The sequence below is a fragment of the Pagrus major genome, chromosome 21 (assembly GCF_040436345.1).
Source record: "Pagrus major chromosome 21, Pma_NU_1.0".
Taxonomy (NCBI): Eukaryota; Metazoa; Chordata; class Actinopteri; order Spariformes; family Sparidae; genus Pagrus; species Pagrus major.
In genome coordinates this window covers 14,891,558-15,457,659 of record NC_133235.1, presented here as the reverse complement: position 1 = coordinate 15,457,659, position 566,102 = coordinate 14,891,558, and the positions used below count along the sequence as shown (strand labels likewise).

At 40.0% G+C, this 566,102-nt stretch overlaps 23 protein-coding genes and 3 non-coding genes across 49 annotated transcripts in view; 9 read left to right on the top strand and 17 right to left on the bottom strand.

Annotated features, from left to right (window-relative positions):
- Window positions 1–32,918, bottom strand: part of LOC141017372 (guanine nucleotide-binding protein G(olf) subunit alpha) — a 54,651-nt gene extending 21,733 nt beyond the window's left edge. The window contains exons 1-5 of one of the 3 annotated variants that reach the window (XM_073492063.1): window positions 32,219–32,918; window positions 16,374–16,446; window positions 15,512–15,566; window positions 15,234–15,353; window positions 7,068–7,165 (exon numbers count right to left, since the gene is read on the bottom strand). In XM_073492063.1, the coding sequence (XP_073348164.1) occupies window positions 7,068–7,165; window positions 15,234–15,353; window positions 15,512–15,566; window positions 16,374–16,446; window positions 32,219–32,732 (860 nt within the window). In that variant the 5' untranslated portion in view covers window positions 32,733–32,918. Of the gene's footprint in view, window positions 1–7,067; window positions 7,166–15,233; window positions 15,354–15,511; window positions 15,567–16,373; window positions 16,447–16,709; window positions 17,435–32,218 lie in introns of those variants that run through there. The other 2 variants (XM_073492064.1, XM_073492066.1) reach the window with 2 other exon arrangements.
- Window positions 32,919–36,077: 3,159 nt separating this feature from the next.
- LOC141017259 (serine/threonine-protein kinase MAK-like) lies at window positions 36,078–45,573 on the top strand. The gene is made up of 16 exons (XM_073491915.1): window positions 36,078–36,148; window positions 36,314–36,452; window positions 37,690–37,744; window positions 38,212–38,333; window positions 38,962–39,044; window positions 39,763–39,895; window positions 40,103–40,274; window positions 40,536–40,703; window positions 41,290–41,586; window positions 41,685–41,881; window positions 41,964–42,073; window positions 42,519–42,629; window positions 43,313–43,384; window positions 43,618–43,737; window positions 44,487–44,579; window positions 44,667–45,573. The coding sequence occupies exons 2-16, from the start codon at window positions 36,352–36,354 to the stop codon at window positions 44,804–44,806; spliced, it is 1,974 nt and encodes a 657-aa protein (XP_073348016.1). The 5' UTR covers window positions 36,078–36,148; window positions 36,314–36,351; the 3' UTR covers window positions 44,807–45,573.
- On the bottom strand, window positions 45,002–48,142 carry LOC141017260 (transmembrane protein 14C-like). Its single transcript, XM_073491916.1, has 4 exons — window positions 47,840–48,142; window positions 46,418–46,519; window positions 46,247–46,334; window positions 45,002–46,102 (listed from the first exon to the last, which is right to left on the bottom strand). Exons 1-4 carry the CDS (start codon window positions 47,913–47,915, stop codon window positions 46,045–46,047), a joined length of 324 nt encoding a protein of 107 aa, XP_073348017.1. The 5' UTR covers window positions 47,916–48,142; the 3' UTR covers window positions 45,002–46,044.
- An 810-nt stretch (window positions 48,143–48,952) lies between these two features.
- pak1ip1 (PAK1 interacting protein 1) lies at window positions 48,953–53,056 on the bottom strand. Its single transcript, XM_073491196.1, has 10 exons — window positions 52,756–53,056; window positions 52,283–52,445; window positions 51,148–51,268; window positions 50,979–51,053; window positions 50,831–50,883; window positions 50,595–50,740; window positions 50,238–50,335; window positions 49,860–49,959; window positions 49,460–49,595; window positions 48,953–49,263 (listed from the first exon to the last, which is right to left on the bottom strand). Exons 1-10 carry the CDS (start codon window positions 52,831–52,833, stop codon window positions 49,154–49,156), a joined length of 1,080 nt encoding a protein of 359 aa, XP_073347297.1. The 5' UTR covers window positions 52,834–53,056; the 3' UTR covers window positions 48,953–49,153.
- A 1,371-nt stretch (window positions 53,057–54,427) lies between these two features.
- On the top strand, window positions 54,428–60,797 carry LOC141016729 (uridylate-specific endoribonuclease C-like). Its single transcript, XM_073491255.1, has 7 exons — window positions 54,428–54,496; window positions 57,436–57,535; window positions 58,542–58,653; window positions 58,749–58,870; window positions 59,505–59,617; window positions 60,004–60,157; window positions 60,266–60,797. Exons 1-7 carry the CDS (start codon window positions 54,486–54,488, stop codon window positions 60,524–60,526), a joined length of 873 nt encoding a protein of 290 aa, XP_073347356.1. The 5' UTR covers window positions 54,428–54,485; the 3' UTR covers window positions 60,527–60,797.
- Window positions 60,798–61,457: 660 nt separating this feature from the next.
- cc2d1b (coiled-coil and C2 domain containing 1B) lies at window positions 61,458–75,262 on the top strand. Of its 4 annotated transcripts, none has more exons than XM_073491951.1 (26): window positions 61,458–61,542; window positions 61,851–61,976; window positions 62,082–62,226; window positions 63,586–63,689; window positions 65,324–65,443; window positions 65,937–66,086; window positions 66,954–67,248; window positions 67,645–67,763; window positions 68,667–68,745; window positions 69,471–69,554; window positions 69,709–69,854; window positions 70,256–70,328; window positions 70,538–70,677; window positions 70,777–70,906; window positions 71,141–71,313; window positions 71,500–71,625; window positions 72,059–72,117; window positions 72,195–72,311; window positions 72,564–72,637; window positions 72,993–73,051; window positions 73,161–73,212; window positions 73,747–73,846; window positions 74,594–74,684; window positions 74,785–74,907; window positions 75,000–75,049; window positions 75,180–75,262. In XM_073491951.1, exons 2-25 carry the CDS (start codon window positions 61,914–61,916, stop codon window positions 75,009–75,011), a joined length of 2,634 nt encoding a protein of 877 aa, XP_073348052.1. In that variant the 5' UTR covers window positions 61,458–61,542; window positions 61,851–61,913; the 3' UTR covers window positions 75,012–75,049; window positions 75,180–75,262. The 4 variants fall into 4 exon arrangements, with proteins under 4 accessions (XP_073348052.1, XP_073348054.1, XP_073348051.1 ...); XM_073491953.1 differs by having other exon boundaries at window positions 61,460–61,542; window positions 65,940–66,086; XM_073491950.1 differs by having other exon boundaries at window positions 61,460–61,542; window positions 65,940–66,086; window positions 66,954–67,254.
- A 4,813-nt stretch (window positions 75,263–80,075) lies between these two features.
- On the bottom strand, window positions 80,076–102,496 carry zfyve9a (zinc finger, FYVE domain containing 9a). 3 transcript variants are annotated; one of them, XM_073491948.1, is made up of 18 exons: window positions 102,408–102,496; window positions 101,398–101,505; window positions 97,846–99,323; window positions 95,607–95,706; window positions 95,241–95,417; window positions 94,851–95,014; window positions 92,346–92,454; window positions 91,848–91,970; window positions 89,864–90,019; window positions 88,520–88,744; window positions 85,884–85,966; window positions 85,472–85,576; window positions 83,611–83,761; window positions 83,343–83,423; window positions 82,813–82,975; window positions 82,101–82,206; window positions 81,749–81,925; window positions 80,076–81,189 (listed from the first exon to the last, which is right to left on the bottom strand). In XM_073491948.1, the coding sequence occupies exons 2-18, from the start codon at window positions 101,465–101,467 to the stop codon at window positions 81,028–81,030; spliced, it is 3,630 nt and encodes a 1,209-aa protein (XP_073348049.1). In that variant the 5' UTR covers window positions 101,468–101,505; window positions 102,408–102,496; the 3' UTR covers window positions 80,076–81,027. The 3 variants fall into 3 exon arrangements, with proteins under 3 accessions (XP_073348049.1, XP_073348047.1, XP_073348048.1); XM_073491946.1 differs by having other exon boundaries at window positions 80,078–81,189; window positions 92,325–92,454; window positions 95,583–95,706; XM_073491947.1 differs by having other exon boundaries at window positions 80,078–81,189; window positions 92,325–92,454.
- Window positions 102,497–115,647: 13,151 nt separating this feature from the next.
- Window positions 115,648–120,199, bottom strand: LOC141016561 (transcription factor BTF3 homolog 4-like). 2 transcript variants are annotated; one of them, XM_073490999.1, is made up of 6 exons: window positions 120,110–120,199; window positions 119,498–119,557; window positions 118,179–118,292; window positions 117,485–117,686; window positions 116,444–116,503; window positions 115,648–116,044 (listed from the first exon to the last, which is right to left on the bottom strand). In XM_073490999.1, exons 2-6 carry the CDS (start codon window positions 119,549–119,551, stop codon window positions 115,998–116,000), a joined length of 477 nt encoding a protein of 158 aa, XP_073347100.1. In that variant the 5' UTR covers window positions 119,552–119,557; window positions 120,110–120,199; the 3' UTR covers window positions 115,648–115,997. The 2 variants fall into 2 exon arrangements, with proteins under 2 accessions (XP_073347100.1, XP_073347101.1); XM_073491000.1 differs by lacking the exon at window positions 120,110–120,199 and adding an exon at window positions 120,006–120,052.
- A 404-nt stretch (window positions 120,200–120,603) lies between these two features.
- Window positions 120,604–126,940, top strand: txndc12 (thioredoxin domain containing 12 (endoplasmic reticulum)). The gene is made up of 7 exons (XM_073491895.1): window positions 120,604–120,771; window positions 121,953–122,013; window positions 123,630–123,682; window positions 123,960–124,033; window positions 124,206–124,275; window positions 125,427–125,510; window positions 125,646–126,940. The coding sequence occupies exons 1-7, from the start codon at window positions 120,672–120,674 to the stop codon at window positions 125,723–125,725; spliced, it is 522 nt and encodes a 173-aa protein (XP_073347996.1). The 5' UTR covers window positions 120,604–120,671; the 3' UTR covers window positions 125,726–126,940.
- Window positions 126,941–127,644: 704 nt separating this feature from the next.
- On the bottom strand, window positions 127,645–147,753 carry gipc2 (GIPC PDZ domain containing family, member 2). The gene is made up of 6 exons (XM_073491805.1): window positions 147,153–147,753; window positions 133,346–133,531; window positions 131,296–131,476; window positions 130,685–130,797; window positions 129,588–129,669; window positions 127,645–129,050 (listed from the first exon to the last, which is right to left on the bottom strand). The coding sequence occupies exons 1-6, from the start codon at window positions 147,426–147,428 to the stop codon at window positions 128,899–128,901; spliced, it is 990 nt and encodes a 329-aa protein (XP_073347906.1). The 5' UTR covers window positions 147,429–147,753; the 3' UTR covers window positions 127,645–128,898.
- Window positions 147,754–149,876: 2,123 nt separating this feature from the next.
- dnajb4 (DnaJ heat shock protein family (Hsp40) member B4) lies at window positions 149,877–156,257 on the bottom strand. 3 transcript variants are annotated; one of them, XM_073491511.1, is made up of 4 exons: window positions 156,047–156,257; window positions 155,821–155,843; window positions 152,761–153,333; window positions 149,877–150,685 (listed from the first exon to the last, which is right to left on the bottom strand). In XM_073491511.1, the coding sequence occupies exons 1-4, from the start codon at window positions 156,255–156,257 to the stop codon at window positions 150,455–150,457; spliced, it is 1,038 nt and encodes a 345-aa protein (XP_073347612.1). In that variant the 3' UTR covers window positions 149,877–150,454. The 3 variants fall into 3 exon arrangements, with proteins under 3 accessions (XP_073347612.1, XP_073347613.1, XP_073347611.1); XM_073491512.1 differs by lacking the exon at window positions 155,821–155,843 and having other exon boundaries at window positions 152,761–153,095; window positions 153,198–153,341; XM_073491510.1 differs by lacking the exon at window positions 155,821–155,843 and having other exon boundaries at window positions 152,761–153,341.
- A 1,993-nt stretch (window positions 156,258–158,250) lies between these two features.
- On the top strand, window positions 158,251–164,645 carry slc25a24l (solute carrier family 25 member 24, like). The gene is made up of 10 exons (XM_073490457.1): window positions 158,251–158,373; window positions 158,480–158,606; window positions 158,966–159,053; window positions 160,614–160,725; window positions 160,869–161,027; window positions 163,129–163,266; window positions 163,362–163,472; window positions 163,976–164,143; window positions 164,225–164,363; window positions 164,458–164,645. Exons 1-10 carry the CDS (start codon window positions 158,251–158,253, stop codon window positions 164,643–164,645), a joined length of 1,353 nt encoding a protein of 450 aa, XP_073346558.1.
- A 1,643-nt stretch (window positions 164,646–166,288) lies between these two features.
- On the top strand, window positions 166,289–178,398 carry fubp1 (far upstream element (FUSE) binding protein 1). 8 transcript variants are annotated; one of them, XM_073490564.1, is made up of 21 exons: window positions 166,309–166,420; window positions 166,843–166,966; window positions 168,258–168,293; window positions 168,468–168,504; window positions 168,601–168,647; window positions 168,737–168,808; window positions 168,900–168,957; window positions 169,047–169,209; window positions 169,504–169,602; window positions 169,810–169,920; window positions 170,008–170,110; window positions 170,391–170,630; window positions 170,810–170,970; window positions 171,071–171,222; window positions 171,654–171,730; window positions 171,905–172,030; window positions 172,362–172,436; window positions 172,847–172,909; window positions 173,228–173,260; window positions 174,982–175,139; window positions 175,375–175,735. In XM_073490564.1, exons 1-21 carry the CDS (start codon window positions 166,328–166,330, stop codon window positions 175,381–175,383), a joined length of 2,037 nt encoding a protein of 678 aa, XP_073346665.1. In that variant the 5' UTR covers window positions 166,309–166,327; the 3' UTR covers window positions 175,384–175,735. The 8 variants fall into 8 exon arrangements, with proteins under 8 accessions (XP_073346668.1, XP_073346672.1, XP_073346665.1 ...); XM_073490567.1 differs by lacking the exon at window positions 173,228–173,260 and having other exon boundaries at window positions 166,289–166,420; window positions 175,375–178,398; XM_073490571.1 differs by lacking the exon at window positions 175,375–175,735 and having other exon boundaries at window positions 166,305–166,420; window positions 174,982–175,248.
- Window positions 178,399–178,807: 409 nt separating this feature from the next.
- miga1 (mitoguardin 1) lies at window positions 178,808–201,581 on the bottom strand. The gene is made up of 16 exons (XM_073490857.1): window positions 201,475–201,581; window positions 199,386–199,542; window positions 196,413–196,584; window positions 189,382–189,500; window positions 188,275–188,407; window positions 187,967–188,103; window positions 186,319–186,442; window positions 186,097–186,197; window positions 183,333–183,442; window positions 183,136–183,208; window positions 182,786–182,872; window positions 182,605–182,703; window positions 182,377–182,511; window positions 182,065–182,118; window positions 181,765–181,881; window positions 178,808–181,283 (listed from the first exon to the last, which is right to left on the bottom strand). The coding sequence occupies exons 2-16, from the start codon at window positions 199,482–199,484 to the stop codon at window positions 181,065–181,067; spliced, it is 1,779 nt and encodes a 592-aa protein (XP_073346958.1). The 5' UTR covers window positions 199,485–199,542; window positions 201,475–201,581; the 3' UTR covers window positions 178,808–181,064.
- Window positions 201,582–202,719: 1,138 nt separating this feature from the next.
- usp33 (ubiquitin specific peptidase 33) lies at window positions 202,720–227,394 on the top strand. Of its 2 annotated transcripts, none has more exons than XM_073491284.1 (24): window positions 202,720–202,886; window positions 207,045–207,143; window positions 207,782–207,835; window positions 207,968–208,030; window positions 212,031–212,180; window positions 212,497–212,605; window positions 215,042–215,111; window positions 216,549–216,662; window positions 216,906–216,984; window positions 218,788–219,229; window positions 219,339–219,479; window positions 219,602–219,717; window positions 220,408–220,580; window positions 220,692–220,762; window positions 220,846–220,879; window positions 220,979–221,024; window positions 221,139–221,319; window positions 221,453–221,579; window positions 221,699–221,868; window positions 224,121–224,202; window positions 224,356–224,464; window positions 225,119–225,221; window positions 225,885–225,953; window positions 226,142–227,394. In XM_073491284.1, exons 2-24 carry the CDS (start codon window positions 207,060–207,062, stop codon window positions 226,297–226,299), a joined length of 2,745 nt encoding a protein of 914 aa, XP_073347385.1. In that variant the 5' UTR covers window positions 202,720–202,886; window positions 207,045–207,059; the 3' UTR covers window positions 226,300–227,394. The 2 variants fall into 2 exon arrangements, with proteins under 2 accessions (XP_073347385.1, XP_073347386.1); XM_073491285.1 differs by having other exon boundaries at window positions 202,743–202,886; window positions 219,351–219,479.
- Window positions 227,395–227,631: 237 nt separating this feature from the next.
- zzz3 (zinc finger, ZZ-type containing 3) lies at window positions 227,632–248,244 on the top strand. 5 transcript variants are annotated; one of them, XM_073490916.1, is made up of 12 exons: window positions 227,632–227,706; window positions 232,545–234,693; window positions 237,637–237,775; window positions 239,227–239,374; window positions 239,490–239,602; window positions 240,307–240,378; window positions 241,002–241,103; window positions 241,481–241,576; window positions 242,761–242,910; window positions 244,883–245,017; window positions 245,594–245,694; window positions 246,534–248,244. In XM_073490916.1, exons 2-12 carry the CDS (start codon window positions 232,610–232,612, stop codon window positions 246,676–246,678), a joined length of 3,285 nt encoding a protein of 1,094 aa, XP_073347017.1. In that variant the 5' UTR covers window positions 227,632–227,706; window positions 232,545–232,609; the 3' UTR covers window positions 246,679–248,244. The 5 variants fall into 5 exon arrangements, with proteins under 5 accessions (XP_073347017.1, XP_073347018.1, XP_073347016.1 ...); XM_073490917.1 differs by lacking the exon at window positions 227,632–227,706 and adding an exon at window positions 227,800–228,020; XM_073490915.1 differs by lacking the exon at window positions 227,632–227,706 and adding an exon at window positions 227,800–228,043.
- Window positions 248,245–250,066: 1,822 nt separating this feature from the next.
- Window positions 250,067–325,472, bottom strand: ak5 (adenylate kinase 5). Its single transcript, XM_073492083.1, has 14 exons — window positions 325,241–325,472; window positions 322,385–322,571; window positions 319,381–319,548; window positions 314,586–314,758; window positions 308,766–308,879; window positions 293,824–294,015; window positions 284,663–284,753; window positions 278,672–278,745; window positions 271,728–271,773; window positions 269,495–269,539; window positions 259,696–259,859; window positions 252,221–252,337; window positions 251,175–251,375; window positions 250,067–250,770 (listed from the first exon to the last, which is right to left on the bottom strand). Exons 1-14 carry the CDS (start codon window positions 325,298–325,300, stop codon window positions 250,705–250,707), a joined length of 1,698 nt encoding a protein of 565 aa, XP_073348184.1. The 5' UTR covers window positions 325,301–325,472; the 3' UTR covers window positions 250,067–250,704.
- A 3,845-nt stretch (window positions 325,473–329,317) lies between these two features.
- Window positions 329,318–363,783, top strand: pigk (phosphatidylinositol glycan anchor biosynthesis, class K). Its single transcript, XM_073491995.1, has 11 exons — window positions 329,318–329,434; window positions 329,627–329,680; window positions 329,830–329,921; window positions 331,098–331,233; window positions 332,117–332,228; window positions 333,660–333,756; window positions 335,935–336,052; window positions 337,483–337,593; window positions 340,486–340,658; window positions 349,865–349,940; window positions 362,384–363,783. The coding sequence occupies exons 1-11, from the start codon at window positions 329,369–329,371 to the stop codon at window positions 362,498–362,500; spliced, it is 1,152 nt and encodes a 383-aa protein (XP_073348096.1). The 5' UTR covers window positions 329,318–329,368; the 3' UTR covers window positions 362,501–363,783.
- A 3,217-nt stretch (window positions 363,784–367,000) lies between these two features.
- On the bottom strand, window positions 367,001–426,717 carry st6galnac5a (ST6 (alpha-N-acetyl-neuraminyl-2,3-beta-galactosyl-1,3)-N-acetylgalactosaminide alpha-2,6-sialyltransferase 5a). Its single transcript, XM_073491488.1, has 5 exons — window positions 426,664–426,717; window positions 425,653–425,862; window positions 391,060–391,472; window positions 375,764–375,871; window positions 367,001–370,855 (listed from the first exon to the last, which is right to left on the bottom strand). Exons 1-5 carry the CDS (start codon window positions 426,676–426,678, stop codon window positions 370,597–370,599), a joined length of 1,005 nt encoding a protein of 334 aa, XP_073347589.1. The 5' UTR covers window positions 426,679–426,717; the 3' UTR covers window positions 367,001–370,596.
- Window positions 426,718–454,716: 27,999 nt separating this feature from the next.
- st6galnac3 (ST6 (alpha-N-acetyl-neuraminyl-2,3-beta-galactosyl-1,3)-N-acetylgalactosaminide alpha-2,6-sialyltransferase 3) lies at window positions 454,717–496,010 on the bottom strand. Of its 2 annotated transcripts, XM_073491857.1 has the most exons (3): window positions 495,637–495,995; window positions 457,850–457,957; window positions 454,717–455,090 (listed from the first exon to the last, which is right to left on the bottom strand). In XM_073491857.1, exons 1-3 carry the CDS (start codon window positions 495,993–495,995, stop codon window positions 454,901–454,903), a joined length of 657 nt encoding a protein of 218 aa, XP_073347958.1. In that variant the 3' UTR covers window positions 454,717–454,900. The 2 variants fall into 2 exon arrangements, with proteins under 2 accessions (XP_073347958.1, XP_073347959.1); XM_073491858.1 differs by lacking the exon at window positions 457,850–457,957 and having other exon boundaries at window positions 495,637–496,010.
- Window positions 496,011–544,151: 48,141 nt separating this feature from the next.
- rabggtb (Rab geranylgeranyltransferase subunit beta) lies at window positions 544,152–550,269 on the bottom strand. The gene is made up of 9 exons (XM_073492106.1): window positions 550,213–550,269; window positions 549,740–549,847; window positions 549,043–549,240; window positions 548,319–548,424; window positions 547,981–548,033; window positions 547,748–547,858; window positions 547,304–547,429; window positions 546,813–546,962; window positions 544,152–546,237 (listed from the first exon to the last, which is right to left on the bottom strand). The coding sequence occupies exons 1-9, from the start codon at window positions 550,213–550,215 to the stop codon at window positions 546,097–546,099; spliced, it is 996 nt and encodes a 331-aa protein (XP_073348207.1). The 5' UTR covers window positions 550,216–550,269; the 3' UTR covers window positions 544,152–546,096.
- A 1,224-nt stretch (window positions 550,270–551,493) lies between these two features.
- Window positions 551,494–558,662, bottom strand: acadm (acyl-CoA dehydrogenase medium chain). Its single transcript, XM_073490730.1, has 12 exons — window positions 558,568–558,662; window positions 556,456–556,561; window positions 555,887–555,984; window positions 555,646–555,715; window positions 555,381–555,481; window positions 554,813–554,893; window positions 554,442–554,572; window positions 553,803–553,911; window positions 553,248–553,388; window positions 552,793–552,888; window positions 552,400–552,648; window positions 551,494–552,301 (listed from the first exon to the last, which is right to left on the bottom strand). The coding sequence occupies exons 1-12, from the start codon at window positions 558,580–558,582 to the stop codon at window positions 552,230–552,232; spliced, it is 1,269 nt and encodes a 422-aa protein (XP_073346831.1). The 5' UTR covers window positions 558,583–558,662; the 3' UTR covers window positions 551,494–552,229.
- Window positions 558,663–563,763: 5,101 nt separating this feature from the next.
- The window catches only part of rps8a (ribosomal protein S8a), a 3,801-nt gene continuing 1,462 nt past the window's right edge, over window positions 563,764–566,102 (bottom strand). Inside the window, exons 3-6 of the mRNA XM_073490644.1 lie at window positions 566,087–566,102; window positions 565,656–565,831; window positions 564,941–565,070; window positions 563,764–563,919 (exon numbers count right to left, since the gene is read on the bottom strand). The exon at window positions 566,087–566,102 is cut by the window's right edge and continues 84 nt beyond it. Coding sequence (XP_073346745.1) covers window positions 563,810–563,919; window positions 564,941–565,070; window positions 565,656–565,831; window positions 566,087–566,102 — 432 coding nt within the window. The 3' untranslated portion in view covers window positions 563,764–563,809. The remainder of the gene's footprint in view (window positions 563,920–564,940; window positions 565,071–565,655; window positions 565,832–566,086) is intronic.
- LOC141017482 (small nucleolar RNA SNORD38) lies at window positions 564,368–564,437 on the bottom strand. The gene has a single exon (XR_012180653.1). It is a non-coding gene; the product is annotated as a small nucleolar RNA SNORD38 (small nucleolar RNA).
- On the bottom strand, window positions 565,173–565,242 carry LOC141017476 (small nucleolar RNA SNORD38). Its single transcript, XR_012180647.1, has one exon. It is a non-coding gene; the product is annotated as a small nucleolar RNA SNORD38 (small nucleolar RNA).
- Window positions 565,934–566,025, bottom strand: LOC141017484 (small nucleolar RNA snR61/Z1/Z11). The gene has a single exon (XR_012180655.1). It is a non-coding gene; the product is annotated as a small nucleolar RNA snR61/Z1/Z11 (small nucleolar RNA).

Here is a 566,102-nt window from a genome sequence, read left to right as displayed (position 1 = left end):
CTTTAGGTTTTCTGACTGTTGATCAAGCGAAACAAGACATTCTCAGATGTGAACTGATGTGAACATTTTCACTATTTTCTGACGATAAATCTATTAATTTAGAAAAGAATCAACACATTAACCGATTATGAAACTTATTATTACATGCAGCTCTAGGCATCTAATAACAGTAACAGTTTTAGTATGATTTGTGACATTAGAGATAAAAAAAAGTCAATAAGATCATCATTAAAAACAACGTTATAAAACGTTTTAGATAGACTATTTCATCCAGAGAGTTTAGGTTTATCCGATGTTTTGTTGTCAAAATGTTTGAGTCCCAGCAGTCAGGACATGTTGTTGTGTTGTGACGATGACATCCATTTTCCAATCTACCATGAATAGGCCACACTTTTTCTCAGTATTTGATCTTTGCTCCTTCTTTTTAATCTTCAATAGGGTCAATGGTGATGGTGCCAAAAAGTGTGAAAATTCTCTGGATGGCTGAAGCAAGAACAATCTGACATTTGTCTCAGTAAGAAGGGTGAGTCATGGCCAAGTCTCTTCTTCCTGTATGTTTTGAGTACATGGTGTGCGGTGTGATTACCATAAACTCGAGATGGGATTGTGGGGATTAATAACAGCAGGCAGATGATCATTTGGACTGAGAAAACAGTGCCAATGTTTCTTATTTTCTTGATTAATTGATGAATCCTTTGGTCTATAAAATCCGAGAAAAATTTTCAACACAAGAAAGTCCAAATTGTTCGTTTTATCTGACCAGTGATCCGAAACCTAAAGATATTCAGTGTACCATCACAAGGGACAAAGAGAAGCAAGTTTGGCATTTTTGTTTCAAACAGACTTGAAAAAATAATAATAATAGCAGTACAAAGTTGCAGATACATTTTTTGAAAATTGTTTCATGTTGTTTGTAAAACTCCTTAGTCTGAGGATCTCATCATACCTGTTATTATACAGCAGTGCGTGCCTGTGGATTAAATTATTTCAGGACACATTCAGCTGTATTACTTATTTCTTACTGCCAGACACTAAAAGCATACTGGTAAACTACAACAACCACAATGCATTGTGCCTTAGACAAAAAGCTTGGTGTTTCGTAAATAGGAAGTGGTCTTTTGACTCAAACTGAGCTCAAACGGAGGCGACGCGAAGAGGCCATTCAATATGTTTTGGCAGTACATCATTTTAAAATCACAAAAAATATTAATAATAAAAGCAAACTCCAGCCATGGCAACATATACCAAATACATCATTATCGCTATATGAGACTATATATTGTCTTAGATTTTGGATATCATTATAACATGATAAGTTAGAATAGGTGTTGTCTTTTCCTGGTTTTAAAGGCTGCATTACAGCAAAGGGAAGTAATTCTCTAAACTTATTAGACTGTTTTACTTGTTCTAATGCTTTCCTTTAGTCGTTATATCCACATTACTGATGATTATTTATCAGAAACCTCACTGTGTAAGTATTTTGTTAACAAAATGAATTTCAAAATACAGAGATATTTGTGTATCATGATATAGCCTACATCGCAATATTTTTTTTTAAGGCCAAATCACCCAGCCCTGTTCCAGCCTCATCAGGCATAAACAGCAGCTGTATCACTGAGCAGTAACATAGCCTCATTTTTTCAGTTACACTCCCAGACTCCATCCAGGGTTGCATCCTCGGGCCCAGTCCCTTCTGGGACGCCCCAGCCACTAAGCACACCAACACAAGGAGAGCTCCATACCAAACAATCATCCACCTCTGTAACAAATGCATTAATACGTGCATAATGTCATGAATTGTGTCATATTTGCTGCAGGACTGCAACAAACACTCACCACAGCCCAAAAAAAATTAAAAAAGCAGGAGGCCTGGGAGTTCAGATTTGCGTGTGAAAAAGTGTTTGATTTTGCCGTTGACACGTCCAAGGCATTGCAATGGAACCAGCCCGCCGCAGCTGAAAATAGCTCATAATCAATCAACTGGCAGACACATATCTGTGCTCTTAAAACGTATAAATGTGCAATGCAGAGGACGGATCGATGGGTGACAGGATTCCAAAAGCATCGATATGGACGTGCTCTTTGGCATAACAAGCGCTCGCCATCGGCCCATACTTATTTCCTGTGCCTTTGTCCAATGGGTAGTCCAGCATTCGGCCTGCTGGAAAAAATATCTGCCAGTGGAGCAAGGTCTGTGAAGGACAACACAGATGAAATGCAGTAATGGAATGTAACTGAGTACATTTACTCAAGTACTCTACCTAAGTACAATTTTGAGATAATTGTATTTTACTCGAGCATTTCCATTTTCTGCTGCTTAATGCTTTCACTCAACTACATTTTGGAGGCAAATATTGTACTTTTTAATCCACAATGAGTTGATAAGTTTTAGAGCCAGCTTGATTTTTGGGGCTGATGCCGATGCGGATATTGGGGAGTTAAAAATTCTATTTTATCAGCCGATATACACACATTTTTTAAAATGAGCCCTCAAATGTGGTTATTTAACACTTGTGAACTTTACTGTTTAAAAATCTGTGCACTGAAAAATCAAACTTCACTGGGTATTTAATATATAATTCTTAATTATCCCAAGCTTCTTTTTCTGCATTATAGTCTTTGAAACAAAGTTCTCGTATCAACACATTTCGGCCAATACATCCGCTGATATTGATAAATCTGTGATCGGCCAATGTCAGCTATAATACCGGCCAACCAATATATCATTAGGCTTTAATAATTGTAGCTGGATCAGAGCCAACGTAGCACATTTTAAGAACGGTTTATTTTACCGGCAATAGGATAAAATCAAATCATCGGTCGACCAATACTATACAAATTGTACATACATGTAAGTAAATGTATAATTTACTTTTACTCATGATTGAATAAATGTACTGCCAAAAAAATAATTGTAATACTACATTTTACTGTCAGATATATTAAGACTTTAACTCAAGTACTTTTGTATGGGTTGCTTTCACTTTTACCAAAGTAATGCTAACCCAAGTGTGCCTTTTGGGTACTTTTTACAACCCAGATGAAATGGCAGAGGTACAGTATATAATCTGCCATCACACAATCTAAATATGACACATAGCTACAGTAAATCTAAAACTTCTTCTGCTGGTGGTTTTGACGACAGTATTTCTACTGTGTTTGACTGTTAGCATGTAAGGCTGCTGCCTGCCAATCTGTTCCTCCCACAAACAGCCACATGTAGGCCAACTTCCTCTTTAATTTAATCTCTGAGTGACTGAAAGCACTCTCTTATCACATTTGTGATCCAAGACATTGCCTATAACACAAACGGAAGTCTGTGGAAGTTCAATAGAAACAATACAACAGAACAGGTGTAGAAAACAAAATTAAAAGATGAAATGAAAGCTTCCTGGACTGGCTGTAGAATTATAAGAGCAGGCTGGGTCAGAGGAAGCTAAAACTAAGCTAGCACTAAGATAAAGGGACAAGCTAACAGGCCTTTATCGATGAAACGACACAACATAGGTTCTCCAAACAATATAACATGTTTAAATACAACTTGAGTCCTAAGTTATGACCTCTCCCCCAATCCTTTCAACCCAGTTGGCTGCTGAAGCCGTCTACCACCGTTCCCCTACTTCCAGGGGAGTAAAGTGTAGTTTAGCGGTCATAATAACAATAGGTATGTGTAAGTGTGTGTGTGTACAGTATGTGTGTGTGGGCCTTTACACACAGACAGGTCTGCTGCCATGTAGGACAGAGTATCTATGAATGCCCTCCATCCACACAGTTCATTCAGAGGTTAAAACTCAGAGAGGAAGTAAGTGAGAGGCCACACAGTCTGACAAATTCCAGACATCAATCACACACACCAACAATAGAGACGGATTGTGATGATTCTACTCAACAGTCAGATTTCAAAATGAACTGCACACACGAAAACAGCCCCAGGAATCGATTTAGGGATCAAACAATACATTTTTTCAGGGCCAATACTGATTTTTAGTAATCAAGGAGACTGATAACCAATATTTGGAATCGATATACATTTGCCGTAAATATTTTAATCTTAGCATCAAATAACCAGTGATGCAATGTAACTAAGCACAATTTACTCAAGCACTCTACTTCAGGGCAATTTTGAGGTACTTTACTAGAGTATTTCCATTTTCTGCTACTTCATACTTCCACTCGACTACATTAATTTGATAACTTAGGTTGCTGGTTACTTAGCCTATCAATACTGAATAATCTGAATCTGCAATTACTTGTGGCATGTAACCAAACAGATGCTGTGCTGTGGGCGGAGAATACAGAGTGTTAACTACAGACTACAGAGAGGGGATGCAGCATCAAAGCCAAAGTAGCGCATTGTAAAATTAATTCATATTGTCTTGGGATGCATGATATGATAATAACCTGCTTCTAATGGCTGATAACGATAAGATAACCAATGATTTCACGTTTTTGTATTTTAAAAAAAATTCATAACCTGTAGTTTTTACACACCGAGGCTAAGAGACACTAAGATGTAATGAGGAAAGATGGTTGATTTAATATTTGCCAGTTCTAATAAGATTTGTTAAAACTCGTAGACTTTTTCCCTCCGATCGGAAAATGTATTGCATGCTGCACTTGTGTTCTTGTCCTTCTTCTCCGCATCAATTAGCAGACTGTAAACAAACTTTAAAGGTGCATACGACAAACTACTGTATTGGAGTGTGTGAGTTATTATGCTTGTTAAGTCAATGAAAGCAATTTGGCTTCATATAATGATCTATATTTATTACCGGCTAGAATTACCGATAAGAAAAGTTTTGATAAATTCCATGCTGATATATAGGGTCTATCTCTAATTTTATCTTATTTTACCAGCGATCGGACAGAAAAAACGCTGATACGATCATCGGAAAAATACTGAATATCAGTCAGGCTGATAATTGGTCTATTTTCTAGTAAATCGACAGCACTGAATCACACAAACACTTTCCTAAAGACAAGAAAAAGCACTTGAGCAACAAAACACAACAACTACTGAACAACAACTACTGAAAAGCCATACAAGTCTTCTGTCATATTAAGTAACAGTCACTACACGTGGACTGCATGAACAGAACTGAAATCACATTTGTATGGCATGAAGCTGTAACTTCATCATTTTTATCTCCTTTACACACACAATAAAATAAATTTGTTCTCTTCATGATGATTTATTGGTCAAACACACAACTGCTCACCAGCTGTTAACCAATCAGGAGCTGCAATGTAACAGCCAGAGAGGCGGTGATAGGAGGACAGGCGAGAAGAGCAGGAAGGAAGAGAAGCAATCAAATAGAGAAAAAATTGCAAAAGGAGGAGGTCGGAAACAGGGATGACAATTGGGACTTAAAATAAACAATTAAGTATCAGTCATTTGGCAGAGTTTTGACTTGGAATGAATAGATTTATCATAACTTCCATGCAAAAAACCTGCTGGCTAGTTATATCGTCGGGACAGAAAGCACAGGGACCAAGTTGAAAACCAGTATACAAACTCTAACACTGGAGAAGTCACATATAAGCCAGTACCACTCAATTTAAATACTGTATGCTTTTCACTGTCTTCATTTTACTCTCTGTACAAAATACAGCTGTATTTTCAGTGTTTTATAAAATATTCTTTCTGATTTCAACATTCAGAAAAAAGATTTCAATTGTTAAGATAACACAATATTATGTTTCGTCACTATGACACTGGAATATTGACTAAAACAAACACAACATCCTTTTTAACATATCGTGCAGTCGCAATGCACACAGAAACAGACTGACTCAGAGCAGCAAAGACAAACACAGGCCTTGGACTGTAACAGCTCCACCTTACAGATTCATGTGACTCTCCAACCATCACCTGACTATCTCTCTCCTTTCTATGGAGGCTGCTTTCAGGCAGGGCAACCAGAGAAGACTTGACCCGAAGTCAAATTTATGTTCAAGGAACGGAAGATATTCAGGAAGAGTACAGAGGCTGTTTGTCTACGTGCTAGAACATATTTAAAACATCTCAACGCTACCCTGTGTAACACGGGCTCACAGTTCGCTAACAACAAGACGATATCCCAAGTCACTGATAAAGTGTGCCTTTGACCTAACCCTGAGAGATAAAGGGAGCCAACCTTTGGGATGGGAGGGGACAACTTGCAGCGGGCTACACTCCTGAGTCTGAACCATGTACATGTACTCATATTTACATGTGAATCCAGAGGTGAGTCAGAGAGGAAGCAGAAGAAGAGCACTGTAATCAGCGAGTTAGTTTGCATATCCAAACTTCCTTTTGCAGACATGAGAGGGGCCCTCAACTGTGTACAACCAGCACCCTAAGGTGGCCCAAGGTACTATAGGAGCCGTCCAAACAATCTGGGGCACCGTGCAAAGAGGCATCATTTTCTGTGCCTTGCCACACTGAAGTTATCAGTATTTCCTAACTACAGTATCTGGAGTACAATTGTATAAAGAAAAACTCTGTAGCCACATCACATCATGACCCAGAAAGCTTTTGTCCAGCCTTAGAGACTATGAAATGTAGTCTATTATACTCCACAAGTAAGTTGTAACCATCACTAACAGTGAAATGAGAAACTTTAGAGAATTGTCACATTTTAAATGTGTGAAAAGATAAATATTAGATCAATACAATACCAAAGAATTGGGTTCTTTAACACAGACCAAACCACACTTTGCATATTTCCACAGTAAAATGTCAAACACACTGACATGAGGAGATATACGTTTAGGTTTCCAAAGGACGAACACAGCTGCTGCTTGCCTTGCCACACCCAGAGTAAACATATGTCAGCCATATTCATATATGACATGACACCAGCACACACCGCAGAGCTTTCACGACAAACATGACACATAGAGGACGGACAGAGTGGGGATGTGACAACAGTTTACAGGCTGTAAAAAACACAACAGCTCACTTGTCTTGTTCTCACTATATTACAGCTGACCCGATAACCGATTACATAATGTATGGTAACTGTACAAGTAACTAAAGCTCATACAAACCACACCAGAACATGCCTTATAATGTTTGAACTTACTATTGTGCACAGTCGATGAGCTGGTACTCATTGGACCTCTCAAAGCACGCCTTCACTCCTTCATCGTCCCACAGCTTCTTTGCGTGATCAAAGAACTCCTAAGGAAAAGAGAGACAAACGTTAAGAAACAGAAAAACAACACACAACGGACTACAAAAAGACTTGACAAACTTGGAGTAAAATGTCATGAAGGGTAGGTCAGGGGCCTTAAAATGTAATTATGTAAGAAAAGATTCCTGAAAGTATAACAGGATCTTTCTCAGAAAATTAAAATCATTCCCACTTAATGGCCAGTAATTGTCACCTTTTACATACATACTGTAGAAAACACATACAAGTATACAGGGCTCCGGACTGACTTTTTTCACTGGTTGCACCTGTGTGCCTAACTTTTTCATTTAGGCGCACCAAATAGTAGCCTACATTTAAGTTTAATTTCTGAACACATTATGTAAATGTTTATAAGCAGGAATAAAGGTGCAGATACATGTCTTTCTTCATTTAAATCTCATCACACTACCCAAGAAATCGCAATAATCTCAATTGTTTAAAAACAATCTAAAGCGCTTGACAAACTCAAATAACTTTTTCAAAAATAGTTTAAACTTAGTGTTAAAACTATAGTGTTTCATACTTGCTTTGTTTTTTGTCTGTTTTTTGTTTGTTAAAATATATTTTATACATTTATTAATCTAGCCTGCTGAGCATCAGGCGCACCGGTGAAAACGATGAAAATGTTAAGCCCCACGTGGAGCCCTGGGTGTGCCAGGATTTCAATAACTTACAACCAAGAACCCTTTAACTAGGGAATAAAATTTTAAAAAGACACTCTGCAAACATTTGGAAATTATGATTGTGCACTTTGATGTGACTCAAAGATGGTGAAAGTGCCATGACAATTGGATAGCTATATAAACCAAATGGAAAATTATATTGCCCACTTTGTATATACATTTATCCAAAGAAAACGGATTGCTCATCTACATCAAGTACCACCTTTACAGTTAATACAATACATACTGTATGTGCACACATCTGTACAACACTGTCTTCTTCTGTTGATCACCAATTTAAAGCAGCTGCCTTGCTCTTGTATACACAATACATAGGATCTAGAGGAGGGATGTGTTTAGCTTAGCTTAGCATTCAGACCAGAAGCAGAGGGAAACAACAAGCCTGAAACAAGACATTTGAGGACACTATTTTGGACATAAAAACATAATTGTACTATAGGTCACTCCTTAACAAGTATTCAAGTGCAGCCCTGTAACAAGAATCTGTGAAAGTTAGTTTTCTAAGATAATACAAAATGACAAGAAAAAAGGAGCAGTAGCAGTAGAAGCGGATTTGAGTTCTCATTAACTTCCTCGGTGCAGGTTTATCCAACAGTTCCTGAATTTAAACTCATGACTTTCTAGTCACAAGCTCTCTTCTTTAAACTGTAAGCTAAGGCAACAAAAGGTGGTGCATATCTCCACTGTGATAACACAACAGAAAATCAAAATCTTCTAAAATATAGACATGATGCTGTAAATGACTAGTCTCAGTGGGAGCCATATTAAAAGGGACTCATCAATGACTTTGAGACATTTCCCTGGACTCTCTGTATGCCCCTAACAAAGATGATTGGGCTAACATCCCTCGTCGCCTCCTGTGCACATGTCTTTCCGATGGGCTCCTCCTCTGGCCTGGAACTACCACATGACTCTCTGCACTCAGCACTGGCTCTGCACTCTGACTGGGGAGAGGGTGAAAGTAGCCCTGAACCAGAGGGAGAGAGGGAGAAGGAGCCTGATAAATGATCACATGCTCTGGGAGATCTCCTCTCGGCAGATCCGGTGATTAAGTTCAACATGGAGGAAATCCACTGATCCAGTCCACAGAAGTCTCACAGAGAGATACATTAACATTTGTTTACTTTTCTTGGTACAGATGAATGTAGGCTCCCACTTCAGACACAAGTCAGGAATAGCCTCAACACTGATGCTATCATGTTGGCTGTGTTGAAGCTGTGTTAAGATATATTAACCCATTATTTTTAATTCTGCAGCCATAGTTTGGTTTTTCTGTAATGTAGAGTTCAGCCATTACACCAAAAGCTTGTTTAACAAAGAAAACAGGGCTATATTTGACTTCTTGCCTCTGTTTGCTTCCACTTCTCTTACAGTCAAACTTTAACACCCACCTTGACTAATATCAATAATATTCGACAGCGCTGATTACATTCTAGCCAAAATTTTTACACCAGCAGACATTGAGGAGGCCTGAAAACTCAAAGAAGGGCCCGACAAAGCTAGCAAGCGCTGGGACTGGAAGTAGGGAGGACGAGGGGTGGAGGGTAGATGGGGCAGAGCGCGCGGGGGGGGCAGAGTATGGTCCTCAGGGCTCTTTTCCACAGAGGCGTGTGACACTGGGCCTTTGAATAAATGCAGTGTGTGCTGCAGTGCCCTACAGAGGAACTGATAACACAGAAAGACACCAGGAGGGAATTTGCTTTAACACAAGCTTTTTTAACTCTTTCCTGTGCTCATCCCAGTCCACTTCCACTCCCTCCTCCATGCTGATTCTCTGTTGGCTTTGCGAGGGCAAATTCTCAGTTCTGCCTTAGTTTCAATGTAAATCAAGTTGGGTGTGTGATGTAATATTTCACTTGAATCATATAGGTCAGGCTGACACGGAAAACAAAATGGCCTGAATCGGATTCGACTTAGCAAAACAAAGTTCTGGAGCAAATGGTTTGCATCTTGTGTTGCAAGGGGACACTGGAATTCCTTTGGGGGAAGTTTGGAAGAGACCTTTGGCCTCGAAGCAAAATGTACAGCAACGGACACCAACCTCAAATCCTTCCATACATAGACAGCCAGACAACATGCTGGCTCCGCAGTAAACCATCATCACCACATTTATTGGATTTTAATAGAATATCTGTGTTAGATAATGGTTGTCCAGCACAGAGAGACCCAACTTTAATGGCTTACTTCAGTTATATAGTACAGACAAATTTAGCTAAAAAAAAAAAAAGAGAGAGAGAGAGAGAGAGAGAGAGAGAGAGAGAGAGAGAGAGAGAGAGAGAGAGAGAGAGCAAAAGCAAGACTGTTCATCTTTTATAACATGGCTCCAAACACAGGAGCAGCCCTTGGTGCCACCCTTTGCCCCACATCAAGGATCCTGAAGTAATCAATTTAAGGGAAAACAAACTTCTAGGACTGAAACCGTTCATCACCAAGAAGTTAACAACAAAGGAATGCTATAAAGGTGTTACTCTTCATGGCTGTAGTAAAGAACAAAAGCTGCCCGAAGCAGGTCACGTTCCTTAAATGGGAACTTTTCAACCAGCTCTGTATCACTACTATTCTGGTAATACATGCCAACTTCTGTCCATTTTGTCTGCACCCAGAGCCAACCACTTTTTGTGCCCAAACATATCATCTAGCAAAATCTAGGCCTGTTGTAGCAATTATTGTTCCGTATTTTGTAAGTGCGCATACACGAGCCCCGAGAATGGCGAGCCTTTACTGCGGCGATAATGCAGTCTCTGTTATGTGCTATGAAAACTGAGGCAGAAAAATCGCCAATCAAAACGTAAAACAAGGCAGTGCTGATCAAATACAAGCCACGATCCTCTTTATTGTTTATTTCTCGCTTAAAATGTTTTCAGAGACAAATGATAGCGTTATGTTTAGATTTAATACGATATTGTTTGTTACCAGCTCGACGCCTTACTGTTTCATGTTTCAAATGGGACTCTTACCCAGAGCCCTTGAAGAGAGAGTCTTGTAATCTCTGTTTACTTCAATGGACCTTTTTTTTTTTAAAGCAAAAGCAGATAGTGGAGCCTCTCAATAGTTCCCGGAAGTTAGCTGCAAATACTAGCAGCCGAGCACTGTAAATCAATCAATTAATAAATCATGTATTAACTACAAACTGTTGTCTCGACTCTCTCTACTCAAGGGCTTCTAGCCAAAAACAAGCATTTCCCAACTCACAGTCGTCAACCATCAGCAGGAGTTTTTATTATATCCACATCGGCACAGTGTATTCTGGTTGTTGTGGGTGTTCTACTTTTTGAGCAAAAGGGGATACGACAGCCCTTTGTCTCTGATTTCCTTGCTCATCTAGCAATTAGTATTATTATTATTTTTTAATATTTGTGTCTTTCTACTGCAGAGACAACCCAGTTTTATGTAAGGGCCATCTTTCTTCTTTAATTGAAAGTAATAGAAAATTATTGGCCTGTAAAATAAAGTTACACACTTACTAACAGTGGTTGAGGTGCACGTGTTTAGCCACGGTAGTAATTCCTCACCCAAACACAAAAATAGACCAGTTCAACAATGGGTGGTGCTGGACATAATATGAAGCTCACCTTCCACAATAGACTGTAATTCATATCCAGACAATAAAACCCCGAAACACAAGAACAAACTTTTGTGGACCTAATCCTTGTCTTTTTGTTGAGTGTATATAAATTACGTTAACAGGTCTCAAATGCTACTCACTGGCTACAGTGACCTGCATGTTTTAGCATCAAATAGATAGGATTAGATGTAGGCTTTATAATGTCTGATGGTGAGAAAGCGACGTGGTGTAAAAACAGGGGCTGGGGCTCATTTGAATTTGCTCCACTTCAGTCGACAGACACTGTCGGGTGGCTAACATAGCCACCACAGTGGCATTTGTTTCCATTTGCATAGACGACCGTTTGTATCAGTGCTTTCTTTTCCATGGGCCTACTGTTATCCCGAGCTACTGTAGGGAAGGATTTGACAAAAAAGGACGCTTTGATGATTAAGAGTACGGGCCAGCAAAACTATGCCTGCCGATTTACATGTATGACAAGGAGAAACTGTTGTCTTAGATAAGTGATGAAGATGTATGCCCAGACAAATCTAGTCCAAATCTACTCTACTGTAAAAACTACAAAGCTCTGTTTTGTAGTCTGGAGGCATATGTTTTATATTCATGATCTATCTGTACCACAACAAGCCAAGCAAAGATCATGTGACTTTACATGATATTTTCCATGAGAATGACAGCAGATTGTGTGACAGTAAATCAACATCATTGAACGTCAACATCCAAAAAACAAACAGGAAGAAATCCGTCCCTTAACCACGTAGCAGAAACTCCAACGTCACCACCACCAGCACCTTCAAAAGACCGTGACGCAACGCAGCCATAGTTCTCTTCCTTGTAACCTTCCTATTTGACTAACCAGACCCAGCACACCACAACATTGTTCTCTCTCCATTTTCTCAACTTGAAAAAGCCTAACTATGCTATCACGTCAAATTACAGTGCAGAATAATGTTATCGAATTGAATAAATGCAATGTTTACGCAGCAAAGACTTTAACCAATAATATGCCTGAATAAATGATCTACCAGAAGAGCGCCTAAAGACCTGTTCTTTTTGCTCACCAAAGTACAGAGATGCTTTGATTAAATCGGGTTCAAAAAATGTTCTGAGCAGAAAAAGAAGGATTTAGGAGGTGGTTTTGAAAGAGTTGGATTCAATAAAAGAAGGCTTAATGACTCATTTCCATGGTCGCCACAATGCTGTTAAGCATTTTAGTCATTTATGTTAAGGTACATCATATGACATGACAAGGCAATGTTGGACTGATGATTGTACGGAAAAACTGATGAGTGGATTGCAAGAAAGCTATTTTGATCATCAATTAATCATTTGAGCAGTTTTTCAAGTAATTGCATGCATTTGACTGTACTGAACTTTTATGGTAGTACAACCAAAGCAACCAAAACACATACAACAAGTAATTTAGGAAAAGTAAAAAAAAAGATTATTGTTGACTTCTTTGTCCACAGCAATAATAATCACAAAACAACTACTAAAATTGATTGACGTGCACTCATTCATCAAAGTTTCCCTTTAAGGTTAGATCTGGATAGATTCACCATGACATCATCCCTCCAAAAGTTTCCAGGTGAAACATACTTCCACATTTCACAACGGCGCCAACAGGTGAAAGCCACAGGTTACTGATTGGCCGTGTTCCTGCGCTGCTGTATTGGATATCATGCCTGGTGGCGCTAAGTGACAATGTAGTGGTGACACTGACGGCACAAGTGAAGCCTGAGACTGATGACAAGCGCAGACACTCTAAACAGAGCCATGTTGTTCCCTTTGGCCTGGCCAGTCCTGGGAACTCAACGCCGGCTCTCCCCATGGCCCCAAACCTCACACAACACAGCATCACAGCAGCACAGAGTACTGCTGCCCTGTTAACACTCTCAGTGAGGGCCCTGTCGGGAAATTAACACCCAAATCCTTTTAATGGAGATTCTTGTGATGTAGCATCAAATAAAGTTGTTGAGAGGGAAGGGGAAGCTAGCAAACATCATGAGAGTACATTTAAGGCAGCAATTCAAAAACACTTCCACTGTCATGACAAAGCAGTAAAGTGACGATATGGATAAGACCTGAGAGCAAGTGCAAAAACAACTAAGCATAAGTTACATTTTGAGGCCTTGTTGAAAAAGTCCTATGCTGTATTGTGGCTAAGAGATAAAAGACATGTCAAATTCATCCCTCTTTTTTATCAAGTGAACTACTGCAAACCTGATAAAAGAAGAAAAAAACAACAATACATGAAGTTGGGGCTGCAGCTAGCAATCATTTTCATTATTGATTTAAAAAAAAAAAGTGACAAAATTGGGAAAATGTCCATGAAGATTTATTCAGGCCCAAGCTACTATCTTTAAATGTCTTGGTCTGTCTGACCAACAGTCCAAATCTCAAAGATATTCAGTTTATATAAACAGAAATGTGAAGATGTCCATCAACATGGCCCAAGCTGCCATCTTCAAAAGTCTTGCTTTGTCCTACCAACAGTCCAAAACTCACATGTGCACACTGGAGAAGCTGGAACTTGAAAATCTTCCACATTTTTGCTTGAAAAATGACTAGTGCAAAAGACTTTTCAAATACTCATGGTTCACCTGTGTTCACTGAGAGGCTGTTGAGCCCAGTTCCATTACCTACTTGCCCAGCTTTGGTTCTGGTACCCATTACACTGCCACTCCACACCAGCATTCCCCACTGGGTACCCCCCATCCTAGGCCTAAAATCTTCTCCTCCCAATGGTCAGAAGCTCTTCCAGTGCTCCAAGCTCCCAGTCTGACAGCTAGCCGCACGGCTAATGAGGCCAACTCGCTAATAGCTGCTACAGTGATATGCTGCTTCCCTTTTGTTCAGAGTATGAATTCAATAGCTGGCCAATTCTTTCACATTGCACCTTTAACGGTTTATTAAGTATCAAAATAGTTGCAGATTATGTTTTGGTAGATTGACTCAACTATCAGCCAATAGTTCCAGCTATTAAAAAAAAAATACAGCTTTGGTGTATTAAAAGAAAGTACAGCCTGAACTTGAACAAGTTTAGTAGCTCATCATAGCATAATGAGAATAGGGATCACTGTCAACTCCAATATAACCAACAGCAAAAGGGCTAATCAATAAACCAAAAGGAGATAAATCCTACACTTGATTCACACATAACGATAGCCTCTTAATACCTAATACTGATAAAAGCCAAAACTGTACAAACAAAAACAAAATAATTCAAATCTCTCGTCTATCTACAGCTCTACATTAATTTGTCGTTCCTGTTTTCAGCCGGTGTCAAACAGGGAACACTTTCAAAATTATGTAAAACATTATCTACATTTCCAACACATGACCTCGCGCTATCGAATGACTGATCACACACTGAAAAGAATCCTGTGTGCCCCAACTTGCAATCAAATCCACATACAGTGGATCTGTTAAACCTTCAACAAGCACTCGAATCAACTAACTGTTGATTTTAAACAAGTTAGTTGACATTTTCATACATAACTTCATATCTCAGAGGGGAAAACACAACTCCCTTAGCTTTGGTTTGTTAAAAATACACCATTATGTCATAAATAGGAGAAAATTCTAGAAGAAAGACATTATTAGGTCTGTTATAGCTAAATTACTTGAGCTATATGAGCAAGATCTACATTTTTGGCCAGTGAATGCTCTTATGACATACCATCTAACTCCCACACAGACACAGATGCACATTAAGAAAGACAAAAAAGCACACATGTAGTACACCAGCCCGTCCACACATTCACATCTATACACACACACAGAAACTTTTTACGAATGTCTTACCTGTGAATAGTCAAAGTCAGAGAGAGGTGCTATGCTTTTGATGTATTCGATTCTGAATTGGTCCTCTGGGTTGGCTAGCGGGACTGGGGGTATTAAAGTGCTCATCGCAGACACTATAGTCTGCAAAAACACACACACACACAAAAAAAAACAAGCATTAAGCAGGATGAAAAAATCTGTAAGCCCGTATAATAATCAGTAAAATGGGATTGCAGTGGGATTCATCGTAACAACAGAGACATTGAGCACATTTGGGAAGTGATACAGATGAAACTCACCACTATGGCATCCTTCACGTTTTTCCGAATATCTTGGATTTTCTGTTTCTTTTCTCTGCATGGGAACAGAATGGAAGTGTGAGGCAGCGCTTACGAAAACATCAACCACAGCAGACCACAAAAGCTTTATCATCAAGGTGGTTATGAGTAAGAGAGGGGTTACTGCCAGGTTAGCTTGTATTCTTATACAATTACACATACAGTACAGGTGTTAGCTGGGAGTGTGCACCAGTGGAGGGCAGGTTGGGGTTTGGTAAAACGCAAAAATAAGGGGATATGATGTGCTGTAGTCGAGATATTTCTCATTTCTTAGACTTACAAATGCAAAATTATCCTCCTAATTATATTAATACTTTTAATTCATACATACAGATGATTTCCATACAGTTACAGCACTCTGACATGTACTAGGCCTGTCTAAAATAGACCACTGGTTAAGATCAATGCCATGCAAGGCCTTGCAGCAAAACAAATCATCAATAGGCCTGTGTCGATCACAACCTTTCACCCTCTCACATGAAACAGGAAACAGTGAATTATTTGGCATCTGTGTGACACTGAGATCCTCACATATGTATGATAACTGTACATGTACACGAAAAGGAGGAAAAAAGACAGAGAGGAGGAGGAGGAGGAGGAGGAGGAGGAAGAGGAGGAGGAGGAGGGGGGGGGGAGATATTAGCTGCTTTGCATGGGATACTGGGCCCAACAGGCGCTGCAGTGCCTGGGGAAAATCCATTCACAGGCTATATTCTGGCCTCGACAGTGGTATTCATTAGGAGGGAAGCCATAAAAATAAGCATTAATATGATTTCCGAGCCGTTAATGTGGCTGTTTAATAAGTGTATTGAATAGCACTCACTCCGCGTTGAAGCCGTTGACGTGTAGGATCCTCATCTGCTTCACAATGGTGCTTTTTCCGGACTCTCCCGCACCTTCGAAAATAGACCAGAAAATACATGAAAATATCACCGAAATGAACACGAACAGGCACATCCAGGTTAGCGTTAACACCATACATGTTCGGGGAATGAAGGCAGTTTTTTTAATTGTAGGCTCTGGAGCTTCGCTTCCATCAATATCCACCCCCATGACATATTATTGCAAGCGCTGTCAAATGGGGCTACGTGTTCGGTAAACGAAAGGGATTACGGTTAGCTTACATTTCAGATAGCCATCACATATAAATCAGCCTTACCCAGTAATAAGAGCCTGTGTGTGGCTTTATACGCTTGTCTTTCCTTTTGCAACTGTTTTTCTATCTTTTTATTAGCCTCTCGTTGTGCCTTTTCGTCGATGCGTTGATCTTCAGTCTTGCTGTTGCCCAAACAACCCATCTTCCGTCGCCCTAACCCTTCCTTGTGGAATCGTAAAAAAATATATAAAATAACAGCCGGGATGATATCGTGGTTTTAAAATGACACAGGAATGAGTCTACTGTAAAATAAAAAAAAAGGGAAAAATCTGTGCGAGGCTTCTCCGTCGGAGGGAGGAATATGTTCCCCGTTACAATTCCGCTTTAGCCGCAGCCAACCGTCATCCAACCCGTTTGTTAGTTTACAAACCGACGAAGAATAACGACTCGGTAAAACAAAAGAAATATCAAAAATACATATAAATAAGAGGGGAGAGAGAGGGTTTTCAATTCCTGGGAATCCAGTCAACTGTTCCTATCGCGTCTCCAACCCCTCTCTTCTCTCTCAGTGTTTTTTTTTCTATCTGAATTTCTATCAGTATTTCTGTCTCTTTAACTCAGCACTGCCTCTCTCTGTGGCACCAGGAAGTAGCCGTGGACCGTGGAGGTGGAAAACAAACCTGCGTTAAACTGTAACATTAACAACCCGCACTGATAGAGCATTTTATAACTCGTGTGGCAAAGACAGAGGAGCCATTCCCGATTTAGTCCTTCGCTATCCTGCGATCAAACTAATCGGCAAAGAGGTGGAAACCCGGACTGTCTCTGTGCTGGTTTACAGAGGGGCTGGGTCTCTTCTTCTTCTAGTTGGCTTCCAGTCAGTGAGGTGGCCCTGACCCAAACTGGCAACCCGTTTACAGTGTCTGTGTGTGCACAGGGCTTTACCTATCTCTGTGGTTTATACACTACAGGTCTGTTGTTGTAGTCCACAGCGAGGACTACAAATACGTGGTGGAGGAAGTACTCAATTCCTTTGTAAGAGTAGTAATACCCACATTTAAATATACTCTGGCTTTTTCAAAGTAAAAGTACAGAGGTATATGCAACAAAATGACCTTAAAGTGTCAAAATAAAAGTATTCACTGTGCAAAATGGCCCCTTTCAGATATGTATACTGTATTGTTCAACATATCATATTATTTAACTAGTATTGTTGTTGTGTTGACATGTAAATTGCATTTTGAAAAGCAAATGTAACTAATTTATATATATATATATATATATATATATATATATATATATATATATATATATACATATATATATATATATATATACATATATATATATATATACACATATATATATATATATATATATATATAGTGTGGGTATTTTCATGTATAACAAAGCTTCATATTTTGTAATGTAAGGGTGTAGGAGTAAAGAGTACAATATTTTTCTCTAAAATGTAATGAAGTACAGATATAAACTGGCATTAAATGGAAATACTGCAGCACTACAGGTCTGTTGTTGTAGTCCACAAGGAGGACTACAAATACGTGGTGGAGGAAGTACTCACTTCCTCTGTAAAAGTAATAATACCCCAATTTAAATATACTCTGGCTTTTTCAAAGTAAAAGTACAGAGTTATATGCGACAAAATGACCTTAAAGTGTCAAAATAAAAGTATTCACTGTGCAAAATGGCCCCTTTCAGATATGTATACTGTATTGTTCAACATATCATATTATTTAACTAGTATTGTTGTTGTGTTGACATGTAAATAGCATTTTAAAAAGCAAATATAACTACTTCATATATATATAGTGTGCATATTTTTTATCTATAATGATGCTTAATATTTTGTAAGAAGACATTTGAATTAACATTGTTAATCTGTCAATGTAGAAGTAAAAAGTACAATATTTTTCTCTAAAATGTACTGAAATACAGGTATAAACTAGCATTAAATGGAAATACTGCAGCACAAGTACCTTAAAATGTACTTAACTGTATACAAAAACAGCATGACACAATCACAATTTCATGTACAGTAAAGCAGTGATGGGATGTTACTCAGTACATGTACCTAATTACTGGTCTTTTCTGTAAAATGACATTATTTGAATTTAAATGTTTGATCTGTAAAGTAACTAGTAACTGTACTGTGTCAATGGAGTAAAAAATATAACATTGCACGAAACTGTAAAATTAACAACCCGCACTGATAGAGCATTTTATAACTCTTGTGGCAAAAAGAGAGGAGCCATTCCCGATTTAGTCCTTTGCTATCCTGCTATCGAACTAATCGGCAAAGAGGTGGAAACCCGGACTGCCTCTGTGCTGGTTTACAGAGGGGCTGGGTCTCTTCTTCTTCTAGTTGGCTTCCAGTCAGTGATGTGGCCCTGACCCAAACTGGCAACCCCTTTACAGTGTCTGTGTGTGCACAGGGCTTTACCTAAAAACTAGCTTGTATAAACTAACATTGAATGTAAATACTGCAGCACTACAGGTCTGTTGTTAAAGTCCAGAATGAGGACTACAAATATATAGGGGAGGAAGTACTCACTTCCTTTGTAAAAGTAGTAATACCCCAATTTAAAAATGCTGTGGCTTTTTCAAAGTAAAAGTACAGAGGTCTATGCAACAAAATGACCATAAAGTGTCAAAATAAAAGTAGCCCCTTTCAGATACTTGAGTACTTAAAATGTAGTGAAGTACAGGTATCAACTAGCATATATAGAATTACTGAAGTACAAGTACCTTAAAATTTTACTTATGTACAATACTGTGGACAGTAGTTGAGTAAATACACTATACAAAACAGCAGATGATGTAAAGCAGAAGTGGGATGTAACTAAGTACATGTATGTAATTACTGGTCTTTTCTGTAAGATGACATTATTTTAATTAACATTCTTAATCTATACAGGAACTAGTAAATATACTGTGTCAATGTAGAAGTAAAAAGTACAATATTTTTCTCTAAAATGTAGTGAATAGGTATAAAGTAGCATAAAACATATTTAGGAAGTACACATACTTTAAAAATCTTCTCAAGTACAGTAAGTGAGCGAGACACTTTATTTGTACTTTATTACTGGTCTCAATTAAGAACAATTTTGGTTCTTGGACTTAACATGAGTATTTCCATTTTATGCTAGTTTATACTTCCACTCCACTATAATTCAGAGACATTTATGTACCTTTTACTTAACTTCATTTATCTGACAGCTTTAGTTACATTGCAGATTGTTTTTTACACATAAATATGATGCAGTGTTGAGGATTAAGTTCAAACTAGCTCATACACATTAATGCATCAGTAATGTAATACATAATAGTGTAAATGCAAGGCTTTTACTTATAATGGAGTATTTTTATAGAGCAGTATTTCTCCTTTATACCTATACGAATACGTACGCCACCATTAAGTTGAAGTAGTAATATCACTCACTTCACATTTGCATAATTGCAATTTCTTTTTGTCAAATAAAGCAGTAGTAGAAATAGGCCATGTATTTAAGTACACAAGTATCATTTTCAGGTACTTGTACTTTTCCTGATTTTCCTAATTTTATGGAATTTTATGCTGGTTAATACTTCCTCTTCAGTACAATTTAGAGGGAAATACTGTACTTGTTACTCCACTCCATTTATTTGACAGATTATGTAAATTCTGACATTAAAGATGAAAATTTTAAACACAAAACATGATATGAGTTTACGAAACATGATGCTTAAAATCTAGTAATATGACATACAACAATATGACTGACAGGAGTAGCTCTGGTTTATGAGTACTTTAACGTGAGACATACTGTATATACTTATACTTTGCGGACATTTTTCTGACTATTGAAATGCAATACTTTTACATGTAATGGAGTATTCTTCACTCTGTTGTATTGGGACTTTTACTTGAGTAAAGGATATGAGTACTTCTTCCCCCACTGCAGTAAAGGCAGTAAATGAACACAAAGTAAACGTCACCTACTGTGTGTCTACGTTAGGCTCATTTGACGTCCATTAAATTATCCTACAGACCAAAGATTCCCAACCTGGGGCTCGAAACCTTTGCTGAAGGCTCATGTGATAAATTCATAAATAATTAACAAGATCAGAAAAAAGAAAAACATAACTAGTTCCTTTTGAGACTTTCTTCTAGTCTTTGTCCTTTTTGTGTGAATTCAGGACCATTTTACCTCTTCTAGCCTCAAAAAAAAATAATTTCAAAATAAAAGCTAAGATAGAAGAATCACACATTGGTTGGACTGCTGGTCATAACTTGTAGACAATAAAAACAGTGACAAGTGGTGGCAAATAGACATAGTGTTCAAAAAATCAATCACTACTTACTATTTTGTGGACTATATAGCGAGTTTACAATTTTGTAGTGTTGTGTGAATTAATATGCCCTATGTAATTGACTCAAAGTATCCCACAATGCATCGTGAAAAGTAGTGAACAACTGATGGACACTAACTAGAATATAACATCCTGAACAAAAGTTTGGAAACGATTGCTATAGTGTACGCATCATGCAAACTGTCCAGAACAGGAAAATAGATCTCGGCAACATGCCCTTAAAGTAATATTAAGACATTTCTAGGGTATATTGAGATACGTTGTAAATACAAATCCCAGCTCTGAAGCAGTTTGTCAGACGTAATGTAGGTGCCAACTACAAACAAAATTCATTACATCAAACAATGTTATGTGTTCGAAACTTGTATGTTGAAGTAAACATGTATGTAACGCTGTGATCCTACACTCTCACTGAAGTTGCTTTAAAACCAGGAAAAGACAACACTTATGCCATATCACGATATAAGGATATCCGAAATCTAAGATGATATATAGTCTCATATCACAATAAAGATACAATCAGCTATATCATAGCAAAATCATTAGATATATACAGTATATCATCTTACTGTAATAAGTATATAGTGATACTTTTCAGGGTGTTTTTTTTTTATTAGCTCATGTTAAAGTCATCATCAAACCTGCCACAAGAATACCATCTCAATAAGTCCTAATGTTTAGTCCAAAAATATAATTGTAATACTTTAGGCAATAAAAACACAAGTAACATGATGTCATGATAAGACTGCACAATATATAGTGTCAGCATCGACATCGTAATGTGCTCATTTGCAACAGCCTGGATGAGCAAAGTCAAATAAGATAAATCGAGCACTTTTTTGATGCTTGATACAAAAAATATGGAGCTATGGAAGTTATGTGGTGAAAATCCCTGATTTTTTTTTTTTTTACATCTCAATATATATATCTCGCTGAAAACCAAAATAAGGCAATGTCAGTTTTTTCCAGTATCGTGCAGCCCTGTGTTATGGTTTACAAAATACTCCACGTTCTAGTGAGTTTCTGTTGGGGAAACAATATACTTGTTTCACACATATGGTATGTCCCAAATTTGCCAATAAAATAAATAATTGCTCACTGCCAACACTTCTAGTGACAGCTTTTTTCATAAATGTTCACCTGCCACAGATTACAAAATAAATCAACACTGAAGTAGAGACCATCACAGTGTGAAGGATTTGTCTAGAGACCTTTCATCTGGGAGAGTGTTATTTGTGTACACCTACTGTATAGTGAGAGACAAATCAATTCTCCTTAATTTAAACTATGTACACATTGATTGATATTGATTATGTTAAAAAAAGAGGCCTCACAATTACTACACTGGTGGTACATGTTATGCTTTTGTTGTGTTGGGAACATTGTCTGACATTTATGATTAACTCGCTGTGGCTTCCTCTTCACTCGACCAAAATGGGGGTGTGGGTTTGTCATGGTTTGACTTCTTGCTAACCAACAGTGCACTTTACATGTAGGCTACCGCTGTGTCACTTGCAGGTAAGGGTAGTTTCCTTATGATGTGTTTGCATGTGTGAGAAAGGAAGTCCTTTTATTCAAGGGCAACTGGTGAAACTTATAACACGACATTGTGCATTCAAGACAAAAAAACTATTACAACTGTACTGTAGGATTGTACTTCAAATGCTCACAGATCATTCAAAGAGCACGAGGCCCCCATGAATGATTATCTGTGTAACATTTAACAAGGACCGTGCTGTTATTGTCACCATTATGTAAACACAATGCAAATACTCGGTTCAAGTAGTGACATAAGTGCAACAAAGTTGTGCAGCATGCAAATCTCAACTATGAACCCTGAGTTCACCTATAGTGGTGTGAAAATGTGACCAGCACCACCCTCCCCACCCTCACCAGAGAGGAAAAGAAAAAAAATGCTCCTCTCTCCCCGCCTCTGAAAGCAAGGTCAAAACAAGTGACTGGCCCACATCACTCTCTAGTGGTTAGAGGCAGCAACGCACATACATGCTGAGAATACTGTCAGCTCCAGATAAATGATCCACAGTCAGGTTTTCTTTTATAAATCATCGTCCTCATCTATTTATGTTTAGCTGGTAAAATCTGCACATTTCTGTTTATCCCCTTCACTCTGAAATGTGTTTCTTCACTTGGATGTTTAAGTTTCACTTTGGCTGAAAGGTTCTCTGTGCTCACCTTAAATCTGAGTTCACTACACGCACATTTGAGCCCCATTTGTGACATTATAATTAGTTTCATACATTAACACACACTGAGACTCTTAGGTAGGGTTGCACCATTAATTGTGTACTGTTGTGCTGCGGAGATGCCCTGACCTACAAATCTTGTTCTCCAGGTGTAAGAAAACATGTTTGTGTGCAGTTATTGTACTCAAATACTGTACTTACATATAATTTACTTGAACTTGAATTTGAACTTGAGTATTCTCATTTTATACTACTTTATACTTCCACTCCACCATTTTCTGGAGGGAAATATTGTACTTTTTCTCTGCTACATATATTTTAGAACTGTAGTTTCTAGTTAATTTGCAGTTTGCATGCTGCATCAGAGCCAAAGTAGGGCCTCTTTTTTAAAATTTATTAGATTTAACAAGAAAAACTGATTCTGATCATCAGAAAAATGCTGAATAACAGATCTGATGATCAACCAGGCCAATAGTCGATCAACCCAAAGTATACAGTATGCATAGGTATAAATACATTTAGAATTTACTTTTACTTCAATGCATAAGAACATTTATTTCCAGAAAATAACTTTTGATACTTGAATACATTATATACCAGATATCAGATAGAAGACTTTGGGTGATTTTCACTGTTAGTGGTATTATGCATATTTTTCTCTTTTGTTTTTGTTTTCCATGGTGGTCTTTTTGAAAATGTGTTTCGGTATTTGCATATATATACACCTGGATAACTAAAGAGCTGTAGGAGCCCTTTAGGGAATCTATATGATACAGACTGAACCCTTTATTTCTATATAATACTAAAAGTGAAAAATGTTCTCCTTGTTGTCAGGTATTAAAGACTGGTATCTCTAGTGTAACTTTGCTAACTCATGATGATCTTGATTTGGTGAGCTGCTGCATATAATTGTGAACACACCTCCAGCACAGCTGTGGATCATCATGTAACAATGCACTGTGTCACTTGACGTGAATGTTGTGTCTTGAGAAATGTCTTTGTAACCAAAACCTCAAGATTTTTCAAATAAATCAATGCAGAGGTAGAAAAAAATATAAATAAATAAATAAAAGGTGCACAAATTACTTTTTTGTCATTGGAATTTAAATTTCACTTTTAACAAAGTCATACTTTAACACAGTATCTTTACTTTTACTCTGTTGTGACTTTTGGGTACTTTTACTACACTGTTTGTTTGGTATAGACCCCAACAAATGTCACATCATCATGATTTTAGTAGTTTTTCAATGAAAATGAAAATTGTGGTGCAAAAATGGTCATTCTTACTAATCGTCGCTAATCATTTCTTGATCATAATATCTGTCAAAATAACCGTGATATGATTTTTTGCGGCCCCTACTTTTTTTTGTAAATTATTTGGGCCTTTTTCATGGCTTTATTGGACAGAACAGCCAAAGAGTGACAGGAAACAAAAAACAGAAAAAAACAGAGAGAAAGGGGATGACATGCAGTCGCAGGTCGGAGTCAAACCCTTGGCTGCTGCAGTGAGGAAACAGCCTCTGTACATGTTGGTAGGGCACATGCCCTACCAACTGAACTACAGGGTGCCCCGTGCAGCCCTACTTTTAAGTGAAGTAGGAGACATCTTCTGTCCAGCAGTTAAACTTGAAATAGAGATGCGCTGTCCCACTTATTTTCAGTTCTGATCCCATTCAGGTACACAAGGCCGTAGTACATACCACATAGCACGTCTTATCAAAAAGCAATAAAACACAGTATATTCGAACTGTAGGTTTAGTATGCGTCTGATAAAAACAAGTGTATGGCAGCAAAATGCTATGGCAACAACAAATCAACTGCACAGCAACGCATTGTCAACTACAAGTAAGTAAATATGAATATATGAGTTCAAATTAATACAAGAATTTCAAGAGTGCAATGTTAAACTGACAGTCAATTAATCAGACTATGGAATCTGGATCAGATATCCGATGACTGAATTATGACAGTCAATATGGATATTGAATTGGATCATCCTGACACCATCTTGAAATAAGAACTGTAACTTCTTTTTTTGTGGTCAAAACTATATCAAACAGCAGATTATTTCTGTGTCAAACACATCTGGAGGGGATCTTAAAACCATCATTATGATATTTTCAAGGAATAGTAGCTGTTAACGTTCATAATTAATGTCTCTTGTTAGTGTGTGTGCGTGTGCAGCGTTGGGAAAAGTTTTCAGATCCTTCGCTTACGTAAACAAAGCAGTGCAACAATCTAAAAATACTCTACTACAAGTAAACTCTGACAAAGATGTTTTTACTATTTTCAGACTGATAGTGAACCTGTGCTGCAAAATGGAAACAACGTTGATGGTGGTTTGGAGTTCAAGTCGTGTTAGACCGTTTAAAATAGCTGCTAATCACCGATTCATTTTGGAAATATAACAGAGGCTCCGCAAAACTACTGCACTTAAATATATTAAATATAGTTAAATACATGGGCTTTAGATTATAACTGCCTGTGAGCTGTAAATCTGACACTTAAAAGAGCTCTTTTCTACGTATAAAAGTTCTACACTTATATAGTAGCAGTGACTGTAACTGAAGCACGTACTGTAAAAACAGGGCACACATCCAAATGATATCCAGCTAAAATTAGCCTCCCAGACTTTTTTATGAAGCCAGAAAGAACTTTATAGCACTCTCTTCAGGGACAGAGGCTCTTGATAAAGTGGAAATTATACAGTAAGCAAAAGCTAAAGAACAAACAGAGTCCAATGTCCTTCTGGTGTGGGGTGGTTCACTTTGATTCAGCTGATACAAGGATCAAGACAACTCACATTGCCGCCGTGCTATCAGTATCATAAATATGACAATAATTCAAACTCCAGTACTTCGTGTCGGGCATAACGTTAACTTAGAACTCAGTCAGTAGCAAAGTTCAGCAATGGTCAATGATAAAACCCATTTAGAGAGAAGCAAAGTTCACCTGACTCTACTTGTATTCAGAGGGGAGGGCCGACGGGGCTGTAAGTCCCACTGTGTGCTTCTGTGGATGAGTAAGCTTTTCCAAAATATGGCTTCACATGCAGCACAAAAAAAACTGACAAAACACAACAATCAGTGACTTCCAACAAGCTATTCATTGGCCTGCCTGTCTGCCTGCCTGCCTGCCTCGTTTTGTTTTCTGTCGAGCATGCTACATTGCTAGCAGCCTGTTGTTCAGGCTCATGCAGGGTGATAAGGCTGAGATATTATGAAACGGCCAGTTAAGGACATCTAGGAAAGCTGTAAGAGATATTATCACGGGCCTCTACAGAATCTGATCCAAGAGACCTAACAATAAAGCGACTTCCTTTCCAAGAAATAATAGGAACTCGCCTTCCAGTTCCCATCAGTGTATTCCTGTGTTCATGTACTGCAGTATAAAGTCTAGAGGAACTCTATTAAAGGATTTTCTGAGTTGTCCTCCTGGTTAAACATGTTTAATAATGAGGGGTTTTTTTGTATTTTTACAGGCAGTTTTGAACTAATGTTGCCTTCAAATAGGATTGTGTCCATATTAAGTTGAATTCTTTTGATACATTTCGTGTCTGAAACAAAAAAATACATCATGTACTTGCAGGGTTGCAACACTTTGAAGTTTTCACAGTGCAGTAACTGTCAGAGAAAATATCAAAGTTTCACAGTATTCATTCAAAAACACAAAAAAGAATTATTTAACAAATTTTTGTGGTGACACTAATACGGTAGAATTCACTTAGGCTAGGGCTAAACAGCTGATCTAAGTTATATCAAAACTGCAGTAAGGCCAAGTGCAATATCCAAATCACGGTAACTGCAATTTTTTGATAAAGCTAAAAATATGTCACAGCATACCATAATAAATGAAGCATTGTGTGCTACAGAGATAACCCAGCCTACAAATCATATTCTCCAGATGTACAGGGACGTGCCTGTTTGGTACAGACAGTGTTGTAAAAAAGTACTTCAAAGTCATACTTGAGTAAAAGTATCTGATATTAAATGTACTTAGGCATCATAATTATTACAAGTAAAAGTCAATTATACAAATATTTATGTCCAGTATGTTCTGTAAAATACTGTATGCAATGAGTTGACTGATTATCAGGTCTGATATTCAGCATTTTTCTGATTACCTGAATCTTTTTTTGTTTATCCAGTTACCAATGAAAACAAATCAATTAAAAATGAGCTACTTTGGCTCTGATGCAGCATGTAATCTGAAAAGTTACGAGTGACTAAAGTTATCAAGCAAATGTAGTGGAGTTAAAAGTACAATATTTGCCTCCAGAATGTTGAGGAGTGGAAGTATAAGAAGCAGAAAATTAAAATAATCAAGTAAAGTACATGTACCTAAAGACGATATGAAGTATAGTACTTGAGTTAAAGTATTTAGTTACATTCCATCACTGGGTACAGACCACAGCAAAAGACACATGATTTTATATTTTTCAGTTCAGTTCACCATCCTCAGTAAAATTGTGACTCATAGCACAATCTCAATATCTGTCAAAATAATTTCAATGATTTCTTGTGCATATTGTTGAGCCCTGCGTAAAACTGTACACCGCTGCACTCCTATGTACCTGACTTCAGTCTGATGTATTTGGATTAACATAAACCGGCCTGGTCAGCCACTGGGACTATTCAGAAACATTAGCCTACAATTCATTTCTATTATACCATTAAATTAGGGCATTAACTCATGATTATTTTTATTATAAATGCTGGTATTTTCTCCATAAATTGATTGTTTGTTGGGTCTATAAAATGTCAGACAACGGTCACAATCTCCTAGAGCCCAAAAGAGAAGTAAAGAAATAGTAAAAATATTTACATTTGAGAAGCTAGCATTTTTGCTTTAAAATGACTTAATCGATTAAAAGATTATCAAAATACTTCCTGGGTAATTAATTTCCTACATATGGACCAATCTTTAAATCGTCTCATTGTTTCAGCTCTAAAATAAACATTATTCTTTTTTATGCACAACCCAACTTACATAAAAGAGCAAAAAAGAAAAACCTTACATAGTTGTAAAAAAGGTCAATCAGGCCACTATGAAACATCTGATTTATGAAGCTTCAATTTAGCAAATTAACTGCACCTAATCTGATTTAGAGCAGGTTATGTTTGTGCATTGGATAAACGGTCCTGTCAGAAATGTAATCTAAACTAACTGTAGTACATTTTCAAAGCATCAATTAAAAAAAAAGAGGTTTTTGTCATTTCTGAACTGGAACCGTTCTGTATTTTAACAACAAAAAACAAACTTAAAGCTGAACAATATGAGACTTTTTTATGAAAATTAACAGGCATTTTATAAAAATGTCTAAATGATAACTTGTGTCATATACTGTAAGATACGTAACCGATGATTGCATCAAACATTACAAAACTTAAGTAACTGTTATGACCGAAACTGATGTGTTCCAGCTCCGGCACAAGCTGAACATGGCAGCCCCTTAAGGATAAACAACACTTCCTTATGGCTATCATTATTCAACTAAATACCTGCAGCAAATACAAACAGATAAAGTGACCCAGATTAGCGAGCATACGTTGCCTTGAAATGTAACACTATTTGAAAGGTGTCCACTTTCAGAGGAACACAAACCACCTCAGTCCTCTGGCATGCAACAAGAGTCCTACTGGAGACCTGGAGGGTATAAAGTCCCGAAGGCCTCTTTAAGAAAACCCAGACGTGGCCTGTGGCTCGTGCTGAGGCTCCCGGGCGCACCAGGACAGATAGCTCTGAAAACAATTGTGATTCTATAGTGGTGAGGACAGCCGCCCAAACCATAATGACACACTGAAATGACAAAGTGACACGGGTCGCACACTCTGCTGTACAGCTTTCATGGAAGAATGTATGACATTTCCCTGTGTGACTTCATTAGGATGAGCCATTTCTTCCTGTGTGTAATTACTGAGAGCTGTTTACTCAGGAAATTAAACTGGTAGTCATTTATTATATAGAGCAGCGAAGCACTGCACTGTTTAAAGTAAAGCAAATACATGCAATACGGTATTAAGTGTGTGACTGTCAAAACTGAAAGTGTTTCTACTTTTAAACATTGGTTTCCTCATCAGGGCAGCTGTAATGACACTCAAGCTCCTGCTCCTGATCAACAGTTTCTCTTTTGAAAGTTAAGCACTGACCTTTTTGAAACTTTCGTACCGTGCCAGCCTGTATGTGTGGTAAAATAAGACAACCTAAAAGCTAAAGCTAAGAAAACCATGGCTAAAATTCAACTGTTTGTACTTCTATTCTCAAAAGCAGAGATTTCAAATACTAAGAGTGGATTTATAAATTGCTGCTGGATGTGTGTGCAGTGAGTGAAACACATCCAAACCTACAGAGTGAGGCAACAGGATTAGAGAGGTCTGGCCTGTGACACAACACCTCCATCTAGAAACACACTGACTGTTCAAGGGACAACACTGGGATGCTGCTGACCGACATTTAGAAAGTCTCCTGATAAATTATATAATCTGTCAGTCCGGTGAGGTAATAAAATGCATGACCTAAAATTGATACTTGCCCTGTAATTTATATGGGCACAATTAAACTGATAAGGGTTACGACATACTTTTATTGTGGAGGAGTCAGATAGGTTTAGGTTTTATCTAATAATAATCACGCACTTTGATGTAATGTGCTAAAAATAAAGTTCTGAGAGCCTTAACTGATATCTTAAAATTGATTATTTATAGCAGTATGACCATAAAGCGTCTGAGGAATTTGTGCCCAGTTTTTTCAAATTGATCATCAGAATTGGAATCAGATAGTTATGCTTTGCTGATCAGTTCATCTTCTCAGCAGCGAAGCCCATTTTGCTGCAGCCATTAGAAGGAGTAAAGGCACATGGACACCTACAATTTTACTCTATAGCCTACTACATTATAATCTAAAGTACACTATACAGTGCAACACTCTACTATACTATATAACAGGCCAGTATACTACATTCCAATCTACTATACTGTACAATCCTTATTGTAAATGTGCATCAGATGTTCAAACAGCTATTTTTTATTTCTAGTCCCATTGACAGATGGCATGCTATACTATACTATACTAAGGCCTGTACTATAATATATATATATATATACATATATATATATATATACACACTATACTATACATATTACACTATTTAACATTCTACTGTACTATACTGCAACCCACTATACTGCACTATACTCAACTGTACTACATTTACTTAGTGTTAAAATGCCACAGTTATTCAAAAGGCTATTATTTATCTGTAATCCCTTGACTAGACAGATGTCACACTACACCACAGGCCACAATAATATTCAATAGAATACTATACTATACTATAATAATTTTCAGAGCAAACATGGCTCAAAAGCAAAAGTTGAGTCTCCACACATCCTTGTATATGAAGGCCAGAGCTATACTCTAAATACTACTATTTAACATTCTTCTGTACTATACTACAGGCCACTATACTATACTGTACTCAAATGTGATTCATTTACTTATTGTAAATGTGCCACAATTATTCAAACACCAGACTATACTATACTTATTTATCTGTAGTCCCTAAACTAGACATCTGTCACAGTACATCACAGGCCACTGTACTATACTATACTATACTAGACAACATTTTACAGTGAAATACTACAGGCCACTATACTACACTATACTCAACTGCAATACATTTACTGACTGTTAATGTCCCACAGTAATTCCTATATGTATCTGTAGTCCTTACTATACTATACTATACTATACTATACTATACTATACTATACTATACTGGAGCAAACATGGCCCAATAGCCAAAGTTAAGTTGTCCCCACACATCTTTGTATACTAATGTCTCTTTAGCTATACTCCCTATAGCACTATACACCATTCTATTGTACTACAACAGGCCACAATACTTCACTACACTTCACCATACTACATTTACGGACTGTTACTGTCCCAGTTATTCAAAAACCTTTTTATTTATCTGTAGTCCCTTGAAAAGACAGATGTCACACTACATCATAGGTCACTGTACCATATACCATACCATACCGTACTATACTATACTATACTATACTATACTTTACTATACTATACTATACTATACTGCACTGTATACTATACTATACTATACTATACTGTACTATACTATACTCTACTGCAATATATACTATACTACACTGTACTATACTATACTCTAGTATATACACTTACTGAAAATAATGACTAAATATGCCATAGTTAATCAAAAGCCTGTACTACTACACTACACTATACTACACTATACTATATTGTACTATACTATACTTTAGTATATACACTTACTGAAAAGAATGACTGTACATATGCCATGATTAATCAAAAGGCTATACTCCTACACTACACTACACTATATTGTACTATACTATACTGTTGTATATACACTTACTGAAAAGAATTACATATGCCATGGTTAATCAAAAGGCTATACTCCTACACTATACTACACTATACTATACTACACTTTACTACACTACACTATATTGTACTATACTATACTGTTGTATATACACTTACTGAAAAGAATGATTGTACATATGCCATGGTTAATCAAAAGGCCATACTCCTACACTATACTACACTACACTATACTACACTACACTACACTACACTACACTACACTACACTATACCATGCCATACTTATTTTTAAGCTATGTGGTCTCTGTAAACGTGTGTATACTGGTCCATTTTGAGAGCCTACATTATGTTTAACTGGCTTTTCTAGATTCATTATAACACCAAATGTAAGAGTAACAGGACAGCAGGCCCATTGAGTCTACACGTCCATCTTCATCATTTGTCATTGACAGCCGCAGGGGGTAGTCTTCACAGCCAAGCCAACAGATGTGGCAATAGGCCTCGGCAGAGTAGTGACATAATTTGTGAAAAGGCCAATAGCCTACGTTTGTATTTCTAATAATAAAACAGTCCAACAACAACAACACAGAGGTACACAACCTACCGAGCAGCAGCAGCCGATGCGTCTGTTTATACTCCCGTTTGAGCTCCTTCAGCGCCCTGTCAATATTCTTACTGACTTTCTTCGCCTCCTTCTCGGCCTCCTTCTCCTCCACCAGCAATTTGTCCCAGTTTTTCTGCTTTTGGGTGCTAGTCTTTTGAAGCAGCTGTAAGCGTCGGCCGCGGTCCTTCCCTGTCCCCTTGCCGCTGCCTCCTCCACCGCCGCCACCTCCGCCACCACCGCCACCTCCGTTTTGTATGAGCACACCGTCGGTACCGGTGTCTCCACGGCGGTGCTCCCCGGCCGGGAGCCTGGCAGGGTCCCCGGGGCGCACCGGGCCGCCGCCGCCGCGTAGCGACGAGCTCTCCCCGCATCCCCCGGTGTCCTCCTGGCGAGCTCCCCCGGCGCGGGTCGGCACGGCGGCGTCCGGAGGCTGGTCCGAGTCCGAGGTAGCGTTGGAGATAGACCCGCTCAGGTCCCCGAAGAGCCGGGGACGCAAACTGTAGCACAGCCCCATGTTGAAACCAATATTTGTCTGTGAATGTGATTTTTCATAAATTAAAATATCAAAAAAATCGCAGTTGCGCCGCCAGCCCTAACGAGCCATCGTCACATTGGAGCTCCAGCGGTGCGATTTAAGTCCGAATCTGAGCCGAAAATGTGAATGAATAATGCTCCGACATTTGCTATATGTCATTTTGCATTTTCCCCAGTCAGCCTTTGCTTCGTAGTTAGTGGATCACCTGATCCTTTAGTGGACACTGCGGGTCCATCTTACCGTAAGTAACCAAAAGCACAACCTTGGAAAAAACCGCGGCTATCCGCTGCGCAGACAGTCAACAATCTGACTGCACAGTTGTTAGGTGCAATGCACGGCACGTCATGTTACTACAGTATGGCCATTTCGAGAATGCTGGTCATGATTTTCATTCCTCACATTTCATGCCTGCATGTCTACAGACACCTAACTGCTCTGTAGATAGAGAACCTGCTCTGTATTATCAGACTAATCACACTACTGCTCTTCTTCTTATACAGTCTATGATTTGGACAAGTAAATATTTTTAAATTTGAATTGATTTAAAAAAGTAATAACATTTAAACTTCTAACAGTTGACTCACACACATACTTATAATTATATATCACTGAGACCTTTGCTTTAATCAAACCAATATACACATAGGCATACCATTATCAGCCTTTTTTGATCAATATGTATTCTAAATCCATGTAATCCTCCTGTAAGTGTCATTTATCAATATGTACATGAATGTACAGGGCCTGTTCTGTGCCTCAAAACAATCCAAGTGATCAAGTGAATACATGTGGACACACTCTCTGGTATTCAATTTGATGTCCTGGATTCTTCCAGCAGTCCTTGACTTGATCTTAAGGGCTTCCTGGGAAAATATAAACAATTCTTAAATGTTGTTTATATGTAATATTTAGATCTTTAGTTTCCCAACAGCAGCGTGATGTTTTTGTTTTTAGGTGGGGTGCACTGGAATTAAGTATTTACTGCTCCTGGTCCTTTGTGACATGTATCATTACATAAGGGTTAGAAGAAGTTGAGTTACCTGGAAAATAGAGGCCAGACACAGTCAGATGCAGTGTTGAAAATGAACCACTAGATGGAGCACACACACAAAACACATGTGAAGAGAAAACCCCAGGCTCTTGACTTATCACTCGATGATTTGGTGATGTTATTAAATATAAATTGGACCCCTAAAGTGAGTCCTGTATATGAATAGTACTTGAGCAAAAGTGTTAAAGTATCTCATCTGAAGTATCGTTAATATACTTTAGTGTCAAAAGTTAGTTGAAGCAAATTTTCTGGCAATAAATGTAGACTACGTAAAGGTGCACTATGTAGTTCTGGGAAAGAAATCTTTATCAGAAGAGAAAGATCTTCATTGAATGATTTTTTTATGCAAACTCTCTTTGTTTTCATGACTGAATAAGCTGAATAAACAAACTGACCTTAAAGGACAACACAGTTTCATACTGTTTTACTTTGTTTATATTTGGCGGACCCTGCCACCTTTCTAGCTTCAAACAGTGTTCTGGGGACCTTATTTTCCTCTTGTTTTCAGTTATGGAAAAAATGAATATTCCTGAGTTTGTATTTTTACCTTATAAATATCAAAAGTCTGAGTTAGGATTTCTTCTCCAAAACTACATAGTGCCCCTTCAAATATCAAGAGTACAAATAAAGTAAAATATGTTTACATGTATGCACTGTATACAATGGGTTGACCTGATTATCGGCTATATGTAATATTGTAATATGGAAAATATTGGAAAAAAAGGTTGTACATAGTAGTATTTACTATACTATATACTTAAACATCGCATTATATCTTTTATCTAAATATTGATGACATGTTTTGAGGTTTCATAATGTTATTTCATGCACTGCCTTATTTTATATGATTTTATTCATCTTATTTTGGAATTATCTGTTGCCTAGGAGACAGGAAGCTGCTCTGACTAACGGACAGCATCTTCACAGCAGCATCGCCGTGTCGTCTTCATCAGCACAGAAATGTCTCCTATGGTAGATATACTTCACTCAAGTGTTTCCCTGTATTATGTGAGTCATAGTAAATATTTAGTCAAACTGTCTGTTAGATCGTACAGTAGAACATTAGGGCTGAACAGGCGGCTAATGTTAGCTTATTTAGCTTCATCTTACTGTTTTTATCCTTTAGCAGCAGGGTAGCATGTTTTCTACTAACTAGCTAAATCATATCATAAAGTTTTAAGACACTAATGAAATGTTTAGATACTGTAAAAGCGAGTGTAAAAGCTCAGTTTAGCATCAACATTTAGACATTTTCGTGATATTCTGTTTACTATAAGTCAACATTCAAAACACTTCAATGAAAACATCTAGAAAAAATTCAAATTAGAAAAGTTATGAGCCACTAATAACAACTTTTGGGTTGCCAGATTGTGAAAAAGCTGCCTAATCCAGACATTTTAGTTATTTAGTAGACTCAATATGGGTCGGTTTTGTTGGTTGAGTTGTTAAATTTTTCTTGTTTGTTTTTGAGCACTGAAGCATGTACACCTATTCTAGTAGTAACCCCAAATAAACCTGAAAATGAGCATATTATGTCTCCTTTTATATAGTATTAATGATTAACCGAAAAATGATTGTTAAAACAGCTGACTCTCAATGAAAGAAACTGCTTAAAATTTGCATCCCTACTACTGAGTATGGCATACAAATTCTAGAAAAGACACAGAGAAAAGGCAAACATGCATAAAGCATTAGTAAATTATTTATTAACTATTAATAAACCCATTTGTTTGAACTTTATAGACTAACTAGTTTACTCTTGCGCTAGTTTAATTCCTTTAACCTACTGTAGTCAGTTGTTAATGCACTGGCCCTAATTTGTTGAAGTCAGGCCAAAGTGTACACGTAGGTCAATTGGATATAAAAGAAGACTTAAATCAGGGTTGACAGCAAAGAAGGCAAGTATCATTGTCACCAGCCAGCTCTTTGTTCTCTTGGTTCTTTGGTCAAAAGCACTCTCGACTGACGGTCAAAGTGTTTAAAACTGCAATCCCCAGACCACTGCCTCCCCTAATTGTGATCAGTGTAAAATGGGATGAATTTGTGATATTTCAAACCAAGACTACATCATGAAATTTGACCCAGAAACAGATGGCAGATTTCAGTGCCTTTGTCTTATATCTTCTGCGTCTCCTGTTAGTCGTTTCCCGACACACATTTGTAATCACATGTTGACTCTAATCCACTTCCCCTCGCAGGGGATCGCCCTTCCTCCGTCCACCGTCAAGGCTTAGCTTAGGATAGGTGAGACACAGTGTGACAGGCAGGATCGAGGCAGCATCACTTTTCCACTCTCCCTTGCCAGGTAAACCTCACCCTTCATCACCAATCTACGGAGAGAAAGGTAAATGATGGGTGCTCATGTTTTATTTCTGTGTTTCTAGAGTAAAAGCATGTGAGTAGCCTGACAGTAGCAGTAGGATAAAGCAGCGTAGAGGGCCTTTAAGTCTGTGGAAGGATGTTACTGTACGTATAATGACCAACCGTTGGACTTTGTGGGACTGTCAAGGCTGCCCGGTGAAGGAGAGGCAGGGCTCTCTGTGGACGATGAACCGCTACACCACACTGAAGCAGCTGGGGGACGGCACGTATGGCAGCGTGCTACTGGGCAAGAGCAATGAGACCGGGGAGCTGGTGGCCATAAAAAGGTGAGAGTAGCTCAAGTAAAAATGCCTGGGAAATACTGTGTTGTTTAGACTGGGAACCTTAAGCTGATTAAACCCTGTGCGACTGCTGCAAGGAGCTTCAAGGTTCTCAAACATGTTGCCTCCTCACAAGAAAAACTTTAAATAAATGTCATTTTTGCCTCAATGTGTAGGCATTTCAGGGTGAAAAAGCTCATGGAGGTTTAGGATCAGTTTCTTGTCAAAGCACAAATACTTTATATTATATTATTATTAATGGCATGTTCACCATATATTGTTGTGTTTTGATAACTATCTTATTTGTCTGTGACCACATCTTAAGGATGAGCTGTCTAAGAATCTGTTTTTGGCAAGAAATTAATAATGAATGTTTCACGAGGCTCCACCAGGCACTGTTTGTAAATGTAAGGTTATAGTGCAATGTGATACTACTGATGACAGTGAAAGGAGTGAGAGTACACCGCGTAGTGTTGCTTCTGGAGTACAGGAAGAAAGAAAGACAGGAGAAAGGTTAAAAGAGGTAACACATGTAAAACATTTCAATGAAATACATTTGGATGCAGCAGTGTTGCCCAGGGTGCTGTTTTTTACAGGTACCCAACATTTTTTTGGAGCCCATAATCACCATAAAGAAAGCTCTGAAAATAATTATACAATAGCTTTAATGCAGTAGTCAACACGTGTGTTCTGAGTGAAAATTCAAATTATTAAAACGGGAGTAAACCAGTTTTGTTTACCGTATCTGTGTTTCCACAGAAGTCATCATAAAGCATCAACGAAGTAGGTCAAGATGTGCATTAAAGCTGCTCTCTGCGAGGTTTTGAGTAAAGATCCGTGTTTTGATTAGCCTGAATCCCAAAGTGATCTTGTAAAAGGGAGAAAATTGTCCCAACTCTCCTGATTAGTTTGCCCAAATAAAGAATTAATTCTTAAGTTAGCAACTCAGCAGTGAGAGTGAACAAGTTTTCTCCTTAAGAAAGTGAATGTTCAATCCATTTAGAGTTGGACTCATCCATAGAAGTTGAACCTGCAACAAGATTTCCTACAATTTACTTTTGTCAGATTACTTTGTGCTGTTTTTGTATAAATTCTGGGCAATTGGGTTAGGGGCATGGTACAAAAATGTCTCCCTGTAAAATGTGTTGCTACAGGCTACCTCAGCTCACTTCACGTCAATGTTACTGTTTAAAAATGTCAACATTTATACATACAGTCATTAATTGGTTATTTTTCCCAACAGGATGAAGAGGAAGTTTTTTTCTTGGGATGAGTGCTTGAATCTAAGAGAGGTGAAGGTGAGAATCATTATAGTCAGACAAGAAATCTCCACAAGTTGATACAGCATTTACAGTATTATCATTTTAAACCACTAATGTTTTCACTTGTAAAATTCTGCCCTGTAGATTAAAGGGACACATATTTAGACAAAACATATTTTTCCTCCTCCTGCAGTGCTGTTTATCCTTTTAGATTGTTTTGGCATGAGTTGCCGAGTTTTGGAGATATCGCCGTAGAGATATAATGGAAATATAATGGAAACAGATGGCACTCGGCTTGTGGTGCTCAAAGTGCCAAAAAACACATTTGAAAAAGTCAACAGCAATGTCTCTTTCCAGAGATAGAAACATTTTTAGCCATTAATTGTTTATTTTAGTGTTGTAGCTGAAATTTGAGGGGAAAAAAAGCTCATTTCAAGCAGTGTGTTCAGGTATTTGAGCTGATTCTTAATGACTCTATTGTCTCCTAAACACTCTGTGTTCAGTCACTGAAGAAGCTGAACCATGCCAATGTAGTGAAACTGAGGGAAGTCATCAGAGAAAACGACTACCTCTACTTTGTCTTTGAGTACATGAAAGAAAACCTCTATCAGCTTATGAACGACAGGTAAGAATGCACAGGCAGCAAAATCACACACACAATGTATTCACACTAGCTGAGTTATTTTTGTGATCTAATTCTGCAGTGAGTGTGTTTTTTTATTACCATTGGGAATGTGAGAATTATTTCGGATTGAGTCATCATGTGTCGGTCTTCGTTTTTGCAGAAACAAGTTGTTCCCTGAGTCAGTCGTCAGAAACATGATATTTCAGATATTACAGGGACTGTCGTTTATTCACAAAAATGGTAGGTGACTACAGACTGATGAAAACTGACTCTGCTGTCTTTTCTGTCCTATGAAATGCCGTGATATGCTGCTGTCAGCATTGTCTTTGTATAAATAGTATTTAATTGAGTGAACAGAAAAGAACAATCTGAAGTTGAATTGTATATGACTGCTGGACGGCTGATAAGACATCAGCCACAAATGAATCACTTCTCCTGTGTCCTCAGTGAGAAGAGGAGGTGTGAGTGGTCAGAAAAAAATACTAAAATCAGCACTGTTTTTAGTGTTTGTGGGTGCTGGAGTCATTTCCACTTCAATAAGGCATGATTGTTTTGCATTTTGTTTTTTTCTTTATCCCCTCTTTCTTTCTTTTTTATCTTTTGTCTTTTACCTCTTTGCCGCTGCCAGGGAAGATAAGATGTTTTCTGAAAATGAGATAAGGAACATTCTGTTCCAAGTATTGTCTGGCTTAGCATTTGTGCATAAGCACGGTAAGAGTCTCCTCCTGTCTTTCTCTTTTCCTTTATGTTTCCTTAAAGGATAGGCTCACCCAAACATAAAAAATCAGTCATTATCTACTTACAATCATGCTGATGAAAAGCCAGGTGAGTTTCGTAGTCCACAAATCATTTCTGGAGCTTCACAGCAAAACAGTGTTGCAGCATTCTCTAAACAACTGAAGAAGATGGGGACTTTTAAAATGTTTTTAAATAACTACTAGAAAGTACATGACTTCATACAGCTTGTCCTACATAATCCAAGTCTCCAGAAGCCTCAAGATCCCAGTTTGATTTGAAAAGATGTTAACGCACCCCATCTGAAGTGGGTACACGAGCTCTACCATGTGTACTTGCTTACTCGTAGTTGTTTAGGAGAATGCCGCAGCGCTGTCTTGCTGAGAAGCTCCAGAAATGTTTTGTGGACTACAAAAACTAAATAATTACTGAATTGTTTTTATCTTTGGGTGAACTTACCCTTCAAAGGCTTGGCTTGACTGTGTTTTGTCAGGTTAAAACATCTTTTTCATCTCAGAGATGTTTGAACTCTGTTCCTGTTTGCATATCAGTCAAAACATCAAATAGTGATATGCATCATTAGAGTCATGTCAAGTGGTGGTGGTTGTAATAGTAGTAGAAACTAAAATATAATGCAAATCTAGACCAATCTCAGCATCAGCACAGGTTTATTTGACTGTCTCATGTTTTTCAGGGTATTTCCATCGTGATATGAAACCAGAGAACTTGCTCTGCATGGGCCCAGAGCTGGTTAAGATCGCTGATTTTGGACAAGCCAGAGAGATCCGCTCGCAGCCACCTTACACTGAATATGTGTCCACAAGATGGTGAGACTCAGTTATTTACAACATCATATCAGGGCAAAGTGCAATTCCTGTACTAGGAGACAAAAGCATTTATTATAAGTAAGATCAGATGAAATAAATGAGGACTGTTTGCAAATTTTGTCAATTGATCAACAATAGTAATAGAATACAGCATGGAATACAGGTCACTAAGTGTTCAATAAATATCCTCCCGTGCTGTTATGACAGGTACCGAGCTCCAGAGGTTCTACTAAAGTCGAACTCCTACAGCTCACCCATCGACATCTGGGCTGTGGGATGCATCATGGCCGAGCTCTACACACTCAGACCCCTGTTCCCTGGCAACAGTGAGGTGGATGAAATCTTCAAGATCTGTCAGGTGCTGGGAACGCTGAAAAAGGTGAACCATCACAACAGGTGTCATCAATTATGCTGACGCCCTCTCTGTTTGGACCACTGCCATTAAAATTCACATGTTTCACCTTTTATAAGACACCAGAAGCAAAAGTTGCTGTTTTGTGACAAACTTGATTTCTTTACCAATTCAAAAGTATAAAGAAAATATTTGTGATTTGTATTTTATACCTTCGTGAATGCATGCAGGCACACATAAGGCTGCACACAAACTCACAGATGACTAACGTTGGTTCTGCTTCCTCAGTCGGATTGGCCTGAGGGCTACAACCTGGCCACCTCGATGAACTTCCGCTTCCCAAAGTGTGTTCCCACCAGCCTCAGATCACTGATCCCCAACGCCAGCAACGAGGCGATCACGCTGATGAAAGACATGCTGCAGTGGGACCCTGAGAAAAGACCGAGTGCTGCTCAGGTACATTGAAAAACCATGAGGTTTTCACATACAAAACATACAACGCTTAGAGTCGAGACGACAGACTGATGTTGAGGTGACAGTGTTCACATCAGTGAATGATTTTATCCAGAGCAACTTTATCAGAGTGCAGCTTTTTTTAGCAACAAGTGGGAATCAGTCATCTCACCTTGGCAGTTGCTGTGACACCAAACTTGACATCTGGACATACTGAGGCAACGCAGTTCCACTGACTTCAATCAAAGTGTGAGACAGACCCACATTATTATGACCTGACCTTTTAACTTCTGCTGAAGCTTAAAAATACAAAAGATAGAATGCTGCATGCTGTTTTCATATATTTATGAATCTATTTTAAATATCAGCCTCTAGATCTGTAGGAAATGTGCGGTGGTGGTTTGTGTGATTAGTCCTTTACATGTATTCCCATGTCTGCGATTTTTATTTTGATACAGCTAATTTTACTTTTTTATCTAACAATTTTCTTTATATTTGTCCTCTTCATGCTTTAACATTCTCATTCATGGAAAATCTGACTAAGCTTGGACATGAACTAAAAAAGATGTAACTGAAGATATTTTTCCAGGCTCTACGGTATACATACTTCCATGTCGGCCAGGCGCTCGGTGCCCCTCTCATGGCTCAGGCAAAGATGTCCCAGGCAGCTGCAGAGACAAAACCTCTGTCCCTCTGTAAGACGGAACTAGAGTCTAGCGAGTCTCTCCACCGGCCCCTTCATCAGATCTCCCTACCTCAGGACAACATGGAACACAGCACAAAAAAAACAATGAGTTTCACCACGCTGACAGAGGGGCAGCAGGAACCTCTCAGCCTGGTGAAAAGCAGGCAGCCAACGAACTGGCAGGCTGTAGGTGTCACTCAGGTACAGTTCATAAATGTCAGATTCGGACCTTCTTTGGCCTTACAGAACTTTTTTTTCTAATTTGTCTAATAATATTTTTCTAATATGTTCATTTTAAGCCTCCAAGAGCAGCTCCCACAGGAGCAGAGAACAACGCAACTGGAGTGAGGTCAGGACGTCGACGATGGGGCCAGACATCTTTCAAGTCTGTCGACAGCTGCGACGAGGGAGAGGAAGCAGACGCTGGAGTATCCATCTCCAAAAAACCCACCATCAGCTTTCTGAAGGACAGGGCACTGGATGGACCCAGCCATCGGTAAGACCTCTTCTTACATTTTCTTTTGAAATGTGTTTTCATCACAATTTTGAGAAATATACAGTAATATTTTCTTGTCTAGATTTCCAGAATCAAAGAACAACACAGTATCAAAGTTGTTGAGCAACAGAGCTGACTCTACCACCGTGTCTGCCAAGCAGCACTACCTCAGCCAGTCCAGATACCTACCAGGTGAGAAAAAAATGATCACAACAATCACATTTTACATTCATTTACATTACTTTATTTATGTTGCTTATGTTACACAGAAGCAAAAAACTATACTCTAAACACTAAAAACAAACCACTAATAACACAGAAGAATGAAATAAATTGCATTTAAATGAGATTATAACTAATGAAAGAAGATAAAAGACCTACACAAACATCATTATTTAATTTAAACATGTTCTGTAAATATCAACAAATTACATTACTTAAAAACAGCTGCCTCTGTTGGATCACTTTGTCCACTCTACACCAGTCTTATACAAACAGCTTTCAACAAACAACTCTTATCATGCACTTAAATTACATTCCACATACTGTAGGTGCTAAACTAAATATGGCTTCTTCCATCAGTGTGGGGCTCAAGTTCAGAGAGTTCACTGTTTGTTGAGCTGTTCGTCCTTTTCAGGTGTAAATCCAAAGAGCAACTCCTCAGTAGGAAGCCAGGTGGTCGGCAGAAACGTGTGGGGCAGCTCGTGCTTAAGCCGAGCACAGGGGCTGGAGTTTCCTCTGCATAAAGGTAACAAAGATTTGACAACACATATTTATGTTTAGAGCAGCAGGTGAGAGCAGTTTTTTGGATATCAGGAGTTCACAATGTAAAAAGAAAGTATGCTCAATGCAGTGCCAGTCAGGGAATTAACTTAACAATTATATTTTTTCTTTGCCCATAGAAACATGTTGTTCTGCCTGTCCTATCCTGTGCTCTACATTAGGGTTGAGCCGATTAAAAAATGTTCAAACCAGTTTGACGTCAGGCCTCAGACCAGACCGGACCTGTAATCCCAGATTTTACCACTAGAGACTCGGCTAGAGAGATCCCGGGATGAGAGTCTAGCAGCACTACAGTCTATCAGGGCAACTGTGACACATTGTGTTTTCATTTCTAACAACAACCAATCAGCTTCTTCTAAAGTTTAACATCAAAATGACAAATAAAAGAAGCCCTCAGCCTTTTCCACAACATGTTCCTGATAATGTTTCACATTAAAAGCCTTTTATAAGAAAAGAAAAGTTTCTGTCCACTGAAACACTAGTATATAATATAACGGCAAACAGGAGCAACAGATCAAGCAGCTAGAGCAAAATCAGTCCCAATGTAGTTCTCTTAAGATTTTTTCTTTTCTTTTAGTTGTGCTCTGTAGCTGTTTTCCTCCTTCACTCACCCCTCCTCTCTTCTTTTTGTTGTGCTGTTGTTTTTAGACAGTCTTCATAAACTAACAGATAATCATCCTCTAACAGAAAAGACGCTGGAGGATCTCGATCTTAACAAAGGTATCAGACAGATTTAGGAGCAGTTCACTGGATTACAGACAGTATTAGTGATTTATTATGATGTCTCCAACTTGGAGGTGATTGACATCGAAATATTGCACAAGACACATAACCCAAAGTCACAAACTATGTCTTAGAATGAACATGGACTTTAAAGAAAACTACAGTCTGTAAAGTTGTTTAATGTGATATTCTGGATTTTCAAGCTAAAGCAATTTCATTGTCCTTTCCAGACTCCATGAGCAACTCCAACAACCCAACCAAGACGTACGTGTCACCTTTTCAGAATACTGAAACAGGAGCAGACAGAAGACAGAGGATTACACTGGCACCAATAGGAGTCACCTCTGCTAGTGAGTTTTATTTTCTCTGGTTGAGTCAGACTTTATTGATTCTGTGCTGCTTGCTACTGACCAGGCCCGGGTCCAACATTACTGGAGGTTAATTCTTTGTCTTTGGAGTGCAGTTCCACGTTCTTCTTCCTAGAACTAAATCCAATCTTGTAAATTTCCTTCATTTATCTGTTTTCCGCACACTGTTTCCCCCTTCCTTTTGTCATATCACATTGTAATCTGAAATGTTTCATGTTATAATAACATAATTTATCAAGTTTCAACGTGAAACTTCTCACGTTGTAACGAGAAGTTTCTTGTTATAATGTGAAAAGTTTGTATGTCGTAATAACGAGAAAGCTTCTTGATATAACGTGCCTGTGAGATCTGACCAATCAGAGCAGACAGGGCTTTTTAGCTGAAGGGACAGGAGTGTTCGGACAGATGGTGAATAGAGGCGCTGCAGCAATGGACAGTATGAGAAAAAAAATGTTTAACATCACAACATTTAAACATTTTCTAGTAGACACATCAATTAAAAGTATGACCTGAAATTGAGCATAACACAGGACCTTTAAAGTTTGACAGCAGCAATATGATTGGCTGCTGGAGATTGTGATAAAATCTGGTTGGTTACTGAAAGAGTAAAGGCTCATAGTCGGCTAATTACAAAGAAAAAGGGAGAAGACAGAGTGAGAGAAATGTGAAAGAAAGAGTAGCTTTAAAAGAGTCGTCAAGTTTTACCCAATGTCTTTTTGTGGCCCATGTAGTTGACCTGTCATCTGCGGCTGATCTAAGAGTCGAGTCTAAAATCAAACCATCCAAGAGCAAGACCTCATTGAATAAACTGCTCTCAAATGAAGGTAAAGACTCCCAGCACATGCAGCTTCATGTCGCTTCCCGAGTTTAGCCTAAAAACCCTTTTCCTCTCTCTCACAATGATCTCCCAGAGCACGACGGGCGGAGGAGCAGATCTCAGAATCCTCAGCTCTCTGGATCCAGCGTTACGGGAAAGAACACGTTTCCAAAGAGTATCCAGCCAGTGCACGGACGAGTAGACTGGACTGCCAAATACGGAGGCCACCAGTAGCATAGCTCTGCTCCACCAGCGACTCTTGGGAAATGTCCCCACTGCACTTTATCCAGGAAATACAGACTTTAGCGGGAGAGGCTGCCAACAGTGTGCAGAAGTGTTTCCTGCTAGTCTGTTGTTTCGTTTGCCACCATATCAAATATTGTTGTGTTGGTATATTTTTTTTTAAATAATTGACAAAAAAAAAAAAAAAAAGAGTAGTTATTTTTTATTCAAGTAGGTGAAGTTGTCATTTTACAGCAGCAGATATACATTTACAAACTACATACATAAACTGTATAAAAATTCCTTTGTATAATCAAAGATAGATTTATAGATTTATTTTTTCTTGTACCCGTTTCCTCTTTGATTTCCTCTGAAAACACATATTTTATATTATATGTTTTATACATAAAACAGACTTTTAAACATATATTTTAATTCTCCTGTCTTAGAGATGGAGTTGGTCCCCAGACGATGCACAGTGGCTGCCCACTGCTTCTCAGAGATCCATTTAAGGTCCAGTGTGCAGGATTTGGGGGGAGTTAGGGGCCAAAATGAATGTAATATTCAGAATTATATTTTTATTAGTTTATAATCACCTCAAATTAAGAGTGGTTGTGTTTTTGTTATCTTAGAATGAGCCTTTTAATATCTACAGAGGGAGCAGGTCCTCTCCCACTTTCACTTCCGTATTTTCATTTGGCAGGTAAATCTTGTAAGACTCTCTACCACACTCACAGATTGTACCGAAAATCATTTAATAAAGAACTGTACTGAGCGCCTCTGCGTCGTTTTGGTGTTGCTTATCTACGTAGTTTTATCTTCCTCGTCTCCTCTGCTGTCTGTGTCTGAAAATCTAATTATTATCAGCAAACTCGTATTACCATATTCTCACAAAGTAATCGATAATTTTCAAGTCGTTTTTTTACTGGAGCATTTTGAAAATGATTATTATTAACTGATTAAATGTTATTTTGTTATCGGGAATTGTTTCGGACCCCGGACTTTATTAGATGGGGACTTTTGAGTAATACGTTTGAGACCCTTGTCCTACACACTGGTCCTTTAAATGCAGAGAACAGACTTCATGTCATGTGCTGATGGTGACAATGAAGAATCTTATTTCATCACTGTCCACAAACATTGAGGGAATGTTTGTAAGTGTTCATTATGTTGGCACACAAATGTGATTTACTTTTTTGGTCAAAATATGTAGAGACACCAGAGAGAAGATACTGTGTATTTAGATATGTTCAAGATGTGTGTGGTCTCTTTGTCATTCCAATGATGATCTTCACCAGCATCAGTCCACTGAAAATAAAAACATTTATATCAGGAGACGGTTGAAAAGTAAATGTATTCATTCCTGTTTGTCTACATGGTTCAGAATAATGTAAATTACTAGCCCAGGAACAGTCAGAGAGTAAAATTTGAAAAGAAGAGACTGTGCATTACCTCGCTAAAGTCATTAAACCAGCTGGCATAAACTTCCAGGAGTTGAGAAATCTCAGTCCCATCACCACCGTCAGAGTTCCCGAGGTGCCTGCATTTCCACAGTGGAGGGAAGCAGTTGTTGTCATGTGTTGTGTGAAATCGGTCACAGTTTAACAAACTAAACTTGCTCACCAAGTGACAGCCAGACATTCTTGGGATTTTGAGATGCCAGATAAGCACCGACTGCAGCCAGCAGGCCGAACAGGAGCCCTGCAGCCAGAGAGGTGACGCTGCCTGTGGAGGAAACATAGTTAGGTTTTATTATATAAATGTTGAGTTAGATTAGATGGATTCTCATCTCTTCATCATCGTACACCTCTCTAAAATACAACATCCCTGCTAAGAATCCTACCTTCACAAAGGTTGTAATGTTTTTTTTAAAACTTTCTGATCATCCTGAACACTATTCTCTGGTGTTAAACCGTGTTTTACTGAGAGGCGTTTCTTATATCATGTTCACCTCATTTATATCAATGAGATCTGTGGTGGTATATCAACAGCACCACACACCTAAACCTTCTGAATGACCACAAAGAAAAACGTTCCAACACAAACTGAAGGCAGGATTTAAAGCAGGACTTTTGTATTAGTTATAGCTGGTTGTACCTGATAATCTGGCAACTGAGTGCAGGTGGAGATTTGTTAAAGCTCTATTTAGCATAGTCATCATCTGTAAAATCTTAGTGGTGTCATGTCTTGTGCCTGCATTGCAATCTGGTCTATTGATGCTACTGAAGGTGGATAAACTGGTACATCCACCTCCTCTGTCTGTAATGGACTTTACCCAGTATGACAGTTGATCCAATGCAAGGTACATAAAATACAGCTGCATCTGCTATTTTATTCTTTGGGACCAAAAGTAAAGATATCGTGTTGAAATATTACTTTGGTAAAAGTGAAAATCACCCATACAAATAGTACTTTAGTACACATCTGTAAGCATCTGATATAAGATGTACTTCAGTATCAAAGTACAAATAAAAGTAAATTATTATATACATGTATGTACACACTGGATACTAGGGGTCAACCAATTATTGACTTAATTATTCAGAGTGTTTTTCTTTTTTAAATTTAATTTGAATGCTAAAGAAGGAAATTAAATTTAAAAAATGTGCTACTTTGGCTTTGATACAGCATTTAATCTGCAAAGTAATTTATGTTATCAAATAAATGTAGTACAATATTTGAAATGTAGTGGAGTGGAAGCATAAAGCAGCAGAAAATGGAAATACTCAAGTACTGAAGTACAAATACCTCCAAATTGTACTGAATAAATGTACTTAGTTACATCCCATCACTGAATTTTAGACTATGGTGTTACTACTTTTACCTTTCACTTGTAATGGAGTATTTTTAGACTGTTGTATTTCTATTTAGATAATCAAATTCAAACTTTTAGTTCATAATTTTAATTTACAATTAGTAGTTTGACCACAACATAGGACCTGAAGTAACGTTACCACTGATCAGTGTCTAAAACATCACCCACCGACTCTACTGAGAGACTTCTGGTTAAAAGTTAGCTGCTGTGTCTGTCTACATGTGTCCTACCTGCTTTCAGATAACCTATGAGTCCCCCTACTGACACCAGAGCAGCATAGCTGAACCCGATCCAGTCCACAGCCATGTCACAAACCAACTGTTACTGCTGCCACTGCAGTAGAGCCTGTTTCCACTGTACGACAGCTGCTCAACAGCGCAACAGTGTGAAGAAAATGGCGACAAGATACTGCCAATCGTTAATGTTTCAAAACGTCACACACAATGTCCGGAACAGAATCAAAACATTAGTAAAAATTTAATATTTAGTAGTTTTAGCGCAAGTTTACACTACCACCAACTTCAACTACTGACTTCCGGATGTTTTCTTCTTCTTCTACTTCTTTAGTTTAATGGCGGCTCGCAAACCAGCGTGTAAAGGTGCTGCTGCCCCCTACTGTACCTACTGAGGGTGTAGCATCAGTGCTTCAAGTACTTCAGGTTACATTCAGGTTACAGGTAAATGACTAATGATAATAGTAAACCAAGGGGAAATGAAAGGATAAATAAATAAATAGATGTTGGAAAAAAATAAATATAAATAATAATACATAAATAAATATCCAAATAAAAGCATACAAAAGTGTAAAAATATAAATATTCAAAGAAATCTTATCTTTATGAATTTAATGTTTAAATTGTGATTTATCTATAGCAACAATTAGGCATTAAATGAGATACTTAATTTATATTTATTAAGCATTTCACAATATTTTATTTTAGCTTTTTTTAAAGGTTATTATGTTTATATTCATTTATTTACGCATTTAATTATACATTTATATATTTATTTATATATTGGATTTTGGCCCTTAAAACCCTCCATACATTCCGAATGTTACCTGGAATACTTTCCCTTCTGGTGTCATTTCAAACTAAAGTCTGTAACGATTTTTACTCATTATATTTTAATTAATTAATTATATCCTATCCGTCCTCACCATAGTGAAAGGGAGAAAGCAATGCCAGATAACTGATTACTAACTATTTTGCCACACTCAAAGACAGCAAATACCAGTAGATCCTTAAAAGAATTACAATCAGCAGTCATGCTTTATCTCCCCCTTGTGGTAACCATGAGTAAATGCATGTTTGACCATGTAACTCAGGATAAAAAGCAGCGCATGGATTATAAAACATCTTTATTGTTGCCCATCTCATTTTGCATTGGCACTTTTTTTCTTTTCAATGTTGACAGCAAACATATTCATAAAATCTGTGCTTAACATCTCTACTTTATCACCTCCCTGTGGCAACCACAAAGAGCAAACACACGTAAACAAATAAAACAGTCCATGAATAATAAAACATTTTTTAATTTTCATTTTATTTTCCACCGTCTTCCTTCTTCTTTTTGGGTTTGCTCTCATCTTCTAGAATGACTTCTTCTGTTGCAATTCGGACTCTCTTTGTCCTCAAAAGCTCCCGAGCAAGTTCTGTGGACAGGAGCAAACAGAGGGTGTTACACAGAAAATATTGAACTGAGGCAGCCCTAATTTTATCTAGATCCTAGGAGAAAGCTGAACTACCTATGGTGCATCATTCCTGTTTAAACTACCAAAACACCTAAATATACCTGCATATATCTACAGCTCAAATCTCTCTTCATAACATGATGATGAGGAAAACTACCTTGAGATGTTGTTGCCTTAGCTGCTGGTTCCTCAGCAGTGGTTGAAGAAGGCACTGAAGAAGGTTTCCACACAGCGAGGCACGTCAATCTGGCTGATGTGTTCACTTCCCCGAGGAGAGTGGGAGACTCCAGCTCCTGTTGGGCAGCAGGAGGATTTTGATAGGTCAACAGCAGCTTGGCAGGTAAAAACAACATCATTATACTACACGTGTCTTATTATATCTGAATATCTTAATGTGAGTATTGTGCTGTTAAGTAAATATACGTCTACAGGTTATGACACCAAGAGAAAGGTTATTTTAAAATAGACAGTCGTTGCATAGTTAATGTTGAAAGGACTTGGTTGACAGAAGTCAGTGGTTTCCACTCAAATGCTCATAAATAACACTAGAGACGTGCCTCTTTGAGATGGAGTTTCCACATTTTGATGAATCCGTCATTTGAAGCCGTCACCATCACGCAGTAATCCTCCATCATGAAACTGTCAACGGCTTTTACTCTGTAATCACAAAAAGAAGGGACATTTGTTCACTAACTTTTCCACCAATACAGCACAAGAAATATCATTAATACTCCTGAGACATGAAGATGCTGTGGTATAATTTTAGCAATAAAAATCTGTGTTTCCTAGCATTTAAATAACACAAACACAAGCGCAGCCAACTTCTCAGCATCAGAAATACCTTTTTAGAAATGCAGCTCCTAACACTTGCACCTAATAACCTTTCAGACATACATGGTGGATCTGTGAAGTAAAAACAAGGAAAATGAACATACCTGGTTTCATGAGCCTTAAACTCACACAGCCATTCCTGATTTTCAATGTCACACATCCTCACAATTTCATCGTCTCCTGCGACGGCGAGGATGGAGTTCTGAAACACAATCAGATGGTGTGTTAGTTCCCGCTCGGCTGTGTTTGCGATGGAATTTTTACTTTACAAATTACCGATGTGGCAGATACGACAGGATTAAGACCAAAGACATCCTCCGCAATTATTACAAATGACTAGAGGTCCACAGGATATACTAGATCTTTGTTTTATTGATGTGCGTTCCTGCTCCAGCTGGACAAGAGCGTTTTTCTAGTCTAGCCTACTCTAGTGTGAATAGGGCTATATTCAGAGAACTCACATTTAAGAACTTAACAGATGAGATCCTCTTGGGGTTTGTTATCGTTCCTGTCACAGAGGCCGTCTCCAGGTTGTAGACATCCATTTTGTCATTCACCACGACCACATATTTATCCCCGTCTGGCGACCATTTGACAATGTGTGCATCTGTGAAGAGTGCAGAGAAAAAGAGGTTTCAGTCATTTCAGACTTAATAAATCTGGTCAAAGAACTTCAACAGTCCAAGAGGAGGCTTACTCTGTTTTATGTTTTTGATGAAGGCTGATCTTCCGTTAACGAGATTCCAAGTTCTACAGGATAAACAGATTTAACAGTCATTTTCGATTCCACTTTAATTCGATAATCATCTGCCTCACAGATTTTCCAGTAGAGCTGTGAGTTTTACCTGAGAGTCTTATCTGTCCCAACTGTGAGTGCAAGTTTCCCAGACGGATGGACGGACAGCGACGTGACAGAGCCTCTGAGGAAAAGGAGTGGAGTCAACATATTACTTACAAAATACAAGACATGGATCACAATCGCACAAACATCTCAGAGCCTCTCTGTGTGCTTACTTGTGAGCTCTGATGCTTTTCAGACACTCCCATTTCTTCGTGGTCCACACACATAAGAGTCCATCCTCTGCTCCGCTCAGTAAGTGAGTAGAACCGTAAAACTCCAGGCAGGTGATGGTGCCTGTGCAATAAAGAGAGGTTTGGGTCAGGTGTGCAGACTACAAGCCAGGAGTGTTGTTTATTTCGGTAAACAAGGTCAACACTTCTCAGACTTTTTTTACACTATTTGTTCCAGTGAATAAAGTCTTTGAAGCTGTCTGGAAAAATGTACCGAAATTCAGACTTTTATTTTTTATTATTTATCTTTTGTTATTTTAGGTATTCATCTTACTGCAATTGGTATGCATAAGTCTCTAAGCCAGTTTTTGTTTTCATAATATCCCTTTTTTTCCGAAATCACTTGTAAAAACAATGCATTTTGATTTGCCAAAAAGTTGCTTTATATAGACTTTTAATTTTACTTTTTACTTTTTTTTTTTACTTTATATAGAATAAAGTTTGATTTGAAAGAGAATACCAATGGATTTCAACACAAATAAATAAAATTATGGGAAAAAATCTAAAAACCCACACATTACGTCTACTCAATTATACGGTTATGGACACAAGTAGTTATTTATGTTTTCTTCTGAATTTGTAGAAGACAAACAAGAGTCAAAACTTGCAGGAAAAGTGAATATCAAAGTCACAAAATAAAGCAGTAATTTTCTCAAGAAATGTACCTTTATTTCTACCGCTGTCATTGACGTTATGTTTTCAGCCGGTGGTTGGTTTGTCGGCAGGATTACACATAAACTAGTGAACAGATTTCCACGAAAGTTGGTTGGATAGGTCTCGGCCCACAATAGACAGGAATTTCTTCTCACTTTCTTTAACATTGCGAGATCGGACATTTTTCGTTACTTTCTAAAGGCAATAATGGTACTCAATGAATAAAAGGTGGCTGGTATAACGTTAAAAAACATTGTCTTTAAACATGTCCTTTCTGACCCTCCATATATCCTCTCTCTACTGCATTCTTGATATCTTTCATGAACAAAGTTAAAGGTATTTGTCACATGAATATTAACACCGGCAAAAAACATTGTGAAACATCTTTAAAAGGCCCCTGTGGGAATCAAACCAACAATCTCACCGTCATGATGCAGCAAAGCTCCATGTTCAATTTTCTTCTTCATGTCGTACACCTGGATGGTCTCATCTTTACTACCTGTGACCACAAACTTCTCACTGGCTGCAACAGCTGATATAGATGCTATGTGGGCGTGATTTGTGAAGTGTGCCTTTGCTGTCCACTCCTGTGTGACAAACACAAAGATATGAAGTGACTGGCATCTTACTGAACGCTGAAAAAACATAGGATTTGGGTTTCCGAGAGTGCAATTTATAGGAGAAAAATCATCAAATGAAAACATTAAACTAGAAAACATTAAACCTTTGATCACAGTATGACACACAGGTTGTTGTTGTTGCCCTTAAGGACTACCCATCAACACCAGGGACAGCTCAGTTTAGGTTGTGAAGTGCAAGAGAACAGAAAATACGACACAGACTAGTTTTAGCTATTGAAGATCATACACAGCTACAAAATTAGACACTCCATCTTACTTTCTCATCAGTCTTCACTCGGTACCCCATGGTGACCTGCTCGTAGCTCCCAGCAACCAGCTCCAGTACAGCTGCCATGCTGCCACTCGTAGGGCTAAGCTAGCTAGCCAGTTAGCTTTGGTTAAACTTCAGCTTTTTCTGCGTAAATTTTGTCGCAACAGCTGTTAAAAGTTCAAGCAGAGACCCACAAGAGAAGCATGAAAGACAAAAAAACAAGGTAAACGGCGTTGTGAACCTATCTAAACATGAAAATCTACAAGTATCTAAACTCCAAAATTACGCGTGCTGCTGCTGCGCCTGCGCAAAGGTCTACTTCCTTCTATCGGGTGGATAGTGGTTTTCAAAATAAAAGCCCCAAACACCTCAAAATCTGAGAAGGATTTATTTTGACTTGAGATGTTTTCAAAAACCTCAAAGTTAATGTCATAGATTTGTCACTCTGACGAAAGCTTTACATTTATTAAGTCAAATTGGCATTTGTATGACTCAAACATATAATATAATCAAATGTGTTTTTGTATTTAATTTTATTCTTTTTTAAAATAATAATTATAGATAATAATACAAAATAACAACAAATATTTGTTTAATTTATTAATCTATTATTGTTGTTGTTATTTATTTTGTATTATTGTAATCTGTTTGTTATTCTATTTCCTTATATGAGATTAAATTATTAAATGTTTGTGGGTTAAGAGTTAAGCGTTTTACATATATGACATATAACTTCTCATGTACAATAACAGAAACCACTAACTCCTGTGCTGTAAAAAGTACCCAAAGGTCATAGGTCAGCCCTATGAATAGCACTTGAGTAAGTCTTAAAGTATCTGATATCAAATTTGTTTAAGTATCAAATATAACTATCTGGCAACAAAATAATAAAAATCAAAAGTACAAGTAAAAGAAAATAATACATAGGCCTGTATTTACATATATGTATTGCATTTACCGTATACCACAAGTTTTTAGATATTCAGCATTTTTCTGGTCATTGACATTAGTGTTTGTTTTTTATCTGATTGTAGATTAAACAAATTGTGCTTAAAAATACATCATGCTGGCTCTGATGCAGCATGCAGTCTGCAAAGTAGAAAGTAACTAAAGTTATCAAATAAATCTAGTGGAGTGAAAGCACAACCTTTGCCTCCAAATTGGAGTGGAATGGAAGTATAAAGCAGCAGAAAATGGAAATACTCAAGTAAAGTAGCCTGCAAGTACCTCAATATTGTACTTAAATACAGTACTTGAGTATATGTACTTAGCTACATTCCATCACTGACTAAATCCAACCCCTTGTTATAAGAAGCTTCAGTTTATTCTGTCAGTCCAGTGAACCCCTGGGCCTTTATGTTAGTTAGACTATTTCTAGCTTCATTTAAAATTAATTTGCTGCGACTCAGGATGCAGAAATTACAATCTAATTACTATTTCTAAGCCAAATCATTTATCAAAACTAGTCTCAAGTGTTTCTGTCCTCTGTGATCATGACTTCACCTCTATGAAGAGCCCACATTGTTTACAGTGAGCCCTCCTACACTATTAATACGCCCACAAGGTGGGACCCGCCCCCGTTACGAGAGAGGGGAGGGGCGTGGACGTTTTCCTGTCTTGTGATTGGCTCCTTTCCTTGGCAACGTCGTGATTGACAGCTCGGATAACTGTTCGCATGAGACGGTAGTTGTCTGAGAGGATGAAAAGTTAGAGACGTTTTTCCACTGAAAAGAAACATGGCAAGAGGGTAAGTCTTTGATGAGACGGATCAGAATTACTTAAATTTAAAAAAAAATATCTTTTGTGTTTGTAATGTGCATGTTTTTAACAGCTGAGTGACACTTCCAGCCACTTTTCGACCCTTTGTTTCCTTTCAAGACTGAAATATTTGCTGTAAACATTAGTTAAAGTGAAATACGATTCTTCTTCAGGTGTCTCTTGATGTTAATGTCGAGATAAAGTAAACATGTGAATGTTCTTTGCCCTGTTTATTCCAAAACACAAATGTCCTTTTTGGTTCAGTGCAACAGCTGTTCCCAGTGAAGATTGCAGGTTTGTAGAGTTGGTGTGAGGTCTGTTTGTATGTGAGTGCAGCAAAGTCTGCTAGTCATTAGTGGGCTGAATTATACAACAGAACAAACAGGACATACTTGGCAAGAGACATCTGCTGCAATAAAACTGAAGCCTTCCTCTCTTGTGTTATTCACATTCGTACCCGGGCTAATTTAAGAACAGAGAAGTTTCTGTATCACTGTGCTCCTTCCTGTCTGATGCTTCTTACTCAAGGTTTTTTCCCAATGTGACAAAAATCAGCTCTGTATTTATATGACAGGAAGGGTGTGGCTTTTATTGTGATTTTCTGACACTTTACAGTGAAGATGAGGTGAGGCAGACACAATACAGGGTCTCGCATTATAGCCCGAATCATATTTGTGTGACCAAATGTTAGTGGCATCACAAAACAGCATCTGGAAGTCAGGTTTTTCTTTGGTCTATCATGTTACAACCGTTGTTTAGAGCCATGCAGTCAAGTTAATGATGGAGGTGGTGTCATTCAATGCAGTCAAGGTTTTCCTTAATGGTCGGTTGGTTTTCTGGTTGCATTGTTTTGCACAACAAAAGAAAACACCAGGAGCAAAACAGGTCCCTGGGAGGAGAAAACAACAGATTGCTTCAGGCCAGACTCTGTTAAAAAAACTGCTAATTAAAACATCTGCACTACATGGAGGAGAGGATTGTAATTTTTTGTAATTTGAGTGTACCGGCCCCTAACTTTAATTTTATGTTTAAACTACCAAACAGCATATATAGTACTTCATACAAAAATGGCCCAAAATACCAAGAAACATGTTGAAACGAACTGTTATCTAACTGAGCCACATGGAAGAGTTTTATAAACAGGGGATGGTTTAAGTTTGATATGTGGCAGCAACTTCCTGTCTTTTATCTGAATGATTTAATCAACCCATTGTGGGATTAGAAGGGATTTTAAAATAAAAAAAATTTAAAAAAACACATTCTCCTAAAAGGGCACCATGATGAGAAGAAGGTTTCTATAAACGGCACTATCACATGTTTTATTTGATTAATCAGTGGTGGGGACACAAAGGGAACTTTCAAACTCACTCTGGTCAGTCACAGATAAAATAAGACGATCAAAAGGGGACTGGAAGCTTATCAGGTATTAGTTAATCATTTCTGTGAATGGAGAGCATGTGTTACTTTTTAAACCAGTGTCTCAGTCGGGAAAGCACAGATGTGAATTATAAAACGATGGCTGAATTCCATTTAGCTGCTTTTGTGTCAGGGTCATTGTGTTGTGCACGCTGGCTCACTGTCACAACTTACTGGAACACTTGAATAAAACAGAGGCGTCGTTAACGTTATAAGGAACAGCTGTGCTTTTCCCACTATGAAGTCAAAATGTCTGTTGTCCGAATTTTCTCTCTGAAGAACAAAAACCCCAGCAGACTGCAAAATGCATGTTTCACTGTCACAAAAAGACTCATTTTGTTGTACAGTTTCAGTTTTGTCTACCCCCACTACTGTACTTAAAAGGTTAACTGCACAATTGTACACATTAAAGTGTGATTACAGGTCTACTGCATATGTTGTTAAGCCCCTGGTCTAGGGGAACCCAAGACATAAATGATGTGCGTCTCCCCATTCTTTTCACTCCCAAGAAAGCCAGTGTCACAGAGGAGTTACGGTCAAAGTAGCATTTATTTTTCTTCAGAGGGAGAACAAGGCAAAATCCTTACCTAACTCCTAAATCAGTATAAACAGGAGGAAAAAAGGGTTATCAAAGAAAAAGGCTTCTCCCTCCTACTATGCTACTACACCATCTGTCTGTTTACAAAGTACCAGACTGTACTGCAGCTGAGTTACTCACAAGTGGTTTACATCACAAACAGAGACACTAGTCAGTGAAAGATTGGTGGAGAGGGGGATTGCAGTCAGCCAGTGGTTCAAAAAGGGCTCCTGTCCTCCCTCTGACCAATCCTGTGTCAGCAATCAAGCTGAGCAAGCCAATCAGCTGGTCCAACCTGTTCACAATCAGAAACACACACACACTCAGAGAGAGACTGCTCACACACAACAATGAGGAGGAGAGACAGATCAGCAGCAAATACGAAGACAATAATGACTCAGGGTCATAACACCTTCCCACCCGAAAATCAAACATTTATCCCCTAATAAATATTTGATTCAGTGAGAACGTGACAGCGCGTCAGCCATAAGGTTGTCTAACCCCTTTTTATATCGGATCTCAATGTTGAAGTCCTGCACTAATAACGACCAGCGCTGATTACTGTTCTGCATCTGACTCAAAAACACAAGTGGGTTGTGGTTGGAGAACATGACCGTAGGCACCACACTGGACCCGAGGTACACTTCGAAATGCTGTGGTGCCAAGAGAAGGGCCAAGGTCTCCTTCTCAATGGGGAGCCTTAAAAGAGACAGGAGCTAAAACAGACAGAGGGGGGATACAAAGCTGCAGCACTGGACAGTATAAAGAAAACTAATGTGTTTTTTGAGCACTAAAGCATGTAAACCTATTCTAGTAGTAACCCAAAATAAAATAATAAACCTGATTAGCTAAATTAGCTTAATATTTCCCCCTTAATATGTAAAAATGATGGAGTTACCCTTTAATTTAAGTTTGTTTTCTGTGCCTTTTCACAGTGGACAGGCTAGCCAGGAGCTCACCGAGGTGTTTAACCAACTCTGGCATCTGGATACCAACCGTCTCAGGCCGGGGACTGATTACATCATTTCCCTTCAGGTCAGTGCCACAAGTCTGTCACCATCACGGCCTCTCTGCAATACAGAACACTCATCTGTAGATACATGCAGTACAAAGGAACAGGTTAAAGTTGAATCAGTTATACAATGTCCATAAATCCTGTTACTTCCACTTTAGGTTATATTTTAACAGTTTAAAATGTACCAATTTTTACATGTACATGTCATCATGCACTGTCAGTCAATATATATCCTGCACGCTTCGTATAACGTAAGTAGACACGTATACATGCATGTAATCCAGCTTTATTTATTCATTTCTCTGCACTACTACTGTTGCTTCTTTGCACTACTTGTGCCATTTACAAATACACATACAGGGCAGTTGACTTGTTTACGCACTTCTATGGTGTTGGCCACGGTGTTTTCAATATGCTGTACACACAAGTACCTTCTTTTCACATGCTATTGTACAGTATATCATTCTGTGTTTTTATCGTTATTTATCTTATTTGTCCACTTCTTATAATCCTTGTTCCTTACTGTATGTCTATTTCTGTGTAGTACACTGAGAGCAATATAAAGCAGAGTCAAATTCCTTCTAAGTGTCTGTACACATACACATGATTTTAACACGTGCAAACCCTATCTGGAGGGGAGTCACAGTGCAGAAGAGTCACCTGCAGCAAAATGGAATGAATTCCCAAGTATGCATCTTCAAATTGCTTTATTTAGCCCCAAAACAGCTAAAAACTCCAAGACTGACAGTTTATGATGATATAAAACACAGAAAAATGTCCTCAAATGATGTTTTATGGGTATTTATAGACAGATTATAGATGTTTTTGTCTTTATGAACAACATAAAAATTGATTTATGTATTCCTGCATTTTGTATCATTCTATGTTACCCTAACAGTTAAATCACAGTGGTTAAAACCTCATAGATTGTGCAAGGAATGGCCAGTAAAACTAACTCTGAGTCACTTTTCCTGCCTTTTTCAGTTGCAACATGCTGATGTCTGTGTGTGTCTTTGTTTTACTCAGGGGAGGGCAGGTTATGTGGCCCAGGGCAGTAACTATGCCAGAGACAGGGCCAGGGCTCCGCTCTTCACATACGTCAACGAAGACAAACTCAAGAGTATCGAGACATACGCACGTAAGAAGCACTTCATTCATGTCTTCTTTTCCAGGATCTCATCTGCTAGAACCATCAGATTTTTTACAAACATATGTCTTTTCTTTTTAATGCAGATTTCATCAACTTGCTGGACAACTATGAGGCGTCCACAGGTGTATCAGAGACGGTGACGTCAGAGGAGCTTCAAGAGAACAGGCTCTTTATCGACTCCATCATGGAGACTGATGTTATGAAGGTGCAGTAGCTGTGAGAGAGGGAGTCATCTTTTTAACACACCTATCATCAGCAAACAAACATCACACTGATACTACACGGCAGCTGTATACACAACGTATTACCTCCAGAGATGTTGACAGACTCTGGTCAGAATATGAAATTTATATGAAGGTGACTCCTGCAAAATCAGGCATCAGCCATTATTTACTGCTGTATGTTCCTGTCCGCCACTGTTGTTTTCAACTCTGTGACACCTTTTATAATTATTAAGTTACAGGACAAATCCGTAAACTGTCCGTAACAATGTTTTTCTTTGCTTTTTGTTGATTTTTTTGAGGCTTTCCTGACATAAAAAAACACATTTTCTTTTTTTTCACACTATGTTTGTCACTTTCTAATTTTATAGCATCCCATCAAAGAAACATGCAGTAACAATGCAACAATTTGAGATCAGTAATACATACACACTCACACACATGCTTGACTTGCACTGCTATTGGATGAATTATCTTGTTTAACTTGTGTCCTAAATGAAACAAGATGTTTCCCTACATTGTTTGCAATTTCTTTCCTTTTTTCATGACCTATTCGGTTCTTCTATACTGTTCTTGAAGACCAGAAATGTCAGCATACTGTCTGTGTTTTCTTTGTAGTGTGCTCACAAGTATCTGGTCAGGAAGGGGCAGTCGCCGTCAGACACAGCACAGTTCAAGAGACAGCTGTATGACATCTGGTTCCGCCTCTACCACAGAGACAGGAATGGAGGGTGAGTTTCAAAATAACAGCAGGGGGAGCCATTGTTCCAGAGGGAGTCAGACATCTTTTTTTAGTCAAGTTGCTGTTTCCAAGGTCAAGAAATTACTTATTTAATCTGAGTGGATGGGTTAAACTTCAATTTTGCTTGTTAGGCTGAAAAAAATGTTAAGATTGCATGTGTTATAATTTGGATGTGTTTAATAGTCTGTTTCTTAAAGAAGAGTCACAGGTTGTGTTAACCTTTTTGTGTGTGCTCATCCGTTATCTTATCGGAAATGCAAACACAGCAGATAAGAGGCAATAGAGTAATAAAAGGACTCGATCTCAGGATGAATGAGGGCACACATGGACGCTTAATAAATCTATGTTTGAACATGTTGTCACTTTTCATTATAGTGAGGATTCCTGTGGATTTGAACATGTGTTTGTGGGAGAAACCAAGTATGGCCAGGAGGTCATGGGTCTTCACAACTGGGTCCAGTTCTACCTGCAGGAAAAACACGACCATGTGGACTACAAAGGCTACAAAGCAAGAGCCAACAAAGATACAGTAAGAAAATACTGTGTCAAAATACTGACCACTCTGGTTTCCTTTTTTCTGGAGCAACCAATACATCTATGAGTCTCCTAATGAACCTTTTTCTTTACTGTTTTATAGCCGGATGAAGATGACCATGTCCTGAACCTGCAGTTCAGCTGGAAAGGCTTGGTGAAGCCAATCGGTGGCTCCTTTATTGGCGTCAGTCCAGAGTTTGAGGTGGCTCTCTTCACCATCATCTTCTTCATGGAGACTGACAAGATGACATCTGTGGTGGTGAAAGTGGACGAGTACATGCTGGAGCTGGTTGTCTATCGGCACGGGCGATCCATCGGCACGTCCTATCCCAAACTGCTCAGCAGCAACAACAGGGATTTGTAATGTTACATCACCTGAGCTGACATATAAAAATAACATTTACAACTTATGTTACACTTTGATTTCATTCCTATGCAGTATAACCAAACACCGATTTGGATCAGGTTCTCCTTGCACTAAATTTCAGGCTTAAACTGTCTAGAATTAGCAACGTTTGTAGCCTAAACCTCCTGATCTGGATTGATATCATGAAAAGAATATAGGCTGTTATTAATCATTTATCTGTCTTATTTTGTGTACTATTATGGAAACAATAAAACTTGTTTACAAATTAGTGTCTGCATTTTTATCCTTCCTGTTGCTGAAATAAAACAAGAAAGTTTTAAGACAGATTTAGACAGATAAAAAAAGCAGCATAGTTGTTTTTACTGTCATTGTAGATGTATTTATGTCAGATTTTTGCCCCGATTTTTGTCTGTCAGGTAGACTTGCTCCTAAGCAGCATGAAATTCTGTCCTAGAGCTGAAATGAAATTGAAGGTTCTAGTTTTTACCAGAAGTAATTTTCAGTCCAAGCTTAAAGACAAAATAACTGATGAATTAGGCTACAGGTGACTGCAGAAAAGAAAGAAAATGTTGTCTTCCTGTTTTTTTAATGACAGTTTCAATGACAAATTGTCTTTTTTTTCAATAGCTTAAATTAATAATAATAAAAACAAGTAAAAGTACTTGGTGTTCACATTGTATACTAAAAAACAGATGTCATCAGATTCATCTTTAGTCTATTCATCTATTTGTTAGACTCGTTCTTGATGTAGGCACCTCAGAACTCCAAAGTTGTGTAGCCTATGTGTTAATAAAGCTTAATTTGATTTCTTTAGATTAACTTGTGCATTTTCACTGGTCACACAGAGGGAGTCAGTGCTGCCTGGCAGACAGGACTCAGGGATAAATGTACACAATGACCTCGGGCGCTCCCTCGCTCTGCGCATGCGTACTCAAACAAATCCATTACCATGTCAAACCACAAAACTGAAACTGTTCCTCTGAAAACTAACTGATGAAGTGGTGAACGAGCAGGTAAAGACACACGCGCCTTTAAAGCTAGTTAAAACTCTCCTAAACGCTTCCTAACAGTGGCAGAAAATGTCGCCTTCTTGCTCGTAAACAAACTTTCCGAGTTAGAGAGTCAGGAAACATGGTTAGCTAACAGCTAGCCGCTGGGCTAACATCACCGTCAGTTGGTTGTCAGCTCGTTGCCAGCCGCTGTCTGTGAGGAGCCACCTGACGACCGCTCACATGATTTTAACTACTGCGACCAGACCGACGACTTCAGGAAACAGCAGGAAACAGGTTTTATTCATGTATTTGTGTTTGTGTGTGTGTAGTTTGGATCGCTGGAGTGTCGCTCTGGGGCTTGATAAACAGCAACAAGCCACAATAACAACAACATGTTTGGTAAGAAGAAGAGAGCCCCGCAGCCCAGAGGCCAGGGCGCTGCTGCAGCCAAGCAGGTAACAACAACATCACCGAGAGACGCCCATGTTAGATACGTGTAACGTTTTCTCTTGGCAACAGCTGCTAAAGGGTGATGTTTATCTTTTACTTCCTGGTTTCAGATGGGTCTGTTTATGGAGCTGGACCCTGAGGAGATGATGATGGGCATGGAGGGGAATCTGGACGACCCGGACTTGGAGGCTGAACTTGCTGCTATCACTGGAAATAAAGTTGCTGCTGGTGGGAAAGCCAAGCCGAAGGGGAAAAGTGAGTGCAGTGGTTATGATTCTCATGATGAGTGCTAGTAAACAACCCCTGTAAACTAATAATAACTGTTAGTTATTATTATTTGACTAATATTTGCATGAAGTTCAGGGCCAATGATGTGTCGACGCTCCTGTGCCTCCAGTCAGCACATACTATAGTCCAATAGATACAGATATATTGAGAGTTCAGAAGATTAATAATGATATATCTGTTTAAGGTGCACAGTATAGTTTGGGGGAAGAACTTTCAATCAGAATAGAAATTTCTTCATTGATGGATTTTTTTTTATGCCTAAACAAATTAAATTAACAAGCTCTCTTCATTTTCATGACTGAATAAACAAACTGACCTTAAAGGACAACACAATTTCATACTGTTTTACTTTGTTTATATGTGGCGGACCCTGCCACCTTTCTAGCTTCAAGCAGTATTCAGGGTTTGAGTTTCTTCTCTAAACTTATAATGCCCCTTTATTATACATTTTCTTTACACAAGCCAGAACTAGAGCTGCAATGATAAGTCAGTTAATCAATTAGGTGATCGAAAGAAAATTGCTTTCCAAGTATTTTGATAAATGATCAATTTTTGAAATATTTGCTGGTTCAGATTCTTAAATGGAAGAATTTGTTGCTTTTCCTTCTTCTATATGATATTAAATGAAGAGCATTTGGGTTTTGGACTGTTGGTTGGACAAAAGAAGCGATCTGAGGACGTCACTTTGGGCACCGCTCTGGTTCGCAGTCTGTGTTTCAGTTCATTCCAGAGGTGTTGGAGAATGGGGTCGACATGAGCACTTGGTGCAGTTCTTCCACACTTAACTCATAAAAACATTTCTTTAGGTACCTCTCTCTTAAACGGGGGTATTGTCATGTTAAAACACAGACATCGCTTCCTCAAACTGTTATATTCATCTCCCAAAGGACTCTCAACAGTGTTATGTGTTCCTTTTAATTTATTTCCCTTTTACAGTAAAACAGTATGATGTTTCAAGGTCGCACTGGCGTCCAGAAGAATAGAAACATTGAACACTGCAAACAATACTATTGTTAGTCCTTACAGGTACAGTTACAGTTGTATTGTACTCAGCCCCTGCATGTGACACACGTGTGTGTATGTCTGGACACCTTTGTTGAATCCACATTCTTTTGGCCACATAAAATATCATGATACGTGTAAGTTGCTGAAAGCCTCCTGCAACAACGTGACCAAGAAATGTTTCTACATGTTTATTATCATGGGAAAATGTTTATGCTAGTGACACTGTTGACATTTACATTATTACTACATTACAGTCTGATATGTGTTATTGATCTTGTATGCAAACCCAGTTGAATACATGGCATCATGTTTGTGTCACAGGCCCGCTGCCAATGGAAGACATCGCCAGAATGGCTGATGAGTGTATGAGAGACGTGGATGATGATGAAGATGACAGTAATCTGGAAGATGATGAAGATCTATTGGTTGGTGTTCTGTATTTATCTGCCCTCATACCAGCGTTTGTTGTTGCTTAGATTTCAGGATTCTGCTGGAAGTCGGCCTTTTACCAGACACGTTTTAAATACAGTAGAATTAATTGAAGTAGCTGTAAGAACCCAATGCAGCCTTTAGAAAATCAGCCATGTGAATTAAAATTGTGTTCAGCTCACACACTCATTGCTTTACATTTATTAAATGGTGGATATGTAAATACAGTACTCTGGAAATAACAAAGTACTCTAGGAAGGAAATTTGTATCAGTTCTGTTCCTGAATTAATATAGATTTATCTTAATACTTTGTACCTTAGTAGCCAGGGCTTTTATAGATTTTTGTTCTTTTTCCCAGTTTTGATTTAGTATCCTCAAGTCACATGAAAGGCAACTGGTGTTTTAATGGATAAATGTTCACATTGATGCAAATGTATGAAACCAAAAAGTTTCACATAGAGTGAAAATATAACGTCTCAACCAGTCTTTCCTAACTGCTTTCCTTTGTTTTCTGTTTGATGAATTGGCTACTATGGGTTCATTCAAGGATGAGTCCTTACAATAATCCCCAGATTAATCCCAGTGTTAGCATGTCACATTTCTGACTGTGTTGTGAAAGAGACACACATACTGTATGTAGGACAAGTACAACAGTAGAAAAAAATGAGTAGAAATTACAATTCAAGTGCAAGACATTCAGTTCCAAGTTTGATTTGATGAATGGCAATGGCAAACAAAAAACCTACATTTTTAAGCATCGATTTAAAAGAGCTGGACCAAGTTTTAGGGATTTGTTCCACATGTTGTGCATAAAGATGAAATGCTGCTTCTCTATGTTTAGTTTTGGTTCATATAAGCAGACCCGTCTCAGACAGAGAGGTCTGGATGGTTCATAATGTAGCAATCAAGTCAAGACACACAGGAAGCCAGATCTGAGAACTGGAGTGATGCTTTCCGCTTTCTGCGTCTAAGTGAGGCAGCAGCGTTCTGAATTAGCTGCTGCTGTCTGATCGAATTTTTACTGAGACATGAAAAGATCGCATTACAGTAGTCAAGCCTGTTAGAGATAAAAGCAAAAGTTTTTGGCTCCTGATCTACTGTATTCGTGGGGTGATTGACAGATTTTGTAACCACGAAGATGATGTTCTTACAAAAATGTTGCCTGGTTTATTCAGGCACTGAACCTCCTCTCAAACTAGTTAAACAGCTGGAGCAGAATCAATTCTTATTCAGTGCGAAGTTGAGCTGGACAGGAAGTACTGTACTGTAGTAGTATTAGTGATGTATTAGTCTAGTCAGCTATGATAATCATCAGAAGTCTCATAACTGACCAACCATTATATAGAAGCAGGAGAAAAAACAATACTTGGCCTGATTGGTGTGCAAAATACTGTTGTTTTTTTTTCCAGGTCATACATCACAGTTTAATCGGGCTGTTCATTGTTGCTCATTTATTGATTTGTAGAGCCTTTATTTCATCTGCACATTTTTGATTAGAGGACTTGCGTTTGTCAAACAACTGCACATTTAACCAAACCGTCTAATGGAAAACTTGTCTCACACTTCTGAAATCCAGCCTTGAACAATCAACGCTGGCTGTTGATCAGTTGCTGTATTTTTCCTCATCAGGCAGAGCTACAGGAAGTGGTGGGTGAGGGGGAGGCTGATGATCCTGTAACTGTTTCCTCCCCGTCCTCTGACACTGCTGAGTCTTCTCAAGCTGAGACACCAGAGTCCGCACCGCCGCAGGTACAATACATGCTGCTTGTTCTCTGCCAGCATTGTAATTGACTCCACCGGCCAACAGAATACATGTCAAATGGTGGAGAGGTTTAGCTGTTGCTGGTAAAAGGAAAGGGCAGAAGTATTTGTTCTCCTTGCTCCTGACTATTTTTATCTTGAATCTTCTTTTTTTTTTTTGGTATAAGTATCTCCAAACAATAGTTGTTTACTTTGTAACATGACTGATAGAATAGGTGCACTTGAGGTAAGTCTGTGTATTCCTGTGAATACCTTCCTGATACTTAAGATACTTTGTCTAGTATTTTAAACAAGCAATTAATGATGAGATTTAGATATGTAAAACTGCTATCAGTCTATTATTTTTTCTTTCCTATTATTTATCCGGGACAAATACTTTAAAACCCACAGTTTTGTGTGCCGAGCAATCTCTTGACCTAGCATAGATTTACCAGCTGTTTTCAGATGATGTTGACAGTACCTGCCTGATGTTTTGGTGCAGCAGCAGCAGGAAGTAAAGGTCTCCTCAGCAGCGCCAGGCAGCCTCCAACACACCCTGGAGGAGAGAGTTGCCATGTACAAGACGGCCTTACAAAATGCCAAGACTGCAGGGGAGACGTCCAAAGCCCGAAGATACGATCGCGGCCTGAAGGTGAGTGAAACTTCTGCCTGATCTCACAGTGCAGACATTCTCACTGTGGAGTATTCGTTATTGTTAAGATATGGAACATTTTATGGGATGGGATAACATGAAACACAGATTTGTTTGTACCAGAGCTGCAACAATAAACTGATTAGCGGTCGACTTTTAAAATAATCACCAGCTATTTTGATAATCGATTGATAGTTTTAAGCAATTTTGTAAGGAAAAAAAGTCAAAATTCTCTGATTCCAGCTTCTTAAATGTGAATATTTTCTGGTTTATTTGCTCCTCTTTGACAGTAAACTGAATATATTTGGGTTTTGAACAAAACAGGACATTTAAGGACGTCATCTTAGGCTTTATGAATAACCCTGCTTAAGGAAAGGAACTAAATACCTCCTCCACCACTGGATAATCAACATTTACATTTTTTTTTTTTTTAATCTTAACACGTTGTGTGGTATCTCTCTGTCAAGAAGGCCTTCCAGTTTTCATTGTATTATCTGTTATTTTTATCGTCCGAGTATCACTTTTCAACTCCCAAATATGAAGTTGTATATATTCAGGAGATGGAAAAAGCAGTTTTTCAGCTGGAAACATTTTCTTAATGAGGGTTTGATATGTGAATAATGTGAGGAAATTTAAACATGCCCAAAAGCTACAGATTTGTAGAAACACAATCTGTTGGTATTCATGTGTCTGATCACAAGATTTATCTCCGTATAGAAAGACATCACGCTGTTTTTCATCCAGTAAATCAATTCTCAAAACTCATACTTGATGAGTTTTGCTCATTTTCTTGTTTCATAGTCCTTCATTACTCAAGCAATACTCTGATTTCAGACATCCTACACTAATGATTGTTACTCTCAACAGTCTCTGCAAACGATGTTAGCTGCTGTGAAAAAAGGAAGACCTGTGAACGAGGCAGAGATCCCTCCGCCTGTTGCCACTGGAGCCCCGAGTGCTGCTCCCCGTCCTGCTGTTCCCCAACGACCAGCTCCCCCTGTTCCCTCACCTTCCGAATCCAGTCCTTCTGATGAGAAGGAGAAGTCGGTGCCAGAGATTGTCACACCCAGCAGTGAAGAAGAGCAGTCATCGTCCTCCGCCCCTCCCACTCTGAGCAGCGTCCTGTCTCCAGAGGAACCTGCCGGCCAGCCTCAGACAGATGGTGCGTGTGAGTTGGATAATGTGAAGTTGTATCAGTCATCATACTGGCTATTAGAGATACAATGCGTTTAACTTATAATTTAAACTCACTTTCACTTTGTGAAAGACATGATCGTATAAAGGATATTACTACATGGGCTCAGGAACAGTTGTAAAATTGTTGTTGGTAAACACAGTTTGTTTGTAAATGATTGAATTCTGGTTTCATTTTCGTTTGACACAGTATCTTAACTATTGGAATCAGGGTTGTAGTTGAGTCTGTAATTATCACTAGTATGAATCTGTTTTTCTTCATTGACGGATATATTGAATTGTTGTCCTCTAGCTTCTCAAAATGTGATGAATGTGGCCTTTCACTGTGGTAATTGTTCTTTTTTTTTGTCCCGTGAATCCACAGCGAATGAGGCAACCAAGGCGATGCTCGTAGAGAGGCAGAAAGAATACAAGATGGCAGCTCTGAGAGCAAAGAAGCAAGGAGACTTGGAGCAAGCTCGGCTTTACTTCAAGACCAGCAAGGTGAGTAAAAAGACTCAAAACCTGAGTGACTTGTTTAAAGTCAAGTCAGTGTCTCTGGTGCAGAAATTTGTATGAGCTGTCCTGTGTTTTACATAAATTTGAATTTATCTGTGTTGTGTGCCAGAATGTTTTCTCAGTGAAAAATAGTGTTGTAACACAGTGTTAAAGGAAAGGCGATGACTGGCAATAATATGTGACCTGACAACTTCCTTGTAGTATCTGGTTCTCGAGGATTTTGTCATTTTTTAACATTTTTAAATAAAAAATTATATATATTTAGTTTTTTTGTTTTTTTTTGTTTTTTTAGGTTTCGGCAACATGCAATCAGCAGATTAAAACAGTCTCGTCTTTTCCTTGTAATTAAATAAAATATGTTTGCTGAGCTTCAACTGAATTGAATGAAAACTATTTTCTGTATTCTGTCTGTAACAATGTTTTGTTTTTGTCTGGACCTGGAGCAGCATTCAAACTATTTTGCTAAGCAGAAGGAATGTGACGGGGCTTCATTTCTGATGATGATAATAATGGTAGACAGACTGTGTTTTTAACCTGATGCCTTGCAGAGTTATTGCTAAAGAAAAAGATCCCATTTTTCTTTTTTCTTGTTCCTATTCAGAATTATGGTCTTTTATTTGTATTTATTTATTTATCTCAGTGTATATACCAGACATCAGCCATGAAACTAAACCAACTGAGATGTTAATGTCCCAAAATGTTTATATTTTATTTTATGCATGCAGTCACACATCATAATTTGTGCAGTCTTTTGTCTGAGTCTGCTGCCACAATTTCCGACTGCAGGATTTCACGCTCAAATATGTGAGACATGCCAACAATTTGGCAGTTGACAAAGACCATCATTATGTCTGACTGAGTTTGGGTTTCTGGTATTTTTTGGTGCAGAGGTTCGACGCGGTGATTGAGGCGTTGGAGAAAGGACAAGCAGTCGACCTGAGTGGCCTTCCTCCATCTCCAGGACAGGGTGAGGAACACTGGTTGTGGTGGAGGCTAAGTGTACATCTGTTTGAATGCACTCTGTATGTTCCCCCAAGACTTGATGCAAACATTGAATCCTGAGACGGCTGATCAATTTACTGCACTTAAATGCAATACAAACATTGTGTGTGTCTGGTTCTGAAAGATAAATCAATACAAGGTAGCCGTTACTAATGGCTCACTCATTATAAATGCAATAGCATACAGCTGGGTTACAACACACAAGCTATCAAACTAACATGAAACTAACAGTATCCGAGTCACAGTGGGCTAATATAACAAAGGAGTTCCCTAAAAACTTCAGTAATCCTTCAGAAAAACTGAATGCATCATAAGAAGAAACTGTCAGATGTAAAAACATAGACATAACATGGCCGTTCAGTGCCATTTATTATGTCTTTAAGTGATGCATTTCACTACTTTTTATTGTCATGGTAATTACAAAATCATCATCAGAAAAGTGGTACAACATGTTTTTATTAAGAAAGCAAACAAGCAAACTTAATTAATATATCTCTTTCATAAGCAGAATCTACAAGGTGATTAACAGGAGGAACTAGAATGACACTCAGTGAAGACCCAACAATCCACTTTAATTCATTCAAACCCAATTAGATATCAAATTAAACCCTGGATTATATTTTGAAGAGGTACAGACAATAGAAAAAACGAGTCCAGAATCTTTTGCTTTAATTTATGTCATGTTATTAGGTGCAGGAGGAGGGTCTGCTCCAGTGAAGGAACCTTCATCTGGGCAAAACATCGAGGTCACCCAACCGGTTGCAGCAGCTCCAGGTAATAATAATGTCAACGTTTATTAGCCACATGTATTCGCTATCTTCTTCTGTGCATATTAGCATGCTAATGTTGGCATTTAGCTAAATCCCTAAGTAACAGCTTCACTGCGAAGCTCTTCGACACTGTGAACATTGTCTCCTCACTCCCTCAGCTCCTGCCGCCCCATCAGCCCCTGCTGCTCCCAAAGATGTGCTGGAGGCTCTCGAGCAGAGACGAGCCAAGTACGTGGAGGCGTCCAATCAGGCCAAAGCCAGTGGAGACGACCGCAAGGCCCGAATGCACGACCGTATCGCCAAGGTACAAGGACACACTCTCTTCTGATGTTTTTTTTTTACCTTTACAGAACACTTACTGGTGTAATAAATGAAATGAAGCTGCCACAAAATGCAACAAAATATGAATCTGAGTTTTCATCTGTATAATGTAGCTGAAATTTAATGAGTTAAACGATATCGATCTTTTTATAGCTTATTTTGTCAGATAGTTTATGTGTCTATAGAGCAATTCATTTTAAAGACGCCATGACCGAAATTTGTCATGTTTATGATGACATTTAAATCTTAAAAATGTATATACGAATAAATAAAACCAGCAGAGACATTTAATGCTATGAATAGCCAAAACAATAACACTAACAATAACAAAATCACTGTATTTGCTCGGCTGTGTTTAAATATTCAAACTCTCTCCTCCTGCAGCAATACCAGAGTGCCATCCGAGCTCACAAATTAGGAAAAGCGGTCAATTTTGAAGAGCTGCCTGTTCCCCCTGGTGAGATCATTTTGTGATTCATGTTTATGGGTTGACAGTGTAACTTCCAAGATTCATTTAGCTCCGTAAATTTGGATTTGATTGTGTTTCTGGTTCTGCAGTCCTGGAGTGGTACTTTGTACTGTCAGTGAGATATGTACATGACCAAAAGAGTGAATCCAGATGGTGTGATTTGATGGTCAGACTGTGAATTTGCTTTCATCTTTCAGGTTTTCCTCCAATCCCAGGCCAGAAGGCGACAGGAGCCGAGCAGGGATTTGTTGCTGCTCTGGTGGCAGCTGACAAGCTTGCCTCCACTGATAATGTGGAAATAGCAGATGATGATGATGAGGAGGAGAAGGAAGAGGAGGTGGGCTAGCATCAGGATATTTTTTATTTATTTACGTTTTTGTGGATAAATCGATGATGTGTGATTTTTTAATTTTTTGTGTGTGTCTGTGTGTTTTAGTCTAAGCCTGCTGCTCCAGAAGAGCCAAAAAAGCCCACTTTAGATGTCGCCGCGGCAGGTCACAGAAGGAAAAGGACTCCTTCAGCTTCACCTGACAGAACAGCGACCAGGGAAGGACTCTCACCAACAGGTCAGTGTGAATGGGAAACAACATATCCTCCAAGACACTCGTGTGAAGCAGGTCATAGAAGTCCATTTAACTTCCGTGATGCCTAAAAAAATCAGAATATATCCAAACGCTTTTATACTGGTATTGACATGGGCCCCAAAAATAAGTCAGTATTGTTCCTATTTTAAAACTACATCTCCTAAAGTTGTTTACAACCGCTTTACATAAAATTTTCTGTCCGTCTTCGTCCTCCAGCGGTTCAACAGCTGGAGTTCCTGGAGGGCAGGAAGAAGCAGTATATGAAGGCGGCTCTGCAGGCGAAGCAGAAGAACGACATGGAGCAGGCCAAGGTTTTCCTCCGCACCGCCAAGGGCTTCGACTCCATGATCGAGGCAGCACGTAGCGGCAGAAATGTGGACATCAGCACGGTGAGCAGACAGGAGATTTACATGATACCAATGTCATTTATATCACTAAATTGGGATACTTTGGTAAAATCTTACTGAAATGAGACCACGGCAGTGCTTGGATTAAAATATCAAAAGAAACATTTTCTGGGTGATGGGGACACATGAGCTCCACTGTGGCCAACCCTCCCTGTGCTGTGCCTGTAGGTGCCGTCGCCCCCTGGTGACGAAGACGAGGACTTCATCCTGGTTCATCACAGTGACGTGCAGATCTCGGAGAAGGCAGAGCAGGTTTACACTCAACTGGCCAAGATCCTCAAAGAGCAGTATGAGGTAAACTGAAAGATGTTCATGATTGCAGATTAGCATGTTGTTGTGTCCACAGTTATTAATCAAGATTATTATTTTGAGAAGAAAAGCGTGTTATCAAGAATTTGTACACATCAATTACTTAGTAATGAAATATTGATTACAACCATTTTAGAGTTTACAAAACAAACTGAAACCTTTTTGTCATACAAGTAAACTACTTTAAACATGTTTGAACTCCATTGTCTCTGTCTGCATCATGTTCAGATCTTCCATCGACCAGAAGAAACTTTAATAACTCCAAAATCCAACATTTTCATCTCTGTGACAAAGTTTCCAAATCCTGATGCCAAAAAAAGATCATAGATTCCCGCTCTGGTTGCTCTGTGCTGTTCTTGTCTTACTGTAAAGACAAACATATTCTTTGAGATTTCTGAGTTTTCTTTCCTTCTTTTAGAAATGTATGACTCACTCCAAGCAATTCACACACCTGGGGAACGTCACCGAAACAACAAAGTAAGCAGAAACCTGTTTTTTTATTTAGTTTATATAGAAAACTACAAATGTAACATGTTTGTGTGTCCTCGCCGCAGGTTTGAGAAGATGGCGGAGAGTTGTAAGAAGAGCCTGGAGGTGCTGAAGCTGGCTCAGTCGAGAGGTCTGCCTCCTCCTAAACATCACTTTGAGGAGAGGTCGTTTCACACTGTCAGGTGGGCACTTGTTTGTTAGATTACACTGCAAGTTCAAAGTTAACTCAAATTTTACTCAAATTTGAAGCAGGTAAACCATAAGAACTGATAACTCTACTCCAGAGCAGAGCCCCTGTCACCTCTCATTCAAGTTTTCTTTCATTTTTGATTTAACTGTGTTTGTACTTCACATAGATGCCAAAGCAATTAATCCCTCATAGCTTTTTCTCCGTGTTTTCCTGGTTACTTATTTTCTTCTTCCTTCCCTTTCAGGATATTTCCAGAGCTGAGCAGCACTGACATGGTTATTGTTATCGTCAAAGGGATGAATCTTCCTGCTCCGAGTGGTAAAAACTAAAACCCTCACCTATCAGTCCGTATATACAGTAGAGGAGGTCCACATGGTGTCTGGAAATACTGGAGAACAAATGGTTTTATACACCAGTAAAATTTTAGCACATTAAAATGATAATTTCTTGCTTTGCCGTGTTTCTAGTGAAAAATTCAACCTTAATCTGAATTAAAAATCTTCCAGTTATTTTTACCTTACATGTTTTCTGTGTTGTGAATTTAGTTTTGTTGTTGCTAGAAATGGCATTGTTGAACAATTTGTTCAAACAAGAGTTTAAAAAATTAATTAATGTAAACATTGGAGGAAAAGCACACACTGGTTGATGCTTTGTGTTGAACTTTCCCCTTCAGGAATCCAAACAAACGATCTGGATGCCTACGTCAAGTTTGACTTCCCGTACCCGAGCACGGTGAGAGACGTCAGCTCGTTGTCATTTTCACAGCCGCCTCAGGCTGCTGAGACGATTCATACTGGCGACTTCTCTCTTTAAAGTGTTTGCTTTCTTGTTTTGTCACCAGGAGCAGCCGCAGAAACATAAAACAGCAGTCATCAAGAACACTAACTCTCCAGGTGAGACGTGAACATTGCTGTAGATTTGTGTGTCATGTTTGTATCAACAATGTGGCTCTGCGGTTACATTTCTTCCCAAATAGATGTGAAAAGTTTTTATTTTCAGCTTATGTTGTACTCTATATTATTCAACATTTTATATTTCATCAAGGAAATACTATCTAGTTATCTACTGTGACTTTTGTGTCAGTTTGTCTAAACTAGAGTATCAGAACATATTTAAGTTTCACAGGAATGGACACAAAACTCTTGATAAATGTGATCCTAAGAACTATGAAAATTATTGCAAATGTCCTTTTTTTTTACTATATGTGTAAATAAAATAATAATAATAAAATTATAATTAACAATCCATTTTAGGTTAATATGAATATTGAATCACCTTGTGGATTTAATTTACAAAAGGGTTGTTTGTAAACTAATAACTTCAGAATTTCAGGTAGAAAGAAATACAAAATCAAACTGTATTTATTGTTTATTTGCCTGAAACAGTTTATGTGTGAAGTCTCAGAACGCTGCATCTCTTTTCACCAGAATATAACCAGAGCTTCACCCTGTCAATAAACCGTAACCACCGCGGCTTCAGGAGGGTGGTGACGTCAAAAGGCATCAAACTGGAGCTGCTGCACAAAGGGTGAGTCACAGAGAGACAGACTGCAGGGCGACATCCTCGCTGAGCTGCTGGAACAAATGTTCAGACTTCAGTCTCATAATCAACCACAGCGCCGAAGGTAACGGTGCGTTTCACTTGGTCGCCTGTCGCTAAGAGAGTCAGAGAGTGAGGAAGGAAGTCGGTGATGGACTCCCATGATCCCATGCTATTTTACAACACCGAAGCACATCTTTTGATTTCACTGTTTTGATTTAGAGAGCAGCAGGAAGTACACACTGCGTTTTAATGCATTAACAAAGAATAGTCTCCTGGATGGTTCCTGCAACTGTCAAAGGAAAGCAACTTTTGACACTTTCACACCGAAATTAGCTTGTATATGCAGATTTTTTAAATCGGATTTTCACATCAACAGTGGACGAGTTCGCCTTTCTGTCATATTTTTTCCTTGTGTGTCACCTTTGTCATTACGAGTGCACCAGAAAACCAGGGAATAGTAGAAGCAGCAGATCATATATCTAATCAGACCACATCCAGAAGATGTTAAACTTGTTTTAAAAAGTTTAAATCAATAACATTCTGAATTACACACATCATTTTTCCAGAGCTGATAACGGAAGTTGATAAGGAGTGAGACATCTTGCTTCTTTTCTCATCTTTGTTGAGAGGTTACTTTACTTCCATTCATGTCTGAGTAGCTAGAAATAAGCTGTACATTTTTACTGTGTTGGGACTGCAGTGGTGACGTTGTCGCTGTGTGTCATCTCACAGTGGTTTCTTGCGGAGCGACAAGCCGATCGGGTTCGCCCTCCTGAAGCTGGACAAACTGGAGTCACAGAGTGAAATCAGGGAGATCGTAGAGGTGAGTGATAAAAGTCAGGAGGGAGTGTTGCGGGTGAGTCTGATCCTCAGTCGACGGCTTGCGAGCCTGTAAATGTCGGTAACTTTAATCCTCGCGTCAGGTGATGGATGGCCGAAAGCCCACAGGAGGTCGCGTTGAAGTGAAGGTCCGACTGCGGGAGCCTCTGAGCGGACAGGACATGCAGACGAGCACCGAGCGCTGGCTGGTGATCGACCAGTCACAGGTAACATGAAAGAAACAGTGTTCGTATTTCTGCACCTCGACAAACGTGAGATTCTGTCAGACTTCTGATGTTGGTTCTGTTTTATCTCCAAGGTTCTCGTTTAGATGCTGCTGAAAGATTAAAGATGATTTCAAGATAAAAGGTAATTTTTTTTCAACTGTTTTGAACTACATTTTTATTTTCGGTGAACTTGTTCTTTAAAAGTGGGAGTTCAAGGATACGTTCGAGTGTATTTGTGTCACCTCACTAACAACATCTCCTTTGTCTCGCAGATAAAAGGCACTCAATCAAAAACACTCAGAGGATAGAGGATGGAGTTTGGGATGTGATGAGGACGGTCTGTTGGACTCAGACCTAAACGGGTCTTTGACTTGTCAAAACTTTTGCACATTTGCGACACAAGAGCTCCCTTTCACACTGCAGTCCACCAGGAGGAGACATGGAGCTGGTTTGTGGTAGGTCAGCTGGTCTCTGGGGACGTGAACCTTGAGTCTGTCTTCAGTCTGACTAACAGACACGTCTGATGGACACATATTTTTGTCCTAACCAAGGGGAAGGTTGTTTTCTTGTTTGAATCACCACAGATGCATCAGGCTGACGAGGTGAAGGCTCCTTGAGAGATTCAAACCAGAGAAAACTTCAGTCTCCTGGAGGACGGCAGGCAGTGTGTCCTCTGCTAAAGGGGCTCAGCGTCGAGCTAACCTGATCCTGCTGCCCGACATGACTCTAGTTAATATATCAAAGGATGTGTACATATTCCTCATATTATACAGCTCTGGTATCTAGAACTGCACCTATGCACTAATACCAAAGTAATCACTGTTGCTGTAAAATCCTGCATATTTGAAAATCGCCTTTATCTGCCAAACCTGTTACGATGACACGAGAGCTTCAGATGTGACGGGCTGTTTTTATGATTTCGACACACATTTCAGCTGGTTTGAGAACGCAGGCAGATGCAGCACATACAGTAGACTCATAGACGTTTTACAGGAGCAAGCCAAGAATTATGATACTATACAAGGTACGATTATATGATTATAGTAGAGACCACACTCCCTTTTGGCACCTTTTACTTGGACTAATATTTCCTCACTGTGGTCACTAAACTGCACTCTCACTTACCTGTGGCTTTAGGTGTGTTAGATTTATATTTGTCTTGTTTACACTCGATAGCACAGAATCACAACTGAGCTGATCTGAGAGTTTCAGTCGAAAAAGTTAAATATTAATTTTATCTTCAGATGATGAAGTGGTTAAAAAGTGATGAAGCGAGAGTCAGGACACTGTTAGCTTAGCTTAGCATAAATACTTGAAGCAGGGGGAAACTGTTAGCCCCATTCTCTCAAAAGTTAAATAATACACCTGCCAGCACCTCTAAAGTTCACTGATTAACCACTGTTATCTTATTTGTTTAATGCTGAAGCAGAAATGTAAAAAACAAGAAATTGTTTTCAGACGGAGGCTCGTGCTGTAAATATTTCTTGGCGACTAGCAGCGAGGAGCAGTGACTTCCTGGAGTCTCTGCTGGTCTCCATTGAGTCTACTGTAGAGGTGCGGGCAGGTTTATTATTTTAAACATCGGACAGAGCCGGGGTAGCTGCTCCCCCCCGCTTCCACTCTTTATGCTAAGCTAAGCTAATCGCCTCCCGACTCCTGCTCCACCTTTAAAACACACACACACACACACACACACACACACACACACACACACACACACACACACACACACACACACACACACACACACACACACACACACACACACACACACACACACACACACAAAAGATAGTTCTGTTGATCTTCTCATAAATACATTAAGTTTTTCCTTTAAATGTAACTCATTTTTAAAACTATGCATCAGATGTCTCATGCAGCAGATACTATTAGGATCTATCCTTCACCTTTTCTCTTTTAAAAAGGGCCAGTTCACCCGAATTACAGACAGCGTGATAGTTTCTAAACTGGAGCGATACAAACCCACCCACATTCAAGGCTTTAAAATATAATATTTAAAATACTTAACAACAGTATCAAGATTGATAGTTGATTTTTGACCTAAGAAATCCAACTGAGAAAAATTGTGTTCAAGGACAATAGACTACATTCACACGGCAGCCATTTTTCTGCTCAGATGTTGTACTGCTGTGCTCCAGGTTGCATGTCGTATAAATATAGGGAATCTGACAATTTGTTATCATTTCACCTCTTCATTTATGAGCAAATGAAGAGCCAATGGATAGTACAAATCTGGAGGGACATTAGGTCATATTTCAAGGTAAAACAACATATTTGCTAACCTATTCGCTTAACAGCTAACTGTAGCTTTCAACAACATCCTAGTTATTAATACCATTTGATAATGTTGCACAGTTTGGTATGAAAGTTCATCTTGGAGACATTTATTTAAGCCTGGAAGCGAAACGCACTGGATGTAATTAAATGGTAACGTTAGCTAGGCATTTGTTGAATGCTAACGTTAGCTAAGAGGTTGTCAAGTATGTTGTTTTACCTTGAAATGTGGCCTGATGTCCCTCAAGATTTTTGCTATCATCTTTTCAGTTGCTGATCAGTTAGGAAGCAGTGAAATGATAGCCATTTGTCAGACTTCCCTACATTTATAGGACCTCTGATCATCACATTATTATGTTCAAAATAACATTAAGATGTTCAAAATTAAAAAGTAATATTTTTTTGTAGTTATTTGAGTGAATTCACCCTTTAAAGTTTCAGCTGCAGCATTGAAATAAGAAGCCATAACAAACATACTGAGCCAACTACATGAACACCAATTCCAACAGGTTTACCTCAACACTGTCTGCAACGTTATTTATTAGCCAAACGTCACTGTGGTCACAACATTTCTCCTTTTGTTGGCAGTTTTAACATCATGAATCATCGTAACTGAAGTTTACCATGAACATCGGCCTGAATGATTACATCATACTGTTACCCATCATCTCATTTTCTGTTTAAACATTTTGTTCACCTACTTCTTGTTTACGAAGATGAATGATGTCACGTTTATATTTACAAAATGCTACAAAAATAATCTCAAACAGGATCGAGGCTATATTTTGTTTTTAATTGTGGACTGAATTTGCCTTCCCTGCTTAAAAATGTACCAATTAAAAACACCTTGTTTTAATTTCACACTGTCATGTTTTTTTTTAAAATTATTTGTGCTTGTCTTGTAGTAGAAATATCTAATACTGACCAGAAAGCAAAAACTAAACACTCGTTTCAATTTTCTATAAGTTTTTATTTTACATATACTACAGTTTTTTGATAAAGACCACTTTTCTTGACATTTGTAGTGTAAAGGAAAAAAAAAAGATGTACAGGGTTTTTTGGCTTTTCAAACATTTTTGACTGATGTTTATTTAAAAAAAAGAAAATTATATTAACAAAACCCAGTCAATGACAGAACTGAATGTTTTTTTGTTTGTTTCATCCACAAACTAGAAGATACAACTGTTAAAATGCAAAGTTGATTTGCTCTGGTCACCGTTTCAAGCTTGTTTCTGTTTGCATGCAGTGTTATAGATTTGATAGTAACATCTTACAACTGAATACAAAAAAAAAGAAAATGCTACTTTTTCAGTCAAACAAATTGCACCTTTTCTTTTGGATTTAGGACACATATTGCACACGTCAGAAAATGCCAAAATAAGATGTAACAGAAAACAGGAAGTCAGAAAAATAAATCCTCGTGTCTCCTCCTCTTCGTTATGCTAATTTATAAAAACAGAAACTGCAGCTGATGGACGTCACACAGTGAAGACACAGTGATTGAGATACACCAACTCTGGTATGATCACAGTAATAAACCCAGAACTGGTGACCTTTGACCTCTCATTCAGTCTTTACTGAACATTTGAATCAGCTTCGCTAACGTTGCTACAGTAGCTCCTAAAATACTTCAAATTGAGTAACAAACGAATACAGAATAGCTACAAGTCTAATTGAAACTCGTTGAAGCGTCGGCTCTTCTGCAGATTTTCATGTGATTGTCTGATTCTCACTTGTGATGACGATTGTTTTTCTCAGTGAAATGCTTCAACAAAACCTCCTGTACTGTGTCGACAGCACTTGTTGTGTATTAGCCCCTTCTGGTTTTATATTAGCATGATTAAAGATGGAGATATTTGCCATAATGCAGATGATTACTGTACAGAGCATTTTTGACATGACAGGGTGATTTTTTTTTTTGGTGATTAGTTTAGCCAGATAACATAAAAACACACTTTGCAGATTTTAACAGAAACAGGAGGAATACATTCTTATATTTTTTTCCAGGTCCATGTAGCTGAAGGAGAGCACAGTCCAGAGCAGAGAGAGAAACTGTTTGTAGATACTCAAACAGTTGAGGCCTTTTGAAGACGACACTTCAGCGATCTAAAGGGTTCCTACACACGTCTGGAGCACGATGATCATGATGATTTTAGGGCTTTGGAAGGACAGGAAGTTGCAGGAAATGTAAGATGAAATACATTCAGCTTCAGGTCAAACTATTTTCTGCAGGAACCCTCGATCTTTACAAACTTTTCTAAACAGACGTCTTCCAGGACACCCCGACGCTCGCTTCAACTCTCCTGTAAATGGCTTAGAATCCAGTGCACTGCTTCTGCAATTTAATACAGCTCTTATATATTTATTTATATATATTTATACTGTATATATATATATATCTTTACATCTTCAACAGTTATTCTCTTTGTATGATTAAAAAGACCAAAATAACTCGAGTGGCTTTTCCAGCCACTGCCGGACAAACAACAAGCTCCTGTGACGTTTGAGATGATCGATGAGATTAAAAACTGATTTCCTTTCTTCTGATTTTCAGCTTTATGTACAGATTGAGTTTATCAATAAAGCATTGGAACCTTTTTTTTTAATATATAATCAGCTGTCTACTGTAGGACGAAAGGGCTGTCAGAGTTAACATGTAATCTTATTTCACAGAGTCACTTCAGTAATACTGTCTTTAACTGGAGGCTACAGATGCAGAGTTAATAATGGAGGAGAAGTCGTCACGCCTATAAAAATATGTACAACAGGTCTGTGTGTTTGTCCATGAAGTAAAGCATCTGGTGAAATCGATGAGTAAAGCTTAAGAGGTGAAGCCGAACTGTTTTTTTTTTTTCCTTTCTTCTTTTTCTTCTCGCGTGATGAATCGCTGCTGCAGGCACTGAGCACCACGGTGCAAGAACAAACAAAACCAAAACCAAAAAGAAAAAAAAAATCACCACACAGACGCACCTTCCAGCTCCTCTCGATGTTTCGCAGAGGAAGAGTCCAGACTTCTCAGCGGTGAATACGAGTCCCCCTCTTCTCAGAGCATCCGTGCTACACAGAGGCCTTTGCAGATATTATTCAGAGTTCAGTGATTCAGGACCCCTGGCTGCCACAGTGACATTGGAGTGATGGGAGCTACATACAGAACCTATGAAAAGCACTCGCCCTTCTTTGAATTATTCACGTTTGATGGTTTTACGACTTTATTCAAAGTAGATTAAAAGTGGCTTTTTTCACGCTGTGTGCGTCGAGTCCAGTGCGTCGTCTCTGCCAGTGTTCACAACGGGGGGCTGCAACGGCTGCAATCTAATGCTTGTGGGGCAACTTCTGATTTTAGTGTCTGATTTTATGATCATAATTAATTAATATAACTTTACTAGAAATCAGTAAAAAAATGGTCTTTTCTACTGATCTGTGTCAAAAAAGCCACAAATCTACTTTGCTTCAATGTTGTCGCGCAATCAAACTTATACTTCAAAGGAGGGTTAGCACTTGTTATAGGCGCTGTAACACCACCCTGGGGTCAGACAGTTCGATCTCTGGTGCTCACTTCCTGCTCGGAGCGCCTCGCGTGAACACCAGAGATGGATCGGAGCCCCCGTCAGGTGAGGTTCACTACACGGAGCTTCCTCAGGCCCCAGACGGCCTCTGGAGCAAAACAGACGGTGGTTTTGGATGCATAGGTTCGACTTGAGGAATGCTACCCCGCCTGGCACGGCACACAGTTTTCGGGCTCTTTCGAAGTGCAAACGGTTGGAGGGAGATGACGGAGGACGGGGCTGTGAGGTGACGTCAGAAAGTCAAAGAAGATGAAGACACCTAGGAGATGATTTCCAGGATGTAGAAGACCAGCTCCATGACGACCGGGCCCTCGCTCAGCTGACACGCCCCGCTGTGGATGACGGGGATCAGAGCGCTGTCCAGGTCGCTCAGGTACTGAGGCAGGAGAGGCTGGCCGTTACTTCCTGCCAGGTAACCCACCTAGAACCATGGATACTGGAGTTAGACTATCAGGGAACATTTCAGTTCAGTGGGTTTGTTCTCTAAAATCCAAAAGTGTGTTTCAGGCGGCTTTTAGAGCTACAGATTCAATAAATTATTGATTATTATTTATTTATAGAAGATGTTAAAAATAAAGATAACAGCCGTAAAACTCAAAGTATTAACTTTTTATTGATACAAAACTGAAACAGCTCTGCTGAAACCAACACGGTTGTGTTTTTTAACTTATATTTTGTGGTTTGTACATTTAAATGTCCTTGTTTTTTATATCTTGTCTTCTGTCTGTTATTTCTCCTTAATTCTTTTCTTCCACCTCCAAAGATCTTTGTTTTAGAAGCTTGTGTGCTTGTTTGGTTTTGATTATTGGAATAATTTAGTATTTTATGCTGGATAACAAATCAATTAACAAATTACTTCACCACTAACTTACAATAACGCACAACAATAGCTGTATCAAACAGAAACACCCTCCTGACATGTTTGCTCATCTACAATTACCCCCAAAAAGACAAAAAGTGGCTGTAACATCTGAACCCACCTGGTCAGAGTCCAGCGTGACTCTCAGCCCCAGTTTGGCCATCCCGTCCTCCTTCAGCAACTTCAGGTGCGGACAGAGCGCCATGCAGAAAGCCCTCGCCACATTCTCCGTCAGCCGGCTGTGGTCGGCCGGGTCACTCAGACCGTTGGGTTGATCTTCACTCTGGAGGAAAAACACCTGAAGGGAAACAAAGAAACACAATAATAATTTGCCTCGCATGAAGGGAATTTAAGAGCAAAAATATAGTGTCACATCCGAATGCATTTTTGGTTTTTAAAATCCTGTGTGGTGGTTTGATTTTGATATTAATGCTCAGTAAAATGAGCAGTATGAGTGTTTTGGTGCATCGTACCTCTGTCCAGCGGATGACTTTGCCGTTGGCTTTGAACTCCGATCCGTGGAAGATCTTGACGCTGGTGATGGACTCCATAGACTTCCCATCGATGGGACTGATCACGCTGAATAACCAAACACACAAAACAACAGAGAGCTGAATGAAACAAAGTTTGCTGAGGACTCAGAAACAGAGAATACAAGTACATGTAAAGCAGAAGTAAAAGAAAATGTTTTGTTTCTATATGCTGCATGTTCCTGTGCTGCTTTTCATGTGTTGGAGAGCTAAAGACAATGTTCTTCTCTGGTGGACAATTAAGTTTTTTTCTCTTCTATCAAGAACAAAGAATGATGGCAGCAGACTGGGTGAACGTGAAATGAAGGTAAAAGCAGCGTCTGTGCAGAGCATATCCTGCTAATGAAGTGATAGAGGATCTTGTGAACGGCCTCAATTATATTTAATAGTGAAAAGTTGCATTTAAATCCGCAGATTTTATCAGACTGCTGTAAAATTGATTGCGTCGGTCTGTATCTCAACGACACGTCAAACCAAATTATTCCACCCTGCTAAGATTTTCCCTCCAGAGGCCTTCTCCGAGCATGCATAATGAGTTTTTATGGCAAAGTAGTAAATGCAGCGGTCGGGAAGCTATCAGTTCAATTGTCCGTGACATAAATGCATCTCTTCCAGCCTCCTCTTCTCGTCTGTTCGTGTTCTTTTCCTGTCTCACCCCTTGTTGAAGTTGTGGTCGTCCTCCGTCCACTGGATGTGGACCAGCTCCTGGTTCTCCTCCTGGTCGGCTTTACCGCACGTGATGGTGAAGTCCTTCATGTCCCTCAGGGCTTGCCGTAAGGAGTCCATGGTCTCAGCTGTGATCTGGATCATCACACCATCTAATGGTGGAGAGAAAAGATCACTTACTGGGATCAGTGCTAAAATAGATGAGTTGAACTGCAAGAAATCAACAATTTTTTGATCATTCAAGTTGGAAACTACAGCGGTTTTAGCCTCAAGTGTGATGCTGCTGTCGGGGCTGAGCTTGGAGATTTTATAGAAAGCCTGTTAAAAATTGCAGGTGTGAAGCTGAATAGTTGTTTGTGGAATCATTGGATGGGCAACACTGTGCGTTTCTGGAGACTGACACTCTCTCTCCAGAAATGTGAGAAATGTGTGTTTCAAGACCTTTTGTGAGGAAGCTTTATACAAATAATATTTCAGTATTTTTACAGCCAACACGTAGTTTGTTGTCACAGTTCTCACCTTCCACGATGCTGGTCTTGGCTAAGAAGCCCGACGAGGCTTTCAAAGCACCACTGAACACAAAGAAACAGGCTCCAGTAACTGTTGAAAATACAAAGAGGGGAAAAAGCAAAAAAAAAAAATGTCAAGCTTCAAGAATCGACCGCTGACATCTGAGGTCAAATTATTTTCAGGTAAACAGACAAAGAGAAATAGTAACAGATTTCTCCAGATATTAAAACCAGATGGAGTGAGAGACGAAGGATGTGATTTATTTGTGTGTCAGCACCTTTGCGCGGCTGGTGATGGATGCTGATGGCCTGCGTCTGGTAGTTCCCGTCATCGTTTTGGACGCAAACCAGGTGAGAGTCGGCCCGGTCGTTGAAGCACGCCCCCATGGCCAGCACGTGTTCGTTGGACTTGTTCATGGCCTTCATCAGCTGCAAGGACAAATAATATCCATGTCTAATTAAGCTGCCCTTTGGGTGTGTGTGTGCTGAGGAAAATGGGCTTAACAGAGCCTGCCCGGTTAAGCCTAATTGCAGTGGGCTTGTGGGTAAAGACCTCGAGTTAAATGGGATGGCGCTGAGATGACAGATTGTGGAAAAAGACACTGACATGGGTTGATATCAATAGTTGAAAGATCCCGCATATTAAGTCCGCTAAATCCCCTGCCTCTGCGTCTCTTTGAAGCCACCCTTTGCAAATCAGAAATAAAACTGAAAATCTGGAGGGTTTTAACCACTTGCTGCGCTAAAGGCTCGCCTGCAAGCTGTTGAGAAACGGTCCCCACTTCACATTACTGGGTTCCCATCTGTTACTGCATCAGCAGCCAAACGCTACAACCGGCACCACTCTCTCTGCCACTTCTTTCTTTCTCAGCCACATGGAGCCGTGTGCGTATCACTTCATCTGCTCGGACATTCATTCACACCCTCGAGGCAGCAGCAGCAGCAGCGTTATAACAAGTGGGCAGCCCACGCCTCATGTTCAGCTGCAGGGACCCTGGGGAGTTTGTCACACATCACCTACACAGAAGGAACATGTGTGTGTTGATGTGCAGGCAGCTTAATAGGAGCCTCCTCCACGGATGTCATTAGTGAGGTGGAGGGTTTCATTTTGTTGGAAAAATGGGGAAAATATGGGAAATAAAGCTAAAATGTGCAACATATGAGACAAAACTAAAGCAGAATTAAATCCATCTTCTGAATGGGAACTGTCAAGGAAGTGATCAGTATAAACAGAATATAGAGACAGGGGATTTAAAGAAAAAGCCAAAACAAACATCCTATTCACTGGAACGCTCTCTTTTCATTCTCAGAGCCGTTCAGTGACCCTACCCTCCTGTATGAACGCATCTGCATTTGTCTTGTTTCTCCACTTATTCATCCAGGTTTTAATTTGTCACATCTCTGTACATGTGAAATCGTCTGGTAACCATGCATGAGTATTGTATAAATTATGCGATTCGTGTTCGTTTCTGACTCCTCATTAAAGAGTGAGTGAAAGGTAGCGACTACACAGTAATTATCCACCTGTGATATTAAAAGTGAGGTAAAAAAAAGCCACTTTTTCATCCTGTTTCTACGCGTTTGTTATTATTCATAACATGAGGTGGAAGCATAATGCTCACTATGGTTCCAGCTTTTAGGATACATGAGGATTTCCTGCTTTTGTCCGTTTATATCTTATTAAATTAAATATCTCTGGGTTTGGATCAAAACAAACACTTATCATGTTCGCTGGGCTCTGGGAAATGTTTTCAAAAAAAAATTCTCGTTGGCTGTAGCTATAGTGTATCTTTATATAGTACATTTTCTAGTTTATGGGTAAAATACCCGGGTGAGAAGGCCTGTTTTTGGGTAGTTAGAGGACTTAAATACCTGCGAAATCAAGTGAATTCTTACATTAATGCAAAAATCATATAAAAATTGACTGTAAATCTGCAAAATTATACTCATGTGTGACACCAGATAACATTAATATATAAACTGAAGCATTAAAGAGCTGCATGATTTCCCCACTGATGATGTCCAATTAATGTGTTACCTGTCAGCCCACATAACTTCATGTTTCTAGCACTTATAATGAAAAAACTACAGATGTGAGAGCCACCTCGTTTTCAGCTGGTAAGTCATGTTGACACTCACCTCATTGTAGCGATTACTGGGGATCTTAATGCTCGTCTTCCTCACCTCCATGTCCACAACCAGACCTTTCACCACCGGCAGCGTGTACTGGTAGTTACGGAAGTCCTACGACAGAGATAGACAAAAAGATGAGGACATGAAAACTGTTGTTTTTTTTTAATTCATACATCTGCAATTTAACTAAATTAAACAGGGTCTTAGAGAAACACTGAGCATAAAATAAAAACAAATCAAAGCACCTACAGGGGAACACTTCCCTGTTTGACAAAATCATCAGACTTCACACAGAATTCACAATTTTTTGAAAACGCATGAGGCAAATATTGTTTTTCAGCGACCTACAGCGGCTCTTCAACTTTGAAAAATAAATAAAAACAAGAGTACAGGAAGAGAAAACAAACAAAGCACTTACTGCGAGCAGATTCATGATAGTGTGACCGGTCTCTCCGAAGAGGGGTTTTCTGAAGCGGACACTGAACAGTGGACACGGATAAACTGCGAAACAAAATGTTCAGTCATTGATGAATCAATGATAGAAATGTGTTGCCACTAACATGTTGCCTCTGAGTTTTAAAGTCACGGCTTCTCATTTTCATTCATCAAGTGTCTCTTTCAGTTGTCACAATTTCCTCAGCAAAATAATTTTAACATCTATCCATAACATCAACTTTGTCTGTAGAGGCTCCCCCCCCTTTTTTCTCAGTGTACTGTAGTGTTATATTACAGATGTGGGTCTCTATTTTCTGCATGTTGTGTGTATGTAAATATTTCTGTGTCACCTTTTATGATCATTTAGTTGTTTCTTTAGTTTCTATGTTTTGCCTTTCATGTTATGATCTGGGTAGAGCTGCAACAATGAGTGCATTGATTGGTTAGTCGGTGGAAACAAAATTAATCGCCGACAACTTTGATAATAAATATCCCTGCTCATTTGTTTATTATATTTGATTTATTAATGTATTTCATAAGTCTCAGTTCTGGGTCTATTTTTGTTTTGAGGTGTTTCCAGGTTTTTTTCATGTTGTTATTAACTGCACAACTTGTGTTTCCTGTGTTTTCTGTCCTCTCGGCTCATAAATGCAAATGAGCTGAACAAGAGACCCCACACACACATATCAAATACAGTAAACTGTGCCTGCAGTTAGGAGGAACGCTCCTAATCCACGAGTGAAAAATAAGACTGCTTTTTTCTCCAGCAGCTAAAGCTCCTTAGATGACTATTTTTAGCCTTATCTCAGCAAACAGCTGGAAATAAGATCTCACCACAAACTCATTAGCAACGAAAAACTTATCTCAGCTTCCATCTGCACTTCTGCAGGGATCTGAGAGCCGACGAGCGACTCAACCTTCTGCTGGTCACTGCTTCAGGTAAGTGCCTGTGTGGGAACTACACAGTTTGTGAGGTGGATTAATTTCATGGTGATGCTAACAATTTGTGTTTAAGAGCCTCAACTGTACGTGGCTTTGTTAATGTATTCTATCCGAGCTCGCTGGAAGCAGGCAAGAGGCTTAGCAGGGCCAGGCAGCGCTGTGTGCTGGCAGGTCTGGCTGTGAGAGAAGGAGGATTTGGTGGAGACGAGGCTCTACGATAAAACCCCTCACAAGACTTCCTGGTTCACGTGGGAAGTTGTGAGAAACATATGAGAGCAGGCTGGTATGATGTCTACAGGCTTCTTCTGACAACTGACAAGCTGAGCTCTCAAGATCAACGTGGATCTTAATATGTTACCATGAGAAAGCATCAAACCATTTCAGGACACTTGCGCTCTTTGCTTCCCTTTCAAACAAAATCAACTTTGTGAGGTTTGATTCCTACACTTGATAGAAACAAATAATCTTTGTTAACTGAAATACTAAACAAAATGCAGCAGATCTGACACAATTTAAATCTGAGGCCCTGCAAATATTCACTTCAGTTGCATTTCCTATTTGGTCTCCAGCCAGCTCTGACAGATTTGCAGGTCAAAGTTTTGTGGTTGTGCAAAGTCAGCGAATAGACACACTGATGCACGACTTATTAGTTTAGGCTGTTTTATTATTGTGTTTAGTGCAATAATACACCGCCAGACTACAAACTGTAACGTGGAGCTCACAGACTTTTTACAGTTTGTGACTGAAGATCAATATTTATTTCTATTACATCACATCCTCTTTTGGGACCGTGAGCAGGGAGATACTGTTGAGTGGTAGACTAATGTGACTGACTGTCTTGGTTGCAGCGATACATTGGTGTATGAAATCTGATGATTATCATTCCATTAACATTTGCTTATTTATAGTATTAAATTCTACTGTATTGTTGTTATTAAAAAAATATATATTTCAAGTTATATCAAGTTCCAGGTCTGTCAGTAGATAACACGCTCTACCAGGTGAGCTACGGGGCGCCACTAATCTTTTTATCACTAGTCTTCTTTTTATCAAATGGGGAAAAAAATGTTTTGTAAAAAAAAAAAACAACAAAAAAAAAAACATATTTTCAGTTCCTCTTCTTCATGTCTTCAGTTCCTGTCTAAAATCATTCTGACATTGGAAAAGAGCCTCAAATGTTTCCCAGCCTCACACAGGAGATCTGGTAGAACTTAGAGCTCGATCAGGAGACAAAAAACAGGAACTTCCTACCACCCTGCAAGCCAGCATGCACAAAATAATTAATACGACGAATGAATTCAGTTGTCTGCACTAAATTTGTTTGAAAAAGTGGTACGATAAAAAGGAAATTAGAACATCTATGTTTTGATGACAACTGGAGAAAAAAATGACCAGCTTGTGAAGTTCATGTGATATAACTGAAAGCCCTAAAAGGACTCAGAACAGCAGTTTTCAAGACAATCTCACATCTAAAGTCAAGAATGATCTTTGAAACTTGTTTTAAGGACCAATTCTCTCATTGTGTCTCTGTATATATATATCTTTTGAGACCAAACACATTTTCTAAAGGATAAAGAAACTAAATGTGAACTTTAAAATAACCTTGAATAACATCATCTAAACTTCTTCCTCTATCATGATTACCACATAGTGTGAACCCCAGTCGCCCTGACTCACATCGGTACTCTGCGCCCAGCCGCAGCATGAGGCGGATGGGGAAAACCTTGGCCCAGGGTGTTTCCCACTTCTGTATCAGGATGCCGAAGAGGTAGGGCGGGTTGGGCAGCAGCAGGTCCTGCAGTGACTGGAAGGAGGGGCTGATGTAGAGGAAGCCGCCATGCTCCTTACTGCCCAGGAAGCTCTGCGTGAAGAATGAGTGACTCAGGTGGCTCAGCACGTTGCCTTTAGGAGATGAGGAAGAAGGGGAGGGGAAGAGGAGAAGAGAGAGGTTGTTAGTGATACAGGAGATGTGAGGAGGAGGAGGGGTTGGTGAAACAGGAGAGTGGAGGGCACAGCAGGGTTGTGGGGGAGAAAAGGGGAGAAATATAATAAGAGTTCAGGGGGGAAAGATGATGTGACAGAGACCAGGAATAAAAAAGCAAAGGCTAAAAGGGCAGAAAATGATGAAAATGAACATAAATGAGAAGAAATAAAGTAAAAAAAAAAAAAAAGAGTAACCTGAGTTCTCATGCTCTGAAAAGGGAGATAGATATGAAAGGCAGAGGCTTTCAGTGTATGCCTGGGATTACTGTGTGAATAAGGAGCCTTTCTAAATCCGCCTGAGTTCTACAGCCATGAATAAAAACAGATCTTGCCTGCTCACCCTACAACCTCATATTACCCACACAGGGTTCATGTTACCAATTATCTGTTGGAGGGATCACTGGCTTTCGATGCCACATAGCGCAATAACCCTAATAGCATGACAAAGCTGGGTGGCTGGGACTTGCTAAAGCCAGCACTTCTCCCCGATACCCGACTGACGGTGAGTTAATCAGGAACGACACGCACAATATGGCTCCCTTCCACCAGTCTGAAACTGCTCCAGTGTGCATATGAAAGAGGACTCAGCCTGAGGGGGGCAAGCCGTCAAAGTCACCCTATGTTAGCTGTTTTTGCTCTGCGGCATACGGAGTTAAAAACGCAAGACAAGCGATAGTGGGGTGTCACACCTGGAGGGAGGCGAACTAACAGTGGGACACTAATGTTCGGACATTTGTCAGTTTCATTTCAGCAGTGGTGGACGGTAACCTGGTTTCCAAATAGAGAACGACTTGGTGCACCTGTCGTCTCGACGGGACAAAAAATAGAGCTGGAACATTTTCCTCTCACATTATACTACATAACTTGAGGGTTAGCTCGTTTTTAACCGGGCAGCACCTGACTGAGACAGGTGGACTGACCTGTGGGCCTCGAGACAGAGCCACTAATGAGCTGCGATCTCCCCCAAGAGGGGCCCACAGTGGAGGTGGACTCATTTCGCAGTGTGCTTCCTAGTGGAGCTGTTGGTTGTGTTCTTACCACTGAGGGCCTCCTGGTAGAGCTGCACAAAGTGTGTGAAGATGTCTTTAGGGATGGTCTTCTCGTCAGGTAGACACTGGAGCAGAATGACCACCTCTGCCTGGCCGACAGCGTGCATGCCCTTAGTCGTCACGTACCAACACTTCCTGTTTACATCTGAGGAGTGAAGAACAGGAAATCGGACTATATGGTTATCAGGTTACATCAGATCCATAAACATTTTAAAAGCTCCTTTCATTCATGCACAAAGTAAATGCGTTTTATTATTATTATTATCATCATTTATGAATTAAATGAATGTCTTGTTCCTCCTTGTAAAGAGAACTCTAAATTTATGACTCATCTTCTTCTATCATCCAAGAGCATAAATCACTACAACTAATCACAAAACACTGTGAATGAACTCATCTCAAGTTGTGAAAATTCTCAAGTCAGAACAATCTTTAAAGGGATTTATTTTCCCCCCTTGTGGCACAAAAGAGCTAAAAAAAAAAAAACTATCCTCATACAGCCACAATAATAATGGCTGTCTCCATCCTGATATTTAACATTTTCATCCCTGCCAAATTAACGTCCTGTAATTCTATCCTTGTGCACTATAAAAGATTATACGAAAGGCAGCAGAGTTCTCTAATAAATTATTAAATTATTTTGAAAATATTTTAGTGAATTCACTGTAAGAAGTGAACTAAGCAACCCTTGTGCTCATGATGGTTCTAAGTGAGTACATTAAGGCTTCAGCAGCAAAATAAGTATCAAAGTCCAGGCTGCGTAAAAATTGAAAACACCCCTCTTCCCTCTTATCTTCCCTCTCTTACTTTCAACTCAACAATTTTCTCAACATTGGCACTACATAGGGATTGACTCATTATCTATCCTGGCTGATTATCTGATCGACTGTTCAGCATTTTTCGATTATTGGAATCTGTGTTTTTGTCTTTTGTGTTTTTGTCTGACTGCTGATTAAATAAATGAATCTAAATGAGCTACTTTGGCTCTGCTGCAGCAACCTCTCTCGGTCTGTAGTCACCGCTCTGTTGTCTCACTCAATGTCTCCACCACAACACTATTTGACAACCTGAGAATAAGACTCAAAAAACAGCTTTATTTCATCAGAATCGCCTTAAGAGTTTGTCTACATTACATAGTGTTGCTTTAATTGTCCACCTTAATACACACACAAGTTATTCGTGAAGTTGACGAAGGAAAACACAGCTCACGTTTAGGATTTTTTTAAACTCGCAATTCAATTGTGATAACAGCAGGTGAGCCGCATGTGGGGGAAGCTTGTTTATTATGTAGCCGATCAAAACCAACATGCACTGAATGACATTGCAACAACGGCATCAGTTGGGATGTAACATCAGAGAGCATCTCACTCCACGATCGTGGATGGTTTCGTTCTCTCAGATGGATAACAAAAAACGAAATTAGCGGTGGCCGGACATTAATATACCTTAGCGACTTCCCAGGTGAAGTATATTTGTGGGAAACACTGGTTGTCAGTCTCTTTGGTTACTAATAATCTGTATCACTATCAGCCCGAAGAAACTGTATCGGTTGATCCGTACAACTAGATGTCAAATATTGTGCAAGAATCGTGTGTCTTTCTACTCTGAATGTCTGAAGGACAAAAAGCCATTAATGTACGAGCCAGGTGAAGCCAGAAATGTAATGCATTTAATGTAAAAGTTATAGAACATCCACATGAATGCAAAAAGAAAAAAGTCAGAATTTTTGGGCATGTTTGGGAACGGCTGCTCAGTAATTCACCAGACAAAAGCTTAATTAGGCCAATTAAAATTTAATACAGTACTAATATGTACTCTCCCTTTTCCTTAGATCATCATAAAATCAATAATTCACAAGTATGTCCACACTTATTTTCGCTCCTCCAAAAGTTCCTTATGGGAATAATGCATTTTTAAAATCCCATCTCATGAACACCCTCAAATGCTGCTTTAGGCTCTGGCTGGGAACTCACAGTTGACGAGTTTGACCATGGCGAGCAGGTTAGCATTGAGCACGAAGACCAGGGGGTCTGGGCCCCCCTCCTCCAGCTGCTGCATGAGGACGATCTCCGACGGCCTTTCCTCCACTGCATAGTCTGCAGAAGGGTCAGGTGGAGCAGAAGAAAGAGAGGAGGGTGGAGGGAGGAGTGTAGGCAAAGTTAGATAAACGGGAGAGAACAGAAGATGAGAGTGGAGGAGATGTAGGAGTGAGAAACAGGGTGGAGGTGAGGATGATAAAGGAGTCACATGAAATTATCACATCTCCAAAATCTTTAAAACATCATCACTGCACTCCAATGAACAAATTCTCTGCTCCCCCCCGTTGGCGATGAGTGGTCGAAACATGAGCTGTGATATGAAGCACATGAAAAACACACTCAACGAGCACAAAGACAGCAGCTGACGGAGCAATGAGGAGGCAGCAGAATGGTGAGGATGAGGGCAAGCACCTGTGATGTGGCCTCCCGTACCTCCTTTGACTCCGGTGGAGATGAGGATGGGAGGGAGCCCGTCCTCCGGGATCAGGCTGAGGGAGCTGCCCACAGGGCTGCCCACCGGGGCAACAGGGGTATGGGCTGCCTGGAGGTGGAGAAGAGGGGTGAGGGTGTAGGGTTAGATGTTATAACACACAGTAATATCCAAAATGGTTTTCATGGCTGTGATTATAGGTAGACCTGGGTGCTATAAGTTGTATAGAATAGGTGGTATATCTTCAAAATACTGTACATATATTTCATTTGAAGCTACATACCAGTTATTTATGTGAATTACCCGCCATGTTGAAGGTATTTCTACATTGTCAACTTGTCAAGTATTTTTCTTCTATTACCATCAATTATGAGACAAGTAAACACACATTTGTGTACTTAAGGTACATTCCAGCCTTTATATTGATGATGGAAAAAAATCCCTGTTTAATGAGAAAAGTGTTGCTCAGAGGGACAAACCCACAGATAATTATGACACCACTCTGTAGTTCCCCCCTACAAAGCTTTATAGCATCTTTCAGCTCAGTGTTTTAGTTTAACAGCCTGCAACTTAACTTTTTTGTTTCACTTTAACTGCTTTTACCAACCTTGTTTCCAGCAGCAGTGGGAAGCAGTGGAATTAGTTATTCGCTAGTAAAAAAAAAAAACATGGAGCATTGAGCAGCTTAAGAGGCCAGATATTTTCCTCAGGAGTTGGTGGAGACCAAAGGCGGGCTAAAATGAGGGTAAATGTCTGACTTATATTCCCTCAGGTGGCCAGAAACGCAATCGTAACTGAGCGCTAATGTTGCTCCACGTATTTCAACAGCTTTGTTGACATCCTTTACAGTTGTGAGACACAAATGTGAAGAAGAAAGATCAAGATTGAGACTACAAAAGGCGAAGATATGCTCACTTTAAGTTCCTAGTTTAAGTAACACTCACTCACACACACACTGCGTACAAATTTAAAGCATCTTTTGTTTGATCCTCTCTGCCTGGTGAGCTTCTTTGAAACTCCACACAACCATTTTTTTTAAATAATCTTTCTGTATATTATGTATATTGTGACTGTCCCTCTACCTGGGTCACTCTGCTGTTACTGAGCTTTCTCTCTGCCTCAACACAGAGGAGCAGCCAGGCCTTAGTCAGATCTCTTTTTACAGCACAACACTCATGCAGCACATTTTCACACACCCACTCTCCCTGCACTACTGATTTTACATCATCTATTTGTTTGCTTGTTTTGATAATTTATTGCAAATAAATGTATCTTTGTTACTTAGTTTATCTGTGTGTTACTGTTTCCCATATTTGCTGCAGTCTAATTGCTGCGTTCCAGTCAACGTCAGAAGTCGGAGTTGAAATTTTCCAACTTCCGACCTCAAACTTTCTCATTTGTATGCAACAAAAGTAAACAAAAAACTTTTTCTGTGTACTCTTTGGCAAGTTTACATAGATATAAACAGATTATAAACAGATGAGGTAATAGACACCATTATACATTTTATTTTACAGCACTTTAATGCTTGGAGACGTATCTAAATGTTCCATTCACTTGAAGTGGTGATAGATGGATGTGCTTCGAGTTTAAAAGCAGGAATTCTGACTTCAGGTGGCTTTCCATTGTACTTTTTCTAGTAAGAGGTTGGAAAAGTTCTGAGCTGTCTTGAATGCAGCCAAAGAGCCGGGATGAACAGGTATATATATCTCCATCGCCAAAATTAGATTACTTAAGTGATGTCATCCGAGTTATTTTTCTTAGATTTAATAAAGCGTCACCAGAGTCACACAACACATCATCCATTCACTGTGTCATGTCAACTGATGGGAGCCTTAATATTCCTACTGGTCTGAGCTGGATGTTCTCTCACTCTTGCCTTGAAGTCACTGTTATTTGCTACATTATACGGTGCTAAACCATGAAAACAGTTAGAAAAGCACAGCAGGAGCTTCTGTATATCAATGGCTCAACACTTTTCCACTGCTACGGGTGAACTTGATCCCGATGAACATTCTGCAGTAAATTAAAATCCATGCATCACAGAGTTCACGCCAGTATAACTTCTATGGCGTCATGTGAAAGTCTGGTTTTATACTCAAGTTCTGTCTGCATACATCATCAGGCCATATGAGATGAAGCTCCAACAACCATTCTGTTCAACAGGCCATGAATCATCCTGACGGGTGGCATTCAAGCCCAGTGAGTGAATAGCATGACAACAGAATCAACCACATTCAACTGTTATTTGTTGGGAGGCAAACATGAGCCTATTTTCACTCTACTGGGATTTCTAATTCTGATTAAGCAAACAAGGAATGTTCCTCTTTTGAACTCTGTTTACGGCCTATTCGCTGCAATCCGTGACTTAGCCAGTAAACAACCAAGAATCCCACAGAAAGAGCTCTTTGTGACTTCGCTCAGCTAACTCTAGAGTAGTTAATGTGATCATACAAGCTAAGCTAATAGCATTAGCTGTGGGTGAATGTTTTTCATGCCAAGCCTACCTCTGAGGATTCAGAAGTGGAGGATTTGTTTGAATATGTGGAGATGGCCAGCGACTGGGAGGGGGCCGGGCTGGAGGTCGGAGGTTTGGGGGACTCTGCTGTGTCGCCGTTCGGTAGGACCCCGTCAGCAAACCACACCCTCCTCTGCTCCCGTGACAGGGACCCTAAAGATGATATAACAGCACATTTACAAATACATTGTCTTGGTTGAACATGCAGTCACAGGCACAAAGACAACAAGGTTACAAACTGCATGCAACCTTACCAGGACCGGCAAAAAAAGAAAGAACAACTAAAAGTTGAAGTACTTTAGAGTCGTAGGGACTGAATGTCATGTTAAAGGTGAAAAATAAGTGCTAAGAGCATTTTTATTCCTGGTAAAGGTCGTACCCTCGTTGCCAGGCTGTTTCAGGACTCCCACAGGCACCATGACGGTAGGAGGAGGGGAGCTGAGCACCCCAGAGGCCTGGGCCTGCTGCAGAGGGGGGATGGTGGAGCAGTACTCCGCTGGGTTGTTGGGGTTCGGACTCTGGTTGCTTGCAGGGGCTGGTGTCTCCCATGATTGAGCTGACAAGAACAGAAAACATCATTAGCTGAAGTTGGAAAAATGTGTCCGTGTGTAATGGCTAAAAACTATACAGATTGGAGAAAATGTCAAATCCTAGCATCCTTGGTTGCATGTATATATACAAAGGGTACACGTAAATGCAATATGTAAGTGTGATGAACTACCTATGTCCTTGCAATGATGCTCACCAGTCGTCAGAGCAGAATGACAGGTGACACAGACGCGAGCCTCCTTCCTGTCCATGTACATGAGCCTGCACTTCAGGCTGCAGCACGTCGCACAGAAAACCTTAAAAACACACAGCCACAGATTAGAAAAGATTATGCGCACACTTTCCCACAAAGGAGGAGCACAGTGGACCAAAAACATATCTACGAATGATTCTACTTTAACTGTGAAGGTTTTTAAAGGCGAAGAATTGAAAATAAGTTGTGATTAAGTCTGCAGCAAATGTTCCATTTTATGGATATTGATTTCCTCTACTTTGCTAGCACATCAATGAGCTGCAGCTGTGTACAGGGCACTTTGCTTTTAATGGATTAGCACCTCCTTGCACATCATTATCCAGTAACATGTATTTAGTAGAACATTAGACAGAGGGTGGAGGATCCTTTTAATTTGGGAGCCTCACAGCACCAACATAAACTGGTTTGTGGATCTACCGGTCTGGTGCTGGATGCACTGAGGATCCCGCTGCGTCTTTTGTTTGCGGCCCCAGTGCTGGTGTCAGTATTACTGCAGTGCCAGCTCCTCCCTGCTCAAGTGGCAGAGACTGTTTGTTTACCACCCTGGGAAATTAAGTAGCAGTCCGGCGATTTTCCAGTGCAGTGTCAGCGACCACATCTTCACTTTGAAGCATTGAGCGGACACCCTGCTGCAAGTGTGGGTGGCCATAATGCTAGAAAGCTACCTGCACACCTACTGAGTTTATCTGCAAATAGACGCCTAAAAAAGAACTCCTTTATCAAAGCATTTCATTTAATTTATCTGCTTACTCACAGAGTCCAGGAAAGCTCTTTAAAGTCACTGATGGAATATTACTGTTATGTATTTTAAAACCTGAGTATTTATCATCTTGTTTTTCTCTTGCACGCATGATTTATGTGTCCTATTAAGCACTTATTTACCCTGTTTTGTCTGCAGTGGTGTAATTAGTACGTTTAGTATTTGATTATGTCCTGAAAGATTTACTGTGCTTGACTGAAAACATCACAGGTTTGATCATTCTAGGTAAGAGTCTATTATTGTCGATTATACAATTAGTCTATCAAGAGAAAATTAACCCATAACCCTTTTGATAATCAATCTACTAATTTTTCCAGAAAAAATGTCCTAATTTCTCTAATTCAAGATTCTTGATCAGGAGGGTTTGTTGCTTTTTTTTGTTTTATCCCATGGTAAACTGAATATCTTTGAGTTTTGAAATGTTGGTTGGAGAAAACAAGATTCCTCTATGTTTTTGACATTTTACTGACAATTAATCAAGAAAATACTATGAAGATGAACTGATAATGAAAATAACGATTAGCTGCAGCCCTAGTGTCAAAGAACTCATCGTACGAAACCCAGGATGAAGGCATCAGCTTGATCTTTAAAACACAAATGTGATAGATAAATGTAAAAGAAAGAAACCTCCATTCTTCATTCATTCATACACAAAGTTTGCTACTCCGTGATGGTTAGTGCACTCCAGGAGTTACCTTCTGCTGATGTTATTTTGCAAGTTTGGCTGTCTTTAAACCTGCCTTGAAAGGTTAAGATCATTTCGTAATTCCCAGAATGCCCTATGACAAAGCCCCAAGGAGAGGTAAACTTTTGGAGAAGAAACATGTGGGGAAAGTAATAATGATAACAGCAAAGGAAGAGCAAGCAACCTTACTCGAAATACAACTCATTGATGCACTGCATTCTGCTTTTTTAGTCTATAAGGGCTACTATAGGTGGATTTTTTTTGTTTTGTTATTATTTTATTGGTTTTTTTTTTTGGTTTTTTTTTAAAACGGTACCATGTGAAGTTCTTTACCACAAGTAGTGCCATGGAGCGCGATTTTACTAGTGAATTCCTGTTTTGTTTTTATCTTCCACGTGAGCACTACTAGTTTCATGCTATTCAACTGATCATCATTTGATGGCAGTAACACAAAAGGTATATGTGCTCACAAAGACAAGGAAGAAGACTGCAAGCGAGCAAACATGCATGTCAGTGAACGATTTAAAATATTTTCAAGATCAGCTTTACAAATCTTTTATGATGCAGAAAATGTACTCACACATTTTAGGCCTCAAAGATACACGTGTGTTTGGGAGAGGTACTCTGAATGTAAACAAATTAGTTTAAAATAATCTCCAAAGGGCACCTTTATGTGTGTGACAGTTTAGGATTTGGTTCAGCTTTTCATTTAAAAGCAGCTCTATCACTCCACTGACCTTGCCACAGGCCCTGCAGTGGTGCCTCCTCTTGGTGAAGGTGAACTTGACATCACATTTCATGCAGACAGGAGCCTGGGAGTCAGGCACCCACACAGGGGCAACTTCTCCCAGGGAGTTGGCAGGTTTCCTGCACAGAGCACCCTGCTGGCCTGCCTGAAGGTCGTTGTCTGGGCTCCCCGAGGGCATCAGGAGAGGAGAGTGGGTAATGCCATCTCCGTTCACCCCGACTGCACTGTGATCTGTCCCACTGAGTGTAGTTTCAGAGGGTGTACCTCTCCTGCTCTGGTTTTCCTGGTTTTTGTTCTTGCTGACAGCGGCTGGGCCAAGCTGATTTTGGACCTGGCCCGACAGCGGCTGTGGGATCTGGAGCTTGAGGCTGACCGGCTGCTTCGGTCGTGCCCCTCCGTAGGGAACACTGACCGGCTGCAGCCGATTGTTGTTGAGTTTTGGTTGGATGCTACCAGACCCCACTGCTCCTCCATCACCGTTCTCCTGCTTGCTTTCCTCCATTTCTTTCTCCTCAGTTACAGAGTCCTCTTTGGAGGGGACAGGAGAGGGAGAAAAGCCCTCCTCCTCCTCCCTCTCTTCTGTCTCCTTAAGCTCAGAATGACTACTGCTCTCCTGCTCCAAACCATTGGGAAGGCTTGTTATTCTGAGGAGTTGGTCTATTTGTTCTCCTGCACCACATCTTTTCTCCTTCTCCTCAACTCCAACCCTGTCAGGGCAAGATATACCATTCTCCTCCACTTCACAACTAGACTGAACGTCTCTCCTTCTGTTCAGGACAGTTTCTATCTGCTCCTCCTTAAAGTTTGCAGTTTGTTTTTCTTGACCATTGTCTTGTAAAACAGCAGCAATCACCTCCTCTTTGACATCTTTCCCATTTTGTGTTGTTGGTTCCACATTTGGATGAATTTTTGGAGATAGAGTTTCTTCCTGTCCTAATCCAACCTCAAAGGTAAAGTGAGTGTGACTAACAGCGGTGCCGCCGCCTCCTCCTCCTCCTCCAGCTGCTGAGGCGGCTCTCTCCTCCTGATGAAGTTTAGCCTCCTGGTCACAAGCACCAGGCTGGTTATCTGCAGGAGAACTTATCTCCTTGCAGAGCCCATCTAGCTGTGGGCTTGCAGGGCTGGCGGGGCAGCCATTCTCCACGGCACTACAGCCGGTCACAGGTGGCGGTGAGAGGTCGTCTGTGCCCACCAGTTTGCCGATGTTGGGCTGGGGGAGGGGTGGGCTGTGGACGTCTGCCGGCCTCTCCTCCGCCCAGGATGGAGGCTCGGGACCAGGATGTCTTTTAGGGTCGGCCCCCGGGGAGGCGCTTGAGGAGGAGTCTGGGAGGGTCTTGAAGGGTAGCGGACTCTCCCGGGGGCTGAGGTCTGCGTGGGCCAGGGCGGGGTTCAGAGAGAGCAGGTGGGCTGGCGGGGCCAGGATCTGGGTCCACTTGGCATCCGAGAGAATGGGATTGTCTGTCTCATCTGGCCAAGAAAGAAGAGAGGAGAACAGACAATTAATATGGATCTTACTTTGCCTTATTTGTCATAAAATTACAATCTTCACATGACAAACTATCAGCTGATCCAATAGTGGCTTACTCAAGTCATACTTGAATAAAGGTAATGACATTGTGTTGAAATATTACTTTAGTAAAAGTGAAAGTATACATAAGAATAATACTTGAGTAAAAGTCTTAAAATATCTGATACTTAAGTGTCAAAAGTACAAGTAAAAGTAAACTTTACATATATTTACACAGTAGGCAATTCGAAAGTGGATGAGGGGGGATGCTGTTCCACTTGTTATCTAAATTACCAAAATGCATCCCCCCTTTAAGATGCCATCCCTCTCCATCCCCCCATGATTAAAGTAGGCAGACCGCTTTCCAGGTACGGACCGCAATGCCAACCTATCTGGAGCCGGAGCTATAACTGATGAATTATTGAGAGTTATAACATTTTGACAGAGCGTTTCAATTAAAACCTTCAAAGCTTTTTTAGCCTCTAAGGCATCAGTGGCCCAGGAAAGAAACAGTGTAAACAGAGCTTTAAATCAAGAATGGACTCTTAAATGTTCATTCTTCCCACGGGCAGTTGTAAATTAGGTTTGACCAACAATCTGCCTGGCTTATTATCAGATCTGATATTCAGCATTTTTGCGAATCCATTCACTGAAAAATGTACAACTTTAGCTCTGATAAAGCATGCAATCTGAAAAGTCTGAAAAGTAAATCTGAAAAAGTAACTATTAAAGTCATAAATAAATGTAATGTAGTAAAAGTAAAATATTTGTCTTCAAAATGTAGTGAAGAGGAAGTACAAAGTAGCAGAAAATGGAAATATGCAAGTCAAGTACAACCCAACTCAGTATCTCAAGTTCTTACTTTGGTAAATACTTGAGTAAATGTACATATCAAAGTACTTGTAAAGTATTTGTTACACCATCACTGATTTGAACTTTATCTTGCACACGTCACCTTTCACCCTAATTTTTCCAATAACTTGCAGCTTTCTTGTCATGTCAAAGACATGAAAGGAGAAGTGGCGACCAACAACAGCATGACAGGAAGCCTCAAATGAACTCCCAGGTGATCGAAAGAGCTAAAAATGTCAGAAACAAACCAGGGGACAAATTGAGAAATGAGGTTGGCATGGAGAGGGAAATTAGCGTGTGGATGGACTGGGAAATTCTGAGAAAGTGGGCCAAACGACTCGGTCACCCCTGGGAGCCATCAGTCAGGCTGACACATGCATGCTGTGTAATACGAGTGGAAATTCTTATAATATTTATTCTCACACAGCCATGTCAGCTACTGTATAGTGCTCTCCTCCCCACACTGGAATTCATGCTAAGCTGTTTTAGTGTGTGCGCTGTACTGGGGGTTTAAGCACACACACATATTCAGTCACACACGGAGTTAATCTGCCGAGCTGGATCTTTGGCAGAGGACACACAGATAATCACTCACAGCCAAAATACACACCGAGCTCACAGTATCATCAAAATATGCTGTGTGGAGGACTGGCATTTTTCTGGGGGGGTCATCTGACATAAATCCAGAAAAGGGGCAGTCTTTCCTCTATTATATAAAGATGGTTTGTACTGACGAGCTGGAAGTCTGCAGATGCACAACTCAGCAATGCAGTGTTTATTTTACAATTGCCATAAATAAACTCAGTGGAACAACTGTTTCAAAAGGCACTAACACAATTTCTTTACTTATTGTGAGCATTAAGTGTGAAGAAAAAAAGACAATCCTCTTGTCTTGCACCAATAACACAGTTTCACAAAAGCCCCAGGGAAACGAATAATCCAATTAGTCCTATTCCCTGTCTGCACACCCTAAATCACCACCTGTAAATGTTACTCAAACTCATTGGGTGGTGGCTGATTGCCTGACACCTTGATGATTTACACATGGGTTACATAAGGGCATCCAAACCACCACTCCTCTGAAACTTCAATCCCACAGCCCCACCTCGTCCTGCCTGTCTTTTCTCGAGCACAATGACTCACTGTTTTTTAACCTGTCTCCTCTCTGACACGGTGGCTCACCTTCGTTCTGCTCGAACTCATCCAGCACCTTGTCCAGATTGAAGGCCTCGGCCTGGAAGTAATTCTCCATGGGTCAGAAAGCTCCACCCTGCCGACAGCCGTGTGAACCTAAAAGCAGGGAGAGCGTGTCTTTAATACTAGATTGGTTCACATTTCCATACCGTATGCAGATATCCCCGAGCATGAATCATATCTCCTTTCTCATATCTTTGTCCTCTACTCGCTTTAATATGATTTGTTTAAGTAGAAATATTCCCTCTGACTCTGTTTCACTCTTACTTCTCATTTCCTCACTTGCGTGTTCGCTCTGGGGTCACAGAGATAATGAAAGGGAGGTATAGGTATGGGTCAAAATGTCTTTTATGATTATGAAGGTTACGGAGTGAATTTTATGACAGGATATGAACTCAAATTCTCCACATTTTAAGGAAAGGTGTTTCTGGACTTTTTTAACCTTCTCCTTAAAGCCCCCCTCCAGTCAAAATGTGTTTTTCTTCTTGTTCCTAAAGTTGAATGCTTGAGCTTCACTGTGTGGAATGAAGTACGTGCACATTTTGACACTAGAACACACATGCAGCCGCTGGAAGTCCACATTTTCTCTGAGCTTATTGAAAATTTGATATTAAGAGGCGGGCCTGTGGGCATGATTTGTGACATCACAAACAGTTTGGAAGCTAATCCTGATCCAGTATTCAGCAAGCACAAGTGTGATGTGGAAACTTGAAGCCTCCAGTGCAGATACACTGAGAATTGACTTTACAGTGAAGTAGGAGTGGAGTCATATGTTAGTCTGAATGATCAAACATACGATGCAAATGTTCCTTTGCAGATAATGATCAGGGTTGATCATTTCATTTTATTTTGACCCGACATACGTCTTCATATTCTCTTGCTCTTACATCGATAGCTGTTGACAGTTCTTAACAGTTTTTAACACCTGAAGATGGTGTGTAAGTCATATCAGTTATATTTAGCCTTGAAGTAGTGTTCATCTGTCTGTCAGTCCTCACCTGCACAGAGGTCCTCCTCAGCAGTCCCAGGCAGTGTTTTTTCTCAGCGGGTTTCCCTCTCAGGTCTCACTTCACCCAGTCTGGCAAGCGCCCAGCGCCCACACCTTAGACATAGAGGGAGACACCATTAAGTACAGAGCTGTACTTAAAGCCTGCTAGTTTTACTATGAAGTGATGCAATGAGTACAGTGGTTTCCTACATGATTATAGTATATGAAACTTTCGATTATAGAAAAGTAAAGCCTGCTAAGTGCTTTCTCTGTGCTTAATATTTTACTTCCTGTGGATGAAAAGTTTATACTCAACACCTGATTTTTATTGGGCAAACAGAGCGTCTCAGATGTGATGGATGCTTCTTTTTTGTCTCTCGGTGAAGGTTAAGGCTGTTTTTTAGGAAATTAAAAAACTGCCTTTAAACCACGAGGCAAGGTCAAACCTCACAATTAATTTAGAAATGAAATGTTAAGTCACACAATTGATCAGTTGCCAGAAAAATAATCAACAACTATAATGATAATAGACTAATTGCGTCAGAATTTTCTTCAAGCAAGAACGCAAAACACCTAATTTCAAACTTCTGAAATGTGAGAATTTGGTGCTTTTTTATAAGATAGTAAACGGAATATCTTTGGGTTGGGCTGGGTGATATGGCCTTAAAATAATAATATTTTGAGGCTATATCGCAAAAATACATATCATGTTTTGAATTCCACTAAAAAGCACTTCATAAAAACTAAACTGTGCAACAAAATTAAATATCACGATGTTTGACCAAATACCTCAGAATCGATATTGTGGCAGACGACTAATAGTATTTTCACAAAATATCAACACAAGAGATTTTGATAAATAATCATCTGTAATGTGGATATAATGACTAAGTGGATAAAGTCAAGTGTCAGAATGAGTAGAACAGTCTGCAAGTTCAGAAAAAACACATCACTTTACTGTAATTCAGCCTCTAAACAGGAAAAGACAACACGTATGCCATTACAGGACATACAGGTATCCAAAATCTAAGATGATATAGTCTCATATCACGATAACGATATAATATTGATATTGTCCAGCCCTACTTTGGGTTTTGTTGGCTGGATAAAACAAGCAATTCAAAGACTTCACCTTGAGCTCTGGGGTATGTTAATAGGCATTTTTCACCATTTTATACCGAAAATGATAATTCAATAATGAGTTGCAGTCCTTCTTTCAACCATATGATACACATGAATGTCAAAAGAAGAACAGAACCACATCCAAAGTTACATCTCCACCCTTCACGCCGATGATAAAACAGAACATAATTTTCAAATAAATGTGGGACACTCTTGAACCAATTGATAATACAGTACATCTAGCTTATCATGTGTTTTGCACATTATCATACACAGTGAGATGTCATCCATCCAAGCTCGAAAAGGTAATCAGAAGCATGAATAGAAAACAGCTGAAGCCTGAATCACTGCACAGTAAACCTGCACAGTCTGTCCTTGCGGATGAGGGGACCTTGGAGTGAGGATGTGATGGCATGGGGCGTGAGGAGTGCGTGTGTATGTGCGGCCATGTGTGTGTGTAGGGCAGCAAATGAGTAACAGCCCGGCTGAACTTCAGGGTCATTCTCATAAGGACAAGAGCGACCAGGGATTACACCAGAGACCAGATATTCCGCAGAGCGAAGGCCTCAGAGAAAGGAGCAGAGTCAACACATTTTCCGCTTAGTTTAAGGTGCAAGCATGGGCACGATGTCAGCACAAAAACAGTGAAGGCACAGGACAGGAGAGTGTGTAAACATGTAGTGTGTACCGTGGGGTCAAATCATTTCTGCCAAGAGGCTGAGGGACAGCGCTGCTATCAGAGCCGAAAATACAAAATTGCACTGACTACAAAAAGGCTTCTTTAAATTTTAATAATCCATCAGTGAATGAAACAAAGAAACAGTCCTTAAATTGTTGCAAACCTTTAAGCAAGCACTGTCCAGATGGAGAATGGTGACTCAGTTTAGACACAACTCACACCAAGTGACGTCAACACTCCATCAATACAAAAATTAACTCTGCTTGCTAGAATAAATATAAGCTGCGACATTTCATTCAACTATTTCATATAGCAGGTGACAGTGATTCAATCTACCACCAGTGAATGAAACCTTTGGATGCTTGTTGCAAATCATTGCAATCACAATCTTACTTGTTTCAGCCTGTATACATTTTTGAATGTTGTCAGGTAGGCCAGAAGATTTTGTAATAACGCATCTAACTACTTTTATGTAGATCAATATGACAGTTTGACTGATACATGCTGAGTATCATTTAAACTTTAGCTATACTAGGCTGCTCCATATGCGATCTTAGTTTTGGTACAGATTTTAAAATGATACTTTTCTTCATATCTCAGAAAAATAGAGATCTGTTTTTGATATTAAATGTTGTCTAAAGATAAGCAGCCCTATGAGATCCTTGCCTGAATAAAAGTATCCGTATAATAACAGAAAAAACACTTGTTTGGGCATTTTATGCCTTCCTGAGCGAGTTGATAGCAGAGAGATGACAGAGGACAAGAGAGACAGAGAGACAGAGAGACAGAGAGAGAGAGAGAGAGAGAGAGAGAGAGAGAGATACGGGAAAAGACATGAACTCAAGGACCCAAAAAAATCAGCTCTACTCATCATCACATTGCATTCATTTATTTACAAGAAATATTGAAGTACAATAAATATTAAAGTCCTAACTAACTAACTGAAAAATGAATCCAAATATCACTGAAATCAGACTATGGCCATGTGCAATATCCAAACCGCAAAGACTGTAATTTTTCTGATACAGATAAAACGTATGACAATATAATGAATTAATGTAGTGCTGCGGAGATGCTCTGGCTGACAAACTTGTTTTCAGATGCTTGCTTGGTAAAGACCCCAACAAAAGTCACATCATTATGATTTCAACTGTTTTTTTGTGAAAATGGAAAATGTGTTGATCAGTCCCACTAATCATGAATCACGTTGCAATCATAATATCTATATATAAATGTATCGCAATATGATTTTTCCCCCATATTGTGCAGCCCTAGTCCTAAGTCTCAATTAGTTTCTTGTGACATTGAGCATTTGCAACGGGATCAATTAACATGGCAGGCATTGATGAGGACACATGAGCAGTAGTATCACATGTCTCACCAGGACAAAAGGATAAATACAGTCAGGTTTTTTTTTTTTGGTTTTTTTTTAAATCGACCAGAAAAAGCTGTAACTAAAGAGTTCATGATTATCTAGCTTGGGTGGAGTAAATTATCGTCATGTCACCTGAACCAAGCACTCAATGGGAGCGACATCCAAAGTTTAACCTCATCCACCCTTTTACTTTAGCAGACAGGTTTTACTTCAAACTGGATGAAAAGCCTGCCTAAATCGCCTTGCACCGTAAGAGCCTGAAAAGCTCCAGTTGACTGCAGGACAGTCTACACAAAACACACAAACACATATGAACACACACACACACAGATACGCCTCCATGAGGACAGGAGCCCGTCCCTGATTAAGATTTAATTACTCTGCAGAGGCATTGAATAATGCATCTTTAGTCAAAGTGCGTAAAGGAGTTGTATTTTTAGACATGTAAACTTGGGGAGATGCTCTAAAGGAGACATATGTGCATGAGAGAGTGTGTCAGTCAGAGCCTGTACGACTGAAGGAAAACAGTCCTGCAGCTACATGATGTGTACAAACATGTTCAAACCCTTCAACTAATGATTGATCAAAACAATCAGACATAAGATATTACATGAGGTGTGGCCTGAAGTCAAACGAGACCATCAAAACTGTGCAGGGCAGTGGAGCTCACCTGACTGGTTGGTCTGATCCATCTATAAACTATTTAACTGACAAAACTAATCAGCCCATAAAATTGTCTCATATTGCTTCTGAATTTGACAAACAGCCAAAAAAATAAAAATAATATCTATATGAAACACTGGAAAACAAGTGGTTCTCCATGTTTGTGAGGCTGTAGGTTTAATATTTTTAGCCATGACGCTAGTGCCACAGCTCTAGGGATAGTAATATTGGTCAGTCAATCTACCACTTTTGTCCAGACCAAAATATCTCAGCATCTCTTAGATAGACTGCCATGAAATATGGTACAAATATTTATGTTGTCTAGAGGATGAATCCTACCGACTCTGGTAATCTCAAGTAAATTGGGATTTGTAATTCAAAGTTTAATGTCTCAACAACTACTGGATGAAATTGTACCGGTTACATGTGCAAGGAAATGACAGTTAATCTTTTATTAACTTAAAATCAAATTTAGTACACATATTAAAATTTTAATGTGTCCAGTGTTTTGGTTTATGGATAGGCCTACCACGATATCTACTTATGTTGGATGATACATTGTCCCAGAAGTAATTGAGATAAATGATATCATTATCGGTTTAAGACTATTTTATGCCACTGATAATAATAATAGTACAATAATGCAAATACAACCTTTTAAAGAGCAACGAACCTTTAATTCATAGGAATATTCAGACGTTGGATTTGGAAAGTGAAACAATGTTAAAATATCCTAATTAAATAGAACATGAATAAAAGACAACCACACAACCAAAACAATAAATTAAATGGATACAAATTAAATATAAACCCAATGGGCAATATCGATAATTTGATAACAAGATATGAGCGATAACATATGTGCGATCAATTGATAATGTAATTATCTAGACAGGCTTTTTAATGAACATATACCCGCAGAACTAATTACAGTTACATCAGTCGCAGCTGCAGTTTGTGTTTAGTGAGAATAGGCTAATTTTAGCATTGCTAATGAAATGTCAGAAAATAGTTTAAAAAATGTCCATCACGTAGGTCCAATGGGACTTCTTCAATTACTTCTTTTGTCCAACCAACAGTCCAAAACCCATTCATTATAAAACGTGGCCTTCTTCATTTGTGTGTCAATACAATGAAAGTAAACAGCATAAATGAAAAATGGTAAAACACAAACAAGGGTCATAAGTCACATATGATTTTGAAACATGATTGAAAACAAGTCCTACGTCTCTATTCTATTTTTAAATCAAGCAAACTGCAGTTGATCCCCAGTCACTGTGGCCATGCTCCAGCATTTTTCCAGCCTCCAGTGTAAGCAAGACATGCTAATAATGAAATGGCCTCACAGACTACTTACACGATAAACCATGCCTGACTGGACATCCTGTCATGGCAGCGAAATTAAATAAGACAAGGGCATAAACAGTGAGGAAGCTCAGACTAACTGGAATGCTACAACAGTTCACCAAGTCCTCTCTGTCAGAACAAGACTGACTCTGTTTCCTGTTGTTGTTTCCTGTGAGGGCGGCTGCATACACTTCCTCAACAATCAAGTGGAATTCCCTTACAATCATTTCTTATGTAATATATGTATATTATATATATAAAAACATTTTGGATCTGGTTAAGTTGAATTATACTTCCCATCCTTTCTTGCATGAGGATGGTGTTTTCTATTGCACTCACACATTAAGGCCTGGTGTTATATAAGAGGCCCTTTTCACAGCGTACATTTTGATTATCACCGCAAGGAAACTACAGGTGCAATATCATTAATAATGGTATAACAGCATTTGAATGCACAATTAAGGATTGTGGGAGTGTACATGCTGCCTCACTGGCATGGGCGCCTTCAATATCCCATCATTATTGTTAACAATTCCACCTGTGCTTCTCTTATAGCCCTTTAACACTGGACAAAAAAACCACTAACACCCACAAACAGCTGGCTTTTTTTCTTCAATGAGAAAGGGTACAATCTGGAATCATTCCCAGTTCAAATGAGTCTGCAACAGTCACAGGTTTTAATCGGCAGTGACAGAAACGTGACACCTGGGTGGACACGCTCATTTCCACCCCTTTTACAGCATCCATTGAAGTTTTGGACGTTGGTGGGTAAATACTTTTCCATCCGTCTCCATTCAAGCAGTGCTTGATCATCGTTTAGTCGACGATGATTTTTGAAAGAGAGACTGGCGTAAAAGATTTAGAAAAGTAATCACAGCAACCCCTGTCAAATGTGACACACCAGAAAACAAAATAAAAAACAAACTTATTACTTGTAATGGGAAAAGGTGTCAATCCCCTATTTTTAGCAGGTTTATCTTCATTAAAAAAAAGCCTGCATATACACACTGCTTTGGTGTACAAATGGTTTCAACGTGCCAAGTAAAAATATTTGTCAAGAAACTGCAAAAAAAAAAAAAAGCTGCGCCAAAATTTATAAAGCTATTCAAGATTAAAATTTCAGTCTTAAATACAGCTAAATTTAGAGAGTGACCTAGATTTCTTATTCAAATTAAGAATAAATGTACTGCATACAGTAAATGTTCCTAAGTGTTCAGACTTGGTCTCTGCTCGTCAAGGATTTAAGAGAGCATAAGAGGCATCATAACCAGCTGTCGCCAGACAGTGGCATACAGAGAGCCCACACTCTTGAGTTACCAGCAATGAAAAGATGTTTTGTAAATAAAGGATGATATAAACATAGAAAACGAGTTAAGGTGTGAATACAATCAATACAGTAATTATTCCTAATGCACATACAAACCAAGAGTATAAAAAAGTGAAATAATTATCAACAAATAGCAAATGAAGCTTATTACAAATGTATAAAACATTGCCAGTGTCTCTTAAAGCTTAGGCATTATATTTTTGCTTTCATTTTGAACTTAACGCTATTGTATTAAAAAAAAAAAAAACACTACGTGTGTAACAAAATAATCTCAGCTCAACGTACACTTTTATCTTAGTTTCAGTCACAGTTCAAAGTCTGGTTAACTGGATCAGGTGTGGACATGGTGAAGAGAAGACCATATGATCTGCTTGTAAGATATTAAATTAAGATTATTTAGTTGCACATACTGACCCCAAGGTCAGGAATGAACTGTAATGCTCAAAACACAAGTTCATTATAGAGACATATTTATATAAATAATGTCTCAGTTATTATTTCTAATTTTGTCAACATACACTACTCAAAAGTTAGTTAGGGATACTGGGATATGGGTGCATATATTCATGTGCATGGATATGCAATAAAGTCAAATGAAATGTGTCACATTATTTTTGGGGACCAATAATATTCACAAAATACAAATTCAGATATGTCACAGAATAAACAATCAAGTGAAACACTAAAATATCCCAATATCCCTAACTAATTCTGAGGAGTGTATTGGCAACATGTATCATGGGCAATGTGTTTTAAGCTTATTCATTGCATATGTTACAATGAGTGATGAGGAGGAGGCTTTCAACGGGATTAATCACGTCAAGCTGTGCATTAAATGAATGGTGTGACGCAGTCCTGACGCATAACCTCCTGAAGGCCTACTGCTACTACTTATTCTATCGTGGAGGGTGTTTGGGTAGACGTCACTGTACTCCTCTGTTTACAACATCTTGGTATCCTTCAATCAGCACTTGAAATGATGCTTCAATCTTGTCTACAAGTATGCAGATATTTTGCAAAACCATCATCCACACGCAAACAGCGTTTATGTCACTAAAACTGAGATTATCTAAAACGCCTTCTAAGTTGCAGATATTTTCAGAACTCCATTTTCTGTGTGGACAAGTTTTGAAACAATGACATCACAACTACAATTTGCACATGCCCATTGTTGTTTTGTGTGTGAGCATGCACCTGAAACAACAACAACAACAACAACAACGACAACAACGGCAGACTACAAGTTTGTTTGGCACCAAAGTAAATTCTTCCTGAGCACAACCAAGTCTAATCACAACTTTACGATCTTTTACAATCATTTTTATTCGAATAGAATAAACTCACTCACCATGCATGCTCAGAATGTGTTTGACATATCGTTGACATAGACTTTATCATTTTGCGTTCCCTTTTATACAGAGATACTTCATGAAAACAAGGTTATGAAAGAAGGCGGTAGCAACAGTTACTTAGTGTGTAACTAAGATTTACTACTAACAGTAAAACAGCTTTAACAATAATATGTATAAATAGTGTTGAAACAACTTTTTGATTTGCGTCTATCAACCATTAGTTATTGTTTTTCAAATGTGACAGATAGTAAATTGAATATATTTTAGTTAAATTATAGGATTATAGCTGCAACAAATAGTCAATTTACTGTTTGGTCAATCAACAGAAAATGAATTGTCAACTATTTACTACATAGCATGGATCAGCTAGTCAATGAGATATGTGAAGTTTGAAAACATAAGTAAGAGGACATTAAATACAAAAAATATCTACAGTTTGCTGGAAAATAGATTGTGGACGCCTTCACTATCGATAACATCTAAAATCATCAGATCGCCCCTTATTACAGCGTTTATACACTAAATGATTGATGATTATTCAGGAAAATAATAGACACAGACGAAAATAAGGGTTAGTTGCAGCTCCATTTTGAACTGCTGGTCAAATAAAAACAAGCAACTTGAATACCTTTGGGCTCTTGGAAATTAGAAATGTTCCACTACTTTCCAAAAATGTTATTGACAAAATGATTCATCAAGAGGGAAAAAATCATTAATAAAAATAACTGTTAGTTGGAACTCTACATTTACAGCAGCGTCATGGCTCAGCGGGGGTTTTGGATCAGAGGAAACCCTCCTTATCTGCAACTTCTCTTTATGAAAGTGATAATGGCTGCATAACTTGTAAATAGACGTTTCCTTGTAAATAGAAGTTTTTGTACTGTTCCTTTTTTGTGGTGCTACAAATTTCCCAGCTCACATCCTGATAAACACTGTTTTTAGATCGAGCCGTGCTCCAGACGCCGTCTACTCAGGGTGAACACAGGAAACCTCAAATGATCACTTCCTCTCTTTAAGAATGGACTGACATCACTTTCTAACAACATGATCGCATGACTGAGACACATTATTATGTAATGATTAACGCCCTGACTGGGAGTACAGTGGGAGTTGTCCTACCTCCTCCAGCAAGTTCTTTGTATCATAATTTCCAAATACTGTGAGAGATTTGAGACATTAAAGCAAACAAATAAAAGAAAACATGCCACAGGTTTGTTTCCTCCTAAAGGTCGCACTTTCTGAAAAAAAGATAATTTCTTTGACAAGAGAGGTTCAGAGGGAAAATCCATTGAGAATTGAAGAAGGAGAGGTAAAGTAGAGTAGCTGTCGTCCTGTTACAAAGAGCTGCTCTGCTTCACAGCAAGTGTCAAAAGCTATTATGATCTTCTTTTTCTCCCTTATGTTTTGATCTACATTTAACCACCACAAGACAGAAAAAAAGCAGCAAAAGGAGACAGGCTGCTGGGCTGCCACCCTGGAGAGACTAATACTTTGTGAAAGCATACAGTAACCTACATCAGGGAAGTCTCTGCACACATGAGAGCCTGTCTTTGCATGGGCGCCTGTTGGATCTACGCAATCAGCTCCCCCCTCCCTGTGTTTTAATGCCACTTGAAGATGTAGTGGGATATCATGTTCTCCTGCTACAGGTAAAAACCCTGATCACATGTCCTGTCTATGTTTCACATTCAGAATGAGGGGATGCCAAGCAAGACCAGACAAGAAAATGATGGGTGTGAAACCACCCTTACAGTAATGTGAATGTGAGAAAACACACCATATTAATAATCTGATCTGGCTTTCTCTTCAGGGACAAATTCAAATTCCTCACTGGTCATGATGACTATTCAAGGTGGAACTGGGATGGGCCCACCTCTTCATAAATCCACCTCCAGAGCTTGACTAAGGCCCCGTGACCAAAACGATGAGGTAAATGCAAAAGACATGCCACCAAACCAACTCTCAGGAGCAGATAGATGACCATTAGCTTGGATTATGCAACCATAAGTGGCACTGTGGCTGTGCCTGCTGCCTACAGGCCAAACACAGCCTCAGATGGTAAATATTATTCACAGGTAGACTGGGTAAACACATGGAGAAATACTCTGTGTTATTAAATGCAGTGGGTTAATCCAGAACAGCTACAAAATCAACACAGTTGGGGTTTGTTTGCACAGGAACTTGGGTATAGTTGTATTAGCTGGTCTGCTAGCTGAATTTATCGTCCACACCAAATCCGCGAAAGGCCACGAGTAAGTTTCCAAAACATTTATCACCAAGTCGACTGAACAACGTGGTCCAGGTTTTTAAAAAAATGGAGATGAATTAATACCGCTGTATAGCAGCATGTTGTATGAGGGGGGTGAAGTAGCTAGTGTTGGTTCCAGCGGTTCAGCGGGTAGTCGTGCGCCGAGTGACGGCAGCGACTTGCTGCTCTGACGGACAGTCTCGGTGGGCTGTGTGGCTAACGGCCAGTTATAGCGTCCATGAAGGGACCTGAGAGCTCCCCTCCTCAGGTTATCTCGGTCCATTTGTCACAGTGTCTGGCTGTATTTCGCTTCCCGCCTCGCTGCTAACGCTTTTAATGAATGTTAAGCTACGGCTCGTAGTGCACAGGAGAACGTTAACGTGTTGTGTAACGTTAATTGACGTAAAAATTTTTAAAAAAAAACAGTGTTACCGTACCACCACCTTTACGGTCCTCCTCACCGCGTTGTTAGCTAAACACAAACACTGAATACCACAGCACCCATCCACACCGACTTCGGCTTAGTTAACACTTGCCGTTGCAATGGCGGGTTGTAACATTAGAGCAGCAACAGAGCTGTGAAATGTCATGAAAACAAATTCAGTCACTCACCGGAGGAATCCTCATCTTTACGTAGAGTCCCGCGGAGCCCCTCCGTTAGTATCCGTCATACCTAATCGCCTTTGGAAGCTATTTTAGAGTATCCTCGTGTGGACCCTCCGCCGCCTGCTCAACTCACACAGCGCAAGTCGGAAAGTACAGCCTGTAGTCTACCGTAGTTGTGCGACAGCGCTCAAGGATCCCTCCCCCAAGGTTTAATATCGGGAAAAATAAGGAGCAACGTCAAGACAACCACGATGGAAATCCCTTACTTCCGGTGGTATATTTCAAAATAAAAGTCCTACTTTGAAACTTGTACCTGGCCCCACTGCATTTAAAGGGCAGCTCCACCAATTTTACACATTAAAGTGTGCTTATAAGTGCTCCTCCATATGTGAAAAACGTAGAATAAAGAATAAATTGTTAGTGATGTCACTCAGTGGCTAAGTTGCATTGTGGGTAATGTAGGCACCAAGTTTTGAAAAGCGGTCCACTGGTCTAGCATTACACTCCGCTAACACTCATTATTGACAGTTTTTATTCATTTATTATTTATTTATTATTATTTATTTAACCGCGAAAAAACATTGATGACGTATTGTCATTTACAATGGGGTCAAGATATAAAACAGCCAATCAACAAGACAATGTTTCATATAGCTAGAAAAATAAAAATAAACGAAAAATACATGGTAAGTAACTAAAGATTTTACATCCAAATGTGTTATACAATTATATAGTTGTATAAATATATCCAACTTGATATACATGCAGCTTATGAGCCTCACAGCTGCCTTTTTGTTTCTGGAACTATGGATATTTTTTAAATGTTTATACTTATAATACTTACCACTGTGTATTTTATGTATTTTATGACTTTACTTTATTCTTAGATTCTCTAGAGTTATTCATGAGCTTTTATTTTCAAAGCGACACCCCACAGTTTCCGGTTTGGTGCAGCTGTCACCGTGTGTCTTGCCGCAGCTGTGAACGGTTCAGCTCATCCCGCTCTGCACTGTGGTCCAGCCGCAGCAGCAGCAGCAGCAACAGCAGCAGCAGGGACATTTTGGCTCAAACCGGGCTGAATGTGGTGTGTTGAGCCCCGGGGCGGGTCCACAGCTCCGTCCCGCTCACGGCACGACACCCTTGAGCCAAAATGGCACACTCATCCCGGGTAACCTTGTCAGAGCTCCCTCTCCGCTGCTCAGACTGACAGCTGCGGCCCATTGATCAGCACTATGCAGCAGAGGAGCGTCAGAGGTGATCAATGAAACGGGATGTGACAGTGATGTGTACAACCCACCCAAACTGCTAACCCCTCCTAATTTACACACCAAATTGTTACTGATGAAAATCAAGCCGATACCAACCTTTATTTCAAGACTGATTCATAAGTGCTATATAAATAATCCACAAAGACCCTTGACCTTACCTGAACCCAAGGTGATGTAATGAAATAACACAATTACTGTGACCAACAGACACAAACTAATTATTAAATCAAGATAAAATACAATAGACAGCACTCCCTCACCTTTGTAAGGTTAAAACAGCACATTTTGTAGTTTTGTAGTTAATAAATTACAATTTATTTACAGTGGAAGTATTTACTCAGGTGCTGTATTTTAATGCAACATTAGACAATGTACTTACATGTAATATCGACTGCTCTCACAACCTTTACTTAAGGAACAGTTCAACCAAAAAGGGAAATTCAGTCATTATCTCCTCACCCTCAAGCTGATGGAAAGTTAAGTTTTGCAGTCCACAAACATTTCTGGAGCTTCACAGCAAAACAGCACTGCAGCCTTCTCCTGAACGACTAAAGCAGCTTGGGACTTGTTTTACAACATCTTTTAAAATCAATTTGGGATCTCAGCGCTTCAGGAGACTTGGATCACGCCAGATGAGCTGCATCGAGCCATTTCATGTTTTCTGTTGTTTTTGACGGGTGGGAGGGTGAGTAGATGACTGAATTTTCATTTTTGAGTGAACTTATCCTTTAAAAAGGGGCTCCATGAAACTTCTTTGTTGTGCTGGAGGCTGGTCTTTTGTGGACTCTTATAAACTAACATTAGCTACTGTTACCGTTTGGTTAGCTACCCTAGCCCACTGAGAAGAGGCAATAAAAAAGTGATTTATGCATGTAAATTGCTGCAAATTGTTACATAAAGCCCCTTTAAGCAAAGTTATCCAACTGATAGATGTAAACAGTTGTCGTTTTAACTAAATTCAGTGTAGTTTTAAAATGTAAATGTGGTTGTTTGCAGTGAAAATGTATCTTTATTTACCCTCCAGACTTCTGTTACACACCAGCTCAGATATCTATGAATTCAAGGAAGTGTAGAGGAAGAGGCGCTCTGTTGGGCTTCTCATAAGCTTTTTGTTCTATTTATAAAACGTGCATCAGTTACAAACTTTACATATAAAAAGGAAATACAATACTGCTGTTTCCCCGTTAGCTGTGGACATGAACTCTTCTAGTGGCCAAAACAACAAACAAATATGAGGAATCAAGTAGACAAAAAGGACAAACATTAATAGCCCAAAAATGTTTTATTAAATTCATAAATCACCACTATACTGTAAAGTGAATACTTCATTCACTTTAATATACAATCTCTTAAATACTAGCCATGTTTAACCATGTAGAAAGCTTAGTTGAGTCCTCGTTTCTCGGCGTGTCCACAGCCTACTGAAATCAAAACCCTCTGTATCTGCGTGTTGTTGTGTTGTTGTGGCAGGCTAACCCGAAGTGGTTCACGTCTCCGGAGATGATGCATTGCACCTTTAACAACCGTTTCCCCACAAGAGGAAATGCCCTTTGTGAGTCCGTAAGGAGGTAACAAAAAAATAAAACGGTTGACGGAGGAAAAAACAGGATTCGTCAGTTTGCTTCATTCTTTGAGGCTTCATCAAAGTTCTCCACAAGATCTGTAAGAGAGAAAACAACAAAGTACATCAAGATGTTGTTCTGAGAGCAGAGCCACAGTGTTTGATGAAAGTGACACTGACAATTTGTGAAACAATTAGCGAGTGATTTAATTCTTTGTTTTCAAAAAACATCTTTATATCTAACATTCTGGAGCCAGAGAGTTGATATAAACCTTTTGAAAACAAAGATGCAGAGGAAACTCCTTATTGGCTTGGCTGACAAAATAGAAACCACCCCAAACAGATGTAGTGTTTCATATATTTTGGAAATAAATTCTTTATTCAATCTATAAAGATGACCTTTTACAGAAGAATTAGCATTGTTTTATTATAAGCTCCAAAAAGCACGAGGAGGAACACTTTAAATTATCGTTATAAATGAAAGCAATGATTGTCTACCTGGTACATCGTCGTCCTCTTCTTCTGCAATCTCCTCCTTGACTGCTTTCATGTCCATGGCTGCAAAATATATAAAGAGAATCAGGAGTGAATTAGAAGTCGAGCTGAAAATTGGCAAAAGAAAACTTTGTGATAATAACTGCAGACTTAAGTTAACAAAAGGTCCCAGTCTTTTTCCACAAAAAGCCTATCATAAAAATGGCATTTTATTATCTTTGGTAGTTGCTCATCAGTCTTCACTTTACAGCCATATCACAAGATTAGTTGTTTTGCCAGGTGGAAAAGCTTTTCCTGTTTCCTGTGTATTCTTTAATGACTTCATTTCCATCTACATGCAAATACCAAGGTCAACTGCTTCAAAGTCAGTCATCTAGAAGCTCAAAAATTGTGCTGGATATCTGAGAGGATGCTTTTACTGGTTCATATCTCACAGTCCGGCTTCACCGCTAGATTTCATATTTTTTGCCAACGATGCAGCGGTAAATAAAAAGGATTGCAAATTCAGTTGGTGATCATCATAATGCAAACAAATACTTCACCCCTTTAATTTACAGGCTTCATATGTTGCTATTATATATATTTTTCTGTTGGAGTTTTTACTCTATCACCATCTTTTGGTTCTCTACAGTTTTCGTTGCTGCTGAACCAGTTTCTCTGAGTCATATTTACAGACGTAATCTCCGCTGGTTCTCCAGTGATTCTAATCAAACAAAATGCTGCTGCGCAAAGCTGTCACACAAATCTGCAGAAGTTCACTGATATGTTGAAGGCAGCATATTCAACTGTGTTTCTGTTTGAAGCAAGTTGATCCATGACTCCCTTCTTTTGATGTCCAGTTCATTTATATGTCAGTAGGGTGTATTGTTTGCCCACATGGAGCCCTGAACTCTGGTCCTGTGGTTGAAAGCATTCATAAAATCTACTGACTTTTCTGAAAGCCCACATAATACTATGAATATCACTAATATTACACGACCACAGAGGATCCTGACAATGTGACAGTGAGTATTTATGCACATGTGTTGTTGTAAGTGTACTCACATTGCCGTGGGAACTGCTCGGCCAGCTTGCGCAGGCTGGTGAGGCTGTCGGCTCCCAGCTGGCTCAGGATGCCTGGCAGCATCTCTGTCAGCTGTTTGGTCTCAGCGTGGCCCGTGATGGCGAAGGTGTTGGCAGAGAGAGAAGCCTGCACTTTGGGATTGTTGAAGTGGATCACTGTCCCATCATCTTTTATCATATTCACCTGAAAAGTACAAACGATAACCACACAATCAGAATTAAAGCCAATAATACCTGACAGTATTTATGTTTGAACACCTAATTAATTTTTTTGTGGCATATTAAAGGGTATATAGCATAGGACACACTGTCTTTAGAGCCTTGGTTTGGATAAAAAAAAAAACTACCCAAAAATAAACCATTAACAGAAATTATTGAAATTAGAGTAACAATTTCAATAATTCACTGTAAGATACAAAAAGTAAACTGAGCCACAACATGAATTTAATTCTGTGCATCAGGTTAGTATCTTTGTCTTTTGTGCTTTGATTTAACTGAAAAACTTTGTGGGAGCTTTTTGGATAAAAGCTCTCTAAAAATAAACCAGATGACGTGAGAACGCTGTCATTAGGCTCTCCCAGTCTTTTATCTCTTCTCATCAGGACTCGCAACAAAATAAGTCAAAGCAGTACAAGTACAACCAAACAATGCCATTAGTTTTCCTTTGATAGCTCACCTCTTCTATCCCTGCGATGTTGTTCACTGCCAGTTTCTTCAGTGAGCCCTGGAGTTTTTTGTCATCAGCTGTCGCTGTCTTGTGAACAACCTTTTTCTTCCTGCGGGCTGTTCCCTGAGGGAAGAAAGAACAGGTGTGGATGTCAAAAGAGGAGTAGATAGCTGAATTGGGCAAAATGTCAAACACAGTGTAATACCACTGGGTCACATTATTTTTTTTTTTTAAAAATGGTACAGTTTTTCCATTCTATCTTGGACACAACATTTACTCATTTCTAGCTGTGAACATTGAAGCATTTTCAAACCCAAGACAAGAAATAGTTAAGAAAAGAGTAGCTTTTTACTTAGGTTTTAAAGTATTTAAAGTGCTAGTAATTTTTACTAAAGCATTTTATTTATTTATTTTTACCCAAAACAGTGTTGATACTAAACCGTATGAATGCCATACATTTGTTCACTTTCTTATGCTGTCAAAGTAAGTTGCATCAACCTGAATGCCTCCAATGAACAACAGTGAATGAAGCACTACATGAAACAGTAGGTGCTCCTGATGCACTAGTAAGCAAAATGCAGTAATCAAGAAAGGGAAGTGATTACCTAAAAGTCCACATGACACTTAAGTCACCGCTTATTTTAAGTACATAAACTTAGAAAACAGTTGTCGTCATGGCAACATGATAAAATACAAGATTCTCAGTATGAAAAGGGGACTTTTACCACTTAATTTCCACTAGTTTGAACACAGGATTTGGAGGTGTAGAAGTATAAGACATTAAGGTCTTCCTTCTTTTGTATAAAGTAACGGTCCATAACTTTGGCTGTGACTAAAATTATTCAGAATATTTAGAAAGATCTTATACACCATAAATTGTAACTGATAAATGCCAAAGCTCAGAAATTCATGGGTGAGAAGTAACTCTCTTTGTGGCTGCGAGTTACCAACAGTGTGTTCAAATTCAAATTGAGTAAATGTAATTGAATTTGAGAATGTCAATGTGGTGCAGTCTGGAAAAGGGCAAAAGGCCTCGGTCAGAGCAAAAATAACAAATAACGCCACCTAGTGTGTGGCTGAAGACCACACAATACACTTGCACAAAGCCACAGAGGCCACAGATGAATGTCCCCCATAAAGGGAATGCTGAGGTCAGGAGGACAGTGCTGACAGATGCTGAATGCCATCACACTCCTTAAAGTGAGCAACAACTGAACAAGCAACGGGACACATTTCAACACTGGACATATAACATTTGTAAAGATTACTGCACTAATAGTGTGACAAGATATTTATTGGTATGTTCAAAAAACAGTAGCAGACTGTACCTTTCCTCCTATCCGGACCTGTGCCTGAAGTTTGGCGAGCTTCTCTTGATTCATAGTGTTCTGTTTGTGGAAGAAAAAATAAAACCATTATTAGCATGATGATATTATCATGCTTAACATATAAAAGCAAATGACAAACAGAGATTACAGGTTTCACGGGTAAGAAACCATCATGTAGTTTGATGGAGCACGTGATTTCATGTTGAAACGTAATAGACCGTACACGTTGGGCAATCAGAGCTATATTAATCCTCATTTCCACACATTAGCACTAAGCTAGCATACAGCTAACAGATCAAATGACAGTTATACTGAAGCCATCCTGACGGTAGACCAACATACATTAAGTAGATTGATAAAGAAAAGTATCTGGAACCAAATTCCAAAATGACATTTAGCTACGTCTAACGTAGCTATCTGCTAACTAGTTAGGTGCCGTTAGGTAACTAGCTAAAAGGCTAATTGAGCTAATATTAGCGTAGTGGCTAAAGGAATAAGATAAACGAACTAGAATTCTAGTTGCTGGCGAGGCAAACAGCGGACTTCGACTTCAAATCAAACGATGAAACAAATCAGCTCAGATGTTAACCCCAAAATGAAATCGTTTTTTACCTTTTAAAAGGAATTAACTGGCAATCGCTTGGACTGTTCTTGCTACTAATGAGGCTGGAGCAGCGCAGTTTAAACCCGCGTCAAGCAGCCGCAATAAAACACACTTCCTGTCAAAAATGTCACAATAAAATCAGTATGACCCATAAACGGTATATTTATGACACATTAAAGGATTGTATTAACTCGAAAAAGGGTGACATATATGTTGTATTATATTTCTTGGGATTTAATACGTGAAATACCTGCTTAAGTGTGTTTGTGAAATACTTTTCGGCTTTTAAACTTTTGTTTTCGCGGTAGTTTCCGGTTGTTCTCCTATTTTTCGTTGTCTGACTTGACCAATTAAAGCCGCAGACAGGAGCACGCGGTTATCTGGATGTGACGTAATGCGAACAGCGATGCTGACCAATAGGAAGAGGAGGAGGGAGGGGCACACACGCAACCTCATTGGACAGGACTTTTATTGTGAAATGTCACCGGTTGAACGTCCGGGTCTCAGTTCACGCGAACAGTCACCGCAGCTATCTTGTAGCCGTTAGCTGTGAGGAAAAGGCCAGTCAAAATGCAAACGTCTCTAGTAAACATCGCATTATTTTCGTCTGTGCAGGTTTTGTTGTCTTTGGCGTGTTTTCATCAGGTTGTCGAGGCAGCCAGCGGGAAAGGTGAGTTTATATTTTGAGTTAATATACATTCAGAAGCTAGCATGAGCCGACTAGCTCCCCGCTAGAGGAGAGCTAGCTGTCTTTGTATCAGCATCCTGGATCCCAAACCTGTGTCCTGGACAGGTAGTTTAATGAGGGAGACGAGCTGTGTTTTGTCATCCAGACATGAATTATTAATCAGCACACAGGTGCCGCTAACACTACTTTACAGTCATGCTATCTTACATGAGTTTATGTTAAAGGTTGTCCCATTGAGACTGCATTAAGATCTTTATTCACCCATAAGAACGTTTATCCTCGTTATATTCAGAATATAATCAATATGCTCATATTGTATAAATAACTTTAGAGGTAAATATATTAAACAAATATGAATCAATATGCAGGGGACAAGTTGTAATCATTTACAAGCAATAAAAAACAACTACAGGAAGGTGCATCAGTGTCACTATTTTACACATTACAAGCATAGAAGTATGACTGAAATATGAATGGAAAACAAAGTATTACAGAAATATTAATTATTGATTTTGTTTTTGATTATTTTCTAGATTAATCAATTAATCGTTTAGTTAAACTTTTTAAAGTGGAAAGAAAGGTCATCCCAGCTTCTCAAAGCTCAAGGTGATGTTTTGTCAGACGCAAAACCCAAACATATTTAGTTTAATTATTATGTTTTCATGTGTCAGAATTTCCTGCCATTTTTGCATTAAAAATGACTATAATGATTAACCAATTATCAAAATGGTGAGTGATTATTTTTCTATTGATCAACTAATCAATCAGTTGTCAAATGTCACAGCTCATAATTGTATTAACTGTATCAAGGGTTGAATCACGCTGCAAGGAGAAAATTAAATGCACTACTCAAAATTAGTGAGGGATATCGGGATATGGATGCACATATGCATGTGCATAGATGTGCAATAAAAGTCAAATTAAATATGGCGCCCTATTTTTTGGGACGAAAAATATTCACAAAACACAAAATAAAAATTCAGATATGTCACAGAAGAGTTGTTATCTACCTTCATATTAAATTACCACCATTCATTTGTGTTTGTCACAGTTTCCTCACAGTTCTTTGTATTGATGTGTATTCAGGGCAGACCCACCCTGTTGTAGAAATATAATACCAGTTACACAATGCTGGTGTGCTCATTAATCCTTTCTCCTCACAGGGTTTGGCGATAACATCCACTGGAGGACGCTGGATGATGGCAAGAAGGAAGCAGAGGCCAGGTGAGTTTACACTTCCTGTCACCTGTTGTGCAAACATTCACCTGGAGGGAGGCCTACAACAGCTTTTAAAGAAATCCTCCACGTAGGGCTGGGCGATATGGCCTCAAATCAATATCACGATATATTGAGCAACTCACCTCGATAACGATAAATGAACGATAAGTTCATTTTTTAAAAACTTCTTATTGATCATCATTATAAAGTTTCAGGGCGTTCCTGTAACCATGGTAACTCACGGTGCCAGAGGGGAGGGAGAGACGCTGAATGAAGCCGTTTACACAGATACACTGCAGACAAAGTCCAGACTATAGTTGTTATTTCACACATGTAGCACACAACAGGGCCTGCCGAAAAGTGACTGCACCCTGTAACTCTGGATTGCAAGGAGTGATATTGACCAAATTCACTGTACATGCACCTGGTTTCCTCTACTATTAATGCTGAAAAGACAGAGAATGTAACCCCTCCCAATCCAGAGTTACAGAGTGACACAGTGATATTGACCAAATTCACTGTACATGCACCTGCAAACACAGAGAATGTTATGCAGAATGTAAAGGCAATCCGTTACAGTTAGCCTACAGTTCTATATATACTACATTATTGTATTCATAATTATGCTCTTAAAAGTACAAGTTATCCAAAAAGTTAATTAAGTAAATGTAATGAAGTAAATGTAAATCGTTATTACCCACCTCTGATAGCACTTACTAATTATATGATTGCTATCTAATGTGTCGTGGAAACACTCCTGCATTCTTTTCTGCATTGATTTGCTAATCCTCGTTATAAAATCACTGAAACAGGGATATTGAATTATGACTTTATTTATAGATCAAAGCGGTGTAAAATCACATTGCAACAACGATAACAACAACAACAACAATAAAAGTGGCAAGGTAAAGCATCTACCCTCATCAATTGTTGACAACTAGCCTACATTATGGAAACTTCAGGTTACTTTTTTTTATCTGCGCCGTTCTTTTTCCGTAGCCTCTTCACTTGGGCTACAGGACTGCACAGTAAAAAAAACATTTCTCTCGGTGCTGCGTCTGCCAGCTGACCCGTAGTAGACCTACGCCCACTTCCTCTGAACTGATGCGCGTTCCCGTCGGGGGCAGTCGTTTTTCGGCAAGCAGTCTCTTCTCGGCACTACACCTGTGTGCTCCATTTTCTCCGTCTCACCGTCTCTTTCCCTTCTTGTAACAGACTGGATGGCGTGGAGTCACGTGACTACACACGCTGTATACGTAGTACAGCCAAGCGTCTTAAAGGGACATGAACATACCGGTAGCCTACCTACACACACAGCCAAACAAGACAAAAACGACACCGAATATACCGACAGGGGCAAAATGACGTCGGTTATCGTCGTAAATTTCGGTATCGGTAAATTTTCGGTTTATCGCCCAGGCCTACCTCCACGTCTGCATTTCCACTCCAGACGGGCATGTTGATACCAGTAGCTTGTAGTTAATGATTTTTCATTATGAGGGTATAATTATTTTTTACTTCAGTGTCAGTCATGACAATCGAAGTCAGAGTTACTAGTTTCAGTGTTCCCTTGTTCACATATGATCTTAACTCATTTTCTTTACGTGCGTTTGCAATGACAGTGGGCTGCCAATCATGCTCATCATCCACAAGAGCTGGTGTGGAGCCTGCAAAGGTAAAACATTGTTCTTTCTCTTTCTTTATAAAAACCTCAGGTCAGGAACTGTCCTTTCACATCTCAATAAATCCGTTATGTGCCCACTCTATCTGTGTGTAAATTACAAAAAGCCATTACTTAAACAAATCATACATTGTTTGTTAAAGTAATGACATTGATATTAAGACGGAGGACCAGTACTTTATTGTGATGATAATCATTATGTTTATGACTGGATTTGATGTAAAAAGAAGATACTGTAAATAATAATTGCATTGTGTTGCCTTCACAACAGCACTGAAGCCCAAATTCGCTGAATCCAAGGAAATCTCTGAGCTTGCACACAACTTTGTCATGATCAACCTGGAGGTAAGGTCATGTGTAATGTATTTCTCAGTTAATTAGGATTATTATTTTAAATAAGTTGTAATTTGGGGATGATTGTGCTAACATGAACAAACATGAACAAACATGTACATTATCACGAGGATGAGATTTGTTTCCAGGCTTGTAAATTATAAGTTATCTCCTATTTGAACAGGATGAGGAGGAGCCCAAGGATGAAGCCTTGAGCCCCGATGGTGGATACATTCCTCGGATTCTTTTCCTGGGTACGGAGGGGGTTGAGTCACGCTTCATGTAAACACTGTGGGATTCCTTTTGAAAAGACTAATTGCACAGTTATTCTTGAAAAAAATGCTGTCTGATAAGAGTTTCAGTAGGCTGGATTCAAGTTTCACTGGCATGTTTTTGTCTTGGTGGCGGTACAGTGAAAAGGCCAAGATGTTGCACTTTTTCAGAATTTCTCAGAGCAAACCACCAATCAAGGATTTGGAAATTAACTGCAATACATACTGGACAACACACAGATAAAAATAATGAAACAGGAACATCCCAAATCTTTACAGATGTGTGTATAAAAGAATAAATAAAAGGTAGAAAAAGTCGAGCTTTGATTGGACGAATGAAAAATCAAGCAGCATCAAATATCACGTTTTGTTGTGTTAAATACAACATGGGTGTAGTGTGTGGACATTAAAGAAACACATCACAGGAAAATTATGCCTCAATGTAGACATTTTATATTAAGATACTTGAGAAATGAATGTAACATCAATGTACAGAGCACAAACTAAATTACTTCCCAGATTTAATGGTTCTTTTAGTGAAAAAGCTTTTTGTGTGTTGTTTATCTGCTCTACCTTTTCCAGTTTCCTGAATATAATTTATTGAAAAAGGACCCTCCCCCCAAGTATTTAATAGACAGAAAATCAATCGGCAGCCAAACATGCAGAAGATTTTCTGCTACCAGATTTTCAAATGCTAATATTAGCTGGTTTTCTTAGTCCTCTTTAATAATAATTGATTTTTGACTGTAGGCAGGACAAAACAAGCAATTTGAAGATATAAAATTGGGCTCTGAGGAGTTGTTGCGAGCATTTTTCATTATTTTCTAACATTTTATCGACAAAAATAATTGTCAAGATTATTTCATAAAGAAAACAATGGCTAGTTGCAGCCCTGTATTGTTTGGATTTTAAGTCAGTCAGCCAGTCATTTGCTGGTTTTCTTCGTCTTCTATAATAATAAATTGAATGGCTTTCCAATTGGACTTTGGGGAGTTTTTACAAGCATTTTTCATTATTGATGATAATACTTGTCAGATGAATTCATAAAGAAAACAATGACTAATTGCAGCCCTGTATTATTTGGATTTCAGCTGTATTTTGCCTTGACCAAACCTTTTATTTGACTCTTGCAGATCCCAGCGGCAAAGTCCATCCTGAAATCACCAACAAGAACGGAAATCCAAACTACAAGTATTTCTACAGCAACGCAGATCAAGGTAACATCCAGATTATCATCATTTACCTAGAAAATATTATTTTATTATGCATGGCTACCTTGAGCTCAATGAATATGTAAGTTCCCTTCATAAGTAGCTGATAATCATGGTTTTTGTTCTCTTCCTCTTGCTCAGTTGTGTCTGGTATGAAAGAGGCTCAGGAGAAGCTTACAGGCGACTCCTTCAAGCACGGTCACACTCTAGACGAGCTGTGAGGAGGCGGAGGCGGTCATCACGCTGTAAGGGCTACACTTCCTCCACCTGAGGCGGTGCTTCAACACGCCCTGTAACATCCCCAAACAAACCTCCACCTCCCACCCACTATTTACACTCTCACTTTAGGGTGAGGGTCCATCTCACTGACAGAGCAAAGCCAATCATTAGAAACACCTCGATTCTTCAGTTCTACTTTTTGTCCTGTACGGTTTTTTCAACACTACAACTCATGTTCCTGTCACTGTCTGTGTTTTAAAACATGTATATTTGTAACTACTGTTAATTAAATGCCATGTACTGTACCTACTGTCTGTAGAGGATATAACCAACTCAAGCTAGCCAAGTTAACTGTTATTAACTCTCACTTGATGTCTAGAAAATGCCAAGTCTTTCAAGTAATTTGCCTTTTTTGTGTCACCGGACGACCATGAAAGTCTTTATTTGAGAAGTTTTACACTGTAGACGACTGAAATTCATCTTAACCAGTAGAATCATGTTCCACCTCCAACAGCAATGATACTCAGTACTTCCTATTAGACAAGATAATATTTTAACACCCTCAGTGATGTGCTTCCAAAGATCCTCTACAGTATGTTCAATATATCTGTGAATGAATTTACCATGCACTACAACATGGACTCTGTACTTCTGATTTTTAGTATACACAGTCTTTCAAATATTATTCATTGAATCCTGCCAATTTCTGTATACTTACTGTAATAGCTGTATCTACATATTTTTTTTTTTTTCTGTTCTGAGTTCTGTTTTAATGCTCGTGAAGTGACACCACCAGGGCTGCAATTAATGATTATTTTCTTGATTAATCGATTAGTTGTTTTTGTTATAAAATGGTGAAAAATGTTGATCAGTCGTCCTCGAGGGTCTTGTTTTATCCACAACCCAAATATATTCAGTTTACTGTCGTAGAGGAGTAAAGAAACCAGGAAATATTGACATTTGAGAAGCTGGAATCAGAATTTTGTTTTTTTCCATAAAAATTACTCAAATTGATTAACAGATTATCAAAATAGTTGGCGCTTAATTTAATAGTGGACAACTAATCGATTAATCGTTGCAGCTCTAGACACCACTATTTTTTTTTCTTTTGTCAGCCTTATTAAACTCTTTGAATGAGGGATGAAAACTGGTTAAGTGTCTTGATGTATTTTATACATGTACACAGCCAAGTGTGCAAATAAAGTTTGTTGTACTGAGTTGTTTGTGTTTGTTGTTGTACTGGGATAATAATAGTGGGATAGGGCGTTTTTTATGAATTTCTCTTGCAATAATGCATGCATGGACAAAAAAAAATCAGGCTTATTATTATTATTAATAATATTAGGCTATATACTTAAAAACTTAAAATAAAAAGTCCAAAACCAACAAGGTAAAGTAAAATGTCACAGATCTGTCCCCCTTCTGTTTCTACCATTACAGCCTCTTACAGCCAGGTGCCATCAGAAAAGTCAATGAGGGCTTAATGCTGCATCCATGTGCTCCCCGGATGGTCCCACTTGCCGAGTGTGGGAGTCATTTTTCCAACTCAGGTGTTTTCATGTTGGAATGTGGGCGCAACATGGATTTTTCCGCTCAGAACGTTTAAACATGTTGACAGCTGTTTCTGGTATTTGAGTGACAAGGAAGAGCAAAGGAACCGGATCATGTAAGCCATGAAATATATCTCACAAATATGCATGTTACCATCAACCCAATGTTTACCTTTGTACCTCAACGTCAACTCAGCAACTCGTGCACCCAAATTTTCTCCAACTTCCCGAGTTGTTGCTTTTCCGATATTCCATTACAACATGGATCAGTGGGATTGGGCCTATGAGTGAGTACAAATGGGGACAGTAGAGGTATACCCTCTACTGAGTGCCAATGTAGTTGTGAGAGAGATGCATTCACAACACAGCTGTAAACAGTACATCAAATTTTATTGTCTATCCAACAACAGTGATCCCTTATGGTTTGTCAAACAATATGCAACTGCTGCGAACATCAGTAGGTGGAGTCACTATTTAACCTCAGTTTGACAGTGATTTAAATAGTGCCGTTACATTAATGCAAGTGCATTTATTCATTTAAGACATTGAATTGCAATTGATCCCATTCCAGACACAGTCTTATAAATGGCTTATTCAGGAAAGAACTTTCTTTCATACTGAGCCACGTCTTCGAGTAAAAATGTCTTACAGCATATGATTTTTCATGATAAAATAAATTACAAGAAAAAAATAAGCGTGCATTTCTAAAAAAGCCTCATATCATGACATGCTAACAGCACTAACAGACTACAACAACTTGACAAACATAAGGAATGTTGGTGGAACAAGCGTCAAACTTTGCTAAAGGCATTCGAAGATAAAACTCTGTATCGCTCTGTCTCTGACAGATGGATGAAAGGCTTGAGCACGAAGAAGAGTTTTGAGAAAATCACAAAGTAAACAAACATTATGGATGTGAATGTGGCCAAAAGCTCCGACATCTTTCCACCGTGAGGTCATTTAAAAGATTTTAAAAGATGAGAGGGAAATAAAAAGGTAGCTCGAGAGTGAGAAATATTGCTACGATCTCTATAATTACACTAATTACACAATGCTGCTGCTGTAAAATCAGCAACACTTTCAGATATAAAAAAGCCTATAAAAAGCTGTGTGACACATCTGTATATTCAAAATGACACAGCAATAAAGTGTGATTAAAACTCTGATTGAAAATTTAAGTTGTGCACATTCAGAACCAGTGTTGACTAGGGTTTACTGCTCAGACAGAAGAGCAGCATCACGAGCTCTTAAGATGCAGCTACATCACGTGATCATTGCTCAAAGAGGGGGTACAAAAGGTTTACACAACATCTGGAATTAATCGCCAGCTCTTCAGCAAGCAGGAGGCCTATCCAGTGTTGGAAACTACATTCCACATTTCATGGATATCTTTACAAGATTACACTGAAACGCTGACGTGTTAAATTCCATCTGTAAACCCGCTTGGCTGTCGCTTTAAGACGCTCCATCCATCCGCCCCCCGTTTGTGCTGGTGTGAAGTTTGTCCAGTTTGCTTCTGAGGATGTGAAGAGGTGAGTGGAGGAGTGTGTGTGTGTGTGTGTGTGTGTGTGTGTGTGTGTGTGTGTGTGTGTGTGTGTGTGTTTTTGGGGGAGGCAGGAGCAAACTTAAAATCTTCCCTGCTTGGCGTCTCCGATGGCCCCCCAGACGTCAAAGACAAACTCGTCGGGGAAGGCGAAGTCTCCGAGGGTCTCGTCCAACGCCATGGCGAATTCATCTGGGTTTTTCTTGTCGCGGCCGACCTCAACCATCGTAGCAGCTGGAGGGAGAAGAGCAGAATACTTCAAGTTCAATTAAGAGCCAGGAAATCCTTTCACTCTTTGGAAAAGCTCTTCAGTTTATCAGTGAAGTATTCCCATCTGTGCCAACAGCACAAATAACGTCCCCTGTACAAAGCTGTTATTTTTCTAATTTATTCTTATCTGTTTTCCAGCAACAATGTTAGGACACAGCAAATAACTGATGTAAAGGCTCAGCTACAGCGAGTATTTCTGTTCTCGCTCTCAAAAACGGTACATTTTGGTACTTAATTTGTCTTTGAAAATTAAACAAATGCAGAAAATTGCTGGTGCAACCGGAAGACTGCAGACGGAATGAAAAAAACCTGATGCACCAGCTTAAAAAGCACCTCATATTTACTTTTTTTTATTTATTATTTTGTTCTGTATTATTTGGTTACTGTATTATCTCTGAAAGGCAGCAACTGTTGAACACAAAAGCCAAATAAGATGTGTTGTGGGGGCACCGTAGTAAGAGTGAATAATGTACATCAGGGTTGGTGCTTGTTTATACTCACCGAGTTCAGTGTCTCTGATGCCCATGTAGCTCTCCAGGAGGTCGTCCACTTTCTTCACCGCCTTCTCCTCAAATTCTGTTGGCTAGAAAAACACAAAACAACTCAGATTCAATCGTTCACTTTCTCAGTTTTACTGTATTTTGTTGCTGTTATGTTCTTGCACCACAGTAATAATATAATTCAGAGATCAATCTCACTCTTTATTATCCAGATTTGTGGATTAGGTGATAATGTCGGGAGAAGTATGCACCACTTTTTGGGTGTTTTTTTGTTTGCGTGTTATCTGTATGAATCATTAATCTTAATGAACCTTTAAGATTATATCAGGGGCAAATAAGAGACGACCTCTAAACAGTCTATAATAGTGTCAACGGTTCCATGTCCAAAATACAATGACATGTGAATGCACTCAAAAATAAAGAGTCAAATCACAAAACTCGCTGTTCAGATTAAATCACTGTTTAGAGTAACAGACCTGATCCTTTTTCAGTTCAGCATAAAGAAAAAAAGGTTAGGGTTAAATCAATTTAAATCTATCTGCTCAATTGTAGCATCTATGTCTGTCCGAGGGCGCCACTATAGGTGTATTACAAGTATTATTATTCAAATCATTGGTTATTGATTATTAACTTGCATGTATTTTTGAAGTATTTTATTATAAACGTTTACATCCATCTTCACTGCTCTGTTGTTTTGCTCAATGTCCCGCCTACAGCAACATCGGATTGGTTACTTGTCACGAGTTATAGCCCATCAACGCTGAAGGCTACTGTGCTTGACATGCAAAAAAGGATTCAAGCTGCACTCATGCTTTACGTCTATAATGACAAGCACGCCCAGTTCCCGTTACGCCACTGAAAATGCCCAAACTCACAGCCAACAGGATTTCACTCTGCCTTGTCTGTCTTTTCATTTGCAACTGTGATGACTTTCATAGAATAATTACTTTAAAAAGCAACAGCGGCATGTAAGATTGTATTTCACACTATGATGGTTGAATTTTGTAATTAGTCCTCGGTTCACATGCATTCTGACAGTACAGATCAACCACTTTCTGTTATGAACCTTTCTTCCACCGATTCCCTAAAGAAACTCACCTCGTCCTCTACAGTCGCTGGGCCCTTGGAGCGAAGTCTCAGAGTCCCCCTCCCTGTGCCAATCTTGTTGTCACTGGCAGGTTTGGCGCCCTTCGACCTGGGCTCAAGCATTTCTATCAATCAGAACAGAACACAATATTACAAAAAGTCAAGTTTATTATTATTTACAGTCACATTTCTGAACAGACATCACAGTCTTTCCTGATAGATCGTTCGCTCAAGTTCTTTATCTCAGATTTGTGTATAGTTCCCAAACAACACACTTTACTGATGGTTTCATCTACGTATAACCACAAGTGAACATTATTATTAGTATTACATTTTACTGAGAGAAAAGCAGTGCTGTCTCACCACAATGTTCAACAAAGGTATGATTTGACCTTTTCAGAGCATATTTCAATTTTCAGCGTTTTCTGTTTTTCTTATCATGCAAATGAACTCATGCACCCTCGTGTCCTGCCCTCATGCTGAGAAACACTGCAGCACAAGATTCTCCCCGGATGTGTCTACTGACTGAATCGTGAAGGTGAACGTGTTGTCCTTTTACCATCTGGGGCAGTTATGTAACACGTTGATGCACCGACACTTTTTCTGCATCTTTTTTTACTCACCGAAGGCCTTCATGGGCTCGACCAGTTTGAGGGTGAAGGACTTGTCTCTGGGCAGCTCCTTAAGCATGCGGGCGACCTCATAATGTCGCGTCCCGACGATGTTCCGTCCGTTAATGCACTCTACGTGGTCGCCCACAGAGATCACCTTCACCCCGTCCACAACGCTGCCCTCTTTGATACGCTGCACAGAAAGGATTGAAGAGAAGAAATGTAATTAAAATAGAGAAAATAGCAGCGCACAAGACAAAAAAAACAGATCAAAACAAGAGAGAAAGCGAACCAAGAGTGTGTGTGACTGTTCGTGTGTGCACAAAATATGCTGGGCAATACTTAATGACTCTACTGTATTTGCTCTTTCATCACGTTAGACCAGAAACCACTTGCATGGCAGAATACAAAAATAGTTATTAAAAAAGCTTCCATGGAAAGTTAAATAGCACTGTTTGTTTCTGTTCCAGACTTCAAACACTTTAAAAAAGGAAACAAACATTTGTGATGCAAATATATCCACCGTACCAGCTTAGGAGCGTCTGCACTGCACGGCTTTGTGAGTTTATAAATATGAATAATACTTTCCTGGGCTTTTTCTCCACAGGAAGACAAAATGCTTCGTAGGGAGGCTTTTCATTTCAATGTATTCATTTTTTAATGCTAAAGTTAAAAGTAGACCTGGTAAATGCTTCCTGATCTACATTTTACTCATTAAACCTCAATAGCTGACTGGATGAGAAGGTGTGAAAAAGCTTAGATGTGATAGAAAAGCTGCATAAGTTGTAGTTTGTCATAAACACTGTCATCTAATCTGGATGCAGTGCTGTAGTGGCATCACATGATGGCACATGTGAGCACTTTGTTATGCAGTAAAATGACTGATACCAAATAAGCTCATTACAGGAGTCTACATCAACAGAAGGAACATACCAAGACGAATTATGATTTCCACTCAGAAAGCAAGTTTGTCAAATCCTTTGAATATGGCATGAAAACAAGTTGAGCTAAAGCAAAACATCTATTGTTGTTTCGTACATGCTGTGATATCCACAGTAAGGTTATCGAGAGAATCTTGAATCAAATATGATCAGAAGGTTTCTATATCCTATAACTACACAGTACACCCTTAATAAACCTGCATTTTGTTTACAGCTTCATTTGTATAATATAGTTGGTATTATGAGTAAGTAAAACTGAAAGAATTATATCATTATTCGATTGGTTAAACAACAGAAGATCAAGCAGTGCCAAGTCTGATAATCAGGTCATCTTTTAGGTTAACTTTCACACAAACACATCAAACATTTATTAGTTTTATGAGTTTCATAAGTTTTTTGTCTCTCTGTGGCTCATATCATCGTTTATCTTTTTTTTAATTTTAACATTGGTCAGACAAACTCAAGACTTTCAGGCCCAGATAACTTATAACGACAAAAAGCAAGAGTCTATTTCATTGTATTTTTAAGATGCAAAATGGTACAAGGATCCCAAGTTCCCTTAATTTACTGATTTCCTACACAGCCTGTCATGCTCAGATTATGAAAAATAATAATGAGGAATCCTACATGTTTAAAGACCTTTTTGACCTCACAGTAAAAATTAAACAGCATAAAGAGCATGCATGTAACTGGAAACAGAATATAAAACAAGGACAACTAGATAAAGGCTAATAAATAAAACAATAAAAAGGGCCAACTTTGGGCAGCCCTGAACTAAATGATTATTTGACATTAACTGTAACAATAGATCCATGATAAAAATGTCTGTTAGTTGCATCTTCACATGCACCTGACTGTCTCGACCTGATTTTTTTCTACACAACTTTAGCTGACAAAAGCAAAGCATTGTTGCAATCACTGTTTCAGCCAATAAACTCAGTTTAATGCTTATATTAATCCTAATCCTTAATACGACTTAATTTCTCATATCGGAATGAACATAAATGTTAATACATTAATTCCTTTGTCTACCTCACCTCATTTTGTGCCTACACACGTTATATAACTTGACACCACTGTGATTTATGAGGTCAAATAAAGGCCGACCCGTTTCTTCTTACCTTTATGAAGGCGTATCCCGCTCCGTTGTCAGTGATGGTGAGGCCGAGAGCGTCTTCAGATTTATAGACCTCCACCTCCTTCTTGAGCCCTTTAATGTGGGCGAAGATGAAATCCTCAAGGCCGATCTGGCCCCCCAGCAGCTTGTCCATGTCAATCTTGTGGGTGTTGAGGGTGCAGAACAGGATCTGAACACACACAGACAGACATGTAGCAGTCAGGTATAATACACTACAAATGTGGAAGTTGTGGAAGTAAGAGTATTTAATTTATTGACATTTTGTGAGTTTATTTTGTTCAATTAATATGAAACTACAGGGGCTATCAGACTATCGCCTCTTGGCAGGACGCAGTGGTATTACCAAACACGGCGGCCAGGGCTAGCTGGTTAGCATGCTTACTCCAGTAGACACCTCTACAACACAATACATAGATGTCTTTGACATAACGTCAACACCTGTTTCTTCACACTCTGTTGATAATGTTAGCTCATTTTTTGATGTTTTAAACTAAAATTCTGGCCGAACATATCTTACAAATGGCTCCTTTACATCACCTCACCCCAATATATTCACACATTTGATAAGACTGAGCTAAAACTAGTTTGACTATCCAAAAACTTTCTAACAGGAACTGAATAAAATGAAAAAACACTGCTCATCATTTGTCTTTTAGAAAAAAGAATGAAAGAGGCCCTGCTGTGAAGGAAAACCCCAGAAACGTCTGCGTCTTTGATACACAATCAAAAAAAGAAAATCAATTTTTAGCCACAGCCTGAAAACTGAGCCAGATTCAAAAATAAACGTGTTTGATTGCAGATGACAGAGCGCTGCCTCAGTATGCTAAATACAGGAATCATCAGGGAGCTCCGTCTTTATCGCAGCAGCCATGTAACGCAGTTATGCCCTCTGCCACCCCACTCGTTTCATCAGTGTGTGTTGTCAGAGCTGTGTTCTCAGTCCTGAGGCCGGACCAGCCTGTGATGAAGCAAACAGGGAAAATGACCTTTCCTCCTGTGCCAGATATGTTGAAATCTGGCATCACACCTTGTGGCTGCCACATCTTGGCAGGACTGAGGGAGAGGGGAAATGTGATCACCAGGAACACGATACACAGTTGGCCTGATTTAACAGCACGTTAAAGAGAGACTGGACAGTGAAACCAGCAGCAGGAGACTGGTGAATGTGAATCATTTATTCCACTCTAGACGGACACGTAGCCTTACTTTTAGATTTACTGAGATAAGTTATGCCAACATGCAATTTCTGCTCTAATTTCTGTTGTTCGATCAGCTTCCTGGTAGGGCTTTAGGAAATACCGGGACAGGATTTAGCTAACTTCCGGTAGAGAGGGATTGATTCATGCTGGTTCATCAGGGGGATGACCTTTGTGCACCAATCAGGCTCTGGCAGCGAGGCCTGCCTTGTTTGGGCCTTGTTTTTTTCCTGTGTACCAACAGGCGCTGTTCACTCACACATAGGCAGACATGGCCTCATGCGTTGCCTTGGGTTACCAGACTATAAAAGAATGGGATTATAATAGAGGGAGGCCGCGAGAGGAGAAAGGAGGAGAAGAGGAGGCGATGATTGAGGTGAGGGAGGGGTGTACTGTAGCTGAATTCATGGCTCTCTCTCGTTCTTTTCTTTTTCCATAACAGTCTCCCCCTCTTGCCTCCCCCCTTCAGGCCAGGGCATTACCCAAGAGCGAGTGGGAGTAACAGCAGCGGACGCCTACACCCGGTTACCAAGGCTGCCGACTACATTAAGCCGCTTCTCTGCGACGCAGGCAGCTCTCAGCACTCCTCTCCTCCTGCTGGGCTGACAGCCGCAGTGTGTTCACGCCGCCAGCCGGGTGCAGCTGAGATGCAGTGAGTAGTGTCACACACAAACACAGCAGTGACAGTGACTGCTTCTCTTTCTAACAACCTGACTCACTACAACAGATACTACACCTCCCACTGCCTGTGCCACGCTGACCGAAACCTTGATAACCACATGGAAAAGGGCAAGTGAAAGGAGAGGCACTGCAATCTGTTCAGAGTCACCCAAGACAGAGCTAGTCATGGGTCAATGCTTTCCAAAATGAATAAAAACACACAAGAGGAGAAAAAACAGACAAAACAGATTTTAAATTGAGTTTGAAGTAGAGCTGAACAATGTGCAAAAAAGGTCATATTTTGATTATTTTGACAGATAGGAGTCACAATTTTAGTGGGAATGATACATTTTTGACTTCATTTTTACTAGAAAAAATGTGACGTGACATTTGTTGGAGTCTGTCACCAACAAACATGTTCCCCGACGTCTGGAGAACAAGATTTGTAGGGCGTCTCTGCAGCACCAACATAAGCTTAATTCATAATCATACGTTGCAACTCATTTTACCGTTATCAAAAAATGTCAGCTCCTTGCAATTTGGATTTGGATATATTGCACTTGGCCATATTGTGATTTTGATAATATTTTGATTAAATGTTCAGCCCTATTTTGGAGCTAATAATCACGTAGTAATTTGTATAAATGCAGGGTTACCCACCAGCCTCGCCGGAAAAAAAAGGAGTTCCTCCGTTAACGTCAGAAGAAATAATTACATTTTTATGACCTGTACCAATAGGCATCTGCTCCAGTTATGTTTTAGGACACATAAAAACACTGTTAGTTTGTGCTTTTTCCACAGAAAATTATTATCAATATTTTCAGACAGAAGTGTTTGTGGTAGGGACACATTCAGCCTGTAAAAAAATAATAATAACAGCTCTTTTCTCATGATCTGAAGCCTGAGGAAGAGCTGAAGGAAACACATTGTTCTTGTCAGTGTTAATAAAAAAAACTCGTGATCCACTGACTATATTACATATTGGTTGAGTGTGCAGTCTCTGCAACAAACACGTGTGGTTTGTTTTTGTTCTGGTTACGTGTTCGTCTCGAAGTTGCCAGCACTGCCGTACATGCTGGGCACAAAGCTTTCTTTTCTTTTTCTCACAAATATTTTTATTTCAAGTTGTTTGCCGGTGGACACAAGACGTCCTCTACTTCACTGTGAAGACCATTTCAAGCGGAGGAGGACTTTAAGTTTTGAGGAAAACAAGCTGTTACATCACACAGCAAAGACCACGAATTTAACGTATGAGACGACAGTTTCAACAGTCAATCTATGAGATGAGATGCGTCAGGATATGTCTGATTCAACTCCGCAGCTGACTGTTTGATTAACCATTAAGATAACTCATTAAGTATGAAGACGTCTTTGTACCTTACTTGATTACAACTCCACTACATTTCACAGGGAAAAACTGTACTTTTGACCTCAATACATCTATTTACTTGTTACTTTCTACTTGAGGATAATATAATAATAATATAATGCTCTGCATTTGGGATGCACAATATGGATTTTCTTTTTCCCGCTGAAACCAATAATTACCTGCTTCTAATGGCCGATACAGATAAGATAAAAAATGATTTCACATTTTTTTAATTAAAAAGAAGTTCCTAACCTGTAGCTTATGCACACCTGTAGGTAAGAAAGGCTGAGATGCTCTAATTAGGGCTGGGCGATATGACCTTAAAATAATATTGCGATTTTTAGGCTATACATAATATATATGTCGATATTTTGAAATCTGGAGGATCAAAAGCACTTTATAACGGCTAGGACTGGGTGACAAAATAAAAAAATCACAATCATTTTGACCAAATTCCTCAATATCCATATTGCGACAATTTGGTAGGGATGACTTTTTACTTTCATAAAATATTAGCTCAAAGAGATTTCTGATAATCATCAGTAATGTGGATTTAAGTGGGTAAAGTGAATTATTAGAAAAAGTCAATCTGTTAAGTTCAGAAGATGACATCACCTTACTGTAATGCAGCCTTTAAAACCAGGAAAAGACAACACTAAGTTATGTCATACCATGATATCCAAAAGACAGCATGCTGAAATATCAGGTGACACTTAACACCTCCACTGACTAACTTTCTCAAGGAAAACCCTCAAATGAATTAGTTTTCTGTTTTTTTAGACAGCATTCATTACTTTTGCCAACGAGTGCTAAAAACGATTAGTTGATTAATTAATAGATGTATTGAATGGATTGAGACAATTAATCATCATTTTTGATTGACTGTTGGTCAGACAGAAGTCATAACTCATTAATAAGTTAGTTGAAGATGTTACCTTGGACTCTGGATAATTGTAAAGGGCATTGTTTTTACAATTTTATGACATTTTATAACCAAGTGACTGACTGATTGTAAGTGTTCAAATGAGAACTATTAATATATATATCATCTTATTGCACTTTTGTTCTCTTCACCTGTATTAATAGTTCCTCATCTCTAATAATATGCTGCCATTTTACAATATGAGAGGCTTTGTCAGGCAGACATGGTACAATATTATAACAGTACAATAACTGAGTGAATCTTTGAAATCTCCGCCTACATGTATTCTCTACAGAGATCACTCCTCCTGCCTGTGTTTGAACAAAGTAAAGGCCAGACAAATAGACTTTAATTGGATCTCCCTCTGAATGATGCACTCCATTAAAACAGTGTTGACTTATAGCTTGGGAAACCTGTTTCTTTGGCAACTGAACCACTGTCCATCAACAGCCTCATCAACAGATCTTTTAACAGAGGAAAAGAAGGTTAGAAAGATTAAACAGAGAATATCATACTGTGGGGTATTACTCATGTGTAACAGCAGAATAGTGTTTTGTCTCATTTCCTGTCATTTCTGTGTCAGATGTTTTTATTAGTTAACAGGGAATGCTGATGTAAGCTGTGTGTGTTGTGGCGTGGCTCCGTTTTCAACAGGATATCACATTCATCAGCATTTAAGCTTGTGCAATCATTAACCTAACTGCGGATGTGAGAATGACAACAGAGAGGTGTTTCATAAAGGTGGCTCAGAAAAGCCCATTAGGGCTGCAACTAGTTATTATTTGCATTTGTGATGTCTTCAAACTGCTCCCTTGGTTAAAAACATAAAAACTCTTCATTTACCATCATAAATGACAAAAAAGCAGCAAATCTCCATATTTAAGAATCTGGAACCAGCAAATGTTTGACATTTTTCTTCTTGAAAAATAATTGAAACTATTAATCATATGATGAACAAAACCTTCAGAGTTTTTAATGGACAGATCTGTGGGTGTCCAGTTCTTTAATTTTATCTAAGTGACATTTAAAAAGGAAGAAAGTGTGATGACATTCTGCTCACTATGAGGCTCTCATACCTGGCATTAACAAGCCTCTCAACATGCCTCTCGAGTGACCACATTGCGATCAGACCTCACTTCCCTGCTCTATATGCAAATGAACACATACACCAACAACAACAAATGGACACAACGTTTTCTTCCATAAAGAAAGAACTTAATGTATAACTTTTACTGAATTAACAAGAAGGCCCAAATAATTGTAGTTTATTGTTGTGTAGTGTAGTTATAGTTTTACAATGTTTATAAAGTTTCTCCTCAACACTCAACTCACAAAATTCAGCCATTTTAAAAGGGAGTCTGGGTACTTTCTCCACAAAGAAACAACTTCATGTATCACATTAAATGCTGAAGTTGACAGGTGAAGTTTTTGCAGTTGAATCAGATGGTGTGTTCATAAACACCTGCTGCTAACATTGGCAGGTGAGAGAGCCAAAACATGTAGTTTGCATTACAGTGAACCAAATGTAAATCAGACTGTGTAATCCATTCTGCTTGTTGTTTGACGGAGGATGCCAGAGTAGGCTGCCCAAGACTAACGTCGGCATCCTGACACCTTAACAACCACTACTTTCTGCATTGATGCCCTGATTAATAACAGCTATAGAACAGGCTCAACGATGTTTATTACCTTATTTTAATTGCAGCGAATTTACCACACATACAGGTTGAACAACATAGTGATCATGAGCCAGTAAATATAAAATCTATCTGTGCAGCAGTGAAACAGCAGAAGTGTGTTTTACTCTGCTAGATTGATTGTAACACTGGTTCAGCCGGAGGTGAGGCTAAACCTGAAAAGTAACTTGACCAGGACTAGGCTAGTCTGACTGGATAGGTTTCAGGTCAGACTTATTTAAACAGAAATGCATGAAAATGATGCTGAATTACTGAAGTCAGTCAGATAATTGTTGATAAAGTTCAATTGATAAAATAATGCAGTTTTAAGACCATTTCCAACTATTACGGGTAGGACAGGGCTGTTTAACAACCAGAGGTGAAACCCTCCTCTGATACATCATCACACCCATCACAGACAGGTGATAGCGAATATTAGTTTTCTCTTTTTATCTGTGGTTGTCTTGTCTCCATTTGTCTTCACATCGATCCTCAGAGGGACCGATGGAAACCTGAACCCGCCTCTGAAAACCTGCAGTTGTTGTTCAGCTGGCGTCGGTGCCGGGACAACACACTCCTCTGCATCACTGCTTGTAAACAACCTCTTAAATCACTATAAAACCAGACCCAGTCCAGTCAGTGGTGAGTACACGCGCGCGCGTGCGCGCGCGCACACACACACACACACACACACACACACACACACACACACACACACACACACACACACACACACACACACACACACACACACACACACACACACACACCTGGGGTCTGTTTCTGCTGCTTCACACTATCCTCGTTAGTGTGTGCACAGTCATGCTCATTTGCTTGTCACATGTGTAATGAGTCACAATTACCAGTAAAAACAATGCTTATTAGTATAAGGATCATTTTAGAACATGTTATTAGGCACTAATACAAAGTAACTGGGACTCTTTATTATGCAATGGAAGAATGGTGGGTTAACTGGTCAAAAAGACATTTAAGATGGTAGTGGGAAAAAAAAAATTAAAGCAGAAATATTTTTGATTCAAAAAAATTACCTTAGAAAACATTTAGAAAGCTTTCCTTTCTAATACAATAAAGTCAGCCCACACTAAGCATTTACTTCAATTAGCATACCATTGGTTTGCATGTTGTACCTATTTTCAGCACATCACATACTATACTTAACAGCACAGATGAGGCTATAAGCTGCGTAAAAGTAGAAATAGAGGGCAGAGCGGTTGTACTGGATTTGCCTATACTGTAGGCCAGTCAGATAATTACGTTATCAATTTATTGTGCATATCTCATCTTACATGTCTCATCCACTCCACTGTACATGACCTCCAACGTTTTTGCTGACGTCAATACTGTCGTGAATTCATGCAATTTTTGTTAGCAGAGCCTGATTTTATTCATGTTTTTTTTGAGTGGTTTTATTTTATCTCCGTAAAATGTATTGAAATATTTTCTTAACATTCCAATTAAATTGTCTGAATATCGAAGTTCATTGCTCTTTGAATGGGCGCACTTTCATTATTATTGTATTACATTATCATTATACCAGTGGCATAAATTTGTCTCAAAATGACAATAATATTATTTATTACTGCTGTAAACGCTGACTTGATCTATGTACGATGCAAATCAGAGTAGTCTACATTAAGAGTTAAAAGAACAGATAAAGTAAACACCAAGTTACTTGACTGATGAACTGAATAACACAAAATAATGACTTCATTTTAACTGTGGACCTCGACTGGCCCAATAAAATCCAACCCATACTGAGGCTCCTAAATGGCAAAAATGTAATAATATCAGTTTATATAGATTGTCTTTTTGAAATTACAAATGACTTGTATTTGAATTAACATTTTCTCATACCAGTATTTTGCATTTTATTTTTGATACATTTGTTATGTTTGATCAGCAATTTTAACATGATACTGTACTTTGATGATGTATTTTTTGCCCATCTTTGTCAGTTAATACATTTCTAAATGGTTAAATTCTTACTTGCTTAAATGGATTAATGATTAATGATTAACATCCCTATGTTCCAGCCTAGAAATTACATGCCTTTAAGTGATTGCTGGACTGATTTGGGCATCGTTTCAGACCTGAGATGGATTTAGGCTCCTGGTGAGAAAAGCCCTCACTTCACATTCTCTACATACCAACAAATTAAAAGTTAAATCAACAATCCACTAAGTGAGACAAACTATTTAATCTCAAGTATGTGACATTTACAACTAGGTCACCTTAACTGTAATTCACCCGGATGCTTGCTTGGTTTTTACCACATCTAGGAAACGAGCGCAGGAGCTAATAAAAACAACTCAACTCAAGCTCCATCAAATGAGATTGTTTCACCTAATTGCCCCCACGTTCAGAAATGTCTGGCTGCAAACATGGAAGCACAACTACCTGCAAAACAAAATCAAGACGTGTGGCTATGTCACGTGACGGCCGCAGCCCAGAAATTCAAACTGTAGGCAAATGGCTGTCTGCTTTCTACTAAGCAGGGATCGCGTTCACTGCAACAGGTGGACGAGAAGCGAAGTCACAGAGCCACACCTCAAACTCTACACCTGCAGGGCCAATAACCAGACTTTGACCTGAGCTGAGTGAGCACATAAAAGATCCTATTCTTCATCTAAAGGCTGCAATATTATATCCACTGTGATAACACACAGAGTGGACTGAGTTTACATATTATATGTGCTTCTGCTGGGTTGTATTTGCTGTTATTATGACTAACTCTGAGCTTTACTGTAACATACGGACTTGTGTTTACAACCACAGATGACACATATTGCTTTAATGCAATGTGATGTCAGTTTGGACAGAAATTAGAAGCTTATTAGAGTTAATAAGAGCAGGGAGGACAATGCCATTGTTCATTACATAATTCATATCATGCTCAGCCAAGCGCTCAAGCCACTGGTTCACAAACAACCACAGCTATGTTTTCTGGGTGGATCCATGTGCAACCATTTTGTCCTCCAATTTACTTAACTGTTAAATTAAAGAAGTAGCAGTGTGACAGAGCAGAGAACAGAATGGTTGACATCTTAGATATTAAGAGAAGATGTTTGCTCTTCTCAGTTGTGTCAATTATCATTAAGGCAACAGCTGTGAATTTAAATTGACAACATTTTATTGTGCACAAGTGATTGAATTTAGCAACCAAGAGGCCTGACTGTTTAAAGTCTGAAAGAAAATGTCTGAGAGAATTGTTTTAATGCCGTAAAACATTCTTTACTCCCATTTTGGTGTTTGGGAGGAAATTGAACCAGAAAAATGGGACAAAAAACATAAATTATCACAGAATTATCAGAATTGGGACTGCAATTAACTATTAGCTTGACAGTCGATTAATCTGCTGATTATTTTCTCAATAACTGATTAGTTATTTGGTCTATAAAATGTTGATCAATATTTCCCAAAGCCCGAGGCATCATCCTCAAATGTCTTGTTTCGACGACAACCCAAATATTAAGTTTTCTGTTGGAGAGGAGTTAAGAAACCAGAATATAGTTACATTTAGGAGGCTGGAACCAGAGAATTTTAGGTTGATTATTTGTTAAATCAATTAATCGTTACAGCTCTAATTACAGTTTGTGGGTGGGTAGGCACTCTAAATGCTCACAAGCAACGAAAACATGGTCAATTTATTTTTGTATTTTAAGCATTTTGAATCGCCTTGTCTCTGAACTGTGATATACTGTATAAACTTGCCATTTTCCCCATGTTTTCCCATGTGTCCCCTTTAAAATCACAATGATGAGCATAAACTGCAAAATCTGTCTTAACTTAATCATTAATTTTACACTGATTAAATGTCTAAAAACAACTCAATGGTGACTGATTTACAGTGTTATTTAAAATCAGACCGCTTCGGGTTTAAATTGAGAGTTGAGTTTAAGCTACATTCGACTGAATCCTCTGTGGGACATGCCAAAAATAAAACCAGTGTCTTGAAATGGAACTTTTTTCTGGTTTATATTTCATCTAATTTGATTTACAGCAATCTGTGAGCGGAATTAACATGTAAATCTGTATTTACAGCTTAGGTACTTACAGTACTTTTCTCATAAAGATGCAAGTCTATATAGGGGGCTAAAAACAGATGACGCATTCAACAAATGTCCGACGCTCAGCTGGAAATGTTCTTTCAGCACATTTTTGAGCACAGACTGCGTTTGACAGTCGTGTAATGAATAACACATCGAGCACTCGACCCTCCACATGCTCTTCACCAAACACTCAAAGGAAAGGCAGAGTACTGACCTTCAATACGGACTGAAATGTGTCTGGAGCATTGAGTATCAAGTGATGAGATTTGCCACTCGTGTTCATTTATTCAGTTATAATCGGGTATTTTATGAGATAGCAAACTGCATTTAGAGGTGGGATGTCTTGCAAGTAATAGCAGAACATTTTATATATTTCTCAAAGTAATGGTGAACACATTATTGTTCTAGTACAGTACAGGTTACAAAACTTGGTATGAGACTAGCACCAGTATCAAAAATCTCAGAGTCATAGTTATTGTCTTCAAATTGATTAGTTTGTCTGTTTGTCTGTCCAAAACCCAAAGAAATTAATTTCCAGTGATAAAACATTTGGAAGTTTGGAAAAACTGAAACTTGAGAATAAATGAAAGTTTAGCTTTAAGAATAACAGTTTAGCCTTAAAAATTCCAGTTTATCAAGTGCACTTACCTAAACCTAGAGCAGTCTAACACAACAGCCCTGCAGTAAATCCTACCTTTATGAACGTTATAATGTTCAGTTCTTGTTCCAACTGTTTTAGCAACGTGTTATTTCAACTTTATGGTCATTTGGAGGCTTTCATTTGTGCTGCTGTTGACCTGTATTGAGTTATATTTAGTCTACCCTCACTGAAATAAACTGAGTGGACAAAATATTCTCAGCAGGACAAGAAAAAAATACAGTTTGGTTATCCGCAGTGAAACTAAGATATCATATTGGCACCAGTAGCCAGCCCAATTAAGAAATAGACTTCTTTCTTTCTCCCTGAAAACCTGTGTTTTGTGGAGAAATAACAAGTTTTTCACTGACAGTGCTGTTGTCTTTTTGTGAGACACAGGTCACGTCCAGCCAGCATGGGCACCACAGTCATATGGGCAGCAGAGTGAGGTCTGGTGGTGTTTATGCAGGGAGGAGGTCCAGGGCAGAGCTGCTCCCCTGGGTCCTCTGGGACGCCTCTGGCTGTGGCCGGGACAACTTATCTGGTTAAATTTGAGGCTTTGCCCACTGAACCGGACATGAGGGACTTCCTGTGATAAAAACTGTGGAGACCCACGACTGACATTATCACATCAAACTCCATCCGTCTGTCTGTCTGTCTGTCTGTCTGCATCTGTCTTTGAGCCAGATTTCTGAATAGGTCAGTGTCCTCAGTGACACACACACTTTCTGGATCTCCACCAAACAATGCTATTGTGTTAACTGCCAACTATTTTGACAAGCAATTAAACATTTTCATTTATCAAGCAAAAATGTCTGACGCTTGCTTAAATGCAATAGTTTGTTGCTTTTCTTTGTCATTTATGATTGTAAATTAAGAGTCTTTGGGTTTTGGACTGTTGGTTGGTCAAAACAAGCTATTTGAAGGCGCCACTTCGGGTTTTGTGAAACTGTGATGAGTAGGGCTGCAGGATATGGTAAAAAAAAATCATATAGGGATTATTTTGACAGATATTATGATTCACGATCATGATGTCGTGACATTTGTTGGGGCCTGTACCAAACAAACATGTTTTACAATATCTAGAAAGCAAGATTTGTAGCCCAGGGCATGTCTGCAGCACTGCAATACTTTATTATAACGTTGTTTTCTTGCACATTTAACCAAAAAATTGCAGCTTCTTCTGATTTGGTTATTGTATTTAGTCATATTGAAATTTCAATTAAAAAAATGTCGATTAACTGTACAGCCCTAGTGATGAGCTTTTTTCACAATTGTCTGACATTTTACATCCTGGATGATTAATCGATTAAGTAATAAAAACAACCATTAGGTGTATGTGGCATAACTCTGCTTGACGGACGAACCAATGTGTTGACATCTGGGTTGTTATTCTTATTTGGCTACCTGCTTGGCAGGCTTGGAAGCATCATTTCAGCAGGGACCTTTTTTCTCATGATGTGGCAACAACAAAATTAAACACCAATGTGATCCCTTGAGCACTGATCCTCTCTTGTCTCCCTTCACCGAGGAGTCAGAGGTCAGCTATCGAACAGTACTACTAGAGCTGGTGCAAGATCAATGCTCAAAGATGCTTAAGCAGGGTAGTGCTGGCATGATAGTGATGGAGGTTTGAATCCGGTTTGCCAACACAACCTGTTGAAAATCAGCTAAAATCCCAAATCTCTTGAGCTTCTCTGTAGTACTGTGCTTGTCATTAGGAAAAGAACATGCTGTAAGGCAGTTTCTGTACTAAAACAAGTCTAGACAGAGTCTGAACAGTCCTAATTAGTGTTTCTGATGGACGTGATGGAACAAATACCCATAGAAAAATGGGTGGGTGAGAGTTTGAGGCTGTAGTTTCACACATTAACATCAATACGTGAAGTTGTGCATGCGAGTTTCACTGTGTACCACTGAGACTGAGATTCCTTTCCAATAATTGTTCTTGTTGAATGAAGTGACTGTATCTCTGAGCTTTAAAAGCGGAAGGAAGTTCACGTCTTGCGGCTCTTACACCACATGAAGCTGATAACAGGCTGCCCCGCCGGCCTATCTAGTCATATCAAGGCTGACAAAAGCCATACATGCCACTCACGCTTTCCTTTGAAAAGAAGAGCTTAAGCAGTCTGGGCTTACGAGGTCACAGAACCTGCTTTTGTTTTCAGGCCGTCTTCGTACACATGCAGCTTTTGGGCTTGCTTGTCCGTAAATTTACTGCTTTATGAGCATGAAAAACTATCTCAAATCAGAGGTTGCATGAATTCATCAGGTGTCCAGTGACGGCATAATGAAGATAAGACGCAGATCTCTCTCAGTCTGGCGGGGTTGAAGGTGTGCTGGCTCGTAGAGCGTTGGCAGGGCGTGTCATTACAAACACCAAATAGTTTTGATACAAGACAATCAAAGCTGACTCTCAGTGGCTGTAACAGAACTAATCTCTTACATAAAAATAGCACTTATAAAACGTTTAACTGAACCTTTACTGCTGCTGTTGATCTTGCAGTGTTTGAAGGATTAAAGATCCTTCACTCTTACGTTATGCAGTCTCTGCTGATGCCTTTAAAAAGCAACTTATTTATTCAAATTGGCATTTGTCTCACCTGCTGCTATCTTGTGTTGTAATCTGTACAGTATGCTTATATTTGTTTTGTTTATTTCCTCCTTTCCTCCTAATTACGATATTTTTAATTATTTTATATACAATCAGGAAGTTTAGTCCATTAGTTCCCAATTTAGGGGTCATGCTCCCTCCTAAGGGTCACAAGATAAATCTGAGGGGTCGTGAGATTATATCTAGGGTAGAAAAGAAGAAAATCAAGTAACAATAAGTTAGATTTTTGCTGTAAATGGTTGATAATTTGATCTCTTTGGGCCCTTAAACTGTTATGAAGCCATCTAAAAGGGTTTAAAGGGTAATTTTTCTATTTGCTGACAACTCACAAACACCTGAAATGAGACAAGGGGGCCAAACTAGACACCGTTTCACAATGTGTTGTATTTCATGGGGTTATTATAATAGTATAATCTAAAATTGAAAAGAAACTAGTTGCCATTAATGTTAGATAAATGTAATGGTGGCATAAAATGGAAATACGCAAGTACAAGCACCTTAAAATTGTACATAAGTTAGAAGTAAAAGTCTAGAAACAAACATATCTGTGGGAATACTTCACAACTTTCAGTAAAATCGAGCTTTGACACAACACTGAATCACTTCCATGACTTTTCGCCTGCTTTAACAACAGGTGAGACCTTACCTCAGGTGGGCTGATATTAAACGCCTCTGCTATTTTCCCGTACAACTCCTTCACGTTGGTAAATCCCTCGATCCTGCCGGTGGGGCTTCCGTGCGCCAGCTGCGTGTGGAAGACCAGTTTGGGCCGCAGGCTGGCAGGTGGAGGCGGGAGCCCCGCTCCGTTCACGGCGGATTTACTCAGGCTCCCGGCACCTGCGTGTCCGCCGCTGACCTCCTCGTTGTCCACCAAATGCTCCTTCGTCGATTTGTTTTTCTTCCTCCATGGTCCCAGCGGCATTTTCTGTTGTCTCGGTACGCTTCTCGACGTGGAAAGTGAAAAGTCCGAGCCGCTGCTATAACATTTAACTAGCTAACCTGTTGCGTCCCAAGCCCAACCGTCGTGTTGTCCTTATTTACTTCCTACTTTCCTCAAATCCTTCCTTCCTTCCTCTCCTCACCTGGCCGCAGCTCAGATTTGACTTTGTTCTTCGACAGAGAGTCGGCCCTCGCTCGCCTGCGAATTACTGGTGTGAATATTCAACAGGTAGGTGGCGGTGAGAAGGGGATAAACTCTGACACAACCTGCTGGCTGCTGGTCCTCCTCGGCTAACAATAGCCGCTCTGTTTGCCTCTCAGCGTGTCGTGGGACGCAGGCGCAGTGGGACGGACCCGGGATCAGCACGGCAGGAGGTTCAGCCCCAGAGCACCTGTGCACCGTCACAGGGGGACCATCACTTTAAAACAATTATTCAGGTATTTTTAAACATCTGCTGTGAGACAGTATCGGTCAAAGTGGCCGGAGAGTAAACCTAGACACAGAAAAACTGGTTTCTTAGTCAGGACTGTGGCCAAGACGCGTAACATCCACAGGTGCAGCTGCACATTTCAGGCCCCAGGGTAGACTACTGAGCTATTTCTACAGAAAAGTACCTAAAAGTCATACTGAGTAAAAGTGTAGATATCATGTTAAAATATTACTTAACTTTATTACTCTCAAGTACTGTACTAAAATACAATTTTGAGGTACTTGTACTTACTTGTAGCCTACTAGTTACTTTACAGCTTACATGCTGCATCAGAACCAAAGTAGCACAGTTATTAATGTAATTTATTGGCAATCTGTTATGAAAAACACTTTCTGATAATCACAGAAATGTTGAATATCAGATGTGATAATCAGTTGACCCATAGTATACAACTTATACAGACATTACTTGTACTTTAATACTTGCATACTTTATACATAAAGTCAGTTGTGATTTTGGGCACTTTTTACAACACTGTTGTTCACAGGTATTATTAATCTGAATGTGAATCTGCAAAGTAGCTAATTGCAAATGTTATCTGATGAATGTAGTGGAGAAAAGAGTCCAATGTTTACCTCTGAAATTTGGTTAAGTGTTAAGTAACATAAAATGAAAGTACAAGTACCTCAGAATGACATAATTGCACTATTTGAGTAAATGTAATCTATTACTTTCTTCTTATCAACACTGAAATTGTCCCAAAACAATCTCTTTCCTCTCATAAAAACTGCTCTCTCTTCTGTTTCAGATAACACACTTGAATCCAACACAGATTCACATTAGGCTGGCACACTCACACAGTGAGGAGGAGCAGGTGTGTTTGCTCTCCGCCCTCCCCGGATAATAGTGACTCATCACTTGCTCAAATCACTTTCACACATGTGATATATACACATCTTCACTGGCAAAAGGAACAATTTGTGGAGCCTGAGGTCAACATCTTTCTTTGTTTTTGTATAGACAGACAGACAGACAGACAGACAGACAGATAGATAGATAGATAGATAGATAGATAGATAGATAGATAGATAGATAGATAGATAGATAGATAGATAGATAGATGGATTTAAAATGTAATATATGTATGTAATAAATATGTGCTGCAGCCTTTAACAAACAGCTTATATGTGGTTTTAATAGAGCCCAAACACTAATCACTGCTGTCTTACATCTTGCTCTTAACTCAAAAAACTAATGGGTGCAAATGTCAGCAGCTCAAGTGGCCCTCTCTGTCTAACATGGACCCCGCCTCTGTGGGCCCCTGAGCCATGATGAGTGATATGGCGTCCCCTTGTGGGAAAACCTAAAGGCCTCTGTGTTGGCAGCTGACAGCCAGCAGCTGAGACCAGGCAGCTATATTTACACATAGTCATATTTTTGCCATTAGTAAGCATTCAGTTCAGTCAACGTATTTTTAATCTTTGCACGTAAGAAATTTGACTGCAAGTTTTACAACAACAATTATTCAAATATTCACATTTGGCTATAAAATATAACAATTTTCTCTTCCTTTAAAGAACTCGTTTTGTTCACTGACGATAAATAGGGCTGAGCAGCAATCAGTCACTTTAAAGCAATGATTGTTAAAGGAGCAGTTCACCCAAAACCCTAACCCATTTAGTAGCTGTGCCTCAATTCGATGGCAACATTCTTTGAAGGACGAAAGCATGGCCTTCCTAGATCACAAAGGCCAAAGTAAGCGTTGTAAAATGAGTCTGGTCCACGGGGGAATTTCCTACATACATCACCAGCTCCCCCTGATCGTACCCTTGCGTCAAAAAGCACAGCTCCTCGCCAAGCAACCTTGACAGCATTGGGGTCCGTTGTTTGTCAACTGCTCCTTTAATACACTGATTATCTAATGGTGGAGGATACATCAAGTTTCTCCCCATAACTGAAACAGCTCAAGATCACTTCATGTGGAAATATTTATTTTAAAATTCAAGTTCAATATATTCACATGTCAGATACTAAAATGCACACAGAACGATCCAGCTCATTCAGCCACTTTCCTCTTGAACAACCTGTACAGATTTTAAGACAGCCTTCTAAATGAAGGGGTTTTTTTTATCCCCTCATGACAAAATTAACATGATTGACAGTTAAAAACATGTCAGTAACAAAGCATGTCAAATCTAAATAAGAGCAAGAAAATGTACTGTTGGCACTGCAATTCTTCCCAGGATCACTAGGATGTTTTTGGCAACTGAACTCATTTACTACCAAATATTTCCAAAAAACAAAAAGATAAAGTGATTGTGGCGAAGATCCACGTACATAAAATGTGTGACTTTCAGATATCATCGACCCAGACAGTCTATCACTTCCATCTACTTGGCAGCATGCATGGTATTTATAAAAAACACCACATAGCTCAAAAATAGAAATTGCACATTCGTCTGTAGGAGGTCCATCTGTGAACTGTCAGAACTGTCCTTGTACGTGTGTGTGTTTGTGCAAGTGTGTTTGGTAACGAGGGTGAGCGCTGTCATGCAGTTATCTCCCCCAGTCCTTCGTCCTAGGTGGGTAAATGCCGCTTCAGGACGTCCTTGGCGTTTCCGGGCAGCGTTTCAGGAAAGTTAACATCAAACTCCACCACCAGATCCCCTCTCTGCTCTGGGTTTTTGGGGAAGGGGAGACCCTGTCCGGCTACAGTCTTTCTCATGCCAGGCTTGATGACATCCGTGATCTTCATGTTGCACGTCTTCCCGTCTATCGTGGACACTGTGACCGAGCAGCCGCACAACGACTGAAAGACAGAAATATAAGATTCAGAGTGAGAATGAGGAGAACAGCAACCCACACAGGATCTAATCTTGGCGGAGAAAACACATGAGTCTGTTCCCTGGCTGAGACTGAATTTATAGATGTGTAAACTAGAGCTGGTTGTACGGTTGGAATGAATAATATGATATTAGTAAGAATGTCATTAATTAATTTAATAACATGAGGTAAAATTCACCCCAGAATCAAAATTACACTGCAGGTAAGAGGAAAAACATGTTTTTTTGATGTGGGAATGAACTGTTCCACAATGTACACTATTGGCAATATACACATCTTTGTTTAGTAAAAACTGATATTAATATATCAGCCAATATAACATAAACATTTTTTTTTACAAGTTTTTAAAGAATTTTGACCAACATATGCACTAAGCCAGACACTTTGTGGCTGCTAATAACTAATCTTTGCCATTTTTGTGTTGCCATTTCTTTAGTAGCCAGTATATTTTTTGACAGGATAAGATAATGTTGGATATGTTGGAGCAGCTCTCACAGACGGTGTGCAAGTTGCTCTAATTCTTGCAAATTGATTTTCTCACTTGATAAACCCAAACTGCCTTCTAAATCGTTATAAATGCTTCTTGAGGCTTGTGCTGCTTGGCGGACAGTTAACCTTGAATTGGGCGGACTGTACCATTAATCCAAACATGTTTGACATGCGACGATGTCGGATTTCTAATTGGAGTTCTTACCAGTCCTCTACAGTGTCTGCCGTATTTTTATTTACAGACAAACACAGGACCGTGGATATTTGAACAATGAGCAAATGATACAACTGTTTTGACAGGATAACTTTAACTGACAGTATGTAATTTCCTCTGCTAGGGGTCTCTCAATCAAAACTGAAGACAAAAGACTAGTTTGATAACATAAGTTAGCGTGGGATCATGGGAGTTGTTGTCTTCATTGTTAAACAACCGCATTTGCTGATGAAAATCTATCCTATGTCAATCAAGCAGAAATGCTCATGGACAACGTTTTATTCACGTTACGTTAAGTCACATTTCAACTTCCTTTCTCACTTTCTAATGTTTCATCTGAAGTTAAAGCGACAGGTGACCAAATGAAACGCATCCATTACCTTGAATATAATTAGGATTACTCAGGGTTTGAACATTGCTGGAGATATTTGGGATAAGGTGGGTACACGTCTTACCAAAATACATAAGAAAGGTCTAGTTGTTCTAAGACATTTTAATGTTGTATATTAGCCTTTAAGGTCCATCTAAGAGCTTTTCTAGAGCTTTCAACCACTACCGATCACATCAGTAGTTCTCAGTAGTGGATGGAGTTTTCTCAGCCGTGGTGGAGATGACTCAGCTGTCATCAGGTGATAACAGGTGGTGGTAATCTCTCTATTCAAAGATCGTCTGTGGTGCTGGATGCGATTCTAGAACCCTCTCTTGTTCTTTTGATGAAGAAAGTGAAGTGGAAAGCTCTGGAAAAAGCTTGTGGTCCTGTGGTCCTTCAGTTAAGATTTTATCAAACTACAAAGTCAATAATTATCTGTGAGGCTATTTTTTTTTTCTTTCAATTATCTGGCAATTTTCTATCGTTTTCACACAAAAAATGAGTAATGTGCAACATTTAATGTGATTAAATGTTTGATTTAAATATGAGATGATCCGGTGAGATCTCTCCTGAGAGTAGGAGGAACCATATAAGTACATCTCACAGTGTGTGTGTGTGGGCGGGCGCTGCCTCTCAGCCCCCCCTCCGTGATACAGCTTCTATTTCTCAATGCTGATGATCTACATTACATAAGTGCACAGCCGAAGTGTTTGTGTGTGTGTGTGTTTGTACTTCAGTACTATACTCATTCAGTATGCCTGTTCTTTCCAGGGTAACAACTGTTGGGGCTACCTACAGCTTATTGATTGTGACCAGGCTTTTAGGGGCATTCGAGCTTTAAAGCGGCACTCCAAAATAAATATGAGCTTGTTCTGACTCTGCCCTGCGTGTGACTAATCCATCTATCAGACTCTAATAATACTGCTACACTCAGTCAAAGTGGGTGCTGAAATAGAAAACGCCTCACCTGTCGTAAGCTCACGCGGACGGGATAGACAATGTTTGAGCCCTCCCGCCTAAAGTGAGGATGTGGCTTGTCCTTGATGACGAAAACAATGTCAGCAGGAATGGTGTTGGGCGACTCGTCTCCCTCCCGCGGGAACGTGATCTTGGTTCCCTCTTTCCAGCCCCGCTTGATCTCGATAGTGAGAATCTTATCCTCAGTTCGCATGGTCCTGCCATCTGGGTTTAGCCTTTTGCGAGAGATTTTCATCCTCTTGGTGCAGCCGTGGAAGACCTCCTCCAGGGAGACCCTCAGTTCGTGGATGATGGCCGGGTCCTGCTTCCGGCGCTGCTGCCCACCTGGGCCGACGTGCCCGTCCCGGGGGAATCCGTTCAGGTTGAAGCTGGTGAAGGAGCCAAAGGGATCGTTCCCGTCCACCTCCATGTCTTCGTCGTCTCGGCCGTTGGCTTTACGCCCGAAGAAGATCTCGAAGGGGTTTGAGCCCCCAAAGAAGGTGGCGAAGGTGGCATGAGGGTCACCATGGAAGGTGTAGGTGAAGTTGCTGCCTTGTCCGTCAGCAGTGGGACCATTTCCTCCCTTGAGACCTGAAGGGCAACAGAAATGATTCATCAGTCATCCTAACATGGAAACTTAGCAGTAGGACAGAGTATGCCACAAGTGATGTCTATTTTGACAATAGGGAAACATGATCCAATACACTGACTGGGTACAAAGCGATCACTCCACATTTCAAAAGTCCAATGTGTAGGATTTAGGAGGATCTATTGGCACAGATGAAAAAAAAATCAATGTGTATTCATTAATGTAACATTGCCTGAAACTTGGGCTCAATCCCGTTTCCAGTTTAACCCTACCCTTTGTTTTCATGTTCTCTCCACTCAGAACAGAGTTACAAGGGGTGGTGGTTGAAACCTCCCTCTATGAAATGGGACAACCCTGTCAGACCCTCATACATCATCAGTTGTCGTCGACAAGAGCAGCAACCAGACATTTCCACTATGCTGTCTTCAGCTGTGGTGATTTCTCTTGTGTTACTGTGGCAAGCCTGGTATTATCACAATGCCATTTGCCATTTATCTGATGGAGATAGAAAAGCATGGCACTCGCAATCCATTTACAACTTCACACTATCACTCAAGTCATCAAACAAAAAAGAACACTGCTTCATTATCTGACCAAAAGCGGTGTTTTACAGGCTAACATTAGCAACCCTCGCTTCTACCCTGCCAGTCTGCACTGATATTAGAGGAGTAAGTGCAGCAACTCCGCTGCTGGACTTTGGTTAAATACCAGGTGTCACATGCCATTAAAGGGGGGATGCAACATTGAAATGCGTGAAACTGTCGTGCACAAATCAGCAATGACAATATAAAGTTAGCTAGCTAGCTAGTTAGGTACTGAGACATCAGCAAACTGGAAGCAATTGTTTGACACTTGTTATAAAGAAAAGAGACTTTCCGTGACTCCTAGTTTGAAGTGGTTGTAATCTGCAAACACACCACTAGACGCCACTAAATCCTCCACACTGGACCTTTAAATACAGTTAATTAGAGCTGCAAATATTTTTTTGTATCAATAAATCAGTTATTTTTACAATTGAAGCAGAAATATCAAACATTAAATAGTTGCAGCTTCTCAAAGGTGAGACGAACTCGTCTTAACATTGTTGTTTACAGAATATGCTGACGACTGTTGGTCGGACAGAAAAAGACGTCATCTTAAAGGGGCACTATGTAGTTTTGGAGAAGAAATTAAAACATTATTTACAATATTAATGAGGTAAAAGTACAAACTCAGAAATATTTATTTTTTCCATAACTGAATAAACAAGCACAAATGCTGTTTGAAGCTAGAACGGTGGCAGGGTCCGCCAAATATAAACAAGTAAAACTGTATGAAACTGTGTTGTCCTTTAAGATCAGTTTGTTTATTCAGTTCATTCAATCACGAAAACAAGGAGAGTTTGTTTATATCAGTCAATCAATAAACGTCTTTCTCTTCAGATCAAAATCTTTCTAAAATTACATTGTGCACTTTTAAAAGTACACATTTTTAAGATAGTTGATTGCTGAGTCTCATTCCCAGGTCGTGAAATACTGACACTTTGGATGGTGGAAGGCCCGACCTACAAACCCAAAGCGTCAGTATTTGACGACCTCATAATGAAACTCAAAAATCAACTATATTTCTCCATAATTGCTTTATGCAAGTTATAGTGAGTATTTTTCTATTATGCTCCAATGATTAACCAACTTATTGTGAAAATTATCGGCCTACTAATCAATTTGGAAGTAATCATTTGTCGGCGATGGTTAATTTGTCACGGTCATCAAAACATTCAGTGTTTTGTTTTAATTAATTCAGTCACGACAGCCTGACGCCTCAGTTTTTTGCGCCATATCAATCCTTATGTTATGTATTATGTTGCCTTTCTATAAAATGATCCCAATTATGAATTGTGATATACAGATTTGGAACTAGTATTGAGGTATTAACACTCCACAAAAGTGGATCAAACCATGGTGTTTTTTATAAGAAAGTCAGGAGCTTCAGTCTTTGGTGGACAAATTCTGAGACTATATACACTCAATATCTTTTTAATTTTTAGATGTTACAGTACAGAATATCATCACCACCAGTACATTATCGCCAATAAAGCACACAGATTATCTGTTAGTTGCATAAACCTTTTAAGGAGCCATATTGTAACACATCTCCAGTTTCATTTTGGGATTCTGTAGCAAACACTTGCATGCTTTACTGGAGGAAAAAGACACATTATTTCACTTTTCCCTTTCTGAAGATGTTCAATATGTACCATTTGTTGAGGTAAATTCATGAAAAGCACATTATCTTCAGATATGGATATAGAGGTGAGTCTCTTCCTCACATCTAACATGTTTCCCCATCCATAACCATCTGGACTGAAAATTAAACCTTCATATTCATATGTTACATTATAGGTATCACATGCTGCACATAAAGGCTTTCACATGATACAAATACTATTTTTTCCCACATTTTCATGAGAATCTGTGGGAGAAATGATGACAGGCCTCCTGCAGATACTGTATGGCCCCTAATAGCTAATCCTTATAATAAAAAGCAGAGGACTATAATGTTCTGAACAGCTGTTTTCTGGGCCTGCTGGTTGCAGTGAGTAACTTGAATTAAAGCCAGCTGTGTGTTTTGCATCCATGCAGGCTTTTATAACGCGGCTGTGACGGTGAACCGGAGCCGTCACACATGGGTTAAAATGTAATTCAGTGAGACAGAAATCACACATTACCTTCCTCCCCATACTGATCATAAACTTCTCTTTTCTTCGGATCACTGAGGACTTCATATGCCTCGGCGATCTCCTTAAATTTCTCCTCGGCGGCTGCAGACTTGTTTTTGTCCGGGTGCCATTTCAGCGCTTGTTTTCTGTAAGCTTTCTTAATATCCTCCTCTGTGGCTCCTTTAGAGATGCCCAACGTTTTGTAGTAATCTTTACCCATTTTATCACCTATCCCCCGACAATGAAATATGAGATAAACAGGGAGACAAGCCCTTGGGAGAGAGGAGCTGGACCGGGTCTGGTCGACGGGATGGCTGTCGGCAGAGAGGCGGCCTCAGTCCGGACTGATGGACAGAGAGAAGCCGCAGACAGAGACACGGTGCGGGATGAAAACCATTTAGAGGCGGTTAGTCAACGCCGAAGACCTCCTGCTATTTATCCGAGACTGGATGACCCTCTTTAAATAGCTGCGGCTCCCTCTCCTGCATCCACAGCGCCAACGTCAAGTTCAACACGAGAAATAAATCTGGTTCCGGTGTGTGTGTGTGTGTCAGCTGTCTGCCGGTGGAGAGAATAAATGAATATATAAATCAATGTGGGTAAAGGAAAGGTAGCTCATCCTGGTATAGGTGGGTATTAGTTTGGACTTTAACATGATCATCACTTGTGGCCACGGCCGGATTAACCTTGTGTAGGGTGCTGGGGCAAAAATGAGCTGCGGGGCCCCAATCACCCCCCCTACCACCACCACCACCACCACCAGCATTGGGCAAGTTACTTTCAAAATACAATATATTACATATTACTAGTTACCTTCATTTTAAAGTAATGTATTACATTACAATATTACTGTCTGTGTAGAATAATAGATTACTTTTTACACTACTTTTTAGTTACTTTAAAAAAATGCCCAAATATCCTTTATAGAACAATTAAATAGCCGAGATCCTTCTAAGTAAACGAATGGCCTTGGACACAGCGATGAGCAGGCAGACAGGATCACAGTCTGATATATTGTGAGATAGGAATAAATACTTTTAATTTGAAACACAATAGACCTACACCTTCTATAATGTAGCCTATGATGACATGACAAGACAAAAGTCTCTTTCTCTATGCCTTTTTATTTTAGTCCACAGAACAAGGAACACATTGGGCATAATGTGATTCAAAAATGTAAATTAAAGTGTGCTGGGAGGATTAGGCTTCATCATTAGGCTCATTTCAGTCACACAGAGACTTAACAAAGAATTTAATTTAATTTTGATGCCAGAGCCAATAAACACCCGTGACTACTGCAGGGTCAGTCCACACCAGAGTAAATGCAGATTAAACACATTCACATTGGGGGTGAAAGCCAGATGTTAGCAGGATTTTGTAGGATTTTTGTCCAGTACCTAAGAGGCATTTGACAGGGGGTAGTGGTGCTCGTACTGCTTTTGTCCACAGCAGGCACCATAATAAGAAAAAATGAAAGCAGCTTTAAATTTACGACACAAGTGATAAACTCACAAATGCTATCTTTATGTTAAAGTGGTGAACTGTGATGACTGAAGCTTGCCTGGTTTACAGATGTTTTAACTTCTGTCAGGAAATTAAGAAATTTGAAATACAAAGGTAAAATACATACAAAGTCATATATATACATACTGTGTATAGCCTATATTTTCCCTTTGGATTGAACCTATATTTTAGTGTTTTGGTTTTCTTCTGACATTATATATTTAGAAACATGATGTGTGTGCTGTTTATAACAGAACAAAGTCAGACGAAGGTTATCTCACTTTCTAAATCAATATGAAAAGCTGACAAGTGAAAGTAGCTCATTTTGAATTATTTAATAAATTAATTAACTGTATCTTCTGTAAAATCTTGTGTAAAACTGTCAGCAGGCCCACATATAGAGGAGAGGTCACAGTGATGACTGATGCTGCTGCTGCTGCTGCTGCAGTCTGCTCTCTTGCAGCCACAGCGCCACCTGCAGGACCACAGAGGCAGTGAGGGCTTCCTCTATGAGTTCATGTTGAAATGCATTGACATCGAGCTCTGCCAATGGCTGTGAGTCAGCGTCACTGCAGAGCTGCACTTCAATAATCTCTGATTATTATCAATGCTGTATTCCTGTCCTTTAAAGGACCTGCAGCGGACCAGGCAGGGTGCAATTTATAGATCCTAGTTAGTCGTCTGAGGCTGATCTGTGTTCAGACAGAATCATGGATCAATTTCGTGGCTTATTTGCTAAACTGGACCAAAACGATGATGGATTCATATCGGTGGCGGAGCTCCACGACGAAATGAAGAAGCATGGTATCCTGTCTGCGGATGGCAAGGTCCAGGTAATATTCATCATAATCTAATCTAATTTCATCCATTAAATCATTCATTAATGTGCTGTTAGTCACAGCAAACCTGCTAATTGAAGAGGTGTCTCTCCCCTCCCAGACCATCATTGACTCTTATGACACAGACAAAGATGGCCTGCTGGATTATAAAGAATTCCTCAGCTACTTGATGGACAGAGAGAAGAAATGGAAGATTCACTTTCATGACCTTGACAAGAACAAGTGTGGTGAGAGCCTTACCTATGGAAAAATGCTACATGTATACTTATATTTCTCAAGGAAACACAAGAGAATGCCATGATATACAATAACCGTGTTGAATACACTATGAACAATGCATAATGATAATAGTAAAATGTGTTTCATTGAGCATTATCAAGGTCACACAGGAAGGAAATTCCTGCACAAGACTTGTTTATTGTAAGCAACTATAGATCAGTTTACTGCAGAGTGTGACCTTTGCACTCATAGAGTTTACAGTATCACCTCTCAGGGAGCACAATCGACACATGACACTTGGCAGAGTATACTTGGAAGGACAGTCTCAGTATCTGTTTGTAATTGTTTGCATTTCTTCTCTGATCAGGAGTGATTGACCAGGAGGACATCATATGTTTGTTTAAGGAGTTAGGAGTGGTCATATCAAAGCCGAATGCAAAACAAATTATACAAATGTAAGATTTTTTTGCCCACTAAAACAAACATTCACTGCTGCAGATTTCACACACTCATAAACAGGTGTCATAATGTAGTATTATAAGTTATATATATGTATTAATGCTTAACTATCAGTTATATACATCATAATGCAGGTAACTTAACTTATGGCTTACCGCATATTCACAAACCTGTATTACCAGAGATGTGGACTTGAGTCGTTGTTTTAATGACTTGCAACTTGACTTGACAGAGAATAAGTGACCTGAGACTCGACTTCAACTCGTGACTTGACTTGAGACATGATGGCGTATATGAAGCGATGTAACTGAGTACATTTACTCAAGTACTGTACTTTTTTCTGCAACTTCATGCTTCTACTCCACTGCATTTTCGAAGCAAATATTGTACTTTATACTCCACTACATGTATGTGATAGATTAAAACCAAAGTAGCACATTTTTAATGAAATATCTTTTATCGAATTAAAATAAAACCCCATTGATTCTGATAATCAGGAAAAAATCCTCCAATAAACAGCCAGGCCAACAATCGCTTGACTAGTTTACCAGTACAAAGTGTATACATGCATGTGAATATATGTATAATTTACTTTTACTTGTACTGTAATACTTTTGTGCATTTTTTGCCAGAACATTACCTTGATACTTATATATATATGTCTAATATCAGATAGTTCAAGACTTTAACTCAAATACTCTTCATATGGTCAACTTTTACTTTTACCAAAGTATTATTCTAACACAGTATCTTTACTTTTACTCAAGTATGACTTTTGGTCACTTTATACAACACTGCTCAAATGACTCTCTGTGTTCCTTTTTATGTTTTCATAAATAAAACGAATGTTTTAATAACGTGTAAATAGTATGTCGCCTCTGAAACAATTTCAGTTTCTTCCTGTTCTCACTTCGTCATAGTAGGTGGCAGTTATGCACCGTAATGTTGGTTGCCACCTGCCAGAAAACAGACAAAGTGTTTGGTATGATTGTTATTTTTTTATGCTTTTGTACAGTTATGGTTACAGACTCTCTCTCCACCTGCAAACACTTGTATTTTGAGTGTAATTCATTTGCCGGTAAATAGACAAAACGCTCGATAAACAAAGTTAAAGATGAATTTGACTCAGTTATCACTATTATTTTCTTCAATTCTTCTATAGATACCCAGATAATATAATTATGTGAATTCTTCAGGTTTATCCATGATAATCATGTTGTGAAAAGCTTATGTTGTGACAGCCCTACATGGGACTTGACTTGACTTGACTTGACTTGAACTGCCCAGCATGAAATGACTTGAGACACATGTCGGACCAACAACAAGCCATCAAGCCTGCAGTTACAAAAGAATAAATGAATGGTTTGTGTCCTGAAAGCTACTGCTCTGTCAAAAATTAGTTACTTAGAACTGAACAATAAACACAGTACCAGCAACTTTTAAAGCCTTAGTATGTCTCTTAGTAGACAGGGTTTGATGACAAAATACACAGCTGGTCATTGAATCTTCATGACAATATGTGATGAAGTCAGTATCTATTGTTTTGTGAACACCAGGATGGATAAGGACAGTTCGATGACCATCGACTGGGATGAATTCCTCCACCATGTCATCCTTAACCCTGTGGATAACATCAGGGAGCTGGTGTCCTCCTGGAAACACAGTCTGGTAAGATCTGGTGGCCACATCACTCTAATGCGGTAACACTTCAGTAAAGCAGAGGTTTGCACAAACTATGACACATTCACTGTCCACTTCAGCATGAGTAATAACGCTGATTAAAGGATGAAAAATGTGATTTTTCATCTCAGGTTTTTGATGTGGGTGAGAGTCGTGCGATGCCCATCGAGTTCCCAGAGGGGGCGTCTGGTTTCGGTGCATGGAGGACGTTTGTTCTCGCAGCAGGACTGGCTGATGTTGTCTCCCGAACTGTGACGGCTCCCATCGACCGGCTGAAGACCCAGCTTCAGGTCAGCTCCACTGTCAGGAAATGCATGAGTTTGAATTTATCTGATTTTACACAATTTGACAAATGTATGGATGTTTGATTCCAAACACATATCCAAAGATGTGTCCCTTCCAACATTTGGTATTATGATGGTCTTCAATGGAAAAGTAAATTAGACTAAAAATACATACACAAACACATCCAGGTATGCATGACACTGGCTTAACTGTAACTTTCTTTTTAAACATCACTTTGGTGGCAGTGGTTTGGTTTTGTTTCCACAGATTCAATGGAAGCATGATGAGCTTTGAGCTACAGAGTTTCTCACAATGGGCATGAAGCTTTGACAGATTTTGTGTCCTTTCTTGATCTAAAACCTCACACAAAGTCTATTGATCTTAATAATTTAAGCTCAAAGGTGCATTTACTAGCTTTCAGAGCTTTCATCCATGTCTCACAGTATAACTGAAGCTGAGAAAATAAGAGACCATCTTGTGAAGGGATTGCACCAGCCGACGCCCCTCAACATGTTGTGATTCCCACCCACAATGACTCCTGTAATGACTCCCACGCAGTAGTCATTTTAAATACATTATTACACAAATACTCAGTACTGATGGGTCGGACCACACCCATCTTCGAACTCTGCCTTCATTTGCATCTCAACTACAGACGTGTAAAGTCTTGAATGTGGGTCAGGCACACAGTGGGGGGCAAATGGCCCCTTCAGTTCTTTGTACCCCCTACACCACATACCAGACATGCTGTTGCACCAGGTAACTAGTAGGTGGTCCTTTGAGCTGAGAGTCTTGTGTTACATTTACTGTTCCTAAAGATGGAAATGAATTTCCACGATTAAACTCACACAAAGTCATTTGAAGGCTAATTTGAATGAGCATTTCATGTGTGAAGTGATATTCTTTCATGTGGTCTGGACTCTGTTCTTACATCTTCTTCGTAGGTATTTTTTATAAGCCAAAGAATGAAAACTTGAACCAGAATCATCTTGATCTATGTAACAAATGACCCGGTGTTACAATATGAAATAAAGTGCTGTCCCTGTTTTACATTTCTGTGTCAAGCTGTAAAGATAGCTGTTATCGGCTAGCCTAGCTTGTTTTACATAACTCGTCTTTCCCTGATAGTGGATCAGCATTCAGTTTACTGCATGTGATATATCAATAACCCCTTTAATATGTAAGTAAGTATGTAAAACAGAACAGAACAGAACAGCAAACATACACACACTTAAATCACAGAGAGCAAGCCTCGAGTTCATGGGAAAGCCAGCCTAAAGACATGTGTTTTTAATTGTTTTTTTTAATTTATGAAAAGAGCAATGGTCAAAGGATTTATAAGTGTGTCTGAAGTGCTGTGTTTTGCAGTTGCTTTATACAGTTAATGCTTAGTATCCTTGAAAAAGAGCTCAGTCCATGTAGTCATTCTCTGTAGCGGACACAAACCTCTGACCTCTGAGGATAGAGCAAGTGAAAAGAGATTGACATCAGTAACAGAGAATAATTTCTGTCTTGTAATATATTAAAATATATCTGATGTTTTTGGATTAATATTAGTGTTAATGTTGCATTTTACTGCTGTATATTGAAGGTTGAGATCATTTTAACAACTTTATATACTGTTTGGTAGTGTAATCTACAGATAATGCATGATTGTCTATAAGATCATCATATGTCTTTAGTGTTGCTGTCCAGTGAGAACCACTTATTTCTAAAGAAAAAGAAGAAAAATAAAAACAGCCCGTTTTCAGCTTTGTGATGATGCATTTTCCAGATAATCCAAAAGGCAGGTTTAAATAGTTTATTCATCTTAAAAGTAGGATCATTTCTCAACCCATGAAGGAACATTTCATCCTTCAGTTTATCAGAAAAACTTTTATTTAAAATGATCAAATTTGGATCTGAATAGTGACTAGTAACTAAAACTTTCAGACAAAATATAAAGTTTTTATAGAATAAAAAGTACAAATTTGTACATATAAATGTACTTATTTACATCCCACCACTGTGTATTTATCAATTGTTTATCAGGAGGCATAACATAGCATTCACTGCATCTGCCTGTAAAAGTGATTCATATGAAAATATTTCCTGGGTGCTCTGTAGGTTCATGGATCCAAGGCCTTCTCTCAAGGCTTTCAGGAGATGAAGGCAGGTGGTCTGCGGTCGATGTGGCAAGGCAACGCCGTCAACGTGCTGAAAGGAACACCACAATCAACACTACAGTGTCTCATCTACGCCCAGGTGAGACAGCAGCAGGCTCTCTGTATGAATTATTGATGCACCAGTTTTCTATCTCTACTTGACAAAAACACTGAGAGCTTCTCTTCTCCGTCCAGATGAAGGTGTACACCCAGAACAGAACACAGGAGACGCTGACGGTGCAGCAGCGCTTTGGATTGGGGTGTGTGTCCGGTGCTGTTGCTCACGCTGCCTTCTACCCTTTAGAGGTATCAGAGATCAGTGGCAGGTCTGAGTGCTTTAACGTTTCTGTCCTGTTCTGTATTCTGTCGTAACAGATGAACATAAAAATGTTACTTCAGCAAAAGTGAAGGTCACCCATAAAAATAGAACTTGACTAAAAATCTCGTATGCACTTGAGTAGCAGAAAATGGAAATACTGGAAATGTACAAGCATCTCAAAATTATACTTAAGTACAGGAGTTGAGTAAATGTATGTAGTTAAATTTCATGACTGGATGTGTGTGTGTCATCTGAATTGATAGTAAAGCGTACATTTTGACTTTGATTCAGCAAAACTTTTCATTTACTGTAGCACTATTATCATTAGCATTTTTTTTTTAAATCACTGTCACATTTTTGAAATAATAAATGTTTAGAATTAAACACTTGTAATTTAATTGTTATGAGTAAGATGAACAGTGTGTAAATTGTAAAATTTATCAATGGAGGTTTATGTTCATAATCTCTTTCCTCTTGTTTCCACCTTCAGGTACTGAAGGTGAGGTTGAACCTGCAGCAAGCTGGTACCTATCACGGAGTCGTGGCATGCGCCCGATCTATTTACAGACATGAGTCGATGTCGTCCTTTTACAGAGGATTCAAGCCGAGCATCCTCTGCATGATCCCCTATGCAGGTGTGGAGTGTGCAGTTCATCAGGTGAGACAGAACAACACTCAAACATTAAATACGTGTTTGTCTGGAAGATGCTTTCATTAACTGTTTGTTTTGTAATTTCAGTCAATCATGAGCTGGGCAAAAAGTGATCCAGCCTACAACAGTGACTCCAAACTGTTCCTCTTCAGTTTTGTGGCCTTTGCTTCAGGACAAATGACCAGTTACCCTCTGGCAGTGATCAGGACTCAGCAGCAAGCACAAGGTAAACATTTGCATTTTCTCTGACTCATTTTTGACATTATTTTTTAACTATTTGAGATGCTCTACGCATTTACACTATTTGTTTTGTTTTCCAGCTTTCAGCTCAGATTCACGTCCAGCTTCAGGTGTATTACAAGGACTTACAGGGATATATGAAAGACGTGGACTGAGAGGATATTATAATGGGATGGGAGCCAGCTTCGTCAGGGCGATCCCCTGTGCACTGATAAACTACACTTTGACTAGAAAATTTGAAAATGTGTTTTCTTCAATGGAGTCATGAATGTAGCAAAGGGGTTGCTTTCTTTGTGTGCTGAACTGTCGCTTTTACATTTTTTTCAGGGATTTGATGAGGAACACAGAAAACTAAAGCTGTGAACTAATATTAATGTTAAGTGTCCAATGATAACTGCAATCTTTAAAAAAATGACTGAAATTGTAATTCATGTCTGCCAGATATGAATCATCTTGTTATTCAACTTTAGCTTTTTTAAAGCTTGAGTTAAGTGAAGGGTTTACCACCGATCAAGAGATATGGTGAAGTTTATAAACACACATAACACCTCACTAAACGCTGATACATGGTTGACTTGAAACTTACAGTGTGATCAAGATGAAACTGGACAGTGCAAATGAGCATGTGTTGAAGTGTGAGCTGTAGGCTACAATAAAATTTTATTTGATAAAAAGCATCTTCTTTTCTATCATTTAAATTGTATTTGCTTCATTGTTTCTTGAGTTGAACTAATGTCTCTTACATAACACCGGTGCGATTATTTGTGCGTTAAACCATTTTTTTAAAACCAAATTAAGACATGTATTGGATTTTAAAGGAGACCAATTATGCTTTTTGTTTTTTTCCTTTCCTTCCATGTCTTATATATGTTGTTAGAAGTTAAAAAGGTCAATGTCTGCACCAACAAAAGCTCCTCTCTCCCACAGAAAACACTGCTCCTGAAACACCGCATCAGTAGTCCTGCCTTTAAATCTGCGACTTTGGGTGATGGATCACAGTGTCATAGAGTCACTTATTTGCAAAATGAGTTTAGCCTGTGGCACAGCTGTTATGTTGTTGTAAGCAGTGCTGGCTCAGGCATGTGTGAGCTGCCAAATCACAAGAGACCAGGCATTCAGGAGGAAGGGCCTTAAAGACACAGGAGCTAAAACAGACGGAGGGGGAATACAGTGCTGCAGCACCAGACAGTGTGAGAAAACTGATGTGTTTTTTGAGCACTAAAGCATTAAAACCTATTGTCTCCTTTCAGGAGTTAGGATAAGGTTGTTAATATTTCTATGTTACAAATCAAAACCATGGTTCATATCAGCCGAGTTTGGATGAATCATAATATTATGGAACTATGGGGAAATCAGTTTTTAATTTGTGATAACAAACATGAGAAAAAAGTACAAATGCAATGATAGATACAACCATTTTTTTTGTTGAAGAACCAACTATAAAGGGTATTTTTCTAAGGTAAATATGAGAAGTGATGCATGATAATTCAATAGTAAGTAATAAATCTGACAGAGTCAATTCGCCATGTATGACTACTTTTGCTTTTCTGTACATTTTGCTGCTAATAAATCTACACACATTGCTGAATTTAATGAAAAATGCAGTATTTTTGACTTGATTAAGCCCATGGAAGCTCCGCCTCGGCACAGCCCGAGACCAAACTGTTGTTTGTGTTGTGTAATCCCGCGAGAAATCCTTCAAGAGCAAATTATAAACGACACGTCAAATTATTAGTAACCCCAACCGAAGTCATACCCTTAATTTAACAAAAATAGAAACATCTTGGCCGGATTAGCAACTGAAAGACCGCAATTTGGGCGCAGTCACAGTTTTAATGAAAATGTTGTGACAGTTATCGCGAGACGTAATTTGACCGCGAGTTTTCCCATCCACATCCTGTGAATGTAACCCGCCATCTTGTCGTACCGAGGAGGAGAACAGCAGCAGATATGGCTGACTACAGCAGCGTGGCTCCCCCGTCCTCTAACGCCGGTGGCGGTATGAACGACGCTTTTAAAGACGCTCTCCAGCGAGCACGACAGGTAAGAAGACAATCAGCACATTTATTATAAAAATAATTTCGAAGTCAGGACCAAAAATCGAGTTTCACTTGCTTTCTGCCGTCACATACGGCATCACGACATGCTAAGCTAAGCTAACGAAGAATGACTTGCTCACGCTACGCCACACTGCAAAAGCGAAAGCAGATATGAGCACAGAAGCGATCCTCGCTGCCTGTATAGATTAAATTGGACAAATACATCAGGTATCGTAAAATCAAAGCTTCGTATAGGTGCATGACACCAACCAAGTAGTTAAAGTGGAAGTATTCGCCTTCCTTTGTTGGTCCTGACTTCCGGACAGAAGTGTAGGCCGCAGTCAGCGTGCCTGCTAAAACGCAGCAAACGTGAACAGCCAAGAAAGCATCAGAAACGTTGTTTACTCTTCTTGTTTTGTGTTTCAGATTGCAGCGAAAATCGGCGGTGATGGCGTTGCGGCACCCCAGACAAATGAATTTGGCTACGGGGGCCAGAAAAGGCCCCTGGAGGACGCTGGTGGGTATTTTCCCATGCCTAACCTGAATATCGGTCAGTGACTCAAATCGATTCAATGCAAGTCTTGATAGTTGATGCTTGCCTGTGTGTGTTAGCAGATACTTAATTGTATTTTCTTAGAAATGATCTTAACCAAATTAAATGTACAGTAACAATTTTCATATCAATGTTAATTTGATCCAGTATGACCTAACATTCTGTACATGGCAACTAACCGTACAAGCAGTTAATTTCCATGTTATTTTGTTCAGTTTTAGCCTGTGCAGATTGTTACTTAGTGCATGTCTGTAGAGGTGAATGATATTTTCACTGTTTGTTGTCAGAACTGTTCCAGGTCAAAATCTAGCGATGAAAATGTATCAGTTGGCATCCCAATATATGTGATAACATGGTTTAATCTATGTATATATTGGGGTGGGTGATAGGCATTTTGTCTCAATATACAATCTGAATCAAGACGATACAGACTGACACAGGATTCAGTTTAAACCAGGTGAGAGATTAAGATGAAATTAAACAGCCAAGACTAAAGGCAAAGTAATTTGGATGCAGTTAATGTGTACGGTCTGTGATGAAAACTCATGCACCACGCTGAGAAGCTGATGTATAACCCTAACCCTAAATATCTGAGACCTGAACACATACAAAGATGTTGGAGAGACCATAGTTTATACAGTCATATCAAGTACACGACAACAGTACATTAGTTAATTTTAACCCCAGCAACATGAAGACTTGATTGCATAATTAGCACCGACTTTTCAGTGTAATAAGGCAAATCTAGGAAAAAGTCACAACGGCCAATACAGCAATCCTGCAGTAAGTCAGCCCCCTCCTTCATGAAGGTTGTAATTTGGTCAGTTTTTTTTATTTGAACAGGTTTAGAGGTGTTGGTTAGTTTGTGGTGTTGTTGAACTGCAATATGCAAAACAGAGGTGTGTCTAGTATTTAGTTTGCCCCAAATGATTTGCACAGCCGTGAAATGCAGTTACAGTGCACCACAAACATCCTCAAAGAGGCCTCCTGAAGGCGAGTAGACACACCCTTTTGAGCAGTTTCAACAAAAAACGAAAACTATAACCTTTATGGAGGTAAGATTTCCTGCAGGTCTGTTAAGTTTGACTGCATTAATTTCACTAGATGTACCTAATAAAATAGCAATTGAAAGTATATCCCAGCTCTGTATGTCAACACCATTTGCCTTAACCGTTTATATTTCAGGCATTGTTGATGATACATTTTCAGATTGAAGAACACTGTTGGTAATGTGATTATCAGTGTAGTGACAGATACTTATGCCGGTTATTATGTTATGTTGTTACAGACCAACCAGAGACAAAGAAAGTGGCTACAAATGATGGTACGTGACCTCATGAAATAGTTGTAGTTAGAGTTAAATATGTAATTTTTGATGATTCTCTGCAGAAAGTAATAAGCCCAAACATAAGCACGAATCAGAAATTTGGTGCGTGGGTTTAACTTATATTTGTTGTATACTTTCCCTCCTCATGTAATGTCTTTTCCACCTCCCCAGCCTTTTCAGCGATGGGAGGAATGGGTGGCCCCCCAAGGTGAATTCAATCAAGCAAGATACATAAAGATATTTCTGTCTTCCACTTTTCGCTGTTTGATAGAAAGCTCACATTGATTTGTTATGTTGTTTTCAGGTCAATATCAGAGGAATTCAAGGTTCCAGATGGCATGGTTGGATTCAGTAAGTTTTCAAACACTAAACGGCAAAAGAATGAGCTCAGTAACGTATTTATTAAACATTTGGAGGTAACACAATTTTTTTTCTTGTAGTCATTGGAAGAGGAGGTGAACAAATATCACGTCTGCAACAGGAATCTGGATGTAAAATACAGATTGCACCTGGTAAGATCTGTTGCTGATATTGTGGATGTCATTAATGATAGTTTTGGTTATTGTTATACGGATTGCATTAACTGTTTTTTCTGTGTTGTAGACAGTGGAGGAATGCCAGATAGGTCAGTGACGTTAACAGGAGGACCAGAGTCCATCCAGTGAGTTTGTTTTTTAATTTAAATCTCAGTTTTAAAAATCATGTTTTGTTGGTTTTCAAACTTTCAATGATAATTTCTTCTCCCATCAGGACCGCAAAGAGGCTACTAACAGAGATAGTTGAAAAGGGGCGACCGGCTCCAGCCTTCCATAACAACGACGGCCCGGGAATGACCGTCCAGGAGATTATGGTCCCTGCCTCTAAGGCTGGACTTGTCATTGGGAAGGGAGGAGAAACCATCAAAAGCCTTCAGGTCTGTGTCTAATTGCATGTTTTTGGTTCTTAAGTAATGCAAAGTAATGTGGATGCAGTTAATGTCTACGGTCCGTGATGAAAACTCATGCACCACGCTGAGAAGCTGATGTATAACCCTAACCCTAAACTTCTGAGACCTGAACACATACAAAGATGTTGGACAGACCATAGTTTTTACAGTCATCAATTATAAGACAGTGGTACATAGGTTTAGTTTAATCCCACAACTGGATGTCAGAACACATGCCCATGCACAATCTGATTGCATGTTTTTGGTTCTTTTAACCAACAGGAAAGAGCTGGAGTTAAGATGGTCATGATCCAAGATGGACCCCAAAACACAGGTGCAGACAAGCCACTCCGCATTTCGGGAGAACCCTTCAAAGTTCAGGTGAGTGTTCTCCCTGTTGACCCTTGCACTTTTAACATTATAGCGGGTTATAATGAAATAAGACTTTTCTGTGAGCTAGCTCTGCTTTCATCTCTTTAAGTAAATCCTTCTCCAGAGCCCAAATGCTTTCTTACATGCCTTGTTTTTTGTCTCCATGGAGACCAGTGGAGTAGTGCTCTGATTAAATGTGCTTTCTTTTCTCTTTAGCAAGCCAAAGAGATGGTGATGGAGCTGATCAGAGATCAAGGCTTCAGGGAGCAGAGGGGGGAATATGGTTCACGAGTTGGAGGCGGCGGAGGAGGAGGAGATAGCTTGGATGTCAGTAATTGTGAAAAATTGAATTTATCAGTTTGAAGTCGAGGGGTTGAATCCGTTTTAACTTGGTCTTTGCTTTCTGTCATTTAGGTCCCTGTCCCCCGGTTTGCTGTAGGAATTGTGATTGGCAGAAATGGAGAGATGATCAAGAAAATACAGAATGACACAGGCGTCAGGATTCAGTTTAAACCAGGTGAGATATTAAGATGGAAATATGAGCAACAGCCATGGTTAAAGGCAAAGTAGTGTGGATGCAGTTAATGTGTACGGTCTGTGATGAAAACTCATGCACCACGCTGAGAAGCTGATGTATAACCCTAACCCTAAATATCTGAGACCTGAACACATACAAAGATGTTGCGCAGACCATAGTTTTAAAGTCATCAAATACAAGACAATGGTACATAGGTTTAGTTTAATCCCAGCAACAAAAAGTCTTAATAGTCTGTAATGGCCCCCTTTTCTCCCTCCAGACGATGGCAGCACACCAGACAGGATAGCACAGATCATGGGTCCCCCTGACCAGGCTCAGCACGCAGCAGAAATAATTTCAGATTTGCTGAGGAGCGTCCAGGCCGGTGGGCCTCCAGGACATGGTGGTGGCAGAGGCCGTGGTCGCGGGCAGGGGAACTGGAACATGGGCCCCCCTGGTGGCCTGCAGGAGTTTACCTTCACTGTCCCAACCATGAAGACTGGCCTCATCATTGGAAAAGGTAAGTGACCTCTCGGTAGCAGGGCTCCATTTCGTTGAACGTTTGTCAGTTTTCAAACAAATCCAGAGTAGAAAACGACAGGAATCAGAAAGTTAACTTTATTGCGTTAGGGGACATGTCGCTTTACAGAACACAAAATGAGAAACATTTTAGTAAATGTTTTTGTCTGAACTCTTCAGGTGGTGAGACAATCAAGGGCATTAGCCAGCAGTCTGGAGCCAGGATCGAGCTACAGAGGAATCCTCCTCCCAACGCTGATCCCAACATCAAGATGTTCACAGTCCGCGGTTCCCCTCAACAGATCGACTACGCCAGGCAGCTGGTGGAGGAGAAAATTGGGGTAAGAAGTCAGGAGGATTACATTTGCGTTAAACATATATGTATGCAGACATTTGTCTCTTATAAGCTAGTTTACTGACCAGGAGTGCTTTTGTTTTCAGGGACCAGTCACTCCAATGGGTGGCCCACACGGCCCCCCTGGCCCACATGGAGGTCCAGGCCCACATGGTCCTCCTGGACCACCTGGACCCCCTGGTGCTCCCATGGGCCCGTACAACCCTGGACCATACAACCAGGGACCTCCAGGACCTCAGTAAGTACAGTGGTTATTCGTTTTTATCTTGTTGATAACAGGAAGACTCGCTGTGCGATATGGCCTTAAAGTAAAACAACAATATATCTCAATTTAGGAAAAAAATATATTTTGGAGATGGCCATTGGTGCTTTCCCTATATATTGAGATTTTTGATACATAATCATCAGTAATGAAGATATAATGATAAAATAAGTAAAGACAAGTATTAAAACAAATAGTCTGGTCAGTTCAGAAAATGACATCAATTTACTCTAATGCAGCTTTTAAAACAAGGAGAAGACAACACTTATAATATATCGTTATCTAAAGTCTAAGACGATGAATAGTCCTGTGATGTCAATACAATATCCACATTTTGTCAAGCTCCAACGTTGACAAATTTGAAGTTGTGCAAAGCTCATGTTGGTTTTGTTATTTTCTTTCATTAGTGGTCCACCTGCGCCTTACCAGCCTCAGGGATGGGGCAATGGCTACCCACACTGGCAACAGGGACAACCTGATCCAAGTGAGTACCTGCTACCATTTTAACAGAAATGAAAAAGCTCTTCATGATTTCTATGTTTGGGCCAAACTCTTTACTCAGACCCACATCAGATTATATAAAGGAAAGTTAACATTGTATGTTTATAGCTTTTATCTTGGCCTTTGTTTGGTAAGCAAACTTGTTTGTTGTGTCCAGATAAAGCAGTAGCCGATGCCAACGCAGCGGCGTGGGCAGCCTACTACGCTCAGTACAGCCAGCAGCCACAGGCTCCCATGACCCCGACGAGTGGAGCTCCTGGCACAACTCAAACCAACGGCCAAGGTAACTGAAGTGTTTCTGAATCAGCAAAGTGCCCGCTGCAGAAACTGTTTAGGGGAGTGTAGAGCAGTGTAGCTTACTAGCTTTACTTTAGTAGACATGTCCTATGCTCATGTCTTCGTGGTGTCGCTAACAGGAAACAAGTTGGTTTCACCTTGAAAATGACTTTGCTTTTGCAGAGCACCTTCTTTTTTTCTTTTTAAACTTTTTTATATTACTCCAGGGACAGGATAGTTTTCCTCCACCATCCCTAGGCTGACAGATCGACCCAGGCAGGTGGAGGACAAACTGCTGAGAATGATTCACTAATTACAAGTACCGTTCTTTTTAACAGGTGACCCACAGGCTGCAGGTCAGAGTGGACAGGCAGATTACTCCAAGGCCTGGGAGGAATATTACAAGAAAATGGGTATATGAACGTAGCTTCAGTGTACACCTATTAACACAAGACAGTCTAAACAGCTACTGGGCATTCAATCGGCTTCTTTTTCAGGTCTGGGTATTTGTCAGTACTGCTGGCCTGCTGTGGATCGTTTTCAGTGTGAATCCACTTGGTTTGACATTTGACGCCTGTGCTGTTTAGACTGCAACACTTTTGACTATCTACAGGACTGAGCTGTCGACACAGAACCACCTTTTTTGAGCTTAGAGTAGTTTATTCTCTAGATTATGTCAGGGTTTTTCCATGTGCCATGAATGTATTACTACTACTGAATGTGTGTAGAGTTAAATGATGCAATGCGTAGTATCAGTGATTTCAATTTGTTTATTTCATTCAACACTTGGATGCATTGACACATTTTTCCCTTCTCTTTGTAGGTCAACAGAGTCAACAACCTCAGGACTACACAAAAGCCTGGGAGGAGTATTATAAGAAACAAGGTGGGTACTCCTCAGATCAGATTTTATGCCAGGGTCACACTTAATTCATTTTACTTCCCATTTCAAATTTTCTGTGTAAAACTACTGTGAGAGATGTATTAGCGTGGGGTATACGTTAATTCTTGTGTACATTTGTTAATACATCAAATACATAAAACAGTTGATCAGCCTTATGTTCATGATGAAAGCACAATCAGAAGTTGGACCTGCAGCTATAGTTTATGATGGAGCCTGTTAGATATATTTGTGGCCCGATATTATCGGCTGATATTGTGTTGTCTGATATGCGCCGAAATTAAAACTTCCTTTTTTTTACAGAACATAATGCAGAAAAAGATGCTTGGGATAATGGTAATTAAATTCCTAGTGAAGTTTATTGTTTCAATGCACTGTTATTTTGGTCAAAAATATCCTGACTCCATTTCAAACACCTTTTGTCACAAGTTTTCAAAAACCACATTTGCAATATTTGTCTTAACATCATGATGTTTAGTAAAAAAACACATATATAACGTGGATGTGAGGCAAATGATTGCAGGAATGAAGTGTGATCCTGGTGTTAAGAATCAGGGTATTTGATAGAATGAGTGAACTTTTTTTTTTTATGATTCATAAACTGTCTAGACATCAGCTGGAAATGGGAATATCCCTACTAAGTAAACAAACTAGTTTTGGACAGTTTGTAAGCAGGGTCCAAAATAAGCACCTGTCACTCCCCAAACACTAGAGAAATCCATGTTGGCTGACAAAATAAACAAGGTTTGTCACGGTTAATGGGTATTGAAACTTATCATAGGTTGACTGACCATTATGCTTCTTATCAACTCTGCACACTGAAGTGTGATCCTGATGTTAAGAGCTGAGGGTACAACATATATCTGTCAATAATTAGTAGATTGTAGCTGGAATCAACCTAACTGGGAAAAAAACACCATGATGGAAGTACGTTCAAAAGAAAGTTTACTGGGAAGTGGTGCTTCACGGATAAGGGGGTGAGAAGAGATCGGCGGCTTTATGGCGGTAATGCAACTATAATGAGTAGCTGTGTTTGCGGCAGGTTATTTTTAATTCTTAATGACATAGGCCTTTTAAGATGGGGTGTTACTGTGAGGGGCAGTCAAAATTGCCATTCCTTGTCTTTTAATATTACATAATGTATCGCCTTTCTTTTTTTTGTTTTTCTTTTACATTTTATGAAGTTGCCTTTCTGACAAAAGAATATCATCCATAAACTGGATGATAAACAGTTTTAACTTGAATGGCACTCTGTAGAGCACATACCTTTGCCAAGGCCCAGCAGTCCCCTTTTAATTAAATCAAGTCTAATCAAATAGAAAATATTAAATTCACTAGATCCGGATCTTTATTTGGATCTGTATCAAAGTATACTCACTCATAGTTACCAGACACCTTAATGCGTAATATGTTTTTTTGTTTGTTTTTTTCCATCCGTGAACATCCTCGCGTTACTCCCTATAAAATAAATGAAAATGTAAAAAAAATGCCCTACCTTGCAATGTTTAAGATAATTAGAAAGTATTTGTGGAGCCGCACCAAAAGTAAATGGGGTTAATCTAGGCTGAGATCCATCCTCCGGCCAAGTTTGGTGAAAATCCGCTTGGTAGTTTTTGTGTAATCCTGTTGACAAAACATCCAACAAGCCAACAAATGGACACTGGTGAAAACATTATGTCTTTGGTGCAGGTGATAAATAAGGTTTCTGAAGTAGAGTGGTGTTCTTTGTAGCTGAATGTATTACATGTTGAAGGGCGGCTGTGCTCCTCCAGCAGCCCTCTGTAGTAGAGAAGCTGCTCTTCCAGCTGCCCAACAGAAAGGCAGAAGGTTTCTGACCCGCCACCCAGAGAAAGTGGTGCTGGGTTCGTTCCCCTTCTTATAAATGTCATCACCAGCTCAGATTTTTAACTGAAATAGCTGCTGAAACTTTGTGGTTAATGTTTAATATGTTGGGATACATGTAAAGCTAGTTAATTGTCCACATTCAAGTAAACAGCTTATTATTTTACATAGAGGACTTGCCAGTGTACCAATGGGCTCTGTTTTTTCCCCTCCAGGTCAAGCGGCCCCTCAGGCCCCAGCAGCAGCCGCAGCCTCCCAGCCTGGAGGCCAGCCGGACTACAGCGCTGCCTGGGCGGAGTACTACCGCCAGCAGGCCGCTTACTACGGCACAGCCAACCCTCAACAGATGGGTGCAGCACCACAAGCCCCTCAGGTACACCCCTGCTAAGAATCTGCCCTCCACATCCACTGAATACTCAATTGTTTTGTGCCCTAACCCTCCTTCACTCCTCAGGTTTTACAGGGTTCCAGTGACTGCAGCAGCTTCACACATTTAACCAAAACTGTTTCCTCCCTACACAGGATTTTAACTTTTTAATTTTGGGAAGCTGAGTCCACTGTTTCTGCTGTTAACATGCAATGTATCTTCTATGTATTTTTTTGCACAGGGCCAGTAATGTGAAGTGGACATAAAGTAAATGCTACCTTGTCGAAACAAAATCCTTTGTTAAATGTTTGGATGCAGACGCCTTGATGAAGATCTTAAATTTCCTTGGTTTGAAAGTGTTTCACATAGATGGCAGATTACCCGGCGAGCACGTCCTCTTTCATTTTTTTGTTTTTCTTTTTCTTGTAAATGCTTTGTTTTTAGTGAGGTAATTATACATATGGTCATTCCAGCCCTGTATCTACATTAAATGTGGTTAGAACTCATGTTTATTAAACTGTAGACATTACCATGTAAATCATCTCAGTTTTAAAAATGCTATTGCCTGTTGTGTTTTTGCAATAAAACAAACTGAAACCTCCTGTGTTGGTAAGTTGGGGTGGTTTGAAACCAAAGGGGTTGAGATATACTTCTGTATGTTTTTGTTTTACTGGGGGAAAAAGTTAAAAATGCAGGCCATGTGTGGGTTTTATTGTCCAAAAAGGTTCACTCAAAGTTGTGCTGTCCTGTCTCTCTCCAACTGTCTATAAGGCTCTTAGAAACATTATGTGCGTGCGATGATCCTGAGTGATTTCAGACGAACAACCGTCCTTGTTGATAGACGTTTATTTTTCACCTCTGTTTCCTGACATTGCTCTGACTGTAGCAGTAGACAGATGTTTGTCATAAGAAAGCTGACAGGTATCTCTGTACCGTTACTCATGCATTAACTGCGTTGCTGTGGCGCTCTTAATAATTTTGCCTGGTTTGCTGACATTGTTGAGGTAGTATGCACTGTATTTTGCCTTGATAGACACTTCCTCCTCCACAGGCAAGTTTAGAAAAGCGGTAAGCAAGTATTTTTCTTAACGTGGTTGCAAGAAATGTTGCATATTTTTTAGTGTTACATCTATTTTTTTTTTGCTGTTCTTTTTCCAGGACAGTCAGGTAAAAATTGCCACTGTATCGAAAAATGCATTGAAACGTTTGTCTTGCCCATTTTGAAATTGCGAACTAACTCACATGTATAAATTTGTTTTTAAAAAAAATGTTTTTTTAATATAAAAACATTGCAAAAGTCGTTTTGCTGTGCCCATTCTGTTAGTGTTTATCCAATATAAGAAGATAGATGTTGTAGGGTCGGGGGTGGCTAAGCAGTCGTCATCCATCAGTTGAGCCCTCCTATACTGTAAGTACAAAACTGTGACTGACTTTGAGAGATACCCGCCTATTTTTGATGCATTATAAACTGCAAACGATGTAGTATTTTTGTCAAATATTGCCATTTCCCCCCCTGTCTCTGGGTAAGTATGAAATGTTCTGAGGAGAGGAATAATAGTCCTTTAGTCACATGTTTCTGAGACTTGTCTCCCCTTGTTTGACTCCACAACATTCAGACTTTGAATCTTCACAGTATGTTGATGCTCTGTAGATTGTTTGTGTAGGTAGTTGGATTTCTGAACTGAGGGTTTGAATGTCAGCACTCTGTTACACTGTCGGTAGGAACTGTTTAAGGATGTCCATGTGGGTTTTTTTTGCGTTTTCCTTGATCTGCTAAGTGCCATTGTCTAGTCGAGACTGTTTTTAAATGCCATTTATTGCAAAATATTGCTTAGAACAAGTCCTCCTGCATAACTCCAGTGTAGCATGCTTAGGTTTCTGCTGTTATTACTTTAATGTCCTATATGAGCATGTGGAATGCTAGTAGTGGAAGTGCTTCTGACTAGTTCAGTATTGATTCTGACATTTTCTGAATGAGCACTGTTGTGAAAGGCTGTTAATTTCTAAGACGTAAAAAAAAAAAAGAAATATTTGACTGCATTGTTCACTGATGGCAAACAGTGCAATATATCTGATCTTTGCAGTGTCATCCCAGACCTTGCACCTTAGGTTCTGCTGCAATAACACAGGTAAGCGAAACCTAAGGAAACCAGTGTTTTTGTCCAGTGACATGACCGATTGATTATATATGCAAAAGAAATGCTTACCTGTGTCTTTAACATGCCTCAATGCATTCATGCCTAGTCGTAAAGAAATGTCCAGGATCTCTAAGCCCTTTTAAGATGATCTGCTTTCATGAATGAACTGCATGATATGAGCTGTATGACTTGTTACCGAGAAAAAGTTGTTGAATAGGCTCACTGAGGAAATGTTGTCATTGTCGTATGTGCTCAATATTTGATACTAGCCTTAATTTTGCATCCTGGTAAGTCTGACTGACATGAAATCGATGCTCTAGACATCTCTGATTTTGGTTTATTCAACTGCATGCCATGCAAACTGCTGTCAGAAGTTAGCAATGTGCTCAACAGTTAGGTCAAAATGGTGAAATACATGAATATTTTTTAAAATTTCTCTGTCGTGGTGTGAATCTGCCCTCAAGTGCAGTGCAAACCTACTATTGAAACGCTGCTGCCTTCACTTCTCGCTCACAGTGTTGGAGGATGCTGCAAGCTTAGGTCATAGAATCAGGCCCTGTCGTAGTTTGTCCCCAAAATGGAGGAATCCTTTGAGTCATTCCCACTGCTGAACGTAGACCGTTCAAGAGCTCCAGTGATAAGGTAAAAACAGCAACGCAATGAAATTTAAATTCTGTGATTGCAAACTGTTGGTCAGATACATGTTTTCCAGCTCGGATTGACTGTTTTATTGTCTGATGGTTGTTTTTAATCGCTTCAATGCCTTCATCAATAACTGTTAGTCAGTAGGAATGTGCTTTAGAAAGTTGGATGAGGACAGGAACTAATGAACTTTCAATTACATATGCACTTTTATTGGCAGTAAATCTGGGGTTAATAAGTTTTAAATCACTTCTCTGTAGTTAAAAGGGTCACTTATTGTTTGAGGCTGTTCACTCTGTACATGTGAGATGCTCAGTGTTTCAACACAGAGGTCGTGGGGGTGTAGAAGACTAAACAAGGAGCATGCCTTAGAGGTAAAAAGGTTTCATGTGCTGTGTATATTATCAAAGCTATTGGTTTTTGTTTTCTGAATTAACTGTTGAAATGTTGCCATGTTCATTAATAAAGTTGTAACAAACAAATTAGACTAATTTACAAGAGTTTTATTTTAACCTGTAGAGGACGAAGCCATGGCTGGAGGCATTTTTTTATGCACATGATATCTCGAATGCATTGAGGATATTTCAAATTTTGGCACATAACTCCACTGGAGGATGAACTGATAAGAGTTGGTGGTAAAAGGTCAATGTCACTGTGACCTCCTTTGCATCCCATTCTTGTGAACGTGTTATCTGAAAAACGTTGAGGGAATTTCTTCAGATATTTTTGCCTCAGAATTCTGACTAATTCTCAGAAGTCGAAATCCTCCAAAAAAGGTTCTGGCTATAATTCAGTGCCGTAGCTCAGGAACAGCAACTCATCTGGTTCATGCAGGCATACAACCGCAAGGCTGTAAATCTAGTTTTAAGTTTAAAGAGGAAAAACAAACGCATGTCAAATACAGTCAGTTTATTTTATTTGTACACAAAAACAAAGTGAACTCACAAATGTAAAATTTTCTTCCCTGTCGCCAAAATAAGTTCCTTAAAACAATACTCATGTTCAGAAATGTTTCAACCATTTCTGCTGTTCATACTGGCCGAGAAAAGATCCCTTTCTAAAGTGATTATAAAAGGGGACAAAATCCTGAGCCACCAGTCTGTTCAGTCTTAAAGTTAATGAGGCGTCAGAAGTCTGAGTGAGGATCTTCTAACGTTCCAGTGGTCTTAATGTGTCCTAACACCACTGGATTTCAGAAAGTAAACTAGATCCTATAAAAAAACACTTTTCAAGATTAATCATTCAATTTATACTGTATGTCAGCAAATGGCACAAAGCCCAGCACAAGTTACTGGAGCCCATGGTGATGTGTTGAAATGTTTACCTAACAAGCTGACTATAACCCAGTCACACTTAGTTATTATGTTGGATGATGAAAATTAAGGAAGATTCAGTTATAAAGCTTGAACCAGTGAGATAGGACTGGATTTTGTCCCCCATCAATCACATACGGAAGATTTCAAGGTACATATGGGCATGTTGGTGTTTAAGAAAGATCTCAAGGAATATGAAAGTATCCTTCAAAGGGTAACTCCACCAATTTTACACATTTAAGTGCATTTACAGGTCTTGGGGAGTATTACTGCATATGTGTAAAGTATTACAAGGCCTTGTGTGGCTCCGGAGGAAGCCTGCATGTCATCTGATAAATTGCCTGCAGTGATGTCACACAGTGGCTAATTTGCATTGTGGGTAATTGGGGACCAGGTTTTGACAAGCAGTCCACTGGTCTTATAACACTGTTGGACTCATTATGGACAATTTAACATAATAAAAATTGATGCAGACGACACTGTTAATTTCACGCTTTCATCTTCCTTTTTCAAAACATGGTGCTTACATTACCCACAATGCAACTTGGCCACTGAGGGGCATCCCTGGAGACATTTTATCAGCTTCCTCTGGAGCCACAACAGGCTTTATATTACTTGTTTTCACATATGCAGTAGTCCTCAACAAGACCTGTAAACACACTTAAATGTGTTAAAATTGGTGGAGCTGCCCTTTAAGAGGGACATCCTGCAGTCAATCATCTCTAAATAGTTATGTAGCATTTTTTATCTTTAACACATTCCTGAAGTAACTCCACTGCTCAAAGCGTTAATGTTGTGCATGTTCTGTACATGGCAGTGACTGATCATAAGAGCAGACAATAAATGCATCGCAGTCTCTCTTCAGACTGACATTCAGTGATGAACACGAGGTTTGAATGTGTGCGTCGACAGTAAGGCTTCCTGTGTGTTTGCCCGTCATAAAAATCTGAGCGGTACAAGTTGTTTAACAGCTGTAGGATGACATAATAGTGGTGTATAATCTTTTATTCCCTGTGGCTGATACACTGGGATTAAGAGCCATGTAGGCTGTGGGCTGCATGTGCTGGACTTCATTTAAATTATTGCATGAGGCTTTGAGTGCTAAAAAACAACTTTCCCTTTTTACAGCCAGTCTAAGTCATTTTACATTTCTCTGGGCAATGTGCTGGTAACAAAGACACAAAGAACATCTAATGGTTTTGCATTGCTGATGTTCAACAAGATGTGAAAATGCATTTAAAAAATCTATATCTGGTAAAGTCTATTATACAACATTTGTATTCATACTACTGCATGTTTGAAGCTGATCACAATCCACTGAAGCGAACACTTAAACTACAACTTCTAAAAAATAAATCCTGCATCATTTCGCTGTATAGTAAAATAAATAATGTAAATATTATCTTTTTCAGACAAATTGCTCTTAACAGCAATAAATATGCCTTTATTCACACAGCGTAATATCTACTGCACGAGAATTAATGCCAGTCTCACAGCAAGTTACAAATATTATTGCTATGATATTTAAAAACTAACGTGCACTGCCATGGCACAGTGACGAGAGGATGATAAAGTGAAGGCAGACAACTGGTACAGTTTGTATGGATCCACAGCAATGAGCGTGCACAGCATGATGGGAGATGTGATGAGTGGATTTCAGACCTCGTGACATTTTTACGTTGAATGAGCGTTTGGTTTAACCAGTTTTATGCACCAGGCGGGTGGAGCGTCAAGTCATTCAGACCTACCTACTGATAAGTTTTCTTTGGTCTGACTTCATCCTTGAATAAATGCTGAGATCTCCATGCGTGTAGTGTTTAATGATGAGTTCCCATCACTCATTGCACCGGCGCCTCCAGCAGGGCGCTGGGCACCAGCTGTACCTGTGGAGGGTTGCAGCTGTTGACGGAACGCAGGGAGTCGGCTCCCAGGTAGGCCAGCAACAGTTCAGAGCGCCGGTGCAGCAGGTGGAGCATGTCTTCTGCGAGACTCTCCACTGAGGAGTAACGCACTTTGTCCAGGTCAAAAATGTCCTTGAGGAAGTGCAGCACCTGATCCTGAAGGAGAAAATAAACAATATGTGAGAGCATTTTTGGAACAGGAACACTCCACTTTTTGGGGCTACTGCAGAAAAATGGCCTCTCATAAAGAGGACCTGCTCCTCTGTAGATATAAAAGATTTGTATGGTAACAAGGTAACTTAGTTTCAGGTGATTTTCCACAAATGAAAAAAACATGGATATTATATTTCACTACTGCCAAAATATTCCCCTAAATCCAACACACTGTACCTTTAATTTATGGTGCAAATCTGTTATTGAATCAGTTTAAATTAATTTTAAAATCAATACTTTATGAGAAACAATCTGCAAAACCTGAAATCTGTGTGTCCTACATGGATACAGTGCTAACTTCAGGAGTATGAAAGAGGAAGCTTGCTTAGGTAGAAACCTCAGTTGTGACACCAACAGAAGTAAAAACCCTGTTTAGAAGAGGATTCTGGCTGGCATCACAATATTTCCTGGTGCTGAGACTGACCTTGAAGAAGCAGCAGAAGTCGTGCAGGGAGCTCTTGGGACCCAGGAAACCCCAGGCGAGAACGGGGCTGATCTGTTCACACACAGCGTAGAAATGTGCGATGAAGCCGTCCGCCACCTGCGACACAACAGAGATTACTCAAGATTTCCTGACAAAAACTAATGGCAACTAATAAATAAAATGTAGGACTTAAAATAAAGGTGACAGAAGCGGTGAAGCACTGAGACTGATATCCTAAGTGTTTATCCAGCCATCACAGGCCTGTTCTCGTTCATCAGAAACATTTAGAAGCTGTTGTACCTTCATGTGTTGTCTCTTCTGCTTCATCACTGACCAACAACTTGATGCCACCGCCTGTGAAATACATACAGATTAATCATCTTTAAAAAAAGTCAGTATCTCAGAAAAATATAAAAACCTATTTTTTGAACCTTCGATTTGGCCTTTTCAAACCAACTCTACATTTTACATAAACCTTCCAGATAAGAATGCTGTGTTGGTGTTAGTATTACTCTTCTGTAAAAAGTCGATGTCAGTATAATCATTTAAGTATTGCAATAAATAATTGCACTTAAATTCAGTAAACTAATTTCCAGTAGAAACATGACTCACTGTCTCCTTGAAGGAGCTGTTGAGCCAGCGGTTGTTGATCACATTCTGGATGGAGATTGGTGGATTCTCCAGGTCCTCGAATGAGTCCATCAGGATGAAGTCTAGCACTATATCATAGAAGTTCAAGTGCTTCACCTGGAGAGAACGAGTTTGAGACATTATAAATGAAAAGAAGAAGAGAGGTTGTTTATTACAACTTGTCACTAGGCAGCAGAAGTCAGACATTACCCCTCGTGTTGCCAGCTCCACCTCTGTGTTCTCCCAGTGCTCTGTGTGCTCCAGGAAGGAAATCATCTCCTCAAACACTTCCTCGAATCTGTTCGGGTTCTGAAAACCAAACGATGACTGTTAGGAAGGGAAGCACTCACTGAAGGTGTATCATCTTCACTAGTTGTGGCTTCAGTCGTACCTTCTGAGCTTTCACAATAATGGAAGACAGTATTTTCTTTCCAGTTTCGGCCAAAAACATTCTGGTCGTTCTCTCGCACAGTATGAGCTGGAGAAAAAAACAAACAAACACTTGACTCAAAACAGATCCTTTATTTACTTTAAGGGTGCAAAAATACTGAAAACTAGAATTCTACACTTAGTGGCTTTAAGTTAGTGCATTAAATGGCTGGTTTGCTGCATTTCTGTCTATATATAAATCTTGTTTATATGATAGACTGTTAAAAAATAGCTGTAAACAACCATCTGGAAGGCTAGAGTATCTTTTGGTGTATTAAATCCAATACATTAGTTTCCAAGGTTATACTGTACCTGACATGCCTGCCGCACACAGTGCAACTTCGCAAGGAAATCTACATCCCCAAAACAGTCCAGCATCTCAGTCCTGAGAATGAAAATTAAGAAAAATACCAGAATGAAAAATAACCCAAATTGTGTCTTCACACAGCTCGTTCCAGGAATGTAAATTCTCTGTATTTCACGTCTATTAGAGTGATTAGTGTAAGTACCGCAGCACCCTGCAGGAGATCTTTCCATCCTCGGCCATCTGCAGCGCCTCCTCGTAGAAAGGGTGATGACCAAGAGCCAAAACGCTCCTCAGCTCTCGGTGCTCAGACAGCTAATACAAAGACAGACAGAGATTATGGTTGACTGAATAATGGTCATTTCAATCCCATTCCTGGTAGAGAGATTAACAGTGAAATTGGATGCAGCCAAAGAGAAAAAGAAGTCATGCTTCTTATTCTTAATGCAGTATGTTCCTCTAAGTCATGAACATTCATGCGAAAATAGAAAGCTTTCGGATTATGATGGCTGACATCAAAACATTTGAAGACGAAGAAGAGGTACAAACATCCCAAAAGGTTTTTTAACAGGTGCTTGACAAGGAGATATCAGAATGTTTACATGCGCAAAATGCATTTCCTGAATGAGCTGTATCAGGACGACACAATATATCGTTTCAGCATCGTCATCGCAATGTACACTTCAGCAAGTCACATCGCAGGATGTGCAACGTCAAATGTGGCACATTAACACCAACACGTCCTGCTACAACTTTTTTGTTGAATGATACAAAAGCAAAACTCACAAAGTTCCCATTTTCCATGACTAATGTTCAAGAGGCGTCTGTCTAATATTACATGATTTAAGATTTATAACATAATATTACCAAAATATTGCAATGTCAGTTTTGTCTGATATTGTGTTTTCCACATGTCTCAATCGGAAAATGCTGCATTTGAAATAAGGACTAATTCATAATATCCAAATTAAATATGTCCTGACCCTTAACAAATCCTGAATACGTTTGGAATATTAGTGTGTATGTTAACATAGTCACTATCTCTGTATTTTCTTTGACAGATAAACCTGATGTAATGTGTAGAAGTCAATTTTTTATTGTTTTGTTAAAGAACTACAAGGCGTCGCAGCTTCACTACTAAAAACGTGTGACATGACAACACCAAAAAGGTTTTTCAGCCACTCACAAGCAAACCTTGACGAGGTTACTGAGAGCCACAACATTATGTTTAAGACAACAGAGATAAAAAGATGCCTTTAAGTTTATTTGTTTTAATCAACATCCTGAATATTTGGACTTGAATGCTGAACCTGACGTTTCTTCCTAAAATGGGTGCAGGTTCAACATGACCTTGATTACAGTTACTTTATGGGTCATGTCTGACTTCTGTGCTTCTGCGGTTATTAATTCTTCAATTGAGTCGTTTTGAACTCTGTTAGAAATCTGTCATCTCCATGTTGCCGTGCTTTGTGGAAGCTATAGTGAAGCGAGCTGCAGGGCTAGAGCAGGCTGTATGCTGTATACTGAGGAATGTTGAAAGTCTATTTATAGTGACTCACTGAGTATAAATGACCCAGTTTGACTGCGAGGAGCTCTGCCTGTTAAACATATACTGGTTTGAGGGCACAGATACATTAATTTACAACCTTATTATGACTTTTAAACACATTTACTTGACTGTAGCTCCAAGTAAGTTTGACACCTTAACAACCATTTACATCAAACGATGTGTACTGTACATTTTAACACCCAATCCTGGTAGAGATAAATAGCACCTTTAGCTTTCAGCAAGTGGGCACATAAACACCTTTATATGAACATGTTATCAACATTTCAGCTGCATTTCAAGGAATTTAGCTTCAGTGAACAAATCAATGATTCGTACCTACCAGTTTATTTTTGTAAAATGAGGGTCAAGTGCACCAGTGGCACCGGATACTCAAGTTTGAGCCCCCACGCTGACTTAACGAGTAAAGGAGATCAGCTGAGTACTGGTAAACACCGGGTGGTGAACTTACAGGAGGATCAAAGCTATTTGAATCAAACTCCTGCTGTGAACTGGTTGTAGGTGTGAAGCTTAAGATGTTTTGAGATTTAGATGTTTGTTTCTCTTCCACTGCCACTCTGGTGCTCATCTGTGGGACTATGGAGCATCTTATTTTTTACACTACTGTTCACTTTAGTTCTGTAGACTCTACATTAGTATTACAGTTTCAGTATTAGTTTCATCTGTATCCCAACAAGATGCACCTGCATGATTGTTTTTATCTTATAATCCAGGTTTTTTGCAAGATAGTGAGATCAACAACTTACTTATTGTTACTGATGTTATTGTCATGTTTTGGGCCCCATTTACAGTTTAAACAACATGTTGTATGGTATCAATACAAGGCTCTTGAAGTGAATTAAACAATTCACTTCATGTTTGCAATAATATGCATTACAACACTTTGTTGTGGTTTGTTGAAGACAGATGAAGAATAAAATATAACATTCTCTTGTTTTGTAACTGCATCTTTCAGGGTCTTGTTTTTGTAAAGTGCTGCTTCTGTTTTCTGTTATAGATTCTTCTGAAAAAAATACGTCACAAGCTCTTATTTATATTTGGAATTTCAAATACCATTCTTTAACAACATCTATTTGTTAGCACTCTTAATGGAAAACATTCCCAGATGCTCGTGAATCAATCAAACCTACGAAAGCAGCATTTTGTCAATTTTCAATATCTCAAAATGAAATCAAGAAAATGCAAATTCAAAGACATCATGTTTCTGTCGACCATTTTCTATTTCTTATATCTGGTCCTTTTTGACTTGCTCTGATGTACAATTTCTTTTCAAAAAGGACATTAGGCTTTGGACTGTTAGTTGGACAACAGAAGTTGTTGACATTTTATAGACTGAATTATTAATACACAATAATTAATAATGAAAATAATCATAGCTGCAGCACTAAAGAGTACTCCTCACCTCAGCAGCAGACACAAATGAGTCAGTGGAGGCGATGCTGATGCTGTCCCTCAGACAGACGTCGTCCAGATCCTCTCTGCCCAAAATGTCTGCCATTTTATCTGTGATGGAGAATAATCCTTATAATGTGTTGCATAATACAGTATCGTACGGGTGCACATATCATTAAACCCTCTGGTTATCATGGAAATTACATAATATTGCGTATAAACAGTGACTCACCCTGGCTGTTGCTGTGGGATGAGGGCTCTGACATGCACAACACTCCCTCAAACTCCTCCTGGAGGCTGTAAGCTCTTTGCAGCAGAGACTTCAGCCTGTGGATGAACTCCGCACTGATGACATCCTGAACACAAAAACATTCAAGTTCAACTATAGAAATATGACTCACAAAGCCCTGTAGCAGATCCTACTTTCATCCACTTTGGCCTGGAGGTGAAAACCGCCCCAATCCTTGACTTTGCAACAGTGGACCAACTCTCTTCTTGAATTTGTCATGATGGTGAAGTCTGTGACCCGAATGCATGGGGCAAGTCTAAAGAATCCCCTGGTGTGGGATGCTTTGTGTAATTTAGCTGAGGAGAAGGTGCAGCATGATCGACTTTTATTATTTGTTTTTGGGGAATACAGGGGTTTGATGATTATTGGTTCTCCAGCATAGTATGAACTTAAAAGGGTGAAAGCTCTTTAATCACTACAACGTTCTGCAAACAGTGGCACCAATCAGGCGCTACACACACCAGCTGTGTTAGCAGCTTAAGAAATTGGATGGTTTTATGAAATTCTTCAAAGACAAGGAGTTGCACGAGTTGTCATCTTTCGAACAAAAATTAGATTTATTATTGTATGAGTCAACATCAATTATCCTGACGAGCATCAAAGAAAACATAATTAAAATTGAAACGAACTTCAGAGAGCCCATTAGCGCCAAAGTCTGTTTGGCAGTATTTCATGAGCAATTTGCAGTCTAATATTACACATTTAATAAGTTCTATAAAAAACAAAGACTGAGTTATTAGAGTAGAACTTCTCAAAAGTGTTTCCTAAATGCCATCAATTAGCTTTCATAAAGAGAAAATGCCCTCAAAATCAAGCTAATTGAAGGCCCTGTAAATTCAGATGGATTTTGATTCGCTGTCAGTATTTAAATGATTCATTAAATTATTCATTAAATCTGTTTGAAAGTGATGGCTACAACCTACCAACATGAACTAATTCAAGTGAAACGACGAGTAAAGAGAGTGCTAGCTGGGGGAGAAACATTAGTCAAACCCTATTAAGTCTTGTAGGTGTTTCTTGAGAATCCCCCATGACCTAATTATTAACAAGCTTTCTAAAGAGGCACACCTGAGCAGGGGATATCCTTCGCAGCAGAATAGACGTATGTTTGGGTGCCCGAGCGTAACCATTTGACCCACACTAATCCAAAACCAGGTTCCAACCAGGTTAGCTAGCCAATGAGTTAGCTGTTATATAATCTAAACTCTGTGACACCGGTGGGTTGTCTGGTTATTCATATATGTGATTTGTAGTGCAGCTTTGTGGGCAGTTTATTCCTCTCTACCTTCCTCTGGTATAAAAGGAGAGAACACGGACAAGAGAAGAGAAAATGTTGGCAGAGCTAGAATTGATACACCAACTCTTTGGTCCCAGGATGAGGTAGACGCTGCCAATTATTTTATTTATTTATTTACTTACACATTAATTTCTTCATGAGCCAGTAACAGTTTGAACACTATCAATTTTTATAAAATGCCTCCTGACAAACATCTGAAATGCATCATTTGGCTGACTCCTTCACATCTATCCTGATTGAGCCTGTTGTTACACTACATTCGGATACAAATCATAAGTGTGTTGGTGTGTTCACCTCCATGCCCTGCTCAGCAATGGCGTCTCCAGCTCCAGTTTTGACGGATGCACAGCTGGCATCGTCCTCGGCCTGCCTGCTCCTGAATGTCAACGCTTCTTCCCACCGCCTCAGAGCCTCCTCAAATAAATCCATACCTGCAAAACACACACACACACACACACACACACACAATCTCGTGAAATAATCAGTAACTCAAAAGCTTCATTTTGAAACAAAGCACCAAAAAATTTCAATAATTTCAACACATTTATTATGAGGCTCATTGTCCTTCCTATTTACAAACACTAGCGTTTAAGTATCTTTACCCATAAGGTAGAGGTTTTCAGGTGTGGTGACGGGTAAGTTGACCAAACTGCAGATGTCAGCTTCCCCCGCTCGGTCCCAACAGGTGGATTCATTGGCGCAGGTGCTGCTGCTGGATGAGTTCATGCTTTTTACCTGCAAAGCCACGGCAGAAGAACATAGATAACTTTCAAGTAATGGAAGCAGCATCTCACCACAAACACAAAGCACGTCAACCCAATCAACTCCACATGTTTAGTGTCCTTTGTTTAGGGCTGCACCACGCGTCATTGTTGACAGCTGAGGCTTCTATTGAGGTTTTTGAATGAAGCATTAAATGTCTGTTGTCATATTTCATTAAATCATCACCCGAAAAATAAATAAATAAAAAATCCTCAAACAAAAGCAAAGAGCGGCGAGCGAATGCAGATACATAATATGATCTTTTTTGGTCACGGTTTAAGTGATACATCCTGACGGTGTTAAAGCCGAAATAGATTCTCTATCATTGTGGTTATGTCATTTAGATTGCTACTAGACTGCCCTGTTAAAAGGTCGAGTTTAAGTAATTCTGGGGAAAGATGTCTCCGTACCAGTGTCTGTAATTGATGGCCTGGGACTGAGACTCAACTATCATGCTGCACAGCTTTCAAATGTTGGTTTTGAACTCGAATATCAAAGTAATGAATGAAGCTTCAAAGCTTAGAACTATTTGGGACAGCCCAAGTATTGCTGTAGGTCTACATGTGTGATTTCGTTTACTCATTAGTTCAGAAAATCTGTGGTAAAACTGATATTTTTGCCAATAACATGTGAAAACGTATACTTAACCCCATCCACAGAGCATATACCAAACATTAAATGCTATTTGACCACCTAGTTAATTCAACATTTTGCAGTGAGTCGAAGGGAGATCTCACATCCAAAGAGATCCAATCTTTACTGAAACTGTGCTGTACCAGGTAGAAGAATGCAACAAAGAGGACTGGTTTGGACAGACGAAAGCCATCAGTAGATGTGATTCTACCCATTTAAGTATATGGTATACTACTTTTTCTTTCCTAACAATTGTAGCTTGTTATTGCATTATATTTCTGGGTTTGGATTTTTTAAATAAAAAAATATCTTACCGATGCCAGGCTCAGCAGAGACCCAGACAGCTTCCTGTAGTCTCCTGTCGTGAGAACCAGACCAGAGGAGCAGCCATTCTTGGAGTTGAGGGTGAGAGTGATGTTTTGACTGGTGTTATCTGGGCAGATAGAGATGAGAGTTCAGAGATAACTTTTATGAGACAGATGTGAATACAGGGATCACGCTGCATGAGCATGTAGCAGAGTTACACAATGAATAAACAGTGTTTGCCAACTGCACGACTCTAAGTTTGCATCACTGCCCCGTTTTAATAATTTACTCTCTGGCTCACCTGCTGCTGAGAGTTGGTTTATAAAAACAGCTTCAAGCTCTGATTATTTTTACAAATCAAATTTATACTCATACTTGCATCAGAAAGCTGTTTCAGTTCGTCGATGTACTTAATACCGCATCTGTTTGTAGAGATTTTATTTGATTTGCTCACATTCAGAGAGTGCACGGGGGCCAGCAGGGACACATTTTTAAAAGAAGGAACAGTCCAACTCTGCAAACACATTTAACATTTAAAGAGTCTCAAAAAGTTACTGAGGCTGGAGGTCACATGGCACTTTGGTTTTTTCTGACTACCTGTATCCATGTTTATCATTCTGTTCATGCTGTATTACACGTTAATTCAAATGTAATTCTCTCTTGGGTCAAATTCCAGCTTCAGCAAGAGCAATCATATCATCATTAGCCATTATCACAGGTGTTAGATTAACTGATGTTCGCATAAAAAGAAACAGAGTTGGCTTTGCAAATATACTCTCCTGTCACTGTTTGTCATTTGACTCCATCTAATCCTGCGTTTCTTTTTTTTTGTCATTCAAATTTTTATTTGTTTTAACATAACTTTACAGACATTTCAAGTGTTACAGGTATCGCACAAATCAATAGTCTGTTCAAGAAAGCAAAAAAGGAGAAACAGATTGATAGGACGAGGAGAAAAACAGACAAAAAGAGAAAATAAAAACATCTGAAAAAAAAATAAAAACAAAATACAACATTGATGAAAACAGAACACTCATCCCACAACTCAAAGGCAGCCCCCACCCCTGGCACCCCTCATGCTTCATACATATTCAAAGCATAAATAAATACAATTACATGCAATGTAATGTAACTATCCTTCCAACCATGCCTCACACCCCCCTATGGCACATCCCCTATGTAGTTCACAAAGACTTCCCATATCTGACTAATTTTATTTGGAACATTATTAACCCTAGCAACCATCTTTTCAAAGGCAGCAGTCTCTGTCATGAGTTTTAACCACTCCACAAGCTCTGGTTTATGTGGGCTCTTCCACTTGCGTAGTATGAGCCGAGCCGCAACAACAAGACCAGTCATTGTCACCCGGACCTCTGCTTTGGTAAGGCTTGGTGGCATTAGAGCCCTATCCATTAGCAGGCATAATTGTGGGGATTCTGGTAAAGGTTGTTTAAGCCATCCTTCAAGGTTTTTCAGCACCACCTTCCAGAAGGGCAGTACCATAGGACAGTCCCATATAGCATGAAGGAATGTCCCCAACTCCTTATGACATTTCCAGCATTTACTGTCCTGAGTTAATCCCATTTTAAACAGTTTCAGTGGTGTAAAATAGTATCTATGTACAATCTTATAATGGATGAACTTACTCCTTGCATCCCTTGTAGCCCAACCTACATTTGAGATCACATCCTGCCATACATCTTCGCTGATCTCATCACCAAGATCCTTTTGCCATATTAATCGCAAGCTTTCACACATTTTTGTTTGAATATTTGACATTTTTCTATAAAACATAGAGGCTGAATGCAGAGTATGACGACAATTGAGAAATTCTTGAACCTTATTTTCTCCGGCCTCTGTCCATTCTAATCCAAAAGTAGAACTCACACTACTCCTCAACTGTAAATACTTCCAGAAATCCCCTTTGTCTGTTAGACCATATTGTTCTTTAAGGTCCTGAAATGATACAAATGACTGGTCCTTATAGAGGTCATTAACAACACGTATCCCTTTTGCCAACCATGTACCCCAAGAGCATGTCTTTTTCCCTATACATATTGAAGGGTTATTCCATATAGAAGAATAACCCTGTTTATATTGAGAAATCCCCAAGGTCTTATGTGCTCTTGCCCATGCCCATCGAGAGTGTTGTAAGATTAGGTTTCCTTCTTCTCTCTGTCTGTCCGTTTTCTTCTGTGATAATAATTCCACAATATTAAATGGAGTGGCAAGTTCCTTCTCGATCTTAACCCAACTAGGGTTTGACCCATAATCTGTCCAGTGATTTGTTAGTTTGTTCATTTCAAATGCTGTGCTATATAATTCCATATTTGGAAGAGCTAGCCCCCCAATATCTTTTGAGGCACAGAGTTTCTTCAAAGCAATTCTGGGTTTTTTCCCGTTCCATAAGAAGTCTGTTATCATACGATTATATTGTTTGAAAATACGGTCAGAGATGGTTACTGGTATCATCATAGAAATGTAGTTAAATTGTGGAGCGACTGCCATCTTTATAATATTAATTTTCCCCCACAGAGTAAGGTTTATCAATTTCCATTTGTCCAGATTCGTCTTAATTTTTTTAATTAAAGGACCTATATTAATAGAGATTATATTTTCTAGATCTGAACATAATCTAATCCCTAGATATTTCATTCCAGATGGGATAACCTTAAATTGGAATGTAGAGATTACTGATTGGTTGCACCCTCTCGATATTGGCATACCTTCAGATTTTTGCCAATTTATTTTATAGCCAGATAATTTTGAAAATGATTCAATTATTGATAAGACATTAGGGATAGACACTATAGGGTTTTTGATAAGTAATAAAATGTCGTCTGCGTACATAAAGAGTTTGTGTTCCTCCCCCCCTTGTGACACTCCTTTAATATCAATATCTGTCCTAATTGCAGTGGCCAATGGTTCAAGGAACAATGTAAAAAGTAGAGGACTAAGAGGGTCTCCTTGTTTGGTCCCGCGTTTTAGACTAAAAAAGGGCGAGGTCAGTCCATTCGTTATCACTGTTGCTCTGGGGTCTGAATAAATTATGTCCACCCATTTGATAAAACCTTCCCCAAACCCGAATATACCAAGTGTATGCCGCAAAAAGCCCCACTCCACTCTATCGAATGCCTTCTGGGCATCTAAGGAGAAGGCAGCTATTGGGGTGCTTTCATCTCGATTAAGCTGAATGAGATGTAAGAGGCGTCTAACATTATCTGAAGATGATCTTCCTTTTATGAAACCCACCTGATCCGAGTGTATCAAGTGTGGTAAAACGCTCTCTAGCCTCATAGCAAAAATCTTTGTCAGAATTTTACAATCCACATTGATCAGACTGATAGGTCTAAAGCTTCCTGGATCAGCGGGATCTTTATCTTTTTTAGCAATTAAGGAAATCAGCGCTTCATTAAATGTTTCTGGTAGTTTCCCCAATGAAAATGATTCATCATACACTGTTTTTAGGATAGGGGCCAATTTGTCCACAAACTTCTTATAATATTCTGAGGGAAAGCCATCTAGACCAGGTGACTTTCCAACCCTCATTGATGAAATGGCTTTTTTAACCTCCTCGACTGTTATGGGGCTGTCTAAAAAGTTTTTCTGATCACCTGAGATTTCTGGCAGGTTGATATTTGAGAAAAAAGTCTGATAGCTACCTACATCCGGATTGATTTCGGATTTATAGAGTTGTTCATAAAAATTTGCAAATACTTTATTAATTTCCCCTGTTTGTGTCACCAATTCGCCTTTCTCATTTTTAACAGCTGGTATAGCGTAACTAGTCTCTTTTTGATGTAATTGCCTAGCCAATAGTTTCCCTGATTTTTCTCCACTCTCGTAAAAATTACCTTTCAACCTGAATAGGGCATATTCAGCTTTTTTGTTGTATATTTCATTTATTTGAAATTTCAAATCACATACTTTTTTCAACAACGGGTCAGAGTGCTTCTCAGACAATGATTTCTCAAATTCTTTAAGCTGAGATTCAAGATCCTTTAATCGTTGTATTTGCTCTCTTTTTTTCTTGCTTGAATAGGCAATAACTTTCCCCCTTATGTAAGCCTTAGAAGCCTCCCAGACAGTCCCAAACCTATCTACTGACCCAGTGTTTTCCTGGAGGAAATTATCAAGTTCATTTTCTAATAAACTATTAAATTCTGGATCCCGTAGTAACGACACATTTAGCCTCCACCTATTTTTCCTTGCCCCATCTGATTTAATTACTAAATCTAGCTGCACTGCAGCATGATCGGTCAGTGCTATGGGTCCTATTGTACAGTCTGAGATGCTCTCTACTAGATCCTTGCCAATTAAAAAATAATCTATCCTAGAGTGAGATTTGTGATTATGGGAATAGAATGTGTATTCTCTCTGTCTCGGGTTGACAAGCCTCCATATATCAATCAATCCCAGGTCCTTCATCAAGAGTTTAATTGCCATCCTGTCTTTTGGTACATTATTAGAAAAGGTGGTTTTATCCAGGGTCCCATCCAAGACTTGATTGAAATCCCCTGCTAAAATTGTGTGCCCATCAGGTATGCACCCTATTAAATTATTTATTCCATGAAAAAAGACTGGATCTCCTATATTGGGTGCATAAATGTTACATAAATTAACCTTTTTCCCATCAATTTTAGCTTCCACAAGTATCATTCTTCCTTGTTCGTCCTTCTGCTCTTTTACAATGAGAAAATTTAACTTTTTGTGAACTAGAATGGCCACACCATGCTTTTTACTTGTATATGAACTGTGATATATCTGACCAACCCAGTCTCTTTTCAATTTGGCAGCCTCTGAATCAGTCAAGTGGGTCTCCTGTAAAAAAGCTATATGAGTTTGTTTGGACTTAAGGTATGATAAACATTTTTTTCTTTTCACTGGATTTTGTAGCCCGTTTACATTCCAGGATATTAACCTCACACAATTAGCCATAATTTAATAGATACCTTGTATATGGACCATACTGAAATGATAACTCACACAGAGGATGGTGAAGAATGAAAGGAAAGAAGAAGGAAAAAAAAGGAGAGAGTGCCACCCCGCTGCCTATCACAACCCAAGTTAACACGCAGAAAACCATACATAAAACCCCTTCGGAACATAGAACACTAAACAAAACCCCATATAGAACAGGGTACCCGCCCCTCCCTTCTCTCACACTATTGAGAGACCCACCGCAAACTCGGTCCATGAATCACACTCAGATGGTCCCCATTAGAAGCCCCCCCGCCCCCACCACCCCTCAAAACGTCACCTGTGTCTCATTTTACAATATGCCGCACACGTACTGTATGTAGTACGCACATAATGTGCACAGACCAAACAGCGGTATTTGAAATGTTGTTTGCATAGCTCGGGATCGTAACCCAAACAAAGAAAAACAAATAAACAAACAAAAAAACAAACAGCGTGGGCCTCTCCGTTGCATTGTTCCGACATTGCTGGCTCTGAATAGACAAAAGTAAATTATGACACTCCGCGTCACTTTTGATTTAAAATACAAACATAAAGAGAACCACTTAGGTCATTACACATTTTCGAGCCGCTATACTATAGACCAACCAGTTGGACGGAGTCCCATACTCACTGCGTTTTAAACGTGTTCAGAGATCAGGTTAAAAAATAATTAAACTAAAAGTCGTGTCCTGTGCACATTGAGCCATGCAATCCGGATCCTTATACCGTGTATTGGTCAAACTGTCAGTCCGCCGGGATAAAGTTCAAGCCTCCTCTACTGCTCTCAGACGCTCCGTCTCCTCCTTGTTGATAAAGTCCATTGCCTCTCTGTGATCAGTAAACTTCATCCTTTTCCCCCTCCATGTAAAGCGTAATTCGGCCGGGTATGCAAGAGTGAAGCGCACATCCAGATTGTGCAGCCGGTTCCTGGCATCTGTGAACTTTCTCCTCTTCTCCGCCGTCTCTTTGGTCATGTCAGGAAAAAATGACAGCTTGCAGCCCCCCCAGATCACGCTTTCCTTTTTCCTGTATTTCTCCCTTGCAGCAGACAGCACCCGTTCCCTCTCTAAGAAACTTAGAAACCGCATGATGATGGGTCTGGGCGGCCGGTCTTCTTCGGGCATTGGTACTGGGGCACGATGCACTCGCTGCAGCTGTGATCCGTCCAATTCAATATCCAGGGTCTCAGAGATTATTTTCTTCACACAGTCTGTCATGTTTCTACCTTCAAGCTTTTCCTTCAGACCAACGAGCCGCAAATTTTGGCGTCTGTCCCTGTTGGCAGCGTCTTCAACGGCCTGGTGTAGTTCCTCACACTTTTTAGCACTTTTATCCGCTGTTCGGCGAAGCTGGTGGTTCTCATCCTCTAGCACAGAGATGCGACTTTCTGCTTCATCCAACCGGGTCAGTATTCCGTTGACATCGGTTCTCAAACCGGCACTGGCTTCCTTAACATTCGTCATGTCTGCCTGCAAAGCCGCCAAGAGCTTCCCGACTTGTCCCATCTCTTCTGTGGCTTTCTCTAGGGACTGTTGCATGGCAGCCAAGACACCTCCGCCGTTGAACTCTGCTTTACCGGTTCCCGTCATGGTGCCCGCGTCGTATGTTAGCTTAGCGCTCGCCCCGCTAGCTAGCGGGATATTGGTGCCGTATTTTGTTGTTCTGGTTTCCATAAAACACGTTTTACAAGAGCTCCCAGCGTAGTTAAAGTGTTAGACTATCGCTTTACTGAGACTTAGAGCACGACCACTCAGATTCAACTAGCGAATTTGGGGTAAATTGGTGGGTTAATCGGGACGTCTCCAACTAGGCGACCATTTTGTTCGGTGACGTCACGTGACCCCCTAATCCTGCGTTTCTGTAAATTTCTCTTCGGAACTCTAACCCCAGGCCGCAAATCTTCCTAAGTGAGATTAAATGAGTTAAAGCATTCAGTTCATGGTAATACAGGAGCTGTCCAACATGTCAGTCTGATTACATCACAAACCAGCAACTGAGCTAACCTACTAAGAAGAGATCACAGGCCAAGAGCCTGCTGGGTGAGAGGAAAAAATATCACAGTGTCAGCGAGTTTTACCGTTCTCTGCTAAGGCCGGGAAGGCAAATTCAAAGCCAGCCTGCTCCCACTGAGGCGAGTGAGTCTTCTTTCTGCCCTTCCTCCTCTGGAAGTGACGTGCAAGGAAGAGAAGTGAGACAGCACCGAAGGCAGTGGCTGCCACCAGCTTCTTGGTGCCTGTGCTGACACTCACCTGGAGGACAAGTGGAGGGAGAAAAAGTTTGATTTGAAATGTTTATGCATCTTAAAAAGAAGCCTGAGCAGCAACTTGGTTTCTTCTCTGTTTGGTCAGTTTGGAGCAGGCCCAAAAAAAAAAAAGGAAGAAAAAAAGAAAATCTGATCAAACTAATGCTCATGCTCTGTATTTTAACATCTTTTGATTAAATTATCACATCCCTTTTTCTGACTGAGGGAGTCAGACAGAAGTTTTACATTTCAATTTCACTGAAGAAAAAAACAGATAAAAATGATGATGTGATTTTTGCCAAAAATGTCACCATGGGTGTTGACATTTCTTACAGTTGTAAAAACCTTTGTAAAAGTAGTTTTACAGAGGGGCTCCCATAAGGGCTCAGAGAGGAAAGAAAAAGTTTTAACAGAACAAATTTTATTAGAGCTGTGTAATCTTAAATCATCCATCTTAGCTCACTACAAATTAGTTTTCTCAACATTCAGATGTGCATAAACTACAGGTTAGGATCATTTTTAAAGTACAAAAATGTAAAATTATTGGATATCTTATTGGTATCGGCCATGAGAAGCAGGTATCTATAGGTTATCAGTATCAGCTGAAAAAAATACATATCGTGCATCCCTAATAATGACCAGCATGAAGGTTGGGAAAAAGAACAGGAGGGACTACATCATGCACAACACAGAATACATGTCCTGTCTGATGGGAGTTCATCTGAGGATGGATCACTCAAAATATTCTGGATAGCGATGATGTAACAAACAGAGCTGAGAATCAGCTACCAGCCTGTCATTTAGATTTCAAAGAATCCATTTCAGATAGCGTGCATGGCTGGGGGGGGGGGGCTATAGATAGAAACACTGAATGATGAGGGAGATTATCTACACAGACACACTGCTGCACATTCCCTACAACTGACGATTACATAAACACTGATTTAGGAGTGATGACAACAGCCATAATATTGACTTTTTTGAAAATGGACTGGGATGATTGAATGGTGTTACAGGCCTGCAGTGTTTCCATGCCGTTCACGTTCCTGCTATTCACACATGTCAGGTCATGCTCCTACCAGATTCCAGATCTGCTACGTGACTCTGGCCACACACTGTCCTCATGCACTACTCATAAACACTGTAACATGAGGGTCCCTAAGAGAAAATATTGGAGACTATCCAGCAAAGGAAAAGATAAACACCAACAAACAAAATGTTTACAACTAAAAGTGGAAACATTACAGGAACTGAGGAGTTTTAGTGCACTTCTTTTTGTGCTTATTATGTATACTTGCTAAGTATAAACAGCATTTGCTTTACATTTTAATGAAAAACTGACATTTATGTCCATTTATAATAAAAGGTCTCAGATTTTGGACTGTGTTTTATAATTTCAGATAGCAATTTTGAAATTTGCACTTTCAGAAAGATCACATTCAACATTGTTATTTTTTTGAGAACAAAAGTTTTAAATGAGCTTTAACTTTTGTGGATTTTACAAACAGCTCTTCCAGTTTGGTTAAATATCCATAAAGACACATTACTACTCAAGTATGATACTGAAGTTTTATTACAACAGTATTCAAACTGTGCAGTCAATATTCATGCTCATGGAAAGCCAGATGCTGACTTTTGGCTGTCCTCTATGCCCATATCAAATGAACCCTTTTACACATTCTAATCAGCAACAGTATCAAGCTCAGCTGCTGGCCAGTATCTTTCCATCATACAAAGGTGTTAGCTGCACTGCTCAAACATGTAGTAGTACTGTACATGTAAACAGACACAGCCACAGACCTTCCTAACCAGCTTAGAGGGAGCACAGTGAATGGAGTTGTGCCAAATTCAGTCACATCTGACCTTCAGACAACTCACTCTGCCACATGCAGATGCATTTCTGATAACACCGCGATTAATGAAGTACAACAAGGAAAAAACAAACGTATTGTGTAACATAACTGGTTAAAAGAAGGTCAGTAAAACTTTTGAATACTTGTAGCACCGGAAAGTTTGGTTGAGCAGGTCTCCATGTTTGTATATCCTGTTTACCAGCAGAAACAGCATGCACATGAGGACGTAAAGGAGCACATAATGAAGGGGGTGAGGGGTTACATTTTCCACAATGCAAGCTAACTAATAACCAAAGGTATATCCAATAATCTAGCTATTTGTGAGGTCACGTTACTTGTGTTTACGTCCCCTGATTCACACTTAACTGGATAATGACAACTATGAGACAAGTCTAGATATTGTTTGACATTTAAGAATTAAATGTAGTAGGGCTTTAATTTGTATAGTTTACAGTAATTTCTGAGCGAGAACTGATATATAAAATATGGAAATCATTCTCCTGAAAACATTTGAATTGTTGTTGTTACACCTAAAATTAGACATCAGTCAAGCTGGAGACAGTGTGGATCTTTTGATGCAGATCACTCACATATTTTTGCCAGAACGTAACTGTGTTTCGGGAAGTCCCTCCAAGTTTATTGTTACTTTATCTCTGTATTTCTTCTAAAGGAGATGTAAGGAACTGCTAGATATTTGCTTAAAATATTATCAATTGCTAGTAAAAAAAGCCATTTGTAGGAACAGCAACCCGTATTTTAGTCCAGCTATTTGTTCATGCCAACGATAGGGCCAAACATGTCAAATTGAAACAGAAACACAGTCAATGTTTGCAAAACAGTTGAGAAAACGGGAAAGAACCTGAAAGTGCAACTGCACCCTCAACAACCTTCCCTCTCATAAATCCCAATAACAAAACTGTTGACCAACTCCTACCACTTTCAAACACACCCTCACCTGTGCCAGGGAGCCGTACACGGACAGCGGTAGGTCAACCATGCGCAGGGCAGCGGCCTTGACAGACAGCTGGGAGCTTGTGAGGGTCTCATGTGTCATTGTGGCGATCTATCCATGACTTGGCAACTCTCTTATCCTCATCACCATTCTGCTGGAGCTGAAGGGGATGACAGGAGCGAGTGACATGCAAGGATTTAACCTGGGCGGCTTAGAAGGGATATAATGACGATATTACATAAAGCCTCTGACATACTGTATGTGCAACTGCTTAACCTATGTAGAGGTTGGCTGATCAGCCACTTAGATATTGTTTAAAATATATTATAAATGAATAAATAAATGTTCTAATTATATAAAATGTTTCATCAACTTCCCCAATTATTAATTGCATTAAAACTATCGTGAAAGACCGAAGACAGTCTGTCAAATGCATGAGTCATGCACAAATCATCAACACACCCAGCAAAGATATGAAGTGCAAAGGTACTTCAAACTGTACCTTACAATATACCTGCCTGAACAGAATGGCTGTCTGGCCACATAAGGATATTAGAGGCTTTATCTTTGTGCAAACACAGTATTGCTTTCTCTAAACACAGTCACGCACTATAGGAGGGAGCACATCTTCTAAGCTGCTAAATATCCACCTTACAAGACAACATGCAACATCCAATTAAGTTTGCACAAGACACTCATGTGGCTCATCACATGGATGATTATTCCATGTTAAGCCAGGTCACAACCTGACAAAATGTTGATTCTATGTCTCAAAAGAAATCAAACTCAGACGGTAAATATTTACAATATTATGAGGTAATATTACAAATTCAGAAATAGTTTATTGATATATTTCCATATAAACAAGCCATCCTGGAGGAGAATAAGGTCCCAGAACACTGTTTGATGCTAGAAAAGGAAGCTTCTTAGAAGGGTCCTGCTTATATACACAAAGTTCCCCTTAAGTAATGTTACAGTTTTTGTGATTTATGTTATATACTGATTTATTTCAAGTTTCCATTTTGTTAAGAGGACAATATGTAGTTTTGGAGAAGAAATTCAAACATAACACAAGGCTGATATAAACCAAATATAAACATGTAAGTAAGACAGTATCAAATCGTGTTGTCCTTTGTTTATTGAATTTATTCAGTCCTTAAAATGAAGAGAGATTGTTTATTTAGTTTGTTAGGGCTTCAAAAAAAAATATCAGTCAATGAAGATCTTTCTCTTCTGATTAAAATGTTTTCCCCAAAACTACATATTGCACTTTTAACATAAATGACATATTACATCTAAACAGTAGGTCTGCATTGGAATTTGTAGAAGCAGACAGACTGCCTTAAAACATGGATATGCTACTGACAAGTAAACAATAAGAAATCATTCATTTTATCCTTTCCTGAATTTCTGCATTAAACCAATAACAATTCAGAACATCAAGATTTAAAACAACAGACGTGTCTAACTTGCAAAAGACATTATTTGCAGAGTGCATTAAGTATTGAGCACCAATGTTACCCCACTTCTCTACTGTACATTTATTTCCCTTATTCAATTTGGGGGAAATTATTCCTATGTTTCTTGTGCCTTCTTTTAAGTCAACTTGTAAGTTATGGCATTGTATTTTACATCAATATTCTATTACAACTGATAATATTTTCCCCAGTGTGTATTAAATGTTGTTGTAATACTTCTATACGCCTTATGTGACACACTGAATTTGCCTCTCTGGTGTACAATAAACTTGCATTGTCTTGTCACAACAGAGAGTGAAACATCCAAAGTTTTAGCTTTCATTCACTAGCACAATGCCAAAACATCTTATAGTAAATTAGCTGTTTGTTTCAAGGATTTCAGCGGGTTTTTCTCGGGGAGAAAAATACTGACATGAATAAAAGCAGCATCCCAGCTCTGAGAGTCTGTCAGGTTTGTAATATTAGCACATGGATTGAAAATGATAGCACTCAACTGTTACTGGCCCGGCTGAACAGCTAACAGCTAACTTACCTAACGAGGCTAATAACGGTTAGCAGTGTTAGCTTAATTTGCCACAGCGGCTTGAATTAAACAGTCTAACAAATGAACTCACCAATTCTGCTGAGTGTTTTGTAACTGAAAATGACACGCAGGTAGTAAAGCTGATATCACCGGTACATTTAAAGGGTTCCTCCACAGCCTCTCCTCCCGGCAGGTCCTCCGCTCCTCCCGCTGACCTCAGCTGCTGCCGAGTGAAGGACTCGAGCGGCGGTACGCGCCCACCCAGCGTGGCTTTCAAAATAAAAGCATGCTCCCTGTCAGCTTTGTGGAGCTTCCGCGCCCCCACTCGGCTTTCTCGGGTATTACAGTGGAGGCTTTTATCACAGAGGTGATATAATAAACATGCAGAAACAGCATCCATTTAGATTTTGCCCTTCTTTTTTTTTAAATGTCATCATTTTAACTAATCATCTGATATCTTTGACTTCCCATGACATAATTCTTACTTACAAGCCAATCTTTTGATTTGTTATCTCATAAAAATGACTAAGTAATATTTATTTTGACCTACTAAGACAACATTTTGACTTATTGTGCCTTGATTTTGTCTTAGAAAGTAAAAAAAAAAACATGCTTTGCTATTTTTGACTTACATACATTTACCAGTATTTTTTGGTTACCATTCTTGTCACCATTTTATTATTTTACAAGAAGCATTGTTCATTGTAAAAGCATTTATCGTTTTTAAGGTTAATATTATTGCCCCTATGTCTCATGTGTGTTTTCCTCCTGTTTACTTACGAACAAGGTCATCAAAATAGTTTTAAATACTTTTAAAATGGGAAGAGGAAGGGATTAACATCAATCCAAAAACTGAAGCATATTTTGTCCTAGAATGACTTTGCCTGTCCAACATTTTGATATTAGAAGTTTGTTACTGTTTCTTCCTGTTGGGCAGCTTGTCACAAAATGCTTGCACATCACGCTAGATGGCGCTTGGGACGGGTTTACTGCATACTGCCTTACTATTTTCATCACCAGATGACCTTTTTTTCACTTCTTCTCCCATCCCTATTATCTTTAATTTAGGAAATAACTATTTAACAGAAGCTATTAGACTACTTTTTTATATCAGTCACATTACTATTGGGTACATCTGCTAACATTGTTGTCACAGATTTACTATTTTTTAAAGACAACCTAATAAATGTTTACTAATATTGCCAATAATATTGCTCATAGTGATAACACACAATTACGTTTTTGTAAAAGTATAAGGGGCATACACGTATAAACGTAATGTAATGTTTACAGTAGGATGGGGAGGGTTTATGGGTTTTTCTTTTTAACCGGAAAAGGGGCGGAGACAGCTGTAACGTTAGCAACCACGCTGAGGGACAGGAGCGGTTACCGTTAATGTGAAGGATTGCCCTTTGAAATATGTAAATACAGACTGAACCCGTGTCTTACACATCAAATACAACTGGATCTACCTGAGAGCCGTCGTTTCTCTTCATCGTGCAGGTAAGGATCGAGGCTGGCGTTATTCTTTGGATGCTAGCTAGCTGCTGCTGACTCCGGTGGATAGTCACTGTGGGATCGTCGGTGATCATGTAATACAGGGACGTTAGCTGGCTAACATTAGCTAGCTAGCATGCTACCAGCGAGATGGTTATCAATAGCGAACCATCTCTGCTCTAACATTATTTAATGTGGCTTAATCTATCCACCGCTTGCTTGTTACGCCATTACATGTTTTATAGCGAGCTCGCAAAGCTGAAGATCAATCTGATGACTAATTATTGGCGACAGGCTAATGCTAACAGCGAAAGGTTGCTAGTCAGCCCATGACGCTGTCAACGCCTCGCCTGGGTTTGACAGCTCACTTTGAGCAGTGGACAAGGCCAAAGCCTCGCACATCTGTAACTTACGCTGTCTTTATCTTCAGAAGTCTTAACTGGCTCAACTTAAGCTGAAAACCTGGCTGAAACAAATTGGCAGTTAGCTAGTGTGTTAAAAATGTCGCACTCTGTACCTAGCTAACATTAGCTGCCAGGTAATGTTACGTTTTCAACATGATGGCTGATTTTACTCTTCTGTGGAGGCTCTAATTGTTAAACTGTGCTATTAAGCCACTTAGGGTTGCTATTTGTGTAGTCTTGCAGCGTTAATGCACCATTGTTTATCGTCCAAGTTGACTAAGCTATAGGATAAAACAGAATCTGGCAACATCGGGTTCATGTGCACCGCCTGGTTCAAGTCAACGCCCCACCCTGACTGTACCTCCTCTTTGTGCAGAATTAAACCTCCTGGATAATAATTATGGTGGCTGTGGAGACAGTTTTAGGGTGAGGATGCTTTGTGATGGTGACAGAATGAGGAGAGAGATTTCTTCTTCACCAGCTATGCGTAATCGCCTGGAGGCTTGGCAGTGAAACCACCGGCTGAATCGATGTTCCTGGTGCTTACTATGAGTTGTAATAGTGACTGTGCACTATTGGAAGCACAGTGAATGTATTTATTTGATTTTATGAACTGAGTTTCTCAAAGTTCGGGGCATTATAGGAGCCTGTGTGAAAAAGAAAGAAGCTCTAGTGGATGTAAACCAGTTTGATTATCAAACAGACTCGTAGATAGCATTGATTACGTGAGGAAACAGGTATATGGACTTCATGAGGATCAGCTTCTTCCTGTGTTCATGCTGATCTCCCACTTGACGTGTTCATAGGACACATGTTGTGTATGCCAGCAAGCAGCAGCATATGTGAACCCCTGAATCAACACGAATAATCACTTTATCAACCGCGAATGTGCTAAATATAAGGTGACGTGATGTCTTCTGTGCTTTTCCGCATACATTGTCATACATGTTTGTTGGCCAAAGCTGTGCATCTCAGGTCTGAAGAAGCAAGAGGTTTTCACCATGCTGGTGTGGTTTAAATCCGCTGAATCACGTACAGCACAGGAGAGCGCTGCTGACATCACACCACTGACACTTGGAAACTCCTCGAAAACCCAAATGTCAATGTGCGATGGCCTCACTTTAGCCTTGCCACAGGCAAAGTGGTCACACATTCATGGATGTGGATACTTGTGGATGCAGACATTTCAAGATCACAACTTTTAGGCACGAAGAGGCCTTTTCAACCGGAGTAAGTCGTTATGATCAAACTGGCACACATTTAGACAGCATAGATAAAGACTGAAATACCAACATCTGTATTACCTCCTGGAATGCATTTGCTGCTTGATAAATGGGTCATCAATACATGTATAGCTGATCAAAGCTTGGCCAGCTCTGGAAGTGAGAGTCGGTTGCAGAGCGAGACCTTCTGGAGGAACAAACCCCCAGAGTCACATCAGATTCTGCGCTGACTCAGAGCCATTGACCGACAGAAAGACATTTTAGAGATTATTTTGAAACTTTTGGGATTGAAAAGTGATTCATCTTCTCTCTGGTTTGTCAACCGGACTATACACGTAATCCGTGGAGGTGACCGTCATTGTCATGTGTTTATGTGCTGTAATTTTAATGGAGGGGAAATGTATGTTTCTACATGAACGACACTACAGAGAGGAGAGGGGAAAAGAAGAGAGATAACAGGAGGCGCGTGTGGGTGCTGAGTTTAGTGATCGACCTGAATTCAAACACACAGATACACACCATCAGTGCCTGCCATTGCTCGCTAGCTTATGGCTAATGTACTGTAAAGTAATCTGGATGGGGTGAATAAATGCTTCACTGGTGGTGAACACCATTCAACAGCCACCATCGCTGGTGAAAGTCTATCTGAAGCGACTCAGGCACAAATCATCAAGGACGAGGTCACCAAATGTTTTAGTTTTATTCACGTTATGTTAAGTTGCATTCAAGGACTTTATAGCAACGGGCTACAAAGTGAAACACACCATTACCTTGACTAAACTTTCTGTAAATTTCTCTAGGTTTGAGCATTGTTGTAAACATTTGGGATAATGTACACCACTAAACAAAATATACAACAAAGGTCTAGTCGTTTTTTACACATTTTAATGCAAAATTCCTACATATTATATCTTTAAGATACGTGCTTTCTGCTCACATTCAGATAGTAGTTTAGCTACAAGCGAATCCACTGCTCCTCTAAAGGCTACTTGAGGCAGTTCATGAGCTTCTGTCCGTTTGAGGAGGAGGCTGGGACTGCGGCATCCTCAAGCCTGATAATAGAAATCCCCTGTGGTTTCCTGTCGTCCCTCTGTACAGGGCTTGTATGTCTTGTCCAGCTTCCTCTTTTCATACACACTGGAAAGTAGAACAGCAGAAGTCTATCTTAATGGTATAAAGGAATTTATAACAGGTTGGTTGGTTTGTCAGCAGGATTACACGAAACTACTGAACAGATTTCCAGAAAACTTGGATGGAGGATGGGTCTCAGCACAGAATAGATCCCATTAACTTTTGGTGTAGATCAGGATGTTTTTTTGTCAATTTCTCAGGGAATAATGCACTGATCTGGATGGAAAAAATCAGGTGAATTTCACGTGCTGGGATCTATAAGTGAGTACAATTTGATGCCGATCCAAATAAAAGTCAGGACCTAGCAGATTTAAATATATTTTATCTGATATTGGACTAGGCTTGATTGAATTAAAGGGGGCTGTTGGAGGTATGCACTACTTATAAAAGTATAATTGGCTTCTTGACTTCACATTCCCACCATTCATATGTATTGACTGAGTGTTGATTGCTGACCTGGTATTGGTAACCATAATTTTAAGTCCACTGAATAACTATAATGTAACTTTGTTGATGTTGCACCTGCACACATGGCAGACGGTGATCAGACACTTGGATAAGGTGTTTGGATTCAGTAATGCAGTTTCTGCCTAGGCCTTCTCAAAGCTGGGATAAGGCCTTATCCAGGCTTCTGAACCCAGGATATGATGTTTACATGCACAACTTAAGCACAGTCCACCAAAACATGTACATAATCAGGATACTTGCCATGTAAACACAATCAGTGTTACTTCCTCATTTCTCCTTCACCTCTGCGTCCTTCATGTTGCCTCTGCAGCTACAGGTCCCCCACTGCCGCAGAGGCATCATCCATTCATGCACAATGACCCATGTTTGCCAGCCTTTCTCAGACTGGGCCATCCCTTTAGATCCTGCTCTCATAGGAAAGGGAATAAAATCAGCAGACTTCACATGAGGACAGACAGGTTTATAGATTCACTGGTTGAGCTTTGGTGATTAGCAGAATTGAATCATTGGGGCAGTGTTTGTTTGCGGAAGATTTGTTGTAACTTGTTCATCGGCTCTGTTTCTTTCTGCATCATCAGCACTCAAATCAGTTATGGTGGCGGCATTCAGACGGTGCTTGTTCCACATGAGTTGTTGCCGTGGTGTGATGTGCTTCTTGGGTGTGCCGGTGGCTGATAATAAGGGGAATTTGCCAGTCATGCAGGCATGGAAAAACTTTAGGTTGTGTGATGGTGACTCAGGTTACATCAGCCTGACTGTTTTACTTCCTCTGTGAATATATCTCCTATTTTTTTTTTTTTTATCACACTTGTGGTCGAGAAACATTCTTTTAAAACAAGAAGCATTGTTTTAGGAACTCAAGGAGTCACACAGTCAAGTTGTGAACTCATTTTGTGTTTCTTCCTCCATCCCTCTCATTCTCTCTCTGTCCCTCTCAGACCTGTAGGTGAGTGATGCCGCCGGCGTCCAGCTGTGACTGCCCCCACCTGGACTGTGTGGGGGAGATCACTAAGGAGGAACTCATTCAGAAATCGCATGTAAGTGACCCTCCATCACGACCCTGTCAACTGCCCTACTCATAACAAGCCACTCTTAAAGGAAACATTCACCCAAAAAAGAAAATTCAGTCATTATCTATGGACCCCCATGCTAATGGAAAGTTGGATGAAGTTTTAGAGTCCATCAAACTTTTCTGGAGCTTCACAGCGAAACAGTTTTGCGGCATTCTCCTAAAATACTGAAGTAGATGGGGATCTGTTTTAAAATGTAAATAAACAACAACAAAAAAAACCCAAAACATTATACTTTTTTGTTTAGTTTCTGTCTGCAGCTGTAGCAAACACTGTCACTACTGCTAGCTACAGGTGCTAGGAAGTTCATTGGCTCGTAATCTACAAGTGTTAATCTCAGCAAAAATGTAAATAGATAAATCATTTAATATTAGGTCAATCCTTCCATCAATTTTATACCACTTATTAGGCTGCATTAATTAATTTGAATAATTTGTATTTATATTAAATCACATTCTATGAGGTATTAAAAGAGTTTTAAAAGTCCTAAAATTGGTCAACTTGGCAAAAACTTTCAATAACATGTTTTCTATATTCTCGCTGTTGTCCTGCTGATTCATTTTACAACATGTGACTTTAACCTGAGCGTCTGTTTGTTTTTGTAGGGCCAGTGCCAAGACTGTAAAGTTGGAGGACCAAATTTGTGGGCGTGTTTAGAGGTAAGACGGTGCTCACAGCCAAAAACAAAAACAAAACAAACAATGTCTCTGATATTTTATGTGACAACTGTGATCCCTATTTTGTTTTTTAACACCCTGGTGTCAACATCTTCTGTTTGTTTTTCTCTCTAGAATGGCTGCGCGTATGTAGGCTGTGGAGAATCCCACACTGACCACAGCACTGTGCACTCACAGGTGAGAGATCTCAGACCTGACTGAAGCCTTTCAGCTGGGAATATTAATTAATACATAAGAAAGAGAGAAAAAGGGATGAAATCTGGAAAGTTTGACTGTGAGGTTGGATTTAAAAAAAGAGGTAACAGAAATAGGAGCTGGTAGAGAAGCAGAGGAGGCACAGATGAAAGGACAGGACTGGAATACCACTTTGGAGTCCCAGGAGGCATGACTTGGAATAAAACTGCGTCCAGCCCTGCTTTATTTTTAACATTTTTCTCTAAGAGCCAGCACGTGCATCTTGTAGCTTTTTGAAGTGCAAGAATTGTTAAAAGACATCAAGCCAGCTCTGTCTTCCTACACCTCCACGTACAGTGCAATTTCAGCAGCGGATCATCCATTATTAATTGCCATTCCTCTGGGAAGTGGGGGAGAATCAGTAATACTGTCAGTTCCATGGTTACAGTATCTGCCCCTCCTGCCTGCTCTAAAGCTTTACTCAGCCTCTGCTGTTCGCAGTGTTGACTAAGGCTTTTCTTCCAGCACGCCAGGGCCAAGTGGGGTTAGAAGACTAGGAGGAAGAATATGAGAGCAAACATGTAATTTGCTTGGCCTATTAGTATCCGCATAGCTGATCTAACCATTGTCCAGAAAGGGCCTGTTCAAGAGCAAACCTCTTTAGAAGTAGAGCCCTCCACACAGATGAAAGACAGAGAGTGGGCTGGAAGGGAGATGTAATATTAGCTGACTGATTTGAAATGATATCATCATGGATTTTATATCTATCCGCTTATCCAGGACATCTGTCTGTGCAGCACACCAGCCGCCTTTTGTGTTTGTTGAGCAGAAGCCATCTTTAAATCTTTTAAGAAAGAAGGCCATGCTTAATTAGTGCTTTGGAGGCCCCGAGGGGGGGAAACGTTTTAATCTTTTGACTCTGCAGTGAGAAACTCTGCTTCTGGATCAGCTCACATGCACTGTCGTAGGTTACTACACTAAGAGTAAATATGAGTGACTGTTTTGAAGTTAGAAGTTGCAGCTAGATCAGCTAATTTCAGAAGCTCGACTTCTCCATTTGCTTTTGAAAACCAAATGAGACATGTAATTAGTATTTACATACAGATCATATTTCAAACATCATTATGCAGCAGAGCGGACTTCTGAAGCAGCTTCAGCCAATGGTAAACTTTGGAAATCCTTCTTCATATTGCAGATAGAGGAATGTTACCACATCCTTAAAGCTGCTTTTAGGCGACCAGTTCTTGTCTTTAAATAGCAGATTTGCTGATCAGTTCTTGAGCAGTTTTGTGTGTCCGTCCAAATCCACTGACAGACTCACCCTGACAGTAATAGTGGCCGTTCGCATTTCTCAAATCAGAAGCACGATCTAAGCAAGTTTGCGAATGCAATTGACAACACCTGGCCCAACTGGCACAAATGTGCACCCCCAGTGAACATACTCAACGTGGGCTCTTAGGCACAGGTGGAGGTAACAAATCTTTCTGAAATAAGGTCTCATGATCTCTGTGTTCACGTACATGTGTGGACCATATTAATGCCCTTGTTCCTTTCCCTTATTGATTTTGGTCAGTAATGTCTTGAATGCTGATGGCTGGAGAGGAGACTTGATATGGTTTTGGAGGCAAAACCAGACCCAACATGCCTTTCATCAGAAGGTGACACGCTGAAGCAGGCGTTGAGTGAAAGTTGGTGCTGCAACAACATAAAAGTTTTGCACTGCGGTGCATTATTTTGGACAAGTATTTGTGAGCACAGTATAAGTTGCTGACACGCTCGGACAGGTTTTATATCGTCTTCATCTCCCAAGTTTTATTCTCCGTGTGAGTGTGTGCAGAAGGAGCACTAAAGATTTGTTTTGCTTGAATACAATGTTTTTTTTTAAGGTATGATGTTGAACCCTATGAACTGTAGACCAGAAGTAAATTAACATAATAAATTATCCATACGAGAGCTACTAAACATTATGTGGGCTGGTTTAAAAACACCCTCTAAGCTCTATAAATCCAGCTTGTTATTAATGCCCTACCTGGTATACTTTTCTTCATAAATTATTTAAGCTGGGGAATTTCATGGCCGCGCTCAGTCTGGTGTGTCCCCTCTGCCAGCTCTGCTCTGCCCCGCTGTGTGAAGGCTAATGCAGCCCTGATGAATAATGCAAAGTCTGCTGGTCGGCTGCCGCTCACGTTCAGTCTCCTGTCGACCTGCCAGGCTGCTGGTGTTTGTCAGAGCAGCAGTGGGTCAGCAGAACTCGGCCATGTTTCAACAGCAGCAAAAATCTGCTCTGCTGCAACACTCACCTCTACCTAAAGCTGAGACGTTCAGCTCAGAGCCACTGTCCACCATGTTGTATATAAAATGTTAAACACAGTAGTGGTTTTTTTTGTATGTTTTGTCTTAATATTTAGGAGGATAAGGAGGTTGATTTTGTTTACTTGCAAGACATCTCATAGAGTAAGTGAGTACTAGTGATCAATGACCACTTGAGAATATACTTTAAAGTAAAATGAAAACATTAATTTTCAAGCACAAATGCAAAAACTAATGTAGTTCCAGCTTCTCCATTGTGTGTATTTGGAGCTTTTTTTTGTCTTATGTGACAATAAACTGAATATCTTTGGGGTTTGGACATTTGGTGTGACAAAAGTAGGGCTGCAACTACCGATTTAACGAGATTATTTTCATGATTAATGGATTAATTTAGTCTATAAAATGACACAAAAAGGTGTAAAAATGCTCTCTACTTCATATGCTCATTAATTTCCCAGAGCCCAAAGTGAAGACTTTAGATTGCTTCATTTGTCCAACCAACAGTCTAAAAACCTTCAGACTCTTCATTCACAGTCATAAATAACAAAAGGTGCAAATTCTTACATAGAAGTAACTTTAACTGGCAAATGTTTGACATTTTTGCTTAAAATGACTGAAATGATGAATCGATTATCAAAATAGATGGTGATTAATTTTCTTTGAACTAACTAATTGAGCGATCGATAATAAAAAAGCCACTTGAAAATGTATGCACCTGGTGTATGTAATTGTAGATTAACATTTTTTACCTTAAAAGGGAACTGCAATAGTTGGAAAAACAAATGTACGGAAAATGCTGATAGACTGATCACCATGTGATTCATTAGCCCTGAAACGGGACCCTGTTACTTTCCAGCTGCATCCCGGACACCTGTATGCAACTTAACAGATTCTTTATTGCACAAGTAGCCAGTGTTTATACTGTATATGACAAGCAACTTGGCAACTTAAAGCACATGTCAGGAAAATAACATTTGTTTATATTTGTATTCTTTTTTAGTTCTGAATGACACTGACAGTCAAACTATATAATAATAGAAAGTCCCATGGCATTCGTTCTCTGTATTTATTTGTTTAAGCCATATAACATCCATACAGGGTGAACAACATACAGGTTAAATAATACTCACAATATCTATATCTATTTTTTTAACCCACTTGTATAACGTCAGTACTCAGGTTGGGTCAATTCGCAAATTCAGGTATTGTAATTTATTAGGAAGGAGAAAAAAAAAGGGTTTGGAACATCTCTATATTGTATAACATAGGTTTTCATTTTATCATCAATATACACCAGACCATATACTGTAGATTGGTAGTAGTGGGACAGAAAGCGGTAGCATGTGACATTATCTTGGCTGTAATCTTACATGATGCTTGATAGAAATTGTCTTGTTCTGTTGCACTGTAAGTTGTGCCAGGCTCTTCCATAAAAGTTCAGTGTGTGCACCATAGATTAGACCAATTGGACAGGCCTTGCTGCCAGCAGGCACACTTACATTTGTTATATAAGAGCGGAAGCAACCTGCTGATTGTCTAAAGAAATGTTGGTAGATTGTGTTGAAGATAAAGAATCATCTCATTGATAAAAAGTGAGATAAGATGTGCTTCATCCGTCTTGTTTCATTTTGCTTAGACAGTCTGACGTGTCTATTCACAAAATGACTTTTTTCTTTAATAACTTTGTGTGTAGGAGACGAGACACAACCTCACAGTGAACCTGACCACGCTTCGAGTGTGGTGCTACGCCTGCGGCAAGGAGGTTTTCCTGGAGCGTAAACTAGGTCCTCACTCTCCTCACGCCAACACCAAACCCCTCCCCTCTCCACAGAATGCTTGTCAGGTAAGAACCAGGTCCACTCAAACCCATGTCATCACTGTCTTTACATCTTACAGCTATGGTTTAGTCATAAACCAGGTGGGATGTAGAGTATGAATTAAATGCAGTATGTATCTTTTCTTTTTGTAAGCCAGTGTTGTTTGAATAGACGGGTTTACTGCATAATCACTTGGTTACATAACTATGTGCTCTCGTGTGCGATAACAATTCCCCCCAGTCAATCCTGAGTAACAGTCGAACTGTCGAATTGTATACTGTTATTCATTTACTAGATAAGAGTTTGATAATGGGGTCTGTGTGTTCTGTGCTGTTGCTCCAGGATAACAGCAGGGCCCCTGGGAGCCCGACCTCTCTGAGAGTGCCCCCTAATGGAGGCTGTGAAGACCTGGACATGGAGACAGAGGAGGAGGATGACCTGCGTGCGAGAGGTCAGAGAACCACAAAATGAAAGACACAAATAATTATTATCTATCACTAGAGACACAGTTTATTTGTAAGGAATTTCTGTCTTTATAGATGATAGATGATGATAGTTGTTCCCACAAATATCAGCTACAAAGTTAACAAACACTACAAATGAAGGCTGCCTTAATGTACCTGTACCTAAATGCAGCCATGCAGAATTGTCTAATCTACAGTTACAGTGCCGCTGCAGTAGACACACACGTTTCATGCCCAGATTATCATTAACTCATCATTTATAATTTGAAGTCAGTGAGGTGCGTAAAATTTAATTAACTTTTATCAGCTTCTAATAAAAGTATGAAAAAAAGAACATTGCATGGATGATTTGAGGTGACACCTCAAGCACAGGAGCTCAGTGAGTTGGTTTAGTTCAAAGCACAGTTTACGATATCAATTAATAAGAGCAGTAAATGGCAAGATGAGTGTTTTTAAAGAGCCTGACGCACCGAGCAGACTTTCAAGTACAAAGGCTGGCGAACAATGACTGATGTGTTGCCTCACTCTGTTAAAAGTTGTATTTGAACAAACTACAACGACTGTAGCCAAAACATTCAAAACATAATTCGAAAGACGAACAAAACAAACTGGTCAACGCTTTACTGTGATTCTGAAACAGGTTTGTCAGATGTTTCCGCTGATGAGAACAGAACAGACCTATCGCAAACACTACAGACAACAGAAAGTCACACACTGCCTCTAAGCAGGACTACAGGCTATATAGCTCTGCGGGTTGACCAAGCACTAACACTTCAGTGCTGAGTACCTCAGTCCCTCTGGAGCCACCGATGCAAATAACATTTTCACTCAGTGCTGTGAGACACGCACAGGCTCCACCAAATGACATATGTTATGTTAAACCTCATGTGGTGCAGCTCAGGCTTTGGCACCGTCACCGCCTTGGTTATTTTTGTCGCAAATACAGATCATATGAGGTGGGTGGAGGTGGAGACGAGCTTTGTAAGACTAATAATGTTCTCGGCAAAGTAAGCTGGTCACATGAAATCAGAGGTTTTTATACTGTGAAGCACGCCTCCACAAGGAGGTGAAGGAGAGCTTGCAGGTGGTGTGCAGAGGGAGAGACATAAAGCAGAAATACTGCATGAGGTGAAAGGGAAAGGTTCATGCTGGTAACATAAAAACAACAGGAAGTTAATTATTATAGTGTGGCTGATTGCAGCTGCTCATCAACACGTTTGACATTGAGGAAGTTAAGCTTCTTAAACTCACCTGCCACAAATTGCAGAGTCAAAGCTCAACATACCGATGTGATACACATATTTTTAGATTCGGTGTGAGTTACATTGTCCAAGGATATCACTGACAATGTAATGAATCGGAAATCAAATCATTCCAAAAAAGCTCTAACTCCAGAGCTTGCCTGCGAATTATCACATTTTAGCATTTCCTTCCATATGAAAGTAATCCAGTGATAGCTGCCTGTACATCTATGGGTACCTTGCAAGCAGGAACTGCTGATAGCTAATTCAGCATACTTTTAATGGTGTCGTTTCCTAGAATAAGGGCTACATGATATGGTCATAAAGTCATTATTTCGCCATACACAACAAACATGCTTTCTTACATCTTGAGAACCAAATTTGTAGGCCAGTGCATCTCTGCAGCACTACAGCACTTTAACATTTAAAGGTGCAATATGTAAGAATATCAACTGAAAATGTTTAAAAATGAACAGAAATGATTCACAGAATGTGAAGAAATAACAGTGTTGGAGTTATGATGTCTGTGTTATGTTGAGGAGATACCTACTCAAGTCAGAATGCTAACCAGCTAGTCACGGTCCAAAGCTCCCGTGCTAGCGGTGAAACACTCCCCTGGTGCCCCAAGTTCACGTACTAGCTGTAAGGCTTACTGTGCTAACTAGAAAACAGCAGCTACAGTAGCAGTAATTAGCGGTTATTGTGGTGATATGCTGTCGACCATTTTATTTTGTGTAGGCTAAAAACAGCAGGGCTCTAGTTATCCTCTCTGTTTACATCCCCTCAAGCATTATGGCAACTGTAGTTCCAAAATGTACAGCATGATTATACACTGCATGAAAGAATACTAGTTGGAGTGACAGAATATATTAATATTAACGGTTCAGTCTGAGGCAATTTGGGACATTTTACCCTGTCCGAAGGGAACTTTAAAAACCCTTGTATAAGACGAATTAGCTGTCACTGCCTTGGTCAGAAAAATAATATTTGAGACAATTGGCCACAGTAGCTGATTTAAGAGACAGCAGGTAACCACTTTTCCTGCTCCTGCTGTAAAATATGAATCTCGAAAATGGAATTGGTCTCCTTAACAAGGTAGAGGCTGTGTGGCTGCCATCAAAATTTACAATCATTTGATGAGTGGCTTGTTTTAATTTCCCCGGTGTGTTCTGTCTCCCTCAGGCCTGACAGGGCTGAAGAACATAGGCAACACCTGCTACATGAACGCTGCGCTCCAGGCACTGTCCAACTGGTGAGACCTCTGTTAACTTACCTTCTGTCCCCGCATCTACCTGTCTACCCCGCATCACCTCTCTCTGCTGTTCCTTCCTGTAACTTTCCACTGACTACCCACACTTTCAACACGCTCCTTTTTCATGAGCCATTTGCTGTTTTATTCACCGCCTGCCTGGTTCTTGTTGTCTGTGAAGAAAAGGACCGAAGCTATGCTCATTTGGGAGAGTGACGGCTGAGTGAAAATTGCTGCAGTGCACCATTTGAGACGGCAGAAATGGCCTTTTGTAGTTCCCTGTAGGGTCTTCTGTTACAAATGAACACCAACTCTTTCTTACATCTCCTCCTCTGTTGCTTTTCTCTTCCTACTATGTCTTTTTATGCGTCTCCCTTTGCTGTTTCTCTCCCAGTCTGCCGCATTTTGTTTTATTGTTTATTGAATTGCCAATCCTTCTGGCTCATTCTTTAAGATTGGATTTTTGGTGTGGTCACTTAAATTATGGCTCAACTGCAGAGCCCTGGGCTGGGTTATTACTTACTTTGTACCTCTTGCTTTTTATTTATTCTTGGTGGAGCAGCACAGCTTCCTCCTTTTTAATACTATCTACCCAGGGGCCGGTGCGTTTTTTAAATTAAACTGATGATGCTTCGTCTGGATACAAGTCAAAATGGGAAAAGATGTGGGTCAAAATTTGCAATCTAAATCACATTCCAAAAATAGGAGGAAGTGAGTCACGCAGCTGCGGAAGGAGGGACCTTTTCTGAAACTTTCCCTTTGATGTCTGTTTGTGTGAGCGCCGCTTCTTTCACTTACTGTCGGGTCATTATTCAGTTCCAAGGACTTTTCTCCTGCCAAGGGAAGGGAACACTCCATGCCTTATTCATTCTGCAGTTTGTCTCTTTCTTGCAAATTCCTGTCCGCTCCGTATCCATCAAATAAAATCCCCTCAGCTGTTTTTCTTTTCAGCTATTTCCGATGTCCCTCAACTTTCAGCTGCATGTGGATTTTTTCAGTAGCCCTGGGAATTTGCTATATTACTCTGCGAGTGAAACATGGTTTTATGAAACGAAATGAATCAGAAATACAGGCAGAAGACGGCATTTTGTAGAAATGCTGAACTTAAACCTCTGGATTTCCTCTCCTGTTTGTCATTTTCTGCCTTTGTGTGACCTTCATGACTGTAAAAGCAAAAACACACTAAAGCTAAGATGATTTACAGAGCTTAAAAAGTCATCTGCAAACATAAGGGATTATAATGACATTACACTATCTTGTACTACTCTGAAATACATCTGCTTCTCTTGGCCCTTTTGAGGATTATATGCAGGTTTTTGAGAATTAGCTACTGCATTACAAGCTTTTTGGTAATAATTATCAATCTCTTCAGGGACAGATATTCAGTAAAAGCTGGTTTGGTGCTCGCATATGATCTATTTATCCCCCTTTCCACTCCAGCCCGCCCTTGACACAGTTCTTTCTCGAATGTGGCGGCATGGTGAGGACGGACAAGAAGCCTGCGCTCTGCAAAAGCTACCAGAAACTAGTGTCAGACCTGTGGCACAAGAACAGGTAGGTGTTGTTGTTTAGGTCACACGAACCTATAAGTTTGCCCCCAAGCCACTTTCATTAATTCCCCATGTTTGGTGTATGACGCCAGAGCGATGGTACAGTAACTTAGTTACAGTAACTCCTTAGCCACAGTTTTTGTATCAGCTAGTCTTGATTATAAACTCTGCATCCCACAAGACTTTTAATTGTGATATTTGTGTATTACAAAACTCGTTAAGCAGGCTGTGTTTTGTCACTTTACAGAGTCTCCTACGTGGTCCCAACCAACTTGTTCCAGGGGATCAAAGCCATAAACCCCATGTTTAGAGGGTATTCTCAGCAGGTGGGTCAGTGCAGATGGTGAAATAAATGTGCAATAAAAGTGCATGTGAGCACGGTCGTTTTATAATTAAAACATGGAGACACTCAGTTGGAGACATGCTAGACAGCATGGTTGCAATTTCGTTTCATTTATGCGTTGGAGGATAATTAGCTGTTGTGTTTTAAATGAGTGGGCTTTTTGCTTTTACCTCTGTGGTTTGCAAATGAGTGAATATGAATATAAAAGGTTGAACTGATTACACAGTTGGTGGAATGTTGTCGTGTTTGTAGTGCTGGGTAGGTTCTCAAAATGTGTCAAAGACTTGTGGGTAATGCCTTATTTTTTCAGCAACGAGAAGGCCACTCAGTAGAGAGCATACCTCCGCCAAGGCCGAACAGCCACCTGAATACACCTGATTTTATTCATCAAGATCTATGCATTATTGCCGGAGAAATTGTCCCTTTTTTGCGGATTCACACCAAAAGTTAATGGGGTCTCTTCTGGGCGGAAACCCATTCTCCATTTTTTAGTTTAGTTAGTTAGTTTTTGTGTAATCCTGCTGACAAACCAACCAACAAATACATGGACACAGGTGAAAACGTAATAGGACCAACACATCATACAAACATGTCACGAGAGCTGCAATGATTAGTTGATTAGTTGACTGAAAGAAAATAAATTGCCAACTAGTTTTGATAATTGATTAACTGTTTTAGTAATTTTTCAAGCAAAAATGTCAACATTTTGCCGTCTCCAGTGTGTTAAATGTAAGGATTTCCTGCTTTTCTTTGTCATTTATGTCTTTGGGTTTTGGACTGTTTGTTGTTAGGGTCAATTTTTTTGATGATTAATCATGAAAATAATCAGCAGATTAATCAATAATGAGAATGATCATTAGGTCCAGCCCTATCATTTTCCTTTCACTAAACTTTTCCCTAATGATTCTGTGCTGAGCTGTAATTATTACGGGCCCGCGCTCGGCCATAAAGTTGTCCCAGATCTTATACAGTCTCTCCTTTTTCTCTTCCACTCCATATCCCTCCGTGCTCACTCCTTTATAGAAATTACATTAGCTCCAACTCAAATCACTCGGCCAGATAAACTGAATCCTCTACTTTGCAATTACAAGCTTCTGACTTTCATTCACACACAAATGCACACATTAATCGTTTGATTTGATTCCAGGTGGTGCTTAAAAGAAAAAAAGATTTACGTGTCATAGATATAAAGAAAGACTTGCTGGAGCACGTCTTGTCTTTTTCCAGTGTCTGTAAATAAGGGATTTATAAGCCTGAGTGGTGAAATGATAAAAAGGCCTGTTTCCTCTTAGCTTGCCAGAGTTTGTTCAGAGGAGTTAGCTGAGGAATATTCATTTGTCACGCCACGCTGGGCTGCGCAGCCTTAGAATTAGCATTGCTGTGAATGATGTTAACATTCCAGGTCCTGGGAGAGGAGCGTTCATTTGGCTGGAGAGGGAGATTGGATGCTTGGGCTCATTAAGTTTGATTACACATTCATGAGCATTTGGATTTGGATTTTGTGATGCAGAATTGGGATAAACAAGGAGGTGAAGTGGTTGTTGTTTGTAAATTGGAAAAAAATTAGCTTTGGGAAAGCTTGGCTGTGCTTGTCAAGCTCGATTATATTTAGGAAGAATTAGTGCTGCGCTACATTTCAATGTTCTTTTCAGGGAGAGGAAATTAAGTATTTTTTCACAGACTTCAGGACCCAAAATAGCTGTTAAGAACTCTAACATTTTCCCAGCTAGAACTAATTTGCTACCTCAACTAACATTTCTTGTGATTTTCCCCTCTCTGCCTCCAGGACTCCCAGGAGTTTCTCCGCTGCTTGATGGATCAACTTCACGAGGAGCTGAAGGAGCCGCTGCCCGAGCCCTACGACCAGTCCAGCGGCATCACCGTGGACGACTGCCCCGAGGAGGACAACCACAGTCAGTCAGACGACTTCCAGTCATGCGAGTCGTGCGGTAGCAGCGACCGGGCCGATAACGAGGTGCAGAGCGGGAACGTGCAAATAGACGACACCAATGAGGCTGAGATGCTGATTCCTGAGCAAGATGAGATCCAGGCCAACAGGGAGTGGCAGAAGGAGAAGAATATGATCAATGACTTTTACCGCTCTGGAGTTAATGGTGTTATGGGTGGAAGCACTGGAGTGGACATGGACAAAGATGTTGACACCACCACTGAGGCCACACCAATTATCAGCAGCCAGGGAGCCATCAAGGTTCAAGGCAGAACAACAGGTAATTATGGACATTATGAAGCAGAATGTCAAGTTTTATTTTTCTGCTTTCTTATTCAGCATCAAATTTGTGCTTTTGAAACTCTAATATTTGGCCTGCTCTAAACAAGATTCCTTCCCAGACATCCAAATGTCCACCAACACCAGAACACAGAGTCCAGTCCCGATGGAGGGACACATTCCCAAAATGTCCAGCAGCCCGCCCAAGGCTGCCTCAGGCTGGCCCAGCCTAAACCCTGCACATAAGAAAGGTACTTCTACATAATCAGAGGCAGTCATACCAAGATTCAAAGCTATCTTGTGCCAATCTTTGCTGACATACTGTAAAGCACTATCCTCACATTGCTCCCTCTCTGTTTCTGCGGTCTCTCAGCAGTGACCACATTCTCCCCACCAAAGAACAAGCGGCAGAAGAAATACCGCAGTGTCATCTCAGATGTGTTCGATGGGACCATTGTCAGCTCGGTTCAGTGCCTCACCTGTGATCGGGTTAGTGTGGATGTTACAATGAATTTTTTGGTCTTTAATGAGATAATGGGATTGCTGAGAGGGTAAGATGGACAGTAACGGGTGCACTAGAGGTGTCAAAAGTTATTTCAAGGTGCTAAAAATGTAATTTTGTGGAAAAATCTACTTTGGTGCTTAGCTCCGATGTTCTTATGCACTGTCAGTGCAGACGTCCACTGTCATATCATTGTGATATTTGAACTGTAATGAGAGTAATATTCTGCCATGTAAGGGATAGGCAATATATCAATTTTATACCAATATCATGAGACTGTATTTTGTCTTAGATTTTAGATATCGTTATATCCTGATACGGCATAAGTGTTGTCTTTTCCTGGTTTTCAAGGCTGCATTACAGTAAATTGATGTAATATTCTGAACTTACCAGACTGTTCTACTTGTTCTAATACTCGTCTTGACCCACTTGGTCATAATTTCAACATTACTGATGATGATTTATTAAAAATCTTGTTGCGTTGATATTTGTGAAAATAACCAATAGTCATCCTAACAATATTGTTGCAGTATCAATATATTTGGTTAAAAAATGTGTGATATTTGGTTTTGTTGTCCAGTCTCTGTTATAAACTGACTAATCCATGTAAAAAAAAATCAGGATTGATTTGTGACCAAAGATGAAGCTTCACTGTCTGTGTGTTCTGTTGCTGTCAGGTGTCCGTGACCCTGGAGAACTTCCAGGATATCTCGTTGCCCATCCCGGGGAAGGAAGACCTGGCCAAGCTCCACTCCTCCACCCACCAGACCTCCCTGGTTAAAGCCGGCTCCTGTGGGGAAGCTTATGCACCGCAGGGCTGGATTGCATTTGTCATGGAATACATAAAGAGGTGTGTTAATAATATGGGCACTGTTGTTGTTTACATGCACATCAAGCATTTGTGGCTTTGTACTCTGCCCTTTTTATTAATCTTAAACCATCTGTTTGTTTTTATTCCTAGTTGGTTCTGGGGTCCAGTGGTTACGCTACAAGACTGTCTTGCAGCTTTCTTCGCTAGAGATGAACTAAAGGGTGAGCAAGTGGGTGGAAATCTGCTCTGCCAGCACAAACATTAAGATTGATGTCTCAATAACTGTGTGTTTGTTGTTTTCTAGGAGACAACATGTACAGCTGTGAAAAATGCAAGAAGTGAGTTACTAATTCTGACTGAGACGACACACAACAACACAGAAAAAAATGTCTGAAACTGTACTGATTGCCCTTCTTCTTCGTGTTTTTCCCTCTTAGATTACGAAATGGAGTCAAATTTTGTAAAATGCAAAGTTTGCCAGAGGTATACCGACAACTCTTGTAGTTTACATCATGAAGAAACTAAAATCTTTTCCACTAATGTCTTCAAAAATCAGATTTCTAAAATAGAACCTCTGTGTGCAATCTTCTGCTCCAGATCCTGTGTATCCACTTGAAGCGCTTCAGACACGAACTGATGTTCTCCACCAAGATAAGCACCCACGTCTCCTTCCCGCTCGAGGGCCTGGACCTGCAGCCCTTCCTGGCCAAGGACAGCTCCGCCCAGACCTCCAACTATGACCTGCTGTCAGTCATCTGTCACCACGGCACTGCCAGCAGTGAGTGGGCAAATCTGCCTTCACTTGGCACGCACGAATGTCCTGCATTCATTAGCCCATAGAAACATTTCACATGTACTTGTTAGGTTTATGACTGCTGCCGCTCTAACGCGTTCCCCCTGTCTGATCCCAGGTGGCCACTACATAGCGTACTGCAGGAATGATGTGAACAATCTGTGGTATGAATTTGATGACCAAAGTGTGACCGAGGTGTCCGAGTCCTGCGTCCAGAATGCTGAGGCTTATGTGCTCTTCTACAAGTAAGCACATACACAAGACCGGACATTTTAAGATTCACCGTGCCGCTTTGATTTTCATAATCTTACTTTTGATTATTCCGTTGCAGTAGTGATTAATCTTTGGTCTGTTCCTGTCACAGAAAGAGTAACGAGGACGCGCTGAAAGAACGTAGGAGGGTGTCCGGTTTATTCAGCATGATGGAGCCCAGCCTCCTGCAGTTCTACATCTCCCGCCAGTGGCTGAACAAGTTCAAGACCTTCGCCGAACCGGGCCCCATCTCCAACGACGACTTCCTGTGTTCGCATGGAGGTGCGTGTGACTGTGTTGTCGTCATACTGAAATCACTCGGAGGTCACCCTTTCTTCCTTTCCCTGCGCAAAAGCGTTGTGCTCTGCCATCTCTTAACACAGCTTCTGCTTTCATCCTTGCTGTGGATTTTCGTCTTTGACAAAGCAGAGTATTCCCTCCGCAACATAGCAGACTTCAAAGGGGGTTTTATGTCTCTTTGTGCAGATGATCCTTCTTTCTCGTTTTAGCAGAGAAGAGGGACGGGTTCTAAAAGGGTTTGTGCCAATCATGTTCCTTTCTTTTCTGCTCTCTCTTCAGGGAGCGGTGGAAAATATGAAATTGAAAATTAAGGAGGAAAGAATGAACATTTGTGCTAAAGCTGTTGGTATACATTGGCAGTGGGGAATGTGTACCATTGTGTAAATAAGCACGTGAAGGTTGTTTCCCCCTCCTTTGCGGCTGCCGGCACATAATAACTGGATAGTTAGATATTATAAGCAGACATAATATCAGTGCCGTGAAACCATGATTGTTTTATTTTAATACAAAAGTGTTGCAGTTTATTTTAACTTTCCTTTTTAAGCTTGTAGAATAAAACATCATTTGAATATGAAGAATTAAAGACACTGAAGGATTAAAACAGATAATTATTGTAGATTAATTTTTCTTTTAAGCTTTGCCTTTCATTATACACTTCATTATCTTATCCCGCCACAGTTTTTCTGCTGTAGTAAATTGTTGCTGGCTTTCTGCACCCACACAATTTGGTGCTGTGCAGTTTCTGCTGGTTTAGAGTGTGAGCCTTTTGTCTTTCTTATGATGTCAGTGTTTGTTTCATATTTTGCAAAATTAATGTTCTAGCTTGTAGAGCGAGTGCACCATGTCTAAGGCACCCTGTCCTTTAATGCAGCGGCTGTTTCCTGTCATTCCTCAGCTGTCTCTATTCTATCTATAAAAAATTCAGTTGAGATTGCTGTACTTGTTGGGTTGGGGACAGGTTACCATCACTCATCTCTTTTTCACTCGGAAATTCCAGGTCAAGATGACAATTTGAACTGCTAACCAACAAATCAATTTAAATAAACAGCAGGCTCTGCTAGGTTCATCCGAAAACTGAAGGTAATCCTGTATAAATGATTAACAAAATATGATAAAAAAAGTAGGATTAGAGTAGTTTAGCTTCAAGGATGAGGAAAGAGGAAAGGCTAGAGAAGAATATAGGATAATAAAGGATACATTAGTCCTCTGATGTAATGTTTTTGACATATGAACCCTTAAAATGAGCGATTCCCAGTCAGATTATGGCTTCTGTGTGAATTTGAGTTCAAGTTCTTTCATTAGAGGGATTTTTAAAGGCTTGAAAAGGTGAAAGGGCAAAAGATTAGAGAAAAATAAAGTGTTTTGTGGTGCACAAATTTGTGTTATCCTTTAATTATCATGTGTTGATGAAATTCAGATTTATCTCGGGACCCCTCAGTGGTGTCCTGACCCCCAGGTTGGATACCACTGCTCTAATTATAGAGACTGAAGGCAGGAAAAAAGGGGAAAATATTAGATATTAAACAGCCTGAGAGATTTGGTCAGATGCTGATATAGATATTGGGGAGTTAAACACACATTTTCTGCAGTTTCCTCTGAAATGCGGTTATGAAACACTTGCGACAAACGTACGTACATAATTGAGGCAGGAAACCTTTAAAGGGGCACTGTGTACTTTTGGAGAATAAATTCAAACTCAGAATTCTAATACTTACAATATCATTGAGGTAATAACTCAGAAATATATATATTTTTTCCATAACTAAATAAACAAGCTGTTCTCAGAGGAAAATAAGGTCCCCAGAACACTGTTTGAAGCTAGAAAGGTGGCAGGGTCCGCCACATATAAACAAAGTGAAACAGTATGAAATTGTGTTGTCCTTTAAAGTCAGTTTGTTTATTTAGTTTGTTTAGGTATTAAAAAAAATTGGTCAATCAAAATCTTTCTCTTCTGATTTTCTTCCCCAAAACTACATAGTGCACCTTTAATGTCCAAAATGACTGATCGAACTTCACTGGGAATTTAATAATTATAAATTACCCCAAGGGTCTTTTCTGCATTATGTTTTGTAAAATAAAATAAGAAGTCTGTGCTGTACTGCCCGATATATCGGGTGGGCTCAAATATTAAGGTTTGAGCACTGACTTTAATGTGTTTGTGCATATTTTAACATACCAGCAGTCACAATGTCACACTGTTAATGTCTGACGGATGTTTCAATGTGTCCCATCAGGTGTACCCCCCAACAAAGCAACGTTCATCGACGACCTGGTGGTAATGCTGCCACAGAACGTGTGGGATCACCTCTACAGCAGGTACATACAGTGCACACGCCGACTGTGTGCGACGGGCTGGAGGCTGTAAACATTGTCACGTCTCCCATTACTCAGTGTGCTCACAGTTGCACTACAGCTCCCTTTGTGGCGTTGATTTCATCTGTGTGAGTTAATGTGGACCGCTCCCTGCAGGTACGGAGGGGGACCAGCTGTCAACCACCTGTACGTTTGCCACACGTGCCAGATTGAGATAGAAAAACTGGAGAAGCGGCGCAAGTCGGAGCTGGACATGTTTGTCAGGGTAAGGCTTCGAACCATATGGAAGACGCGAGCTGTAGCCACAGTAAGAAAAAAAAGATGGTGTGAGTGATAATGGATAGTGTGTGAGTGTGTCTCTGTGCAGCCCAGTTCACATGGGTGTGTATAGGCCTATTCTCCTGTCTGTTGAACCAGTTGATAGGCTGCATGTGTTGGTGCTCTTCACCCCAGCAGGAGATGAGAGGTGTGAGCCTGATGAAAGCCTTATCATTAATGCATTGGGACAGATGCAGCTGTTATTGCCGGCTCAGTCTGCCCACTCGCACAATGGCTTCTCAGAAGATGTGTCTGTGTCTGTGTCTGTGTCTGTGTCTGTGTGTGTGTGTGTGTGTGTGTGTGTGTGTGTGTGTGTGTGTAAGAAAGAGCTTCAGTAAGATAACAAGAGGAGCAGGGATTGTGTCATTTCCAAGAAAGATGAAATTGGTGCAGTGTTCTGTTCAGACTGTCTTCTAATTGGAATAACTACCAGAGAGAATTGATTAGGTTTTCCATCTCCTCTCCTCTCAATCCTTTCATCCTCACTTAAATTTTTTTTTTTTTGCCTCCCCCCCTCCCTGTGTTTCTCCTCCCTCTTGTCTCTACCGCTCACTCCTCCCCCATTTCCTCTCTCCCCCCTCTCCCTCCCTCTGCTCCGTAGCTGAACAAGGCGTTCCAGGAGGAGGAGTCTCCAGTGGTCATATACTGCATCAGCATGCAGTGGTTTCGTGAGTGGGAGGGCTTTGTCAAAGGAAAAGACAATGGTAATTGGACAGAAGTCTCGCCTTTCCTCTGAGTCCTGTTTAAATGTCTGATTAAAAGGCTAAACGTTTCCTCCCGTCTGATATCTGCCGGTGACGTATCGGGGAAAAGCTGCTTCGGTCATGTTTGACGTTCTCTCACAACAAACGACATACGTCGAATCCATACATTTACATGGATCGGAGAAGATGGCAAATAAATATTTTTATGTGGGACATCCAACTTCTGTCGTCACCAGAAGCCGCTCATGTTCAAAAGAAACTGTGAAGTCCCATTTCGTCTTTTGATTTATCTTCAAAGAGTTTGCTTCAGTCCCCCGAGTCAAGTTTCCCTTCTGCTACAGCAAAATGAAGTGTCAAAATACATTTCAGTTGCTTGCACTCGCTCTCGTTTTTTTTTTCTTGCTTTGTATTGTCATATCTATTTATAACGGCTTACATCTGGCACTGCAACGAACGTCTTTTTTTCCTCCGACTTCTGCTCCTCCAATATTTGTTTTCTCTCTGAAGCGAGTGGGGAGCAGAAATTGCTTTTCACGGTGTGACAGAAACATTTGACTTTTTGACATCAGTGCTGTTTGAAACATTTAGGGCTGAGAAATAAGCCTGCGTGTTACTTTTGAATGTAATTATGATGACTAATTGTCTTTCTCTTTCCTCTGTAAGATCCGCCGGGACCCATTGATAATTCCAAGATTACAGTAAACAAGAACGGCCATTTAACACTCAAACAAGGTATTATTATTGTTATTATTGTTATTATTGTAGTGTTGTGTTATTTCTCTACTGTTACGCTGTAGAAAGATGTTTTAAATCTTTGTTAAAAGCATAAAAAAGAAGAAATGTAAACCGAATAAATAATAATAATTTTTTTATGCCTTGAGGAGCGTCTGTGGACGATTAACTGTGTTCGCACCCTGCAGGCGCCGACTCGGGGCAGATCTCTGAAGAGACGTGGAACTTCCTCCACTCCATCTACGGCGGCGGTCCACTCGTGACGGTTCGGCCGAACGTCAGCCACCAGGAAGCAGAATCGTCACAGTCGGAGGAGAAGATCGAGGTGGAGACGCGCTCCGTTTAACCAAGCACTCTGCAGAAAACGGCGGAAAACATTTAATAAACGAAAAGCCTTTTTATTTTGCACTTGACTTTTATTTCAAAAGCATTCAAGCAAAGGACCTCATCTTTACCGCGACGCGTCGGCCTCCGACAGCCGACGGAGGGAACTAACATGTCTGGAAAAGGGTTTGTCATGTTGTACAAATCTGTATAAAGAGCTCTTAAATTTCTATTAGCACTGTAGTATCCATGTGTCAGGTTGTTTTCAGAACCAAGCATTTAAATTATGTGCAGCTAAAAAAAATTCCACTGAATGCCATACTTCTTTTTTTTTTGTTTTCTTGACCAAACGAGCACATACCGGTCTGTATGTCCACGTGTCATGTGTTGCTGATATTGATGAATCACAATACATCTTGCTGTAGATATATCACACATTTTCCTGTTGTAAGAGAATAATGTTCAATGAATGGAGAGGAGAGCAAAATGTGACACTTAAAAGTGATGAAAAATCATTAAGGTTATGAAGGGACTAATTACTGACTAGTCTCAGGAATGAATTTTGTGTTTTGCACTGTCCTGTAGACGTACAAATAGGCATGCTCATCACGCACATGTCTGCTTTGTATTTGAATGTACCAGTACTGATAGTATGTTGGTCGAGATTCAGCACTTGGGTATTTATCACAGAAGGGAGTGATTTAATATGATGTTAATAGATTTTTTTGTAGAAAACATGTGGCAGGCAGAGTCTGTTAAGAATGCATGCTTTAACACTCGACCCCAGTTTCAACATCACATGTAACTGCATGTAAATGCAACGCTGCTCATAGAAATGTGCACGTTAATCACAATCTGGATCTATCTTCACTAAATTGTACAGCTACAGACGGCATATTGCAGTATGTAATCAGCATCATCATCATCAGCATCATCAGCAGCAGCAGTCTACTTAATTAAAGGCATTATTTTGTGTATGGGCATGGTGTTGCTTCGTGTGTTGGCTGATAGGGGGCAAGCAGAATGCTGTACTGTAAGTTTTTGCATATGGATGTCACTTGAGTAAGATCCATCCTGACTTTTGCTGGCTGACACTATTAAAAACTTGATGAAAACATGTTGAACCTTGTGGGCATCTTGATTGTGTCACCCTGTCATGATTTCTGCCGGATGAAACAAGGGCTAAATTAGAAAAGAAAAGTCAGAGACACTATGTATTTATCTGTCATAGGAGGTGTCACTCAATAATCATCAATTAAGCGAGGTGACCCCAGAGTGTGTGACCGATTGCACTCTTGGCAGGGGCACAAATGTACAGTATTGTGTTGCATTTTGATGAGCGCGGTTGAATCGGCTCACACACCCCGACTAGTTGACTGGATTGAAAACATGGCTGCGGCCGAACGTGCAGCAAATTTACGGAAGTGAGGTATGTGTAATTCTTGAGCTACAAACGTTATTTAGAAGTGTGCCTCCAGTTCGGTGCTTGTAGTGCGGCATATGACAAAACTTTAATTTATTAGCCCACCAAAAATGTCTATGAGCGGCATTGTTGGAAGTACACAAATACATCGGCAAAGTTATGCGCGGAACAATCAGCTAGCTTGGCTAGCTAATATTAGGCTGCTGCGGCTAGCCGTAGCTGCTAACTGGTTACCAATCACCGTTATACCGCTTGGTTGCTAACCATGCTGCTTCTGCCTGTGCGCAGCAGTTGAACTGTAAACCTCGGCGAAACACAATGTTAGTAGCGATTCCTTCTATCAGTGGGTATTATTGGTGTACTTGATGGCTGTATCAGTTGTCGAGCTAGTTTAGCTAGCATGCAAGTAAGCTAACGTTACCAGAGAGGCTACAGCTGAAATCGCCACGATTCTTTTCTGCACGATGCAGTTAACAGGAAAACTAGCCGAGAAGAACTAGCGACGGTAACGTTAGCCAACTTGGCTAACTAGTCGTTCATCAGAAAAAAAGAAAAGAAAATTGTCTCGGTTAGGTTGTTGTGTACTTGTTTGGCAGGTGTCTTGGGGAGCGTTTAGGATAATATTTAAATATCACGGGTGCAACAGTCTGCAATTTGGTGTCTCAAGCGTTAATGTTTTATATTTAGCCCTGAGAGCTAACGGTAAGTTAGTTTGCTAAGGTTAGCCCGCTAAACAGCAAGCTAGGTCAAGTAACGTTTGCTTGGAAGTTGGTCCATGCTAACGTTTAGCTTGCTCGCCAGCTCCATGGATCAATTTGGTTGTTTTGCCTGAACGTGTGATCGGAGTTTTAATCCTGAACTTTAGAGTTCACCTGCTGCAAACTAGTGTTAACTTAACCGGCAACACGTGCAGCTGCAACCTGGTGAGGTGTAGTTTAACATCATCCTCCAGCTTACAACTTTGTCCACATTGAGCTCCCGGCAGCTGATTAGCTGGGATGTTGGGATTTGAGCGATTCTCATCGGTATGTATACCAAGACCACTCCGTGGATTTTGTGTTGCCAGTAGGCCCCGTGGAAGTGTTGAACTGCAGGTCAGTAACAGTGATGAACAGTCCAACATGACGGTAAAACGAAGCTTTTTTTGGTTTTCATTAAACACATTTCTGAGCCTGAACTCAGTTGCGGACGTTGGCTGAGCTGGTTTGCCAACAATAGCCTTCACACTTAGCTTGCAAGATGTGTGTTTACTTATGTAGAGCCGGAGTTTACAGCCTTAAATTGTCAATGAAACCAGTGTTTGCTTATTATGGCAAGTGGCCCACATGTAAGACCTGGTCTGTCATGATGATAGTAATGTAATCAGCACGTGTTAACATAACTCCACAACCAAACACGCGCTTTAGTGAAGAACAGGAAGTGGCTTGATCGAGGATTACAGTCACACATGGGTCATGTCTGATAGACTAATAACATCTTCTGGCTATGACACTTTCAGTATTTATGGATAAACTGCTGCCTGTTAGCATAAGTTGTTATTTTCAAACCTTGTCTGTCAGAATATTGCATTAGGACTATAAACCTGCTCGCTCCAACCCTATTACAATGTATTAACAGTACTGTAGTGTCTGTGGAGTTATGTTCCTTGAAGACGCAGGGATGATACTTGTATTTCCTTCAGTCGAAGTTATCACAATGAAATGTTTATATAAGATACAAAATGTCCACTGTCAGTATTCGTATGCCGGTGTGTGTGGTCTGAAGCGGTGGGGCCCGACCTTTTTGGCTTTTGACCCCATAAAACAAAGCAATGATCACTCCTCATCAGACATTATGGCCTGATTGTTGACATGAGTTATAAGCAGTTCAAACAGAGAGTCGGTTATCTGTTCGAACACTTTAGAAACAGAAACAAGTATTTTATACGCGTTTATCTTTTTCAAGTTTTGAACCTTTGGCTTAACGTTCATAGCATCTATACTTCTGGGAAGCTTATGATTTCATCCTAATCCACTGCACACTCCACAGCCTGAAAAGACCCCTGTCATTCATGGAGTTTGTTAATGATTGGCCCTCAAACCCAACATTTTTTGCATGTTAACAGTGTGGACTGGGAAAAAAAAAAGCAATCTATCCCACATGCTGTCTAACCACGGGCACTATTTTACGACATTCCTGTCATTGCACCTCCGTTGGGTGTGTTTTAAATTAGTTTGAGCCTAAGCTAAGATAGGGCAGTCATTGTCAGAGTAATCAGAACTCGCTTTAAATTGTTTCTTTCTTCGGAGCAGAACTTTGATTCTGACATTTCCAACGGGCACCTGAAGGCAGCATTAGATGTTTATTGATTCATTATTCATTATTCGTTGAGGCTTTGCCAGCTTTTCTAACAACGTGTTAATTATTGGGACGTGGAAGTGTGAGCACATTTTTCACAGTTATTCAGCCAAACTGTAACCCTGATCATTCTGCAGTAGTGATTAGTGAGCTAGTTTTTTTGACAGTAGGTCAGATGAGCAAGCTTAATTAGTTTTGTCAATTTGAGTCTCAGGGTGAGTGCTCAGTCTAAATAACCTGCCCCCTGCTCCCCCCCCCCCCCCCCATCTGTGTTTCTTTCTTTCCCTCTCTTATTTTATGCATGGACAAATCACATTAGCTTTCTCAGCTGGAGTCTTTAGCAGAGTGTGAGTAATGTGTGCATGTGGTAGTGCTCGTTGGAGGTGACCAGTACGTTAACTCCTGAAGAAATACTATCAAAATGTATTTGTAGCCAGAGTAGCTTTTGGTTTTGATGTGGCTGTGTTTTTAAAAAGGGAGGGATTGTCCCAAGAAAGGCAACGAGGAGCTTTTAAATCGGATTCGACAGAGGTCGGCTCATAGGCTGATGTAAATGAGCACCATGTCCACAATGCTAATTGATGCAATAATTCTCTCCTCTACAACAGGAGACTCTGACTGTGTCTCATCTTTTTTCAAAGGACACCACGTGAGATCATCTCCACTGAATGTCACTTTAATATGACCTTTACTGTGTCTGGTTTTTATTGTCCTCTGTCGTTAGATTTATTATTTGGAGCTATCATCTAGAGGATACTTTACCGGCAAGTTGTGTGTGTGTGTGTGTGTGTGTGTGAGAGAGAGAGAGAGATCTTAAATCCCCCCTTCTTTCATTAACTGCACATTAACATGCACAGAGATAACTTTATAACTAATTACTGTATACTGAGACTAAGAGTGATAGATGATTAAGTGTACAGTTGCAGACTTGCCCACTGAATTGAGTTGTTTGTGGAGTTAATGTGTGTAAAATTGGGCGGACTTCTTTGTAGTTCTTCACAAAGCAACCTTAATGTAATCTCTATTACTTGAGGGGATTTTTGGGATGTGAATGCTACTTCACTATAGTGTTTTTATTCTTCAGTGACCGCCAGCCATCGTGGTGCTTTCTGCTTCTTTTTTCAAACACAGTGCAACATTTCTGTGACCTTTTTATGATATGTGCAGCAAAAAAACACTGAGAGAAACCAGAGTAAACTGGCTGTATACAATATGTGTGTGTGTGTGTGTGTGTGTGTGTGTGTGTGTATATATGTATATATGTAAAGATATATATATATATATATATGTATATATATTATTACACACACATCTGTGTTGATGAGTAGCCCAATTAGTTGATCAAATATGTTTGCCTCACTAACAAGTTTAATGTCAGTGAGATAAATGTAAGGTAAAGACGTTCACAGGAGTGACATTGGTAACATTTGGATTGTGTCATTTTTCCAGTTCAGACTGTAAGCTAGGATTTCTGTTCTGATGCACAGTAATGTACTTCATCTGCGGGATACCTCTGGCGACACACAGCGAGTTGTGGAAGCCTTTGTTGTGCCTTAAATTGTGTCAGGAAGTGAATCGTCCTGTCCTAAGCCTCTATAGTTGTCCACACTCTAAGCCTGTAAGCCCTGTGTAGGATTGTTGTTGTCGGAGCATTTCAATTTTTTTGCGCGTTGTGATAAGTTGTGGACGGATTGCAGCCTGTTGGTCCTGTGGCACACCTGTTATAAAGAGATAAACAGCCTGCAGTGTGCGATGACAAACCTATGTCTGCAGTGTTATCTCTGCTGAATTGGGTGTGAGAATTACCGTGTATCTTCTGTGTCAGAAATCAGTCAACCAGTAAACCGTTTGTATTCTTTGTGTGACAGAATAAGCAATAATCTCTTCAGGGAGGAAATAAATATGGCTCTCTGAAACACATGCGTTCTGCATGATGGCTTGGTTATTTGATTATGTTTAGTTTCAATGCAGATAGTTTACCTTTTTCTAAATCAGCTGCTTGCCAGCTTTCGGGGCTTTTCATTACTTAAAGTGTTTGCTGCGCTGTAGTCACCTTTTATCTCTCGAGTTACAAAGTACATACAGATGAGTCTCACAGCTGTGACATTTGTGAAGTGTCAAAAGAGACTTCTTCTGCCAGTGTAAGATCTTCTACCTTTTGTAAATGTAGGTAGAGGGTGTGTAATTTGTACAGACCTGGGATATGACATCAACTTCTGCCTGTGGACAGAACGTGTTGCTTAGCTACAATGACAGGAGAAATCAATACCCCTCTGAAGTGAGCTGAGAAATGACCCAAGCGGTATTTAACAAAAATTTAATAACTTTAGGTGAACACGTCAGTTTGAAACCCCCTGGGGTACCATTCATGGGTTCGTTGAAGCTTGGCTGACCAAACCTATAGCGGTTGTATAGGTTGTGCGATGGTGTAACCATTGCGCTGTAAAGGTTTCACTGATTGTTTTGACTTAATGAAGTGCATGTATCTGTCTGTGTGTGTTTTACAGGTGCCCACATTCTGCTGCAGAGGAGAGAGCACCAGGATGAGGAGACTGTAGGCACCCGCCGTAGTATGGCCGCGTCCCGTTCCTCGCGCGTCACAAGGTCGTCAGTGGGGCTCAATGGATTGGATGAGAACTTTTGTGGTCGAACCCTCAGGAACCGCAGCATCGCCCAGCCGGAGGAGACCTCTGTGTCTCCGCTACCTCGTGCCCGCTCCCCCAAGAAGAAGCAGGACGCCAGGCAGGAATCGAAGCAGGACGCCAGGCAGGAGTCGAAGCAGGACTCAAAGCAGGACGCCAGGCAGGACTCGAAACAGGACGCCAAACAGGACGCCAGGCAGAACTCGAAACAGGACGCCAAACAGGAGTCAAAGCAGGAGTCAAGGCAGGACGCCAAGCAGGGCGCCAAGCAGGAGTCAAAGCAGGACACCAAGCAGGGTGCCAAGCAGGAGTCAAAGCAGGAGTCAAAGCAGGACACCAAGCAGGACACCAAGCAGGACGCCAAGCAGGGCGCCAAGCAGGGCGCCAAGCAGGAATCAAAGCAGGAGTCAAAGCAGGAGTCAAAGCAGGAGTCAAAGCAGGACACCAAGCAGGGCCCCAAGCAGGAGTCAAAGCAGGAGTCAAAGCAGGAGTCAAAGCAGGAGTCGAAACAGGACGCCAAGCAAGAGTCGAGGCAAGACTTTAAGGAGGATGCTAAACAGGACACAAAGCAGGACGCCAAGCATGATTCAAATCAGGTTGCCAAGGAGGACAATCTGCAAGATGGTCAGCAGCAGGCCTCTTTGCAGGCAAAGGTAACTGACTTGAATGCTTCTCCTGCTGAGGCGGAGCAGTGGACCAGCTCCAGAAAGCGGGGCGTGTCCTGTTTAGAAAAAGACATTAGTCCCGAGAAATCCGAGAACTGTGATAGAGGGAAGGGGGCTCGGGATGTCTGCCCTCAAATCAAAAGGGCCAAGCGTTGCTCCCGCTCTGGAGAGTCTCAGGGACACGAGGAGGACTCTGAGCTTTCGGAACCTGAAAGTCCAGTCTCTGTCCCAGAGTCAAGCAAGGACAACAGTTGTGAAGAATTTTCCAGCCAAAACTCTGCTAACGCAGCTCCTGCCTCACCGGTCCTCAGTAAAGAGGAAGGTGAGCTGATGGGTGGGTCAGCAGATGATGGTCATGTGGACTGTGACAGGCCAGCTCAGCCCCCGAATGCTCACAAGGCTTCTAATGGACTCAGAGAGAACAAACCGGAGGAACCTAGCACACTCACTGAAGAGCCTAGTGCAAATCCCACCCCTGCCGCCAACTGCCCGTCGCTGCTCAACGGCAGTCAGATGGGGACTCCCTCATCCCCAGACTCCGCTGTGCCTTGTAGAAACTCTGTCCCTGTGCAGATGGAGGTCTCTGGCTCAGGGGAATCGCCAGCCTCATCTGCGCTGACATTTGAGGCCATTACAGAGGATCCTGTCCCTGAGTTGATAGTGGCCAAGGAGCAGGAGGTGGAGGAGGTGGAGGTTGATGTGGTGGGCGACTCACTGTGTCTGGCCCATGAGGAGCAGGTGATGGAGAGCGAGAACGATACCAATGGCCGACCGCTAACACCGGTGCAGGAAGCTACTGCCTCCACCTCCGCTTCTATAACCAACATGAACTGTAGTCCAATCATCAACAACAGCAACTCAGGAGAAACTACACCCCCGCTAGCAACAACCCCCTCCCCCACAGAGCCAGGGTGCAACCCCTCAATATCCAGCACGCCCCCCTCCTTCACAGAGCTCTATGAACACAGATACACCCTGCGGACTTCACCCAGGAGGGCTGCCAATGGTGGCAAGGCCTCCTCCTCCAAGCTCAGCTCTCCCCCCAGAGACAATGGTCCCTTGAGGGAAGAGGGGGAAGTGGTGGTTGGGCTGGAGGAGGACTGCCCTATGGTGGAGGAACCTGCTCCTTCAGACTCTGTTGGCCCCTCCAGTGAGGAGCTGGTCTCCGTGGATCCAGGAGACGGGGCAGGTGATGACGAAGGTTTGCCTGTGGAGGGCAAAGAGGCCGAGTCAAGCAAGGAGGTGACACGGAGCCAGGCTGCAGAAGAGGAGGAGGAGGAGGAGGAGGAGGAGGAGCCAGACGTGTATTACTTTGAGTCAGACCACCTGGCTCTTAAACACAACAAAGAGTATGTGGGAGCTCCCTCGGGATTCTGCTCTCTCCTCTTCTTTTGTTGATGTACCTCTCACACATGTTGATCACTCCATTCTGTGATCATTGCGTTACTTCTGCTCTTTGGTTTTGAATGAACCACAGATGCATTTGAGCTGAGGAGGATTTATATGTACTAAGAATATTCTGATGTTTTGAAAGTTCTGAATGTTGTAAAACCTCCGGTATGTTTCAGTTTAGTCTTAGTGTTTATATATGTAGGAGAATCAGTGTTAGTGTTGCCAAAACATTAACTATATTGATTATACTTTTTTTCAACTAATTAATTGGCTTTGTGTCTTGTTGAGCTATCTTCACAGGTTGGATGTGATTATGAGCTAGTTTCCTGTAGATTGTTTCATTTAGAGGCTTGAAAAGGTCAAACTTTACAGTATTTCTTAAGAAACAGGAGAAAGATTAGAGAAAAAGGAGTCATCATTTTGGTGGCAGAACAATATTTTTCTTGCCCTGTTAACTGTCTCACATCTCCTCATATGTTTTTTCAATCCTGTCAAAGTTGACTGTGTTAATTAAGCAAATGTGGTTTATTGTGGTGAATGCACAATGTAGCTACAAAAATCTGAATGTTACTATAATGAAAAAAACATGTTTTTAGCCTTTTTGGTCAGCAGACACTGACCCAGCCTTCTGAAAACGCATGAAAGGGGAAAAAAACATAGGAAAAAAACTCCAAGGCACTAAACTATTAAAATACCTTCGTTGTCATGGCATGATTATGATAGACCTTTGTTTTTAAGGTGGGTAAAGGGTTAGAGAGTGCCTTGGAGTTTTTCTTGTGATTTTAACGTCTACATTTATCCCTATCCAACTCATTTTGATTCCAGGTAGCGCTCCTACCATTGCATTTTTGATTTACATGAAAAGAAACGCTGAATTGGCCTATAAATGTCCTGCTTTTTACACCACCAACGCACAGACAGAATGTGTAATTATCAGTTATTTTGGGAGTCTGTCCTTGGTGCTTACGGGAATACCGGTGAGCATCTAACTATATCTCCTGTCTTATTGTTCAGGTTTTACATGTTTCAACATTTAATTTCCACCTTCAATCTGGGGCTGCGATTGTGTGAATTAGCTGCCAATTGTCAGAGCCTGCAGAGCTTGGATGTTAAAATTGCTCTGCTGATTGCCTCTGTTCTGTCGTTTGTCAGCAAGATGAGTTGTTTTAGATGAAAAGGATTTCTCAGTGTTGGGCTTTGTTCCTCGTGTTGTTGTCTGTTGTCATGAGATGTTGATGTTGGTGGACAGGTCCCACGCTGCGCTCAGTCAGGCTCTACTAACTGCACTGTGGCAGGTCAGCTGATTCATGATGCATCTTCATAGGAGGAGGGGCAGAGGGCTGTGGGGGCTTAGATCCATCATAAGCTGAGGTCCTTTTGTCTTTGACACCGGTATTGGTGAGCGTTTTAAATTTGGAGAATGGCTTCAGAATAAGATTTCACTGCTCTCGTATTTCAGGGTAATCCGATCAAGTTTCTGTGACATGCCAAGTCTTAGGTTGTGCTGAGTAAGGAGAATTTTTGAAGGCTCAGATCAATAAAGCGAGGAGTCATTTTTAGGCAGCATGACTAAGCATTTTCGGTTTGCTGAATACGGAGTATTGACATTGACATGATTAATGATGTCTGTACAAAATATCTTGTATTTGCAGCTTACTGCTCTATTTATTTTGACACAGTTCCTTCTAACTTTAGCATGTTAATATTTTAAAAAGTAAAACCTTATCCTTGATCATGAGGGATTAACATAGCAACTATTGTCCCGGCCAGTTTTTTATTTTGCACCAGTGTCAGTGGACCTCAGGCCCAGTAGGTGGCAATGGAACACCAGGCATGTCCCTGGACACCTGGCGGGAGTCCAGAGAGCTGAGAATCCGAGCCAAGTCCTCCTTATTTCCCTAAAACAGATTAATGCACAGATCATCTGAGGCAGTCAGAGTGCTTTCTTTTACAGAGATCTTACATTTGAATCAGAATCACTCTAGTACAGGAAATGTGCAGTTGTATGTTTCAGTGCCATTGCTGCAGAGACAGATTTACAGTGTGCAGAGTACTTAATGATGCTTTGCAAGGTCAGCAGAGCTTCACACAGTGCGAAAAGGAATGGCGTCTGTAACTAATGAAGTGATATGAGGTTAAACACAGTTGACTCGTTTGACCGTCTTGCTTGTAGGATTTTTAAACCACCGGCAGCTGTTGAATAAATTGTGTCCTGTGCATTGATTTTCATTCATGTCCTGTTAGGTGAGATTGATCCACTCTGCTTCACTGAGCTCCTGCATTAGGGTATAGTCATGTAGGCTGCTGCCACATTCGTGTCAATACCTCCAGCTCTGCTCGCACTGTAAGGCCTCTGAGTCAGTACCACACTTAGTCATTGACAGCTCAGTTTGCAGATCTCCAGTTGCCCCAGAGGGTGTGAGTGGAAAGGTCAGACTTCTACAGCGCAGAAGGCTCCTCAAGCACTACAAAACCCAAGTGTTTTGTCATGCAAGGGTTTTGATATAACTATGAAATCAGAGCATGTACAGGTACAGATCAGAAAAGTGTTAAAGTGGTTGAAGTGTATTTTGTCTTACCATTTGAATGTTCATTTACCAGCTGCTACACACTCTCTAAGCAACTCTAAAGGTGTTTGCCGAAGCAGCTGGTTTGAGATGCATAATTTCCAGCCACTGCCACACAAATGCCTGTAAACACAATAATTACAAAATGGGTGGAAAGGATTGGAGAATGGTGCATGTCTTGTGCAAGCGTTTAGGCTCTCAGCACCGTGGTTGAATTATGCATGGTCTGTGGTCTAAAAGTTTGATGCACTGCAGCATTGCAAGTGTCAGGTTAAATAATGTAAGCAGTCCATTCCTTCTACTGTTGTCTAACCTTGCCTCCCTCCGTGTCAGTTATCAGAGGCTGCTGCAGACCATCGGAGTTCTCGAGGCCCAGCGCACGCAGGCCATCCTGGACCTGGAGACGTTGGCGCGTCACCAGAGAGAGGCGCTTGCCGATCCCATCAGCTTTGTGGAGCAGCTGCAGAAACGGGTAACAGACCTGTGTCCTTGTGTTTTAACTACACTCCGTGTCTGCTTGAATCAGTTTTTTGTTGACACTGTTTCAGCTTTAAGGCCATCGCCTCCCTCATTATATAAATGGTAGGACAAAAAATTCAAAATGCCTCTAAATATAATGTAGTCCTGTACAACACCAACTCTAACTCTGACCGTAATAACAAGCATATAATTCAATTAACACATTTCTGACAATTTCAAAAAATACTGAACACTCAGCTTTATAAAGGTGGATGTTATGGCAAGGCTGTTATATTGGACTGCATCAGATTTTGCAGGTATAAAGGGGTCAGTGAGTGAATGTTTTAATGTATACAACAAACAACTTATGCACAGGAGCTGTATAAAATGTGCAAGTTGATATTTAGTCTCTGTGCATCAACCTTTCTTGGAGACATGGCACGTAAGATCTTGTTCTTGGTTTGTGCCCGAGGAATACCTTGCTGGATGAGACAATGCTTGAATAAATATTTGGGAGCTTGTAAAATTCAGTGTGCAGTCTACCACTCCTTTTTCACTGTATGACTCAGATTTGTCTCTGCACCTGTTCACAACTGGGCCAGGATGTGCATGCTGTCCACCTTTTCTACTTGAGATATGTAGTGACCACTTAATACAATACATTCAGAGCACCTGCTTGAGGCGTTAGAGCAAGTACCTGCATCAAAAATGATTATTTTTTAACTTGTGAGCATTAGGTGTGGGACAAAATATCAATACAGTAATATATCGTATCGCTTCCTCTTGCAATACGATGAGCGATACACATGGGCCTATTATTGTTATTGTTATTATTATTTTAAAACTCTGCTGCTTTCAACAGATTCCCCTGACAGATTCATTTACCAGGGTCTCTACTTCATAAAACCTTGTGGTGTAAACTTCTGTAAACATAATTTACTTTACTACTAAGTTGTATCTTTGGCTGATTTATGTCTGTTTCTCATTGGAATGACGACACACATGGTGCAGTCAGTGTGTGTGATAAAGAGGCAATAAGATAAGACTCTGTGAAACTGACACCACAATGCAGTGACTAAATACAGATATCCTGCACTTTGCCTTTTTAGGGGTATTTTGTTTTCTTCAGTCAAACAGATGTTGTGATGTTTCATTAGATTATTGGCTTGTAATGTGTCGATTATCGACTATCATATCATATAGGTTAGTTTGTTTTCACAGAGAAAATGATTTTAATTCAAGATGAGAAAATGAGGCTGTAAAATCATGTGCTGAGACCTTAGTAAAGCTCAGTATGAAGATGAGGCCCCTCTACAGCACACCAAACAAACTTAGAAAATGTCCTAAAACAACTAAGTCAGTTGTACAGTGCCTGTTGGTTTCTAACCTTGTTGTAGTATGATTTGTAGACATTAAAAATTATTTTGTTAATGGCGTGTGACCTTCGGTTCCTGTGCCCCTCAGGTGAATTTGGGCTTGCCGTGTCCTCAACGGGTGGTCCAGCTCCCTGACATTGCATGGGAGCAGTACACCTCAGGCCTCGGTGACTTTGAGAGAGAGTTCTGTGACAAGAAACGCAAAACCAGGCGGCTAAAGCTGATCTTCGACAAAGGCATGTATACATTTTATTCGTCTTTATCTTGATGTGTGTATTTTAAGATCAAAATAACACAAGAGCAACTCTTCTGCCACTCAAAGTGCAAATTCTGCTCATTTGCGTCCCTCAGGTTTGCCTGATCGACCAAAAAGTCCTGTGGAACCCAAGAAGGAAGGCGAATCCTCCACCATGTATTCATCTCTGCCTACTAGTGACGCTCCAGAGAATGGCAGGCAAACGCAGGTATGGCTCTGCCCCCTTACTAAAATCTGTACAACACACACAGCTGTTGTCATCACAGCTGTGATTGTTTCCCAACATATAATTAGTGCAGATGCAGCTACATCTCTTCCTAACTCTAGCTGGTGAGTCACCAATATCCTGCAGGTTAGCCCACAAATCATCAGGTTATTACCATTTTTCACTGCCTGGCTTCCTCTAACCTCATCTGCCCCATTCTAGCTCCTCAGCAGAGTTAGCATGCAGCACATGTGAGCACAAAAGATGGTATCTATGGAAACGTGAGGAGCCTGCCTCTCCCACATCTCTGATTATGTGTTATTCTTGGCCTCTGTTATGCATGTGGGTCCTTTCCCATATTATATGGCCAGCAAGGTTTTAATTTTAATTGATTGTTGGGATTAGACCGCACCAAACAAACAAGTCCTTGATTATTCCTGTTGCTCCCTGTGTTTATTTTGTGCAAACACATTTGCATTCTCCCGGATTACTCCCCTAAATCCCACTAGGATTTTATTTGTCAGTCAAAAGTGTTTTTCTGTGTCTTCCTGATGACGCATCTCGTATCACATCTTTGCCTGTCAAACTGACAGATTCAGTGTGCCAGGCAGTTCATATGCACAGATCCCTTCAAATGGTGCAGTTCCCATTATTTTTGTATCGTCTTAGTCTTTTAACATGGCTGTCACTTCATGTTTTCTTGACAGATGATCAGGGGGAGGATTTGTCACCCAAACAAGCCTGACACATTTAACCAGCTGTGGACTGTGGAGGAACAGGTAGGTAGTAAATGTGTAAGATGTTGCACTATATTTTATCAGAATGACATCATTCACCACGTAAATAACCAAGTGTGCAGGAATGCTTGATGACATGAGTATTGAAACATTTTTAGGTTCTTTTCAGATGCATATTTTTTTCAATACACCATTTCCTAGATATTTTTCCTTCTCCTGGATCCGTCTCTTTTCATGGATCCGCACCCAAACCTAATTTGGTGTATTCTGGGCTGAGACCCATTCTCCTTCCAAGTTTTGTGAAAATCCATTCAGTAGTTTTTGTGTAATCTTGCTGATAAACCAACCAGCAACAAACGAACTGATACAGGTGAAGACATAACCTCCTTAGTGGAGGTAATAATGTTTGAAAATACATGATTCTTGACTGCAAAACTATTATCAATTTGTGACATTGAGGGCTTAGAAAATGAGGGCTAATATTGTCTTTTGTTTTATAAACAACCCAAATGTGTTGTAATTTGTGCTACCCACCTGTTTCATAGGCTGTTTAAGAATGGTGCATGTCAGCATTGGTGATTAGATACGTTAAACATAGAATCGTTCATGCAGTAAATTTTGTCCCTGTACTTGTTTGTGACCTGTTGTTTTGTATATCTTGATAGAAAAAACTGGAGCAGCTTCTTGTTAAGTTCCCTCCCGAGGAAGTCGAGTCCAGAAGGTGGCAGAAGATTGCTGATGAGCTGGGCAATCGTACAGCAAAACAGGTGACAAAGAGAGTTGATCCACACTTACTACCTACTTAGTTAAGTTTATTAGGACATTTGAAAATGATAAAAACACGACAAAAAACACAGAACTTGCTGGTTAGAATACATCCTCAGTTGTCTTTGAACTGGTTGTACCTGCATGTCAGCATGTCCTGACATTAATAAATCTGTGCCTGTATTGTGGAAACATGCTGTTAAATTGCAGGAGTGCAGAGTGTACACTTTTCAGTGCTAAAAGGCAAAGAGTGATTTGTGTGATAACTGCACCCCCTACAAGTACCTGGATCACACATTTGCATGACCTCAATTACTTCAAGCAGCTGTTCCTCAGTTGGAAATCATTAACGCAGCCATTTTCCTGTTAAACATTCCAGGTTGCCAGTAGGGTTCAGAAGTACTTCATCAAACTGACAAAAGCTGGTATCCCCGTGCCTGGAAGAACACCCAACCTGTGCATGTACACTAAAAAGGTATTTACCAAACCTCTTAACCAGAGTGAGTCACTGATGTCATGTAAACAGATGCTTTTCTTCATTAATCTTAAGTGTCTTTGAGTAAGGACTGGGCCATTAGTTCAATATTGTTGCAGTGTTTCCCACAAATAGACTTCACTTGGGCGGGTTTCAGGTAATGCACCGACTGTGACTGTTAAATGTAGTCCTACTTATACATTTGTTTTGTAAAAGCTTGTAAGTGCACCCAGCTGGTGCCAATGTCATTCGGTACCATGTTGGTTTCGATCGGCTATATCCTTATCAACAAGCCTCCTCCACACGTGGCTCCTCTGTTGTCGCGAAAACGGAATAACGGGTGAAAAGATCCAAAACGTGATGAAGAAAGTCAACATAGCAGACACATGAGTACAGGGCAAGCAGGTGTGTGTGCATTGAGAGTCCAAATGTGTTGTGTAGTGTGATGGGAAAAAAGGACTGAAGGAAAAAAGCAAGGTGTTGAGTGTCATTCCCGTTAATATTTGTCTCGGGCTTTTCTTTCTGAATTCGACAAAGTCAACAGATGTTCAGTTTTTTTATTTTTAATGTCTGAACCTGACTTGAGCTTGACACATTAATCCAAGTTGAGGTGCTGACTTTGTTACCCTGTCACGCAGTGGTTACCATGGGTTACAGCTTGCCTGTTTACGCCAAATTTAGTTAGTTTTACACTATGATATGTACGGTCTTCACTCAGTATAAATATATACAGTTGCCAACATGTGCCGATACCGACATATCCATGATGATATTAAAACTGATAGAAAAGATGGTGGATTTGTTGGGCTCAGATATTGTCATCCTTTTGCAAACTGTAATGTGCAATTTGAACTTTAGTTGTTATTTTAACAAAATCTGTTATTATAGATTTGTTCAACATGTGGGAAGATATTTGACAGCTACAGTGCACAACAGTGGAACACAGTTCATTGTACTGAGCAGTGTCATCAGTTCTTATTTAATCATTTACCACATGAAGATACATCAGTATTGGAAAGCTTACTTTTTATTATCATGATATTGATTCCACCTGTGCTAAGTGCTATATTTTTAACGATGTACTAATAGTTTCTCTTTAACTTTTAAGAAATTAAATAACAATACATTTTTAATGAGACCTGTTTAAAATGGCCTGCTGTAACTGCACTTGTTTAATTCCTCAGGCATCCAGTAAGAGGCAGCACCACCTCAACAAGCACCTGTACCGGCCGTCTACTTTCCTCACCTCCTATGAGCCTCCGGTCTTCATGGACGAAGATGATGAGCGCGCTGCATATTATGGCAGCGCGCAGGACCCCTCGGCTGATGACTCGGTAACTGGAAGCCTCAGTGCTCTTTCTTTTTTTTGAACGAAGCTATTTTTGCACACACCCGACTCCAATGCATTTGTCCTGACAAGATTATCTTGTAACTGATCTGATTCTTCCGAATTTTCGTGTCACCGATCACCAACCAGGTCTGTGTATTTGAGTTAATCACAAGCTCACATTTCCTCTTATCTCACTGTCATGTAAGCAGTGACCCTTAAAAGAAAGACGAGGAAAAGCTGCATATTATTTGCTTTGGGGAGCTTGTTTTTAATACTTGACAGGTCTGTTAAAATCCATCCAAGACGAGGCAAAGAAAAACAAACCACTGTGCTCTCTGCTTTGTCACTTGCATCTGCTTTCCTATGACAGACTCTCACTCTTAGCTCCACTTTAACACCTTTGGATAAAATAAGCAGTTTGTCCCTTGATCACGCACGTCTGTACCCTTTTTTCTCCACTTCAATCGGGGCAGCGTGTACTGTTGAAAATCAGAGCAGGGTACCCGGTCAGCCTTGCCTCTATTTCCATTTGAACTCTGCAACTCCTGACGCTCGCTGTTGCTCAAGCGCTGACATTTTCTTTCTCTCCTTTTGAAGTCGGTAACCTTTAAGTAAAACCAGGTCGCTGTGTCCTGCTGTGAACACAGGCTGCCAGCTCCACCAGCGCGTTAACAAAACCTCTGCTGCCACCGGTATAAAGCGAAGGCACAAAGGTGTTGTCTGCATGGGCCACAGTAATTTCTCACTTCGCCAGATTGTCCCGTAGGTTTCAGGAAGCAAAATTGAAGATTTTTTTTTTCAAAGCAAAATTGTCAAACATTTGCTGGTTCAAGCTTCTTAAATGTAAGGATTTCTTTTCTTTTTTATTTATATGAACTATAAAGCAAGGAATCTCTGTCTCTCTATATGTTATTCTCCTTCTCAAGAACCATTCATCCAATCTTCTTCACAGTTGGAAAATTTTCTGTTTACTGAGGTCCCAAGGAAGTACAGTGTCGAATTAAATGAAATTGGGACATGCAACACGTTCAATAATAAAACATTTTGAATAAACTGTGCAGTAGCAGGGGCGTAGCTTCAGTGCTCTGACTTCATGGCTATGCAGACGGAAGCTGGACTCGCATATGATCCCTTCCACATGATCTCATGGGAAAGCAGACGTAAACAAATTGGAGATTAGCGTGGTGCAGCAACTTCCTGTAGTAACACTTGGTAGTGAGGAAAAAGAAACAAAAGCAGGAGGTTAAACGAGTCTGGATGAGTAAGGAGGAGCAGTCAACACAGGTTTAGCCTTAAGGGCTAGAATGTTTACTGTTGCTTGGCAGCACTGTCACCTACTCCGGGATGCCTCTCTCATTTGTTGTTTTGGTCCAGCTTTGGAAAGTAATGTCACCAATGTAATCATCCAGTTGCTAGATCATTAATATCAAACATGCCTGTGACCAGTTCAGGAGGCTTAAAAACTCACATTACAAGAAAATCTGTGCTGAACAAGTTGCTACAAGTCTTGTAGACTAAACAATTAGTCAATTAGATAAATAAAACATAATAATAGGCAGATTAATCAGTAATGAAAATAATCGTTAGTTGCGGTCCTCCTCCCCGTCAAGTCCTAAAAGAGTTTTGAAACTCAAATGTTGCACCTACCACTTCTCCGTAAGAAGGTGGAGGTTATATTTTGGATTTAGCAGTCAGTAGATGTCTTTGAGAACCAGCTCAGAAGACGATCTCTGCTAGTGGTTGTGTATATGTTGCTGTTATTCAGTTTTAATTAGATTGATTAATACTGGCAGCAAATTTGTCCGCCAGATCATAAAACATTTAGAGAATAACATTGTCATACTGGATCCTGGAGCCAAAAAGAGAAGTTTTGTCTGTCCTGTTGTCTGCCAGTAATCTCCTCTCTGTATCTTTCTTTCTATGTGTGCACCATAATGTATGTGTGTTTTTCTTTCCTTTCCTTTCCTTACACCCAGGACGAGGAGGCGATACCTATGGAGTTGAGAAATTTGCCAGAGTACAAAGAGCTCATAGAGCTGAAGCGTCTGAAAAAACAGACGCTCCAGGAGATCCGGGAGGACAAGGTCGGGATGCGGCACGTCGGCTACAAGGTGAGGACTTTACACACTTTAGTACAACACACTGACCACATTACAGTTACATATGCATGAGCCCTCAGTGTGTGTGAGGGGTAATAAAATCACATGCGAGTCAGAGGGATTATCCTGTAATTTGGTCAATGAGGGGCCTAGGTTTGTGTCCAGTTTGCATGCTATATACCAATTCTAAGAGAGAGTCGCATGTTCACTCTGTACAAGAGCAGATAATCATACAGCAGAGTGTGAAATACTCAAAATCTTGGCTCTTGATACAGCAACTGAAATAAACTGCTAAATCATTGAAAATGCCTATTTTATTTTTATTTGTTATATTTTAAAGCTTGAAATTGGCAGCTTGACTAACATTTTACATGATAATACTTTAGTACTTTGTTAGTGCAGTATTACCTTAACTGAATTCCTACCTTGTATGTAGAATTGTGAGACTTTCAAATGTTGTTCTAAGAAATCAGAATTTGCTGATGGTGATTATTAATCAGTTTGTCAAAGAAAGCTTTTAATAGTTTTATTAGGGTCCAAAATTATATTCTGAAGATGTATGTTTGTTTGTGTGTGTGTTCTGTGCAGTGCGACGTCTGTGGCATGGAGCCCATCCAGGGAGTGCGGTGGCACTGTCAGGACTGTCCGCCCGACAACTCTGTCGATTTCTGCTCCAACTGCTCCGACTGGTGAGATCCTCCACCTCTGTCATGACACTAATTAACCACATAGAGAACTGGTAGTTGGGATTTGACAAATGGATGATATATTGTAAGATGATAGATTTCTTTATTTTTGAGAATGGACAATGTGCATTAATCAACATTCAAACAAATGTAAATACACCCGAGTTAGCTGTACAGCTAATTTTCAGCTAGGTAGTGACAGCTGGTATGACCTGCTGTCAGTGAGGTTAACATTCAGATGTGTGAGGGTAAAGGTCAGAACCGGCTAAAGATTAGAAGCTTTTACCTGAATGATGTGCTAATTAGAAACAGGGGCACTATAGCTGATTCTGAGTTGAGCAAATCCTTATATTTTGCATATCTCAATGTTTAAACTCAATTCGGTTTGGGCAAATAATTTCTCACATCCACACACTTTTATATTCACTGATGCAGCTTGAACTGTAGAACCTTGCTGTGGTAAATGAGAGCAGCACTGCACCACCAGCAGGCTGAGGTGGGCAAAACACAGAGTACAATAAAGAAGAGGAAAGATCAGCATGTGGTCGGGTCAAATTAACAAATTGACAGATCTATACTGCAATGTACTCTTGTTCACTTTTTTTTTGTGCTGTGACAAATTGAAAATCCCTTGAGTTGTAGTAATATTAAAACGTGTGCTCTGTGGTTTTTATAGAGGTATAGATGGCAAAACATTGTAAAGTCAGCAGGTATTGAACACACAGCACAGTTTTAGTGAAATTGTTTAGCTGCTCTTTTTTGTGACATTTATCACAACAGGGTCATCAGACTAACCCTCCCCTGCCAGAGAGTTGCACTCACATATTTTCCCTTTTTTCCAGCTTGTTCAAGACCGAGACCCACAAGCCTAATCATCGTTTGGAACCAGTGCACCAGTCTGACACCTTTCTGGACAGGGACTACTGCCTGCCGCAGAGCACAGGCTACAACTACCTGGACCCTAACTACTTTCCAGCCAACAGATGACAGGGTCCCAGGCGCCTCTAGCTCCAGGCTCTCTCCACATATCCCACAGGCCACTCTGTGCATGGCTCCATCCTCCAAGTCTAAGATAACCGCTTAACCCGCCGCCAGGCAGGAAGGCCAGCCGGCAGGCAGTCAGCCAGGGGCCTCAGAGCAGACCATGGTGCTGCTGGTGGGGGGGTGCTGTTGGTAAACTGGCCTCCCTGACTCAAGCAAAGGGGCGGCCACGTTGGTTCCTCAGAACAAGGGGGCCCCGCTCCACCTCAGCCAGGTTAATCAATGGATCTGTGATTTGAAACGATACACTATTTTTAAAAAAACAAACAAAACAAACAGAAGGCACGCTGACATTCCCGAGCTCTGTGACTCCAGGAGGGCTGTCCCTTCCCCCCTCTCCCCCTCATCGCCCTCCAGTTACCTCCCCGTGCTGCTTCGAAACTGGAGAATTGACCATCGGTCTGGTGAAGCGCCACCTAATGGAGATTGTGTGGTCATAGTGGACTGTGAAGTCATCAACTGAGATACACATAGGTGGTTTGTATGTGTGTATGTGGTCTCCGTGTTATGCAAGAGTGAAAAACGTTCTAGCTAGGTATCCGTAGATTGAGTATTTATGAGTCGCAGCTTCCTCAGCGGGAGTTGCGGCCGCTGCGAGAGAATTTAGGCGCCGTGGAACTTGACGTCGAGGTCGGCGTGTTTTCAGCTGCAGACTGTAGGAAGTTCTGCCGATCCACATGACGTTCTGCAAACAGACCTGTACTTTTAAACGGATTGTGCGCCATGTTTTCAGCGTGGTGCCTGTCCTACCACTGTCACACAACGCTGCTCTCTACCCCCCCCCCCCCCACCTCTCAAACACACACACAGACACACACTTTAATCTGTATTTCCTTTCCCTTTGCTCTCTCCACTAAAACATGTCTAACAAGGAAGCACTACAGCACTGAGAGCAAATGATTTTGAAGGCAGGCGAATGGGAACGTATGGAAAATCACACAGGACTGTGTTTTTGTTTTCATCTTTTTTTCTCCTTCCCTGATGTGTGCCGTTGTTGATCATGTTGAGTGTACAAGTATATGGTGAAAAGTAGCCAGCGCTAGTTGCTGTGTGCCATTTTTAAAAGAGAAATTAGTTTTTTGGGGGGTGGTGGGGGGATTTCACCTCTGAACCTGGCCACAAGTTCTCCCTTCCTGTATGGCGCCATCGACCCACATTGTCCTACATTATTGATCCAGTCATCATGCCTCTAGATCTTCTTTAATTTTGCAGTACACTTTAAAAGGTCCATTTAAAAGATTGTATTTTTATTAATCTATTTAAAAAAAATAATTGAGGCAGAGGTTGGTGCCTCCACAGTGGAACAACCCACACAATTTTATACACATAGATTTTGTTGTGCTTGAGTAGACACCATTTTGTATGGTTTTCGTCTCCTTCCCTCACCCCCTTTGCCCTGCTTCAATATCTGTGTATAACAGTCTGTTCTTATGTAAAAAAAAATAATAATGTAAAAAAAAAAATGCTAGAGGAGAATCGTGGAAATAAAAGTATGTGAAAATAGTGTTTCTACACCTGTGGTTCCTGTTTTATTATTAATCACGAAGCTCACTCAAAGATCAATATTTAGAGCTGTTGTGATTTGTTGTTTATTCAGTTTATTTCAGCAAATGTAGGTGAAAATGTCTGGTTTCACCTTCTTCAGGATTTTAATGGCTGTTATCATTTTAATTTGAATGTCTCTGTTTTAGACTGTTGGTCAAACAGACATTTGAAGACTTCAACTTTAGGAAACTGATGGTCATTTTTACAATTTGCTTTAATTGACTAGATTAATAATGGTTGCAGCCCCAGCACAGTTGAGACTTAACACATTTTGTTAGTTTGAATAAGTAATGATTGATTGATGTTTTTATATGGAATCATTATTTTCATCAGGACTAAAAACTTAGGTTGAATGCAGAAGAGCTGCTGCTAAAATATTTGGTTATTTTATTTGATTGTGACAGTTACCTGAAACTAAAATTGCTGTTGATACATTTTCAAATTAACATTGTTACTATGATCACTGTTTAAAAGCAACATTATATAGAAATTTGTATCTGTGCAATTTTGCACCCACAGTTACTGAGTGCAACAACACCGTAGTAAATACAAATCCCAGGTTTCAGACAAGCTAACTAGCTAACAGCAGCTACAGTTGGCTATAAAAGCGATCATGACACACAGTGGGACTGACGGACTCCATTCTCCCTATTACAAGACAGTCACGATGATTTTGAAACTGTTATTTTAAGGGAACAGTGTCACTCCAGGTGACCTTACTGCAATTTTAATGAGCACCATGACCTTCCTTTCAAGAAAAGACCTACGACAAGCTTTTGAGCCAACACACCTGTCAGTAAGACTTTCTGTAGTTGTAATTGTTCCCCATAACTTCAGTACCAAAAGAAAGAAACAAAAAATGTAAATACACACACAAAAAAGTATTTTCCTGGAATGTCAGACTGGTTACGAGAGCCCGACGAATGTATGAGTTTATGGTTATTATCGGCCGATACTGGCCTATCACAGATCTCACTGATACCTGATATTTGCCAATATGGAGATTTTTTGTTTTTAAAGGTTATAAGGCAGAAAAAGATGCTTGAGGTTATTTATAATTATTACAATCCCAGTGAAGTTTACTGTTTCAGAACTTTGATGTCATTTAAGACAATAACATTTCTTGTTAAAACTAAAATATCCGCCTTTGTTCCAGATCTTTGTCACAAGTGTTTGAGGGATCTTTGCTAAAATTGTGTGAATATCGGCTGATAGATCAATATTGGAGCTTTTTACTCTCTAAAAACAGTATCAATGTTGGCCCCAAAAGTCCAGTACTACTGCATACCTTTAATTACCAAAGTATCAGAATGACCAACAGCTCACTTACCTGATAAAAAGAATGAAGTTCTGTGTTTTGGTGCCTTTATAGTGTCAAGTTGAAAAAGAAAAGAAAACCCTGCATTCAAGTTCTGACGTGAGTTAAGCATGTTGTACTTTATTTCAAATAGTGTTGAAAAAGAAAGAAAAATAATTAGAGCGCTAAAATGGTTTAGAAACCAGGTGTGAAAATGTTTTTTCTTTCCATATATGCTCCTAACAGTTGACCATTTGCCGTTTACTTCAAACACTCCCTGACAGTTCGGGTGCTGCAGTTTTGTTTGCATTTTGTTTGATCCACATCTTGTATCGGCTGCAAGGTGGACACCCAAATTCTGTTCTTGTGCATTTTAAACAGGACCTTTTCTTGCGATCTTCTCACCAGCAGATGGGGCTGTCAGATAAGCTGTGACTATCTCCTGTCCTCACACACACGTACGCAAAACACCAAAGCACACACTCAGAAATCCTCCATTTAGCAAATGCACTGGCTTTATTGAATGTTAAATACCAGACTCAAACAAGCACCTGCACGATGAGCTTGAAAACATACAAATGCGATATTCTTTAATACTCTTGTCTGCTTTTTATTCAATGCACAAAAGTCCAAGTTAAGCTTGATTGTGATTCTTGCATGCTTGTTACAATAAAAAACATGATGCTGTGCCTGAGAGCATGAGCACACACACTGACATTTCCACTTTCTAGCATGGCGGGAACCCTCTCTCAGCTCCTCCAGGGGGGGAATGGAAGGAGGGACTTCACATTCAACTAGAAACATGCTCTCAGTCACAGCAGGGGAATGCTTTTGTCTCAGTACAGTTATCTGCCCTGGTCTGGCAGTTGGCAGCATATATTGAGGTCAATGCAGAGAGAGAGAGAGACAATGCGAGTAGGTGAAGCAGAACGTGACAACCAGGCGCTTCATCAGTGTCAAAAAGCAGAAAGGTTTCACTGATTGCTTTTAAGGGACATGCATACCACTGAGTTCAATGATGGAGTTCTGGTGCAGGTGTGAGGGGATGTGGGTGAGTCTCTGTGGAGAGAGAAGGTCTTCACACGCGGACCTCGCGGACAGCAGAGTTTAGGGCGGGAGGAGATGGAAAATCAGAAGGTCTCCATCACCTGGCAGATCTGGGTGAACACTTCTTCCGGCGACCTCTCTGCGTCGATCTGCGGACGGAGACACGACGGAGCCTTCAGAAAGCATCAGCGTCTCAACGTGCAGTCGAGGACATCAGTCTGCTGCAGTGCTGGCTCACAGCAGACTGATGACCTCCATATCTGCTGTGGCATTTAAACTCTCTCTCTCTCTCACACACACACACACACACACACACACACACACACTCACACACACAGACACGTACACACACTCAGCACCTGATGTGGCATTTAAATGTTCAAACAGCCCAGTTCAACCCCAAACAGAAACTCTTTGATTATCTGCTGACCCTCATGTCAGTGGAAACAGAGCAAGTTGGCTCCTGTGTTCACATCCCAGCCTTCTCTACACTGTGTTGCTAAATAATCTGCACATGCACATTCATTAAAGTGTCAATCAAAATAAAACTTACCATGTGCAGAAGCCTCTTGCCTTCATAATGAGATGCCACCGCCTGGCTGTCGCTGCAGAAGCTCTCAACCCTCCTGTGCGGGACGTCGTCTCTGTCTGAGCCGGGGTGGAAGGTGGAGGTGGATCTGCCACGGCACTGCAGACGACTGGACATGGTGTCGGCCGAGCAGCTCAGCAGGAGCACCGCGCTGGGCTCCCCCACCTGACACACAGGTAGAGGACGAGGAAAGTCAGCAACAAAGGCTACATCTTCCCTCCTACTGTACGTCACTGTACCGTTGTATCTGCATCCGTCAAAAAGTGACATTTTGACTCCATTTGTTGCTTTTTGTGCAAAGCTTGTAAATGTCATGATGAACACGTCATTTCTGTTTGTCACGAATCCCCATTTTCTACCATTGTGTCCATATTTTTTACTCCTGTATTAGTACATGAGTCATATTTAATTACTGAGCACTGCTGTCTGTCCGCAACTAACAGTTATTGTCATCGTCGATGAATCGATTAGTTTCTTGGTGTATGAAATGTCAGAAAATGTCAATCAGGGTCTAAAAATTTCTTGTTTTGTCACATTTAAAGGGGCACTATGTAGTTTTGGAGAAGAAATTCAATCTCAGATTTTAATATTTACAATATGAATGAGGTAATAATACAAACTCAGAAATATTATTTTTTTCCATAAGTGAATAAACAAGCTGTTCTCAGAGGAAAATAAGGTCCCAAGAACACTGTTTGAAGCTAGAAAGGTGGCAGGGTCCGCCACATATAAACAGTATGAAACTGTGTTGTCCTTTAAGGTCAGTTTGTTTATTCAGACATGAAAACAAAGAGAGTTTGTTAAGTTAGTTTGCTTTGGCATAAAAAAAAATCAGCCAATGAAGATCTTTCTCTTCTGATTTCTTTCCCAAACTACACAGTGCACCTTTAAGAAACTGGAATCAGAGAATTTTTTTTTTCTTCAACTGATTCATCGTTTATCAAAGTAGTTGCAGATTAATTTAACAGTCAACTGATCGGTCAATCGTTCAGTCAGTCCGGCACTCTGACCTTGGCCTCGTACTCCTCCGCCCGTCTCAGGTCTCTGGGGAAGCCGCTGACCACCACACCTTTCCCGTGCCGCACCGACGACACCACCGCCTCACACAGCAGCTCCAGAAGTGTGTCCTGGAGATTAAACACACACACACAGCACGAGCATTAACTATCATATAAACCACATTTGATGCTTCATGTACGAATCAACTCAGATAGCCTCAAAAAGAAGGGATATGCAAGTGTTTGTGTGTGAGTCCTGGGGGCTCCTCCAGGGGGCCCTAGAGATTCAGATTGAAAAAGGAAAGTACAATATCAACAGAAATATAAACCTTGAAACCTTGATTTCTTTTAAGTATTTAACTATCTGAGGGGATATTGTTTATGTTAACGTCTGTTGAATGTGCACAATCCTAAATAAACATGCACGAACAGCTGCAAATGACAGATATTATCTTTCATAGTAGTCATTTTCATTACATTTTACTCATCAATCAATTCACTTAAAAGGTATTTTACACATTAAAGTGTGTTTACGGGTCTTGGGGAGTACTACTGAATAAGTAATAAAAGTAGTATGTAGCCTTTTGTTGCTCCAGAGGAAGCTGCATGTGATCTGATAAATTGCCTCCAGTGATGTCACTCAGTGGCTAAGTTGTATCGTGGGTAATGTAGGCATCAGGTTTTGAAAAGGAGGAAGAATGTGTGGAATTAAAAAGCTGATATCTCTGGTTCTGCTGTATCGATTTTTGATCATTTGTTTTTAAACTGTCCATAATGAGTCCAACAGTGTTACAAGACTGCTTCTCCTACAGAACCCCCTTGTATTTACTCAAGCATGCAGATAGGTATGCACTGATATATGATTATTCATTGTGCATAAATAACTCTCTTACAGTCTGTGCTCATATATGCAAGTGTAGTTACAGATGCCGAATCCAGCAATAACATCGAACTCTAATAACGGTTAAATGTGTTTGTAATAATTTGCCCTCCCTATTTGTATCAATTAGGGTCGACCAGATATTAGAAACCCTTCTCAGTCCTCATCAGCAGCACAAACTGCAGCCCCCAAAATGGCCGTAAAGTTAAATCAACACCTCTCTGAAACAGTTTAATCAAAATTAGAACATTAGAACGATCACAGAGGGAGGATTTATAATAGGACTGTTTTATTACACTGCAGCAGCTTTAGCCAACAGCACCTAATAATCTGGCAACTGAGGACAGGAAACACGGGGAGAGACGGAGGAGGGAAACATGTAACATGATTGTTTTAACAAAGCCAAACCGGACGGTGATTGGATATCTATCTGGACAGCTATCCTGTGTGATGTTTTCACAGGTGAGGGTCAAACAGTTGAGCCTGCTAACTCTGCAGGTGGTTACTCCACTCATCTACTCCAGTGGATGTTTTTAAATTGTCTGACTGAACCCAAAACTAGACATTTTTATTCTGGCTCAGAAACCACTGTCATTAAAGGTCAACTGCGAGATGCTCCGATCAATAAGCCCCCGACCACCATTGATTTTTGATTGTCGGTGCTCAAGTTAAGTCCTTTACCGACTTTTTAAAATATTTTCGGTTTACGGTGATCTCAGCCCTCTAAAGAAAAACCCACAGGAGAAGAAGAAGAAGGAGGGAAATGGTTCCACTTGTTTACATTTTGAGACGATGCGACCTTGTCAAAAGTCAGACCCGCTCTGAACTGATTATTCATGACCAATCCCTTAACCCGGGCTGAGACCCTGAGCTGCGAGAGATCCATCAAATCGTATGGAGCATCCACCCACAGGAAAATAAGCACATGAAATATTAAAGGTTTTTGGCTTCAGCTCAGATTATGAAGGTGAGAGTGAATCCATCCCTCTGTGAACTCTTTTTTTCTGTCAAATGTTTTTTCTTTTTTATAGAAGATCTTAATCTGAATATGTTATTGCAACAGTCAGATAAATGTAGTGGAGTGTAGAATATTTGCTTCTAAATGAAATGCACATTAGTATTTAAAGTCACATAAAATGAAAATAGTCGACTGTGACACGTATCCTGAGTAGGTGGCGCATGACAGAACACCTTCTTTTCTCTAAAAAGGTTAGCGCTAAAAGCCTCATGCAAGGCTGCAGTGCGTGTCATTTAAAGATTCAGAGTCTCGCCTATTTTTTCCTATTTTTAAAGGCAGTATTTTTCCTGTGTGCTCTCTTCTTTCTATCGCTCCCATTCTCTCTCTCTTTCAAAGAGGGTAAAGGAAAATTTCATCTTTATTGTCTGACTGTCTCCCGGAAATTACTGTAACAGGTGAAAAAATAAAAAGTAGTTGTGTTTGAACATAAATACACAACTCAACAAGATATACAACAAAGATCTAGTTGTTTTTAGACCTTTTAATGCAGAAATGTTACATATGATATCTTTAAATCAACAGTACAAAAGCGTTTTACAGACGCTCACCGGTGAGCCAGTGAGGTGTGATTTTTTATTACTGTATTTTTGTAATGTGTTGGGCTGTAAACCTGCTGGGGTTAACTTCAGTAATCCCAGCAGGGGATTATTCACTCTCTATCACTGTTTCTCTCTCTCCATAACTAACTCTCTCACACATCATAAAAATAAGCAGTGACGATGTTGGCGAACACATGGGACATGACCCCAATGTGCTGTAAGAAGCTTAGACAGCCGAGCTTTGGCTTTCTCCACTGAGACAACAGGAAGTTATAAATCTGCGCTGAGTGTCTTTACGTCGCCTTTCAAATCTATTCAGTGGATCCGTTTTCTTCCAAACCTTGAGTCCAAAATTAGAAATTTTCAAAAGCAGAGGGATTTCTCACTCACTTATAGTGGTATCAAGACAGTCAGATAGTTTGGCTTGAATGGAATTGAGTTAGTGAGACTCAAACATGGAAAAAATACATTTAGAAAAACAGCCATTGATATTTCTTTCCAGAAACAGTGTCCCGATTTTTGAAATAATCCAGAGTCAAATCAAATTTTTGTGTTTTGAAGTGTCAGAAATCAGCCCTCATAACAAATATGAGCGATCTCATGAATCCAGCTGCCTCGCGAGGTACAGTATGTTTTTTTCTGCAGTTGAATTGCTAGAGATTGGTGGTCTTGGTAACTTATAGATCAGCTCAGAAAAAGTGTACAGAGAAAGTACATGAGCAACACCCGCTGTCAGAGCCGCCTTGCAAAGGCATTAAATCATCTGTGACTTTTATTTACCTTTCCTGCGGACTATGGAACTGCAACAGTGACAGTTTTCGTATTTTTATTATAGAGAGGATAAAGAAATCCAGCAGAAGCCTCTATTGGAGTAATACATCACACATTCCTTCTCTGGCTCCAGAATTAAGTTTTTTATTCCTTGTAGCAGAAATGTGTTGACACTGTCTCTCCTCAGCTCAGTGTTTGTCTTAACAGGAGAAAGTGTAAATGACTCAAACTGACCTGAAAATGATGGTCGCATTGGGGGGCTGGCGGCATGTAGGTAAATGTGATTGGCACAGTTTCAGATATATGATTTTTCCTGAAAACCGGCTGATTCAGGTCTCTGGCTGGTTAATCAGTGATTCTCTGACATAAATGTATTTTTTAGAGAGGCTAACTTATTTACCAAAAATCAGGGTGCTGTAGTTTTCAGCAAATGTTCCTCAAACAGGAGCTAATAGGGCTTTTGTTGGGGACTATTTTCAGCGGCGGATTAAGACACATTTGGAGCTCTAGTGAGTATGTCTGGCAGCAGAATGGTGTGTGTGGGATTGAAAATAAACAACATTGATCATGTTCATGATATTGAAGGAACATGCCACCGAGTGCAACAGTGTGGCTCACTGATGTGTTTTTAATGGACAAGAGTGGAGCTCTAGGATCGATTCATCACTGGTTTTGGTCTTTTTACAGGATTTGTTGACAGTAAGAAAAATATAATATTGCCAACCTGAAATAATAATTTTGGCTCTGGTGTTTGAAGGCTGCCGTGACTTCTTGAACATAAAGAACACTGATCAATAAATCCTCCCCGGACAGACAAAAGGCTAAAAGTCCAGACAACAGTTTGCCGGGCGGGATGAATAAACAGGCAGCCAGAATAAATATTCTTTTTTAAATCCCTTACATGTGGAGTCCAGTCAATATTTGTGACTCACTCCGGCCGAAAGACGCTTTGGAGAGCGATGACCAAACAACACACACGTACACACCTTTGAACATGTGAAGCAAGGATGTGACAGGTGGCTCTTGTGTTTTGATGTGAAATGTCAGACTCTTACACCGCATAGTTCAATTAAAAAGCTCCCAGACAGCCACAGGTTTGTTACTGAGGATTAATATTCACCAGGAGGAAAATACATCACTGTTGCAGGCCAGGAAGACGAGTATTTCTAACCTCCACCTGCCACACTGCATTTGTTGTGTGATTTAAATCCCATTTGGACAAATGCTAATATTATTATTATCATGATGTTTTTTTTTTTTGTGTAATTGTCTTGTGTGGCCCGTCCTCTTCCAGGTCACCACGGTTGAGCGCAGGCTCAGACACCACTTGGTGATGCCTCGACCTACTCAGTCGTCCTCCTGGATCCACACTCTTTACATAGATTTGATATAATTTATCTGTATCAGATATTCTCTCAAGGGTGTAAGGACAGAGGATGTTCACCGTACACATTGTAAAGCCCACTGAGGCGATGTGGGCACTCTCATGGGCACACAGTTCGCTACAACAGCTCCCTATATATGGCATATTTTTGTTTTTTGTTCATTTGATGCTCCAGCATGTGTTTGTTATGAGGGGATTAGATTTCCTACAGAATCTTAATTGGGACTTGGATTGTTTGAAAACTCCGTCTACCAAATCCTCACCAAGAGTGTTTCCGACTGAAATACCAATGTTAGTATGTCACCTTACCATTTAAGCTCAAAGTGCAGCTGTACAGTCAATAGTCCCGGTGTACATTTTGACCTCCTCTGACACCAGATGAGAAGTCAGAGACCACTCATTAAGAGTTATCCTCGTGGGACTGTGAATGTCTGCAGGTATTCTCATGGGAATCTGTTAGTCGTTGAACTTATTGACCGTGGACTCAGAGACTGATGGTGCCATCCCAGGAGCTACACTGTTACTGTACTGAAAATGTGTTATTATGATAATGAATGCTGTACACAGCAGACCCACCCTCAACTGTGTATAGCTGGATGCTAAATCCCATTACATTAATATTAAACTTTACTGTATTTCTGTCCTGATTATACATTCTTAAAGTCTAGGGTCTTACGGCTCCTTCTTGGATGTTCAACCTTCACTGTGCAGAATGATGTATGTGCAGAGCAGAGATTGACACTTGGAGGCTGTTTTCACATTCATTTGCTGAAGCGGAAAGGTTTCTCCGAACTCACATTAAATCTGAGTTAAAGACCTGTGAGACGTGTGAGCAGGATTTTGCTTAAAACCTTTAGTGCAGATACACTGAGACTGGTGAGAGCCATCTTGTATCTTGTTACATAGGAGTAGATAGTTTTAAGAAATTGAAACAAAATAATTGACCTTTTTTATATATGTCAAAGTCCCCACCAACAGAAGCTCATCTCTCCCGCAGAAAACACTGCTCCTAAAACGCCTCATCAGTAGTACCGCCTTTAATTCACTTTGTGACATCACACTTCGTAACATAGTCACACATTTGCATAGTTAATGCCTAGCGGCTAGTTTGGCATGTAATAATAGATTTAGCACAGCTGCTCTGTTGTTGTTAGTGGTGCTGGCTCAGGCATGTTTGAAATGACCAATCAGAGGAGACTGGGAATTCAGGAGGGGGGCCTTAAAGAGACAGGAGCTAAAACCTGTGAGTGTTTCAGACAGAGGCGTGATACATTGCAGCACTGGGAGACAACTGATGTGTTTTTTGAGCATTAAAGCATGTAAACCTATTCTAGTAGTAAACCAAAATAAAATGGTGAACTTGAAAAGGAGAATAATATGCCTCCTTTGAAGCATCGGTAATGATAATGATAATTTGATATGATAACTCTCTCATAGGGACCATTTGGCTGAACAAGTTTACTTTGATTTATATTTTAAGTATACTTTGCTGTTAATACGTAAGTGAAATCATGAAAGCAGGACTTGTACATGAAACAGAGTGTTTTTAGAGAGTAGAATTGCTACTTTTACTTAAGTAATTATGATATGAGTAGTTCTTCCATCACTGTTTAAAAATATCTGCAGGGGATCTTTAACAATCACTTCCTTAGTCCTCTTTGGATAATTTAAGTATCTCACTCATATTCAATTATATATTATAGAGCTGTGCTCTTCAAACCTTTTCACATCAAGGACCTCTAAACCTCGATAATATTTTGCTTTTAGATGTTTGATTACAGAAATGGCCAAAAACCCATGACCATAATAGTCATGATGATGTCATCATCTATGTATGGGATTATAGTGAAAATAAATGCTTCCCCTTTTTGCTGGAGAACCCCAAACCCCTCCAAAAACTGAGACTGAACAGTTTGCTGGACTGAAGTTGACTTTCTGCCCTGATGAATATGTTTATGTCGTCTCAGAAAATGTGTTTTCCTCTGAGAGTATTTGGAGTTGCAGATAGATTTATCTGGTTTACACACTCTGTCAGCAGCCGCTTCCAGCTCCAATACAGGCTCAGACAGCCATGCCAGCTCTGTCTGGTACACTGTGTGCAGATGTGCAATCTCAGTAAAAAGCCATTTTGAGCACTCTTGACTGTATAATAATCACCCGCAGCCCTCCCTCTTCTATTTGTTTCATTAGGCTCTTGGCAGAAAAACATGTTCTATAGCATATCAGTACTTTCTCAGCATGAGAGCTGCCACGTTGCAGTTTTCAGGATTTGTCTGCCTGCACTTCTTCAGCTGTCTGTCTTTTAATAATAATCTGTAAGATCTTGTTTATGAAGGTATTATTTTGATGGCTCAGCCTGCTGCACAGTGCTCACTGCTGTCATGTTGTTGATCCAAAAGAGATCACCTGCTAATCAGACAGTGTGGGTGGTTCTCTGACATCCTTATTGTTTGATTTCATGTTCAAGCAAAATTACAACTGCTCATACTTAATATCCCGTTGTATACATTGCAAACAAACCCCTTTGTGAAGACTGCAATGTAAAAATACACGAGAAATTATTGGTGAAATGTACTACTTCTTGAATAAACATGCAAATTTAAAAACTTCCATTCTTGCAAAACAACTATTGTCATCCTGCAAAAAAATGTCTGAGAAGCACACAATATATTTTCTTTGTGCTGTAAACCTGATTCCAGCTTGATTTTTCTAAACTGCTACCTGACTGTTCCTGTTGGAGCTATTCTACACTTAGGATGGACATTAAACTCTCTCAGTTGAATCATCAGGACAAAAGATGAACAGCTGTGTAAGAAAAATATGTTTTCCCTCCTCACAGCTCTCTAAGTGCAGCTGGTAGCATCGTTGATAGCAGAGTTAAAGAAGGACACTGACCTCTGGCAGCTGCTCTCCTCTCTCCAGGACGTCCCGCAGGTGACGCCCTCTGTCACTGTGAGACTGCAGCTCCGAACACAGCAGGTCGCCGAGAGCGACGCGACGCAGGCCGAACCTCTCCTCCATCCGCTCACACTGCAGAGATTTCCCTGAGGCTGGACCACCTGGGAACACGCCCACGCGCACATGTACGCACGCACACACACACATACACACACACACACACACACACACACACACACACACACACACACACACACACACACACACACACACACACACACACACACAGGAGAAATCAGTCCATCCTCACCGACAAGTAATCACTAAGACAGCATACAAGTGAGGCGACGATGATGAGGAAGGAAATTGAGAGGTGAGAGAAGAGCATGAAAGAGGGAGGCAAGAGGAAATAGATGGTGTGTGTGTGTGTGTGTGTGTGTGTGTGTGTGTGTGTGTGTGTGTGTGTTTGCACATCGCAGGTATAATTCATTGCCAGGGGCTGAGAGGCAGGTTATCACAGACAAGTACATCTCACACGTTAGTACTTTTATACTTGTGAGGTCTTTTCATTAATATAACACTGTCCCGAGCACCTCACCCAGACCTAATTAGTAATTATACTGTAATTATAGTGTAATTAAGTACAGCAGGACTCCAGTTGAAATTTGCGGTACTTGTCCTTTTTCTTTTCTTTTCATGCCACATTATACTTCTACTCCACTACATCTCGAGGAAAGATATTGTAGTTTTTACTTTACTACAATTATCTGACAGCTTTAGTTACTAGGTTCTTTGTAAATTAAGATTTTACAAACAAAACATATGAAGAGCTCATAAAATATAATGTTTCGTTCTAGATTGAATGACCCAATAATCTTTGCAGAAGTGCAGAAGTGGTGTGGAAGTGCCTACATCTACTAATTGCAGGCACTTCCACACCACTTCTGCACATCTGCAAAGATTATCCTGTTGAACAAAACATGTAAGTATCATAAACTTGTGTTTTTCACAGAGATTATAATCATGATAATTTAAAATCCAATTAAAAAATCCCGTAAACTTTTTGTCGAGGGAACCAGGTCGATGCTAACTTCCAGGTTAGCCTGAAAAAATACATCATCCCTACAGCACTCTATGGAAAACAGTAACCACTGGAACAGGTTTTCTAAAACTTCACTCTGTTTCAAGCTCAACACCAACTGAAAGATGTTCGAGTGCTGCTTGAACACAGGTGGATGAAAATACTATTAATTTGCCAACATCCATAGTTGAGCAATGAACAAGGAGGGAAAGAATTGACCCTTTCCCATTGAAGACAGAATCTGAAGGACAAATTACACTGCATTTGCAAAATGTGCAATACAGTAAATTAACCTAAACTTTAGTCCAACCTTAACCCTCAAACAGGCCTTTGACCAAGAAGTCCTCACTTTCCAGGTCGAAAAAACTAAATCTCACAAAGTAAAAGAGCAGGCAGCATACATCCAAAACAGACACAAGAACACAGACAGAGCAAGAAGAAAAACACAGTTTTAATAATGAACCACCATTTAGTGATTCAGTTTTGGTCGATTTCCTTTAAAATATTCAAAACTATTTCAGCGGTCTCAGCAGTGTGTCTGCTCCACTGCTGGTCTGTGAGGTCTGTAGGTGTTTTATCGCAGGTTAACTGTATTACATGGCTATGAAGCTGTGTAAAGCACCGGCAGGAAGTTGTGATCTATCATAACCAGCCTTGAGCCCAGTAATAAAACACATGACGTGCTCACATTCATCAGTATTCTCACCGAGTGTATGACCCTCCGACAGCATTCAGAAACAAATATCGTTTCTTTTGAGAGCACAGACAGAAATGAGCTGGGCTCGGTCGGGGACGACCGTGACCGCCAGAGAAGGTCCATAAGTAATCGAGGAGGAGGAGCGGTTAAGGATTCATTCATTCAGCACATATTCACCCGACTCAAAATGCTGCACAGCCTCCTCCATGTCTGCTTGTTAGAAGTATTCCTCTGCTGCCTGACACCTTTGTCAGGAAGTAAAATAATGATCCACCACGGCTAAAGCAAAAGCCCAGAGAAGCTTGTTAGTGTAGTTAGTAAGGTCAGACTCTGCTGTCTCAACTGGATCTGTGGGTAGAGATGGTTTTCTCTCTCTGAAACCATTTGAAATTTAGATCAACCAGCACTGAGAATAAAATCTTCAGACAAGATGATGTGTGTTTTTAAAACCGCTGCTGAAACGAGGTTGATGAAAACCGTTAGCATACTAGTCAACCCTGCCAATTTTTTTGGAAGACGCGCTCTCCCAGTTTCCTCCGGGGGTCACAATTCTCCCATATTTCTCCCGATTTATGACATATTTTTACACTTTTTCCGCTTCAAGTCATCTCGTTTTTAGGCGTCTCGTCCTCCTCAGTGAGTGAGAGACGGACAGAGAAATGGAGAGGAGAAAGAATATCTACACACATTTCAAAGGGCCTGGAGAGAAGAGTTCCTGTTTCTTACGCAAACTTTTAATGGACAGGGGCTGTGAAATCTGCCACGTTGATGTTTCTGTCGTGACATGGAAATGTTAATATGAAACCCTTAATCTAGCTTTATTTATAGCATCTTCAAATTTTCAGAAGCACTTTGAAAACCCAGGTTACAAAGTGCTTCGTTACAAGGAACAACTGCAAGGAACTAAATTATGTAGTGCAACTAAAACTGTCACTGTCTGATGTGGTGAGTACGAACAGTGGCTGAGCTATGACTCATCATCTGGTGGAGAGGTGCACCACATCAAGTGAATCCTGCCTGAACGGCCATGTTCGTGTCACCTCACAGGTTCATTTTTTCGTTCCAGACATGGTGCTGACTTTGAAAACACTGTCTCAAGAGTCCCTGACACAGCATGAAATAAAAAGTTAATGTCCCCTCGACCAACCCCCATCTCCTCATCCAAACCTGCTCCCCTGCTGCTGCTGATGCTGCTGATCTGTCAGACTCGGCTCTTTTATCCGGTGAAGTAGAGCTCAGAGTCACCCGCTGCTCGTCTACCTGCTCTCTGAAATGTTGATGAGAGGCATCTTAAAGGAATTAAGTAGTAATACGGAGAGGAAAAATAGCAGAGAGTTCATTTCGGAACTCTGGAGTGACGGTGTAAGATCATCGGCCTTAAAGTGGATCAAATTGGAGTTGAATGAAAATACTACAAAGTCATTTTGGCTGAAGTAGTGATTGTTGCCCAATCTCCACGATATAATGTTAGCAGTGAACGTTTCTGCAAACAACAGTAACGTTCAAGGTTGACATTTGTACCAAACGGGGCATATTACGTTCACATTATATGCTTATCAGCCACCCGTCAGAGGTAGAGGGGAAGTTGGTGATGTTATTACAAGGCTGCAAAACAGGCGAGTGCAGTCCGAGTCACACAGCTAGATATTTTTAAGGACACCTGAAGACATTTCCAGACGTTTCTGTGGCGTCAAAACCGTCAATCTCCACCCGTGAGTGTGACGACCAACTCTTTGAGGCATTGTAGTTCATCATTTATTGTACAATTTGGTGCAGTTTTTGGGGTTGATGTTGAACTTCCCCACCTGCCTCACTGTGCATGTTGCCAATCATCAAGCACTTTCTGAACGTAACGTCGAGGTAGAATTATAACCAGTGATCAGTTAAATTAAAAGAAGTCAAATTTAGGAGCTCTTGTTGACACCTCATAGTCACATTTCTGCTCTAAAACCGTTTTAATTAAAAGCTGGAAAAGATGAGTTTTAGGTGGTATCACTTCATGTGGGTTTACCCATCCAAAACCTCCCTGACTGTAATAAATGTTGGAAAAGTTGGAGCAGTGTTCTGCAGCGGTGCTTCAGAAAAACGAGGTGCTGATGCCTGAGGGAAATGCTAATGTGAGGTTTCCCTGCTGCCTGTGCTTTCAGCCGTTTCTCTTTTCTCTCTGTTCACATCTCTTCATGTTCTCCTCTCAGTGCTCTCCCTCACGTCAGCCCTCCTGCCCCTCTCTGCAGAAAATTACCATCTTAACCCTTTTAATCAGACTTGCATTTGAATTTTGAAAACCCTGCTGCTGGTGTGAAAAGTAATATCAGTTGTTTTATTGATGTTCTGGATTGATGCAATGACAATTTGGCACTTCGGTGGTTTCTAAAGTGTCAGAAGCAACCACTACAGTTGAGTGTGAAGGGGAAAAAAGATGGTGTTATTCTGTGTTTTTCCTATTGTGCCATGGGACAATCCCATCAAATATGAATTAGTCCTTTTCTCAGTACTTTCTGACTACCTTACATGGTCTGGTGCTCTCAGCCTGTGGCCTATTGGTTCCCACAGGAGACAAAACTTCTTTGAAACAGCTCAAAAAATGGTAAATGGACTGTATTTATACAGCACTCTTCTAGTCTTAGCAACTGTTCCAAGCTTAACGACACAAGTCAGTTCACACATACATTCATGCACTGGTGGCAGACGTTACCATGCAAGGCGCCACCTGCTCATCAGGAGCGATTACCATTCATAACCATTCATACACGCTCACACACCTGATAATAATGAGGAAACATGTAACGCCAACCCAATCTCAAGAATAATATGTGGCAAAGTACGTTTCTGCAAAAACCAAAGATTAGTTAAAACTTTACGTTTCGTTGAGTTCAATTTTCTATTTCTCTCTTTTCACAACTCTGTGCTTATGCTCTGCTTAGGCACAAAAACCACTTGGTTATAGTTGGAAAAACATCATGTTTTGGCTTAAAATACCTCCTTTGGTCGCCATAAACACAGCTGATAACTGTCACGAGGTTTCCTCAGAAAATATCCAGTGGTGTCATATTTACAAATGTTGATATGCAGACTCTAACTGTGGTCACTGGCTGGGCAACATCCTCACCTCTAACTCCACCACAACCCCCTCCACCTCCTGATATGAAAGACAGTTAATAAAGATGAAATGTTAAACTTCTGTGGAAATGTCATTAGGGTACGTAGCCTATGACAGGTTCAAATTTGAATGTATCGGTTGTTTGCAGAACCACTGTGACCAGTGCCGGCCCTGACCAATTTGGTGCCCTAGGCAAGATTTTGGCTGGCGCCCCCTTGCATCGCAGTCAATTTCACAATCAATTTTCATACACTCACACAGAAACTACATGTATGTATTCAAGATTTTATTTCTTTTAAGTCAAAAATATCACACCAAATAAAAACTGAAGAAAGAAACAAGTGATACATTAAAAATACAATATAAATAAGGTATTGCGCAAACATATTAAAGAATATTCTATTTACATACAAAATAAAAACAGTCTGTATTCTTTGGGAGGAAACCTTTTGCAGCAGAAGCAGTGCAAGCTATCATTCTTTTTTGAGTACATCAGCCAGCTTCTTTTGATTTTTCCCCACTGACTAAGACTCTGGTAAAAAAAGTCATGTGGACACTTTCTCCCATCTTTGTTTTTGGGATATGTGTAACTGTTTTTTATTTGAAATGGTCCTCTGTGAACTAACTCCTTTCTTACTTTGTCAGTTAGAAGAGATGGCCAGTCAGCAGGTCTATTGGTGCAGCCTTTAGTCCTGATGCTGTGTCCCTCTCTGTGCTGAGGTAGGGGACAGGAGCACCTGATGCTGTGTCACTGGGGGTGGTGGTGAAATATTTTAAAAGTGCATCTGAAGAGAGAAGAGAAGTAAATGTGACCACTGGATGTTACATTTTAATAAAAAACAGATGCTTGGTGTGTGCTATACATAAGACTAATATAGACTAAAGTAAAGTGCAGTGAAACTTATATATAGCTATATATATATGTAGCCTATGAATGATATGGGAAAGCTAAGGTATGGAGTATTAACAGTAATACACTTTAACTGCACTTTAACACTGATGTAAACTTTAACAAATATAAACTGTGACACAATAAACCAAAGTCTTACAACTGCCCTATTACTTATAAAGTGGATGGAAAGCTAATAGCATTTTAACTGACATACAAGCAGAGAAACACAGCCAACAGGTTAAAATAACACCTGAACAGGCCTGACGTTAACTTTCCAAATGTCCCTTATGAATTTAAGGTGGAGTAACATTAACTTACATCGACTCAGCTATTTACTGATTATTAAACAATGCTACTATCGTCCGAAGTTAGCTAGCAAGCTAACACTCTGCTCCAACAAGGTAACTACGATGCATATTAGTTTCATTCACTTCATCACATTGACGTTACTGTACCTTTTTCCTTTTCACGTGTTTCTTCCTCTTCTTTCCTTCCTTTCCTTCCCTGGGCGCCGGATGGTTTCAGTCTTTTGGACATTGTGTTTCCACAGTATCAATAAACGTCTGTCTTGGGTCACGGTCCGGTCAGATTCAGGCAGCTCGCCTCTCGACCCCGCCCCCCACCCTCACAGAAGGCAGGTACAGTGCAACGAGCCAGGAACCCAGAAGAAAGGCCTCTCCATTATTTAATAGGCTTTGCTATGAAGTTATGTTGCTGTGGGCTTATATAATATTTCGAAATAATATAAGCAATAGCACTGGTAAAAAATATTATTATTATTATTATTTTTTCTCCCCCCGTTTGCGGCGCCCCCCGTGGATGACGGCGCCCTTAGCATTTGCCTATACTGCCTATGCCCAGGGCCGGCCCTGACTGTGACTGTGGGCTTACATTATATTGACAATGCATTTATGGGTCTCTGCAGAAACCAATGGCCGATGTCCAGACTACAGTTTATCACTCAAAAATAATTTACTTTGACATCAGTAAAGAACAGCCTCAAAAGTCATCAGCGTCCTCTACTTAGTGAATGTTGGCAGTGGAAAAGGAAACTCTCTTCAAAGCAGGATCAGTCATCTCTTCAGAATCCTGGCCTGAACCAATGCAGCCCTCGCTCGCTGCTATTTCAAAGAGCATTTTTGCATTTTCCTTTTTATGTTTATTCTGCTGCCAGAGATAATGAGTAACGTCGGAAACTGACGACAATGATGACAAACCTGAAGTATCTCAATGAGTGGAGGCGAGAGCATTGCCTTGTCTGCAGCCCATTTGCCATTTAGACTGATTTATTTTTTTTACATAAAAAGTATTACCTGCTATTTGTGAGGGGAAAAGCATTGTGTAACAGGAATTGATGAATAAATTAAATTACTAGAGAGATTTCTTTTTTTCCCACTATGGTTCTCTGCCCTCTTTTCCTTGATTCATTCCTGTCTCCTGCTCCAGCTCCATCGAACACAATCCATCTGTCACTTTGGCTCTCATCGAGGACAACGCTGTGACAGAGCTGCTCAGACATGGTGGGACGGTTTTGGTTTCTTAAATCTAAGCTTCAACCTACCTGAGTGTCAGTAGAGAAACTAGAAGGTGAGCAGAGTGCAGACATCTGCCAATGCTCAAAAAGCAGCACAGCATTTAGCAGCTAAAGAGACAGAAATGTCCCTCAGGAGTTGAAAAACAGAGCAGGAATAAATCATAGCTGCTTGCATTATCTTCATGTATCTTTTTTTTAATGACAGTGTTCTTTCACAAAAATAAAATAAAATATAATGTGAATATGTGCATATACCTGTTACCTTTCATAGTGCAACCAGACTATATTTGTATAATTGTTTCACTAGCAACCTGCAGGCAGAACAGTTAGTGGTGAAAGGTGTAAGATTGATCTGAGGTGATGATTACAGGTAACAGCTACAGTACGTGAAAGCATGAAGATAACAGCTACAGTACATTAGTGAGAGTCAAAAGTTGAAGCAGCCACAACAGCAGAAACTAATGCTCTGTTCAGCTGAGACGTGATCATCTAAACTACCCGAATCACTTTCTGTCATAACACGCTGAAAAGCAGGGTCTCTCTTTATACGGTATAAAATCTACTCAGGAGACACATTCGAGTGTAGATGACAGTATTGTATGTCACGGTCTTGTCTTTTCTGTCTTCTTTTATTTGTGTTTTCTGTGTTTTGTGTTGTCTTTTGATGTGTTTTCCTCCTCTGTTTCTCCCTAGGCTGCTTTCCCTTCACACCTGCACTGCATCACTGTTGTTAGCCCAGCCGTGTTCCCAGTGTTCTTCCCTATCGGCCTATCAGCTCCTTCCCCTGCTGTCTGGTATTCCCTGCTCATTATCCTCACCTGTGTTTCTCTGCCCGTCTCCACCTGCACCTCATTCCCTTGTTAGTTTAGTATTCAAGTCCAGTCTTTGTCTTTACCAGGTACTTTATTCCTCTACTGGTTGTCCTTGTTATCTCTCAGACGATTCTTGAGTTAAAATGTCCGAATACCAAAGAGATCCAATGATCTTTGTTTCACAAAAAATCAAGGATTGGAAAAAAGTCCAAAACATTAATAGAAATATGCTTAGCAGAACTTTTTTTGGTTCTTTCCTCTCGTATCAATCATCTGAAATCCCCTCAAATATATCTGGTGACCCCTTAAAGGGGCCCAAGCCCGAGGTTGACTTTTACTAGTTGTGGAGTAGTTATGCATCGTGGTATGGGTGCTTTGACTTACTGTTCGTTAAAGAGCTATATTTTTCACTGTGCAGTTGGCATTTTCTTCCATTTATTATTTATCATTATCTGCCCCTGCTGAGAGAAAGCTCCTGATCTAACTCAACGTCTCTTTCTCCAATATTCAGACAAACTATTAATACAGATCAGAGGGGAATTTGTCATGTTGGTTTTGTACACTAATACACATAGCCGTGTCAATGAGAGTACTGATTCAATAATCTTAATGGCCACATCGTTAGTATTTTTTCCATGGTAGTGAAGAAAACGTTGGTTCATGGAGACTCAGTGTCTCAGAGCTCTCATTAACCTTTATGTCTCTGTCCTGTCTTCCATTAGCAGACTGAACCACACCGCCTCACAGCATGCTAATTGATCACAAAAACACCCTTAACTCTGCTTCCAGAGGACGGAAGTAACACAGTACATTAACTCATCTGCTGCACCTCAGCACAATGAAGAAGCACATGTTTTTGTGTCAATTTACTTTTGTTTTTCACTTTTATTTCACTGCATTTTCATAGCAATTTTTAATGTAAACCTGGAAAAAATCCATCTTATATTTCTAAATTTAAGTGATGCAAGTAACAAATATTTTCATGAGGCTATAGCCATCATAATTAGAAACTGCCAGTGGTGAAAACAAAGTCCCAAGTCAGTTACTGGTGAGAATCAACGAATTCAAGTCAGTTATAGAAAATGTAACGTCAGCTCTATAGTTAGAATAAAGTAAAAATAAAATGATTCACCCATTAGCAGCAGCATGATGAATAAACATACAGTTCTTATGAAAATAAACTTACATCTTGCACCGCAGCTCTTCTCTAGAAATAATAATCAATGTCTTGTTTTCTAGCGATGAACTGCTTTGAAATGAGCTGTGAATTTGTACAAGAAGTTTTACGTCAGAACTTTTTAAATAACTTCATTAAGTTCTTCTTCTGTCGTCTGAAATGAGTGAGACCCTCTGAGAACATATCTCTGTCGTTTCCCTCTCTGGCTACGCTCCTGAACGCAGCTTTTTCATCAGAGCTGCAGTCTGAGTTCAGTTAGCTCGAAACATGCAGAAAAATGTCAGTGAAGCTGATCAACAGGTTGGTGGTATTCTGTCTTTTTCTGCTATTCTGTGTGTATGAGCCCAGCCCAGCAGTCAGCAGCTGCTCATTATTATCCAGTCTGTGTGTGTCCGTGTGTGCTTTCAACTCCATCTAATGAGAAAGAATCCAGCAGTGCTGAGGAGTGTGTGTGTATGTGTGTGTGTGTGTGTGTGAGAGAGCTCTCCGTTACATGTACATACCCATTATGAAGATGACCTTTGGTTTCTTCTGTTCTGTACAATAACCTGTCAGGGGAAAGAAATTCGTAGTTTAACATGTGGTGAAGATCAACATATGTGCAGCATACTGTACACATACAGCATACCGCGTGCACACGCACACACACACACACACACACACACACACACACACACACACACACACACACACACAAATAAATCTGCCTGCATACTTTTAAAAAAATCTTTTTTACACACATAGCCAGTGGTTGTGAATGTAATGCATGTAATGTAAGTGCTCCCAGTAACATTTGTTCTGAATGTGTATTGAAGTAGCAGATCACATGGCATGGTTAAGCTAGATTTTTGAAAGAAAGAAACCTTATTCTTATTTTAATTTTATTCAAAATGTCTCTCGTATTACTTTTACTTCTGCATACTTCCTCCACTGCTGTTGAGGAACACAGTCACTGAAAGAAATGAATGCAAACATTTAAATCTTTAAATGATGCATTATTATGGACCAATCTGTTTTTCTTGCAAGACCTGCACTACTCTGCCTCTGGCGTGTGGCTATTGTTTCTCCGTTATGAAACCTCACCCACTTCAGTATAATGAAAGCCATGACGGCATTGTGGAAGTGGTATATTTCGTGCTAAATGCATACATCATGTTTTTTGGTGGGAGAAGGCAAGAAACGTGGTGAAGTTCAACTGCTAGGCGCCTTCTTCCCTTTGAAAAATCTCAGAAAAAAATCTGAGAGAGACTTTTGTGGCCCTGTAGTATGTTGGACAAGGTCAGTGGACCACGATAAATTTACTGTTAAAACAAGAATTAGCTAGCTAGCGTGCCTGTTCCCAGTTGTATGTACAGTGGTTGTCTACTGTTAATGGGTTGTTTCTTGCCATTGGTTTGTAAAACAAACAGCCAGCGGATTGTGAACTTTAGTTTACCTGGTAAACACACCGACCTCTTCGGCTGTCACAGCTGAAATGTCTTTGGGCTCGTTAGGTAAAGCGGAAAGGCCCGTTGTTCACAATGTGGACCAGCAGCTCGCTTTGCCAACACGTTCCAACTCCCAGCTCATGAAATTCGGCAGCTTGGTCAGTGCCCTAAAGCTTGAAACTATGATGCTTTACCTTACCCCCCAGCACTAGTTTATCAAGTAAAAGGCTCCACGGTCAAGTTAGCACTATTACGTTCCTATTACGTTTGGTGAGACTTTAAGAATAAAGGCTCTGGGGTCAAGTTTGCAACAATGCATAACATAAAATGTCCGATGTAAGTTACGTCAGTTATGTAACTCTGAGTGACTCAGAGTGGAGTAGCAGGAGACCTGGCAGGAGGCTGAATAAGCTGGTGTGTTTACCAGGGAAACTACATCTCAAAAACGGCTGTCAGCATCGCAAGATGAACAGACACAACCTGAGCTGACATGACTATGAGTTACCAGTTTGAGCCAAGCACAGAGAACACAACCAATGCAAGGGCTTACCAGAACAGCAGTGGGATCTATAATGATGGTAAAATGATGGCATTAACTGGAGCATTCTCTCAATTAGTAAACTAGCAGTGGGAACAACAACAATGATACGACATAAGGGTTGTAGAATGTGTTGAAAGTTTCACTGTATACAAAATGTATTCATTTTATAAACGTGGCTCATGCAAATTTGACAGCCGACGTCTGGAGTAAATGCAGCGTTTGTGCTCCTTTAATCAGGCTGGTGTCTTCCTCCTCCTCCTCCTCTCTGTCCTGTGGCAAGGTGACGTTAGCATAGTGACAGCTAGCTGACGAGATTAACATCAGGACTAACAGTGAATCAACAGACGAGCCCTCCTCCCTCTCCATTACACAATACTGTTGATGTAGAGCAACTGTGATGAAAACATACACACACACTCACCCACGCACGCACACACACACACACACACACACACACACACACACACACACACACACACACACACACACACACACACACACACAGAACTGCCTGGAGAAGTTCATTCAGACATCTGGTTACATGACAGATGTGGCATTTACTGAAATGGAACAATATGGCTGTGATGAAATTCTGGTTTATGAAAGAAGACAGAAAATATGTAACTGCTACTGTAATAAAAGTTTGGTTGATTAGATGTGGTGTTGTGTTCTGTAGCTCATAGAGGAAGGCAGGGAGCGTGTTCATGTGTACGTGGTTTGACTGTTGACACAGACAATCTGTCAAAATCAATCAGTCCATCGACTCACTTTCCGTGGCTCCTTCAGCATACCCAGTTTCTTCCTCCTCTTCAACCTGGAAAAAGAGAAAGATTCAGACATTGTTCCATCGTTTGTTTTACGTATATATATCCTATTTTCTTCTTTGTCACCCTCTCGAAGCAAATTTGAATGAGAACTTGTGATAAAGGAAGAGACCGACACAACGTGGACAAAACTATGTGTGCCATTGTTAAGCTCAGTGTGGTGGCTCTGGTCTGCACCACCTTGTCTGACTCTTCCTAACTCAAACATAGGAGTATTTCAAATTTGTATACTTAAACTGAAATGCAATTTATAATAAGTTTTTTTCTTATTTTAGTATTTAGAGAAACTGCAGTTTTTGGCACTTGTTTATTTAGCCCCAAAGGTTGCTGCTCGACTAAGACCAGAAGCATGATGTGTCCTTACTACTACCTTAATACTTTTGGCCATGAAATGTTGTGCAAAGGGGAAAGAGTAAATTGAACAAGTGACACAAAGAAACTGTCTTAAAAAAGTGCATAGCACTGAGTAAACCCTCAGTCTCCCTGGAGCAAACACACACACTGAGCCTGGAGGAAGCCTGAAACTCTCAGCAGCCTCATTCACTGAATCATCATTATAGAGTTACAAACAGATGCCAGAGTCAAACCGGGGCACGAAACATCGGCTAAAAGACATTTATCTGTTTCGTGATTCATTCGCTCTAAGCGTCGTTCATATATTTGAGACCATTTTTAAAAAGAGTATCTCCCAAGTCTCATTGCTGCAGATTTCCATGGTTATCCTCCTCAGCTTTGGCCATCAGTATAATTCTGGCACAAACTATCTGATAATGACTCCTGTGTTAGCATTAAAATATCACGTATTCTTAAGATTTAACAGCCTGATGGCACACTGATATTAAGAAAGAATGATTTCACTGAGATCACTGCTGATCTTTGTGAGTGTCCAGAGCAGGATAATGTTCAGAGCCATGACAGAGATAAGAGCAGAAATTCTTTTACCTTACTTAGCCAAAGAAAAAAAAAAAAAAATCATTTTGTTCTCGTTTATTATTAGCTTTGTTTTTTAATAAATGGAGATAAATCGTTCCCTGAAGGCGAAGATGGTTCAAAATTGAAATGTTAATGGATCATTTAAAAGGCAAGCAGAAACTGATCAGTCATGAAAACACCAAGCTGTGAGAGAAGAGAGGGAATGTCACAAATACAAATCAGATTTTGAGAATCTAATAATGTTTGCTGGCAGTAGAAACTATTAAAATCATGCCACACACTTACAAAAATCAGACTGGAAACATGTCATCTACTGTCTCTACAAGCCATGTCTCTCAGGAATGCAGCTACGTGCTTCATCACCTCGATGTTTCCTGTTACTTCCCACCGAAAAGCAATTGAATGTGTGAAAACGGAGCATCCGACATCACATTTGAGCGAAAAACATCTAATATGCACATAAATGCAGCGTGAGATTACCGTCTGCCGACTTAGTGTGGAAGGAAAAACATGTTATTATTCTCATTTTCATACTATGTCCAAATAATTTAACTGAATTGTTTTTGCATTTTATGAAAGAATGCACATCCTGGTGTTATATCAGGTGCAAAAGGGCAAAAATAATATCAAGAAAAATACGTCTGCTCACTGAAAAGATAATATGTACTCTGAGAAAAAAAGTTTAATTTATTAATTTATTATTTATTTAATCATCCAGTGGCTGGCGTGTAAGTGGCTCAGGGGAGAGAGGAAAGACTAAGGAGTGGGTCTCCTGTCCAGGCGATCACTCGCTGGCTGCTGTAGGCTCCGGGCGGGCATTGAAGCTCATATTACTGAGTGTTATATGAAAAATAAAATTACATAAAAGCATATGTGATCGTAGTTTGTTGCTATTGCATGGCCATTTAAAAATGGAATACTGTGTTTTGGACTAAATATTTTACTGAAATTGATCTACTGAATGATAAAGAATGAGAGGCGACAATATTTGATGCATGAAAGATCAGGACGCTTCATTGGTGAGTTGCCAAAACTTTTGAAATGCTTGTTTGTTTGATTGTGTGTCGATTGTAACGGCCTGATGTGGTTTCATCTTGAAATGCTTGGCATGAATTGAATCACTAGAATCTAATCTTTTTAATGATATATGGCATGAGTACCCATTTAACCTGAGGAGTTGTGTCTATGTCGCCTAGACATAGTTGTTTTGTCATGCAGATGAGCTGGACAACCCAGATTATGTTGTCCTGGAGCTAGAGGTGCATCAGATCAGTAAACGCTCCTAAAAACTGTACTGGATGATTAAACCGGTCCTCAATTAAAAATCTCAAGAAGAAGATAATAGACAGGATTACAAAAAAGGTCCAAAGAAATCATTATTCAGTCCGTGAGAAGATGCAGTTCTTCATCCAATAGCTTCAATACTTCCAACCCTACAGTAGGTGGATCGTTGGTGTATGTCACTTAAGTAACTATAATTTTCTGTCCTCGTTCTCAGACTGCAGCCAAAGAATGAAACTGACTTTTCTTGTATTTTACAGAGCAATTTTTCAGTATGGGGACGGCTGACTGTCAGTACACTAACAGCTTGGCATCATGCAGACAGACGATTGCAGGAAAAAAAAGAAAAACAACCTCCCTTGACATTTCTATCTATTACTGGCTCTGACCTCATACTGCTCTGAAACTGTCTTCTAATGGTTGTGATTTAGACATGTGGCTGCTGGCAGAGGGGTCATAGTGAAGTGGAGATGCAGTTACACTCAGAGGAGACCCAGACTGAAGTGAAGCAGAGCTCTGTTCGTGTTAAATAAATGCCGTCAGTGTGGGGGAGTGCTGGGTGCCAACGACGAGCCAGCTTGGCATGTGGGTACACCAACTGGTCGGATGAGTCAGAGAGAGGGAGAAACACATGCACAGCACGCATTGCTTACACGTGATGGAGGCAAGATATGCGTATAAACACACACAAACACTAGTTTCTTAATTCCTGGGAAGTTGATGTTCGTATGTGATACACACAACACATGTCATAAACACACACTCCTACGCAAACATTCAAAAACAACAGCTAAAGCCTGTATCCATGTTCGCAGCTCTGTGATGCTGCAACGCTCATTACACACCGTGCCGCAAAACTGTTGAACGGATGGAGGCGAGACAGTGTTTCCTCTTTCTCTTCCAATAACTGCTGAGATATTTCCTTCAGGACCAAAGTGATGGACCAATCAACTGACAGACCGTCATCCCTACAGTCCAATATTGCCAAGCAGTCAGCTCAATAAAATGCAACATTGTTGGAGGGTTAGTCTAAAAAAACTAGTAATATTAAAGAAGTAGCTATTTCCATTTTATGCTATATTATGCTTCTACTCAACTACATTTCAGAGGGGAATACTGTAGTTTTTACTCCACTACATTTACAAGATACAAGATTCGAACAAAACAAAAAAGTAAAGATATCATTTTAAAATATTTCTTTGGTGAAGGTGGAAGTCACCTATATAAACAGATATTGAATAAAAGTTTTAAAATATCTGATATTAAAAATACGTCAGCATCAAAAGTAATTTCCTTTTTTCAAATCCCTTTGCCGTTAAAATATATTCATTTAAAATACGCTACTTTGGCTATGATGCAGAATGTAATCTGCAAAATAACTAGTAACTACAGTATAGTTATGTGTAGTGGAATAAATTACAATATTTGCCTCCTTAGTGGAGTGGAAGTATGAAATAGCAGAAAATGGAAAAACTCAGTACTTGAGTAAATGTACTTAGTTACATTCCAACACAAGGTTGTGTAAGGACATGTAGTTTGTAGTCCATTTTATGTTACTAATAAAACAGAAATAAATGCATTTATGATTAATAAGTCCCCAAAATAAAATGTCTGTGATAACTTACATACAAGTTACTTTGCAGGTTCAGTTATTCATACATCAACTCAACTAATCAACTAATAAGTAATGATGCAGTCTAGATAATGTAAATACATAACTACTACTACGAAGATGAGTTGTTGACAGGGAAGAGTGAATTTTCTCAGCAAATGTGGAGGCTGTCTGGAATTTGGAAATTAAAAATAAAATCAAACGAGCAGGACAGCAACAAAATTTATCTCTCCAATATTTACTCCTGCTATAATTCTCTCACATCAGACTCTGAGTGAGTCACCTGTGTGATCTAATCAAATAAGCTGCGGCGGTCGCCCTCAACTCATTAGATTCAAACCTCAGGACAAAAATATTGAACCATCATGTCTGTCAAAATGAACCTGGAGACGCTCTGGGGGGTTGAAAAACTCATCATCATTAGGTAGCGGCTTTGTGATGTGCAGCACAATTTGCTACGACGTAGCGAGACGAAACGACGTAAAGGACGTAACAAGGCAGAGAGGGAGACTGGAATGATGACAAAAGGCATGTTAGTGTCTCATATCTGCAAAGACCCTGCAGCCCTCTGCCTTTTCCCAACCCAAAATGTTGCTATTTGCCGTCCTGATAATGTTTACTATCTTTCTGGTGCGTTTAGGAACAGCTGGAACAAATCCTACTGATTCTACCTTTAAGTTTTAAGTTTAATAGTCTTTGAATTATATTAATATGATGTGAGGTTCAGTTAACTTTGCACAGAAATGTCCTGAGGGAAACTTTTATACTCTGAGCACATTTCAGAACCTGTACTTTATTACTTTTACTTGAGTAAAGAAGTTAAACCAGTACTTCTACTTTTAAAAGAGTTTTATTTTTACACAAGTAGCTGCACTTCTGCTTGAGTAAAGTGTGTGTGTACTTTTGACACCTCTGATCCAAACAGTAAAATCAGAGAGAGGATCTTGTTCTTTGATTCTGAAAGACACGACAGCCTGATATTTAACTTTAGAGGTTAAAAAGATTTGTTTTGTTTGTTTATGTTTAAAGATTTATGCATGTAAACATTATTTTTATTAAACTGATACATTAACATTGTTTACATTTAGCCAGCTATTAATGGGAATAGGACAAATATACCATCAAATAATAAAATGGACTTACAGCCACACAAGATGTTGTTTCATCAGGACTAAACGAGAAGTGGTAAAGAGCAACAACTAATTGGAGGGAAATATTCATGAGATCTGACACCGGGAACCCAAAAATAGCCGCTCGGCCCTTCTGTCCCACTCCTCTGCCACCTTCTGCGGATCAGCACGCTCACAAAATCCATCTCCTCCTCATATCTGAGGGCACAAATATGGGATGACAAGGCTGCACGCCGTCTTCGTTCCACTTCACAGAAAAGGGTGTCACTGCTCGCCACAGGAAGTGCTGCACAGTGACGTCGCTGCCTTCAACGAGCCGGCTGCTGTTTTTGTTTTGTTTGCACTCCCCTCGTCCTTGAGCCGCTCTGTGGCTTCCTCTACAAGGACTACCGCTGTATTTTATTGATAGACCAACCAGGCTTCATCCTGGCTCTGAATGTGTCTGAATGGTGATGAGTAGGTGACACTGGTCAATAATAATCGACCAGTTCTCTCTTGTCTGTCATGACTGAGAGTGTTTTATTAGGAAATTACGGTTGGTCATGGAGCCCAGGAGACTCGCAGCAGGATGTTGTCTGACAGGTAACACCCGGCTGTGAGAGTAATTGTGAACAGGGCTGGTGAAGATTAAACACTGTGACGAGCTCTGTGGACAGTAAGAGATGCATATCGAGGCTGAGGATAAATGACTGCAGCCTTTGATACATTAGGTATCTGCAGCAATAATGGTTTCATAGTTCTGATCAGGGTTCAGTCTGGGCTGATATTTTGTGCCAATATTCTGACCTGATGATGCACCATCAGTGTCCGATAATGAACAAAGTAGATTTGTATTTGCCAGATGTTTCTTAAGGCTGGAACATGCAATATGGACTGTATACCTGTGGTGGATAGTAGCTAAATACATTCACTAGTACTGTGCTTTTGCAATTTTCATGGCTGATTCCTATTTTCAATTTCGGCAGATTCCGATTTTCTTTCAACTTTTTTGCTTCCGCTTAGCATTCTGAAGTAAATACTGATTGCACAGAGGAATGACTGTAGAAAAATGTCACCATCCACGTATAGATTGGTTCCCTATAAGCCTCACTTTCACGAAGCTGTTCTGTCTGCCATCCAACACATCCTCATACCTAAACGACTGAACAGGTCGGGATAACTGTGGAAGCTCTACACTCTCGCTGATGGAGGAGGCAAAGAAAGTGAAGAGGGAGAATGATAGAAACCAAGGTAAAACAAGAGCGAATGGACGGGGATTCACTTGATCAATATCACAACAGCCCTTTAATTGCCATGGCTAGTGGAGCGATTAATTTTACTACTGCGTTGGTTATTTTCTCTAATAGTATCAAACATATTTCAGTTGACATGACCCCAGCATTCATTTTTTTGAATAGTATCTCCCGAGTGTGAATTCAATGTACTGTATAGGGGTGAAACGTCATGCTGTTGAAAGAGAGAATACGCCTTTAAAACCCATCTCAGAAAACTGTAGAACAATAAAGAACCTCCATCAGGCAGAAAGAAAAAACCTTGAGTTGGAGAAATTAAGTAGAAGCTAAACAGAAAAGATGTATAGAACAAGGCCAAGAGAGCTGAGCAATTTGTTTGCAGACACTCGGAGGAGGATGGGAAATGAGACAGAGGGTCAGGGTTATGCTTCACTGCAGCACCAGGATCGCGTGGAGGAATCATGCTCGTCTGCACCCTCGCCAAGTATTACACAACAGCATTCTCCTATTCTGGACATGTGCTTTGCTGAATCATCCAGCCTTTGAATCGAGATCACCACTTGCCATTTTTGAAAATTTAAAAAAATGTCATAATGAAAAGATAAAACGATTACAGAAAAGTTTCTCTTCTTCAAAATAAAAAAACAGCAGACACACAAAAGTGTCAGATCACCGTCCACATTCAATCATGAATTCTTACCTCTTCGTACTTGCAAGCAACATCTGCCAGGCTGCTGGTTTCCCCCAGTACACTGAGATCCAGCTCACTGGGACCTGAACACAGGAAAGCAAAACAATCATCAAACTGTGATGGGAACCAGAGATTCTGTTCATTCACTTCAAATTACTTATTTTAAAGGAGGTGGCACGAGTGTCGGCCATTTCAAGATTAACTGTGTAACTAAAGATTTTAAAACAGACACTTTAGTGACCTATATTCTGTCGTTATCATTCATGCAACATTGATCTTCATTTGTCTTATGGGCAATTTAGTTCCAGCCTTCATGAGTGCCACATTTAATTAGTCTCAATGTTTTTTGTAACACGTGTCTTCTACATTCAAACTTTCAGCATTTCAACTAATGATTATCTTAATTTTCTAACAGTATTTGTCTTGAAGCCCATTGTGATGTCTTCAAAATGTATTTGAACAGTTCAAACCCCAAAGATGACCTGTAGCTGCTCCTATTAGCTGGAAAACACAATGGGTCCACATCATATGGCCTGAAATGGTCAAGGTTAAAATTTATTAACACTTACTTTACACTTACTCTATGCATATAACATAGTCAAAATCAAGTGCTTAGGTGGGAAAACAGCCTATTTCGAAACTACATAAACTAAATTTCCAAGTGTATGGCTTTCAAAACTGTAATAAATTAAATATCACTGGATTTGAAATCTCATTGGCTACATGACGCATCAATTATCCGGAGGCTGGCGTGTCAGTGGCTCAGGAGAGAGGACAAAGAAGAGAGAGTGGGTCACTTGTCTACATGATCACTCATTGGCTGTTGTAGGCTCTAGGGTGGGCTTCGATGTGTTTGTATTGTTTGGCGAACTAGCTGATCATACTGATCATTTCAATTTTAAAACCTTCATAGTTTTCAAAAGTCACACCTCATGTCTAGAAAATGTAAATATAATCATAATCAGCACAAGTCAGGTCTCATTAAAGATCAAACATTCAGCAGATTGTTTGTAAAGAACATGTTTCGTACATACTGTCAGCTGCCAAATCACATCACAGTAAATTACATTACTGATTTACTGTCAGTTGGTGTCATGTGCACCACCACCACCACACGCAGCATCAAACCTCCAGATGTAAACAGCTGAACATCTGGACTTTGATGTGCAGTCTGTGCAGCACAATTTAAAGAGGACCATAAAATATCCACAATCGAGGTTAATTTTGGCCTCATTGACTCTTGAACCTGAACTGAACCGGAACGTCCTGTTGTCAGAAAGCTGCCGAGGGTGATGCTGTGATAAACTCTAACACATAGCATCTTCATTCCCTCTGCCGGGTGGAAATGGGTCGTGAATAACACTTCCCCTCGGCAGATTTTCCTGCATTTCCTGCATGCCAGCGCCCGCCTAATAGAGAACTGGGTTAGCGTCTGTGAGGATGCAGCTTCAAACGAGTCCAGAGAGAGGGCAGCTGTGAATTTCTTACATGCATTATTTTAAAAGACCTCAGAATGCACCAGATTTGCAGTGAAAATCAACCAACAACAACAGAAATCGGCCTGTGCCCTCCCTGCAGTTCATAACTTAAGCATCAGCAGCATGTCATCTCTCCCTTGGAAAGTGAGGGGCTGAGGTATGACAGCGTGGACATTTTTGTTTTGCTGTTGAGGCCGGTGATGTCAGGTGGCCGAGGCTGCAGTCGTCAGCAGCACTTCAGGTCGGTCCACATGTGCTGCTGTGATAATCATCCTCTCTCTTGTGAAAATACGCCACTAGAAGCAGCAGACGGACCTGGAGGCAACAGTTTGCTCAAACTACTGCCAATCTATTTCTGTTTCCCACAGCTTTTCCTTACACTCTTCTATGCGAGCAGATTGATGAAATTTACCCTTCCTCTCTGAGAGGATATGAGGTTGAAGCTACAGATCGCACACATGTGGCCGGGATATCAGATTTTTCCGATGTGTAGTTTCAAGGTGCAGAAATGGACCTTTTCATCGTCCTTTCAGTGTGCACTCCACTCTGAATGGAACACCTATTGAGATGCTCTATTATACAGACAACATATGCAGAAGGATGTCTTGACAAATGCACAGATGTCACGCTGCTCTTAGATGCAAAGTGGGCTACATAACTGCTGTATATAAGTAGACTGTTATTTCAGTCTTCAGTAAATCATGCCCTAAATGAGGAAAAGATCTTCTATAACAGCGAGTAACATATTATCTTAAAAACAATATTATTCTCACAGTAGAAATCGTTTCTCTGTTCCTTAATGAGAATCTAAACGTTTCTCATTTTTCCCAAAGATTTATTTTTGAGATTTCTTGAGCTCTCTCAAGTGGTACAAGTACACCTGCGGCTATTTGGTGGTTCAGCGTCCTGTCATGACTGCTCTCAAGCATGCGGAGAGGAGCTGCAGGAGTGTGTCACGTAGCTGTCAAGTAGCACAAAGCAATTTTGATGTCAAGGATCACTGGAAATGTGAGCCTCCATCATATTAAGTGCCTGGCCTTCATCACCTGGCGTACAGATTCAAAAGAGAAGCTGTCAATTGTTTTTTATCGATGACTTGTGGGTCAAATGTCTGTCATAATCATACCACGGCCAAACTGTCTTTAACTGTCCGTTTACAGCTCTGTTTGGCCGCTCACTCACTAAGCTGGTCTTCTTGTTGGGCAGGAGTCCTGCTCTCGTCTGTATCTAAACATGTTTTCTCCTTCTGAACTATTCTGAGGTGCCATATGTTCTCTCATGGTGTTTCTGCACCTCGTGACACGATCCTCCATTCCTTCCCGACTGAGTCTGTTTGGGCAAATCTGCTCCAAACTGTTCATCACAAAAACGCCCAAGTGTTTTGGCGGAGTGCTTTTAAAACTGGTGATTTGATTGGTGGTTAGCCTACTAATAACCATCGTACGTGACATATTCTTCCTACGCAGCCTCCTGCTGTGCTGCAACTGTGCCTGAACAGAATGAACCATAAACATTAAACAAGCCAAGTAGATTTATAAAGCCCAAAAGCACAAGTTGTTCTTAGAGGGTTTTATGATCCGCACAAACATTAGACCATCAACAATCTGGCAAAAAAGTGGAGGAACCTCGGACAAAGAAGTCTTCTAAGATGATCAAATTTAAAACATGTTGCACAGCTTTTCATCAGTTCACCATGCTTTATCCACTGAACTGAAGGGATGATTTATTATATTCTAATAGACACACATTGAAGACACACACTGGTCTGTTGTGTGTGCCTTTTCAAAGTAACAACTCTTCATTTCAAATCCAATTGACATTTGTGACAGTGCTATCAACAAAAAATCCAGCCTTGGAACAGAGCCTAAGGCCTGATTTATGACGGCCCAGGATAAAATTTTGGCAATTGACATTTGTACAAAACGTGTCATAGGGAGTGGAGGGGTGGTGGAGTTACAGATGAGGAGGCCAAATCAGTGACTGCAGTTTGAGACTGGATATTTTTAAGGAGCCAGCTGTATTTAAGCCAAAACATGATCTTTTCCCTTTCCACTTAACTAAGTGGTTTTTGTGTGTAAACCTAACCCGAGCATAAACACAGTGTTGTCACAAGACAGAATTAAAACTGAACTTAAAGAAAGGCATAGTTTCAACGTATCTGTGGTTTGCAGTAATGTACCTTGCCAACATTCTGACAATTTATCATGGTTTAACAAAGAGGACCCAAAGGCGAGACACTGAGGCAGAAGTAACTGAACAAAAGGCGAGCTTTAACCACACAAAAGCTGAAAATCCAAATCCACAAAATCCCAAAATAGAAGAAACAAAGGGCAAAACTCCAGAAATCCAAGAACAAAAGAAAAGTACACCTGGAGAATTTTGTCAGGTGGTGGACACCGTCATACTTTGTTGCACAGTGTGCTGGTGTAGTCACACTGAGTCACACTAACGTCTCCATGGAGGCGTGCCATTCAACAGTTTGGTCTGTTGGATAAATACAGTATACTGATCGGGATGATATAATGTAACAGACATGTTGCTTGAGGATAACGTCTGCTTTGGAGACAACTGAAACATTTGACCAAAACTTCACGCTGCTTTTTGATTTCTGTTGAGCGACATAAGTGTTGCGTACCCCACCATAAATGAATCTTTACTCAACAGTACTCCTCGTGGCTTGCTTCATGTGTGAAGTTAAGATCTGTATTCTTTGGAAAAATAGTTAATAGCATTTGTTTGTGTTTAGTTTCCAACTGTAAAAAGTCCTGCTACCTTCTAAATAACCTCCTGTAAAACAATGTATTATTGTTTCGTGTTGATTAGTGAGCTTCAAAGATGCTGTCAGGCTAATTTTGTCACCTTTAGCCAGACTAGCTGTTTCACCATGCAGGTCCAGTCTCAATGCTAAGCTAAGCTAACAGGCTGCTGGCTATACCCTTCGATTTAACAGAGAGATATGAGAGTTGTATTTATCTTTTCATGTAACACTCGTCAAGAAATCAAATAAGTGTACTTCCCAAAATATAGAACTATTCCTTCACTAACCACTTAAAAGGGAACTGCAGCAAAAATGTTTGTTTAAATTAAGGAACATTTGAGAATATATCACGATTAGATTTCTAGAAGTTTCAGGTATCTGCCAGAAAATCACGAAGTAAAGATTTTAACCAGTCCTTTTCCAACTGACTGCCTAAAAACATTGAGCAGCATTTTGTTAAACCAAAATGTGCTACAGTAAAACAGTGAAGCAGCCTGTGCACCACAAAATACGTGGGATTTCTGTTCTGCTTTGGAACGGTTACACTTCACACCTACACTTGATTATCATGAAAATAATGACTGCTCTGCTACCAAAAACCAGGCGTACTTTGCCAGCTCAGTTCTGTGCCAACGTTAACATTTTTCTAAAACCTTTCTGATGTCTATCACTTATGAAATCACAGCAGAAACACCTGCAGAGCGCTCACTGATCATATCTATTAAACCAACATTCAGTCAAAGAAGGTCAGGAATCCGTCTGCCATATTTTCAAACAGTAAATTATCAGGTCTTACATAATTCATATAGTCTCTTGCCATCTGCCTGATCAAAGATTCATTCTAACCTTGTTCAGTATTTCTCACAAAGCGTGGCTGACCCTGCTGCACTGGTTGCTGTGCCAGCTCTGGTGGTAGGTGGGTGATGTTTATGGCTTCTCTCTTCTTGTGTGTGGATGTTTCTACACTGAACACATGTACCAGTAACTCCGAAAAAGCAATACAAGCCCTGAGGATGTTCTTCACTCTGACTGCTGGAGTTTTGGTGCATATCCGTTGCATCATATTTCATCATCATTTGGCCCAAAGATTGGCTTTTTTCTTTGCCTGTCTCTGGGTTGGATTCTGACTTATCCAGGTCAGGCAAGTCATAAAATTAAAACTATTTTTCATGGCAGAGTGCTGGAGATTAATTGAGGAGTCTCACCGCCTGAGGAAAGAAGCTGCTCTGAAATCTGGAGGCACGGCAATAAAGCAAAGTTAACTTCACTGTTGTTTCACCATCAATATATTACAGTTATTAATCTTAAAGCTACTACAAGGAGTTTTTAACTGGTTATGAAGCAATCTCAATTTATCCTGAAGCAGAGCCAGTCCAAGGTTTATGGGGCCTTAAGCAGAATTTGATTTGGGGCCCCCCTCCCCCAGCTAAACGCACCACCCACCTCTGCACTGCCAATATTAACTATATATTGTCCATGCTCCAGCGTTTGTCCATTGTGCATCTAACACAACCCTTTCTCTTTGGCATTTTTCAGCTTTCTTATCTGACATATTGATGTGGCAGATGGGAAATCTGGGACTGACCAGTTACCAAGCTCATTTTTCATGCACTTTTGATCTAGATCTGCAAGGTAACTAGTAACTAAAGCTATCAAATAAATGTAGTGGCAATAAAGCTCTTGTTGCGCAGTTATTAAACCTCTCTGAACATAAAAAACTCCAGCGTTGTCTCATTGTTTTATAAAAAGGTGTGATCATCTCACCAGCTGCAGGCTCTTTGGAGGGAAACAGCTTGTTGTCCAGCGTCATGCTGATGTCACAGAAGACCTCCTCCTCATCTCGGTCAGCATCCAACTGAAACAAGAAAGAAAAACAAAGATCAGCTTTGACAGTAATGATAGAAAACATAGATGTACACAGAAGTCATGGAGGACATGCTCAGTGTGTTTGGCCAGCGTGACCTCCAAGATGAAACTCATTATAAGATCAAACATAAGAAACGAGCTCTGATGCAAACTACACACTCGGGTCATTTCAGATTCAGCTCACACACAAAGCTTTAATGACACTGGATTAATTAGCATCCTTTCTGTGTCAATTGGTCTCTGACTTTATTCAAAGGCCGGCTGGCTTCCTTTTGCACGTACAGTACTCGTAAATTGAGCATGAAGAATCTGCTTTGGGAGCAAACTGGAAGCTGATTGAAACAGACTTCTCCTCCTCCCTAATCTGCTCTTTGGCTGTCGCTCTGCTCTCATCAGGGGCGACGACAAGCAGCTGAAAGGCGATCTTGTGCATACGAAAGCGGATAAAATACAAACAGACTGGATATAATGTGCCTTCAGGTGTGTGATTCTCACCAGAGACAAGTAAACCAAATACAGACAATGAATGAATGTCAGCTGTGGGAGTGGAGGTCAGGAGAAATGTAAGATAAGGATAACAGCAGCAACAACCAGCTTCCTCCTGGGGTTTCCATGGTAACAACCTGAAAGAAGACAGACCGGCGTCTGCCGTCGACTGCGTAGGAGAGTCCCTCGCGTCCACCTAGTCCACCTACAGGAGAGGAGGAGAGGGGATCAAACTGAGGATTCCCCGGAGAGTGTGGCATTCGAAAATCCATCAGAGGCACTCAGACCTCTCAGTCACAGCTCAGCTCCGGCATCATGAGCAGAAAAAGCGCCCGCTGTCACACTGCAGTGTCTTTATAACCAAAATGTGTTCCTACTTCAACAGAGAGGCTCTGTATAATCCATTTACATTTTACAAGAAGTCTTTAGAGAAAAGTGTCACTTTTCAAGGACAGATTAACAGCTTTAACTTTTTAGAGAAAGCCTCGACCGTCCTCTGAACGATTCTGTGCCATGACTGTTTCTTGAGGCAGAGGACAAAGACTGGGCCTGACTGTCTGAGTCAATGTAATCAATGAGATATAGCTGTGCAATATTTGGGCTCATCCATCATGTTAACTTCACCTGCAGCGAAAAAAAATCATTTTGATGGTACAGTGTCTGGTAATAGGGTGAATGGTGTCTCTGTCTCAGCCACTCCACCCCCATCACTTGTTTCTGCACTATGTAACTTCAGTGAGAGGGTAGGATCACAGTGTTACATACATGTTTACTGCAAGATACAAGTTTAATAACACACTGTAAAAATACCCAGTTTCAACCGGAAGTCCTACAGTGGAAATGTTACTTTACTAAATGTGATGATACCTAATAATTTACTATGGTATAATAGTAAATGATTACCCATGCATTAATGTTTACCAACTTTTTTGTCTTGTAGTTGGTTGAGGTGGAGGTGATTATGGATTCATGGATTAATCTGATGAATATTTTCTTGATCAATCCATTTATTCTTATGTCATAGTCACAATTGAACCGCTTCGTGAACTCTGACACAGTGACCAATCGTAGGGCACTATGTCAGAGTTCACAAAGCGGTATAGTATATTGTACAAATTGTAAATAATCTTCTAAAATGAACAGTCCTGGTAATTTTTGGTTGATTTTTATAAGATATTTTTGTTGATTCTCTTTTCTCCCATCTTGTTACCTTAACGCCTTTTCTACCATTGATGAATGAATAAATCAGTTGTGTTTGTGCTGCAGCTGCACAGTTTTGTTTTTATTGCCGGTTATAACCCAGTTCCCACTAGTAAATCTAAAAATGTCTCAGCTCACTCTATAATCTTATGAATACTGTTATATTGTGTTGGTAGAGAGATCCTGATGCCAATGAACATCGGATGAGTGCACTGAAGTCTGGGTAGGGAGGACTGACAGTGGGTCACAGTGACTTTCCCACATAGAAATTTGGCGAGTCTACCACCACTTTACTGCTGTTACTTTTTATGACATTGCTGTGTGGGTGGAAAGTGTTTTATTTTGAGTGTTCATCCGGTAAAGAATCTATTTTGTTGTCAGACTGTGAACGGAGAGAAATGTTGTGGATCACGTATTCGTCAAATTGACCTAAAGTTACTTTCTTTCCGTGACAGGGATGCTTTTCTTTTCATTTTTCAGTTTTAGCGCAAAATGTGTTGTTTTGTCTGTTTTTTGTTTTTTGTTTTTTATTGTTTATTTATTTATTTTTTTAAATCCGTTGAATCAAACTTATGATTGTCAGTTTCCTCCTGTTTTTAGATTGAGCTATCTGTATGGATTAAGTGGGAAATTATTAATTTAAGTGAACTCCATTCAACATTCCTGAGGTCTACTGGAGTCTACGGGTTTAAGCAGCTCTTGGTGATGGATCATCTTAAAATTGACAGGGGGACCATCAATAATGTCTTCAGCTGTTTGGGTCAAAAGAATTGCTTTATCTTCATGTACTGAATATTTACATTATAAAGTATAAAAAGATTCCACCACTGTTAGCTGGTACAGAGGTAAAAAAAGCCCTCATCCATTATCGAAAAGATGTCAAAGAGGGAGACGGAGATTAAAGGAAGCAGAGGAGTCTCAAGCTTTGAGGCAGCAGCTCCTTCTGGACTTGGAAAGCCTGTTCTCAGGAAAGAGTTTGGTGCATTCAGAGTGATCCGTTTGATCATCTGAAGGACGTAACATGAAGTTCTTCAGGGTTTGAGAGGTGATTCTTAGATTCTTATAGCTTGACCAGTGCATCACAACAATATATGTCAAGTTTTCTGGATGTCACGTGAAGCTTGATGTCACTCTGAAGAGGAAAGACAAAACAAAATATATATAAAAAGATGTAAATATATATTACTGGTATTAAAGGCTTAAATAGATCAAATTCAGGTTGTTCCCAAAGCGAGCGATATCTTGATATTCAGAACACACACTTGACTGATTATTTACAAAGCCTGCATCTCATTTATATTTCAGGAATAATGATCAAATAGTTGTAAGCATCCCTGGAAAGATAAGACACTCGACCATGCGAGGTGTCTTTTGTTTGTTTATATCTTCGTGGCATCCAGCAGCATGTGGGGAGGAAGCTGAAGCTGAACTCTCGCAGGTAAAATTTAATTAGAACCGGACCTTTTTCCTAGAAAGGCAGGACCACAACAAGCTATTATCTCTCACACACTGAAATTTCCGCTGAGGCTTCATTGTGGACGTGTGTGTGTTTGATAAGCTGAGTCATCCTATGTGAAAAAACACTTTTGTTTTTGTCACTTTTTTACATATAAATCTTGTGTTTCAGATTTTCCCACAATGACAGAAACAGGAAGAATGAATTCAATGAAGTATCAAGAATTAATAGACCCGTAGACGCGTGTAATGACAATTCAGTCTTTCCAATTCAGCGTCGACAATGTGGAGTAATGAGTCATTGTGATTGTTCTTTTATAGAGTTATGCCTTCCAATATTAGACCTGACGTTTAAAATGAAATGATTACTTTCACACAAAAGCCCTTAGCTGAGCGACAGAAATTAAGCCTCCGAGGTTATTGCATTCATTAGTCAGGAAACTATTGAGTCTTGCTCTGGGGATAATTACTGAAGAGCAGGAGGAAGTTTCAACTTCCAATTAGAAGTTAATCGCATCTTTAAAATCTGTTTTTGTGCTCGGATAAGACAGACTCTGTTTACAGTTCACACATTCTGCAATGTTTTTGTTTTGTTTTAGTTCATTAGAGGATAGTTGCTGTTCAGACAACAGAACAAGGTAGCTGAAAGAAAGTCGAAGAAAGTTTATGTGATGCACCTTTTAATAAGACAGAGTGGAAAGCTGAAAATGTACATATACGTATGTAACATCACTGTCATTGTTCACTGTGATGCTTTGGAGCAAACACCTGAGACCAAGATAAAAAAAAGCTTTTAAAATGGTCAAACAACAGGTTTCTTCATTTGATATCATTGTTTTGGGGGTTTTGGCTTTTTGTCAAACAGAACAAAACATTTAAAGCTGTCGCCTAAGGCTTTGCGATGTTGTGGTGGGTAATTTGGACTATTTTTTTTAATATTTGTAGACTAAATAACAAATCAATAATTAAAAAACAATATAATTTGATGAATTAATAATGAAAACAATCATTAGTTGCAGCCTAAGTAACATGGCTAGAGACAGCTTTCCGCAATAAGCTGATTTCTTAAAGACATAGAAGAAACCTGATTTCTTCTGATAGATTTCTTCTTAAGAACCCATATTTCTGTGCAATGTAACCAGTTTTCTGATTCATGTGTGCATGAGCATGGCAAAGACTTCAGAAAGGATTAAATATAACTGCGAGAGCAGAGCCCAGTCTCTGAGTCTGTGTGCCATTTGCTGCTGAGCTGGTAGTGTGCTATGAGTTTTAAGAGCTGAAAACAGCTGCCTGCTGCGGCCAAAGAAATGCTGTGGGAGTGATGAGTGTGAACCAAAACTGTAAATTTGTTGGTCAGACAGATAAAACTCCCCATAACAGAGTGGAGCTGCAGATTCAGGTGATAATTCTCCATAGGTTCATCAATACGAGTGACTCCTTTCACATTACATATCCTCAATTGGTGCATTGCTATCATAAAAATTGTGATTAAAGCTGTTTTAATGTTTAATTTACCAACACTCCCTGATATTTCCTGAATAGACTCACACAAAATAGCCAACAAAACAAACAAATGTTAAAGTTACTGTGTTTCCCAGCAGTGCCAGAGGCCCCGGTCGGACAGAGATCGATCACTACAGGCACGGGGGGCTGAGATGTCTTTTATTTATGATTGCTAAACATTATTGATGGTGCTTATTCATTCATCATGCAGATGCTATTCCTTCTGTATTTTATAGCACAGATGGACAAATGAGTTATAATCTCCAAATGGACAGAAATTAACCAGTTATAGACACAATAGACCTCAAGGGGGGATTAATGACTAACCATCCATTACACAGCTGTGTGGTTTTATCCTTTAATGAACCACAGTGTTAATCTGTCCTCTATCCAGGATTCATCATCATCGACAGCACTTTGATGTCTCAATCAGTTTGTGCTAATGGTAGAGAGACTGTTGAAGAAAACCCCACCATACAAGATTTATGCGGATAAAAGTCTTCTGTTGCTCTACCTGAGCAGAACTGATGTTTTCTCTGCTGGCTGCGAACGAGTACACCAAGGTCTGTTCGCACTCATAAAAACAAACACAATCATGATGCACGCCCAAATTCAGTGGGATTAAATGTGGCATAAAACAACGTGTTGTTGTTTAGCAGCTCGACAGCTGAAGGTGTGAAAAGGCAAGACACACTTCTACAGGTGTCAGCTGAAGGAAAGAAAGAAAACTGTCAACATACAATCTCCGACTGAGAATCATCCTCACGACTACTGTAAATATAGCTGAAAACATTTTATCTCTGAAAGGCTCTTATGATTTGTCATAAAGTAATTGAGTTTTCTGAGCCTGTGATTGCAGGGATTTGACAAACAAGAAGGTAGAGGGAGTAACAATGTGCCTGTTGCTGCCTGTTGACGCTGCAGCATGAGAAGGAGAGTAGTGACAGCAATTTACAGGAGAGACAATCCATCAATAAGCTCTGAAGATGTTCAAATCACTGGGCGAGGACTGCAGACTTCTTTCATTCACAGGTATAGAAGGAGAGGAAACGGGTCAACCCCAAGGTGTTTTTACAAAAACACAACATGACAAACTGCATTGGGACACAATACGTGAAAATAAGGGATCTACAGCTTTTTCTTTAATTTGTTTTCTTTTATATTTATGTAAAATAAATAAAAATGTACTGACAGTGACGAGTTTGCTAAAGTTTGCCCTGATGGCCGAGATGAAAACTGTGGGTCCCCTCAGAAAGTGTATTTCTCAATTCACCTTATTCATCGCCCCCATGATGCCCCTACTTCAGGTGCGTCCAGTCACATACCTGGAACTGGCGTTTCCCACGGTAACAGTAACACAAAAACAAAACAAAACAAAACAAACAAACAAACAAACAAACAAACAAACAAATAAAAAACAACAAAAAAAAACAGTAATATCTCTGGTGAAATAAATTGTTCAAGAAGAAAAAAAAACTTTTTTATAAGCTTTACACACTTTAGTTTTCAGTTAATAGAGAGTGTTACAGTTAAATGATGGCAGTTTTCTTGCAAAATCCTAAAAGATGTTGATGCAAAACTCCTCATCACATTTATGATCTTAGAAGTCTGACGTGGTTACATAACACGTTACATAATTGACACAATTTCACAGCAAAAACAAAACACTGCTCTGCTTGCGAGTTACTCAAACACCTTCACTAAAGAGACGAAGCACCCCAGCATCGTTCAGTCAGTGTGGCGGGTTGTGGATAGTCGGCTCCAGTGGGAATACAGAGAGGATGTGCAGAGATTTACCAAAGGTAGCAGGCTGCAGGAACCTTACCTCAACTTTTAATTTTTAGTTTCAAGTGGAAATAACAGAACAGCAAAGTTTTAACATGCAACGTCAACAATAACCCAGTCATTTTAGCTTAGATACTGTAGGTTTCTCCTCGAAGCGACCTGGTGGGAGGCTCGGTGAAACTACAGACTTGGACCATCTGCTGTGGTGCCATCTTGAAAACCCCCATCTGAAGCTTTTCTTAGCACAACTATCTGTTGACTTTGTAGGAGTTCAGCTTCTTGCTGAGGTGACTCATTTCATTACTCTGTTGGGAAAAGGCTGACACAGAGGCCTGCTGGGTAATATTAACCTGTGTTGATTACAGTGATCTAGAGCATGAATATAGATAACTACGTTGCTGTGACTGTATAGTCATGAAGCTGTGGACTGTCTGTGGGAACAGAGCTTCACCACCTGTGAAGAAAGAACACATTTAACCTTGACTTGATAACTTTATCTAAAGGAAATGATTTATTGTCAGTCAACAGCCAAAATAAAATAGCTGCTTTATCTTTCCTCGGCTGTTTGTCTTTTGTTTGTGTGGGGGTGTTAGTGTTATCTAACTGGAAAAATAGCTGCAGAGAAATATTACATTTACAAAACTTTGACAGTCGACAGCTTATTTAACAAGATGTCAAACATAATGGATGAATTAATCTGAAAATGTATGCAAAATCCTACTAAAACACCGATCACAGTGTAGCCCAAAGTCAATCAAAGCTGCTGATGAACCATTAGGAGTAAAGGGATGGGGCTTTGGGCTCTTTTGAAAGGTTACAGTCTCGGTATTGCAGTTTAATGACCTTTTTCCTTTTTCAATAGTGGAGTTTTTCCACCAGATAAAGCATGAAAGAGCATCCATGATCTCAGTTCATAGCTATTTTGTTGTCATTTATGCCTGAATACTGTGATTTGGAGACAGCAGCTTTTGTTGGAGTTTGATACACTCCTGAAACAACCAGATGCTCCATCTGTGAGTTGCACCTGCCGGATGTGGTTTTATGGACCAACAAATAATCAAGAATATAATGGTCATAATAATCTATAGTGAAATAATTCCTAATGGGGTGGAAGTAACTCATTACAGCTACTCAAATGACTTTAACTGAGTCATTTTTTGAGTATTTTTTCAAGTCTGTAATTTCACTAGTACATAAGCATGCATTACATCATGTAGTCTACACATACTTAGTTACTTTTAAAAACATGACTGAGTACTGAGTACAATTTGGATTAATATCTAAACCTTTCATCTGCATATTAATAGCAGATAAGGCTATTTGATCACAAATGGGCCAATGAAAACCCTGACATACGAACAAAACTGTGCAGCAGGCACAGGTTTGGAGAGGTGACCATGACCGCTGAGCAGAACAGAAGAGGAGTTTGGAGTAATTAAGAAACAGAAAACTCTTCGACTGAATGCCTGCTATTGATTATGCATTAAACATCAATGCTAATAAAGTAACTTCAGTCTCTTTCCACCACTGCTGAAAACAGAAGAACTTTGTCTTAAATTTTGAAAAGTCACAATTTAAACCAAAAACTTCTACTCAAAAATACAAGTACAGAACAGTACCAACTATAATAGGATGCATCTTGGCCTGTGCATGCATGAAAAACGTTGCAAATATATCACAGAGAAGCGAGATTCATGGACCGTGAACGGTGAAGAAGTAAGAGAGCAGGGCAGAGAGAGCAAGACAAGTAGGCAGAACACTCCTGCAGGAAAAGCTATCACACAGGTGAAAATGTGTGTTCCAGACACAGATTTAAATCCGGTGCGTCCCAGACTCGTTAAGTGTTGTTTGCTTCACTACAGCATCGACCAGAGGAGGCTGCAGACAGGGAGCGAGCACTGAAACATAAACTGCAGGCTCAGACTTCTGGAGGGCATCTCATTATATTTTCATTCTTTCCAACTATAGTATGAGAGCCGCTGGAGATTATGGTGAGAATTTGATTTTAAGATGCCCCCAGACAACAATCTAAAAGACCGTCTTTCTCTCAGTAACACGGCAGAGGAGTTATTCAGTATTCCCTCTGCTGTGAGGAAGACGACGCTGCACTGAGACTCAGACAGATCGATAAGACTCCTACAAGAAGAGTGGGCAGCCCCTTCCTGGAGGCTGCAGGAGCCAATAGCTCTATTAGCACCCGCTTCACACATACCGAGGGTAACTCGATGCCCCTCTGCAACAAAGCACACAAAGTAACGAAGGTCCCAGTGGTCTCCAATTAATACTCAGTCCTATCATCCAGCAGGAACAGTCTGAGTTTTTAGCTCACAAAACAAGAAGAAAAAAATGGAGCCTGCTGGGGTCTCAATTTTCACTTTTGATCTTAAAGGATAAGTTCAACAAAAACTAAAAATTCAGTCATTATCTTCTAACCCTCATGCTGATGGGACATGAACGTGAATGTGAACATGAACATGAACGTGAAGTTTCATGGTACACAAAACATTTCTGGAGCTTCACAACGAAACCGGAGGCTACCAGATCCCAAGTTGAAGGTTGCCACTGGATGAAAACTCAGACAGCGGGACAATAAAACACACAGCACATACACACTATCCTGCAGGCCTTACCGTAACAATAAGGCCCCTCTCCTGGAAGTATTTCACCAGAGGAATGGTATTTTGTTTGAAGTTGGTCAGGCGGCGGTCAATGGCCTTGGGGTTGTCGTCCGGTCGTCCCTGCTGCTCGGCTCGTTTCTGCAGCCTCTCCTTCAAACGGTGGTTGGTGCAGGCCAGGAACACCACCAGGTCAGGAGTGCAGATCTACAAGGAGAGAGAAGACGTGGTAAACATGACAGCCGAAGCTATACCGCTCCGCTTAACGCTCATTCATATGTGATGCACACGATGAGAGCCGGAGGGAGCTCAGTCTCAGAGCTGCACAGTGGGAAACTAGAGAAGCAGCTCGGGGTCAGTCTCTTTTTAAAATGAATGCACTCGGGTCAAGATGTTAAAACTGCAATTCACGCTAGAATAAAGACTTCACTCTCAGTCAGCTCTGAAGAGATTGGATATTATATTCTTTTTTAGCAGTTTTTGAATTTTGAAGTGAGTTCACCACCTGAATTTCACTGCATTGAATCAGTGAGGTGAAGATTTAAGATTGTAAAAATGAAAATAGCCTGAAGCTGCACCACTGGTGATACAACTTTAACACAGGTGGGATTATGAGTCAAACAAAATGATACTGTACTTTCCCACCAGGAGATAAGAACACTATTACCTGCCACACACACACACAGATTGTCTTTGTATTGTCAAAGTCAGTCTCTTTTTTGTGACATGACTAACAGCGAATGACATTTTAGGTGCGATCACACGTGCAGCCTTTTCCGTAACTGTGACGGCAGTCTTCTATTTAGAGACCAGACGTGAGGAGGAGCGGGAGGAGTTATGAAGTGCAACTCGTCAGCTCAAGACGCAGCGTTCCCTCAAATCATCCGTTTGTGTGAATAACACTGTGATTACGCACTGCTCTTTGTTGCTATGGCTGCCACAACCGTAAAGCTTTAGCTTCATGTTTTGATTTACCTCCTGCTGTGCTGCACATGTTTAAACAATTTGTTCTGGAGCCTGACTGATGCACGCAGATCTTGCAATGGTCCCTCAAATGTGGTTATCAAACACTTGTGACAAAGATATATAATGGAGGCAGGGTATTTTAATTCCATTCCATTATCTGTAACCGCTTATCCTTTGCGGGCTGGAGCCAGTCCCAGCTGACACTGTTACCCTGGAAAAGTTGCTTGTTCATCACAGGAAAACATTCACGCTCACATTCACAACTACGGGCAATTTAGAGTGACCGATCAACCTAACTTGCTTGTCTTGTCTTTGGACTTTGAGAGCAAGCCGGAGTAGCGAGAACACGCAAACTCTGCACAGAAAGGCCCCGCCCCAGCAGACCTTCTTGGTGTGAGGCAACAGCGCTAACCACTGCTGCCCGATTAAACATAAACTTTATTTTTCAAAATTATATCAGTGTGCTGTAACAACAAACTTCAATGGGAATTTGAAAATTATAAAGTTTCTGTGATAGGACGTTATCAGCCAACTGACATATTGGTCGGGCTCTAGCTTGATCTAAAGCTTTAAGACTGGTAACATATTCAGATTTTTAAAGCTGCATCACTTTTTTTGATACTTGTAGACAGCTTTGTTTAGGGTTTCTGTCCTCTGCTTCTCCTGAGGGAAATATCTGACTCTGCTCCACTATTTTCACTGGCTTGTCTGTATCGGTGTCTGTCTGCTGTTTGGTGCTGAGCAGATGATGCATAGTTTGCTTTCTCTGCTTATATTTCTAAAATCAACTGACCTTTGCTGGTGGAAACAATGCTAAGGTATGGTGGCCCTGGGGGTCAAAACGCAACATTTCACAAAACACAACACAACATGTTTTGACTCTCAGGGCCACTTTACTTATGAGAGTGGTGCTGGCGAATCAAAACATAGGTTGCTCCATAAAACCCTGCATAGAGCCAAGAAGAACTTGAGACTCAGGTGAAAATACCCTTCACAGTCTTTAAATCCATTGTTAGTATAAGTATACTGATACGTGCTGGTTGAATTTATTTTGAAAAGATAATATGCAATCAAACATTATTTATGCAGTGGACCTTGTTAGAGACACTTGATTACAAGTTGACAGAATTTGACTGAACAATTCAGCAAGATTTTATTTTTTTCATTCACATCATTCTTGTTTGTTTTTGCTCTGAAACGTCTTTAACTTGAGAAGAATAAATAGAAAGGGATTTTAATTACTTTAACAATCAACAATCAGACTCCGAGCCAAGTTATCTTGTTCAGCTCAAATTACTGCAATCAGGAGATGATGTAAGAACTGCAGCAGGCCTAAAGTGACTGTTGCCAAGATATAACAACACAAAATAAACAGTAACTATCCTACTTTAAAGGAAAAGGTCAGGCGGCAGCGACAGCACTGACTGAGGCCTGAGTAATAGAGATTTAATCTATTACACTCCAATGAGCTTCTGTTTCACAAAGTCCAACACACAAAAACATTCCTTAGTAACCAACGAGTGCGTAAACTAGACAGGCTGACGTAAGCGCGGGGTATTTAAAGACCAGTGAAGGATGTTGTTATCTAATGCAAAGCAGCATCACAGGAAAAAACCTGGTTTCTATGGCTCTGACCTCTTCTGTGAGGCACCTCCAGATGTTTAGTGAAGTGTTAAATACGCTCCTCATCTTGAACCTGACAACTGGTCACCAAGCTCACCACCGCCGGGAACTTTCCCCTATAAAAAACATCAAGAGCAGATTATTCATATTCACACACTGTCGTTTGTTTTCTTGCTTTGTTTGATGAAATGAGCTCCCCGGAGTCTGTGTTTGATCTGGCGCACCGCCAGAGCCAAAAATAGCTCCATCGGTGTAGTTTATTGAGGTGAATGCTACTCAGTTTTGAGTCTTGCAAACCAAAGTTTTTTCTCCTTGCACTGTTAATGTGGAGCAGCAATCATAAAGTACAGCGTTACAGATTTATCATCATTGAAATGTCTCCGGAAATGTATTATCAACACATCACATAAGACTATTTTCAAAAGCACTTTTATTACTGGTCGTTCTGTCAGTGATACCATCTCTCTTGCTTGAAAGCCAGGAAGCATTTGGTAGGCTTCCTCTGTAGCAAACACACACAGAAGCCTAAATAAGATGCATAAGCAGGCAGATGTTCACCTGATCGCTGAGCCAAACACGACAGCTAAAATACCTTTTTAAAGGTGTTCTGCTAAATGCACTCGATCAAAGAAGAAAAAACATGATGGCAGCAGTTCAAACAATGAAATGCTGAAATGTGGCTTCCTGTTCTGCTGCAGACGAACGTCAACACCCTTTATGAAGCAAAACATACTGTCATCACCAAATCATAGCCTTTATTAGCATCTTAAGGATGCCACATTCACTCGTACGCTGTATTTTGTTTGATCGTTACCACTATGTAAACAACTTTGCATTGGGTTTTTGATAAGATATGCTTAAAATTGCTTAAAAACAATCTTATTACAGCTGTTCAAACTTTATTTAATCACGATGGGTTCCTTCCAGACATTGCTCTCATTCATACCATTTAAGGCTACCGTACATGAAGAAACAGCTGATTACAGGAATCAGTCCAGACTACTGTTTGCCTTTGGTTAATTGTATTTCTGCTCTGCCTCTTGAAGCATGCTGAGCTGCTGACTATCAGACGTCTTCATCTGTCTCCATAAACCCGATCGTTCTGGGGTCGTTTCCTCTTTATACGACATCCAGCAGTTCCCATGGAGAACAACAGACTCTTCATTTTCAGACGTCCCTGGGAGGTTTGAGTGGCATTCATCTTACGAACAGACAAGTAAACACATCATTTAAATCACTTTCTCTATCGGACCCAGTGGACGTGTGTTATGTCTGAGCAGGCAGTTCGGTTCATTGTGGGGCTGCAAAAGCTGATTTCATTAGCGATTAATCCGCAGATGATTTTTTCAATTCATTGTTTGGTTTATAAAATGTCAGATTGTCCAATTGGAAGATAAAACCCTACAGATTTTCAACTAAGGGTCTGTAGATATAAAAGGCTCATCTAAGATAACGGACACAACAATTCTTAGTTACAGGTGGGGCACCTGGCCACCCTGATTCACTTGAATTAAATAACATATGCATAATATGCGAAGGCTCGCAGCCACACCGCCTTTTTTTGTTCACACTGAGCCAAGCAGAGCCATTAAATTCAACAATGGATAAAGATTTTCCCTAAATTTGTCTTAACTCTAGGTACATTTAAAAGCAACCAGAGTGGAGAGATGCTGAAAAAGGATGAGCCTCACTCTTCATAATTTTCTTGCTTATTCTTAGTGAATATGTATCTGGTTGCGATGCCACAGAAAATGAAAGGAATGAAAACTTTTTTCAATAATTAATGAGCGCTTTGTAAGCTCGCTAAAAGCAGAATTACATTACATTACTGTCTTTGAAACTTTCTCCTTAAGCCTCTAGAAGTCTGTCTCGCAGGAGGAGGTGGCTGAAGCCATGTGCACTTGCAATATGCATTAATCAGTTCTTCTCAAAGCATAATGTTTAATTTCTCTGGGGTGTTAGACAGTGTGCAGAGCGAGTTACGCCGTCCACACTGATCATCCCGCAGTGCAGCAGAGTGTCTGCTGCTGTTTTGTCCTCTCTGCTACAACCATGATTGACGACCAGTTACATCTAGTCTCACGACAATTTTCATGATCAATTACTGTCTTGAAGCAGCAAATACTCACATTTTGGTGACAGTAACCACTGCTTGTTGGGCATTTTCCTTGATAAACCACTTTGTCTGATTGATCAATTACCAAAATTGATAGATGTGTGTTGTGGATTTGGACACCTACACAGAAGAAGATTGTAGGGGTTGAATAGATTGATAGACTGACACCTCCATAGTCGACAGAGGTGCAGGTAAAAGGGCTGCAGGGGAGGATCAAGGGATAGACGGTCTCTCCGGGCAGCTATAAAGAGGAGCCGAGCTGCTGTGCTGGCCCACAGGAGCAGCTCATAAATGGCTGCTGTGATGTTGTAAAGGGCAAAGTAGCTGCATGGGGTGAAGGGGAGACTAATGAAAATGGATGCTGCTGGTCCCCAAGAGAATCACTCGGTCGACCCCAGAGCTCACACTGCGATGGGAATATAGGAACCAAAATAAAGCAGTGAAGCTTCTCCACCTTCAGACACATTTTCCAGACTCTCTGTGACTCTTTAGCTGACTGTGTTACTTTCTATCCATCTCCATCTGTCTCAGCCCTTCATCTTTAATCACAGCAGCCTCTCTTTAACTGTGTCAGCATGCCTTCTTTTGGGCTCTCTGTTAATCTCTTGGCCCGAGTCCACAGAGGTGCCAAGAGACTCCCAGTCTTAAAAGTTGTGCTGCTGCTAATGATGAAGAAAAAGTCTTCTGGGACTGGGACTTTAACATCAGCATGACAGGTTAGCCTGGAAGAACATTTTTAGTATATTTAGCTGAGGTTTGTTTAGTGTCTGTCCAGTATAAATAACATTGTTCTGTAGAGTTAGATAATCTACTGATGTCATTTTTCTAAGCAGAAATGCCAAAACATTGTTTGTTCCAGCCTCCCGAATGTGAAGATTTCCTGCTATAATTTGTCTTCTATGACAAAGGCTTTCATCAGTGGGCCATTGGCTAAATCATCATTGTGCGATAGAAAGTGACATAACAGATATTTATTTACATGAAAATCTTCAAGATTATAACTTTAAATTGACATAACATAATTAGCATAAAAGTTACAGGGCTTGCCCAGCACATAACCCTTCCACAAAATCACAACTTGCCATTATTTTAGCACTTCAGTTTTAGTTGGGATCAAACGACAAGATATAATGTGTTAGTTGCTGAGCTTTAGACAGAACCAGGTTAGCTGTTGTTTGTGCTATGCTAAGATAGGCTAGTTGCCTCCTGGCTCTGGCTCCATATTTAACACACACAAAGGTTTAGGTCACCCAAGACAATTTAATGAGAACTGGATACAGAGTCAGAGGTGGAGATTTGTATCATAATTTGATCATACAGCTCCTCTAGACTTTCCAAATGATATCGTACCAAATGGATCAAATTATGATAGTAAAAATTTCATGGGGTTGCGATGCTGAAAAAAATGTATCCACTGCTTTAGAGTTGCTTCTTTTACAATGTAGGCTTATGGGGAAAGTCCTTTTGGGTCCTGTTGTAATTACACACTTTAGCCACGAGGCAACCTTAACCAATAGGGTAGAACAACCTGTATGAAGCCTGAGAGGCAAAAATTAGGGAAAAAGTAAGCGTGATGGAAAACCTGACATATATAAATATATATTTTCCCCTGGGTTCTGCCTCTCAGGCTACATATAGGTTGTTCTCGTAAAGCTTATTGCTCTGAGTGATAATGTCACTAAAGGTGACTCGGATGAGTGTATCAATACTTTTATCAACTCATATCTCCTGTGGTGGCTGCACAGTAAGATAATGGGGTTCAAAGAAAATCCGGCTGAGACAATAAAATAGGATTTTTGGATTCCTAATAACTGCGACAAATGGTCTAATCCCTGACAGCACGACACCTAATTTGTCAAAGCATACCACGGTTATTTTCTCTCTTTGCTCCTGAGCTGCACAAAAGCCCCTTTAATAACCAGTTGTCACTTAATTCTATTGTAAATCCCAGGGCTGCTGCGTCTGTGCATTATTGGCTGAGAGGTCAGCAGCTCCTGTCCAATCATCAATGACTGTATGAGCTGTTTTTGAACTGTTGCTGGGACACGGTTATAAATACAACTATATACACGTGTTATCTACATGATTTAATCTCCAGTGAACTTCCTCTGGTCCTTATCTAACCCCGGGGACACATTTGCAAACTGTCATCAGCCCTTTTCGCAATCCTTTTACTCAACAATTTAAATAACGCTGTGACAATAAAAACAACTATTCAGCTGAATTTATGTGATTATCTTTTACAAAACGTAATTTACCAAATTATACGATGAGAGATGGGGCAACATTTTAATTATGAACAATCAGGATACTTTAATGTGAAAATTCCTGTTAGTGAGTCACTAACTGTTTATTTTCTTCTATTTACAGCCTCAGCTGATGTGGGGACGCAGAGGGAAGGTATGCTTAATCACATCAAATCTGCTCCATGTTTGAAACAGCTAGAATTGCTGATAATAACCATAGTAATAGCTCAGTTGTGAGCTCTATCAATGAGGGAGGAGTGCGTGATTATGTGGGTATTGTCTGGTTAGAAATCCCTCTCCCTGTGCATGAGCCAGCCACATGTATCATCTGCTTTCTTTGTTTGGTCTCCCCGTGCAACTCTCAGACAGGGAACATGCACTAAGTGGAATCTGCTGTCAGGCAACGTGGGCCGGGAGACAGCAGCAACCACATTACGAGCTCTCATTACGCCGAGACTTGGCCTCTTCACAAAAAGAGGGAGAGAATGTACAATTACCAGAGAGACGAGACACTATAACGAAGACATGAGAGCGGGTTAGCTTTCCACAGCAGTTAGTGTGATGAGCCAAAGAATCCATTCACAATGCCTGCAACAGTTTTCTGTGCAATTGATCAGGTTCGGCGGGTGATAGCAGCATGGGTAGCTGGATTGACGACGTGGAGCATTTCCCCCTAGTTACTGATGAAGGTAAATAAAATGGATAGCGATCTGAAGGTTTTTCAGATTTTACATGTTAGACATTGGTTACGACAGTAGCCAGAACAAATATTGGAGAAACAGAAGAAAAAATTTGACCATCCTCCACATGTGAGTGATAAAGTACAATACACTAATGGGTAACACTGTACAATAAGACACACAAAAATGTGAGTAGTTACTGAGGAGCAAGTAAGAAATGAATCAGGAACGATTTGATAGTTAATGATTCGTTAATGAGTAATTCCCCAATAATTGTGATTCGAGGACTATAAATAAATAGAAATAGAAATAGAAATAAATTAACCCTAACCCACCGGCAGTACTGTTGGATCAAAATGTATGTGAAGGAAACTGTGATGACTATTATTGAACTGTACTAGATAACTGAAAGGTAAACAATTGTAGGGTCATACCGACATGTCAGAACTAGTGGTCTTGTTGACACACAAGATTCAACCACGAGGTAATGGACCAAACACAATGCGGTCTGGTTATGACTGTAAATGTGGTTTGTTTTGTTGTATTGAGTGGTAGAAGTAATTAAAAAATGTCAGACACATCTTTTGTTTTACATTAACTTTTGCAACTTATAGGAGTTCAGCCACCATCTCCAACAGTCCCAGAAACCGCTCAAAAGACACTCATATCTTTGCTAATGTGTGTGGAGGTGAGGGTATAGTGGAGCATACCACTATGAGCCATATGACCCAATATTTTTAAAACTTAAAAACACATTATTTTGCATCTCTCATTCACACAGGTGTTGTCAATGCATATTATTGTATTATTTAAAATTATATGCTCACAATGATATAGGGCATAAAGGGGGTCCCTGGTCCCTGGTCTCACATGAAAATGTGTTACAGTTATGATGGTACACAGTGCAAGAAGTAATAGTTTCACAATAATGGTGACTAAGTAATTCTGCCTGTTCTTTTCTATTGTCATGTGTCCATGCAACGTGACTGTCAAGTTTCTTTCTGTGAAACTGAAAAAATGCCAAACATTTTTTTCATGACCAGTGGAAAATATGATTTTAACATAGTTTCTGCTTTAAAATGTATTTTGATTATATTTTTACTTCCTTCGGCAAATATGTGTGATCTGTAGTTTGTTAGTTATTACCAAGAGTTATCGTGGTATGGTTTTGCAAGAAAGTAGTTAAAATTAAACATTTTCTATTGTTGCTATGGACTCTCAATAGGTGAAACCACGTACTGTAGCTTGTGCATTTGAATCACAGTCTTCTAAGGACTTCCTGTTCCCCCTGAAATTTCCACTTATGCACCTATTTAATTGAAGAAAACCTCTGAGATCCATCTGGGAAATCATGAGCAGAAAAGTAAATTAATATGCACAAAGACAGCAGCATTTAATTGAATGTAAATGTTAATGTCTGTCATATCTGCAGGCAATGATTCTGACTTAATTGTTTAAACCGTGACTCAAAATATGACTCATGCTGATTTATTATTTCACAGTATTATTTATAAAGAGCAAAGTCAGCATGACAATTAAAACCTTAAGTGCAACCAGTAAAGTGAGATTCCTAAAGCAGACAGAGTGCACGAAGCAGTTACAGGCAATAATACAATGTGTGTTTATATGTACATGTGAGTGTGTGAGTTTCTGTCTCATTAGTTTGCATGTGTGTGTGTGTCTCTGTGTGCATTTTCTTGTGTTTATGCTTCCCTGTAAATATGTTTATGTGACTCTATTCAGGAGTGTGTTTGTGCGTATGCACTTCTATATATTTATGTCTAGATCTGTGTGAGGCTGTGTGCACTTGTCTGTCTTTGTGTGTGTGTAAGAATATAATTGATTGTGTGCATATGTTTGTGTGTGTATGTACGAGACACACACAGCAATTGGTGTGAAATAACGAATGAGAAACATGAAATGAGAGACAGATATTGCCTTTAGCGCCATTTGTTAACGTAACTGACTGGAGCAGACGGACTCTATAGGGCCAGCTGATTGCCTGCGGCTGTCTGCATTAACAAGCCATTTACATGTGTTAACTGGAAAGATGACGAGATAAAGCACCACCCCATCTTTCACTGAACGTTATCTCCTGAAGAGCCCCATCTGGTTTCGCCTGCAGGAGCACACAAACACACATTTAATAAACATTCAGAGCTCGCGGGGAGCTGCAGATTGTAGACTGTAATGCTGTTTGATACATACATTCATGCTTTACTTCAATGCTTCCTACACATGGCTGTTGGTGGATACTCTCACTACAGGAGGGATTGAACCAGCTCTGTGCAGCAACTTTGGAATAGTGGCTATAAAAGGAAGTGCAGGTCACGCCTGAAAGCCCCGGAGACCTTTTAACACACTGATGGGCAAACAGGAATAAATATTAAGCCATGGACACCTGTTATTGCAGTATTGAGTATTGGAGCCGTATCAGTATCTGTGATTTTTCTGTGAGATTGCTGATAAAATAAACAAATTTACTCACTGAGCAAAAACATCCAAAAGGTGTCTTTTCAATGTCTTTGACCAAAGTCGTCCAGTGGAAAGCCAGAATGAAAGTTTTTGTGACATCTTTTAAACGTTCAATACTGATGTCTTAATGAAGTCCTTACAGGATTCATAATGAAAGTTTTTACAATATAATTTTAGACATCTTTCCAACTTCAGATACGGACGTCTAAAGAACTTTTGTGGCTCAAAATAAAGTTTTTATGATGGCCAAATTTTACTCCATATAGCAAAAGCTTCATTGAGGATTCAAACACCAAGCATCCTCCTCAGCAGCCTGCTGAGGCATGCAGTTTACCAGGTGAGCTATTCATCATCTTTATTAGAGACCATGTTTTGTCAACCAACCTTGGAACATTAGCCCACGTGATGAAGCTTGGATCACCAAAACATGGTATTTAATAAAGCTGATAAATAGTTCACCTGGTAAAGTGCACGCCTCATGCAGCCTACTGAGGTTTAGGCTCAGCATGAAGTGAAATTTGGCCGTCATAAAAACTTTGTTTTTTAAACTCCTTTACATGCCTACAGCTGAACATGGACTAAACAAAAGAACTGGTCATCGGCACAATGACCAGTTCAAGTTCAAGATAGCTGAGCAGGTGAGCACCTTCAAATATCTTGGAATACTTAAAGACAACAAATTAAGTTTTTATCAACATCTGATTTCATCTATAAACTCAGAGCTCCGTCTGTTTCCTCTGACCTCCTGTTGTTGCTTTACAAAAGCAGAATTCAGCAAAAAATCTTTGTCTCTCTGTGCTGTCCCGCCTGCTTCTTTACCATGTTAGCCATCTCCAACAAAGACAAGACACTGCCTCCAAAATCATCTGCCCTCCTACACTCAATCCCTCAGACATGTACCATCACGCCTTGAACTCACAATAGCAAATGACACTCCATCAATCAACACTTCACAGTTCTTCCATCTGGTCGGAAATACAGGACTAGAAAGGAGGAGTTTTCTCCCTTTCTGCCATAAAAGCCTTGAACAAACTGTCACCCTAACACAAAAACGACACAAATTTAGTGAAAAGCGCCACTACTGATTCAGTCATTTGGGGGCAGGAATAACTACAAAGAAAGTCAATCCTGGAGGGACTGGACCATGAACACAAATTCCAAAGTTTCACACACACTAACCATTTTTATGATATTAAGCAAACTAAACAATATAAATTTTACAAAACATTTTCACTTTTTCAGCAAAATATCCTCTTGAATTACAAAGCACCCCCTGTAATTTGGCAACAGCTAAAATAACATCTGGAACAATCACTTTAGTTACTTTGGAATTTGAATCCTGTCCAAATAATGGACAATGCTGCTAAAAATGACTACATTTAAAGGTCAGTATTTACTTGGACTGACCCAGATAGACCCCAACCACTCTGAGAGTCGTTGAGTGCCCATTTAAAAGTTGATAAATGTTAAGTGAGTTTAAATGTGATAAAGAGAATCAATCCTTTTAAAAGCAATCGACCGTTGGGTCACACAATTGGCCACTCGAATATAAAGGATGAATTTCCATTCAGGGTTCCTGCTTAGAAGAAAAAAAAAACACGGCTATGAAATATATAGATTCTATTATGTCAGAATGACTGCTGTACAAATCATTTGTTGTCCTTGTGTTGATAATTTTACATTGATGTCAATGTTTGAAATCGGTTTTGTGACTCTTCATAGAGAACGCCTCTTTAAAATACACTCTTTTCATGTCTTACACAACTATCATCACATGCTTTATTGATCCTCGGGAAATGGATCAAAACATCCAGAAAAGGGCTGCTGCAGGTATTTCAAGTCTTGTTCAAGGACACTTTAGTGGGACGGAAGCTCGACAACACAAAGATTGTGAGCCAGTCAAAGCATGTGCGAGTAACGGTTCATTTCAGGAATGCTGAGCAGTGACTGGGCAGCATAATGGAAAACCAGCTTTTCACTTGACATTGTGAGCATGAATGGTGTGAAGACAAGGTCGACACTGATAAAATATGAAACTCTTGGTGAAATCAAACAGTCATAGAAAAATCTGACGCAAGTAAAATGTCTCGTCTGTAACACCATACAGTCTATCTGTCAATGGAAAAATAAATTCTTACCAACAGTCGGTATCTTTGCAAAAACAGCAGTAGAGGTAGCGTGGGGTAACAGGTGCTGGTGTCTGCATTGTTAAACTACCACCATGGCAAATCAAAATCCATCTGACGAGACTCAGACACAGGCGAGTTAACGTGTTTACTGCTGACTTCCTTACTCACTCCCTGACTTTCTCCAGGCGACCAAATTAAAAGCATGGTTACCTTGAATGAAATGCCTGTCGGTTTGAATATTTGCTGGAAAAATTTGGGGTAATGGAAGAAAACAAGTCAACAAAATACACACACGGGCCGGCAGGTTGAAAATGGAAGGCAAGCTTTAATGAGGTGAAGTCCAAAAGTGTGAACAATAAAATGGCATGTGACGTGAGCTGGCAACAAAAGGCAAGGCAAGGGAAAATACAAAAGTAATACAAAACCCTGAGGATGAGCCAGAAAACCGAAGGGAACAAATCAGGAACAGGGAGAACACAAGGACTAGGGAACAGGCACAGGAGCACAGGAGACAAAGGACTGACAGCAGGACGAAAACAGACAAACCAACAAAGAGTGGAGCAACAACACAGGCTTAAATACAAACTAAACTAATGATGGGATGTGTGAAGGTGGGGAGACACTGGGAACAAGGTAGTACTCAAACCATGACGCCATCTGCATATGGAAACATGTGCCCCCTGCACCTTTTGAAAATGATAACATGCATAATAACTGTCAACCTCGTGCATGAAAAGAATTCAAATTTCAGTTCAACTCACACTGATGTAAAATAGATGCAAAAATATTATAATTGGTTTAAATGTTAATTTGTCACAGTTGGGAGATTGCACAGCTGGGGGCAAAACTTTTCAAATAAACTTGTAAATAAAACATATTTACAACTTGTAAAAGAGTCACCAGGCCCTGACTGTAACCCCTCCATGCTGTGCAGCATCTGATATCAAATACATCAAACCCTGGTGGTGTGACTCAAACCGAGTGACCGAAGCTGTCATCCTTAGATCTTATGCTATTGGACATAAAAACTGAGGGACAGCAGCTCCAGTGTTGGTGTGCGACCAAATCATTTACATATTTGGACTCTAGCAGATGCCACTTGAATAGCTCTTTATGTGTGTCGGACACAGATGAGAACTTTGACTGTGTCTACATCACACAACAACCACAGTGACTGAAACTTGTCCGGATCCCAAAAGAAAAACTGTACATGTTCCAGCTAGTGACAGGTTAAATCTGTATAGTGTAGTGAACAGAGAGATGAATGGTAGTTAAATGTCCCATAATGAGTGGAGTTTTCTGTACCTGAGGCAGTTTGCTTTGAGTGTTCGGCACATTTGTTGAAGTGTGAAAGTTGTTACCTAAGGTCCCAATTACACGTGACCCGTTGCTACAGCCGTAGCCGCCTCAAAAACGCCTTGGAAAAGCTAAACATAGTGTTGCCCTTGTGGAGCGAGGACTACTTGGACAAGGGGACCAAATATTATTAATGGAAAACGTGCTGAGCAGTCTTAGCAACCACTCAAAGCGCTTTACAACACAAGTTAGCATTCACGCATTCACACTCTCATTCATACACTGGTGGCAGAAGCTACCATGCAAGGCGCTACCTGCTCATCAGGAGCGACAACCATTCATACACACTCACACATCGATGGAAGAGCCACTGGGAGCAAACTCAGGTCAGGTCCAGAAAAGCAGTCTTTAATCCAGTGGAAAAAGGTGGTCTTGGGGTTTGCTTAGAGTTAACTCACATGTTGTCCTAAATAGTCCGCAGTAGATATAATAGACAGCTTTTCCACATGATTTTTAGCAACGTATTGTGGCTAAATGACACATTAATTGTGGTTGTTGTCACGTACAGTAGCAATTAAAGCTTCTCAGAAAGGGTGGTCTAGGGCCCATTCCATTTCAAGTTTTACGCCTACCCCTTGTTTTCGGGTGAACCGCTTCCTCCTCAGAACAGAGCAACTATGGGTAGTGGTTGAAATCCCCCCCGTGAAGACCCTCATACGTCACCAGTTGACGTTGATGGTGTTTACATGACAAACTGGTATTATCACAAAGCCATTTTCTGTTTCTCTGAGGGAGATTGTCAAGCACGGCCACTCGCAATTCATTTAGAGCATCGCGCTATCAATTAAGTCATCGATTAAAAAGAGCACTGCTTTATTAACTTGGCGGCTAACATTATATTGATATTAGAGGAGCAGTACCAAGTGCAGCAACTTACACTGCTGGACTTGCAATAACGATGTAAGCAATAACGATGTAATGTTAGCTAGCTAGCTAGTCAGAGACCATGACATCAGCAAACTAGTAGCGATTGTTTTATGCTTGTGACAAAGAAAAGGAGCATAATACACCGAAACAACACAGTTCTCATAACCCTCAGTTTTAAGTGTGCTCTGAAAAACCTCAGCTTGGAGGGTCATGTAGCCCTAATCTGCCCTACCCCTCCATCCCAACAAGAATCGGGACATCCTACCCCTCGACGTGAACGTACAAAACAAAGAGGTAGGGCTAAGTGGTAGGGGTGTATTGGGATTGAACCAGTGTCTACTTTAACTTTGGACTGAAGGAAATATTAAAATACCAAACTATTTTTAAATGTCAGCTATCAACTGATTCACAATTTGGTGAAGCACGCCTGAGGGAGATTCCTAAGTATGGACTTCAAGTATGTGCCCCTCTTCTTCTGAATCCTCTGATAGAAACTCACCTGGTCTTCAAAGGACAAGGCCTGTCCAACGTCTCGAGGAAACCCATCTATGACGATGCCACTAGCTTCTGGGATCTTCATGATCTTCTGCTTGATCTCAGTTATTGTTGTTTCCTGGAACACAGTGAACACAACATGATTCTTAATAAGCACCGCTGAGCCTGTAAATGTCAGAAGAGCAATAATTTCTTCTGCTTATTAACAAACAATTACCATACCAGCAGGAGTTAATTGGATTTTTGATCAGTACAACTATTAGCCAGACGCTTTCTAAACTCACATTTCACTTCACACAAACAATAGGGGCGGTTCTTCCAGTGGGCGACTGGTCGGTGTCAGAACATTTCAGCTTCAAATTATAAAGCATAAAGTTGTAATTATAATAACAGTTTGCATCTCCAGCAAGAGCACAAAGGAGGAGATTAGTTTTGTTAATGTTGTTGCAATTCCCAGTGTAGATTTTCCAAGGATACAGATAGTTAGAATGCCTTGAAAATGAATCATGAGGAGCTGAATGTGAGTCATAAAATGGGAAACTTTACAGCACATTGGAGAATTCCACAATAAAATTATTCTGTTTATCCAATTATTCTTTCATACATCTGAATGCAGCAGAACAACTGTTTTGACTGCGCCTGAGGCTCGAGTGTGCCATCATCCTTTAGCATCAATTACTTCCTCGTGGCTGGAGGAGGTCAACACATTCGTATGTATTTCTCCAGGCAGAATGCATCATGCGATATGGCAGAGATACGTGAGCAATCCTCCAATCTAAAAATAACATCCGTGGCCGTGCCCAAGACACAGACGTTTAATTTCCCCCGACTAACATAATAAGAGCAGTGGCCCTACAGACCTTGCAGAGATTAAAACTAGATTCCAGCGAACAGATTAATGTATACATGAGAGATAAAATGAGATAAGACGATCCAAGAAAGCCCTCTGATCCACTGCATGACATCATGGCCGATGCCTAAAGAGACAATTTATTTACAACACTTTACCACCAGTTGTACAGCAGACAGACAGCAGAAGAGAAGCATCAGTAAAGCTGCATCAGAAACTCAACATTGTTTACTCATTCAATTCTACCTATATCATACGTAGACGTAGTACATTGGAATGATGCAAAATGATAATTAATAAATGATAGAAACTGTGATAGAATCTCACAAGTACATTTACTCAACTACTGTACTTAAGTACAATTTTGAGGTACTTGTACTTGCCTTGAGTATTTCCATTTTCTGCTCTTTCACACTAACACTGCTCACATTTTGGAGACATATTATTTACATTTTACTTCACTGCCTTTATTTGACACTTTAGTTAATAAATTAATGTATTTTACTGGCAAACAAATTTAGTGCATACATACATGTATAATTTGATCTTTTCTGTGTTCTTTTGATATTTAGGTACATTTAACATCAGCTACTTAAAGACTTTTCCTCAAGTATTTGTTATGGGTGACTTTGTCTGTTACCAAAGTAATATTTTAACACGATATCTTGACTTTTTGTTACTTTTGACAACAATCTGTGCAGTCTAACAAACGACACATTTCATAACCCCCCTTTTTTAGCAAAAAGTAAGGTACATGCATGGACTTTTCACTCCATAGCCTTTTCAGGGCACTATGTGGGGAATAACATTCACACTCTGACACTCCATTCCTCCTCCATCTTTGCAGCAGTCAAAACCCACAACATAATCATTGTAATAAAATGTGAGAAAATGTCCTATTATTGCGAATAAAGTCCATCTACTTCTGATACACTAACTGCTCCTGACAACTAGTATATAGAGTATATTGCATTGTGTATTATCTAGTATGGTTTGGTACACAGTTTTGGTTTAACTGTGCTTTTCCTTTAAGAAAAAAAGGTCAGCACGTGCTTCAACTCAATTAGTCATATAATGTAAATATGTCTTTAGCCGACTTTTTAAAACACTGAATCCTGCTGAACTGTCTGAACATTAATATGTTTCCACTGTCTGGGGATATGAAAGCATAAGTGCTACAAGTCTTTAATTTTAGACTAGACTGTCTGTCAGACATTCATCCTCCTGTGAGGAGACCTGTGGGATTTCGGCTGGAACAGAAGTTCAGAAATACACTGAGTCACATGACCTCACAGTGAGTTACAGACAAACAGCAACGACTTCATGTTGATTTGCTTGTTGGCAGAGAGTCAGTGAAGCCATGCTTTGTGTCGTGCTGCGTCTTGAATCATTTGCAGCATTGAAGGACAAACGCATGGATGACTTTTTTTTTCTCAGAATACTTACAGAGATAAAATGTCTGAATTATAGCACGCCTTTAAAGAAATAGGTTGGCTTTTCAGGAAATACACTTATTTGCTTGATAGGGTTAGAAAGCAGATAGGTAGAAAGGTGCAGGTAGGTGGATTTATTTCCTTTGGATTGAGACAGATTGAGTCTTTATGTTAAGCTGCACAACCTGTGGTTAAATATTTACCAGACAAATGTGAGTGGTATCAATCTTCTTATCTAACTCAACTAAATCAACTAAAATTGACTTACAAATTAACACATTTTCTGATTTTTTTTATTGACTTGAAGAAAGGCATCAATCATCCAACACTTTATTAAAGGGGCAACGCTTACAGATTGGCCACCTGTTGGAAATCACTCCAAATACGGGTGCAGCGTATCACCAGAGTAACAGTCAATAGCCAACAGATGCCAGTTTGACAACAAGTAGAAATACAGTATGGAGGCGATTTACAGCAACTCTGATCACAACTCTTGGGGCGCACTCACACTTGGCAATCCGTACCATGCCCAAGCACGTTCGACCCCCAAAGTCCAGTTTGTTTGACTAGTGTGAACTCTCACTGCTTTGGCCCTGGCACGGTTGGAATAGGTGTGCTTCCCCACGGTACAGTTGTTCATGCATGAACACAAGCACGGGTGCGCAACTTGGACATGAAGTATAATCATGCGTATTACGGTGCCTTGCATAATCAAGAAATCCAGGAATGTAAGAGAGATGATGACCACAATGACACAAAATAAGCCACAATAAAGTAAGTAAAGTCATTATCTCTGTGTTGTTCTTCATTGTACTCAGGATAATGTTATTTTTACCATATGGTATAAAAGAGTAGGATAAAATCTATGACACTTGGGCACCACTATAAACAATCAGTGCATTAGTGCTATGCCAGTCAACCGCTTCACTATACTGTATTTACAAAAGCAATGTTATCAACAAGCTTCATTCCCAGAAATACTTTGCCTCGTCCTCTCCTCATTGCACACATAATCATTAAGAAGCCAAATTTTAATCTGCTTTGCTAAACTAATCACAGCAGGAAATTAAATGCCTAACAGCCACGAGTCACTCTATCATATCTAATATTTCTGCAGCTCGGCCACTTTGCTGTTTATCTCACTGGTTCCTCGACTGACATCTGGTGATCTCCCAAAAGGGAGAAGGCCGATGACGTGCCAGGTATGCAGTGGAGGAATGATAATTGATGAGGTGGGCAGCTATTGATGGTTATTCATCAGGGGACAGGAGCTAAGAGCTGCCAGTCACGAAGCAGGCGAGGGCTCGCTGTTACAGGCTTGAACCTCGCTGCATCACTGATGCATCATGGTGCTCGTGTTGACAGTACAGACAGCTCACTCAGGTGTTTTTCGTTATGTTAAACAAAATATTTCCACAATAAAGACTAGATAAATCCCTGAAAGATGTGTTTATCTTCATGGAGACTGTGTTTATTTGATAGTTATGCAAGCCAAACCACTAACCAAAGTAGCACTAGTGACACACTTTACTCATTAGTCTACACAGGGACACGCCTGACACAGTTTGTTATAAAACTAAGGACTGTGCTAAAGCGGAAAAGGCTTACAAAGACTTTGATTCAAATGCGACTGACCAGGATGAAGAAGGATGCATAAAATATTGGATTATGGGCCGTCCTGTGGTTTTGCATCTTTAAGCCAATTTGAACTCACTAATACTTGACATGATCACAGAGAGTGTCAGATTGTATTTTGAAATCTTCCATGTTCTAGCAGCAACAGACATTTGTGAGTTTTGTGCCCATGAATACTGTTAACAGCCATTCGTCTACACTTAAGACCTCAAGAGTCTCTGTCTGCTGCAGGGCCCCCAAACTCTAAATACTCTTCTTGGATCATCTTTGTGGATTGGAGCTTCATTCCACTTCTCCTTTGTTTTGACATGTTTTCTTTTTGTCAGTTGATCTCAGAGGGACTCTTGAACTTTACTCGAATAGCCCTATATGGACTAAGTTTGTCATCACTGGTATTACCTTCCTGATTCATTTTAAAGGACGATTAAAAATTATGTTTTAGATACAAATTTGTTGTAGTTTTGCCTTCACTATGTCAAATCCACCAAAGCATTGGAGACATTTGAGAGTTAGATGAAAAGGTTGCATTCACAATTCATTATCTACTTAATGTCATTGAATTAATATTGAAGGACAAACGAAAAGAATGAGTGAATTTCCTCGTCATTTTTTGAATTCCAAAACTTATTTTTGGTCTCAAGTCAATGACAAAATTGCTGAGCGCACTGCTCCGAAAATTAAACATGGTGCACACGAAAATAAATGAATCTCCTGCTCTCGCAGAGTACAGTTAAATAAATAAATGATTTAATTATTAAATAAATAAATAAATAAGGGCGATTAAATTGTTTTGGCAATCAATTTTCAAGTTCCTGCAGGTTGCTTTTTTATACCTAAATGGATGAAAGGAAATCATTAAAAGCAACAATGCATAGGAGTGATATAATATAACTAAGTACATTTACTCAAGTACTGTACATGTATATACATTTAAATATAAATATAATTTACTTCTACTTGTCCTTTTAAGATAAATCCATTGCCAGAAAATTACTTTTGAAAATTAAGTATGTTTAATATCAGATACTTTAAGACTTTGTGTGTGGGTGACTTCCACATTTATAAAGAGAAAGTCATATTTTATTACGATATTTTCACTTTTACTCAAGTATGACTGTTGGGCACTTTTCTAAAACACTGATGAAGAGTAAATGTGATTTGTAGTTAGTGGCTTAAATGAAATAAAACACAAAAACAGGGGCGACAGTAGCTCAGTCTGTGTGGACTTGGATTGGATACTGGAGGCATGCAGGTCCAAGACAAGCAGGGGCCAGTCTGTGCAGAGTGTTGACTGGTGGCTCCCATTGAGCAAGGCACCAAACCCCTACCTGCTAGGGCGCCTGACTACATGGCAGCCTACCGCTCTGACACCTCTTCATACATTAATGCATGAGTTTAGGTCCTGTTTGTGCGTGTGTGTAATTCGGGCTTGTGTGTGTGTAAAATAACAACAGAGTGAAGAAAGTGAATCCTGCTGGGAGCATTATTAAAACATGTCTCCTTCTTCCCCTTTCTGGTTATTTATAGCTGTGGTTTCGTCCTCTCTCTGTCCTCGGATATGCACAAAGTTGTAAATTTCATCCACATGTTAAATTAGGAAGGGCATCATATGCATTTTCTATACAGTGTTGGACTGAATGGAGCACAAACAACCACAGGGGGTCTGTGTCCATCTTCCTCCCAGGCGAAGTCATTATCTTGCAGAGAAGGACGCTAATAAGACGGCTAAGCATCCCTCTCTCCAACATGCTTGTGATTTGGATGCTGCTAATTAGTCCCTTATTACACTCACACTGTGATAATGACCTGCGAGTGACTGGACACACTCGCCGCTCATCCTTCCTCTAATACCCTCTCTGTCTCACAGACACTCTCCCCCTCTCCCCCCCTCTTGTTTCTCTGCTACCTGTGGCGCCAGCTCTCCGTTGGTGATGATTTTAGCGATCAGGCTCCACTTTCTGTTGCTGGTGGCGTTGTGTATCATCTTCTTCCTCAGCAGCTCGCCCACGGACACGTACTGGAAGCCGTAGCGCTCGGCAATCTTCAGGCACTGTGTTCCTTTGCCGCTGCCAGGGCCACCTAGGCACAGAGGGAGAGCTGTTGATGTTTTGGGAGAGATTTTGTCCTGTGTCTATGTGTTTGTGTGTGTTTGTGTGTGTATGTGTGTGTATGTGTGTGTGTGTGTGTGTGTGAAATGTGTCTGTGTGAGTGTGAAACATTTCGTGCGTGGGTGTGTTAGCGTGGGCGCATGTGTGTGTGTGAGCGTTAGTAAGAGAAACCCAGACTATGTGAGACTCTGTGTGTGTGCATAACTCTGCTTGTGTTTGCACATTTATGTGTATATGTGTCTCTGCGTGACTGTGTTGTGTGTGTTTTGCAAGTGTATGTGGGGGAGAAGGACATGTAGGGGGGAGATGACAGACACAGGTATGTGTGAACCTCCTACATTTGCTAAGAAATCGTCTCTTTTTCTCTCTTTTTATAAAGGCAGTGCAGAGGAGCAACAGCAGGAGAAGACAGCTCTTTGCTTGATACTGGATAGTTTGGTAAACATCGTTTTGAATAGAGGTCATGTTACCCTTCATTCTAACATTGTTTTAGTCTCAGTGGAGTGCAATTTTACACAAAAAATGACCAGAATTCCTTCAAAAGTAAAACATGCAAGAGTCAAAGCCACAAAAAGTTGATATTTCAGGCTTAATCCGGTAATTAGCAATGTGTTAGGGATGTATTAGTGCCTTTAAAAGCTATGAGAATAGACAACTGCATTTTTATTCCACAAATTCAAAGATGTTACTGTTACCATAGAAATGTCAACTGCACCAAAACTGCTCCTGGTTCAAAGCCAGGCAAGAGTTAAGAGGAATTAGTTGGACACTGAGCTGTGTGGGCAATTTATTCTCTTAGTGATGAGGAGGAGAGTGTACAGCCAAGCATACAAAATCATTACAGATCAGTTATCACTATATAATAGATATATTATTTGGTCAGATTTAATTCAGATAATCCAATTTTGAGTTTCTGTGAAGTTAATGTTATGTGTACTTAAAGATGTTAAAAGTATCCCTACAGGTATTCAGTGTCGGGGTTCTGGATCATGTGTAAGGTTTACATTTGGAATTAAAGGATAAATTCACCCAAAGGAAACTATTTACACCGTCAACAGTTTTGAGAGACTTTAGCTGCCTATGTTGTTTTCTTTTCGATTTAACCATTTAATTTAGCATTTAGCATAAATTAGCAATCCAAGCTTGCTGAGACTTTTGTATCTTGTGCTGGTAACCATCAAGTGCACAATTGTGCATGCCTAGCCACGAGGCACTAGACAACTGATCAACAGAGACGAGGCGAACAGCAGAACACACGATGAGTGAAGTCCACACATGCGGAATGAACGGAGGAACTGAGCCATAAGATCCAGCCCCCTTCAAAGAGCCATGATTACCATCACTGCTCAGTATGCTTGTCATATCATCAGATCCCCGGAAACCTCCTGCCCCTCGTCTAACCCGCCTGAAAACCCCCATCCAATGTCAGAAATGCAGGTGCTTACATTTTTTAAAAATCTGTCCATCAGGCCCAATTTCTGCAGAAGCTAGCCAGGTGTGCAGAGGTGTGAACTTGGAATTTCTTGTCTCAGCCTTCACACAACTACTTCCATCTTTTTTCATGTGTATAACCAAGTGCAACACAATGAGAGCCTTTGAGTAGAGACGGTCCAAAAGTGTGCACCTTTATCCACGTTTATGTGACTCATCGTGTCACACCCCTTTCTCTGACAGCCCTGTTATGGTGGGACAACACATCATACGACCTAGTTCTTTTGAAGCATAGTGAGGCCTTTAGAGATATGCTTAGGTTATTAATTATGGATGCTTTGTCTGTGGAAAATGACAAAAAGGAAGCTGAAACTCTACTGAATATCTACTGTCTGACCTTTATTCTTAAGAGTTATTATTTAGTATTGCTGCTTAAAATAGTTACAGGGGAATCAAGGGTGTCACTCGGCGTGGTATAGTTTGATATTTTGGGAACTACACCTGCTGAGAGTTAGGTGAAAAGATCAATATTACTCTGTGATAAATATAAAGCCACAATACTGTTAGCGTAGCTTGGCATATAGGCTTTATAGGAAGGGGGAAATACCCACTATACATACATTTTTAAAATATTTTAAAAATGTAATTTAGTCGGGTTAGCTGCTCTCCCTTTTAAATTCATTATGCTAAGCTAAGCTAACCATCTTGTTCCTGTGGCTTCGTATTTTGTAGACAGATATGAGTGGTAATGATCTTCTCGTCTAACTCTCAGCAGGAGAGCGAAGTGAGTAAGTGCATTTCCCAAAATGTTCCCCTCAGTTGTTCGTTGTTGGTTAAGTTTAGACAACAAAATGATTTATGAATATGACATCACAAAAACGCCATTGGTCCATTGCAAAGATGGTCATGGAGCAACATTATTTATGATCTTCTAGGAACAACACCAACACAGCGATATCAGATCATGGGATCGTTCCAGTCTTTATGACCTGTCATAGCGAGGAAGCGCAGGTGCAACAAATAATGTTAACGATGGCTCTGTTCAGTTTAGGGGCACAATAAGCATTATGAGCCGTGTGCAGTAACAGGACCCTCAAAGCTAAATGTAAAGCAGCCATTACTCATTACATTAACTGTACTTGTGTTTTGAAAGTGAAAGTTTTGCAGTAAAGACACGAGGTGGGACGATCATAGAGATACTGTGGTAAGTGTGGTATGTGCACTTTATCTCACATCTGAGTATTTTGTAAATTTCTATCCAGTCCGCTCCCGACCTCCTCATGACCACACATGTTAGCGTGTCTCTCTCTGCAGAACTGACAGACGAAACATTTGCCTCGATCCTCACAAAGAGATGACAGCTGCTGCCATCCTGCTTTCCCTTTAAAATAGGCCACAATGTGCTCACAAAGACGAGATAGGAACTGGCTTTGTGCTGCGAGGACAAATAACAATCACCCACACCATGAACATCCCAGGTACGCACAAAGAAGCAAAACATGCTGCAGCAGAAGGCTTACAGAGGATTTTTAAGAGCTTTTAACAGACACGAAAACCTCAAATAAACTGTTTTCAAGAGGGTTTTTAGATATCAGCCTTTTCTGTTCCAGCCAGCCAGTCCCATTACTCTTATTACGCAGCTGCCGAGCTTAATTTATAAGATTAATGAATGTATATGACAGGTTAATGCAGGCCCATCAAGAATATCAGATTAGGGGAGCGTGAGTGTCTGACACAGTGAGTGACATGCAACAAGATCTGCTCCGCTGATAGCGACAGGGAGAGGAGGGGCTACCTTCAAAATACCCGGAAAAAACACGCTGTTTACACACGCACACACACACACGCACACACACACACACACACACACACACACAAACTGTGACTCTGACTCTGACTTGTAGATTCCCATTCAGGCCATTTATTTTTAGATCATCAGCAAGGCAAATATAAACTTTGTATTTTTGCTGACGTTTTTATATAAATGGATAAAGCTCCCATCAGAAGCATTAAAGAGACACTGATTACAGTGTTTTCCTGTGTTTACAAACAAAATGAACTTACTTTGACCTTGGCTGTCTAATGGAAACATTGGGTTAGGAGGAATCCAGATGAGCACTTCAAATCTAAAACATCGGATTAGTAAACAAACTGTGTCATCGTTGTGCTGTGCAAAGACGCACGTATTATTTATAGAGAGCCAAAGTCACGCCCAAATAAACATCTGTTTCCGTTTGATTTGTGCCATGAACTACACATTGATGGTTAGCAATTTAAGAGATTCTTTTTCACACTGCGAGTCAGCATTTGTCATAAAATTAATCAAGTATAAGACTGCGAAATACATAAATAGGAAGACTACACATACAACAGTTGTTTAAGTCACAAAAAAACCATGAACGAAACCTTGTAGAGCCGATCCTGTATATTAGCTAACTCACAGATCTGACTAACTCTCCTTTCACATAACTGCAGTTGTCAAAATGACAACATTTATTGTGATTCCCACTTTTCTAAATACCTTTATGTGCCAAGGTAACGGCCATGTTGCCAAAATTATCTTTCAAATTGACAAACATCATACATGTAAGTCATGGCACAATTCAAATGGGATCAAATTGTCTCTCTCCTTTGACTACTGCACAAATCTTTTCAGAAATAAGGTCCCATAGTGCACACTGGAGGGGGGGGGGGCCCATCCACTACCCCTATGGTGTCCTCAAAGTTACTGCAGGGTGGCCACTAAATTACTGTTTGATAACATTTTCAAAAGTTTTTATTTTTTCAAAAGTTTAAATATGTCTGAAAATACACATTAACATGAATACAACATTTTGTTAGCAAATACACATTAAAAGGGATGAGCAGTCTACCCATGATACCTTGTGAAATATTGTGAGCAAGCTAACCTAAACATATGCTAAATCACTGTGTGGCTGGCACTACCCAATGTGAGTGGCTGCCCGATCTGAACAGTGCATCACCTGCACCACCCAGCACTTTATTGTAAGCAGTTTAACATGCAACGCAATTTTTCTTAATGCAATATATGTAGAAGGGGGTCCCTGTTCCGACTGTCAGTCAGCTAAAGGAAAAATGTTGAAGACCCATGATTTATAGTTTTAATGTGTGTGTGCTTCTGTGTGTGTACTGGTCCTTTACCGATGACAAGGATGACTTTAGGTCGTGGTCTGGATGGATCGAACACCTCGTACTCCTCTATGAGCTCCGCCGTCTCCGACAGGTCCGAGTCGCTCTCGATGGAAAACTGGCTGATGGGAGGGAGGCGGTCATACCTTCTGTAGGGAAAATTGGGACTGTCGGGCAACACTGTCACACACACACGCGCGCGCACGCACACACACACACACACACACACACACACACACAAACAGAAATTGAGAATCAACTTGTCTGTAGTATTGATGAAGACATTATTAATAATTAAATCTCATTCATGCTCTATGAGTTTGTTGCTGTCGATCACTTTATAAATGCACATGTGACTTTATTTCAAACGCTGCCAATCACGTTTCGTAACAAAAAACAAAAAATGAGCAGTTATATTAATCTGAGATGAAACTGTGATGTGAAAGTGTGATGAATTCAATGCGTCATTCAGCTTGGTAATTATACTGCTGTCTCTGGTGATCACAGGATTCATTATAACACATTGACAAAAGATAGAAAGCATCACAGCATGCTGCAGAGCTGCTATAATGCACACGTGGAACCATTATCATCGCTTGCTTTGGATGGTATTGATCATACAATTTTTTGTTGAATCCTAGGAGCAGAGATGCTTCTTTTATATGACCAATTTAGCAAAACTCAGACTTTGCTCTTGTTAGGATGAAAACATTTTTAAAAAACACGCCAATTTTCACTTATGTTGTCCGGCCTTGCTGTATCTAAAGGCTTACTTTTGCCCTTTTGACATTTATGACACATTGAACAGTCAATCAAAGATGGGAATAATTTAGGAAGTGAGAGCAGCATTTCACTTCCAGCAAACGTTTTCTAACACAGCAGATTTGAGCGTCAGCTATCAGCCGAGAGGGGAACCGCGGGTCACAGGAATCTCTATCCCTGATTAGGCTTCGGTTCCCAGCAACTAAACCTTGCAGCTGGCAGAGCTTTGAGACATCTTTAACAACATATTAAGAGAAGTGGCTTAAACGTGAGTCCACTCTCGACACTCCTCGACTGTGAAGACTTCGCTTCTCCAAAGTCTGTATGCTTGTGTATTTGTTGTATTAAAGTAGGTCCTGTGTACATTACTGCATCCCTTCGCACGCATCATCAAACAAAGAAGTTAATGTTTGGCTTAAAATAGGCCCAATAAAGCAATGCAAATGGAAAATTAGCATACAAGTAGCTGAAGTTGGCTGTACACATACCAACTATGTTTTGCATCTCTACTTCTTCCCACACTGGTCAGACCAGCTGCTAAGCTATGAATGGGGAGCCTTTTGGTGTCATGTGAATGATTAACCGCCAATGTTTAACTGTGCTGTAACATTCTGTCTACAAATCCACAGGTCAGTGAAGGCAGCACAGGCATGTTCGAAGAAGGAGATCTGCACTCTGCACTTTTGAACATCAAAACATGACGGTTTGGAAGCAGCAGCAGTTGGTGCTTTGGTGTGTTTGTGGGTGTTCTGGTATCTGAACAAACGCTTCTGGCACATTTTGGAATCTGAGAGTGGTGATGCACACACAGGTGCCTAGCTGGAGAAAAAAAGCCTCCCATCTCACTGCACTCCAACTCTACTACCGCGAGTATTTTCAAAAGCAGCACCACCGTTTTTACAAAGTATCGACAATGGGGCTCATGAATGTACAGTACAAATGTCAACACCCTTTCCTGTTCAAACAGTGAGCCAGTTTGTGTGGGAGAGGAAGACTCAGTGCTGCCAGCATCCTTAGAGAGTCAAGTGCCTGAAAATATAGATATTTTGGCTCTGAGCAGAAGGCTCTGTCTTTGCCTGAATCACAGAATTGGGAAAAAACACTTCAGAGGTGCAGAATTAGATGTGTGTGGCTGCAACGTTTTACTTTTTTTATTTTCATTATTGATTAATCTGCAGAATTATCAGTCTTTATTAGTCACTCAGTTAATTATTATATCTTTAAAATATATATGAAAAAAGCCCTTTACAAGTTTTTGGAGCCTGATTTGACATATTTAAATGTGTTGTTTTCTAAATTTAAAGCTGCTGTAAGTGTTGTTTTCTTATTGGAATAAATAATTGTTAAATAGCTCTATAATCCAACTGCTCCTCCTCCTGCTCATGCAGAGAAAGAGAACATTTTCTGGCATCCCTGCCCATTTTATCCAATCAGGACAGAGAACTCCAAAAAAGAGGTGGTCCTGTCTGCTCATGAACAGGGAAAGCTACAAACTTTTGAAGAAAAAAAAAGAGGCAAAGAGAGCTACTTTGAAAACATAAAGGAGTTGTGCAATCGTGGTGACGTAAAGAAGAGGGAGTGGACTGCTAATTGCAAAATGGACAGGAAGTTAAAACGACGCCGCTCACAGCAGCTTTAAGGAAATTACATTTGCTATCATGAGAAAGAAACAAAGGCATTAAATCTGCATGTGTACAAGACTGGAACCAGCAAAGTTTAGGCTTTGTTGATTAAAAACTAACTCACTCGATTAACTCACTAATTGTTTCAGCCAATGCAACTCTCCTGTGCAATTCCTCTTTGTATCTTTTGTAATTACATTTGTACACTTTATATTTGTTTTCAGTAGGTTACTTCTTTTATTGAGCTGCTATAACAACTGAATTTTCCCTATGAGGACTCAGTCTTATCTTATCTTATCTTAACTTAACTTACCTTAACTTATCTTATTAATAATAATAACAACAATAATAATAATACATTTCTTTTTATAGCACTTTTCTTAAAAAATTAGAAAGTGCTGTACAAAAGGAAATAAAACCAGACGTGGCAGATAAAATGACAATAAATGAAATGAAAATGGAGGAAGTACAAACAATGAAAAGAAAAAGTTCAAATAGAACGATATAAAAAACTGTATGAATGAGAACAAGATGTAACAACCCGGACCAAACATTTCAAAGCTTGCACAAAAAGAAACATTTCAAGGAGAGCTGTAAAGTCTTATCTTGTCTTAGGATCTTTCACCGCTCACCGTTTCTGAAGAGGGACCTGCGTGATTGGCCACCGTTGAGAGGGGGAAGTGACTTCTTCTCCTGGCCTACAAAGGTATCCCACCGCACCTTGTCTGGTCCTCCGAGCTCCCTGACTTTCTTCAGACAGCCCTCAAGGTAGTCGATGGGGTCGTCGGGTCGGTAGTACATCAAACCTGTCAGCAGGCTCTGGAGAAAACAACAGAGGAGGATGTGATGAGGTAGACAGGGAGAATAAGAGAGAGGGAGGAGATGTTTGTTCTACATCTTTGTTATGATGTGCAGTTCTGTGACAGTGCGGCGTGCGGGGGAACGTTTAATGAGGTGAAGATTTGAAGCGCAGATCTGGTTGCCTTGGCTCGTTTCCACAAGGAGAACAAAAACATCTCATTTTGTCAGAAGCCCATGAAATTGAACTCAGCCTGGTAAATAAACACAGAGCCATGATTAAGATGACCTGTTATTGCCCAGGAAGAAGGCCAGTGACTGTGATGAATGTGAGAACCAGGTCAAAACACAAGTGGAGTGCATGTTTGTGTGACATTTGTCCCCCGTCGACCCTGGGTGTTTTAAAACAATACCTTCCTCTGGGACTTCCTTCCTCATCTCCTCCCTCCTCACTAACAACTCCCACCGCCAGTCAGCAGCATGAAAACATCGTCGCTCATGTAGCTGATTGGTAATGAATACACATTTTAAATGAGGAGCAATTGTAAGCGGTACAGTGAAAGTGGAGTTTTGATGATGATGATGTGTCACTTGGCTGCTCAATGTAATTTGAACAGGCTGTAAATAAACAAACAGTGATTGCTTGCATACATTAGCTGCACCGCACTTGGGAGGGAGTCTAATTAAATGGATTGGCCAATTAACGATCCCCCTAAGGATCACGAATGATACTTCATTATTACATTTCTCTATGCTCTGTCTATATGATGTTTAACCTCCTCTGCCCAAGCATATCTCAAACTCACAAAACATTATTGTCCAGATCCGAAGAATGCAAATAACAATACTCTAGGTAGTAGAGTACCTATCAGACTAGCTAGTAGTACATTTGTATGAATGATGTAAAAATATCTAGTTAATAATAATAAAAGTTTTTTTATTTTATTTCATGTGATAGTGAAGCCATACACAAACAAAAACGTTTTACTCAAGTGTTTGAAGAAATATAGCGCGATATGTCGGACTATAGTATACTGTCTGCAACATTTCAAACTGGTCTACTGATGAAAAATCCAGCAAGATGCAGCATGAGTCTACTGCGAGGATGGCGTACCCCGCCACTAACAGTGAATCATAGAAAGGTAATTAAAGCAACATTATATAACTTCTTTACCTTAAGAGAAGAAATTCAAACTCAGAATTTTAATATCTACAATATAAATGAGGTAATAATACAAACTCAGGAATATTTATCTTTTCCATAACTGAATAAACAAGCTGTTCTCAGAGGAAAATAAGGTCCCCAGAACACCGTTTGAAGATAGAAAGGTGGCATGAAAAAAATCAGCCAATGAAGATCTTTCTCTTCTGATTAAAATGTAAATGTTAATTAAAATAACAGCTTCAGAATCATGTTGATGCTACAGTGTCTTGTAACAGGGTGAATGGTGTCTCTGTCTCAGCCTCTCCGCCCCCCATCACTTGTTTCTGCACTATGTAACTTCAGTGAGAAGGTAGGATCACAGCATTGCATACATGTTTACTTCAACATACAAGTTTTCAACACATAACATTGTTATGAGGTTATGAGTTTTGTTCGTAGTTAGCACCTACATTACGTCTGACAAACAGTTACAGACCTAGGATTTGTGGTTACATAATGTTGCTTTAACGATTGTAGATAGAAGTAAACGCAGACCATAAATAGCTTCCAGAACAAGGTCTCATTTCAAGGATACTTGAGGAAATATTTGGACTATAGTGGTTCTCACCCCCCAAAGACTGCTACAGACTTTTAACTCACATAACCAGAAAGTGCCAAATGAAAATAGAGGTTTTCTTTCTCTTTCTTTCTCCACTCAGAACTCATTTGAAGACTCACCTTACCTCTCATAAACACACTCAATAAAATCTATTAGAGGGCAGATTACATCACTGGTACAGGCAATGTCATGTAAAAACTATTCCCCAGTCTAAAATATTGTATTTTCTTTCCGACTCCTAGACATTTACTCATGAACCCCCTTGGGGCTCACGCCCCCCGAGTTGAGAAACAATGGTTGAATAGAGAGTTTAATCTGGCTTCATTGTACTTTATAACGTGTTTTTACCTTTTATTGTATAATATTCCTGTGAAGGCTCATTTTAGACTCATTTTCATACTTCATATTATTTTCCTGTTTGTCTACCTGTATATTGCTAATCCTCCTTAAGTTATGATGATATTTTTGGCTCCATAATTTCATTTTTCACACTGGGTCACGGTACTCATTTTGATTTTTCATGTTGAATTAATGCGGTCTCCAGCTGAGGGCTTTCAGCTGCCTCGCGTCAATTACAAGCAAATCATGCAAAAGGAGAGGAGGGCGGTCTATTTCATTTAATCACACTTTGACTAATTATGACTAGATGTTACTATAAAAGCACATAGTAGGCAGTTTGTAGCAATAATCCTCAGTCGGGCTTCCCTGCTCATTTAAACCGCAGCATTAATCCAGAAGTAGCGTTCAAACAGACGCGCACATTCGCACCTCCACCGGCCAGAACAACATGTATTAGATATTAAGAGGAGATCTTTGACGTGACTCTTAATGGCGTTTTTGCAGTGCATCGCAGACAAACAAGACTGTTCGTGTAATAATCACACAATCTGCACACAGCCCAATCATTTAGCGCACACCAGCTCTCACCTCAAACAGTTGAGGTATCTCCCGCCGCGCCAGATACTCCTTGGCATCGTTGGTATTCATCTCCAGTCGGATTTCCTCTGAAATCACAACTTGTCCGGAGCGTTTTTTTTATTGTTCCTTCAGAAGCCTCAGTGCCGCACGGTGATAATCTTTGGCGAACGAGCGAGTTCCACACAGTTTCTTCCTCAGCGCATTTTTGCCTCGTGTGTGTGGACTTTACAACTGGATTCCTGCAGGCGATACCACCTCGCCACCCTCCTCTGTGATGCGGATGCGTGGCTCGTCCGTCTTCCCTCCTACAGCGCTGCGCTCGCAGCACGCACCGTGTGTGCCTTGACGTTGGCACAGAGGTTGCGCGCTGTGCCAAAAAGCGCACGCAGCACCAGTCAACCTGGAGACTGGGTGGTGACATTTTATTGAAATAGAACAGACATCAAGCTTTATAAATGAGGGATATAATTTTCTTGGTGCTCGTGGGCAGAGGAAGAAGTACTCAGAGCTTTAAATAACAAACAAAAACGCAGTAGCACACTGTAGAATTAATAGAAGTACAAAAATATCGCATCCAAATATACTTTAAATACCAAAAGTAAAAGTACTCATCATGCAGAATGACATATTTCAGAAGATTTTAATCACTTTAATGTTGAAGCTGGTAAAGGCTACTTTAAACAGTTTATCTGCTGCTGGGTAGTTTGTGAATATCCCCTTGATAGATAGATAGATAGATAGATAGATAGATAGATAGATAGATAGATAGATAGGTAGATAGATAGATAGATAGATAGATAGATAGATAGATAGGTAGATAGATAGATAGATGGGACACATACAAAACATAAAAGTATACATAATAAAAGAGTATAAAAAAGAAAATGTAAACAAAAATTTGAGAGCAGACTTTAAAAATGTATCCTGATACAGTCACTAATTACCTGTTACAAAATTTAGCCAGTAACCTAATCCAAATATCACAATATTAAAGTAATGTAACTTGATTACATTCCATTACTTTTGGATTAGCTCAATACCAACATATGCAAATAAAGACGAGAGACAAGAAATCTGGTTTCACTTGAGACCAGAGTGATGTTGTGTGAGACTCATCAAGTGTTATCATGTGTGCACATGTGCACGGTTACACACTAGTATAACATTCTTTATTTTAAAATAGTAATCCTGTTATTAATCCCCATTTTTACTGATTGTATCTGTAATCTCATTACATCTTTTTTTCAGCTACCTTGTTTTTCTATCCTAATTATGTAATCCTGTTACTCCTCAAGCTTGCGTGTGAATATATGTATAACTTACACTCTATTGTACTTTCGATACTTAATTACATTTGATATCGATACTTTAAGAGTTTTACTCAAGTGCTTTTCATATGAGTGACTTAGCTTTTGACAAAGTAATATTTAAACACAACATCTTTACTTTTACTCAAGTGAGTCTTGGGTACTTTTACAACACTGGTGGAATAGAAGTATAAGTAGCATAAGCTGGAAATATTACAGTAAAGTACAAGTAAAACTGTACAAATACGTACAATACTTGAGTCAATGTACTTCAACTACAAGATACTTCCCACCACTGTGGATTGGGTGTAGAAAATAATTCATTTTTGGCTGGGTTTCCTAAAATATCAGAAAACAATAAGGGCAGATGTCCACCTTAAAGGGGCAGTATGTAGTTTTGGAGAAGAAATTCAAACTCAGAATTTTAACATTTACGATATTAATGAGGTAATAATTTACACAGAAATATTTATTTTTTCCATAACTGAATCAACAAGCTGTTCTCAGAGGAAAATAAGGTCCACAGAACACTTTTGAAAGCTAGAAAGGTGGCAGGGTCCGCCACATATAAACAAAGTAAAACAGTATGAAACTGTGTTGTCCTTTAAGGTCAGTTTGTTTATTCAGTTTATTAAGTCATGAAAACAAAGAGAGTTTGTTTATTTAGTTTGTTTGGACATAAAAATAAAAAAAAAGTCAATGAAGATCTTTATCTTCTGATTAACATTTCTTCTCCAAAACTACATACTGCCCCTTTATCTATTTTGGCGCTTGACAAAAACTCTACACACGTGGAACACTCACTTTGTATTTATAACCTTTCTGAGTGTATTTTATTCTCTTTTTCTGTCAGGCTGCTGTTTCAAAGATCGAGAATGGACTTTCAAGCTCAACATTTTGACACTATTTTGAGAAGTTTTGTTACGGAATAAAATAATTAGACATAAACCATTTTATCACAACCAAAATATTTGATTGATTGTATCACAGATTGATAAAAACCAAAACACTGACATCTGCCAGTGCATCTTAATATAGCTGGATGATTTTGTTTAGCTGCAGGTCATCACTTAACTTGCATAACAATGTATATCTTTAGTTTGTGTTTTGCACGGAAACAAAAGTTCAAGAGTTGAGTTCTACCGGTCACATGATCAATGCTGTTTTAGGCAACAGGGGAGCAGGCCAGTTTGATTTCCTGGTTTGTCCCATAGGATTTGATTCTTATAGGTCAGTAATCCTCTTGACAACTGGACAGCTGACTCTGAGGCTCCTGGTTGGTTATATCACAGAACAACATCAGATTAGTTCTTAAGTGTGTTAGAAAGACAGGATGACCAAGGATGACCACCACTGGGAGTAAAATTCTAATTTATGGATTTAAAATGGAATAATGATTATATTTATAGGACTTAGAGCTGTTTTGTTGGTGCACTATCCTTGCTATTTTCATTTTCTAATGTGATGTGTTGAGGAGGGCATTACTCTGATGAGCCCTGCGCAGGCAAAGAGACTGATGCTGCAGGTCAAACAGCAGCAGAAGGAGACGTCCGGGGGATTAAATGGTTGGCAGGCCTTACACGTAATGGCACCCTGCTGTGTTTGTCAAAACTGATTTCAATGCTGCCTTTCCAACAGACTGTCTGCTTGCTGTGCTTTTAATGTTACATTAGAATTGCATGAAGCATATGTTTTTTTCATAACTTTTCCTTTGAGGCGCTGCTTCATTGGTGGTATGACAGTCATTTTGACATCTGCTGCTGATGTCAATGTCACTTCTCATTATGAAGGCCTTTACCAATTAGTGAAAGACTGCATTTAAATAGAAAGCTGTCAGTGGTATTGGGCATCTAATCTGTTTTTTTCTGTCATCAGTACATCAGTCGTATGACCAAAAAATGATTTCCTGAATTATACATTATATAATTGTGAACTGTAAGTATCTTGTTTAATAATGATTTGCCACATAATTATAACCACTCAAAGAACCCACAACACCAAACATATCATTGTGATACCACAATGAAAAATACAAGAAATGTGTCACTTTAATGGTCACACAGAAAAAAATTGAGTAAAATTAATATTTTTCCTTATGAGCTTTGTTTGAACAGTTCGCAAACAAAAATGTAACCAAAAAACTAGAGGGAGACATGACTCTGTGGGGAACAATTAGCAAGATCGTTATAAAAATGTTCCATTATATCCCATTGATTGGTCCCCTGTACACAGACACAATCTATAGATTGTATCTGTCCATTTAATAATTAGCTAATCATCGGCCTGCACAAGCTGCATCAAAAAGAAGCTTCGCTCCACTAATGTTAAATTGATTAAAACACAATGTTTATTTTTTTTAACCACACATTATCATATTTTAGGTAATAAAACAAAACATATTATAGTTTTTTTGTAGAAATTGTACAAATATGTACACACATATATGTACATTCAGAGCAATAATAACTGTGACTGTTTTCAAAAAGGAAGATAGTTAATATTAACACATGTACAGTACATAAACATGAATATGTATAGGTGTATGGAGACGAGATTTACTTAAATCATCTACTTTTGTTTATTTATTATTTTGCTTTCTTTTTTTACTGGCACCTAGCATGTATGCATTGTGTTTGTGTTTGTATATACTTACGTGCTGTACCTGCTTGTTTTTAAGCCATTTTAACAGTTCAAAATTGAGTTTTTTTTTTGAATAACATCATTTTCCTTACCGAAGCTTTTATTCTGAAATGTCTCCTAGCGGAAGCACTTGCTGGGCGGAGTCGCCGGTTTTCACTTCCTTGTTGCTGACAGCTAACAGTGCTGCACAATGAAAATACTCACGTTATGGAGCTTATTTTCAACATACTTATTAGCGAGCAGCCTTAACATCGAGGTGAGTGTAAATTTTAAATGCGCACAGCCATGAATATCCCACCAGTTTATTTTTTATATTGAATTTTACCTGAAATGTCGTTCCCATGTTAGCCTCTGGTGCTGTCATGCTAGCTGTTTTGGTGATGGCTCGGGCTGCTTGTACGAGCCGAAACAGATTTAAAAATACATTTATTCGTTTTTCTCCACTCAGGATAATGCAGGACAGTTCTTCAGCAGTGGCCATACCAACAACTGGGCTGTTCTGGTGAGACTTCATTGATGTTTCATTTAATCAACAGGCTAAAAACATGCTAATTCATTGTCTGTATGGGAGCTGCAGAAACATGCTTGTGGCTGATAAACCTTTCACAGTCAACTTTTGTCTCATTTGCATGTTATTTATTTGATACACAGGTGTGTACATCCAGATTCTGGTTCAACTATCGTCATGTGGCCAATACTCTGTCCGTCTACAGAAGTGTTAAGAGGCTGGGCATTCCTGACAGGTAACTGATCAAATGTCAATTCAGTCATGGTTTCCACCACTGATATGTTGGAGGTTACTAAACATTAGAACATGCACTGTATGGCTGATTTAGACGAGTCACCTGACTTTAGGTTTATTGTATCAAGAGAGAAACCCAGTTTTTCCTCTTTTGTAATTCTGTAAGCACATTTGTGCACATCGTGAGGTGCAAGCTCTTCTGCAATATGCTTCTTTAATTTGCCCAAACATTTCTGGCTGCTCTGCCTTAAACATAGTGGAGCTGCAGAGGGCAACAGGACAAATGGAGAGTGAGAGACAAGTGGATTAAAATCCCCTGAACTGGGGATGTTGAGGATACAGTACAAGGGAGGCTCCTGTTGGAGTGTCCTTAGCTAGAAGTATGTATATGCTCTTATCAGCCTCAGCATTAAAACCACCTGCTTAATATTGTGTGAGTTCTCCTTGTAAAGCCAAAACAGCTTTGACCTGTCAAGGCATGGTCATAATACCTCTCGGGGTGTCCTTAGGTGTCTGGCACTGGGACGTTTGTAGTGGATTCTTGAAGTCCTGTATGTGATCAGATTGGGATCTGGGGAATTAGGAGGCCCGTTCAACACCTTGAGCTCTTGGTCATGTCCTTCGAGCTGTTCTTGAGCAGATTTTGTGTTATGGCAGGGTGCATTGTCCTGCTGGGCGGGTCATTGCCATTAGGGAGTGCCGTGGCCATGAGGGGGTGTACTTGGTTCACAACATTGGATGGGTGTTTGTGTCAAGTGGTAATCAACATAGATGCCAGGACCGAGGGCTCTCAGCAGAACGTAGCTGTAGCGAGATCATCAATGTTATTCGCATCACCTGTCAGTGGTTTTCATGTTGTGGCTTTTTGTGTTTATGTTTTTGATCAAACGTTTTATTATAACTTCACAAATCATTACGTCCTGAAAGACATGAAACTTGATATAAACTTGAAATGTTTACGTTTTTAAATAAAACTAATACAGCAGAATTCCATCGATAAGTAAATGTACAATGATAACTGTCAATTTTCATACCACGGTATACTCGGTAATGGTATACTGCTGCAACCCTCGTCTGCAACAATACTGCTGGGTTACATCTTGGTGGAATCATGTTTTCTTTTTTGCTTCTAATGTCCTCATTTTAAATGTCCTCTTGTCATTTTCTGTTTTTCCAGCCACATAGTGCTCATGCTGGCTGACGACATGGCTTGTAACCACAGAAACCCAAAACCTGCCACAGTGTTCAGCCACAAGAACATGGAGCTGAATGTGTATGGAGACGATGTGGAGGTGGACTACCGAGGATATGAGGTTGGTTCACTTTACACTCGGACAGTAATACTCACAACTGTAGAAATGTGTTTCTTAGCAGCTCTATGCGAGTCTTTACAATCTGTTTGTGTTGTATTTATCAGAGTCAACACACTGGTTCTTATAATATGTTAAATATTTACCCTTATAGATTCAATTGTGTTTAATTTTGACTGTTAGACTGACTTTTAGACAAGTCGTCTTGTCTTCGTTTAAACTTTTTTTTAAACGTCAGGAAAATTAGTTTCTGGGAACATCCCTATTCCCATGTAGTGTTAAACTGCTTTATAAAACCTGAGTACTATATAACATCACTTATGTAGACAGGTATTTCACAGGTGGAGTAGAGAACTGGAGGGGGCTTTGATCGTCACTGTTCTTCCAGTGTTTGCTCAGTCTATTGAGCAGGAAATTTATGGGCAGCTTTATATCATATGCATTCTCAAATAGAGGAGCACCCAAGTGTTTTGTTTATTATGGCACGGAGAGCCCCTCTTGTGTATCCGCTCTTTATCACTGTTTGTTTAAGATTATTTACTTTGCTTTGTGCCGGCTTTCTTAATTTGAATAAACTCTGCGCTGCTAATTCATGTTTGCTGTCAAACTATAATCATGTGCAAGAATAGCTGATAAAGGTAAGGAAGAGAAATGGAAGAAAAGAATACTACAAGTAATTGATTTCACTGTTTAATTAAAAGATAAGTGAGGCAGTTACCGTAATCTCCCGACACCACTTTTTGAAATGAGTCAGTGTTTTAACTGGTGAGATTATGTTCTCTTTTTTTTCTCTGGGCATTGAATTACAAATTGTGCAGTGCATAATATATCACTTCAAATCCACGTTAGTTTTTAATGACCTTTTTGTATTCTGTCCATGTTTCAGGTGACAGTGGAGAACTTCCTGCGTGTTTTGACTGGAAGGCTGCCACCCAGCACTCCGCGCTCCAAACGCCTCCTCTCTGATGACCGCAGCAACATCCTCATATACCTGACCGGTACAGCACAAATGCACAAACACTCCACTTAAACTCTTTCTCTCTATTTAGAGTGGAAACAGACAACTTTCCCCCCCGAGTGGTTCCAAGTGGTATTATCGTTGGTGCCGTGTTTTTGCGACAATGGCTTTCCACAGACTGCAACCACCAACAACACAGGACAAAACATGAGTTTATTCATTCATTTGGCCTATAATGGAGACCTGAAAGCAGATAGAAATGGTGCCAGGCTTCCAGTCTGACTGGAACGCCAGTCAGTCTTCATTTCCCAGGAGATTTCGTGTCCTGTGGCAGTCATAACTGCATCACTGAAGTGAGGTTTATAGGGGTGATGAGACGTTGATGGCATCATTTTTCTATAGGCATTACATCGTAAAATCATAATTTTCCTATTTTCTTAACTTATTTTGGTAGGAACCATTTTAATTTTGAAGCATTTATTTTCTCTGTACTCGTTTTTCCTACAGTGTCCACACCTCTGCTTAAGTGAAAGACTTTGATTTGAATTTCAGTTACCCACAGAGATGAGACTCAAACACACTCTATCGCTTTCATTTATACATGCAGGTGAAGAGAGCAAGATCGTAGGAAGTTTCATTTTGTCTTGTCATCAATCATGTCATCAGTTCAGTTAATAGATGGTGGTCTACAATAGCTGCAGTCATTTCCCTAAAGGTTAATGTTTAATTAATTAGAGTTAAAGTAGAGTCGGTCTTTGTTCAAGGTGTGGTATCCCACCTCGCCCATAAGACACTACACTCTAAACTCTACAAAGTAAGAGCATGAGGTTTCCTTGTTGAGAAAATGTGACAGTTGTACGGCACTTCAGAAGTCTGTAACTTGTTTTGCGGCAAAAAGCTGTCTTTGTCTTTGTCTTTGTTGATTTTGAAGCTGCATTGAAAATATAGTATCTTATCTTGTTTGGTTAGCTCTGTATGGGAATGAGAAACATCCGTACAGAACAATTATGTTGGTCCAGAAGTTAAGCTCATACAGAAATTGACAGAATTATAATGTGTTGTCATGAGATTATTGTTTTGCCTTAATTGATATGCAAATGCCTTAAAAGGCTGCCACAACAAGGGAGCCGTAAATTGATTATCTGCAACACTGACCATTATATACCACATATTCATTAGTATTTTACATTGTGTCTTGCAAGTTAAGTCTGTTTTTACCCTCTAGTGATGTATTTCAAAGACGTATAGTTGAAAAAGTGTGTTTTTATCAAACCTTTTCTTCATCTCATGCATCTGTGGCAGAATGTACTGTCCTCTGCTGTAACTGAGTTTCAGTCATTTCTCCCACACAGTACGCTCTGCTGCACTACCCTTTTCATGTTTTCATCTTATTATTTTCCTTTCTATATCATTTTTTTGCATTATGAATCAGAGAAGAATGAATTATTCATGATATGTGTTTGTTCAACAGGCCACGGCGGGAATGGCTTCCTAAAGTTCCAGGACTCTGAGGAGATTAGTAATGTGGAACTTGCCGACGCTTTTGAGCAGATGTGGCAGAAAAGGAGGTAAATAAACTGGAAATATACATAGAAGTGGGATTGAAATGGTCCTCGTGACGTAACATCAAATACTGTGTTTCTCCATCTGAAGTCCACTTCACTTCTTTCCCCTGAGGGCCAATTAGCTGTGCAGCATGTCAACAACAATTTGAGGGCATGAAACTTAGCAACCTATGAATATGAGCAGCTTCTCTGGAAGCTTCTGTGGAAAATGTTCATGTAATGCAGTTCTATAGGGAATTAAGATATAGACCGTTTTGTTGGCTTGTACTTGCGTTGTGCACAACTGCACAGTGTTTGTCCATTCTCTCATTTACAATGCGTGGTTGCAACAGTGCTTTGATGCTAAAAGGTGGAGTTTCAAGAAGTAATTTAAGACTTTATAAAAATATTGTCTTTGCTTACCTCCAGTGGTGTAAATTCTGTAATTGCTGCACTGATGTAGAATTGTACTTACTTCACACTTTGATTTGACTTCAAGTGCAACAGAGCACACATCATTATCACTGTTGTTTCAACCTGTGTTTACACACTGAGCATCACAGAGGAGCTCTGTTGCACTTGTAACATTACCCAACATGATAGGCCTCATTTGGCAGTGCGTTTTTCTGGAATTTGCAAAAAGTGTTACGCGTGTCCAACATGGCTAGAAACAAAGCTGATAAGAGTGTTGAGAGCTGAAATGCTCCAAGGAGCTGAGGGAACTACAGAAACTGGGGATAATTCTCTGTGGGTTCATCACTATGAAGGAGCCCTTTTTAAAATTAGCAATTCGATCCATTGGGAGAGGAAAATTTCACCCAAAAATGAAAATTCAGTCATTATCTACTCATCTCCATGACGATGGAAACTTGGGTGAAGTTTTGTAGTCCACAAAACATTTCTGGAGCCTCACAGCGTTGCAGTGTTCTCCTTAACATCCAAGTAGATTGGAACGTAAATAAAATGGCTCCATACAGGTCATCCAGTGTAATCCAAGTCTCCAGAAGTCCAGAGATCCCAAATTGATTTAAAAAGACATTATTTATACCCTTTCTGAGGCTCAATCTTCACCGTACGTGCTAAGCTAAGTAGAGTAAGCTCTCAGTCTGGAGTAGGTGCAGAGATTGACTGCAGGTCAAGGGTATGTCTTTTCAAATCAATTTGGAATCTCTGGGATTGCTGAGACTTGGATTGTGCCACACGAGCTGTATGGAGCCAATTGTACGTTTTTATTGGTTGTTTTAAAACAAGTCCCCGGCTACTTCAGTTGTTTAGTAGAATTCTGCAATGCTGTTTTGCTGTTAAGCTCCAGAAATGTTTTGTGGACTTTCCATCGAAATGGGGGCGAGTACATGCTGAGTGATTTTTCATTTTTTGGGGAACTTTTCCTTGAATATGAAAGATGTCGGTTTTATCAGCTTTTAGAAACTTTATTTGACAAAATTCTGTCAGTTGTTTAAACTACCTTGTTTCACTTATCAAACTAATCTAACACATCTTCTACTGCTACAATAGCAAAGAAATTACAGTTATACATATATTCACACAACCTCTTGTTAAGGAGAGATGGTCTCTTTTTGTAAATGGATCGGTTGCTTTTTCAGGTGCTTCATTGTTCAATTGGTGAATAGCGAGACACCAAATGAGCAAAAAACAGCTTTCTGCTCTCAGCACCTCTATTGTCCTCCAATCCCATCAATAGAGAGTGTCTGGGTTACAGTCAGTTACCCCAGGCTGCTAGATAAAAGCTTAGTGACGCCAGCTTTGATGCTGATGTGATAATTGCAGGCTTGAACTGCCAAATTACAGTCACCATAGAGACTTGGCCACCTTCCTCCATCATTCCCAAACCACCTCAGTTCAGTCAACTGGATATAAAAGTGTCATCATGCATCATGCCTAAACAAGGGGAAGAAGTTAAAGCAAAATGTCTCCTTATTAGAGGGAGAAAGGGAGGAAGGGAGGGAGAAGCTGAGTGCGTGGGTGTGTTAGAGGGACTGAATGAAGCTGTTCTTGGTCACCATGGCAACTGCAGTATGAAAAATGGTTGGAAGGTTTGTGTGACACCAGATTTTATTGGAACAAATACACGAGTGATATGCCAGCTGTGCCTTTTGTCATTAGTCTGGTTAGAAAATGTAGGTATATTATCCTGTGTGTGTTTATATGTTTATGTGTGTGTGTGTGTGTCTGTGTGTCCAGGTACAATGAGTTGCTCTTCATCATTGACACCTGTCAGGGCGCCTCCATGTATGAGAGGTTCTACTCTCCAAACCTCATGGCTCTGGCCAGCAGTCAAGTTGGAGAGGACTCCCTGTCGGTGAGTTACCTGCCCACAGATGAAGGAGATGAATTAAAAATCATCAATCAGTCTGTCAGGTTGTCTAATAAGCAGTGTTGCATCTGAAGACAAAGCTGTGTTCACACATACTCCCACCATAGTACAAATTCTCCTACTCTAAACATTTAATCTCATATTTCTGCAGTTTTCTTTTCCTGTTCTTTAATGGATTTTGGGGAAGTTTAAACTTAAGCAACCCCAGTCAGTGTTACCCAAGATGTTTTTTACTCATTACATTAGTTCCCTTCCTGAAATCTTCTTCTCTTGAAACAATAAAACTGAAGACATACTCACTAATGAAAGCTAAGCAGCCAGGCAGCATTATGTTTGAACCAAATAACAGGGAGAGAGTCATGTAGCTTTAGTCTCAGTGTTTTAGCTGAATATCATGGATGTAGCCACCAAGTGCTCATGAAGGATCTAGTTTATTTTCGTGTAGCTTAATTTATGTAAGAAAGTTAGCTGAACAGCTAGTTTTCATCAGCGGTCCCTTCAGTTGATGTTAATGGGAATCCTAGAAAAAATACAAATAATACAACATATACAATAGTTAAAAACATACTACATTGTGATAAAAAAACAAATGTAATACAGTTAAATAACATGAGAGGGCAGAATCAATTATCAGATACACAGGTGGATAAAAATAGCATCAGATTAACTTGCATTTTTGGGACACTTAAAAAAAGTGGTGGACAGTAAATGTAGATCAATATTTAAGAAATAGGGAGTGTTATCGAAAACATTTAGTAAAATCTTCACATTTACTTTCCTGTATACACGCGCCTCAAGACTAAAACTGAAACGTGATGTGCTCTTGACATCAGGATCCTCTCCACATTACAGAATGACACCAGTGTCACTTGTCATTACACACTTTGCCAAACTGATTATGTGTGAGGCAAAATTGGCATAGTTTGAAGACAAGTTGTCAAAATACTTTTTCTTCCAATGTCATTACCCAACATTTAGTGTTAGTGCTGTTGATTCCATCGGGACACAATCTCTGAATACAAGTGCAGCTCAGTTCTTCAACCCATGTCTGCAAAGCGCGAGACATTGAAGCCTCTGTACAGCTTATGGTGATGGCAGTTACTCATTATGGCACCCTCACTGATTTAATTCCTCCCACACATTAAAAACAAGTGCGGTCACAATGCTTGGAATGTTTGTTTGATCGGCAGCTTGAGGTTGGCCTCTGTGTATTAATTTGTGTGTCAGTCACAATGTCAGAATTCACAGGAAGTATTCTTGAGTGATGACACACAAGAAGAAAACACAAGAAAATAATTTGTCTAAAAAATGAGTTCTGAATGAAGAAAATGCAACAAAAGCACCTGTGCTGATTGAGTTCTGCTGGATACTGAATATTTGTATTCTTGTATTTCTGTCCTCTTGTGCTTTTGTAGCACCAGCCAGATTTGGCCATAGGAGTCCATTTGATGGATCGTTACACCTTCTACCTTCTGGAGTTCCTGGAGGACATCCATCCTGCAAGCAAAACCAACATGAATGACCTGGTGAGGACGTTCATGCCTTTTACCCAACATCAGAGAGTGCATATGTATGGTAGAGCAGCACCTGACATTTATTTTCATTAACGATATGTTTTTTTTTCTATTGTTTAGTCTCTAAAATATAAGAAAATGGTGAAAAATACTCACTAATTTCCCAAATCCCAAGGCGAGGTGATGTCTTCCAATTTTTTGTTAAACATTTTTGCTTGATAAATAACGAGTGACAGTTTGAATAGAATAATCGAGTCAGCACTGGACCAGTCGCCAGAATAAAATGTTGACAGTTAACGTCCTGCAAACCAGTGATATGTTCACATTTGTACACGTACAAACCGTATCATATCACGTTCACATTACATTTTTATGTCCTGACTGTCATATTGGGAGGTGGAGGGGGTGATGGTGGAGCTACAGGCTAGAAGGCTGCCAAGCCAGTGACCGCAGTTTGAGACGATGTTTGCAAGTATGACACCACTGGATATTTTTAACAAGACCTTGGGACATCTCCAGCTGTATTTGTGGCGACAAAAAAAAGAAAAAGTATTTAAAGCCAAAAAACGATCTTTTCCTAACCCTAACCAAGTGGTTTTTGTGCCTAAACCTAATCAGACCATAAGCACAGTGTTGTCACACACCAAAAAGAAAATTGAACAAAAAGATTCGTAAAGTTGCAACATGAAGAAATGTAAAGTTTCAACAGAAATATGTGGCTTTGAGTATTTACTGCTTAATACAACGGTGGTGAAACAATTACTTGATTAAATGATTAGTGCAATGGCTAAACTAAATCACAACCCTTCTGATAATAATATTACTCATTTATATATATGTTTTACGTTTCTTTTACTTTTATTGGTTTACACATATTATACAAATTAGAATACACAAGGAGAGGTGCAAAAAACCCTCAGAGGGGCTTGATGTGGACTCTACAATTGAAAGGCTACTTTAGTCCCTTAGTCTAAAAGAAAGAAAAAGATAAAATTATTGGATTATTAAGATGGGAAAGAAAGAAAAACAGGGAAGAGGAAACATTAGATTCCACACACTTGCAGATATACATATATGTAAGTGCATGAAGCAATTTAAATTGTAAAATTATAATGAGTGGATGGTTTACAAAGATAATCCATGCGCATAACATTATGGAGATAAAAACAAACCTTTTACCGGTGTCTTAAATTGCACAGGTGCTAAATTTAAAAAATGAGATGGCAGAGTGTTCCCGATCCCTGACCCTCTGTAAATTAAACCCAACTGTAATCAAGATGTTCTACAGATAGGAGGCCTGATGTTATTTTGAGTGATTTAATTTCTTAGCAAACGTCAGATGTGTGATTCTTATGGGTTTAATTTATAGGGTTCTGAGAAATTGTTGATGGGCCTTTTTCTTGCTGAAGATTTATTAAGTAACCCAAAAAATATTGTTTGATTTATTGTTGTTAAATAGTTAAAAAAGAGAAGATATTAATGCTGTGGCAGAGTGACTCAGTTCCTGTGAAATGTTTTGGGGTTTGGTACCTACAGTAGTGAGATAGTATCTGTCCTACACTGTTCTCCTCTGTCTAGTGTCAAGTATTAAGTTTCTGGCCAGATGAAAGTCACACAGGGCTTAGAGCACTTGAAGCAGAATGTCTGATACTGTGTTAAGGTTCTGGGCCTTTGACACATGACGGTGGTGAGTACATGCTGCTCCAGGCCATGGCTCGATCTCAGCAGCACCTCCTTTTTCATCTTTTACACTCCTGCAGAGATCCACTGGCCCCAGGAGAGCACTCGTCATCCCCACCACCTACCCTACCCTGCCTCACCCAGAGTTAGAATCAAAATACTTGAAATCCTGCCTGTGGCACTCAGTCTGAACTCAATCAATGCACTGTGACTAAAGCTTATTATCCTTTCCAATTTTCCTGTTTCTGAAGATGGACTCTTTGTTCTTGTACCATTTTGTGGAATTAAGGATCAATACTATGGACTCCCCAGATGAGCCCACCAAGTTTTCTTTTTTTTTAAAAAATCCAGTCTTTCCCTTTGTTGAAACAGAAATTGCCTCACCTCCCCAATAAAATCCCCCACCAGTCCTGTGTTTTTTAAAGTCCTGTTTGGCTGATAGAGATAACGTTCTTTTCAGTTTAATGATTTTATTTTCCTTTCAAACAGAGAGCCACACTGGTGAATCACACCCTTAAGAGGATTAACCCACAAGTGGTAACACACCAGGCTTTGAAAGATTTGTAATTGACGACGACATGCACAAATGTCAGGCTCCATGCCTCTAATCTCCTCCACACACTGTCACATATTTTAACACCTCCCTCTGCAGCCTGAGCGATGTTTGATTACAGCTGGCTACAAGCTGCAGTTTGATATCTGTGGAATGAAAAGCAGGAGACACAAACTCTTAAACACTGTCTGAGTATTAACTCCTCTGTCGCCTGGCAAAGTGACCTACGACACGTAATCAATGCTTTAAGCATTTAATTTAATATTGTTTTAGTTTTGTTGCCTGAGTGGCTCTAACAGGAATAGAGGATCTTTGGCTGTGAATGTTCCAGAGCTGCAATAATTCATCGATTTGCTGTCAACTATTAAATTAATTACTAGTTATTTTGATAATTGAATAATAGGTTTGTGCAATTTAAGAAAAAATACTGTGGGTTCCAAAATCTAAACAAGACTTTTGAGGACATCGTCTTGGGTTTTGGGAAACACTGATTGACATTTTTCACCACTTTCTGAATTTATAGACCAAACAATTGATCAATTAATCAAGAAACTAATCAACAGATTAATTGACAATGAAAATAATTGTTAGTCGCAGCCCTAGTATGTGCTGTGTATTGCTCTGTGTCACGTATTTCTAATACACTGCTTTTGTTTTGTCTGCTTCCGCAGTTCAAAGTATGTCCCAAGAGTCAGTGTGTGTCCACTCCAGGCCACCGTACTGACCTTTTCCTGAGGGATCCAGGAAGTGTACTCATCACAGATTTCTTTGGTAGCGTGCGCAAAGTGGAGATCACCATGGAAACCATTAACTTGACCGACCCCATTGAGCAGGTGGAGCAGAGGTAAGCTGAGTTTGTTTGTTTGTTTTCTACCTTCTAACGTGACCGTATGGCAGCAGTTGCACATGTTGATGCAGCAGCCGGTAGCTTCTTAGATTTTCAGAGTAGCAATGACCACCAACACAATACAAAACTTTAGTTTATTCATTCATTTAGTGTATAATGGTTGACGTGAAAGTAGATATAAATGGTGCAAGGCAGCCGTCTTCATTTTCTCCGGAGATTTTGTGCCTGGTGGCAGACAAAATTGCTAAGTGAAAGCGAAGTTTATAGGAAATCTAGTTACTTCATAAGTTAAACCAAAAAACTTGTGTATTAATAGTTTAAGCAGAGTTGCTAAGCTCGTATAGTAGCTAGGATAGTTTTCAACATGAGAAATGATGAAAAAACACACTTTGATAAGCTGATTATTATATTAAACCCTGACTGAAGGTAGATTGACTTTTTGATTGCAATAGTCTTCTATTTTCATCAAAACTTGACAAATCAGTGTTTACCTTGAAAATCTTTTACAAGCCTTCTCTTTCAGTGAATGTTTTACTTGATTCTTCTTTATATCATTTAATAACTTTTTCAAAGGCCAAATACGTGATATTCTATATCAGAGAGGAACGGAAAATAACACAATGATATTATAATGCTCTCATTACAGTGCAAATAATACCAGTAATCCTGGTAATTTAGCTGTACAGTGCAGTAATGTTTGCGGTGGATTAGTGACAACCTGGATGTAAAAGCCTTAATTGAGGTCAGTTTCTGTTTGTTTTAACTGAAGTGCTGTGGGCGAAACTCATTGTCTGTTTGGTTCCCAACTAACTAGACTTCGATTTCTTTTTAGAACTCGTCACATTAGTGATATTGATTTCTCCATTAATGATGTGTTGAGTGGCCTGTTTCAGGGAGAGTAGACCACACAGTGGACGTTGCTATGGCTACCCTGTAAGGCTGACCAATAAATGATTATTTAAGGTGACAATAAAGCTCATTTAGATAGTGTTCCTTGTTTTCTAATCAGTACCAGCTCTTCGTGCTCAATTTCACAGCAAAATGAAGATCTTAATTGATCCTCATCTGGCCTCAGACTGTAATTGAGTAATTCTTCATAAGGGGCATCGAGTAAGCAGCAGTGTTTCTGATGGATTATCTGTGGCACCACCCTGTGGTAAACTACACAAATGCATCCAAGTTATATTTGGTACATTCCTTTATTGCATCAGGTTGACACATGCTGTGATAAATATATTTGGTCACTAGATGGCTGCAGAGAGCCGTCAAACTATTACAAATCATCCGCTCAGCATCCTCTGTAACTGGGGACATATTGTTTGCTTTCTCATATTGGCCTGCTCACAGACACACTAATCCCATAATAAGGACAATCACCAGGAGTTTCAGGAAACACACAGATGAAGCACCACAATGCAAACAGCGTCCATATTGACTCAGATTGCCGTGCTGTACAAACAGATGTGATGGAAATTAAAACTTTATTCACGATAACGCTCCCACTACTTCTATTAATTTCATTAAGCTGGGATTTAATTGTGCCATTGGGAGGTATTATAGTTGAAGAATCTTATGTGGTTGGCTGCTAATTAGTAATTAGAGGTAATTGCCACACCGATTTTACTCTTTGGCTGTTTTGGCCTCAGGCTACTTAAGTCATTTCACACAACTTCCCCTATTACTTTATTATTGATTAGGCCCAACACATTAGGCCTACTGATCCCAAATGCAACAGAGAAACACAGCCCCAGTGATATCGAGCGGCTGCTGGCCTAAATCAGTCCTAGAGAGAGTCGTTTTATCTCTAATTCTGATGTAACAAACCAGCAACCCCCGATTCATGTGATGTTTAATGGAGCAAAGTTTATTCCTGGAGCACAAGTACCATCTTTTTATTTTAAGGATGATCAATAACGATATTGTGAATGTTCAAAGATATTAGAGAGGCTAACTACACTTTCAGTAGTTTTGTATGTTTCACAGTTTTATTCACTACTAATTTGAAAGGGAGGTTTTGTATGCAAGGACATTCTGCAGAGAAACCAAGGCTGTTGTCATGCTCATCAAATAATTGAATTCAATATTATTATGTGTTGTCAGAAGAATGAAAGAACTGGTGTTTTCAAGGTGACTGTGTTACAGTGTTAAATATATGCAGTTTACTACACATAATGATAGTTAGGCAGGGTCCCCTGTGAAGTGAAATTAAAATAGACCATTTGATAGTCCTACAAGGTCCTCCTCTGCAGGTTCTTTTTCTCTCATCATAGAAATTGACTGAATTTTGTTGTCAACAAGCTTGCATCTGTCCTCTTCTTCAGCTGTTGCACAGAAGTGAAACTCTGTGCTGAGCTGATGAAATACAGTGACAGAAGAATCCAGTTTTATGCACAAAAATGTGTGTCTCTGTGGACTTAAACTACGCAAAGACCAGCAACCAGCTAGAAAATATGTAAGTAAATGGGGCTGCAATTATGACTGAACTGTGGGAAGTGAGCAGTGAAAGTAGCAGTGAAATACTTAGACAATTAATCGATTGATCAATCCACAGACAATGGTCTTCCAATCGGTTAATCAGTGGGTTGCTTTTCAAGAATAAACTCTAAAACACTTCCAAAAATGGGAGGATTTGCTGCTTAGTTTGTCATAGTTAACTGAATATCTTATACGAGCAATTTCAAATTTGTCACCTCAGGCTCTAATTATAATTGGCTTTTCTCCACTTGATCTTTTTTTTTGTTTTTTACAATCAGTTAATTGGGAGAATAATCTTCCAATTATCAGTAATGAAAATAACTGTTGTTTGCATCCCACTCACAGTAATCATCCCACCTCCCTTAAAGAAATAAACGCAAAAATGAGTCAGGCTTTTATGTGCAAATTCAGATCTGAACTTGGTTAAACCCCAGGCCAACTTATCCGGATCTTTAAAAACACAATCACTAAGAAATGACAGAAGCCGGATCTTTATGAGACCCCTGTCCGGACACCGCTGGTATAACTTTACCAGCGCTATTATTTAACTCGATAATAGCGTTTCATAAGACCTGAAAAATGGGTTGTAGTGAGCTCTGTGAGTTCCCACAGAGAAGAGATCACAGATGTCCTCTGAAACAAGCTGTTATTTAATATAGTGCTGCTTTAATCCACTTTTGTCAGCTCGTTCGACCACTCAGACAAGTGGAGGAGGATATTTAGAGAAGATGGGGATATATGTGTTCTAGTGTGTGCCTGTCTCTTTCTCATTCTCTTTCTTGCTTTCCCCCCGTCGCTCTCGTGCCTCTCTTATTCTCTCTTCTCCTCTCACCCATTTGTAAACGGCCGTTTTTTCCTCAGAACAGGCTCTTCCATTAAGTGAATTGCACTTGATGGAGAGGACGTTTTAATGGACCCCCTCAATCCTCTTCATTATACATAGGCTTAACAGTGTAATGACATTGTCTGGTTACTCACTTCCAGCCATAGGTGCTTGTTGACCAAAAAGGGACGTCCTGTGGGTTACAAGGCTCCCAGTATAATAACAGCTATCAAATTAAAGCTGAATTCATATCCCATCAAGTTGTGTAGTAAATTGAATCTAATTTGTGACCTGCAGCGCTGTGTAGAGCCTACAAAAACTACTTGGGCCATTAGTAGAGCAGATGTTAAAAGGAAATTTGTTTGACCTAAAGATGGCAGCTGGAGACAGCAGTGATACCAGAGCCGGAGGTGGGGAATGTGGGGAGGGGCAGTCACATCCATTAGAATCAGCTAAGTGGATTGAAAAATCCTCTCCAAAAAAATCTCTTTATGGAAAATAAAGTGGAAAGTGGTTTGAATTGAATTAGAGCTCATCTCTTGTGCTAAGTGAAAAGAGGGGGAATCGGCGGTGAGATGTCGCTGCTCTCACTGACATGTTTCCAGCGGCAGAAAGAGCTGGGAGCACACAGAGGGCTCAGCGGGAGATCGTCTCCAGGCCTGTTTTCTTCTGTTCCAGTCCGTCAGAGCAACTTCTGCCCTCCCGCACAGACATGGTGAGAAGAGGGAAGGGGCAGAGAAATGGAGTTGAATGGAAAGGGATAAAGACAGGAAAATAAAGAAGCGAGGGCAAGAGAGTGAAAGCCCCGGAGAAAAATGCGATGTAGCTCAGAGAGAAGAAAGAGACAGGAAGAAAAAGGAGAACAGGTTGCTTCACACAGTGAGTGGTTGGAGGAGAGCCATGGTGGTTCACTGGAGGATATATGGCCCCAGTTTGTCAGCTGCTGTCTGACCTGAACTTTGATTAGCTGAAGACAGCCACTCAGTTGAGCTTCCTCTCAACAGTGAACTTTAGCTGAGACTCCTCAATCAGATCGTGATGTTGATGACATTCAGTCTTTCAGAAAACATTTATACTGTATATATATATATAGAGAGAAGCATAAAATGATTCCAAAACTACCTGTGGAAACTGTCGCGTTTAGGTGGATCCAAATAGTTGTAACAGGATTGACAGGTTTTTGAACTGGTGTCACCGCATTTTTGACAGTTTGATTTTCCTGCCTTCGTCTCTCTTTTCTGTTCTGTTAGTGTTCACAAAGTTGACACTCTTTCCCATAAGGACCCACAATGAGGGATGCAGCAATTACCTGATTTCACAATCAATAGTGGTTTAAAATGTCAGTTATATAACTGTGGCGACCACATTGAGTGTTTATGTTCTCCCTCCCAAAAAGGGACATTATGGCAGAGTACATTATTTTTCTATGAGTAACTGGTGTACAGTGAGGAAAATTACACAAACCAAAGCAACTGCCAGCCCAACTGGCCGACTGCAGGTGTAACAAAGAAACGTGGTGCAGCAGCTTATGTCACGCAGCAACAAGTTCTGGCAAATTACACATGCTGTCACAGTCTAACACCTACGCAAGAGATGTTTTCAAGTTCTTTTATTTTTAGCCTACAAAAGCTGCATCTTTGATCTGAGTTTAAGTGTATTTATTTTTACTGTTTCTTAGTTACGGTATTTTTGCCCCAAAAGGCAGCAACTGTTAATGACAAAAGTCAAAAAATGCTCTTTATGATTATATGCATCCATAATGTTGTGAAATACGTTACTGCATTATAATCATGAAACTGGGATTTCTCCTTTAGAAAAAAATCTATAATTATTGCTTTCCTGCATATAATATGATAAACCTGCAGGGACACTCAGACAGGTGACAAATGAAAGGAAAAGCCAACATAAAGCGTCTTACTAAGGTGTTTGGCCACCATGTCCTGGCATTTATTCTGCAAGTCTCTGGAACACTTCTGGATGAATGGAACAACATTCTTCCAAAAGATATTCCCTGTTTATTTCTGTTTTGACGATGGTGGTGAAGATCGAATTACACAGAATCATCTGGGATGTCGCCCTGAGAAACTGTTCAGAAAACGAGCGGGTACTTTTCAAGAAATACTTGGCAGTTGATTGGACAAACCATGTGTCTATCACTGTCTAGCACAGGTGAAGGTCAATCGATCAGATCAACATTAAGAGATGCATATGCGCATAACACATTTGAGTCCAAAGTATCCCATAGGTGCTCAGTTGGGTTGAGATCTGGTGACTGCAAAGGCCATAGCTTATACAATAATTTTCATACTTCTCAAACTATTCACTGACCCCTTGTTCCCTGTGAATGAGGGCATTGCCATCCTAGAAGAGACCAATCCCATTAGCATAGAAATGTGTCATCAGAGGATAGACGTGATCATCACTCAGAACAGCTATATATGGATTTGCAGTGACCCTTCCCTCTAAGGGGATGAGTAGACCCAAACCATGCCAGCAAAATATCCCACACAGCATAACAATGCCACTGTTTGCTATTTTTCTCCACCCATTTATTCAGGGTTTTCCTTTCATTTATCACCCGTCTTTCGGTAACATAGTTAGGAGCGTACAAGGTTAGAAAACAAAACAAAGCAAATCAAAAGAAAAACACATAAATTACATAAGATCTGGACCGTTCCTCTAAGAGCTATCAGGCAGCAGAGCTATCATACACTTATCATTGTAATAGGTATGGAGTTGTTCCAGAAAAGCCATTAATTCTTTCCAAATTCCTCAGGTTTGTCTTTCAGAGCAAATTCTATTTTTCTTAGGGGGATGGTACCCAAAGAGTCATTAAACTAATAGTGCACTGAAGGTGGCTTCTTTTGTTTTTCAGTGTTGGAGTTGTAATTCATCACTTAGTTGCAGATATTTCTTACACTGAAGAAGAGAGTCATGCTATAATCAAGTTGAGTAAATCAGCCAGTCGTAGCCAGAATGGGACATATTTCTGGACTTTACTTTTTATGTGATTTATGCTGACGAGAGAAACCTTGACAATATAGCTTCAAAGGATACATCCGTCTATATTTTTTTTACTCCCAACATATACCAATGAACGACCAAATCAGCAATGGTCTTGTCGGCTTCTGAATACTTTCTGACTTTTAGGCTATCTGTCGCTCTCATCCTCCCGCCCGTTCATTTAATTTTTAAACAGTAATTAAGGCTGAAACAGCTGAACACTGCAGTGTTCAGCAAAATAAAACCGGAATAAATTGGCTGTTTGTTTGGGATACTATTTTCAGATGCAGATTTAGTGCTCTGGTGAGTATTTACAGCAGAAGGATGGTGTTTGTGGGATAGACTCAAAATGAGCCACAGTGCGTCTCATTAATGCTTATTAGATTAGTTGTTGGATATCACTGGGAGAAGGAGAGCCCTGTGTGTTCTGTATCAGAAAGGTCACAGGTTTAATACATTTTGCCTCACATTAACTAATGTCTATCTATCAGCTGCCATGTGACGACCTTTTTCACTGTCCTTAAGCAAGACACTTAACCTCAGCGTACTCCATTAATATAAAGTTGCTGTAGCTAAGAGCATTACTTCAATGCTTCGAATCTAAATTGATTTATTCCTAACACACAACTCGCATGTTTTGTGGCCAGCTTTCCTTAAGTAATGAAAGGCCCAGAACAGTCTGTCTTTTACTTTGAAAACTGAGCAGTGTTCTTGTTACATCAGGTTATTCTTTCTTTGTATACAGGCCTCAGATACAAGGATACACAAACACAAACGCACACGCACACACAGTTTTCCAGCTGAGTGTTAATAGCTTTTTTTTTAAAGGATGCCTCTGCAGCACATAGTCTGGTGCAAAATTTTTGGAAAACTTTTTGTGTCTCGAGCTTTGTGAAGTCTGATTTAAGAAATGCCTCCTGTGATGTCACTTGAGTCAGGGCTGGTTTTAAGTGTGCTTACCAGATCTCCTCCGGGGCTTGGGATGAAGGGCATCTGGTGATCCTGGAGACAATGGAACATTTTTTTTGGACAGAGATCTGAGACTAGACTGAGTCGCATTGTTTAAATTTCAATAACATCTGTGTAGAAAACCCTGGCATCATGCCTTAGTTTACATATAATTTATTAATCTTTTTCATTATGTTATTTCAAAGTGTATACATCTCATTCATCTGAAGTGCATGTTTGATGCTTTCATATCTCATTAATAACAACATTTTCACTAACCAACACATTTAAGTCAGTTTTGTACCCGGAAGTGACTGTTGTTGGTAAGGCGCTGTCACAGTGGTTTGGACTATAGCTTACAGTTTAGAGAACTAAGAGAGCTAACAGCTAATGAGGCTAAAAACACAGCAGGATTGAGAGTTTCTGTCCAGAGGAACATGAAGACTTAAAATGTGACAACACAACAAACGGTAAATAAATACACTAAAGTACTTCAGCTGAGTACAGTTTGAAGGTAATTTGAATGCTAATACTTTAAACTAACAACTTTAGATCAAAATTTAAAAAAGTAAAGAAACAAAATTTTTATTTTGGGATGGTTCAGGCCACTGGTGAAAAAGTTTAGCTTGGAGCCCTGCCTCATTTCTTTGAGGCTACATTAGCAGCTTTTAGCATAACACATCAAAATCTCTCATTGAACTGTTGTGATCGGATTGCAATTTGGGAAATGTTGGTGCCATGTTTTGACAAGGAGTAAGAATGCCTGGAATAAGAAAGACAATATTTATGGTGCTGCTCATCGATTTTGATACTTCATTTATACTTCATCATGAGTCTGGCACGTTTCTGGACTGAAATCCTAAATCGATGGAGGTTAAGAAATAAGACCCGAGGCTGTATGTCATAACCATGTCATAGTGGTAGTAGTAGTAGCTGTACAGACTGACTCAAGTACTTTGGACTATCTGAGGAAAACAACCTAAATTCGAAACGCGTTGCAATCAAAAGTAGCTGCCTGTCCAAGCGTTTTTGGTTCTTTGTCATTGAGCGCCAGCGTCTGTGTAAATAACGAGTACATTAAAGTCTCTCACCTCTCTGCATGCTTCTCTGACTGACCCTCCGTGAAAGCCTTTTCTGTAGATTTTGTGGATTCAGCTAATTCAGTGCCTCACTGCTCATGCCACACTAAAAGCTGAACCAGAATTTTGTATTTATTTTAACTGGCAAAGAGCTGCCAAGATGAAGCGCCATCAGAGTAAATCAGAGAAATCTTAAAGGATGAGACACCAGGGAGAGCTGATGTTTGCTGTGTAGCATCAACAACAAACATTGGCTGTATTTGCTTGTTTACCTGTTCAACAGATATAACACCAACCCCGTGTGAGTATTTAAATTGACTGTGAAGCTCACTCTTGCTGCACTGGTTAGTTTTTCAAAAATCAAAGTGAATGTCAAAGTGCACTGTGGGAAGTTAAGGGAGCCTGGAAGTTAAGAGGTCTACTAACACATCTAAAATAGTAATAATCTGGTTGGTAGGTTGCCTAAAAGGTAGATTTTACGTGTACTGTCACTCCATTTGTCTTTTCCTGAAGACTTTTGTGATATACACAATATCCATTCTGCTCACATCCATTATTGTCGAGATAATTTTGACTCTTATGGTTCCACAGATGATTATTTTTTCATTTATCAAGAGGAAAAAAGTGGATTCATTTGCATCAATTTGCGCTGCATATCATTGACTCGACTCTGAAATGTTCTGTCAATCACACACACCTCGGCTACACACTCACTGCCAACAGAAACACTGGAGTCTGTTCCTCTTCCTGACAGCTTCTCTTCATCACTGAATAATGGCGGCCCACATTACAAAAGCTCAATGTTTCCAAAGTGCAGTTTACTTGGTACAGGTAAATGCCAATAAGTTCTGTTTTGTGTGCGATTTGTCTTTCAGTCCTGTGAATGGAGAGCTGCAGAAGGAGAAGAACTCGTATGTGGACCAGCTGCCAGTATCTGAGATCATCCATCAGGTAAGAGACAAACAGGAGGGTCTGTTGGGGATACCGAAACACATGAACAGGCCGGTGCTGATATAACCCAGACTTTCTTAACATCCATTTTATGAGTGATTAAATGCCGAATATTCGTGTTTGTCATCTTTATACCTTTTGCGTAGGCAGCCATTTATTAGTGCTCCCGTGTTTCTGTAATTTCAAGTGTGTCCACGCTTGTCCTTAATTTGGACGCGGAACAGAAAGTTATGTGCAACATCCACCAACTGATTCTTTGTGTCGTTTCCATGGTGACAGCTCTAAGTGTGAAATGTAAGTGCCTCCTGGTCTCAGTGTGGAGGGGCCACCGTGAAATTCAGCAGAATGGATAGGCAGGATTGTGGCGAGAAATTGTGCATTCACCTCATTCCCAAATGGATTGTGGCTTTCAGCCGGGCCGACCTTCACAAATGAACACCTATTCCTCCTCATTGCACCTTTAGTACATGTGCTCTGCATTCAAAACAGATATTCTCGGGTCCTGTGTCGCTCTTGTAAGATTTTCCATTATGAACCTATTAAAAATACAATTTCTATGCTTCCTCTTCAACTTGTGAATCAGAAAAGTAAAGAAGTAACATTAATCTTTGCCACAGGCAGGACCAGACATGAGTGTTGCTTACATTTGGGGTTCAGGGTTGAGAAAAATACTTAAAGATTAATTTAATGTGGACGTGACCATTTACACAGTATTATACACTGCAATATACCTTGAATGCTGCAATGATTTAGTCAATCAAAAGAAGATTAATCACCAATTATTTTGACAATCAGTTAATTGTTTCAGTCATTTTTCAAGCAGAAATGTAAAGATTTGCTGCTTTTCTTTAAAACTATGACAGTAAATGAAGAGTATCAGGATGTTGGAATATAGGTTGGACAAAAGAAACAGTTTGAAAATTAAATTTTTCACATTTCTTTCTCTATTTAATAGAGTAAAAAGTTGAACTGTGCTAAAAATAATCAGCAGAACAAAAATGAATAAAGAAAATAATTGTTAGTTTGTGAACGATTAAGCTGCACTTTCATTGGATCTCACTTTGACAGTTTCGACAAAAACAATCACATTTAAGGCCAAATATAGGCAGTATTTATTGCAGAGCTTTTTAATGGATTGCTTTTAATTGTATAAGCGTTTCTGTTTTTGTGTTCGGCCACTGCTTACATTCACAGGGTACTAATCATAAATTTTGCATGTACCAAACCAAAATACAAGCATCAACCAAAGTGAAAACTATTTTGTGTATTGTAAATGAAATCAACCAACATCTGATCCTTCTTATATTCCCTACCCTCGTTTCTGATTAGTGAAAGCTGCTCTAATCAATATTTTTATATGAACAATTGATCAAATCATTATTTGTATATAAAAAGTGGTCAGTCATAGTGATCTACATTTCCCAAAGTTGTTTTGTGTTGTTGTGTCTTTCAGCTCATTTTTTTTGGTTTTTTAGCAACTTTTATGTATCGATTCACTCTCAGCGCTCTAATCAGTGTTGTTTTCAGCAGTAGCAGGCAGCTGTTCTAGTAAACCATCTGCTCAGCACAAAACAGTAGATCAACAAAGTTAGCCACTAGCTGGTGAATATCATTAGCAGATAAAGAGCCACATATTTCCTACAGGAGTTGTCAGAGATAAGAATCAAGCAAAGATGGACAAAAACACAAGTCCAAATGAATGACATTGTTCCATGTCTGTTTGATGTGCTGACTGCCAACATATTAATCATAACCACTTTATATGGATGGTAGGTGATGGAAGTTCAAGCATGTTTATTTAAGATTATGTTTTTTTTCTAGAAATGCTGTCATGCTCACATCAGATGGACTGTTTTAAGCCCAGAAAAGGACTATTTGTTCTACAGAGCTGATTCTTCACTAACTCTTGGACAGCTGTGTTCCAGAGATGTTCTATCCATATTCAATGTCAGTGGGTATCTACCACTATACCTTGTAGTACAATCTGAGCACCCTGTCAGCAAATACAACTTTTTTTTTTCAATAGTTCAGAAGTTACATCTTCCACAAAGGGAGTCTTGGCCATAAGCATGCTGTCTAAATTTCATGGCATGTCATCTTGCAATTACAGATATTCTGATTTTTTCCTTCCTGATACAGATTCTGATACCTGAACTTTGCACACCAATCTGATACCAATGGGTTAAGAATAGTATATATATTATTCTCATTTTTAACAGCTGTATACTACAAACTGTATCAGTGTTATGTTATGGGATGTGCTTGAAGTTACACAAGTTGCTTAGTGTTAATCAATATTGGCTACTTGTGCAGTAAATGATCTGTAAAGTTGCATACAGATGTACAGGAAGCTGCCATTTTTTTCAAATAACATGGTTTCAAATTGCTGCATAGAGTCTTGTACTCACAGATACCCAATTCAGCATTTAGGCAGTATCAGAGTTGTTTCCTGTACTGGTATCGGTATGTGAACAACCCTACTTGCTAGCAGACAATTTGATATGATATTTTCGCTGTGGAAAACGTGACCATTGAGCTAGTTTGTCTCACTTAAAATGCTTAATCACACGTGTCAAACCAAAGTAGTTGAGCAGACATGTGGATTTCCAGTTCAATGGCCACCACTTCTCTAAAAAGAGGTAAAATAATATCTCGGCTGTTTTTGATTAGTATGGATGGAAAGATTTTATCATTTGTTGAGGAGAGCTACATCTGAAAGACTCCTGGTTCAGATTTCCGTGACCACAGTAGAGTTTGATTTGCTGGCCTTTGATTTGACAATAATGTCCGTCTCCACTATGAAGACAGATACTCTACTATTGGTGTTGATGCCAAAGGTCAGATCCAGACCGAGCGAGCAGTAACAAAAAACAATGTGAATTCTGAAAAAAATAAAAAATAAATAAAAACACAGCCCTGCTGCTGGAAGCATCACTGGCTGACATTGACATTGGTGTGAACAAAGGAGTCACAGTCAGTTGGCCCAGAGAAATGAAGCTGACCACAGGCCCGTGCTCGGTCAGACGCTTATTGAGTATCGTGATGGGAAATGGGAGGGATGTCCACACCCAGCGGCACTCTGGGAAATTGATCGCCGAGGACTGCCTCAAAAGCCTGGCAAACACTGGCCAGTTTTAGATCTGATGCCCGCTGTTCACATAAGAGTGCCCATAAAGTGTGTCTGTAATTTTCAATACACTAAAGCAATCGCACTTTTGAAAGCTCACTCGCTCGCTCACATACAAACACACCCCATTAGGCCTACACCGTCTGCCACTTGGCTTCATATCTTGGCTTATTCTGTCTTTTGTCTCTTTCCCCCTCCTGTCTATTTATCTTTATCCATCTTTTTCTATTTTTCTGTCTACCCCCCTACTCTTTTTAAATGCACCCACACGTACAACACACAAACACACTCGTCAACCTGATGACCCCTGCCAGAGATTTCGATTATCGGCTCGCACTCCTGCTGGGTTGAAGATGGGAGTCCTGACAGACTGACTCATCTCTCTCCCCCTCACCATAATCCATCTGCACTGCAGCAGAATGACCAATGTCCATAAAGCCTATTGACAGCTCTCCTCTTTTTGATTAGCTGTCATATTGCGCGCACAACTCTCTGAGATATCTTCATGCCGCTGTGGCAGCGCCTTTTGTTGTTCGCTGATCAGATGCACTCATCTGAAGAACTAGATGTGATTGAATCTCATAAGATCTGATGTCTAAAATATTCCCAAGTGGTCTGTGGCTGGTTTCAGTTCTGCCACCAGCAAAAAACAAATCTTCTTTCTGTGTTTATCTTCTAAGAAAAACATTTTTCCATTTGCCAGCAGACCAGGCGACAGCTTGTAAATAGAAAAGTCATCAGAGTGACTGACAGTGTGTATATATAAGGCTATGCTGTATGCCGTCTGTACACAAACTTCCCCTCATTGTGTACATGGGTGTGTGTATGTGAGGAGTTGATTAATGCCCTGTCTGTCACCGTTGGCAGTTGTCTTGCTAGTGGTGACAGGGTGACTCCCCTCTTCCCGCCACCTTCTCCTCCCAGCCTCACACATCTCATCACGTTGCCAACGCCTAATCACAATATGTTCAGTTCTGGAAATAACTAGAAGGAGCTCCTTTTTTCCCCGTTCTCTTGTGTATTCTGCTTTTTTTTCCTATCTCACTGCTCTGAGTCCTAGTCTCTGGCGTCAAATTGTTATTTGTTCTTTTGCCAGCTTGACGCCACACCATATGGCTCTGGAGAATTGAAAATGGATGCACTGAAAATTAATGCTTTACCTCCTTCCCGTCACTTGCCAAATCCCCCTTTCCTCACTCAGCCTGCAACACTGACACTTTTCAAAAGTGGATGTTGGAGTTGTGAGGCCAAACCATCTCAGACAAGCTCCTTCATTAAATCAAAAATCATTTAGATCATGCTAAGTGATTACAAATAACATCGTCTCGAAAAGCAAATCACGCTTTATGAGAGAATAATGCACCCTGAACAGTGATTGCCCCAGCGCGCTCGCCGAGGGCTTAAATGTCCAGGCAATACAGTGGAGTGTCCTGGCAGTGCACAATGGCTGCTGTTCTGTCATGCAGCTTCGCACAACATAAATTTGCAGCAGTTTTGACCTTGGAGTGCTGGTGTTTGGCAGGGCGTCTCAGACCTCCCTCAACGACCATTAGCATCCTGCGTGGCCATATTAATTAGCTCCAATCAATCAGGTGGGTAGCCGTTAATTGATTTTACTTGTGAATTGAATTCGCAACACAAAGCGTGTGTAATGGAGGCCGGCTGCTTCAGTCCCCGTCCTTGGCAGTAGGATGTGAAAGTTTCTGTCAGTGAAGGTCAGCGAACACTCGCTTCTTCTCTGCTCCTTGCTCTTGCTTCTGTGCATTTTTTTTCCCCTTTCCCTCCCTCGTGTCTGTTTTTCTTTTTTTGAAGAAGCTACATTCTTTTCATTTTATCTAAGAAGTAAACAACTCTGAAATTTAGATAATCAAAGTAGTTAATTCATGACTGTCTCAATTAGTCATTTAAGCATTGAGCTAACAGATGAAAAATTAACAATTTTGATAATGGATTATTTGTTTAAGTCATTTATCAAGCAGAAAGACCAAATGCTTGCTGGTTCCAGCTTCACAAATGTGAGGATTTCCTGGTTTTCTCTATTGCTTTAGTGTCTGCAAATTGAATATATTTGGGTTTCAGTCGACTGGTCAGACAAAAGAATCAATCTGAAGAAGTCATCTTTGTCTGTGGAAACTTGTCATGGAGACTTTTCACAATCTTTCTTTCTTTTTATATTTTTTCCTTACATCGCCTGTTCAGAATACTTTTTTAAAATGTAGAATTATCATTATCATAAAACAAAAAGGAAAATTTGACAGAACAGCACTAGATTGTGTCTTGCATAAGCAGCCGGTCTAGCAATTTCATAGATCCAGCAAACAAACTAATGTAATATTATAATTATATATACATATGATTATATGCTATAATAATATATAACAATCCCATCTGATGAAAAAGGAAAAACAAAGGAATTTCTTTCACATTTTTCAGTAGAGCTAGACCAATATATGAACTGATTTTAGCTTATTTCAAAATATGGGCATCAATGTATTTTTAGGTCTATCATTTTCCAAAGATATGTTTGATGACAAAAAAATGTGGCCTGCTCAGTACATATACTCAGTGGCCACTATATTTAATAAACCTGTAAAAACACAGCTCATCCGTGAATTCTACATTTACCTTTACTTTTCATTGATTCTATCAGAGCGGTTTTATATAAACTGTGTTTATTATTGAGCTTGGAATTTGCAGTGGTGTTGAACCTCTACTGCATTATATTGAGAGCACTTTCCAATGTTTTACCCACCACATTTAAAAACATGATGGCGTGCAGAAACACATTTCAGTATAATGCAGCCCAGTAAAACACCACCACCACCACTCACAACCTCAGTTCTAAGCTTATTGTTGAACTTTGGGATGGCTGTGGCTCAGGAGGTGGAGAGGGCCGTCTACTAATCGTATGGTCAAAGGTTTGATCCCTGGCTTAGGCTGCATGTCGAAGTGTCCCCGGGCAAGATATTTTAACCGAAATTGCTCCGGATGTTCCATCAGTGTGTGCGAGCAGAGAAATATTATGAGATATAATTAATGCACTTGAAACTATCGGACATTTTATCTAGCTATTTTCTTATTTTTATCGATAACGTGTCTTTCACCGATACATATTGTTACTGTTTTATTGCCCAGGCCTCGTATGTTGGTCACAAAACTTTAACTAGAAGGGAACTTAGCAGAGGGCATACCCCCGCCAAGACTCAACTGTCCCCTTTTGTACTAGATACCTAAATATGTTTTTTTAATCAAGAAAATCTCAACGTTAAAGAGAGTGATAAAAATAAAATTCTGGATCCGTCCCTTCATGAGCTGAGACCCATCCTCCATCCGAGTTTGGTGAAAATCTGTGCAGTGGTTATTGTGTAATCCCGCTGACAAACCTCCTTGTCAGAGGTAATAATGAAATTTAAGGGATCCTCATCAATAAGATGCGTTTACAAAATGTACATTCTATACAGTAAAAGTGACTATTTTATAAAAAAAATACAATAACTGACGAATTACAGTATTTGATACTTACAATAATCATAAGTTGTTTAATTAATTAGGTTATTACCCTTTTCCTCTGATTTTATGGTGCCTACTTCTATTGTCCCCCCCCCCTTGACATATGCTTCTCGATCTGCCGGCTGTGCTGACGTGGCTTCCTGTCACAGTCAATCCATCTCTCTCTGCTCTACCTTACCCAAGGGTATTTGCACTTTCTCTCTCTCTCACACACACACACACACGCACGCGCACACACACACACACACACACACACACACACACACACGAGTTTTATACATGTGTCTGCCTACAGTTGTCACAGAGGTCAACTGCCCCCAATGGCCACATGCTCCCGGTCGTCTCTTGTGAACAGCACAGCTTCGTCCTCTAGGTGTTTAACCCTCAGCTCCTCTACTTGTCTTCCTGTCGGCCACTTTGTCACCAAGGCTGTGGCTGAAAAGATCCCCACTCAGATTTTGTTATGCAAGACTGATCTGATGCATGTAGAATTGTAAAAGCAGGGAATAAAACCACATTGAAGATATGATTCGGAACACATTTGTGCTGTCTGAAATCAGTGGCTGTGTGATGGCAGTCCGAGCTGTCAGCTCAGTATTCATCTGATTATGTCAATGTCTCAGTGGGACAGATCACTGTTGTCATGCCTCTGTGTGCGCTTGACCGGATAACATGGAGGACAGCAACTCAAGCATGCTGGCAAATTTAATTGGGATTTGGGGAGATGCCTCTGTTTCAGCTAAACTAGAACAGACGGGTCAAAATCGACCAGCGTACCAAACTGTGACAGGATTCAGCTAACTGTGTCTGTCAGGATTCAGCTAACTGTGGGAAAAATTAAAGCCAATCTTCATCTGTAGCTACACAATGTGCTTCTTACAGTGAGCATAACCATGATTTGGGTAATTTATATTTTTACCATTCATCTCAGGATGGAGGACTGTGTCGGACTGGTCTGTTGAGTTGTTGCGGTATTCACAGTTACAGTTCCAGCAGTTTTCACAAAGCTAATGAAAGTTACTGTTGCACATATACAGAAACTAATTTAAAGGCAAAACTGTTCGCTAGCCTAATCCAGGTTCCACCACAGGCTACACATTGTCATTTAGCTCTCTTATATTCAAGAGAAAGCAGAAGGTTCTACGGCCGATATCTCCAAACACAATATAAATGAATAAAAACACCACAGGCAGGAGGAAAATAAATGTATTTCTGATTTTGGGGTGAACTGTCCCTTTAAGCAGAAAATAGTGTGTTCATGTTGGCTTCATCCATGATAAGAAGTTTATTGTGACAATAAGCCTTTAACTCAGAGCTATTTTAGGACTGAACACATACTTTGACTTCTGTTAGTCAGATGTCAGACAAAGACGACCAAAATCGGTCCCATCTGAGATGTTTCCTGTAGTTTCTCGCACTTTGTCACAATAGCGGCATTGAATCAGACGCTGGAAACATTCCTGTATACTCTGAGCCTTATTGTCTCTGCCACTGACTGAATGTCTCTTGAAGCTTTTCCCACCACCTGCAGCTTGGGCTCTGTCAGACATTTTCTACTGTAGATATAGTGTCTGTGGGAAAGGTGCCTGTAACCGACTGGAGGTTTCACAACATGATTGATGTGCCACAGTTCCTCTCCAGGCCTGAATTTGGCTTCAGTCTTCCTTTTTTTCTGATTTTATTTCAAATGTGGTTATCGCCTCACATTGTTGGCCAACAAAAAGTGAATATAAGCAGAAAAACTAGCTCCAGTAATATCAGCAGTGTGAATGCAGCTTCATATCAGAACCCAGGATCTCCAGCCCCGACTCTGTCAAACAACATGCCTGGAGCTCGGAGTGCAAACGTCTGTCTCTGCTTTAACATTCTGGATGGCAGTGGAGCTCTATTGATTTGACTTGATTGAGCTGTTAAATAAATTTAGAGTCAGACGTAATCCAATTTTTGTGTTGTCCTCGGTCTTTACATGTTAAAAATTGGAAGCGTTGTCACGTAACCTGGAATTCAGATTGAAAAGGCAGCCATGAGAAGATCGAGGCATGAGTACACAGCTGCACACAGTTACTGAAATTGACTTTTGCCTCACTTACCAAGAATTATTAAACTAATAGGAAATTACAATAATGTTCACTGGCAGAAGTAATTAATATTCATTATTCTCAGGAACATGTAATCATGTCTGTTCTAAATGCTATTTCATGAATAGAATTGTGTTCAATGTGTAACAGCGTGTGTTATGCAGTGGGTCAAGTTCATCATCAGCCCTTCTCCTACGAGCTGAGATAATTCTGCATTGTGAAGCGGCAGCATTACAGTCAGCCTTTGAGAAGCCTGTCTGAGACTTTGATTTTAATGGCTGATAGATACAGAGTATGCGGTGGTCAGAGAGAGGGAGAGTTTGACAAACAGGAAAAACTGAATATAGCTGAGGTGTTTAAATGTCAAGGTCTCAGCCGGTGTTCAGGATTTTAGCTGCCAAAGATGCATTTTACTGGCAATTTGAGCTTGTGGGTGGTAACTTCAGACTCTGCACATATTTAACACACTCTGCAGTGTGTGCCAGTCTCTTACTTGTTCTGCAAAGGAGTCCACTGGTACATATGCCCATACAGCAGTTCTCATTAAAAAAGGAAATACAGCAAAATATGAAAAAATTATATGCCCGCTTGAGTTGTATAGCATCAATTTACATATCAATCGCAAGGCAGTTAGACAGTTTCAACACTGAATGCCACCAGTCATTAAGATTATAGTGTTAAATATATTATATTAGTTGTATAGGGCCCACTGTACCAAACAGTTCCTCCCCTCCAAAGTTTTCTTCCAGCTTTCTATTAATGTTCTGAATCAACTGAACTGTGCTGAAGTTTGGGATATTTTTGTCTAGTATCATAAACTGTATTAATTCATGTTTAGCCACTTCAGGGTAGAAAAACCTGTGAACAAATGTTGGCAAATTGCTTTCTAATCATACAGTCTGTGCTTCTGTCACCCAGCAGACACAAAGTTATGAATTATTCTTCACAAGTGAGGAAAGAGCTTGCCACAAACCGAAAGAAAGACAACGCAGAACTTCTTGATATTAAAGGTGCAACATGTAAGAATTTTAGTTTAAAACATTCAAAAATGAACTAAAATTATGAACAGAATGTGAAGAAATAGCGATTTTGACATGTCAAAGATGTCTATGTACTGTGTTACAGAGATATCTATTGAAGTTAGCAAGCCAACCAGCTAGCTATGAGTTAGCTATGACCATTAACTGCATAGTTAACTGTAATTCATAGAAAACAGCAGCTACAGTTGGCAGCAGTTAGCAGGTACTCTGGTGATATGCTGTCCCCTATTTGTATGTAGTATGAATTCGACAGGTGGCAGGACTGCTTTTGTTTTTATCTTTTGTTTCTATTTTTAAAAATACTTTACTTTGAGGAATATGGCGTGTAAGGGCCATTCCATGTAAAAAAAAAAAAAAAAAAAATTATGCTGCCAGGGGAAAGTGGTAATATCTCTGGAGAATCAAGTTTTTTATTAAAGTGGTAGATTTTTAAGCAAAAGCAATTGAACATTTTCTGACAATATTAAACATAAATTGGCAAGAAAAAACTGAGGATTTTTTAGATTAAAGTGGTAAATTTACAAGGAAAAAAAATCAAACATCCTCTGAGATTACTAAATAATAAATTTGCAAGAAAAAGAACAGATAAAATGGTGTGTTTGTGTATATATATTTATATATATATTTTATTTTATAAATTTTTTAACATCCCCTCACTTTGCAACCTCATCACACAAACAGGCACTGTCACACGCAGACCTTAGTGACAGTATAGAACACGACTCACACTGTATCTCTTCAAGGACTGGATGCTTAAGATAATGTGATGATTGCTGGCTAAAATTGGTATGTGTATTCTCTTACTGTTGAATCAGACTGCAAAGTATAACTTGATTTGGTCCTCCTGCAGGAATAATACATTGCAAGTAGTGGTGTCTGTGGGAAAAATCTTTGAATATTCCCCCCATTCTCTGGCTCTGTATTTATGTTTTTACTTGCTAACACACTGTCAGAGAGGAATATCAATATGTTTTCAGCAAAACATTTGTACATTTAACCAATGAAATGGAAGTGAAGCACAAATGTGACCAGACATCAGATGTCAACTTGACAGTTTTTATACTGCTACTGACACATGATTGATTGATCATTAGGATTTTCAGAGTAGCTGCTTCGAGTGTGCAAGATGCTACACTATGTCCACCAGCAGTGAGACGGTACCATATAGTAAATGTGTTTAAAAGCAGAATAACTATAAAAAAAGCATAGAAACCTGGAGAACCAAATTTAGTGCTATGAAAGGGCAGAGTAAAACACCCAGTTTTACTAATATGTCAGCAGGTTTTGTTACCAACTGATCTTTTAGAAAGAATGAGGGCATTTTGAACGTCTCATGTCTCCGTGGCAAGAGGAAATGCATATTAACAGGGGAACAGACTTGACTCAACACCGACGCTCTCCATCGAGTGAATGCCCGTCCGCTCACTCTTGTTTTACCTCGGTTTCACTCTCCCTCTCCACCTTCTTTGCCCCCATCAGCTGGGTTCTTTGAGTTTTCAGTTATCCCAGTTGTTCCACCGTTACCTGGGGATAGCGAGTTTAATAGTTGAGTTTATAGGGCACCAATCTATACACTGATAGTGTAATTTTCCTACAGCCATTAAACTGTTCAATCAGTGATGAGTTAAAGCAAAAAAGTTGTCTTTTGCAATTTAAAATGATAATTCTCCATTAAAATAACTCTGAGCATCACATTTCACATTGTTACTGTGTTTTGTTTAGTACAGGTTTAATTGATCCACATGCTGTAAGACTGTGTAACTTATCTGGTCTAATGGCCGTAGTCAGAGTTCAGGGACAATAGTGACCCTGAACTGGGCTTTCACAGCAGCGTCTAATCCTCCAGGATCCGTCAGTCTGCTGTCAGCCCGGCTCCAACTCCTACTGCAGTGTGTGAGTTTGTGTGTTAAGCCGATATGGATGTTATTCAGAAAGTGTAAATGTACATTCGCTACTGTAGCTAGAGAAACACAGATCTTGTTAGTATTTGTGTAGCTTTACTACGCTGAATGTCATCCTTACGTTGTGTGTACAGTTTGTGACTCAGGCAGACTCGAGTGCGCACTGTGTGTTCATCCTCTTTGCCAAGTCTTGGGGTTTGGGCTTTGGGGGATGCCTTTTCTGACTGGTGATTTCTTGACTGGATAATGGCAGCTTGTGTAGCGAGGGATAACAGAAATCTCTTAAGTGCGTCTTCACAGCCTATCTATAGCTTTGTCGCCAGCGGAGGAGTTAGGAAGATTTTTTAGAGGTTAAATCTCATCTCTCCGCAGAATATTGCCAGCGCATTAGCATATAAATGTGCTCCTTGTGAGATGCATGTTTAATATGGGAGAGATTTAAAAGTATAATCATACACAAAGTGATGATGTGGCAGTGAATGGGACAAACACAAGACAGGGGAGGTGTACTGATGAGCTTTACCACCCGCTTTTTGTGTGAACCTTTGTGTTTGTGTGTGTGAGACAGCAGATAGTGTGCATAAAGTGTGCGTAGAGATAAAGTGAGTGTATATGTGATTCTACGCTCGCCTGCTTGTGTGAATGACAGAACAATCAGCGGTGGCCTCAACAGGAGAAATATACACACTATTACTAACCTGCAATCTTCCCCCTGCTTTCCTCCCCTTCATCCCCACCTCACCTCACCTTACCTTACCTCGCATCACCCCCCTTTTTCTCTACTTAGAAACCAAAGCAGAAAGACTGGCATCCTCCTGATGGCTTCATCCTGGGCCTGTGGACTCTAATCCTCCTGGTGTTTTTCAAGACGTACGGCATGAAGCACCTCAAACACATCTTCTGAGGCCTCACACCCTGGATGTCTGAGGACATGAAGCTGCAGACGGGGAGCTTTCACTGACGGGATATTAGAGGGAAGGTGCAGCTTGTGACAGGCTTATTTTCCTGAAAAGGGAAAGAAGATGTATGGCACCACACCTGCTGGGCCAGAAACTGTGTGATGCAATTGGTGCCTTTAGATTCTTTTGAATGATTGTGTATTACCCCAGATGTGATGTGAGAAGGGACAAATACGCAAGTAATGCATCAGATATGTGAAGGCTGTTTTTTAAACTATTTTGTGTTTTGTTTTTTTGACAAGGACTTATATTTATCGCTTTTAGTGTCAAAAGTTCTGTTTTTGTCAAGCCATTCCATAATTGTGTTGATTTGGTTAAAAATGCACTGAATTGAGTCAGCAGATAAGAATTTAATTTATTTCTGAGAGCATGCCGCTCTGCATATTTTAGCAGCAGCTTTTTTTTCTCGTTTAAGTGCTACTCAGAACGTCTGCTCGGTCACAAAGAGAAAATGTGGGACGAGGGCAGGCTGATTGTCTGTGAGTGGGCTGTAGAGAGATTACTATTTAATGTCTCCCTTGTCCATATACATTACACCCCTTGACCGTCATATCACGCTTGTGAAGGATAACAATCGCACATAATCCCATCTTGCATGATGGACCCATCCACTCTTCCCATTCACCAAATTGCCCTCCCTGTGGAAACATCCATTAGCTCTCCAGCCATGTACTCCGCTGATTGTATTCCAGGTGATGGACAGCTATTTCCCCGGCCATTCCACGTCTCGCACTACAGCAGCGATAAGTGAGTGATAACCTAGTAAGCCGCCGGCCGTCCCACATGAATCTCCTCTGTGCCGGGACGTGTTTTCCTCCTTTTTTCCGTCCCTTTCTCTCCATGTGTAAACCATTCTGCATTAGGCTCATTGTTGTGGGGGGAGTGACTGATGCTCAAAGCATATGGATTGAACCTGCGGTAGTTTATCTTTGCTCCATGGCGCGAGGATCCGCCCATTGGGTGCCCGCTGACACACACCCTCGTGGCTGAAGGGGAAAATAGATGGAGTTGGAAATTGAACCATATGTATTGGGAAGGCAGCTGCTGCGTCAGCCACCAAGTACCTTTTCTTATACATTATTTATGCACCGCTTATTTCTTCTTCCTTTCTCCTCCCGGTGTCTTATTTCTTGTAATCTTATTCTTCTCTCAGAGAAAGCGAGCTCATTTTATTTCCTCAATTGGTCGGATTTTGATACCCTGAATAAAGATGAAACACTGGATCACAGAGGAATGTATCCGCCTGTTTTATTATCATATATTGAGTTTCCTTAATTACTGTTTCAAACACAAGATCTCCTTTTTCTGTTACAAACCCTTGAAGATATGCCTGGCAGAGCTCAGGCTAAGCTTATTTTATTCCACAAAGACATCCTTGAAATCGGTGCAGCTTGAGTTGACTTACACATCTGCTCTGTTGTTTTCTTTCTGGAAACATTTCAAACAATCCAGGGAGGTTTTTAAATGTTGTTTTCTTTCTGTTCCAGTCTTGCTTTTCAAAAGACAGAACAGCCGTTGGATCCGAGCCTCCATATGCAGTACAATCGGTGTATACCAGGCTGGCAGCAGGTACAATAGAAATTAAAGCCACCCGATCTCAGGGGGATTTGTTTGTTCATAAACCCACTTCAAAATTGACTCTACCTCCTCTGTCCCTCTCGTTCCTACTTCAGCACTCGCAGATGGAATTGAATATACTCAGCCTTGCAGTGCGGTGATGTACTCTCCCGACTCCTCTGTCACTATGGTTTCCCTATGCTAATAAAGATCAGTGCCTGTCTTCCTTCACACCTGACTTGGTGGAGAGAAACCAGTGACAGGACAATATTAGAGCAGCCATCTCCACAGAGGCAGAGAGATTTCAGGCAGAGGAGTCGGGCAAGATGCTCTGAATGTGTCACACAGGTTGTTGAAACAACCAACAGCGTCGGGATTCACCAGCGAGCACACACATACGCTTGTTGTCTTTAGAAGTGGAACGACGTCGACATTAGCCGCATGTGGCAGCCTGCTAAATTTAATGATTTAAGCAAAAACAAACACAAGCACACACATGCTGTTCCAGAGACCGTGTGTGTGCGCCTGACATGTTGTTCAATTTCCATGGAAACTCTAGATTTCCCACTGCTTGCCTGTCAGTGAGCCTTTGTAATGTCAATCATTCCAAGCTATGATAACAGTAATTTTAGCAGTCACAGATTTTTATTCTCATCTGGAACAAAAGCTTTGGCATAAAGCATGCTCAGTGGTGTGCTCACTTACTGTGTTTCTACATTTCAAATGCAGCGTTTTCTTTAAGTTTGAGTAAGAAAAAAAAAGACGACGAGAGACTGTCACACTCCGAGCGCTCAGACAGACAGGAAGCCCTATAATATGAACAGCTTTCTCTTCCTTGTCCAGATTGCACTGTTTAAAATTCATGCACTTATGCAAAGTTATTTTAAATGAAGCATGAACTAAGAAAGCAAAGAGAATGTAAATGAAGTACTGCAGAAACAAATAATTTTGATATGTTGAACCACCTGATAAATATTAAAACTTAATTTTGGCCTTGGAGACAGTAGTACATCATTTAATCAACGGCTGTTTCCAAGGTTGAGAATGGACATTAAGGACTTCTTGTTGAGACTGAAAGTGCGTCGACAACCGGGCAATCTCAACAAAGAATCTGTTTGGACAGTAGAAGTGCAATTGTTATCATTCTATGAACAGGAAATGTGATGTTTTGCTAATGGATTTAGTCAAGTTAGTGTCAAGCAAACATTTTCTGGCTCTGTGTTAGGGTAAAATGGAAATCGTTGGGTTTTTAGACTTAATCTACCTAAACAAGATATTTTAAGACCTCACCTTGGTAAAAGGAGTTTTTCCACCAGTTTTCATTTTGAGTATCCATTTTCAAGTATCTGCAAAGGTATAACAAAGCACTGATTTCAGCTTCTTTTACAAAAGTCCTTTATCTAAAAAATAAAAACTCCTGGACATGATTTACAAAAGTCTTAAAGAATAAGTTCACTCAAAAATGATTATTTGTAGTATATATAATAAAGATTTGTAGTCCACAAAACATTTATTGTTTATAACAATAACATTACAGCATTCTCCTAAACGACTGAAGTAGATGAGGGACTTGTTTTGATTTGATAGAAAACAGCCGACTAAAAACATAAAATGAAAAGACGATATTTACACTTTCGACGTGCGGTCGAGCTTGCGCACCCGCTTCAAACGGGGTGCATAGCCTAGCAGCTAAAGTGAAGATTCCAGCTTAAAAATGAACAATAAATAACATCTTTTCAAATCAAAATGACATCTCAGAGCTCCCAGAGTTGGATTATGCCTGACAAGTTGTATGGAGCCTTTTCATGTTTGTTTTTTAAAACAAGTCCCCATGTACTTCAGTTGTTACCCAACATTCTGGCATGAATGACAAAATTTTAATTTTTGGGTGCACTTATCCTTTAATTATTTTCATTAGCTATAAAATATTTCTGTATCTGATTGCGAGTTGTCGGAGGACACCAATAAACTAAAGATGGGATTACTGTGAAAGTGGTTTCTGCATTAAACACACAGGAGGCTGTTTAATCCTTGTGTGTGTAGTTTCAGTCAAAACCAGTGACTGTAGCAAACATTGTTACTACCAGGAAGCTCATTTGCTCATAATGGGCAAGTTTTATTTTAGGATAGACTCCAATGAACTGAAAATATTAAAAGTAGGTTAATCCATCTGTCCAGTTTTGCAGCTCTTAAAATTCAACTTGAATCAGAGACCTCGTTTCCAGACCAAATAATTCACAGATGAATAAAAAACCCTCATATTTAATAACGCTTGTTAGTTTCGGTCCTGGTATTGTGATATCTGTTGGTATTTTTGGCTTTATCAGGCGAGGATGAAGAGAAAAACATTTAGTTGCCCTGTTCATAGTTTTTGACACTATAACTGACCATCAATCATCCTAAGTGCATGTTAAGTTATGCACATTTTTATTGAACTCACCTGTCTAATAATTGAAGTGTTCATGACACTCTGTGTTTTACTTGGTTTCCCCTCATCATCCTTCAGTGTTGCCTTGATTTATGTGCTTTACCTTCAGGTGATGTAACAGTACTTCGTAGGCTCCACCACTCTGTTATGAATGCAGTCAAGGATCTGTTTTTTTGCTCTGGGGAGTAATGGCCTTGTAGCTCTGCCTGTCTTTCATGATTATTTCAGTATGACACAGCCTGTTGTCACAGCCAGACAGGAAGAAAAAGATTGAGAAGTAAAGATGGCAGCCGTCGTCAGTGGAGGGTGAAGGTGAGTCACCAGCCTCCCATCCTTCACAAAAGCTGTTCCAGCTTCATTTCTAGGTGCTATATGTAGAAACTGTATTCAAATTATATTTCCTACATTTTTACTGTCTCGTTACTGTTACATACTGTACAGAAACTGCAGAATGCACAGCTACTTATAAAACGTAGTTTATTGAGTGGAATGATACATTTGCATTATGTGCAAAAGGAAAGAAAAATAAATCAACATCAGAGCTGAAATGATGAGTCGATCAACGGAGAATTAAATGACAATAATTGATAGCTGATTAATTGTTTAAAGGAAAAGTTTGATAATTTTGGAAATGCATTTTTTTCTGCAGAGAGTAAGATGTTCAGACTGATTCCACCGTCATGTGGAAATTTCCTGGAATCAAGAAACAGTCCAACACACAACGCCTGTTCAAACACTGAATTTACATCTCTGTTTTCACTTCACGCTAAGCTAACCAGATGCAGTGTAGCGTACTGTAGTGTACTGACATGATTATGTATCTAAATATTTTGTCATCTTTTTTTCATATTTTATTCTCAATGTTCTATTTTGCTTCTTGACTTGCAGTACTTACTTTTTATCTCTATCTTCTTTCTAATTTCTACATTAATTGTACTACAAACACCAAGGCGTATTCTTTGTATGTGAAAACCAACTTGGCAAAAGACCCGATTCTGATTCTCACCCTTCAAGAAAGGGATTAGTCATATTTCCCAAAATGTCAAACTGTTCCTTCAAGTCATTTATGAAGCAAACATTTCAAATTTCAACATTTCACCTTGTCAAATGTGATGATTTGCTGCCTTTCTCTGTTTTGTGTCACTGTAAATTGGATACCTTTAGGCTTTGGACTGTTCTTTTTACAAAATAAGCAATCTGAAAATGTCACCTTGGGCTCTGGGAAGTTGTGATTGGCAGTTCTTACTATTTTCTGACATTTTAAGGACCAAACAATTCATCAAACAAAAACAGTCTGTTCTTGCAGCCCTGAACAACATAGTATGATTCAGTTAATTAGGCAAAAAAACAAAGATATTCAAGTGCTTATCACTTTGCTAATACAGACCATTGTGCACAACCACTGCAGATGAGTCAACATCTCAAGAAAACAAACACACGTCTTCGTCTCTGCGCCAGTACAAAGTCAGCAGCAGGACTCGAAGCTGGACGACAGTAAAGGTTTATATGATATCGCCATGTTGGTGAATCATAAAGAACGTTGCTCCAGGACCAACACAGTCTGCTTCAGACTACATGTTGTGACTGAATGTGTTCGGTACAGGACTCTCAGACAAGAGACCAGGATGTGTATCACATTTGGAACATACTGTTATTCTGTTCACATTGTTTTTACACTAAGTTCACTTATTATTTCCAGTATTTTCTGTTGTCTGCTACTGTTTGGTTTAGGCAAAACAAAAATACTTGACTAGGTTTAGGAAAACATGGTTTGACAGGACTCCAGACAAACTCACTGGTTGCACTGGTGCGCCTAACTTGGAATTAAGGTGCATCCAATGATAATAATAATAGAATCTGACCTGCTAAATTTCAGGTGCACTGGTGCAACCAATGAAAATGTTAACAGTCGCATCCTGGAGCCCTGTTTGGGATAAAATATACTCTTTTACACCATTGACCACATGTTACAAAAGGTTTTTGTTCTCCCATGTGATTATTTCTTGGTCTTTTTCCCGATTTGCAAAGCTATGCCATTAAAAGAACATCACTGGTCCTGGAGCAACATTAATTCTGATGTTCCAGGAACAACACCAACAGGGTGATATCACCATCATCATGTTACAGTACAGTAGCTCTTCTCTGCAGCTGTTTGTGATGCATGAAAAGCAATCGTCTCATCTCCACTGAGGAAACATGATGTGAAACACATTCTCGAGGTGCGAGCACCTATGTATCTGACCCAGAGCACCTCTCTACTCATTACTCACATTACAGAGATGAGGGCAAAATCAATAGGGACTTAGCACCAGGATGTATCATTAAGATAACCATCCGTCTCGTCGCTTTCTCCAACCTGACAACCTGATTCTTATTCATGGAGTAGGGAGAAGAGGGGAAAATAGAGGATCTGAGAGAGAGGAAGGGGCAGTCTACAAGTAGAATGTACTCCATCAATTGAGAGGAGAGTGCACATGAAACACAATCTGGAGCGAGAGAGGAGAAGAGTGACAGATCACATACTCATCAGTTCAACAAAAAAAAAGTGCAATTCTCCCGTGAGGTGATTCAGGCTCACGGAAGCAGCAGCAGCAGAAGAATATAGTAGGATGGATGCCGCTGCTGCATCCCTGCGCTCGATCTTAATCTCCCACTTGTCTTGTGTGACACAGCTGTGCATTTACATGGAAATCCAGGTTGTAGCTACATAAATCGCACTATTAACTGGTGACAGGAGCCGACAAAGCTTTATGATACATACGCACAGGGAGGTGCACACATAATGTTATACACTTGTCGTTCAGCCAGCAGGTGCTGCATTTCAAAGTTTGACACGGGTGACACTTTAGTGAGCTTACAATGCACACATCTGAAAGGCAGTGAAAACTAAAGTCGGGGAAGGAATACCTGCTCTGAAGGTGTTTGAGCCTTGAGACATGGGTCTAATGAATCTCATCCAACTTGACCTCTTCACTGAAAACAGCAGAATGATATTAAATATTTTAGCATCCTACAAGGAACTTTTAACTATTAATCTCCATTTAACACTGATGCCTCTGTATGACTAGGGTGTGGTACTTGGACCTAACTATGGAACAGATACCGGTACTGAATTCAATTCCGATTCTGTACTCTGACAAAAATGTCATTTCAGTTGTTAAAAAATAAGTCACCAGACATGAGCGGCATTGCTTCATAGTAGGAAGTTGTTTGAAGACCTAGAAGTAGCTTACGAACTGCATGTCCTGTTGTTTCCGGTACCAACAACATATTACAGTTATTGATCTAACACAGCCACAAATAGTTACATTATGTTATCACCATCTGTCCTGCAAACAGCTGTTCAAAAAAAAAAAAAAAAAAAGATATATGGTTTTAAAAATATCTTGCGTCTTTCTTTCATTTGCCGTCAAAACAAACAAGGTGGTGGTGATTATACCTCTTTTGTCCACAGGGGGTGCCAGAATCAACTGAAAATGAAAGTTCCTTGTAGCAGCTTTACCTCAAGCCAGAGTATTATTAGTATTCAGCGTACACCGTCTCCAGCACTACATTGTTAAAATGGGCATTGTAATGGCATTTTTCTTTCAGTGAACTGCGAGCAGCGAGTCCTGCACAGATCCATCATCCAACAGAGGCTTTGCGACGAGCCCAAACTCAAGTTTTGTATCCTCTGCGATCCTTCTGGTAAACAAATGCATACACACACACTCACACACATGTACGCACAAAGACAAGGAGGATCCACAGTAAGACACTGCATGCATGCATTGAGAGTGTGTCATGATGTCGCCCCCTTGTATGACCCTCACTTTTTAAAAAAAACTTAAAAGTGGTTCACCTCCGTAAACAAAACACACTGCCAGAGCTGCAGTGGTGGAGCTGGAGAAATGTTCACCAAACCCAGACTTCATCTGTGTTTACTATTTTCTGGCCTACTTCATGTTTTTTCACCTTTTTTTTTATAAGGGTCCAGTAGCCCTCAATGCAAATGTTCCCTATCCTCAGGCTTTCTGAGATGAATCTCTAAAGCAGTTTCTTCACCCCGGACACCGGTCACGTCTTCTGAGGTACCAGGGGCGCCGCTGTGACCGCCCCCTCCAGCGTCCGGTTGGCTGGGAGCGGCGGGGGGCTCCAGTCCGGCTGGTAGAAGTGGATGTCAAAAGTCCGTGCCCAGTTGGCAAAGACCTTCTTCTCTGTGATGAAGCGGTGGTGGCTGCCCCGCCGCCCACGCTCATGAGAAATGTACATGGCGCACTCGTCTGGCCCACGTGGCTCGTAGTAGTGGTAGGGGACGGAGTGGTGCTGAGGCTCCCTGCAGTGGTGGTGAGAGAGCAGACAGTTGACATTTAAAACGCTTTAATGAGTCACTTGAGTTTCATGTGACACCACAGAGAGTTTTTCCATTTTGAGGTGCAGGAGGGGGATTTGATCTGCATTCATTTATTTGCCTTTGGAGGGCTGACAGCGCTAAATTTAGCTCGTTTTAATAACATTCAAATGCCACCTGCAGCTGAACACAATGAAGAAGACAAATGAAGACGCAAAGTTTCAAAAAGTGGCTGAGTGATGTTTGAGCATGAATAATAAAAGTTCATAAAGAACTGGAGTTCAGGCAGGAATGGAAGCCATTTTATAGTCGCATGTTCCACACAATAATATATGTCCTCTCTTTCACAATGAAGGTGATCCATATTATAGCAACGTTATGTAGAAATTGGTATGTTGTGCAACGTGGCGCCCGCCTCAGTTTCTCAGTGCAACACCACTGTCGTAAATACAAATCCCAGGTCTGTAACAATGTGTCAGACGTAATGTAGGTGCTAACTACAAACAAAACTCATTACGTCATATCAATGTTATGTGTTGAAAACTTTTATGTTGAAGTAAACATGTATGTAACGCTGTGATCCTACCCTCTCACTGAAGTTACATTATTGTAATGCTGCAGCACCAATATTACTCTAATGTCCAAGTCAAACGAATAGACTAAACTAAACGTATGCATAGAAACTGAATATGAAAAAAAAAAACAACTTATTTTTGCTGTGTCGCTGCTACACCACTGACTGAAAGTTGTGACATGCAGATTCAGTATTACGGCCTCCCATAGAGTCATTCATCTTCGTATATTTTTAATTTCCCCATATCTGTACATATTTCCACATCTGCTTCCATTAGTATAATCCCTCAGCCAGTTCTGGTTGTGTGGCCAGTCGGCAGAACCTCCAGACCTGGACTGTATGTGCTCCGGACTTAATTAAATGTTCCCCATTATCCTGTAGCAAAAACAAAATAATCCCGCTAAGAGAGTAAGTAATATTGTATTTTCTCTTCTCTTAAATTGCTTCAGTAGCAGATGAATGAATAAATGATAGTTAAATCATAGGAAAGGGGGATATTTTTGTCTCAGGACAAGTGGTGTTCTCTCACATGCATGGTTTTCTTTTAAATGCAGACTTGTGCCCTGTTTATTTATTGAAACCTTCAGAGACTTCATATTTCCTTGAAGACTTGGGCTTTACTTAATGTCGTGCTGCTTTTAAAATGACTAGCTCATATAGCAAGATCTTCCATTTGTCTCTACGTCTAAATGTAATGCATGACAGATCTAATTTTTCTGAAACTTTTGTGGTCCATATCAAGTAATAAAATGTCATGAAAATCCGACAGGGATTGTCTCACATCATTCCCTAGTCTCTCTGCACGTATTGGTAGTGAAATGAAGGCCAAAGAAGTGGCTAAAAATGAGCTTAAACTGGTTGAAATTATGCTTTGCACCACTGTGTTCAAACTGCAGTAACTAAGGCTGTAGACACAGGGCCACTAAAAGGGAAATTACAGGTGCAAAGAAGTGTCCTAGTGCTTTGTTATAAGTCATTATGAACACAGTTTCCTTCATGAGTCGACATGTTTTTCAAATGTGTTGCTCTGTAGAAAAAAGGGAAGGATAGTACTTTAAAAATCAGCAAGTTGCTTCACATCATGGAGAAGTATTGAAGGAGGTGAATTTAAAAAGAAGGAGAAATGAGAATTCTCAGTTGGATCACATCCAGTAAAATCTACAGTCTTCACTCATCACCAGAACTAAAATGATTGCCGAGTACCGGCTCAAGCCAAGTTTGTTCAAAGAGATGAAGCAGCAGTCCCTCTTCATTATCGTCAAGTTTGAATTTGTGCTTCAAACCCAAATTTAAAAAAAAAATTCAGTAAATCAGTCAGGACCAAGAGCAAAGATATACTGACAATTTTACAGTTTGTTCTTTTTATTGAGAAAATCTAATAAGATTTGTTCCTCGTCCAATAAACTCCTCCAATTAAAGTTCTGGCGGAGATGGATGAGACGTGCGCTGTAATTCAAACCATTAAATTCTGCTAATGAGGCCGGATGAGTTTGTTGCAAGGAAGCAAGACAGATTCACAACTGGCTACGTATCTCATAATTCTTTGCATTTCTATGGCGTCTCTCTGCCATAACTCAGTGTAAAAGAATCTCAGCACCGCCATCCACCTACAAAATGTGGATTCCTAAAGAGGACAATGCTCAGTGAATATAGAGGGAAAAGTCTTCAACGCAGGAACAAAAAAATCCTGTTTTCTTTTTGACTCAATTGCCATGGCAACAAGAAGTCAGTCTGACCTGGATGCTCTATTCAGCATTTTGGTATTTGTGGTATTTTGTGGTTACACAAAAAGTTAGCGTCCCTTTGTTGTGAATTATTTGGTGATTATTTGAAGTGTCATGTCAGTGTCAACCATAAAAGTCCCTGCGACTAATGGGGACTCTTGGAGAAACTTTATTTCAGTTATCACTGCTGCCAAGTAAAAAATATATCTAAAAATTTAACAAGATCTTTTTTTCCAATAACAGAAGGATTAGATCATTCATGGGTTGAGAAAAATTGTCTTCCTGGGCTAAGAGGTAAAAATGTTAGTTCACTGTTCCTCTGTGTCATTAAATATCAGAAACTAAATCGGCAACAAACGAATAAAGTTTTAACACATAAAATCTGTGTCATCAGGTTTTTGCTGGTTTGGATTCATCAAGCAACTAGTCAACTGTATTGAGTCTGGACCATACTCTTTGATTCATTTATTTATAGAGACCCAACATTTCCCCCATGTGCAATCACTTGGCGACATTGGCGGGAAAAAAACTTAAAAGGCAGAACCGGACTCAATAGTGGGTGCTGACGGCCATCTGTCTCGACCGGAGTTAGACAGAAAGTTAGAAGTCAGACAGAAAATAGTTGGAAATTAAAAGGCATCATCATCAGCAGAAGTTAAGCACAACCCAGTTGGGAGTTTTCTGGATATGTATTTAAAACTTGGTTGTTGGAAAATAGCAGAATATTATTATAATATTGGGGTAATTTTCAATACATTTTGAGGTACTTATTGTGGTAATTGGAGGTAATTTCAAATAAATATGTTAATTGATAATCACCATCAACTTACCATGAAATTCATTCATGAAATGTTACTAATATATATCTTTTACTTCATTCTCTGTGATTGAATGATGTTCGAGCGCTGCTTGAACAGAGACAGATGGAAAACTACTGACGTGCAAACGTCTGGGACTTGAACGTGTCGGAGCATCACGCCAGAAAGGGGATAAAAAATTAGCATCTAACAGTCTGCCATCACTGCTCATCAGAGGTGGAGCTGAAAAATATCCATGACTACTGCAGATTGTACCATTTCTCACTGAAGACAAAAGCCAGATGTTAGTGGGTGTTTTTTTTGTTTTTTTTACTCTAGTGTGAAAGGGGTTAAAGAAAGAGTGAATCAGTCAAAAATCAAATGCTGTCCTCAGCTTGGTAGAATGAATTGTGCTAATTTGGGTCCCAATCGATGGGACTAGAAGCTAGATATCTTGAAAAGTTGACATTTGAGACGCAAAGGAAAACATTTAGATTTTAGTTCCTTAGCTAATACTGCAGCAATTTATTAGCAAAAAACGTTTGTAGGGAGGAACAAACCTCTACATGTGGAACCTTTAGTATGACTACACTATAAGATGCAATATGATGAAGTTCACTTTTACCTCCGCTTCATTTTTCATCTTCATAACATTTCAGTATCTACTGTACTGTGATTTGACTGAAGACACCGATTGGTCCCTCAGAACCAACAATGACATTCATTCCTGCAGCGAAACACACATTTTACTCTTGCAGTGATCTGACAATAGACAGATAAACTGCTTGTGATGTGATGGAACACCAACATAAAAAAACAGTCAGTCAGTTGAAGGTGAAACAGACTGTCGTCTTTATCAAGTTTGTATTAGCTTTAGATTACAAGTGTCAAGAGGAGTCGCTCCAGTAAAATAAGGCCTGCCTTCGGGCTACACATGTGTTGTTATCCCTCATGTAAGTACACCTCTTTCACATAAGCTGTGTTCCAGTTCATGGGCTGGATCTTCAGAGGTCTGCATTTCCATACTGAATAATCCAGAGGGTGAACAAAGCCTGCCTTATCTGAAATTCATTCAAGAAATACAGCTTTCTTTGGCCTGAACTTTAGAGAATAAAACTACTCAATTGTTAGATGTTGTTTGTCGGGTCTGCAGAGGATGAATGACTGAAAAATTGGGCTGTGGGGATGCTGTAAGTGTGACAGACAAATTAATTTAACCAAACAAAAAAGGGTGGACGAGCCATGGAGAGCACAGAGGCAACTCTTAGCAGTGTAGCAAGGGATTAGAGCAGGTGAGCTGATGTAAATTTGCCTCCCAGGCTCCTGCAAACAGAGGCCTTATCCAAACATTTTTCCAAACAGATATTTTTTTCTCTCCATTTTAAAAAACTCTGGCCACACGACTTTTGTTTTGCAAAATATCTCTGTACAGATGAGAACGCATACAGGATTGAGAAGCATGTCAGGTCAGCAGGAGGCAATTAAGTCTACTTCAACGATACGTCGAACACCAGAGGTTAAGTTAAAGGATAAGTTCACCCAAAAATTAAATTTGAGTCATCCTTTTACTGACTTATTTTCTTTTCTTATTTTCAGCCAATTTAAGCATTCCCCAAACATCTCCAGCCACACTGACATTTAATTTATCAGCTGCCCGAATATATTTACAGTTTTAATCTTTCTTATCAGGCGGCTGGGCTGCTATATTTTTGTATACACTTGAAGCAGCTCCTCTTTTAGTGATGGTGCTTGCGGGTGAGCCGGCGATGATGTTTTACATTCAGCTTGACTGTCTCACCTGCAGAAGTCCGGGGCGACCATGCCGTAGACATTGATCCTATCGCACAGCTCCAGGGCGATGGTCATAGTGAACCAGCCGGTGCTCAGCCAGGAGTTTGATATCCTCCTGCAGAGGAGAGAGAGAAGACAGCTGGTTGGATTTCATGCGTGGGAGATCATGAGGATGAAAAATGTTCCGTATTTGATTTTTCTGAATGTGATTAACTGGGAAGATAATCAGAAAATCTCACATCGGTGTATGATGGCGGAATAAAGATTTATCTTAATCCAGAGGTCGATTTTTCCTGACTGCGAGATCATTCAAGTTCCCTCACAGCTTCATTAAAATACAGATCCATCCTACGTATCGACCGATACAAATGAACCCTGTCAAATAATCAAACCCCTAATCAGAAAGTCGCCCGGGTCTGCATGTGGTGCAGATAGTTAAAAATGACTCAAGCTTCAGCTGCTTTCAGATTGCAGTTTTTTAGTCATGCCCTCAAAGAAATGAGCACTAATCAGAGTTTTCAGAGATACGCGGTTATGAAAGAAATATGAAATTAGATTTTCATTGCATTAGAAAATCTCTCTAAATCTAAACGTCTGTCAGCGTGCTGTCTCTCACAGGGTTTCTGTCAGATGAACAAACAGTCCAATTCAGACATCCATACATTTTTTAAAGAATTCCTTGTTGGTTTTAAATCGATTTAATGGGGCTCCAGAGTCATAAAACTTGCACCACTTCCAAAGGACCTTTAAAACTTTCAGTTTAAAGTCAAAATAGCTTTTAACTTAACAGAAATTAGTAAAGCTTTGACTCTGGGGGGTTTGACAATACAAAGAATAAATAAATAATTAAGACAGTCAACTGAAATACACCGTACCTGGAACATATACTGTATTTTATATCTCAAATTCACATTGGAAGAATTTCTTTTAAATCCTCCAAAGGTTTTATGTGTTTTAGCCCTGTATTGACAGACTTCACATGAGGGAGCTGCTGGTCATGGTCCTCAGATGATGACTTCTGTGACTTTGGTGATTGCTGACTTTTTGTCCAGCCACCACATGGTTCACATTTTTGTTTTAAAGCATCATCATGTAACTGTTTTACCTTAAAATAACAGCTCCAAAACCATCAGTGGTGTCCTGTCAGTCCCACTGTGCGCCATGATCACTGTCATTTGGGGTCATTTGCACTAAATCACACAATGCCAAGTTGGTCGGTGAAACTGGATCATACTTATGAACAAAATGTCCTCTGACTGCTTTGACCAAACTCTCAGCTATTCACTAAGTTTCCCGATGGACACATAGCTTTACTTGTTGCTGAAGTAACCGTAAATTGCTGCTAACTGCAGCAGCTGTTAGCGAGTTAGCTCGTCTGAAACCTGGGATTTGTATTTACGACAGTGTTGCACTAAAGTATCTTGACATGACTGTCATTGACTTGATCTGGGATAGTGATCATTCTGCATACAGATGTGAGGTTGAACAGCTGGCCCTCTGGTGCGATCAGAACAACCAGGAGCTGAACACTCTCTAAACTGTGTGGATGATAGTGGACTTGATCCTATCAACATATTCAACAGCATTGGGTCTGCTGTGGAAACCTGCAGATTTATGGTTTACGCACCTGTGAAATCCCATTTGGCGCATAGACTTTACACTGTGATGATGTCAAAACCTCCACAGATCAACACTTCATAATAGAAAGAGTCATAATTGACCTTATATTGCAGTTTGAGGGGTTATCAGTCTGTCCTGTCAACAGTTTTACAGACGCCTCTACGCTACAATAGCTCAAGTGTCCACTTGGGATAATTGGAAGCAAGGCTGCGCAGCGCCAAAGTATCTAGATTTAAATAAGACATTCATGCTGTGCAATCAAAAGGCCGAACAGAGGATGTACGTCCTGCGCCTGCTCAATAAATTCGACCTGCCCAGGATCTGCTGATCCAGTTCACCAGAATAATCCAGTCTGGTCTCTGCACATCCATCACTGTCCGTTTGGTTCGGCCACTGGGCAGGACAGTAACAGACTACAACACACAGTCAGGACTGCAGGGAAAAGCACCGGTGCCATCCTGCCCTCCATTCAGGACTTATACATGTCCAGGATGAGGAAACAGGCAGGAAACATCACTGCAGACCCATCATACCCTGAACACAACCTGTTCTAACTTTCCTCCTCTGGTAGGAGCTTCAGAGCACTGTACAAACAACCAGACATAAGAAGTTTCTTCCCACAGGCCATCACTCTGATGAACAGTCACACAGTGTGAATAACCCGCTAACACTAAAACATCCACTCGATCGCACACAGTCCACGTGGGTGGAAAGTGTTTCTGAGATGTTGAACTTTTGATGTGAATGTGCCGACCACATTATCATCACCATCTTGTTGCTGCTGTTTACAATCATCCTGACACAAATCCAAAAGACGCACTACGTGTTTATGTATATTTGTATATAAATAACTGTATATATATCCATTGATTTATGCAGCATGAAGGACTCATTATGCAACCCTGTGTTGTATAATGATTAAATTACCGTGTGCCTTGTATATATACTCATCTTTTTTTCATTTAGTACCATCATCAGGTCAAACTTTACTGTTAGCCAACACTTTGGTTTATGACCAGATACCTGCCAAACGTGTCCCATCAGCCTCAGCTGTACTTTGTTTGGTGCAAATGTTAACTTAGATGGTTAACACTGTAAATATGAACAACTCAACATAAACTTGATTGTCACTATGAACATGCTGTTGTTAACATTTAGCTCAAAGCACGGCTCTGCCAAAGTGCAGCCTCACAGAGCTGATGGAATGGCTGCTAGCTCTTGTTTTCACAACGCAGTAATGACAGAAAACTTCCTGATGTTGATCTCTGGCTCGTTGGCCTGTGGCCACGGCTGTAATCGCTGCCAAACACAGCCAGGCGGGAGGTTTAGCTGTTGTGGTCCAAAGCACTTTTGGAACAATCAGTATTCATCAAACCAATTTATAAATTAGTTTGAGTGAGAAAATGCATCAAAAATCCTCTTGTTTCCTCACACAGTGTGAAAATATCCAAGTGTGAGCTGATGTAAAAAATTCAGCAGGGATAAATTTGAATCCTTCAGCTGAATCGGGCACAGCTGTGCATCTCGTCACGCTCCCCCTGGTGCACAGCTGAACCTCATCTTGACTGGGATTGTGACTGGTGACCAGTGGATGTAACCATGCATCATTTATCAGGTGTATTTTAAGATGGCCCCACTGGAAATATTAAAAACGGTGGTGAGGTTATAAGATATAAATAACCCCTGCAGACTTAATTATAATTCTTCCAACAGAGTCATTTCCCAAGTGCGACTGTAAAGTTGCAGTTCGCCAGCATCAAGCTGCTCACCATATGGGATTAAACTAAGAGTGAAGGAAGGAAACAAAATGAGTTTTACTTAAAGAACTGCGTTTACACCAAATTAACTTCTTCATTCAACAACATAGAGTAGTGCCATCTCTGTCGTCAGTAAATCACTGCCGCATTAATTTTGATGCGTTAGTACAAAATTGGCCTACATGCTGCAGTTTATTTTTGGACGATGAACAGATACATTTTGCAGAAAATGTGCTGAGACAAAAGGCACAAAGAGAATGAAGAGAGATTTGCTTTATGGGGCATAACAGTGATCCCAGTTCAGACAGAATGCGTCAAAACATTTCTGTGCTCTGTCAGACGCTTTGACCTCAACGCTAACACTCTCGTGACAACATGCTTACAATGCTGATGTTAAGTAGATAGCCTAACCCAAACCCTTTTTAACATGACTGCCTTCTTAATTTAGATTTCTAACATTTGCTAATTAGCAGTTAAATGTTTTATATATTTAGTATGTGGTCACAAAAAATATATTACATGAATCACTTTGGTACAGTGGTACAACACCAGTGATCCGAGCTTCAGCAGCGCCGCTGAAATGTCACCTGCTAACGTTGGCAGCAATATAGTCGAGATTTTAAATTAATATAAATTAAAAAAATAAAATAATCTTGAAGACCTTGAGATATTTTATTGGATAAGTGAAAACTGTGGCCTGCTTGTGGCAGTTCCTCATCTTGGTACCATGAATAAAAACTTCATTGCAGTCCATCCAGTAGTTTTTGAGGTATCTCAATCTGAACCAAAGTAACATCAACTAACAGAAAGACAAACCGTGTCTGTTGGCGGAAAAACAATTATTCATTTGAATTAGACTTAATAAACAACACTGAAAATGCAACAAAATAAGTCATAACCTGCGTTGGTTCTTGGGTACAACTCATCGTATCTTTAAAATGATGTGATCTGAAGAGGCAGAGGTTCAGACACTTGCTTAAGAGCAGTTTGACAGAATGAGTTCCTGATCTCTCGACCACCTCGTCACCCTGCTGCTTTCAGAAAGCTTGTTCTTGTCTGTTCCCACACATAAACACTAGCCTCCACAGCAGCTGAGGTTTTAACTCAGCAAGACAGAGAAACAAAGCCTCAGCCTGATAAGAACAGCCTTGACAAGAACAACCAGGCAGGCATCTCGACACCGTGCTCGCCTCTGGTTGATGAGGGTGACACATTTGAAGAGTGGAGGATTTACCTGGTAGTTTAGAAATGTGTTCAGAATTTCTTTCCTTTATTTTTCTCACAGAGAGAGCAGTGTAGGGGGGATACATGTCAGGCAAAAATCCTTGAATAAAAACCCTGTTTAGCATTTGTGTTTTGAACATTTCCCCTGCTATGGGATGCTGGAATAGAAACACATCTACCTGGGAAGCTGTAGGGGAGTAAGGAAATGTTATAGACAGGACCACCGAGTGTAAGATGAGCTCTCTTGTCTTGGGCTGGCAAGGATTCGTGTCCACACCCCTGTTCATTTTTTTAAATATGCTAGTAAAGTGCTGCAGTGTTGGTTAGTCGGTCAGTCCAACACAGACAGTCCTCGTCAGGAAACGACTACAGTTTGACTGTGAAAGCAGCTTATTACGACCCATAGTTACGTTTCTTTTGGGCGGCGACCTCTAGTGTCTATAGTTGTTATTACAGAGGCAGCAAAGGAGGAAGTCAGCCGAAGTAGTACAAAGAGCGACAAGTCTGTATAGATAGGGGGTAGGGGACGGATGTTTGAGTAAACAAACAGGACTTGAGAGCGCTGTTCCTGTCCAATGTGAAGAGTCAGCGGTGAATTATTTTAACTTACTTACGTTGTGAAGTTACATAAATATCAGAGTTATTTCAAGCCAAACCATGATGTTTTCCTAAACCTGACCAAGTACTTTCAGTGCCTAAATCTAACCAAACTGTGACGCACGATGAAGGTCCTGTACACCTGTTGCTGGTACGCTGCAAGGGCAAAGCTGTTTCAGAAACAGTGATACATGCCGTTCTGGTAGTCACTGGCAATCGACCTATTCAGTCGTTCAGGTGTCAACTGTTAACCTGCTGAGTAAGCTAGGGTGTAGTTGGTGTAGATTGAGACTGTGTCACTTCCTTGTTTTCTCACACTACTTACATAATGTATGTATAATGTTTACTTTATAGCCAACAGTTATGAATCATAATTCTGTATGGGTTTAGAGTTGCACAAAATTATCACATCTATAAGAAGTAAAAAATGAGGTATTGTGAGCCAAAAGTAGTGTACATGTCGTGGCCATGGTTCCATTGAGGAGTTGTTGAGGACACTAAATAGAGGACAGACTTTTCACTCAAATTTGGAGAAATAAAATGGCGGACAGCGCAGTAGCTATAGCCACAAGTTTCCTGGGGAGGTCACTGGGGAAGTGATTATGGATGATACATCCGGTGCTCAACAAAGTCCCTAAATCTTTCATTTCTAGCCATTCCTGTCGTGGATTAGCGTCCTGTTATCCATGGGAAATGGCAGTTCCAGTTGAGTGCCTGGATGTGCCAGAAGTTGCGGCAACAATTCGCACAAGGTATCATGGAGGCTAGGAATACAGTGGATCTAAAACGGAGAGTGATTTCAGACCAGGCCCTGGAGGGTGCAGCTTTCAACAACAACTCTTCTCCTCAGTACCTCCATTATTTCACCCCAGTCCAATCTTTAACACAACACTGTCGGCTGGAAAAATATGTCCACAAACAGTCATTTCCTGCTGTTTTACTGTATGCAATAGCCGAGCGACGGCGTGATGAAGAGTGTCAAAGCATTTCATCCAACCATCATCTTTATCTTGGAGTCTGTCCATGCAACAAAAAAACAAAGTGATGTAATCGCAGCCGAAGCACAGACTTCTCATTTTCATTTAATTAAGACAGGACCCAGGTTGTCTGGAACATGTTGATTTGTTGTGATATGCAAACACAGCCACTGCGCTTTTAATATGACAACAGCCTGCTACATCACACACACACACACACACACACACACACACACACACACACACACACACACACACACACACACACACACACACACACACACACACACACACACACACACACACACACACACACACACACACACACCCTTTCCAAATTAGAAAACTTTCAAAGTTCAAAGCAACAGCATTTTGTCACCAAGCAATCTGTGGTGGATGCGCGGAGGTCTTAGTCAAGAGGCATGCAACTAATCTCACTTAAGAAGTCTTGCTCATTTCCTTGTTTATGAACATGCTGATGAATAATGTGGTGTGAAATGTCAAGCTCTCAGCTTCAATGGCTGTCTTTAAAAGGACTGGAAGCAAGCTGTGAGTGGGAAGTCAGATTTATCCCTGTGAAGGAGAACACTGCCGTTCCTCATGTTTGCACAGTTTGGTGCTGCAAGTCTGGCAAAAGCACCCATGTAATGAGTGTCTTAATTGTTTGTTGATCCTTGAGTCTTAACATTTTATTTCTATTAATAAAAAAAAGTGAGATTATTTTCAAACAACTCATTTCCATAAAGGAGATGGCTGTTTTTGGATATAATGGCACTTGATATGACTGAGTTTACCTTGAAAAGACATTATCTCACCTTGCAGGCAGAGTGCTCCAGTTTTCTTCTTTTTGATAAAAGTATCATCACAGATTCAGCGTTTGATCAAACAAATCAAGACTTTACTGTAAAACAGGAGCTGATTAGAGAACGAGAACTGTGCCGCTCAGGTTTTTGAAGTTGTTTTGTATTGATTTCTAAAGAGCGGGTGTATTGACAATGAGCTTATTTTAATGACTGTTACGCAACTGCAAGGAAGTAAAGGCCGCAGGAGGGTTTGATGAGGAGTAATTAGTAAAAGCTCAAACACATGCTGAACGTCGTTACCAGCTCCTCTTGTGAGGACATGTCGCTGAGGCATATTAGTGAATCATTATTTGAAGTGAAGGTCCAGGGTTTTTTTTTTCAAACTAGAAACACCAGCAGGCACGTACAGCGCAAGGTTATTTATAGCCGACACCTTCAACCCCAGTGACTACAGTGATTACAGGTTGTTTGATGTTAATTATTTTTTAAAGGTATGTTACTTCCATCTGTATCTACAGCTCAGATTTCTGCTCTCCTAAGGTGTGAAAAAGGCAAAAATAAAGCCGGCATTTCTTTTGTTTGCAACCTCTTTCCATGCATGCTTTCTGCATAATTTCACCCCATTATGTCTTTTCTGATGTTCCTGTTTTCTCTTTGAGCAGCAGGGTTGAGTACCAAACTCTGTACTTTTAAGGGTACCGACTGAATTTTATCTGCTACGGAGTAGTGATTCATAATAAGTCGCCAAATTACCTAAGAGCACATCTTTTCAGTAACGTTGCAGAGAGAAAGACAGTGTGAGACGTCTCCCCAAAAAGCAGCCACTGACTGCGTCCAACATTCCTTACCCACATGCTGTTTAGATTAGATTTAATTATTAGATTCAATTAGTATGTTTTTTCGAATGTTGGAAACCTCAGTATGAAACAAATAGTACGTGAACGGCATTCTGTCTACAAGGAAATATCATAGCACGCTTTCTTTGATTCCCGAATCACTTTTATGTTACAGGCACTCAACCCGCTAGCTCGATGCTAACACATAATGCGAATTACCATTAATGCGGAGGTTAGCATCGCTTCCGCGGTAAAAGTATATTTACAAACAATACGTTTTAATTCACATACTTAACATAAAACGTATTTAATATGCTTTGGAAACAAAATTATAACTGCTGACTTCACATAATTGACTCAATCTGCTGCTGTAGCTTCGACACTGAGTCGCTACAGCAAGCTCAAGGGGTCAAAATGCAAACTCAAAATTCCCAATCGATTTAAAATACAGTCATCACTAGTGGAGACATGGCGTGCCAGGAGAGGACAGCATCTTAAAGTTTTCTCTTATATTTATTCTTATGGCACTGGGTTGATGAGTAGGAACAGCTAAATATTTATACTAAGTATTTTATTTTACAGATTTATTTACAGTATATCAAGATGCCACTGAAATAAAACTTAGAGCGACTGACTGACATGTGTTGTACATTGTTACTGGAAATAAGACTCATGATCAACTCTAGAAGTGAATGATTCAACTGGTTAGAACTGGAGTTACTTGTTTTGTTATTACAGAGAGATTAAAGTACCATAAAAAGGTACCGTTGGGGATCCAATCGGTTCAAATGTGAGCGGTACCCAAAATTATTGAGCACCACACTGTCTTTTCTGTTTCAGTTTTGTTTCCATTTCTTTTCCTCACAAATTTTTTGCCCTTTTTTCTTTTATTTGACAGTAGAAGGGCGAAGACATGCGGATATTTATTTCTTACTCTGAACATGGTTGTTCACCATTTCTTGCTCACTTCAAGCACTTAATCGCTGCAGGAGATACAAAAACAAGCAGGCTTTTGCTGTTGGATCTGAAAGGACAGGTGAAGCACATTTCGTTAAAAGCTCAGTTCCATCAAATGCCCCAGTAAGCCTTGGCACTGAGTCAGCATGCACAATACAAACTCGTCTACTTTTTATACAGCCAAGAGCGTCACATTGTGTTGGAGTGTGGTGGGAATGTAAGGGCTCAAATGAAAAAACGTTTTCAAAATGGTCCTCAACATATGGAACTTTTAGGTCAGGGTTGATAATAAAACACTTATAATGTGCATACAAAGAGCAGGCTTCTACAGAGTCAATATGAAAATACTCACGACAGTGTTGCACAAATAACAGTGGTCTATGTGCATCACATTCACAGCTGCGACACCACGTCAACCAAACACCAATATCACATCTACTGTAGCAAGCACCAGTGTATATCAGACAGCCAGTTATAATAATGTCCAACAACACTGCCCTAAAATGTGACCAAAAAAAAGGAATAACGTCAACAATGTTCGCTCGAGATAATAAATCACATTACGTTAAACTGACTTGTTGGTTTTTATGTTAAAGAAACAGAATTCATAAGAGTTCATGAGTCAAGTTCAACCAATCACGACTTATGATTAACTTAGTGTGTACTTCTTCCTACTCACTTTGGAACATGTGTTCTTTATTGACTTTGTTTTCCATTTTCATTTTGTTATGCATCTCTTTTTTAAAGCTTTTATTTTATCATTTGTTTTATTATGTTTTTTACATGTTTAAGATGAAATCTATCAATCAATCAATCAATCAATCAATCAATCAATCAATTGTTCTAAACATAAGGTTTCAATAGAGACTATGGACTAAACTGAGACAAAGATTAGATTATTTCTATTTAAGTACCATAAAAAAATAAATAAAAATGTTCAATACCTTTGTGATACTTGCCCGTCTACTGTATTATAATCTGATTTTACATGGTGAACTAATCATATTATTATCTAGTGAAACTTTGTCATAATTTTGCATCAGAATCAGCAGCAACCAGTTACTACTGCAGGTGCTGAAGGAGAGCAACCCGTTTCTTGGTGCAAGCTATTTTTCAGAACAAATCATGCTTTTTAAAAACTGATGGGGACAGAACTGGTCCTTTGTGAAATGTTTTTGGCATGTGGAAAAAATGAGTAGAACATTGAGTTGACAATACATTTCATTTCCGCTAAAATATCAGATCCTGCAATACAATATCCCGTCACAGTGACTGCAGCACAATGTCACTTTGTTATAGTTAATCACACCAAAGCTTTTCCTGCGTTGACAAACCAAAATGTCTGCTGTGATGGTGGTCTGTTGGCCAGTGCTGCTTTTGCCCTGCACACCTCTGGTCCACCTACACAGGTGATTTCACTTTGGCTGATTGGGCCTGTTTTAAAGTCTGTGTGGGTGTTCACAGTCAAGTTTCCATCCACAATCTTTTAACTGGATTTCTGTCAGGTGATTATGAGGAGTTGGTACATTGAGATAAACAGCTGCCGTCATCGATTCTCCAGTCTGGTGCCATAAAACTGTTGCAGAAATATGATGATGTACTTAAAAGAGCTCCAGTCAAACCTAAAATGATGGATAATAGGATGAAAATATGACACTTTTATTTAATTTAGTTATAAATTTGAGGAACGTTCTAGCTCCACTCAGTTCTGATCTTTGGTTTGCCACCATTTTTGTCTATTCAACGGATGCTTCATGCATGTATGTCATGATTTATTCTGTTTCCGTTGCACTTTGTCACATTTTCCTTTTTTATTTTTCCAGCTCAGCCAAAGTTTCTTAATTGTTTTTTTTCAATCTGTGAAAAAGCTTTTTTTTTCTTCATGTGTGAAACCAAATGAATGAATTTTATTATTTTTTTCCCCACCATTCTGCAAGCTTCTGTAGACTTCTCTTTGACTCTTTTTTCGTACCTGATAGGGCAGGACAAAGTAAACCTCTTTGATTTTTATCAGTTTTATCAGTTGGAATTCGGTGACATCTTGTACGTCCCAGCAGAGATTTGACCTTGAAGCTGAGCAGCAGCCGAAATAACAATAACACATGCATGGGTGTGCATGGCCTTTAAAGGTTACTCTTACGCTGTGCTGTAGGAATGAAGTTCTTGGTAAATGTGTCTTCACTTTTTGTGAAGTGTGTTTCTTAATTGGCTCTTCAGAGTATTCCTATGTCATTCTAGGAACAGATAAATAGAGGCTTGGGTCTGTATCTAATCCCTTCAGATCCATTTCAGGCTCCTGTTGTGGCCGCTCGTTCTCCGCTGCTGCAGCTGTTGCATCGCGCTCTGCTGCACAGTGGGCTTCTCTTCTCCTCATTTTGACCTTTTTCTCACCACAGAATAGTTTTCCAGGCTTGAGCTGGCATTTTTCCTGCTTTTTTTTCAACAGCAGGTAGATTTGTTTTTTAAAAGGGATCAAACCTGTGATCTTTTGGTAACCGGACGATCTCTCACCTGCAACCCACACATTTTGTTTCAGCAAAGTACACCACTACTCAGCCCAAATGAATCCAGTATAATCCTGACAGTGCAACACAGCAGGGCTGTTAGCGGTTACAATAAAGCATTACGGGAACATAAAACACTGAATTGAAAAAATGGTTATTTCAAAAGCTAATTTGCCTTTAATCACTGGTTGAGGCTCATTCTGGCTTAGCAATTTAACACAGAGGATGCAGAGGGACACCTGTTTTTTCATTGCTCCTCTGCTGGTGTTATTAAAATGGGTGGATGTGACAACGTCCCACACCATCTTAATTACCTTCACTGAAATGGCTTAACCCATAATCACAATTACAGGCTTGCAGGGTGGCCGATTGCACAGTTGATTACCCAGAAACTCTGCTGTTAATGGGGCTCACACAGGCTACCAATCCTCGAAGACAAGAGGATTCATTTAATAAAATAGGTACAAAATATTCACACTTTTTACATTGATCGCTCCCCTTTAAACTTTTCTTAAATATTAGATAAAACTTCCCGGCTTTCTTTCTCTTGACCTCAAATAATCCTCACAGATATTAATGCCTACTGCTATAAAGGAGAACAGCATAACTCAAGCTGCTCGCTCACTGTTAACATTGACCATGATTGTCGGCACAGATCCTGAAGGATGGATGTTTGACTGCAGGATACAGTAGATGTCGGGGGGAATTGTCAACTTGAGGATTTGGTGAATAGCTCAGTCTATACTGATGAGGGCTCAGACAAAAAGAGAGAGTGGTGTGTTTTCATTAAGCATTAATGGCCACAGGACTGAGAACTCAGCATGGACTCATTCAATTGGAGTCCTTTTATCACCGTTCAGCTAGAGAGAACGTGCCGCAGAGAAAAACACTGTTTTCTAACCCATTTGCACATCACGTTTCCTTTCTGTTCAATATGTTCACGTTGAGCTTTGACCACTTTGAAATATTTCTTTTGGGGATGCATTCAAACAGTTGCAGGAAACTGTAACATCTGGGACAGGAGTTAACTTACTGATGTCTTTCTGGCTTGATTTTCAAAGAGCAACACAGACTGTAAGAGGAACGGTGTTTTCGACAGCCAACCCTCATATCTTTGATTTTTGGGACTTCCCGAAAGCACTGAAAATACCATATTACTAGCTGTTATGGCTGTGTTTCTATGGAATAACATTTAACAAAAGACAAACTCCTACATGATTACAACTGCACATTGAAGTTAATCGGTTACCTTGTTTAACCTCTTTCTGCAAAACTAAGAAGTGTATCGTACAAGTAAGAATCTCAAAATCATAAGCAACTTATCAGCTACAATTATGCAAAATTAAAAGGTTCTAAGTAGTGCTGGGCAATATATCCTTAAAATAATAGTGCAGTTTTTTTAGGCTATAAGACCGAATGCCTCAGTAATGATATTGCAATAATATTGTAGGGATGACTATTGGTACTTTACAAGATATTAATACAATAAGATGCTTGATCTTTGGTATTAGAACAAGTTGAACCGTCTGATAAGTTAAAAGAATTCATCACTTTTACTTTAATACAGCTTTTAAAAGGTGCACTCTGTAGTTTTGGGGAAGAAGTTTTAAATGACTGATTATTTTTTATACCTAAACAAACTAAATAAACAAACTCTCTTTGTTTTCATGACTGAATGAACTGAATAAACAAACTGACCTTAAAAGGACAACACAGTTTCATACCGTTTTACTTTGTTTATATGTGGCGGACCCTGCCACCTTTCTAGCTTCAAACAGTGCTCTGGGGACCTTGTTTTCCTCTGAGAACAGCTTGTTTATTCATTTATGGAAAATATACATATTTCTAAGTTTGTGTCATCATAAATATTGTAAATATGAAAATTCTGACTACTACACTACACAGTGCCCCTTTAAATGTGCAGTATGTAAGAACATTAGTTCAAAAACTTCAACAGAAACTGAAGAAACAGTCGTGGCATTATATCAACAACTTCTGTGTACTGTGTTGCAGAATCAACCTCTCTACTAAAGTTAGCATGCTAACCAGCTAGCTGCACTCCCTGCTGGACCCCCTCCACCCAGGGCCTTAAAAACTTGTCCTCCTGGTGGTCCATTGCTGACTGACAGACTGACTCGACCACTAGCAGCACAGATAACTGAGCTACCTAGCTAACAGCAGCTACAGTTAACAGCAGTTAGCTGTAACTCTTTTGATATGCTGCCCCCTATTTGTTTGGAGTATGAATTAGATGGCCAATTCTCACATATTGCACCTTTAAAACCGGGAAAAGACAACAATCAAATCAAAATATAACAAAAATTCTAAGACGATGTTTGGTCTCATATCACGATGACAATATAATTTTGATATATTACCCTGCCCTTCAAGTGCTACTGTTGTTTTGTAATTAATAAAAGTACCCTCTCTCTTTTCTTAGTCAATAAAGAACAGTTAAGGGTTTTTAATCGTCTCTACAAGCTGATTTTCATAATGTTTTGAATGAGACACAGCTACCTTTGTTGGTGCATTGTTGTAAAATATGGGTTTTTGTTGTCAGAGTCAGAGCTGGAATTGGATTCAAAAAGCATTAGGGTGCATGAACCGTGCACAAGAATAATAATTTGAGGTGCAAATGGCTTATTTGTAGCACAAAACACCATTGTTTGGTTTACTGAATGCACTTTGAATATTGATGAATTGCATGTTGTTGTTCACGTTGAAGAAGCTATGAAGCTTTAACGAAAGAAAGTATCGCCCGTGTTTCCCTGAAGGTCAGATGATGTCGACACAAACAACTGGCAGGAAATCTTTCTTCCCTTTCACAGTTCTGTGTTAGATGACCTGTTGCACTAGTGTTTTCCATGTCCTTGAGAGCAAATAAAATGAATACACTCATACATGGAGTTTTACCAGACAGTGTTTCATTCTATTTGCACAAATTCTCAAAAAGACGATTTAAAGAAATAGATTTTTGGAGCCCCAAGACGAAATCTAAGCTCTTATCCACCAGCCAGAGCAAAGCTTCAACTGTTCCTCACGATGCAGCTAATTTTTACTTCCTGTCCAAGCTTGTTTGAACAGGACCAGGTGCATAGTTTGTCCAATCCTTAAAATAACTACATGTATGATTAAGTAAAGGTACTCACCAAAACAAAGCACGGCTGGTGGTTTAATAACATCACCAGGGTCATTAAATACCAACTCACCTCGAACATCCCAGTTCATGTTCATGTTCATGGATTTTATTGAAAAAAATCATCTAAATTCATGGGACCTTGCAAAAGCCTTTATACTTTTCTTCAGTTATGAAGATTAAGTTTGGCCTTCAGAGCTAAATTTCATCATTTTTGAGATTCACTGTATGGATTTTCTACACTTCACCGATTGCTTATTTTTGATCAGCACAAAATCCAACCCACACCAGTTAAAAATAAAACATTAGTGAGGCTTAGTGACACACATAAAAAGAATTTCAAATATCATGAAATTCAGATCTGAGGGCCAAACTTAAAAAAAAAACATAACTAAACCAGAATGACACTCAGAAGGCCTCATACCTCCACCTCAGCCCAACAGTCCTCTCTTGCACTCACTCATAGATACCAGCCAAATACGCCTGATGGTTTTCATCAACATCCATGCATTATTCTGCATCAGAAATTAACAAAGATGTTGAAAAACACCCTATTTCGCAATATTAAAAGAGACATATTATTCTCATTTCAAGGTTCATAACTTGATTTTGGTTATGACTAGAACAGGTTTACATGCTTTAATGGTTTAATGGCAGCTGTGCTTAATCAATTCTTACATGCCAAACTAGCCGCAAGGCATAGATTATGCAAATGTATGACTCTCACATAATGTGTTGACAATGATGTAAAACTGAATAAAAGCAGTAAATTCTCACATTTGAGATGTTTGGATTATATTACATATCAGTGCTGCTGGCTAAATATATTGTCCTCACATGACTTTGTTTTCCTGTACATTGTGATCGTGACACCCTGTCATCATTCCCTCACCTGTCCTTTCCCGTCTCCTTCTTGAAGAGCTCGTCGAACTGCAGCATCTTCTGCCAGGAGATGATGTAGACTTTGAGTTTAGGCAGCACCTGATTCATCAGCCTCAGGTTGTTGTACACCAGGCCCTTCCCGTCGCGTCTCATGTAGCTGCTGGGGCCCCAGAAGATGAACACGGTGTCCTGGCTGGCGTTGAGCAGCTCGTGGCGACTCCGCAGGACCCTCTGCATGCTCGAGTGAGCGATGACGCGCAGGGAGGTGCGGTGGCCGACGTCGCGGGCGTAACCCCTGGCGGTGGGGGCATCGTTCATGCGGATGACGCACTCGGCCCGGTCGATCTCTTCACCCCGAGCGCCTCCAATGAGGTGACCTGAGCTGGTCACCAGGGCGCAGGTCTGGCAGTGCATCCTGAGAGGCTGATTGATGGAAGCAAAACAGAGAAAAAAAATATGAAGTAAACAGAGAAAAATAAACATTCTTGTACAAATATACACTGTGCATCAAAACATTTGGCCTCGTCGTTCCCTGTGGAAGCACCTGCAGCACTGCGAGCAGAATTTTTATGGCACGTTGGTTTTGCAGCATATTTGTTATAAACTCTACAAAGTCTGCTTTTTAGAAGTCAGAAATGCTCTGAAAGTTCTGTTTAGCCCGGGTTTATACAGAAATATGCAAAGCAGACAGAAATGCACACCTAGGGGAACTTTGGTATAAAGCTTCACTGTGTGTTTGAGGCAGAAAATGCTTTGTTGACAAATGGGTAGCGACAGAGCCTCCTGGGGATATGTAGCTTGTCATATTGCTTTGCGATTGGTAGAAACCCCGGGGTCTTACAAAGGATTCACCTTAAATCTGTCTCCCACTCGCACTCAACAAAGGAACGTGTGTTTACCTCCAAAACAACAGTTCAGATGCAAAATATTCATATTGAATTCTAATCAAGTATGATTCTATAAAGTGTTTAGCATGTCATATATTTATTCTAGAAAAGATGCTACTGATAACTACATAATACACACAATGAAACAAATCTGTTGAGTGCTTTATCTTTACTTCATAAGAACAAGCAAACATGTTGTTGTTGTTAGTTAGTTATTGCAAACATATCATCAAATCAGGAAGAAAACAAATGTTGCTCCTTTGCCTTTGACGTTTATTTTTGTTGCGTCTCTCCTCAAGGTTTCATTGTTGCCTATATGTTCCCAGTTACTGATCTCCTGTTCTTTCTTTGTCTTTTTACGCTTGATTGCTGAAAGCTGTCATCTCATCTTTATCGTCTTTTTTGATATTTATATCTTGTCTTTTTAAAATCTTTAGGAATAAAGTTAAAAAAAAATGTTCTGGATGAAACACTTAAAATCTTTGCCATATATTGTGTGATAAAACCCAGAAGAGATGTTAAAATAAGTCAAAATTGAGCTAATATTTTATTTGTCAAATTTTAAGCAAAAATGTACAAATTAAAATAAATAAAAATGTCTCGTTCCAAAGGTAACTACAGAGGCAAATTAAATAAGGCCTACATTTATTTTCTACATTATTATTTGTTGCATTTAATCGCATATTAACTTAACTAATTAACTCATTTATTTATGATTTTGTTAGTTTCAGCCGTCCACAGTAACCTTGAGTTAAATGACAGATTTCTCTGGCTTGAAAATTGTTGGAAACATTTTGGATAATGTAAGTAGATAACTCAACAAAGGTCTCGTCCTTTGTAACATCTTAATGCAGAAATGTGACACATTATATCTTTAACCGAAAAAATAATTGACAGATTCATCAAATATAAAAAATAGTTGCAGCCTCAGACCTGTTCTGCCGAATACAACAAGCATTTTGTTTATTTTTCTCACTTCTATTACATAAAGGCTGTAATTATAAAAAAATATATGAATTTTGGCATCATTTTAATCCTGCTGTTTTTTTCTGAACATCACTCAGGCGTCTCCTGTAGTTCTTAGAGATGCAGCCACTGTTTGAGACCCCGGTGTACATTCGAACATGTATAGTTCATTAAGTGTGAGGCCTCCTCCTCTGAACAACATGCTCATTTGAGGGTGTGCATGCACATAAATCATTAACATTGGACCTCTTTGTGTATGTTAGCCTGCTCTATATGTTGCTGGTGTGTGTGTCTGCCACATGTCTTCTTATGCATGCATGTGGGTGTGTCTTGGATTTTTCCTTGCTGCCACAGAGACCCCTGCCCTGAAAATCAATGATATGCAAACCAGGCCTGCAGAGCCCTCTAATGTGCCCTGAAATATCTCCCCAGCAGAAATATGTTGGTTATTTACATTCTTATAGCCGTGACAAATTTGCATTTTCGTGGCATTAACGAGAACAAATGATTATAGCGGGATGTGTGTGTGTGTTTGTGGGGGGAGGAGATGTGTCATCATCATCCTCATCTGCTGACTTTGACTTAGCGGCAGATTACCGGCAGAGGAGACTCATCTAGTTAATGAGACCTCAAGGAGCAGTGGGAGACAGACAGAGAGGGAGAAGGAGAAAGAGGAGGAGACAGAGAGAAGAAAGTGTGAGAAAGTGGTTACAACAACGGAGGAAGAAAAATGGTGAAAGAGAAAGAGATATATGGAGGCGGGGAGAGCCACCCCGGTGCCAAAGTGTTTGATGAAATGTTGAGCTAATGAGGTCCTGGCGGTCTACGCCATCAACAGCAACAGCATCCATTCCTCCCTTCTCCCCCTGCCCGACCCTCTCCCACCTGGCAGCGCCTTGACAGCCAATCTGGCAGTCGAGCTGCGGCACCAATGGAGCAGGTCAGAAATCCCATTTTCACCCAGGGGCTTTTAAGTGGCTCCACAGACCCTATTCTCTCTCTTCCTCTGTCTCACGGAGAATTTAAGTGGGCCTTGCTGGCCAGAATTGGCCTCTTCAGGGAGCACGGTCAGGCTATTACCAAGAAATAGGCTGGATGGTCTGGACAAGGCTCTCCATTTCATCCGGAATTACGCGACCCATCCGACGTGGTGGTTTGGGTTGGAGGCGATGGAGTCGAGGTAGTTTAGTCTCCAGACTCCTAAAAAAACTCAACAATTCATTTAAAAATTGAATTTATCCCTCACAAAACTCCAGTGGAAACTGTGCTCCGCTCAATGATTCATAGAAATAAATGCTTCATAATTCAAAACACATCTATTTCTAATGTATTTGAAATGGCTGGCTTTGTTCTTTCTAACACAACAAAACATCTTTGATCATAATTCAAGGATTTACTGTGTCGTAACAGCGGGTGTTAAGGTTCTTTAAAAGTGTATTCCATCAGTGTCCCTTTACATCACCTGATCAAAGCTGCAGTCACTGATGTAACCCAAGTGAATATACAAACTAAATAATGCATTGTGATTACCATTAGGGCTTTTTTAGTCTTACTTGAGGCAAAGAAAGAGACAAGAAAGGGGGAAAGTAACACATTTTAGGAAATGTTTTTCAGGTTTTCACCAAAAAAACACCAATTTCTCTGCAGAGACACATTTTACTGTCACTATTAGATGGAGCTTCACTACTTAAAAACACTGACTTTTCTGAGAAGCCACCCTAAGACAATTTTGGATAATACAAAACTATTCCAGGAATCTGTTCCATTGTTAAATTCACAATGAGGCAACGCGAGTCCATGATTCTGTGAAGTCTGGTTACACATGAATTTAGAGCCATGTGCCGACTTTGGCAGGAGTCGGGTCCATTCTGCCAATTAAATAAGATACCACACTGAACAATGTGTGTGTGTGTGTGTGTGTGTGTGTGTGCGCGCGCGCGCGCGTGTGTGTTGTACTGTGAAATGTGCAAGGTATTTGTCTGACACTTGAGTATTCAAATTTCATGCTACTTTGAACTTCTACAAACACATCAATCTACAGCTACTTTTCAAATGAAAGTTTAACAAAAAAAATATAATGGAGGTGTTAAAACACAATGTTTGTGTGGTTCCCTGCTTTCCCCCAGGCTTACTGGTGTTTATTTGATGTCAAACTTTTAATATGAAGTTGCTGCTGATGATTATCATCACCACCTTGTTGCTACCGTTTACATTCAGATGCAAAAAATGCCTTTATATATATGGATGCATAAAAATAACTGAATATGGTTGTGTAGCGTTAAAGGAACTACAAAGTCTCATCTTATGATGCAACCCTGTGTTGTATAATGACAAATACATTCCCTTGTCACCTTAAAAAGAAGCAAAGTCTAGTCGGGGCCCCGGACACATTTAGATGTCTGTGAGAGCATTAAATTATCCAATATTTCACCGAAAAGTAAGGATAAGAGAAAAGTCCAAAAAATAATCACAAACAGAACTTTTTTTTCCTATTTCCTCTTCCATTAATCTTGAGGAAGACCCCTGTAGATTTATCATCTGATAGGAGAGGCCCGACACCTGGGTCAGGAACCACCAGACCAAAGAAACTGACTGTATATGAATTAGTTAAACTCTTCCACCTCAACCAGCTACAACAGTAAAATTCTGCTTACACATTAATGCATCAGCACACTCTTACAGTGTCATATATAATCATATATCAATTAGCGTAACATATATACACAACATATTTCTCATGCGAGACATGAACATGTGCACGCTTTGGAAACTAATTTCCCTCCATGGACAATAAAGACCAATCAATCTTTTATTTGACTATTATTGTAAATGAATCTGCCAGTTGTTTTCTGTGTTAGGTATGTGATAATACGATAAAAACAGAAGAGGTTTAGAAAACAGACTACAGACATAAAAAACATGTAATAAAACACAAACAGTAAAACTGACAAAAATGATAGAAACACATTCAGTCACCAAAAAAACATGTAGAATCGTTCGATCCATACACTGTTCCCTAAGAAATGAATGAAAATGTAGAAATATGCCTGATCTCACAATGTTAAAGAAAGTGAAAACAAATCCTGGATCCATCCCTTTATCCGGATCAGAACCAAAGTTAAGACCCAACCCCTTGGGAGGTTCATGTAAATCTGTTCAGTAGTTTTTGTGTAATCCTGCTGACAAACCAACCAACAAACAAACAAACACGGGTGACATGGGTGACAACATAACCTCGTTGATGGAGGTAAAAAAAAAATCCAAAAGAGAAGAAAATTAACTAAAAAGCCATAAAAAACAAACACATAATAAAACACAAGTAGCGTAAATGGACTAAAAATGCCATAAAACAGATTTAATCACCAAAAAGCAATTTTAAAAAGTGGGTTTTTAATGGAGATGACAGAGTTTGCAGCCCTGATCTCCTCAGGCACGCAGCTCTAGGAGCTCTGACTACATTTTATGTATTAATCTGGACATTAAAACAAGCAGTTGATTAATCTTTTGGTCTCTAAATATCTAAAAATAATGAAAATGCCCATCACAGTTTCTCAGAAAAAAAAGTCCTAAAGCCAAAGAAATTCAATTCAATATCGAGAAAAGCAGCAAATCCTCACATCTGAGCGGCTGGACGCAGTAAGCTGACTATTTACTTACTTATTATCTCAAACGAAAAATCATTTTCTATTTCACAGTGTGATTTCGAGGGATGAAGGGTAACCTTGTCCCACTTGTGGAGCACACCTGGAGCCTGCCCTGCTTTCATTAAGCCCATCCATCCATCCACGGTGGCCTAGTAAAACTACAAAAACACCAACCTGCTGACAGACAACAGCCAGTCACATCTCTGCTGCGCCCACAGGAGCCACAACCTAGACAGCGAGGGCCGCCCTCCTCTGTTTCCTCATTCTGTCAGCATCCGAACCATCCTCTGCTTCCAGCGAGCCCGTCCTTCACAGGGCTCTATGAACCGTCACTGTCTGCCCAAACGCTCACCCTGCCTGACATCCTAACCCCTGGAAAACACGGCTGTCAGCGCTGCAGGGATTAACCTTGAGAGACCACTGGGGGAAGCGGTGGGTGAATGTTTGGGTGAGGCATTACTAGAGAGTGTCTGGGTGTTGATTCGAGCATTATTCTCGACACTTAGAATATGTTTCCGGTGTTATTAAGGCTGATTTGGGCATCATGTGTGAGTCAGAAGTCTGCAGTCATCGAGTGGCATTTTGAAGACAGAGTACAAGAGGGTGTGATTAGGGAACAGAGAGGAATGAAAGCCTCATTGAATCACACATTATTACTTTGCGATTGTAGCTGGAAAAGATGGTGCAGTTCGTCTGGCCTGATTGGCTTTGCAGTTGGCGCTCAGAGCCCTTCGCTGCCCATGGGTAACACAGGAAATAATTGGTGGTTAAAACTCACATGGGTCTTAAGGGGGCATGAAATCAGCTTTAATTTCTCACCCGACTCCCCCTCCTCCTCCCCGGTCCCTTGAGGAAAAGGCATACTTACACTGCAGCGAACCATTACGCTTGACGTATGCCATGCCCCCTCGGAGCGGAGAAATAGCATTCGAGTGTTGTTATTGATTTTATGAGGCTGAATGCAGGAGTGGAAGGGGGATCGAGCGAGGGGCTTAGCGAGGATGCCGGATCTTCAAGGATGCGAAGGATATGGCCGGTAAATGTGAGCGCTGAGAAGCGGCAATCATCCAGCCCAGCAGGATGCTGTCTGGCTGTCTGGTATCGCCCGGAAATACCACAACGAAACGGAGCATTTTCAACCTCCTCCGGGCTGACCTTTAGGCTCGTCAAAGACGCCTTTGTTTTCTGTAGCGTCCTCAGGGAGAGGACTTCTACACACAGGCAGGCATTAATGGTGGCTCGAAGCAAATGTGCTCTTGAAAGTTCTCAGAAAATAAAAGAAGGGGGAATTCTGACCTTAATATACACATAAATATCTTTGACTGCATGTCAGCACGATCACGTGTTGCTCACAGGGTCTGAATACAGCACTTGTCCTCCATATAACTGATGGTCACACAGTCCAGCATCATATGGGTGAGGGAAAACAAAGCAGCAAAGCACGTTTTGATCAGATAATAACCAAAGGCACTCCCTGCAGCAGCACAACATGTTCGCAACACACCACCAAAGAGTAGAAGCAAGATTAACGCTGGATTTATGCTCAGGGAGGGGAAGTTAAAGCACACGATTTGATTTGATTCTGAGGGCGACGAGATTATAAAATGATTACTGATTACTCTATATACATATTTTACAAACTCAGTAGATTGTAGGTCAACAACAACACAGTGTGTGACTGTTTTGTGAGACTCGAGGACGGGCAATCCTCCAAGACGCATCACACCCTCTCTATGGTGAATATGAGTTGCTACCATCAGGACATTACCACCTTTGACAACTTCATGTGGCCAGAGATCCTTTACACCTTCCAGTATATCTCTGTGAAACAACCTGTGATATGAGGTGTGTCACTTGCATTGTGGTGTATTTATATTTCAATATACTTATTGTTGATGACTTTGTTGTCAAACGTCTTTGACTGTAACTGTTGCAAAAGACACTAACTACTTCTTCTCACTGTGATGATTTGCTACTTTAAACACATTTCCATGGTCAAATTTAAGCATTTTCAAGGTGCATTTTCAAGCTTTTTCAAGCTTTTTCAGCACCTTAGGACGTAATACAACATTCTGCAATGTAAACCGGCATTTATTACAGAAATGAATGGCAGCGTGAGGCCGGGCTAGTCTGTCAGTTGCTTTTATTCACGTTTTTATTTCTTTATCTAAAACTTGAACTACTCACTGACCTTGAACTACTACTCGCGATTTTTCATGAAAGTAACACAATTACAATTTCAAGCAGTTTCAAGTACCTCATCAAAAATCCAAGCACTTTTCAGACCTTGAAAACACCACATCCCCCAAAACTGGAAGAGTGAGCCAGGATGGTATTTGTGTAACACGCCTGTTGTGTTCCTGATAGAGAATCAGCTTCAAACTATTTAAGAAACAGTCTAACACCAAGGCGCACAAAGCCTAGCGTAGAACATAAACATGAAACACATTTCATATTGGTTCAGCCCGGTCTTAAAAAATTGTTACGAGCATTAACAATGTCAAGAATTGAGTTTTCTGCACCTTTACAGAGAGATCTGTGATGCGTCTGAGAATCAATTTTCCCACCCACTATTAATTTAGACTTGATGTGAGTGTTTAACAGGAGTCCCACCGTAGATACCAACAGCACAGTGTAGGTTTTCATTCATACATTACTACAGTGTGAATATATTGTATGTAATCTGGCTCTATCCTGCTTTAATCACACTCCCACAGTAACTGTATTGACATTTCAATTAACACAGGGATATGAGGGAGGGTGGAAAGGTCTGTCTTGTTTCATTACTGAATACGAGAATAATTCGAGTGGTCACTGTATTTACAATGAGTCATTCAAGGTTGGGGTTGTGGAGAGAAGAAAGCGAACAGGAAATGGCTTTGAAAATGAGTGAATACCAGAGACACATTGTCATACTGTACAACTGTGATGGGCTCAGAGTAACCAGAGTAAGTAGGGGAATTCAAGTATATTTTCACTTGGGCCTTATGTTTACATATTTTCGCACTTATATGACTAACAGGTATCGGCTCAGCCATCAAACGCAAAGGTGATGTTTTTTGTGAGTTTATTTAGCTTCTGTCAAGTTTGAATCAAGTGTGTTTTACAATGATAAAATGATTGTCACTTTATGAAGTTTGGTAGGTTTGGTGTGAACCAAACCAAAAGGTCAGTCTCTGTAGAGATCCATTCTGTAATGTTGTTTTCAGTGAGTTGCAAGTGAAGAAATTTTTTTTTCCTGGTGATCAATTTTCTAAGCGTGACCTAAACCATCTTCTCTCCTGTGTTTATGACTTGAGAACTGGTGAAAAACAGTTTTGGCAAAACAGTCTTTAATATTTAATTAGTTCCTTAAATGTTTTTTTTTCCATCTGCTGGTTTTTCACGGATGAAAAAAACAACATTTCAGGATTGACATGTTTTTTTCTTTCTCCTGAAAAATGTTTTTTTTCCCCATCTGTGAAAACGTTAAAAACAGTTACCAGGAGTAAAAAAAAAAAATTTAAACTGAATAAAAAAAGATTCATGTGTGAAATGGAGTGAAAAACAGTTTTGGCAGGAGAAAAAGAAAATGTTGTAAGGCCGAAAAAATTCTTCTCCTGAAAATTTTGTGTCACACACGCATAAAAATTATTTTGAAAATCTTTGAATTGTGAAAACGCGTGAAAAAACCTTTTCGGTAGAAAAGAAAATCATGTGTGACGAAAAAGAAATCTTGTGAAAATCTTTTATTATCACTCGGTTTCACACATTACATTGTCTTTTTCTCCTGAAAAAGTTTTTGTCATGTGTTTTCACAGATGGAAAAAATAATTAAGAAACTAAGATTAAGACTAAGATTATCCTTCACTTTTAAATTACCTTTTTTTTCCACCAGTTCTCAAGTCATAAACACAAGAGAGAAAACAATTTAGATTGCAAATGGATCACCAGAAAATAAACATCTTCATTTGCCCCTCAGGGCTTCTGTAAGCAGCTCTGTGAGACGGTGTGTTTTGATCTAATAGTCAAAGCCACAAATACCAACCTTATGGTGCGACTACATAGAAAAAGTCAGGGGATCACCATCAATGAATCAGTATCCTCTGGGAACCGTGAATGCCTCAATAAAACATAACGGCTATCAATCTGTTAGATTCTGTGATTTTCCACAGGATAAATGTGTTGAACTGAACAAATGACCAACATTAGACAGAAAAGGACGCAGCAGCAACAATTAAAAACAACCAGTATCATCTAAAACCCTCAAACAGAATCAACATCAACAAAGCGAAGTGGAGGACAGACTTGTTTTGGGGAAAGTGGCACCAGGGGCTTGTGTAAAGTTAGAACAAATTTCACTGGGCAGAGTTGAGTGGATATTTGCAATGCTAATGGCTTTTTTCATCATTTAGCAAAATTGCCTGTGAAAAAGGGCACCAAAAATGCTCCAAAATCAGATAAAAAGGGACAAAAATGCCCTAAAAAAAAGTTAATTTCTTATGCTGGTTCCTGCTGTGAGAGCCAAAATGTGCAATTTACGATATGAGATGATGAAAAGGAAAAGAGGAAGAAGAGAGGGGGCTGGAAGGAGAAATGCAGTGATAAAGAAATGAAATGGACGGGCCTCTCCTCCTCCTCTCTCTCTCTCTCTCTCTCTCTCACTTGGTTTCTTTTCTTCCATCTGTGCGAATGGTTTGGTTTGCTTCATCTTTGCCTCTTACATATATGACGAGATCGTGCGACTCAGGTCTGTGCGACCCCTGAAGCTGCTCGATGCCCTCCTGGACTGGTATTCTTCATCTGCTGTATATTTACAATCTATAAACTTGTCCACCTGATTGTTTGTATCTAATTCTGCACACACAACATCTATTACTTATCTAACAGTATCACGTGCAATATAAGCTCCAGGGCTCATGTACAAAAGCACCATAATGATGCTTTTTATAGATTGAATTTAATCACATTTTCACAGACTGATGGTTGTCGTGGGAGAAGGATTCCTCCTCTGCTCTCCTGAGGTTTCTCTTCTATTTTTCCCATGTTTCTACCTTATCTGAATCAAGGGTATAAGAATAGCGGGTGTACTAGATGAAAGGCCCCTTGAGTCAAATTTGTGATTTGTGCTATCGGGCTGTGCAAACAAAATCTACAGGGATATAAAGAGTGAAGGAAAGGAGACACAAAACGCCATTTAGAGTCAATGGCAGCGAGGAGGGAGGGGCGATACGAGCGTAGTCACCAATTAGAGTAAAATCTCAACAGCTGGAGGCGACGGCAGAGAGAAGAGAAGTGAATTCAGTTATGGCGGTTAAGGCGCTCTACTTCTATTGTGCTGATGAGTGCCAGTACACACACGCGGACACACACACGGACACACTCTGGCAGGTTGAGTGCTGCAGGGCAGAGTCGATGGAGGAGGGCTTATTTGGAGCGGTTTGTCCAGCATGCACGTTTGACCAGTCATTAGGGAGAGCTGAGGTGAGGAGCGAGCGCTGCTGAGAACTAATGAAGACGAGGAAGAGGAGGAGGGACGAGGAGTAGAAAGTGGGCATCGAAATAGAGGCAATTAGGAATTCCAGCGGTCAGCAGTCGAACTCCAGGTTGACAGCTCCTGCTGCTCCGACTCTCCGGTCTTAATTAGGCCGGAGTTTTCTGAGAGCACCTTGAAAAGAAGACATGTTTGATGGAGGGCAATTATCTACTTCAGAAAGAAAACTAGCATCTGGCCTAAAAAGAGACTGATGAAAATTCATCGACGGAGGTTGAGAGTGTTTTTCGGAGAAGTGACACGGCTGATGATGTTGTTGGGGGGAGGGTTGGGGGGGCTGATATCATCCGGAGCATCTCGGTGACTGAGCTCTGATCTTCAAAGCAAGCAGGAGTGTAAAGAGGGCTCTTCACTGCATGTGTGTATGTGTGTGTGTGCAGGTGTCTGTGTGTTTGTGTGTGTGTGTGAGAGAGAGAGAGAGAGAGAGAGAAATTCGGCACAGGCAGCGCTACAGAGTGAGGATTTAATGTGTGCATGTTTGTGATCAAAGTAAAAAGTGTACGGCCGTTGGAGAGGGATTCAACAGTTTAGAGGACATCAAAACGAGCCAATCTCACAAACACACACACACACACACGAGACAAAAACACACACCGCACCAACACACATCTAACGCTTCCACAAAAACTGTGTCCCACGTTGAGCTCACAATTCAGTCTCCCATATTTAAGCAACAGCTCAGCAGCCTGACAAGAGCAAACCAGAACCTCATGCTGTTTTTGTTCGTTTTTAAAAAGGGCAGATAACAGAGGACTGTTGTAGCCTGAGTGGGAGACAAAAACATTAATTAGGACAAAGTATAATTATTATGCGAAAAACAAAACAGTTCTGATGCAGCTCTCAATGGCTGCTCAGACTTGATGGATAAATTGATGGTTACCTGCCGTCAAATAATCAGTTGCATTAAAGTGAAATCACACAAAGGATTCACATCACTTTGGTTTAAAGCCCTCTTCAGAGAAGAAATGTTTGTTATCCATGGTTTTATCACAGTGGAGCTCTGAGTCCGTCCTCATCGGCAGAACTCAACCATTTGTTGTTTGCTAAAATATTCAAAACAAGCTGTGGTTATGTTTTCCCACTTGTGCTTATGCAACTTATGACTATCCTCAGGAGGAAAAACAACAGCTTTGATTCATTTGCTCAAATTTAACATGTTTTATGTTCAGTAGCAAAAGTAGCAAGAAGCGTTCATCCAGCAACAAGATCTCTCCAGGTACGGTGAAATTCAACCTTGAGAATATCCGCCCCGTCTTTTATTCGTTTTCACTGAAGCCCACACAACGCACACATTCAACCTCCAGGGTCCTGTTTCTGTGTGATCTCCAGAAGGCTCCAGCAGACTTACAGCAGAGTTCAGCTTTGTTCCACTTGCACTTTGCAAATGTGCAGTAAAAAACACTGATGCACTGTGTTTGGGAGAGGGTATTGTACAAAACTCTGTTGTTACAATAATGACTTCTTCATTTCCACCTGCAGATCAGTTCTAGTCACCATTTACAGTCTTTGGTCACGGTGCTCATTATTAGTTCATTAACCAAATCAGAACTGTGACATACGTCCTTTGTTGGGGCTGAGTTTTAGCAATTTTTGGACAGAAAGGACCAACGGTCCATATTGATTTATTTCAACTTCAAGAATTAAAATGTTTAATCTTCCAATGTCAAACAATCATGACGTCTTCAAGTTGCTTCTCCACACATTTAAGAAGCTGGAACCAGTAAATGTTTGACATTTTTGCTTGAAAAATGACAAATAGTTGGCCATTCATTTCCTTTCGATCCACTCATTGTAGCAGCACTAATGAAGATAATCTTTCCCTGACTAAACTACAAGGAGTCATGAGATGGTTCATTTTTCAGTCATTTCACTAATCTTTGCATCTGTTCTTGCTTAATAATTTACCCAAAATGTCAGTCATTATCTACTCACCCCCATGCAGACAAAAAGTCAGGTGAAGTTTCGTAATGTATGTATGTATGTATGTATGTATGTATGTATGTATGTATGTATGTATGTATGTATGTATATATATATATATATATATATATATATATATATATATATATATATATATATATATATATATATATATATATATATATATATATATATATACACACACATACATATACACATACATATACATATATATATATGTATATATATGTATAGACATATAGAATCTAATAAAATAATAAAATCCTAAAACACCAAAATTTACCTGCTCAAAATGGACCACAATGTCATCATCTCTGACTCACCGTCTCAACACACCTGACTACAGTGCTACAGTCCATTTTATTAGACAGGATCTGGTATTATTGTGCCGACTCACACCGAGTCCACAGCTTCATTTCTGCCTCACAGTCCTCCGCTCTCACACTGCTTCCCCAATCAAAAATGCCCTTGTATCCCAAACACCAAACACCTCTGCAGCCCGACTCTGCCCTGAAGGCACGACTCCGTGTCATTAAACCTTAACTCTCCTCACCACCTGCACGAAAAAGGTGAAGAGAAGAGCCCTGCACCTTGTTTCTTTCTCCCAGATAAAACATGAACCTCCTCCTCGTCTTCTTCCTCACCCCGTCCGGTGTGGATAAACCGGAGAGGAGAACACTTGCCGAAGGGCTTCTATTAGTATGAGCTGCTGGAAAGGCCGGACCCAGGCATGTCAAGCCAGTGGGAGTGTGGAGAGAATCGGGTTGCGGCGAGTTACAACACACACTCCTTTGCCTTAATTGGCTCCATATCAGCCTGCTAGCCGCTGGTGCAGACTGTACAATGATGCAGCCATTGCTTGTCCCTATAACCTCCACCCAGATAGAGGAGGAGAGAGCTACTGCTGTGAGGACCACACAGACACATCCCTGTAGGAATGATTGCCTTGGCATGAATACAAAAGATGAGGTGCAATTTACCAGGTCAAAGAATCTCTCTCCCCCTCCCCTCTCTTTTTGCTCTAAAATTGCAGCAGGAGGTGGCGAGCGGAGAAGACGGAGAAGAAAAAAGCAGGGAGGAAATGACAGAGGGACATTAGGAAGAGAGACGGAGGCAGAAAGATGGAGAGGGGGGTGGGGGTGGGGGGGGGGTGTGTGTGACAGACAGAGGCGGGCCGAGGAGGGGAGGAAAATGAAAGGCAATCTGATAGATGAAAAAGAGGAGCAAGAAAAAGGAGTGGCTGTCAGAGAAAGAAGCACTTTGGAGACCAAGAAATGTAGGGCAAGGCCTTCAGAGAGACACGCAGAGATTTCAGGGGCATCCTTTGATGAGGGAAAGTTAGTAATCACACTCGCTCACTTCACAGGCGCCCAAGTTATGACATCTGATGAGGTCATTATGCGAGCGAGAAGTGGCAGCCTTTCAAACATCATTAAAACATCTGCAGGATTCAACCAGACACCTGAAGTCAATCCTGTACGAGGAGATTTCACATTTGCAGTTGAGCTCACGGCCTCCATCATCATCACACTGTTTATTGATGTGTTGGGCTGATATGTTCCCACAATCCTCTAAGATCAGTTTTCGGGGCTGATAGCGATGGTTATCACCCAGCGCGGCGCGTAAACAATGGGCCGAATCGATAACGAGAAGATGATCTTGTTAAGAGAAGTTAAGTGAGCGTAATGACTCGGAGGAGACGTCTGAGCACGAGGTGTGTGCCACTACTTCACGTTCACATCACGTTCTGCCCCGCACTGCAAAAGTCCCTTTTCTACACAAGATACAGCGAGTTGAAATAAAACTGAAAGATAAAAGGTGCAGTATAATCCTAGCGTGAAGCCGAATATATGCATGGGTAGGGACGGCGGGAGGAAATTTGAATATGGCACTCAGGCGAACTGTTAACCGTCAAACTGAAGATGACAAGTTTGTTGTGAACAAGGGCAAACAGGCAATTTTCACACCAACGCAAAAACTTCTTCCAGTCTGGAGACTGGCTGTTACATCTTGGAGTGCAATAAATCCCGTCGAGCTCGATCCCAAAGGAGCAATTACTGTTGTGTTCTTGCGATATAACAACAAGCCCAAGAAAAGCAAGAAGAAGACATCAATGATACATCGCCAATACTACAGTCCCAAAGTGGGGGACAGCTCCCTCTGAAAACACTTCCAATACTAAATATTCTAGTTGGAGTCTGTCCATTATGTGCTGGAACAGAGGATAATGAGAGACAGTGACTAAAAAGGGTGTGCGTGGGTATGCGTGTGTGTGTGTGTGAGCGTATAAAACACCAGCTGCCAGTGACAACACTCGTCAAGCAGGAAGGATCTCCTGGGAGGCGACAGATTTCATATTGGCAAGCAGGACACGTGAATGTGTCTCTCACTCTCTGCTTGTGTGCATGTATGGGTCTCCAGTATGTCTGTGGTGGAAAGTAACTAATAAGTACTTAATGCAACTATGTACTTCTACTCTATTACATTTTAAAAAGGGAGATATATTTACAGTTAAGTACAGTTAATATTTGCTTTAATGGTGAAGATTTTACAAAAACACACATGATAAGCTTGTTACATTACATTGTTATTGTGCAGTCTCTCGTCAACCCAATCTCCAGAATTCATCTTGGCAATGTATTTCTGCAAACCACAGATATGTTGGAGCTTTACACTTCTTCATTTTTCGGCCACTTTAGGTTCAATTTTCAATTTTATGTTGTGACAACGCTGTATTTATCGTCTGTTTAGGTTTAGGCACAAAAAACACTTGGTTGGAGTTTGGAAAAAAACAGGTTTTGGCTCAGCATGGCTGGAAATTGTCTCGAGGCTCAAATTGCGGTCACTGGCTTGGCAGCCTTCTCTCCTGTAACTCCACCACCATCCCCTTCACCTTCTGATATGAAAGTCAGGTCATGAACACATGATGTGACATGACGCCTATTGTAGAAATGTCAATATGGTACGTATCAGTGGTTTGCAGAAACGTTAACTGCCAACATCGTAAGAAAACCTGAAGGGAAGCGCCGGACAAAAAAAAAAGAGCAAATTAGCACAAAAAATATATTTTTCCTCAGATTTTCTAGAAATTTGGTTCTGAGTTCTGTAAATTAGCGCTACATTTAGGTGGAAACGTGAACCTCAGAACTTCTCAAATTGTGTCATTTAAGATTTCAAAAAAGTCCAAAAATAAAAACAAATTTCTGTAGCAGCACACTGCTTGTTCTTCTATCCTACAGTTATTAATCATCCCACGACCCCTCAGAAAGGGCTTGGAAAAAATGTCCTCAAAATAATTAATTGCAATATTTTCAGCTATATCTCAATCCACAATATATATCTCCTCAAAACCACGTCATAAATTGTAGGATGGGGCGATAAAATCAAATATTTTTGACCGGATACCTCCACAATATTGTGACAATATTGTTGGATGACTATTGATACTTTCACGAAATATTAACACAACAAGTTTTTGATAAATAAGTGGGTTAAGAAGTATTAGAACAAGTAGAACAGTCTGATTAATTCAGAAGAGGACATCACATTACTGTAATGCAGCCTTTAAAACCAGGAAAAGACAAACACACATGCCATATCACAATATAACAATTTAATAATTTCATACCCGATAATACATCCGTTACAGTCGCCATTCATGTTGCATATCAAAAAGTTTGACTTTTTGATAGTTTAAGTATTTTTTACTGCTAATAACGCAGAACTTTTACTTGCATTGCTGTATTAGTTCCACTCCTGAGTGTGCAAAGTCAAATGACTCACATTAATAATAATAACGATGAGCCACCCTGCATGAAAAAGCTCAACTTCCCAGTGTGGTGGAGTGGAACTTAGAGAAGAGCTTGTTTATGAGACGCAGACTTTTAATAGGAAAACGCTGATGAAATGAATCACAACACTAATGTTTATTGCCAAGGTAATGCCTATTCATTTACTTAATGGACACACACCTGAGATGCAATAATAGCCAAACTGGTGATTAGGAACTAGCGAATGAATGAGGTTTACATTCACACAGGTTGATTTTCACAATGAGAGAAATAATTCCTTGCAGCAGCTCCAGAACTGAGTCACATCAGTAAATGGCTGTTTGGAGGGTTTTATTTGTCCCTGTTTTTCACCAAGGTGATGAGCCTCATTAGTCTAATCCTCAGAGTATTGTGCCTACCAGGAATTCATAAAAACACAAACAATGCACGCATGCATGCAAACAGCCTTCTGTCGGGGGGACAGTGTTTTATCCCTTAATGAGCGCTGATCAGTGATTTTCCTGTTATAGCACGCTGAAACAAAGAAAGAAGGAGCATAACATAGCTACGGTGAAGGAAAAAGAAGGTACTCAGAAACTATATTTAGTACTTTATTTTGAAAATATCAACACTGACACATCGATGTGTTAGCAGCATTTAGCAGCATTAGGGAGTTTGAATCTAGTGGTTTCCAACATGGAGTCTGGCCCCCTCAATGGGTAAATGTGGCAGGCTGTGAGACGATTAAAGGAACAGTTCACCCCATAATGAAAAAAAACAAAAAACATTTCTCCTCTTACAGTATATGTAGTGCTGATTATCTGAGATGCCGAGTTCGGAAAAATCGTCTGTAGAAATGTCTGCTTGGCTGGAATATAATGGAACTAGATGGTACTCAGCTTGTGGAGCTCAAATTTTTCAAAAAAACCCCAACTTTTCAAAATGTTTCAAAACCTTCAAAAGGGGGTCTTGAGATCAAGACCAGTCTCTAGTAGTACAACACTAATGCAGTGGAATAAAAAGTATTCTCCCATTCATTCCTTTCTACTTCACTACATTTCCCCCTGAAACATGTAGGAAGTGTAAAGCAGCATCAAATACCTCAGAATATAGTCTCACTTTTGTGAAGATACTTTCTTGCTTTCCTCCACTACAGTTTGTAATGTCAGAAGCACTATAACTGATATTAATGCCTGTGCAGTCCATACTGTTCCTCTCGGTTATTAGTGAGCATCTGATGCTATCATCATCATCAAGGCTTTCGTTGCATTATTAATGAGATGATGATGGAGGGCGGAATTAACACTGATTACGAGTCGAGGATATGGAGTCATCTTCAGCTCATAAATAGACAGATAGTCTTTTGCATTGCCGAAATGAGTCTGCATCTGTTAAATTCATTAGCTGTGGCCAGCTGTCTTTATATCCTTCTTCTTCAGCGTAAAATGATGATTAAGGGTGTTATCTAGTGTTAAAAAGTTGTTTTTTTTCGTTCCAAAACTTTCTTCCCTGCTCAGTGTCGATGTTTTGACACCAAACTTTGTCGAGTTTCAAAGCATCAGCACTGATCTTGGAGGAAATTTGGGTATTTGGGGACCACTTCTGAACTTCTATTAACCAAAGCAGGGCTCTTTGATTTGAAGATCTAAAGTATAACAAGTGCTGAACTTCACTCGTGGTTCGATTTATTTATCCTGACTGCAAATAAGACGAGTCAGAGGTTTCAAAAGATTACTTGACTTGAAACAAGTCGAGTTCCTTCATAAATGAAAGGTTAATCCCTGCTGACATGATCAGAAAGACACACAAGTGCTGTTCCAAATGTTCAATTTCACTTTTTATAAGATTGTTTTTGTACCGCAGGCAAACAATGCATTTCACTTATTTAATTACAAAAGTAAGAGGAACCTTTTTTTAAGAGTAACCTGCCTGCTGGCTTGTAATGAACACGAATCCCACTTGATTTTGAGCTTATTATCTCAAAGAACGAGCATCCATTGATTTTACAAAATAGCTGTCAGGCTATAATTTGGTCTATTTGTTATTTGTTCAGCACAGGTTAATTTTGCTGTGCAGTAGCACAGAGGAAAGACTAATAAAGACTCAACAAAAATAGCAAGGCTGATTTAAAAACTTTCTGCAGCTCTGAATCACCTGTTAAAAGCTGACTGAGTTAAACGTAGATAATGAAAAGCACCAGAACTGTTCAGAAGTGTTTTTTTTTAGTCACTGTGTGTGTCCTCTGACAGTGTAAAGTATTAATAGTCATAATCTTTTTATAGCACATCATCTAAGAAGTGTGTTTTGTGGGGTTTTCAGTGCAACCTGGATTTTGCGAGTATTAGATTTCTGATTAAGGCTTCGGTTTCCATGAAACCTTTAACATGACTTCATACAATTAACCATAGAGAAGTGGCAAAGTGGAATGAGGTATCTGGAATGACACAGGTTCATAAGTAAAAGTCCCATTATTTTTTCCCATATAAATAACATTTTTTACTGACAGATGAACCCCTCGGCTCTTTTTCCTCTCACACCCTCTGTAATCTAGACATAATATGGGCTGGCTTTGAATCTTGACCAACATGTAAATTGTTTAGTTTGTTCCTGTTTTTACCAGCTAAGGAACATTGTTGAACTTCTGCAATTCCTGTTTTCCCCGTCTTAGCAAAGCGTCCCTGAAGCACTTACAAATGTCTCAAAATGCTGCTGCCAGATTTTCTGACCAAGCCGTCCAAAAAGGTCTCATGTCATCAGCCCAGTGGCCAGGATATAATGTTAGCAGTCAACGTTTCTGCAAACCACAGATACGTCCAAGGTTGACACGTTTACCAAACATGGCATATTATGTTCACATTATATCCTTATTAGCCGCCTGTCTCAGCAGGAGGTAGATGGTACAGAGGTGGTGTTATTACAGCCAACAAGGTTTTCTAATTGGCCAACTGGAGTTCGAGTCACATCACTAAATATTTTTATTGACGCCTGGAGACATTTCCTGTTTTGTTTTTTGTTTTTTTTGGCAACCAAAACCAACTATTTTCAGAGAAAGTTGGACCATTTTCATCTGTGAGCATGGCGACCAATACGGTATTTTAAGCTAGACCGTGATGCTTTCCTCACCCTAAAAGTGTTTTTTGTGCATAAACATTAACAGAGCATATGCACTGCAGCGTTGTGACAAGAGAGAAATAGTCAATTCAACCTAAACAAATGTAAAGTTGCAGCACAAAGAAATGGTCTTGCAGAAACATACTTAGCTAACATTAATTCTTGTGATCGGATTGATGTCACACCAATCCTGATGTCTTTACACCGGCTTCCCATCAAATTCAGAGTCCAGTTCAAGAGCCTTGCATGGTCAGACATCCGCCTACGTTCAAGAACTACTGCTGCCATGTAATACAAGTTCTCTCAGATTGTCTGTTGAGGGTTTGACATCTGCTCCCACAAGCTGCTATATAAAAACACATACATGCATACATACTTACTCTTGTATGGCTTGCATCATCATTAAACTGTCTTGTGTGGATCATCTGTCCAAAAGCTAAACAGATGCAAATTAGAATGTCTGGATCTATGATGTGAAAAGTCATTTGGCGCATTTCACTATGAAACGCCCAATCACAGAGCTTACAGCTGTGTGACAATAGCAACTATAACCGCATTTTGTTCACAAATGAAGCGTTTTGAACTTGTTACAGCTCCGACTCACATCTCTGGCTTCCTCTTCATGCCAATAGTGGCTGAGGCCTATTGGTATTAAATTAATTTATTATTGTATTATTAATTTAAACCCATCCGCGATAACTAAACGAGAGCCAAAGTTTCAAAGTTGTGTTCATAAAGCCTCTGTGGTTGTTACATTATCTGGGAGCACATTTCAACGCAAAGTAACATTGAGGATATTGTTAAAACAGAAAAACATAATGGGGAAAAACACTTCTGCATCCAGCGTCTCGCCCCGCTTCACATGTCTATACTGTTTGTTTAACTGCAGGAAATTGAGTCTTTTGATGAGATTGTGTTGAGCCTGTGAGGGTTGGACCACATCAACACCCTCTGCCTCCCCGCCTAAAATCAATTTAGCCGTCCTGACAATCATGGAAACTTCCACTGTTGACCTAAATGTCAGTGTGACCCACTTGTGACTGCTGAGGCTTGTCCAAGATCTCAATAGAGTTAAAATCTGAGGTGAACACTGCAGTATACAAACTTCCCTCAATCCTCAAGGATTCGAGGGGGGTGAGAGGTTCTGTGTCTACGGGATAGAAATATATTTTTCTCAGGTGCTGCCTGGACGGTCATGAAGCGGTGAAATGCTCCAATTTTTATGACTTTCTGGAACAAACAAACCAACAGTCACACCTGCTCGCCACAACGCCTGACACGGCGTGAACAAGTGTGAAAACGACAGAGCTGTGAGGACAAATTCTGACCTCCACACTTTTTAAACAACTCCTTTCTCTGCCGGCTATTTCCACTGCAGCAACACACCAACACCTCTGCTTCTGCATCTGTGCAGCACGACAGCACTTCATTATAATGCAGTTCTTTCACAGATTTTACCTTTATCAAATAATTGCAGCTTCAAGTGATTTGGATATTGCACTCAGGCATATTACAATTTTGATTATATTTTAATTGATTTTGCAGCCCTAATCTTCCCCTAACCTTTACCGAGCGCTGACAGAGCCTAAACGTAACCATAAAAAGTGGAATAATGCTGTAGTCACAGTGAGTAGACCGTGTATTGCAAGAATGCTTATTTTGGGGGGTTAATTAACAACATTTCCTTATTATGTAAATAGAAAACAAATGACACATTTTTTGTCGCAAATTATGTGTGTGTGTATTAATAATTTCTAGGAGACAGCACTGAATACAGAGAGTGTGTTATGTTGCCTTCATGTAAGCCAAAGGTAATCTGGATGCCTCACATCAGCCAAAGTCCACTGCTCGATGATAATAAACCCACACTTAATGGATAGTGTCACTGCACAGCATTTTAATCCTCCCACAACTAAGACTGTAATTATAAAACCATGAAGGCTCGAAAGTCGTTAACATGGGAATCTTTCCTATCTCTGCCACATTTTCACTGTTCATTTAAGCTACATATACATACATACATACATACATACATACATACATACATACATACTGTATGTCTCTGTAAGCTAGATCCCAAACCAAGTGTTTCCCACACATATATTTTACTTGGGCAGGCCGCCCAGGTATATCAACGGCCATCCAAGTATATTTGGCAACCCATTTAAGCACTTTATACTTTTCTTTTTTTTATCCATCTGAGAGAGCGATGCCATCAGCGATCGATTAAATTAGTGACAATCGGCGGTCACTCTTCCCCTCCCGTCGACTGTCAATCACACTTGCTCTGCAGATAGAAAGAGAAACTCTCTGGTATCACATCCCTCCTGTAAATGCACCGATTCGGATGCAACCTCTGCAATTTAATGTAGGCCTACAGATGCCGGTGTTTTGTACAAACTTGTAAGTGCACCTGGTAGTTGCATTGTCATTGGTGGATGTGTTTTGAATGGATACATAATTAACAACAAGCTTCCTCCACAGGTGGCCCACCTGCTGTTATGACAACGGAATGAAAAAATCCTAAACGCAAGGTTTGTTTTTTGGGCGACTTTATAGAAAACTTACTGCTGATGAAAAAAAGCAGATAACGATGTAGAGAGAAAAAGAAAAGACAGAAGAGAAGGGTAGTTGATGTTTGAGTCTCGTTCTCAGGTCGTCAAATACTGATCCCCGCACGCCACACACACACAGCCATTCTGTGGGAAAACAATGAAATCTGATTGCAATCTGTCTCGGTTTACCCGGGCTACATGCAAATTAGGGTCAGCTCTACTCCAACGCTGTTTGGCAACTGACAAAAAGGCCAGAAAAAGAAAGTCTTGTGGAGCTGAGCAGTTCAGGTTCAACAACAGAGACACACAGATTTTTCTTGCTTTTACAGAGTCTCACTCACTTCACTTTGACATCCAACATATCGGTTAGAGGTCAGACTGATCAGGGATCAAATATACAACAACATGGTTCACATTATATATATATATATATATATATATATATATATATATATATATATATATATATATATATATATATATATATATATATATATATATATATATATATATAAATATAACCATCTGTATTTAAGTTTCTGGAGGATAAAGATGGCTTGTTTCAATGTGACTTCGGCTGATATAATAACAGGCTTATTCTACAGTGTCGTGAGTAATGACTGTGTATGCATCTTGAAGGGACATATGCGTTTACATCTTACATTTGCAGCCCATCACCTACAGAGGTAGTTTGAACAATCAGATTTCAGTCCATCTCAAATTTTGGATGCATTTACACTTTTTGAGCCTCCAGAGCAGCTGATATGCTCCTGTTCCCTCGTCTGGTGTTGCGATGATGCTGGGCAGAGAGCTGTCACGCTAAAATGTCTCATAGGTGTACAACTGGGCTGAGATCTGGTGACTTAGAAGGACATAGCATATGACTCACATGATTTTCTCATAAACCTGTTCTCATTCCTGGAAATTGATGTAAAGTCATCCTGAAACGCCTATTGCAGTCTTGTTTAACCATTTTGAGTACGGACGTGGTCTTGGGCTCTTTTGAAAGGTTATAAGCTGATGAGAAATACGAGGATCTAAGATCTCTAACGATGTGGTGGTTCAGCGAGTCCTCATTTCCTCTATGGAAGCATCTGCACTTGTTTCTACACACATCTATCCAGATCTCTGCTTCAATTCATTACAAGTTTCTACGACAAATTTGACTTTGTCAGTGCAGGGGACAATGCACCATCGAGAGTTTGGACTATCTATGGAATCTGTTTTACACTACAGAGAATTGGGGTCCCACAAAAGACCCTGCTGTTGATTTAACCTGAATTAATGCAGAGTCCCTCCAGCAGAGAGGAAGGAAGACGGAGGCGGAAGCAGCTCTGTTCGAGCCCAGGAAAAATGCTTACTCCTCAACAGCACTGAAGGTGCAATCAGCAGGCTCGTGTAGTGAGAGCGTGAGACCAAAGAACCTTCGATTGAACAACCATGACACCGTCTCCTCAATGAGGGTTATGATGGGATATACATCAAAGTCCGCTCTGTAATTGGGACCGTCTCCACTAAAAGGCAGAGATCGCAGATTTTATGTCACATCAGCGAAACACTACAAGGCTACAGGGGGTTGCTTCTTTCTTCATTCAAGGTTTCCTCTACAACTTCTGCTTTGTCATATCTTGTTGTATAAAAAAACTTCCCCAACTTTAATAAAGTCCTGCACCTTTACTCTATTTTTAGCCAAGAAGTTCACCGTTTTGGCAAACCCCAGGTCTCCATAATTAATAACCTCGCTATCCAATATGTTTCTAATCTGGGAGGGGTAATGCTCAAGGCATACAGAAAGAGATTACGCCAAAATACAAGTAACAGTTTCATCATTCCTCTCTCCCACCATGGAGGACATGCTCATTAATCACGCCTAAAGAGCTGAGTAATGTAGCCGGCCTCATGCGTCTGTGGAGCCAGAGGAAGGAAAAGCAAAGAAATTAGGTTTTATTGCAATTCTTCCTGCCAGCCGTCTCTTTGCATTCGCTCTCAACGATGGTGGAAGGCGGCGGCAGCCTATCATCCATCTCCTGATGTTGTGCCAAAAGGTATCATCCATTTATCACAATTTAACCTTTTCAGATCCCTCACAGGTCTCTCAGGGGCCAAACAAGGAGAGTGCTCCATGGGCTACAGCTTACCGAGCACCAAAGGTTAAAACATGGAGATGCATGAAATCATCATTCTGCTCATGACTCGTGCCTCAAGAAATTTACCTCCACTTCCTTTATGTTAAAAAAATATGACTTCACCGGTGATTCCCTAACCATTGAATGCCAAAAGGCACCGAGTGTGAGATTACTGCGTCGAGGGAATGCTTATCGAGAGGCAGCGCCCCCTCCCCCTTCCCACTCTTCATCCATAATTGCTTTCCAGGCCTGCATTGGAAAGAGCCTGGAGCTGTGTTATGTTTGGCGGGAGCAGAATGCACTGGAGATAAGTTGAAATCCAAGACTATGCCCCAATTGGGACCACTGTGGCATAACGAAACCACTATTCTCTTCTTTTCAGTTGAAACGGAGCATTTTTAGTATTCCAACAAGGTTTGTGCATAAAAATAGTGGTTATCTGTTGCTAATGTTTCGAGCAGTTTGCATTGTAATTTAAAACTCAAAATGGGACAAAACACTGAGACCACACATGCACAAGTTTATGCACATACACACTCACAGACCTGCAGACTTCACAAACACTGTTAGTTTGCATAAAATGACTACAGAGTCCTTGGCCATAACGGCCTAATTGGGGAGTTTTCTGTCTCGCTATCCAGCTGGCTGATTGCATCGCAAAATCCTAATGAACGGTGAAAAATGGCTTTGTTGCTCAGAGAAAACTATCGAAGATGTGACTGCCTGAGATGAAATATTAAACATCTCACTTCTCCAGCTGTCACTAAAGCTGTGGTTGGGAGAGGGATGCCTTGTCATGTCTCCTTGGCACAGATGGCTCCGTTCTCCTTGGCTCATGCCTTAAGGCACAGTGTACCTACACAGTCAGTGTTTCCAGCTCAGAGATGTCTAAAACCGACTCTGTCCAAAGTTTGTGCTTTGTAGATTTCTTGTTTCTGGTTTTTCTCTTTTTTTTCTTTTCTCTTGTTTTGCAATGCAAGCAGTGAAGCTGTAGGGATGGGAATGTGGGTCTATTGTTTGGGCCAGTCAGTCAGTTCAAAACTTTTGTGCAAACTGAAATATGTCGACAACCATTCGTTGTTTTGCAATAAAATTTGGGTCAAACATTCACTGTTCCTAGAGGATGAAACTACCACCATCAGCAAGTCAAGGTTTTCACTTACTCAGTGAAATAGCTCAACATCCACTCAATAGTTTGGCACAAAATTTAGTTCAGACATTCAGGCTCCCCAGAAGATTAATTCTAATGACTCTGGTGATCCCCTTCTTTTCCTCTAGTGCCACCACAAGGTTGACATTTGTCTTTTTTTGAGAATTGTCTCAACAGCTATTGGATTGGTCGTCGTTAAATTTTGATTCAAACATTTGTTGTTGCCAGAGGATGAATCATGCAAACTTTGATGATCATCTAACTTCATCTACCGCCACCAGCAGGTCAGGTCGAGTTTTCACTTATTCAGTGAAATATCTCAGCATCCACTCAGTAGATTGGCACAAAATTAAGCTGAGAAGTTCAGACGTTATGGTCCCCAGAAGATGAATTCTAATGACTTCGATGATATCCTCCTTTTCCTCGAGCGCCACCACAAGATCGACATTTGTCTTTTGTGTGAATTGTCTCAACAACTATTGGATGGATAACCATGAAATTTGGCACAGACATTTGTGTTCCCTTCAGGATGAACTGTAGGGCCACACAATATATCGCTTCAGCATTGACATTGTGATGCATTTATGCGCAACAGTCACATCGCAGGCAGTGCAGTTTGAAGTAAGGCAGTCTTGGCCTTTTAGTAATACGAGTTACAACAAAGTAAAGGCAAATACAGCAAGCGGCTAGTAGGGTTGCCATGGTCATACCGTGTTTAACACCACTATTACCTGGTACACCGGCTTATTACAAGAAAAGATGCTGGCTATCTATAGAGCACTCTGTTAATTTACTCCTAAACAGTCATTTTTGACAGCAGATCAGCTTTATATTATAAGTAAAGGAGTAGTTTTATACAGTCTGTGGGATTATGAACTCAAACGTGACTCCTGCTACTCTATGCTGCAAATCTGCTGCTGTTGCTGCTGTACTGAGTAGACGCCTTCAGCTTATAATGTAGTATGTATAGATTTTTAAAAAAGCAAAACTACAGTGGGGGCGGTGGGCAAGATGTGTAATCGATGTTCACCCAAACACTGTGTACCAACAGTAACACCAACTATCGCAGCAAGCCTTGCGGAGAAACAAGGATACCCTAGTCTGTTGCATGCCACATTTTGGGTGTTGTCATGGCTTAAAAACTAACATCGATAGAAAGATATGATCTCATCTTAAAGTCAAGAGTCTGCAGATTGACTCCATGCCTGATGTGTTATGATCCACTAGTTATATTTGAGCCGAGATGAATTAATCCCCCGTTTACGACTGGTGGGAGTTGGGAGTGTAGTCGAGTGCCATTCAAGTGAGTTACAAAGGTTTTGACCGATCAGTAAACCCTCAATGTTTACACCAATCTAAAATTAAAATATGTAACTTTTTAAATTTTAACTAGCACTGGGATTACAGGAATAAACACTCTGAGGCAAAACAGAGTTATTCGATTCATCCGGTGAATTTATATTGCATATATTATAAGAAGAACGTGTGGAACAAAAAGGCAAACTCTCTCGTTCCACATCATCAGTTTTGATCCTTTTTTCTAAACTGTCCATCGTGAGTCCAACAATGTTTCAGGAGTGCAATGCTAAATCTGTGAAGTGCAGTCTCACAGAGCTGTCGGCGTGGCTGTATGCCCTTCGCCTTGTCTGCTAAGAAGCAAAAGGTTTGACTTTTAATCATATAAAAACATCTTTCGTCTTGTTAGAGAGGAAGAGTCAGCCCCGTTCATCCCTTTCCAGTGTGACATCAGGGTGCCCCTCATCTTTGATAAGACTCCTTGCTCTCGTCTGCAAAATCTCCTCCGTTACTTTGCCTCCACCTGTCTTGCAGGACATTAGTTAGAAATCCTCCTGATGCTGGTGTCAGAGAGGCAATCAGAGGGAGATTGTTATGCAGTCTCGTTCTCCCATCTCCACGGAGAGACGGGCGGGAGTGGTTTCCTGTCCTCTTCCTCCTCTTACTTCTTCTCCTCACTCACAAAATAAAACGGAGCACACTTCCATAAGAAAGGAAACCCCTTGGGATTTCACTCTCTATCTTCCACTTATGTGTCGGTTTCTGCCTCCTTCTTCACTCCCTCGTCTCATTCTCCCAGGCTGAACCTTTCCCGGGTCCTATATTCTCTTTTATCACACTCTCCGTACTCACCCTTTCCTAGTTTTGTCCTCTTCTCTCATTCTCTTTGCCCTTACTCTGCAAGAGTTTCTCTCCCTTTTCATCTCCTTCCCAAGTTTCTTTCTTTGCTTCCTTATCTTGTCTCTCTGCTCCACACTCTTCACAGCACATGTACAGGCCAACCGATGCTGCTGCATTGCTAGAAATAAATTACCCTTCTTTCTGACCTAAATCAAACATGTTGCATTGAGAGGGTTAAATGGATTTCAGATGCATAAATACTGACTGTAAAATACAAAGAAATATCCTCATATTTTAGTTCATAACCCAGTTAGACGGAATAAAAATCCAATGTTGGCAAATGTTTTGGCATCTTGGCCAAAAGTCTGCAGAAAAAATTACAAGCTTCGAAATCTTTTCTGGGATGTGACGAGTTTGTGGAAAATAAAGTGAACCGGTCAAAGGCTGACTGGCACTGCACCCTCCATGCCATCTAGCTGATATCTTGGAAAGATCAATATAGCAGAGAGGTCAGCAAGCAAAGATGAAGAAGAGAAATGTTCACGTCGGGGTCTTTTTTTTCCAAACATAGATCATTCAGCGCTGCAGGAGAACAAATGTGACAGCCAAAAACATTTTCACTTCTTGATATACACAGAGGAAGCTCCTCCGCGTTGTCAAACCACCGGCAGGTCGCAATGGTTCTGAAAACTGAATGCAAAGCATGTGAAGGTTGTTCTGCATTATGCACTACCACATGCTGTAGTAGCAAAGTGCATTCAAATCATCAAGTATTGATCACAGCTTGCAGTGGCGGAATGTGAAGGGTGACATAATAGCAGGTCTGAAGAAGTATAAATGATGTTCAGTGGAGCCATGGCCCTAATTGATGTCCCTTGTCACCAAAACGTCAATAAGTTTATTGCTGAGAGAAAAAATAAATTGGTGGTTTACTTATGATGCTCGGCTGCCTCCGTCAGTGGGGGAAAATCAATTCTCATCCATAGCTGGGCTTACTGACGCATTACAGACAAATCCTCATCAAATCAAAACATACACGGTCACTGAATATTGGCATTTCAGGCAGTGAGAAAAAAGATGCTGATGCGTGTCCCATCAGCTGTCTTAAAATCTGACATACTCGTTTAATATGAGCTTCACTTCTGAGAGAACTGCGTGACTTAGCTGTGAAATTATTCTGGTTTGAACACCTCGAGTAAAAAAGCCTCGGGCGTATTGACCACAACTCTGTACAAATATTAACTGGATTTTAAAGTTTGGTGCCACACAAGATCATCAGACCATCATCCACATCCCAATTATAAGGACAGTTAAAAAGGTTAGGGAAAGGTTAAGAAACAGCCAAAATTCAAAAGGTGGCTACAAAACTACAGGGGGCAGCATAACTGTTACTAACACTATACTCTTTGCAGTAGCTGCAGGTACCTCAGTTAGCTGTGGAGCTAAGTGGCCAACAACCTCAGATGATGAGGAGGAGTCGCCACCAGCAACGGGGCTCAGTCAACCGGCTTCCCAGTGAACACGGCTGGACACCAGCCTATGGGCATGACAGAGGTCAGTTTGAAGACAGGGGATACAGTATGGAGGCGATTTACGGAGGAGGCTATCAGACTATCGCTTTTTGGTGGTTAGGACACAAGACAGCCTGAGGCTAGCTGGTTAGCATGCTAACTTCAGCAAACATTACAGGAACACAGCACACAGACGTCTTTGACATTTCGTCAACACTGTTAGTTCTTCACATTCTGTTGGTAATGTTAGTGCATTTTTTGAACATTTTAAGCTAAAACTCCAGCCATATATTACAAAAAAAAAAGTTGAAATTATCTGATTCCAGCTTCTTAAATGTGAATATTTTACTCCTCTGTCACAGTGAATTGAATATATTTGGATTGTGGACAAAACCAAACACTTAGTGACGTCATCTTGGGTTTTAGGAAAGACAAATCAACATTTTACAGACCATAAAACTAATAGATAAACTGAGAAAATAATCTATGAATGAAACGCCAATGAGATTTAGCTGCAGCCAGAACAGAGTCACATTTAAAGTTTACGCGCTTCCCTGAAAAATTCAGTTTTTCGACACGGCTCTTTTTGGTTTTGATAAAAATCTTACCAACTAAATTACTGAAATCTGGGGACAGAAAACCACACTGCACACAGCTCTAAAATAGAGTCCATTAATGCAACTCAAGTGACAAACAGGCTGTGCAAAAACCTCATCATAAACCAATTATCTAAACCAGATTATCCAGAAGCAAAAACAAAGATGAAGGCACGTGAAATGTTTGTAGTAGTTCTCAGGACCATTAAGGGCCGGATGTACCTCAGAATGGATGCAGACATCATGAGCTTGTTCATGCATTTTCTGTTTATGCTGCATTGGGAGTCTGAATAAGGAGACGTGCTCACACATAGTTGTCATTGGCACAGACTGGTGATTCACTTCAAAGAGTGTGCGAGACATGCGCATGTCGTGTGGCCGTGCAGGCACATAAAGTATCATTTGCACTTAAACAAGAACTTTGTCGATTTTCCACCAGCTTTGTATCACTATAATGTTGTTAGTATATGAAGAATGGTAGACTTCTTTCTATTTTGTCTGATCCCAGAGCCTCCAACTTTGTATTTCCACATTTATGTGCGAGCATCCACAGATACAAAGAGTTTAGTCGGATCAAGAGAGGGAGCCGCCCCTCTCTCGCTCTCTTAGATACCACCAAACTCCATCAAACTGTCTAAACTAGGCAGTGCTGATACTATAAACCACGACTACACTGCCTTTTTCTCACGTAAAATGTTCTCACAAACCTATTTCAGTGAAGTGTTCAGCTATAATACGATATTGTTGTTCTCAGCTGGCTGTCTTACTGTTTCCTGTTTCAAAACGGACTCCTAGCCAAAACTATCCCTGCCCGACTTGCAGTACATTCTCCATTAGTAGGAGTCTTAATCGGTCCCATGCAGCTCAGTGCATTGTGGTTGTTGTAGGTTTTTTATCTTTTGAGCAAAAGAAAATAACACACCCCTTTTTTCTCTGTTTTCTAAACAATTTCAAGAAATAGAATAGTCTCTCTACTGCATGAACAGCCCTGCAGCCTTTTATGCAACAGCTTTTCCAGCAGTGAAATACCTCTTTAATTTAAACCTTATCCCTTACAGGGACATGCTTCACCTAAACCAAACTCTAAATTCAACCCAAAAACCTAAGCCTCAAACACAATTGAAGAACTGAGGACTATATACCCTCCATCCTTGGGGGGTTATGCCAGCAGACTAGTGACCTTTGTTGCATGTCATTCCCCATCTATCTCTCTCTGTCCTCATTTTCCTCCATCTATCTCCCTTCATTTCCAAAAATATCTTCAATCTCAAGGTCTAAAACCCAACTTACAGAGAGATAAAAGGTACAAGAGCGACTAGTCAACCCTGACTCAAAGAAGTTCTGCAAAATCTAATTAATGTTTGAGAGTTTAAGAGTTTCAGTAATATTTCTTCACTTTTGTTTCAAAGCCATTTGGATAATAGGGGAAAAATGTGGATTTGACTACAATGTGTTTAACTGTCTGACTGCTCTCTGTTAAAGTGACATCACCAAATCCCCCGAGTGCAGCTTGAAAACTAATTCTTAATTTGTGATTAAATCAGAGCTAAAACTACACAAATAAAATAAAATGTAACATACAGTTCGGATATTTCCCCCTTGCGGTTCCTGAATAAATACAGTGCGTAATGTAAAGAGAAGTGTGAGTTCACCGTGTGCATACAAAAAGCCTCTAACATACATTTCCTGCAAAGCGGAGTGGAAACTGAAGTGGACAGACAAACAGTATTTCTCTGGAGTAAACTCTGCCAGCTGAACTTTCCACAGTCATCAACATTAAAGGTTTCCACACTTGTTGGTTTCTGCCCCAATGAGATTTCTCTTAATGAATAATACTTCCACCGTCTGTTGCCAACCTGCATTACTTTCTCACAAGATTAAGAGACTCTTCAGAGCCCCCGGTGTTTAATTTAGAAAAAGTTAATTTACCAGCCAGGCTGCTTCTTCTGACGTTCAGCAACAATGTGTTGACTTTAAAATCTGTTCAGCCGATACATGTTCATGCTGCTCATGTGGCTCGTGCACACAGCAGCAGCCTTCTCTAAGTGCAGGCCATACTTTGAAACTAAAGTGGAGGTCTGAGGGTCCTCCCCCACCCAACAATTTGAGTTTCAGAGATTTTCCTTCATCCTGGTGACTTTAAAAGAATGAAATAATAATAATAACTACACTGCAACTGTTTTTTAATGTTAAGTGCTTAGTAATTTTACTTTTAATTCGCAGGAAAGAATGCAGATTATTCCACCCCTCTGGCATGAATTAATATTCATCAGTTTTTTATTCATTCATCCATTTTTTGCCCCTGCCCCTTGGAGAGTATTTGCACACCACTGCCCTGAGTTTGTCAGCCTCTGGATGGTGATCAACACGGTGCGACCCCCGCGATCGACAGATAAATCAATGCGGCAGAATGCAAAATGCATGCCCCTTTCCTCTAAAACGTTCCTTCAGAAAGGAATTCTTCTTTCCAAGACGCCTGAAATTTGTTTCTTTCTGTCTGTTCTCCATTTCTCAGTCCTTCTCTCACACACTGAGGAGGACAAGGCTCAACAGTACAGCACACTACATGCTGTAAAGTGTGAGAAACAGGTTGTTATAAAGGGGGAAGGTGTGAAATTTTGTCATAAATTGGGAGGAATACAGGAGAAAAACGAGAGAAGGCAGTGAATAACGGGTTCTCCCAAGAGAATCGGGAGGGTTGGCAAGTGGGAGGAGGCAGCCAAATTACTCATATGCAAATCAACCTGCGACATAATCTGATGATATAAAACATGTTCCCAGCTTTCAACAGATACTTTCCAAGAAAGAGACACACAGCAGCACTGATGAGCCTGGCCATTCAATTCAGTGCAGACTCTGACAGAAGTGACTGTTTACATTTTCAGTCAGAAAGTCAATCAAATGATGACAAAGAGAAAAGACAAAGAGACAAAACTTTTTCAAAGACAAGCAAAACTACTACAAAGAGACACAAAACAACTATGAAGAGACACGAAATACAGAGAAACACAAAACGACTTCAAAGAGAAAGAAATGGCTACAAAGAGACACAAAATAACTACAAGGAGACGCAAAATGTGTACAAAAGAGACACAAAATCCCTAAAAAGAGACATAACATGGCCGCAGAGAAACCCAAATCACTACACGGTGACATGAAATGCCTAAAAAAAGAGACAGAAAACAACTACAAAGAAAAAGAAAATAACTACAGAGACAGAAAACGCACACAGTGACACAAAATGCCTTCAAAGAGATCCCAAATGTCTAGAAAGACACAAAACAACTACAAAGAGATACAAAATGACTACAGAGAAAGACAAAATGCCTTCAAGGAGAAGCAAACGACTACAAAGAGACACATGAGGACAACAGAAAAAACAAATAAAAACTACGAGACAGAAAACAAAGAGACACAAAATGCCTTTAAAGAGAAGCATAACGACTAACAAGAGATGCAAAACAACACAGAGACACAAAAATTACTACAGAGAAACAAAAAAAGACTACAAGAAGACGCAAAACACTCAGAGAGGGACTCAAAATGGTAACATTGAGAAGCAAAATGCCAACAAAGAAATGCAAAAACAACTCCAGAAATACATAATATGGCAGCAGAGACACAAAGCGACTGCTGAAAAATGCAATGTTGTAAATAAGAGCCACAAAATGTTAGTTACATACTGATTATATGAAACCGAGTTCTTTGCACATCTTCCAGCATCATGCAGCTGAAGGAGGTGCTTCTCAGTTCAGGGACAGCACATAATAAAGGAAGAAAAGAGGCTGGGGCACACTGTTGGATGAGGAGCCTTAAATTCTGCTTACAGACTAATATTTTGACACCAGTGCGTCTCCATCAGACTCATAGGGAGAAAAGTTACTCTGAAGGCTGCCAATCAATCGGCACGCTCCAGTCCCCCTTTCCCTCAGGAGTACAAACACATATCGTACCCGTTCCAGTCTGCTTGTCTTGCAGGAGGGTTGGGGAGCCGTTTAACAAGGGGCCCATTGTCTTATAATCTACGAGTCTGGCCAAAACCGTTTCTCTAAACTGTAAGCATCTTAAATCCAACAGTTGCAGAACTGTTGCATCCATCATTTGGCTCAGTGGAGCAGACCGCTTCACACACCGCCCAACAGCCCATCAACCAGATTGCCTGCAGAAGAAGCAGCGCTGTCTTGTATGTTGCCTAAAAAAAAGCCTTTACGAGGTGATTAGGTCTGCTTTACTTGCAGCGCCTCTCGCTCCCCGGTACTCACATTGATTGTTTTCTCCTGGCTTGGTAAATAGATGGAAGTCAATACACCCCCACAGTGACGTCAGGGTTCACCTAGCTTTAGGTCTCCAGGGCTCATCAATTCGAGCGTAAGAATGCAGCCAAGGATTTCATTTGTAGCCTAAGCTGTTATTAGTAACGACAGGTGGGTATTGAGTGTGGTGCAACACTGTGCTGGAGAAAATTGTGATAAATGACAAGTGGGAGGCTCCCTCTCTCTCTCTAAAGAGCTGTGTGGATAGATGACTGCTGGTCATTAGACAGGAGGGAAGGTGTGTGTGGATAAAGATGCAGTGCAGAAATGCAAAAAAAGCACACCTGGCTTCACCTTCAAAGGCTTTGGTGAACCACATATGAACACATCCTCCCCTTCCCCGCATTAAGTCACATCTGTTTACCTTATGGTCGATGATGCCGCTGTATCCCTGAAGGGCCGGCGGGTGAGGCTTGGCCACCCTGACGGAGGCTTCAGTGGGCCGCCGCAGCTGTTCATGCTGCCGGATGCGCGTGTCGTTAGCGTCCCTGGAAGCGCCGGTGAAGCTGCCGTTGTACACGAGGAACAAGCTGGCGCACAGCAGGAGCACGAGAAGCACCGCAACCCCATGACGCTACAAAAACAAAGACACAAGCAGATGCTGACAAATGAGCCCTGTTGCACTGGAGTTCAGGCTGCACCTTTAGGCGCAGTGGCAGGTGAGAGCGCAGCCATCATAATCCTCATCCTCATCATCCCAACTTCCTGTGATTCATGTCACGTGCGACCAAAACTTAAAAAAACAGATCTTATCGATTCCACTTAAGGGCACAGGCCCGATCATGACATTGACAAGATGTCACGCTGTTAATGATGATCTTGAATTAGTTTGCATGCATGCATTTTAAGCACATCTGCAGCAGGGCACCAGTCACAGTTACACAGCTGTGAAGTGAGAGTTCGTAATGAGATCCTGACCTTGTGAGTGAGAAGGTGCCTCAGTATAAATCAATATTAAATTACAGATAAGCAGCACGAGACACTTTTGATGTGTTTACTTCCTGCTGGATGTGTGGATCTGTTTCTTGTTTTGTTTTTTTATTTCACTAAAGTAAAACAAATAAACCAAATTCTCATGCACTTTTTTTTTTCAAATGCATGCATCTGCATTCAACGCAAGCAAAACAAACAGCCAGCTCCGTGCTCCATGCTGTCTGTAGTATTTATTGTAAGACTGAGCCGGAGCTTAGTTGCCAAACAGCTGGATGCCCATTGTTCACATCCTAATCTCTTGATCCGGCGGAGTACACACAGCGGCGGCGTTATGGCGAATGGAGCGCACTTCACAGAACAATGCTGGATTAATAAAAAAAAAAAAAAAAAAAAAAGCGAGCACAAACAGTTTCCTACAGGGCTACAAGGCAGAGACCTTTACCATAGGTGTCTTCATTTTGCAGCGCGCTGTCTTCTCACTGCGGCTCAGTGCGTCTGGCTCCACTTTCTCTCATGGTCCAGCGGCATCTGTCCGCGTCCCGGATCCACTCCAGTCCGTCCGCACTGTGCCTGCCAGCCTGCCTGCCTGCCTGCCTGCCGCTGCCTGTGTGTCTTCAGACCGGAGCCCAGGCGCAATTCATACTGTGGAGACCGAGGCGACAGATGTTCACTATCGTACCTCTGCTGGGTCTTAAAACCCCCCGAGTTCATGGGCTGAAGAGCGGAGGAAGCGCAGCGCAGTTAATTAAAGACACTACCTGCAAGAGGGCGATAAGGCCGTTTTGTTTAATGGTTATTTCCCGCTGAGCAATATTTGATGGGAATCTGTGCTCGGATCACTCTGGAGTACCGTGGATACACGCCATGTCACCTTCTGACGTCGGCTGCATGAAATATGAGGTGGTGGATTATGAATGCACGAGAAGTTAGTGATTGTGTCCCTGGACACACACACACACACACACACACACACACACACACACACACACACTCACACACACACAGTTAATCAGTGGTGAGATGTATGGTTTAAGTACTCTAATGCAGTAAAAGTTTGAGGTACTTGAACTTCAACTGAGTGTTTCAATTTCATGCCACTCTATCGATGATGGAATGTAACTAAGAACATTTACTCAAGTACCATACTTGAGTAAAAGTACCCAAAGTTCAAATATCGTGTTAAAGTGTAAAAGTGAAGGTCACTCCCTGTGAATACTGTGCTGTAAGGTTTTTTTTTTAGGCCAAACCGGAAGTTAGCATGGCCCTGGTTCCCTCGTCAAAAAGCCAATGAGATTTTTGAATTGGATTTTTGGATTATCACCGAAAGTAATCTCTGTGGCAAACACAAGTTTATGATGCTCACACGTTTTGTTCAGCAAGATAATCCTCACAGATGAACACCACTTTTGTGATTTTCGAAGCGTAAATTAAATCGCTAGAAGTAAAAAGCTAACGTCAGGCTATAAACAGACTGAATTGCAGTTGGATGACTTAAACGTCACCACCACTTAGCGTCTTACTACACAATTACTATACACGTTTTCTGTAAATTGATAAATGTTGTAAAGTAACTAATAGTCGGCCTGTAAAGACGGACTAGTGAGTAGATGAGTCTCTGTGTTCACTGTGGTGACGTTTAATGTCCGTGGCAGCTTCTGTAGTCTCATTCAGCAACTTGTTAGCAACTGTGGTTTTTAAGACACATAAGCGCTTTATAATTCAATTGTGGGACATTTAATGATGTTTTTTATGTGGTAGAACAAAACGTGTGAATATCTTAAGTCTGTGGTAACCACAGACCTTATATCAGGCATTTAACCAAAAACCCATTCAAAAAACCCATTGACTTTGAGACAAGGAAACTGGAAATGCAAAAATGCGATCTGATTTCAGGGTTTTAGGACTCTATAGGACTATATAGCAGCTGAAGTCTTAAAATATCTGATATTAGATTTACTTAAGTATCAAAAGAACAAGTACAAGTAACCTAAACATATATTTACATGTAAGTATATACTGTATAGTTCGGGTCAAACCATTGTGTCTGATTTTACATGCATTTTTGCATTTTTCTTGCAAATAAAATGAATTAATGTAAAGATTCTCCTCTTTGGCCTTGATGCATCATGCGGTTTGCAATGTACTACAAACTAAAGTTATCAAATAACTGTAGTGGATTAAAAAGTACAATATTTGTCTACAAAATGTAGTACATGAAAATTGCACTCGAGTAAAGTACTTGAGTAAATGTACTTAGTTACATTCCATCACTGGCAGATTGAATGCTGCATCATTGCCAGAGAAGAGAATTTTTAAATTAATTCATTTCATCAGCAATCAGATAATAAAAAGAAATTGATAATCAGAAAAATGCTGAATATGGGATCCAGTAATCAGTTTACCCGTAGTATGCAGTACATACAGTACATGCAGTACATGCAAATACGTACTTTTGATGCTTGAGTACATTTAATATCAAATACTTCAAGACTTTAACTCAAGTTCTATTCATAGTCACCGATGAGTTACTGTTGCTAAAGTAATATTTCACCACGATATGTTTACTTTTACTCAAGTATGACTTTTATGTACTTTTTACAACACATTATACTTTCATCTCCACCAAACTTCAGAGGGAAATATTGCACTTTTGTATCACTGCATTTAGTAGACAGCAGTTGTTGCATTGTCCTTCAAAAGTAGACCTAGATACCCTGTAGTTTAATGAACAACACACAAAATGTACAACATAATAGTATAATACTCACAGGGGATGGTTTTATATACAAAGTATGTTTTAAATAGTGGTAATTTTAAATGCAGTTAATGAATGAGAACACGTCAGTTCAACATCTTTTTATCCACTTAAAATTTTATTTCAAGGTTTGCTCGCTCACAGTACTGGAACCACTCGACCATAAAACCCATTGAAGTAAATTGCTGATACCTTTATAATTCTTCCTCTTCACATAATAAGATTTCTTAAGATTGAGTTCATCCAAAATGAAAATTCAGTCATTATCTTCTCACCTTCATGCCACGTTGGAGTGTTGCAGCATGTTCCTAAACAACTGAAGCAGATGAGGACTTGTTTTAAAACGAAAACACAACCAGAAAAGAAACATAAAATGGCAAACTGATCTTCAGGATGAATCTTTACCCCGTCTGACGTGGGTGCACAAGCTTGACCAGCCATCAAAGGCTTAAATAACATCTTTTACTAAATCAGTGTAGGATCTCGGAGGCTTCCAGAGACCTGGATTATGCTGGACAAGTTGTGTTGAGCCATTTAATGTTTGTTTAGGAGAATGCTGCAGCACTGCTCTGCTGTGAAGTTCCCGAACTGTTTTGTCGACTGCAAAACTTCACCCGACTTTCCATTAGCATGTGGGTAAGTATAATGACTACATTTTCATCTTTGGGTGAACTTTTCCTCTCATAGCTAAGCTGAAAATGTCCTTTTTTAAGCTTAGCTGGCTGCAGCAGCCCCATTAGCCTTTAAATGAGACGATACAGTACATTATCTGAACAAACATAATAGACCTCAGCTTTAAAACTAAATCATTTGCGGTGTTTGGATGATGCAGCCTGCAGCTCTGGAGCTGAATCTGTGCTACACCTCCTTTAATTGTTTTATTTGCATGCTCGTCCATGCTGTGTGTCTGTGTGTTAAAGTCCTCTACAACACAACATATTCACAGCAGTTCAATAAATAACCATTTGTTTTGTACACGCCTTAAAAGCTTTTTGCAGCTCTAAACTTGGTGTGATGCCCTGAAGTGATGCCTTTTATGTTTCACACCATAGGAACAGCAGTTTAGCATTAATGTGAATAATCTTTACTCAGAGTACTTTCCAAAACAAAGTCCAAAGGGCTTCAGAGAGCAGCAGAGAGAAACAGCAGCACCACAAAATCACACATTTGGACTGTTTGTTTTTGTTTTACAGATATATTTTCATTACTTAACTACATTCATCACACTGTGGCAGGTTTCATTAAACATGACTGATGGGTAACACTTTCTTTCTACAATCGCATCGCCATTTTCAGTGGTATATTGCTGATTTGGTAAGAGGTACAAAATGGTCACATGTCCTTTGATAGCCAAGTAAATAGCTAAGTATACTTGTAATAATTGTGTATTTTTGTCTTTGTATTGCTACTTTCGGTGATATATTGTTGTTATTGTGTGTGCTATAAAGCGGTAGATCTTATAATAGGTAATTAGTATATTTCTTTATATATATTTGTATTCTTGTATTGCTGCTCTTTGTGACATAATGTTGATTTTGCAAATGAAAGTGGTAGAATTAACATGTCGTGTGACTTTGTCCTGGGAAATTGTCACGTTTCAACTTGATGAACTCAAAGCACCTGTTTTCATTGCATGTTTAATGCCCTGATGAAGACTTTGCGTAGTTCAAATGTATAGGCATATCCATGCATTTCATTCAGTTTACCTAGCTGAGTTTAAAGCTTTCAAGTTCCTTGAAAGAACTGCTCCAGTGAAACCCGAGCAAGCAAGAATGAATTATTCATTCATGTATTATTGTAAATTTTCATACATGTGGAAATGTATGCGTGCCTGTAGACAAATAGACATTTTTGCATGTGCAAAGCATTTTGCATACCTGCTGGGTGCTGGCTGAACAATTCATTAATGTTAATTATTTGCAGATTTGCAATTTGATCATAATAAGTGCCAAATCGTTCTTTTCAGGATACTTAATCGGAAATTATGATTAATTTATGTGCTAGCTAAATTAACTGTAAAGAAATTGATAATTGAATTAAAATGAGATTTTACAAAAAATAAGGTGATGTAGTTCCTCCAATTAACATTTCAGTTACATTCTATAATAACCAGCATTAATAAATGGTAAATGCATAGTTAATTAAACTTCAGTTAATAGTTATTCACAGTTAATGATTTATAAACCATTTATTAAGCAATTTTAAAGTTTATAAACATCAGTTGCAGCTTTATAATAGGCATCCAAATAGTGCTTATAGATGAACTACACAGTATTTATTGAATATTTACAAAGTCTTATAATGATCAAGTCCAAGATTACAATAAACAATTACTTAATAAATGTTTTATAAAGCATTTTATTATATGTTAATAGAGAAATAACGATTAACTTAAGTTTAATTAACTATAAATTAATTTATGATGGAAAATTTAATGATAGTTTATATTAAGTGTTATCAGCGTTTTTACATTTTTACATTAACACGATTTGTAATCAAGAGAAATAAATACTATATTCATATACATAAACTCAGATATACATTCATAAATAGACACACGTGTGAACATTCGTACATATGGTACAAATACACACAACCAGTATACAAAAACATGCGTACATAAGCATAAATATAAAGTATATACATGATTTTAATAACGTAGAAAAATATCTTCAGTTAAAATCAATCCGGTGAGAATATAGACATAAAGTAACAAATAAGATAAAGTGAGAAGAACAATGAAGAAGTTAAAGAGTGATTTTAAACAAGACAGTGATGGAGCTGGCCTCTCAGCTCCATCCATACTGCTGCTGTACAGAGGTCAGATGCCTTCATTTACAGCCGGGCTGTGGATGAAGTAAAAGCACCCTGCACTGCCCGAGGGTCTCCCTTTGGGATCTGACTCATAAGTTATTAACAGGTCAGAGATGTTTTCACAAGATGTCCAGCACAAGACTTGAAAGGTGATCAATAAAATGTTAAAGATGATGATTATCACATTTACAGTCGGCCAGCGTAGCACGGCCAAAAACAGAGGCAACACAGTCACGTCTTATAGATTTAGGCTGAAGTCTTGCTGCTGCAGTCTGGAGAGGGAGTTCTGACTCAGACAGTACAGATGGATAGATAAATTTCTTTTTTAAAACAGATGATAAAAATCATGTTTAACCTTTCCCATGTGAGTGAAGGATGGAAAAAAGTACTTTGCAAATAGTTTTTTTGGGTCATAGACGAAGAAATGAATATGAAAGAAATAAGTTAGCGTGAGCAGCTCTGACACAAGTAAAAGAACCTCAAACTTATGAGAGAACATTGAGGAGAAAAAGATATAAAAATACTTTTCTCAGGATTTAGTTGAATATTGGATTTAAATTTATCAGTGGCCTGAAAATGACTTCAAATGAAGGATAGTGTTGCTCCTTTCTGTGGGATGTGTCAACTGTTTCATATTCTAAGTCCTATTTATAAGACTGCAACTGATGATTAAGGGTCAATCTGCTGATCAATTAAACATCAGAAAATAATGAGAAATGCCATCACAACTGCTCAGAGCCCAAAGCGACACCTTCACAAAAATGGTTTTGTCCAACTAATAGTGCAAACCAAAAATGATTCAAAATGATTTAAGATTATTAAACTAATCAAAAGGAAAAGCAGCAAATTTGCATGTTTGAGAGGACTAATTGTTTCAACAGTTTGATTTATGACAAAACATCATATCTTATAAGCTCTTCATATGTTTTGTATGCAAACATCTTCATTTGTAAAGTAATTAGTAACTAAAGCAGTCAGATAATCATACGGGGGTAAAGCGTATAATATGTCCCCCTCAAATATCGTGGAGTGGAGGTATAAAGTGGCATGAAAACATAAGAACGTAGACTGTATGAGACAATAATGGTTCACAGGAACAAACTATATCAGTCAGCAATATCTACACACTTATCCTTTAAAAGGTTTGTATAATGACATAATTTCCAGGTATCTCCTCCGGTCACCATCACTGCAACTTCCGCATGTTAATCCACCACACAATGGACAGTTACACCACGTATAACAATGCATTAAATCTGGAGGCGAGCTGCTGCGCGTTTCACCCCCATTTGTCAGTGATTGAGTATAATCTGCTTATAAAAAAAAAAAAAAAACTGGTCCTCATGGGAGATGCAAGAGAGACTTCCCAGAAGCAATAATCCACATCAGTGTCGCCATCAGAGTCACAGGGGAATAATGTGTGATAACACAGCATAAAAGTTGGAGGGCTCAGCAGCAGCAGCAACGACAACAACAACAACAACAACACATGAGAAAAACAGTTTAAAGGAAAGGACGTCTTTGAAGTGTGCAGTTACTGAAGGGCAGTGAAAGGGCATGAGGATCTCTGAGCTTTAAAGGTCCAGTGTGCGGGATCGAAGGGAATTAGGTTGCAGATATGGAATATAGTATTCATAATGTTTTCATTTGTGTATAATCACCTGAAATGAAGAGCTGTGTTTTTGTTACCAATGAGCCTTTTATATCTGCAGAGGGAATGGGACCTCTTTCATCCACCATGATCCACCGCCATGTTTCTACAGTAGCCCAGAAGGGACACACCAAACACTGGCACCAGAGAGGGCCTTTTGTGTTTTTTCGTAGCAAATGAAGGGGAGGGTGAGACGAGGGGTATTCAGTTGGTTGTAATCTGCAACTTCATTGCCAAATGCCACTCATGTCTACAGGGGATTTTCTACACACGTGTGCTGGCTCGGCTTGACTTAGTTTGACGCGGAAAGTCAGCCCAGAGCGGCAGGAATTTGCTTTTCATTGCAACAGGGCTACCTGCCTGAAGGTCATTGGCAGAGTTTGACATTTGGGTTGGACCCATGTTAGACTCAATGTAGTGACATTGTTCAGTCACTTGGGGGGTAATGCACCTCCTGCCCAAAAGAAGGTGAGTCTTGAAAAGTGGTCAGCGGAGCAGCTTTAAATTATCTTCCTCCCCCAAGATATTATCAAAGAATCGCCTTTTTATCAAAAGTGGCCAGAAGTGCCAATGGAAAAGCCCCATAACAGGCATGTTCAGAAAAATATGGGTAAAGAATTTGTGGTAACTGTCGCGTAAGTCTTCATGTGTTTGTGCGTTGAGCTGCAGTAGTGTTGAATTTTACACTGAAGAGTAAAACCCACATTATAATTGTAACATAAAACTGCAAAGACCAGACCTCTCAGTGTAACTTCTAAGAGCTTAAAAGGGAACACAGCCTGCTTTAATGTCCATATGGCTCTCTCTTGGGAAACAGAACTACAGTGTACTAAAAGTTCAACAAGCACTTATCAGGAAACAGGACTTCTACATGGCAACACCTGCACTCTAATTCCCCCAGAGTTAGTAAACTGCTGGGTTTTATCTACAGTCCCTCGAGAAGAGTAAAGAATGAAATGGGAAACTGGAAATGAATCCAAATATTCAATTTAATATGAAAATGAGGGAGCTGTGCATCCTCATGGAGAATGAGTTTATATTTTCATGATTAGTGTGGTTTATTGCGCTATTTATTACTTCAAAAAGGATTTTTTTTTCACTCTAGTGTCAGCGTGAAAAGGCTCCGATTACAGCTGGAATGTTATGCTAGTGTTTATACATTATCCATGACTCTGTTGTAAGATAAAAGGATCAAACCTCCAGTGTGAGTTTGTGTAAAGCCACAGACAGAGAAGTCAGCGGCTGCAGTTGCATCCAGTTAAAGCAAGAACTCTGCTTCTTTTTTTCTTCTCTATGAGCTATTAAAAGTCTGGGCTTGTAATTCTGCTGGAGTAATCTCTCTTTTTACCACTGCTTTTCTAATACCCAACACCCGAGGGGAAACATTCAGAAAATGTGCACAAAATAACTCCAGTTTTAGTGAACTTTAACTCAATTCATTTTCAAAACTATTCTCACTCTGAGTATTCATGAGGGGCCAGTTGCAGATCGCTGCTGCGTAGGCGGCTGGGCGGCTCAGCGCTCCATACTCTTCCCGTGATCATCAGGTCGTGAGCAGTCATACAGATTTGAAATTTAATCACCATGCGAGCGACCTGACATGCGACAGCGCCGTCAGCATGTTGATCGATGTTAATGGTCCTGTAACACTGAGGTAAGGGCTGCGTCTGATCGTCAGGGCCAGCTCGATGACGACGATGATGTTGAGGTTACTGTGAAAGATGGCCGCCGCCACGGCCGCTGAGCGCGTGGACAGTGGCGGTTGCTGATCAGCAGGTGTTTACGATGCCTATAACACGCAGGAGAGCTCAGGCACATACTTATTGCCTGTCGTGGCCATTACATGGCTGATTGTCAAGGGTCTGCACGGTGCTATATTTCTCCCTTTTATGTGCTCTCTAATCCGCTGCAGATCTGTTTCCCGCCTCTGATTTATGACTGAAAGCTGCTCCCTGTGGTGCTGCAGGACGGGGACCTTGACAAGGGAATCTGACTGGCTTTTTGTCCTTTCCATAATTAGAGAGTAGTATCCAATTCACCCCGTTCATTACCCCTGGGCCCGGAGACAAATGATGAGGAGGCCTGCTTTAATGCAGGCTCACTGGCTGGCCCGTTTGGGGTGAATGAGCAACAGTGCATGCATGAGGATAGGCACCACATTCACAAGGTAGTTCAGCTATTATGTGATATAAAATATAAGTGGGAATTCTTTTCTTTTTTTCATTCACACAGTCCTCTCTGAAAATATCTGCATGATTCACCAGAGGACTGAACACACAGTGAGACTTAAAGGACCGCAGGAGTGACATTGAATGTTTTAGCGTTGTGGTAGAAAAAATTAATCAGGTGCAGAGAAATGCATGCAACTCTGTATTGTTGTGGTTGGCCTTCACACTTTGCCAACTGTGTGAGGAGGCTCGAGCCTTAAAGATTAAAAGGACCTTGAAGATGTTACATCCTCCCTGGATATGCAGAGGAAGAGAACTGGTTTTGGCCGGTGACTGTGGACATTGTGACTGCGTCTCCTTGGGATGTGATTTTACATTATAAGCCTTTTTTTCTTTCAGTATTTGGTGAGAGAACGCATCCCTGTGAGCACTTATTTAACTTTTATTCATCAAACTGAAGACTGAGCTGAAAAGGACTAGGTTTTTTGACAAGAACATTTATTACTGACAGCTAATTTGCAAATAATTTTGTTTAAAAAAAGGTATTTCTTCCTTCCAGGCAGCCACTGCTCTCCAACACAATTGCCAGAATACTTTAAATATTAACCAAGTCGTTTCTGCAAAACCACAGATAAGTTAAAACAGGACGTTTCTTTATGCTGCAACTTTCTGTGTGTTTTCTATTTCTGTCTTGTCACACCAACACTCGGTTAAAGTTAGGCAGGCATCACAGTTTGACTTAAAATACCTGTTGTGGTCACAATGCTCGTGGTCCAAATAGCTGATTTTGTCGGCACTAATGCAGCTGGAAATGTCTCCCGGTGTCCTTAAAAATATCAAGTGGTGTGACTCAAACTCAAACCTGTTCAGCAGCCTTATTGGCGTGTAATAACACCTTAAGTCAGCATTTATTTATAAACCAGCTCCATCGGCAGAACAAATGTTCGTAATATATGTGTCTGCAAACAACAGATATGTTGAAACTTTATATTTCTTTATGTTGCAACTTTACATGTTTAAGTTCAATTTTCTGTTTCTCTCTCGTCACAGTGCTTTTGTTACCTCCTTTGGTCACCACAAACAGCACAGCTGTAAATGTGCGGAGGTATTCTTAAAAACACCTGTTTTTTGGCCACAAACAGCACAGCTGGAGATGGCCCAACATTATCTGAAAAATATCCCATTTCAGTTACCACAAACACGGCTGGAAATTTCCCAAGGTCTCCTTAAAAATATCTAGTGGTGTTACACTTCTAAATGCAGAAAATCAGACTCGGACTGCAGTCGCCCGTTTGGCAGCATTTGTTGCATGAAGCTTTGCTCTAACACTGTCTGACTCATGATAGTCGATAAAAAAGAAGTGGATAAGAATCACTGTAGCAGAACCAAATATATTGCCTTTTTTTAAACACACAGTCGTCGTCATTGTCAGCAAAAGTCAACCACCAAAGGTCAAAGATTTGTGATGAAACCTCGAGCCCCTATAGTCTCAAGAAGAGAAGAGGAGCCACAGAGGTCTGGTAAACTCACTTCTTCCTACCTCCACACCAGTTTTCAATTCCAATGCCTGTTGCAGACGTTGCCTTGAGTTATGTCTCTTATACCCCTTTTTCACATACGCACTTGTACTCTCCAAGAGTTGTGTAAAATTAGCATAGTTCATCTTATCTTTCAGGAACTAAACCATGCAAAAACTCCATTGTCCTCTTACTAGGTTGGACACAGTGTCTACTGCAGTAGATAAAACAGAGACATAGTTTGACCTTTTTTAATCTCAGCTAGAATATGGGGTCAGCTCCTTGCATGATAAACACATTGTTAAACATTGTATGAACACCTGACAGGTCATTATGGTGGAAATGAATGGATTGCATTATGAGATGAGACAAAAAATGAAGCTCATTCAGGTTGCACTGCAAGTCAATTAAAAAACAGATTTCCCAGACCAGATTCAATTATATAACATCAATCATCAGGCCCATTCTCATTAAGATAACTCAAAGCCCAAACAATATTGAATCCTGCCCCTTTGCCCGATACATAACGCCACAATATGCTCGCTTGTTGTGTATTGTGACTGTAGCAGGTCCACTAGAGGATTTATTTGCTCTCCATGTTTGTTGACTGAGGATCGTCAAGAATAGGGTGATGGGCGTCCATTGCTCTGAGCTGGCCTTTAATTAAATTGTTCCCTGAGGCATGATGGAAGAGAGAATCTAGTTTCAGGGGTGACTGGGCCTCGAGTACAGTGGGAGACCTGGCACTTTGTGAGGGCCCCGCTTTGTTGTGTGTCTCTGCTCGAGGTGAAGCCAACACTCAGGGTCTGACTTCGCCAAACATGAAAACAGCCTGGTGGTGATGCATCAGTGTCCCCTCCACCACTCATGCAACCAACCGACCTGGAGGCACACACACATGGTTTGGAGGCTGGTCTGTATGAGAGCTACCAACCTGAGAACAAGTAAGATATGCAGTATTTCTATACAATATATCATCTACTTTATCTGTAAAGAGAAATTTGGTTTACAGCAAGGAAGCTAATTGTGTTTATTATGTTTCTTTCCCCCACAGTTTTAGTTCAGCCTTTCCTTGTGAAATAACGGATACTTCAGCTCCTCAGGCTTAAAAAATCATTAACAATGATATCTTCTTTCTTTGGGCATAAAACAGGAGTTCCTCTGGGGTTTGTCTTTGCCCCACTCTCCTTCTGTGCATTTATAGATGTAGATTGTTTGTCGTTATCTGCAGCAGTTCAGTTGATTTATGATCTTTTTACATTTAAGTTATTGTGCAGTTTCTTGGTAAAAAGCAGTTTCTACAGTAATCAAATCTACTTAAGCAGAACGTGATTTCATATTGCACTTCCATTAAGTTGAAGGACTCGCAAGAGACAGATTAAAAAATAATGGAAGCAGTAGTTGCCAAGATATCCTGACTTTTAGTTCCTTGTGTTGGTCTAGCTCCAAAAACATAAAGCTCAAACAAAGCTTCTTTCATTAGACCCATGACTTCATCATAAATGGCTACTGCTCCACTGCTATGGTGCCAAATAAGGGTCAATAATATGTCATAAATTCATATTTTACACATTTTAAAATAAAATAAAAATCTTGATAGTGATATATCGGCCAATATGCACACATTTTTTTGCAATGATCCCTCAAATGTGGTTATCAAACAGTTTGATTTGACCATGTGGGACATTTAACAGTTAAACAATGAATGTTACTGTCTATAAATGTCTAACCCTGGCTTTCTGTTAGGAACCTTTCACCTTGAGTCTGATCTGAGATGAAGTTATGTTTTCGAACAATAACAGTGTGAGGGGATAGAAGCCCCAGCCTGTGATGAGTGGTCACAAACCTGACATGTTGGGAGCCGCTGCTCTATATTATCGACATACCTTTTCTTTTCTGCTTTGGAATGGGTTTCCCTGCATTTTGCTGTTTGAGCACCATTGTGAGGTGTATTAAACACTTACGGTGCTCCTTTTATTGCTTATTTCAGCTGTAGCGTACAACACATTTTTAACCCAATTCGGCTAAAGAACTGCATTTTTCCTCCTTTCTGTTACATCAAATGTGAATGTAATGCAACCCTTCCCACAATGTTGCTGAGTTTGCTGCCATTAACATGTCCATGTTAAAGTGTCCTCCGTTCCCACTAATGGAAATTCACATTTGGTGTACCTAAGTGCCTCTCTCCAAGTGCCGCTCTAATGTCCCATTCTCAGCCCCCTCCATTTGAATCTCTATTGAAAGTCATGCTGGAATCTAAAGAAAATTCCCTCTTGATGGTCAGTGGTTAGGAGGCAGATTACATTTTGTGTCCAAGGTAATTTCCCTCCACCCTAATTTCCCCATGAATGTAACAACCTGGTGTCCTCGCCGTCCAAGCCAAGAGATCCGAGGCCAGAGTCCCTTTAATGAAGCCTTCCCCTCTCCTCTCTAATTCCTTCCCTAGCTAGAGCCGACTGAGGTACAGGCCAGGACTCTGCTTCCCTCTTTGGCTGACAAATGGCTTGGCTGAATGAGTAATGGCTAATTAACGTTCTGAATATGACTGTTTATCTGACTTTATGATCTGACTGTGTGCCAGTTTGTTTGCCTGCCTGTGCGTCGTCGGTGAGTCTGTGTGAAGGCAGACCGAGCCGCTACTGACGTTAGCGAAAAAACCCACCAGATGCTCAGGCTGCACACTCTGCGCTCCGGTGCTGGCAGCGTGCCACTGCTCCTGCTTCACTAGGCTAATGTAAATGCACTGTCTCATCATCCAGGCCCAGAGGGAGGCACACTCGTCTGCCCCGACATGCTCGCTCTCGCGGGGGGAGCAAGCGGGCCAGATGCTGGGGAAAGCTTCCTTGGTGACGAGGGAGCTATCGGAGGTCAGGAGTGAAGGACTGCGAAACAGGGAGTCTGAAATCATTTGTTAAGCTGTCTGAGACTGCAGAAGCAAAGGTAGTGCTGCTTTTGAAACTGCACTTATTCTTTCAGGAAGGTACAATGCTCAAATGTCATTCAACATTTCCAAAATATTAAATCTCCTTTGTAAATAAGTCTCATAGAAAGAAGGTTTGTGTTCGATTGTGAAGGCTTTCATCACACAAAAATCCTGCAATTTCAATTTGTAGTTAAGTTCAAGGCTAATTTCTTTCTTTTTCATGGCAACCTAACCGGGATAGAGTCCTCAGTAGCCGATGCTTAGGACACTGTTTTCTATTTGTTGGCAGTGATCAAGCGGGGGAGAAAGCAATTTGATTTGTCCCTGATTTTTCGCATTAAAATCAAGGTTGGTTCAACCAAATTACATAAAAAACTATTTCCTAACATATCACCAGTGTAGACCTTCTGAATGTGGCCCTTTAACAACCACATTCCAGCCCTTTGATCATTTTTGTTAATAAGCTAGCCCATTTATTAGTTAAATATGTTGCTAAGATAGAAACATTCTTATTTCATTATAAAGTTTTAACCCAGGCTGTTTAAGCAGTTAGAATCTATGAGAATCAAATTGACAACCTACCCACTAAGATTAAAAAGTCCATTGTTTTTTTTCCTGTACTTTTTTATATACAGTATGTTTCTCTTTTAATTGTGAAAACTACTAAACACAGCAGAGAAAGAAATAAAAACTGCATTTCTGAGCTTTATAGGTCAGACGCAGGAAATATCAAAGTCCCGCCCCTTCTAATCTGGCCCTCAGAGGTGGGAAGTAACATGTACGAATATTTTGTTACTGTACTTGTACTGTAGAAGATTTTTCAGGTATTTGTACTTGACAACATTTTCAAAACAGGCGTGTGACTTTAGCTTTGCTGCATTTGAGGCAAATTATGGTTTATCTTTATTTTGCATTGTTGCAGACATGGTGAGTTGAAACTATGTAACAAGACAGAAACAGACAGAGAGGGAGACTGGAATGGGGAGAAAAGTTGTGTTATACTGCGTGTTTTTAAAAAAAAATCTTTTTATGTTCGCTTCATTACATTAATTAAAACAGGATATCTAAACTTCAGACTGTTCACGCATTAAAACAAACAAACAAACAAAAAACAGATCAGTTGTTTCAGCAAATTCCCCTAAATGACAAATGTTTAGATCAGAAAACGCAGTGTCATTCTAGAGGGAAGTTGAAAATGATGTATTCTTACGTTTAATTAGGAGGCCTTGTTGGATAATTGTTGGTCCTTGCAGTCAGGGAATGAAAGAGGAAATTGAAATGTCAATCAAGCCTGCCAACGTAAGACCTAATTCTTGTTTAGATCTACTCGGTGGCAGGAGAGTCCTGTCTGTTAATGAAACTCAGCTGTGGAGATTCTGGCAGGGATTTATGTTCAGAATAGTATCACGGCAGTTGTGAAAGTGTCACAAAATATAATCCACAGGATTTGCATATATGAACACAAATTTTTTATTGTTTTCCTGACTCTCAGGACGACTACCTTTCGAGCCTGCGCCATATTTGTTTGACTGAATTAAACACTACATTTATAATTCAAACAGGAGCTGCAGGGAGCTGGTCAGGCTGGATGGCAGGCGTTAAAAGTCCAGGACTACTCACCAGAATCCAGGGTTCGCATCAACCCTGGCTCAGTTTAGGCAACAAAAGCACTTTGGTGAAGGTTTTAGGTTTCAATGGAGATGACCCAAATGCCAGACGGCGGGTGAAAAACAAAAAAGAGCTCTAATAATGTACAGCTGGAGTCAAGACAACAAAAAGCAGCAGGCAATGAAACCAGAAAAAGGAGGCTGGGGCAAATTCAAAAGGAATACAAAAACTTAACTGAGAACAAACCGGAAAGGCACAGCGAACAAAAGCTCTGACATGTGGCGTAAACACAGAACTGGGGGAGGAGAGGGAACAACACACAGACAACTACACGAGGGAAGGAAGACTAATGAGGGACAGGTGAAAGTAATTGGGGCAATCAAAAAAGGCAGAAGACACAACACAAAGAACATCACATGAGGACAAACCCGACTAAATAAAACAGGAAACAGCTCAACTGAAACCCAAACCCACGACATAAAGTTAGGTAGAGATCATCATCAGGCTTTTAAATGTTAGTAAAACTCTATTAGTTAGGATTCGTAATGCAACCACTGTACTTCTAATTAGTCAAAAGAAAGTCAGACAGTAAACTGTTCTCAAACGTCTATCTGTAAATGTACCACTGCATTTAAAAACCTGTCCTGGGCTGTGTTGTGCAGCATCACAGTTCAGATTAACCACAGGCTTCTCGTGAATGTTCCCATGTCTGCACAGAGCAGCGAGACAGATAGACAGTTGAAGGGCCCTGAATCCTTTCATCAAGTTTTTTTTTTTTTCTGTTGGAAGTAGTCTTGCGCGATATGTGATTGGTTTGGACAGATCTAATTTTCAGGAGGCTTTTGAACGCTCCCCTGTCTCTGTAGTGTGAGAATCCCCAGAGAGCGCAGCACTGCCTCAGAGGATTGGACAGACAAGCAAACTGCTCGACATAGACGCTGGGTATCTAAGGCAGGAATGATAACTGTGCTCATATAATGTTTGGTTAGAAGGGAGAACAAAACGACTGTGCGATGCTGTACTGCAATTTTACTTTGCTCCGGGGCTAAAAAGCTGCTGTAGTTGGTAGTGTATCACCAGCAGAGTGAGGATTAATCAAACTGTCAGTGAATTTAGAAAAATCTCACCAAGTTGGCGAGCACAGCCAGTGAAATCTTTCATGTCTTCAGCTGCCTGGCATGGCTGCAAATGCACAATGAACATCTCCTCTCACTGCCTGTAAAATCCTACTTATCACTCAGATGATTGGAGACAGTTCTTTGTCGATTTCAGACTGACCATAACTGGCTTGAGCATAGCTGCTCTGTAAAGTTGGAGCATCGCCAGTGAATAAACTATGAGAAACTGTCTTCACTGCCTCAAAATGGCGTCTGAGGTGCCCAAGACGAGAGCAACTGATGACTAGGCACTGGTGAGAAACATATTTTGATCCTCAACATATTTAACTACCAAAATGTCAAAGTTAGCCATAAAAATAAGTCTTTCATGAAAGAAAGAGAAACATTGAACTCAACTAAACACCAAAAACAGAGCTGGGGCAGCCCTCCACTAATTGAAGGTCGCTGGTTTAATGTCCTTATCCACCAGTCAAAGTGTCCTTTAGCAAAATACTGAATTGCTCCCGATGGCTGTGAGTGTGTGTGAATGGCTGAGCATAGATTGGTAGGGTTCTTTGAATAGGAAGTGCTGTCTCACTGCTGATGAGCAAGCCTTTCAGTGAATTACTGTATGAATGTGGAAAGTGTTGTAAAGTGCTTTGAAGGGCCCGTAGACTAGAAAAGTGCTACTGTATATAAATGCAGGTCCATTCATCTTTGTATGTGCTGTATTCAGAGTCAAGACTCTTCACCAAGGCCAAACATTCCCCTCTTACTCAATCAAGCCTCATCCAATATCAGTTACCAGCCACTTAAATACACCCTATTTGTTTTTATCCAGATCCATGCATTCATTATACCCTGAGAAATGTATGAAAATGTCAGAAAGAACACCCTCACATCTCGCAATGTTAAAGAGAATGAGAAAAAATTATGGATCCGCATGAAAAGTTCAAGGGATCTATTCTGGGCTGTGACTCATCCTCCCTCCAAGTTTTGTGGAAATCTGTTGAGTAGTTTCTGTGTAAGCCTGCTGACAAACCAACAAACAACCTGACGGACATAAGCGAAAACACAATTATTGATTATATTCAGCCCAGGGAACTTAAATGCTGAATATAAAAAGACCTTTCAGCTATATGCCTTTTTCAGTGTCATTCAGCTTCAAGATTTCGTCTTTTGAACTTGCTACCAATAATACGTGTCAATCAGTTCTTCTTTATATTACCTCTGTTGGAGGAGAAGTATACAGTAAGGTCACATAATCTGTATGTGTTATAGTTTTGTGAATGTGTGTATTCTTATCTAATTCATGCACTTCTTGCACTCAATATTAAGTGTAAAATATGGTTTGTTTACAATCCCAATTAGACCCACAAGTGAATGACACATCCCAGTCACCAGGATATAATGTTAGCAATTAACGTTCCTGCAAACTACAGACACACCCAAGTTTATACGTGGCAGAGGCTACAGTATGTACCATATTGACATTTGTACAAAAATGTGCCGCATCACGTTTACATCACATGTTTAGTGCCTGACTTTCACACTGGGCGGTGAAGGCGACAGTGGTGCACTTACAGGCAAAGAGGCTGCCGAACAGGTGACAGTAGTTTGAGTCCGCGTGTCAACATTTGTAAGTGTGGAACTACTGGATTTCTTTAAGGAAAACTCGCCTTGTTTGTTGGGACCAAGACTGGATATTTTTCATGGGAATTTGGGCCGTCTCCAGCATTGTGTGGCAACAAAACCGGGTGTTTGGAAATTTGGGATAGTGTAGCACACAACTTGACAAATATACAACAATGTTGGAGCTGTTTTTAGACATTTTAATGCAGAAATGTTACACATTATATCTTTAAGTGAATAAAAAATGCCTTCCCAGCATGTATCACTCTAATATCTTCTGTTTCTGACTCTGTGTGTAACTGTGAATTTAAAGGAGCGTTTTTTTCAGAAAACTTTTCCAAGTCGCTGAGAGCTTCCCCTTGATCCTCATGGACCTTGAATGTAGCTGACACCTCCCAGACAGGTTTCTGACAGAGCAGTCAATCACTTCTGTCTGCTGCCACACAAACCAGGACGTCATCTGCATAAAAGTGGAAAATGCATCGAACATGAATAAAGAAAACCTGTGGCTAATGTACTTGAAGGAATATAAATAGACATCAGAGGGGGTGATTGATTGTGATGAGCAATGGGAGGCTTTCCAGGGATGAGACCTTTTAGAGCAATTCAATTACCTTCAGGCGCACAGGAAATGTTGGATGTTATAAAGTTTGATTACATCAAGGTTGATGAAAGGATGGGAGGAGACGGTTGTAAACAGGAACATTAACTGAGGCATTATTTAGATTGTGGCTATATATTTCAAAATTCCAGCTCAAGTTAATGCAAAACATATTTCTGCTTGAATTATTGTAGAAATTATCCAAGAGAATATACTGTAGCTTCATCTGTCCATGACAGTGAAGAGATATTTTTGTGTCGGAGCTACAGCTGCAATTAGTCACGGTTGAATGTTTTCTGTTGCCTCAGATAATCTGAAAATTGTTGACATTTAGTGCCAGCCCCTTCGACCACTCTTGATTCCTGACAAGCTCGATATATTCATGGCAAGTGAAGATGGGAGGATGAGCGACTACTGCAGGAGGGGGGGTGTAATCAATACAAACATGAGGCAATTAGTGTAGCACTCATATTTCTTCAGGGAGGTGGGTGTAAAAAACGTGGCGATCAAAGTGATGTCTGCTCCATGCAAGTCATTAATGAGGCACCAGAGCGACTACAGGGATATATTGTTAAAGAGCCTTTAAGAAACCTGCATGGAATTAATTAAAACACAATACACCCCTCCGTCTGTCACACAGCGTTATAGATCATTTAAAAAGTGAGCAGACAGGGAGGAAAAATAGGCCTGGCAGCTCACTCCCACATGAATCCTCTGATTTTATTTCTGCTACAAACTGAGAGCGGACACCATGTCTGGACTGGGCGGCCACTTTGAAACCGGCGAAATACGCCAATTAACAGGATCTGGCAGGAGGCACAAGTGCCGCGCCAAGTGGACAGGACCAAGTCCAGGAAGCGTGATGTCAGCACTCATTTTGTCCACAGTCCTTGTGAAACATGCAAATGAGAGGAAACAGGGACGCAAACATTCAAAGGCGCAAGTAAACAAACACAAACACAGTATTTGAGCCTCGTACACAGCTGGAAATCACTGCTCGGGGGAAGGTGATATGATGTGCTTGGACTTGATCTATCCGACACACACACACACACACACACACACACACACACACACACACAGACACACACACCTGACTAATAGGCTGCAGCTGTCAACAAATGAAAAAGTGGTCATTAGTGCAACAGATCAGTAAGACATGTAGGAGACATGAGAGGAGCCCTCATTTAAGAGCGAGGACTTGGACCGGATCAGAAAATGTCAGACACGGGGATAATTAGGCTCAATCATTTATTAAAACAACTTTCTGATTCAGGGTATGAAGCCATGTGATGCAAATGGAGATCTGTGCAGGTGTAACTGGGCAACCTGTGGGCTGGAAAATGATCTGAATGATAAAACTTCACAGAAAGCAGCGCACTGAGGAAGCAAACTACAACCACAGCCAACTACAAGCACATGAACACAAGGGAGTCCTAAAACCCGGAAATAAATCAGCATTTTTGTATGTCCGGTTCCCCTGTCTCGAAGTCAATAGGTTTTTTTAATGGGTTTTCGGTTAAATGTCTGAAATAAGGTCTGTGGTCAACACAAGAGATTCCCACGTTTTCTTCTATGTCATAAAATACATCAGTGAATACCCCACGTTTGAATTAAAAAGCATAGAGTACTGCTGAAATCGTTTTATTTTTAAGGCTAACCGGGAAGTTAGCATCCCCCTGGTTCCCTCTACAAAAAGCCTATACAATATTTGAATTGGATTTTGGATTATTGTCGAAAATAATCTCTGTGGCAAACACATGTTTATGATACTTACACATTTTGTTCAGCAAGATAATCCTCACAGATGAACACCACTTTTGTGATTCTCGAAGCGTAAATTAAATCCCTAGAAGTAAAAAGCTAATTTCAGGCTATAAACAGACTGAACAACAACACCACTAAGGGTCTTATTGCACAATTACAATACACATTTTCTGTAAGTGGATAAATCTACAAGAGAGAGATTTTAATCTTAATGTGACTTCCTAATTAAATAAAGTTTATATAATTTTGTAACTATTTCAGTGTTAACTGTTTAGATAGTGTGTGGAATTGGCACACAGCTAGTGTGTTTTTAAAAAACACCATGAAAGGCACTTTCATCTAGTCACTTTTGTCTTCCCTTCTTTCATCTCTTATATTTTATAATTACCTACGCAAGTGTCCCTGAGCTACGATAATACCACATACTGCAGCACCATCTGGCCCCGGAGAGCACACCCTCCTGCAAATGTTTTCCAGAGGTCAAACACTGTACAAAAGCATATTTGCAAACACTGAATTGAAAATATTCCAGTTGTCTCATTGACCTTCCTCAGTTCAGCTGCGCACATAACAGAAAACACTGTCGTGTGCTAACAGTCGGCAAAACAAGAAAAAAGGAAGGAAAATAAAATCAAATAAATATGGGCTCAATCAGGCTGGGATTTAATTGAGGTCTGACACAGTCAAGGTAACAGAAGTGAACATGGGAGAATGTTTTTCTCTCTCTTCAGGTAACGTCGACGGGAAAAGTCCTTTTTTCCTTCCCCCCCATTTACCCAATGGCTCATTAGTTTCTCTGTTGTTGTAAGATTGTGCAAATTACATCATGTCCATTACTCTCATTGATCAAACTGCGAGCTCGCTGTATGGCTCCATCCAGCGCTTCTGAGAAATGAATGGGCTAAGAGCTATTTTATTTATTATGAAGTACATAGTATATAGATGCCCCACACCTCGGTTTATGATCTCATGAGATATTCTGAGACTGAGATGAATGAAGCAGAAGTACACGGACTGACTCAAACTGTCAATTAATCAAACTAAAGCCAAAGGGAAGTTATAACAACATTATCCAAATTACTTTGCAGTGCTGGGGAACATTTTAATAAATACCATAACAGCCACGACTTGGCATCACCCTGGGAAGTACATGACAGTTAGAGATTAGTATTTATCTAAATGAGCTATCGAAATAAAACCCTGTCCACCCACTTCTACAAGTCCTGAAACTGGAAATGTCCAGCATCTGTGCTCAGCTACCCATATTTAAAGGGGAACGCCACTGTTTTGCACATAAAATTCAGTTTACTAATCATGACAAGTACTTTTTAACCTTTGAAAACTGTTTTTAAAATGTCTTCTGCAGCTCTGAAGGAGCTTTGTGATGTCAAGTATGTGTACTTGGAGACTACCAACCCAGACTCCCTACTCCTAGTCCCCATCTACTTTAGGTGTTTGGGTGTAACACTGTTTTGCTGGATGGGGGTGAGTAGATAGGGACCAGATTTTAATTTTTTGGGTGAACTGGTCCTTTAATCAGTCTCTATCTTAATCAGTGCGTTCTCCATTAAAACGCCACTACTTAACTGCTGGAGTGGCCCTTTCATTTTCTACCCTGATACTTTATTTATTACTGTAGCATAAAAACCAGGAATGTGAGCATTATTATTTCACGCTGCTGTTCATTTATGCAGAGGTTCCATAAAAAAAAACCCTCTTGCTCACCGAAACTCCCGAGAACTGTCTGAACTCAGCACATCTTTGCTCCTTCGCCGATGTTTCAAGATTCTCATGAGACGCCGGATTTAAGATGACAGCTCAGCTCGAGCTCCATTCATATAACATGAACACATTTCACCAGGTTTCTTACATTGTGATGCTGCTTACTGTGTGTGGTTTAGAAAGGAATTCAATCATATAACAGGGTTTTAGGTTTTCCTTTAATCCCCACAGAGAATAAAAGACACAGAGGACAGAAACGTTGGTAAAAAATAAGGACATTCACAATATATATAATTTTAGCTAATACGTAGACGGCAAATGACAGAATAATACATATAACCACTACTTACTTTATAACAAAATGTACATTTCAATAACCTGCAATAATCCATGCAGCATTTGGATGTTATTCACCATCAATAAAAGGAGTGTGTTAGCTTTGTTAGCAAAAAAAAAAACCTCTCAGTATAACAACCTTAGTGTTATATTACATTCTATGTATGTCACTCAACATACACAAAGTTACACATTTCACAAGGACACTTGACCTGAAAATGAAAAAGGAAAGTGCTTTACAACACAGAAATAATAGTAAGACATGCACACTGGAAAAGAAAGAAATAAGATGAATTGTTCAATGTAAGAAAGCACTTGAGGCATTTGAGAAAATGGCAACAAGTACAACAGTCAGGAGAGAACCAGTAAAATGCTACAACTAGTGAGCTGAAGAGTTTTCGACGTGGAGTCAGACAATCAAAAGTTCTTTAAAATCTGAACTCTGGACTCCGAAACTGAGAGTAATTACCTCGACTGATCGCAGCAAAGAAAATAATAATGAGAGCATTTTAAACGGAATAATGAAATTCACATCTTTGTTCAGCGGACCTCAACACCGAGACGCTTTAATCAGGCCTGTTTGTTAAAGCCTGCTCCGTTCTGACGGAAGTGACCTTCAATTTTGCTTTTTACCTTTGTGCTATACAACGACAAATAATCGGACCTCACTCCAATGCCACTTCTGTTTCAGAGCAGCTGAGGACAAGCAATGCTTCCACTGTGTGTGTGTGGTTTTTTTGCATATATACAGCGAGGTACAAAGAGAAAAGTCTGCTTCAGGATTTAAGGATAGAGAAAAACATTTCCAAGCAAACGTCTCTGCTCTGCACATGAAATTAGGCCAGTTTAAATGATCTGTTCAAGCTGTGGATTAAAACACAGGAGCTAGAATCAGAAATGAATAAGAATTATTAGAGGAACAGGTCAACAATTTGGGAAGTGGGCTTAGTTGCTTTTTTGGCTGAAAGTTAGATGTTTACGCTACAGCAAGCTGCTGGTGAGCTTACCTGAGCACAAAGACTGGAAACAGAGGGAAACAGCGAGCCTGGCTCCGTCTAAACTAGGCTCACTAACTGACATGTTGTTTCTCTTTGTTCATTCAGCATGAAAGCAAAAATGACAATTCAAAGTCAAGTAAAATCACAACCTTCTGCTTCTGTTAGAGTAAGAAAGCCTGATTCAAAATCCCGTTGACATTTGTTATACTAATACTAAAAATCTAGCCTTGGAACAGACACTCAACAGTATTTTGTGAGGTTTTAGATCTTGACTTCGATTCTTTATGGACCAAACTCTTTCTTGGCTTATAACAGTAAGGGGAGGAAAAGGACGACTGGTGTTTTTCACCACTACGTCGGATTATGTCTGAATGAGGTTGAGCTTCCTGGAGTCTCAGTTGTTTGCCAATCGTTGCTTTTTTAAAATTCGGTAAGCAAACGAGATACAGAGTGTTAATTAGGCTCAATCCCATTTCCAATTTTTACCCCGACTCGTCTTTTTCAAGTGGGCCTTTGCCCCTCAGAGCAGCGTTATAAGAGGCAGTGGTTGAAAACACCTTACGACCCTCATACAACAGCTGAAGTTGATAATGTTTATGTAAACCGTCACAACCAGGCATTTGTAACCAACTTATCATATATTACTTCAGCTGTGGTGATGTCTCTTACTTTAATTTTTTCATTTAACTGATGGAGACAGAAAAGCATGGATGCTCGCAATTTGTTCACAACTAGCGGTGCTTTATAGGCCAACATTAACAACCCATGCTCCTACCCTGCCAGTCTGCACTGATATTAGAGGAGCAGGACTGTAGTTCAGTTTTTGGCGTCATATGGCACCAAAGAGGGGGAAAGAAAATATGTCAAAATGTGGGACTGTAATGCACGAAAGCAAAAGAGGGCATGGCAAGGGGTGTATTGGGATTGGGCTTTTGTGCGCTTAAGAGGTACTTGTAGATTCATTTTGTTACCCTCGGTCGGAGCTGCTTCTGCTGTTTCCAGTCTTTGTGCTAATCTAACCAGCCTCTGGCTGTAGCATCATATGTACCAGACAGATATTAAAGTATTATCCAACTTCTCATCGAACCTCTGGCAAGAAAAACAAATAAGTATTTTTCCCAAAGTCAAAAGTTAAACAAAACTCCTTCTAAATAAAAACATTTTAAAGTATCCAGTATTTTGCCTCCCACTCTGCTCACACATTCACTCTTGCTGTTACTAATTCACAGCGAATGTGTCCACAGTCGCCTTCCTGTGAGCCACAGATGATTCATGGGGGCCTATAAAAGGGCGTATTCTCCGTAATATACTGTATAATACATCCTTGGGTATTCTTCCAGTGTGTTCTAGCGCAGAACAATGGAGTGTTTGTTGAGAGCACAGCCTGAAGCAGCAGAATTTGTTGGCAACATACGACCTGCAGGCGAAATGCTGCAGACAAACCAGCCACTGCATCAACAAAACGATAAAACATTTAAATAACACAAAGGGGGATGGAAGATGAACACAAGCAACACGGTGCTCTTCTTCCGGTTGTGAGCGATTAAACAAATCTTCAAATAATGCACCACAACACACCTCAAACATGTCTCCCAGCACAGAAACGTAATTCCTTATCTTGGTGTGACGCGCTTTACAATTTATGGTGGATTTACCGTACAGCAGAGGTAAAGCCGATTGGTGGAGAGCTGCCAGATGACGGCACAATCACAGGCTGAATAACAACCTATAAAAGATGTACTGTACGTTAATCATGTAACATGCATGGCATACAGTATGAATTCACGCCTCAGTATCAAGGGCACGTTTCCCCAAGGAAAAGAAGGAAATGTAATTTTTAACTCTTCCTGAGGCCCAGAACTTATCTCCAGGCTTTCCGAACAGGACAAATAATACTGGAAGATGTTTCTGCTTTACATATATCGTGTGGTGGATACTTTGATCCGCAGCTGCTCGCAGTGCCGGGCTGCAGCGTACCTCTCGAGCACATGTTGTCCCAGAGGAAATCGGAGCCATGACCCTGCCTGTGTTATGGCCGCCTCCTATCCGCTGAGCTATACTGGGAGGAATTTAAAGCAGGGCTTTTTTACATTTCGATGATGCTCTTGTCAGCTAGGTTGACTTACAATGAGTTTTGAGTTGCAGCAAAGTCTTTGTAAGTGCTGAGGGTACACTTTTCAGATCAGATTTTCCTGTTCCTCACGCAATCTAAGCTGCAAGTTTCCAGTAGTTTCCCAGAGTGCAGAGTTTGGGATATTTGCAGGTCAAACGGACGTCTGACTGAAAACATTCCTCCATATATTTGCTATTTCTTGAGCTTTCAGCCATCTCACAGAATCTTCATCAGGGAGAAGAGTTTGAGTTATGATGGAGATCAATCAGTTGACATGCTAGCTCAGGAGCTGTCCTGATTTAATCTATAGCATCATAAGACTTCTCGTCAGTGTGCATGAAAGATCGACACAGAAGTCATCAACTGAATTTGCTTGAAAAGTTACTTAGCATTTTTTTACTAAATAGTAACTAAACTAAATTAAACTAAATAGTAAACAACTCAACTCAAGAACAAACTAAGAAGCTTTATTTGTTCTTGATTTCAAGCGCCCCCTGTGGACAAAACCAGTATGAACACCAACACCTCCTGTTAAAAAGATCTTTATCTGTCTAGCCCGTACATTCATTGTGGAAGCAGGTAAAAAAAAAAGAAGAAGCAATTTTTAAAACTATTTTTGTTTTTTCAACAGCTGTTTGCAGGATGCTAACCAAATGGTGATCTTATGACGAAGATCAGGTTGTTGTTTTTGGAGTGGTAATATGTGTTGTTTAGGGGGGTGACTGGCAATCGACCTATTCAGTTGCTTAGATATGACGCTGTGTTGAGAAACAATGTAAACTTTGTTTCTGTGCCATTCATACACCTAGGTTAACAAATTATGTTGCTCAAAAAGTTAATGTTATCAACATTCCCTAGTAATGTTATGATTTTGCTATATAACTATAATAACTATACAGAAAAAGGCAATCTTATGTTAGTCATATGGACGCATCAGTATTAACTTGAGACTGTTAAAAACTCCTTGTGGTACATTTTACTGTTCAGTTCTACTTTCTGCAAAGTTTACATCTTAAAATGAAGATCTAAATGTCACTGCACAGCCTTCGCCACACTGCCATGAACTGCGACTCCGGGGGACGAATGCTGAATATTCGCCTTGACATAGTGAAATTCAAATGTTCTCAAATGTTGTACTATGCTTGTAAAATCCTCACCACACTATAATATGAAAACTCCCACGCAGCTAAAATACACAGGACACGACCTCAGAGTCCTCAGTGGGACACTAGTTACAGCCAAGACATCCAACACCCAGCCAGTTTTAACCTTTTGTGTCGTTTGACCCGTAAATCGCCAATTCACTGCCCACTGAGAAATAGCCCCAAATGTAGTGTGATAGTAAACATTATTCTGCAGGAGGAGAGAGACTGTGCAGCTTAGCTGCAGTACATTACAGTCGTCAGGGACCCTGTGCATCAAGGCGCCTAAATTAGAAGTCTTTGAATCCTTCCAGTCCTCCCCTCTGGGCCGCCGCTCTGACCGGGACACTAATCACAGCCTGGGGAGGGGAGTCACGGTCACAGTCAGAGTGTCTCAGCCCTCCGCAGCAGCCAGCCAACCTCCACACCTCAGCACTTCGCTGATTATTCTTCACTGTCCTGGAACAGATGCATTCAAATGTAATGGCCTAAACCAGGAGACACGCACGCTGCGCTCAAAGACAAATGGGAAGATGTGTTCACACAGTGATACTGTACACAAAGAGGCACAAAGCTGGATGAGAGCATGAGCGAGGGAGACGGAGCATCTTCCTCCGTCTCCATACAATGAACTGCAGAGTATATCGCAGGCACAAAATGATAATAGAATACAATTAACTTCAAATGGTTTCACTGCACACATAAATCTCTCCCTCTGCGGGGTCACAAATGATTTAACTCCTTCCGTAAGGATGGAGTTTATAATTGCACATTGCTCTATGTGCTGTGATGCTCACATTGTCAATGGCACACTGTTCAAGAGCGATAGGAACTTTTCTCTGCAGAATAAATTAGCAATCCATCCGGACATCACGCCAATGGCAAAACATGTCTCCTAAAATTCAATTTCACAGCATTAGAAAAGAAAAAAAAGCTGACATCTTTCAGTTGTGTGAGTTAACACACACAACCAAGCATGACATTAAAAAAATCTGATTCACATCGACACATCTGGTTCACCTTCCAGTTTGACTGAAATCTGTTTTGTACTCGCCCGTAATATTTTGTTTTTTAAAAGACCTTGTTTGCAGCTTCATTAGTCGGACCAGAGTGAATTGAAAGCTGCCTTCAGTACTCCCCCTGTTTGAGATGAAGGCTTAGTGATACTTGTTATAGATTAATTACAGCCTGACAGAAGAAGACAGACACCCAGAGGAAACAGAGTAGGCGAGCTCATCAGATGTCCATGGCAACGGGACTCGTCTCCTCAATCCTGAAAAAAAAACTGAATGCAGCCTTTGCGATGTACGGCGCCTGCGGAAACATGAGCTGCTGAGGTCACTGCAAGTTGATGGATGTTTTTTCTTCTTCATGTTGTTTTCTCCTGTTATTTTATTTTGTCAGTTTGTCTTCAAGGCATCCTTTGCTAAACTCACAGAGCAGCAAATGGATCGAATAGTCAATGAAGAGTGGCGTGCCGTGCACTTTCTTCAGCTCTCAGATTCAGGAGAAGAGACTTAATTTTCACAAAGCAGGAGATATGTTTTTGTTGTACGGTTCAGTCAAACCTTAACTGGAAGTCAGCCTGACTGAGTGGCAAATGTCAGAAAACTGGATATGAGTCATCCAGGATGTGCCGAGCAACCCCCAACTACACTTTTCTTATTGATATGGAGTGAAACTTGTGCCAAAATGGATGTTCACGTACTTCAGGGAACACGCTTTCTGTCTATGTTGAGATTCAGCTGTTTCCCAGATGATGATGATGATGATGATGATGATGATGATGATGTTGATGATGACGTTGTAGTATTTCCACGTTGGTTCAGCCAGGGTCACGACAGCTGCCAGGATGGGTTGAAGAACTTGATGGCGTGAGATTTGGCCCACTTGGCGAACACAGACTTCTCCGTGATGAAGCGGTGCCCGCCATAGGGGGCGCTCTCGTGGAGCAGGTACTCTGCACACTCGTCCCGGCTGCCCGCCTCGTAGTAGTGGTAGGGAACCTTTCTGTAACCCTCCGTCCTGAAGGGCAGAGGAAAGACATCATCAAGACATCATTTCATTTCTTTCAGGTCCCATTTTGTATAACCCTGATTAAAAAAAAAAAAGCTGGGACTTATAAATAAAACAGACTGTGCTACACATAATTGAAAACATTACAAAACCAATATATTTAATGTTTTCATAGACTTTTGTGAATATGTGCATTTTTTTAGTTTTTTCTTGGCCAAGTACGTTTCTGCAAAACAGTTCAAACTGGATGTTTCTTTATGTTGTGACTTTACATTTGTTCAGGTTGAATTTTCTCTTTCTCTCTTGGCACAACGCTGTGCTTTTGGTCTGTTTAGGGGTTAGAGAAACATCATTGTTTGGTGTAAAATATCTGCTTTGGTTGCTACAAAAACAGATGGAGATGTCTCCACGGTTCCTTAAAAAAACACCTGGTTTTGTCGGCATGAAACCTGCTTCGAAATGTCTCTAGGTGTCCTTAAAAATATCCAGCTGTGTGACTCAGCTTTGTTGGCTTGTAGTAACGCCACCACCTCCCTCTCTGCCTCCTGCTGGTGGCTAATAAGCACATAATGTGACTGTGATATGCCATGTTTGGTACACATGTACACCTCGGAAGTTACTCTGGTTTGCAGAAACGTTAACTGCGAACATTATTTCCTGACGACTGAGCTGGAGGTACATACTAAACTGTGAATTTTGTGGACAGCCCTGGTGTTTTGTGGCTTCCTGCCCCGAATGAAATTAAGAGCGCCTCCATTAACGTCAGAATTTAATAATATCACACAAACGAGTGAAGTGAATTGATGAAATTGAATGAGATGCGACAGGATCTATTTGATTCAGCTCGGCAGGTGATAGATTGATCAGTGCATTACAACATCACAGTCAGGGTTAAAAGAAGAGTTATGCATTTCAAACAAGGCATAGGATAGATAATGTACGTCCTGAAAATTGCTGTTACTCTGACTGTGCGATATGAGTTTCAAGTGCATCTCCTACTGCAGTTACTTTTGTTGTGTACATGAACAATAGATATAATAGTACATTGTTTTAATATCGCTTTGCTTGCTAGACACAATTTAGAGCCAATGTATTTCTGCGCCCGTTGGGACAAATTCCAGTCAGCAAGAGTCCTTGGATTTAATTGGTTCAGCCTTTAAAACTATTATCTGAAATAATAATCAAACTAAATTATTTAAGCTACTAAACTGAAGATCCTTCAGGACCGTGTTCAGCAGTTTGAACTGATGTCGCCTCGGGCAAAATTTTCCACTCAGCAGGTTTACCTCATCCGGAGAAACAGGAGCTGCTGTTTGGCGGCCTAATGTTTTTCAATAAATACTCCTCTAACTAAGCTGCATTTATCTGGAAAACATCGCGATAAGATTCATTCCCTCTCAATCTAAAAACATCACATATAAATAGGTAATGTACGGTGGGAAAGTTTAGCCATTCTGACCTGAATTTCACGATGAGTCACTCTGTTTACAGTTTGCATCTTCAAATGATTAAAAGGAACGAGGAATCGATGAAAGCAGAAGCGAGCACGGAGCAGTAGAACAGAATCATTGTGCAATCTGCAGTTGATTTCTAATTGAAAGTGACGGCTTTATGAGAGGACGACTTGTCTAACAATTTCATTTGGGGAAGGAACACAGACAGAAGAGAAACAGCCACTGGGTCCACGGCGAAAAAAATCTGTGGCCGTCTGCCAGCTTACAGTTACAAACAGCCCAATCACTGCCTCTCCTCTCTCTGTGTCACACCAGAGTTAACACATAAAATCAATTTCACTCTCTCTGCAGCACCTGTTGAGGCTCCATTACCGAACAACTGGTGAGGTCAGTTTTGACTAAAAGCTTTGAACGTCGTCACGCAAAACATCACTTCTTCTTTTTGCACCGGATCGTTCGGCTGCCAACTGTACTTTGTGTGACACTAAATTCTCCATTTGGAAAGTCAGTGGAACACAATATCCTCCTGTCTCACGCAGGAAGGGAAGGAAATAAGTGAGAGACAGGCAGGGTGAGAGAGGGAGAGAGAGAGAGCAACCCCTTAACTGCCTCACTGAATCATAAAATCCTCCGTGCTGGTTGAATTATCACTCCTCTCCGCCGTGTGTCTGGGGCTGTTTATATTCCAACTCCTGCTGTGCGCAGGGAACACGGAGAGGATAAAAGGCAGGATTTTCACCCCGTATTAGGTAAAAGTGTTTGATTTGAGGGGATAGAGAGAGCTCAGGTTGAGCTGGGAGAGAGTGGAAGGGAGACGTAAGGAAAGAGGTGGCGAGCCCATCGAGGCTGACATGAGTTGAGACTGAGCAGTCACGCCCGGAGCAACTGCATCTAGTTTGTCATCCCTCCTATGGCCCCGCAGTCAGACAGTAATCACTCACCCTAGAGTCAGAGAGGAGCTGACAGGCCTGTATACAAATAAAACCTTAAGCAGAGGAGGAACCGGGTGCTGCAGCCCAGCCGTCCGCCTCCGTGGAGACTCTGCAGCCTGCTGGGTATTCTCGGCAGGAAAACATAATGGTATTCACGGCACAGAGAGCCCAATATGGATTTCAGCATAGAAATTCAGCCATTAAATCCAAACTGAGGCATTGGAAATGAATTCCAACAGGCAGTCCGCAGTTATGGGAGGCTGCGATTGGCCGGCGCCGCTGTGAATGTGAATCTAGTTTTCAAAGTTTTTGTAGGGACGTGGGCATTTTTCATCGCAGCATGGAGGAGGGTGAGAGGGGGGGCTGATAGTTGGTGTCTTACTTGCAGTAGGTGTCATTTATCATGCCGTAGATATGGATCTCTTTGCACATGTCCATGGCGAGGATGAGCGTGAACCAGCCGGTGCTGAGGTAGGAGCCGGACTGGATCCTGCAAACACACAAAGACAGCTCTTTAACACTACCATTCATTGGAATAAAACGAAAATTAAAAACCATTTGTATTAAAATAAAAACATCTATAGCGTGTACAGGATTTGTCTGACCTTTGTACTCTTTGCTCTTTTGTGCTTGTAATGCAGTTGATCTGAGAGTTACAATTATTCAAACAGCTGTTCTTATTGTAGGTTGCTCTGGATACAAATCTCAGCTTGGGATCAAAAATGCAAATTTAAATGTAAATGCATCTCCAGCACAGCGAGACAGCCCTCAGGTATGAACCATTTGTCTGTCTTACTGTAAGATTCACATGAGTTGTTTCTCTGATTTTAAAAACCCACTTGCGGCCTTAAAGGATAAGTTCACCCAAAAATTAAAATTTTTGTCATTATCTCCTCAGCCCCATGCTAAAAGTTGGGTCAAGTTTCACAAAACATTTCTGGAGCTTCACAGCAAAGCAGCGTTGCAGCATTCTCCTAAACAACTGAAGTAGCTGCGGACTTGGGTCACTGGGAAACTATCAAAAATTTTACTTCACAATATTTTCCCGCCCAATTATCACGATAGACGATATTATTGTCACTTCAGCCGAGCGGACCACGAATTTGTGGTGTTGCCCTGTTTAGTTAACACCAGCTTACGGCAAAAACGACATGCAGCCTCATTCAAATCACTCGCCTCGCCATTTCCTCCCGCGTTAAACAAAAAGTACTGCCACAATGGCAAGCTGGTGTTCGTATATTAAAGTGCTGCGTACATACCGCTTCATTGGGCTGATTAGGCTGCCTCCCACAGCTCTGACATGACAGCTCTGCGTGCATTTTCTTTTCAAAATAAAAGCCTGAAGATGCCGTAACAGCAATTCAATATTCAATACTGTGGAAAATATTTTCTATATATATATATATGTACATACATATATGTATATATAATATATATATCAATAATATTAAATATCAGCCCGTGCCTATTTAAAATGTTTTAAAAACAACCCAGAAGAAACATAAAATGGCTCCATACAGCTTGTCCAGCATGATCCAATTCTCTGGAAGCCTTGAGATCCCAAATTGATTTGAAAATAAGTTATTTACACCCTTTAAAAAGCCAAAATCTTCACTGTAGCTGCTAAATTAAACATGGGTGGGTGAGTCGAGGGTGTAGATAACCTCTTTTCAAATCAATTTGGGATCTCAAGGCTTCCGGAGACTTTGATTACAATTTCACATTATTTCAGCTCTTTTTTGGGTGCTTATGTTTTTTTTTACATTTTAAAACAAGTCTGTTACTTCAGAGAATGCTGCAACCCTGTTTTGTTGTGAAGCTCCAGAAATGTTTTGTGGACTTCAAAACTAATTTTCCACCAGCATGAAAGTGAGTAGATAATGACTGAACTTTCATTTTTGGATAAACTTGTTAAACAGGTTGTTAAATCCAGTTTACGAAAAGGTTCAAAGGCCGAGTAAAGAAACACACTTCATTGGGTTGTTGAACACCTCACAACAACAAGCCAGCAGCAGTACACATGTCGTCCTCTGTGAGCCATGCAGGAACCCCGTGGGCTAATCAATAACAACCTGCATAATCCTTTCATCAGCGTCAGACCTGTGGTGTATGAGTGATGATCTATCAAAGTTTAAAAAGCTTTGATCATTTTCAAACACAGAGCACACTGTTGAGATGCATCTTCACTCGAGGTTTTGTCGAAACCAGAATAGTAAACTCAGAAGTGGGTCATGAAATGTAGACCTGCAGCCCCCGCAGGGCAGGTGGCCCCGCACTCCCGGAGGGCCCCCTGCCTTTCAGCAATGCATAATACTACAAGGAGTCTTAGACCTTGAATAAATTAAGCAGAGTGCACAGTGTGATACTGATAATGAGGAAAAAATAGTCGCATCACCACAGCGTGAAACAGTATCAGCATAGAGATTATGGAGGGGCACAGGTGTCGAGTCTATTTATTGAACTACACTGGACAACAAACACAGCAATTAATAAATAATTTAAAAAAAATCTTTTTTTAAAACGAATAAACCAATAAATTGATTAAACTGTCAAGTATTTTATTATTTTATCCTAAAATGGACGATAAGGAGGAGGATAATTAAAAGAAAGTTCATTATAAAATGGGTCAAATAAAAAGGGATTTATAAAGAGAATGACATCAATCAATAACTATATATAAATTAATACCCCGAAGAAAAAATGTCTCAATTAATTTGAAAATAAAGTGTTTAATCCAGAAATTGCTCAACTAATCCATTTTTACCAGCTGCTTTTCCATTTACCAATTTATTTAATTATTATCAATTTATGTGTAAAATCATTTTAATTCCTATTTTTACTGTCCAATTACAAATCAGTTACTGTAATGCTTTTAACCAAATGTAATACTCTGGCTCCCATAAGAGAGATGAAAATAACACAAAGTGGTCCCCAGAAACAGCAAATTACAGAAAAAACCCATCAGAATTCACTGGCACACAAATAACAAATGTTTGGAAAAGCAAACCCTGTGAGCTGATATGCATCCAGTCATTGTTCTCAGCAGGCATCCTGCCCATCACTGATGAGGTACCTTGGACAGCTCCTGAATCACTGGCTGTTCCAGGATCAGGACCCTGGACAGCGCTCAACACAAAGACTGGTTCACAATGTTCTAAATCTGTTTCACAACATTTTGGACTTATGATGCCTTAAAAACAGAAGGAACATCTACTTGTTACTCCTCATCACCTGATGCATGTCCTCTGAGTAGAACGGCACTCAGTAGAGTGCATACAGTCTCCTTCAGTTCAATCAAGCCTCATATCCAATATCAAATAAAACATATCTAAAGGTTATATTGTAACATTTTTATGTAGACAAATCATTTTTAAGGATAATACAGCCACAGAATTTGTAGAAAAATATCTCTCTGGTCTAAAATGATTGTTTTGTTTATGTTTGTGGAAGAATCAAGACAGTTCCAGCTTCTCACACGGTTTATGAGCCAATAGTATAACACCACTGGAATCACATGGTATCTGTGTTTCGTCAGCAATGAGGAGTCTTGGTAGTTGCCAGTTTGTGGAAAAAAACAGAAAACTGGCCCAGCATACTGTACTGTCCTAGCATTTGGTATGTAGTGTTGGAAACATTACAGCTAGCGTTAGAAACATTAGCTAGTGCAACAAACTGGCAACCTTTTGAGGGGGCAGATGATGAACAGCGGTGTTGTGACTAAAATGTGAAATCAAATGGAAGTTGGAGAAGCCAGATTGCATCAAATTGTACTCACTCATAGAGATCCATGCACTATGCTCTGAGAAATTAACGAAAATGTCACAAAACAAAAAATCTCGCCATATGTTAAAGCATCAAAAGTTAATGGGGTCCATTCTGGGCTGAGACCCATCATCCATACAAGTTTCGTGAAAATCCGATCAGTAGTTTTTGTGTAATTCTGCTGACAAACCAACAAACCAACCAAACAACAAACAAATGGACACAGGCGAAAACCTTAACCGCAATGCAGCGATTACAGGAAAGTCTGGAAAAATCTTCGTTTTCTCTGCTGTCCTATCCTGTTATTCATCTCTTGACCCATGAAATTTGTTTTGTGACTCCTATTTTGGGAGCCACTGTTCTGAATAACCTCTACAGGAAAGCATGAGGATGCTTTAGGCTGTTGCTGATCTACTTATAGTCATGAAGCCTTGGAACAGCTAAACAGGTTATTTCAGACGAGTACATTTCAGTTCTCCAAACCTTATTGTGATCCAAACAAGAAAAACAAAACTGGAACCATATCACCGACAAAAACCCACAAAAAGCTCTTCAACAGCTAGAAATCAGCTCATTGAATGAACACATTTTATTTTGTTGTGAATCAGAAATAATTAGAAATAAAAAACTCCTTTCTCTCATATTGTTGCACAGTGAACGCAGCTGGGATACAACTGATGCAGGTCTGAATGATAACTAGAGGATTATTTTCCAAATAATTCACTGACCGGAAACGTAATTTCTTGCCTCTTTTCAAATGTCCGTTGAAAAGAGGCAGAGAACGCTGTTTTCAAATTACAGAAAATAATGAATTATGATTACGAGCTAATATTAACATCGACCTTATTAAAGCAGAAAAGGGGACACGGCAGGGGTGGATGACGGCACTGAGACGGGTCAGGATAAAAAAAGAAAGAGATTTGCATTACAGAGCAGAGAAAATGTTGCATTTGAGTTTAAAACCTTGACCTTTAATTTAAGTGACCTCATAAGACCGGTGGCTGTAATCTGTCAGGGTCGTGTAGCAGCTTCTGAGTCAAACTGACAGCGTGGACGTTAGAACCAGGCGATGATTTGTTCATTTTTAACAGGTTGGATGGCTCAAATCAATGATCAAGGATCCAATGAGACAAATGCAAAAAGGGAAAACATCGATCCATATCATCATTTTCAAGATGCACCTTTATTTTGAAATGGCCCGTCTGTGTCACCTTGTCTGTTCAGGCTCACCTCCTTCCTAAACATTTAAACAGTGCCAGCACTAGGTAGGTAAAAGCAAGAACAGGACGATGAGGATATTTACTCCCTTCTCAGGAATAAATCAACAGTGTGGAAATATTTTGGATTTTGGAGAAAAGATGGGTCAATACATAAACAAGCTGTTCTCAGAGGAAAATAATGTCTAAGATCACCGTTTGAAGGTAGAAAGGTGGCAGGGTCCGCCAAATATAAACAAAGTGAAACAGTTAAATTGTGTTGTTCTTTAAGGTCAGTTTGTTTATTCAGTCATGAAAACAAAGAGAGTTTGTTTATTTAGTTTGTCAGTCAATGAAGCACTTTCACTTCTGATTAAAATTATTATTATGTCCAAAACTACATTGTGCACCTTTAATGAGTTGTTTTTTTTTCTTTTATGGCCAAAAGCATAAAGGAAAAGGCAGCTTTTTGTGTCAATGTACTGTGACTGCTCATGATATCGTCTCATATCAACTGCAGGCCCATGAATTGAATAAAATCGTAGCCTGGCAGATTTTGTGATATCTGCAAATATTGCATAGTGTCCAAAGAATTGATGTAATACTAGTAGTATGAGTCATTTACACAAAACATGCAAATAAAGGAACCAGGTTTAAAAATACCGTTATTCACCTCAAACAACCTCTCTGTGCCTGCACTACTTCTGCTACAGTGGGCTGGGGGGATGGCAGGTTAACATGGGGATGTATTTTGGTCATTTTGCCAGCAAGGGGAAGGCATTCCTCCTCATATTGCCTGCTGAGTATAACCTGATAATATATTTTTTGACATTCTAATATTTTTTATTTGGTTTGACTTATTGTTGGCAGCTCTACAGTGAAGACAGAACAGTTCCCAAGATGTTCAAAACCATGACAGACATATAAACAAATAACATGACGTCTTTAAAACCACACATAAATCATACTAGGACTCACACAAGGCCAGAGTAAACAGTACAGTACAATACAGACAGGATTCAAATAAAGCAGAGACGAGCCGTTCTTTCAATATATTCCACAGTTGCTGCGAGATATTATGCAAACACATGTGGTGCTGCTGAGGGACAAATCTGCTGTGTGGACTGAACCTATGAACCTTACAGATAAAAAACAGTCTCTCCAGCCACATGACCACCCTGCTTACAACACTGCTGCTTTCCTCACGAGCTATGAGTTTATTTTTAGTTGGTGCTCACTCAGTCATAACTGCTGTTATCAGCTTCGCACTCTTTAGAGATCAGTCACAAAATGTGAAAAGAGCCCGATCGATACATTGGTTGGCAGAGTCTACTTATTGTTGATCCTTCTCCCACTGCTGAACCGATTGTCACTGATTGGTCATTTTTCCTGTTAATCTTGCAATTACATAGAGATAAAAATCAAATGTGAGTGTTTCAGTTCCTGGTGGGATGCGTGGCACAGTACCAACCCCACCCAAAGCCAAAGGTCAGCTATCCTACATGATGAGTATCACTCATCCTGCGCTCACTCCAGCCCTCCACTCAGTTTGCTGCTAGAAGCAGGTCCCAAGAAGAAGAAATATGCCTCCAAGTTTCCCTCTACTTGGTGCGAGTTTTCTTCTTTTAGAAGGTCTGTCTGGAAAAGATTGCCTCCAATCGCTCGAGATCATTTTTGTGATGTAAATTTTAGATGTTTTGATTGTGTTTTTGTTTATCTTTTGCATTTAAAAAAGGATTTAACTGTCAGTTATAGATTAAAACTAATATGAAATCTCACATGTATGAATGTATCTGTCCCAGTAATCTGTGATGTAGGGTTATACACTGCATATATCGTATTGCCGTTTATGTTTTCAAACAGCACAAATATGAAAACTTGCTTGGGGTAAATTATAATTATTACAATTCCCATTGAGCTGGACTGTATCAGTGTGCTGATGCGCTGCTAAAATATCCTGCTTTTTGTATATATTGGCCAACATATCAATTGGAGTTTCTTTTACCTCATAATATTGGCATCAGTATCGGTGGGGCTCTAAATGTGAACACTCCTCTTGACGTCTGTCCTTGTTGAAGTTTGAGATTCTCAAGGTGAGCTCTTATCATTGACAGTTTAGCTGTGTTTTTCTGCCTTTTATTCCAAATTAACCTCTGTTGCTGCTGATTAACAAGTAAAATGTGTCATACCCTCCTGTGCTCATGAGGATTTGTTCTAAAGACAGTGTGAGGATTACAGAAAATGATAAAGGTTTCATGAGCCAGATCATGGTTCAATAACCACATGGCCAGAACCAGGAATTTAGAAAGTATGCTCCTCTACCAGTTAACAAAACACAGTCAAATCTTTTTTATTTAGTTGGAATGTTAGCCTTGCTGGTGGCACAGCTCTAGGGATGGACTAAACTATTGGATGGAGTGCCATTGAATTTTGTCCAGACATTCATGGTCCCCAGAGGATGAATCCTACTTTGATAACTTTTCCTCCAGCACCACCAAGAGTTTTCTTGGTTTGAGTGAAATACCTTCACAGTTATTTGATGAATTGCCATGAACTTTCATACACACATTCATGCCCCCGTCAGAATGAATTATGATAATAATTATAGTAACTCCTGAACTTTTCACCTCAAGTCATGATCAGGTAGAAATTCTCATTTGTCTGAAAAGTTACCGTCTCCACTCTGAGATATATTCACAGGACCTGTTCCTGCTATCTGTCCCAGAAGTCCATCGTGAATTAGTGAAAAGGTTTGTATGCTGCTCCTGCGGCTTGGAATTAGTTGCAGGGTGATTTGGTTCTGAGGCAGCTGGCCACTTCAGGTGTTTTAAAAATAATTGACATAAATGGAGGAAGGAACCCGAGGCTGTAAATGCTTTCACTGATTGCCCCTGGTTGATCCAGGACACTATGACCCTGAGTCTTAATTTGTATAATCTATATGCTGTAATCTGAAACCTTAGCCAAGGAAACAGGATAAAATGTTGGCACTTTATGTTCCTGCAATCCACTGATGTATGAATACCATTTCAACACGTTATATCATAATTAAGACTCATCTGATGTTACTGCTCTGTGATATACAACCCAATCGGCAGAATAAATGTTGGCAATGTACGTTTCTGCAAACCAAGGATATGTTGAAACTCTACGTTTCTTTGTGTTGCAAGTTCTTTAGGTTCCATTTTCAATTTTATGTTGAGACACCACTGTGTTTATGCTCTGGAGAGGTTTCGGCACAAAACCCACTTGGTAATGGTGGGGAAAAGATCATGTTTTGGCTTAAAATACTTGTTTTGGTCGCCATAAATATGGCAGGAAATTGTCCTGAGGTCTCCTTGAAAATATCAAGTTGTGTCACGCTTACATAATTAAAACGTTGTCACTGGCTTGGCTGCTGTCTTGCCCGTGGCTCCACCACTATTCCCTTCACCTCCTGATATGAGAGTCAGGTCACAAGCGTGTAATGTGAACGTGATATGACACGCTCTGTAGAAATGTTAAGCACCTTCATTTTATCTGGCGACTGGGCTGTAATATAGTGTTTCTTGGCTTAAAGATAGTCATTTAAAAACATTAAAGGAACCTTAAAAACTCAGAATATTAAACTGACAATTATAGAAAAGTAAACTGCAATTCAGTGACTAAAACAAAAGTGCAGAGAGCACCAACAGCTGCAACCCTGATCGGCTGTCGAGGAGCAGGACGACTCACATTTGTTTATCTTTGGTTTTAGAACGGTCATTTCATTGGATAAGTAAATACGGCTATTCTGTGCGACCACACCAAAGCCAAACCACTCACAATAATTTTCAAACATCCATACTGTTAAAATGAGCGTTTATGGCCCCAAGTGCACAATGTAGTTGGGCTTTTAGTTTTGATAGCCCAACAAACTCTCTCTCAGACACAGACACTGGGGTTGTGGGGAGGTGAAATTAAAAAAAACCACAACAATTTGTCGTAATAAGGGAGTGGAGGAGCACAGAAGGGAAATGGCACATTATCACTGATACACAGCTCTGCAGCTCTCAGCCGTCAGAGCTGTCAACACATCACTATTAGCCTGCATTATTCATTAGCCATTTGCCACTCTAGTAGTAGACACACAGACTCTCACACACATATACATATATTCACACACATACACCGCATCCCCATCCGAGTGCTGAATGTCCTGGAACAAAAAAGCTTGCTGGAATAAATAAAAGGGGGTGGGATCTGCTGACCTGATAACTAACGTTTCAAAGCAGATGTCTGGGAGTGGAGATGTAGAGCGAGCGGCTGATAGAATTCAAGGTCTACAACAGTCAATGTGTTTACCTATGGCAATTATAATAGGACAACTTTGCAGAGAGGATGCTCTTATTGTGTGGCCAATTTAAAAAAGAGATAAGATGCGGAGTGTAGCTGCTTTGGCAGGCGACAAATAACATACAGAGCCGGAGGACAGAGAGAATGCAATTTGCTTGTTGTTTTTTTAAAAGCACAAAAACACAGCCTTTAAGTCCAAGATGGAAAACAAAGGTGTCATGAGGTCTGACTCAATGCTGTCTGGCTTTATACCGAGTCTCTTTCAGTCCCCACTGCTGTGCCGTTCCTGAATGAAACATAATAAATTGTGTTTGGGCACGAACAGAGGTGGGTAAAGAAAGACAAAAATGAGAAAGCTCAGTTTAATCTGTCTTTCTTGGTCTCTCCCACACAAAGCTGAGACAAGCGAGGTGGGAGTGATTGGGGCTGACGTGCTAGGACGCTGCAGCGCTACCGGCACTTGGAAATGAAGGGTGTTTGAGAAATGAAGTCAGACACCCTGAGCAGGGTCTAAGTAAATAATCCCCCAAGTCTGACTGAGCTGGAGCTTATTGTGCTTTACCTGCCGAGCGCCAGAGGCTAAGAGCGGTGGAGAACTGCCCAGGATCAGTAAGAGTCTCCTCTACCTCCGACTCTGTTCAATAACTCGCACTTGACATTCACAGCAGGGGAGCTGTCCATGTGCGCGAGAAAATCCGCACTGATGACCGGCTGAATCGAACCGTGCCTTATAATACCTCTGCAGCTGCACAAATATGATATGACACCTGTCAAAAATACTTAGTGGAATATAACTCAACTCTTTTGTGAGAAGTTGATCCTTAATCCGGAAGGAGCTAACTCTGACTTTAAAAGCTGTTGCACATCAAACGAAAAATCAATTATGAAACGATATTAGACAAATAGTCATGTAATCAGACAGCTGCTAGAGGAGCACTTGTTTTTATATGGACAGTTCAGCTTGAACTTTGATGTAAAGGATTAAAAACTACACCACACGGGTACAGTTTGACATTTTGGAAATACGCTCATCTGCTTTCTTACTGAGGAGTAGATAAGAAGACTGACACCACTCTTATGTCTGTATTAGAAATATGAAGGCACCGCCTACAGCTGGTTAGCTTAGCTTAGCACAAAGACTGGAAACAGTTGGAAACAGCTAGCTTTGTCCAACAGTGATAAAATCTGCTCACCAAATATGTTGAAGTAAATGTTGTGGTAATTTGGAGTTAATTTGAAAGAAAAGTCAAATACATTATCTGATAATTACGACATACATACCATGACAGTTTTGGGACCTGTGAATGAAGTGTTACTAAAACAGCACCTACCACCTGAACTTATTTAACATGTATTTGATGACATAAAAATGGTGTCTTCACATTAGCATTCAAATGATGATGCCAACAGGCCAGAAGCTTTATGCAAAGCACCATTCAACCTGTGTTTTTCATAAGACACTGACAAGATAAATGTTTTTTTAATGTAATCTGAAGACAAAAAAAGACTGAAATGATTGAAAAGACTAAAAGACATAGAACAGTTTTCGTTAATTAAAACTAGACTAAAATAGTTACAGTTTTCTTTGACTAAGACTTTCCAGACTTTTACTCGACTAAAACTTGACTAAATAAAAAAACAGAAAGACTAAATTAACACCACTACCAGCACCTCTAGAGGTCACAAATTAACACATGCCTTGTTTTTACAAAAACCAAAAGTGCAAAACAAGAATTTGTTGTACGGTGCTGTACTTTTTCTTGGCCAGACGCTGTGGCTTCCTGTTTGAAACTTCATAGATATGATGTGTTAATTAGTGAGCTTTAGAGGGGCTGGCAGGCGGATTTTGTTACTGCTAAATGAATGCTAATGTAGCTCTGTGTCTGCTGGATATGTTAATAAGCCACTGTTTGCTAGCACATTCACCATATCAACATTTACCAGCTGATAATATGTTAATGTTGTGTTCACAGCTTATTGCACTGGCCCCAAGTGACTCCAAAAGGTCAGTTAATACTCATTTTTTATTTTCTACACTCTTACTCTTATACATCATGGGGCCTTGTCACTTTTCACAGTTAGTATTCACTGGCTGATTTGTGAGTGAGAGACTCCCTGCATTTTTACTTTCATTACATTTAATTGAATTTAATCAGAAAGTCTCTTGGGATACATTCTCCTTTACAATAGAGTTACAACAAATTAATTAATTAATTCAAATTAAATAACTTCTAGACCTCTCTTTAATTTCAGCTTATTAATATGTATTTAGGATCTGCCTGTTAAAGAAAGTCACTACATTTTTAAACCCAAGCTCTGTATTTATATGATTTGGTATGTGAATGATGGGTGATGATGGATACGTTTATTTATATATATTATTTATATTTATTATAGAGACTTCTGCCGACCTACCGGTAACCTTCCCGTTAAGCCTCCGGCTAACATGAATAGAGATTATATGATTTAATCTTGAAATAAATCATTTTATAAAATATATTCACTGTTTTACAGCTGCTTCTTTCACAATTTAAGCTGATGGGAAAAAGTCTTTTTTGGGCCTCACATGATGATGTAATTACACGGTTTGGCCACTATGAAAGTTGGCTTCAAAGCCTGACACTCCTCCTGGGGGCTTGGAGGGGGAGAGCGATGACTGATTGTCACCGAGTTAATCAATCGCATCTTCTGTAAAAGTGATATTGAAACAACAGAGCATCTATTTTATACCCAATTCTGGATCCAGTTCATGGAACGGTAACAAAATCACAATAATGCATGTTTTAGATCATGACAGTGTTATTTATGGAGTCCTATTAAAAGACACAAAACCAGACCTAATGGTCAATGTTCTGATAATCTTCGCTACATTCTTTAATCATAAGGCTAAATGTATAAAAACCCAACCCCTCTTCATTGGCTTTATATTAAGTCCCTGAAATTAATTAAGTCAAAACATGCCAATGATCTCTATGTATTATTTGAAAATGACATCACCAATGTAATGTTTTGATCCAATTTTATTCTATTTTTATTTCCTATTTTCTGTATTTAATGATAATTTTTGAAAACTGTATGCGTGGGAAACAGGGCCACATGAAAATGTTGACTAGTTTTAACTTGGACATCTAAGTTGAAAATCAGCAAACGATGCTCACTCTGTTCCTTTAACCTCACAACGGTGTTCTATGGAGCAGAATAACAGTTTTTACCCTTTAATGTCTGATTTTCTTTGACTGCAGATCACTTCGTAACACAGTTTTTGAAAGCGTTGTGTAAATAAAGTACTATTGTTAACACTGTGCTAAGAAGCTGTGTCCCCGCTGTTCTTTTCAGCCAGGTCACTTTGTGCTTGAGGTGCAGAGACCCGGGCCCTCCCACACATCCAACCTTTTATCGTGTTACTTCAGACACCTGTTGAGAACATTTCATTGGACCAAACCAAGTCTACCCTCGTCTCTCACAGGAGCAGGTTGAGCATTACTTCATTTATTTCTCTCTTAATCTCTTTATCTATCTCCTCTGTTCTGCCTCAAAAGAAATTGCCACTCGAGCAGAGCTTTAGTTCTCGAGGTTTCTTGTACCATCTAACCATCGCATGCAAGAGCTTCTTCAACCTAGTTTTTAAATTGATCCAAGCTCCAGAAACATGAAAATCAGACTCGTCTACATCACCTCTGCTCCTCCTTCTCCCTTTCTTCATCCATTCTTCTCCCGGCAGGATGTCGCCTGATGCAAATGACTGTTTGTTATTAATTGATTACTTCATACAACAATAGGCTGCAGGACCTGTTGTGTTTGCCCATGGGCGAGCTCTGTATAGAGGAACAACATACCATGACTTCCTGTGTCTCTGAAGCAGCTGAGGAGCCCCTGGGACAACAGAGTGACACAATCCTGAGCCGAGCCGCGGGGTGAAAACGGGGCTTTTTTGTAACATTTTTCTTTTACACACCACGGAGCACAGCAATTTATTTTAATGATGTGAATGAGCAATGCAGCCGTGTTGGCTTGCTGAGGCGTTACTTAATTCTGCCGGGAGGCAATATGAGGCATCGGGGGTGACCTCCACAACCTGCATTATGAAAAAGACAATTTGCTTTCTTCAAGTCTAGTTTTGTTTACTTTTGTACCAGTATGTGATGCTATTAATAACCAGGAGGAGCCCGTTACCCCTTGAAGAAGAGACGCCTGTTGATGAGGAGATGCTCTGTTTGGATGATGTAAGGTCAGAAAGAGAGACAGAAAGTTTTCCCTCCAGTGACTCGCTTGAAAATCATCTCTTAAGTTTGAAGCTACATTTCTGGCCCAACATGTTTTTTTTTTTGTTTTTTTTTAGCAAGTGATGCAACACAAGACAAGTGAGAGACATGATAGGAAAGACACTAAGTGTGACATAAAAAAAAAAAATGGGTACATTGCGTTGTATGTTGAGGGTGTTGAAAGGCCGTTTGTGTGTGTGTGTGTGTGTGTGTGTGTGTGTGTGTGTGTGTGTGTGTGTGTGTGTGTGTGTGTGTGTGTGTGTGTGTGTAGGAATTAACTGGGATGGCTGAAAGGAAAAATGCAAAAATAATAAAGAGATTAAGCTAAAAAGAGAATCTCCATTCTTCCTCCTACCTCTCCTCCCTTCCTTTGGCACGGACATTCAAGATGGCCAAAGACGGAAATGAGATGACTTCTTTTTTTAAAGCTTTGCTTTAATCCTTCATCTAGTGGCACCACCATTAATTTGTTTAATACTTTATCAGCCTTGGCTGTAAAGAGATATGTAGCAGCTGTTGCATGCTTGAGCTCAGATCAGACTAAATATTCATGATGAAACTAAAACGTTTGACGATGTTGCAGGTAAAAGTTGCAGTGGTGTGATTTTAAATATATCGATTCAAGGATATTGTTGTTGAAAAACTGACGGAAAATGTACCCACATTGCAGTTTAATGAATGAGATGAAAAATTGTTTAAGTTACAACAACCGACAACATCTAACCAAAGGTTCAGAACACCAATCAGTCCACAGTCCGGCCAAAACTTACATTCAAATGGACAAACCAATAGGAAATGAGCAAACACGAGAACAGAAGTATGACAGTTCACTGTGTTATAGAAAGATACAAGATTGTAGAAATGTACCTGGATGAGAGGTCTTACTGTATTTGTTGTAAAGTTACAGTTTAACATAATATCGTGGCAGATAATGTACGTGTTTCTCCTCTGTCTTCAGACCCTGGCAGGGTCGTGAGTCCTTGAATACATCTAATCAAAGCTTTGGAAACATGTTGCTATCATGGTGAACCCAGCACAGAAAATATTATTTCTGCTTAGCGTAAAATGCAGCATTGGTTACATACACAAGGTTCTCTGTCTGTTGTCTTCATTATAAAATAGTGTTCCCTTGATCTCAAGTTCAGGGTTGTTTATAGATTCTGTGTTTTGTATAGATTCAATTCTGTGTTTTTAATTTTGGAGGTATTTTGTAAGTCACATCTCTGGCAAAGAAAATAGCATGCAGGTTAACTGTACGGTTCAGTTTGAAGTGCCCACACTGTTCCTACTGTATCAACGTCAATGCACCGATGCAGGTCTTTGCACACAAAAGAATCTGGTTCTGCCCGATTTAGCTTCTGATGAAATAACCTCCAAGGATGATCCAAGACAAGTTAACTGGACTAAAATTGAACTTCCGTTTTTTAAATCTGTTTTCAGCCCAGATGCCAGGATGAAATGTTGGCAGTTACATTTCTGCAAACCAGGTTCACATTTGTAAGTGTCATGGGCTACGTGACGGGTTCACGTGTCATGTTTAAGACCTGATTGTCACATTGGGAGGTGGAGGTGATGGTGGTGGAGAGACCGGTGAAAAGGCTGCAAAGCCAGTGACCACTGTTTAAGATTGCATTTCAACATTTGTGAGCATGACATCACAGGACTGAATGATGAAGTTACATATTGGTCCTGGCAGGAGTCGTAGCATTCCCCCGTAGGTTGTTGCACTCTCAGAATTAAAAGCGTAAGTTATTGCACGCTGACAAAGAAATACTCTGCCCTTCTTGGATACTGCTGACAACGAAATGGTTTGACCAGACCTTTTATATCTATCTGTCCACAGTAAGTGAAATGCTTTGTTTGAATTACTGTGCTTTAGTTTAACGTTACAATGTTGCCGCATTGATGTTGACAAAACTTCGACATCCGCGATATAACCTTTGCTGTCTAAAACAGCATAATGTCATGTGATCTGTTTCTTCAGTGCACGTTAACAAGAAATATTACAGGGACCACAACAAAACATTGCAAGTGAGAATTCAATATCCAGAAATTCAAATCATACACTCTACCACTGACCACCCCAGTAACGAATTGACCACATTGTGAAGAGGTTATAGTGAATGAAATGTGTTTGTAACTGAATTAGTGGAGCCACTTTGTTAGGGGTGACTCTTTGATAGTACTACAGGGACTGAGACAAGTGTGTCATTGGTTTAAGACACACCTTCAAGCAGGAAGCCCAGCTGTGATGGAATTGCAAAACCTGGCCGTGCCGGGTCAAACTGCCAGGCTGGCAGATGTAATGGAAAAATGGCATTTGTGTCTAAACCTAACCAGATCATAAGCACAGCGCTGTCACAGCATCAAATATAAAAAAATACATCTGCAACATAAAGAAATGTAAACTTGCAACATTTCCATGGTTTGCAGATCAGTACATTTCCAACATTTATTCAGGAGATCGGGTTGTTATTTTTTCCTTTTCCCATTCAGGGAGTATTTTATCCTCATTCTCAAATCATTCCCCTCATTTCACTTTCTTCCACAGAGTGTAATTATGCATCCACTTCACAAAAACAGATGATGGTTTTAAGTGGTTTAAAATTATCTGAGGAATTAAATGACAGGAAAAGCAGAAATAAAATTACCATCTTCCAACTTTCCAACTTTTCTCTACACAGGAGTTGTACAACAATCAGCAGACACAATCTTAAAGTGAAGGATCGAGCACCTTCCAGCCAAACACACCTACTATTTATAGAGAGAACAACATTGTTCCAATCAACACAAGTGTGAGTCCTTAACCTAATGAATCGGACTGAACAAAGGAAGAAGCTGCACTAAAGAACCAAGAAGTCACAGAAAAGAAGAGACCTGAGCTCTAACCGTTACAAAAACAAGTGTGTCAGATAAATAGTTTTTTTAGCCAAATGATTGCAGGAGCAGCTGTTGCCCAAATTTACATGATATTCTACCCAAAGTTCTCTCGATGTTTTCTTCCCTTCAGGGTCTACTGTATTTATGTACTGTTTACTGCAATAAAACTCATTGCAACCCCAAAATAAAACAGGCCTGGTGTTTCTCACAGTAAAGACACATACAGTATTACTGCTTCTATCTTCCTGGGATCAGATTTCCTCTGGAACGCTATAAAACTGTCACTGCCCATTTGTCTCCGACTGTACTGCTCAATGACTTTGAAAGATAAGGCTCGCCACATTCTAGATTTTTCTTATTGTCCACAAATCCCATGAAAAGACCGAAACCGACTATGATTTGAAGTATTGTCTGTATAGTCAAGATAAATAAAGTACAGCCAGATATATACGTTTCCTCTCTGCTACACGCCTACAATGTTAAATTGTTAAAAACACAAATGTACCTCCCACTATAATGAACACGGGCACTGGTATTATTCATTTTGGGTCAATCCCACATACACCGTCCTGCTTGGTAAAAACCACCAAGCTACACTGGAAATAGACAACTTTTTGCCTTAACTTATCATTCTGAAATAAATACTGATTGCACAGTGTAATGGCTACAAAGAATGACATCATCCACGCATAGACTGGCTCCCTATAAACTTTCAGGGGCTATTCAGTTCGCCACCGTGCAGTATCAGGAACAATTAAGGTCTAATCTCAACATCAAGTGGCCTTTTTCCATTCCATCTGCCTGCCGGGCTCTATTCGGTTTGAATCAGTCCAGCACAGCAGGGATTTGCATTTCCATTACAGGAAAGCAACCTGCTTGAAGGCGTGTCTTTAACTAGTGACACACTTGTTTTGTCTCCCCGCAGTACTGTAGAAAAGTGTGCTAAGAAAGCTCTTCTAAGTCGGTGGCAAACAGGTTAATTTTCTATAAATTCATCACAATAAAAGACCTACATTATTTAATTATTTAAAAGCTTTTATTATGAAGCAACAAAATCAGGAAATGTCTGGTTTCTACCTGCAGTATCTTAACACAACAGTTAAGGTTTGAAAGGTAGAGCAAAAGCAAGTGAGCGAGCAGTGAGTGTGTGACATTTTATAGCTTTCTTACAGCTGGAGAAAGAGGGCATTTAGCGGTAAGTGTGCAGTTTAGCAGCAACATAATTGTACAGTAAAGGCCACAGTTGTCGGTGAATAAAGGCTGCAGCTTCTCAAGACCGAGCTGAGGTCTCCGTAGAGTTGTTTCAGTGAAGGGGTTAAGCACAAACAACTTCCACCCAGGAGGCAAACACACATCTCCTCTGTTCCCCGACTACGGCCTGGACACAGAGCAGAAGGCTGACACACAAAGACTCAGTGAGTCAACTACTGAGAGCTGAGCACAGGGCCTTTTCAAACTGCTTTTCTCTCAGGTGTCCCGCGCAGACATGAGTTGCATCACCTAACACACGCTTGTTTGAGGGAGAGACGGGTTTGCAGGGTCGGCTGCGGTTGTGTGACTACGCCACGGCCCGCTTGGAGGAGGGGCGGGTGCACTCTTGCCAAACTCCAAAGAAGGTCCATCCTGGGCACGGCTCAGCACAACCAAAAGCGCCAGTGGAAAAACCAGAAAGGTAGGGTATCTGCCATTGCATAACCAAAACAGGAAAAGGATTGTTTCCCCAGTCACCGTCCCCAGGTTATGGTGGAACAACTGGATTAACTGTTGACTCTCTATTGCAACAAGAGTGAACAGATGGGCATTTACTCATAGAGAGTGCTCCGCTGTGTAAAACTCTGTTCCCTTGCTGATATGTGTTTCGTGTTACCAGTGGGACTTTTGACGGACCGACGTTCTTTCTACTAGATCAGTAATAAAAATACAACCGAATGTTTTACTTTGCCTTTTCATGGCACTGAGATCGGGGTTTCTCAGTCAAACTGGGATTCTTAGGGTTGTTTGTTTGCTTTGGACAGTAGCCAGGCTGCTACCTGTTGTCATGCTGCTAACAATGTCTTTGTGACAGCAGCACTAACAGAAATACCACAGGGAAACTCTAGAAGGGGGGTCCTTGTGCTATCACTGCTCCTGCAGTACACGTCATGCTACATTGTGAATCGCTCTCGTTCTCTCAGTTTATCTTATATTGCCTTTATTCAAAACAAATCCCAAAAGACAGTTTGTACAATTGCTTTCTCTATATCTTCTGATATGTAAAACTCTCTTTTCTTGGGAATAAGTCATTTGTACTGTAGTCCTTCAGGGCCTGATGATATTGGATTTTAGTCCCTTGAGGATCTCTTTGTTTCTGCTTCAGTAGCTGTTTGTGAATTTTCTCTCTCTCTCTCTCTCTCTCTCTCTCTGTCTCTCTCTCTCTCTCTGTCCGATGACCCCTTTTCCTTATATCCTGTTCACGCTCGATCTCTGCTCCTCTGCGTTTTTATCACCTCTATCCACAATTTCTCTCTCTGACCCTTTCAACGCTCTTCTTCCGCGCTCAATCTGTTCATCCCCTCTCTCTGTTCTGACCCTCTGTTCCCTGCCTTCTCCTCTCCCCTGAGTTAATGGCCGTGTTGTCCTCCTAAAGCAGATGTCGATATGAGCGCAGGGAGAGGACGGAGAACGGAGGGCTGGTAAAAAGAGGACATGGAGGCTCTGAACTCCCCATGTGGAAGCTGATGTCCCTGCAAACAGACGTGGCACTACTCTGACATTTTGCGCAAAGTATTTTGTAGAGTGAAGTACCCTCTGAATAGCTAATCCCGGGTACACTGAGTTTACCGCCACAGGAGTCAAATTGTGCACCATTCTTCAGAGTCCAGGAGGGAGAGGGACTCCGACAAAACCGTACCACGATGACAGTACCACAGTGGAGTCGAAAGACCTTCCCTGAAGTGTCCCAGAAAAATGTCAGAGCATCAAAGCTGCTGATGATGATACATTTATTCAGCTGCATTGTCATCACTCCTCAGCCTGTTCTGAAGTGAGAGCTCACTTAGCTTGAGCAGTACAATGTCTGCATGTTTGAGTTGGTAACTGACAAAACAGACTTTTGCATTGTAACCAAGCGCTTTGTGACCGTTTTGTGACACTGCCTGCATAACATATTTAAGATTCATGTCAAAAATGATCAGCTGTTGACGGCTATGTGAGACTAAAATTCTCCAGTTTGGAGCCAGACATTGCTACATTAGACTGTCATCTAATTAGGTTATAATTTGAAAGATTTCGTCAATTTGAAAGTAGGTTGATTGTTTGGAAGTTAACGCTCAGTGGTCTGTGAGTTTTTTTGTAATGGTTAAGTGGTCCTAGGTCTAAAAGTGTTTGAGAAACACTGTTCCAGAGTAAAATGCAACTTGAAATAGCCAACAGGCCAACAATGGGGGGTCCATCAGTAAAATCTGCCTCATTAACATCATGCAAAGCTGCCGTACCACCAGACTACTGAGCAGCTTCTTTCCTCAGGCTGTGAGATTCCTCTATTCATGTTCAACACTCTTCCACAAATGTTCCTGCACTGGGGAATGTGACTTTGTTGGATTCTCAGCTGATCAACACCGGACTTTTTAAAGAAACAACTGTTGGTGATAAAGCACAGAGCGGATCCGATGAAGCATCATGTGAAACACGTAGTTCGCTCCTTGCTGTTTTAATGTAACCGATGATAAAATAGTGTCAGTGGGATCCTGGTGCGTGCTGGAATATTAATTCCATTTTTGGATACTTAACAAGTCAGTACACATTAGAGATGACTGATTCTGATATGATGTTAATCATAATGACACAACTGACGTCTTTATGCACATCTTACTTCACTCATGCTTACTTTATATCCAGGACTCTTGTTTGTTTTATTCTATGAGCAGCTAATGTCTCAAGTTAACTGTGTTTGGATGGTTTTCATGTTGATCTAATTTTAAAAACACCACAGAGGAGAGAACAGAGACTCAGACGATACAGTAAGATAGTCAGACAAGGTGGAGAGCTGCTGCACCTCCCCTGCAGAGTCTCTGTGCTGTTCGCATGATCCAAGCTGCTGTATTCACTGACTCTCTGCATGTGGAGAACATCCATCAGCCCAACTTGCCCCACACTCTCTACATTTGTCCCTGTAGCATGTACAAAAACCCCTACAAACACCCAAATGACTGACCAGATGGTGCAAATGACGAAAGCCAAACAGCAACATATTTTTCCCTCCTCTCAGCCTCCCTCCTGCATCCTCACAGCCATCCCTCGCCTCTCCTAACATGCACGGAGCTCACGGCGAGGGGTTTCCACTGATCTCCTCATCTCCGCCTGGCAACCAGCACTTTAATAATTCTCTCAGTGCCGAAGAAGGCATCTGATGCTTTTATGCCGACCACCACCCCAGCAGTTTTCTCTCATTAATTTCGCAGCACCCCAGTGAGTCTGAGGCAAAGGCTTGGAGAAGACAACACACTTACATCTAAATCTTTTTTTTTGTTAGGTCTAGGAGAATGTGTCTGAGCTGTTTGCTTTACAAGAAACATTTCTCCTTCTATTTGGGCAAAACAAACGCACAATGACGTCTGACCTACTTCTTGGACGGCATTAAACCCTTTTTATAAATCATTAATCAGAGCCATTCAGTGTTAGTTTACATTTATTACATTGCTGCATATTGCTTTGATAATAAATAATAATTAACTCGCTGCCAGGTGCCATTACCTTTGAGAAAAAGATCCAAAGTCTAATTTTTTTTTGAAAACATTACATTCTTATCATTTTCTAAAGCCCTTAGGAGAGGAAGATAATACTTTTACCATAGGATAAAAATAACGTGTGTGATGTTTTAATATTATTTCCATTTATTCTTTTAATTGAGGTCAACAGATTGCACTCGAAAAACCTCAAAAGTGAGTCAAAGTCAAAAGCAGTCTGCCTACACTGATGGTAGTTTTACACAATTACCGCCCACAGATAATTTCTCTGTCTCAGTCACACTCCGGCTAAAAGCTTCAAAGCAAATTTCTCTCCCCGTCTCGTCTGAAACAACTGGGCAGATCAGATTCAAACTGATTATATAACCTCGTTTCTCATTTTAAAAAGACAAAACCAGATTCATCAACGAGAGCTCAGCCCTGATTAAAAGTGTGCCGCACACGCTAAGCATATTTTCTGTATCATTTTAGGGCATTTAGCTGACGTGATAATCCTCAGCAATGCACAATTACTGGAACAGCAAATTCCTACTTTGGTTCCTACTGATTTCAGTATTTTTAGTAAGTAATAGCTCCTTTTTGTGCCTGTACTCTGTGTATTTTCAGTATTCAGTGCCCTAAATTCTCTTATTGTCTATGAAGGAGGCCTCCAGAACACCAAGATGAGACACTTAATCTCTCCGGTTAAATGAGCATTAATGATTTTTTTTTTAAAAACAGATCATCTATTCTCTGTCGGCAGGAGGACCACCTACACACTGCAAGATCTCAAATGAATTAAGTACACATGTAAAGTAAAAAGACTAAGAGTCTATAGTCATGCTAGCAGCTCCAAGAGACTTTCCTTTGGCACAGAAGGGCTTTGAGCTGAATGCTAACATTAGCATGCTAACATCTTCTGTCTGTCTTATTTGTCTTCTGTGTCATCTTTTCTTGTCATGCTATCTCACCAATAAAAATAAAACTCTCATGGTGACAGTGCTGTCATGTACAACATCTACCAAGTTAAATGTTTTAGCAGTAGGCAATCTGAGGGGGGACAAGGCCGGAAACCATACCCCATCCACCATCCCCCTTCAGATCATTGATAGGTGATCCGGAGTGATTCTATTTTAACTGGTGCAACTTTTCTAGCCTTTACGGCACTAGAAGTCCAGGAAACTGGGCATGTGTTGTTAATTACTCATGTGATGCTACTCACCTGATCAAATCTGTGTTGTGATTCGGGTCAGACAGAAACACACACAGACAAGAGACAGGATGAAAGACAACAGTTGGACAAAAACAGCCAAAAAACAGCTTTAAACCCAGAATGGACTCCTGTTTGTTCTTCCCACAGCCAGTCTCATATAATAATCTGTCTCATATCTGCGACTGTGGCGATCACTAAAAACGGCAAGATGAAACACCACCACTAGACAGCACAGAGAAAGTTTTGAGCAAACATACCACTTAAATCCGGACTGAGGGCAGAGGAAATAAAATACTGCATATGGCAATGTACCATAACACTTTGGTTGAGGACATTTTCTCTGATCAATAACCTTGGATCAATAAAATGTTCATTTTCACAAATGTCAACCTCATGGTGGCATTACAGTAAAAGTCAGCATATCACCCAAAGTCAATAGGATTCATTATACAAGTAACATGAACGTCGGTCCCAAATGTTCCATCCTATACGGTGGACGGACCAACCGACCGACCAACCAAGTTACCAGACCGGCACAAGTCCAAACCCACACCCAGAGAGCCATTCCACAAGCTAGATTAAAAATCAAAAGCCATTCCAGTTGTTTTTGCAGTTGTGTCAGAGAAGGAGACGCCATGTTGTCCGATACCTGACATGAAATAAACAGCCGCAATTTTGATGTTTTACTCACACAAAAACAAAAAACTCCCTTCATACAGGGATGAAGTGTCAGACTCACAGCAACTTAACAGCCTCACATCACATATGCTCTCTCCTACATGGTCGAGTCGTGGGTTGGTAATGAGTATGTGCTGTGGAGTCATGGAAACAGGCCACCTGTCGACAGGCAACCTTCCCACAACCCACCTGTCACCTGCCATTTGACTGAAGTGGACATGGTGAATGGCAGGTCTGAATTTTAATTGACTCTGAGAGAAAAAGAAAAAGCTGCCACAACAATAACAAAAGGAATTTTAAAAAGCCTCCGCTGCTGCAACAAACCCAAATTGAATATGAAGTACCTCAAACAGGTCAGATATTGGCATAATTTGGTTTTTCATTTCCCATTTCTTTGCCTGTAAAGCCCAATAACATCAATTTTACACTGAACCGTATGCATTCAATTCCCTAAAGTCGGTACTGTACTGTTGCTGTTATCTCTATTCTTGCCTTTCACAATAGTGAAGTGGCTTAAAAAGCAGCAGAAACTGTGCTGGAGTCTGACATGATTGCATTTGTTTGTGGGCAGACTGTCTGACAACCTTAGAGCAAAATATTACAGCAGCAGTTCATCTTGAGTTCAAATTACAACTTTTGCAGCATCTGTTGACTTGATAAAACAACCCGAGTGAATAAACAAGTCAAAATAATAAAAGAAAACTGCCTAAAACTAAAACACATACACACACACACACACAAACACACACACACACACACACAGACACACTGAACACAACAAATAGTCTTATTGCTTTTGACTACTTGCAAGTGCCAGTAACTGGAGTGTATACTTGTGAATTCAAAGTCCTGAAATGAAGCAATAACCAACAATTATCAACAACAATTTATGATCATTGAACTCATTTGTGAAGAAACAAGACTGACAGTCCACAGCAACACTAGCAGCTCCCTGAGGCTGTGCTGAGACATGGTCATACTTTGACTTGATGCTGACATCAACATGCTAATATGTTCACAGTGACAATGCTAACATGCTAATGGTATGAAGGTATCCTGTTTACCATGCTCACCATCTTGATATATAGAAAGCTACATGTAGTACCTTGTTGTGGTAGCTTGGACCTGCCTTTTTGGTCGCCAAAAACACAGTGAAAACGGTGCCCCCGGTGACTCAGTTGGTGGAGCGTGTCCCCCTTGTACAGAGGATTGGTCCTTGCTGCAGCGGCCCAGGGTCGAGGCTGACTTGCGGCCCTTTGCTGCCTTGTCATCCTCCCTCACTCTCATTCTGTTTCCTGTCATCTCTCTAAGCTTTCATATCAATAAAAGCCATGAAAGGCCCAAAAAATATTGAGAAAAAAACGTTCTGTACAAATGTAAATATGGTACGTAGTGGTTTACGGAAACATTAACTTCCAACATTTTATCCTGGCGACTGGGCTGATCAGACCAAGTATTGTTCAGAGAGGTATGACTGATTCAAAGTATTTCTCAGAAAGGTTCAACACTAGAAGGCTGTGATGTGATTTATTGAAGATGACAGATTAATCAAAAGGTAAAATAATTGTTATGCAGCTCTAATTCAGACCTGAGGATAAACTATTATTATATTCCAGTTAGTAAAGGTATTCACTTGAGTTGAGTTACAAGTCATTCATGCAATATTTCATTGAACAACATCTTGATAAAAAGAAACCCAGACATCATGGTTTATAAGCCTATTAGCTTCACTAATCAAATGCTGTCAAACAGCCTTGAGGAAAGAATCCCATCATTAAAAATGACCCGAGCCAAGAACTAAACACACCTCGGAGAAAACAGCATTTGTTTTGCTAAAGGAAAGGAGTCTGATTTATGTATTATTCAAAGTGAGTATAAAGTGTCTTGGAAATGAAAGCCTCATGCAGATTGAGAGGTTTATCTTTACCCATTTCAGTCAGCAGCAGAAAGAAAAGGCTTTACTACATAACACCTTTAAGTCTTTGCCCTCAAAGACAGTCAAAACATCAGCCCTGGCAGTGTGAGAGCCATAGCAACAACAGTTGAGAGCCATTAACCATTTATGAAGATTTATTTGGCAGAAAAAGAAGAATAACAAATGCAACACGGTCAGAAGAGGTGAGGATACGTTTGGTTAAAGTGACCGTTTTTTACGACTTCAAAATCACACAAAAACAAAAGGATTGAAACAGTCTGAGCTAAGTGGCAGAGTCTGAAAGCCCTGCAGGCTATTCAACATGTTAATGGGAAGCCTGTCCAAAAACAGGGGAGTAAAACCCGAGGATTAGCAAAACAGATGAGGACCAACTTAAGAGATTTCTCCAGGGACAGAGATCAAGACAAAGACCTTAGATCCAGAATTACACACAGAACTACTGATTATCATTGATCTAAAGCCCAATAATCAATTAATCTCACTGGTTCTGTTGAATAATTTAAAGCCTATTCCCCCGAGTCACACCTTAGAAAGCTTCACAATAGGGAGTAATCCCATGCAAAAAGTCCAATAACTATGCCACTATTAAGCTCTCCCCTGACTGTTCAGGCTGCTCTTAAGCCACACCAGGTCCCCCTCTCTTACAGTAAAGAAGATTTATGGCTGCTCATGTGTTACGACCTTAATATGCAAAACCCCCTCGCTCCGACAAAGCAGCAGCGCTCCTGGTTTTACAGGAGGCTTACAGCTCACGCTGTCGTGATTTTACATTTTCATATTCGTCACAGCACATTATAACGATGGTAAATGATGCTGCGCACAAATCAGAAATCTGAAAGGTGTGACAGACGGAATAATGAAGTGATTACTCTTCCTTTAACATTTAATGTATTCAGTAATTCGACACATTTACACAATGACACATCTCTTATGGATTTAGGCTCCGTATCGAATATATTCATGTCTGTCTATCTGTCTATCTGTCCGTCACTTTATTTCCATATGAAATACTTCAACTCGTCTGTTTTGGACAGAGGTTTTTAAACTGAGAAAGGAGTTCATGGGGCTGCACACTACAGGCAAGGATATCAACAAAAACAATAGGAAATGAGTTATTGTAGTTGGGCTGCTGATTTGGCAACTCCCCAACACGGTCAGCAGTTGCAGCAGCAGCAGCAGTTGCTGCAACACGCAGCTCATGAAGGCAATTAAAGGTTCCCTATTGAGCTGTAGACCTTTAGGAGGTTTTTTTTCTATCAGTGGGTCTGGATTTTGTGTCAAAAATATCTCTGCTCTGAGGCATAAGTTAGTCAAATCTATACACACAGACATTATACACCTTTATAAATTGTGTGTGATTTACACTTTCCAAGGATATCATTAGTTCTGGGTCTGTCCCGGGGGTCTTCTTCCAGTTGATTATGCCCGGAAAACCTCCATAGGACGGCGTCCATGAGGCATTCTGATCAGATGCCTAAACCACCTCGGCTGGCTCCTTTCTACTCGAGGAGCAGCAGCTGCAGATGTCTGAGCTCCTCACCCTATCTCTGAGGTTGAGCGCAGCCACCCTACGGAGGAAACTCATTTCAGCCGCTTGTATCCACGGTCTCAATCTTTCGGTCGCCACCCAGAGCTCATGACCACAGGTGAGGATTGGAACATAAATCAACTGGTAAAGCGAAAAGTTCTACTTTCAGCTCAACTTCCTCTTAACCACGATGGTCTGCAACAATGCACGTCTTACTGCGAGGGCCGCAACAAACCACCTGTGGTTTTCACACATATTTTCCCTTCACTTGTGAACAAGTACCCAAGATACTTAGGGGAACAGCCACAACCCAGAGGGGGCAATCCTTTGTTTTCAGACAGAAAACAATGGCTGACTCTCAACCCGCCCCCGGTTTGTGCTGGAGGTCACAGATAGAGTAAGCCAACAGAAACACGTCATCTGCATAAAAGCAGAGACACAATTATGATCCCAAATCCCAAACCCGACTCTCTCCTCACCACGGCTGCGCCTTAAGATCCTTTCCATTAATATCACAGACAGGAACGGAGACTAGGGACAACTCTGGTGTTGTCCCGAAGCATTGTGGGAACTGCAGATCCAAGATTTTGTCTTTACTAATTAGTTCAGATTTAGATATTCCAAAAATACATTATGAATAACTTACAGTGTATAAAGCCGATAAAATTAGGCCATTAAATGCTGCCTACACTGCGAGATAAGAATTGTAATAATCTATATTGGTGAATTAATTTATAAAGTCATTTCTTGACTAATGATTGCCAAATTTCAGTTTCTTAAAACCTGATTATCTGCTGTTTTTCATCTTTCTTTGGAAGACACTATAATGTACATTTATCACTGTTTTTTCACTGCTTTACCACGAAAATTAAGAAAAAGATGAGCAGATTAATCAAGAAAATTCAAATTACATAAATATTTTTTTTTATTCTTCGGTACATCATGAAAAGAACATGCTGTTCTTTTAATTTTCAAATTTATTTTTACATAGTTATATTTTCATCTAAGCACTTCCTCCACTGCTGCATATGAGGTTTAAATCCGAAAATAAGGTAGCAGACTTTTAAAAAATGTCCCTCATTCTGTAACAAAATGAACCCTGGAATGTGAGCAAGCTGAACAGAATCTACATTTTGGACCTAAACTTCATATTGGATACATTTCAGAGATTTTAACTATATAGCTATATTTTGCAGAGTACAATATGGTATAAATGTAAGTAGAGCATACATCAACATTAGTGAGACTTGAAAGGCTCCAGATCTTTGAGAGCTGCATTGAAAGCTGACCAGAAAGTAAACCATCTAATTTCACACGGCTCTGCAGACAAGTAATAAAAAGCGATACTGGAAGTCTCTCACTGGGATTACTATGATTTGTGTGTCAGTGCTTTTAAAAATTGAAGACAAAATGTGAAGCAGTAATGCGCTGCCTTGGCTGATTGAAAAGAGCCCAGAAAGCCAGTGTTTGTCAGGCAAAGCAAACTGCAGCGTTATTATTTGTCTGAGAAACTCTCGAGGACTGGCGTCGCTCTGTTTGCGGAGATGAGAAGTTTGACAATTTTACAAGCAGAGTTTAATGCTGCTGCCAAGAGGTGATTGGTTCCCTTTTCACACAGCGTTGTACAAGTATAATCTGAAGTGACTAGTTCACATCCAATTTAGAGATGAACGTATAACAGAACATCCCTGACAGGATGCATTACAGCTGATGCAGCGTGGAGCATTATGGCTGCACTCATTCTTCTTTCTTAGGACACTGATAGGACATCCATCTTTGTTCTGCTCACACCAGTAAAAGCATTACTTGACATCACAGAGTGGGTGTTGTCTCAAATTATGCAGCAGGCTGCACGTCTTGCATTTTATGTTTTGGCCTGTTTTGCAGATTATTTGATTGTGATCCCACAGCGCAGCGAGCATAAAGAAACAAGTCTTTAAGCAGCCTGAAACATCAGAGAAAAGCTTGTTTAAGTCATGAGGTGTTAAGAGGATCTATGAGACATGTAGCAGAGCAAGTTATCTGTTCTGTCGGGAGACTTTGAATTCTGTACCTGCTGCAGTTAAAATGTCAAACAGCGGCGAGGGAAAAGAAGAAGAAGAGGAGGAGAAACTGAAACGGAGACTGGGAGGAGGAGAGCGAGGCCATCTGGAGATCTGATTAATGTGAACCACTCGTATTGCGGGAAATTCACATTACTGATCTGTTTGTTTTTCATTCTGTTGTATTACACTTTGCACTGCACACACCAGTTGACTTTAATTACATAAATGAGATGATTTATGTTATTCATTTGCATTTATGCTATTCTTTATACTTTCACATATTAGAAATGAAACAATGATTTTCATGATTTTAGTCTATACAATGTTAAGAGAACGTGAACAATTTTTAAATCAAAATTAAATCAGAATTTTTGGGCCAGGCCATTCAGGGCATTTTGTTACTGATTCCAAGCAACGGAGCACTATACTCGAATGCCCTTTATTAAGTACAGTGCATACTTTTGGGACAGTTAAATCCTTGGAGTGAAGACAACAACTTCCCATACTTTTTTAAAGAATGTAGTTCTGTGGGTAGGATGGAAGCAGACCAAGTAAAGCCTTGTAAATAAGAATATGACAATATTTAAAATGGTTTCAATTCTCCTTTTTGATACTTCAGTACTAGCTGGGTTTTTTGTTTCTCTCTCCTCTCCGACAGCAAGATGACACATGCACAGCTGTAGTGCCCACACAGTCCCACCTCCTCCAGAAATAATTTAACTTAGATGCTGTTGTTATTAACACACAGTACACAAGCTTTGTTATATTCATCTTTTCATAAAAGTCTGATTTTTTTTATGCCTCCAATGTTTCAATTTTTCCCTTTGGTATCGAAAATGGTATCGAAGTTAGAAATTCCAGTTTTGTGACGGACCATCTAACTTGAGAAATACAAAGACTAACGGTGAGCAAGGCCGTTAAAATTTGCACTAAATGTCAGTGCTACATGGTAAACAGTATCCGGTGTGCGTGGGCGTTGCAAAGACGCATGCATTTATATACCATCACCAGAGTCCAGCACAGACATAAAGATGGCCTCAAAGGAAAAACAAGACTTGATTCTGAAATAAAAAAAACAATTTCAGCTTCAGTCTTTTTCATCAGTGAGGCTGAGATGAGAGAGAGAGAGAGAATCATCAATACTTGTACTGAGACACACTCAATCTCAGATCCCTTGAAAGTGGTCATGGATGGAAGGTTAAGTGACTTAGATTATAAATTTGAAAACATCACGAGTTTTTGTTTTGTCAGCATTCAAAACAAGTTTTAAATCACACAGAGTATGTTGTTCAGTATTAAATGCAAGTTGCAGCTGACAGAGCCTGATTTTATGTCGCAGTACATCACAGTAAAATGTGTGCCTATGAACCATTTCACTGAATATAGATGATGCAAATTTCAGTATAAACAACAGCATCTATTTAGTTGTAAATTATTACTATTCTTGTTGTTTAAGCTTTTCTTAATAGCCTAGTTTATGTTCTAATGCATCTATTCAGTATTTCTTCTCCATCTAATAACTATTACTGTTTGCTGCTGCAGCCACATAATTTCCCAGTAGAGCCAAATAAAGTTTCATCATGTCTTTAAGGACAATATAGCCCTTTAAAGGGCAAACATTATTCTTGTAAAAGGCATAAATAGGCAAGAAACTATCTTTGTGACGATGGTGCAGAGACATACTCTTAATACACTCTGACACACCACGGAGCCTGGTGTTATGAGGCTATTTCATCTCTTTAGACTGTTATTTTTCTGAAGCCACAGAGGCATTTGATTTAATAAGGCTTATTAGATGGGCTTGGGTTGCTACATGACTAGCGAAGCAGGTGTGTGTTTGGGAGATTTCGCCCAGTGGAGCTTATTCAATCAGATGCTGCAAAGCAGAACAGAAAATGCATTTACTGCTTTTGTGGCTGCGGGCTAACCATCATGTCTACCTGCGATATTGTCCAGCTGGTAGAATAACCGTGATTTTGTTAGCTTCCACTGCATAGACGAGACTTGATTCAAATATGCTACAGAGCAGAGACAGCGTCATAAATGCGGGGATGACTAAAGGTATCGTCTTGTGTGACAAAATTGTCGGTGATATGAAGAAACCACTGGTCGATTTCCTAACACGGACCTTTTTTATTGAACAATTATTCATTCATTTCAGTGCACAGAAAAAACGATAAGACATAAAAATATGGGAAGAAAGTATGTAAAAATAATAAGCTATGTGGCCAACAGTATGTAGACTCAGTTGTACATTTTTTTTTAAATTTGTGGGCCATACTACATAGAAGTGTAGTCACAAGCAGGTAACCTCGATTTCACCTTGTAAACTTTTTTTTCGGCACTGATGACTATGCCATTGACTGGATTTGTAAAGATCAACAGATCATCGGCCTATGCCTGTACAACTGTCATTTATGTTTTCAAATTATTTTTTAAAAGACGGGTATTTTACTACAACAGCTTCACATTATGTTTGACGTAATGATGCTCTGCCAACCCAATCACTAGAGGGAATGTTAGCCTAGTACGTTTCTGCAAAACCACAAATGACTGAACGTTTCTTTATGTTGCAACTTCCCGTTTGTTTAGGTTGAATTTTCAACGCTGTGCTTATGCTCTGTTTAGGTTTAGGCACAAAAACCACTTGGTTAGGGTTAGGAAAATATTACAGTTTGGCTTGGTTGCCACACTCATGGATCGAGATGATCTGACTTCTGGTGGAAAATAGCCAGTGTGGCTCGCCACAAACACTGCTGGAAATGTCCACAGCTCTCCATAAAAAACAGCCAGTTTTGTCGCCATGAAACCTGGCAACATGGCTGTCTCCAGGTGTCCTCCGTCAAACTCCTCCGTTTGGCAGCCTTGGTGGCTTGTTATAACGCCCACCACCTTTCCCTCCACCTCATGATGTGAAAGGTGGTGGGCGTGAAGGTGTTTGTTACACATCACGTTTGTCAACCTTGGACGTATGTGGTTTGCAGAAATGTTAACTGCTAACGTAATATCCTGGCAACTGGGCTGTGTTTTCCTAAACCTCACCAAACTGCAACCGTACAAAATGAAGTTGTTTTGGTATGAGGATGTTTTGCTTATTTTCTTGGTGAAAGTCCTGTGACACAACAGTTTTTATAACTACTGACTGAGTGATTTCAAGCCGTTTTTTGTTATAAAATGTACAATTATAACACACAGAGCTGGGGAATAAAGATACCCTCTAACACAGATGAAAGATTAAAAGATTTTTGCCTTTTTGAAATTCCAAATGGAAACCCAACACTCCTCCTCCACTAATAGTTTTGCCACATCCTCAGAGTGTCATTACACCATTAGGACATAAATGCAAATGGACTTTAAGGAAGACTGCACTTCGCCTTCAGCTGACAATTTGCTTCTCTCCCTCCGACTAACGCCTAACGTCTCTCTCAGATGGGGTCATAAGAACACATAAAATGACAAGCCGTTGATCCCCTCCTCCTTTGAGAGCGAACACTGTGATGACTTCCTCATTCTTCCGAATTGACCGGTTTTGACCTGACGAACAGCCGCCCAGAACGCCAGCTTATTTGTGTTCCAGCGTTTCCAGTGGCTTCATTTAATAAGATAATTTCACAGCAATTACAAGCTTTCAACAGAAATGTAATGTCATTACACGCTTGCTCAGTGACAAATTCTTGGTTTGGATGGAGAGCAACACGCTCAGTGCTGATTTTTAGTGCGTGTACAGAGGGAATCACTGCTTCATGTCTAGAGAAACACAATGAATCCTCCCGCTGTCTTTTCTCTTTAAATGGCTCATCGTGATAAGCATGAAATTACAGTTCTGTGGTGATGCTGCAAACATTGTGTTTCAATCTCCTACATGAGCCAAGAGCAACAATCCCTCTATCTTTTTCTTCTTCTCGCCACATCCAATACGCAAAGCAATTACAGATACAGTCACGTACTGCACACCCTGTAAACAGAATCTGTGCACTGGTGGGGAGTCATTTGACATTGAAGCTCTCCATCACATCAGGACGCAGATTGCATCAACAAAAGTTCAACGTTCAAGCTCTCTGTCACATTCCTTTACTTTGTGTTACAATATTTCAGGGTCAGACAACAATTTTCAGCTGCTTCGTCTGGACTATCAGACACTTTAAACAAACAAAGTCAGGAAATCTTACAGAAGCTCGTTTCCGCCAGTTAAAGAAAAAAAAATTAGTTGTAAACTTAGCTTGATAAAAAAAATATTCCGATGGTAGGTCATAATTATGAGATAAAAAGTCAAAATTTATCTCATAATTTGGATTTTTTAACTCGTAATCATGCCCTTCTATCCCATAATTATGACTTTCTAACCCATAATTAAGACTTTTTATCTTAGAATTTCGGCTTTTATCTCATAATTATACATAATTGTGAAACTTAAACTGGGGGAAATGGCTTCCATTGTAATCTCAAGCGAAGTATTTTAAATCAGCAGGAAGTGATATGATTTCCACCTCAGCTCAACAACATTAGGTCTGTCTCAGTAATTTGAGTAATGTCTCAGTTAGTGTTCAGGGTACGGACTGAATACAACCATCATTTGTTTTCATTTTTACCAAAGAAACAACCTTGAGCTTAAAAAAACACAAAGCACATTTCTAATATACTACACAACAGAGTTTTAACTGCCAAGCATCGCATGCTGGGAAGTCTAAATGCTAAAATAATGATTGTCTTTAAAAACTTAATTTAGTTGTTTTTTTTACACTCAGTACATTAATTTGACTCATTATTTCACGTCAAACAAAACAACTCAACTCTGTCATGGTGCCGCTGTCACAAAGACAGCATTAGCAACATGGCTACCGCTAACAAGTGAGGTTAAAAGGGAACCAATCTATATATCTTTCTACAGCCATTACACTGTGTAATCAGTATTTACTTCAGAATGATAAGTTGAGGCAAACAAGTTCTCTATTGCCAGTTTAAGTAACAAAAGATCTGTATGATGTTTTAATAGTTGCTATGTTGCCATGCTTCCAGCACCATGTCCAGTATCCTTTCAGGATGTCCACTACCTGGTCTGCACAGGAGTAAAGAATTTCCACCTGTCCAATCAAATATTTTGAGCATCAGATACTGTCCTTAAAATACAGGAAGACTTTTAGAATACCAAAAGGTTTTGCTAGAGTGTTTATATACAAGTGAGCTTTTATTCCATAGGGATGTTGTCTGATTTAAACCAGGAAAATACTCCCTCATCCCAAGAAAATCCCTATGGGTGCATCCTCTTCTCCTCCAATTCATTCTCTATGGAGCACCTCCGGGCTTTTCTAACGTCTCAGGTCTGCGACACTTGATTCTTGTAAAGATCTGTTCACATTCACAAATATTGAACACAATCTCTGAGCTGTTGAACTGAACGGTGTTTTCATTTTCAGACCCAAAACTATTTTAGGATGAGTAAGCGCTGCTGACTGCCAGGGGCACTTATACTCATATGAAGTGGACAGCCGGAGATTATGAAGCATGATTACACAGCCATGACATTCACGCTAATAAAAACAGATTAAAATAAAATTCACCACATATTTGGCGAGTGGAGCATCTGCTATTAGGTTCATCTACGATTAGAGTGACTCACCCCTGATGATGAATTGCAGATGAAATATCCATTTTTGGTTCTTTCGTCAGACTGTTACTCAACCCCTGAAGCACTAGCGAGCCCTTTGAGGATAATTTGTGTTTGTGTCACTTTTCCGACGTCCGGTTTGTTCTGGTCCAGCCTGAAAACTAATTTCCTCAGAGTATTATTGCTCAAATTATATTTGATTCAAATTTGGTCACAGTCCCTCCATTTCATCCACATTTAATGTACCTGAGTTAAGAGTTTCCATATAACAGCTGTTTAACATCACGCTCTGAATGAACTCATTTGACATCATCACCTTCATTGCAAAAAAAAACCCTTAAAAACACCTTACAGATTTTGCTGCCACTTTCATGTCTTCTTATTTCCGACATCTCAACAGGAGTTCATTCAGAGACAGATGTGACACCATAAAATATTGTACGTAACAACTGGTAATCTAATTTCATGCTGGAATGCGTCTGAGAATGATAGAGTAATGTAAACTGGAGTACACAGAGGTACATGAGCCATGTCTAAATGGCACCTGTGTTCTCCTCAAGTTAAAGGTCACATGTGGAGTTTTTAACATCGAGTCACTCCTTCAAGTTAAGTTTTGACAAGCAGATATTGTTTGTATCTTGTGCTCAACTGTGCATCACAATGTTTGACCATTAACACATTGATTCCTTATAAAGGTAATGACAGACATAAAATGCTGAAGAGTCTGTAGGGTAGGAAAAGACCACATGAATGGGTACTCACAGGAATGAAAACAAAAAATTGCCCTCACTTACTCACACTATCAGAAACAGGACGTCATGACTGTGAAAACACACACCCACACAAACCCACGTACACACACATGCTACGGAGGAGCAGCTGGCTGGGAAGCAGAGAGCCGGGTCACGCAGGCCCAGGTGGCAGCGCTGTAAAGTGACACTGTGATTTAAGTCCTGTGTCGTCGTGAGGCCCGTTATCTACCGCCGGTAACAGGGCCACGCCGATACGGTCCGACAGCCAACGACTGCAGCTCAGGAGGTAGCACTGATGACGGATAGGTTCGGCCTGTGCAACTTCCAGCCGCAGTGCGCAATTACATGAATCATGTGTTTAAGCGGCTGCCAAATGCATTTACATCCAAGGCTGTGGTCAGACTTTGTTTTGGCTCCTGTAAGATGTTGCTTTGAAAATATCCTGCCTGTTTCTTTTAGATTATTTCTTTGCTTTTTGTTTGTACGGTTCATTGAAGAGGAGATGGATGGATGGGCTGAAATGGGAGGACGGCAAGCTTCGAATGTCCTCGTCCGCATTTGAACCCTGGAAGTCACTGTGATGTTGTGCCTTAAACAGCTGAGTCATCACGATACACCTATGAAAATACATAAACATGGACGTTTTTCCTGACAGCAGACAAACACAACTTTCACCCACAGAATCCTGAGTATATACTGATGTTGAGTCTCTGACACATTATTGTTATTAAGAGGACCCTCTCAAATCTTATTCCATGTTGCACACTAATAATGTATAGTGTGTACTGTATACAAATGTTCATAGTGTTCTTGTTGGCGGACAACAATTGCACAACAATTTTATCCTGGTTGAGCTGAGTCCTGTGTTGTATATTGACAAATACATCACCTTGTGGCCTTGTAAAGAAATCCAGATTGTATAACAAGCCTTTATCACAGAAAACATATTGACATGTTACAGTACATATTTTTAAACTATAAAATGAATACGGGCTGAATTACATTTTGTTGCTTCAGCTTCAGGGTCCTAGGGTTCATGCTAGCTCATTGTTGCACTGTTACTGGGACACTTAAATAGCACAGAGCATTGTTATAAGTAATCACAAAGCTTGTCCTCATATGAAAAATGAAACAGGTCTATTAGTATATAACGATTTTTATCTCTTTTCCGGTATAAAAAACAAAATGCTCACAATCTGCTACAAATTAGTGAGCAGTTTGGCATTGAGACACAGCTAGTGGCTGTTTAACATTTCCTTCATTGTCTTGAACAGCTCTTAATAGTCTAATTTTGCCTTTCATCTGGTCATTGAATTGACTCAGTCTGGACCTCAGGCTAGGTCTTCATTTCAACCCAGAGTCTCCATAAAGGGTAATTCCACCAGATTTACACATTGAAGTGTGTTTACAGGTCTTGGGGAGTACGATTACATATCTGAGACAAAGTATAAAGCCTTTTGTGGAAGTTACATTACTGGAGGCAATTAATCAGATTTTATGCAGCTTCCTCTGGAGCCACAAAAGGCTTGACACTACTTTTTCACATAGTCAGAAGTACTCCCCAAGACCTGTAAACACACTTTAATGAGTACAATTGGTGGAGTTACCCTTTAAATAAAATGTCCCCACCTCCGTCCAGAAATGGCCGCGCTTCCTGGCAGACCGCTTTTAAACAGACTGCTTTTAAATTACTGGAGAGACGGTTACTCGGTCGACTGCCGAGTCATTCAGTCAGCGCTTCACTGCGCCTGATCAGCAAGTCGAAGCTGAGGCGGTGCATCTCCTAGGCTGCTCGAGGCAATCTGGATAATTAGAGTTGTGTTCGATCACTGCTCCATCTCCACCAAGCTGATGATTATCCCCTGCACTATGCAGCAAGCACTGACAGTAAACCAGTGAGCACACACACACAAATGACAGGGTAAAGCCAGACAAGCTGCTCCAGTAAGAGTGTTTCAAGAGTGTAATGTTGTTGTTGACTTTGAGATATCAATAAGTGTATTTTTCACGGATAAGCTGAGAAAATAAAATGTATATTTTAAGATTTTTCAAAGTGTTATATCGCTGTGGATTTCATGGTTTAAAAGCTGTTACCATGGACACATTTATTAACTGTTAATACGGGAATACGTGCAGCCAAGTGCCGGACAAACACAATGATGGACAGGCAGGCAAACAGACATACAGACAAACCTCTCAGTGCTCATCACATATGCATTAGATGCGGTTCATTGTTCACACCTCGACTTTGGTCCCAGTTACCAATCAGTAATGATTGAAGCACCGCATCACACCCAGGAGCATTATGTCCTGTAATGAGATTCTTCTCCCCGAGCATACCTCCCTAATCCCACGTCTCTATCTGTTCTTTGCGGGCCTTTGGAACAGCTGAGCCCGGCTGAACATGGACACTCTACATGAAATTCGTTGTTAACCCTGCCATCCTGAATAAGAGCGAGACAATGGAGCTGAAATGGAATGGATGCTGCGCCTATTACGGAACATGTTAATCCTCTTAAGAAGTTAAGAGAGGTCTTGATGACATGTGGGAGAGGCAGGAGTGTACAGCTCTGTGGAAATGAGCAGAGGCTAGTCTGAAAAATGAGGTTCATCCTGAACAATAGCGAGCCTGGAGCCTGGTTCTCATAGTCATTAACCTGCAATTCTCTTTGGGGAATTGATAGAGCAAGGAATTGTTCGGTTGGTCTGTCTTTAAATAACAGAGAGCATTTTTAGCATATGTTGTTGACAAATGTCTCTGACAAACATTCCAACTTTCCAGGTTATCCTTCAAGCTACCGAGCGATCTCCAGCTTGAATAATTTTACCGTTTCTGCAAATTCAAAATGCACCAAGATGCTGTCAAAGAAGTTGTGAGACTGGATGCAACTGGGGTGTTTAGAAAGACTGCCAGCATCATGCTACCTCATTAACCAGACTTTCCCCAGACCGGCATTTGGCCGATGTCTGTAACCCAGGCAGCGCACGCTTCTGAGGCTCCTCATAAAAGCTTCTCTTTAGAGAATGGCCTCCAGTGCCGTGTAGAGCCTCTTCAGAGGGAAACTTAAGTAACTCACTTTGATAACGCCTCATGAAAGGGAGGATTTGAGACGAGGAAAGCACAGAGCATTGAGCGGACCATCAGCGTCGATAATGTCGATATTATAGCGGCAAGGAGAAAAGTGAATGTCAAAGTGCTGAGTGGTGAAATTATCAGAGAGGAAAAACTGGAGGTCCGCTGTGAAATGTAGTGATGCTGTTGCAAACAAATGAAGAAGACTGCGGTCTGACTCACCTGTCCTTCCCCGTCTCCTTCTTGAAGACCATGTCACAGTAGTTCATCCGGTCCTCTGTGGTGACGTAGATACGTGCATGAGGGTAGTTCTCCGCCGCCTGTCGCAGCATGTTGTACACGATGCCCTTCCCATCCTTCCTCATGTTTCGTAGCGGCCCCCACACGACGTAGACGGTGTCGTTGCCCTGGCCGAAGAAGTACTGGGGCTTCTGCAGCAGCAGGGGGACGCTGGTGTGCGAGACGACTCTCAGCGTGGTCCGCTGGCCCACGTCACGTTCAAAGCCCCGCGTGGGCGCATTGTTCATCCGCCAGATGCAGGGAGAGCGGTCGATCTGCGGGCCGGCAGCCTGGCCCAACATCTGTCCAGAGCTGGACACGATGCTGCAGAGCTCACAGTGCAGCTTGAGAGGCTGGAGGAGAGGAAGACAGTCAGAAACAACAATTAGTCAGGATTATAATTATTAATTAAAAGTCTGAGTTATGTCTCGCAATGCCAGGGAGAGTCTCAAGTTAAGTCTAAAACTGGCAGAGACAGGTCCAACTCAAGTTTTAAGTTATAGTCAAGAGTCCAAATCAAGTCTCAGGGCAACTCAGACAGGACCAACTCAAGTCTTTGATCCAAGTCAATCAGGACAAGTCCAAGTAAAGCCTCAGGTCAAAGTCAACAAAGACAAGTTCAAATCAAGTCTCAAGTTAAAGTCAATCAAGACAAGTTCAAGTAAAGTCCCAAGGCAACTATCCATGGTGACTAAGGCAGGAATCAGGTTCACAGACGAGGTTAAGTTTTATGACCAGTCACGTTCGCTGACTTCCTTCCTCATTCTCTGACGAATCATCTGGTGTTTACACAGAAATTATAGCGACCAAGTGAAAGCACAACTCAACAAAATATACAACACTGTCACCTTTAGACATTTTGATGCAGAAATGTTACATACTATATGTTTAATTTAACTTGATTCAGATCAATACTGAATGTCAACCTCTGAGTTTATTTTTCTTCTTCAGCATCTCAGGCTGTTTCATCTTATGATTTTATAGTTTGTGATTTACTTTATATGCGTACAATAATAACATTAAAGTGAGGTTTTGGCAAGGGGCCTTGTGTGATCGGAACATAAAATAAAATGCATTTGGTAATTATTTATAAAAACAATTCATCAAGGTTTTACGGCCCATAATTTTCATTTCTTTCCTAAGATTAACGTCACTGAGCCCAGGACCAACATTGATTAAGTTAATTGAATGCGGGAACTCAGAGGTTACACCGGAGTCTAAATGTGACAATGCAGATTAAAGAAGCTGGGGAGTTGCATCATTTATCTTACTATATATTTTTTTATACATCTTATTATACTTTACTGGAGCGAGGGGATTTGTAATGATTTGTAATGTAATCTTCAATAATAGCTCTTAGCCGCGCTTTGCCAAAAGAGGAGGAAAGCCCTCTCTGAATCCGAAATGGGAGATTTAACTAATTGAAGCTAATATGCTTGGTTTGTTTTGATGAGATTAAGCTTACTTAAGTGAATGAATGCAAGAGAAAGTTAGAAAAGAAAAACCATTGTATCATGACTAAGCCCTGTTTGATCATTTGCTTAATGGAGAATAACTGTATTGTCATTGGTTTGCATACAAATTGCATTTGTGCTGCTTTCTGGGCGACTGTTTAGGCGGCAAACATGAAACTCTCTCTTGCATGTTCAGCATCTAATCAACAAACGAGAGATTTAGTGTGCAAACAGAATCCCACAAGTAAATTCTATTATGGCTACTTAGCTTACCGCCACTCATATGACTCACTGTAGTGCATACACAGCATCAACTGCTTGGAAAGGAAATAAAAACAGAGTTGGTTTTATTTCTTCAGAGACATAGTTATTCCATGAATTTCTCCAACAGAGCTACCTTCTATTGCTTTTTCTCTCATGTATGGAGTCAGCCATCTGTTGAGAAATGATCTCTGGACCTGAGCTGGTAGCTCTCCATTTACTGGCTGGTTGAGACACACATCACCGTAGCCTTGAGCTGTCAGCAGCTCGTCCATCATCGCTCGCTCCCCTCAGTCCAGCTCATAACTCCATCACGCCTTTCAGCACACACAGATTGGTTGAACTCTGTGGGGAACACTAGCTGGCTAAATGCATGTGAGACACATGGGTTTGTAACTGTTAACCTACCAGCGAAGAGCCCCTAAGCAAGGCATGACAAACACAGGAAGGTTGTACTTGAACAAAGTTCTTGAGGAGAGAAATTTCAGGCATTAATTAAGATTATTTTAAAAATAAAAACAACAAAAAATGTAATTGCAGTGCACATTACAAGCTTAAAAAAAACACTAATCACATTAACATGCACTGAGGAAGTGTATAACACCTCGTCCGACAACTAAAAACCCTACTGGACCATTTTCATTTACGATACAAGACTGGAATCTAGCTCTTAACAAATCTCTGAACATTACGTCCTGAAAATCAATAAAATGTTATGGCCTCTTCATCCTCTCAGCTGTGATTTATGTTTCACTTTAACGGTCATGATGTGTCAGTGTAGCATCCTGTAATCGCAAACAGAGTGCACTTTTATAATCCCAATAATTTTGGCACTCTGTCGTAAGTACAAAATCTACTCAAAGCCTCAGATTTTAATGCATGAGTGTGTTAAAAATAAAGTGGGTTATTTACAAAAGCAGGCTTAATGCCGGGCACATGGTCATTATTGAATTATAGCACTGGGATGTGAACTTAACCTTGACATTCATTAAAATGCTCTAAACACGATTAATTAAGAAGCAATGATTATTACATTAACGTGCCAAGTCCCAGTGTAAGGAGCCTCCCTGGCACTTTAAAATTCATTGATTAGCTGTAGATGTCTGCATGGGAGAAACTGATTAATTCCAAATGCTCGTCTTGGGGCACGCACATTATACTTAAGAAGAAAATACAGTTTATGTCTGAAACCGAATCTCGGAAAACAAATTGAAAAATAACTTTAAATAAATACGCTGCAGTACATACTTAGTTTCTAGCCATGCTAGTGGCGTGGCTCTAGGTACTGCCTGTTGGTCGGTTCATCACTTTAGCCCAGACTGAAGCATTATCTCTAGTGCAATCATCGGTTCAATTTCCCTTTTGTTCAGTACTTTGGTATTTGACCAAATGCCTTGAAAACTATTGACAGAGTGCTGCGAGGATGATGATGATGATGATGATGTATTTTTGTAGGCTAATCCGGAAGTTAGTTTTACCCTGGTACGTGTGACAAGAACTTTTCCCAAAGCTGTTAGCATGGCTGTAGCTCTTCTTGTGTCACTGTTTTAACTATTACAGCATTTTGAAGCAGGAGCTGGTTGACTCATTCTTATGGTCAAACTTTGCAAGTTTTATACCGTGGTCTGAGTGAATACTAGATTCTGACTGGCTGGAAGGTGTGAATTAACTTTTGACTCCTCAAGTAGTTCCAGTGAAAACTGCGATTGTTTACACCCAGTCACAGACACATGTTACTGTTGTGTAGCAAACTGAGCCAACAGACTGTTAGCCTGCTAATCCATTCAGATGAAGTATGGTTGACATATCTGACCTGACGATCATTATTATCGAACTAGTAATAATTATGTAAACTGGGAAGAAACACAGTTTAAATAAATGCAAATTAAGTTAAACTTAATGAACAACAAACATCAGTTGTGTCGGAATAATCATCCATATTTCCCACTCATTTTAATCTATATGACTACCACTACTACTACAGTATCTGAGGCTGCGTCTAAAACCATTACTTCATTCACTCATTCACTGCTCATGGGGAGGCGATCAGCAGGGATTTGCATTTCCATTACAACAGGGCTACCTGCTTGAGGGACTTTAACTAATGAAGCACTTCTCTTGAATATTGGTCAACGGAGCGGCTGTGAACACTTTTCCTCCCTGCCGTATTAAAAAAAATAATTAAATTAAACATGTTTCCTATTACTACTTCCTAAAAGTTCCCCGTAACCTAGTTATTTAAAAGTTTTTGCTATGAAGCAAATGTTTGGTTTTCATCAGCAGTAACTTAACAACTCCCAGAACAGCTGAATGCAAACATGATGAAACAGTAAAATAAAGCAGAAATCTGAAAGTTCAAACATGGACACAGGAGAGAAACTAAAGAGATATCGTTGAGAAGCTACAAAAGTCCTGAGAGCTGAACACACAGAGACTTAAAAACTCCTTTCTCTCTGGTCTCCTGCACAGACATGAGTCTCACAATCGCAACAACTGTTTGCTGTGGGGGAGACGAGGGGTCGTCACGGGTTGGCTGTGGTCACAAGACGTCAATGCAGCCCACTTGGAGGCAGGGCGGGTGCGCTTTGGTCCCACTCTTGAGAGGGTCCATCATGTGTGCGCCTCGGCACAATTCGGCAGATTTAAAGTAGTAATGGATAAGCAAATCAGTGCAACATGATTTGTCTCGGTGCTGCCAAATGTGCCACTGGAAAAGCCCTGTGAGAGCTGCTGGCTTTGATGTTTTACTGTTAGCGACAAGATTAGTGTTACCATTTTCAGCATGTAGGTTGCTGGCTCAGAGGTGGTTGTTGTTTCTTAGAGACAGGGATTTTTTGAAATGCTTATTTTGGAAAGATACATTGCAGCTGATGAAGCTAAAGTGACTTTCTCTTGACACAGTTTATTGCTTTTGATCAGACGGCGCTACAGGTTCCTACCAATTGATTTACACATCACTGAAGTCTTTATTAGCTATGACATTCCTCAAGTTTCATTGTGTGTAAGTAGCTGATTCTTATACTAAAAACTTACAATCACAGATCCACGAAGCAATCTAAAAATAAAAGCACATTTCTCCTCTAGTTGGCTATTGTTTACCTTTCAAAGGGCTGGGATTTAAGATTTTCAGGTCTAAATGAAAATATTGAGTTTCTGTTTCAGTTGGTGATAGGCAAGGGGCATGAATGTAAAGTGCCACAAGACAAATGTTTTCTATTTCCCCTGAAAAAAGCAGAGCGGGGACGATTTATCACACCTGGAGGCAGACTCAATCAAATGAGGGAAAATAAGTCCGACCATTCCCATGCTACCGGGTTATGCATTATACATGCGTGCAAGAGGTTTATAACACCTCAAATGACACCTCACTGTGGATCATGTAAGACTGCCTTACCGTCCAGGAGAAATATTGCTGCTTCTTAAGGTGTTGCTGTGTGCTTAACAGAGGCTGACAGCTCACACAGCAGGCGTTCGCTACGGACGTAATCACTTACGACACCTAGCACTGGAGTATCACCTTGACCAGACCTCCACAATTCTGTCCATCCTTTGTCAGAAACATCCTGGAGCGTACAGAACTCTTTTGACGCTCAGGCCAATCACTGCCCCTTCTGATTTGCTATAGAGAGTTCCCAGGTTGGGGCATTTGAGCTGAAAAGAGGCCTAATTCTGCAGAAGCTGCCAGTCTTGCCTATGATTTGCATAAATCTCCATGGGGAGAGGGCAGTGATTTAAGCAGGCTTGTCTGGAGGCAAAAGGAGGTGCAGACGTAGAGATTGGTGTTAGATGTGATTGCCTCTGGGCCCGTGTTGTGTGGATCAAACTCTCCGGAGGCAGAGCATGACGCTCCGCATTAATCTGCCAATATCAGCCTGCTGAATATAAGGCATCCACTTCTCATGAAGGAGCAACGCATCCATCGCTACTCCAAATCTAGATGTATTGCAAACCAAACTGAAGGCACCATCCCTCATTACCTGTCAGCCGGAAATGTTGCATGCATCTCATGTGAGCAAATTACACGATTTTCCTGCGTGACTACCCAATATTCACCAGTATGAGCACAATTTCCGCTTTTTGCCAGCTGCCTCCCTAAACAACAAACACACAGCTTGCTTTTTACATTTTGATGTGGTGGGAATTAAAAGGCTTTGATATTTCAATTTCCATAAATTGTGTGGGGAATATACAGCACAGAGCTGTTTGAAGGCACAAGAATAGGATCACGGACACGGGTGTTTGAAATTACAAAGAAATAATGCACGCAAGAGACATCAAAAAGGCGTTTTCAGATCCATCACAGAGAACCTGTTATAATGAATTAAGAAAGTCCTCAAGGAGGTGCTGCGCTTTTTGCATGAGTGCATCTGAATACACCTTCATTATCGAGCTGCTGCGTGATGGCGGGTTAATGTTAATGGAGGTTAGAGAATCTGAAAGCACCATAAAAGAAAAGATTACCTGTGTGTGACGTACATTATGACACTGTAAACTGACGACTGTACAAAGGTTTATTCAGGATGTCTACAGGTATCAGACACATTTCATGCTTTTTAAGACCTTTTAAGATAATTTTTAACCACATTTAAGACTGAGACCTTTTCGTATTTAAGCATTGCAGGTAAGTATTGGGGCATGTAGTATATGGACCTGCGTTTTGTGTAGGAATATGATTATTAGTGTGAGTTAACTTAATCCACATTTTGCTAACAGGTTAGCACAAGCAAAAAGACAGTGTGAGGTTCAGTGGAAGGTTTAAAGATTTCAGAAATGTTGACTTTCACGCAGAAGACCTTGACTGATTTTGACAAAATGAAATTAAAGGATGCAATTAAGACCTCAAATTAAAAGAAAGGACTAATTAATGACTTTTAAAGTCTTGAATTTATAAAACTGAATTTATTTAAGACTTATTTAAGAATGCGTCAGAGCGGCACAACAAAGCCGTCCCATTTCAAAGGCTCCTTAAAATGCGGCCAAGGAAAGTGAACTTCCTCTCCTGTGCATTAGAGGATTCAACTGTTTCTTCATGGCCAACTGTGTCCCAAGACTCAATGCGCGCTGGTGAGAGTTGGATATTGTTTTTCCAAAAGACAACAATGGTGAACTCACAGAGCAAAACAGCAGCTGAATACACCTTTAAATGTAAGTATGGGGTTTAAAGTCAGCTCGCTCACCTCCTGTTTGGGGATGCTCACATAGCCCAGGTGAGGCTTGAAGGCCTTGTACGGCTGCTTGGAGAACATCCAGTGGCTGCTGAACGTCTGACCGAACACCGGCTGCAGCAGGAAGTACGGCTTCTCCGAGTAGTTCACCACGACCACGAAGAGCGACACCGCCACGATCAGACTGGTGGCGATCAACGACTTCCTCTGTGGAGGGAGAGGGAGCACAGCAATCAGTTCATGTCAACAACAACTATACTACATCACCACAGAAATGTTTGCGGCATACGTTGTATATAATATGTAACAAAAACCATATAATACACACATTTTACACATAAAGGTAATGAGATAGACTTATCTCTAAATGTAGCTCAGACACTGCATTACACTGTATAATACTGTGCTTTTAGGAGTGATGTAAGGTGCATAAAACTTTATGAAAAGATCAAAAAATTCCATCCTTAACTTTTAGCACCACTGAGCCAAAAGGCGGCAGAGACGTAGAATTATTTAATGCAGCAACTTCTTTCAGCGAAGTTCAAATAAAGTAATAACTTGATTTGATTTTGGGAACGCTTGCAAAAAAGTTATAAAGCTGTAATTTCAGTATTTAAATTTAAAAAAAGACACATCACATAATATATACTGCAAAGCTACCAACATCATTCACACTGTAACTATAGAAATATAGAAAACATGGAGAAATATGTTTAGTGTGTCAGCTTGGAGTGTGGTAATGCATCATCCGTCTGAGTGAAATCTCTTACGGATAAACGAGTTTGCATAAAAGTGCATCGTACTCGAGGCTTGCTGATATCGTCTGGCCAGTGAGACAGAGAGACGAGAGCACTCTTACAGTGAGAAGACATTTCTGAAGTGGCGGAGAGGCTTTAAAGCAACAAGAGAAGAAAGGGTTAAATTCAAACACTGATGCTTTTGATTGAGATTGAGTACGGATGACTCACTGTAACCTCTTCTCTTCACTTCAGATGCGTGTAAGTAAGAACAGATCTCTCTGAAGTCCTTTCTTCTAAGATAGTCAATACGCAGAGATTAACACTTAATCTCTGCTTATTGACACACAAAATTTCTACTTTTAACTCTTTCTAATGTGATTGACTCAAACGTCCAGATGACACATGGTTTCAAAGTAATCATTACTTTTTTTTAGCCATGCTAGCGGCATGGCTCCAGGGAAGGCATTTTCTGTCTGCCTACGACTTTGATCCAGGCTGAAATATCTCTACATCTATTAGATGGATCGTCATGAAAGTTTGCTCAGACATTCATGTTTACTGGATGATGATTCGTTCAGCCAGAGCCACCAGCAGTTTCATTACCTTGTGAGGCAGCTGGATTGCGTGATCATGTGATCTTGTAAATTGATCTTGCCAGGTAGCTTGAGGCCGAACACACAGCTAGAGACGGCAACTCCTGGTGAGGTTTATGTGTGACAACCATCAAGAGAAGTGACTGTTCGTTTGAAAACAACAACGCCGGCTTCTCAAGAGCAGAGGTGTGGAAATTTCTCAATTATAAGATGTATCAGGATGGGGATGTGGAAGATTCTGCATCAGAATCAGAAGCTAACAAGATGCAAGGAGAATCATATTCAAATCGTGACAGCTGAATCGTAATCGAATTAAATCCTGTGGCGAGAGGTTAGCGTAGATACAGCTATAGCATCGATTATATTAGAACTGAAGAATTTATTTAATTGAAGAGCAAAGCCCAGCACTCTCCCGACTGGCTTTGTTAAGATAAAGGAAGGCGTTTTAACGCGCCTCAGCCGCTTCACATGGAGCTGGAAGCCCGTCCAGTGCTCTCAGTGCAGGGCGCTGTTGTGACAGGAAAAACTTCATGAACAAAGTCCAAGGTAAACTGGAGCACACGGATTAAGAGCACAAACTTTTATCAAAAGACTAACGCCATGGCGTCGAAACTTTAGTCTTTTAATACAAGTTTGTGCTCTCAATCCAAAGTTTTTCCTGGCTTCAGTCAGAGTTTGATTTACCAGCAGGCTCCACTGTTGGTAGTGCTCTCTTACTGTTGATCTGATTGTTTAAAGTTAGACTGTGATAGACTGTGATAGACGATGGTTCGTCCAGTCACCAATTTTTAAAGTGCTTGCCCTTTTCCAGACAGTTTCTAGCAGCGCCTTCCCAGATGGTTCCATGTAAAAACCATCCAGCATTAGCGGATTGACAACTGTCATCCAAATCTTGGCAACTAAAGAAAGGATCGCCAGGAGGCTTACTACAAACATTTAACGTCCTTAGTCTACTGACTTTGGTGATTGTCTTGACGTGCTGGTGGCGCTAGAGGAAAGGCCACTGTTTTCCCCGTTTTAGTAAAACAGCAGTGTCTTGTAATCCCATGCGGGAGGGGCCAGATGATTGGCATGGCACAGAAATAAAAATAATGTCTTCCTTGACCTGATTTGCCCAAATTTGATAAAGTAAATGATTTATTTTTATGACTTTCATGACCTTTATGCAATACTTTTCTTTATGATCAAATACTTCAAAACCAATGACATTCCCATCGACCTCAGCTATACTTGGTGCTTAGTGATGTAAGAACGGCCTCACAGACCCACCAGCTTGTTGGTCTTGTTTTATCAAAGTCAGAGGATTAAAGTCATTGTCCACTGTGCAAAAATATGGAAATCTACTTTTCTGTTTCAACATCTACACCAAGAAAGCAACAGCCGGGGTGTCATTGTTTCATACATTGCAAAACAGCAAAATGCTCGTCTGGAGGTAAGAGGTATTATGGCTCGGCAGGAAGAGCTGAGAGTGATGAATAATGGATAAGAGACGGAGGATGAGGAAAGGTCTCACAGAGGAGAATCTATTGGCAGAGCTGGAGATCAATGCGTGGCAGAGAAAGAAACAGAGATGAAAAAAAGATCTCTGGTGTGCTACGACATCTTGCAGCCAGAGGTGATGATATATTTCAGCAAATTCAGAGAAGTTTTTTTTTTATCCTGGGAAACTTCAATAACATGCTGCTAATCTAACAGACAACACCGATGGGAAGCGCTGGATTTTTTAGGAAGGTGGTGTTTCGAAGGTTCTTTGAAGTTATCTGATGGTGAGAAGATTGGATATGGCACCCGGTAATGGTGATGCCCCCACCGCCAAAGTGCCCGCACCACCATGAGCTCTGATCTTCAACATCAAACGTCCCCAGGGAGGCGCCGAAGGCCCTGCATCTCAGAGCCGAGATCAAACATGGGAAGGGGGGGTTGGATGAAAAAGACGGTCGCCATTGCTGCCCTGACAAGCCTATCACATTTTACCAATTGCATGTGTGTTACATCACGCATCATTTCGTGGCATTAGGGCTCATCTTTGATCACAAACAGTGGGGTCCCTTCTTTTATCTTTTATCAAACAGCACAAAGAGGACAAATGGGAAATTCTCGATTGCCACTCTGAACTTAAGGTATTATACAAACTAATAGATACTTTCCTGAAAGGACAACCAGTCTGTTCTGTCCCAAAAGTAAAAAACTGGCAGGTCTTTTTCTGAAAATGTGCTGTAATAGCTAGTCATCATGAGCCCATTATGAAACCAATCCCTTATAAAGCAGGAGGGTTCGTCAGGAAGGGGGGAAAAAAAGAAACAACTCTCAGCTCAGTCTGCAATTCTGCAACATCCATCTGTTCTCATGAGGACAGAAAATTTCCTTGTCTCCTTCAACCTCAATCTGGCCACAAATCACAGGGGAAATGATGTGTCAAAGTCTGGAGGATATTGGACTGCTTGGCGTTGGCGGAGAGGGGCGCTGAACCCCTACTAGCTCGAGTGTGAGACTCATGACTCCTCTCCTGGTTCGCTCATCCGTCGGGGCGATCAGGAGTCGGCCTGTTGAGCCGTTTGACAGAGACGTTGAAAGGCTCGGTGTTGAGGAAGGAGTACAGCAGGGGAGTAAGGGAGCGTCAGCTGAAATGGGGACCATTAACACCAGCAGCGAGGCAGCAGAACGGCTATAAAGTTTCAACATTAAAGCTTTCGGTCAATGTTAAAACATTTTGCTTGAGGAATATGACACCATATGCAGCTGCAACGACCTTGTTTGCGACCATCAAATCAGACAATGATGGCCCTTAACTGCAGTGCCACTTATGGTTGTAGCCCCGGGATGTTTCATTTAACACCCCACCACCACCACCACCACCCCCACAGACAGCTCTGAGGGTGCTATTTTTAAAGGTGCTAAAACCTCCTCTGAGGGGGTATTGATCTGAGTTTGCAGACAGACTGTGTGGGATCATTGGGACCCCAGACACGAGAGAGCCATAATTTTCCACCAGTCTCTCCTGCAGTCAGCCTGTGTGACCAGATTACATATAGAGGATGCCTCGTCCACTTGTGGCAATGACATAATTGAAGCATCAGTTGTGCGAAAAATTGAGCAATAAACAGTGGCGTCGCTCCTGTGCTGTAATTAAACCTTTAATAACAGTTTTTCTTTTACTTTTGGCCACTCAGAGGAAAGAAGCTGTGAACACACTGCTGGCAGGATACTTTTAAAGTCGATTATTAGCAAGCGGTTCCTTATTTACACATCCAGTGGTTAGCAACAGTGTCATTGATGTGAACAATTGTGGAAGAAGTATTCCGATTCTTTACTTTAGTATTGTGAAAAACACTCCACGTCATGTACAAGTCTTGCATTCAAAATAGGCGCGTCGCAACATCGCTGTATTCACAATAACCGTGATATGAAAAAATGGAATATTGATATCTCGTTAATAACATAAAACAGGAAATAACTCAACTTAAAACCCAGGACCAGGCCAGCTAAATGTTCCTCTATGTTCAGCAGCTAGTCACTACACTCACTGTGTCTGACTTCTGTTTGGTGTTGAGCAGGTAGTGCAGACTGAGATTTTAGAGCATTTCTTGCCAAAAAACAAACAGCTTCCCGCTGGCACTGAGAAAAGGGTAATTTGGTGTCTACAGGTGAAAGTAAATGTCCAAACATTACTTTCTGTATCAATCACTCCAGCTTAATGCACACCGACTAGGCAATAAATCTGTAAATGACAGAATAATCAACAAGTAGTGCTCCATCCCATTGTGTAATGAATGAAAACTCAAGGCACATTCTCTGTAAATATTGTGCAATCAAAGTTTTACCCCCATCACGCTCTATCTGGGCATGAAGAGAATACAATTTCCCACAAAGACTCACACTGCAGCTCAGTGAACAACAGGACCACACTGTAGTTCAATCCAAAAAGCTAATCACAGTGGGTATTGGAATAATGAGAGGCTCAACCTGAAGAAAATGGCTCATGAAAAAACATATCTGCCAGCTATTTTCGAGTTCCTCCTGGGCAATGGGCAAAAAAACAGAAAATTACATTTGCAATGCAAAAACGCTACCTCACTGGCACCTGATTCTTGCCACCACGGTCTAGTGAGCAGTTAAAATCCAATTTCAATTAAGGCGTTTGAGAAAATATTTAGAGTCTTTCTCTCACTCTTCCTCCTCTCTGTTAAAGCCTTAGCGTCGTTCCCCGGTGAAAAGGGGACAGGAGCATAAACAAAGAGCCACTCTTCAGATTGAGAGTGAGGTCCAGACACATTACTTTATTCGTGTCATATTTCCAGCAAAGGTCTCGCTTTAAAAGTCGCCAAAGTACAAGATAACAAACTATTCTTTCCCCGGGAGGAGGAGGAGGAGGAGGAGGAGGAGGAGGTTGACTCTTTGCTGCTGGTAACACAGTCACGCACAACTTCCCCTCCAAATTTCACCCATAGGAACTGTGGCTGCCACAGGAGCAGTGGAAGAGAAATAATGTGATTTCTAGATGTTATTGCACATATATTAGGTTTATGACTATATGATTAATTTCATTCATGAGCCGTTTACATGAGTCTTTTGGGGATTTATTCGTGGCATTGGTACACTGTTGTTTTCTTCCTACTTGAGTCACAAGAAGAAGGAGCTGATTTTATCCACTTTAAAGAGTGTTTGGATGTTTATTCTGCACAAAACTAAATCTTTCTGTTGGCAGTTGAGTCCCAAAAAACATATTTTGCCACCTGTTTATAATTTCAACATACAATATGTACAGGCGGAAGAAAAAAAAACACATTGTTGCCTTAAGTAAAGTTATGGCTTCCAGAACAATGTTCAGAACTTATGGGATAATGTCAGCACACAACTCACCGAGTTGTTAGACATTTAAAATGCAGAAATTTTACATTTTATATCTTAGAACCAAAACTCCCGCACACTGTTCATCTCTTAATTCTTTATCTTGGAAGATAACCTGATGAGAGAGACTGTTAAAGTGGAAGAACTGATTCAACTTCTTTACTCAAGTCAAAGTAATAAAGTACAGGTTCTGAAATGTACTTTTTGTATGAAGTATAAAAGTAAAAAGTATCAAAGCTAACTGAACAATTGAAAGACTATTAAACTTAAGGTAGAATCAGTACCATTTGTACCATTTTTTGTTTGTTAATGCACCACAAAGATAGGTGATTGTTGAGTCTCATTCCCAGGACGTCAAATAGCCATATTTTGTGTTGGTAAGGCGCCCCAAGCATCAACAAAGTAAGGAAATAAGAAAATCCAGGCAGAGGGCTGCAGGGTCTCTGCAGATACGAGGCACTAACACCTTTTCTCCCCATTCCAGTCTCCCTCTCTGTCAGTTTACGCCTTGTTATGTCTGTTACGCCTGATATGCACTGATAGAAAATAATCGAATATTCCTCAGATGCATTGAAACTAAATTAACAAGCCTGTTTTGAAAATTGAAGGAGTAGAAAGTACAGATATTTGTGATAAAATGTAGAGAGTAAAAGTAAAAAGTTGTCAGAAAAATAAACACTCGTGTAAAGTACAGATACCTGACAAATCTACTTAGGTACAGTAACAAAATATTTTTACCTTGTAACATCCCAACTATAGTTATACTTAACTATAAAGGTCAGATAAATGTAATGGAGTAAAAAAGTACATTATGTCCCTCTGAAATGTAATAGAAGTATAAAATACCATAAAACAGAAACACTAAATGTTGCACTCCACCACTCACAGTTTCTTCATTCATCAGCATTAATGAACTGGAGTTGAGTCCAACTAATGCAGAGAAAAAGCAGTAAATAAGTCTCTATCATGCTGCATTAATTCAGACCCTGTAAATGCTGAAGTTGCTGCAGTACGAATGAATGAAGGGCAGCGAAGTTCATCGCTCCTCTGGGAGGTTTAGAGCCTGCTGGTGCCGTCGGAGCCCAGCAGAGGGGGCAGTCACCTCACACAGTCACTATGTGGAGCCCAGATGGGACTGGAGGAGCTCCGGCTGCCTCTCACATCTTTAAAAAAAGGATCTGAGGAGTTCCTCTGATTAACGCCCTGCTCTGAAGAAACCTTCCACACATTCACTCCCTTTTTAACTGAGTTACAGTGTGTTAATCAGCCACATTTCAGCAGCAGGAGGTTTATTTAATTCCAAGTGTTCCCAGCGACACCAGAGCAGCCTCGTGTGAAGACTGAAGAGTGTTTACTCTGCAAATGCAATCCAGCTCGTTCATTTACATTCTACTTCCCGGAGTGTTTGTCAAAAGTCTGGTTCAGCCAATAACAGATTTCTCATAATCCATCATCTCTGTGAAAATCCCTTTCTGTTGTCGAGTGTTGAAATTGCTTGATTCAAATGGCAGCAAGAGCTTTTCAACCCTAAATATGATTAAAAGAATTTAAATCTGCCCCCAAAAAAGAAATCAGTTTGCTTCTATGTGCTGCGACTCTGCAGGGGGCAACAATAACAATAAAGCCTTTGTATCCACATATTTTTCAGATATAAATAGATGCAAATCCTAAAAAACAACATGTAAAAACTTCCCTAAGCTTTCCACACAAACACAGAATTGGACCCAAACGCAAGACACACAAGCCAGCTGGTGAGGAACAAAAAGCGAGCTTTAATAAAAATAAAGCTCCAGATCCAAAAAATACAAAGGCGAACGACAAAAGCTAAACAAAGTACCAACCAAGAAAAGCACAGTAGCAAGTCAAAAGGCAATTGTACAAACCAGGAATGACACAGGAACAGAGCAGAACAGGAAACTGAATAGATGAACTGACATAGACAGCAGGGAGCACACAGACTATATACATAGGGGCTGATTAACTAATAGAACACAGGTGAACGCAGAAAAATGGCAGGAAATCACACAAAGGGAGGAAATGAAAAGCAAAACATGACACATGAGAACTTCAAAATAAAAGGAAATAACAAAACTACAAACTCAAACTACAACAACTTCACCTTTAAATACCAGACAGTACTGAGCTACAGATAACACACACTCAAGCTGGGCTATAAAGTGTCAAACTGTGGGATGACTTTTGGTTTGTTGATTTTGTGGCATCCACTCTTTACACAGTCTATGATTTTTACATTAAAATCCTTGCTTAGAGCTGAGCAGATAAAACTTTAATCACTCCTGATGTGAACTGTGTTTCCTTCCTCCAGTTCAATGACAAATATCCTGATGCTGATGCCCTTGGCACGCGCTACTTTCGTTGTATCACCCTCATCAGCGGTGACATATGAAAAGAAAATCCTTCAATCCAGGTCAAATGAACACTAATCTGCTCTGTTGGCATGATACGGCATCATTATAGTGCAGAGCATCACAGAGAATCTTAATCTGGCCCCAAAAAAGAATCTGTTTGTTTTTCTGTTGGATGAGACTCTGCAGGGGGCGACAATAAGGAGGAAACACCCTTTTTACCTACTTATTATGACCCATAGGCATCAGTACTGCAAATCCCAGTCTTAATCAGTGCATCCGGATTGAAATGTGTGTGTGTGTGCATGTGTGTCTCTGCACACGTGTACTTGTATGCGTGACTGCGACTGGAAAGCATTCAAAACCCATTTGACTAATGCATATCTGATATCAAATGGAGCATAATCCCCACAAGTATAAAGGATTAAACACTCTACAATATTCACTTCCCCGTCTGGATCCGGCAAACTTTTGAGAAGAGGGGGGGAGGACTGAAAAAACACACCACCATATGTTCACAGAAACAGTTTGGAGACGCTCTGAGCTCTGCTGCGTAGGTTGATGCTCGCACGCTTGAGAAAGTGAGGAATTTTGTCAAAGTGAAAAAAGAGAAATCTGCTTTTTGTGGCACTTTGAAAAGCCGAGAACCTGCGTATCTGTGTGAATAGAATGAGTCTACCTGTCAGACACAAATCACATTGAGATTTTACGCTTGACTGTAAATTATTCTGCTGCCATAAAGACTCCCTGTTGTGATGAGACACTGACATCAGTGTCTATTTCTTTCTCACAGCACTTAAAACTATTGTTTTCCCTGGATAGAGCTCGTTTTGTTTCATTTGATAACATGTAGCCTTTTTATTCCAGAAATGTCGAACTGGGGATATTTTTAAGTTGCACTTATGTGACGCATTTATAATCTTTAAAGCTACTGCGATATTATTAATTGATAGTATTTTTATGTTAAGAGGTCGTCTGTAGTGAGAAACCCACAGAAATGAATCCCCCCAGCTCTATGGAGCATTTTACTATCTTTTAGCTCATTTTTCTTGGTTTTACTGCCTCTTGTTTCAGTACCAGCAGGCAGCCGTTTTCAATGAAATACAGAGTTTATAGTTCACTCCTCAGCCAGCACCAGACAGACAAAGTTAGAAGGAGCTGGTGAACATGGTGGAGCGTTCAGCAGCTAAGGAGCCACATGTTTTTTAGGACGTTTGTGAATTGTGCAAGTCTAAAAAGTCACAGTTTGTTGTAAATAAAGTACAATACCAATTAAAAAACTAATATACAGGACCGACTCTACAAGGTTTCAGTTATGTACGATCCCTGGGGGGACAGAGCCTTCTCCATTGCTGCCCCCTCCCTCTGGAATTCCCTCCCCAAACACATCCGCGACTGCCCAGACTCATCCACCTTCAAGTCATTACTCAAAACCCACCTCTTCAAATCCGCTTTCCATTTGCACCCGTAGCTGTTTGTTGTCCTCAACCTGTTCTCCCTAAAAACCTACACAGATCCATATGCTTCATACATTGTTCTTTTTTCTACATTTTATCGCACCATGCACTTGATTTTATGCACCATGCACTTGATTTTATGTATTCTTGTATGTATTCTATTCTTGTAAAGTGTCTTTGAGAGTTTTTAAAAGCGCTGTACAAATAAAATGTATTATTATTATTATTATTATTATTAAAGTCAGAAATCATGTGAAGGGGAGAGCCCAACAGCTGATGTGAGGTCCAATCAAACAAATGAGCAAGATGTTTTGATACTAAAGTTTTTAAATGATAAAACTAATCATAACATTTTCATTGTGAATACTGTCATCACAAAAATGCCCCTCAGGTAGTCGAACAATCAGTTAGTCGACTGACAGAAAATTTGATTTTTTAGGCGAAAATTAACATTTACTGGTTCCAAGTCATCAAATGTTTAGATTTGATGCTTTTCTTTGTCATAAATGATGGCAAAATGAATATCTTCGGAAAGTCGGACAAGACACACAAGCATTTGAGACGTCACCGGAGAAATTCTAACCACGAGTAATCAAGATTAATCAATAATAGGAGTTATCATCCATCAGCCAGTGTCAGTGTCATATCTTGAATACAGTCCTCCGAGAAACAATGACGCAAAATGAAAATCATCGATAATTCCTCTAAAATGCATTAAAACCAAAGTAACGAGCCTGTTTTGAAAATGTAGTGTAGAAGGTACAGATATTTGTGTTAAATTTAGGGAGGAAAAGTAAAAAGTTGTCAGAAAAATATGTTTACTCAAGTAAAGTACAGATGCCTGAAAAATCTTCTTGAGCACAGTAACAGTCAAGTATTTTGTATTTATATTTGTACTTTGTTACTTCCCACCTCTGGTGACAATATACTTCAAACACAGCATTTGTAACAATGCAAAAGCTCATCTACATGTACAGTTTGTGTCTTGGTTTGACGTTGTACATAACCTCTGTTGTCTGTGTAATAGTTTTTGTGCTGAGCAGCTTCATATATGGTTGTTGAACTTTGTTAAAACTAACAAACTGTCAGTCAAACAATGAAAAACTGCATAAACAGAGCGTGAAGACAGGGACAGCCTGGCTATAAAGATACACTGGCTCCATGTATCAGACCACCTGCTCCACTCACTTGTCTTTTATGGGCAAATGGAGACGAAGGCTGCTCCCTCTTCTATAATATCTATAACTTCTATTGTCGAGGGTTATAGAGAACATCAAGCCAGAATGTCGTGTGGCGTTCAGCCAATCACAGAAAACGACTTCTGCCGCTCACTTACGACATTTTAGCTTTATTCTACTGTGATATTTGAGTTTTTTAAGTGCTGGCTCTTATTGTCGCAGATGGCCAACCGCACTGCCGGCCAAGGACAAAGCTACTATAGTCATGAATCTGCTGCTTGCCATTCGCCACAGATGTCATAGCTTTAAGTCTGCAGACACTCGGTTTGATAGAAAAACTTCAGAAAGTTCAAAAATGCAATTAATGGCAACAGCAAATGAACTGCTATGGAGTACTTTACAGCAGATAGCCATTATTGTCCCTGTCTCTTTGTGTTTGAAGGGCACATGCAGGGGGGAATCTGGCTGTTGAGAAAAACATCGACCAGAGAAAATCCATTTCAATTTGCCAAATGCCAGTGCAGGATTACTGACATTTAGCAACTGATATTTTCCCCGAAACTCAATATTATCCCTCCATAACTCCATAATAGAGCCTCTCATTGATAGTGATTACACACAGCATGACTGCTCACACAGAGAAATGTGAGTATATACATCAGCGATGCAATACATGCGAGGATCTGAGAGGATTAGACAGGAGACAGATGCAGTACATCATCTGCGGGACGAGGGAACAAACAGCGTCGGCAATTTTCTTCTCCACTTGACTAAACAGACGTCCGGCCTCCGCAGCCATTTTCCTAAAGGTGTTATTTGTTAAAGAAATGTGTCTGACAAGAAAACTTCTCTTCAAGGCTGCCGGAGACGGAAAGCAGCAATGCACACTGAATTTTCAAGTGGCTCAGCAATAAGAGGAATTTGTCCTGTTTTTAGAGTTCGGCCCTCAGAGGGATGATGACTAAGAAACCTTCAGGTTACAAATGCATTGTTCTAACTGGCAAGGTTATTCGCGTGTTATTCAGCCAGTTTACGTTTTGTGAGAGGCTTTTATAACTAAAACATCACTCAGTGTCGAGGATGTCGAGGTATCATAATCTAGAGCTAAATCACATTCTCCATGTGATGAAATATCTTTTGTTTTAGGATTGTTAATTGGACAAAACACACCGGGCAGCAATTCATGATTGCTTTCATTATCGATTAATCTGTTTATTATTTTCTTAATCAATTGATTAGTTGGTTGGTTTATAAAATCTCAGAAAAGGTTAAAAAATGGCAATCAGTGTTTCTCAATGCCCAAGATGACGTCGTCAAATGTCTTGTTTTGTCCTCACCCAAAGATATTCAGTTTATGTCAAAGAGGAGTAAAAATATTCAAAAAGATTCCGTTGAAGAAGCTACAAAAAGACAACTGTGACACGTTTTTCTTTAAATATTGCTCAAACTGACATCTGCAGGTTAATTTAGTAGTTGACAACTAAATGATTAATCATTGCTGCTCTAAAGACAAGGAGGACGTCACCCTCGACTTTTGGAAATTGTGACTGGACATTTCAAAAGCCAAATCTTGAATCGATTGAAAACAATAATCAACAGTTGCAAACAAATAATTGCAGCTTCAAAGGTGCAATATGTAAGAATTGGCATCTTGTCGAATTCATACTTAAGACAAACAGGGGGAAGCATATCACCAGAGTAACTGCTAACTGCTGCCAACTGTTCTAGCTACCTGCTGTTAGCTAGTTAGGAGGAAGGAGACAGAAAAAGATATCTCTGCATGTATCAGTATTATAATGTCAAAACTGTTATTTGTTCACATTCTGTTGACAATTGTTGCCATTTTCTTCTGTTTTCAACTAAAATTCGTACATGTTGCTCTTTTAACTGCCACCAATTTCAATACTTGATTGTCATTTTTCAAGCAACAATGCTGACAATTGCTGGTTCCAGCTGCTTTATCTGTTATAATAACAACAATTTAATATATCTGAGGGTGAGAGACCCAGTAATTGTTTTCACCATTCTTTCATGTTTCATAAACTAAACAATCAATTGACTAATTAAGAAAATAATCTGCAAGCTAATTGGTAATGAAAGTAATTGTCAGTTACACCCCATACTGGATGCCTGGCTAATTATGATTCCCAGGACATCAGACAAAAACACTCTCTTAGTGTCTGTCAGGATGAGATTACATGACGATCAGAGCCAAAGAAAGAAAGAAAAGACGCACACTGAGGAATTTACTCTTAAATTCCTGAGCGGCAGAGAAAAATATGATACATTGGATTGGATGAAGGAAATGTCGAATTTAAGACATATTCTTTAGTAATTTCTCGCTGTGAAAATCGATGGTCTGACTTTTTGTTGAGGGAGAGAAAATCCTCTTTGTTCACAGCAGCAGACATTTCTCAGATTTCTGACTGTGAAAGTATTCAAATGATTTGCCAGCGCAGGTTTTTGCTTCTCATTAATCCTCTTAGATTGAGAAAGTTCTACGAGAGCTCGAGAGAACAAAAGCATTATGAAACCATGAAACAGCCAGGTGATTTGAAGGGCGCCAAACTGCACCGCCATGTGGCACAAGCAGGTGTTCATGCTGGAGAGTCGGAGCCTCTGTGGTGTGTGCTGCAAAACTGAGGGGTGGAAGAGCGTATGACATTCAACACGATCCTGTGGGTGAAGGTTGGTGGTCGGTGGTGGTGTCAGAGTCAACAGCGAAAACAAAAACAGCAACAAACACCTGCAGTCGTCAGCGAGATCGATGAGAAGCCAAAACACGAATCTGGACAGACAAAACAATCACAATCACAAAACCGCCCGTGAAACCTCGGACACAACGGTGTGACTCGACAAACAAGCAGCGCAGGTTCCTCACAAAGCAACAGCAGGCCCAGCAAGCAGATGCAACATCACCCACAGTCACATCACTGTGGCATTTTCTTTTTTTCACAACCCCAACAACGAACACAAAGTTCCAGGGCACAGGCGGCCATAAAAGCAGACGGGGGATTAAATTTCACGAAAAAAAATTGACTGCACTTTATTTAATGCCCTCACTTAACCGCCAGGCTCTATTTGTGTCTGTCAACCTCTCCAGTACACAGAGGCAATCAGACTCCCGGTGCTGGCGCCCGGAGCACTGCCAGGCTTCCACTGGGAATAATAACAGTGGCACTGAAACCTTTTATTAGCTGGCTTGGTCAAGAGCCCTCAGGAAGGGGCCTACACCATGACCAGACCTGGCTCCCACTGAGCACATCACCGACTTCATAGCACGACCTGACACTTCAATGAGAGAGAGAAAAGAGAGGAATGAATCAAAGCCTGGACACTTGTCAAGGATATCTGATGTTGTCCGCAGTTTTGCAACAGGATGAAAATAAATCCTAACATGTCAAAGCAATAAATCAAGCTAAAACGCTGGTCTGGAGGGAACGGGCGTGGCGCACAGCGCACAGTTGGACAACACTAATGCAATTACAGGGATTTTCTGCTTGCTCAGAGGCTCGGTTCAAGGGAGGAGCGCAGGAAGCTCGAGGCGAGCTGCACAAACTCAGCTGTTACTCAGGGTAACAGCCAAGCCTGATCTTGCCACCTCACTGTCTGGAAAAGCTGTTGAGAAAATACACACAGGATTACAGCAGCGTGGCTCTGAGATCAAAGGCAGTCTGACGCGTCCAGCCGGGATCAGCTGAGCTGGTTTAGATTCTTGAATTTTGTGGGGCAGTAATTCATTTGTGAGCAACCAAGAAACCAGAAAAGAGTGAAGGGTCATGACGTCGCTGAATCTTGCCAGACTGTGTTGTCAGCTCTGTTGAAGTCTATGGGAGATGCATGGAGAAAACACACTAAAACCCAACATATCTACGGCGTATGACTTCTGATGAAGAAATGCCTCCAGAAAATGAAAGAACACACTTTACAGAGTAGGTTAACCACAGATTTTTTTTATCAACATGTTGTCCATCCCTCAAATTCATTTGGGAAAGGCTCCTGTTTGCATTCTCATCAGTAACATTTTGGTTGGACTTGCCCCGTTTGGTCACGATATTATCAGCCATGTCAATCATTTGTGGAAAGAAAATCAGTGGTTAACTGAGTGAAGTGTGAAGTGTGTTCTTTAATTTTCTGGAGGCATTTCTTCATCAGAAATCATACGACGTAGATATGTTGGATTGTAGTGTGTTTCTATATGCATCTCCCATAGACTTCAATACAACTGACACCACAGTGTGGCACCAAAGCAAGATTCAGTGACGTAATGACCCTTCCTTCTATTCCAGGTTCCATGTGAGCAACAGGGATCCATATTATGATCCAAGACTGATTCCTACAGGGCAATTTACCCCAAAAATATCACAAACTATTTAGAGATATGTTTAACATTTCAGCAATAAAATGCCGTACCACCAGACTAGGGAGCAGCTGCATTGACCTGACCTCAATTCATCGTTTTCAAGATGTAGCAAGGCTCGAACGTTTTGTCTTTTAAAACGTTGTGATTTTTAAAAAATGACAATAAATTCACCTTGTACCTTGTCTAAAAACTACTCATTAAAATGTCTAAAAACTAGCATCAATCAATCAATCAATCTTTATTTGTACAGCAGCAATGCACAACAGATGTCATCTCATGACACTTTCCAGATTGAGCAGGTCTGGACCATACTCCATGATTAATCTATTTACGGAGGCCAAACATTTGCCCCATGAGCAAGCACTTGGCAACAGTGGCAGAAACCTCGAGCAGAACCAGGACTCAATGGTGGGCGGACAACTGCCTAGACCAGCTGGCTTGAGACTAATTAATTAATTAAAATGTCTAAAAACTACTAGACCTTGTTATATATTTTGTTGAGTTTTGTACTTACATTTTCCCAAATGGTTCCAACAATGTTCAAACGCAGGGGAATCAATAAAGTTAACAATGCGTTTCATACGGTCACCTGTTGTTATAACCTCCAGGAGCCAGTCAGAGAGTGAGGAAAGAAGTCGGCGAATGGGACTCAGCTCCAATGCTATATTTAGCAAGATCTGTGGCACTCAATTTTTTCATGCAGGACCAAATAACCTCTGGGTGTGACAGAACTACATTAAAAAAATGAAAAATAAGCAATTGTTGCGGCTAAGAACACACATACAAACACTCACAAAAAGGTTTAAATTTAGCTCAGAGGGCCAAACTTAAAAAAAAAAAAATCATGACTTCAAGCATTTGGAGTACAGCTATAGGATTTTGCAAGGTCCTGTGAATCTAATAGAAGTTTCAACATGATTTTTCATCAAGAATATCCATGACACGGTCTGAGAAATGTGCTGGATTTTGGGTAAGTTGGCACTGAATGACCCATATGCAGTAGCACTCCCCAAGACCTGTAAACACACTTCAGTGGGTAAAATTGGTGAATTTACTCTTTAAATACCACAATTTCTCCTGATTTGCTTGAGAAATTGATTGTGGTCATCTTCAAGATCATGAAATTGTCAGGTCTCCCACCTCTACTGCTGCCTTCAACTAAACTGATACTCAAAGAGGGATTGTACTTGGCCCCTCTCCTAAAGCAGCTCAAAGGGCAGGGTCAGGTACAAATAAGCAGCTAAATAGGATTCAGCACTATTAACTCCTTTACACTTACTTACAGTCATCTCTCTCAGTCTGATACTTCTTGTTCCCCCATTTGATTCTATACAGCTTCTTCTTGTGTTATTTGGTCAGCACTTCAGAGCCACATTCAAGTCTACAGAGAGCATACTCCTTATCAAACATGGCCTCTGCTGATCTGTCTCTTCTGGGGCTTTGGATCGCCCCTGTGCCAGTGGGCAGTTAGGCCTTGCCAAGAGTACAATGTGCAGGGGGGGACTTGCCAAATGTAATCCAGCAATGGTTCAACACGCTCAAATGAATCCAACTGGCTGCGAGTTGTATGACTTTGTAACTGCTTCATGTTAGGAAATTAAAAGAAAGCCAGGATATAAATGTTCCTTGAGGTCCATCAAATGTGTGATTAAGAGCTCTGAGAGTTCAACAAGGGAGAAAAACACAGAAGTGCTGTTTGACTTAAATATGGTAGTTGCTGAATCAGTTTTTCTTGCCCTGCTACGATGCAAACAGGACTACTGCAATTAGGTCAATTAACTGCTAAGTAAACACCAAATTAATCAACAGCAATCTACCAATTAAACCAGATGAATCACTCGGTCCTATGGTCGAATAAAAAGCAGTAAAGCCAAGAACGACGTCCTTAAATTTCTTTTTTGTCTCATCAACAGTGAAAAAGTTTGTTCTCATTCTCAAGACCTGATACCATCACACTTTAGGCATGTTTGATTAAAAATGTATTTATTTAATTAATCATCAAAATTGTTGCATATTTATTTTTTCTTTAAATTGAGTTATGATTAATGAAATAACAATATCAGGTCTAATTTTAATGAATAATAAATCACAAGTCATTTATCAAGCAAAAATGGAAAGCAGCTGCAGGATTCAGCAAAACAAACATGGAAAAGCAGAATGTTCTGCTTTTCTGTTTTACATTAATTTAATCACTTTTGTCAGATCTAATTACATATTTGAAGACACCCTTGGGCTCTGAGAATTTCTGGCTATTTTGTAATGTTTCATTAACTAAATGATTTATAAAATAATAAGAAAAATAGGTAAATAGGAAAAAAATCATCAACAGCTGCGTGGTCATTTGTCCATCATATTTAAGTAATGCAAAAGGCGACACACCCACCTCTTGTGTGGAAATTCAGCTGCTGGACAAACGTGACCCGCAGTGTAGAAGAAGAGTACCATACCCTAAGAAAACAAAGTTTTTTCTGGCGACACTTTTCTAACAATGCGTCTCAGTGTGATCGGCCCCTGAGACGTCTCTTCGGGCAGCCGCAGTCACTTCTGGGTAGACAACTAGAGGTTGATTTGTATTACGGAGATGTTTGACATCAGCATAGATGATTCCTTCTGTTTTCATTTTCAGCTGTAACTCTTTAAAATATATAGTTGAACACATTGGTCCGTCTTTGATATCTTCAACAGCCACATCACAGACTAACTGCTACGTTTGGGTTAACTCAAGCTGTCGTTTCCTTTATGCTGTGGCCCAACAGGTAAATTAGGTTTCCGACCTATTGTTAGTGAAAGCGTTGCTATTAATGAGATATGAAAGCTGAAAACATTCATTTTAGATTAATTAGATGTATACACTTGAAATGACATCATGAACAAAGGCAATTCAATTGTATGTAAGCTAGTGGTTGATGCAGTGGTGATGGCCATTACTTATCGTTTTCTGATGTTCAATCAACCAGGTCATTAAGAAAATAACAGTTGGATTAATCAACAATGAAAAGCCCAAACAGATTTTATATTGCACCAATAAAAGTTATAAATGTGGACACCCTCCTCTAGGGCAAACAAGACACTCATATCTCAGCACTAGCAGGTTGTTTGGCCCAGCTTGTTCACACTACATCACATCTCACACAGACTAAAGCAACCATCGGACATTGCTTACACACATACACAATTTGAAGTCCATCCGGTATTTGTCATTTCCTCGCAGCAGTCAGTTGGCAAATCACCTCTTGCATCATGTTCTAACACAAAACTCCAGAGTTCGTCCAGGAAACCATCAGGGCCGGATGATGCCATCTGACCACAGACGATCTGTTGTCTTGGCAGCCTCATCTCTGACTCACAGACTGCACTGATGGCTCTCGTTCAGTCAGTCTTGCCTTTATCTACGAGTGCAGGTTCACAACGGACTGAGTGAGGAGGTGTTAAGAGAGGCAGTCTTAATCCTAAAAATGGTGCGTGACCCTTTAATCCCTGAAGACGTTGGGTTCCAAGTGAACGTGTGCGGTGCTGCCGAGGGATCAAACAGGTTATCTGGAAATGATCCTGACACCACCAAGATCAACACTGATGTTAATCAAAGAACCAGGAGAATACATTGCTGAAAGGAAATTAAATAATATTTCAAGATGTCTGGACCCCAGATAGAGTCATAGGATTATTTAGGAGAAGCTTGAGATGGTTTAAGAGATCTAATAATGTTCACAGGTAGCATGTTTTCAAGGGAATCAAGCACTTTATTAATGAACTGCACCAGAGTCACAGCAAGGTAGTCGGGAAGTACCAGACACAGGACTTTGAGACACCAGAGACCAGAGTTCATATCCTGTCTGAGTCCCCATCTTTAAAGCAAATGAAAGATCATGATTAAATGTTAATTAATAGTCTATGCCATGCCTTGTGCTTCATTGCATCACCAGAGACATTTTCTATATTAAAAGGTCCAGTTTGTAAGATTGCTGATTCTCATTCCCGACACTAGCAAAGCATCAGTTGGGAATGAGACTCAGCCTAGATCATGATCTCTCTGCTGGATTTTGACTTTTGGATTTTGGATTGTTTGAGTTTGGACTTCTCAAATGTGAGGATCTGCTGCTTCTCTTGGTCATAAATTACATTAATTGAGTATCTTTAGGTTTTGGATGGTTGGTCGGACAAAACAAGCAAAATGACCACATCACTGTGGGCTCGATTGTGGGAATAATTATTATTTGCAGCCCTACAGTTCACCTATATTCTTTTCACCCAAAGCAAAGGATCGTGTGGAGGCATTTCATTTGTTTTTGTGAGACAAAAAACAAATCTAGGGTTTTCAATTGTTTGGATTCAAAATCCCCAAGAGCGTAGACAGATTATCTGGGAGCATCTTGAAATGATTTAGAAAATCTGGAAAACTACTGCTGGCATAAAAAAAAATATATTTGTCTAATCTCTGGGATTAAAATGGCTTTTCTCAGGAAAGAAAACTGCAGCTACTCCAGCATTTAATCCAAGTATGAAAAAAGGAAGAATGATCATTTTTGGTACCAAAGTTCACCTACAGTATCTTTTTTACCCAATAGAAGGAAGTCAAATACCAAACGTGTAAGAATAACTTGAGGAAAGGCAGGGACTCTGCTCTTTTGAAAGTCTAGACTTCATTTAAGTCAACGAGGGCAACTTTTAAATGAAAGTGTAGTTTAATGTTCAACTGTATTGATTACAATGCACTTTCCTCTGGTGTCAGGAAGAACAAAGGCAGATTAATAACTGCACTTAATTCTTTTCGACATGAACAGCGGCTCTGTCCTCTTGTTTTAGGGTAATTAAAGTACAAAACTTCAACCTTGAATTTAAAGCCTCAGAGAGCTCCGTTGTGAATGCATGTACAGTAATAATAGGGGTTATGGCCCAGAGGTTCTTTGTGAGTGACATGTAATTTTATGCTGCTGACCGTGACTGCAATTACAGAGTAGAACTTAATTTGTAGGCTGCCATATCACCTCCTTCATTCTTTTCTTTGTATTTTGTCCAAATCGAGGTGAAGCGGGAAGAGCGACATAAAAAAAAAATAAAAAAAAGACAGCCCTGGCAGCAGAGTTCAAGCATCCTGAACTGGCAGAGTGGCACATGATTAAACCACCCAGGATTATAGACTACCTGAGCAACACGACCGTTGACGCGTTGTGAGATCAAGTAAAGCTTTAAGTCTTCCCAGATGTTGATCAGATTTCTTGTGTGAGCGAAGGCTCAGCCCGCTGGCCCAGTTACTACCACTATGACTGCTGCAGTGTGGATTAATGCCGGATCTGGAGGGAGGTTATCACCCTTGGTTACCACTGTGAATAAAGCTAACCCTTGCACTAGCCTCTGCAGCAGTGTGTGTGAGTGTGAGTGTGCATGTGTGTTTGCACAACAGATGTAGGTTACATTACCATGATAAAGAAGCAACACGCTTAAATGGTACCCTGTTGGCTCAAAGGGGTTAGACAAAGACTTTCTTTAAGGTCATTCAGTCAGGACAGGGTTCAGAGAGAGTCAAAATGAAATTTGAATTCTCCTCATTTTTCATAGGAAACTATGGTTATATGGAAATTATGTTGATATCAAGCATATTTTTCCATTTTTAGAACAGTACAAAACTTTTTTTTTTTAAATAACATGAAAAAAACATTTCATGAAGGGTTACCTCCACTGTTAACATCATTTAAATTGCTAGATTTAGTTAGTTTTGCAGTTTATTTGGAACACTTTCATAAAAGTGAAACCAGCTGCAAACTAGAATGACGGCCTTGCAGTTGTACGCCTCCACGGACCCGTTAGGTTGCTGCTCCAGAGCCGTGGCGTTGAATAATGACCAGAACATTTTTTGCAGAATATTATGATCACACATGGCATTTAACCTATGACCTTTTGGATATAAAATATCATAACTTCATTATTTTATCCTATTAGACATTCATGTAACATTTTATTGTACTTATTATATGAATTCCTGAGCAATGGCCATGTGGCCATGTCATAGTGACCTTTGACCTTTAGCCACCAAATTCTAATCAAATCATCTTTGAATCATAGTGGACGTGTTTCTGAGATATCGCATCCATGAGAATGGGGCACCATGAGGTAAGAATGGCCTTGACCTTTGACCTTTCGCCACCGTAATGTAATCAGGTCATCCTTGAGTCCATGTGAACATTTGCACCATTTTTTAGGAAATTCCCTTGAAGCGGTCTTTGTGGCCATTTTGCAATCAGTTTGTTGACACCAAATAGTAGATATTGCTGCTGTTTCCTAATCCTGTTAAATTGCTGTTATCTCTGACTTGCAATTACAACTCAGAAGCTGACTTAAACCGTGTTTCTGGCTAACTTCTTAATTCTAAACAATGGTGTGAACACGGCTTAACTTTCAAGCCTCTGAGTGGGCATTTTTCATGGCAACAGCTGACTCACATCTGAGTGCCGGCATTGTTCGGAGATAGGGCTGCAACTGGTGATCATGTTCATTGTTGATTAATCTGTCAATTGTTTACTTGATTTATCAATAAGTTGTTTGGTCCATTAAACTGCAGAAAATGATGGAAAAGTCTAAGATGATGTCCTCAAATGTCTTGTTTTTCACTAACTTTCAGTTCACTTTGGAAGTTTTAATACTGGAGTGCAATAATAAGGTTTTTACATTTCACATAAAACTTGCAATCATGGTTTTGGGTCCCTGTTGTATGGATTTTCATTCTGCATTGATTCATATTTAGCATATTTATGAGTAAAACTTAACTTCTGCCAGAAAGCAACTTTCTAAAAGTATAATGACTTCAAGTATCATTATTAAATGAAGCAATTTATTAAACCATCAGTAATTGATCTGTCTGCTGTAGGATTAAAAAATGAATTTCCTTTAGGACTCTGTGCAGCCAGACTGCAAACTTTCCAAACATCTCATGTAAACTTCACACTCAACACAAAGGCACAAAGGGAAATCTCAGCACGGATTTGATCAAACTTTGAATATAAACCGGAGACTCAGCCTCATTCAATATCCTGCCGGTGCCCTGTGCTTTCTCTGAAACTGTGGCAGGGCACTTTTTATCAGCCTGCCTTCTGCTGTAACACAATCACATGGGACCAGTGGGACTCAGAGAAGTGCCATTCATCCCTGAAACTCTTAGGAACTGGGACACTCACTGCATTCCCCAGAGCTGTTCCAACACCTCTCGACACACACAAAAGACAGCGTGTTTGTGTGTGTGTTGTTCATTACTTAATTTTAAATCTCTTTTCTATGTTTTTTTGTTGAACCGTCAGAAAAAACTTGCTTTGCTGGCCTTGATCTGCCATATGTAGTTAGGAGTAACCGCGACATCACTATTTTTGGATGAGACGTGATGGAGGGCTCATCCTGAACTGTTGCGATGGAGGACAACAGCCGCAGCCTTTCGCAGTTCAAGCACAGTTCTTCACGGATGAACTCACTCCAATTAAAACACAATCCGACAAAGGGGGAACCCTGCATGTCGGAGCTCTCTCTGCAGGCCTCTCTCACCAATTATAAACATGAAGTAAGTAGCACACTGCGGGTCAAACAGCTCTCAGTGTCATGAACCATATACTAGGACAGCCAGGTGGGGTGAGAAATGCATCCTCTCATGCACCTAAACACATCGTCAGACGTGCACTGTGAGTACTGTAGAAGTATGTAGGGTTCAGAGTAGAGTGAGAGCTTTAAAAATGGTAGATCAAACACTTCGTTTGGCTTCTAAATCTGTTAATGCATCCAATACAAACTGTCTTTGTGACTTAGATTTGATCAGAAATCACAGGCTCCTCATCAGAAAAATGACCACATTGGTCAAATGGGAAAGCAGATTATTATGACCCATATTTGAAAGTATCATATCTTAAAAGTGGTTTGTGAGATAAGAAGAAAATGAAAGACAACTAGCAGTTTTCAAAGGACCAAATTTAAAACACAAACATTGGTAAAAGCAGGGATCAGCTGAGTAGATAAATGAGTTCATCTATACACCCATCAGTCATCACGTCATCCATCCATCCATCCTTTACGCTTAGAATGACAAGAAGACCACAAGCGTTGTCTGCACATGCACTTGTAAATGTCTAATATCACAATTCAAGCAACAACTTGTAACAGCTGACTATATGAAAAATCTAGAATAACGTACCGTATATTACATCGGGACTAATATTGAGCTACTTTTCAATTAAACTGACAGGAAACAAGAACACTGGTGTCATTTAATTCAAAGTTACAGCTCATTTACTTCTGTCCACTCCCAGTTTACATTTCCCTCAATCACTCTGCAATTGATACCATGTAATTAAACTTTCCTTTCTTATTAAAATATATCAGTGTCAAATCTAGTGTGAAATTATCTCCTGTCTCAGATAACAAAACCAGCCCGAACGAGTTTGTAAAGCGACGTGTTGTTGACAGCGACTCTCGTTTCTTCCTGTGGGTGTTGGGAGGATTGACAGGAACCAAAAGTGGCTCTAATTGAATAAAAAACTCTCAACTTTAGCACAATAACACAAAAACAAAAACACAACACGTGTGGCTTTTCTGAAGGGAGAGAAATGATGCTTGATACCTTCAACACCGACAGGATGAATGAAGAGGATAACAAAAATAATCACATATCGATATTTCAATTGCAAAATGAGCCACAATTTTAGTGGGAATGGTAATGTTTGCAGTTCAACTTCTCTGAAAAAATGTTGATGTCATTTTTGCACCAAAAAATCCTGTTCCCTTGCTTCTGGAGAATAAGATTTGCATCTTTGTAGCACCACAGTTCTACTTTATAAAAGCATTTTGGGACATATTTTAAAAATTGCAGCTCATGCAGTTTGGATATTGCACTTGGCCATTTCGATGATAATTAGTTTAAACCTCAATTACAGCCACATCACACACTACTGGTCTCTAATAAAGCTAATGGAGGGCTATTTGCTTCGGCATAGTTAGGTGTTTCCTGTAAAAACAAGCAGCAGCCAATCGCGTGGCATGTAGGTCATGCCCCATCGCAGCACCTAAATACCACGTCGCCGATGCTGCCTCTGCCCGGACTGGCAGCTTCCAGTGAACAATGGCCGAGTTAACCAGCTAACGGCAGCTAACTACATTTAGCAGCAGTTGGCGCTTAGTTTAGCAACAAAGCTACCGGTATCTGTCTACCAGGAGACTCCATAAATCACTGCAGTTCTGTAACTGACCTCCGTTGTCAGTCTCAGAGGCCGCTTACATCCCCGGTCCAGAGGCTGAAAAGCTGCTGGTTGTCAGAACGTTTGTTAGCAGTTACTTTAGCAACAAGTAAATCTATGAGTCCAGAGTTGCTCCAGGCAGACCGGCTCGAGGGCTGCAGAGGGAAAACCAGCAAATATTTTCTCCATGAAACATGACCCAGTTTCACCCAAATCACTGAATGAAGTTATAATGGTGGGTTTTTGTTCAAGTTATGTTCTTGTTCAGTAATACGTGAGGTCCAGCCACGAGCAACACACTCCTCTGGCGACATTCTTCTCTTTTATACATCCATGGCAGCGTCATAAAATTAAGAAAGCGTTTATTGGACTTAACAAATGCTCCCGAGTGCAAGGTGAGTCATCACCTTTCCAGTAAGTTACAAACTCCAAAATACCATTAAAAATACCTTAAACACAGCTTTTGTGCCACTGTTGGGCCCGATAGGTGAGATATGCAGCAACACATATGTGATAAAAACACTTAAACAGCAATTTTGACTTATGGGGAACTTTAATGTCTGATGTTTGAATAACCTCACCTTTCTTTGCAATTCTGTGCATTAGTGTCATATCCTATTCTTTTATGCCTATTAGATGGTTGTCTGTGCAACCGCATTACATTGGTTGAAACTGTCGTGAATCTCAACTGTGCCCTCCCGTCAATGACAACGCAACTGGCTGATATCTTTCCCTGTTCGGCTGCTTTTGTCTCTCGCTTTAAGAACGTGTGATGGACATTTTTACACATTTTTAAACCAAATAATCAGTTTAGTGGATTTCTCTGAGTTAGAACATTGTTGATTGTAGAAACATTTTGAATAATGTTCACAACTCAACAAAATATTAGGGTTTCACAATTTCAATTCTAATCGGAAATAGATGGAAATGAACGTTCAATTTCCATAATCAAATTCAAATGCAATATCGACAATAACCCTCTTTATCGATGAGAAGAGGGTTCACACTTATAGGAAAAACTGGCCTGAACTTAACTGATAACATTGCCAAAGATCCTTGATTACTTTACTTCAGAGGATGGTTTACTCTGGAAAGTTTTGGGACACCAAACTTTGTAACAAACTGAATTTCTTTTGAAATCACTGAAGGCTGGTATGATTTGTGTGTGTGTGTGTGTGTGTTATGTGGTAAGTTTTCTAACCCTAACCTGCAAATAGCACCTAGACAAAGTCAAGCTGTCCTATATTTTCAAAGAAGAATCTGGGTCTGGAGGTCGTTTTTAAGCATTTTAATGCAGATTTCTCACATATTATATCTTTAAGTCCCTTATCACAAAAATGTCAATCATTGCATGTTCCCAGTTTAGTAAAGGTAAAGATTATCTGCTTCCCTCCACTTTATATCATTGTAAGCTTTATATCTTTGGGTTTAGACTGTTGTTCAGACAAAGAAAACTATATGAAGATGTCACTATGAACTGTAAGAAACTGTGATGGATATTTTTCACTGTTTTCTGACATTTTGTAAAGACTAATTTAGGAAATAATTATTAACTAACTACTTCAAATGGAGTGTTTTAGGCTAAACCTCAACCTCTCTGAGTTGTTGTGTAAACATTTGTAAACTACTAATATTAACTGAAATAAACTGAAATGAAAAGAGTGAAACAAAGAGGCAGAAAGTGAGAGTCACTGAGGAACTTTGTGTTAACTTCCTCCTCATCTGTTGAGACATCTTCTCCAGCTCCGCAGACACCTGAACGTCATGAAGGATGTTGTGAACACAGCTGGCTGGCCTGCATGTGCCTGATTTAAGTCCCTTATTTCAAAAATGTCAATCATTGCATGTTCCCAGTTTAGTAAAGGTAAAGATTATCTGCTTCCCTCCACTTTATATCATTGTTGGCTTTATATCTTTGGGTTTAGACAAAGAAAACTATATGAAAATGTCACCTTGAACTGTAGGAAACTGTGATGGACATTGTTCAACTGTTTTCTAACATTTTGTAGAGACTAATTTAAGATAACTATTAGTTTCGGGCCAAAATTCCTTCAAATGGAGTGTTTTGTGTCAATTCTAACCAATTAGGCTACACCTCAACCTCTCAGAGTTTTTGTGTCAACATTTGTAAAAAAAAATAAACTGAAATGAAAAGAGTGAAACAAAGAGGCAGAAAGTGAGAGTCACTGGTGAACTTTGTGTTAACTTCCTCCTCATCTGTTGAGACATCTTCTCCAGTTCCTCAGACACCTGAACGTCTCATGAAGGATGTTGTGAACACAGCTGGCTGGCCTGCATGTGCCTGATTTTTTTATACCACAAGCAACACACACATGGACTGTGTGCCACAAAAACACACAGAAACACACACACACACACAAAGGGCCTGGTTTCCTTCATATGCAGAAGCGAAAATCCCAAATTCAGAGCCTGCCCCCCCCAAAAAAAAAAACCGGCGAGCAGACAGAAAGCAGAGGAGGGTTGATTACCTCCACGGAGCATCAGCAGCAGCAGCACAGCTCTCATTTCACCTCACATCTGCCACAACGCACACGGACGTAAAGGCAGCCACACCAGCTGTCTTTGTACATGCTCTCCCCTCTGTTTGACTGTCATGTATGAGAGAGAAACCCCCACTTACCTTCCACATCCAGGCCATTCTTATTTCTACGCAGACAATGGTGGACTGCTTGTTTTCGTCAGCCCCAAAAACGCCGCTCACCGCGTCCGCTGCCGAAGGCTTTAATTCATGTGTGCATCAGAGGAGGAGACACAGATGCGGTGTGGTTATATGCGGGGGTCGGCTCCATAAATATTGGAGAGTACCGTTATTCGTCTGCTCTCTCTGGGTTTTTTTTTTCCCATGGAGCTGCCGGGACCTGGACCGACGCTGCGCTGCTACTGGTCGCCGCAGACGCAGAGCCCCGCCCCCGCCTGCGTCACGTGACCGCGGCTGATTTCCTGACTTTCAGTGGAGGCCAGGCTGAAGAGAGCTGGAGGCTGGAGGATGTTCAGTAATTCATGAGAGGGTCACAAGAATTAGAATAAGTGACAACAATATGAGGATCTCAGATAGTTACTCAGATATCTCAAATGTTAAAGAAGCGGGAGAATTAACTCATTCAATTACAAATGAAAGGGGCACCATGTAGTCTTTGGAGAAGAAATTCAAACTCAGGATTTTGATATTTTTACAATATGAATGAGGTTATAATATAAAGTCAGAATTATTTATTTTTTCCATAACTGAATAAACAAGCTGTTCTCAGAGGAAAATAAGGTCCCCAGAACACTGTTTGAAGCTAGAAAGGTGGCAGGGTCCGCCGCATATAAACAAAGTAAAACAGTATGAAGTTGTGTTGTCCTTTAAGGTCAGTTTGTTTGTCCAGTCATTAAAACAAAGAGAGTTTGTTTATTTAGTTTGTTTAGGCATTAAAAAAACAGTCAATGAAGATCTTTCTCTCCTGATTAAGATTTATCCCAAACACACTCAATAAAATATATTTTAAAATGATTTTATCACTGAAACAGGCAATATAATGTAAAAACCAATACCCCGTCTAAAACATGTTTTTTTTATTTATTTCTCCACAAAGATTAGGCCTCCTCTGGAAATTAACTTTGAGTTCCTGACCCTCAGGTTGAGAAACAATGTAATAGATGAATATATCGTGGGGCGAACCTATACAAGGTATTTTATTTGTCATTATACAACACAGGGTTGCATAATGAAATCAAAGTTTGTAAACTCCTTCATGCTACACAAATTACAGAACATATATACAGTTATAAATATACAAATATACGTTAACATGTAGTGCATCTTTTGAATCTGCGTCAGGTTTCAGCATCTCGGAAATACTGTCCATCCACTTTGACTGTGTTTGAGCAGCAAGCATCGATGTTATAAACGTAGAGTCCACCTCTCCTCATCCAGCTGTAGTCCTGAGCTCTGTTTGGCTCAGAACACGGTCCGTCTGTGAAGTGAAACAGCTTGAACCGAGATGTTGTGCTGGAGACAGGTCTCTGTAAAGATGTGGGAACAACAGTCTCTGATCTCACAACAGAACAAGAGCTACAATATGAGTGGTACTACAAGACAGGACGGGCTGGGGCTAGCTGGTTAGCATGCTAACCTCAGTAAACATCTCTACAGCACAATAAAGACATAACATTCATTTTTTTAATGTTTTAAACTAGAATTCTGGCCATATCTTACAGATTGCTCCTTTATTGGCATGCACCTGGTGAAGCAGTATACAAAATAAAGTGTCAGGTGTTTTATTAGTTTCCAGAGCATCTTCATCAAGCGTTTAATTCTGCAAGTGTTGAAGTTTTGACCCTTCAAGACTGTTTACATTCTTCACCGTGCATCTTGTGGCAGGTCGTTCCAGAACCATCACTCCACTAAAACATCAATCTCATTACACCAAGTTATCAGATTTTATTTTATGACAGGTATAAATATTCACAGCTCATTATTTAAAAGGTTGTGACATAGCTAAAAACTGGCCATAACAGCAGAAGTTATCTGCATTTTAAGTGTCTACTTTCTCCCGTCCCTGACACTTTAAAGACATAGTTCACTCCAAAATCAATCTTATCTTATCTGCAGCGCGATTAATCCATCTAGATTGTTTTGGTGTGAGTTGCTGAGTAGGGCAGTCTGCCTTCTCTTAGATATAATGGACGGAGATGGCACTCAGCTTGTGGAGCTCAAAGCACCAAAAAACATACATTAGAGGAACTCAACAGCAATGTCTCTTTCCAGAAATCATGGCCCAGTTAGTCAAGATAACACACAGGCCTTGTTGTGAGCAGTTTCATGTAGGAACTATTTTCTTTCTTCCGAACTACAACCGCCAACCGTATCACGCTTCCCCCCTGCGCTGGACACAGCTGGCAGTTGTACTTCGGTGGAAAGAAAACAGTTCTGACATGAAACTGCTCACAACAAGGTCTAAAATCTTTAAAACTCAGCAACTCACACCAAAACAATCTAGATTAATAAAAACGAACGACATGTAAGAGGAAAAATATGTAGTTTTAATTTAGGGGTCTACTGTCCCTTTAAATACTTCAGCCAGTTTAGACAAAAACTTTTAGTCTAATAACTTTATGTAATTTAACAATTAAACTTATAACAGTAATAGCCAATCACTTAAGATTTCATCAGCTAATTAAGTGTGATTAAGCACCTCTACTCCTGCAGTGGCAGCAAACAGCTGATCCTGTCAGCTGGATTCCTCCTTTGTGGTGTTTGAATGTTCTCACATTGTCGGCTCCTGTTTCCTCTGAGTGCTCCGGTTTCCTCACAGTCCAAAGACATGTAGAAAGGGCGGACTGGATACTCTTAAGCTGCCAGTGGTGTGAATGTGTTTATCCCACTGTGTGACAGACAGCAACTTGACCCAGGGCATGCTAAGGAAACCTCCAGTCCTCATATGACCCTAAATAAACCAGATACAGAGAACAGGAGCATGACCACAATCACGTCTGTTTGCCGTAATTTTGTAATGACTGTTTTCATGATAGAATTCAGAAATGTTTCCCACCTTTTCAGAAAGGTTTCCAACCCTGAATGCATCTCATGGAGGAAAATAATCTCATCGAGTATAGTGCGGTTTCCATCAAGAACCTGAAAGGTTTCCAGGACATCTATCTTGTTCACTACAACACTTGTGCATTCAGGGGAATTCTGCACTGGAGGAAAACCTGAGGTTATCTCAGTCTATACTGTCTCCCCACAAGAGCAGATAACAAATATTCTAGATAGGGATCCTTTTAAAACACACAACTGACTAAATGCAACTGCTTGTTTCAATTATTCAGCGGATAAAATATTTTTTAATCCAGATGGTTTGAAGAGTCTTTGGGGACTCTGGAAATACTTTGGTTGAGTGTTTTCAAATGTACTTCTGGGTTCAAGCATGGCCACTTAATTATCTTTTAAAGAAACCGGTGGCTACATCTGTGACCCAAATAAGCTGCACAAAATGGGATGTTTTAACAAACCATAAGGCTGGCAAATGGGCTGCCACAGTTCGAGCCAGCCTTTCAGCATTTCTAAGTGTGACACCACTGGATATTTGTAAGGACACCAAAAGGTTTTCTAAGGAGACCCGGGGACATCTCCATGTTAGTGGTGACTAAAACCAGATATATTTCACAAGAAGCTGGGCCATCTACAGCCGTGTTGTCAGCGACAAACTATCACTATCCATTGTCTTTTCAGTTGCTGATCAATCTGGAAGCCGTGAAATCATAAGAATTTGTCAGATTCCCCATGTTTATGAAGCTCAAGTTCAATCAGGAAGACTTTTCTCTCCCTGCTCCCTCCATTCACCTGACTATGGGCGTTTCACGTACTCCCTCTCCATTTAACCAACCAGATTTTGTCACGAACACTATCAGCCAATCATGTCTCTGCTGTCAGACATTCTCGTGACCCTCCTCCACTCCATTCCCCCCCAGTTCTTCATATCCAGCGGCCAGGTTCAACTCACCAGAATCAACTCCCCTGTCGTCAGATCTCCAGGATCTTCTTCCTCCATCACCACCACCAGTGTCTAGACTCCATCGGAGTGTTTCCTATTCTACACACAGCAACATCATCAACCCCAAATGTTACTTCATCACAATGGAGTCTAACCGCCAAACTTTCTCATTCTTTTTTGTGCTCATGGCAATAAATCTTCATGTTCATTCAAAAAATACGAGTCTCTCCTGATTGAAATACGGCTTGCCATCGGGAACACAGCAGTGCCACAGTTGAGCTTCCCACCCTGACCGTGATGTCAGAGGAAGATGGTCAATTGCTTGAAACTTGGCTAGATGGATTCCTGAGATTAGACGATCATGTGATCAAGCAAATCCAGCTGCCTCTCGAGTCGACTTAATGAAGACGGGGCTTCCTGGTGGCTCAGTTATCTGAGGTCCCTTGTGAAGATGCCTAATGGTAAAACCTTTGTTTCATGTCGTCCTCCCGTCTTGCTTCCTGTTGCTCTTTACCATCAACGATATGAAATAAGAGATTTAGGGGGACAGAATTTATGTACTGCTTTTCTTGTCTTACCAACCACTCAAAGCAATTAACAGCACAAGTCACACCACTACCTGATCATCATGTAGTCACACGCTGATGGACCGGGTTCAGTATCTTGCCCAAGGATTGGATTAAGTATTGGATTGAATCACCGGTTGGTGGACAACCTGCCTCTGAGCCACAGCTGCCCCTCAGTAGACCCTGATCTGTCAGTCCAATAGTTCAAATCATATGAATGCTGAGGACTCATGTGAAAGGATGAAAAAAAAAACAGCATTTCTATGAGAGAAAAAGGCTTGAGTAAATGGTTTGAGCCCACTGAAAGATACCAAGGACACAAAAATGAGGTTCGTCCACACAACCAGCCAGACAACGAATCTCAAGTTAAACTTCTTTGATGGGATATATTTTGGAAATGATTTGGTTTGTGATATTGATTTTTCTGTGTATTTCCACAGAAATTGTTAAAATGATAAAAATAAGCGATAGCAACCTGGCAAACATGCCGTCTGTCTTCTCCATCGTGTTATTCAGATGCTGCCGTGGTGTTGTGCCTGCCTGTATGGGAGCCTGTAATTGAGTTCAGCTGCAGTCTGCCTCCTGTCAGATGACATGACACCTTGAGTAAATAGAAATTCTCCAAGATGTCAGTCTTGTTTGCAAATGAAAGAAACCAATCTAAGTTTTTTCTTTTTTTTCTACCAGAGAATATATTTGATATACACCTTCTGTAATTACTGGCACACAACAAACGAGCATGAATCCACGGAGGTACAAACACTTGCTTGAGGAAAGAGGAACACACACACACACACACACACATATAAACCCTGTAAGCAGGTATCTACAGGCGGCTGGTACACCTCACTTCTTTTGATTAGCTGTCGGCACATTGATTAACTTCTTGCCAGGTGTGAAGCAGGTCCTCTCACCAAATCAATACCTCCATTGGGGTTATCACCAAATCTCCCTCACTCTCTCTCTCTCGCTCGCTCTGCCTCTCCTCTTTTAAAGCTTTTCAAACAGAGCATGAAAAAAGTAATCCTCAAACTCTTAATCACGGATTAAATTCTCAGGAGTGCACACCTGGCTCAAAAAGAGAACGTCAAGGTCATCTGCAGACCGTGCATCTGAAATTACCTCTGGATGATTAAGAGACTGTGGATGATACCCCGTCACCTTCTCTGGATGCGATAAAGAGCTTTCAGGCTCGGCAAAGTCTGCAAGATGAAAATATCTTTTTTTACTCTTCGGGTGCCAGATGGCTGTGGACAGTAGATGCTGATGGACAGGTTTACACATGTGAACCACGTGAAGTTTACTTCTGACACCCATCTGGAATCTTGAATGCTGCGTCCCAGTTTAGTGCTAGATACTGTAAAAATTACTACTGGTTAATTTTACGGTAAATCATATGCTAATAATTGCAGTAAATTCACAGTAATATACTGTAATTATTTTACAATAATAAAGATGAACAGTAATTGTGTTTATACATATTGTGTTTCTACAGCAACCCAGACACAATTTAATGGCAAAAACATATTATTTCTATGTTAAATTACATTATAATACTGTAATTAGTGTATGTTGTTATTATAAATATACTGATTTAGTTTACAGTAATGAAAGCATGTTAGCCTGTTAGCACGTGTAACTTGTTGGCCCACTTGCAGGCCTCTTACCATGTTGGCATGAATACCTTGTTGTAAAACTACACTATTTTATTATACACACACAATCAAAACAGATACTTTACACACAGCGCGTCCTCATCAGGAAAACGAGCATATAGGTCCACTGTAAAAAGGAGCTTGTTTTGTCCCATATCAACGTTTGTTTTTTGGCCATAGTCGTTATTACAGCAGCTAAGGAGGAAGTCAGACTTATTAGTATAAAGAGCGACGGGGAAGGTCTCATTTTTCACGTTACATTACAATCTGCACACATACAATCGGCCACTAGAAAAAGTGAAAAATACATGTAAATTGATACAAATTGATACATAGAGCCCCTTTAAATTACATACGTAGCATTGATACTTTACTGAATTTACATAAATAACACAGTTATTTTAACCCAAATGTTTTCCTAAAGCTCACCAAGTAGTTTTCTTGCCTAAAACCAACAAAGCGAACGACAAATGTCCGGTACACCCCATTGACACGGGAAGTAGGGTTGCTGAGGCATAAAGGCTAAAGCTAAAAGGCTAAAACAAGTATAAAAACCATCAATTGATTGTCCACATTATATAAAAACTTTCTTTGATCAAGAAACACTGATGTTTTTTTTACACAAGGAAAGAAATAACTTTATGTGTAACATTTGCTGAATTTACAAGAATTTGTCATTGCCAGCATTTCACAAAGTTTAAGATTCTCCAAACTCAACAACTCACAAATTGTTTGGATATGAGGATCGTGTTGTTTTCACAGGTAACGTGTTGCTTGACAATGTAATGTTGCTTTGTCTATATTTCACACGACTTTTAAAAGAATCTAACGCAATACAGTCATTTTTCTTTTATCCTATTTAACTATCTTCCTCTGAACATCTGATGAAAAACAACCTGCAGAGACCAGAAACATGACATCTGAACACAGAACAAAAGAAAATGTTCATAGGAATGCGTTGGATTCTTTCTGTGATGAAAGAGCGTGAAAGTAAAAAATGATACATTTTCAAACCATAAATCTGGTAACAAGTAAAATATGTTTATTTAAAACTATATTGGACAATTAGTGGGGGGAGTGTGAACATCTGAAAATACACTTAACAAGGAGACAAGTGGACTATACAGTCATTAATTCATTATTATTAAAATCTAGGATTTTTTCTCATCAGTGAAGAATATATAAAACTGTGCACAGTGCAGATAGTTGAGCTAAAGACTGTTTCTCTCTGAGCTTTTGTCTAAAAATACTGGACACCACGCTGTGAAGCGGCCGGGCTCTGGTTTCAGTTCCAGAGTATCTGAGCTCATTTTGCTTGATGAGAATGGTCATCGTCGCTCTGGTTCCCAGGCTTTAGTCCAGTGAGCCCAGTAAGAGGATGCCTGAGTGATGATGCCCTTGCTGCTCCCTGAAACCCTCCTCCTCTGCTGACAGACGCACACAAAGAAGCCGGTGGAGGTTTCCAGCTGAAGGAGACGAGTCGCTCTTCACAGTCTGGTTGAAGACAAAGAGATGGACAGAGAGGGAAGTTTAGTGGAATTCAAATTAAACATTTCAATTTTCTCAAACATAAATAATCTCATTTGTAGAAAACCTGTCAGAGAAGCAAATGATAACTGATGAAATTAAGAATAATGAAGTTTTTTTTTTGTACATCACTGCAAGTTTCACTGTCTTAGATGTTGAACAGCTCCCCCTTATGAAACGTAAATATAGTTTCCATATATGTAGGTCTAATTTATCAACATTTTAGGTGTTTTTTCATTATTTGTGTCGATTAAACAGTGTTAAAACAATATTTCCACCATGTAAATACATAACACTGAACTGAAGAGTTGACGCAGGTTGTTTGTAATTATATTATTTAATATATCAAACTGAGTCAACCAATAACCTTAAAATAACTAATTATTTTAAGTTGTTACAGGTGGTACAGGTTTGAGCTCGACAACTTATACAAGATTTATAGTGTACAAGCTTGTTGGCCTTCGGCTGTAGTCTTTGCGATGTGTTCAGGTGCAGCTTTTTGGCTGAGACACAGGAGACGTGAGGCAACGCAACCGTCGGCCTTCAGCGAAGCTGCTTCTTTTGTCTGTTTGGTGTGTCTGCACTGTAAAATTTAAAAGTGGACTTTACTTTAAAAAACGTCTGGAAACTGATTACCTCAGAATTCCCAAGTAAAGTGGAATTTAAGTTGTACGAGCTAAAAAGTTTCGACATCTTAAAATGATTAGTCTTCTTTACATGATAATCTTGAGGAAATCAGTTTCCTCATTTTTTTAAAGTAAAGTCACTTTGTCACATTTTACAGTGTAGGCTTTTAATACCATTTTTCTGTGCCTAAACCTAACCAGAACATAAGCACAGTGTAAAATAGAAAAATTGAATCCAAAGAAATGTAAAGTTTCAACATATGTGTGGTTTGCAGAAATATAAATAACCAACAAGTATTCTCATGATTGGGTTGGAACAATCAATTATTGATTTGAACAAACGAGTTGGTAATGAGTGTGTGACATAATACACATTACAAGTACGACCTCTGTATCTTACATGTAACAAAAAAATATTCTAAACTTGCCGCGAAAACAATGAAATTACCTGCAGGGATCAAAATGAGAATAGCTAATCCAGAAATGATTTGACTTTGACAGTTCTCATTTTCACTCTTCCTTGACTAACCTCTTTATTAGCTTTTCATGAACCATGTAAAATGTAGTAGTAATCTAATAGTCGCTTTCTAGAACAGGTATAGCCTCACTGCAACCTGAATCAAGTGTAACTCAAGCACCACTTTCACACAAGTGGAGCTTTTCAGCCTGCAGCTCTTTATGGACTACGCTCCGGCACATCAGATTGCCTCCACCTACAGAAACAGCGGACAGGCTCCTGTCCCATGTGCCTCTCTGCTTCCAACACGGATTACCAGGATGAATCATTTTGACTCAATATGACAGATTTGTCACTCCTGCCACTGAACAGAAGCATACATTGAAATCTAATTACCATGCGTCCTTCTGCACGGTGTGTCATTCTGTTAATGTGTGTAACAGCTCATAATAAAACACAAGATTCATTTATATTCATATTGTGAGTTGAACTGTGACTAAAGTAAATAACCTGAGGGGATTAAAGTCCTAACCCTCCTTTTAGCTGCTCTTAAGAAGCATTTATGGTCATTTAAATGTGTCTTTTTGACTGTCTTTTTGACTTAAATGTCACCATCACTGCAAACTGTACAGTAGGTCAGTGCAACATTTGTGCTTTGCTGCCTCCCAGTGATTTTAACAGGATGTTGATGGCAGAGAGAGAAAAGGTGTCTCATGTATAATAGTTAAACATTTACACTTCTTAGACAAACTTCCATCCTAATTTTTTAAAAAAACAAAAAAACTTTAGCTTATTTGGAATTAAGCTTTTTTAAAGGTGCAATATGTAAGACTTGTAGTTCAAAACATTCAATAATTAACTATCATTACAGAATTTGTTGGGAGTATGAATTCAAGGTGGCCAATTTTTACGTATTGCACCTTTAAGGTGGATTTTATTTGCAGAGACTGAGACAAAAGACGCAGTTCACTGTTTCTTTTTTAATGAACTCTATATGTCACTGGTCTCCAAAGACAGGTATGGTAAGGACAGGTAATGTGTAAGATATGGCCAGAATTTTAGTTATAATAACATTATCAACAGAGTGTGAAGAGTTGATCCTCAGAGGTATCTATGTGTGTACACACACTGTGGTAATTCTACACCCAGGAAGTCAAACTTTTTTTTAAGCTTAATATGTCAACATGGGGGCTCCACCTCTGACGCTGTATCCAGACTTTCCTTGTTAAATCCATGCTTTAATGTCATTGCAACTAACCAGCAGCTAGCGGTAGCGTCATATTTAGCCTACAAACATTGGCCTCCATCCCAAAGCATCTTTTTTTTGCAAATAGGACCTTTAAAGTAAAATTTCTTTAAGGTCACCAGATTTAGTGGCATCTAGTTCCAACCAACTGAATACCCCTCTTTTCACCCTCCTGTACTGTGCCTGCTAAAAGCTCAGAAGTCTCTCTCTCATGGCAGTTTTTATGTTAGTCTGTTCTTGGCTTTTGTAGAAACTTGACTTATATCTACGGAGGGAGGACCTGCTCTCTCTGATGAGATCTTCATCCTTGACATGATCCGGTAGATTTTATAAACTTTTTCTCCTACAGACAGATCTTTCAGATGTCAGAGGTCAATTTATATTTCATGGCAGTATAGGAGGTTTATCTTTTGTCTTCAGCTTGGCTTTTGCTGTGCCTTTTGTTGAGTTGGTTTCGTTGTGAGATTCTGGACATCAGCTGACAATTCCCCGTCACATCGAAGCACTGTATATCTATATTTACACCTGATGTGTGACAGGTGTGTCAGAGGAGAGCAGAACTTTGACCAACAACATCTGCTCTGTCAGCAGAAACTGCAGTAACCTGATGGGTGAAAAACTCCTCAGTGACACGAGGTAAATTATGAATTCAGTGAAAAGAAACTTTCTCCAAACAAAAGTCCACACCAGAAATATAAAATCATACTCTGTTAGAGCTGTTGAGGGCAGAAAATAACACGTCACACTGCATCCTGGATAATAGGCACAAACTGGGTGAAGAGTTTAACATGAAACTTGTGTGGAGACTGTTTAAAAGCATTTCCATCAAACTCATGAGTCATCTCTACATTCACATACAACACTGCAGCGGTTTAATTAAACATTTATAAGTGATTGTCTGCTGTGTCGGTGGTTCAGCAGCATTTGGCTGCAGCCCCTGTGGCCCAGACTAATCCTCAGTATTTTGTGCTGAGAGATAACAAGAGGGTGACAGCACCGAGAAAAGGAGAGGGAGGAAAAATGGGTTGCGGCTTTCCCTGCAAACAAACAAGACAGAGAGGTGAAAGCTGTGATCCATCCATCTGTCTTCCTGCCTCTTTCTCTCCCTCTGCTTTTCTCGCTCTCTGCGTCTATCTCTCATTCACACTTTTCTTTTTTTCCCTCTCTCCCACCTTCTGTTTTTCTCTTCATCTCTCTCTTCTTCACTAATGAGAGCCGGTGGGGTTTCTCAGTAGCCTAACAACCAGCATGTTTGTCTCTGCCCAGACACCAGGGGCCCACTGCTTACTGCTCCCCCATCGACTAAGTAAATAGACAAATAAATACAAAACTCACAGGGCTTCCAGTATATTTTTGCAGGTCCACGCTGCACTGAGAATACGTGATGAAAAATGCATGGAGCAGGAGCAGGGGCAGGGCCAGAGAGCTGGCCTGGGGTGGCACGGGCCCACTCCCAAGAATCTGATGCCCCTTGTTCCTTGTTAGTGCCATGGATTGATTACTGAATGTGCCTGCTGGGTACAGGCCAAGGGGCTCCCGGATCAGAGCCTCTTTATAAAATGATACATAGTTTGTGGAAAAGTCATTGAAATTACACAAAGATACGTACAACAACTACAAAGAGCTGCAAAAAGAACACTGATAGATCCAAAACGACTACAAGGATGAAAAACCACCACAACTCTTTGTGGTTAAACTGACCACTAAGAGATGTAAAAGAACTGAAACGGAGATACAAAATTGTAAAGAGATACAAAAAAATGACAAAGAGAGGAAAAACCACAGCGTAGAGACACAAGATGACTGCTAAGAGACGCGAAACATCTACAAACAGATGCAAAACAACCACCAAGAGACACAAAACGACTACAAAGAGACACAAAACAACTATTAAGATGTAAAACAACCACAAAGTGAAGCACCAGAACTGAAGAAGAGACCCAAAATGACTGCAAAACGACTATAAAGATAACAGATACAAAAAGATGCAACACTACCACAGCGACCACACAGTGTACAGACCCAGGGGCCCCTGAACCAATGCAATGCATCGAAAAATACCAGTGAGAGATACAAAAACACAAATTCTTACTACATTATCCAAAACCGTCCCTGAGCAGGAACCCAGAAGTGCACCAGAATATTAAAGCGAACCTCGTCTCTCTCTATCAAGACGCAGTAATTAGTGCATTGAGATAATAATGTTTCACAATGTGTTATCGCTTGATCATTATTTGAAATTTTAGAAAAGCCATTGTTGAAAATTGTTCTAGGTAAAGTGTCTTTTGCTTATCAGGCTGTACATTGCAGCGGGAGTCTTTATCTTTATTACAGGGAGGAAAACAGGTAGGAGGGAATTACCTGCTTCTAATTACTCAGGCGGAGTAAATCAATCTTTACGCTGCTCCATTATTACAATCTGCCACTGCTATGAAACATAATATCTCATACACAATGAGTTGTGGCATTTCTAGGGTGCCAGCGTTATTACTTCAGCCTCCCTGGAATTAATCAGTATGGTGTGATGTGCATGAGGAGAGTATGGAAATAACTCACAGTTACACTTTCTACAGAGCTTTGTCATCAGTTTCCAACTCACTGTGTTTTATAAATGGGACACTGATTACAAAGACTTTAACCTGCAATCAAGATTTGGTTTGCAATCATTCCACTAACAACCCATAATTTAAGTTTCTTACCAGAATCCTGAGTGAGACGTTAAAATATATATAGTTTGTTTGAATGGTAAGGCTGCCACCTACTGGCACTTAAACAAACCAGCCACAGAGGCAAGTTTAAACTGATTTTGTGGAAAGAATCCCTCAATGGGAAGATAGTTTTTACATTATGCTGTTGTAACTGCATTCACAAGTATAATCCATAGGCTACATGTAGATATGACGAGCTCATTTGCAAAAACAGATGAAAGCAATTCTTAAAATGGATAAATCAACACCAGTGTGATTGACATTTTTGCACATAAAGAGTGCACAAAAAAGGATCTAGGAAAATAAATAAAAATGTGGCTATGTGTTTTTTGAAAATGAACCTTTCATGTATGATTAGTTTTGTATTTTTATGTTTAAGTTTGACAGGAAATCAGTGCCAAATGTAAGTCAATGAGCCTCAATATCCTGATTGTATTTCTAACTCAGGCTGTTTATCATCTCTATTCCTGTCCTGTTGATATATATTACTTACTGTAAACAGCTAGAATTACCAAACATGCTCCAAGGATATCATTATCTTAAATGTCCATTGCAAACATCCCCAAAATCTCCTTATAACGCCAGAACTTGCCTGAAAATCATCACGTTTTTAAGTTTTCTTCAGTATCAAAGTAATCCAGTGATAGTTGTCTGAACATTCATGAGTACACTGCAACACGGCATAACCAGCTTAATACATAATGTTACCTTGCCACAAATATAGGATAAAAACTACAAATATTACCTCACAGTTGCATGTCTGTCATCACTTTATTGACATGTATGATTCCAGTGAGTAAAACTCCTCAGTTTAAATCCTGCCTGCACTTCTATAAAACATATTCACTGCCACCACACACAAACTAACAAGCCAATGAATAAATACTGGAAATGCGAAAAATCCTTCAAGCAAATACATGCAGCAAACAGCTTCATCCACTCTGATAACCAGCTGGGCAACTGCCTTTTTTAAATCCATTTTGTTCTGCAGAAAACAAAACTAAAGGATGAGTTGACCCAAAAATGAAAATCCAGTCATTATCTACTCAGCCTCATGCCGATGGTAAGTCAGGTGAAGTTTCTTAGTCCACAAAACATTTCTGGAGCTTCACAGCAAAACAGTGTTGCAGCATCCTATACAGCTCAAGTAGATGGGGACTTGTTTTAAAGCATTAAAAAACTGGGGGAAAAAACACAAAAAACAACATAAAACAATGGATTATTGTATTTTTTTACATTTTAAACCACCTACTTCAGTTGTTTAGGAGAATGTTGCAACACTGTTTAGCTGTGAAGCTCCATAAATGTTGTGTGGATTAAGAAACTTCATCCTGGATTAAAAAACTGTTTTTATGCACCGCACACTAAAGCAAACTCCTTGTATGTGAAAATGTAGATGGCGATGAACAGGGTTCTGATTCTGATAGAGTTTGACGAAAATTAACTTAGTTTAGTTTCCCATTTTTCTAAACGATTCACTAACACACTGAGACATGGTGACCCTAATATGCTCCTTAAACTCATTTGGTGCAAAAACAAGCTGAGTCACAGTTGGAGGGAAACATTTATTGCCAACAAAGATAACAAATAAGTTAAATGAATATACACACATACAGTGAGCAGCTGTTTGGATCAGAGCCGCCACCGCAACACAAAGATGAGCTCTTGTAGTTTAACAAGTTGTTCAGGACATAGTTGAGCTTTTGAGTTGTTGTTCAGATTTTAATGATCTTTGAGCAGCACAATTCTTTGAGAACTTTGATTTTAAACCCTATGATCCAACACAGGCTTTTGTTTGACTAACGACTTTGCATAATGATGTCAAATGAATACATTTATGAGTTATCAGTCATTTAGATCGAGTACAGCCTCAGAACTAACAGATGTCAACGTGTGATTTATTTACCTTCTGTAACAATGTCAACACAGTTATCTAACAACAGATATAATGTGTATCAGTAAGACAACAAGAGTGAAGAAACAAAGATCCTGAAAGAAAGAAAAATCTATGTGTTTTAACCGATTAGTAGATGTAAAAATGACGCTTGAAAACCATCATAAGGATGGAAATATTTCATGATTCTGCACACAGTGTGTCTGCTCGCAGCTGGACTGAGTAACTAGGATTTAAATAAACAGTGTAGCTGAGCCTGTGGATAAGAAGTTAAACATGCTTGGCAAGAGAAGGCGACTCCTCTGGGTGTCTCCAGTCACCAAAAAAACATCACCTCCTCTCTTATTAATGCTATAAATAAAATCTAGGAATCGACCGTTTTTTAAGGGCCCATATCAATTATTAATAATCAAGGAGGCTGTTAACTGATATACTTTGCAGTAAAAATGAAAATCTTAGTGTAAAAATTTAGAACAACCAGTGATTGAATGTAACTAAGCACAAATTACTCAAGTACTTTAAAGTTGGAGGTACTTTACTTGAGTATTTCCATTTTCTGCTACTTTATACTTCCTCTCCATTACATGTATTTGATAACTTTAGTTACTTTGCAGATTCAGATCAGTCGTTTGTTAAAAGGCTATTCCCAGTGATGTGTAAGCAATTAGACAGTTTAGTGGGCGGGACATTGAATGAGACCACAGAGAGGTGACCTGGGCCTTTGAGTAGAGAGTAGCCTCATCTTCCTTTACTCCAGTGGACTATTTTTTTTTAAAGCAATAACGGATCGTGGAGCCTCTCAATAGGTCCTGGAAGTTAGCTGCAAATACGAGCAGCCCAGTGCTGTAAATCAATCAACCAATAAATCATGTACCAACTACCAACTGACAAACATCGTACTTCTGTCTCTCTGTATTCATGCATTTAAATTGCCCATTAAGAACTTTCTGGAACTGTCTGAAGTCTCCGTGAATCATGTGACGATTGGCATTTGAACTTCTGTTGTCGCGACTCTCTCTACTTAAGTGCTCTGGAGGCGACTACAGACAGAGAGAGGCAGCTGCATCAGAGCCAAAGGAGCTCATTTTTTAATTAATTAATTTTATCAGCAATTAGACAAAAAAGCCCCCACAGATACTTATCAGAAAAATGATCAATATCGGCCCCGGTAATCGGCCAATCACTTATGAAATCAGCTTTGTTTGCAACAAGTCCTGTGTCGCATCCATACAGTGAGTAAGTCAAAAATAATGAAGGAATATTGTTTAGTTATTTCTGACCCTAGCGACGATGGTTACACTTCAAAACATCCCCAAGCCAATCTCTTGCAGTAAAACCAACATATGTGACTTGGTAACATAATGAGTGTTTGAAGACAGAAAGGCTCAGAGGAATCGAGTCAGAACTGTGTGACTTGGTCTGTCCTCATTAGGTGGAGAGCAAAGCCTAAAATGTGTCGGGAGACTTCAGCGAATGTGGAGATGTGTGGTGGTCCTCTCTATGCTCCCAACATCCAGCCGTGGTGGTCGGGGTGCGGCTTAACAGGGCAGCTGTGTGTGTGTCTGTGAGAGTAGTGTGATGGTGTGTGTCGGAGGGTTAGCTGAGGAGGTCCGGCTGCAAACCGACCCTCTGCAGGACGTCCTCGGGCATGCACAGAACTGGATTCACCGGCTTGATCTGTTCGTCTCCAAGTAGGGAGAGACCTGCGACTCCGAAAAGAGTGTGGAAAGGATCCACCTGCAGGGAAGAAGGGAGCAGGAGAGGTAATGAGAATCAGAGAGATACTTCATGAGTTACTGGGGTTGTACTGACACACTCGACCAGAGCATCTCAGCTCAGCTTTTAGCAACAGAAAAATATGACGGTGTGTATGAGGCTGTGACAGTAAGGATTTTAATCTTGCTGCGGTGCAAAAAACAACTTCCTACAGTGAGTATGGAGGGGGCTTACACCACAGGAGAATCAGGCAGAGAGCTTGGTCGGTCCTCAAGCTCTCCCCGGATTATCTGGTAATGTGAGGGGTGCACAGATCCAGTCTTTAACCTCCCAAACTGAACCAGGCTCATCTGGGCCACCCTGATAACTACCAAACTGAGCTAGGACTGAAAATCTGGACGACCACGACTGTCATTACAACGGTACTTTCACAATAGCCAATGAGAGCGACATCCCAAAGCAGCTGCCGGTGTTGCCAAGCAACAGTAAACAACCCTAGTCCTTGACACAAATGTTAGCTAGCATACTTGAAAGATGATAAAAGATTTCCCCTTTCCACTGCAGCATGCAGGAGTTGGTTGTGATTGACAGCTTACCATGTCTCCCGGTCTATCAGCAAAACCTCCGGTTTCCTCGTCTTGACTGGCAAGAATAAACGTTCGCAGCTTGGTCTTGTCGATCCAGTGGATCCTACCGATGATTTTCAGCGACGCCAAAACCCACCACGAGTAGCACACATCTGGAAGCTGAATGAGACAAAGAAAACCACAGCTGGGTCAGTCAAGTCATCTTAATAAAGTCCCAGCTTTTATTCTTTTCGAAGTAAATATACCATCTTATTTTATTAAAAAAATGTTACTGTTTAATAATCGAGTCTAAATGACAAGACGTGCTGCAGTTCAAACTCTTATATACTCCAATATGGAGAAACGTGTTTTTGGAACCTTTTCAAAATGAATTCATAATGATAAAGAAATAGCAGAGCAGCAGAACAAATTCAGGAATCACTGTGCCCTGATTTGGTAAAAGTTAAACATTGACAAGATGGTATTTGATTTTCTCAGTACAGCATCTGGAAAGCACAAACCTTCTCCGGCCGTCCATTGAGGCCTCCGGACGGCAGCTGCCTCTCGCAGAGCCACCAGCCCAGCAGGTCAGCATTCACCTGGTGCAGTTGGCCGGTGAGCGATAGGAAACCAGTGCAGCAGTAAATCTGAGAGACAGAGGGGGGCAATTTTAATACTTCACTGCTCATGAATGGTGTAAATGTGATACCAGCCACCTTCTAGAGTGAGAACATTTCATCCTGTTAGTTTGGGGGATTGACAATCTCTCAGTTATGAGTCAGACTCCCTCCCACGAGACCAACCGGGAGCCTCACATTTGTGATGAGTGACTTTTACTCGGGAGAGAGCAATTTAACACCTGCTTTCCTCACCTTTAGATTATTTTTTAACTCCAGATTTTGTTGCTTTTGTAAAAAGAGATTAAATTAAGTGAAACTCCCGCAGCGATACATCAACAGACTCACCTGACCGGCATGAGACTCTGAACCTGGTCTGCAGCCAAAACCTCCGTCAAAGTTCATACAGGACAAGACGAATTCTACAGCTTTGTCAACATTTATTGTGTCCATCTTGCCCTTGGAAGGAGGAAAAGAGAGAGTCCTCTTCACATATTTTCATTTTAATTAAAAAGTGTTACAGGGTTAGACAAATAGTGTAAAGACAAATACTTGAGAAGAACTGTACATGACATACATACCAGTAATGCAAGTGTAGCAACCGCACAGAAAGAAAATCTTGTGTCTATTTCTCCTATAAAGACAAAGAACTGTAATTATAACAACAGAAAAGGTAACTATTCTCATATTATTATAATAAATAAATTACCACAAGCAGGTATATATCGGCCAACATTTACGCTGATACCGATCTATCAGTTAAAGGTCAAAATCGGCTGATAACATCAGCCAAAACTGATACATCATTTGGGATCTAGCCTTAACACGTGTGGAGGGGATCTTTCAGTTATATATTTGTACAAGTTATACAGCAGTACATTTCAAAAGAAGTACACACAAAAGAGTTCATCTTGCTCACCCCATTTGTCTCCTGCAAATGAGCCATCTTCCTGCTGCAGCCCTTTGATGTATTCCACCACTTTGTCCACATCGATCGTGTCCACATTGTCATACAAGCACAGGATCTGAGGATGAGATAGTTCAAAATACAGAACTCAAACCAAAAACAAAAAGTCAAACACGCAGGCAAAACAAAAGGATTGCAGAGCATTCAAGCTAGAGCTGGGCAATACATGGATACTATATCATATCATGAGACTATGAGTCATTATAGATGTTGGATGTGGTTACATTGTGATATGACACAAGAGTTGTTTTTTCTTGGTTTTAAAGGCGCCATTACAGTAAAGTGATATACATTTCTGAACTTACCAGACTGTTCTACTTGTTTTAATACTTGTCTTTACCCACTTAGTCATTAAATCCACATTACTGATGGTTATTTATCAAAAATCTCATTGTTTTCGTATTTAGTGCCAATGTACCATTAGTCATCTCTCCAATACTGTCACAAAAAATTATGCCAACAGACAAATAAAGACGTTTTGCTGAGACTTAAAATAAAATAATAAAAATATCACTTCAAACACAAATATCCTTTAAAAAACAAAATAAAAATACATCTCTGAAGGAGAGATTATCTTTCTTTATGGCAACAATTCCAACCTCTCACAGCATAAATTTGAAGGAAACAAGAAGTCTGTCAATCTGTCACATTTCACGTTGGCTGTCTTAGGAGTCACCTGGACTGCGCTGAGGGTGTAGAGCAGGTGGGGGTCGTGTCCGATACTGGCGCTGAAGCCTCCACACTCATGCTGACAGGCTTTGATGAAGTCTATGATCTCCTGCCTGTTCATCCGGGGCAGCTGCCCCATCAGGTCCATTACTGTCAGCCCCCAGTAGATACCGCTCATCCTCAGGTACTCTGACAGTGTGTACTCCTGGACAAACACAGACATGAACAAATAGAAGAGCAGAACCTGTTTACTGAACAACCCCCCGGTTTATTCATTAATAGATTAAACTAAGTTTGTGGACTCTGCTTTAGATCTGCAACAATAAGGTCTCAACTATTAAATCAATCGCTAATATTTTAATAACCGGTTAATTCATTTGATCAGTTCCAAAAAGGTGTTGGGTGGGGTTGAGGTCAAGGCTGTCTCCAGACCACCAAACTGGGGAAACAAGACATTTCTTTATTGACCTGGCTTTGTGCACTGGCATGCTAAAACAGAAAAGGGACTTCCCCAAACTGTTGCCACGAAGTAAGAAGCACACTTTGATCCAGACATTACTGTATGCTGTGGTATTAGCTAAAGTTTCTCTCTGATCACAAAAAGACCCAGCCCTAAAGAGCACACCAGTAAGTAGATACTAGATTAAAGGTGTCAAGTGCAGAAAACAGACATCTAGAAAGCCCATGAGATTGCATTTACTCACATAGTCATCCTTCTTGGAGCCGTATGCAGCGATGTAGTCTGCATGTTTGTCCAGCAGCAGTGTGTTGGGAGCGTCAGGCTTAATGATGACATCTTTTATTTGGGTACCCTGACATTAAACACATCACATTATTTAAGACATGCCACAAATTCTAACTGATCTTGTTTCAAAAACATAAAATTGTAATCCCCATCCTATCACTGTCACACCTAGCTCGTAATTATGTGGCTAGATTACCGAAAATGAAAACAGGACACGAGTAGTTGACAGTTTAAGCTATCAACGAGCTACGTGCTAACACTGATGCTAGCTAACTGTACATTATAGCTGCTTTTACACATTAGCGGTCAATGTCAGGCTACATTTGCATTTAACTGAGCTGAGTAGACATTTCCATCCAGTTCGGCTATAATGTTATCTTAAATTACACTGACTAACTAACGTTATAACATTTACAACATGAAGCCGGTTACCATTCTGAAATGTTTAGCATGATCAGGCTTCTCCTTCTTCCTGTTTACGGCGGCTGGTTGGAGGCGCATTACCGCCACCTTCTGCTTCGGAGTGTGTACTACAGTTATTACACATTAAATAACTCCATATAAAGAATGTAAATATATAATATAGATACAAATATTCAAAATAGAAAATACAATACATGCATGAATACAATTTTAATCAGAAAAATAAGTAATGTTTTGTATGTAATTTTTTTTAATTTTCCAGGTTTATTAAGGTGTCACACACATTTATTTTTTGCATATACATTCATCATTTGGAAAAGTATTGTAATTAAACAATAGCACAGCAGAGCTGTCACTTATTTTGTGTTTTTAAATAGCATTTTCTACCCTTATTAATTGAAAAATTTCACCATGAAAAAGCCATCTGAATAAAGGCTTTTCAACTTTTTTACCTGAGGAGTACCTTAGGATCTTTCTTATTAATAATAATAATAATAATAATAATAATAATAATAATAATAATAATAATACATTGTACTTATATAGTGTTTTTCTGAATACTCAAAGACGCTTAACAAAGAGCACCAACAAAACAATAAAATCTTCTTTTGTTACGTTTGTGTTCCCTAAAACTGTCACAGAAATGATCAGTTTCACAGTATCACTGTATAATATTTTGCCATATACAGTATTACACAATTATAATTATCAGTCTAATGACCCGTTACAGAATGAAAACAGAAGGGTTTCTTGGTTGAACAGACATAAAAGTTTATATAAACTTGATACTTACATATTGAGTATATGTATTTCTTTCAAGAGTGTAAGCAAATCTACATGGTATGATAATACATGTACTGGAAATGGTATATCACAAAGTAAGATCTCATCAGATGGTCGCTGTGGTCTAATTTTTTATTCAGTATTAGTGTCCGTGACGTGAAAGAGCTTGAGAACCTCTCCTCTGCTCTCAGGTGCCAGTGGAGAAAACGCTATGCAGTGCCATATAAGCTGCCCTACATGCTAGGAAGTCAGTAGTATTTAAGTGGGCCATCCTATTCCATATATTAATATACTGCTGTATGTTAATCTTTTTGCAGAGGAACTTTTTTTTTATATATATACCGTATATAAATCCAGCTTTATAGAAAATAAAAGCTCTCCTCTGACATCATCACACATATTGTTTCAGGGTTTTGGTTTTCTTGGTTCACCGAACTTCCACATGAGAACAGAAAAAAACTTTTTATCTCAGTAGGTATAGTAAAAACAAGACGAAACCATGATCAGTTGTAGATCAAGTGGAATAATTTAATAAATGGATGATATACAGGCTTCAAATTCAACATTATGTCATGAGTGTAGTCACAAAGTGAATGGTATGTTATAGTGAGCTGAACCACTACCTGCATATTACATCCATGGTTAATGCAGTGGGTAGATGTAAAGCTGATGCCCATCTATGTGGACATTCGGTAGTAATGCACAACCGATAGCATCAACAGCAGCAAGGATTTAATGTGATAAATCAGACAGAAAAACATCCTGACACACATGCCACTGTTTAACACATTCAGGAGAAAAATGGATTTGTACAGATCAAAATGTAATTGCTTCTACAGTGTGGAAACTTTGCATTGCATCCACAAAGTTTGTTCATATCTGACTTCACAGCCTGCTGAGGCAGGAGCCTGGAAGGACATGGTCACGTGATCTTTTGCCTAAATGTGGTGATCCTTATCATCTCATTAAGTCACAAAATAAGGCCACAGTTCTGAGGTGCATTTGGAAAACCGTGAAACGTGACAGGTCCTGTGGACGGGTTTAAATGTTCTTTGATGAGAAACCAACTCAGGGTCTGGATGAGTCCAAAAAAGCAAGGCAGGATGAAATGATGTTAAGGCAAACAACATTTTACAACTAGATCCTGAGTTTAAGTAACTAGATCTATTTTCCCAGGAGCACCCTTGTATAGAAAAGTTACAACAAAATACATCTGAATGAGGACAAATCAGGCGTGCAGTGTTCATTTCTTGAATCTTCCCAGGTGTTCTCGGGCAATGATGAGTCTTTGGATTTGAGCTGTGCCCTCGTAGATCTACAAATAAAATCAGAAAATTAAAGAATATCAAGCTGCCTTTCAAAATGCCAAAAACCTCTGCTTACAGTGATTAGGTGCACAACATCGTCACCCACCTGGTAGATCTTGGCATCTCTCATCAGCTTCTCTACTGGGTAATCACTGTTGAAGCCGTTTCCTCCAAATACCTGGACGGCATCAGAGGCCACCTGGTTGGCGATGTCTCCAGCGAAAGCCTTGGCGATGGAAGCGTAGTAGGTGTTTCTGCGGCCCTGGTCCACTTCCCAGGCGGACCGCTGGTACGCCATTCTGGCCAGTTCCACCTTCATCGCCATTTCAGCCAAGAGGAAGGAGACGGCCTGGTGCTATGAAACGAGAGGAGAAAGAGGAGCCCGTTGATTCAGTATTCAACTTTGTACTTTTAACACTGTAAAGCTGTGCTGCCACCTCAAAGTTATTATGATAGAGCTTTTCTGCTGATCATCTATAAATTCATTAAGCGAACAAACCTCAGCAATGACTTTGCCGAAGGTCTTCCTCTCCAGTGCATAATTGGTAGCTTCTTCAAGTGCCCTCTGTGCCAGGCCTGTTGCTCCTGCTGCCACCTGCATTACATTCATGTCTTTAGTAAACATCATCTTCAAAACACAAATCTTCAGTAATAAATACAATTAAAAACATGGGTATTTCATTTACATTGTTTAATAGCGTGAAATTATTTGATATTGTTATGGAGTATCAGATACAGTCTTGACTAAAGTCAAGTCAAACGTGGCCAAACTGTACGTTTTTTCACGTTGGGATTTTCTGGGTGATATTGACACAGATTTTTGCTCTTCTGATCGATTTAAAATTGTTGCAATAAACTCTGATTTAAAAAAATCCCCGTTTTCTTCTAAACAACAAAAAATAAGAGAGAAAAGACAATTATATGTGGTATTATAGATATTCAGTCCAGACTTACCGGTGGCCGAGTGTTGTCGAAAGCACCCATGGCGATTTTGAAGCCAGCTCCCTCTGTGATCAGGACGTTCTCCTTCGGTATCCTCACATCCTCAAAAGTGATGCCTCTGGTGTCAGAGCACCTCTGGCCCATGTTCATCTCCTACAAGCACAGAAAAGTTACAGGGACATGTTATCTTGTAAAGTGTCAAATTATTTGAGTGCACACCAGAGGTAAATATGTGACCATCCTGCAGAGGTTTCCTTATTGATTATAATCTAATTCTCTCTGCTGATAATTAATATAATACTTGGCTGCACTGCAAGATTTTAAGCTAAAAATCTGGATTTTGTAGCTTTAAAGTTTCCCTTTTCTGCAAATATAGATGTGGTACAGCTGCTTTGAAAACCACATTTTTTCTTGGTCTACTGGGAAAAGGGAAACACTTTCAAGTTTCTCTCAGCTTTGAGGTTCATTAATTCATCTCTCACAGCTTTGATTAAATGTTTCTAACCTCCAAGATAATACTGATCTTCAAACAAAACCAGTTCATGAATTAAAGAAAGATAATCTTACCTTTCTTCCTATTTGAATTCCTGGAGTGTCTGCGTCCACAATGAAGCCAGTAAAAGCTTTGCCGGTTGGACATTTAGGATCTGGGTTGGTGCGGGCCAGCAGGAAGTACCTAGGAATATGAAAGGTGTATAAAACATTCAAATGACCTCAAGAACAGACATGTTATTGTGTTTTAGAGAGGTGTTGATTCAGCTCAAGTGTAAAAGTGGCATGGACATCCTGATTGAATCTGACTGAGAACCTGAGGACACACCTTGGTAGCAACTTGTCAATAACAAAGTAGCCCAGTTTTATCATCTATTTTACTCTAAATGGGACCATCATTTACAAAATGAACATCATAGACCATAAACTCATTAGGAAACTGTTTACTGAGGTTAACAATCAAGTGAGAAGTTCTTCCCCCTTCTTGCCACTAGAAAGAATGCAAGTTTGGCATTGGCTTCACTTTTCAGACCCTGAAGTTCTGTCCATATTTATACAGTCTATGATTCAACTTCATTCATTCAACAGCGCCACAAACTGCAGCCTCCAAAAAATGATCATTAAGTTCAATCAACATAAACTGACAACGAAGTGTAGATTCTATTTCTATATTCTATTGAGTGTACAGTAAGAGCAGTGGTAGTAAGTACACACCAGTTAGCTTTCCCACCATTGGTGATCCACATCTTCTGCCCGTTCACAACATACTCATCGCCCATCTTCACAGCTCGGGTCTTGAGGCCGGCCACATCAGAGCCCGCCCCTGGTTCTGTCACACAGTACGCCTGCCGAAAACACATCGCACAATAGTTCACATTGTCTGATCTCATGCAAGATTTTTGCTACTGGTACCAACACACAATATCAAAGTAGTGCTATTATAAAACATGCCCGCCCTTTACAAGAAGCCATTTGCTGCTGTTGTTGAAAGAGTGTCAGAAATAAAAATGCAACTAAAAACGGACCCAAGCAGGTGAAGCTGTGCAGGAAATCCTTCCTCTGATTCTACAAAATTAAATACTTACACACATGAGAGGCTCCTCAGCCATCCTTCCCAGATATTTGCTCTTCTGTGCATCACTGCCAGCTAGAATAACAGGCATTTGCTGTGTGGGAGAAACAGATATAATTGAATTCTAACCACGCTACAACCACTGTTATTGATCATTGTTATGACTGATCTGGTGTTGAAACCAGACGACTTGCGAATTCTGGTTATTTTGAAAAAACAAAATACAACTATACAATACAACTTTGCCTAACTCAAGAAATAATAAACAATGAAGATAGTTCTAAGATATTCACTGATTTCATTATGAAGTGGTGGAGGAGTCTTAGTGTTGGATAAGGCTGGGTATCAGTTGGATTTTATTAATAAGATAAGAGAATCCTCTATTGACTGATCTGGTGTTGTATATCTACTCTCATCAATCTGGTACTTTAGCAATAATCTTGACAGGCATTTTGTTGAATTCCCAAATCAGAATTTGTTTCAGGGAGGTTACCCTAGTGGAAGATACCTAAAAAGACTTTCATTTGAATAAAATGAGCCTCTAAAAACTGGTGAAGAGTTTGTGATAAACAACAACTTACTCCCAGAGAGTTTGCTTCGATCGCAGTCTGTACTCCTGTGCACCCATAAGCCAACTCTTCTGTGATGAGGCAGTTGTCAAAGATTGACAAACCCATTCCACCTAAACACAAATGGGCCAAGACACAACAGGGTGGGTTTTTAAACAGAAGTCAGCCAGCTTGCAATAGAAAATAAATACAAAATACACTTAAGCACTTGAGCAGTGGTGGCCTTAAGATTGGAGAAGTCATTCTGAAATAGTCAACGTGCATCGAAATAACATACCATATTCCTGAGGAATGTGACCATTCATCAGACCAAGCTCCCATGCTTTCTTGATGATGGGGATAGGATACTGTAAAATGACAACATTTAATTATTTAACTACTCAAACTTATCCTTTACAGTAAGGTATGGCAAATAAGCATGGTTGCGGCGCTTATTTGCCATACCTTACTGTCTTGGTTATTAATCATATAAATACTGTTCACTCCCTGCAGCAGCCTAATCTCTGGGCTATACTCACTTCACCACTCTTGTCATAAGCAGGTGCAGCAGGGACAATCTCTTCACGTGCAAACCTCCTCGCCAGCTGCTGGAACTCCTTTTGCTGCTCTGTCAGCTCTGTGGGTCAAAGCAGCAAGAAGACAAGTGATGAAGTGATTTCAATTTAATAAGGAGAGACAGAATCATGTACTGTGTACAGCTGATGCTTATATGGGGTTTCAGCAGTCTTAAGTTAGTCAAATCAGGTTGATAAAGAGTCTTTGACAATAAAATTCCCTCAAGGAAAAGAATGTTGGGATTTTACCTTGTAAACACTATTTCTTTGGAAGAAACCTACTGAACTGTCTGACTCTGCCAAGTTAGGAAGACATTTTTGCACAGACTGAGGTTGGTGCGTTTTGTCCAACATTATTTACTTTGTAGACACTTCAGGAAGGGGTACTTCACAGCCAGTAGGTACGAGGAGCAATTACACTGACCAATAATCTTTCAGTGTACACTTGGGTATGGGATTGCTGCTTTATGGCAGATATGGCAAAATGTGAACATATCCTTTAAATGAATGTAAAGGCTCCACATTCTGCTTACCAAATGAGAAGCCAATTCCTCCTGACTGGCTGCTGTGAGATGCTGTAGCAGCGGCTGCACTGGAGCTCTGCAGCCGGATCCCAGACCGCACACTGGCTTTGAGAACCTGCACATGAAAGGGGAAATCAACACCATAAAACAAGGTTTTAGTTTAGGGCACCTCCACAACTTAACACTATTTTGTAACTTTCCTGAATTACCATTACATTCGAGTCAGAGCTTAAAATCCATTTTCCAGAAAAATAAATACCCTTACAATTAGAGAAATAGTATCAAAATCAAAATATGACTAAGTGCAATATCCACATCGCAAGAAGCTGCAATTATTTGATAAAAGTAAAATGTGTGACGTAACAGCATTATATCAAGAGAGACTTCAGGAACAGAGTCCAAAGTATACTGGAGCACAAAGATCAGGAACAACAAACTTTTATTTATTGACCAGCGTTTCGATGCCATGTGCGTCACCATCACAGTCAAACAACACAAAGCATTTTAATGAAGTGCTGCAGTACTGTGATGCAAAATGATCATGATGCACTAATCCTGAATCATATCACAATCTGTCAAAACTATCAATCAATCAATCAATCAGGGCTGGGCAATATATAAGATATATATTGTTACCGTGATATGTGTCTATATATATTCTTAGATTTTGGATATCATTATATGATATGGCATTACTTTCATCTTTTGCTGGTTTTAAAGGCTGCATTACAGTAAAGTGATGTCACTATCTTACCATACAGTTCTACTTTTTCTAATACCTGCTTTTACCCACTTAGACATTATAGTACTGATGATTATTTATCAGAATTTTCATTGTGTTAGTATTTTGATAAAAGTACATTGTCATCTCTACAATATTTTTGCAAAATTGGTATCTAAGTAGGGCCTATTTGGTCAAAAAATATTGTCATGTTTGATTTTGTCACCCGATCCAAGCATTAATGATTAATTTTTGGGAGATTTAAAAATATCGAGGTATCATTTCAAGGTCATATGGGCCAGCCCTAATTGCAAAATATACAGTTTGAAAAACCCAGAGATCACCTAAATTTAACATTTACAGTAGTGACATTATTTTTACAACGCTCTCCAAAGGACTCCTATAACCATTTGGTTTTCAAAATATACTCCGTTTACTGCACAATAAAAAAAAAGATTAACCCATTTCTGTGGGCGTCCTTGGTCTTTTGTGCAACACACAAGAAAAGGATGAATGCAATATTTTGTATGAAAATAATAATATGAGTAACATCTGTAGACAAATAGAACTGTTAATAAACTTTTTAAAACTTGGTTCAAGCTGTAAAAATTAAGCAAAGACAAAAGCTCACTGGCCCCTTTATTAAGTACATCTGCACAATGATATCATTCAGCCCTGTCAAAACCGCTGTCTTGATGAGGCTCAGTATTTGTCGACATTGTAAAAAAAAAAAATGTATAGATTAAAATTATGTGTTTTACTTAAATCATAATTAACATGTGGTGCTGTACCATCCTACATCATATCAAGGTGGTTACTCCATAAGTATTTATGAGGAAGGGCAGCATATTAGAAACCCTTCAGTGCAGTACAGCATCAGCACTATGACTTCAATACTAAAACATAAAGCGGCTGTCTCGGCCAAAAACAACGAGCTACTCCACCAACAGAATAAATTGGGTAATTCCACATTTTTGGGTCGATTTTAAACCCTATGTATGACACCTCCCGGGCCCCGTAGTCCATATATAACCCGCTATGTTTTGCTTAACGACCTTCTGGGTTTTATCAAAGATACCAGCTAGCTAATTATTTTCAGTGTCAGATGCTTAACATTGCCTCTGTGACTTGAATGTAAGCAGCAGAAATGTAACTTCATCAGAGCGTTACTGTGAAACGTATATAACGACAGTGTAAATCCTCTGTGCATAAATATGTAACGTTAGCTGTTTGCTAGCTAGCGTTAGCAGGTGACGTAGCTTGCAAAGCTTCCCTCGATTGACTCGAAACAAGGAAAATGTAGGTCAGGGGGACAACAACCTGCCACGACAGTTATTTAATCGACTAAAGCTATGTATATATGCTGCTGCATTAAATATAACTAATGTAAGGACACGTACCTTGGTGAACAGCATCGTTACAACACCAGTGGACAGGCTACGCCGGATAAACAGACTTCACCGCTACCTTTGCCCTACATATAAATTGGCGCCTTCTCAGCCAATCACAGCAGCGGGATTGATCACATGTCAGGTCTCGGCATCCGGAAAATGACTTTTCCCCCAGTTTGTTACCTAACTTAACCTGACCTGTGTTTTATACAAGTACAGAAGTATATTAAACGGTCCTGCTACTGTCAATTCTACAACAGATACTAGTAGTAATACTGCTGTTCATACTCCCTATACTATTTCTACAATGGAGTGTATACAGATGAGTAAAAGTAGCAATACAAACAGTAACTCCATTACAAGTGAAAGTACTACAATATCAAGCTTGACAAAAAATACAGTGAGCTAAATGTATTTAAAGTATAGAGTGTTGTAGTCTGTGGTCCTAAAACCCAGAAATCAGTCAGCATTTTTGCACATCCAGTTCCGTCTCAAAGTCAATGGGTTTTTTGAATGGGTTTTCAGTTTAAAGCCTGAAATAAGGTCTGTGGTTAAGATATTTACAAGTTTTGTTCTACAACATAAAATACGAGATTAAAAATCTCACATTGGAATCATAAAGCGTTCGGTTACACCCCGCCTTTCCGAAACCCCGCTGTTCCGAAAATAGACTTCCATTCTTCGTAATGGCGGGGTTTCCCATTTTTTCTAAAGACCCCGCTATTCCGAAAAGGCTATGGGGAAACCCTAACCCTAACCCTAACCCTATTGGGAAGTAATTCGCACTTGAAAGTCGGAACAGCGTTGTTTTTGGGGGAGGGTCGGAACAGCGGCGTTTCGGAGTGGGGGTGTTTCGGAATGGAAGGCTGTCCCCAAAGCGTTCACCTATCTTAAAAATGGCGGTTGCTAACAAGTGGCTAAATGAGACTACAGAAGTTGTCATGGACAATAAAGGTCATCACACCAAACACTGAGACTCATCCACTCACTCGTCCGTCTTTACAGGTCGACTTTAGTTACAAACTATTCTAACTCTAACTTTACAACATGTAGATTTATCAGTATACAGAAAACGTGTATAGTAATAGTGTAGGAAGATGATTAGCGGTGGTGGTGTTTAAGTCATGGGACCGCAATGTAGCCTGTTATAGCCTAACATTAGCTTTTTACTTCTAGGGATTTGACTTATGCTTCAAAATCACAAAAGTGGTGTTGATCTGTGAGGATTATCTTGCTGAACAAAACGTGTTAGTATCATAAACTTGTGTTTGCCACAGAGATTATTTTCTGCGATATTCAAAAATCCAATTCAAAAATCCCATTGGCTTTTTGTCGAGGGAACCGGGGAGATGTTTACTTCCGGGTTAGCGTACAAGAATATGTCATCCCTACTCCACACTCTAAGTATGCATAACAGCGTTATTGTTATCATTACAAGTTAAATTACTCAATTATTATCATAACTGATTATTATTACAGATGTCTTTAACTATTATATATTATTATTGGATAGTTTAACCTCTAACAATGCATTATGATCAGTGTTGTAAAAAGCACCCCATAGTTTATTTACTACACTGAGAAATAAGGTTGTAAAAAAGCTCAGAAGGGCAAAAGTAACATTTTTCATTAATGCTTTTCGTGAAGCAAAGGGTAATAAAGAAATCAGGCAGAATTAAAAAATATTAACAGGGAACTCTAATGCCATCAATACAACTATAGAACTAAATATAGAGGGAATTGTGACCCATGATCCCAGTAAAGTAGCAATGGCATTTAATTCTTATTTTATTGATTCTACAAAAACTCTATCTCACAATTTGTCTGGATCTATGTACACTCTCACCCCTCTAAATACTGATGCTCCCATTCTGACTTTTAGAGAAGTGACCAACTCCAAGGTAAATATGATAGATTTCTTCCATCAATGGTTTAAGGGCAAAGGACGTATATGGGATGGACACAGTATTTATTAAAACCCATGAGGAGGCATTCATCCTTCCTATTAAAAAATTTTTTTTTTAAATGTATTTTTTTAAACCTTTATTTAATCTCGAGAATCATTGAGAGCAAGCCCTCATTTTCAATGATGTCGAGAGTACAAGTCAGATATTTACAACACAAAATACAAATAAGACAACAACAACACAGCACAGGTTAAAGAAGGAAAGAACACAGAAGACAGTTTCATCCATTAAAAACAGTTACATTCATAGACAGAGGAGTTTGTTATCATAGTTTTAAACTGACCCAGAGACACAAGTGTCTGTAGTTTTAATGTTAGTTGTAAATGATTCCAGGTGGATGCTGCAGAGAAACTAAAAGCAGTTCTACCAAATGAGGTGTTTGTCTTAGCAAGGAAGACTGACTTAGCAAGGAAGTAATATATGATGGCATCTTTCCAATTAAAGCTTTATAAATAAATAAGAGCCAATGCCTGTCCCGTCTTAATGCCTGTCCCGTCTTAAAGGTAGAAAGCTGGATTTATGGGTCCATTAATGGAGGAGTGTTTCCCAGTTCCTGGAAAACTGCTATAATCACACCAGTGGTCAAATCAGGTGACCACGCGGTCATTAGTAACTACAGACCCACCAGTATTCTTCCAGCAGTATCAAAAACAGCACGGTCATAAACATAGCACAAAAAGTAAGGAAATTTGTGTTTGGTAGATTATTTCTTTGTTGTAACAAGGAACCATACAAAGAACCATATACCAGCCTGGTCACACACTGCTGTGGGATGGCATCCCATTCTTCAACCAGCATTTGTTGCAAGTCAGCCAACATGGTTGTGTTGGTCACTCTGGCACGAAAAGCACGCCCAAGCTGATCCCACAAGTGTTCATTGAGGTCAAGGTCAGGACTGCTGGCAGGCCTTTCTATCCTCTCCACTCTCAAATTCTGGAGGTAGTCTCTGAGAAACCCCACTCTGTGTGTGACCAGGCTGGTGACCAGCATGAAGAGGAGGTGCCAGGCTGTTGTGGCTGTGTATGGTTCTTCCACATGCTACTTAGGCTCCTGTTTGTTAAATTAATAAATTGTTAAATTGCCAATATGTCTTGTTTCTTTAGAGTTCAATCAAACAATCCACCAAACGACACCAAACAAGAGTCAATAGCAGAATAAGCTGTTTGGCAGAGAAGATTTGGCAAATTTTTCATGGGCGCAACCCACATACTCAGCTCTGCTGCTCATCCCACAAATGCATGTTCCTTACAAATGTGGCACCATTTAAAAGGGAAATAAACAAGCTTTCCAACGGTATAAGATTTATTGCCAATAAGCATTGTTACAACAAAGAAATAATCTACCAAACACAAATTTCCTTACTTTTTGTGCTATGTTTATATCTACATGCCAAAAACAAGAGGCAAGCCGCAGAAGAGCTGTCAGCTTTGATGGTCAATATCTGGGGAGGGAGAAGACTCTCAGTGGTGGAGTTTAAAAATTTGGGAATAATAATAGATTCACAACTCAAAAGTTGTACATCAATGCCATGATTCTTTCACACATGAACTATTGTCTTACCAGCTGGACACAGACAGGTAAGACCACATCACGATCAGTAGACACTTTATAAACAAACCCTGAAAACATTGGATAAAAAGTCAAATTCATATCATCATTGTAAAATTTTTACTAAATATGCTGATATTTACTTTACTTTTATACTTGTATAAAATTTTTCACAGTATGGCCCCCTCTCCACTCGATGAATTCATTAAACAAGATCTAAATTCATCTACCAGAGCAGCTACAAGAGGGGATTATAAAATACCATGTAGAAAAAGTACTTTTGGGCAGTCAGCCTTTTACTATCGAGCAGCACATACCTGGAATAATATAATAATAATAGAACTAAGGAATATCACATCTCTCAACTCTTTCTCCAAATCTATAAAACAGTGGTTATTAGAAAATCAAATACGCTGTCATAATCAGGGATGTTGTTTTGTCTGTGCTTATGTGCTGGTGCTTTTGTTTGTATTCAAATGCTTGTGTTTTAATGTGCTTATATACTATGTGCTTTGATCAGTGCCTATATGCTACGTGATAAATTGTTCTTGTATGTATATATATTCACACGTATGTGCAGTACGTACTGTACACTATGGGTTGATCAGTTACCTGCAAGGCTGATTATCAGGTCCCATATTCATAATTTTTTTCTTATTATCAAAAACAGTGGGTTTTTTTTAGTTATTGCTGCTAAATTAATTTGAAATTTTTTGGCTTTGGCTCTTCTGCACACTGCAATTGGCAAAGTAATTAGTAATTATCAAATAAATGTAGTGGTCAAGTACAGTATTTCCCTCCAAATGTAGTGGAGTGGAATTAGAAATAGCAGAAAATTGAAATACTCTAAAAGTACCTCAAAATGAGTACAGTACTTGAGTAAATGCACTTAGTTACATTCCAACACTGATCATGATTATATTTTATAGTGCAACAACAATTAACTATGCAATGATACTTACATAATCCTCACAATGAAACAGATTTAATGTTAATTGTAGATTCAACAGTCATAACCAGTGAGGTTTATTAAGTCGGTTTTCTACATACAAGGAATTAGCCTCAGTAATTTGGTGCGTATAGGTCACGCTTCCAGTGATGTCACTCAGTGGCTAAGTTGCATTGTGGGTAATGTAGGCACCAGGTTCTGAAAAGCAGTCCACTGGTCTAGCATTGCATTCTGTAACACGGTTGGACTCAATAATGGACAGTTAAAAAACTATATCAAAATCAATTAAGGAGAACCAGAGATTTATTTTTTCCAAGCATTCTTCCTCCCAAGTATTTTTCACTGCTTCTTTATACAGTAAATTTCAAAAGAAAATGTTCCAATTTAATGTTTTTGAAGACTAGATTTTACATGCAAATGTATATACTGTATCTATCAGTTATCCATAGCTTTTGGCCTTCTGGATGTTTTCAATGTTCATACTCAATACTTACCACAGTATTTTATATTATTCCTAGATTCTCATCTTTAATTGCATGATTATTTTTACACAATGCCTGGTTGCCCAAACTCATAAATTACCCCTCATCTCAATAACCTTGAACGTTACATTTGATTGGATTAAAAACAATAGCATCCCAGTGAAGTGACCGTTATAATCCGTCACCAAGATTCAGTTTGAATGAACCTTCACATCAACACCATTAAACCAAGAAAGAATAAAGCAGTGACAGCAGACAGTTGTGGGGGCGTTTGGATTTTATTGACGTATCAAACAGCTGTACATCTATTTGCCTTTCTTGGCCTTGATCTTCCTCAGGTAGAACTCGAGCTCCTTGCCCTCCAGGATGTAGCCGTCTGCCCTGCCACACTGGCCTGGTCTGGAGGCGATGCAAGCTGCAGGAGGGACAAGGAAACAAGATTGGTCAAGAAGCTGTGTAAACTCAACCCAAACAAGGTTTCGCTGAATAATGTCAGAAAATGGTCAAGGTTAGCCTTGAGGTTACAAAATGTTCATAGAGTTAATACTACTGTAAGATTAGAATAGAAGTTTGTCTTTGATGAGCGAGTACAAGTGTGCAGGACTTTTTGGTTCTTCCAGTGACTGCTTTTAAAATCAGACACCTGTCTTAAAGAGCTGGTGTGCGCACTGCCTCGCTCTCAGCTATACAAATCACAAGACTGAAGCATTCTAGTGTAAAAACTTATGTTTAAATAGAACTGCAAAAAAAGGTCAAAGGGGCAAGTGCTAATTTTTAACTTCCTATACTTCAACCCCCAGATTGGGCAACTTCAGAAATCTTAACTGGGTGAATTAACCCTGCAGCAGATGTCAGATCAGGTCTTTCTCAGGTGTCTTCATTATCAGCACTTTCATTCAGTAGCAGAACTGACAAAGTTTATCATCATAGAAAGACATAAAACAGATCATACTTCATACATAAAAGACCACCCTTGAATGTAGACTAATTTTACAATGCAAGTAGAAAATTCAGTCTAAAGTTGAACTGAACTTTAACCCCCAGACTGGGCAAATTATCCAAAAGGATGAGATTAGCCAAATGTCACATCCCTGGAAGCATGCATTCGCCATGACAAGAGGATTGCTGTATTTCAAAGTTAATTACATGTAATATATTCTGAAGTCTTAGCAATAACCCTGTCTTCTGAATTGGTAAAATGAAAATTTGCAAGTATTCAGTCCCATGCTAGAGAGGCAAAAATTGAAGTATTTCACAACTGATGACATTTGTTATCAGAAACATTTCTTTGCAAATTAAACTGCTGGGAGACCCAAGTAATCTGAGGGTATAGCCAATCAGTGGTCAAATCCTTCAAAAGATGTGCACCAGTGATGCAGGTAAAGAACAAACATATTTCTGACAGCTACTATGACGGAATATACATGTTGACTCACCAAGCAGTTTTCCCTGCTGGAACTGCTCCTCCAAGAGGGTGCTGATCTTAGCTGTCTTTTTACGCTCATCGTACTTCTTCTGGGTCCTCTTTGACCTCTTCTTGTTCAGAACCTCTTCCTCCTCAGGAGTCTACAGAAGGACAGAACTCATTAGATTAACATGAAACACTTGAGTAAAGTTCACTGCTGGGCAACAACAGGGGGTTTGAATGTGTAAAACTGTTAACAGGTCTTTCTCAGGTGTCTACATTATCAGCACTTTCATTCAGTAGCAGAACTGACAAAGTTTATCATCATGGAAAGACGTGAACCAGATCTAACAGCTGCCATGACAAGAAAAAGCCTTTCAATTTTGCTCTGTTGTGACTCTGGTTGCAAATTTCTGCTCTAATACACAGTAGGCAACCCTTAAAATGAGCCCTCAGTGTGTCTTTCCACAATGTGTGGAGAGAAGAAAAAACTAAAAGTTGGACCTAGACAGAAGGATGATGTCGATACGCATTTTGACTATAATGCTGTGTTGATCACACTGTAGGGGGATGACAAGAGAAATGTATCTGCACTATGATGTCCAGTGATTTAAATTTTAGCATTTCAACCCATTATGGCAGCACCTCAGAGTCTAGTCAAAAATACTCCAATTAGTATACCACAGTTGTATTCATCACAAGTGAACAACAAGGTAGGTGAGACATTTGTATTTTTCACCACATACCAGCTTGGCTCCCTTCTTGCGTCCCAGAGGAGTGGCGTAGTGGGCCTCATACCACTGCCTGTAAGGAAGGCTGTCGACAAGGACGATGCAGTTCTTCACCAGGGTTTTGGTTCTGACCAGCTCGTTGTTGGAGGCATTGTAGACCACATCAATGATCCTGGTCTTCCGTGTGCAGCCTGTGTACAAAATAAAATTAAAAAATATCAGGTGCCATTAGTAAAGGAAAATTTAATTGGTCAACTACTAATATTGTTCTAATAAATTTTAAACTGCAGCACATGTCAGTCGAGGAAACGATCTTTCTCAGGTGTCTTCATTATCAGCACTCACATTCAGTAGCAGAACTGACAAAAGTTTATCATCATGGAAAGAAGTGTGCAACGCCCATTTGGAAATCAAAGTGGCATTTTAAAAAAAAAAAAAAAACTTACACTCAGAGCCCCATGA

What these genes read in the sequence shown, in the direction of transcription:
- st6galnac3 (XM_073491857.1), bottom strand. Translation starts at nt 495,995, where the DNA reads ATGTTGGGCCAGGCTGCCGGCCCGCAGATCGACCGCTCTCCCTGCATC. An exon ending in AAGGAGACGGGGAAGGACAG is followed by an intron (nt 457,958 to 495,636) that starts GTGAGTCAGACC and finishes GTGTGTTTGCAG; the next exon opens with GATCCAGTCCGGCTCCTACC. An exon ending in ATAAATGACACCTACTGCAA is followed by an intron (nt 455,091 to 457,849) that starts GTAAGACACCAA and finishes TCTGCCCTTCAG; the next exon opens with GACGGAGGGTTACAGAAAGG.
- ak5 (XM_073492083.1), bottom strand. Translation starts at nt 325,300, where the DNA reads ATGAATACCAACGATGCCAAGGAGTATCTGGCGCGGCGGGAGATACCT. An exon ending in CTCCAAAGAGCCTGCAGCTG is followed by an intron (nt 278,746 to 284,662) that starts GTGAGATGATCA and finishes TCCTGTGTTCAG; the next exon opens with GTCCCAGTGAGCTGGATCTC. An exon ending in TTGCTTGCAAGTACGAAGAG is followed by an intron (nt 271,774 to 278,671) that starts GTAAGAATTCAT and finishes CTCTTTTTCCAG; the next exon opens with GTTGAAGAGGAGGAAGAAAC.
- acadm (XM_073490730.1), bottom strand. An exon ending in AGGAATTGGCTTCTCATTTG is followed by an intron (nt 555,985 to 556,455) that starts GTAAGCAGAATG and finishes TTTGACCCACAG; the next exon opens with AGCTGACAGAGCAGCAAAAG. An exon ending in CTTATGACAAGAGTGGTGAA is followed by an intron (nt 555,716 to 555,886) that starts GTGAGTATAGCC and finishes GTCATTTTACAG; the next exon opens with TATCCTATCCCCATCATCAA.
- zfyve9a (XM_073491946.1), bottom strand. Translation starts at nt 101,467, where the DNA reads ATGGAGAATTACTTCCAGGCCGAGGCCTTCAATCTGGACAAGGTGCTG. An exon ending in CCAGTAATCGCTACAATGAG is followed by an intron (nt 83,762 to 85,471) that starts GTGAGTGTCAAC and finishes TTGTCCTTGCAG; the next exon opens with CTGATGAAGGCCATGAACAA. An exon ending in TCACGCTGGACTCTGACCAG is followed by an intron (nt 81,190 to 81,748) that starts GTGGGTTCAGAT and finishes CCATGGTTCTAG; the next exon opens with GTGGGTTACCTGGCAGGAAG.
- LOC141016729 (XM_073491255.1), top strand. An exon ending in GAGTATCGAGACATACGCAC is followed by an intron (nt 58,654 to 58,748) that starts GTAAGAAGCACT and finishes TTTTTAATGCAG; the next exon opens with ATTTCATCAACTTGCTGGAC. An exon ending in TGGAGACTGATGTTATGAAG is followed by an intron (nt 58,871 to 59,504) that starts GTGCAGTAGCTG and finishes TTTTCTTTGTAG; the next exon opens with TGTGCTCACAAGTATCTGGT.
- pigk (XM_073491995.1), top strand. Translation starts at nt 329,369, where the DNA reads ATGAAAATACTCACGTTATGGAGCTTATTTTCAACATACTTATTAGCG. An exon ending in ATTGAGCAGGTGGAGCAGAG is followed by an intron (nt 340,659 to 349,864) that starts GTAAGCTGAGTT and finishes TTTGTCTTTCAG; the next exon opens with TCCTGTGAATGGAGAGCTGC. An exon ending in TATCTGAGATCATCCATCAG is followed by an intron (nt 349,941 to 362,383) that starts GTAAGAGACAAA and finishes TTCTCTACTTAG; the next exon opens with AAACCAAAGCAGAAAGACTG.
- LOC141017260 (XM_073491916.1), bottom strand. Translation starts at nt 47,915, where the DNA reads ATGGCTGTGGACTGGATCGGGTTCAGCTATGCTGCTCTGGTGTCAGTA. An exon ending in GAATGTCTGGCTGTCACTTG is followed by an intron (nt 46,335 to 46,417) that starts GTGAGCAAGTTT and finishes GTGGAAATGCAG; the next exon opens with GCACCTCGGGAACTCTGACG. An exon ending in GGTTTAATGACTTTAGCGAG is followed by an intron (nt 46,103 to 46,246) that starts GTAATGCACAGT and finishes TTTTATTTTCAG; the next exon opens with TGGACTGATGCTGGTGAAGA.
- st6galnac5a (XM_073491488.1), bottom strand. An exon ending in GCGGCATCATCGACCATAAG is followed by an intron (nt 391,473 to 425,652) that starts GTAAACAGATGT and finishes TCCATCAATCAG; the next exon opens with CCTCTCAGGATGCACTGCCA. An exon ending in GTCGCCCCGGACTTCTGCAG is followed by an intron (nt 370,856 to 375,763) that starts GTGAGACAGTCA and finishes CCACCACTGCAG; the next exon opens with GGAGCCTCAGCACCACTCCG.
- usp33 (XM_073491284.1), top strand. Translation starts at nt 207,060, where the DNA reads ATGCCGCCGGCGTCCAGCTGTGACTGCCCCCACCTGGACTGTGTGGGG. An exon ending in CGCTAGAGATGAACTAAAGG is followed by an intron (nt 220,763 to 220,845) that starts GTGAGCAAGTGG and finishes GTTGTTTTCTAG; the next exon opens with GAGACAACATGTACAGCTGT. An exon ending in TGGGATCACCTCTACAGCAG is followed by an intron (nt 224,203 to 224,355) that starts GTACATACAGTG and finishes CGCTCCCTGCAG; the next exon opens with GTACGGAGGGGGACCAGCTG.
- cc2d1b (XM_073491949.1), top strand. Translation starts at nt 61,914, where the DNA reads ATGTTTGGTAAGAAGAAGAGAGCCCCGCAGCCCAGAGGCCAGGGCGCT. An exon ending in ACCGGTTGCAGCAGCTCCAG is followed by an intron (nt 69,555 to 69,708) that starts GTAATAATAATG and finishes TCACTCCCTCAG; the next exon opens with CTCCTGCCGCCCCATCAGCC. An exon ending in TCCTCAAAGAGCAGTATGAG is followed by an intron (nt 71,626 to 72,058) that starts GTAAACTGAAAG and finishes TCCTTCTTTTAG; the next exon opens with AAATGTATGACTCACTCCAA.
- LOC141017259 (XM_073491915.1), top strand. Translation starts at nt 36,352, where the DNA reads ATGAACCGCTACACCACACTGAAGCAGCTGGGGGACGGCACGTATGGC. An exon ending in TGAATCTAAGAGAGGTGAAG is followed by an intron (nt 37,745 to 38,211) that starts GTGAGAATCATT and finishes CTCTGTGTTCAG; the next exon opens with TCACTGAAGAAGCTGAACCA. An exon ending in GAATATGTGTCCACAAGATG is followed by an intron (nt 39,896 to 40,102) that starts GTGAGACTCAGT and finishes CTGTTATGACAG; the next exon opens with GTACCGAGCTCCAGAGGTTC.
- slc25a24l (XM_073490457.1), top strand. Translation starts at nt 158,251, where the DNA reads ATGGATCAATTTCGTGGCTTATTTGCTAAACTGGACCAAAACGATGAT. An exon ending in GCAAAACAAATTATACAAAT is followed by an intron (nt 159,054 to 160,613) that starts GTAAGATTTTTT and finishes TGTGAACACCAG; the next exon opens with GATGGATAAGGACAGTTCGA. An exon ending in GACTCAGCAGCAAGCACAAG is followed by an intron (nt 164,364 to 164,457) that starts GTAAACATTTGC and finishes TTTGTTTTCCAG; the next exon opens with CTTTCAGCTCAGATTCACGT.
- fubp1 (XM_073490571.1), top strand. Translation starts at nt 166,328, where the DNA reads ATGGCTGACTACAGCAGCGTGGCTCCCCCGTCCTCTAACGCCGGTGGC. An exon ending in GGAGGACCAGAGTCCATCCA is followed by an intron (nt 168,958 to 169,046) that starts GTGAGTTTGTTT and finishes TTCTCCCATCAG; the next exon opens with GACCGCAAAGAGGCTACTAA. An exon ending in GGAATATTACAAGAAAATGG is followed by an intron (nt 172,437 to 172,846) that starts GTATATGAACGT and finishes TTCTCTTTGTAG; the next exon opens with GTCAACAGAGTCAACAACCT.
- zzz3 (XM_073490915.1), top strand. Translation starts at nt 228,019, where the DNA reads ATGTTAGTAGCGATTCCTTCTATCA. An exon ending in GCTCTTAAACACAACAAAGA is followed by an intron (nt 234,694 to 237,636) that starts GTATGTGGGAGC and finishes CCTCCGTGTCAG; the next exon opens with TTATCAGAGGCTGCTGCAGA. An exon ending in GCAATCGTACAGCAAAACAG is followed by an intron (nt 241,104 to 241,480) that starts GTGACAAAGAGA and finishes TAAACATTCCAG; the next exon opens with GTTGCCAGTAGGGTTCAGAA.
- LOC141016561 (XM_073490999.1), bottom strand. Translation starts at nt 119,551, where the DNA reads ATGAATCAAGAGAAGCTCGCCAAACTTCAGGCACAGGTCCGGATAGGA. An exon ending in ACATCGCAGGGATAGAAGAG is followed by an intron (nt 117,687 to 118,178) that starts GTGAGCTATCAA and finishes TGTACTTTTCAG; the next exon opens with GTGAATATGATAAAAGATGA. An exon ending in AGAGGACGACGATGTACCAG is followed by an intron (nt 116,045 to 116,443) that starts GTAGACAATCAT and finishes TCTCTCTTACAG; the next exon opens with ATCTTGTGGAGAACTTTGAT.
- gipc2 (XM_073491805.1), bottom strand. Translation starts at nt 147,428, where the DNA reads ATGCCGCTGGGACCATGGAGGAAGAAAAACAAATCGACGAAGGAGCAT. An exon ending in TTAATATCAGCCCACCTGAG is followed by an intron (nt 133,532 to 147,152) that starts GTAAGGTCTCAC and finishes GTGTGTGTTCAG; the next exon opens with ATCCTGTTCTGCACCCTCAA. An exon ending in CAGCGACTGTAGAGGACGAG is followed by an intron (nt 129,670 to 130,684) that starts GTGAGTTTCTTT and finishes GTGTTTTTCTAG; the next exon opens with CCAACAGAATTTGAGGAGAA.
- dnajb4 (XM_073491511.1), bottom strand. Translation starts at nt 156,257, where the DNA reads ATGGGTAAAGATTACTACAAAACGTTGGGCATCTCTAAAGGAGCCACA. An exon ending in TGATCAGTATGGGGAGGAAG is followed by an intron (nt 155,844 to 156,046) that starts GTAATGTGTGAT and finishes TATAAGGATTAG; the next exon opens with CTATTAGGGGCCATACAGTA. An exon ending in TCCGCGTGAGCTTACGACAG is followed by an intron (nt 150,686 to 152,760) that starts GTGAGGCGTTTT and finishes TCTGTCTTTCAG; the next exon opens with TCGTTGTGCGGCTGCTCGGT.
- miga1 (XM_073490857.1), bottom strand. Translation starts at nt 199,484, where the DNA reads ATGACACATGAGACCCTCACAAGCTCCCAGCTGTCTGTCAAGGCCGCT. An exon ending in GTGTGCGGCAGGCATGTCAG is followed by an intron (nt 182,873 to 183,135) that starts GTACAGTATAAC and finishes TTTTTTCTCCAG; the next exon opens with CTCATACTGTGCGAGAGAAC. An exon ending in AGAAGAGACAACACATGAAG is followed by an intron (nt 181,882 to 182,064) that starts GTACAACAGCTT and finishes GTTGTGTCGCAG; the next exon opens with GTGGCGGACGGCTTCATCGC.
- txndc12 (XM_073491895.1), top strand. Translation starts at nt 120,672, where the DNA reads ATGCAAACGTCTCTAGTAAACATCGCATTATTTTCGTCTGTGCAGGTT. An exon ending in AAGAAGGAAGCAGAGGCCAG is followed by an intron (nt 122,014 to 123,629) that starts GTGAGTTTACAC and finishes TTGCAATGACAG; the next exon opens with TGGGCTGCCAATCATGCTCA. An exon ending in CTGGTGTGGAGCCTGCAAAG is followed by an intron (nt 123,683 to 123,959) that starts GTAAAACATTGT and finishes CCTTCACAACAG; the next exon opens with CACTGAAGCCCAAATTCGCT.
- rabggtb (XM_073492106.1), bottom strand. An exon ending in ATTTGCAGGAGACAAATGGG is followed by an intron (nt 548,034 to 548,318) that starts GTGAGCAAGATG and finishes TTGTCTTTATAG; the next exon opens with GAGAAATAGACACAAGATTT. An exon ending in TCAATGGACGGCCGGAGAAG is followed by an intron (nt 546,963 to 547,303) that starts GTTTGTGCTTTC and finishes TGTCTCATTCAG; the next exon opens with CTTCCAGATGTGTGCTACTC.
- pak1ip1 (XM_073491196.1), bottom strand. Translation starts at nt 52,833, where the DNA reads ATGGCAGCTGTACTGGAGCTGGTTGCTGGGAGCTACGAGCAGGTCACC. An exon ending in AGCTTTGCTGCATCATGACG is followed by an intron (nt 51,269 to 52,282) that starts GTGAGATTGTTG and finishes TTTATTGCACAG; the next exon opens with GCACCATCACCTGCCTGGAG. An exon ending in CATCTGTTAAGTTCTTAAAT is followed by an intron (nt 50,336 to 50,594) that starts GTGAGTTCTCTG and finishes ATTGTGTTTCAG; the next exon opens with AACTCCATCCTCGCCGTCGC.